Below are 576,716 nucleotides of genomic sequence, written 5' to 3'. Positions count from 1 at the left end.
CACCAGGCTAAGGGTGGTGTACCAACCACTAGAAAGGGAACCCCCAAAAATTAATAATAGGCAGGTAGAACAGGGGAAATGAGTACAACCAAACTAAAGGAGTTGCCTGCCTAAATAAAACAGTTCAAAAAAGCCCTATAGGAAGGGTCCCTAATAAAGCATGCCAACACCGGCACTAACAATGGCAAGAGATCAACAATTCAACAAACAATTCTTTTATAAAAAATATTTTTCATTTTTATTTTCATATCAAAACCAACATATCAGACTTTATCAAAATGAATACATACACAATATAGTCCTAGACAATATGTCTACATTAATACAATGTCCCACACACCTCAATCACAGCTAACAGTCATATTATCATACAACTACAATCAAAATCGCACATACGTTCATACTCCATAAACAAACATATCATAACATAACGAGTACATCACGAAGGTGAAACTGCCACATGATGATCAGATGACCAGTTCTCATGAATCATCCTGGTGGCAAGGGTTGAGGTAATATAAATTTTATGGTCATGTTGTGTTCCCTAGCGAGTACCCCACCGACTCCATGTACGAGTTAAAGGTGCATGTAACTTCCCTCCTGTATCAGCTATGAAGACGCAAATACATTTGCGTCCAACGTTAACTTGTCCTCTTTCAGACCCACCATGAATGGGTTTGATGGTCCGTTCCTAAGTATGCTATGCCAACGTCTTTATGAAGTGTACTCCTACGTTTTTCAGCTTGGCTGAAAGTAGGCCCTGAATCTCTGCCATCGAGCCTCTTTTTCTGGCTTCTGACTGCGAGGGCCTCTGCCCCAAGCAGCCCCCGTACCCGTGAACTCTGACTTACTTCTAGCGCGGCCCTCCGTGCTCAGCTCAGCCTGCTGCCTGCCAAGATTGACTATAACCTTCGAGTTATCTGTTTTCCTCCCCGAAGATACATTCCAGCCTGCTAGCTTCAGTAAACATCCCTCCCCAGCTACAGGGCTAAAGGGCCGACCTGTCTTTATGCAAGTAATTCATAGCCTCTGTTGCCATGCTTCCATGGAAGGCCCCATGCCCCACGCTTCTCATACAGACATTCAGGCGCTTATACACGCACTCACAGCAAGTATAGAATAGCTTCTGCTCTAGAGACCTTTCTGCCCAGATAGCTTAGTTCCTAAACATCAGATATCAGATATGATAGAAGCACAAGTTGATCTGACATGCCAGACTTCTGTCTCTTTCCGTCAGTGTAAATGTCAAGTCCCCTGCACCCCGTCTATCACACGTCATGCAGCTGCGCGCGCATCCAAGCTTCCGATTTCTGCTGACATTGCAACATTCTGTTAGCACCACCCCTTGGTGCCACCCACTTGCGTCACCTATCAGTGACGTTTTCTAGCACACACCCTAGTTCACGCCTAGTTTACGCCTCTTGATGATGTACTAGCACCACGTGTATACTGTTATCGTGTCTTCTCTCAGCTGTTACGCCTCTTACATTGAACACTATGATGTAAATCAAGTATATAAGCTATGTATTGTCAATAAACGAGGGCGCGCTCATCTATCCCTTCTGACACCCTGTGTGGTGGTCAGAACATGATATCCTGATTCCTTTATGAGGAATAAAACCCTTAGAAACTCTTACACCACGGACTCTGTTTTCCTTCATTTCGATTGAGTTATTATTGATTAAGTACTTACCTGCATAGAAATTAAGAGAGTAAATTAATTATTTACATCATTTTGGCGCCCGAACAGGGACCCCTCCCCCACCTCACGCGCCGGAAGGTGCGTTGCAATCCGTGTCCCCTGCCATCAGTTAGACGGACAACACGTGTACTGGCAGGATTTCCTGCATCCCCCTCTGACACACGGAGGTGACGAAGACTGCGATCAGTGCCCAGACGAGGCGGTGAGGAGTGCGGAGGATCCCGACCAGAGCCCAGCCGAAGGAAGCAAGGTCCGAGGTGTGAAGAGGCCCACCAGTTTTCCGAAGTTTTCCGAAGTTTTCCGAAGCTTTCCGAAGTTTTCCGAAGTTCCGAGTCGAGTCCAGTCGAGTTTTCCGAGGCCTTCTGTTTTCCGTGCTTCCCGGTGAGTACCATTGCTGGGTCGTATCTAGACGGGTTTGGGTACGCAAGTCCGGTCTGCACTGTTTTTAGGCAGTGTATCTGTACTGTTTAGCAGTATATAAAGTATTCCGAATTTCTGCACTGTTACAGCAGTGTATCTGTATCGTTGAGCGGTACATTCAGAGTAAGGGGAAATTAGCTATGTCTTTAAATGTTTCATGTAATTAATGTCGTGGTATGAATGTGATTGTTTTTGTGCATTATTGTGTTTTTGTATAAATAGTTACAGTTGACATTAAGTATCAAGGATCAAGCATTCCAGTATCGAGTAGGCACAATGCCGTTTTTCAACAAATTAAAGCAGATAGGAACTAGGAAAGGGATGTTAGAGGAAGAGATTCCGATCCCCCCTAGGGACACTCCAGGTAATTTCATGTATAATAAGCATGGCATAGACGCCATCTTGTATCTAGAGTTATGGACCGATTATACCAAGCACTTAGAGGAAAGATACCGATGGCCAGTTAACGGAACATGGGATGCCGAGTGCATCATAAAAGTAGAAGAAATATTACGGAAAAAGAAAGCTAGACAATCTCAGAAAGACGCCATAGAATTTTGGCGTAAGGAATCACGTAAGCGTGCTGATAGAACACTCCGTAGAGAAGACAGACTTAAAGAATCAGAAAAGGCCCAAGAAAACGAATTAGTTACTGAGGGAATTCGAGTAAAAGTAGAACAAATAGATCGTATCCTAAATGGCAAAGTGAACAACATGTATCTTTTGGCCGATGGTACCCCTGACGCCATTTCAGAAATACCGAAAAATTTGCCGTCACCATTAGTTCCAACTAAAGTAATACATAAGACTACTAAAGACATATTCCTAAATTCATATCTCGAAGATGTAGCGCCAGCTTACACCAATCTGCCTGTTCGTGCCCTGCCTACTGACAGGGCCGGGGGTGGTACTGCCCCCCAAGATCACTCTCAGCCGACACCGAAAAAGACTAGTCCCGTTCCGCCAGCTCCGCCACTTCCCTCACCTAAAACTGATCTGCCGAAACCACTTCAATCAGATCCTACTAAAAGACAAATTCAGATACTGACTACACACAGAGATAATGCCCAAGCTTCCGCTTCAGGAGGTGCGACCGCGGGTCTACAGACCCCGCCACCGACTCACAGATTAAATCTCAGAGGTCTGCAGAGTCCTCTTACGCACAGATCCCCCCGTTCTTCTAATTCATCCCGTCTTGATGCACTAAAAGAAAATATGTCAGTTTGTAGATATGATCCAGAACCCGGACAGGACGACTTAATGGTATTAGCGTCTTTACGGTTAAGATCTGCTACTGATAGTTTGTTATGTTATGCAGGAATGAAGGAGCACCTAGATAGAATATATGAGTTCGTTCAAACGGGAAAGGACCCCGACAGTATTAAGGATGCCCTGGAGAAACAGAAAGTTACCATGCAAGCACTGATACTACGATTTTTCATAAATTGTCTAATAAGAGAACGAGACAGGCCCGGAACAGAGCAGAGTGAATTAGATGCATTGAACAAGTGGGGTCAAAATATAGCCGATGGAAAACATGACAGACAAAATTGCATAGAGGCCATGTATAAAAAGATTAAGAAAGCAGTGATAGCAGTACACGAGAAAGAGAAAGAAAAGGCTCCCTCCGAGGAGGAAGAAGAATCTGAAGAACCAGAACCAACTACAAGCACTATAGCATATGTAGGTAGGGGAAACTACCTTAGGAAAGGTGTCCGTCCGGAAAGCAAGAGAGTTTTCTTCTCTGCCTTAACGAATCCGAATTCTGCTGAACATCAGTTCCAGGAAACTGATAAACGGCTTCGAGATCGAGTTGGGTACCATGTACTCAATTCTATGGATGAACAAGAATTAGCCCGATCAGCGGTATCATGGGCCGAAAATGCAGACATATATAATGATGACACCGTAGCACAGACATTTCTGAACCTCTCCCCCGACGAACAGAAATTAGCAGGGGTATATATGATTCAGCACCTTCTCATTAAGTACAGAAAACATTATTCCGATCCAGGTCCCTTACATGAGACACTAGAAGCACTACTGATGGATAGATGGAGAGGCCTAAGCACTAAATTAGTTCAAATAATTCTAGAACAACGACGCAGATATGACACCTTTGTAAGTCCTGAATATGTTCCCGCCCCACCTCCAGAAAGGAAAATGTACCATATGCAGTACGGGGGTGGTATTGAAAGTCAGAACCCCTTGCGAGAAGTGCACCCTGTTATGGGTGAGGATAAAATTTTGAAACGCGTGTATGTACACACGCCTCTAACTAAATTAGAACTGTTAGAAATGAAGAAATTAGTACCGTGCCATGATAAAGACCCTGCAGGTTTTCATAGAGAGCTCAAAGACATGTTACTGATGGGGGACTACACATATGATGATATCATGAAAATGTTGAAAGTATTATTGCCTACGGGTATATTCGAGAAATTGAAGGAAAAGGACTGGGAGGTGGGAGACGCAAAGATTGCCTGGGCAGAAATAGAGGATGAAGAAAAGAAACGGGTTCCAGGGTTAGGCCTTGGGGACAAAACTAAAGCATTACCAGGTTTAATAGTACAGGTCCTGCCCAGATTATTGACAACTAGAAAGGAGGATTGGGATGCAATCTCGTCCTGTAAACAGAAACATGATGAAGATACTAGCGACTTTTATTCAAGATTCGAGAAATGTTTTATTATCAATAGTGGCCTCCAGCCAAGTAGCGAGTCGTACCCACATCTTTTTGTATCAAAGTTAGTCGAGAATTCCCTACCGTTAGTTAAAAATAGAGTGTATAAAGTCGAGAGTACATGGCAAGCAAATACGCCATCCCAGATGTTACAAATGTTACAATATCACCAGAATAGAATTAGGGAGGAACAAGATCAGGAGCAGAAGCGCATGAAAGACACGAAAATGAAAATGTTAGTAGCCCAGACGGTCCCATCCGACAGTCACAGGAAAGGTACGACCCAGACAAGTCACGCTGCAGCTCCTGTTAAAGGGACATGCAATTATTGCAAGCAGCCAGGTCACTACGTTCACGAATGTGCAGTTCTGAAACATAACATAGCGACAGGTAAAACTAAAGAGAGACCGCATCCGCCTAGACAAGACCATAACCAGCATCAGTCTACACAGAATACACAGCCCATGCATGCATCCGCACAGACAGCACAGACCGTAGCAGTACCACAGCCACAGCCCATTGCTGCAACTCAGCAAGTCTCACAACAGATGTACCAGTATGCCCAGTCTGCTTACCCCGAATATTCCCGATATACATGAAACAGCCTAGAGAGGGAAGGTGGCTTGCCTCTTATCGAGATTCCTGTAGATCAAGAAGGTCCTTATGTACACAGTCAGGTATTGGGGAAAGATAGAAAGTTTTTAATTGACACAGGGGCAAGTCGCACTACAATAAGTCATGACGAAGTTCCAGGGGCACCCCTCTCAGGCTCACAAAATGTTTCCCTTGGTTTTTCAGGACAACCTATTGTAAATGAAGTATCAGAACCAGTTCCCCTGGCTGTGGGTCCATTATCACGCGTTACAGACCTGTTACTAACAAAATCATGTCCGGAAAATCTGTTAGGAATTAAAACACTGAAGGCTCTAGGAGCTATAATATGCTGCTCCCCGGAGGGAGTTAGACTCTTTCTGCGGGATTTCAAGGGTCATTACGTCCTTCGTGAGTTTGACGTCAGATTGAAAAATGTACCTGATTACTTGTGGGCAAAAGGCCCAACTGATGTAGGATGTATGCACATTACACCATACCGCGTTACCCTCAAGGCAGGTGTTGTATTACCCAGAATCAGACAATACAAGTTACCACCCGATGCTGTAGCGGCTTTACTGAAAATCATTGAAGAGCTCATTGCCCAAGGAGTGGTCGTCGAGACCGACTCCAATATCTGTAATTCACCCATCATTCCGATTCTTAAACGTACTGATCCCAATGCACCGCCAGTATATCGGCTGGTGATTGACCTTCGAGAATTAAATAAATGCATTATCCCACAGTATCCTGTGGTCCCCGATATATCATCTCTATTGACTGCTATTGATTCAGAAGCGACGTTCTTTACTGTAATTGATCTCAAGAACGCCTTCTTCAGCGTGCCTATTGATCCCGAGAGCCAATATCTCTTCGGATTCTGTTTAAATGGACGCAGTTTCAAATTTTCGCGCGCACCTCAAGGATTTACAGAAAGCCCCAGCATCTATAGTCAAGCACTGAAAAGACAACTAGATTGTATTCAAATGCCAGTTAATACCGCTTTACTACAATACGTCGATGATCTGCTGATCACCGCACGAAGTGAGCCCGAATGTGAAAAAGCATCACTGACAGTTTTACATTTCCTGGCTGACAAGGGACACAAGGTGTCTCCTTCGAAGCTACAATTCTGTGCTCAGCAAGTTGTGTACTTGGGTCACTTACTGTCCAAAGTGGGGAGACAGCTCACTCCCGATCGCATTCAGTTAATTGTGAACATGCCGCAACCCAAGACACAAAAGGAAGTGCGGGCCTTCATAGGCCTCACCTCGTACTGCAGACAATGGATTCCCCAGTATGCATTCTTAGCTAAACCACTCATCCAGTTAACGACACAGGAGGCAGCGACTTCGACTGTCCTCCCTTGGACTCAGGAACACACACAAGCTTTTGAAGAATTAAAGAAAGTTTTATGCCAAGCACCAGTTTTAGCGACACCATGTTACAGCAAACCGTTTACACTTTTTGTTACAGAACGTGATGGCACAGCGTTGTCTGTCCTCACTCAAGACCAAGCAGGTTCACATAAGCCGTGTGCTTACTTTTCTAGTACATTGGATTCAGTAGCTCAAGCACTCCCTGCGTGCTTAAAGTCAGTAGCAGCAACAGCGTTAGCAATAAGACAAAGTGATTCAATTGTTTTAGGTCATCAGTTAACAGTTCAAGTACCACATTCTGTAGAGGTTTTGTTAAACAGAACCCAGACTCAACACTTAACTATAGCACGACTGACAGGTTATGAATTAACACTATTCCAGCCACACATAGAAATCAGACGTTGCAGCATCCTGAACCCCGCAACACTGTTACCTACAGTTATGACAGATCCAGCTCCGCATGATTGTATAGAAATAATTAATGCAGTAACTAAGCCTAGACGAGACTTAACAGATGTCCCATTGACAAATCCAGACCTGACACTTTATGTGGACGGTTCATGCATGAGAACAAGTACAGGAGAATTAGTGGCCGCGTACGCCGTGACCACTGAAACTGAAATTAAAGAAACACATCGTATTGACACCCTGTCTGCTCAAGCAGCAGAGCTCATCGCTCTGACCCGAGCTTGTATTCTAGCCAAGAACAGAAATGTTAACATATACACAGATTCCCGCTATGCCTTCGGAGTTGTACACGACTTCGGAGTCCTCTGGCAAGAACGAGGTTTTCTGACTTCTCATGGGGCCAAGATACAACATGGCCCCCTCATTCAAGCACTGTTAGAAGCAATACATTTGCCCTCGGGCATATCAGTCATGAAGTGTAAGGCACATACTAAAGTCACAGATTCTGTTTCCCAGGGTAACGACCTCGCAGACCAGACAGCAAAACATACAGCACTGACTCACACCCAGACTACTGATGTGACAAAGACAATAGTACAAACACAGTGTATGACAGTTAGAAATCCCGCCCTAGACGTAATTGACATCCAGACACATGCTACTCCAGAGGAAATAAAGAAATGGACTGAACTAGGAGGGATTCAGACAGATCAAGGTTGGATGACGAAGGGAAAATCTATATGGTTTCTCCCCGACTCAATGGTTCAAGTCATGATAAATACAGCACATAGTCCTGCCCATCTTGGAGAGAAAGCCATGTTCGACAGTTTACAGAATCTCTGGTACAACAAACACTTACGAGCAGCAGCAAAACAGAAAGTGCGTACTTGCATGATCTGTTGTCAGTTCAATCCAGGTAAAAGCGTCCCTGTTGAGCAAGGTGGATTCCATCCTCCCGATCACCCTTTTGAAGTCCTCCAGATGGATTATATCCAGATGAATAGCTGTAGAGGATTTAAGTATGTCCTTGTAATTGTTTGTGCTCTGTCCCGCTGGACCGAAGCATACCCAGTCCCAGACTACACTGCTCCGACCACTGCCAGACAGTTGGTTCGTGAATTCTTCCCACGGTACGGTTTGCCCCGTGTCGTGTACTCAGATAACGGACAGCCGTTCTCGTCCGAGTTGATGAAACAAGTTTCCCTCTTGCTAGGATATCAGTGGAGGTTCCACTGTGTCCGACATCCCGAAGCAGCTGGCCTTGTAGAAAGGCATAATCAGACACTAAAGATCCGTCTTGCCAAGATCTGTCAGGAAAAAGGGGTCGACTGGATAGTCGCCCTGCCCGTGGCACTATTCTACATGAGAATGGTCGCCCACTCAAGATCAGGGCTATCCCCGTACGAAGTGGTCTTTGGCAGACCACCGAATATGTGGGGGACGCCCGTTCCGAAAAAGATCACTGATATTGATTGTAACATGTTGACAGATTACCTTGCCTCCTTGATGTCTGCACTCCAATCATGTCGTTCACAGGTTGCCGCAGCCTTCCCTGACAACACCGATGTAAAGGCGCATGAGGTCCGCCCAGGTGACCTGGTAGTCGTCCGGAATTTCGACCGGAAAAGTCCGCTGGAGCCCCGCTGGAAGTCTCCAAAGACCGTTCTGCTTACCACCAGGACCGCCGTGAAAATCGAGGGGAGAAAGGGGTGGGTCCACACGAGTCACATCAAGCTATGCAATGAACTAAAAAACGGACTGAAACAGGACTCTGACTCGTCCACCCCCACCAAAGACTGTGTTGAAGCACAAGACGTTACTGTGCCTAAAAGAGAAAAGACTCCTCAAGAACTTTACCGAATGAAGCTTCGATCTAGCAAGTCAGACAGTTTAATTGTTTAAGTCCTCCCCTAGGTGAATCGGTTAAATAGTTTCTGACATGTATCCCCTAGATCGAGTTAGAGAGAGAGAGGAAAAGAGAAGAACATATTGCAAATCACTTCGTAGTCACTGCATAGTGACACTAATAATCATGTTTATTCTGAGTATTCTAATTATTATTGCCAGCATTCTGTTTCCTATGTACTGGCCTATTTTCAGGCGTGAACAATCTGCTTACAATGTCTCTGCTGAACACTCTTTTAGTGAACTTCCTGCACATGAACTCTCTTACAGACTTGCGCTGCGCAACAATACATTCATTAGTATGTTACACCATTCCCATCAGACAAGTAATGCTACAGACTGTTGGATATGTGGTCGACTCCCTCCCTACCAGAATTACAAGGGAGCTCTGCCCCTCTTTCCGTACCCATTCACTCACAATGGCTCCTGTGGAGCATGGTTTAAAATAATTAATTCTTTAGATCCTGATATTGCTGTTTTCGATGGGGGCTGGGTTTGGGGAAACTTGAACTTAGTCCTGCTCAACGTCTGTTATCCTGATAAAGAAGGACTTCCCACTCGAATAGGAACTGATCTAGAAAATGAAGTATATGGATTAGGTAATTACACAATTAGCCTTATGATCCTCACTGTTGAATCTGAAACTGCTCCAGTTTTGCCCCATATGTTAGTGTTACCAGTCACAGGTGAATTATGTGTTAGCAAGAAAGGTTCAGTACACGTAGGTCATAGTAAATGCACTACTGTGGTCGAGTTCAGTGACCATGGTAAATCGTCTTTTAAAGCTACCAGCCATTCCTATTTTGTTTGTGGTCATACCGCATACATACGTTTGCCTCCAGATTGGGACGGTACCTGTTACATTGCATTCCTTCTGCCACCTGTTTTTCTAGCTCCTCCTGATTACCATAGAAATACGAATCTAGCACCGAATAGACCCAAAAGAGATATTCCCCTTGTCGACTACACAGAAACGGCATGGGAACAGTACACTGATTTCAATAAAGGATTCTTTTTCTTCCTAGGACCTGTCCAAAACAGTAAATTAATACGCAGATTAACGAGAACACTTGAAGCAGTAGTGAACGAAACTGCCTCCGCTCTAGGTAACTTAACAGAGGAGCAGTCTGCTATACGGACTGTTGTCCTTCAAAACCGTCTTGTGATTGACGTCATCTTGGCAGATAGAGGTGGAGCTTGTAAGGTCATCGGGTCAAGTTGCTGTGTTTTCATTCCACAAAATGCACCATCTGTCTATCAAGCTATCACCCGTTTACATAAAATTGCAAATCAGATACATCAGAATCCAGGCACCTGGACTTGGTCCGGTTGGTTCTGGACTACGTTAACCGCTTGGGGATGGAAGATCTTATCCTTCCTAGGCATTGGCCTTGTTATAGTATTCAGTTGTTGCCTATGCCTGCAGTGTGGGCCAGCGATATGTGGACTGTGTGCCACATCCTGCATTGAGCATTCCAGTTGTCTCTCAAACAGTCAAAGAAAGAAAGACGAACATATAATGTTACAAGAACAAACCGATCGATTTATGAGGATCGATATATCATGAAGGGTCCGTAGGGAACAAGGAGGGAATGAGGTAATATAAATTTTATGGTCATGTTGTGTTCCCTAGCGAGTACCCCACCGACTCCATGTACGAGTTAAAGGTGCATGTAACTTCCCTCCTGTATCAGCTATGAAGACGCAAATACATTTGCGTCCAACGTTAACTTGTCCTCTTTCAGACCCACCATGAATGGGTTTGATGGTCCGTTCCTAAGTATGCTATGCCAACGTCTTTATGAAGTGTACTCCTACGTTTTTCAGCTTGGCTGAAAGTAGGCCCTGAATCTCTGCCATCGAGCCTCTTTTTCTGGCTTCTGACTGCGAGGGCCTCTGCCCCAAGCAGCCCCCGTACCCGTGAACTCTGACTTACTTCTAGCGCGGCCCTCCGTGCTCAGCTCAGCCTGCTGCCTGCCAAGATTGACTATAACCTTCGAGTTATCTGTTTTCCTCCCCGAAGATACATTCCAGCCTGCTAGCTTCAGTAAACATCCCTCCCCAGCTACAGGGCTAAAGGGCCGACCTGTCTTTATGCAAGTAATTCATAGCCTCTGTTGCCATGCTTCCATGGAAGGCCCCATGCCCCACGCTTCTCATACAGACATTCAGGCGCTTATACACGCACTCACAGCAAGTATAGAATAGCTTCTGCTCTAGAGACCTTTCTGCCCAGATAGCTTAGTTCCTAAACATCAGATATCAGATATGATAGAAGCACAAGTTGATCTGACATGCCAGACTTCTGTCTCTTTCCGTCAGTGTAAATGTCAAGTCCCCTGCACCCCGTCTATCACACGTCATGCAGCTGCGCGCGCATCCAAGCTTCCGATTTCTGCTGACATTGCAACATTCTGTTAGCACCACCCCTTGGTGCCACCCACTTGCGTCACCTATCAGTGACGTTTTCTAGCACACACCCTAGTTCACGCCTAGTTTACGCCTCTTGATGATGTACTAGCACCACGTGTATACTGTTATCGTGTCTTCTCTCAGCTGTTACGCCTCTTACATTGAACACTATGATGTAAATCAAGTATATAAGCTATGTATTGTCAATAAACGAGGGCGCGCTCATCTATCCCTTCTGACACCCTGTGTGGTGGTCAGAACATGATATCCTGATTCCTTTATGAGGAATAAAACCCTTAGAAACTCTTACACCACGGACTCTGTTTTCCTTCATTTCGATTGAGTTATTATTGATTAAGTACTTACCTGCATAGAAATTAAGAGAGTAAATTAATTATTTACATCAGGGTAGTTACAGTCCAGCTACACAAGATCAATCAAACGCCAACACGCGTTTAGGAGTCTACCCCCAGCCGGGGAAACACCTTCATCAGGGCAAGGATGGACAAGAGGTGACTTGTTAATGTCAATAATTTGCAATGTCTAATTTTTTTGATGAGTTTTATATAGAGCTGGCTAGACCCAGAGCGCTTTACATGAAGTTCCACAAAATTAACAAAATTACATCAGTTGTAATTTACATCAGTTGCTAAAAAAACATTACAATAGCATAGAAGACGAGATATGAATGAATGAATGAATAAAAATTATAGTGCGCAAACAATAACCCGAAGGTATCAAGGCGCCTAACAGAAAGAGGTCAAAAAGAAAGATTGTTGCTTCGCTACAGGTACGCTTGCGTAAAAAGGTGAGTTTTCAGGGCCCTTTTAACAGCCTGAAGGGTAGGCAGTGATAAGTGAAGTTTAGAGGGGATGGGGATAAGGGTAAAGGGGTAGGAGGGAGATACGACAGAGAGACGAAGGAAAGTCTGCCCAAATTCCGGCTGGGTAGGTGACGGTCGAGGGGGAAGTCCAAAACCCGTCTCCTCTATAGCTATCGGGTAGGTGCTATAGGGAGTCTCCCTTGGGGTGTTGCTTTTTGACCCCTGGCGACTATCTTCTGCAGGCGCCATTTTGGGGTTAGGCATGTTAAATAGAGGCTCTTGAATTAATCTTAATGCCCTAAAAGACTAAGGAGGACAGTGCCGGGACCCCCAGCCTCGTGGCCTCACCATCAGGACTCCCGGCGCTCCCAGTGATGTCAACAATGTCCCCGCTCACCGTCTTTCATCTCACTGTGAGTGTCTCACTGCGCCTCCACCGTGTCCCCCTGAAGGGTCGCCGCTGTCTCTGTGCGGGAAGGTGTTGCGCTACAACTTCTCTGCTTTCTCGGGACAGACAAGATTTTGTTGTCTGCTCGGATATCTCCGCGATGCTCGGTCGGAGAAGGGAAGAATTTAACTCGAGGAGATCTGCTTGTATTCCGGTGGCGGAATAATAGCTTTAGGTAGAAAAACCATTCAGTAGAGCGCTGCTCACAAAGTTGGAAAGAGGGTTCACTACGAAGCAACAGCTCAGAGCAGCCATGATGGGCTGGCTCCTCGCTGTTCTGATGTGGCAGATGTCTCCTTGGTTAAGGAGCTCTGCACTATACCCGACTATTGACATATTTTAAAAAACGATACACTGGTTATTCTACATGAGGTGCAATACAACTGAAATTTTGAATAATTTTTTGTACAGTCCAAAACAAAAATCACTTTTTTGATGAAAAATGATGATCCTGGACCTTAGGATTTTTCTCCAAATGGTCAGTAATGGTGTTTTTTAGAAGTTTTAATGTTTTGATTGTAAATGACTTTCAGATGTGAATCATCACTTCTGGAACTGAAATAAATGTGTTTAGAGTGATTTTCATGCTCGAAATCAGGCAAAATACAAACATCTGAGAATGAGGAAAAGTCTATAAAAATGGCAATTTTGGTCACTGTGAGGCCTTAAAAACTGGTTATTCAACATGAGGCACGATATCATTGACATTTTAAATCATTTTTTTAAACAGGCCAAAAATCCATTTTCTAATGAAAAACGATGACTCCGGACCTTAGGAACTTTCTACAAATGGTTAATAATTGTGTTTTTTTAAAGGTGTAATGTTTTGACTGTAAATGACTGTCGGAAGTGAATCATCAATTCTGGAACTAAAATAAGTGTGCCTAGAGTGATTTTCATGCTTGAAATCAGTCAAAATACAAACTTCTGAGAATGAGGAAAAGTCTATAAAAATTGCAATTTTGGTCACTGTGAGGCCTTAATAACTACTTATTTAACTTGAGGTGCATGCAATACAATTGACATTTTGAATCATTTTTTGTATCGTCCAAAAAATTAATTTTCTGATGAAAAACGATGACTCCGGACTTTAGCTTCTCCAAATGGTCAGTAATGGTGATTTTTTGAATGTTTAATCTTTTGACCGTAAATAACTGTCGAGTGTGAATCATCCCTTTTGGAACTTAAATAATTGTGCTTAGAGCTTTTTTCATGCTCGAAATTGGGCAAAATGCAAACTTGTGAGAATGAGGAAAATCTACAAAAATTCCAATTTTGGTCACTGTGAGGCCTTAAAAACTGTTCAACATGATAAATGATACAATTGTCTTTTTGAATATTTTTTTTTTTTGCAGTCTAAAAAATCTATTTTCTTTTTTTTTTATTTCAAATCTTTTTTATTGAAGAATAAAGATAAAAATAAAGACAATACAATAAATCTTTAAAGGTACAAATGAACAAATTCTTGGTATCATGACACTTACAATAATCAAAAAGCAAATCAAGGGAAGAAGATAAGAAAAGGGAGAGAGAGAAAGAGAGGTAGAGAAGAGAAAAGATAGAGGAGAAGAGAAGAAAGAGGTGAGAAGAGAGAGGACAGGTGTATCCATAGGGCAATAGTAGTTGGTTTACCCAGACTTGGCACACTGTGTGCGTAGCAGAGAATATACAGTAAGTATACAAAAACAAAAGCAAACACCACAAATTCCACCTAGATTCTGTCTAGGAAAGCCGAGTGTTGAGATGCATATCATGGTGGTTCAAAGTGGGAGGATGACGCATCCAGGGATGCCCAGAGTTTTTTGTTTGAGGGCTTCCAAGTGGCTGACTGTAGTGCAGGATTATCTGCCCCTCTTAAAAATGAAAGCCATTCCAGCCACATTTTGAAGTTGACTTCGTCAAAAATTTTCCATTTGTAAAGAATGACCTTGCACGCCAATGTCAGCATAATATCAAGCAATTGTCTGTCATGAATGTCCGGCAATTGTGTTTCCAGAGGACCTAAAATGACATATATGAATTCTTGGACAGGCGTGATTCCAAGTACTTGTTGAATGTATGTAAATATTTTACTCCAAAATGAACGCAATAGGGAACAATGAAAAAACATGTGTGCCAAGTCACCAGGAGCTTCATGGCAGTTCCAACAGGTAGGCGTATCCCTCAGTTTACATTTAAACAATCTCTGGGGGGTCCAGAACACTCTATTTAACAGCATATATTTCGTTTGACATAGGATCGGGGATATCTTGTTTGTCAGTGCGGTGTTGTGTATCACCTCCCAGTCTAATGCAATGCCTGTGGAATTAGGTTCCGATTCCCACTTAATTTCGGTCAGCCTATGTGGTTTCTTGGGAAGGGGGAGGAGCAATTTATATATTCTTGATACAAAGTGGGCAGCATGGTATAGTATTCGTAGCCGGGTCACAAGCCAGGGTAAGTCTGTGTTGAGGGGGCATTTGGAGATAGCGGCCTTCAGTTTTAGGAACTGGTAGAATACTATGGGTGGTAAGCTAAACTTTTCTTGCAAAGTCGAAAAGGGCAGGGGTCTGCCATTATCATAGAGGTCATTCACTATGTGTATACCTTTCCCAGCCCACACTTCCCAGAAAAGGGTTTTCCCTTCTATCCGGATCTTAGGGTTATGCCATAGTGAGAGTAGGGTGGATCTCTTAATCACCCGAGCAGTCTTATGGTACTGGTCAAGTCGGAGAAGTGCTCTTCTGGTATTTAGAAGGATGTATTTAGAGTGAGGTATATGGGCCAGATCCATGGTGAGGAGAGACGAGAGGGGTGCATCTGCCATTAACGACCGTTCAATAGTTAGCCATACTGGAGTGTAGGACGTATCCTCAATCAGCCAAAGGGCCCCTTGCTTACAGAGGAAAGCCGTTTGGTAGTTCCTAAACGAGGGCAGGCCCAGGCCGCCCTTATCTTTTGCTAGCTGCAGCTTTTTAAGTGATATCCTGGCTTTTTTCCCTCGCCATAGGAACTCTCCGAACAGCTTGTCTACCTTCTTAATAAATTCGTCTGAGAAAGTCATGGGGAGCATGCTAGCCAGGTAGTTAACTAGAGGCGTGCACATCATTTTTAGAGTCTCAACCCTACCCCACCAGGACAAAAATTTTGGTGACCAGCTGTCTAGCAAAGTGGATATCTTTTTTAATGTTGAGTCTTCATTTAACTTCAGAGTCGTAATCAAGTCCTTCTCAAAGTCTAGGCCCAAATATTTGAAAGCTTTCGGTTGCCAGGTAAGGCCAGATATACCCAGAATTTCTTTATCCCCGATGTTGTTTAGTAACTTAACCTCTGTTTTATCCTTGTTTAATTTATATCCTGAGACTCTAGAGAACCCCTCAATTGTGTCCATCAAGGCCGGGATAGCCTCGTCAGCTTTTTCCGTCAAGATCAGGACATCGTCGGCGTATGCAGTCAATTTTACAGTGCAATCACCAAATGGAACCCCAGCAATGGCTTCATTGTGTCTAATATGCCACAAAAAGGGTTCTATTGCCAATAAGAACAGAGAGGGCGATAATGGGCAGCCTTGTCTCGTCCCTTGTTTTAGGCAGAAAGAGGAGGAGAAGGAGCCGCCCGCTCTGACCTTAGCAGTAGGGCCGGCATACAAAGCCATTACGAGTTTAGTAAACGTCTCTCCTAGGTTGAAGTTGCGTAAAACTGCCTCAAGGTAGGACCAATCCACCTTGTCGAAGGCTTTTTCCGCATCTAGTGTGACTGCCACCGTGGGGGTTGTCAAAAGCTTCGCTTTTTCTAGAGCGTGGGCCAGTACTCTGGTGTTATCACTAGATAGTCTATGTTTTAAGAAGCCCGCTTGAGACGGATGTACTAGGGTAGGGAGGACTTTTTGCAGACGGGCTGACAAGATCATGGCCAGTAATTTACAATCAAGGTTAATCAGGGAAATCGGCCTGTAGTTCTTTGGAAGTGACGGGTCTTTGCCGTCCTTAGGCAGGACTGCAATAGTCGCCTCTGCCAACGTGCCTTTGACTTCTCCTGACTCCGTAAATTCGTGAAAGACGTTTAGAAGAGGATCAACCAAGTCCGTTGCAAAGCTTTTATAGAATTTGGCCGTGAAGCCGTCCGGACCTGGTGCCTTCCCACATTTTAACCCCCTGATCGCTTTTTCCACCTCATTAGCCAAGATCGGCCCATTCAGGCTGAGTTGCTCCTCAGGCTTTAACTTTGGTAGTACACATTCTTGGAGATATTCCTGAATTTTGTCCTCCACCACCAACTCGTTTTTAGCGTATAGGTCCTCATAAAAGTCTTTAAAGACCTCGGTTATCTTTTGGGGGTCCGAATGAGCGACTCCCGCCGAGTCCCTGATAACATTAATAGCATTCTTTTGTACTTTAAATTTTAAGTATGCTGCCAGGCTCTTACCGGCTTTATTAGATTCACATAGCTTAAACCTTCGCTTCCTATCCAGCCACACTCCCGCCCTTTCGCTCACTAGCTTGTTATATTCGTATTTTCTGTGGGTCATGATATTGAACGTTTCCTGGTCCCTTGTCATTTGGTGTTTGTTCTCTAAAGTAGCTATCTCAGCTTCCAACCCTTCTAATTTCGCATTACAATCCCTATTCATTGCTGAACGGATTTTGATGCACACCCCCCTTATTGTACTTTTCAAGGCCTCCCATCGCACTAGTTCTGAAGTGTCCCCTCTCACATTAGTCTCCAAATAAGATCTAATAGCCTCCAGGATTTTAGTCCTATTCTGTTCTTTGTGCAGGATTTCTTCATTGAGTCTCCAGGACGTTTGTTTAGGGGACGGTTTAATGTTACTGATGGATAGAGATATACATGAATGGTCCGACAGTACCCTTGGCTCAATTGAAGTATCCTCTATCCTTGCTACGCCATTTTGTGTAATGAAAATGTAGTCAATACGGGAGAACGAGTCGTGAGGGGGAGAGTAGAATGTGTAGTCTCTATCAGTAGGGTTTTGTATTCTCCACGCATCAATTAAATGGAATTGTTGGCATAGTTTGATGAAGGAAGTATGTGATTTGTTTGGCTTGAATGCACACTTAGAGTCCCTATCTAAGGCCGGGTCAAACGGAAGATTAAAGTCACCCCCAATTATGTGTATCGCCGTATCAGGTACCGTTGCAATCTGCTTGACTAAATCCTGCCAGAATTCTAAATCATTAGTGTTAGGTGCGTAAACATTAGTGACAAAGAATTCCGTGTTATCCCTAGTGAGTTTCACCGTAACCCAGAGACCTTTTTCATCTGACAAGGATGACAGTAGCTCTACCTTGGACTTCTTTGACAATAATACCAGAACCCCATTCTTTTTACCGAGTGCACTAGATCCTACAACCTCTGTATAAAACTTGTTGCGCAGAGTATAGAATTGTTTAGCATCCAATTTGGTTTCTTGCAGCAGAACAATGTCCCCCTTTTGTCTCCGCAAATAATCTAATATCTTTTGTTTTTTAACGGGTTGATTCAGACCCTTAACATTCATGGATAAAACTTTCAATCGATCAAGAGAGGTTGTACCAAGTGGAGTGGACAGCGTTCTACGTGACATTTACAACGGTGTATGTGTCATGGTTGTACCAAGAGACCCAAGGGAAAACATAGTACTCGGCGCATCATGTAAAGGACATATTGTTCTGCTACTTAAGATGAAATACAGTCGAAAACCACAACCAGATACTTGGGTACCCAATGATATAGCACGCCTGGTCTGAGTATAGATATACAAACACATCATATGCATGATACAACTTGTCCAATCAAGAGCAAAGAGATAGATCAGAAAAGAAAGAAGTGGTACGGAAAAGAGAGGAAAAAGAAAGAAGGAGAATGAAGGAGAAAGAAGGAAAAATAATACAAAACATAGAACACAGCACCCATCCCTCCCAACCCCACGCAACCCCCCACCCCACCCACCCCAATTGTGATACAGAAGCATGGCGACGTGAGGAAAACCGCAGTAACCCTCCCGCCTAAACTTAGTCATGTATAGACATTGGAACAGCAATACATAACGAAAAATGCATATAAAAGGCTATGCAAGCAGTGGAACGTTGAAATGATGCAGCAAAACCGACATGTGATCAACAGCGCACACTCATTATACATTCCTGGTAAATCAGAATAATTTCTGAGTGCTCACTAAACTATGATTATCGAGCAGAAATTTGAGAATACAACATCATGGCCTATTGGAAGATATTATGGCGTCATATCCCACATCAAAGGCACGAAATGGCTAGTAGAATCTAAGTCATCGCATCAGTGGCGAATAACCTAAGCAAAGAACAGTAGAACATCAGTAATCAGTAGTCAAAGAGACACAGTATTGCCAGAACGAATCCGGTCTACTCCGGGTAGCCTGACAGTGTACCAAAGTCTGGAGTTAGACAACACTTTACAATGTAAATATCACCGGCCATCGTCTCATTGGAGCCAACAAGGCGAGCCAACTTTAGTCAAGAGGGTCAGATCAATAGCAGCTGGACCACGCCAGCCTGAACCAGAAAGGTAAATTAAAGAGACTTCCAGGACAGCCGTAAACTTGAGACCTATCCGGTAGGAACCCAGCAACAGATAAGCGCATCAGGCTTTTAATAACAACAGAGCACAGAAAACTTTATGCTAAGACCTGACGTGGTCACTTGTATCCTGAAGCAGAAGCCGAGGCCGATAGACCATCCGGGTTATTAGTTTCCATGTCGCGCTCCATGTCTCGTTCTTCCACATCCTCAAGCATGCGTTTGAGCTTCATTGGGTCCGTAAAGTAGTGAGCCGATCCTCGTATCGTCACCCGGTATTTCGCTGGGCCCACAAAGCCAAATTGGTACCCCTTCACTGACAGATGTGGACGAAGGGCGAGGAAGGCCTTTCTTGTTTCGACGGTCTCCTTACTGTAGTCTTGAGAGATGTAGACCTTGGTGTCCTTCCATAGAATATGATTGTGTTTTCTCACGAAGGCTAGGATTTGCTCCACATGTTGGTAGCGTAAGGGTTTACATACGATGGGTCTTGGTCCTCTCTGTGTTTTAGTGATTCTCCCTGGGACTCTATGCGCTCTATCAAATTCCAGAGGACTTGCGAAAGTCATGTTTGTGGCTTTAGTGAACCAGGATTCCAAGAACTTGATGCATGAACCTTCCGACTCTTCTGATCCTTCCGGAATTCCAAAGATGCGTAGGTTCCCCCTCCTGTTCCTGTCCTCCAACTCGGCTAGTCGTCTGGTTGTCTGGTCAGACGAGATGTGGAGGTGTTTCAAGGCCGTTGAGGTTTTAACCTCTATGTCTTCCAGGCGACTGATCCGGGATTCTGTTTCTGTTAGACGCGCGTTAGTGTCTCGGATATCTTGACGGATTGCCACCACTTCCTCCTTAGTGACCTTGGCTAAGTCCTTCACCTCGTCTAGCCTATTTAGTATCATATCCAGTGCATCCGGAGTAACTTTCTTTGGCTTGTTTGGTGACCCCGGGTTCGAGTGGTCCGATTTAAGTCTCTTAAGGGTTCCTTGATCTTTGGTATCCATTGTAACCTTCTCTGGGATGCTTAGGTGTTTAGGCAGCAACTTGAGAGCTCTCTTCCGGCACTCACGCAGCGCAAAGCAGACGATGACCCTCAACCTTATGGGCTTTCTCCTAATGTTCAGTAAGGGTGATTTTTTGAATGTTTAATCTTTTGATAGTAAATGACTGTAGGATGAAAATCATCCCATTTGGGACTAAAAAAAGTGTGTTTAGAGTCATTATCATGCTCGATATCGGGCAAGCTTCTGAGTAGGAGGAAAAGTCTTTAAAATGGTAATTTAGTCACTGTGATGCCTCAATAAGAGGTTATTAAACATGATACGCAATACAATTGACATTTTGTATCATTTTTTAATAGTCAAAGCAATCCATTTACTAATGAAAATCGATGACACCAGACCTTAGGAACTTCCTCCAAATGGTCAATAATGGGGATTTTTTAATGGTTAATCTTTTGACTGTAAATGTCTGTCAGATGTAAACTATTACTTTTGGAACTAAAATAACTGTTTAGAGTCATTTCCATCCTGAATAAGGCAAAATACAAGCTTTTGAGTAGGAGAAAAAGCCTATAAAAATGGAATTTTTTGGTGACTATGAGTCCTTAAAACGTGGTTATTCAACATAAGGTGTAAACCAAAGGACATTATGAATTATTTTTTGATGAGTTATAAAAATCAATTTTATGATGAAAACGATGATACAGTCCCTTAGGAACTTTCTCCAAATGGTCAGTAATGGTGATTTTTTTAATGTTGAATATTTTCGCTGTAAATAACTGTCGGATGTGAATCATCACTTTTGGAACTAAAATAAGTGTGCTTAGAGTCATTTTCATACTTGAAATCAAGCAAAATACAAGTTTTTGAGTAGGAGAAAAAGCCTATAAAAATTGCAATTTGTTGGCGACTGAGGCCTTAAAATGTGGTTATTCAACATGAGATGCGATACAAATGACATTATGAATTATTTTTTGTACAGGCAAAAAATCTATTTTTGATGAAAAGGATGAACCGAACTAAAGGATTTTTCTACAAATGGTCAATAATGGTGATTTTTTTAATGTTTAATCGTTTGGCTGTAAATGACTGTCCGATGTGAATCATCACTTTTGGAACTAAAATTAGTGTGTTTAGAGTCATTTTCATACTCGAAATCGGGCAAAATACAAGCTACTGAGTAGGAGGAAAAGTAATCAAAACGGCAATTTTGGTCACTGTGAGGCCTTACAAAAGTGGTTATTGAAGATGATTAGATTACATTTTAATTGCACTATTAATTAAAATCATTGCAATCTCGCTAGATGATGTACAAAATAAAGTGCATGAGTTTCAATTTTAAAAATAAAATGTAACAAGGTAACAATCTATTATTAATTTTTTTTGTTTTTTTTAATTGGTTGTTTATAGTAATAGGATTAAGAAAGATGATAGCGTGTTGAACATTATGGTTTTAAACATTTTTCAGAGGTCAAAATGTCCTTTACAGCCATCAGAAATTCATAAAGCGCGCCGCCATCTGTGCTGAATCACCCTTAAAACATTCTACCAAGGCATCCTGGCATGTCCAAATATTTTTTAAAAAGCAAGTTGGGGTGAAGCAAATACATTCCTAATGGGTGCAGTGTCTCACAAATACATAATATATGAGTTAGCGATTCTTCTTTATAACCTTGCCCATACTTGTATGCCAATAGGGGGATGAAACCGAATCGTAGCCTCATTAGTTAGCACTTCATTGTTGGCTTTAAGGGGAGGGCAGATAGTATGGAAGCTTTAAGGAAAAGTGAGTGTGTACTCCAAGGAAGATCTCAGGAATTTTTCAGAATTAATATTCGTTCCCAGGAGTTGTAGTACAAAGGACAGAGCTGTTTTTCGTTGCAGAAAGGTAACTTTATTGTTTTGCATCGAACATGAACAGCCGACACGTGTTTCGCCCCCTCATGGTGATTTGCGCCGGGGCTTTCTCAAGGCTAGTTTTGCTTTTTCTGACGTCGAATATTTAATTATCCAAATAATATCAATGTCCAGAAATTCAAGGATACAATTTTTCAGGAACAAGGTTCTATCGTTTGGCTAATGCCCTCTTCAGTCCTGCTCCGAGTCCTTCAGCGTCAGGGAAACTGATCACGTTGGTGGTCTCATGCAGGGAGATTACTGAAAACGAGTAGACCGTACCATACAGCCTATTGCAAACACAGATTGATCCCTCTTAGTGGAACCAATTTTAGGTATATCATCATTGTGAAATAGGGCAAACCCGGAGAATCTTTCAAGCAATATTTGTTGACCTGTACCTTCCTTGTGCCTAAAGGTTCTATGCTTGTTGAGAACTGGACTCCCACTCCCTAAAAGTACCTTTAGAAGGTGAGCAGAGGATTACATTAATTCCTGAACACAGAAGACATCAGGAATTGCCTCAGGGTATTGTGATTATAACAAACCTGAGCTCAGTATATAAGTGGGCCAACATGCTTTGCTCCAGAATAGAGGTTTGTTGCCAAATAAAATGACCACGGTTTTCTCGGAGTTCAATTTAAGGCAGAGAATGAGAAAATGTCTATAAAAATGACCATTTTGGTCACTGTGAGGGCTTAAAACTGGATATTCAACATGAGGCACAATACAATTGACATTTTGAATAATTTTTTATTCAGTCCAAAACATTAATTTTCTGATGAAAAATGATGACCCCTGTCCTTGGGAACTTTCTTCAAATGATCAATAATGGTGACTTTATGGATATTTCATCTTTTGACAGTAAATGACTATCGGATGTGAATCATCCTTTTAGGAACTAAAATAAGTGTGTTAAGAGACATTTTCATGCTCAATATTGGACAAAATACAACCTTCTGAGTAGTAGGAAAAGGCTATAAAAATGGCAATTTGTTGGCGACTGAGGCCTTAAAATGTGGTTATTCAACATGAGATGCGATACAAATGACATTATGAATTATTTTTTGTACAGGCAAAAAATCTATTTTTGATGAAAAGGATGAACCGAACTAAAGGATTTTTCTACAAATGGTCAATAATGGTGATTTTTTTAATGTTTAATCGTTTGGCTGTAAATGACTGTCCGATGTGAATCATCACTTTTGGAACTAAAATTAGTGTGTTTAGAGTCATTTTCATACTCGAAATCGGGCAAAATACAAGCTACTGAGTAGGAGGAAAAGTAATCAAAACGGCAATTTTGGTCACTGTGAGGCCTTACAAAAGTGGTTATTGAAGATGATTAGATTACATTTTAATTGCACTATTAATTAAAATCATTGCAATCTCGCTAGATGATGTACAAAATAAAGTGCATGAGTTTCAATTTTAAAAATAAAATGTAACAAGGTAACAATCTATTATTAATTTTTTTTGTTTTTTTTAATTGGTTGTTTATAGTAATAGGATTAAGAAAGATGATAGCGTGTTGAACATTATGGTTTTAAACATTTTTCAGAGGTCAAAATGTCCTTTACAGCCATCAGAAATTCATAAAGCGCGCCGCCATCTGTGCTGAATCACCCTTAAAACATTCTACCAAGGCATCCTGGCATGTCCAAATATTTTTTAAAAAGCAAGTTGGGGTGAAGCAAATACATTCCTAATGGGTGCAGTGTCTCACAAATACATAATATATGAGTTAGCGATTCTTCTTTATAACCTTGCCCATACTTGTATGCCAATAGGGGGATGAAACCGAATCGTAGCCTCATTAGTTAGCACTTCATTGTTGGCTTTAAGGGGAGGGCAGATAGTATGGAAGCTTTAAGGAAAAGTGAGTGTGTACTCCAAGGAAGATCTCAGGAATTTTTCAGAATTAATATTCGTTCCCAGGAGTTGTAGTACAAAGGACAGAGCTGTTTTTCGTTGCAGAAAGGTAACTTTATTGTTTTGCATCGAACATGAACAGCCGACACGTGTTTCGCCCCCTCATGGCGATTTGCGCCGGGGCTTTCTCAAGGCTAGTTTTGCGTTTTCTGACGTCGAATATTTAATTATCCAAATAATATCAATGTCCAGAAATTCAAGGATACAATTTTTCAGGAACAAGGTTCTATCGTTTGGCTAATGCCCTCTTCAGTCCTGCTCCGAGTCCTTCAGCGTCAGGGAAACTGATCACGTTGGTGGTCTCATGCAGGGAGATTACTGAAAACGAGTAGACCGTACCATACAGCCTATTGCAAACACTGATTGATCCCTCTTAGTGGAACCAATTTTAGGTATATCATCATTGTGAAATAGGGCAAACCCGGAGAATCTTTCAAGCAATATTTGTTGACCTGTACCTTCCTTGTGCCTAAAGGTTCTATGCTTGTTGAGAACTGGACTCCCACTCCCTAAAAGTACCTTTAGAAGGTGAGCAGAGGATTACATTAATTCCTGAACACAGAAGACATCAGGAATTGCCTCAGGGTATTGTGATTATAACAAACCTGAGCTCAGTATATAAGTGGGCCAACATGCTTTGCTCCAGAATAGAGGTTTGTTGCCAAATAAAATGACCACGGTTTTCTCGGAGTTCAATTTAAGGCAGAGAATGAGAAAATGTCTATAAAAATGACCATTTTGGTCACTGTGAGGGCTTAAAACTGGATATTCAACATGAGGCACAATACAATTGACATTTTGAATAATTTTTTATTCAGTCCAAAACATTAATTTTCTGATGAAAAATGATGACCCCTGTCCTTAGGAACTTTCTTCAAATGATCAATAATGGTGACTTTATGGATATTTCATCTTTTGACAGTAAATGACTATCGGATGTGAATCATCCTTTTAGGAACTAAAATAAGTGTGTTAAGAGACATTTTCATGCTCAATATTGGACAAAATACAACCTTCTGAGTAGTAGGAAAAGGCTATAAAAATGGCAATTTTGGACATTTTGCGGCCTTAACAAGTGGTTAATTTATCATGAGGCGTGATACAATTGACATTTTGAATCATTTTTTTGTCCAGTCCCACAAATCAATTTTCTGATGAAAAATGATAACCCCGGACCTTAGGAACTTCCTTCAAATGGTCAGTAGTGGTTATTTTTTGTATGCTTAAACTTTTTACTGTAAATGACTGTCGGATATGAATCATCACTTCTGGAATTAAAAGAAATGTGTTTAGAGTAATTTTCACTCTTGAAATTGGGCAAAATTCAAGCAAGTGAGAATGAGGACAAATCTATAAAAATGGCACTTATAGTCACTTTCATGCCCTAAAAAGTGGTTATTCAACATGAGGCGTGATATAAGTGACATTTTAAATAATTTTTGGACAGTACAAAGAATCCATTTCCTGACTAAAAAAAATGGTGACCCCCCGGGAGATGTGGCCAAGAGGTCCGACAAGGCGGATGCGTTCTAGACGAGCTCCGTGGGCGCGCGTATAACCTTTCACTTATCCTGGTCGCTGGTGGTGCAATAGCCTTCTCCACCCCTTTCATTGCCTGCCGGAACCGGTGAGGAGCAGCAGGGAGCCCGCTCCATGAAGCTTGTCGCTACTCACCCGGAACTTGACCTGCGGCCGTGGTTTGTGGCCGCCGTTCGGGGCTTTTGTGCACCGGAGGCCTGACGCTGCCCCCTGGAGCTTGAGGAAGAAGAGGAGCTTCTGCCGGTGGTTTCCCGCGCCCTAGAAACCTGCTGCTGCCGGTCTGGTCGTGTTCTCCCGGGCGGTGGCCATTTTGGCATTTCCGTGAATGCGTAGCGGCCCGTGGCCCCGGGCCGACACATTGGAGGCCCGTCAGAGATCCGTGCTGGGCCACCTCCTGGACTTCTGATCACACACCCTGGCTGAGCGCGAGTGGGTACACTGGATGCTGTCTGGCCACGGTGGCAAACTCTGAATTCCAGCGATCAGGCCGGAGCGGACAGGACCCCTGGACGACATGGTGGTGAGTGCCTTGGGCTCCTTGGGGATGTCGTAGGCTTGGGGGCTTTTGATGTGGCCTGCCTGATACTGCTGCCGCGAGATTGGAGCTCCCCTTTTGCAGATATACAATCCCATGGCCCTTGGCTGTTCCCGGTGCCTTCCTTCGTCACTCTTGCCGGCCGGTGGTGGAAGACTGTGTGCACCGGAGACTGTGGCGGTGCTGCGGCCCGGGCCTGTGGTGAGGCGCCTGGCAGGTGTTCCCGGTTTGTGCCTCTTCCCGGCCAGTGATCCACATAGATAGCGGACAAGTGAAACATCTCCCTGGAACTTGCAGGGCCGTCCTGCCAGGGGCCCGTACAGTGGCATGCAGATGGGTGACACCTATTAGGGGGGCTCAGGGGCAACTGCGTGGAAGCGGTCGGGTTAGTACCAGTGCGGCTTGTGCGCATATTGCCTCAGGGCTTGTCTTCCCACCAAATCGAACCGGGAAAAAGCGGTGGACGCCCTTCTTTTGCGTACTGACCTGAGCCATGAGTCAGGGGCTGAATTTCCCCGCTGTTGCTGCATTCCTCTCTGCTGGGCCCTCATCGACTTGACGTCTGCACAATGACCAGGGGACAAAGGTTCAAAGCAGAGCAGCCTGGATCGATATTCGGGGCCGGGGACGCATGCGCCTGAAACATCAGGCTCGGTCCCCCCAGGGCTGGACAACACGTTGCTGATGGTGGCGATAACCCAGTCCTGGCAGGCTCTTGAGGCCAAAATTAGAGAAGTTGGATCGGTCGGCGCCCTTATCCATCAGGATCTACGTAAAACGGTGGGGAGGATCATCGAAGCTGAAACTCGCATCTCCACAGTGGAATATACCACGACATCCCTCCAGGCATGGGTGGCCTCCCTGGAATCCATCACGAAGGGTCTGGCGATCACAGAGGAGGATGTAGAGGGCAGGGCTCGGAGGAACAATCTTCATTTTGTAGGCTTTCCGGAGGGCTGCAAGGGCAACAGCATGGAGCAGTTCCTTACAAAGTGGATCACGGGATGGATCCACCCCGTTGTCTATGTCGCAGTGCTTCATAATCGAGCGTGCACACCGAGCCCTCATGCAAAAACCACCACCTGGGGCCCGCCCGCAGCCCGTTATTGCGAGACTATTGAATTTCCATGATCGCGATGCCATCTTTTCACAGGCCAGGTTGGCCGGTAAGCACCACTTCGATTCTCACCACATCCTAATATTTGCGGACTATGCAAATGGTGTGACAAGGACGCTAATGCTTTACTGCTGCTAAAGACCGGTTGCAAGACGTTAAAATTCAGTATGCGCTTCTTTTACCGGCCAGGTTGAGAGTCATATACAAGTCACGCACCTATTTTTTTTAAACTCCGGAGGAGGTCTTCGCCTGGACAGATGAGAGGCAGAGACATAGGCCGCATACTCCACCGCAATTCGACTCTGAGCCATCTGAGCCAGAGAGACTGTGCAACAGGCGGTCCGGCCTAAGGTAAAACTGACTCGGAGGTCACGTTTGTGGTGCCGCTCTAACTCATGGAGTGCTTCTACATCATGGATAGAGGAGTCTCAGGGGAACTCCGTCGTGGACTTGATCTAAGGTTGGAGAAATTTCATTATAATGGTTGCTGCACCAGCGGCGTCTACTGTGCCCGGGCCCACGGGTGGCCTACCCACAAAACTCTTTTCTCAGTATCTGAGAACTTCATCAATGTTTGGGGATTGTTCTTTGGGAAACTCTTGGTATGGGGATGCTCCCGTTGGGGCAGCAGCGTGACACATACAGCGACAGATGCTTCCATTGTTGTGAGGTATTGGGTAGGCGGGTAGGGTGGGGATGTGTTGGTTGAATGTTGTTGATTACACTGTAACCTTGTTGCTTTCATTAATGGTGTGTATGCCCTGTGATGGGCCAGAATTTCACACTTCTATTTGATGCCCAGCCCTGAAACTGACCATGCAGGTAGACTCCAAGTAGTAAGCTGGAATGTACGGGGTAATAAATAAGGTCAAACAAGGTGCAGTCCTACGGCATCCTCAGCGGGCCTTGGTTGATGTTCTTCTATTGCAGGAGACCCACTTGCTGGGCACCAAAGCGTTTTGTCTCGCTCGCTTTGGATATGTACAAGTTTTTCATGCAGGTTTTACCAGGGGTTCTTGGGGGCTTGCCATACTTATTCACTGTTGAATCCCTTATATTAACTCCAAAACATGGTCTGACCCCCTCAGATACATCATGATTTCAGGGGCATTGCATGGTGAAGGTATCACTCTGGGCAGCGTCTACGCACCTCCCCCGCTCTCGGACACGTTTTTAGAGTGTTTGTCGGCAAAACTGCTGGGAATACTCGTGCCTTTTGGTTCTTGGTGGGCATTGGAATGATGTTGCCGATGTGGCCCAGGACAGATGGTGCTCACGGGGGCACCAGCGATATTGAAACCCACACGGCTGCATCATACGTTCATGGGAGATACGGGGTGGTTGGATACTTGGCAGCATATGCACCCAGCTCCATACGGTTACACGTATTATTCAGTGGTCCATGATTCCTTTTCAAGGCTGGATTACGAGTTCATACCAAATTCCTACTACTTTTAGATCCCAGCGACAGATATCTTACCTAGAGTTCTGTCCGATCATTCTCCAGTGGCCCTCACACTCCGCCTGGAGGTGGTGCATACTCCCTTTCGATGGCGCTTGTCGTCGTGGCATCTCCAAGAGTCACAGTACACGTCCCACCTACAACCAGCCCCTACGGCATATTTCACTGAGAACTCTGGCACGGTAGACTCTCCAGCCATGTTATGGGAGGCAATGAAGCCCACTATTAGGGGAGTGGACATCGCTTACTGTGCCGCCAGACGGAAATAGAACCGGGCGGCCTTGAGCCACACTGAGGCCCAGATATTACTCCTAGACCAGTAGGGACGAACATGACAGGGCACACCATCGCCAATTGCTCCTTCTACAACAAACGCATGCAGACACCCTTCGCGATGAGGCCAGAAAGGCTTGGTTGGCATCTCGTAGTAGAATATATCAGTGGGGTGATAAATCGAGCTTGCTTCTTCATCGCTTGTGCCAGCGAGCGCTCCGCCCAGTGAGCATACCAGGTATTCTTGATGGTTATGGCCAGACACTCACTGACCCTGCCCTTATCGCTGCCAGTTTTGCGGCGTACTATGCGGAGCTATACGCTTCCCAGGACGCCCTCACGGAACCACTGGTCCATCAATATCTTGATGACTTGCCCACCAAGGCTATTTCGGACAGCGTAAGGGAAGATATACACAGCTCGATCACGGTTGATGAGTTGGGCGCTTCCCTGACTGATTTACGGTCCCGGAAAGCACACGGGGCAAACTGCTTCCCCTGCGAGTGTTAAAATAGTTTCAAACCCACTTTTTCCCATTACTTGGCAGTGATTCATGCAGCCATTGAGGAAGGGAAGCTTCCCCCGAACTGACAGCATTTCCCAAGCCTGGTCGTGCAACCTACAAGCTTGTGAGAATGAGGAAAAATCTCAGTGAGGCCTTAAAAACTGAATTGAATTGAAAAAGCTTTATTCGAGTTGTACACTCATAAAAGCACAAACATACATTTTAAAATTCATACATTTTAAAATACATTACAATTAAAATTCATATTTCGTACACATAAAATAGATATTAAACAGTTGTGCAAGCTTTGACAAGAAAATATATAAACTGTAAAATTTTAATTCATATTGGGAGGTAAAGCCCTCCGCCTAATGGACCATGCCCATCTCAAGTATTTTGCCGTTCCCAACACAATAGGCATTACGGTGGAGGTACAAATAATTCTCAACCCCTCGACACCGCTGGTAACCCCAAGGTTTCTACAAACTGGAGCTAGCCATACTCTCCTCGGGTTTGCATAGGCCTCACACAGGAATAAGAAGTGGGCAATGGTCTCGTTGGGGGCACCACATACCGGGCAACACGAAGTATTAGTACTCCTCCACCTACCCGTCAATGACCGCAAGGGGAGAGATCCTGATCTTAGCTGGAAAAATAATTTCCTGTCTATCGGAACAGTTATACTGTCCCAGTACTGTTCTAGTACAGGTCTCATTTTAATTTCCATGAATCTACCCCCCATTGTTTCCGCTTGTGTACCCCTCCAGAGCTTGTCTTCAACATAATCCCAATATATGGCCTTGATGGTATTTTTACTTGGGAATACTTCCCCAGACGGGTTTTCCCAAAGGTTGGAGAGACCGAGCTCAGCAAGAACAGCCCTAAGCTTCTTCAACCATGATATTTTATGGAATGTGTCAGATTTAACTAGGGCTAAGAACCCATCGGCATAGTGTCGGATCTCTGGGGTCGTCCAAAGCCGTCTCCAATAAAGGATAGGCCTTAATCGGGCCCGATCACTAGCCGATCTCCTCCCTAGGTCAAGGCCAAGAGGTATTAGTGGCGCACTCTGGGGGAGACCCGTGATTCCCCATAGAAACCTATTCTCTGATATTTGTAAATTAGGGAACCTCTCAAAACCCCATACTTCTGCCCCATACAGGGCTGCCCCTAGAGCTTTGGCATCATAAACTATAAGGACCGGTTTTATGGGCCTAGTTTTTGATTTCACTTGCTCTACCCGGAGCGCCCCTGAAATCTGCTGGTGTCTCAATTCCGCCTTTTCTATATGTCGTGACCAACCTGGCTTACTTGATATCTCTACCCCTAGGTAAGTAAAAACATTTACTACCTCAAGCTCGATGTTATTCAGAGATACCTTTGGTTGGGGTCGGCGCCTTTGAGGAAAAACCATCAGCTTTGTTTTGCTAGCATTGACTTCAAGGCCATGCTCCTTGCAAAACATATCGAATATATTTAGGGCAAGCTGGAGTCCAGCTGGGGTTTTGGACACAATTAGGGTGTCGTCAGCGAACATCAGGATCGGGACCCTGATGCCCGCTAACGAAGGTGCATCCACACTTGCATACAACATCCTATCCACAATACCATTGATGAACAAGGAGAAGAGCAGGGGTGCCATTGCACATCCCTGCCGTACACCCCGCTCGACAGGAAAATTAGCAGTAGATTCCCCGTTCCTCCCCCATTGGACCTTGGCAAAGTTGCATTCATGGAGACGCATTATTAGAGTTAGCAACTCAAGTGGGACCCCTATCATTTTCAGGACTGCCCATAACTTGCTCCTTGGGACCAGGTCGAAGGCAGCCTTCACGTCTACAAATGCGACATATAGGCTGCCTTCGCCAAGGAGTACCGTCCCCCACCGCAACATGGTGAATCGAAATATTTGATCCACCGTGCTGGTTGCACGCCTAAAACCTGCCTGATAAGGGGAAAGGGCGTTGTTCTCGTCAACCCAGTCCATGAGTTTATTGACCACCATCTTCCCCACCACTTTTTGGATGGTGGCAATCAGGCTTATCGGCCTGTAATTGGCCGGGAGTGACCGATCGCCTTTCTTATAGATCGGTATAATTATTGCCCCCTTCCATGTTTCTGGGACTTTAGCCCCTTTAGCTAGAGCATTTCCCAGCAGGGTCACATACCTAGCCCACCGTACCTTATTGTTCTTAAATAAATCAGAGGGGATGCCATCCAAGCCCGGTGCCTTTCCCCCTTGTAGGGTTGAAATTACCATTTCAGCTTCTTTGTTTGAAAACAGGTTTCCATTAAAAAAAGCCACTGGGATAGGTTCTAGGGCCACAATATCCCTATTCTCTGCATACTGGGGTTTAAAATACTCGACCCATGATGCCTCGTTGACATTATTATCTGGATTGCTAGGGGTGCCCCCTCGTCCCCACTTCACAATTTTCCAGAAAAGTCTGGAGTCCCTTGTCCCAGAAGCTTCCAGCAACTCCTCCCAGTATTCCTCATCCCACTTTTTCTTAGCCTTGTGAATACTAATATTGTAGCATTTCCTGGCTGCACTAATCAAAACCTTATCTCTATTTTTGATTGCCGTACCCAGCTCCAATCTGGCTAACCTACACTGTTTGTTGAACCACCGAGCCATTTTGAGTGGGGCTTTTCTGTTTACCTTACTTAATCTAGTAAAATGTGGTTTTAGAATGGAAAAGAACGTATCGTGTATAGCTGTTGCTGAAGAAGAACCAGGTGTTACAGGGTTTACTATCTCCATGTCGGCAATTGCTTTATCCACCTCCGAGTTTATATAGGCCATGGATGCCACATTTGCCAATACATTTGGCCATTTAACTCTTCGCATATCATTGGTCATAACAGGTACAACTTCACTACACGACTCTGGATTATCAGGCGTGACCCTCCACCAGGAGTGGGTGACACAAAGGGGATTATGATCACTTTCTAATCTACCCTTGATTTCCATGTCGCCTATCCCACACCATAGGTTAAGGCTACAAATGACATAGTCTATTCTACTTTTACTGTGACCATTGTCAAATGTACAATTGCCTCCCTGGTCGCTCTTTGTCCTTCCATTAAGGGCCCTCAAGCCGTATTCCAAACATAGCGCATTTAGTAGCAGTATATCTTTTGTCCACCGTTTAACTGGTACAAGGTTTAAGTATTGGACGCCCCATTGAACATCTTCCTCCTGTCCTATCGGGTTTTCCAACGGTTCAAAGGTCCTATTGAGGTCTCCTGCCACAACCACTCTATTTCCCAGGGACTGTGTTTCTAAGAAGGTGGATAGAGCCTCTAGGGTGGGGGAATTCCCAGCATTGGTACCCCTGGCTTAGATATTGTATATGTCTAAAAACTGGTTATTCAACATGAGTCGATATACAATTGACATTTTGTATCACTTTTTATACAGTCTCAAAAATCAATTTTTTGATGAAAAACAATGAACTTCCTCAAAATGTTCAGTGATGGTGATTTTTTGAATGCTTAATATTTTGGCTGTAATTGACTGTTGAATGTGAATCATGCCTTCAGGAACTAAAATAAGTGTGTAGTCATTTTCATGCTCGAAAAAGGGCAAAATAAAGGCTTTTGAGAATGAGGAAAAGTCTATAAAAATGGCAATTTTGGGCACTGTGAGGCCTTAAAAACTGTTTTTTCAACACGAGACACGATACAGTTGACATTTTGTATAATTGTTTTACAGTACAAAAAATGCATTTTCTGATGAAAAATGATAACCCCTGACCTTAGGAACTTTCTCCAAATAGTCAGTAATGGTGACTTTTTGCATGCCTAATCTTTTGACTGTAAATGACTCTCAGATGTGAAGCATCACTTTTGTAACTAGAATAAGGGCCTGATTCTGATGTGGTTAGGAAGGCTTCCTAACGGCATTTGCTCCGTCCCAATCGGATCAGGAATGTGTCTTTCCAACCGACTCGGAAAGATTCCAATCGACCGAGTACGATGCGAGATAGGCGCTAGGCATATCCCAATCCAAACCGGACGGTATTTGGATTGACCGAGCCATACGGAGGAGAATTGTACGTCTCTACAATGACATGAGACGCGTTATAATTGACATTTTGAATCATTTTTGTACAGTACAAAATCTCCACTACCTGATGAAAAATGATGATCTTCGGAACTTTCTCCAAATGGTCTGCATTGGTGACTCTTTAAATGTTTAATCTTTTGACTGTCGGATGTGAATCATCACTTTTGGAACTAAAATAATTGTGTTTCTACAGATGGTCAGTAATTGTGATTTTTTATGTTTAATCTTTTGAGTGTAAATGACTCTCGGATGCGAATTATCCGTTTTGGAACTAAAATAAGTGTGTTTAAAGTAACTTTCATGCTCAAAAATCAGGCAAAAAAGAAGCCTCTGAGTAGGAGAAAAAAGTAATAAAAATGGCAATTTTGGTGACTGTGAGGTGTTAAAAACTGGTTATTCATCGTGAGAGTGATTCAATTGACATTTTGAATCAGTTTTTGTACAGTCCAGAAAATCTGTTTTCTGATGAAAAGCGATGACCCCGGACCTTAGGAAATTTCTACAGGTGGTCAGTAATTGTGATGTTTATTAATGTTTGATCTTTTGACTCTAAATGACTGTCAGATGTGTCTATTCACTTTTGGAACTAATATAAGTTTATTTAGAGTCATTTTCATCATGCAAATTGGTAAAATACAAACTTCTGAGTAGGAGGAAACGTCTATAAAAATGACAATTTTGGTCACTGTGAGGATTTAAAAAGTGGTTATTCAACATGAGGTGCAATTAAATTGACTTTTTGAACTATTTTTGTGCAGTACATAAAATCCATTTTCTAATGCAAAAAGATGACCCCGGATCTTAGGATCTTTATCCAAATGGCCAGTAATGGTGATTTTTTAAAATGTTTAATCATTTGATTGTAAATGACTGTCGGATGTGAATCATAACTTTTGGAAAAAAAATAATTGTGTTTAGAGTAATTTTCATGCTCGAAATCAGGCAAAGTACAAACCTCTGAGTAGGAGGAAAATGCTATAAAAATGGCAATTCTGGTGACTCTGAGGGCTTAAAAGTTGTTTTTCAACATGAAACGCAATACAATTGACATTTTGAATTATATTTTGACAGTCCCAAAAAATTTATTTTCTCATGAAAAAAGATGACTGCGGATCTTAGGAACTTTCTCCAAATGGTGAGTAATGGTTATCTTTTTGAATGCTTAATCTTTTGACTGTAAATGACTGGTGGATGTAAGTTTGTGAGAAGGAGGAAAAGTCAATAAAAATTGCAATTTTGGTCACTGATAGGCCTAAAAAAGTGGTTATTCAACATGAGACACAATTCAATTGACATTTTGAATAGTTTTTTGTACATTCCAGACAATCCATTCTCTGATGAATAGCGATAACACCCAGACCTTAGAAACCTTCTCCAAGTGGTCAGTAATGGAGTTTATTTTAACGGTTTTATCTTTTGACTGTAAATGACTGTCGGATGTGATTCAACACTTTTGGAACTAAAATAAGTGTGTTTAAATTCATTTTCATGCTCGAAATTGGGAAAATACAAGCTTTTGAGTAGGATGAAAAGTCTACAAAAATGACAACTTTGATCTTTGTGAGGCCTTAAAAAGTGGTTATTCGAGAGGAGGAGCTACGCGACCATACAATATGGCCGCGTGAGCCTATAGCTTTGTGCGACCCTTGCCTCGCCTAATCTATCCTGATTGCATCCTGTGGCGCTGAGAGTGGACTTCTGCTGCAGAAGGGTAGAGGCGGTGATAAGTGTGATTCCGGGCCCGCAGGAGTGAGGGGAGCCGGAGCTGTGGTTGTGGAAAGTTTGGGCCTTCAGCTGCCGGAAAGCCGGGGACCGAGTAGCTTTTAAGCTTAACCCGGAACGCAATAACATCGGGAGCGGACTGCCCGGAAGTTGCCGGTCGCGTCCCAGCATAGCCTGACGGACGGATCGGGGAGGCCGCTCTGCCAATGGCGATATCCCTACGGACTATCCTGTTGGCGGGGGTTGACTCGTCAAGCCCCCTCTGCGGAGATTGGCGCTGGAGCTCGTGAGAGGAGCTCGTGAGAGACATTGCTGGCGCTGGTATCTGGGCAACTGTCGAAGCACCGACCATACTGTGGACGCGACCTGAGTGGGCGAGTCCCTGTTTTCGGAGGGGGCTCTTGATGACGGTGGGGTAGAGAGTAGCATTGTGTGGCGTCGCCGGGTGCCCCCCCCCTCCGCAGAGACTGACTACGGACATAGTGCGCCCTGACCTTCTATCCGGTGCCGGTGTCGGGGCGCCGTCGTTGGTCCTGGTGGGCCCCCACCTCCCTCTATTCTAGATTGGGCCTCTGGCTTTGGTGCTGCAGTGACCCCCTGCTGCGCCGGAGGGACGGGCAGGGACGTCGAATGCCTAGCGGCAACCTATGCCCTGAACTTGATTGTTGGCGTACCATTGGCTGGCCGTGCCGCAGACGATTGTGTTCTCACCCCCCACCTTTTTTTAACTGTGGGGGCCGGAGATCCACTGTTTTGAGCCCCTACCGCAACGTCTCCTGATCAGCTGGGCGGCTGGTGTTTGGGCCGTGCGGGATCGTCTGCCCGTCGCCTCTCTGCCCGAGGCTGGGGGTCCCGAAGGGGAGAAGGTGGGGCCAACCTTTGGGAGCTGCCCGGTGCGTTTGTGGCGCCTGCCTCTAAGCCCGGGTGGGCGCGGCATGATGGAGCTGGCCCGGGAGTGATAGGCCAAGTGGACTTCGGACTGGTTTGGTGCCATATATACGCTTCGCTGTGAGCAGTTGCAGCTTCTAGTTCTGTGGGTTGTACCTTCTGGAGACGGATCCGTTATGGCGGTGCGTGCCGATAGCGGGAGTCAGCCTTCCAAATCGACCAGGGGGTCCCGAGTAGTACAATCCAAGAAACTCGACTGGTATACGCTACCCAAGAGCTCGCCCTCTGGATCGGGTCGAGTGTTGGAGGGAGGCAGAGCAGAGAGTCGGTGGATGCTGCGTCTGAACCTACGCTGCAGGATGTAATGGCGGCTATAGGTGGCCTTAGGACGTCCTTGGAGCAACAGATACTGTCACTAGACCATAAGCTAAACACTGTGACCATTGAAGTCAACCTGATTCGTGCTGATCTAACCAAAACTAGTGAGAAGGTCAAATCACTGGACATCAAAACCACAAGCTTGACAGACGACGTTTCGCACCTGCAGCAGGATGTCCAAGATTTTAAGAAGTCAGGCACTCAGATGCATCGTAAGCTGGATGATTACGAGGGAATGATCCGTAGGAATAACATACACATTATTGGAGTTCTGGAAAAGGCGGAAGGAGTGACCCCGACCTAGGCCAAAGCCAAGCGCCTTGAGACCCTCCGGATGAGTAGTGCGCTATATAAATGCACTGATTGATTGATTGATTGATTAATTTGTGGAGAACATTATCCTCAATCACTTGAAACCGAAAGGATTGGGAAATTTCTTCACCATAGAACGTGCGCACAGAATTCCGGGGGGGAAGACCTAGGGCCGGGGCCCCACCACGCCCAATGATTGCGAGGGTGCTTAACTTCAGGGATAGAGATGTTATCCTGCAGGCCTCCAGAACTAGAGGACCTTTGCAATATGAGAACTCCACCCAGAACTTCTTTCCTGATTTTACCCAGGCGGTCCAACGGCAGAGACAGAGCTTTCTTGGAGTCAAGTGACGACTTAGAGAGCGTGGATTGAAATATGCTAGGTTGTTTCCTGCTAAGCTGCGGGTCGAGGCTGAGGAGAAAGTTTGGTTCTTCAACGACCCGGCAATAGTTTCGGACTGGCTGGACAGTTATCGCCCCCGAGAGGAACCCCGGGGGGAAGGTGGTTAAGTAGACCAGGGTTCTCAGAAACAAGACTGATAAGTATCAAATAACATGATCAACGAGGCCTGGTGGTTAGTGAGTCGTGTACAAGACATTGTTGCAAGCAGACACTTTCGCTCTGTGTATGGCAGTGGGCGCAGGATGTGACTGGGAAGGGCGGGGGCAGGGTGGCGGAGCTTAACCTCCCCCTCTAATCTATATTTATATGGTCGGTTAGTTAGAATATGGGGCGACAGGCACACTGTGAGTTGGGAGTTGGCGAATGCCGAGAGCAGGGGTGCAGGGTAGGGGGCGGAGGGATGGGAATGTTTTGGAGTGGTTGTGATTGTGTTTTTTTTTGGTATTTGTTTATGTTTTTTGTGTGTCAGGTGATGAAGATGTTGTGATGCGTTTCCTAGCCGGATTAAATGGCTCTGAGTAGTCAAGGGTAGGGAATTAAAGTGCTGAGTAGGAATGTGAATGGATTGGGAGATAAGATTAATAGAGGGATGGTCAGTCAACTTATTAGGAGGCATTCCCCGGATGTTGTCTTACAGCAGGAGACGCACCTGGTGGGTAACAAGTGTATGGCCCTCCACAAGGGGGAGTATAAGTTAGTGACGCACGCTGGATTCACGTCTGGGTCCAGGGGGGTTGGCATTCTGGTGAAGAACTCTTCCCCCTGATGATCCAGGCTACGTGGTTAGATCAGAGGGGCAGATATGTGGGAGTCTCGGGGCTTGTGGGGGGTAGGATCATCACTCTATTAAAAGTGTACATCCCTCCGGGCCTCCAGTCAGCTACTTTCCGGGAATTGGGGTCTGCTTTCCTTGCACTACCCTTGGGTGATCTAGTGTTAGGGGGAGACTTCAACGCAGTGTTGGACGGTGAAGCTGACCGTAACCCGCCATGAGCGCTCAGGCAATCACAGAGATGGATCCCAGACTTTGAGACGCTCTGACGAATTGATAGCTGGCTCGCACGTAACCCGACACTGACGCATTTTACGCACGTATCAGCAGTGCACGGTAGCTTGTCCCGCCTAGACTATCTCCTGTTGCCGGCGGCAATGGCCCCTATGATTCAAGAGGTGATGTATCTTGCCAGAGGTATCTCTGACCACTCCCCACTATGGCTACAACTCGTATCCAACAGACCCGCGGCGGGTAAGATTGCCTCGCTCAGTGCGTGACAGTTAAAAGACCCGCTTATTAAACAAGCATTGAAAATGCAATAAGTCTCGCAATAGAAAAGTTGGAGCTATTGGTTTTGTAATTGACAAATTTATTTTAATGTGTGGGTCTTGAAACGTGCAAAAGTAATAGCTTTGTCATTTACAATGGCAATACTTTTTCAAATGTGACACCTATAGCATTTGTAATGTCTACGATACATACAATCCAGACCCTACTGCCTTTGACAGCGCTCATCATTTGCCGAGAGGTACAATGGCAGGCAGAGTGGGTGTCTGTAAAGGTGGAGCAGCCAAGGAACTGAGTTAAGGAGCCACCGTGCTAAGAGAGAAGAGCTGTGTGACAACAGTCAAAGCAGCAGGGGACGAGCTGCATTTTTGCCACCCACTAAAAACAAGCTTTCGGCATTGTGGGGGGCTAATTAGGGAGAGTGGGGAAAGGGCCTGAGGTTTCAGTGGGGGGAGTTGGGCTCGCAGTTTGGATGGGTGAGGGAGGTGGAGGGTCGCTTGGCTTGGGAGGAGGCGAAAAGGGGATGGGTACAGGAGGGGAGAGACATTGCATTAAGGGGGTGGTCGCAGCAGGGGCCTTTCATCCTTCTGAGGCAGTTTGAGTTGGGGTGCAGTTCGGCGGGCGATGGGAGGACAGGCCGGGGGTCGGGCATGGTCTGTTCCAGAGTGGGACCTAAAAAACCAAGTAACTTGTTTTAAGGCCTAAAAAACATACAGCATGTACTTTGGGCTTGTTTTTAATATGGTAGCCATGCTTACTGACTGGGCGAGGGCGCGGAGGCCTGAGGCTGGGTAAGGGCCAAAGCGTGTGGAAGAACTCGCTAATTCCCTTCGGACAGTGTGTCGGTCCCAGGGTGGATAAATTATGGCTATGCCCGGAAGGGGGTAGGGGGGAATCTGGAGCAATCCCCGGGAGCGCAGAAGCAGAGATGGACTGGGAGAGTGGGGCGAGAGAGGTGGAAGGGAGCAGATGGCGCAAGGGGGTAGCGCACAGGGGCAACGGGGTGACAAAATGCCAAGTGCTAGGGGGCCGCTAATGAAGTATGGGTGGCGTGTCATCTATACAAGGAGGCTACTGGGTGAAGTGATGGTGCGGCGGGCAAGGAGGCTGGAGGGCAGTGAGGTGGCGTGCGTGCAAATGGGTGGAGGAGGGAGGCAGGCTGGCAGATTAAGAGACCGAGGGGTGCCGTGTACGTGATCAGTCAGTAGCAACGGATGAGAAAGCGGGACGGCAGGGAAGGGTTTGAAGGGATGCGGGAACCATCATACCTAGAGGTAGGAAGTCAAGGCGGGGTAGTGGATCGGCAAAATGGATCCGATAAAAGGAAGCAAGCAAGCGTCTTCCTGGGGAGATCTGGAATGAGAAAGGTGCTGGTCGGCAAAAAGTACGAAGAGTGGGGCAGGGGGTGGGGCGCAGGGGTCGCGGCAGGTGTACTAACTTATGGGTATGTAGATTGGAGCGCCGGAGTCGGACGTCTCTGAATACGATGGCGATCGGGTTGATCGTGGAGTTGAGCGAACAGGACCTGCGGGAGGAAGACAGGGGGTGATTCGTGTACGAGGGAAAACGGAGTGGTACGAGTAGGGTTGGTGGGCAAAGGGGGTGCAGTAAGCATACCTGGTTCAATCATTGTCACTGTATGGAGTGAATCCGGTATGCGATCCCAGCAGCTAATCGGGCTGGAAACGACTTCCGCGTTTGGCACGGCGGTGGGAGTGGAGAAGAATGGTTATGACATGTGGGAATGGGCGTGATCGGGGGGGTAAGCGCTGAGTGGGAGGGAGCTGGGAGGGCCGGAGGACTTCTCAGGCGAGGGATCAAGGCAAAGCAGAGGTCTGAGCCAACGTTGTGAAGCAAAACAAAAAGAAACCTTGGTACAAGACAAGTTAGACAATTGAGCCACTGAATGGAGAAAAAAGCCTGTCAGCCAGTGGAAGGGCTGCAGGAACATAAGTACAAACATGTACGGAACACAGTTGGTGGGGAGAGATGTACAACATGGTCAGTGTGGTAAATGGTTTCTGACAAGGAACGAACATGTGACCCAATGCAATGACAATGTATGTAGAGGATGACAATTGAAACAAGCATTGGCGCAGCTTGGCAGAAACAAGAGACACGGCCTGGCGGCCATGAAAGTGAAAGTACGGCCGGCCGTGAATAATTAGGGGAGGAGGAAGGAGCTGGGGAACAGATGGCTGGCTTTGATGTGCACGCGCTTTATGTCAATGCGCTTGCGCATTGAGCTTGCTTTTCACGGGCACTGGATGAAATCGCCAGTTTGGTTAACCTCTGGATAAGCCCCTATATTCTCGCAAGCTCAATGCGCAGGCGCATTGACAGGCGAGACCTAAAAAGAGATACTTCGAATGTCCGACCAATACTTCCTGGAAAATAGCGGCTCGGTTGACTCAGCGCAGTCTCTCTGGGAAGCCTATAAAGCAGTAGCGAGTGGGGAGGTATTGTCTTTAGTTGTAGGGAAAAAAGAGGAGTCATGCCGAGATGGCGAGGAAAGAGGCGGAAGTGATACGCTTGGAAGAAAGGGTGGCGACGTCACAAGTAGCTGCAGAGCTCCACCATCCGAGACCCCGGCAGGAGGAATACAAGGCTCTGGTGCGGGATAGGGCAATAGTTCACAATACTGCCGTGCAGAGTCGCATATACGAGCATGGTGACAAAGCAGGTAAATTGATTGCATGGCTCGAGCACGGTGAAAGAGCCTCCAGGCTGGTACCGGAATTGGTGGGGACGGAGTCATGAATGATTGCAGATCCACAGGCAGTGGCAGATGAGTTTTCAGTATACTACGAGAACGTCTACGCTGCTGGTAGTGGGTATTCTGAGGCTGAAAATGGTGATATGATTAGAGACATTCTTATGCAGACTCTGTCAGAAGTGGATAAAAACAATCTTGATTCCCCTATCTCCGATGATGAAGTTGCAAAGGCCATAAGGCAAATAAAGGCAGGTAAAGCGACAGGCCCTAACGGGATACCGATTGAACTTTATAAACTGAATGCCAGCCGAATTGCCCCATATATTCGTTCTATGTCCTTGGAGAGCAGGGAGGAGGCCAGACTTCCCTATGATCAACGAGTGGCGAACATTGTGGTGATACACAAAGTGGGTATGCCCAAGGCGCAGTGTTCCTCGTATAGGTCTATATCGCTTCTTAATGCGGAACCCAAGATTTTGGTGAACCTGCTGGCCACTCGACTGGTCAAGGTGATCACATCTTTGATTCACCCGGATCAATCTGGATTTATGCCACGTCGTAACACAGCGCTGAATCTGCGGCGGCTTCACAGTATCCTGGGAAGCTCCGCACAGATTCATGAACCAACGGTAGTGGTGTCCCTAGATGCCACCATGGCGTTTGACAGGGTAGAATGGCAGTATTTGTTTGCATTGTTGGTGAAACTGGGCTTTGGGTGGGAGTTTGTCAGTTGAGTATGATTGCTTTATGTTGAACCGCTGGCCAGAGTTGTGGTTAATAACTGTAGATCCAGGGACTTCTTCCTGAAAAGAGGCACTAGACAGGGATGCCCGCTGTCCCAGTTACTTTTTGCACTTGCTATGGAACCCCTGGCAGCCTGGGTCCGACAGAACAGGTCGATACGGGGCCTACGGTGGACGCCCGAATGGGAAGATAAGATATCACTTTATGCAAATGATGTTTTGCTCTACCTCACTAATCCCAGAGTCTCCTTAAGTAATTTCATGGATGTCCTTGATATCTTTTGTAGGTACTAGGACCTGGCAATAAACTGGACAAAGTCTGTGCTCTTTGTCCTAGTTGGAGATCCGCCGGTGGTCCTGAGATCGTGTCCAATACAGATTGAGAGGGTCGGTTTCAAGTACTTGGGTATATATATCACGCTGGATTCGCGGCTGCGATATACCAAGAATCTGGCTCTCCCGCTGGACAGATGTAGGAAGGATGTGGAGCGTTGGAGGGCTCTTCCGCTATCCATGCTCGGGCGAGCCGTCCTCTTCAAAATGATGGCCCTACCCCAGTTTCTGTATTGTTTGCAGAACTCAATGGACCCTGTGCCGGCCTCCTATTTTAAAGAGATTGAAGCTCTCCAGAGGCGGCTTCTATGGGATGGTAGGCCCCGAATCGCGTTTGCCAAGCTAACTCTTCTGCGGTATGATGGCGGGATTGGTCTCCCAGACTTGCGGCGATACTACTGGGATTCGCAATTGGCGGCAGTGAACCATATTGATTATGACCCCCCTGGCAACCCGGGATTTATCATGGACCAGCGACAGGCGCCGTGAGGAATGATAGACAGAGCTCTGTACGCTAAAATTGGGAAGTTCGCCTTGACCAGCCCGACTGCACATGCGGTACAAGTGTGACATGTGGCTAACAGAAGTTTAGGGTGGGAAGGTAGACTAACGCTGGCTACCCCCCTGTTGAATTCAGAAAAACTGGGTAGCCTTTGGAAAACCAAGGGGTTAGATAAATGGGACACCATCAGTATCACTCGTATAAAGGATGTCTGGGGGAAGGATGGAGTGCTCACATTCGAGTCTCTACAACAAGCATATAGCGTACATAATAATGAGAGGTTTCGGTATCTGCAGGTGCGGCACGCCCTTGCTACACATATACCTAGGGGCTCAGTTCTTCCAGAGTCGTCGCCTCTTGAGGATCGGGTGCTTGACGGGCACATTCCCGAGAAGACGGACTCGCTGATATATAAGAAGCTGGTCAATAACATGGACAATCCCCTGGGACACATTAGAGATCAATGGTGTAAGGACGGGCTGGAACTGGATACGGAGGACTGGGTGGAAGCGATTTCTTCTCCTAAAGTCGTTGCAATTCAGATGCGGCCCCGACTTGTACAGTTGAAGATATTACACAGGTCTTATATCACGGGACCCGATTGACACGAATGAGACAGGGAGAGAGTGGGGAGTGCAGGAGAGCGTGCGGAGAATCTGGCACCCTGATTCATATCCTATGGCGTTGTGTGGTGGTACAGACTTACTGGATAAAGATTCATGATGTGTTAAGGGAGGTCTTGGGGCGGAGATAATGCCGGAAGCCCGAAGGTGAATATTGAATGTGTGGGAGCCCACGGATCTGAATGTGTATCAGAAGCAGTGGGTCACTCTGGCATATATGGTGGCCAAGTAGAACATTGCCCGACTTTGGGGGGCTAGCAAACTGCCCCGGATTGCTCTTTGGGTAGAGGACCTTGACTGGTGCATTTTCAGGGAAAATCGGTGTTTGTAGCCAGGGGATGCCCGAGGAAATGGGGGAAGGTGTGGGGAGCATGGAATACTCACCGGGGAGAGATTTGTGAACCACCATTGCCAGGTTTGAGATTGGAAGTGCAGGAATCCCCATGACCCTCATGTTGTAAGATATTGTTTCATATACTGTATCTAGCCGGGAAGATCTATGTGTAATAGACCGTATGCGACCACCTGATGTTTTTATTTTCCTTTTTTGTATTGTCTTTGTTTATTAATAAAAAGAGTTTAAAAAAAAACCAAAGTGGGTATTCATCATGAGGCGTTACACAATCTAAATTTCTAATCATTTTTTGACAGTCCAAAACATCAATTTCCTGATGAAAAACGTTACCCTGGAACTTCGGAACTTCTTCCAAATGTTCAGTGATGGTGGTTTTTTGTATGTTTAATCTATGGACTGTAAATGAGTGTTGGATGTAAATTATTACATTTGGAACTAAAATAAGTGTGTTTATAGTCATTTTCATTCTCAAATGCAGTCAAAATACAAGCTTCTGAGTATGAGGAAAAGTCTATAAAAATAGCAATTTTGCTCACTGTGAGGCCTTAAAAAGGCGGTTATTCAGCAACAAGGCACAATTCATTTGACATTTTGAGTCCTTTTTTACACAGTCCAAACAATCCATTTTCTGATGAAAAACGATTACGCCGTACCTTAGGAATTTTCTCCAAATGGTTAGTAATGCTGATTTTTTTAATGTTAAATCTTTTGACTGTAAATGACTGGCGGATGAAAATCTTCACTTTTGGCACTAAATTAAGTGTGTTTAGAGTCATTTGCATGCTCAAAATTGGACAAAATACAAGCTTCTGAGTAGGAGGAAACGGCCATAAAAATAGCAATTTTGTTCATTTTGAGGCCTTAAAAAGAGGTTATTCAACATGAGGCACGATTCAATTGACATTTTGGATAATTTTTTGTACAGTCCAAAAAATCAATTTTCTGATAAAAAAAAACGTTGACCCCGGAGTAAAGGATCTTTCTCCAAATGGTCAGTAATGGTGATTTTTTAATGTTAAATTTTTTGACTGTAAATGACTGTTAGATGCAAGTCATCATATTTGGACCTAAAATAAGTGTATTTAGCATCATTATCATGCTCAGAATCGGGCAAAGTAAAAGCTTCTGGGTAGGAGGAAAATCAATAAAATGGCAATATTGGTCACTATGAGGCCTTGGAAATTGGTTATTCAAAATTAGGTGTGATACAATTTTAATAATTTTTGGTCCAGGCCAAAAAAATTATTTTCTGATGCAAAGTGATGACCCGGACTTGAGGAACTTTCTCCAAATGGTCAGTAATGTTGATATTTTGAAGGTTCAATCTTTTGACTATAAATGACAGTCAGCTTAGAATCATCACTTTTGGAACTAAAATAATTGTGTTTAGAATAATTTTCATGCTCCAAATCAGGTAAAATACAAGCTTCTGAGTAGGAGGAAAAGTGCATAAAAATGACAATTTTGATCATGGCCGGGCCTTAAAAATTTGTTTTTAAACATGAGGTGCTATACATTTGACATTTTTAATAATTTTATGTACAGTCCATAAAATCCATTTTCAGATGAAAAATGTTGACCCCGTACCTTAAAAACTCTCACCAAATGGCCAGTAATGGTGATTTTTTTATTTTATTCTTTTGACTGTAAATGACAGTTGGATGTAAATCATCACTTTTGGAACAGCAATAAGTGTATTTAGAGATATATTCATGCTCAGAATAAGGCAAAATAAAAGCTTCTGAATAGGAGTAAAACTCTATAAAAATGACAATTTTGATCACTGTGTGGCCTTAAAAAGTTGTTTTTCAACATGAGGCGCGATATAAGTGACATTTTGAATAATTTTTTTTACAGTCCAAAAAATTCATTTTATGATGGAAAACTATGACCCCGGACCTTAGGAACTATTTCCAAATGGTCAGTAATGGTGATTATTTTAATGTTTAACCTTTTGACTCTAAATGACTGTTGTCTGTAAGTCATCGTATTTGGAAATAAAATAAGTGTATTTAGCGTCATTATTATGCTCGGAATAGGGCAAAATAAAAGCTTCTGGGTAGGAGGAAAGGTCAATAAAAATGGTAATTTTAGTCACTATGAGGCCTTGGAAATTGGTTATTCAACATGAGGTGTAATACAATTGACATTTTGAATAATTTTTTGTAGCGACCAAAAAATCAATTTACTGAAGAAAAGTGATGACCCGGACTAAAGTATCTTTCTTCAAATGGTCAGTAATGTTGATATTTTGAAGGTTCAATCTTTTGACTATAAATGACTGTCCGATGAGAATCATCACTTTTGGAAATAATTAATTGTGTTTAGAGTAATTTTTATGCTCGAAATCAGGCAAAATACAAGTTTATGAGTAGGAGGAAAAGTGTATAAAAATGAAAATTTTGATCATTGTCAGGCCCTAAAAAGTTTTGCTTTTTTTTTAACTTGTTTTTATTGCAGTTTTCATCAAATGATACAAAAACATTAAAAAGAAGGGTACATTTTTATTTTCACAATGAGGATTACTCGAAGTACAACTTGACAAGTATTGATATAAATTTATCCGCACTTAACGCTGATTGATCCATAATCTTTCAATATACAAAACAACAAAACATGCACATGAAATAAAGACAGTTTAGCAAGCCCGATCCACACGACCGGATGGATGATCCAATAATCATTACATTCTATTTAATGCTTCAATCAGTAAGCTCAGGGCGTGACAATTAATAGGAGCGAAGTGGCTGCCAGATATTTTTGGGGCGGGCGGCAAGTGGAAGCAGGGACGAGTACACATCGCTTGTCATATCACAGTATATCATATCTCTGAGCCATGCGTTAACCAGGGGCAGTGCAGTGCCTCCCCAATTTAGTGAGACCTGCTTTTTCGCTAACATTAACGCAATGGCAGTAAAACGTCTGATCTCCCAATTCAACGGAAGTACATATCCCAACATGGCAAGTAGGGGTGTGTGTGAAAGCTCAACCTCCACCATTATTAATATTAATTAAAATTTGCTAGAGCGCATGGCTACCCTTAGGCATCCCAGTACTTATGACAGCAGGCAGTCAGCTATAGTTCACGCTCATGTCTGGAACAGCCATGTTTTTAGTTGTTTCCAAAATGATAAATGGTTGATCCTTGACCGGAGATCGATGGGAAGCATATTCCATAGTTTTGCAGCTTTATAGGCGAACATTCGGCCTCCAGAACGTGCTCTCTTGATTTTCGGTACTGTCGCCAGGAACAAATTCGCTGAACCCAGACTTCTCGAGGGACGATGGAAAGCTAGAAGTGAGAGGTTAATTTTAGGGCCCCTACCCCAGAGTGTTTTGTGTGCTATGCATAATGACTTAAACATTATGCGTTCCTTGATTGGTAGCCAGTGTAGCTCATTTATTGCCAGCTTGGCCGAGTGTGCTTTAAAGATGTTGCACAATATTCTGGCTGAGCAATTCTGGACCACTTGTAGTTTCCTTGTTGTGGACTTTGGAGTCCCCAAGTAGAGGGAATTCCCATAATCAAGCCGCGGTAGCACCAGCGCCTAGACCATGATCCTACATGCAGATTCAGGGAGAAGTGGAAGAATTTTTCGCATCTAAAGATGCCGTAGCATGAAGCTGCTAAGTGTACTGCTTGGTGGTCAAAATTGAGCAACCTGTCCAGCCAAACACCCAAACTTTTCATCTTTTCTTTCGGCTTTGGCGCAGGGCCAAGCCAGTTTGGCCAACTCAGGCGTGCCGTGGCGCTATAGCAGTTACAAAATCAAAAATTGGGGGGAGAAAGAGGGATATGCTACGTCCACCCTCCTGTTTCAATCATAAGACACAAAATCCGAATTTTCGGATAAAGGACCTAGCTATGAAAAACAAGGATCCCGCTCATGTAGAGTCAGGATAAATGATAAGGAAGGGAAAATGTCCTTTGAGTCCCCTCACTCACCAGGGTTTCCCCACAGTGACATGCTTCATTATAGGGGTCATCCCAACCCTCTGCGGGTTGAGGCGTGCTACGACTTGCAACACTACGTAGGAGCACTATTTGTGGGAGTGACTGTGTAGTGCAATGATGTGGGTGGAGTGGTAGGTTAAACATACCTCACTAGTGGGCAAATTATACTTTATTCAGGCTCCTACTCAATATGTTAAAAACCGGGTTGGTCTCTAGGATTCCTGTCTGTAATGGGTCAGGGGTCCCTAGTGGACATCAACTAGTTCGAGCGTCCCCAGTGCTCTTCTTCAGGACAAACAGGGTCCTGCCCTGCGTGTACCACTCCTAAATAGTGACCTAAAGTGAGGAAAAATTAGAAATGCTGCAAAAATTAAGCAGGCAAAATTAATACATACAATGCACTGATCACGTAGTATCTAGTAGAAATAAAGAGAGTTATCATGTACAATTTACTCCTTGTGGTGTAGGTTGCTTCATTAAAAACCGCAATATAACAGTTCACTCATCCAAAATGGGTGTTTCTCTTCAAAAAACCTCTACATGCTCACGCATGCTTTGTAAATACTCACACGCATAGCAGAGCCCAAGAATAGTGACACTGTTTATACATGCTGTTTCCAGTTCAGAGAGAACCTGGCCTTGCAGTTCGGGCTGGACTGTTCCCATTTGACGCAGGGTCAAGACTGATATGCATATGGCTGGGTCCAAACTAGAATGGCATGGTGAGCAAAAAGACGATGTATTTAGGCCCAGCTCTCTGTACTGGGGTGAATGTATGACATTGTTCTGCATTATGTCCATCAATTGTGGACTATGGTAATGCCCTTTACCTGGGCCCTCACATCCACGTAATCTCAAAATTACAGACTGTGCAGAATTCTGCTACAAGTCTGCTTACAGGAACCCAGAAATTAAGCTCTGCAAAACCGGAAATACGCATGCTCCATTGGTTACCTGTGCAGGAAAGAATCAACTTCAAGGCCCTGTGCATTGCTCATAAGTCCCTAGGTGGAAATGGTCCACCCAATATCAAATCTCTGATCCACCCTTACAAGACCACCAGAAACCTTTGTTCGGATGAGATGTACCTTGCAGTGGTACCAAGGGTAAAGGAGGCCAGAAGTGGAGGCCGACACTTCTCATATAAGGCCTCCAAGCTGTGGAACAGCCTGCCGTTGCAGCTGCGTAGACAACCTAACCACTTAGCCTTTCGTAAGCAACTTAAAACCTCGCTCATTCCTTAAAAAAGTAGTCCCTACTTTAGTGATCACACAGTGCTGGGATGCTTCCGGGTAGCCATGTGCTATCCAAAAATCCCTTCTATTCTTTTTCTTTTGCATGTGTCAACATCTCAGTCGTGGGCACTATCCAGGGGTTATTTTAAATCGGTGAGTGAGAAGTGTACAGGCATTCAGCTCCCAGATATCTACGTAGGTGCTCCCAGTCCCAACTCGTGGTCTGCAGGGTATACATTTCAGCCAGAGTTCTCCTAAGTCCCTGAGGAAGAATGGAAGAGAGTGGGTATGGCGGGTCTGGGGGTGTTCAGGTTTCAGGAATTGGAGGAGAGAGTCCGGGTGGTACCAAAAGTAGGCGTAATGCACCAGCACTATTAAATAATACAAGTAGAAATTAGGTACCAAGAACCCTCCCCTCTCAAAGAGTTGAATAAGTGTCTTCCAGCACACTCGCGACTGTCTCCCAGCCCATATCAATCGAGCCAGCATCCCACTAAGGATTTTTTAAAAAGTTACAGCGAGAGGGATGGGAATGTTTAAAAAAAGATACAAAAACCTGGGCAACACAACCATCTTAACCATGGCAATGCGTCCTGCCATTGATAGGGGCAGTGTAATCCAGCCATCTATCTGCCCGGAGAGTTTATCTATAGCTGGACCATAATTTAATATTTCCGAAGCAACGCAGTGTATAGTGATCCCAAGGGATTTAGGGGGTTCATCACACCAGCACAACAGGAACTCCAGCGTAAAAGGCGTGATAGTGTCCGTTAATGGAAACATTTACAATTTTGTCTAATTGATGACTAGTTCAGAGAAGATGCCAAACCACCCCACCTTCCTCATGATAGGCAGAAGATTGAGGGCAGGCTCACAGACAAATAAAAGGATGTCGTCTGCATATAGTCACCCTAGTACAGGACCTTGGTGAAACCCTATCCCCTGCTGCAGGTGTCTGTCTATCAGTTGCCGGACCAGCGGATCCATAGCGATAATAAAAAGTCGAGGTGGTAGCGGACAGTGCAAATTTACTAGACAGCATCCCGTTTATCTGTGATGTGCAACTGGATTAGCGTACAGAAGGTGGACCAGGGACTAAAACTTTTGAGGGAAGCTAAGTTTACCCATCGCTGAATGCAATAAATCCCACTCTAAAGAATCAAATGCTTTTTCAGCTTCTAATAACATCGCTGCTGCAGGAGCTCAGGATTAATATGGATAATTATGGAGAATAATGTGCGCAGGTTCACTGAGGTTGACCTGAGGCATAAAACCGGACTGAAAGGGAGATACAATCTGCCCTATTATGAGTGAGTTGCGCGTGGCCAGCACCTTAGCCAATATTTTATAGTCCTGATTTAGAAGGGACAGTGGCCGGTACAGGGCACAGCTGTTGGACGGTTTACCCGGTTTTCATAGTAAAGTTATTATTGCCTCGCGCATTGTGTGTGTGGGGGGAGTTCACCTGTGTCTAGCGCCTCCGTGTAGACCTCCAATAAATGCGAAATGAGCTGCTTCTTGTAAGCCTTTTAAAATGCCCCAGTGAGGACATCCGTGCCAGGGGCCCGCGAGCCCTCCAGGCTATCTATGGCCTCAATAATTTCATCTGCGCTAATAGGCAAGTACAGGAAGTCTCTTTGCCCTCCCTCGATCCACACCATTGCTATTTCGTTGAGATATTCCATCAACGACTCACCAATCGGTGGCAAACACGTGGTATACAAGCGAGTGTAATAGGATAAAAAGCAAGCTTGAATGTCAGCACTATCCGTAATGTGGGCGCCATTTGTCCCTTGGAACCGCGTAATATATGTGGAATGGTATCTGTGGGTATGTAAGCATGCCTGAGTGCACATCGGCCTCTCTCCCTCACCATAAACCTGGCACGGGCATATTTCCCTAAATAAGACGGTTCCTGCTGTGCCAATTTCTGGAACTCGCTCAGTAGTTTGACACGCCAATGTAGCGGAGCTGAGCCCTCACAAGTCAATGCCTGTGCATCTAACTCCCGCAACTCCCGCTCAGCGACCTCAATCTCACAGCAAATTGTTCAAAGCACCTGAGAGTGTTTAGCAAAGCAAATGCCCCTAATGTAGACATAAAAGGCCTCCCATACGGTGGCATATTGAGGCAACGACCCAGTAATTATTTGAAAATACTCCACAATTGAGTCCCGTACTTTGCTTCTAAAGACAGTGTCAAGAAGTGCCTCAGCAGGGAAGCGCCAGGCCATGGATGGACGCACAATAGCAGGCAAGACCAATGACAAAAGGACCAGTGAGTGATCGGAGAGAGTGCATGGTAGGTGATCCACCTCACAAATATTGATAAGCAAATCAGGGGTGACATACCAATGATTTATGCGGGACCAGCCCCCATGCAGCACTGAATAGAAGGAAAACTCCATAGCAACCGGGTATCGGTGTGGCCAGACATCTGCCAGCAAATGTGTATTTATTAACGCCTGTAACTCCCTCACCGAGCCTGGTTTAGTTTGGTGCCCAGTGCCAGTAGTATCCGTCCCAGGCTGCAGAGTAATATTAAAGTTCCCGCCAAGTATAATAGAGTCTACTGGTATGGCAGTGACAAGTGCTGAAATATTACCAAAGAAGCCACGAGCATCCACATCAGAAGCGTAGACATTCACAAAGAGCAATCGCTGCGCGCCTATGGATGCTGCCACCAGGAGATAGAGGCCCTCCAGGTCCTCCACCACACTCTGAATAGCGAACTCTAGTGTTTTACGAATCAATATGTAAACTCCCTGGGAATAAGTGCTATACCCAGCAAAGAATCGATTGTCCCCCCATACAGCCGCAAACCTATTGCTCGAGTTAGGGGGAGCGTAATGGGTATCCTGAAGCATTGCGACATGTACCTTATGCCTAGCCAGATACGCAAGTACCTGTCGTCCCTTGCGCTGGGTTGAGAGGAGTCTTATGTTCCATGTCATGCACTGCAATTCAAATCCTCCAGTCCGCCCTCCCGCGCCTGTCACTCCAGGCATACTCCTATATGTCTAATTGAAACAGTAAGCTTATAATTGTATAGCCAAATGCCCATATTGTCCAGATCAATTGGAACTCCCTCCCACCCACTGCTCACCCACATTGGATACCCACTCAACCTGTATCCGGTGAATCCCAAGACATGTCTTACAACAGAACAAACAAATGAACAAAAGCAACCCAGCACAGAGTGCGAGTCGTTGGAGGTCTCCCAGGGGATCGGCAACGCCCAGAGCAAACGGCGAATCATTGTAACAATACACAATCTATTATAAGTAACTGCATGCATGCAAAGGTAGTATATCATGCGTGTCTCCGACAAAATGTGGGAACGAACTAGAGGGAGGAAAGGAAAAAAAGGAGAAAAAATGGCACTCTAGCGGTCAGTTCGTTAGCGGTGGCGGAGTCTGTGCCAGATTCAATAGCACCTCAGGGAGGCGAGGAGCACCCAACTGGTTACCTCATTCCATAGAACATACTCATGTCTATTTTTCCAGTGAGGTGGGCCTGTCTGACTTATGGCGCTTCCAGTGGTCTGCAGCTTCCGCCGGTGTGTCAAAAATAATAGTTTTGCCTCCAAGCTGCACATGCAAGCACGCCGGATATTGCATTGCGTGTCAGATGTTTTCATTTATCAATGTTCGCTTGATGTCTTGATACTTTCACCTGGCCTCCTGAACCATAGGTGTGAAGTCTGGGTAAAATGAGTCATTCCCTGGAATTGAAGATCCCCCATTTCCCAGGCCCTCCTCAGCGCAACATCTCTGTCATGATAGTTTAAAGGTTGCGCAATGACTATACAGGAAGGTGCACCAGGACTCGCCCTGGGCCTATGGATCGAAGAGCACACTCCACCGCAAACGTGGATGAGAAATCATCCCTGCCGAAGAGTTCTACCAGAGCCTGTTCCACAAACGCTTCTATGGACCCGATGTTGGTGGACTCGGCAATCAGTGCTATTCTCAAATTACTGTGGCACGATTGCGCTTCGAGATCCTCCGTCTTCGCCGATGTGGTGTTCAGAAGGCGCTCCACGCGTACAAGGCGCTTGCTCATTGCGGCGTGTGCGTTCTCAGTGTCGGAGATGCGCTTCTCTTCCGAGTCTATGCGGGCCTTGGAATGTTCCAGAGGGCCATGCATGCCTTCCTTTCGTACACCAAGCTAATCAAATAGCGCATCTATGGCCTTAAAACCAGCACGCAATTCAGCCACGGTAGCAGCTGTTCCCTCCATTGTTGTGCCGCTGGCTGCTGAATGGTCTGCGTGCTCAGGGGGATCTTCTTGTGGCAAGTCGTCCCCAGCCTCCTTTCTGGGAGTCTTGGAGGCCTCAATGGTAAACTGCCTCTGCTTGGGGTCACTCCGGCCCATGTCGGTTAATCAGCAGAAAGGGTGAGGCAGTCAGACAGTTATCAAAATCAAATAAAGCAGTGTAGTGTAGAGCACAGGGCAGGAGGAAGGACACTGCAGGTCTTTTACGTCTCAGAGTGGGGCACAGGGCGCAAGTGTGTCTCTCACCCTGTCAATATGAAAGCGCGGTACACTACAGGCCAAGGCTCTGTTTTTTTAACAATAATCTGAGGCACAGGGGTTTATTACTGCACAATGACTCTCCTGTAGCCTCTCCATGAAGTCGGTGCCACCTCTAGTGCGCAGCAGGACTCAGCACTTTCAGCCCTCCGTCTCAATATATGTTGCCTCTTTCCATCAGTATTTACAGGAGGGAAAGTCCCCTCAAGGCAGCCTAGATCTCACTGCACCACCTGCTGCGAAGTCCGAGGGAAAGAGATCCTCCCCAGCCACGTTGGTGTAGGCCTTAGATCCCCAGGCTCAGGTGGTATCAGCTGCCGCTCCAGTCAACCACGGCCCCATCCTCAGTCTCACCCGCGACCTCTGACGTCGCGAGGCCTCCGAGGGCGATGTTATGCCGCAATAGCACCGTCGCATGTGCTTTGGGATACCCTCACCTCATCCGGAGCCATCACTGCTGGCCCGGCAGTCTCCGCTCCTCACTGCCGCTGCTCAGGGCTGCACATTCCCCACTGATGTGCCGGCATTCAGCTTTTTCAGGGCAGGTGCCCGGGAGATTCACGGTCATGCCACCATCTTGGTGCTCGACCAGGCCACGCCCCCTAAAAAGTTCTTTTTGAACATGAGGTGCAATACAATTTTGAATAATTTTTTGTATAGCCCAAAAATTCAATTTTCGGATGAAAAACGATGACTCTGGATCTTTAGGAACTTTCTTTAAATGGTCAGTTATGGTGATTTTTTTAATGTTTAATCTTTTGACTGTAAATGACTGTTGGATGTGAATTAGCACTTTTGGAAGTAAAATAAGTGTGTTTACGGTTATTTTTATGCTCACTATCGGGCAAAATGGAAGCTTCTGAGTAGGAGTAAAACTCAATAAAAATGGCAATTTTGGTCATTGTGAAGCCTTAAAAGGTGGTTATTTGTCATGAGGTGTGATAGAATTGACTTTTGAAATCATCTTTTGAACAGCTCAAAAATTCCATTTTCTGATGAAAAACGATGACCCCGGACAGTAGGATTTTTCTCCTAATATTCAGTAATGGTTTAATCTTTTGAATATAAATTACTTTCGGATGAGAAGTGTATTTAGTGTCATTTTATGCTCGAAAACAGGCAAAATAGAAGCTTCTGAGTTGGAAAAGTCTATAACAATAACAATGTTGATCATGTGCGGCCTTACAAAGTTGTTTTTCAAAATACGGCATGATATAATTGACATTTTGAATCACTTTTTGAAAAGTTCAAAAAATCTATTTTCTGATGAAATAAAACTGACATCGGAGTTTCAGGTGACGCTTTAAGGTGGTTTGACTCCTTTCTGTCTGGGAGGTCGTTTCAGATCTTCGACGGTGAGACAGTGTCCTCTAGCAAACCCCTGAGCTGCGGAGTACCACAGGGCTCCTCCCTGAGCCCTGTATTGTTCAACGTGTACATGAGGCCGCTGGCGGGTGTTGTCGAACCGTATGGCATTAAAATCGTGTCATACGCCGACGACACCCAGCTTGTGGTCTCGCTGGCTACCGAGAACAACAGGCATTCCCCAGCCGATCTGTTAAAATGCCTAGAGGACGTTAAGGGATGGATGACCAACTCCTCCCTAAAACTAAATGGAGAAAAGACGGAGCTCATGCTCCTAGGCCCAACCTCTCCTGTGCCTTTCACCTCCTTGTGGCCCAGTGCACTGGGCCCCCCCTCCACCCCTAAGGAAAGTGTTAAAAGCCTGGGAGTGTGGCTGGACAACAAACTCTCCTTCTCCACCCAGGCCACAAAACTGTCTGCCACATGCTTTGGCCTACTTAGAATCTTGAGGAAGGTTCTCCCGCTACTGCCCCTAGAGGCCAAAAAGGTGGCGGTACAAGGTCTCATCCAGTCTCGCCTAGATTCGAACAATGCCCTATACGTGGGGGCACCTGAGATGACCCTCCGAAAATTGCAGGTTGTACAAAACTGTGAAGCACGTTCCCTGCTGAAAATTCCGCGCACCCAGTCTGCCAGACCTGCTCTAAAAAGTCTCCACTGGTTGCCAGTGAGGCAGAGAGTGGCCTTCAAGGCGCTGTGCTTGGCGCACCGCGCCTTCTGGAAATCGGGCCCAGCCATTAACAACGACCTTGTCATCCCCTACCACCCTAACAGGAACCTTCGGTCGACGGAGGCGTTCCTCGCCGCTGTTCCCAGAGTGAAGCGAGCCAGGGCTGGGGGTAGGCTGTTCTCTTTGAATACCACCAGCCTCTGGAATGCTCTTCCCCTCTCACTCCGGTCCAACCCAGACCTCCTCTTATTCCGTAAAAACCTAAAGACACTGCTGTTTGCCAAATCCTGTGTACCTTAGCTCCTCTTCCCGTCACTTCTCTGTTTAAACTCAGCGCTTGGGCGCCTACGGGCAGCAACCGCGCTTAACAAATATTCTTACAATTACAATCTTACAATTTTTCATACTCAACCTGGGACAAAATAAAACTTCTGATTAGGAGGAAAAGTCAATATCAATGGCAATTTTTGTCACTGTGAGGCCTTAAAAAGTAGTTATGCAACATGAGGTACGATTCAATTGACATTTTGAATACTTTTTTGTACAGTCCATAAAATCTATTTATAGATAAAAAATGATGACCCTAACCGTAAGAGCTCTCGCTAAATGGCCAGTAATGGTTATTTTTCAAAATGTTTAATCTTTTGACTGTAAAGGACTGTCGGATGGAAATCATCACTTTTGGAACCAAAATAAGTGTATTTAGAGTCCTATTCGTGCTCAGAATAGGGCAAAAGAAAAGCTTCTGAGTAGGAGGAAAACTGTATAAAAATGGAAATTTGGGCCACTGTGAGGCCTTAAAAAATGGTTATTTATCATGAGGCGCAATTAAATCGACATATTATATAATTTTATGTACAGTGCAAAAATCCAATTTCTGATGTAAAATGATGACCCCGTACCTTACGAACTTTCTACAAATGGTCAGTAATGGTGAGTTTTTTTAATGCTGAACCTTTGACTGTAAACGACTGTTGGATGTGAATCATCACTGTTGCAACTAATATACGTTTATTCTCATGCTCAATATTTGGAAATTACAAGTCTATAAAAATGACAATTTAGGTCACTGTGAGGCTTTAAAAAGTGGTTATTCAACATGAGGTGCGATAAAATTGTCATTTGAACTATTTTTGCGCAGTACAAGAAATCCATTTTCTGATGAAAAAAGAGGAACTTTCTCCAAATGGTCAGTAATAGTGATTTTTTTAAATGTTTAATCTTTTGATTGTAAGTGGCTGTCAGATGTGAATCATCACTTTTGGAACTAAAAGTAATTTATTTTCATGCTCTAAATCAGGCAAAATACAAGCCTCTGAGTGGGAAAACGCCATAAAATGGCAATTTTGGTAACTCTGAGGCATTAAAAAGTTGTTTTTCAACCTAAAGCATGATACAATTGAGATTTTGAATAATTTGTTGACAGTCCAATAAAATCCATTTTCTGATGAAAAATGAAGACCGTAGACCTTAGGAACTTTCTCCAGGTGGTCAGTAATGGTGATTTTTTTAAATATTTAATCTTTTGACTGTAAATGACTGTTGGATGTGCAATATCACCTTCAGAACTAAAATAAGTGTGTTTATAGTCATTTCATGCTCAAAATGGGACAAAATACAAGCTTCTGAGTAGGAGAAAAAAAAAGGCAATGTTGGTCACTGTGAGATGTTAAAAAGTGTATATTCTACATGGGGTGCGATTCAACTGACAATTTGAATAATTGTTTGTACAGTCCCCAAATAATATTTTCTAATACAAGACGATGACCCCGGACATCTGATAGAGACTACTAGCCGCAGATTCCGTAACATAGAATTATCCCCAGATGCGAGATAGGACCCAGAAAACTTTTTTGCCGCAGCATCCCTGCGCGCCGGAGGAATGCATCACGCGACTCCGCCCTGGCGTCGTCCATGTACGTGACATCAGACAAGTCACATAAGTCCCACCCCGGCGCGCCTACGTCAGTTTTTTTCCTTTTCCGCTTGCAACGCGGATCCTGTCTATGCTCCGGAGCCTGTTTAGGCCCCTTTTTCTTTTACTATTGTGATTATCTGTGTGGAACAGTGTGCGAATGCCTTCGGGCTTTAAGACTTGAACATCATGTAGATGCCTTATGTCAGCGACGGACCCTCACCTCATTTGCATGTGGTGTTTGGGGGAAGATCACGGCTCCACTGATTGTGAGGCGTGCCAACAGTTGAAGCCGATGCCGCGGTGGGAGCGCCGGATGAAACTGCTCTCGGCACGTCTCTCCAGGTCGGCTTCATCCCCTCGATCGGCTTCTGCGGAAGTTTTCGAAGCGGACGTCATCGTTGTCGTCCTCATCCCTCTCCTATGCTGCACGAGCATTGCTCCCTGGTGGGTAGGTGTCGCAGTTTGTCCCCAGGGGCTGGTTTCTGGCCTGGTGGGGGCATGGCCTCTCCGGGGGTGATGCGGCCCCGGGTTTCGTCCTCTTATCCACCCGGTGAGGGGGCGTCGAGAGCCCAGATGGAGACATATGCGGCAGCTTTGCAGGCCTGGCTGGCTTCTCCTTCTTCCCCTCCTGGGATGTAAGCGCATCCCTTGCATTGCGCGTGGCCCCCCGCGGCGTCGCCGCGGCTCCGGCGCCGACTGGTTCGGCTCCAGGCTTGGAGGGTCTGGTGCCTTTGGGGTGCGGCCCATCGGGGGTCCCTCCTTCGGACCACATCACCTCTGCCTCGCCGCAAACTCCCGCTGGAGTCCCTGTGGTGTCGCATCCCCGAGCCCCTCTGGACAGGCGGCAGCCTAGTCTACGGCTGAAGTGATGCTGCCACAGTGCTGGCAGCTGCTGGCCCGGGCAGCGCCACAGGGGTCGGCAGACCTCTCTCGTCCCGCTGTGGGTCGAGGCTGGAAGGGGTCTTCTCGTCCCCCTCCGGGCCCCTCTCGTCCCTCCACAAAGGCGGCTGCCTCGTCGGAGGTCGAGTCGAAGGTCGAATCAGCCTTAGCGGTGCCACATGGGTCGGCGGACCCCCTACACCCCCATTCTGGGTCGAGGCTGGCAGAGGGCTCCTTGTCACTCCCCAGGTCCTTCTCGTCCCTCCAAGCAGGCGGCTACCTCGTCGGAGGTCGAGTATGCGCCGTGGCCACTTCGGCTCTGGCCCAGCGTGACGCTGGGCCGGAGTCTCCTTTGGCGCCGGACGGTGATGACGTCCTGCCTCAGGCGGCAGACTCTATGGCGCCAGACAGGCGTCGCAGACTCGTCTTTGGGCGCTCCCTCTTCTCCGGAGGTTGAGTGCCTGCTGGTGTTGTCCTCACCGGAGACGGGCTGCCACCTGGTGGCTTTTTCCCCTTAGTCATTAAAAGGCGGTTCCCCTTCATTCTCGAAACCCCAGTTTTCACCGAAGGAGCAACAGGTCCCCCACTCCTCAGTTCCTCCTTCTACTTTTCAAGTCTAGCCTTTGCCAGCCTTGCTTGGTTTTGGGGACGGCCTCCTTAGTTTGTAGCAGTCGCCCACGGAAGAGCTGCTTTCTCCACTGCGGGGCCCTACGGAGGCGGGTGCGGCCTTCGCTCGCACTGTGTCCACGTCTGTGAGTATTTTGAGCATGGGTGATCTGGTTACCCATTTTCCTGCGGATGGATCATCTTCTGGAAGTTATCCACCAGAGCTCTGGTGGGAGGGATCTGCTGCGTCCTTCGGAAGGTTCGCTCCTTTCTTCCCTGATGGGGGCTTGGGGGCGTTCCGCCACAGGGGACCCGGTGCCCCAACACCTCCTGCACCTTCCAGCACCGCGTGACCTGGCGTGTCTTACCCATCCACCCCTCTGCCCCCAGCCCACTTTTGCGGACTGCCTTTCCCTCCTTGCCCCCACTGTTGTCTCCGCCGTCCCGGGAGGCACACTGGCTGGACTCTTGGGGATGCAAAATGTTTGCCTCAACCAGAGCTGCTCTGCGTGCCCTTAACACCTTATGTGTGTTGGCTAGGGCCACCTCTTGTTAGTGGGACTCAGCCGAGTCCTTGGGATCCGCCACTTCACAGGAGACTGTTCAGGTTGACTTGCGGCACCATGCGTTGGATGGCCGGGAGCTAGCGGCATTTATTCTTCGCTCCACTCTGGACATATCGGAGGTGCTGGGTCGTGCCATGGCTTCTTCGGTGGCTCTTCCCCGCCATGCTTGGCTTCGAGACGGTGTGTTCCTGGAAAATGTTAGGGAATGGCTGGTTGATATTCCCTTCTATGGCACTCTGTTATTCCATACCACCGCAGACTCTGCCATCCAGAGGTTCTTAGCAGAGCTTCATCCTCCTCCCCCTCAGTGTCTGGTGAGTTGATCTGGTCCTTGGGCCTCCTTTTGGGTAGGTCGCCTTTGTAGTTCTGTGTGTTTTATGTCCACTCAAGTCTTCCTTGCTGAGACTGTGGTTTTGTTGGCTGCTGGACGGCCCTTTTTTGACTGTGAGTTTTATGCTTGAGTTACCTGCACAGATTGGCCCTGAGATTAGGCCTTCTGTTTTTTTTCTCTTGGGCTGCTTGACAAGCCTTCTGCAGGGTTTTTTCCCCATGGCTCTTTCGGTTGTCCTCTGCTGCGGAAGTTTCTTCCAAAGAGGGTTCCCATGTCTTGGGACTTAGCGTACTCTATGTGGAGTAGTGATAGCTGTTATATAGCTTGCGCTGTGCTAGGGGGTTGTGGTTGCCTTCGGGCCTCTGCTCTCCGTGGTGTTTATGTATGTTGAGAATGCAATGCTCTTTCTGGACTGGCATGACTTGGGGTTTCTCCGGGGTGTCCATCTCCGGGGTCGCAGCATTGTGCGCCAGGTCTGGCCTGCTGTCTGTGGCCAGGCATCATGGCTCTGCTTCTTAGGTCGTGGGCGCAGATCTCTCGGGTGGTGTGTCCAGGCATTTCCTCACCTTCATGTTCGTGTCCTGGAGGCTGTGTTGGTTTTCTATTTTTTTCCTTCTTCAGGATTAGCCTGCCCGGCCTTCCGGGGGACCCCGGGCTGTTCGTCCTGCATCTGGCTGCTTCTTGCTACCGGTGCCGCTCGGTCTGGTCTGTTGACTTCAGACTGTGGTGGGCTTGCCTTCTTTTCCCTCGTCTCCTTGGGTCCTCTAGGCTTTTCTTCTTCCTCTTCTTTGACTTGGCATTGGCTGGAGGTTCTGTTGCCTTGTAGGGGCGTGTGGTGCTTCGGCCTCCCCTGGCCTTGCCCTTGTTTCCTCTGCTGAGTGTGAATGGGCTTTCTCTTTCTCCTTTCTTCTACCCAGACCCCTCTGGGGGTCGGTGGTGTTCTGCTTGTGGGGTTCCCCTTGCCTAGGGGGACAGGGCTTCTTGGCCTGTTCATTGGACTGCTCCCCTGTGGCACCTTCTGTTATGTCCAGGCGGGTGGGGTCGTTTTGCAGACCCTCCTTCCCGGTGGGTATGGCTTGGCTATCCGACGTTAAGGAATCTGCGGCTAGTAGTCTCTATCAGATGTACAAGTTACTTACCTTCGGTAACAATGTATCTGGAAGACACGATTCTAGCTGCAGATTCCTTTACGGCTCACCCTTCCTCCCTGTTCTGCGAGGACCTTTTGGCTTGGCTTGTTGCACTAGCCTCCCGGTGAGTGGCTATGTCTCCTGTGAGTGTATTTTTTTGTTCTTTTGACAGGGGGTTTTGTCTTGTTTCTTGCTCCTTTCCTCCTCTTTGGCGCTTTAGAGGATGGGTCTGTAGGTGCTCCTGTGCCCCTCAGCTCTGGTTGCTCCAGGATTGAGGCTTGCTTTTACTCTTGTCCCTCCCATTCCTCCCTCTTTGTTCCTGAGGGTCCTGGCCCCTCTGCTACCCTGTGGGTTGGGGTCACCTGGCCGTGCCCTGCCCTTGCTCCATTAGGGGGTTGTCGCACTCTGTGCTGGGGTTGCATTGGAAGTTTGTCATACCCGGTCGTCTTGGAACTGGTTCCCCTTCGTTGTTCTTGGTTGGGGTTCTAATCCGGCTGCATGCTGTCATACCATTTTGCATGTGTTCTTTGTCTCTGGGGGGGGGGGACTGTCTACATGCTGGCAGGGTGGCTGATCAGGGCGGTGCTCTGTTCTTTTTTCTTTCCCTGCTTTTGGGTATCGCAGTGTGGCACTGCTCCTTATGGTGTTGTTGGTCACTATCTTCTTTTTCTGCTCTTTCGCACACTGCTCCCATGCTCCCCCAGTTTGTCTGCTGGCTCCGCGTCGTGGCGTGGAAAAGTTCTCTGAAGAAAACTGACGTAGGCATGCCGGGGTGGGACTTATGTGACCTCGCTGATGTCACATGCGCGGACGATGCCTGGGCGGAGTTGCGTGATGCTGTCCCCCCGGCGAGCAGGGATGCTGTGGCAAAAAAGTTTTCAGGGTCCAGTCTTACGCCTGGGGATAATTCTATGTTATTGAATTTGGAGCTAGAAACGTCTCTACCAGATACATCGTTATCAAAGGTAAGTAACTTGTACTTTAGGAACTTTCACCTAATGGTCAGTATTGGTTATTTTTTAAATGTATAATCTTTTGACTCTAAATAACTGTCGGGAGTGAATCATCAATTTTGGAACGAAAATAAGTGTATTTAGAGTCATCCTGAAGATGGTGGGAGTAAACATTTAGCCCTGCCGAAACGCGTTGACGCAAATATACGAATTGTTAAATCTGAGACAGGACAATTAACAATATAACAAATTGGTGTTTCATGTTTTGTCACTAGTCAACTACAGATTAACTTGTTAAAAGGCATATGGTTACTGCCTGGTATTAGCTTTTCCTTCCGTGTTACATAGCATTTCAGGGGTTCATCTTTTTCTATTATGTATAGACATTGTCTAATGTCTTTTTAATACGTGATTCTTGTTTTATAATGAATTTTTGTTTTTACTACATATGTTATTTTAAGAAATAAACTTTTGTACTATCTATATAGAATATCCTTTTGAAGTTGTTCCAGAGTATGAATGCAGAGTGTTTGGAATAAGATTGTGATTCTTCTGTGAATCTAGAGGGTAAAATATTTTTACTAATACTGTAAACTGGTGCTCTGACCCTCCTGGATTATAAGAGCCTCTCTCCGGGGTTTACAAAGGTATTCAACATGAGGCAAAATTAAATTGACATATTCAATAATTTTATGTACAGTCCAAAAAAATCAAATTTTTGATGTACAATGATGACCCCGAACCTTAAGATCTTTCTCCAAATGGTCAGTAATGTTGAATGTATTTAATGTTTAACCTTTGACTGTGAACGACTGTCTGATGTGAATCCTCCCAGTTTGAACTAATATAAGTTTATTCAGAATAATTTTCATGCTCAAAATTGGGAAAATGCAAGCTTCTGAGTAGGAGTAAAAGTCTATAAAAAAAAGACAAGTTTGGTCACTGTGAGGCTTTTAAAAAAGTGGTTATTCAACATGAGGCACAAGTATATTGACATTCTGAATAATTTTTGGCAGTGCAAAAAACCCATTTTCTAATGAAAAAGATGACCCCGCACCCTAGGAACTTTCTCCAAATCTTCAGTTATGGTAATTTTTTTTATTTTTAATTGTTTGATTGTATATGACTGTGGGATGTGAATCATCACTTTTGGAACTAAAATAATTGTTTAGAGTAATTTTATGCTCAAACTGGGAGGAAAAGGCCATAAAAATGGCAATTTTGGTCACTGTGAGGCCTTAAAAAGTTGTTTTTGAACATGTGGTGCGATACAATTGACAGTTTGAATAATTTTATGTACAGCCCCAAAAATCAATTTTCTGATGAAAAACGATGACCCTGGAGACCTTAGGAAATTTCTCTAAAATGCTCAGTAAAGGTGATTTTTTTTTAATGTTTAATCTTTTGACTGTGTAAATGACTGTCGGATGTGAATCATCAATATTGGAACTAGAATAAAAGTGTTTTTTCAGTTTTCATGCCCGAAGTGGGGCAAAATATATGCTTCTGAGTAGGAGGAAAAGCATATAAAAAGGGCAATTTTGATCATTGTCAGGCCCTGAAAAGTGGTTATTCACCTTGAGGCGTGATACAGTTGACATTTTGAATAATTTTCTGTATAGTCCAAAAAACAATTTTCTGATGAAAAACTGTGGCCCATGACCTTAGGAACTTTCTCCAAATGGTCAGTAATATTGATATTTTGAAGGTTTAATCTTTTGACTGTAAATGACTGTTGGATGAGAATCATCACTTTTGGAACTAAAAGAATTGTGTTTAGAGCAAATTTCATCCTCAAAATCAAGCAAAATGCAGCTTTTGAATAGGACTAAAAGTGTAGAAAAATGACAATTTTGATCATTGTCATGTCTTAAAAAGTGGTTCTTCGTCATGAGGCATGATACAATTGACATTTTGAATAATATTTTGTACAGTCCAAAACATCCCTTTTATGATGAAAAAAGTTAGGAACTTTCTCCAAATAGTCATTAATAGTGATTTTTTCAATGTTTGATCTTTTGACTGTAAATGACGGTTGGATGAGCATCATCATTTTTGGAACTAAAATCAGTGTGTTTAGAGTAATTTTCTCGCTTGCAATCAGGCTTCTGAGTAAGAGGAAAAGACAATAATAGTGGCAATTTTGGTTAGTATTGAGGTCTTAAAAATGTTTAGTCAACATGAGGCGCAATTCATTTGACGGACAGGTTACTTGCCTTCGTTAACACTGTAGTGTAGTTCCTATATTCCCAATAGACTCTGTGCATTGGAATAACAAACAACAGTGCAGACGTAGGACTGAGGTCGACTAGGTCTCTATAGAATATGTTAGACTTAATTATGTGTGCCAGCTAGCTCAGAGGTCACTAGAAACTTTCTCGAGTAAACAAGAAGGTGTTAACTTTCCTGGATAGACAAGAAGGTATTAGTTTCTGACAACTGGATAAACATGACAATTTTGCTCCCCCAGAATAAGGAGTATATCTCTGAGGTTGCGGAAACAATAGATAGCTATTTCACTCAGTCAATCGTGCATGCTTAGTTTCACCAGAAGTGCAGAGAAATAGAGAGACGGGCGTTTTCAATAAAAGTGGTTATTTATTGAGCAGTCTACTTTCTCATGCAAGAGAAGTGAATTGCCACAATTGCAATACTTTTCATAAAGTAAAGTGCGTACAGTAAAATGAGTATTATGAAATAATACTGTAAAAGAATTTATATGGTTTCTAAGCCATAAGATACTTAAAATGGATAAAATACATACAACGATAAAATAATGACTAAACATACTCAACTGGTGTTTCTAAGATACGCCTACCCCGGTGTACCTAACCTAAGCCTAGTACACGGAAGGAGTAGATGAGTTATAGTTTTTGCCTAGAATCATCTACAACACCCACTCCACGTATAATGTCCATCATTTCTAAATACTAAGCATATCTAAGCATGTGTTTACCATCCCACCCCAAAATAAATAGATTGCATTTGAAATGGTATACACACAAAAAATGAGTATTATACTGTACGTTTTCAAGCAGTGGCATCATTCAGATAATGCATATATTGTACATTTAGAATGTTGACTAAATGAATCACAAATTTACATTTATGAAATGGCTCTTAATACAGAAGAGAAGGTTGTGACCATTTCATCACATATTTATACAAGACTGTACATGTGCTAGAGACTAAGTGAAATTATTGTCTCTAGAGTTTCTAAAATTAGAAATCTTGTTCTCTAAGAATAGTTCTACTTAAAGCAGAGTATCATGTGCCAAAAAGGTAAATATTTTGGGAACTGGAAAAAATCAATTTCGCTCTCTGGGGGAAAAAAAATAGTTCCAAAGTTTTTTTTGGTTCTGTTCACCAAAACTGAAGGCCGAATTCAGAGTTCAGGGAACATTGTGTGCTCGTATTTTCAAAAGTTATTCTCGTTGTTAGGAGAGAACATTAATGCAGATAGGCTGGTAAAAAATTCGTCTACAACAGTAGGTGAAATTCGGACAAAATCCGAAAAAGTGGAAATAGTGCATATGTGAGATGCATTACCGTCAGCATTATCTGGATCAGCAATGTTCACAGAAGGTTGTACCTGTGTGCCGCTTTCATCTCGTACCTCACCGCCACCTAATCGTAATGGTGAGGTCTCAACAAATGCCGTCATCAGAATGGGTAGCCGCTGGGGACAACACGTTGCATGAACCGTTACCGAACCAGGCAAAGTATTGACATCCATACGTACTGCTGATGGAAGTGTGAGACAGACGTCTAACACGCATTCTTCTCCCCATAGCAGGCATCGTAGAACAGGTAAGATGCAATCTTTTCAGATTGGTCTGAATGAAAAAAAACAGGTAGTATTCAGATCTCTTAGCCGAGCCAAGCCTAGGACTTTAGTAATCCGCTCTCGGTATTGTATTGCTAGGATCGTGTCTTCCAATGTAGCCTGAGTTTTGTCTGTGATTTGACTTGCCATATCGGAGCAGAAGGAACAAAAATAAGATTCCTGCTACGAGTCCCAAGATGAGAGGCAGGCCGCCGAACACAGAGGGCACAAAATTCGGGAAGATGCTCAGGACTGCTTCAAAGGGTGCTAACAGTCCCGAAAAAATTGTATTAAATACATGTGCGATGCCACTGGTATCAGACATGTTTAAGATTTGGCTAAACATTTCTACAAAATGTACGGGGCAATTTGTCGATAATAATGTATGTATCTCTGCTGCTGTCCTTGCAACTTGCAGGTCATACGTTTCGCTAGACGAGGTTAAAGGCAGTTGTTTGTAAAAGAATAGACTTCATTCTGCTTAAAGTATCAATTCGAATAGAAGAGATATTCAAAGAAGGCCATATTGCTGCCTCCATGTCTAGCTTGTTGTTTGGATACAATACTTGCATACAACAAGTGACCCTGGAAGTAACGCTCATGAGATAGGCCGTTCCTGGCACCATGCCACAACAGCTGTGGTCACTTATTAGAATGTAGCTGCTGTCTGGAAAAAGGCTCTATCTGTGTAGCAGGGGTGCCGTGCAGGTGGCATGAAAGGTTAATTGATGAACCTTTGCAGGCTCCGTGTAAGTTAATTCCTTGACACAGAAGTGTACCGCTTAGTGAATTTTTACAGTTGTTAGTTGTTACCACTAAGGAATACCTCTTTCTTGCCCCCACTCCAACATCTATGTGTGTAAGGTAAATTCCAGGTTGACTTGATGTACCCTTTACCCAACCTTTCATACAGGCCTGCTAGTATATACTTTTGGCAATATTGAAACTGAAAAGTTGTTATCGGAATTGTAATGGTGCCATGTATTATCCATTCAATGACAGGTCTTTTGGAGACTGTCAGTGGTAATCTTTCTAGTTTTTCAATGCTCAGCACCGTATAGTCTGCCCCTCTTTGTGCCAAAGAGAATTGTTTATCAGTAAGGTTATAGATAGAAAATAATGACGTTGTGTTTATCAGACGCCATGGCACATAGTCTGAACGCAGATTTTGTAACGTCCAGCCTAACTGTACAATAGAATGTAATTGAGACTGGTCATGTTGTAACATTAGCATATCCTGTTCTATTATATCAATAGCAGATGATACAATGCTGTCCAGTGAATAAATTCTGGAAGACAGAGTCGTTAACCCATTGTCCACTACAGACAGTGATTTTTCCAAATTAATAGGATCAATTTCGCGTATTTTTTCTGCAGTTTCAATTTGCATTACTTTCCAAGCTTCATTGTAAGCTGCGTATATACCGGCGTATATGAAACGTTTTTGACGCTGTTTGCGAGGTCCCAGTATGAAATCTCGCAAGTCAGAACCTTCTTTAAGTAAAGTCAAGTGTTGCTTAATTTCAGGTAGTGTGGATTTCTGTAGCCATTCGAGGCATAGTTTTCCTACACTATATGTTGTAATTATCTGTTGTCTCTGGGAATATCTTGGTCTGGCCTATTCTGTTTAAAGCCCTGTACTTTGTTCAGGAATCTATCTTGACAGTTATTAGTGTCTGTGGGCCAGATCAACCATTTGTTCCAATTAGGAAGTGTTCTGTTTTGTTTTAAAATATGGGATACGTCTATCTCCACTTCTGTAGTGCTTTTACTATCAGATATGGGTTTTGGTATAGACGGTTTGTTTAAGTCTTTTATCCTGGCTAGGCCAAGACAGGTCGTTTGTTGAATGGTGTCATTCAGGACATTATTTGTTCTGGGATCATGCAGGCTCTGAATAATGATTCTAAACCTCGTACCTGCCATACATACTTTTGTACCCCAAACTGTTTTTGTCTCAATGTTGTTTTTCTAAAATTCAAAAACAAAAGTAGACATTTTTTCATAAAAATTTTCAGAGTATATCAGTTTAGTATTCGTCAACATGTTTTTCATTCCTGTCTTTTTCATAATTTTAAAATAAAATGTTTCTGGATCAGTGATGTTAAACCCTGAAAAGTATGGGAATTTTTCTTAAAATGTTTTGAGCTGCCTTTTGGCGGAGTTGGACAATGTTCCCATTGATTATACATAAAAACATTTCTAGGATTTGCTGATTTATACAAATAGTGATGCCCTTAATGATTAAAGCAATACATTTCGTCATAATTTGATGAACCTTGTAAATAATCATGTTCTGTATATTTAGCTGACATTTCTAAATCTGACTTCATATTGTTAATATTTTCAAAGTCCCAATCATCAGAGAAAATACTAGGTGATACAAAGTCACTTAAAGAAATCTTGAATTGATGTGGATATTTCAAGAGTTCAACCGGGCCATAGATGTCGTAATCAGTAGTGTCCCATGCTACACCACCAGGTATAGGAATGGCTGTGATGTTCACTGATGATAGTTCTCTTTTTTCAATGTGAGATGATCTGTGAGGTTTTGGAACCAAGTTGATGTTCTGACTTGCTGTGTCCATTGTACTGTATTTTCCATCAATCATTCTTCCCAAGCTTAGAATTAAAATGAGCCAGAGCAGGAGGAAAAGTACACCCAATACAATCCACAATTCAATCCACGGTGAAATCAGATACGTTTCCCCAAGTTGATGAAAGAGTTCTGTAATTTTGTCTTTGAAAGTTTTGTTTGCTGGCTTGTCTTCGTGTTCACTTGGCTCATCAGAAAAGTCATTGAAATGGATGAAGTAGCCAGATGCAGTTCTGTCAATTGTTTCGATGGCATCAGGATTGTTATTAATCTTTGTAGTTGCTTCTTCCTTTTTCATATTGGTATAGTCCGAGGCTACATCATTGTAGACAGGTGTTTCTTGACGAACTGTTGCAATTTGGGTTTCAAGAGGCACAAGTTCCATGGCTTTATTGCATAGTCCTTTTTTATTCACTGAAGGTTTATCAAATGTGATTAGTCTCTCAGTTTGAACCTCTTGGATTGTAGCAAGGTTTGGTCTTCTGCTACTTCTTGGGAGTCCACTGGGCCTACTACTTATTATTGGCCACCTGGTTGTGGTTTTACCAGGTCGATTGATACAACTCTGTTTTCCCTTTTACCTGCAAGGGGCGGTAGTACGACTGATCTTGTTCCGCTGATAGCTAAGACAGGTACTGCTTTTCTGTAAGAAGGCCCAAATTCCTTCATTATCGCGATCTTTTCTCTGACCAGATCCCCAATCTTTGGAATCCGGACAGGTCTTGCTGGGACAGGTGGTTTCTCTTCAGTGGCCGTTGGCTTTAGCTTTGTGTTACTTAGGCTTCTTCTCGTTTCATTCAAGTCCTGTAAAACAGCCAAACGATCTTTGATATCAAAAGCTTTTTGTTCCACCACTGAAGTCTGACAATCGAGATCTTCGATTATCATTCTTGTACCAAATAAAAGTTTATACGGATTGATTCCACCCAGAGAATTTCTTGGCAGATTATTAAGACTACATTGGACACTTATTAGATGTTTGACCCACCCATCACCCGAACCCAATACCCTCGCTGTTATAGATTGCTTTATGTCACAGTTTTTTCTTTTCACTACTGCATTTCCCTCAGGATGGAATGGACTAGAGTACCGCAATGCAATGCCCAAGCTGGTCATGGCCTCCTTGTAAGCTCGAGAGCTAAACGCAGGACCCTGGTAAGAGTGTAGCATGCCAATTGCATATGTGCCGATGAAGACACGCAAATCTTTTACAACAGTTCCGGCGTCAGCCGAGCGCTGGGGCCACATCCATATGAATCTCGTCTTAATATTTATGGGATCGCATTTGTCCGGTCGGACGCCTGCATGTAGATAGTTTAATGCTGTCTAATAGAGGAGTCTGGGCTGGTATTACTGTGCTAGAGTCTGATATCTGGTCCGGTTCATGACTGCGATCTCTATTGCAGTCCTGACAATCCATTGCAAAGTTATAAACTTGCACACTCATTCCCTGCCACCAGTATCTTGATTGCAATTCTATTAGAGATTTCAGGATCTCTTGGTGCCTCAGACCCATTCCCATGTGTGTTTCTTGTATCAAGAAGACTCTCCGGTTCGTGTTTGGAATTACTCTATCCCCCACTCCAGGGATTTGAGCAAAAGGAACGGAGTTCGCATCAATTATGTATGTATTTCCGAGTGGATAATTTAGAGGTAACGCTGCATAATTGCCTTCCATAGAGGCTTTTACTGCTAGTAGCATTTCACCATCTATTTGTTTTTAAGAACGCTTTTTGGTAGCTACGGAAGCCGGTTGACCAGCTGCCACTGTGGCTTTATTAGCCAATTAATTCCCTGCAACGTGAACGCCAACACGTTAAAGACTCTGCACATGTATAACGTGAGTCTTTCGTAGTTCTTTCTGTAAAAGAACTACCCGTTCCCAAAGCTTTTTATGCTTTATTGTGCAACCTCTTTCATCTTTGTAACCATTTTCAATCCAGGTCTGCATGGATTTATTGTAAGATTCGACGCAGTAATGCGAATCGCACACTATTAGTGTGGGGAATTTGCGAACTGCATTTTCAAGCGCCATCTTAAAAGCATGTAGTTCAGCTCGCTGAGCTGTACAGTTTCTGAGCGATTCAGTTTTAGTGATTAATGGTCTAAATTTACCTATGCGCCAGCGTCCTTTTACAATCGCGCACGCAGCACTATATGCTTTTTTATCCACAACGTAGTGTTGTGCAAATCTGTCTGTGTAGATTACACAGGTGTACTGTTCCAGAGGTAGAATTTCTGCTGGAAGAGAACATTCATATTCGTATTGGAGGAATTCTTGGGTTTTCAAGTTAGGATCAAATTCGTAAACTACGCCTGATGCAGACAGAGAATTATCCCATTGTATCCATCTCGGATGTAATGCTTTAGCATTCGGAATGCTTGCTCTTGTTACTGCTTCTAGGGCAGGTATTGGTGTAACGATTATTATGCGTTTACCTTGTGCCAGGGTTCTTTCTTTTGCTACAGCAGTTTGTACCGCAGTTAGAATTTTTTCAGTAGAACTGAATTTTATTTCAGCTTGTGTGTACAAGTGTGATTTGTAAGCTATTGGTACCGTTTCTCCCTCATTAGAGGTCAGGTATGTAAATCCGCATCTTCCTGGGATGACTCGGATTACAAGGTTGCGTTCGTTCACACGTGTTTGCAGTTTTGTTTTAGTTAACAGGTCTGTTTGTAATGATCGTAAAATTTCTGTGTGTTTCTGAGTCCAACTAATTGATTTGAAATCCGGTTTTATTAGTTTGTATAGCGGTTTAACCCTCTCTGCATAAATTAGAATGTAAGCTCTTCCGAAATTCAGGAAACCTAGAATTGATTGTAAGTTTTTCAGCGTTTTTTGGGCTTGGAGTACTGCACACTTCTCTAAGAAGTTGTCTGCTAGGCTTTTGCCTTCACTTGATAACTCATATCCCAAAAATAGGACAGTGAGGTGGGCAATTCGTGACTTTTTAAAGTTAAAGTTGTACCCTTCAGATGCAAACCCAAGTATTATGGTGTTCACTCTTTTCAAGTGTGTCTCCAGGTCATCGTCTGTTAGATAGATATCGTCGACATAGGATAATGCCTCATCATCATACATTTGTAGTAACTCTGTTACTCTGGCTGAAAATAATCCTGGGCTGTTCTTGAATCCCTGTGGGAGATGACAAAATTGCTTTTGGGCTCCAATACTGGAGAAAGCGGTCAAATACCTGCTTTCTGGTGCAATGTTTTGACAGAAGAAATCATTTGAAATATCTAATGTTGTTTTATATTTTTTGCGCACAATGTTATTCACCAGTGCTGCACTTTGTGAATTTTGTACTGCAAATGTTTTGCAACAGGAGTTCTGTAGTCCAATACTAGACGATATGAATTGTCTGGTTTGGATACAGGAAACAAAGGATTTGTTCATTTGTGAGGTGCATGTTTCAATCACCCCCTGGTACTCAAGTTGATCTAAGATCTCCCTGACTTGTTTTTTAGCTTCTTGCTTAACAGGATACTGCCTTTGTGCAGTAGGTTGATTTTTTTAACTGGATTTTATGGTGAGGAGAATCCTCATCCCATCCTACATGATTTTTATATAAGGCAGGGGCTTGAGCTACTGCCCATTTTCTAGCATATGTGTATTTTTTTATGAATTGGAATGTGATTTGAGAAGGCAGGCATAATCATTTCTTCGCCATGTGGGCACTCCCTGACAAACTCTGGTGGCCAGTCCTTTTCTGCTAGTAGGATATCATAACCTTTAGATAGGTTCTCCCAGAAGAGACCTCTTATTTTCCTAGTTTTGTCCCCCTCTATACGTAATGTTATTTCATATAATGTATGAGGCACACTGACTCTGGTGTTTGCAGTTTCCACTTGAATGTATTCATTCGTATCCACTGTCTCCAGAAGATTCATCAGGATCTTGCGAGCTATGGTCACTTCTGCTGCGCTGTCTAGCATGGTCTGGGCCCATTCTCCGTTCTTGAGTTGTGTCCTCAGAATCCTCGGCATGTTTTACTTTAATACTGCCTACCTTCTTTTTGGGAAATTGTAATTTTTTACTTTGATGAGCAGGTTATTTGTCTTTGGACTGGACGCGCTCTTTTTTATGTTCTGACCGTCCTCTTCTTTCCGATTTCTGTGAGGAAGTCTGAAAAGATCGAGAGGGACGTGTATCAATATCTTGATATCTGTCAGGTTTTCTCACATTTTCCCTATTTCTAAGGTTATATCTTTTCTCAGAGGGCTATTGTTGTGGAGACCTAACCCCCCAGTTTGGAGATCTGTCTCTCCGCTGGGGAGACCTTCTTCTGGTCTGAAACAGTTTTTCTCTGGAAGTGGTTTGCTTATTACCCTCCCACTTCTTTTTAGGAGGTATTAAATTATTTTTAATGAATGTCTTTTCGGGATTTTCTGTTAGTTGTGGTTTTAGTGGTTTCCCACCCAAACTGTCTCTACCTAATTCTTCATATGATTTTTCAATTATTCTGGCAAGTTCAAAAGGTTGTTCTGCTATATCTGTTTCTTTTAATTTCTGGCGGATTGCCATGGATGCTGTTTCTCTTTTTATGTTTGCTAGTAGTATAGCCGAGACTTGCTTAAAGTCTTTTAGTAATTTCATACCTAGATTTAAAGCAGGCTCTGGACCGTATTCATTTTGAATCTGTCTTAGTACATATGGTATAACCGCCATAGACGGATCACCATGTGTTTTTGTGTAGATTGAAGTAAAGACTAATCCCCAAGTGTCACAGTCCTCCACGTGTGGTGCAATCCCCATTGGTAGGCAGATTTTCAGAATTCTGTGTTTTTTGTGAGGGGTAGTATCAGGAAATACTGCCTCTATTTGAGTAATTTTTTGAGCTAACCAGAACGGAATTTGTTCCCGTTTTGCAGGTAATTCACAAATGACTGATTGTATGGTCTGTGGTGTAATTTTATTAGTGTACCCCTGGTGAGGGGTGTGCTGTGGAATTTTTACAGCAGGTTGGACTGTTAAAGTCCGCATGACATATTGCACCAATTTTCTATGTATTTTATTTAATTGTTTTAGTTGAACTAAAAGTTCTCTGTCCGACATTTCTTCAATGTCAGGATGTGGTGTACAGCTGGCTAGAACCGGCCATGTGGCTCCTGGTCTACTTAGTGGACCGAGCCTGGTGATGTGATTTTGATGTTTTAGGGCGCCATTGAACCCAAGCTCATGCTCTTGGTAAGTTAGTGGAATTTCAACGTCCTCAAAAGGAACGTATTCCGCTGGAGGTTCCCCTGCTTTGTAGTAGTGGAACTCGTGTGTTACAGCATTTGCTGATGGAAAATGTATCCAAGAATAGAATACCTCTGTCTGCCGACATTCATGTGTCTCTACCAAAAATATGACTGTACCACCTCTCGATTCAACACCATTTTCTATAAGTTTTATAGTTACACTTTTCCTTACATTTACCGGGATGAGTTTCGCATCCAGGTCATTTTCATTAAACCCTGTAACGTCAAAGCCCGGTTGATTTGCATCTACTGCAGCTCCACCGGTTTCGTTGTTGTCGCCGTTGGTTGACATTGTTTAATGAAAGTTTGCAGAGCAAGTTTCAAGGAAACAAAGATTAGATGCACAATATTTTGGAACACTGTATCCTTCAACGTTGATTAAACCAAAAACTAATACATAGGAATCTCTTCCTACTAAGTTCTGGTGGATATTAACCTTTTTACCCACATCCAGGTCATTTTCATTAAACCCTGTAACGTCAAAGCCCGGTTGATTTGCATCTACTGCAGCTCCACCGGTTTCGTTGTTGTCGCCGTTGGTTGACATTGTTTAATGAAAGTTTGCAGAGCAAGTTTCAAGGAAACAAAGATTAGATGCACAATATTTTGGAACACTGTATCCTTCAACGTTGATTAAACCAAAAACTAATACATAGGAATCTCTTCCTACTAAGTTCTGGTGGATATTAACCTTTTTACCCACTCCAGACGTCTATCGGAGTTTTTGCAGGAAAAAAGGGGTCTTTGTGAAAAGCATGACTGAGTTACTCTAGTATCTAGCGTTAAATTCATCGCCTTACCAAACGTTGGGCGCCATGTAGTGTAGTTCCTATATTCCCAATAGGCTCTGCGCATTGGAATAACATAAACGACAGTGTAGACGTAGGACTGAGGTCGACTAGGTCTCTATTGAATATGTTAGACTTAATTATGTGTGCCAGCTAGCTCAGAGGTCACTAGAAACTTTCTAGAGTAAACAAGAAGGTGTTAACTTTCCTGGATAGACAAGAAGGGAATAGTTTAACCGCATAAACATGACAACTTTGCTCCCCCAGAATGAGGAGTATATCTCCGAGGTCGCGGAAACAATAGATAGCTATTTCACTCAGTCAATCGTGCATGCTAAGTTTCACCAGAAGTGCAGAGAGATAGAGAGACGGGCGTTTTCAATAAAAGTGGTTATTTATTGAGCAGTCTCCTTTCTCATGCAAGAGAAGTGAATTGCCACAATTGCAATACTTGTCATAAAGTAAAGTGCGTACAGTAAAATGAGTATTATGAAATAATACTGTAAAAGCAATTATATGGTTTCTAAGCCATAAGATACTTAAAATGGATAAAATACATACAACGATAAAATAATGACTAAACGTACTCAACTGGTGTTTCTAAGATACGCCTACCCCGGTGTACCTAACCTAAGCCTAGTACAGGGAAGGAGTACATGAGTTATAGTTTTTGTCAAGAGTCTGAAACAAGAATTCTCTGTGGGTCTAATCAGCTCCGTACCTTGGTTATAGAATGAAGGAGGTCTTGTATCTCTTTCTCAGGACTCGATCTACCAGCAACCCGCAAGGATGACAGGAAAACACTGGAGCTGGATTTCTCGGCAGGAGAAAAGACAGCGTCTCTCTCAGTGCTTCAATGGGAGGGTCGACTTCCTTCGGCACTCGCATCAGCAGGGTGTCGGGCAAGTAGATAGCTGATCTGCTCCAAACCACCGTGTGTTGCTTAAGGCAGATGCTGGTATATTTATACCTGGAAGGTGCCGAGTTTGACATAAGCTTGGACATAAGACGTCACTAAGAACTCGCAGATCTTTCAGGACTACAAGAGTTCTAGGACAAATCAATACAGAAGCTGGGGGAATTCCCGGGCTGCTGGAGGCTTGGTTTGTTTAAGAACACGTTGTGCTTTCTAGGAGTCTATGGGAGTAGCCTTGCCGTATTTGGACGGCATTGGCTATGTCTTAATATGGGTATGATTCTTATGCCTGTATAAGGGTATGATTTGATATAACCACATAAGGGCATGAAATCGGGAATATTAACTAGAGTCCTAGAATCATCTACAACAACACCTTATCTGATAGAGACATGATATAGCTGCAGATTCCTTACCTTTGTACTTCTAGGCGTCAGGCTGGATCAGGAACATTTTTCGTATCAGTATCTTTGAGCGCCGGTCAGTGACATTGGCCGAGGCCATGTGACGTTGTCGGTGTCGCATTCTTTGTGGCATCCGCGTCAATATAACCACCACTCTTGCTCGGTGACGTCAGTACTTCTTTTCACGACTTTCCGTATCAGAAGCGCGAAGCCATGAAGTAACTGACCGTGGTGTGTTAAAAAAATTAACAGCAAGGGCCCTGAAGGGAAACAGCCCTGACACTAAAACCAATTCTGCATTGCAGGGAGGATGGGTGGGTCATTAAGGAATCTTTGGCTTGATCATGTCTTACCAGAGAAGGCGTTACCAAAGGTAAGTATCTTTTCCATCCGATAGAGACATCTAGACGCAGATTCCTTACCTTTGAACAGATTCCCCAGCAATACCATCCCCGGAGGAGGGACTGCGGAAAGGTTTAGACCAGGAATTCCTGTGAACCTGGGAATCCAGGCAGTAGTGTCTGGTGAACGTGTGCAGTGATGCCCACGTGGCTGCATGGCGGATATCAGAAACGGGAATACCACGCTGAAGAGCCGTGGTGGTGGCTTTTACCCTAGTGGAATGGCTGTAAGCCCTTCAGGGGGATTTTTCTTCACTAAAGCGTACCATATCTTTCTACATAGGATAACCCAGTGGGATATCGTCCTCTTCTATACAGCACGCCCTTTCTTGGCACCAACGTACCCTATAAAGAGTTGGTCATCCACCCGGAACTCTCTGGTTTGATCGAGGTAGAGCGATAACGCTCTTCTTGGGTCCAAATTATAAAGACGCTCCTATTCCCTGGAAAGGTGTGGAGGTGCATAGAAAGTGGGTAGAGTAAGCGACTTCCCCAGGTGAAAAGGTGTTACCACAGATAAGATGCCCTTGTGCTGAGCACCACTTTGTCCGGAAAGATAGTCAGGTAAGAAGGCTGTGAAGACCATGCCTGCAGTTCACTTATTCTCCTGGCAGAGGTTATTGCCACCAAAAAAGCTATTTTGATGGTGAGCAACAGCAGAGGGCAGTTGTGCAGCCGCTCAAACAGTGCACCCGTCAGAAAGGTGAGAACCAAATTACAGTTCTATTGTGGCATAATAATAGGTGAAGGAGGAAACAAGTGGGTTTACCTCTTCAAGAATCTCTGGACCAGAGGGGATTTAAAAAGAGAATGCTGATCAGGCAGTCGAAGAATAGAGGAAAAGGGGGAAGGATAGCCTTCAATGTGCCCAGAGCAGAACCCTGTTGGGCCAAGGAAAGTATACACAGAAGGACTTCAGAAAAAGGAGCCGACAGGAGGTAAATAGACCAGACTGAACAATATTTACAAAATGTATTTCATCTGCAGGTGTATACTGATTTTGTGGAGGGATGCCTGGCTGCTAAAATAACCTTACAGACTTCGTGAGGGAGGTCAAAAGCTGTCCACTGTTGCCGCTCAATCTCCACGCAAGGAGGCAGAGAGTGGACAGGTTTGGGTGGAAAACTCTCCCCTGCTGCTGTGACAGAGGATTCTCCCGAAGGGGCAACCTGAACGGAGGATCAATGCTCATGTATAGAAGCTCGGGATACCAAACTCCCCGTGCCCAGTCCGGAGCCACGAGAATGACTTGTGCCCAGTCGCTCCTGATCTTCTTGAGCACTCTGGGCAGGAGTAGTATGGGTTGGAAAGACATAAAGGAGGCCTGAGCTCCACTTGCGATGAAAAGCATCTGCGAGCGTGAGCCGGCTTGGAAACTGCAACGTGCAAAACTGCTGACATTGCGTGTTCTCTTCAGAGGCGAACAGATCTAATCAGGGCTCTCACCACCACTGAAAGAGACCTTGTGCCACTTCTGGATGGATTTCAAAGTAAAGAATGTCTACAAGGGATTTTGTTTCCGATACATTTGTAATTTTTCACTTCAATTCAGAGAGTAAGTCATGTAAGAACAAACTCAAAGGTGTCCAAAAGACAACCACACCAAATGTAACTTAAAAGATAAAGCACACGGAAAGTCCTATTTATATAGAAAGTTTTTTTTTAATATATATATCAAAATTGTAAGGGGTACATTGGAAAAACAAAATATCAGCAAACAATGTCATGAAAAGATGTTCAAATCAATTAGACAAACAGTTCATAACATACATCAGCTCCTAACATAATCAAAAAGCAACTATTATCCAAAAATGAATAAACGTTACTAATAAGAAAGTGCATTTCTTTGGAGTTGATGAAGAGGTCGACGTTTAGGTCTTTGTGGCATAAGTCCATTAGACCATCATCAGGACAATTGTGTTTTTGCAAAATAAGACCCTTCTGTTAAAATCAAAGTTGGTTTAGACAAACGCAATAGATGTGGCCTAAGTCAGTGGCCAAGTATGACGAGAAAGGAAATCCTTGGATTTTCTTTCTCGTCATACTTGGCTGCTGACGACATTTCTCTGTGAAATCATTTTGAGTAACTACGTACTCCAAGAGTATACCAACACTTGACGCTGGGTCCCTTAACTAGAAATCATTCCTGGGAGACCGTCAGTGATTACAACGCGGTCTGGATTGCCATTTCAAACTTAAGCCACATCTATTGCGTTTGCCTAAATCAACTTTGATTTTAACAGAAGGGTCTTATTTTTCAAAAACACAATTGTCCTGATGATGGTCTAATGGACTGATGCCACACAGACCAAAACGTCTCCAAATAAATTTACCGTCTTATTAGTAACGTTTATTTATTTTTGGATAATAGTTGCTTTTTTGACAGAGGGTAGCTCTCTTCAACCGATCAGCGCTGGCTGGCACGGAAAGAAAAGAACAGACTTCAGCGCGCCGGAATGGCAGTTATATTGATGACGTGGACGTCTCAACGACAATGAACACGATGGCGATGAAGTCACACAGAGTCGACAGACGCCACCCACTGGAGCTCAGGGGTACTGCTAAGAAAAATCTTCCGGATTCCGCCTCGCGCATGGTTGTTCAAGGGTAAGGAATCTGTGGCTAGATGTCTCTATCAGATATACTGAATCATTTTACTGTACAGTCCAAAAAATATCAAATTTCTAATGAAAAATGAAGACCCCGAACCTTAGGAACTTTCTCCAAATGGTCAGTAATGGTGAATTTTTTTAATGTTGAACCATTGACTAAATGATTCTCTCGGGTGTGAATCATCATGTTGGAACGAATATACATTTATTTAGAATCATTTTCATGCTCAAAATTGGGAAAATACAAGCTTCTGAGTAGGAGAAAAAGTCTTTAAAAATGACAATATTGGTCACTGTGAGGCGTTCCCAAATGGTTATTTAACATGGGGCGCGATTCAATTGACATTTTGAATAATTTTTTATACAGTCCTGATAAAAACATTTTCTGATGTAAAACTATGACCCCGGACCTTAGGAACTTTCAACAAATAGTCAATAATGGTGATTTTTTTTTAATGTTTGATCTTTTGACCGTAAATGACTGTCGGATGAGAATCATCACTTTTGAAACTAAAATAAGTGCGTTTAGAGTCATTTTCATTTTTGAAATCAGGCAAAATACAAGCTGCTGAGTAGAAGGAAAAGTCTATTAAAAAATGGCAACTTTGGTCACTGTGAGGCTTTAAAAAGTTGTTTTTCAACAGGAGGCGCAATATAATTGACATTTTGAATAATTTTTTGTACAGTCCAAAAAAACAATTTTCTGATGAAAAATGATGACCAGAGACCTTAGCAACTTTCTCCAAATGATCAGTAATGGTGATTTTTTTTAATGTTTGATCTTTTGACTCTAAATGACTGCCAGATGTGAATCATCACTTTTGGAACTAATATAGGTTTATTTAGAGACATTTTCATGCTCAAAATTGGGAAAATACAAACTTCTAAGTAGGAGGAAATGACTATAAAAAATGCCAATTTTGATCATTGTGTGGCCTTAAAAAGTGGTTACTCATCATGAGGAGCGATACAATTGATATTTTTAATCTTTTTTTGTACAGTCCAAAAAAACTATTTCTGATGAAAAACGATGCCCCTGGACCTTAGAAACGTTCTCTAAATGGTCAGTAATGTGATGTTCAATATTTAATCTTTCGACTATAAATGAATGACAGATGTGAATCATAACTTTTGGAACTAAAAAAACGTGTGTTCAGAGTCATTTTCATGCTCAAAATCTGGAAAATACAAGCCACAGAGTAGGGGGAAAAGTTTATAAAAATGATCATTTGGATCATTGTGAGGCCTAAAACATTGTTTATTCAGTATGAGACGCAATACAATTGACAATTTGAATAATTTTTTGTACAGTCCAAAAAAATCAATTTTCTGATGAAAAACGATGACCCTGGCAAACCTTAGGATCTTTCTCCAAATGGCCAGTAATGGTGATTTTTTTAATGTTTAATATTTTTACTGTAAACGACTGTTGGATGTGAATCATCACTTCTAGAACTAAAATTAGTGTTTCAGAGTCAATTTCATTTTAGAAATCAGGAGTGTCTGCTCCTCTTGCGCTGCTGATGCTTCCATTTCCTCCTCCGTATTTTCTCCAAAGATATCCGGGTTGTGTTCAATGTTCTACCACTGCATGCCCCTTCATAGAGCCCGACAGGCCTGCAAAGCCTTTTTTGATCTGATGACCGACAAGCGTCACAATCGTCTTTCTTGTGCTACAGTGAGAGGCACAAGTTGCAGACTTTATGCAGGTTGGTGTGTGGATATTTGGAGTGGCACGGAGGACAGAATTGGAACAGAGAAGACGGGATAATGTGTAACAGAGTGGAAGTAAACCAACACGGCTAGTCCTGAAGGCCGCTAGTGATGATGTAAGATGTAGAGTTTTCTGATTTTTTTTGACACGCGGAGTATGATGAACACGTACCAAACAATACCGATGAGGGTACAGTCGATTGAGTACCAAGGAGATACCAAAGAACGGTTTTGAACCGGAGAGCCGCAAATCACGTCAGAACCCAAAGGCTGAAAGCAATCTAACAATGGAGTCGAAGCCCATGTGCACTATCACTGACAGGAGAAGTCATCTTACCTCGTGACTAGAAAAGACTTCTTTGAAGAAAAACAACTTGCAAACATCCAAACCCAACACTAGATGGCAGGAGTTTGCAAAACATCTATATATACAGCACACATACCTCAAACGTGTATCTACAGCCACACATGCCTTCGAGCAGAAAGTTATTGAGGGTCAGTAATGTGTCTTTTTATGTAAACTTCCAACTTTAGACTCATCCCCTTCAGAAGAGATAACAACGCACTACCCTCCAAACTGTGGAGGGTCTGAGGAGGGGACTCTAAAGAAGAAGTGCTGCAGGACAGTCTGGGTAAATTGCCCATGTCTATGGGACTATCTTGTCAAGGCAGTAGTGTTTGGTAAACATGTTCATTGAAACACATGAAACAGCCTGACAGATTTCCAAGACAGTAACTCCCATAACTATTGTCGTCCTAGCGGCTTTACTTCAGGTGAATCGGGCCCTTACAGCTTTAGTGGATTCCCTCTTGGCTAGAGGGAAACAGATCCAACTTGACAGAGTTTTTCTGTAACGCCTCTTCCTGTTTTGATTCCAACAAAGCACACGAAGAGCTCATCATTGACACAATGATACTTTGTGCATTCAAGCTAAAAACTTAAAGCTTGTTTGCGGTCCAGCTGATGAAGTATCTTCTTTCGAGGGATGTGGTGGAGAGAAATATGTTGGATGGCTGATAAATTGCTCAACACTGAAGAGCAAAACTACATTAGGTTGTAAGGTGGCAATGGTCCTCAGCACTAGCTCATCAGGGAAGGAGGTGTACAGAGCTTGCGCAAAAGTACCTGCAGTTTATTCACAGGCATGCACAGTTGTTTGGAATAAATTTATGGTCCCATAAGAGCATGAGAAAATGCTCTGGGTAAATGTGTTCGATCTTTCGAAAACAACTCACCACATGTGACTTAAAGAAGGAATGCTGGTCTGGAAAACACATTTAGCCTTTAAGTGTGCCATCAGCAAGGCCTTCTGGGAAAACGATGAAACAAACAAAACATTAGAAAGTTTGTTTTGAAATGGATCAAGATAAGGTTCCCTAATTCAGGCAACCTGAAGAGGCAGCTGGATCAGAGGGCAAATTCTGAGACTCAAAGGATTGGGGTACCACACCTTCACAGCCCAATACAGGGATATCAAGAGGACTAGAGCCTGGTCTGTCCAGACTTTGTTCAGGACTCGAAGCAAAAGAATTATTTGCAGGACCATGCACAGGAGATTTTTTCTATATCATAGACTGAATGTGTCTCCTAACGTCCTTGTTGGTAGAAGCTTCAGCATGTAATTGTCTTGAAGAACAAGGTATTCACCTTTGGTAATGATGTATCTGATAGAGACATATATTATTTGTAGACTCCTTACCTTAGAATTTCCCCTAGTCATCCGTCAGGATATGGAGATTTTTTTCCAGCAGTACCCCTGTGCGTCGTTAGGTGGTGGTGGTTGGCTCTGATTCTGTTGTCAGCGTCGTGGGCACCGGGATGACGTTGTGGGACCGACTTAGATGCCACCAATGTACGCGGACATCGGTTCTTGACCAGACTTTCCACAGCAGAAGTCCAGAGCCAGGAAAGACACTGACCACTGGTGCGTCAAAAGTAGGGCCCTGTAGTGGAGTACCTATCCCTAGAAATCAGTTTGCAGTGTGGGCAAGATGGGTGGGGGGTAAAGAATCTACAATTCCTTACCTTAGAATAGATACCCCAGTAATTCCATTCCTGGAGGAGGGTCTGCAAGCCATGATCATACAAAGAAGTCCAGGAAGACAGAATAGGCAAAGTACGTGTCCTTCCGCATTTTGGTGACCAGACAGTAGTATCTGGTAAACGTGTGCAGGGATGCCCACGTTGCTGCCTGACAGATGTCAAGGACTGGGGCTGAACGTGCTAACGCTGTGGTTGCCGCTGTTGCTCTGATGGAGTGAGCACGCAACCCCTCAGGAGGGTCCTACTTCGCCAAAGCATATCATATTTTGATACAGAGGACAACCCATTGGGAGACGGTCGGTTTTTGATAGTCAGTGAAGAGTTAATCATCCACCAAGAAGTCTTTTCTGCAATCAAGATGAAAAGACAATCCACGCTTTGGGTTCAGATGGTGGAGTCTCTCTTCCTCCTTGGAGGGATGCAGGGGTGGGTAAAGGTGATCAGAGTGATAGATTGTCCTACATGAAAAGGCGTGACGACCTTAATAAGGAATGAAGATTTCATCCGAAGCACCACTTTATCCTGACAGACAGATAGGAAAGGGGGCTTAGAAGATAAAACCTGCAGCTTGCTCACGCTGCAAGCAGAGGTGATGGCAACAAGGAAGGCAGTTTTGATAGTCAGCAACCTGAGAGGGCAAATATGAAGTGGCTCGAAGGGAGCACACATAGGAAAAGTGAGAACCAGATTTAAGTCCCACTGGACCATTACGAAAGGAGACGGAGGGAACAGATGAGTAAGGACTTTACAGAATCGTTTAACAGAAGGATTTGAATAAGGAAGGCTGATCTGGCAGCTGAAGAAAAGTAGTGATTGCTGCAAGATATCCTTTAAGAGTGGCCAAGATCCCTGCCGGGCCAAGTGAAAATGTACAAGAGGAAAGAGGAGCAGAAAGGGGGTCAACAGCCTTTGCTGTGCACCATGCCACAAACGTAATCCATCTACAGGCGTGTACCGTTTTAGTGGATGGACGCCTAGCTGGCAAGATAACATCACAGACTTCAGGCGGAGGATCAAAATCTGTGAACTGCAGCTGCTCAATCTCCATGCAAGAAGATTGAGAATGGACAGGTTCGGTGAAGAACCCTCCTCTGCTGCTGTCACAGAAGATCCCCCCAAAGAGGCAGTCTGACCAAAGGGCAGATGGCCATGCTCAGAAAGACGGGGTACCAGACTCTACATGCCCAATCCGGAGCTACAAGAATGACTTGAGCCTGGTCGTGCTTGAGCTTCTAGAGCAGTCTGGGCAGCAGTGATACAAGCGTAAAGGCGTACAAGAGGCTGAAGCTCAACTTGTGAAGAAAAGTAGCCCGGTCATGCTTGATCTTCTTGAGCAGTCTGGGCAGAAGTGGTAGAGGCGGAAAGTAATACTGTAAGCCAAGGTCTACTCGCGACGAAAAGCATAGCCGAGCAAGCACCGCCTTAAAAACTCCAACGCACAATTCTGCTGACATAGCACATTCTCTTCGAGGTGTACAGATCTAACCAAGGCTCCCCCCACCCCTGAAAGAGACCTAGCGCCACCAATGGAGACACCATTCGTGATCAACTAGGCACCGATGGCGGAGTTCATCCGCCCTGGCATTCAGGAAGCCCACCAGCTTTTGAACCGCCAGGGTTATATCCTGATATTCCAGCCAGTTCAGAGGCAGAAAGCCTCTTGACAAAGGGTTCACAACCCCACACTACCCTTTTTGTTGCACTACCACATGGCGGTGGTGTTGTTGGTGAATATCTGCACCCTTTCCCCCCTCAGAGAGGGAAGAAAAAACCATCAGTGCCAGTCTGATCATCCAGAGCTCCAGAAGAATTGATATGGAGACCAGACGCCTCTGATCTCAGCCTCTCCCCGGCGGCCGCCCCATCCCAAAAGTGAGGCACCTGTCACCACTGTTAGATGTTGCTGGGGAAGGGAGAGGGATCTGCCTCTGACCTTATCTTGGTTCTTTAGGCACCACTGCAGTTGGTGCACAGCTCCCTCCGAGATCTGAATGTAGTCAGAAAGATTCCCATGATGCTGCTCCCTCTGGAACTTCATGTCCCACTGCAGAGCTCACATATGCCATCTGGTAACCCACAAGCAGGATGCAGGTCCATCATCCTCAGAATCATTCTCACAGAAATCCAGGAGAGAGAAGAACAAATTACTTACCTTCAGTTGCTATTTTTCTGGTGGATACAATATCTGCCTTTGGATTCCTCACCTTTTGAATTACTCATTGCAGCATTCCACAGAAACATTTCTCCAGTGCTCCCGCTGGTCGGCGAGGACAATGGAATGGCTACGCTCGCGACCCCAAGCAAAGTCATCAGAGCCATAAGAAGACCTCATCGGCGTGCTGATGTCAGACCCACCTATTTTTTAAGTGTCTTCAAGGAAAACGGGTGAACCAACAACATTTCACAAGTATACACAGTATAAAACATTCCCACAAGCATACACTGTATATGACAAAGTAAAAAAGATACTGGAAATTCTGAAATATAGACATTTCCGAGTGACAAGCATCACATCATTTCGAATAACAATGAAATACATTAATTTCATGCCAAAAATATTTTCGGTGTTAGTAGGCAGGCATGGGATAGGCGGGTGGGTCAGTGAGGAATCCATAGGCAACTACCTTATTCCCTAGAAAAAGCTTTACATAACTTTTCCTTCCGATGGCTACATCGGTCTGTGGATTTCTCGCCTTTTGAATTGAATCCCCCAACAGTTCCGCTCCCGGAGTAGGGTGCCCACCTACATATACCAAAACTCTTGCACCACAGAATGTGCAAACTGTCTGTCCCTCCTCACCTTTGAGTTTAAGCAGTAATGCTTCGCAAAAGTGTTGAGGGAGGCCCAAGTTGCAGTCTTTCAGATGTGCACATCAGGGACACCTCTAGCCAAAGCTGAAGAAGAAGACTTGGCTCTGGTGGAATGATCGACTACCTTCAAGAGGTTCCTTCTTGGCCAAGGCGTAGCAGATCTTGATGCAGAGGCTGAGGCCCCTTGTCAGCGTTCTCTTGTGGACAGCCTTACCCTTCATTTAGCCCCTTGTAACCAAGGCAGAGTTGGTCGTCCAGCCTGAAGTCCTTTGTCCTGTCCAGATAGAAGCTGACCAGCCCTCTTAGGGTCCAGGCGATGAAGTCTCTCCTCCGTCCTAGAAGGGTTAGGATAGAAAGTAGGTAAAGGGATAGATTGTCCTAGGTGGAAGGGAGTGACCACTTTAGGCAGGAAAGCAGCTCTTGTCCTAAGAACCATCTTATCTGCATGAATTGAGAAAGACAGCTTAGAGTTAAGAGCCAGTAGCTCACTAACCCTCCTAGCAGACGTTCTCACAATCAGATAAACTGCTAAGAATCTCAATGGGCAACTATTTATTTATTTTATATTGAAGATTTATAAAGTGCACAGCTACCCAACAGGGTTTTCCTGCGCTGAGCAGGACAAGCAAGGTTGCAGTTTATTAGAGGAAAGGTTTTAAACCTGACTATAAAGAAAAGTCTTCAGCTTTTTGTGAACGGCTAAAAGAAACTGACAGATCCTAAGTCCAAACGGAAGGGAATTCCACAATGTAGGTTCAAGGTAGGAGAACGAGTGGCCTCCCATACAGGTCTGCCACACTGTGGGAACTGAGAAAAGAGAAAGGCAGGCCAATCTCAGTTGGCGAGTTGGTTGGTATGGCTTGGATTTACGAGGGAGCCAAGCCATGCTGAGCTCGAAACATATAGCAAAGGGCCTTGAACTCAATACGTTTGTTTATCATGAGCCAGTCAAGTTGGTGGAGCATTTTGAATGATTTGGAGCCAGCAAACAGAGGCCTTGTCCGCAATCAAATACAGTACATTACCATAATCAAGTCTGGAGATCACTAAGGCCTGCAATACGGTTCTTTGGGCTGCAAGTGGAATTAGCCAGAGAATTCTTTTTTTTTAGCAACTTGAGGACTGCAAAGCAAGCTGAGGTGATTCCAGACACTTAGGCTCCGAGAAAAAGCTTACCATCAATGGTAAAACCCAAGTTCTGTAAGGATCCTTAAGAGGTGGGCCAATCGTTAGCTCCCCAAAGCTCGGGTTTATTCCCCAGGATGAGGACCTCAGTCTTAGAGCCGTTCAACTTTAAAGCATTTCTAGACATCCACAAGGAAATATTAAGCAGTCCAAGCTGAAGTAACAAAAGGTCCCGATGAGAAGATGATCACCCATATTTTTCCGCAATGTCAGCCAAAGGGCGAACATAAAGACTAAAAAGTAGAGGACTCGGGATTGAGCCCTGCGGTACTCCTGATGTTAAAACTACTGAGTTTGATTTAGTTGTGTATGAGAACACTTGGGAAGAGTAATGCTCTAAAAAAGAGATCAGCCACTGCAATGCTACACCTACCATCCCTGAGATTTCAAGGTGATCCACCAGAATGGAGTGAGAAACAGTGTTGAAAGGCGGCTCTAACATCCAATAGGATGAGCACTGCCGTACCACCACAGTCAAGCTGCTGCCTGAGGTCCTCCGTGACCCAAAGCAGAGCAGATTCTGTACTATGAACAGGACGAAAATCTGACAGTGACGGATGGAATAACTTGTGCAATGTCACATGTCTGGAGAGCTGAGAATTAATGTGTCTTTCCAGTACTTTGGAAACGGTTGAAAGAAGAGGTATGGGCCGGTAATTTGACCAACAAAGGGGATCCATCCCAGCCATTTTCAGCAAAGGGAGCACGAGAGCGTGTATTCGATTTCAGGGTACCTGCCCAAGATTTAGAGAGGAATTGAGGAGAATAAGAATCACGCCAAGGGTAGACACATACAAAAGTCTGAGCTTAGATGGAGGGAGAGGGTGAAGTGGGGAGCCGGACTTGATGGTTCTAAGCAGACATTGTAGAGAAATCAAATCAAGAGGGAACCAGGCCTTAACTGGACAGGACCCATCAGATGAGCGGTCAGGGGGGACAGTATTGGCCTGATCAGAGAGTTGAGTGTTAGGGAAGATGAAGTTGTCTTGAAGGGCGGAATCTGAATCTAGCTGGCGGTGGATAAACACAACTTTGTTGTGGAAAAACAAAGCAAGTTCGTAACATTGATGTAGCGAAAGCGAAGGGGGCGGCAAGAACATATTGACGCAGAAAGATCTGAGTAACCCTGGGCGTAGTACTACGCTATGCTCGCGGAGCGTGCGTAGTTTGCGCTGCTACGTGACTTGCACGTAGCACAGTGCAAAAACGCGTAGCGTAACAGGTATTTTTTGCTTGCTAGCGGTCCTCAACGGCAAGTTGGCGACCGCAAGCGACCAAAATCAACATCCCGGCGAGACTTTTTCCTCGTTCGCGATCAGCAACATCAAGTTGCCGATCGCGAGCGTGGACAATAAACCTCCTGGCGAGATTCTCAATGCGGGGGGAGATCAGGTTTCTCATTGCGAGTGGTGGCTTATGCTCGCGATGAGAAACTACCAGTCCGCGTTGAGAAAGCTGCCGCTCGAGTACAAATCTACTCGAGCGGCAAAAAACGACTGCTTGCACTTTGCAAGATGCCGTTTGCAATGATTGCACAGTGGGGACAAGCATCCGGCACTATGCAACCAGTGCGAACAGCATTTTCCCTACCGCACTACGCAGTTTGCGTAGCGTGCATAGTGCACTTTGCGTAGCTACTCGTAGCGCTACTACGCAAACTACGCCCATGGTTATTTCTGACACAACTTTAAATAGAGTTTTCTGGCAGTTTTGGGCAGTCATAATCTTATCCGTGTAAAAGGATGCACAAGTTGATCTGCATAGAACATGATATTTTTTCAGTGCCTCCAGATAGGCAACCTTAGCCCCTGTCGCGTAGTGTTTTCTCCACTGTCTTTCCAAAACTTTGCAGTGTTTTTTATCAAGTCTGAGAGAGTTATTAAACCACAGGGGAGAGGAAAGCGCACTGGGTTGAGATTTGTTGGAGGAGGAAGAGTAGAATCAATAGCCTCTGACAACCAGTGCTGTACCAAGAGCTGATCCGGGGCCAGTTGAGTTGTAATAGAGGGAGTTGTATTAGTGAGCTGCTTATTAAGAGCCTTCATATTAAGTTGAGACCAGTTCCTTATTTTTGGCATGACAGAAGGTCAAGGCAAAGGGGCTTGTGAAAAAATAATAGAGAAAGGAACAGCAAAGTGGTCCGACCAACAGAGTTGAATAGGAGGAGCAGTGGACAAAGTTAGGAGATTAGAAAAAATATGGTCCAGATGATGCCCTGCTAAATGAGTGGGTAGGGAATTGATAAGTGAGGTTCAGGATCTTCAGATCATCTATGAGGGTTAAAGCTGATTTATTATATGGATCGTCAAGAAGAAAGTTTAAATCACCGAGCACTGAGCAATTTGCCACCCGGAGAACATGGTGGGTTAATGATTCGACAAGAGTAGAACCCCAATTGTTAGATGACCCAGGGGGGGGCGATAGTTAAGAGCACCAGAAAAGGTGAATTTAGTGGAGAAAAGAATCGAAAAAAGCAATGCTTCACAATTAAGAATCATGATTGCCTCAATTTTACAAAGATAGAGTTTTTTAAAAACAATGACAATCCCACCACCAGTTTTCTGTGGTCTGTTGATACCTGGCAGCGCAAAGTTCTTAGGAAAAGCAGCAATCAAGTCTGGCAAGGACCTATCGTGAAGCCAGGTCTCCGTTGAAAAAAACCACATCCTGGTCCATGTCAACGAGGAAGTGAAATAGGTGCAACTGATGTTTAGAAAGAGAATGACAATTCAGACTAAAACAACGAAATACCTTAGGTGCACAAAGAACGGACTTGACGCCTAGTGGAGAAGTGTGGCTCAATGATTAGAGCTTTGTGAAAAAGGAAGGAACCCACACTTCGATATGTTTTACACCATTCAATTTTGGATGAAAAGATTTAAAAAACTTAATATGTTTATCAAGGCGATTATTTACGCCGTTTTATTCATCAATTTTTTGAAAAAAACTTTTTAAAGATAATGTTCATGTACAGAGAAATACCACTGCCATTTACGTACTAGCCAACAAAGTCGTGATAGCTAATCTTTACAACACAAAACATGAATTCACAAACATAAACAATATGAAAGCATATAACTCGTGAGAAAAATTTGCGACAAAGTGAAAATATTTCAAAAAGGAGGGAAAGATGTCAAGATATTTTTTCAATAACATCAATATACGCATTTAAGCAAACATATATTCCATCACAAAAGCAATTATTGCCCATAAAAACAGCCTTTCAATAAATCTGCATGAAAAACAAGTAACCTCTCGGTAAAAATGTTTTTAGGCTATAGATTCCTAAGTATTTTATCCGTATTTCCAAACTTAGGACGTAATCCTGTTCGCCTACGCGTTTCGAGTTTGAAGGGTTTCTTCACAAACTCTCTTCAGAGCCAAATGAATTCTTTCCCCTGTTCCTTAAACCTATTAGTGAAAACACAAACAATTGTGGACACTCATTATAAGTTGCTCGCCTTAACCCACTCATACCTTCTCGTATGTACAACTTTTAAAATGAAACATACCTCAGGGGACTTGAGGTAAGTTCAGTTCATCCAGAACGCTAAAAGGGATTTGTCGAGTATGTGCGCTTTCTAAAAAACACGAGATTTTGTGTCAGGAGCTGCTCTGTTTGAGAATGCAGCTCAACGTGAAGGAAACAAAGGCAAATTATTTCCTACCTGGTTCTGTGACCGGGGGGGAATCAGGTGAACGCTGCGATGTTATGCTTTCTGGTGTGTTTCACATCAGTTACTGCAAATAAAATAATTGAATTACTTGCTGGTAGGTTTGGTCTGTCCTGAGGGTGTTGAATGCTTGAACACCCCGTCACTTACTGGGAAATGTGACCGCCTCTCCAAGTTGGGGAGATGGGCATATAGCCGTCGTTTCCAAATCGTCTTTATTTATGGAAGGTCCTGGATTGGGCCGGTTCCCCTTTTAATTTTTCATAAACATCCGTGTTTGTATCTAAAGGAAAAAAGCGAGCGCCAATTATTTAGAGACGCACTCGTTAGCTACGGTCTGTTGGTTGCGCGGCTAGTTGGGAGCCGAGCGCTTGCATCAGATTTGATCAATGTGTCTCAGAGGAGCGCGCGCGTTGATACTTTGCCGGTTTATTTTTTGGGAGCAGCGCGGTAGCGTTTTTGAGATTTAAAACGCGGGGAGCGATAGTTATTTAGTTAATGGGTAACTCGCAGCCTGATTCCCTCGTTCTACAATCTAGTAACAGCACATACCTGCTGGTGTGTCAGCGTGTTCCACTTCCTCATTCCATCCCATGGAGTGAATGGCATACCGTTCCATCGGTCTCTCTGAGAGGCTCAATGTTATATGACCAATCACAGATGAGATATTTTAAAAAACCAACCATGGTGCATTGTGGGACCTGAAGTCAAATTAGCTGTAAGTCAATTTCAAAGCCTAGAAATCTCACTAATTGAATTGAGGTTCGTATTGATAGTATCAAAACGGAGTATCAGATACGCCTCTTTGCGCAAAAGCGCCTGCTCTACATTAGGCGATCTATGTTGTGCATCCATTCCAGCCAGGACTGTCCATTTGAAATCTGTTTCTCTGTGGTTGGCAGCCAGAAAATGCTCCACCATTGGGGCATTCTGCACTTTTTTCTTGAGTCTAGAGCGATGCTGTGTTATTCTGACATTTACTTGTTGACATGTTTTTCCTATGTACAATTTATTGCACGCGCACAGAATCCCATAGATGACATTTTCACTCTTACAGTTTGTGTGCAAACTGTGTCTCCATTTGATGCCATTGTGGCAAAATTCATCTCCCTCTACAACATTATTGCAGGCCACACAAGTACCACATTTATGGTGGCCTGTAATGGGTTTGAGGTTCCATTTGGTTATAAGATCACTCTTTGGTTTTTGTATGTAGCTATCAGCTCTAATGATCTGTTGGCCGACGCTCGGATTTTTCCTCATTGCAAAAATCGGCTTTTGCAAAGGGAATTCCATTCCCTCCAACAAGTGCCAATTGCGCAAAATGATTTGGCGAAATGTGTTAGTGTGAGCCCCATAGGTAGTCACACAAACCAGTTTCTCCAATTCCTTTTTGTTTTTTATTTTCAGCAAATCTTCTCTGGGAGTGAAGCGTGCTCTTTTCTTGGAGTGCTTCAGGAGTTTCTGGGGATAGCCCCTTTTGTTTAATTCTTGACAGAAGATATCTGCGTGTGCATTGAACTCTTCGAGTTCAGAGCAGTTGCGCCTGATTCTTAGTAGTTGGCCATAAGGGAGGTTCTGTTTTAAACACTGCGGATGGGCACTCTTATAGTGTAAAATAGTGTTTTTATCTGTTAGCTTCTTGAACAGAGTGGTGGTGAACTTATTTCCCTGGGTGCAGACTGCCACATCAAGAAATGTCATTTTTTCATTACTGAAGTTGATAGAAAATTTGATGTCAGGGTGTCTAGAGTTTAACCATTCATGGAAGGCTATGAGCTCCGTCTGGCTCCCCTGCCACAGGAGCCAGACATCGTCAATATACCTGAACCATTGTTTGATGTTTATACCGTAGGGGTTGTCTTTGTAAATGAACTTTTCTTCGTATTGGGACATATACAACACAGCCATTTCTGGTGCGTATGGACAACCCATAGCTGTGCCCTTGACTTGGACGAAGACATCGTTCTCAAACTTAAAGTAGTTGCTTTTCAATGTGATACGGGCCAGAGCTAGGATAAAGACAGTTGGGACTCTATGGGGTCTTTCACGTTGTTCTAAATAAAGTTCCATCACCTCAAGGGCCTCATCTTGGGGAATTTGAGTATAAAGTGAGGTGACGTCCAACGTTACCATCAGTTGTGTTTCAGAGTCAAAAGTCTTTCATGCAGATTTATTGAAAGGCTGTTTTTTTGGGCAATAATTGCTTTTGTGATGGAATATATGTTTGCTTAAATGCGTATATTGATGTTATTGAAAAAATATCTTGACATCTTTCCCTCCTTTTTGAAATATTTTCACTTTGTCGCAAATTTTTCTCACCAGTTATATGCTTTCATATTGTTTATGTTTGTGAATTCATGTTTTGTGTTGTAAAGATTAGCTATCACGACTTTGTTGGCTAGTACGTAAATGGCAGTGGTATTTCTCTGTACATGAACATTATCTTTAAAAAGTTTTTTTCAAAAAATTGATGAATAAAACGGCGTAAATAATCGTCTTGATAAACATATTAAGTTTTGTTTATCTTTTCATCCAAAATTGAATGGTGTAAAACATATCGAAGTGTGGGTTCCTTCCTTTTTCACAAAGTTTTTGGGCCCTTACCCCACTTCTGTCCACATGGGTCAAACTCCTTTTTGTTAGACAGTCAATGATTAGAGCGGCAGACCCTGATGCAGAGGTCTAGCCCGGGACCAGGGTTCAATTCCACGCCTCGGCGGGTCTTGGGCTCAAAATTCCACGGACCTGATAATTCTCGCCTCGTGCCTATTCCAATCATGGAGTCCCACTCTACAACTCTGGGCAATAGCTTGCTTAATCTCCACAACGGCCCCCACAACGCTAAGGATGCCTGTCCTCCACCTTGGGGGTGCCCAGGAGTGGACGCCTCACAGGGAAAGCCAGGATGGGTTCCACAGCGGTATGCGTACAAGCGCCTTGAGACCCTTGCGGGTGAGTAGTGCGCTATACAAGTATCAATTTACAATTTATTTTTACAATTTACTGAAGTGTGGGAGGCCTCGATACCAGAGGGAGGGTGGGGGCCAGTCAGAGAATGAAAAGGAAGAATATTATCAAATTGGCAATGAGAACAATGCCTAGCACATGTATCTGGAGCAAAAACCTGACAGCAAGTGTTGGGGGTGGGTATATGTTTAAAAAGGGCCTGAGAAGAGTAGGTTGGATAGGGTTGCAAAGGAAATTGGCCAGGGGTTCTGGCCCCTAGCCCCGGCCAACGGGGCTAGCTTTTGGCACACCCGCATCACACATTTGCTGCGCGTCCGCCACAGCATCAATTTAAATAGTGTAATGCCGGAAATGCAGTGAATCGCTGGCCTGTCTGGTTTAATGAACCCCTCTGCACAAATGGCACACAGCCGCAGCAGAATGGGCGGAGCCAGAAGAAACGGCAGGAAGCGAGAACACAGAGCATGTTGGAAGGCGGTGACCCCAGGGGTCAAGAGGACTTTCCTAACCGCCTGGAACCTCCTCTCCCACAATTACTGCCAAGTCTTATCGAGGGGGAGTCCCCGCCGGGGAGGACTGATCGTACCCACTGTTGACACACCACACTTATGAACGGACACCACACCGTTATTCTTTATCAAGAAAGACTTTATCAAGATTAAAAGTAAGGAGCAATACACAGCGATCGAGGGATCGCGAAAGTCTCGTAACGAGGGATCGGGGAAGCGGGACAGTCTTAGGATGCCAGCTGGCACGCCACGCACCCTGTGCATAGTTCTCAATCCTCGAACTGGGGGGTACGAGGGCTGGCGATGGGACTTGCTGTCCTACTCACTTCTGGTTCAAGATGATCGTGAAGGTAGCGTCGATGGTCCAGCCGGACCAGAGAGTTCGTCAAGCCGCGACGAGGTCAGCAGGGCTTGGGCAGGAGTACTCTGTCGTACTCATAAGCAGTTGGAGCCGCGACAGCGTCAGCAGGGCTCCAATGGTTCAGATCTTGTTTCTCGAGAGTGGGTCGCGACAGCGTCAGCAGGGCTCCGATGGTTCAGGTCTTGTTCTCGAGAGTGGGCCGCGACAGCGTCAGCAGGGCTCAGATGGTTCAGTTCCGTAGATTCGAGGGTGAGCCGCGACAACGTCAGCAGGGCTCAGTGGGTCAGAGTCTGTTCTCCTCAAGGTCAGCCGCGATCGGATCAGCAGGGCTTTCTTGTCCAAGATACAACTGCCGACTAGATGAAAAGCAGGCTGTCTTATTGTACTGGAGCTCTTTGATGTCCGGACCCTCAGAGGCAGGGGGCCAGAGGTCCGAGGGCCAGGCGCCTGATCGTCTGGGCGGTTGGTTCTTTGATGTTTTGGACCATACGCCCAGGGAATCCCAGACGCCCATCAGGGCCTGGAGCCAGCTCACTAGGAGGCCCAAGGTGCAATTGAAACCAGCCCCCATGGATAGTTCAGAGGTGTGAGGGAAACCAGTTCCTCGGAAGGGGGCCGGAGGTGTGATGGAAGTCTTGGTTTCAGGTACTTGAGGAGTCGTTCACCCCCCGGGTGGATCTGGGCGCGCCGGCCCAGCTGCTGCCAGGAGAGGCCAGGGGCTGCCGAAAGGAAAGAAGGCGGCCGGCCGGCCGGGGTGGCCAAACATGGAGTCTGATGGTCACGTGCACGGGTGCAGGCACACGGTCTGGGGATCGTCTCAGGTCCAGTGTAGGAATGTCATATACGGTTCTGGGTGGACGGGAGTCAGCTCCACCCGTAGATCTGGGGCTGCGGAGGTCAGCGAGGACCACGCCACGAGGCCGGGTCCAACATGCGTCCCCTCCAGCTGAAAGACGAGGAGAACTTCCCATCCTCTTGGGGGTTCTCTTCGCTGAGGCGGAAGAAGCGGGACAGGCCGTTGGCGTTGGCATGGTCGGCACCAGGCCTGTGTTCCACAGTAAAATCCATCCCTTGGAGGGAGATGGACCAGCGTAGCAGTTTAGGGTTCTCTCCTCTCATTTGCATGAGCCACCGGAGAGGACAGTGGTCGGTCTGGACCCGGAAGTGGGTCCCGAACAGGTAGGGCCTCAGTTTCTTCAAGGCCCAGACCACTGCGAAGGCCTCTCGTTCGATGGTGCTCCAACTCTGCTCCCGGGGCAGAAGTCTCCGGCTGATGAAGGCCACCGGATGATCAATCCCCTTGACGTCCACTTGGGAGAGCACGGCCCCGATGCCATGTTCGGAGGCGTCGGTCTGAACCACGAACTCTCGGGAGTAGTCAGGGGCCTGTAGTACTGGAGCGGTGCACATGGCCTCTTTCAATGCTTCGAAGGCCTTCTGACAGGCGGGGGTCCAGATGACCTTCTTGGGGTTGGCCTTGGCTGTCAACTCGGTGAGGGGGCCTACAATACTCCCGTACCCCTTGATGAATCTGCGGTAGTACCCTGTGAGCCCTAGGAAAGCCCGCACCTCGGTCTGGGTCGTGGGGGTCTCCCAGGCATTGATGGCATCTATCTTGGGTTGGAGGGGGGCCACAAGGCCGCTGCCGACCTGGTGCCCTAGGTATACCACTGAGCTTTGTCCTATTTGGCATTTACTAGCTTTAATGGTGAGCCCGGCTCGACGCAGGGCGTCCAACACCTCCCAGAGGTGGTGTAGGTGCTCGGGCCAGTGAGCACTGAACACCGCAATGTCGTCTAGGTAGGCTGCACTGAAACCTTCCAACCCAGCCAGGACCTGATTGACCAGTTGCTGAAAGGTGGCGGGGCGTTTTTCATGCCGAAGGGCATGACTCGGAAGTGGAAATGGCCATCCGGAGTGGAGAAAGCAGACCTTTCTTGGGCCCTCTCCGTGAGACCGATCTGCCAGTAGCCACTGGTGAGATCGAAGGTACTAAGGTACTGAGCCGACCCTAGGCGGTCAATCAGTTTGTCGGCTCAGGGGATGGGGTGTGCGTCGGTTCGGGTGACTGCGTTGAGTCCGCGGTAGTCTACGCAGAACCTCAGCTCAGGAATGGTGCCGGGGGCGGCGGCCTTCGGAACCAGGACCACGGGACTAGCCTATGGGCTGTCGGAGGCTTCCACCACTCCTAGGTCCAACATTTTGTCGACCTCAGCCTTGATGCAGGCTTGGACTCGGTCTGGGACTCGGTAGGCTCTCTGCCGTACCGGAGGACTGTCCCCGGTGTCCACGTCGTGGACGCACCAACTGGTGATGCCGGGAGTGAGGGAGAAGAGGTCTGAGAATTGTCCCAGCAAGTGGCGACATTCCTCACGCTGTATGGGGGTGAGGGAGGAGGAGAGACTCACTCCCTCTACGGAGCCATCTTGATCCTTGGCACACAGGAGGTCGGGTAGAGGGTCCGTTTCCTCTTCCTCTCCGTCGTCGGTGGCAAGGAGTAACCCCAACTCAGACCGCACAAAATGGGGTTTGAGCCGGTTTACGTGTAACACTTTCAGGGCGTTCCTGGCTGATTTCGTATCAACGAGGTAGGTGACCTGGCTCTTGCGCTCTATCACCTTAAAGGGTCCAGTCCACTTGTCCTGCAAGGCACAAGGTTCCACTGGGGACATGACCCAAACCTGTTGACCAGGTTGAAACTCGACCAGAGTGGCATTCTGGTCGTACCAGCATTTCATCTCCTCTTGGCTGGCTTCCAGGTTGGCCTCGGCCAGTTTGCGAAACTTCCGCGTATGGTTCCGGAGGGCCAGGACGTAGGAGAATACGTCGGGGGTGTGCTCGGTGGGGCGGCCTCCCAGCCTTCCTTGACCAGGCTGAGGGGACCCCGGACGGGGTGCCCATAGAGCAGCTCGAAAGGGCTAAACCCCAAGGATTTCTGGGGTACCTCTCGGTAGGCGAACAGGAGGCAGGGTAGGAGGACGTCCCACTTGCGTCGCAAGGGCTCCTCCAGACCCATGATCATCCCTTTCAGGGTGCGGTTGAACCGCTCAACCAGGCCGTTGCCCTGGGGATGGTAGGGGGTGGTGAACCGGCATGTCACCCCACACTGTTGCCAGAGGGACTTCATGTACCGAGATATGAAGTTTGTGCCTCGATCGCTTACCACTTCTCGGGGGAATCCCACCCAGGAGAAGATCCCCATCAGGGCCCGGCCCACGACTGGGGCCGTCACGGTCCGGAGGGGGATGGCTTCGGGGTATCGGGTGGCGTGATCGACCAGAACCAGAATGAACCGGTGGCCTAAGGAGGTCCTGGGGTCCAGAGGTCCGACGATGTCGATCCCCACCCTCACAAAGGGGGTACTGACAACTGGAAAGGGCTGGAGGGGAGCCTTGCGCTTGCCTCCGCTTTTGCCGCTAGCCTGACACGTGGGGCAGGACTTGCAGTGGTGTTCCAAATCAACCCGCATGTGGGGCCAGTAGAAATGGGTCACTAGGCGTTGGAAGGTCTTATCTTGGCCCAGATGTCCTGCCAGGGGCACATCGTGGGCCAGGTTGAGGAGGAGTCCGCGGAAACGTAGGGGTACCACCAGCACACGGGCTGACCCTAGTTCGGCGGTCTTCTGTTCACTGTACAGTAGGCCGTTTTCCCAGTAAAGGTAGTGGGAGCCGGACTGGTCTCCAGCGGCCTGGGCTGCTGCCTGTCGCCGGAGTCCCTCTAGGGCAGGGCAGGAGGTCTGCTCCTGGCAGAACTCCTCTCGGGGCGGTCCTCCCTCTTGGCGCCACTGGGCCAACTCGGGGAGATCTGCTAGGGTCGGGACTGGTTTGACAGCGGGTCCGAGGGGACCTTCGTCCGATGTGTTTTCTTCGAGGGAGGGCTGGTCAAGGACCATAGGGTGCTCGCCGCCCTCGGGAACATCAGGGGCCGAACTGGGGAACTCAGGCTCGTCGTTCTCGGGGTGGGGCATTCTGGCTGTCATGGCTCGGGTGCTCACACAGGCCCATTGGGGCAGGCCTAACATGGCTAAATGGGTCCTTCTCTCTACCTCTTTCCACTGGGAACTTTCTAGGTCATTCCTCAGGAGGCAGTCTACAGGTATGTCCGTGCGGACTGTGACCCGCAGATCGCCCGAGACCCCCTCCCACTCAAACGGGACCTGGGCTATCCTGCAGGTGCGGACAGAATGATCAGCTGCTATCACCCGACAGGAGGTGTGGGGGATGATCATGGACTCAGGTACCAGCGTGTACCTAACAGACGTGATGCTGGCTCCTGTATCCCGAAGGGCTCCTATGCTGCGCCCGTTAACCTTCACTGTTTGGCAGTACTTTTCGGTGTTGTCGGGCAGATAATCTCCGGGGATCATCTCACTATTCCCCAGGGAAGCTAGGACCATGGCTGCGGGTTCCCACTCTCCCTGTTCTTCTATCTCCTCCTCTTCTAAGGCTACTGAAGATATCTGTCTAGTGGAGGACCCAGTGGGGGTGGATTTCGGGGTCAGGGGATATCGGGGGTCACCGGCATAGTGCCCGGGTTGCTGACACTTGTAGCACGTGGAGCTGGGTCGTAGCCCCGGGGGTCCTGCACTCGGGCGGCTCTCGTCACGGGAGGAGAGCGTGGGGTCTAATTCCTTGGGGGACTACGCTGAGGCCCTGACTGGGAATTCTGCTGCTTGCCCCGACCTCCCCCACCCTGCTGGCGGGAAGATCCTTGTTCGTTCCGTGGGGGGTCTCCCCCGGGCGCCTTCTGGACTCGGGTGGCCACCCATCGATCGGCTTCCACAGCCAGTTTCCGTGTGTTGGCGAGCTTGCTGTCCAGGAGATGCTGTCTTAGTTCCACAAAGCAATTTGCGGACAGGTGCTCGTAAGCTACTAGGTCGACTAGGCCCTCAAAGGTGGTCACATTGCTGCCCTTGATCCACCCATCTAGGGCCCGGGTGTAGTAGTTCACATAGTCCACCCATGTGGTGCCCGGAATCTTCTTGAACTCCCTAAACCGCTGGCGATACATTTCTGGCGTTAGGCCGTAGCGGAATAAGAGAGCGTCTTTCATGTGTGGGTAGGCGTTCATGTGTGCCGTCGGTAGGTCCAGCAGGGTGTCTCTCCCCTCGCTGAGGAAGCGGCTCCATAAGCCGGCCCCCCAGTCCTTCTCCGGGACCCTGTGAGCGGACATGGCCACCTCGTATGCTTTGAACTATTGCTGGATGTCGTCTCCTTTGTAGAACTCCTTTACAACGTCCTTGGGGATATGTACCTTCGTTTCTTTGGGGACCACCTGCTCCCCAAGGCCCGGTGATCCGGCTGCTTCTTTTCTGGCTTTTAATTCGATTTCCTTGAGGCTGCGCTCGTGCTCGAGCTGAAGTTTCCGTCCTTCATGCTCCCTCTGGAGCTTCTTCTCCTCTAGTTCTCCTTGGAGCCGCAACTGCTCCACCCCCAACTTCTTTTCTGCGAGTTTGAGTTCGCCCTCCAATTTGAGGCGCGCCAGTTCGAGCTCATGGCTTCGGTCACGTTCTCGATCCGCCATCTCCTCCGATGACCGCTCTCTCCCGGTTGCTGGGCTCCGGGTCGGTTGCTGGATTCTCTCACCGGCCGGTGTACCGGTTTCGGTCCGTGGCCTCCCTCCCTCGTCGTCTTCGGTCGGGGGGGGAGGTGCTCCGGACTCTACCCATGCGGTTAGCGCTTTCTGGAAATCATCCTTGGTGCTTAGTCCGGTACTCGGGATATTCAGTTCCTTGCAGAACTGCTTCAGCTCTCTGTGCGTGTAATCTTCCAGGAGGTCTTTGTCAAAGGTCGTTTTTACACCAGATTCTGTAGTCGTCATGGTCGCTCTTTTCTTGTGCGTTTGCTGCGGGTGTGTTCAGGTAGTGTGTCAGTGGTACGATCTTCAGACGTAGGTTTGTATCGCGTCGCTGCCACCAATGTTGGAAGGCGGTGACCCCAGGGGTCAAGAGGACTCTCCTAACCGCCTGGAACCTCCTCTCCCACAATTAGTGCTGAGTCTTATCGAGGGGGAGTCCCCGCCGGGGAGGACTGATTGTACCCACTGTTGACACACCACACTTATGAACGGACCCCACACTGTGATTCTTTATCAAGAAAGACTTTATCAAGATTAAAAGTAAGGAGCAATACACAGCGATCGAGGGATCGCGAAAGTCTCGTAACGAGGGATCGGGGAAGCGGGACAGTCTTAGGATGCCAGCTGGCACGCCACGCACCCTGCGCACAGTGCTCAATCCTCGAACTGGGGGGTACGAGGGCTGGCGATGGGACTTGCTGTCCTACTCACTTCTGGTTCAAGATGATCGTGAGGGTAGCGTCGATGGTCCAGCCGGACCAGAGAGTTCGTCAAGCCGCGACGAGGTCAGCAGGGCTTGGGCAGGAGTACTCTGTCGTACTCATAAGCAGTTGGAGCCGCGACAGCGTCAGCAGGACTCCGATGGTTCAGATCTTGTTTCTCGAGAGTGGGCCGTGACAGCGTCAGCAGGGCTCTGATGGTTCAGGTCTTGTTCTTGAGAGTGGGCCGCGACAGCGTCAGCAGGGCTCCGATGGTTCAGTTCCGTAGATTCGAGGGTGAGCCGCGACAACGTCAGCAGGGCTCAGTGGGTCAGAGTCTGTTCTCCTCAAGGTCAGCCGCAATCGGATCAGCAGGGCTTTCTTGTCCAAGATACAACTGCCGACTAGATGGAAAGCAGGCTGTCTTATAGTACTGGAGCTCTTTGATGTCCGGACCCTCAGAGGCAGGGGGCCGGAGGTCCGAGGGACAGGCGCCTGATCGTCTGGGCGGTTGGTTCTTTGATGCTTTGGACCATACGCCCAGGGAATCCCAGACGCCCATCAGGGCCTGGAGCCAGCTCACTAGGAGGCCCAAGGTGCAATCGAAACCAGCCCCCATGGATAGTTCAGAGGTGTGAGGGAAACCAGTTCCTCGGAAGGGGGCCGGAGGTGTGATGGAAGTCTTGGTTTCAGGTACTTGAGGAGCCGTTCACCCCCCGGGTGGATCTGGGCGCGCCGGCCCAGCTGCAGCCAGGAGAGGCCAGGGGCTGCCGAAAGGAAAGAAGGCGGCCGGCCGGGGTGGCCAAACATGGAGTCTGATGATCACGTGCACGGGTGCAGGCACGCGGTCTGGGGATCGTCTCAGGTCCAGTGTAGGAATGTCATATACGGTTCTGGGTGGACGGGAGTCAGCTCCACCCGTAGATCTGGGGCTGCGGAGGTCAGCGAGGACCACGCCACGAGGCTGGGTCCAACAGAGCGCAAGGAGGCAAGAAACGTAAGTTAATCATACTAAATGTGTAATTCCCCAAGTCTTTCCCCAGTGATAATCCCCAGAACTGTGCAATAGGTAGTGCAAGGAAGCGAAAATAAAACACAGGCTAAAATACTTCAGTTAGCTAAAAGGGTTAAAAGCATCTGAGAAATAGCGTCGGAATATTTGCAGAGTAACCGCTACTGATTCACTCATGTCAACTTGAGGGTCCACCACAGCCAGAATTTAAATAGTGTAATGCCGGAAATGCCACAAATTAGCTGGCCTGTCTGGTTTAGTGGCACCCTCCACACAAACGGCACACAGCAGCGGTGGAGCCAGAAGAAACTGCAGGAAGTGCGAACACAGCGCGGAAAGAGGCAAGAAACGTAAGTTAATCACACTACACTTGTAATTTCCCAAGTCTTTCCACAGGGATAATCCCCAGAACTGTGCAATAGGTAGTGAAAGGAAGCGAAAATAAAACACAGGATAAAATACTTCAATTAGCTAAAAGGGTTAAAAGCATCTGACAAATAGCGCTGGAATAATTGCAGAGTAACCGCAACTGACTCACTTATTTCCAATATGCAGTGGCTCAAATGGGAACCCCATCAAGAAAGTAAGAACTAAATTAAAATCTCACTGAGGCATGACAAATGGAGTGGGAGGAAACCTGTTAGTGAGACCCTTAAAGAATCTCATGACTATAGGAGACTTAAACAAAGAGGGTTGGTCTAGTAAGCAAAGAAAGGCTGGCAAGTAGCCTTTAACAGTTTCTACTGCACAACCCTGTTGAGCCAAGGAAAGAGAGAAGCTCAGAACATCAGACAAATGGGCCTGCAAAGGATCAATTGATTTCTATCCACACCATTTAAACAAACGTTGACCATCTACCAGAATAGACAGATTTGGTGGAGGATCTTCTGGCCGATAATATAACATCCACCACATCCGGTGGAAGAGAGAAATCACTCAGGTTTCCCCTTTCAATCTCCGGTGCAGGCTCTGGAGGTGGGGGTATAGAATCTGTACCTGCAAGTGCGAGAGGAGGTCTGCCCTGAGAGGAAGACGGAGTGGAGGATGCAATGAGAGGTAAAGGAGGTCTGTGTACCACACTGCTGCAGCGCTAGAAGAACCTGAGCCAGGGTCAACATCTTGAACTTCTCCTGCTTGAGGTAAAAATTAAAGATCCTGAGGTGTAGGATCGGTTTCAAACACCCGTCCTTTTTGGGGAACAGAAAGTATCTGGAGTAGCATCTCTGACCCATTTCCTGCTCTGGAACCACATCTATTGCACCTTTCTGTAGTAAAGATAGAACCTCCTTTTGCAGTAGCAACAGATCGTTCTCTGGGCCCCAGCCCTGGCGAGGGGCTACTCCCGGAAAGGAAGGGCGTACCCATTTTCTACGAGATCCAACACCCAGAGATCTGATGCAACATCTCCAATTTCGTAGAAAATGGGACACCGACCTCCCATGGGGCCAATATGCTCTAAGATAAGGGATCTAGAGCTGCTCCCCTGCGGAACCAGTTGAGGGAGCCGGAGTGGAGTCTGGCAGGGGACCGCTACCTTTTCCTCTCTACAACCTATACTGCGGATTTGCATGCTAATGTTGTTGCTCCAAAATCTACGGTAACCAAAGCCTCTAGGTTGGGACTGCTGGCAAATTCTAGATATTCAAGAGCCACGCTGATAGATTGAGTGTGGCTGTTTCTGGGTGACACACTCCTCCATTCTGCATGGTTAACACGCCCTGTGTTGCTTTGATTTGCCCCCTGGACAACTTTAGTAGATCCTAATACCCTGTCTGTCCAACCCTCTGCGAGGCGATGAGCACGAGTGTTGTCCCACGTTGTTTCGCATTATTCTGTATTCTTTGGATCAGAGTAGTCGGTGGAAAGGCAGCCTTAGGCAAATCTCCCTGACCAGTCTATGGGCAGGGCACTTCCCTCGAACTGGTGGTGGGGGAACTTGTACACTTGATGGCGTTTTGCATTTTCTAGAGTTGCGAATAGGTCTATGCTAGGTTTTCCCAAACGCCTGAGCATGCTGTGCTGTACATCTTGCTTTATCTCCCATTTGTGGGAGGTATTTTCTTGTCTGCTCAATCGGTCTGCCTCTGTGTTCTGCTTCCCTGGAAGGTGTATTGTTACTAGGGTCATGTTCTGTTGGATTGCCCATTTCCATATCTGCTCCACTAGTTTCAACCGTGGGAACAGCTCTGTTGAGATAGAACATAGTTGTTGTGTTGTCCATTGGGATAAGCACTGTCTGCCCCCTCCTGTGCGTCTGAAATGCTTTCAGCGCCAGAAAGACAGTCTTTAGTTCCAGATAGTTTGTGTTTCACAGCTTCCGTAGGGGTCCAGAAAACTCTGACCTTCAGATTGTACATGCGTGCTCCCAAGCCTTTGTGGTATGCATCAGTAATTATTGTCACAGTGGGAGCTGGAAGTGTGAAAGGTCTCCCTTTGTGGCTGGGACACGAGCAGCTCTTTCTGTTTGTGGCGAATTTCGGTTGTCAAGTGTTTCGAAGTCAAGGTGGCTATCAGGGCTTTAGCTACCTTCTGCCAATTGGCTGAGGTAAGGATGAAGGGGAGCACCACAACCTGGATTTGTTCCAACCCCACTGTGAAACACAGGTAATGCTTGTGGCACTGCAGGACGCGTATATAAAAATACATGTCAAACAATTTCAGGGACAGAATCCACTCAGAATCTAAGACAAGGGGAGCAATCCGAATTTGTCTTCCTGCAAAAAAGCTTTTCACTGCACAGAGGTCTAGCATAGGCTTAAGGTCCCTGTACTTCATTGTTATGAGGAGTAGCATGAATAGTCCCATCTCCTTTCTTTCAATCTGGCACAAACTCACAAGGCCACATGGAGACTTTTTTCTTGCATCACAATACCGGTGTGATCTGCCAAAAATCGTTTGAGTAGAGAGGAATAAAAAGCGGGGAAGAAATGATGGGCATGGTGTAGCCCCATTGAATACTTCCAAGAATTATCCAACACAATGGATAGATTTTCAACTGGGGATGAAATGTTATATCCGGCTTCATACCCCGTGTGTAGGCAGCTTAAAAAAGCTTGGCAGCTGCTGCAGAAAGGGAGGAACAGTTATAGGAAAGCAGTGTAGGAAGCTGACTCTCTCTATACTGTACCAAAGTGGGGTATAGTGTGCAGAGGTTCCAGTGGAACCCCAAAGGTAGGCAGAGGTAAAGTCAGATAGCATCCCACTCTCTATTTGTGGTAGTGTGTTCGAGCAGTAAGGCAGTATCAGAGGACAGTGTTAAGCATTTGTTGTACACACTCAGTCAGCAAATGAATTCACACACTCAGACTGAACTTCAGACCAATTGTTTTTGTATAAAAATATAATTTTAGTTATTTTGTTTTCTAGAAGCAAGCAAGCCTGGCACAGGTACGTGATCAGTACTTTGCAGTAAATATACAGTTGTAATACAGTTTGGATTTGTAATAGTAAATGCACTTTGTTTTGACTGGTTTCAGAGAAATGCAATACTTGGTACATACATACATTGTACTTGAATAGGCTTTTCATTAAAATTACAGGTAAGCTACTTTTGAGATTACTTTTCTTACTCAGAGTAGTATACCTGGATACTACTCTGGGACATTTCCTGTAAACAGGTAAGTAAAATCGTTTTTGTTAGTTAGTGCAATTTTAAAGATTTTTTTTAGGTTTTCAAACTCCACACTTGGAAACTTTTCACAAGAAAACAGTCACTGTTATCCCATGGAGGAACATACTGTTATCTGTTTTGAGGTAAGTATTTGGTAATGGGAGTTGAGGTTCTGGGGGTAGACTCAGGGGTCATCCAGGGTCAAGGATGCACTCTTGTTACACCCTCAGCGGCACTAGGGCGGCCAGGTGCTGAGGCCCAATGTTGTTTAACGGGGGATAGGGGGGCCTCCAGTTGGTGTCTGCTGACTAGCAGGCCACTTGGTTGTGGGAGCACAGCGCCTGGACTTTAGTTCAGGGTAAATGGGGAAACCAAGTAACACCAAAGGTGCACCCTCAGCGGCACTAGGGTGGCCGGGGACAGGGTGCAGTTTCGACGCAGGTCTTGGGGACGAAGGTCTTCAAGGAGCGACCACCACTTCAAGAGGTAAGTTGGGAAGTTAGGGGTTGGTTAGGCACCGTCGGTTTGGCCAAACAAGGCCGTGGGGCGTTGGGTGCTGGGGTGCTTTTTGGGGTCAGATCTTCTTACCAGCTCCAGGTCGCGGTTAGGGGGCCTTCAAGATTTAGACTGCAGGCGTCGGCTGGAGGCTTGAGGCAGGTCATGGGTCGCCGGATCTCGGGTCAAGATCACCGGGGTGACCTTCCCCACTCGAGCTCGGGCCATGGACGGCGGGTGCAGAGTGGTGTGGATTTGCAGTGTCGGCCCAGGCCAGGGGTGCAGATGAATGAATTCGGTAATCACAAGAGACAAAGTCTTTGTGGATGAAGGTAGGCAGGTCCTCTGGGATTTTAGAGGATGCTGGCTGCAGGACACATCGGGATTTCGCGGGAGCAAGTTCAAGAGGTAGACAGGCCGGACAGGGGGTACCCCCACCCCTTCCCTGGGGTGGGGGTACCCCCATGTAATCCACCCTCCAGTGGAGAGGGGCATGAGCCTGTCCCTGATTGGCTGAGTCCCCCATCTTCAAGATGGTGTGGACTGAGAGTTGTGCTTCTCTCGCCTCCCCCACCTAAAGGGTGGAGTTGGCAGAGGTGGGCACATCACTCGTCCTCACTTGTTTTTCCCATTGGTTCTCCCGTCCAAAGTGGGGGTCAGAACCAGTGGGGACCAGTTGCTGAGAGCAGCAAGTGGCCTAGGGAAGCTCACAAAGGCGGCAAGCCAAGTTTCCCCTTCATGAACCCTGGCCATCCTAGTGGAGAAGCTTGGCACCTCGTCCCAGGATGTGCATTGTTTCAGGCCCCAGAAAGCACTCAACCCATGGGTCCGAAAACATGTCTGGTGGTGGCAGCAGAAAGTAGTCACTCAGCCTGGACACTAGTGGTAGGTTAGTTTTCAGGTGGCATCTCTAAGATGCCCTCTATGTGCATTTATCATTAAATCCCACACTGGCATCAGTGTGGGGTTAATGTGCTGATAGGTTTGATACCGAACTTCTCGGTTTTCAGTGTAGCCAATATGGTGCTGTGCAGTTCGTAATGACAAACTCCCAACACCATATACTCTTAATGACAGCACTGCACTTACAATGTCTAAGAATGGACTTAGACGCTGTAGGGGTGCAGGGCTCATGCACCTTTACCCTCACCACAGGTATAGTGCACCCATCTACAGGTGTGACTGACCTATGCCAGGGCAGTGGGTTGTAGGCACAGAGATGTGTGCCATGTCGCCTCTTCACTTTGTTCTGCACCAAAACATACAGCCTGCAAAGGTGTGTGAGTGTAGTGGTACAGGACATCTAAGGGCGGCACAATAAGTGCTGCAGCCCATAGAGGCCTTCTCTCGTCACAGTGCCCTGGGTTCCTGTGGTACCATTTACCAGGGGCTGACCTAAGGCCAGAGATGCCAATTGGGTTTCAGCTTCAATGCAGTTTTAGGGAAAGAACATAGGCCCTGGGTACCTGATTAGCAGGAGCCAAGGGCACACTCAGTCAAAGCACAACAGCAATTCAGCAAAAAAAACGTGGGGGCAACCATGCAGAAAGGGGGGGCACTTTCTCACAGGGATTTTCTGTTGATATCATCTTGGAACCTGCCCTATAAGAGGAGCTACGAAAAGAACCTCTACCTGAAGTTGATTGCAAAGCTCCCATGGACTTAGCGACCTCAGTCTCCTTTTTCATCTTTTCCAGAGAGGTGTCAACTACTGGACCAAAGAGGTGTTCTTTATCAAATGGTTGGTTAAGAATGGAGGCTTGCACCTCAGGTTTGAAACCTGAAACTCTTAACCAAGCATGTCTGCGTAGTAATACACTGGTGTTTACTGCTTGGGCCACTGTGTCTGCTGCGTCTAAGGCACATCCAATAGAAGTATTAGTGATGAGCTTACCCTCTTGAATAAGATCATTAGCCTTAGATTTGTGCTCATCAGGTAAAAATTGCATGAGCTTTTCTAGCTCATCATAGAGAGCTCGATCGTAACGAGCTAATAAGACTTGAGTATTAGCAATGCGCCAGTAATTGGCTGCCTGCGACGCCACTCGTTTCCCTGAATCAGGAGGAGGGGCCTCACCTGGGGTCTGTGAATTAGCTCTATTGCGTGCATTGAAAACTACAAGGGAGTCTAAAGCCACTTGACCTTTGATGTAGACAGGGTCAGTAGGTGAAGGTTTGTATTTTTTATCTACTCTAGGTGTGATAATTCTTACCTATACTGGGTCTTTAAAAATTTCGACTGCGTGTTTAAGCATTCCCTTTAACATAGGTAAGGTATGAGTGGCACTTTGAGTGGTACTAAGGGTTTCAAATGGAAAATTCTCTTCTACGTTTTTTTAATATAATTCCACCCCGTGATAATGAGCAGCCCTGTTAAGAAGCTCAATGTATCCTATGTTATCATCAGGTGAAGAGGGTTAAGACGGATTGAGATCCGGATCATTATCAGTGTTGTTGCCATGGTCATAATTTTCCCATGGGTCAAGAATTCCTGGACTACCCTGATCATCGTCCCCATTTCCTACGTCCTGTGGGTCAGGTGATGCTGGTGAATTTGTAGGTGAAATAAGCAAGTTTGGATCAATGGGTGGAAAATATGGAATGCACGGTGGGGAAGGGTTAGTGCAAACATTTTTCGTTTTTAGAGGTATGTGGTAATCTTCTGGAAGGCTAATTTTCCTCTTTTTAGGTAACTTGGCAAGGATATGTCCAGTCATCAACACACTAGGAGCTATAGGGGATCAAAAGGACAGCCCCCCCACCCCCCCCAACTCAACGTATTACAAACCAACAATGGGCCTGTCCGCACAGAATTACACCCAAAACTGTGATTCCAACACTAGAGGGGTCTCATAATTTTTTTTAACTCCCCCACAAACTTATTTAAGTCATGGTGTTGTGGTGTATCTTAATTAAAACAATCTACCATCATAGACCCACCCATGCACAGACAAAAAGGTGTGGAGCAGAGAGAAAGCACCTCACAGTAGCAACACCAAGGGGACCTTTGGATGGTTCTCGCCAGCAGGTCCACTTATCATTGGTTACCTCCTCTCTGGAAAAAAAATGTGTGTGTTATTGTAAACGAAATCTCAACCCCATGAAATCAACAAACGGTGATAGGATTTGCTGGCAGTCACCGCAGGGGAACGCGATCAGCTGACGCGTGATTCTCCCTGATGGTGGTTGCAGGTTTGCAGTATAGAAGCAACCAAATGATTTTGATGTGAACCCCCCATGAAGCATTAATTTGGAACCCCAGTAGCCCTGACTAAGTTGCCCGAATTGTTTCTTGGCAACGAAACATGTTGGCTCATAATGATTGATCATGGTTCTATAGGAACCATTTTTAATTTGGAAAGCTTACAGCACTGAATAAAATTACTTCGAGTCAGTTAGCTTTACCAATTTTTAATGGTGAGAATTATTTGTGTATATTCTCACGGGGTCAAAGGGGTATGCACTTCAGTAGCATGCATAGATAGCACACTCACATTTAGGTTTTTCTATCTTTTGTTGATTTCATGGGGTTGGGATTTCATTTACAATAACACACTCATTTCTTTTTCCAGAGAGAAGGTAACCAATGATAAGTGGACCTACTGGCGAGTACAAGCCAGCGGTCCCCTTGGTGTTTCTACCGTGAGGTGCTTTCTCTCTGCTCCACACCTTTTTGCCTGTGCATGGGTGGGTCTATGATGGTAGATTATTTTAATTAAGATACACCACAACACCGTGACTTAAATAAGTTTGTGGGGGAGTTAAAAAAAATTCTGAGACCCCTCTAGTGTTGGAATCGCAGTTTTGGGTGTAATTATGTCTGGACAGGCCCATTGTTGGTTTGTAAGGATATGTCCAGTACCTGGATTTATTTCCAGCTCTTTTTGCTCCAGATCCGAAGATAGAACGTCGGAGCAAAGAGTCATTTGTTTAGTTGCCATTTTCAGCGATAAAGGTTTCAGCAATTAAGCTTCAATCTTGAATAAAGATGGAAGATGTACGTGGACATGCTTTGATTTTGGCGCCAAAGATTTCGGTTCTGTGCCGGTATGGGGCCGACTAGAGCCCAAAGGCTTTTGTTTGTGTTTCGGTGCCGGGCCAGAAGGTGGGGTGCTCAAAACATTTTGTTGGTGCCGACCTTGGCCAGAGGGCAGAGGAGGGACCAGAGCCTTTTTGTGGAATAATTGGTAGGGGAAGGAAGTCTCTGTACTCACGATACGTTGACCTGCCGTGATTTGGTCTTCGACATCGGAGTCTGCTCCAGACACAGAGATGTGTTCTTCCTCCATTTCTGCATCAGCTTACGGCGCGTCGGACTCTTCTTGAACGGAATCTTCTCCGAAAAGCTCCACAGTGGAGCCGCTTTGCTGATGCATTTCGTGACGTTGAGCCCGACGGTCACGCAGAGTCTTCTTTGATCTAAACCATTGCCACGTGTCGCAGTCCTTCTCATCGTGTTCCGGAGACAGACAGAGGTTGCACACTTCATGCAAGTCGGTGTGCGGAGATTTAGCGCAACACCCAGGACATAATTTAAATGGAGTCCGTTCCATCGACTGCTATGGGGTCAAACGCGGGTAGGCTCGATGGCCCTCCACGAATCTTCTGATCAAAGGTTTTCAACTTAAAATAATACGCGGAGAATGGGAAAAGCATACGGGAAACAATACCGTCGAGGGGAATGGATTGCGCACTGAGAGAAACCCGACAAAACGGTGCTGAAACGGAGCGCAACAATTCCAGTCTGAAACCGATGGCGGAAAAAACATAATCTAACAATGAAGTCGATGCCCACGCACCATCACCGAAAGGAGTCGTCACCAGCCTCGTGACTGAAAAGACTTCTTCGAAGAAAAACAAATTGCAAATATCCGGACCCAACACAAGATGGGGATCTATGCATAGCATGTGATCTACAGCTCACATGCCTCGAACACAACTGATCCCCCAAAAGCGTCAATGAACAAAGGTGTTCGGATTCACATTACTGGTCAATGCCTGTACCGCTAGACTTTTCAAGCACTGGGTAATGCATGAGAATTGTTACATTAACAGGGACAGGTCCCTTTTCCACTGCAGGTGGGAGGAATTACTGGAGGGGCAGGCATGGTTTTGTCCAAGGGGTCTAAGAAAGGTCTTAAGAGTGTCCAAGAGTGGCTGATTAAAAGCCAATAGTGCCTCAGTGGACACTGGTTCTGGCTGAAGTATTTCAATTAGCAAACTTGATTTAAATTTGACAATGGGCAGCTGTTGGTCAAGTACTTTCGTGCCTCTGCAAACCACAACTGAGAGGGAAGCACTTTCCACCACTGATGGACCAGGCTGGAAGTAAAGCTCAGGCTCTGGAGAGATGTCCAACTCACTTTAATTCTGCACGTCTAGATAAAGCCCTTCAGTGTATTGAGGAAACAGTTTGTCTCTCTCCTCCTTATCATCGCTTTGAAGTAAACATGCTGTTAATCTTGGGCTTCATCTCAATAGGAGCCTAACATGGATTCTTACCCCTCATAAAATTGAAGGAATGGGAAAGGATTTGAGGGAATCATGATTAACTGTGAATTTGTAGGGGACACAGGTCCTGCGATGGGGGTGTAATTTGGTGTCACAGCTCAGCTTCCGCACCTGGCACCGAATGGATGTTGGCTGAGTCCGCATTGTTGTCAATATCGAAGGATCTGGACTGGATCCTGGGGCCAGAGTGCAGTTTAGGAAGGGGTTGGCTAGCAGACAGCAATGGATCTCACGGAGACAGTCAGTGGGGGGAAGATCAGCCAAAATAAATTTGACCGGAGGCCCTGCAGCTTTGTAGGGCCCTAATGGGGTCCAGAGGAAGCAGGTAGCAACATTAAAACATGTCCTCTTCAAAGGCCTAGACTTGCTGCAGAGTCTATGACAGCCTGGGGAATTTGGGGAGCGGCATGATCAGTTGAGGAACCAGTTCAGTCAAAGCCTACTTTGGGCAAGGGGCATTTCGAATGCAGGGCTGAATTGCATGGTAGGTTACCCGATTCTGCATTTAGCAGTTGTGAAATTGTCTCAGTTTTAGATTTTAAGCAAGTACATCTAAAACAGAAACTGTACACATCACAAGCAATATAAAAATATCACCACACTTTTGAACTTTACTGGGAGGATCAATTAAACCATGTTATAATGGTTAAGACATCAGCTGAGTACTAAATGAACTAGCTTTTAATTATGCAATGAAAGAACCAGTGACAAAATGGGTGCTAATCAATATACATCACATGAGCTGATCTTACTACTGGGTAAACTTCGGTTAAAAGGAAAAACGGAACAGAATGCTATGTTTTCTGGCCTTTAGCACAGGCCCTGAAATACCACCGCACTGGGGTAGAGGAGTAAACTCCAAATCACTCATTCTGGGAAATGGCCATTTAGAACGAATAGTTTCTTACCTGTCGGTGTAGTTTTGCAGCTTGAAGATCTTTCTGGATTCACTATGCTGTGCATATTCCACCATCTAGTGGTTGGGGTTCGGAAAGTGCTTTGTATATATTTTTTTTTTTTGCTGTGGGAGGTTGCGAAACCTGACCCCCCTGGTGAGGCTACAATCTCCATCGTGTGTGTGGTGTGCAGGCTCTCAGATTTTTTCCCCTTCTGCCTTGCGATTTTTTCTCATCGCTTAATAAGTCTACTATATATACTTGCCTAAGGGGCTGAGAGTGCAGGGACACTTGTAGATTTTTAAAAGGTGACTTCTATATAAATATTATATACATGTTGACATGTACACGCCTGCTTTTTTTTTGTTGCATGTATGTGTCTACATACGTATGCAAACATCTAAATCCCTATATATCATTGTATTACCACCTGCTTCTCCAGCCTCATCTTTCTGGCGGAGGTGGGTGGGTTCGCTAGTGAATCCAGAAAGATCTTCAAGCTGCAAAACTACACCAACAGGTAAGAAACTATCATTTTGCAGCGTGAATCTTTCTGGATTCACTATGTTGTGCACAGACTTCGTAGCGGTTTAGTTACGTTTGCGGCGGCTGGGTGGAAGATGAGCGTTGGTTGTTGAATATATGTTGAAGCACCTTCTGTCCGACTTGTGCTTCCTTGTTCATTTGTATATCCACACAGTAGTGCTTTGTGAACGTGTGCAATGAAGCCCATGTTGCCGCCAGGCATATGTCTTGAAAGGGTGTGTTAGCCAGGAAGGCTATTGTTGCACCCTTCTTCCTGGTAGAGTGGGCCCGTGCCCCTCCTGCTAATTATTGGCCTACCTGTTTACCTAGTAGGTATCCATACGGCTTTCCTTTGAGGAAAGTACCCACATACGTACTACTTTGCCTATTAATTTGTATTTGTTTAAAAAATGTTAGATGTGACCAGGAACAACCCCATTGGATATTTTATTAAAATGGTTAAACGTTCTAGGCCCATTCATCCCTGTGTAGGCTAACACCTGATTTCCTTGTTATATTCTGTGCGTGCTAATTTAATATGGTCCTTACCAACCATTAGCTCATTTATTTTTATATTTTTTAAGCAATGGGCCGGTTTTTACTACCATAAGTAGATAAGGCTTAAGGGTTTTTGGGGTGCCTGGCTGATTTACGGGAGTACCTATTTGTTGTCTGATGCTCCCCTTGGTAGCCCAGACCACTGCAGGGGCATGCTGATGCCCTGTTGAAATTTGTTACCACCTGTCCGTGGTTATGGTATTGTAGAACCTGGAAGCTATTACCTGCTTATGAGTCCTGTTAATGTTCTTAGTAGAGAAAGGAGGGTAGAGGAAAGAAATTCCTTACCCTATTATCTGCCTTAGCTTGTACATATAAGTGTACCTGATGCTATATCAGCCATATATCTAATATGTATATTTTGATGCAGAAGCCCATACATATGTGCGCTTATCCTTTCTTTACGAAGAATACTCCACCCATGTGGTCTATCCAAAAATTTACTTGAACAGGAGAAGTTGTTCTGGACTTAGTTTGGCCACTGGGTTCAAGGAAGGTGACGGCCCTTTGAGTGTATTGCGCACCGTGGGCGTGCTGGCTTACTACTTGCAAATGGTCTCCTAATGTTTATTAGGCCATTGCCTGGTGTCATTTGGTATTTAGCTGCCTTGTAATTCCGTGCAAGGGAGAAACACCGTAACCTTTCACTGTGCCATGTGAAGACCATGTGTAGTTTCTATCATGGACAGCGGAGTGAATAGGACACAGAAACCCACGTCGCGGCTACAAGTCTACACGAGCAGGCTGCGGGCGGTCTGGCTCAGAGGAGAATAGAAGAATTTCTTCTGCCTATTTTATCGAGAGACGCGACTTAGCCGTCATTAAGGATTTAGTGCAGTATATTTTTATATGCACTCTGGATACGAACTTTGAAGTACTTGTTGGAGGCAGATGACCCTAGCAGTACCGCTGAGAATATCCGATTGCTGATCTATGAGATGTTGTGTATTAATGGGATACTATTATTTTTATCCTGAAGAATGTTTTTGGCTTTGAACATTTATATGCCTTAACCGAAAAGCGTCGATGCAATTGTTTGGGTGGAGAAACACTAAGCCATTGAGAAAAGATACTCCTAAAACCGTGAAATTGAATGTATAATTTGGAGTAGGGATCATCAATCAATTTATACTAGTGATTTCTTCCCCAGTTTTAATTGGAATTATTTTCCTAGTGTGTTGTCCCATGTTTTGTACAATGAACTTTTGATGTATCACAATGTTTTGTTTTACATTCTTGCTTTTAAATCTACCAAAATAAAATGTACATTTTTGTATGACTGTTTCATGTTGATTATTAGCTGCTCCTAATTTTTATGAGTGTATTTACTTCGTGTATGCTTAGTGTTAAACGGTGGTCTACTTATAAGTTCACCCAAAGGGGAAAAACTTTTTTGACAGTTTCTATCATGTAGGCAGGAAGCCTGAAGAACTGCACCCTGCTTGTGTTCATTGTGCATTTTTAGGACGATAATGGTAGTTGTAACGGGAACACACCCTAGTTAGGTGTGTGTTGCGTTAAAACTTATTCCTTGTGATGAGTAAGAGGTCCCCTACGGTGGGCCACATGTGGGGTATATCTTCCTACATAATCTCAGTCAACCTACTTGCTATATGGTAGGCATATGCAATGTTTGAGGTATTGCTTTGATTAGGGTTGTTTAACTGTGTGTATGTGCAGCACGTGGTGGTAGGGTGTGCACCCCCCACTGTAGTTGGAGAATTTTATGGTCGCGACGAACGGCAGTTGTCCGGCCATATGGGCTGCCTTTGGCAGTCTCGGTGAACTCCATTGAAGAGCCCCCAGCTTCTTCATGGTGTTCAGAAAGGCTGCAGTGAACCTCAGTTGCCGGCTTTCTGATTGGAATCGGTGGCTAACTCCCCTTGAAGAGCTGCCGGCTCCCTTATGGTGTGAAGTGCAGTCTCTGTGGTAGGAGAAGACTTCCACCTTTTGGGCTCGCCACGCCCATAGTGTGTGTGAGATGAGTGTGGTTGTGGCTTCTTTATGGTGTTCAGAAAGGCTGCAGTGAACCTCAGTTGCAGGCTGATTGGAATAGGTGGCTCACTCTCCTTGAACAGCTGCCAGCTCCCTTATGGTGTGAAGTGCAGTCTTTGTGGTAGGAGAAGACTTCCACCTTTTGAGCTCGCCACGCCCATAGTGTGTGTGAAGTGAGTGTGGTTGTGGTAAACCCAGCCCTCTCATAGTGATCAGCCCAATTAGTGAAGCTGAATCGGCTTTGTCATCGGAGCAAAACATAATGTTGTGCTGCAAGTACATATTGCATTGGTGAAAGAAATGCTGTGTAGCGTGCGTAGATATGTAGCTGCATGTTTGAGTTTGTAGTCTTGCTGAGTGAGACTCAAATGCCCCTTAGAAGTAACCGTGCATTTAGAGTATGCATACTGTCATATCTGCAGCACCGTCCGTTTCAGGCCTTATGTATGTTGTATATTTTACACCGGCCGCAGTGAACCACCCATAATGTGTATGAGATGATTGTGGTTGTGGTATGCCCCAGCATTTCATGGCGATTAGCTCCCTTAGTGGAGCTGATTCGCCATTGGTATAAATATAGCCCACTTAATGTTGTGTTGCAAGTACATTTTGCGGTGGGGTAATACTGGCTAGCGTTTGACACTATGTACTTATCTTCTGGGGTTTGTAGTCCTTTTGTGTGAGACTTAATTCCCCATTATAATTATGCATGTTGTGCTTAGAGATTGTGCATAGTGTTTATGTGACACATGCCCGTTTTAGAAACAGGGTTGTGCCACCCAGTAGTGGTGAATAGAGGAGGAAGTAGGTATGTGATTCCAATGTATTGTGTGACAGTGCTTTAAAAGACATTGTATGTGCCCCCTATAGAAAAACTGCGTTCCTATTTTTCATCTTTTTCCCCAAGGCGCCAAGCAGCGCGTGTTACCGGTAAAAGGGGCGTATATATTAAAAACACATACATTAACTGTTTGCATATGTAATACCGTGTTTTGCTTGACACGTGTGTATATATATATATATATATATATATATATATATATCTTGACCTGTACCTTAGTACTTGGTGTATCTCCCTCCTAATAGCATCTATATCTATATGTATGCACCCCACACAGTGGAACATGTAGCTGTGCATTATATGCACGCATATGCATACACCCATACCAACCAATATAGCATTATGGTCATGTTGGTATAGGAAGAATTTACCTCCTTTTAGCCACTTATTTACAACCTAAGAGTTCAGTGGAACATGTAGCTGTGTATTATATGCACGCATATGCATACACCCATACCTACCAATATAGCATTATGGTCATGTCGGTATAGGAAGAGTTTACCTCCTTTTAGACTCCTATATACAACCTAAGAGTTTCAGAAGGGCCAGTAGGCAAGTTACCCTACTGCGTGTATTTATATCTTATAGTCAGGGGTCTCTCCTTTGCTTGCCTGTTGCAGAACTATGCAGCCGGCTGATAAACATTGCTTTGATTTGGCGCAGTAACTGATGAAGTCCGATCTGTGATCCTACCTCTTGCCACGTTATACATGTAGAGTATAAACCATGTGAAGTTACCGTAGCACCCAGTAAAGTGTAAGTAACCAGTAAAAGTTTAAATGACCAGCAATGGAGGGGCCCTACAGTATATACCTGAATAATAGCGCATTAGCTATCAAGAAATATTTTGCGATTTAATTTAAAACTGTGCATAAATATTGTACTTCTATGTTGCAGATGTTGTGCCGCAAAGATAGTTTTCTGCATTTGTGTACAAGTATTGCTGTGGCTTATTGGGCCCTTTGTCTATGCGTAAATTATTTGCTTTCAGACAAAACGGTGTATTCGTTGGCCCATGAATTAAAAAATGGGTATGCGATTATGCTACCTAGTGACAGAGCTAACTGCTGCAGTTGCCATGATAGTGTTTTTTTTTGGTTTTTCTTGTTTATTTGCCCTGTTGCTATTTAAAACAACAAAGTACCTGCACTAAAGGCCCTTCATGTGGGGCTGCAAAATGTAAAAACGTTGCACCTATCTTTGTTATTGGTTATAAGGCATAAGGATAGTCTATTATGTAGCCTAGCCTATTGAGACGCTAACCAGCAACTTTCATGTTTCCCTTCTTAAATTTTTTTTTTTTAAATCTTGTTGATGAAAGATCTGTTCTTTTAAAGTTGCTGGGCCCATAAAACCCGACTTTCTGGTTTGCTTAGAGGGCAGCTAAGGAATGCGTATGCTGGAGATAAGCCCCTGATCCATGGGGTCGTCTTACAGTCTGCTGCCCTGGTGTTGGAAGAGATTGCAGGGGAGGGAGGATTATGGCCTTCTCCTTCGCTCTGAAACCCCTTGGAATGTGGGCTGCATTTGGCGCCACGTTAGAAGTGTTGTGGCCAACTTTTAAAACCCCAGGAAGGGAAAGGCTTTGACTCCCGCCATAACTCCTTTTTTAAATGGCGTAACAATTGCATTTTGTGCAATACAAAAGGTTTTGTAAGTAGAACCTACCGTAGGTTCGCATATTTTATAAATGATCCTTAGAATCTCCTTTCATGACCAAAAGCGTACCTTTGTAACATTTTAAAAACGTGGTGCGCTTTCTGCTTAAGATTATTATTAGCTACTAGAAGGAATAAGGAATCCCTGAATATTCCTTTTCCCTGCAGTACCGTGGTATAAGGAAGAGACACCTACGTCCCTCACTACCCAATAATAGTAAAGACTAAGTGATTAGTTTTAGGTTTAAAGCATTTTTATTGAGACAAAAAACATGGGGGAAGGGGATAGGAGGTTAACGTTACATACAGTACAATAAAAGAAAAAGAGGCAACTCAGGAGCGATGGTAAAGAACAGTTCGTTGGTCCAGAGGGAAAGCACAGTAAATGAAAAGCAAGCAAAAAAGAATGCAATCTGTGTAACCCCTGTGCGCATATCCAACACCCCAAATCTAAGCAATGAGAGCCAATAGCAATCCAACAGAGCCCAACCCGTCCCCCCCGTCCCCCATCCCCCACTAGAGGGGGGAAAAAAAAAAAAAAAAAAAAAAAAAGGGAAGAAAACAATACCCCAACTCCCCCGTCCAATGGCCCCGCACTAAGACTATCCGCCCCAAAAAGCCCGCACCCCATCCCTCAGTCAGTCTAGTCCGCCGGGATCACCGGTGGCGACAGCCTAAGCAGTCTAAGGTACCTCGGGCATGTGAGCTCCCGGAACTCGGTGGACAGCAGCGCTAGGAAGGGTTGCCACAGCTCTTCAAATTGGTCTATCTCCCCCGCCACCGTAAGCGACAACTTCTCCATACCCAACACGTGCCAGAGCCTATGCAGCCAACCCGTAATGGAGGGGACAGTGGTGGTGCGCCAGTGGATAAGGATGTTCTGGACCGCAGACCCCAGCGCAATCGCGATCTGCCTACCCCTGCGGGATTTCAATGGGTACATGAGGTCGTTGGGGAGGCCCAATAAGACATATGCCGGAAAGTGCGGCAGCTCTATCTCAAAGTGCTTATCCACCTCATCCAAAACCTCCTTCCAGTAAGCGGTCAGCACGGGGCAGTCCCAAAGAATGTGTGAGAGGGTACCCTCCTGCCCGCAGCCCCGCCAGCACCCCTTGTCAGTGTGTCTATGCATCTCATACAGTCTCTCCGGAGTGTAGTACCAATAAGTGGACACCTTAGTAAAGGTCTCCGTGAGGCCCGTATGATATGCAGAGTGCCGCGCCCGATATGCAATTTTGTCCCATTCCTTGTGGCTGAGTGTCCTGCCCAATTCCCTGTGCCAGCGCTCCCTCCCCGGGTTATAGTAGTGAAACGGCAGGGGTTGTAGGTACCTATACAAATCGGTAATCAGCTTGGCATCGGAGGTCCGGGTCACTAACCACCGCTCATACGGCGCAATTTGACGAGCAGCAGTGTCGCGCACCTGGGGTTGGAGGGCCCAGTGCCGAACCTGCATGTAACGCAATCTGTCCAGCTCTGTCAGGCCGAAGTCCTGACGAAGCTGCTGAAAAGGAAGCACGCCCTCTGGCCCGTAGATCTGGAAGAGCACCCTGCAGCCCGCAGTCACCCAATGGGAAAAAGATCCCGGCTCCATCCCCGGGGAGAAGTCTGGGTTACCCACGATAGGCGTGAACGGCGAAGGAAAGGTGGTAAGGCCCCGGTCCTCGCAGACTACATCCCACACCCTCAGGGGGACCCGCGTAATAAAAGAGGCGTAAAGGTTGGGAGGGCGATGCGCATGGCGCATGAATGGAACCTCTTGCAAGGTGCGGCCCGCCACCGCCTGGTCTTGAAAAAGCCAGTGTTTGTCGGACTCCCACCTGCTCCACTCCACTAGATATCGCAGCTGCGCCGCCTGAAAGTATTTACGGAGGTCGGGGATACCAAGACCCCCCGCCTCCGGGGCAAGCGTGGAGAGGACCCTCTTCATCCGCGGCTTGCGGCCCTGCCAGACAAAGCGGGAGATGTCAGCCTGCGTTTGTCGTATCCAGCCCACCGGGGGCTGGAGAGGCAGGGCACGAAAAAGATACAGTATCTGAGGCAACACCGTCATCTTAACCGCCGCGATTCGACCCAGCCAGGACAGCAGGCCCTTGCTCCAGCGGCCAAGCTCCTCCTTGATCTTCCTGCTAAGGGAAGCATAATTGGCCGCAACCATCTCTGGTAATGTGGGCGCCAACAGAATCCCCAGGTATGGCACCGTAGACGAGGACCACTGCATGGGGAATAATCGCTGAAGGTCCCTTCTGGTATCCGCAGCCAGGGACACATCCAACGCCACCGATTTGCTCATATTCATTTTGAAGCCGGCCACATGTGCAAAGGTGTCCAGCTCCCAGATACAAGCAGGTAACGACCTCCTAGGGTCGTCCAGGGTCAATAGGACATCGTCCGCATAGAGGCTAACCGTATGGACATACTGGCCCATTTTGACCCCAATAGCGTCCGGGTTGTTGCGAATCCTCTGAGCAAACGGCTCCATGTAGAGGGCAAACAGAAGCGGCGAAAGGGGGCAGCCCTGCCTCGTGCCGCGTTCCATAGCAAAGCCACTGGAGCTACACCCATTGACCCGCACTGACGCTGAAGGATGCTTATAACAGTTGAATACCATGGTGCGGAACTTATCGCCGATTCCCAGTTTCCTGAGAACCAGTTCGAGATACGGCCAATGAACTCTGTCGAAGGCCTTCTCCGCATCAACTGACAGCAGCATCCGCTCCCCCGGGATCCGCAAGGCCTTCTCCAGAACATGCATCACCCGCTTGGTATTGTCAACCGTCTGTCTGCCGGGTACAAAGCCAGCCTGGTCCGCCTCCACCAGTCCGGGGAGATGCTGGCCCAGCCTGGATGCTAGAATCCCCGTATACAGCTTGAGGTCGACATTTAAAAGCGAGATGGGTCGATACGAACCACATAAGGCCCGGTTTTTCCCAGGTTTCGGGATTACCGAGACCGTCGCACGCAGGAGATCCGGTGGGATGGCTCCCGGTTCGGAGAAGGAATTAAATAGCCGAGCAAGGACAGGGGCTACAGCCGTGCAAAAGGTCTTGTAAAACAAAGACGTGTACCCATCTGGGCCCGGGGCCTTACCATGCTTCGGCCGCGCTATAGCGGAAATCACCTCCTCCACATGAATATCCCGCTCTAGATGGTCCGCCTGAGCAGGATCCAGCGCCGGAAGGGCCACCGACTCCAAATAGTCTTCGGCGTCTCGCGGCGAGGAGGGCTCCTCAGCATACAGCGCCTCGTAGAAGCTGCGGAAAGAGTCCGCTACCTCTGCGTCCCCGGAAACGGCCACCCCGTCCGCACCCACCAGTTCCCGCACGACGCTACGCTGTTGCGCGACCCGGAGCCGGTGCGCCAGGAGCTTACCACATTTGTCCCCCCCTGTATAGAAGGCATGCTTCAAGCGCAAGGCGGCATACTCCGCCCTATCAAGATCCAGTGCCGACAGGAGTTTCCTCGCTGCCTTCAACTGTCTCCACACCCTTGGAGCCCCCGTGCGGCGGTGGACCTGCTCGAGCTCCCGGACCTGAACGGTCAGCTCGTCCCTCTTCCGTTGTCGCTCCCTATTTTCGGCTGAGGAGATGGAAATAAATTCCCCTCGGAGGACTGCCTTCAATGCCGCCCACTGTGCCGCTTGGGAGGTGTCGGCGTTGCTATTGTGAGTCAAATAGTCCTGAATGACCTCCCCAATGCGTTTCACTACGGACTTTTTGTGCAAAAGGGTATCTCGAAGGCGCCACACCCCCCGAGAGGGAGAGGCCGCCGGCCACTTGAAAACGCCAGCGACTGGTGCGTGATCAGACAGGGTCAGGACCCCAATGTCCGCCGCTGTGGCGGCGGCGTGCATCGGACCACTCACCAGGAGATAGTCCAGCCGTGAATAGGTGCGGTGTGCGTGTGAAAAGTAGGAGTAGTCCTTTTCAGAGGGGTGCATGGAGCGCCAAAGGTCGTGCAAGTCCATTTCCGCAATCCGGGCCTTCACAGCCTGGGATAATTCCCCCGTCTGCGGAGAGCGCTGCGCCGACCTGTCCATCACTGAATCGAAGACAATATTAAGGTCTCCCCCCAAGATGACATGGCGGTCGGGAGAAGCCGTGACGTCCACCAACACGGAGTCCAAGAAACGTTCCTAGTGGTCATTTGGGCTGTAAACGGAGCCAACCGTGATTGCTATGCCTCCTAAGCGCATGCGATAGGCAAGAAGCCTCCCCTTCTGTTCAGCGTACTTATACAAAACCTCCCTCCTAAAGGAGCTCGCTAGAAGAATGGCTACCCCCGCAGTCTTGTTCGCAGCCGAAGAGAAGAACTGGGTGGGGAACTTGGCAGAGCGCAGCCTATGCCAATCCCGGGACAATAAGTGGGTCTCCTGCAGGAGGCAGATGTCCGCCTGCGCCCCCTCCAGCAAAGATAAGATCGCTCTGCGCTTCACAGGGTTATTCAGACCCTTAACATTAAGGGTTACCACCTTTAGAGACGACATTCCTCTCGGGGATCAGGGACGCTATGCAAAGGGCAAGGGGTCAGCGGGGCAGCAGCGCAAGAGAAGCCAAGACAGACCAAGCGCGGGCACGGACAACATCAGACGGGACCCCCCTAACAGCAGAACAACCCTTACACCCATCCAAAACACAACCATGGCAACTAGCCAAATGTAAACTTAAACACCCCATTGTCTCAGTCTAGCCCCAAAGAAGGGCAAGTCCGTAGAAAAAAAGCAAAGTGGACGTTCAGCCACTCACCTCCATCCACTCCCCCCCGAACCCCCCGCCCCGAACCAAGCATCAAAGAAGCTGAGAGTATCTCCCCCCGGAGTGAGTGTTAGGCCGTCATGGCCACATCGGAGGAGCCGGCCGAGCCCCCAGCTGCCGCCCTTAAAGCGTCGGCCATGTCCGCCCTGATAGTAGGGGAATCCGGGCGTCCTGCGCTGGCCGCCAATTGTCTCCTCGCCGACCTTCGTCGGCTCCGTCGCTCTGAGCGCCTCCATGACGGTGTGGTACATGTAGAGGGGAAACGTGTAGTTTACAGAGCATAGAAACGATTTTACCCAGGATGTTGTACATTTTTTTTTTAAACTGTTTATTAGCAGGATAAAAAATTGCACAATCATTACAGTACATTCAGTGATTTGTCTTACATCTCAGTGAAATACGTCAGCTGTACCGTTCTCGCTCATATTGCCTTTTCTTATTTTCATCCTGTTCCACTATTCCCAACTCTTACCCCCCCAACTACCCCCTCCCAACAGCCCTCCCCCGACACTCTTGTACATTTAATGTTAATAAATGTTAGATGCTTTGAGGCGCTGGTATTGCAAGCTTACCAGAGGGTCTTTAAATAATATACAATGCATACAATTCAAAATAAATAATGCATTATTGTACTCACCAAGCCGTAGTTTTTGCGGGTCAGAAGTATGGGTCTGTATCCTCAAAAGAGAGCCTGCATGGTTAACTTCAGTATGCGTGGCGCTGCTCTGAGGGTTCTGGGGGTGGGCTCCATGGCCCTGGGGTTTTGGGTCTGTTGTGGAGGGCTTGAGACACCAGTTAATGAATAAAGCCAGAGCCCGCTTCTCCAGGGCGCTGCTCAGGGGTGAGGGTGTCAGGCTCCGGAGGGGATCTGTGGTCTGAGTGCTGATTGCAGCGTTTTTGTTTAAAATAAGCCCCCGAGCCCGCTTGCATCTGGCGCGGCTCGAGGGTGTTGCGAGAGGGCTCCGTGGTCAGGCTCTGGGGTCTGAGGCTCCATTATGTTTAAAATAAGCCCTCGAGCACGCTTGCATCGGGCGCTGCACAGGGGTGAGGGGTCAGTGGGTCCCTGGGGGCTCTGTGCCCCGTTTGCCGTGTTTTCTTTTAAAAATGACCCCGAGCCCGCTTCTCCAGGGCGCTGCTCGGGGTGAGGGTGCTGTGTTTCTGGTGTCCCGGGGGCTCTGTGGGCCCGAGTTCAGACATTTGCCGCTTAAAAAAAAAAAAGCCCGCTTGTGGTAGTCGCTGCTCAGGGTGAAGGGTCCGTGTGTTCCTGGGGGCTCCGTGCCCCGTTTTCTTTTTCAAAATGACCCGAGCCCGCTTGTGGTAGGCACTGCTCGGGGTGAGGGTGTTCTCTGGGCTTCGGGGCACGGGTGCCACTTTGTGCCTCTTTTTTAAATAAAAATCGCCCCGAGCCCGCTTCTCCGGGGCACTGCTCGGAGGTGTTAGGGCTCTGGTGTTCGTGGGGCTCCGGGCCCCCGAGTGCAGAGTTTTGCGGCGTTTTGTTTTTAAAATTACCCAGAGCCCGCTTCAGCAAGGCGCTGCCCGGGGTGTGGGCTCCGTTTTAGTGTTTCTCAGCCGTAGGGTCCAGGGGCATTTCCAAGGAGCCCACGTGGATCCCTACGGCCTCGGGGCAATGCGGCTGTTAGCTTCTCCGGAACTTGGGTGAAAGGCCCGCCCCCTCCAGTGATGTCAGCAGTTCGTCACTGAAGGGGCGGACCTTGCCCTGCAGCTCTGGTGTGTGTGTTTTTTTTATTTCTAGCGTGAACTTTACCCGAAGGTGTCACAACGCTTTACATATGAACCCTGCTGCAAAACATAAGGACTAAGAATTACAGGCGGTACATAAAAGATACAAACAGAAAAAAAAATGTATGAAGGGGCGGACCTTGCTCCTGCAGCCCCGGTGTGTGTGTGTGTTTTTTTTTTCAAGCGTGAACTTTACGCGAAGGTGTCAGAGCGCTACACAATAGGAACAGTAATGATACATGAGAACATTACAAGTGCGCAAATTAAAAAAAAACACTGTTACATGCGGTATAAGTGGCAATAGTGAGCAATACAAGGGTAGCAAACAGCGCATTACAGGAGGGAAAAGTGACAATTGTGAGCATGCAAAATACATGAGGTAGCAGACAAGGTGTTACAAGAGAAAAGAGTGACATGGGTGTTGGTTACAAAAGCAAACGTTAAGTTACAGTAGGAAAAAGTGGCATATGTAGGGTACAAGAGAAAACAAAGTACAAGTAGCTGAATAACGCTGCAATAATTGGTAGGCACTCAAGCACAAGCGCTATGTAGGCACTGGTGGCACTCGAACAAGTATCAAAAGCATGCCAAATGTAAGAGGTAGCAAGCCTTGTGTTACAAGAGATAAGTGATGTGTTACAAAAGAGTACCTGGTACCTAGAGGCAGTGGTTGTAGGTCAGAAGGGTCATGTGTACCTAAGGTGATTTACCCATAAATAAAAGATATGTGGCAGGCTGTTTCTTTTTTTTTTAACACATGTTTTAGCGCAGCACATGCAACGCTTTTTAAAAAAAAATGTTCGTTGTTGCACCACCCTCCTAACAGCCTTTTTAAAATGTATACCCAAATTGTTTGAAGTTGTGATACTTTTGTTTAAGAAAGGCGCTTTTTAAAACCGTAGCTTTCATTTAATGTTGTTTAATACAGATGCAAGACTCTGCAAAAGCAGCCGTTACCAATGTACCCCCTGCGCTGGACACCCCTGTAATAACTAGCAACGCCGTAGACTTGACAGCACCTCAGCCAGGTATATATATTTTGAGTTGTGTAGTTCTACGAAGTATTTACACCAATAACGCAGAAGTTCTCTTTTTTCTAATGTGGGTCTCAAGTACGTATGATTTTACAGCTTATGATCCCGACCTACAGCAAGTTCTTGAAGATCTAATGGGGTACCTCAATGCTCAAGGAGCTATGAGCAATGTGCAAAGCACTACAGTTACTACATGTAATTAAAAAGGGCCCTGTTATTTAAACTGTAAGAGGCTGAGGGGAGCTGGGGCTCGGCCAAAGACCTAACCCTAAGGGTGTACAGAAGTAATCCTCAGAAAGCTGGCTAAGGCTGGGTATTATTTTTTCTTTACAGGGACCCCTACAATATGCCAGAACGGCGTCAAGGTACAAGAGGCGGCGCGATGTTCAAAAGAAAGCCCTTTGAAGCTTTACCTTCTAAAGTGGGACCCCGTCAAAGAAAGGAGCTGCAAAAAGACCTCTATCAGGTGTGTTTGTTACAAAAGTGTGTGAAAAGTACTAGCGGTGTTACAGACTCTCAAGCAGAAGGGTGCAGCAGCTTGTAGCAATGTCTATATAAAAAGGTGGCTGTGTAGAACTTAGGCTGATGGTGATTGTATGTGTTGTTTTACGATTTCTCTAATATATATATTTTTTCTGTTTATATTTTAGAAGCGTCTCAGAAACATGCTGCTGAAGAGAGGTCGGTGCAGCCCTTAAGGGATATAACAGCAACCGTCCAGAACAACAGAAGCGGTGCAAAAGGCGGGAGTAGGCATGCACGCCAGGAGAAACTCTCTACGTACTACACACCAAACAACATGATGAACAATCCTCTACAACAATCTATTCTGCACAGGGCTGGGGGCAGCAGTGGTGGAGTGTTTACAAACACAGATAACAGAGGGCAGGGTCTGTGTAAAACAGTTCCAAAGGGTCTGAGCCCTCTCATGGTATCAAAAGGGAAAGGTGTCTCAAACACTGCCTCCCTTAAGAAGAAACATAGGGACTCAGAGAACCTTCCCAACCCCTTAAAACGTGTGAAGTCCACCAAGGTATTCACAGAACCCCAAACAGAACCCTTAAACCTAAAGAAGACGGCTACGGTGCTCCCAGAGGTCCAGGCAAAGCCCTCAAGCCCTGAGAAGAAGAAGGAATCGAGGACCCGTGAGCACCCATCTAACCCCTTAGACTTATCTGTAAAAAGGGATGCTAAGCCCTTGAATGAGGCCTAAACACCCATGAGCCCCAAGGAGGCAGTAGTTGTACCGGGGGGTGTAGAAGTGGTGGCGCCACCACAACCCCCTAAAACAACGCGCCTCTCAAGAAAATATCTGAAGCTGAAACCGGGGGTCCCTAAGCTACAGATAGCAGAGGCCCTCAGCATCCCTAATGCCCCGATAGATCCACCCTGCGTCCTGAAGCCCCAGACAGTGCCAAATAAAATAACTGTTCATGTAGAGGTGCACGCCCCTGAGCAGACCCCAAAGCCGGTTGTAAGTGTTCAGGCCCTGCCTCGGGTCTCAACAGTTGATAATCCGCAACCCCTAGAAGGTCCTTCTATCATGAATAACGACGGTCTCACGGTGCTGAGGGGGATGGTAGACAGCCTAGGTAGAACCCAGAAGCGGTGTACCAGGGGTCTTTGAGCACAGAGTGTTTACAGAACCCCTGTAACCAGTCACTACACCCTGGCACAGACATTTCAGCTAGGCCCCATGATTACAATGACAGCTCCTCACAATCCTCATACCCTTTGTCCCCTAGTACCCCTCCAGGGGCATACGAGCCTACCAGCCCAGCTGCCAACCATGTGTACAGTCCCGTGTCCAGCCCCGCTGCCAACCCCGTGTACAGTCTCGTGTCCAGCCCCGCTGCCAACCCCGTGTACAGTCCCGTGTCCAGCCCCGCTGCCAACCCCGTGTACAGTCCTATGTCCAGCCCAGCGGCCAGCCCCGTGTCCAGCCCGGCGGCCGTCGTAAGCCCCACACTGCCCTCAGCAATATGTGGTGATAACAATACCACGGGGCCCAGTGGGTACATCTGCTTTTTCCATACAAAGTTTGCAATGATCCGCTCCTTGACGCACCAGGGCTTTCGCAGTGGGTCCCTATTTTTTGAACACTAAAGGTACTGGCGTTAAAAAAGAAGGGGGCTAAGACTGTTGGCAGTATAGAGGGCCTGAGCAGGCATTACGGAATGGGGTTAAGACTGTTGGCAGTATAGAGGGTCCTGAGCAGGCGTTACAGAATGGGGCTAAGGCCGTTAGCAGTGTAGATGGTCCTGAGCAGGTGTTACAGAATGGGGCTAAGGCGGTTAGCAGTATAGATGGTCCTGAGCAGGCGTTACAGAATGGGGCTAAGGCTGTTAGCAGTATAGAGGGTCCTGAGGAGTTGCATCCGTTTATAAGGCTGTGCAAGGTGGGCCCCCCTAAGCAGGAACAAGATGGGTCTGTAAACACCCTAGATGTAGTGGGGGCTCATGTAAAAGAGATACAGATAGCTGTTCGAAAAGTAAAACGTCAGGCGAACGGCGCAAACATAAAAATGGAGCTGGGGATTTTCAGAACCAGGTGCACGAGGGAGGCCCAACAGAAGATCGTGGAAAGGGTTGGGCTGTGTAAAAAAGTGATAATACAGGCGTGTCAGGCGGCTGTGGCCGACATACACGGTATACAGGCGTGACTAGGGCAGCATCAACACCTAAAGACCCCCACAATCACTGGTGCTCATAAGAGGCCCCCCAAAATATACCCGTAAGGTCCAGAGGTTAGTGACAAAGTCTGTACGCTTCTTACAATTGCTCAAGCAGCGCCCATCTGCTGCCCCACAACCCCGTAGACAAGACAACCCGGTTTCCCTAGACCCCTTCAAACAAGACACAGCTGTTTCCCTAGACCCCTTCAAACACGGTGCCATAGCCTCAAGACCAAAGTCTGAAACATTTAAACCAGCACTTCACCAACAACAATACATAGGGTCAGGATCTAACATACCAAGGGTCGGCCATTTGAAGGGGGTTGGGGGGCTGGCTTTAAAACTCCAAACACTGGAACATTCAGAAGGACCTAGGGGTGGAACTGTAGCGGCGGCCTCCATGAACAAGGCGCACAACGACACCGACCTACCTGTTCAGATAGGCTGGGGCACGGTATCTAGAAAAGCCTGGGCCCGTAAAAACAAAACAAAAGTGGTTTAATAGTACAAAGCAACGCCGGCTTTTAATACATAAGCTGAAGAAGGCGAGAATATGCGCTACCCGCAGGTTTACAAGGACCCCTGAGACATGTCCCACCCTGACCTCCCAAAATGACACAGCAGAGAACACCTCCGCAAATCACACTCCTTCTGATGAGCGCCCAGAGCTCTTGTTTTTAGAGTGTTAGAAGTTACACTCGCAATGTAGAGAGGTTTAGGGCCGTTGAACACTATGAGGAGTTTAGATTTGTTAACCTACACCACATAACATCAACCACTCATGGTGTTCTAGCTATACATCAGGCTGTGCAGGAGCTCATAGAAAGGTTGTTACACAATGTGGGTCCTAATGACTTTTTCCAACTCCGCTTCCAGGGGCAGGGTTTTGACACTCCGTTGTTCACCAGGCAGAAGACCCGAGATGTTTTTGACGCTGTGCAATTTTTAGAAAACCTCTCAAGGCTTTTACAGAGTAAGGCTGAACTAGTCGCCTATGGCACTTTTAGAGTCATAGCCCTCATTGTACGGGGGCATGAGGAGGGTGTTTCCAGACCTTTAAAGAGCATACTATACAGTCAAATAATTGGTAAGAAACAGCGGTGGCTGCTCAACTTTAGCAACGCCGCAGCCAATACATGTCTGGCGGCCAGCATCGTGGGCCTGCTGATGGCTCGCAAGACCCCTGACGCTGTCATCATGTCTAGAGCTGCTGGTTCCTCTGAGAGGAGGTAATTCCCACATCTTGTGGTTTGTGTTTTGTTTTGCACTTTTTCACACATAGAGCAATTTTTAACTTTCACGTCCTTTGGTTAGGGTGGGCCTTAGCGCGCCCATACCGCCAAGGTACACGCTACACGGTCCTGACGAATGCCCACGTAATTCTTACACTTATAAAGGGCAGAAACATGTTGACCCCACTTTAAGTGGAAACTCCCATCATAATCTGTGGTAGTTCTCCCACACATACCTTTTTAACTATGCCTAAACTGACCAGTAAATAAATCATTTTGGTTGGTACAGTATTAGACATTTTTAACATCACTTTTCACATCACTGTCACAAAATCCAGCTCCGCAGTATTCTGGCGTTGTAGCACACCAGGGAGGCACTCGGCTTCTCCTGGTGGGCCCAATAATGAAGCATGTCACCAACCAGGTTGGTGAGTGAGGGCTTCCCACAAAACCCTTGAAGGTTTCCAATGTGTCAACAAGAGGGTATCTTTATATAGTCCTTTTTCACAGTCTTTGCCTCTGTGTTTCTACACAGACACCTTTGCATATGACACTCTTCTTTTGTTTTGCATTGATCTGCTGAAGCCCATGAGGTTCTTGAAATATCTCCTGACTGCCAGGTCGGCTTTGGCGATATAGGTCTTTTTGAGAACTATTTCGCTGTGACTGTGAAAGTTCTTTATCACAGCGGTTCCACGCAGTACTTTACAACCGGGGAACCTGTGAAAATCAAGACCGTATTTGTCCTCCACATCGAAAATAATTTTTAGGGCATCTTGAACCTTAAAGGTTTTCTAGGGGCCAAGTATGTGTGCACCCACTGCGACCATATATACAACAATAAAACATACCACCAGTGTGAAATGCATTGTAAGATGTGTCAGAGGGACGGGTGTATAGAAGACGCTACCCTGAAGGTGAGGTGCGGTACATGTAGGGTGTTTTGTCGCTCGCAAAACTGCTTGAGCATACACGAGAAATCTTTCAACTGCGTCCCTAAAAAGGACTGCAGCGAGTGTGGGCGGTATGTGGCAGCGGATCACAAGTGCAAAGGTATGATATGTCCCCGTTGCCATGTGTCTTACAAGGCCGGCACCAACCACCAGTGTTATATGGTTAAAGGTCTACCTCAGACCAAGACCGAAGACTATATAGTGTTTGATATAGAGTGCACACAAAAAACGGGGGTACACCAGCCTAACTATATTTACGCACACCATCTAATTTCCGACGCCAGCTGGGATTTTGAGAGGCGAGCGTGTGTTGGTGATTTCCTAAGCACTTCCATTCAATCCAAATTCCAAGGGTATACCATGCCCGCCCACAACTCAAAAGCCTATGACTCCTTCTTTATTCTGCGAAACATGATTAGTGAAAAGATACAGGTGGAACTCAAAACCCAGGGGTCTAAACTGATGCTGATGACGGTATGCCCTTTTAAAATACGGTTCAGACACCCTGAATTTCCTACCCATGAAATTGAGCAAGCTGCCAAAGGCCTTTGGGTTCCCAGGGTGTAAAGGTTATTTTCCACACTTTTTTTAACACCTGGGCTAACCAGAATTATGTGGGGCCCATGCCTCCTCCTGACAGCTACTGGGTTGAATACATGATGCCTGATGAGAAAGTGTGCTTTCTACAATGGTACTCTGAAAATCGTTAAAAGGAGTTTCACTTTCAAACAGAGTTGAAAGCTTATTGTCAGGCTGATGTAATGATCCTGCGTGAAGCTTGTAACCTCTTCAGAGATGTTGTGGTGTCTATGACTAAAGAAGTCACGGTCTTGAAAACTAAGACATTGACTAAGAAAGTCAAGGCCTTGACGTCCAAAGCCCCTGAAATGCGGCAAGCGGTCGAATACATAGACCCATTTCAAAACGTCACTCTGGCATCCATGTGTATGTCCATCTACAAACACAGGTTTTTAATGCCAGAAACTATTGCTCTAGTACCGCCAGACCTCTATAACGGTAAACAGAAACGTTATTCAACCCCCTCTATCCAATGGCTCATGCACGTCTCTGAGAAGGAAGACATACAAATTCAGCAAGCCTTACAGGGTGGTGAACACCGTTTGGGCCCCTATGACCTAGACGGGTACTCTGTAATTAAGGGTGTGCCAACGGCCTTTGAATTAAACGGCTGTTTTTACCACGGCTGCCCCAAGTGTTACAAACCCCACGAGTATAACAAAATGCTGGGTGCCAAATTTGAACACTTATACAGACGTACTCTGACAAAGGCCCAGTATGTTGAAAACCAGGGCTTTGCAATGAGAGTTCTTTGGGCGCATGAGTGGTTAGACATGTTAAAAACCGACACAGACCTCTGCTCTTTTCTTAAGAATCATGATTTACCCACACCTCTGGAGCCCCGCGATGCCTTATTTGGGGGGCGTACAAATGCCATACAACTGTACAAGGCCGCTGGAGAGGGTGAGAAAATACACTACTATGATTTCACCAGTCTGTACCCTTTTGTGAACAAGATGAAGTTGTACCCGCTGGGTCATCCCACCATCATCTATAGAGATTTTAAGCCCCTAGACGATTACTTTGGGCTTATCAAATGTGAAATCTATCCTCCTAAGCAGCTTTACTTCCCGGTGTTACCATGCAGAGTCGATGGCAAGCTGATGTTCCCCCTCTGTCAAACATGTGCGATGCTTAAAGAGGTTGACGGCTGCAGACACACCGATGAACAAAGGATGCTCACAGGGACCTGGTGTAGCATCGAGGTACAAGCTGCCTTAGAGAAAGGGTACAGGCTCGGTAGAGTACACGAAGTGTGGCATTTTAAGAGCACTACAACACTACTCTTTGCCCCCTACATTAATTTGTTTCTCGGAGACAAACAGGAGGCCTCAGGGTATCCTGAATGGTGTACTAGTCAGGATGCAAAACAGAAATACATCGACGACTACTACGCTCACAAGGGTTTCCGTTTACGCCCCCCATCTGCTAGAGGTCAATCCTGCACGCCGCCAGTTAGCCAAACTCTGTCTCAACTCCTTATGGGGAAAATTTGCACAGCGCACAAACCTTTCAAATACTACCTTAATATCAGATCCTGATGAACTGTTCAAGTACCTGTTTGTCCCATGCTACGAGGTGTCCAGCTGCGAGTTTATCGATGACGATACCGTGGCTTTGTGTTGGAAATATGCCCGAGTACCCCACATCGAGTAACAACATAAACATTTTCATAGCCTGCTTCACGACAGCCCACACAGGTCTAGAGCTTTACGGGGTTATGGATAAGCTCCAGGATCGCTGTTTGTATCACAATACAGATTCTGTGATTTTTCTGAGCAAGCCGGGGGATGAAGACTCTCCTCTGGGAGATTATCTGGGTAATATAACCAGTGAGCTAGATAAGGATGAGTATATAAAAGAATATACTCCCTCAGGGCCTAAAACATACAGTTACCGTACCAACAAGAACAATGTGTGTATGAAGGTAAAAAGGGATAACATTAAATGTCAGCAACACCCTAAAAATCAATTTTGATAGTTTGAAGAATCTGGCGCATGAATACGCTATAGCAGACGATTCTGAGAATGATAAAACCATAGTCGTGAACCAGCCCTGCATAGTCAGATCCAAAAAGAAGTGGGAAATCGCAACCCCGCCTCTACATAAAACATTGCGAGTTGTTTTTGATAAAAGGGTCCTGACCACCGACTATAAAACACTGCCTTATGGTTATTAGACCCATTAGAGAGACACCCACCACAGCATGGACACTAGGTTACAGCATCCGTTCTCCTGCATGCTAGCAAGACCCTCGAACTGCGGCAAAAGCTACTTTATAAAAAAGCTTTTAGAAAATGCCGACTCTGCTTTATCACAAACCCCTAACAACATTGTGTGGCTTTATTCATGCTGGCAGCCTCTTTATACAGACTTGGGCCGTCGGTTCACCCATATCAAATTTATAGAGGGTATACCGAATAACCTCAACGATGATGAGCTACTACCACCAACCCTTGGAAATATGATAATTGTTGATGATCTGATGCGTGAAGGTGGTGATCATCCCGAGTTAGAGAGGTTTTACTCAATATTCACATCATCGCAATCTAAGCATCTGCTACATTGTGCAGAACTTGTTTTACAAAGGCAAGAACAGTAGGTCTATAGCTCTCAACACTTCATCCCTTGTTTTATATAAAAACCCTTGTGACAAACAGTAAATAGCCGTCATCGCTAAACAGATGTACCACGGAAACACGCACTTCTTCATGGAGGCCTTTAACGACGCTACAGCAAAACCCCACGGGTACCTGTAGGTAGACTTAAAAAATGAAACTCTAGAAGACTATAGACTAAGGGCTGATATTTTTCACCCAGAGCTACCTGTAGTTTACACCCCAAAGCCCAATACCAGGACCTATGAAAAGCAGTGCTGATGTCTTTTAGAACCTATTACAGGCCGGCCCTTATAACGCTCAGTGCTGACCATGTCTGCACACCTACACCGCAATTTAGCTCTCCTGAAAATGCTTGTTACAGCCAGCCCCCAACACCGAAAGGCCATCCTGGGCACCGCTTCTGACGATTTAGTGGCTGCTATTTCAGAAATAGCCCTAAACACCCTGAAAGACAACGTCCCTATATCAAAGCGTCAATTACAGGTTCTGAAGAAGAAGAGGGGGCTTATCAAGAAGCTCAGTAATAAAAGGGCCTCACTCATCACCAAGAAGAAACTGGTGAAACAGTCTGGAGGTTTTATAGGTAACTTGCTGGGGATAGCTATACCTGTAATAACAAGCCTCCTCGCGGGTCGGTGATGGATCATGCCACAAAAATGTGTCTGGTTCCTAGGCAGCAAATGGAGCAAATGGGGTCTTCCTCGGACAACGCCTGTGATATCCGTAGAAATGAGACTCTACGCCTGGAAACTGAAATTAAAGATATTTTGAGCAGGACTGATCTAAACCCCTACGACAAGGCTAATCTTTACAACAGCACTCTCAAAAATTCTTAAATTACTACACCCAGAGGAATACTGAGAAGAACAAGCCGACTCTATATACCCCAGACTCTGAACAACCAGCTGCTCCTGCCAACGACCCTCAGCCCCTACAACCGCCTCCCGATGATGCGACAGTCTCAGATACCTTTGTTGGAGATCTCCTAAAAATATAGGCCAAAGGCACAGAGGGGCTGCGCAGATGCTAATGAGTAAACTAGCCGCTTCTAAAGACCTAACCTCTTAGAATGAGCGAGGCGAGTTCCTCTACAAGGGCCAACCGGTTGCAGGGTTGGTCTCACACACCTCAAAATCCTAACGCCTCAAAATGCCCCGAGAGGGTGGGAGCAGTTTCTGCGAGCCGCAGCTGAACTCAATATACCCTCCACGATCGTTGGTAATTATGAACACCGAAGACTGCTAGACAATTTGAAGAGCCCCCTACTACCAACGCCTACAGGTTCTGAAGTCCGAAGGCTATCCCCCTACTTGGTCTACCCAAGCACAGCCAGCAACATCTCGAAAAAAAAAAGACATTGCCCCAACCACCCCTCACATGGATTACTCCTTGATGTTTCTAAAGACTTTTTGAATAATTGTATGTGTGTGATTTTTATTCCTAGGTTTCTTCAATAAAGTTTTGTCAACTACATGTTTGTAATAAACACCCTGTTATAACTTTACAAACCGTCTGTCGTCTTTCAAAATTTTTTTTATGGTGCATGTATATTGAAATAACAAGTCTGAATGCATGTTTTTTAAAAATATAATGTCTTTATTATATACGTTCAACATTAAGCATACAACTGTTATTAACACTTACAGTTTTGACAAGGTACATATTCTGTTTTCACAGGTCTGACCGATACCCGGGTGTTTTCTTTTACATATTTCGCAACTATGTCATTGTTAACAAGATCCCTCGAATATAGATTTAAGAAATTACTAAACGAAACACCCTGTGACATTTTACTGATAAAATAAATACAGTGTTCACCGCATGTGATTGCCATGGAATCCTGCACTCTTAGCTTGTTATACTCCACCACCGCTGCAGCTTTTGTCACAAACTTGAATATAGGTGGTGTACAGAGTCTGTGCTTAGGGAACTCTGCGGTGCTGTCAAATACGGTAACCTTGTCAACATCTATAAACATGGCTGCCCAATGTGTCCCAGCCTGGTCATGCGGGTCTGTGTTAAAGACTAGGGTGCGTGGTCTTTCTGCCCCTATTTCGGTTGGTAACCCATCGCTGGGGAAAACACCCAAAAAGAATTTCCTAGTGTATTTATGTCTGCTTAAGAAGTCACATATCTGCACAGTATCCATTTCACAAATGATTTAAAGATAGTCAAACAAAATCTGAGTTGCGTGGTTGATCTGAATGATGCTGTCGAATACAGAGAATACAACCATGTTCACATTAGCCGCCAGTGGATCTGCGAATCGTATTTCAGCTTTTAGATTCCCATTTTTGATCAGGTTGTAGTGATCGCCATCTTCCATGGCTGGTGTCAGGTCGAATGCGAACAGCGTGTATCCACGTCCATAGCCATCTCTTGACACCGCTACACCACAGTCCCTTTGATGTTTTCCTGTTATCGAAACCAGTCCCTGAAATTCCCTGATGTAATGCCCGGCTGCAAAACTGGGTGTGTAGGGTTTTGAAGGAATCACATTGCCCTCGTGGAACAGCGTAGCGTACTTGATATTGTAGTGTTTAAAATTGAAGGGGTTTGAGGCATAGGTGCCACTAAAAGCTGTATTGTCCACAAACCCTATGATGATCAGCTTTGGTAGTTGCCCAAGAAATAAATTCTGCTGTTGTGTTAAGCGGGTACCTGCAGGGATGCTGAATACCTTCAGAGCTACTCTTTCCACAGCATACTTGGCGTTGGATATTTGCAAAGCTTCGGTATGCACTAACCTGACGCTCGGGGACACTTTCACTCTCTTTACAAACAGGCTCGCGGACAGTATGTTCAGCTTTTACTCTTCCGCATCCCCGTTGATGAGGCAGAATGAGTCCTTGTTGCGATTGAGCTTGATCTTAAGATCAATTCAACTGATGAGCAGTTTATCTTGGAAGAAGAGGTCCGAATGTACGCGCCCCAGGAGGTCAAAGGTACGGCTGGCTGCAGCATGTTGAGCTCTTTTTATAAAGCCCTTATTATCCCCATCCAGAGCGGTGATTTCAAACTGGCTGTGTGTATCCCTGTGAAAGAGACCAGCTGAAAGTTGTGTGTCAAGGGCATCGCTACTGTAATTTAGAATGCTCTCAATGTAGGCTCTGTAGGCGTACATGTTATCATTCTGGGTGATGAGTCGGTCGCCCAGGGTGATGTCCACTTGATTAAACATGGTAGCTAGAGGGTAAGCGATTGGTGCCACTTTAGAGCCGTTGTCAATGTCGGTCCCATCCGCTTTTACGATTTTACACATAAGATGCAGCAGAGTGTTGTTGAGATCCAAATACATATCCGTGGCCCCTGACACATAAAACTCTATAGGTGCCAGCGATGTCAAAGATGCTAAAGGCGACACCTCCACGAAGAAGCTGTTTTTGATGCTTGTCTGAGTGGGTTTTAGACTAAACAAATCTAACTCTGATTTGGCGCACTCTCCAGATCTTCAATGTACGAAGGCCATGGCTGTGTTTACAAGGCTTTAAAAAATATTTACTTTAGAGGCGGTTCGCTTCTTCGCAGCTCAATTCCGTCTTGGAGCTCTTCTTTTCTGTAGACGTTTTGAAGCGGTCCTCCTTTTTTTATAGGGGGTAGATGGCTCCCGACGTCTGCAAACACGCTGTTTCCTTTTGACACTCGCACGTGGTTTGTACATCAAACCAGCTCCTTCTTGAGGTTGCTTGTTCATGCGCTCTGCAACCGCAGATGTAACAGACCCCACCACCTCCTGAGCAATGGTCGTGGCAGCCGCCTTAACATGCGGTTTTGCAATTTCATAGCCTCTTCCCAGGAAAGGCATGGTTCTTCTAAACAGACTCCTAAAGAATCCTCCTAATCCAGCCCGTACATAACAGGTGAACCTTGAAAGTACGGTGGTCCTCCATAACTGGCTTGACTTCTGTAATAGTCTCTGTACATAGACGGATCTCCTTAGGTTTTCATAACCACCATGATGGCTGCTTAATACCCTCTGTCGTGTCTAGACTTTAAATGAAGCTTGACAATAGCTTTCCCGTATTTTAAGGCCACCGGCTCAGACTGATCATCGTAGATCATAATTGAAATAGTGTCAAAATGGTTTTTAGAAGCTGCGACGTAGTCAGGTTTGTTAAATTGTATGTTGACCATGGTATTATCATCACCCTGTACATGCACCCACCTTAACAACGGCGAGTAACTATTACCTATCCTCTGAGACTCTACAATATCGCTGTACACGTAGAGTGTGTAGAACCCCCCATTAATATCGGGGCACGTGTGATCTTGTTCCACGGGGCTTTTCACATGTTGTACTGTCCCTAAAATCCTTCTTAATTTACCTGAGCAGTTAAACAGGGTGTTTCGATTTATGGATTTAAAAAACACCTTCCTTCTCACATTATCTAACAGCAGATGAATATTCGGATGTTGTTCTATACCGGCTATGGATTTGTTGATGGCTTCGATAATGCTTGAAACGTGTGGGTAGTAGCCGGGCGGGAAGGATGTATGTATGCCTTTGGGGTCCTGTTCCCTCTTGACGTGAAACGAATAGTTTCTTACCTGTCAGTGTAGTTTTGCAGCTTGAAGATCTTTCTGGATTCACTATGCTGTGCATTATTCCGCGATCTGGTGGTTGGGTCCGGATTCGTAGTCTTTTTTTCTTTTTTTTTTTTTGTAGCCCAGGTGGGCGTCGACGTCCCACCATTTGGTGATCCTTCGTGACGTCGGCACGCTTCCTGCGGAAGCTCCCACCCTTGGGTGCCATCTTCGGATTCTTTCTTTTTTTTTCTCTGTCTCTGTGGTGAATCCATGGCTATGTGTATTAAACTTTCCTTCAACGTAAACTTCTTCACGTATATTGTCTTGTTAAACGTTCCTATCTTACTCTATGTCCTTCCACTTCCCCAGCCTCAACTTTCTGGCGGAGGTGGGTGGGTTCGCTAGTGAATCCAGAAAGATCTTCAAGCTGCAAAACTACACCGACAGGTAAGAAACTATTCGTTTTGCAGCGTGAATCTTTCTGGATTCACTATGCTGGGCAAAGATTTCGTAGCGGTTTTGTCACTCATGTGGCGGCTGGGTGGAAGATGAGCGTTGGTTGTTAAAGATACGTTGAAGCACTCTTTGGCCCACTTGTGCTTCCTTGTTCATCTGCACATCTACGCAATAGTGTTTAGTGAAAGTGTGCACTAAAGCCCATGTTGCCGCCAGGCACATGTCTTGGATGGGCGTGTTTGCCAGGAAGGCGATTGTTGCCCCTTTCTTTCTAGTTGAGTGGGCTTGTGGCCCCTCAGTGAGCTCCTCACCAGCTTGCTTGTGGCAGAGTTGTATTGTCTTGGCAATCCATCTTGCTATGGTGTTCTTAGTCACTGGTCTACCCAGGAAACTCCTTGCGAAGGACACAAAGAATTGTTTCGTCTTCCTGTGTTCTTTCGTCCTTTCTATATAGTGCATTACTGCCCGCCTTGCGTCCAGAGTGTGGAGCGCCCTCTCCGCGCTTGACGTGGGCTTCTGGAAGAAGCTAGGTATCTGGATACTCTGGTTCATGTGGAATTTAGACACTACCTTGGGCATGAAATGCGGGTCTGTCCTCATCACGACCCTGTCACTGTGTATTTGTATGTACGGTTCTTGCAGCGTCAAAGCTTGTAGCTCGCTTACTCTGCGTAGCGATGTTATTGCTACTAGAAAGGCTGTCTTCATTGTCAGCATGTGTAGTGATGCTTTATGGATGGGTTCAAACAGTGGCTTCATGAGTTCTGTCAGTACCACGTTTAAGTTCCATGCCGGCGGCGGCATCCTCTTGGGTGGCGCTATTCTCTTCGCTCCTTCCAAGAACCTTTTAACTACTCTGGAAGTGAAGAAACTTCTCCCTGTTTCTCCTCTTGTGTATGCCACAATTGCCGCCAGGTGAACCCTCAGCGAGGACAAGCTTAGTTTAGCTTTGATCAGGTGCGTGAGGTATCTAAGTACTGTAGACTCTCTCGTCAGTTTTCTCTGCAAGTTCTTCCTATGGCACCACTGCGAGAACCTCTTCCATTTTTCCCCATAGCACTTCCGCGTGCTGGGTCTCCTTGCTTCTCTCAGCACCCGAAGTGTGCTCTCTGGTAGTTTTAGATGTGCGAACTCTAAGTCCTCAGGAGCCACGCTGACAGGCTGAGGTTTCTGGCTCTGGGTGTAGAACTTGTCCCCCTTCCATTGAGAGAAGGTCTCATCTTTTTGGGAACTTGTGTGCTCTGCCCTGCGACATCTTCATAATCTGAGAGTACCATGTCTGCCTCGTCCATTGGGGAGCCACCAGGATGAGAGTCATGTTGCTCGACCTGCACTTGTTCAGGACTCTGGGGATCAGTGGCGTCAGTGGAAAAGCGTAGGCAAATTTCTTTGACCAGCTTATCCATAGGGCATTCCCATGGGACATCGGTTCCTGTTCCCTTGATGCAAAGTGTTGGCATTTTGCATTCTGGCGTGTTGCAAACAGGTCTATTGTTGGTGTGTCCCACCTCCTGAACAGTTTCTCTGTCTCCTGGCTGTTCAGCTCCCATTCGTGGGTCACAGACGCTTGCCTGCTGAGCCAATCCGCCTCCACATTGTCCTTCCCTGGCAGGTGTATGGCAAGCAGGTCTATCCTGAGTGGGATCGCCCATCTCCATATTTCTTGAGCCAAGCTCGACAGGGGGAATGACTGAGTCCCCCCTTGCTTGATGATGTAAAACATCGTTGTGGTGTTGTCTGTCTGTATCATCACCCTTTTGTTGTAAAGGTGTTTTTGGAAGGCCTTGAGGGCCAGCAACACTGTTTTCAGTTCCAGGTAGTTGATGTGCTTGACTGCATCTCCTGGGTTCCACAGACCCCTCACTCTGAGCCTGTCCATGTGTGCATCCCATCCTTTCTGGGATGCGTCTGTGGTGATGGTCACAGTTGGGTCCGGTGGCGTTAGAGGTATCCCCATCGTTATATTCTCCTTCGTCCACCATTTCCTTTCCTCCTGCACATTGTGTGTAACAACCACTAGATCTTCCCAACTCCCTTCTGCTTGTGACCATTGGTGTTGCAGCCACTCCTGTAGTGGTCTCATCTTTAGACGAACATTGGGGACCAGGTGGATGCATGACGCCATCATCCCCAAGATCTTGCTCACCGTCCTCACTGTCAGAACTTGCCCCCTCTGGTAGTGACGTTTCTCCCTCAGCAGGCTGAGTGTTCTCTTCTCGCTGGGTGTTACTCTGCATTCGAACGTGTTGATCAGGGCTCCCAGGAAGATTTTCACTTGTTCTGGGTCCATGGAGCACTTTCTCCAGTGGATGGAGAAGCCCAGGTTCGTGAGTGTTCTTGTGACCTGTTCTGCGTGAACTTTGCACCTCGTGTAAGAGCTTGCTTTCACGAGCCAGTCGTCCAGGTAGGGGTACACATGTATACCCTCCCTTCGTAGGTGTGCGGCCACCGCCGCGAGGCATTTGGTAAAGACCCTTGGCGCTGACTTGAGTCCGAAAGCCAGGGTTGTGAACTGGTAGTGGTCTTCGTTCACCTTGAATCTTAACATGTGTTTGTGTTTCCTGTTCATGGGGATGTGCAGGTATGCGTCTTTTAGGTCTATGGTGGACAAGTAGTCCCCGGCCCTTATTTGTGGGATGACCTCTTGCAGGGAAGTCATCTTGAACTTTTGAGTTTTTATGTAGGTGTTCAGGAACCGTAGGTCCAGGATGGGTCTAAGGCTTTCGTCCACCTTTGGTACTAGGAAGTAGTTTGAGTACACCCCCTTGTTCCGTTCTCTGTGCGGGACTGGTTCTATGGCCTCTTTGGGGAGCAGTTCTTGAGCTTCCTCTTGGAGCAACTGCAGTTCTTTGCCCTTGTGACCCCTTCTCTTTGGCTTTCTGCTTGGTGGATATCTTTCCAACTCTATGCAGTATCCGTGCTGTATAATGTTTAGTATCCACTTGTCTGTGGTTATTTTTCTCCACTCGTGTAGAAAAAATCTCAACCTTCCCCCTACTGGTGTTGTGTGTTCTCTTGAGCCGTGTCCGTGTGAGCCTCTCCTTAGCTGTTGGTGCTCTTCCCCCGGAGGGTTTGGGTGGGTGAGCGCCTCCTTCCTCATGGAGTCACTTTTGGGGGGGTTGATCACCACCTCTCCGTCTCTGGCCCCGTCCGTTTCCTCTCCCTCGAAAGGACTGGCCCCTATTCTGGGAGTTCCAATTCTGCCTCTGTTGACCCTGGTGCCATTGGTTGTCACTCCGTTGACCATGGTGGTGCGACTGTTGCGAATGTGATTGCTGGTTTCCACCTCTACCATTTGGTCTCCTTGTGGGGGTGCTCCCGCATCCCCCTGAATTGTAGGGCTCCCATCGATTTGGCTGTCTCATTGTCTTTCTTCAGCTGAGCCAGTTTGTCATCCACTGATGCTCCGAACAGCGTCTCCGCGTTAAAGGGGGTGTTCAGGATGTTGTTCTGCACTTCTGCCTTGAAGCCTGATATTCTGAGCCAGGCTTGCCTTCTCTCAGTGATACCTATGGCCATCAGCCTGCTTGATGTTTCTGCCCCATCTAGGGCTGTCTTCAGGCATGCGTTCGCTATGTCCTTTCCCACCTCCACGAGATGGGCTGCCCTCTGCCTGTACTCCTCAGGCATGTGTTTCAGCAACTGGCTCATCTCATCCCAGTGCTGATATTGGTGTCTATTCAGGAGTGCATTGGAGTTCGCCATCCTCCAATGCATAGCAGCATTTCTTTCTATTTTTCTTACAGTGAGGTCCATCCTCCTGCTTTCCTTATCAGGTGGTGGCCCAGATGTGGTTGGCACGTTGGCCCTTCTCCTGGCCGTTGCCGCGATTATAGAGTCTATTTAACAACAAGGGGTGGTGATGGACAGAGTTTCTGAATTAAGCAGAATACTCTCACCCAGTCAAGAGATCAGGGCTAGATCCAACACCGTTTTTTAGCTCACTGCACCATCCCAGCTCAGAACCTGGCTATATGCAAATTAGTCTGTTCCTGTCCCAGTGCATGATGGGAACAGGGCAAACCAAACTACCACGCCAATTCTTACACTGGGAAGGAAACAAGCTACCGGGGACCGGTTTCTGGCATTTCAGCCGTCGTCGGCCCGGCTTGCTTGAATCCTGATGGTGCAATGAGCAAGGGACTCACATCTGAGTATACCCTTCCACGCTTAGGGTGGACAAAATATTTAACAACAAGGGGTGGTGATGGACAGAGTTTCTGAATTAAGCAGAATACTCTCACCCAGTCAAGAGATCAGGGCTAGATCCAACACCGTTTTTCAGCTCACTGCACCATCCCAGCTCAGAACCTGGCTATATGCAAATTAGTCTGTTCCTGTCCCAGTGCATGATGGGAACAGGGCAAACCAAACTACCACGCCAATTCTTACACTGGGAAGGAAACAAGCTACCGGGGACCGGTTTCTGGCATTTCAGCCGTCGTCGGCCCGGCTTGCTTGAATCCTGATGGTGCAATGAGCAAGGGACTCACATCTGAGTATACCCTTCCACGCTTAGGGTGGACAAAATATTTAACAACAAGGGGTGGTGATGGACAGAGTTTCTGAATTAAGAAGAATACTCTCACCCAGTCAAGAGATCAGGGCTAGATCCAACACTGTTTTTTAGCTCACTGCACCATCCCAGCTCAGAACCTGGCTATATGCAAATTAGTCTGTTCCTGTCCCAGTGCATGATGGGAACAGGGCAAACCAAACTACCATGCCAATTCTTACACTGGGAAGGAAACAAGCTACCGGGGACCGGTTTCTGGCATTTCAGCCGTCGTCGGCACGGCTTGCTTGAATCCTGATGGTGCAATGAGCAAGGATAGTGCAATGAGCAAATTAGTCTGTTCCTGTCCCAGTGCCAGGGCCAGGGACAGACTGATTTGCATATAGCCAGGTTCTGAGCTGGGATGGTGCAGTGAGATAAATAACGGTGATGGATCAAGCCCTGATCTTTGGACTGGGTAAGAGTGGTCTGCTTAATTCAGACACTCTGTTCATCACCACCCCCTTTTCTGAATCGTTTTTGGCCACTATAGGTGTGGCAGGGTATACTCAGACATGAGTCCCTTTCTCACTGCACCATCAGGATTCAAGCAAGCCGGGCCGAAGACGGCTGAAATGCCAGAAACCGGTCCCCGGTAGCTTGTCTCCTTTCTGGTAAAGAATTGGCTTGGTAGTTTAGTCTGCCCTGTTCCCATGATGCACTGGGCCAGGGACAGACTGATTTGCATATAGCCAGGTTCTGAGCTGGGATGGTGCAGTGAGATAAATAACGGTGATGGATCAAGCCCTGATCTTTGGACTGGGTAAGAGTGGTCTGCTTAATTCAGACACTCTGTTCATCACCACCCCCTTTTCTGAAGCGATTATAGAGTCAGCTGCCATGGTGCCCTGGATATAAGGGGGGTCCTCGGAGGAGAACTTGTATTTCTTCTACGTCCTCGGTGTCACTGACCTGCATGTAGCCGGTTCCTTGAAGGCTTCAGTCTCTTGGGCCGTGACGCTCTTCAGCATGGGCAGGAAACTGCTTTTCGTCTGCGAGGGGAGCAAAGTTTCTAGCAGGAAGTCTGCCTTTGTCTGTTCCTCCTCCAACTTCACATTGTAGACTGCTGCAGCCTTCTTGACAACCTCATAGTAAGCCCCGATGTCGTCTGGCGGCGAAGGCCTCGAAGGGTATGTCTCCACAGGTTCCTCGAGGTTATCGGCCTCGAGATCCTGCCATTCTTCCTCTAGCGACGCAGAGGATTCCGAGTAGTAGCTCTCGCGGAGGTAATCTCCTTCCGAAAGGTAGAAGTCCTCCTCTTCTCCCTCATCTGTGGGGTTTGGAGTTTTCGGCGGCTCCTCGGCCTCGAAATCCTCCTGCACCTCTACCTCTTCGGCGGTCGCAGCGGTCTTCGAGGGAATCGAGTAGTTCTTCATTTTTTCGTCGAAGTCTCTCTTCCTCTGGAGCATACTCTCCATTTCGGCCTCGAGCCTTCTTCTCTTTTTCTCCATCTCTGCCGCTTGCTCGGCGTCGAGCTTTTCGGCTGGTCTTTTCGACGGTACCTTCGACGTCGAGGCCATTCTGAGCGTCTTCTCGCTCGAGGGTCCCTTCTCGAGGGTCTGCTTCGACAACCTTTGCTTTTCGCTGGTCTTTGCCATCTGGGAGTCCTTTTCGAAGGATCCGCTGGGCCTTTCGGAGGATGCAGCTTCGGACGTCGAAAGTTTAGTCGCCAGCGCTCCTTTCGAGGACTTAGCCTCTGTTTTTCGGGGTTCTCCCTCAGGCTTTCTAGGCCCTGTCTGGGTTTTCGGGGTCGTAGACTCTCCTACCTTTTTTGAAGGTCTCACATCGGTCTCTGCGACCGTGAAGTCATCTGGTCCCTCGGCGATGTTCTCCTCTTCGTCGGAGGAGGCACCCAGCTGGTAGAGGGTCGGCGTGGTCCCTTTCCCTTGCATCGTGTGGTGGGCCACCCTCTGTCTCTCTCGAACTCTCAAAGTCTTCGGCATGAAGATTGAACAGGCGTTGCAATCCTCGCTGGAGTGGTCGATCGGCAGGCAGAGGTTGCAGACCGGATGCTGGTCCTTCTGCGCGTACTTGTGGTGGCAATTACGGCAGAACTTGAATGGAGTGTTGTCCATGTGCTCGCTCAGGGGGCCCCCTGCGCGCGCTTTCTCCTTGGCCGTCGAATATGACAAGGTTTTCTCCTCTTTCTTCGTTCTGGCTCTAGGAGGTCTTCTTCTCCGACTTTCCTTGGTCCTTTTCCCTCAAAAACTTGGTGTATTTCCTTCTTTTCTCCTGAAACTTCTCCAGAGCTTCATGCGACGATCCAGACCCAACGGCGGAAAAAAGAATCTGAAGATGGCGCCCAAGGGTGGGAGCTTCCGCAGGAAGCATGCAGACGTCACGAAGGTGCACCAAATGGTGGGACGTCGACGCCCACCTGGGCTACAAAAAAAAAAAAAAAAAGACTACGAATCCGGACCCAACCACCAGATCGCGGAATAATGCACAGCATAGTGAATCCAGAAAGATTCACGCTGCATAACTTGGTTTCGGCCGCGGTAAATGTATTCCATGTTCTAGGATATTGCATTTCTGTTAGGGCAACCTCCCAGTCACCCTTCAGGCCCACAGCCTTAGCCAATTTGACAGTGTAATTAGAAATCTGATTGTTGGGGAACATGTCCTTAGAAGCGTTGTAAATGTAAATTGATACTTGTATAGCGCACTAATCACCCACAAGGGTCTCAAGGCGCTTGTACGAATACCGCTGTGGAACCCATCCTGGCTTTCCCTGTGAGGCGTCCACTCCTGGGCCCCCCCAAGGTGGAGGCCAGACATCCTTAGCGTTGTGGGGGCCGTTGTGGAGATTAAGCAAGCTATTGCCCAGAGTTGCAGAGTGGGACTCCATGATTGGAATAGGCACCGAGGCGAGGATTATCAGGCCCGTGGAATTTTGAGCCCAAGACCCGCCGAGGCGGGGAATTGAACCCTGGTCCCGGGCTAGACCTCTGCATCAGGGTCTGCCGCTCTAATCATTGAGCCACACTTCTCCACTGGAAGCGTTGGATGCTAAGGTTATATAAAATGGTGTAGTCTCCATCGTAGCAGCAGCTTTTAGCTCACACACCCTTCAGGGAGCTGGCCAACACCCAACTGTTCAATTTCTCAGGCCAGCCGCGCCATTTGACATATGCCTGGCTCTTAGCACCTGTACCTTTCCTTTTCAGAACCTTTTCAACCCTATACACACGGTTTGGATCATAGGGCACCTTTTGTAACTCTTCCTTGTAAAAGGATATACAGCCCACACTTTCCACTATAAATATTTCATCACTGAAGGTCTGTTGGTAACCCTTCGTGAAGACTCCTTTCAGTTTTGAAATCCTTACTCGATCACCATTTTTAAAAACAGACTTCTTCACCTTTGTCCCGAAGTTAGGACCATTCACGTTTCTCCAAACAGTTAACAAATTACTAGGTGTTGCCTCTTCAGGTGCCATTTTCATGGTCCTATGATAACTGACATTATATACAGCTAAAAAAGCCTGTAGAACATCGACGTATCTGTATGTATTGTTGGCCGTAAAATACCGCCACATCTTAGACTTTAAAGTTCTGTTAAACCTTTCTACAACCGCTGCTTTTACCTCAGTGTGTGTTACAAAATGTTGAACATTGTGCTGCTTTAATAATTTCTGAAATGACTTGTTTAAGAATTCTTTTCCTGCGTCTGTTTGTAGTTTTTGAGGAATACGCCCCTTATCGAAGATGGCTTTAAAAGCGGCCGTGACGCTAGCTCCACTTTTATCACGCAGCGCCTCTGCGTACGCGTACTTGGACAACACATCTATGACTGTTAATATAGAACAGGCGCCGTCGTTATGTTTTGCTATATCTTGAAGGCTGATTATGTCCGCTTGCCACTGATAATCTATACACGCATTAACGATTGTAGGACGCCTCTTAAAGCGTCTTCTGGCTGGTTTATGTAGTGAATACGCCTCCTCTCCTGATAACCATGTCTTCACAGCTTCTCTGCTTACCGACTCCTTTTCAGCCACAGCCCTTCTATATAGAGCGGCGCCGCTTCCAAAGCTGCCAACCCCTCTTGTATCATAATAAATTTATCTTACCAGGCCTTCCGACATGTTGGCAGTCATTACAGTACAGGAAATGAAAGACGCTTGTTTTGTGTAAGAACATTTTATTAAAAAATAATGAGTATTACCAAATCACAGACAAAGGGGGTTTCATATCTTTTCAAAGTATGCATAGTAAGTACGGTTAAGCACACATATAAGGTTTTTGGATGTAACATTCTACGACTCTACTTTAAATACACGCTAGCACTTAGCAATACATCAGGACTTATCTATTATAAAATAGCCTTTCTAGTGCCAGGGATACCACTTTTCTGTCTTTTAGATACAGATTACACATGCGCCTTTCTATGAGTCTGTGTGCCATCTTTTTGTCACAGCCCACACCTGTGCACAGCATACTTCTTAGTTTTGCTTAGGGGTCGTTGGCATAGCATATCTCCTTGACTGTCGCCGTTATGATCTTCAGCTTGTTCGGGTGGACAAAACTATTTTCAGCGCTCAGGCCGTGCACCACCCTTAGCAGCTTATACATCTTGTACGGGTCTAGCATACTACATATGTACCGGATTACACGGTCTCTGTATGATCCGGCTAGACACTCGTGCACCCCCTGTTGCGGGTCTCTAATACGATGGCCGAAACACAGGCTGCAATAGTCCCTTTTGACGCATGTGTGTACAGCTACTGCTACGAAACCTTTAACACTTGATATGGGGTCTCTGTTGAACCCTGGCGTTGCTTTTTCAGAGTTGGCGTTCTTAGAGCCATCTTCACACTCCATAGGCACAGGTGAACTCGAATTTGCGGAAGTCCCAGTCTGGTTTGCACAACATATACATGACAGATTCAAGCTGCGACCTTTTGCAGTCTGCCCTTGTGCATCAATTCTTTTCGGTATTGCATTCTAGGTTCAAAAGATAAATATAGACAACCCGTTAGCAGTAGAAAGACAACAAACTTTCATGTAAAGGGTCTACGCCTAACATTTTATTTTTTGACTTACCACCACATTTTCACCACCCGCTGCAGCGGCTCTGAAATCTTGAGAGTCGGTAATATCCATCGGTGATCCCTCATCTTCCACGCTTGTATCAGGCTGTTGCACAACTACCTTCAGAGGACTAGTCATCTCAACATCCATGGTTTCATAGAGGTGGGTGTTAGGAGCTGGTATCTTTTGATTTTCTTGGGGTGTTGTGAAGTAGGTGTATCCCAGCGGTGTTGCTCTCTAGAGGGGGCACAAACAAAAACATTTTTAAAAACTAAAGCTTAACGTTCGATAGTTGAAGAAATAAAATAAATCCTTATGCAACATGGTTGCTCCTAAGATTTTGACTCACCACCACATTTTCACCACCCTCTGCGGCTGCTCTGCCACCTTGAGAGTTGTTAATATCCTGCGATACCCCATCAGCCGCGGTTCTGACATCTTGAGAGGCGCTAATAACAGCCGAGGCCCCCTCATCTTCCACGCTTGTATCAGGTTTTTGAACAGGAACATTCTCAGGAACAACACCCTCGGGAAAACCCAAGTCTTCATAGACTGGTGTATTAGGCGGAACTATGGATTCTTCCTCATCCTCTAACTCCAAGAGCTTGCTTTGCTCAAACGTCAAGCCGTCACTCGAACCCTCGCTAGAGCTGTTGTACCACTTAATCGGGAACACCTGGCGCAGCCACTGCTTAGCAAACCCACAGCCAAAAGCAGTAACGTCGCAGCCCATATCCTTAGGTTCTTCTGGTTGAGCATTCTCGTCCATTACCAAAGGGCTTGTGGTTCTGTAAAAGCTACTGATGGGGATCTGTGAGCCACCAAACCAATGTTTTCTAACGAATCGGTTGTAGCTCGTCCTTTCTGCCATTGCGACCCTTCATGTAGTCCAGCGGCTGCTTGCTACACCAGGCGCCTGCCAGAGGCTTATATGTATTCTAAGAAGCCCCAACCCCTAAAAGAGACGTATACCTCTACACCCCAATAGGGACACCGGGCTACAGGGCGGTTCCGCCACACCGGTCTCCAAAAACAACCCGCCCCCTGTGACTCATACGCCCCCTTCCGGGACAGCTGCGTACCCTTGTCAACACTAGTGCCACCTGTCATTTGTTTGCGGCCAGCAAGTTGCTGCCAGACCTGTCAAATTTAAGGCCAGCAAGTTGCTGCCAGACCTGTCAAATTTAAGGACAGGGTTTGCTGCCAGACCTGTCAAATTTAAGACTAGCCCTGTCAAATTTCCGGCCAGCAGTTTCCTGCCAGACCTGTCACTTTTAAGACTAGACCTGTCAAATTTCCGGCTAGCAGTTTGCGGTCAGACCTGTCACTTTTAAGACTAGACCTGTCAAATTTCCGGCCAGGAGTTTCCTGCCAGACCTGTCATGAAAGAGCCTTATAAAACATGCACCAAACACGACAGGCAGCACCAGCTCGAAAACTCTGATTTATAAGGGGAAAACAGGTAGTGTCCAGTAACCCTCACAAAGCGAGGCACATCACCATGCATGCCGATATTTAAAAAATTATCTTCAAAAACACATGCAATTGCGCAAAAGACTAAGATGAATACTGATGCTCCCGCTTATCTTTACAGAAACGCCCATGCTCTTAAAATGCACAAAGGAATATGCTACTTACCAGTATGCATCTGTTCTTGGCATGTAGGGCTGCTGACATTCATATCTTGTGCAAAGATCGTCGCCTAGTGTTGGGTCCGGATGATTGCACTTGTTGTCTTGGAAGAGTCTTCTAAGTATCACGAGATAGGTGACTCCTCCCCTGGACTACAGTGTGCATGGGCATCCTCTCCATCCTCAGATTGTTTTTCGCCATTGTGGCAGAGATGGAGATAGTAAAGTAAGAGATGGCCATGCCAGAGAGAATGCTGCAGCTGCTACAGGGACCGGGGAGGAGGGCGGGCGATATGAATGTCAGCAGCCCTACATGCCAAGAACAGATACTTACTGGTAAGTAGCATATTCCGTTCGAGGCATGTGGGCTGCTGAATTCATATCTTGTGCATAGACTGTATAGCAGTATCTCCTCTAGCGACGGCTACCTGTGCCAGCTGCAGCAGTTTGAAAAAGAGTTTTGAGGACAGCCTGGCCTACAGCAGCTTGCTGTTTTGTTTGCACATCCACACAGTAGTGTTTTGTGAAAGTGTGTATGATGGACATGTGGCTGCCTTACAGATATCATCAAGAGGAATATTTCCTAGGAAAGCCATGGATGCCCCCATTTTCTTAGTGGAGTGTGCTCTTGGGGGGATGGTTAAAGTGCGTTTTGCCTTTTGATAGCATATCTGAATGCATTTAACTATCCATCTGGCTATTCCTGATTTTGAAATTGGATTCCCCTTCTGTTGTGGTGCAAAAGCAACAAACAGTTGCTTTGTTTTCCTAAAGGAATTAGTTCTGTCTACATAGTAAAGTAGAGCTCTCTTTACGTCTAGTGTGTGCAGGGCTCTCTTCGCTACTGACTGTGGATTTTGAAAGAACACTGGCAGTTCTATTGATTGGTTGATATGGAAATTGGATACAACCTTAGGCATGAATTTAGGGTTTGTTCTAAGAACCACCCTGTTGGCATGTACCTGCATGAAAGGTTCTTGAATTTTAAGCGCTTGTAATTCACTCACTCTTCTGAGTGAGGTGATGGCCACCAAGAATGCAACTATTCACATTAGGAATTGCAGTTCGCATGAATGTAAAGGTTTGAAAGGAGGGCCCATGAGTCTGGTAAGCACTATATTGAGATTCCAGACTGGGGAAGGGGGTGCCTAGGAGGAATCACCCTTTTTAAGCCCTCCATGAAGGCTTTGATTGCTGGTATTCTAAACAGTGAAAGGTGTTGCCTGTTTTGAAGGTATGCTGCTATGGCAGCGAGGTGTAGCCGTATTGAAGAGTATGCTAAGTTACATCTTTGTAGGTGCAGCAGGTAACATATAATGTTTTGTATGGAAGCATCTAAGGGGTTGATTTGGTTATTGTAGTAGTAAATAACAAATCTTTTCTATTTAGCTGCATAGCACGCTCATGTGGTTGGTTTTCTTGCCTCCCTAATGATATTCATGCAATCTGGGGGCAAGTTAAGGTATCCAAACTCTAAGACCTCAGGAGCCAGATCGCTAGGTTAATTTGATTGGGATCTGGGTGTTCGATTTCTCCATGGTTCTGAGTTAGAAGATGAGGCGCAAGGTGCAGTCTTTGATGGGGAACTACTGAGAGTTCCAGGAACGTCGTGTACCATGGTTGTCTCGCCCATGTGGGAGCAACTAGGATTAGTGTGAGGGAGTGTTGCAGCAGTTTGCGTGCCACCAGCGGGATCAGTGGTGCTGGGGGAAAAGCGTATGCAAATCTGCCTGACCAGTTCATCCATATCGCATTGCCCTGTGACAATGGATGTGGGAACCTGGCGGCAAAGTATTGGCATTTCGAGTTTTCTTTTGTGGCGAACAGGTCTATTTCTGGGTGACCCCACTCCTGGAAGAATGGCTGACGGACCTGGGGGTGAATCTCCCATTTGTGTAATTGCTGGCTGTGCCTGCTGAGCAGGTCGGCAACTTGATTGTCCTTCCCTGGAAGGTGTTCTGCTAGGAGAAAAATGTTTTTGGGAATCGCCCACTTCCAGATGCTTTGTGCCAGATGGGACAGCTGTGGAGAGAGCGTTCCTCCCTGTTTCTGGATATAGTACATCGCGGTCATGCTGTCTGTCCGGATCAAAACTGTCTTACTCTAGTTGGTTGATATGCAGCCTTTTCTGTTTGTTTGTCCAGAGCCCCTCTACTGTGTATTGAAGGAGATGGGCTCCCCAGCCTGTTAGTGATGCGTCCGCTGTTAGTACTAGTTGTGGAACCGGCTCGTGGAACTGTCGCCCTTTGGAAAGGTTTTGTGGGTTCCACCACTGCAGAGATTTGTGAGTGCGACTGTCTACCAAAACTAGGTCTTTTAGTTGTCCTTGAGCCTGGTTCCATTGCCGTGCTAGGCATTCCTGCAATGGGCGCATTTGGAGTCTGGCATGGGGACAATGAATATGCAGGAGGCCATCATGCCTATGAGTTGCATGAAGACATGAGCTGGCAAAGAGTGATTTGGCAGGAATTTGCGAATGAGTGTCTGCATACTGGCTATCCTTGCTGAGTTTGGATACGCCTTTGCCACTGAGGTGTTTATGGTGGCTTCCAGGTACTGCTGTATGTGGGACGGTTGCAGATGTGATTTTGTGTAGTTGATTGAGAATCCTAAGCTGTGTAGCAGCTGGATTGTCTAAGTCGTGTGTGCTGCACATTGTTGGTACGATTTTGCTTGTATTAGCCAATCGTCCAGGTAAGGGTACACATGGACGTGCTGCCTCAGATGTGCTGCCACTGTCGCTAAGCATTTTGTAAACACTCTTGGGGCTGTGGTAACCCCGAAGAGCAAAACATTGAATTGGTAGTGTTGCCCTTCTATTGTGAACCTGAGGTATTTTCTGTGGGCTGGATGGATGGGTATGTGGAAATACGCATCTTTGAGGTCCAGTGTTGCTAGGAAATCCCCCTGTTGTAGCAACGGGAGCACTTGTTGTAATGTTATCATATGAAAGTGCTCCGACAGTATGTATTGATTTAGGGGTCTGAGGTCCAATATTGGTCTGAGAGAGCCGTCCTTCTTGGGAATAAGGAAATATAGGGAGTATACTCCTGTTCCTTGCTGTTGGAAAGGGACTCGTTCTATGGCCCCCTTTTCTAGCATGCCGTTCACCTCTTGTAACAGGGTGATGTGTTCTCTGGACATTGGTCGATGTCTGGGTGGTATGTTTGGCGGTGTAGAAGTCAGTTCTAGGCAGTAGCCAGACTGGATAATTTCTCTCACCCACCTGTCTGTGGTAATTGCGTTCCAGACAGGTAGGAACTGTTGGAGTCTGCCTCCGACCGGTGTTAAGTGGTCTGGAGGTAGTGTGATAGAGTCACTGTTTTGAGGCAGTGGAGGCTCTGATGTTATTGCCTCCATGTCCCCTTCCTTGGTATTGTTACCTCTGTAGCCTCCTCTGGTTGTGTTTTTGGTAAAGGAACTTTGTGTGTTACCTTTATATTGGAATTGGAATTGGAATTGGTATTTATAAAGCGCGGCTGTCGCTCCGGAAGAAGCATCCTGGCGCTGAACGGCAGGGTTAGATGGTGTCCCGCACATACTCATCAGATAGGCTGAAGATCCAAGTTTTAAGTTGTTTCCTAAATTGGCTTTCGTTGGTCAGGGATCTCAGATGCTGGGGCATAGCGTTCCATGCTTTGGAAGAAAGGTGGGTAAGAGTTTTACCCCCTTTGGTTTTTAGGTTGAAGTTGGCTAGTTTTATTAGGTTGTTGTTGGAGGATCTCAGAGTCCTCTGGGGGTTGTAGCGGGGATAACGTTTGATTAGGTACTTGGGGCCAGTGTGGTTGAATGCCCGAAAAGCAACAGTTAGGATCTTGAATAGGATCCTTTTGTGCAAGGGTAACCAGTGGAGGGTTCTTAGGGCGGTGGAGGCTGAAGATCTTCTGGGGAGTTTAAGCACCAGCCTGGCAGCCGAATGCTGAACACTTTGCAGTTTTTTGAGTGTGGCTTTTTTCACACCGGCCAGGAGACCATTACAGTAATCTATGCGCGAGAGGATCAGCGCCACAGTTACCGTCTTTCTGGCTTCAATTGGTAGGAAATCAATTTTTTTTTTAAGGGATTTAATGATTCCGAAGCAGCTTCCTGCCACTGTCCTGACATGCTGGTCGAAGGATAGGTCAGTATTGAAGGTGACTCCAAGGTTTCTTGCAGTTGCGACAGTCTGGGGGGGGGGGGGGGGGGGGGGGCTGTGGAGTCCTCTGGCCACCAGAGATGGGGACAGAAGTTGACGTTTTTCCCCATGGGGAGGATCTCGGTCTTCCCTGTGTTACACTTGAGATGGTTAGTTTCCATCCATAGGAAGACATCTTTCAGGCAGTTTGTTAGATTTTGTTCGGCGGTTGTGGAGTTCTCCTCAAGTGGGACTATGAGTTGGGTATCGTCGGCATAAGATGTAACAGTGATACCGTATGATTCGATCAGAGAGATAAGGGGTATGAGGTAGACGTTAAAAAGCAGAGGGCTTAAAATAGAACCCTGTGGGACTCCTGATCGTATCTTTTTCTCTACTGATCTGAAAGGTCCTAGTTTGATGGATTGTGATCTTTCGGTAAGGAAGGATGTTATCCATTCTAATGCTAGGTCAGAGATGCCGATGTCCCTAAGTCTGTCTAGGAGTATGAGGTGGGAGATTGTGTCGAACGCTGCCGTGAGGTCCAACAAGATCAGTACGGCGTTTTTCCTTTGATCTTGGAGAAGTTTTATGGAGTCAGTCAACTCAATCAGGGCTGTTTCTGTTGAGTGCTGTGGACGGAATCCTGATTGTTGGGGGTGGAGGATATTATTCGTTTCCAAATGGGTTTTGAGCTCCCTGTAGACTATTTGTTCTGTGATTTTCCCCAAGACTGGGAGGAGGGAGATTGGGCGGAGGTTGGTCAGGTCCGATGGGGGTTTGTTCGGCTTTTTCATTAGAGGTTTAAAGGTGCCGTGTTTCCATGCACTAGGGACAATACCAGTGCTGAGGGAGGTGTTCACTATTTCATTTATGATGGGATTGACAGTGTCAATCAGTTGATGCAGGATGCTGGGAGGGCAGGAGTCGGAGGGGGCGCCTGACTTGCATGCTAGGATGACTTCCTTGGTTTGTGCTAGGGTGACCTGTGAAAAGGTCTTTAGGTATGCTGTGGAATTATCTTCTTGTTCCTGTCTGAAGGGGGACTGTGAACGTTGGTATGGAGTTTTCCTGAATAAGGTTGATTTTCTCTTCGAAGAAGTCTGCTATTTTGTTGCAGAGATCTTGAGAGGGAGGTATTTCAGACTGTAAGGTTTTAGGATGAGTGAAGGATTTCACTATTGCAAACAGGGTTTTTTGCTTTTGTTTGGCCTCATTAATGGTTCTGGTGTAGAATTCCTTTTTGGCGTTTTTTATAGTAGAGTGATAGCTTTTCCTTAGTTGGATGTAGGAGTTTCTGTCCATACTATCATATGTTTTTCGCCATTTGCGTTCTCCTTTTTTGCAAAGCAGGTGAGCTTTGGCTACTTCTGGTGTGAACCAGGGGGCGTTAGTTTTGGTTATTGTACCTGTTTTCCTGGTGCGTTTGGGTGGGGCACGGATTTTGATTTCGTGTGATATCCAGTTGTGGAAGGATCGGGAGTCTTGTTCAACATTTCCCGTCATGCTGGGTATCTGGGTCTCAAGGGTGGGTTTGAGTTTAAAGGCTTCTTCTACCTTTTTCCAGTTGACCTGGTTCTCTGTAGATAAGCAAGGTTTAGATGCGTTTATATACTGGGGGGTTCTGATGAAGAATGGGATCAGATTGTGATCGGTCCAGATTTGTGGGACTGGGGTGTGGGTTTCTAGAAAGGGGAGGTTGGTACAGACCCCGTCTAAAGTGTGTCCCGCTAGGTGGGTGGGTTGCTTAACCTTTTGTTGGAGATTAAAAATCTCCAGGGTTTGGTGGAAGTTAAGTGTCTGTGCATCCTCTGTTGAATCGAGGTGCAGGTTAAAATCACCCAGCAGGGTGACATGCGGGTATCTGATTAGGAGTTGACCGAGGGTGTCACTGAGGGAATCTAAAAATTTGGTAGCGGTACCTGGTGGACGATAGATAAGTCCTCCAGAAAATGAGGTGGACTCATTGAGTTTGATAGAGAATCCGAGGGACTCGGCTCCTTTTAGTGAGTCAAGGGTAAAGGTGTGGCATTTAAAGGAGTTGCGTAGTAGCAAGGCTACTCCTCCGCTTCGCCCCTTTATTCTGTCTTGTCTGAATATGGAGTATCCTTGTGGAAGAGCAGTGGCTAGGTCAGGGTTACTGTTGTTCGTCAGCCAGGTCTCCGTTATAAGTAAGCAGTCAAGGTTTGATTCCTGAATGAGGTCTTTAATGTCTTGGTTGTGGCAGGTCATAGATCTAGCGTTGTAAATGTAAATGTAAATGTATTGCGATTTATATAGCGCACGTATCACCCGAAGGCATCAAGGCGCTTGCCTTGGGAACCCGTCCTGGTATTCCCCTGTGAGATAACCCCAGCAGGGTATCCACAAGGTGAAAGCCAGGCATCCCGCCGCGAGGGGCCGTAGTGGAGATTAAGCAAGCTATTGCCCAGAGTCGCAGAGTGTGAACCCGTGAGTCGAGTAGGCACCGGAACGAGAATTATCGAGTCCGTGGAATTTTTGAGCCCAAGACCCGCCGAGGCGGGGAATTGAACCCTGGTCCAGGACCGATCTCAGCTTCGGGGTCTGCCGCCTCTAACCCCTGAGCCACACTTATCCACGTTGATCAACCCTCCAGTAAAGGGTGGGTTGTCTTCCCTGGGGTTAACCTGGGGGGCTGAGGTCTTGACCGGGGAGGAGGTCCATTTGCAGAGCCTGCAGCTAAAAGGCCCCTTGATGGTGTTGATGTCAACTTTACAGGTACAGTGTGCGCCGCTGCGTAAGTTTTTTAGCGAATCGGCTTGGTAAATTAAAGTGGGGAGACCGGGGTAGGAGTTTCCTGCGCCTGTCGCGGTCTTGGCGCGGGCGGGCGCAGACGGGCTTGCCTTAGGCGCGCCTTTGGCGCGCAAACGGCGCTCCCGCTGCGCTCTTCCGCTGCGCTTGCGCTGGTGGCACATTTGGAGAGAGGGGTTGTGGGCGTGGCCTGCCAGGGGGCGTGGCCTCATGTCTCGAGGGTTGGCGTTCGTGGTCAGAGTAGAACACCTAACAGCGCTAGATCCGCTGAAGGTGAAGTGATAGCCTGGCGGTAATGCCCAGAGAGGCTTCTATTCAAAACAAAGTTTTAAAATATGTGCAAATCAAGAAATACAATTTTTAAAAATGGACGAGTATTTCCTCCGGCTTCCGCCTCAGAGGGAGTTAGGTTCCAGTAAGACGTGCTATTGGTCGGCGCTGTCTTATAGGTGGGGGTTGTGGGCGTGGCCTGCCAGGGGGCGTGGCCTCGTGTCTCGAGGGTTGGCGTTCGTGGTCAGAGTAGAACACCTAACAGCGCTAGATCCGCTGAAGGTGAAGTGATAGCCTGGCGGTAATGCCCAGAGAGGCTTCTATTCAAAACAAAGTTTTGAAATATGTGCAAATCAAGAAATACAATTTTTAAAAATGGACGAGTATTTCCTCCGGCTTTCGCCTCAGAGGGAGTTAGGTTCCAGTAAGACGCGCTATTGGTCGGCGCTGTCTTATAGGCGGGGGTTGTGGGCGTGGCCTGCCAGGGGGCGTGGCCTCGTGTCTCGAGGGTTGGCGTTCGTGGTCAGAGTAGAACACCTAACAGCGCTAGATCCGCTGAAGGTGAAATGATAGCCTGGCGGTAATGCCCAGAAAGGCTTCTATTCAAAACAAAGTTTTAAAATATGTGCAAATCAAGAAATACAATTTTTAAAAATGGACGAGTATTTCCTCCGGCTTCCGCCTCAGAGGGAGTTAGGTTCCAGTAAGACGCGCTATTGGTCGGCGCGGTCTTATAGGCGGGGGTTGTGGGCGTGGCCTGCCAGGAGGCGTGGCCTCGTGTCTCGAGGGTTGGCGTTCGTGGTCAGAGTAGAACACCTAACAGCGCTAGATCCGCTGAAGGTGAAGTGATAGCCTGGCGGTAATGCCCAGAGAGGCTTCTATTCAAAACAAAGTTTTAAAATATGTGCAAATCAAGAGATACAATTTTTAAAAATGGACGAGTATTTCCTCCGGCTTCCGCCTCAGAGGGAGTTAGGTTCCAGTAATATGAGGCTGTTTGTGAGGCATGTCCTCGTGTATTCGCCCTGTACGAGGAGCGACGAAAGGAGCCCCTATGTTGCTGAAATTACAATGCCTCCATTGATTTTGCCGTCTCTGTGTCCTTTTTCATTTTATCTAAAATGGTTTCGACAGCAGGGCTAAAGTGAAAATCCTGATTAACAGGTTGATTAAGGATATTGGACTGCATCTAATTTTTAAAGCCTGAAATATGCAGCCATGCATGTCTGCGAAGTAGAACGCTAGTGTTGATTGACCTAGCTGCAGTGTCTGCTGCGTCAAGCGCGCATTTGATGGAGGCATTTGTTATGAATTTCCCTTCCTGTATGAGATCTTGGGCTTGTGCTTTGAAAGGCTCAGGTAGGTGTTGCATTAGGGTCTCTAGCTGGTCATAATGCGCCCTGTTGTAACAAGCCAGTAGGGCTTGTGTATTAGCGATCCTCCACGAGTTGGAGGCTTGTGCTGCTACTCTTTTCCCTGATGCCTCTAGTATTTTTGACTCTTTGTCTGCGGGAGGTGCCTCCCCAGTGGTTTGGGAGTTGGCTCTTTTACGTGCGTTGGCCACTACCAGGTAATCAAGTGATAACTGTCCTTTGATGTAAGTAGGATCTGTAGGAGCTCCCCTATACTTTTTTTCTATTCTGGGGTTGATTACCCGTGCCCTGGCTGTATCCTTAAATATGTCAGGTGCATGTTTCAGAACTCCCTTTAACATGGGAAGTGTTTTGACACTTTTTTCTGATGTAGGGAAGGTGTCAAACAAGAAGTCTTCCTCAACAGGGTCGTTATGAATATCCACGTTGTGGAACTGTGCAGCCCTGTCTATGAGTTGATTAAAAACTACGGTGTCATCAGTAGGTGACGGCTTAGTAGGATAAGAGGATACATCAGGGATGGGATGGGTGTTGTAAGGGTCAGTTGGCTCTTCCCATGCTTCCTCTTGTGGGTCAGGGTCCTGTGGGAAGTCATATTGGGGCTGTGGCTCATCCCCTGTGTTACCTTCGTCGTCCCTGTGATGAGAAGGAGGATAAGGAGTGTATGGATTAAAAGGAGTACTAGGCATGATAGGTTGAAAAGGAATGAAGGGTCTAGAAGGAGAAGTCCCAAAGTCCTTTTTCTTCAGTGGAATAGGGGACTGAGGTTCAAAGTCCAAAGGCCTCTTTTTCCTATGCAGGATGGTAAATTTACCAGTCTCTGGGTTGATATAAATTTTAGCTTGGTCGTCAGAGGGATCTGGGTGGAAGAGTTCTTCCTCAACAGTCCTGGGTGGAGTCTTCTGACTCCTGACCCAGTCCTGAGGCGGAAGCCGGGAGCTGGTGGTACGAGTAAAATTGCATTCTGCTTTGATTTTAAAAATTACTTGCGTGTTGTCACTTACTTTGTGCTCCTTTAACTAATCTGTTTTAGCAGTCAAAATCACTTGCAGCGCACAGTCGATCTGAACGCTGTCGCGCCTTCCTCCCTCTTTAGCGGCCGCCATCAGCCCAGGCGTGCGCGCTGACCACGCCCACTTTAGGCCACGCCCCCATCCCGCCTATATCTACGCTGATGTTATGTTATGTTATGTTACGTGGATTTGTACTGCGCACAGCTGCCCCAGCTAAGGGGCGTCCTGGCGCATGGCAAGGTAACACGCAACAGCCACAAGAAACACAACCGCTAAAAAGAAGGAACCAGGTTAAAATAAGAAAGTTTTAATAGCCTTACGAAAAGAAAAGAGATCCTCCAACAACCGAATCTCCACCGGAAGGGAGTTCCACAGCTCGGCTGCTTTGACCCGGAAGGAACGACCACCAACACGGCACAGCTTGTATCTGGGAGTGATAGTGAGAGCTTGGCCCAGAGATCTCAGATGCCGAGTGGGGACATACCAGGACAGGAGGTCCATAAGTATTTGAGGAGCCGTACCATTTAGAATCTTGAAGGCTAAACACAGTACCTTGAATTGAATTCTGGCCCTGACTGGCAACCAGTGCAGCGCTTTCAAAGTACTGGAAACAGGGCAGGATCTGGGAAGACCAACAATTGCTCTGGCAGCGGCGTTCTGCACGCGCTGCAGGCGGGTGACTTCGGCCAGGTTAGCGCCCACCAGGAGAGAGCTGGCATAATCCAGGCGCGATATAACAGTCGCCTGTATTACCAGCTGCCGGGTGCGGGGGTCGAAGAACTTCAGGACTGGACGCAGAGCCCGGAGGATTCCAAAGTAGCAGGCAGCCATTTTATTCGTGTGCCCCACAAAACTGAGAGTGGGATCCATCCACACTCCAAGTTTTTCAATTCCGTCACCGGAAGAGGGGCCGACCCAAGCTCCGAAGGCCACCACCTATCCCCCCAGAGGTCCGCCCTTCTACCGACAATCATGATCTCGGTTTTCTTCGCTTTGAGCTGGAGACAGTTGGCCTTCATCCAGCTTGCCACCGCTCTAAGTCCACTCTGAAACCTGGGGGCATCCTGGTCCGCATCCCCGCTGATTGTTACCGCTAGCTGGGTGTCATCGGCATATGACACCATGGTCATACCCCACTGCCTGACAACCTCAGCCAGCGGTCTCACGTATAGATTAAACAACGTGGGGCTCAGCGAGGATCCCTGCGGCACTCCCTGTTTCAGAGGATGGAACTTGGACTGGAACCGTGGCACCGCAACGCTGAAGAAGCGACCATCAAGGAAGGACCGGAACCACTGGAGGGCGGATCCCCCCACTCCTATCTCCTCCAGGCGATGCAACAGGATAGGATGAGAGACAGTATCAAAGGCGGCGCTTAGATCTAATAAAACAAGCGCCGCCGTCTGTCCTGCATCCATCACTGTGCGAAGATGTTCAGCCATGGTGAGAAGGGCGGTCTCCGTGCTGTGTCCAGCACGGAACTCGTTCTGGGTGGGGTCAAGGATGTTAGCTCGAGTAAGGTGGTCGGAAAGAACCTTGTTCATATGGGCCTCCACGACTTTGGTCGGCCAGGGGAGCAGGGAAATAGGCCGATAGCTTTCCGGCTTTTCCGGGTCCAAGGAGGGTTTCTTTAAAATAGGAGAAACGACAGCCCGCTTCCAGCTTGCTGGAACCGTACCCGAGGCCAGCGAGATGTTAATCAGGGAAAGTACTGAAGTACGACCCACAAACAGCTGGTCTCTAAAAAGGGCTGGCTTGAGCGGATCTAGCGTCTCACTCAATTTCCTGACCCAGTACTGAGGCGGAAGCCGGGAGCTGGTGGTACGAGTAAAATTGCATTCTGCTTTGATTTTAAAAATTACTTGTGTGGTGTCACTTACTTTGTGCTCCTTTAACTGAACTGTTTTAGCAGTCAAAATCGCTTGCAGCGCACAGCCGATCTAAACACTGTCGCGCCTTCCTCCCTCTTTAGCGGCCGCCATCATCCCAGGAGTGCGCGCTGACCACGCCCACTTTAGGCCACGCCCCCCATCCCGCCTATATCTACGCTGATAACTAGCGTCTCACTCAATTTCCTGACCCAGTCCTGAGGCGGAAGCCGGGAGCTGGTGGTACGAGTAAAATTGCATTCTGCTTTGATTTTAAAAATTACTTGTGTGGTGTCACTTACTTTGTGCTCCTTTAACTGAACTGTTTTAGCAGTCAAAATCGCTTGCAGCGCACAGCCGATCTAAACACTGTTGCGCCTTCCTCCCTCTTTAGCGGCCGCCATCATCCCAGGAGTGCGCGCTGACCCCGCCCACTTTAGGCCACGCCCCCCCCATCCCGCCTATATCTACGCTGATAACTAGCGTCTCACTCAATTTCCTGACCCAGTCCTGAGGCGGAAGCCGGGAGCTGGTGGTACGAGTAAAATTGCATTCTGCTTTGATTTTAAAAATTACTTGTGTGGTGTCACTTACTTTGTGCTCCTTTAACTGATCTGTTTTAGCAGTAAAAATCGCTTGCAGCGCACAGCCGATCTAAACGCTGTTGCGCCTTCCTCCCTCTTTAGCGGCCGCCATCAGCCCAGGCGTGCACGCTGACCACGCCCACTTTAGGCCACACCCCCCTCAGCTAGAAATGTGCATGCACAGGAAGCGCAGCGGGAGCGCCTAAGGCAAGCCCGTCTGCGCCCGTCCGCGCCAGGCGCAGGAAACTCTGCACAAACCACCTCGCACATCAGGTATCTTTCCACCGACCTTCACCTACTACGTGGTATTAACAATTGCCACTGCAAACTTGCCATGTCGAACCTCACCGGCTCTTTCAGCTGCAAACTTTGCCGTTGGTCCTCCATCAAAAACCCAACACACTCGTTCACTCCCTTATCCCCCCCCCCCTCCCCCCAAGGATACCCAGCCTCCCTTTAAAGGTGGGCTGATTAATGCCCGATCTATGTGTAAGCATAGCCAAGACATACGAGACCTCATCCTCGATTCAGAGCTCGACTGTCTCCTGATAACAGAAACATGGCTAACGGAAGACAGCAATCCGGACTTACCCATTGCCCTCCCCCAGGGTTTCTCCATTTTCAGACTAGACAGACGGAAAGGGAGAGGCGGAGGAGTTGCTATTATACTGAAAAATACCCTCGCCTGTCACACGTTTAACTTAGACCCCATAAAAGATACTGAATGCCTGGGTTTCTCAATCAAACTCAATGAATCTTTATCCTTCTCAGGTGGTCTGATCTATCGCCCACCCGGTAATGCCTCCAAATTCCTAGACACACTGAGCGACTCTCTGGGACACTTTCTACTCAGATACCCACATTTCACCCTTCTCGGAGATTTTAACTTACATCAGGAGTCCAAATCTGACCCACAAACCAACAACTTTCTACAGACACTTGAAATATTCAACCTTCAGCAAAGTGTCACATTGCCCACTCACTCACTAGCGATTTAGAAAAGGGGGGTGGTGATGAACAGAGTGTCTGAGTTAAACAGACCACTCTTACCCAGTCCAAAGACACTTTCTACTCAGATACCCACATTTCACCCTTCTCGGAGATTTTAACTTACATCAGGAGTCCAAATCTGACCCACAAACCAACAACTTTCTACAGACCCTTGAAATATTCAACCTTCAGCAAAGTGTCACATTGCCCACTCACTCACTAGGACATACTCTCGACGGTGTTTGCACCAACTTTCCCCTTCTAACTACCCTACCCCCTGTCCCTCAAATTTGGACAGATCACAGCTTAATCCTATTCCACATCAAAAACGTACGCCCACAATCCTCCAGCAAACCCAACCCATACTGTGACTACCCCGTCAATTGGAAAAAGGTTCAAGAAATTCTTACACTTAATCCTATCCTTCAATCCCAGGCCCCCACTTTTTTCCGGCAACGACGAACATGACGCAAATCTTTTCCATAACTGGATCTCCCAAGAAATCAGAACTCGGAACCCCACCGCCCGCCCCCGTAAAACTCATAATAATCCCAAAACCAATGCCCCTTGGTTCACCTCCGACCTAGCTAATTCTCACCTATAGTGCAGAAAAGCCGAACGTAAAGGGCGAAGAACATATGACATGGACGACCGTCTCTCATACATCCAACTAAGGAAAAACTACCTCTCCAACATTAAATCCGCCAAAAAGACCTATGTCAACGCTATCAGGGAGTCTAATCAGAAACAAAAAACTCTTTTCTCAATAGTGAAATCGTTCACCCAGCCCAAAGCGCTTCAACCAGAAATCCCCCATCCCAAGATCTTTGCAATAAAATAGCGGACTACTTTGAGGAAAAAATTGACGCCATTCAAAAAAACTTCCCCCCTGCACAAACATCTCAAAGTGCACGCAACCTTCCCCAGATAGAATCTCCAGCCGGCAGCCTGAAGATTTTCGCTCCTGTTACCTTAGATCAAACCAGAGAAGTCATCCTGGCGTGCAAATCTGGTTCTCCATCTGACCCCTGTCCTCCCGAAATCCTCCAACAACTCATTGACGTGGTGAACCCAATCATTAACGATATTGTTAACTCATCACTTCGCACTGGATCTGTCTCCCGCTTATGGATACAGGGAATAGTTAAACCTCTTATGAAAAAAGCCAACAAATCCCCGTCTGACCTCACCAATTTTCGCCCGATCTCACTCCTCCCAGCTTTGGGGAAAATCACCGAACAAATGGTCTACAGAGAACTCAAACGATATCTGGAAGCTCACAATATACTCCATCCGCAACAATCTGGTTTTCGCCCCAATCGTTCGACCGAAACAGCACTGATAGAACTGTCAGACTCAATAAAGATGCTGCAAGACCAGAAGAAGAATGCCATCCTCATTCTTCTCGACCTCACCGCGGCGTTCGATACTATCTCCCACTCCATCCTGATCAGCAGGCTAATGGACATAGGGATTTCGGAAACCGCTCTATCTTGGATAAAATCATTTTTAACCGACAGGTCCCAAACTATCGCTCTTGGCCCTTTCCACTCCAAAGAGAAGAGGGTTTCTTCCGGCGTACCTAAGGGCTTCATCTTGAGCCCCCTCCTTTTTAACATTTACCTTATCCCTCTCTTATCCCTGATCGAGTCATTCGGCATACCTGTAACATCGTATGCCGACGACACGCAGCTCATCGTACCCCTAGAGGAAAACTCGACCAAGGCAGAGCTTAACCTGAAAAACTGTTTGACGGCCGTCTTCCAATGGATGGATACTAATCACCTCAAATGCAACTCCAGCAAAACGGAGATCCTCCCCATTGGAAAAAATACCATCTTCTGCCCAGCCCTCTGGTGGCCGGAAAACTCAGTTGCCCCCCCCCCCCCGACCGTAACAACGGCAAGGAATCTTGAGGAGTCCTATTCAACTCAGATTTATCATTCGACCAGCATGTCAGGACTGTAGCGGGCCGATGCTTCGGAATTATAAAATCTCTAAAAAAGTTCTTCGACTTTCTACCGCTTGATTCCAGGAAAACAGTAACAGTGGCCCTAATAATCTCACGCCTGGACTACTGTAACGGTCTCCTTGCCGGAGCAAAAAAGGCTACACTGACCAAGCTCCAAAGTGTACTTCACACCGCTGCCCGACTGGTCCTAAAGCTGCCCAGAAAGTCATCAATATCTGCAGCTCTAAGATCCCTGCACTGGCTCCCACTCCACAAAAGAATATTTTTTAAAATGCTGATCGTCGCCTTTCGGGCTTTTAACAAATCCGGCCCTAAATACCTTACCAGACGTTTCCCCCACTATAACCCGAGTAGATCCCTCCGCTCCTCCCATGACAACCTCATCCTCCCCGTCAGGTTCAATTTGAAGACTAAAGGTGAAAAATCCTTAAGCTTCCTGGCCACTAAAGCCTGGAACCTCATGCCCAAAAATCTGAGACGGCAAACTCACGAAAAGCCTTTCAGAAAACTGTTAAAAACGTGGATTTTTAACCTTCCAGATGACTACATCAAGGCAGCCATCTAATCTCCTACTGCTACTACAACTGGCTTTCGACCCTCTACCAGGAATTCCAGCGCCAAGATGCTCCTTCCGGAGCTAACGCTGCGCTTTATAAATACCCCCACAAATTCCACAAATTTGACTTTGGTTTGTCAAAGACTTTAGGTTTAGCAGCCGATTTTTTCGGCTCGGGCCTTTTTTCGGGTCGACCGTGACTTTCGGGTCGACGCGTTTTTTGTGTTCCGTTGGCTTCTTCGGAGGAGTGTCCTCTTCCGAGTCGATGTTCCTGTTTGGATCGACTGGAGTTGGCTTTTTTGGACGAGTGTCCTTCCCCGAGTCGATTGTCTTTTTTGGATCCACTGGTGTTTTCTGAGCCGGTGTCTTCGGCGGATAGGTTGTTCTGGCTTCGACGCGGGCTTAGGTACGGCACCTTTTGCCGGGTCGATGGATTTTGGTGCCGAAGGCTTGATTGTGTCGGCGACCTTCTTTGGCTCGGCGCCCTTTGGTTGTGTGGACTTATTCGGTTCAACAACCACTTTTGGCTCGACAAGTTTGGGCTGCACAGCCTTCTTGGGGTCGACAGTCTTTTTCGGCTCTACGCTCTTTGGCTGTGTGGCCGTTTTCGGGTCGACGACCTTCTTTGGCTCTGGAACCTTCTTTGGTACGATGTTACTGGGCCCTGGGGTTTCGGAAGGTTTCGGAGCCGAGCCGGATGGCGGGGCAAGCAAAACTTTTTTATGATCTTGGCTAAGGCCCTTTGGCAATGCCTTGACCGGAGCCGTTGTTAACGGGGTAGACTGTGTCTGGGGCAGGGTACTCACGATTTCCCCCGGAGGGATGTCGTCATCGGAGTCCGAGTAGTCCTCTACGGTGACGATCTCTAGGTCAGAGTCTGGCGCTTCTTGTAGATCTTGGTCATCATCGAAGATGTTGTCCGGGTCTGGTGCCTGTCGCTGCATTTCTTGCCTGGCGGCACGCCGGTTCCGAATAGTTTTCTTGAATCGAAACTGTGCGCAGGCTGGACAGCTTTCCTCCTTATGGTCTGGGGAAAGGCACTTGTTGCATACTGAGTGCTTATCAGTATGTGGGAACTTGGAGTGGCATTGTGGGCACCTTTTAAATGGGCTTCTTTCCATCGACGGTCGGCTCACGTGGCGTTGAAAGGGCCCAATGGCCGGCGTCGACGACCGCTTGGAGATGGAAGGCTGGATCGAGTATAGAGGTACCGAGCGAGAACAATACCGTCGAATCTAAGGCCTTTTGGCCTTTAGAAAAGTTTTGTTTTTGATTCCAAAGTTGGAGTATAGGAGTTTGCATCCGAACCCAATGGCGGAAAAAAACAATCTGAGGATTGAGAGAGGATGCCCATGCGCACTGTAGTCCAGGGGAGGAGTCACCTATCTCGTGATACTTCGAAGACTCTTCCAAGACAACAAGTGCAATCATCTGGACCCAACACTAGGCGGCGATCTATGCATAAGATATGAATTCAGCAGCCCACATGCCTCGAACATGAACATTCCCACCACCAAACGGAACCAGCATTGTTAGTATCGTGAAACGGGTGGCCTGGAAAGCAAAACAAGAGCACTCTAATCTGTGAATCCAGACGAAACAAGCGCAGACATATTTGTAACACTGCAAAAAGCTCAGCAGTCAATTAGGTGAAGGTTTGCAAACGGCGCTTCAGTGTGACCTCATGTTTATTGACTTATGAAAGCGCTTTGGCAGCTCGCGCTGGAGGTTTCCACCACTCAGACCAGAGTCGGAGATATTTATTATAGCGCCTCGATTAAATGAACAGCCATTAGAGACCGAACAGCAATTATTTTAAAATAAAATGAACCTGAGAAATGTAAAAATAAGGACACTGGATACATGAAACAACAGAGAATGTTACCTTAAAAGGGCTTTTGAACAATTCTAAGTTAGGATTCATGACCTGGGATGCATTCTTCAGCCACGATAAAGTGGCTCACTTTCTAACAAGCTCTTGGCAGTGCTATGAAGAAGGGGGGGGGGGACAGGGGGGGAGAAATACAGCTTAGTAGCAAATGGTAACGAGCGCGTGAATGGGAAGAGCGGCCGTGGGAGGTGAAGTCGGAGAGTGCGAAGTGCAGGCGGGGGCAGGGAGCGGAGCCTTTGATGTGTGTGAGGCACTGAGAGACAGATGGTGGTTTGTGACGCAGCTGGTTTGTGAACGCGCACGGAGCACATGTACTGTGGCAAATCCGCCGTTGGTATCAAAGCTTATTTGGCCCTCAATACTCTCGTCCATTTATCACTTAAGTGATAAATAGTCGAGACCTAAAAAATACAAAGCACTTTCCGAACTCCCACCACTAGATGGCGGAATATGCACAGCATAGTGAATCCAGAAAGATTCACGCTGCAAAACTATCATTTTCTTCGAAGACAGTGATCTCTCCAGCGAATAATTTTCTTTTAGTAAACGTCACAAATGCACCAAAGCAATGCCTTTTAATCGTATTCCAAACTGTTTATTGAAGCAAAACTTTGTCACATACAATTCAGTCTCAATGATCTTAAAAGGACAAAAAAGATTAAATAAATATAGCAAAAAAGTGAAATTGCATTAAAAACCTCAGAACTGCTCACCCCTAGGCTTTTGCTAAAGACAGCAAATGAAAACTATCACACAGTGATGATAAGATGTGGCCTCCGCATTTCAGCTGTGGCAGGTCTCCGGCGGGCCAGGGGTGCTTTCTTTCTCCTTTTTTACCTTTCAGTCTTTTCAAATTTTACATAATATACATGTTGAATTATAAAACAAACATAAAACATGAGGTTGAAACCTGCTTGAGTTTTGGTGGAGGCCAAGTCTTTCAGGCAGGGGAGCCACCAAAGTGTAGCATTGTCTAGCTTTTGCCCACAAGGTGGGTGTCAAGCCAAGCAACCGTTCCCTTTATCTCCTTTGCTCTCCAATTTCAAAAACCATTGCCTGTGTGTTTGAATACAGGAAAGAAGGTGGAGTGTGAAGAAGGGAGGATAGCAGTCTTCAACAATCTAAAACATGAAAGTTAGTGTCAAAATAATATGAATATGCCACTCTAGCAAGGATCTTAATTTGCAAAAGGCCACAAGTAACTCAGGCATGAAAAGTAAACTGACCTCAGTGACGTTTTTTCCTCTAAAGTAATATTTCTCCTTTTCCTTTAGTAATCTGTGTGACTGTGTTGTGATCCTGCTACTATGAGCTACACGATTACTGCTTTGATTGACCAAAATCTCTGACTGGTGTTGCCTAACCAAGCAACTTCATCATCCATTTACTGACTTACAAAGGGGTAATGGCTTGACATTTAAAAAAAACCCTAAAGCTCAGACTGAGTTCTCACAGCAGACCGTCCAAATACTAACTCTCTATTCCAACACACACTGACTCAACACATTCTACATATAAGATATAATGCTATTCTTATGACTCACCTTTCTCCTAACATCCAGGACCAAATCATCGCATTTTGTAATGTGGTGTTCTTCTATCACACATAAATATGATCACTAGATTTAAAAAAATAAAGTTGGTCTGCTTCAATTCCGTGATATTGCTCGCCAAAGCAAATGTTTTAAACATCTAACTTATAACTATACTGCATTAACTTAGGATTTAAAAAATTGTCAGTCCCTAGCACTTCATCTCAGATTCCACAGACATCTAATTAATACTTGTTAAATGGTGCCACATTTAGTCAAATCCAATGCACCACAACACCAATCCCTCTTTTAACAAGTTCCATCTATTAATTTACTTGCACACGGAAATCTGGAAGGTAATGGATGCCACCAAGGAGTTCCTCCTCTTAGTTTCTACTGTACTAGAAGCCACACTGAGACTTATCAACCACACACTTCAATTGAGGATGATATTCTCAAGGTCACATTCAAATGTTAACACCACCAGTCTTAGCAATTCACTTCTACCTAACAGCAGCTCTGATCTCCATTAGCCACATTCAGACTTTAAATTGCTTAAGGCCTGTAAACTCAATGCTATAACCCCTTTGTAATGTCATTGTGAAATTCTTCAGTCGGTAATGTCAACACACTAGGATGACTCACCTTGCAGTCTGAACTTCCTTAGCACTCCCAGGACTGGTGCTATTCAAGCTTCACATAAAAAGTGATGCTCAAAAATAGAACTTCTGCAGGACTAGTCTTCTCTGCTCTACAATCCTAGCCACTTTCTAGTTTGTCACGCTTGCACCAATGGTGCAGCCTCTGCACTAACTATTACTTTCAGCCGCTCTTTACCGACACTCAAGCTGGATCTGGACTCAACATCAGTTAGTGATAGCCCGATACACTTGTCAGTGACACACACTTCGCTGAAATTCTCGTCAGCAAGTCCTTCCTTAAACTCGTCCCTCAGTGACTCCAGTCACATAACATGTCTTTATTCTACCAAGTACACTGTGCCTCTCCACGAACCTCTCCTTTGCCAGTAACTGGTGTTCCTCACAGCTTTGGAGTCTCTCACCTTTTCACAAGTAAACATCACTTTTTTCACTCCCATTCATTAATTATGCAGCTTTATCGCATGACCCTACTCATCCTCAATCCCTTAAACTAGAGAATGAATCTTTTGATGCTCTTAATTTCGGTGCATATTGAAGTCTAAATCTTGGAAGGTCATGCAGGCCACCAAAGTGTTTCACCCCCAGTGAGTACTGTACCACAAACCACACTGATACTAACAAACCACAATCTTCACGGTTGTCGCATTCAAACATATCATTATACTTCACTGTAGCACCACTTCCACTCATCATCATCAGGCTAGTCACAGTGACCATTCCTATTATTGATCATAACGTTCTGGCTCTACTCTGTCAGAGAAAATGCCTGCTATCTCTCCACAGCAACATAACGGCACAATTTAGAACTGTTCCACTTCCCCCATTACATTCCTGCAACTGCCACATTATTCTAGCTATCAAAATGCCCTTTTCCTGACACTGACCATTTAAACAGTCTCCATCTCCTTCTCTCTCCACTGACAAGGTTTCCTCATTACACTGATGGCCAATGAGCACAATTATCCCTCTCTTCCTTTGCCGCTCACAATAATCTCCTTTTCCCCATAGCCACTCAACAAAATCTTTGGTCATGTTACTGTGCTCTCTCTTTTATTTGGTAAGAAACCATGCTGCATCTTTAATTTGGCAAAACTCTCCATTTTTTTATCATATATATCCCTCTTTGCTTTATAACCAATGCTCCTCTCTCCTTCGGCTGCTGACGATCCTTTTCTCTATTCTGGCCAGAGGCATTGTGCCCCTCTCTGCTATGGCCATTAACAATTCGCAACAACTCCTTTGGGCCATGTATTCCCTTTTCACTTTCAATCCTTTGGCAGTGACCTAACCCCAATTTATCTTTCATCTAATTACAGTGACCCCTTGTCATCTCCTTCCAGTACTGGAACAGACCACTCCTCCTCTGGCCATTGGCACCGTCTCCCATATCTCCAGTGACCAACAAACCATGCCAATCTCACCCTCCGGATAAAGAAAATATCTCCTCCCCCTTTAACATTGTTTGTTCCCTGGCACTGCCATATGGAATCTAAACTTGCCAAAAAACAACTCCCTCTGTCTCCGATGGACAGCTACTACCCCAGCCTCTTTGGCACCACACTGCCTTTCATCCTTGCCTTTTAACCTTGTGTACTTACTCTCCTCTTCAGATAGTGACTATGCCCATTTATGCTACCTGTACAATGAAAATGCACATTCTCATCTTTCCGTAGGACAATGACACTGGCTATGGCTCTCTGACTATTGTAGAGTTAAACTTGTTTAGTTACTGCTCTCCTTGATCAGTCTGTCAGCAACACTGTGCGTCAGTACTGTCTTTAATTAGTCCTACACTCCTTTGCTTCACTGCTCTTCTTTGACAAAAAAATGCTTTGTCCTATCTCTGAATACTCATTCAGATAGTAATACAATCTAGTCAACAAGCAACATTGACTCCAAGATTGACAAGCCCTTTTCAATTGCAGAATGCACCTTCTAGCTCCAATGATTATAGACCCCCATGTACTACCTACAAACACTCTTACCAGTGACTCCCAAAACTGCTGCAAGGATTGTCTTTGGAGAATCAAGAGTCTAGGAGACTAGCTGAGAGTCCAGTGCTTGCAGGTTACAAGGATGGAGTATGGCGGTTCTGCGGTCCACAATCGTAGCATTAGGGAATCATTTTTCCATTGTTCTGTTCTCACCATCATGGAAAGTTAGTAGTCCAATCACATTTAAATGCTAATAGCAGAAAAACATTTTCCACGACCCCTTCCGTAACAATCCTCAAGCCAACCACCTCCAAATTACGTTGGCAGTGGCAAGGCTCCCTCTGTGCTAACAGGAGGTGAGAAATTAGGCTCTACAGTTCCAAAGGAGCAAAGCACACATTCTGCACAAGAGAGAGACATATTTGTCAGCACTCTCCTCGCCAAAGTAATAACACCAATACCAGTGACTCCTTGATGGGCAAAGACGGCAAGGTATTAGGTCTGTTGTGTGCGGTGAATCCAGGGCTCTAGAAAAGGGGAATGCCACTCTCTTTTGAGTGGAGGACATAGCACCACTAAACAAGCACCATCAGCCACTTTAGCGGCAAGTAGAGGCGCTGCAGGGCTTTACAGTAGTGGTCAGGCTAACCATACGCAGGATCAGAAAGAGTGGGCATAGTCCTTCCCCACCCCTAGCCTCCTTTATGCTCTGCAAGCAAGACATCATACAAACACCTTGGCTAGGGCATCAGCTCCAGCGCTGGCAATGAGCGCCTTGTTAGGATGAAATGCAACGTCATGGATGGCTTCCTCATGCTTCTTGCGGTGAGCAGTTATCTCCTGGACACATGTCCTGTTCTCCAGGTTCCACAAGCGCAGGGAGCAATCATGGCCTAAAAAAACAAAACAATAGAAGATGAGACAAGCAGGAGCTAGGAATGCTACAATGTCACAGAGAAAAGAGACCCTGGTACAGAGACATGAACTGTAACAAGAATACTTAGAAGCATCTCTGTGGCTCCTAAGAGAAGTTTAAAAGCCAGTGTTATATTTCCAAGAAGCCTTAAAGTGCCATATCATTCCAAGAGGTCTGAAAATGATAAAGCACACCTGCCCAAATTTAACTTACTCAACAGAAGAGCATCTTTTTTGTTCCAGTCTATCAGAAGGAAAGATAGCAATTCAAGAAGGATATAGAGTTTGATCCCAAAGATCTAGGTACCCAGAAGAGTAGGTGAGCATTGGTTGTCATTACATCAAATCATTACCCCCTTTTCTTGTCACAGTCTAGAATTCAAACTCCAGCATCCCCAGCTAATTGCTGTTTCCTAGATATTCTCCTTACATAAGCAATGCGATGGATAGGTCTTCCAGCAAACAAAAATATTAGGTTTATCAAGACGCCTAAAATGTCCACAAACAGATGCAAATAATCACACTCCCTCGTGAACTGCTGTCTTTTCTATTCCACACATTGCTATAGTTAGTTACTAACACCTGTGACAAAATGTCCATCTGGGTATCTGTTTTTAACAGCCCAAGGCACAACAATCAAAACAAACATCAAAAACTGTTCAATATGGAACCAATAATAATCAAGATAATAACCAAGAAGTGGAAATCTGGTATTTTTCCAGTCAGAGGATCCTGCAAGTTTTGCAGACATAGCTTTTGTCACTACATACTGTAAGCTGATAAAAAAGACCAATGTTCATATGACATCAGGAGACCAAGAGTTGCAAAGTGTAGGCATGCCACTTTCCGTTATGTACACAGGGTCATTCTAAAAAGGAAAGCAGGGTGGCTGTTGCATGAATCTAGGAAATATATTAATACTGGAGATTGCTTCATAAACTCTTGGACTGGAGGAAAATCTAGTCCCAGCTACTAGAAACCTTGAGACAACAGGTGTCATACCAGGAGGCACAGACTGCTTCTCTCCCATATTCTGCTGTGCTACTTGATGTACCTGTGAACATCCCCATCAGTTCTAAATATGGCATGGTAGCTTTTTTACTACCAGGACTTCATAGGGGACTCTTAGGACCTGCAGTTGTGGAGTTATAATTGGCACGTAAGTTTCTTTTTTTTTTGCTCAGTTCTCTTTGAGCCCATAAGAATATAAGGTAGACAATGATGGGAAGCTGGTGAAGTCAAAGTTAGTACAGGAATTAAAGCAACTAATCTTGAACTAGAGTATCAACTAGAAAGAGTGTTTCTGAAGGTAAGCAATAAAATTGTAACTTACCAGTTAGACTAGTTCTGCAGACCTAAGAGTTTTCTGGAATTACATGCTGTGCATCTATTCTGCCACCTACTTGTTGGGTCCATAATCGTGTCATGTCCTTTCCTCTTTAACTTTGGTGTGGGCCACCTGCATCCCCTGTGTGACCTAGGAAGGCACTCCCGGAAGTTAATGTTCATTGTCGCTAACTTGAGAATCTTTTTTTCCCCACTACGTCTGTTCTGTTTAGAATCGTATCATGTCCTTCTCTCAATCCTTTTTATTTTCCATATTGTCGTGGGCCATCTGTATCCCACACATGACCTATGAAAGCACTTCCAAAAGTTACTATTCGTTGTCGCTATCTGGAGAATTTTGTTTTCCCCCACTATGTCTGTTCTGTTTGGAACTTCCCTTGTCTTGAAGTGCTGTTCACCTCACTTGTTTGCTTTCATCCCCAATTCCATAGCAGCAGGTGGGTCGCATGTGAGTCCATAAAACTCTCCAGGCTGCATAACTACTTCTACTGGTAAGTAACCATTTCGTTTTGAAGCATGAATCCTTTTCTGGATTTGCATGCTGTACAACCGATTACGTAGCTGTGTTTCTTTCCTTTGGGAGGATGAGCAGAAATGTGGAAGAGTTAGCAAACAGATGTTACAGTATTTTCTGTCCCACCTGTACTTCCTCATTTATCTAGATTGCCACAAAGTAGTGTTTTGTGAACCTGTGCGAGGATGATCAAATTGTGGCCATACAGATGTTACCAACCTGAAAGTTTCCTAGGAATGCTAGGGTTGCACCCTTTCTGCTGGTTGAGTGTGCTCCGAGGGTAAGGTTTATTTCTGTTCTTGTGTACCACGTTGGCTACATTCCACTATCCACTATGCAATCGTTCCCTTAGATACTGGTGTATCCTTGCTTGCCCTGGCAAAACAATGTGAAGAGTTGGTATTCTTTGTGGACTGCTTTGTCTCTTGTAGGTAGTACATGAGTGCTCTTGGCACATCCAGAGTGTGCAGTACCCTTTCAGTCTGCGATTTTGGGTCCTGAAAAAAGTCCGGAAGTTGGATGCTTTGGTTGATGTAGAATTGCAATACCTCCTTTGGTAGGACATGTGGCTTTGTTCGTAGGACAACTTTGTCATTGTGGATTTCAAGGTATAGTTCCTTGATCATGAGCACTTGTAGTTCACTGACTTTGTGTACAGACATGATCGCCATTAGGAACGATGTCTTTAAGGTTAAGAATTTCAACTGTCTTGTGCATTGGCTCAAATACTTCTGTATTAAGATTGGAACCTCCTGAGGCTTGAGCCGGGAGTAGAAGCGGAAGCGCTGACTAATTTTTGTTAAAACTGAATTTGCTTATGTTTTAACTCACCTCCGCTGCACTTACCCCCCTCCTGAGCACCTCGCGCTGCACAAACCCCCGGGAGGACAGCTGAGCAATACGCTGCCACCGGAGAGGGTTTGTTTACTCTCGACGCCACTGTGACCTTGGCCACGCCCACCGGACAGGCCACGCCCCCTCACTCGTTCCCACGCTATAAAAGCGCGCTGAATTATAGCGCCTACAGCATTAAGATTGGAACCTCCTGAGGCTTGAGCCGGGAGTAGAAGCGGAAGCGCTGACTAATTTTTTTAAAAACTGAATTTGCTTATGTTTTAACTCACCTCCGCTGCACTTACCCCCCTCCTGAGCACCTCGCGCTGCACAAACCCCCGGGAGGACAGCTGAGCAATACGCTGCCACCGGAAAGGGTTTGTTTACTCTCGACGCCATTGTGACCTTGGCCACGCCCACCGGACAGGCCACGCCCCCTCACTCGTTCCCACGCTATAAAAGCGTGCTGAATTATAGCGCCTACAGCATTAAGATTGGAACCTCCTGAGGCTTGAGCCAGGAGTAGAAGCGGAAGCGCTGACTAATTTTTTTTAAAACTGAATTTGCTTATGTTTTAGCTCACCTCCGCTGCACTTACCCCCCTCCTGAGCACCTCGCGCTGCACAAACCCCCGGGAGGACAGCTGAGCAATACGCTGCCACCGGAGAGGGTTTGTTTACTCTCGACGCCATTGTGACCTTGGCCACGCCCACCGGACAGGCCACGCCCCCTCACTCGTTCCCACGCTATAAAAGCGCGCTGAATTATAGCGCCTACAGCATTAAGATTGGAACCTCCTGAGGCTTGAGCCGGGAGTAGAAGCGGAAGCGCTGACTAATTTTTTTTAAAACTGAATTTGCTTATGTTTTAACTCACCTCCGCTGCACTTACCCCCCTCCTGAGCACCTCGCGCTGCACAAACCCCTGGGAGGACAGCTGAGCAATACGCTGCCACCGGAGAGGGTTTGTTTACTCTCGACGCCATTGTGACCTTGGCCACGCCCACCGGACAGGCCACGCCCCCTCACTCGTTCCCACGCTATAAAAGCGCGCTGAATTATAGCGCCTACAGCATTAAGATTGGAACCTCCTGAGGCTTGAGCCGGGAGTAGAAGCGGAAGCGCTGACTAATTTTTTTTAAAACTGAATTTGCTTATGTTTTAACTCACCTCCGCTGCACTTACCCCCCTCCTGAGCACCTCGCGCTGCACAAACCCCCGGGAGGACAGCTGAGCAATACGCTGCCACCGGAGAGGGTTTGTTTACTCTCGACGCCATTGTGACCTTGGCCACGCCCACCGGACAGGCCACGCCCCCTCACTCGTTCCCACGCTATAAAAGCGCGCTGAATTATAGCGCCTACAGCATTAAGATTGGAACCTCCTGAGGCTTGAGCCGGGAGTAGAAGCGGAAGCGCTGACTAATTTTTTTAAAAACTGAATTTGCTTATGTTTTAACTCACCTCCGCTGCACTTACCCCCCCTCCTGAGCACCTCGCGCTGCACAAACCCCCGGGAGGACAGCTGAGCAATACGCTGCCACCGGAGAGGGTTTGTTTACTCTCGACGCCATTGTGACCTTGGCCACGCCCACCGGACAGGCCACGCCCCCTCACTCGTTCCCACGCTATAAAAGCGCGCTGAATTATAGCGCCTACAGCATTAAGATTGGAACCTCCTGAGGCTTGAGCCGGGAGTAGAAGCGGAAGCGCTGACTAATTTTTTTTAAAACTGAATTTGCTTATGTTTTAGCTCACCTCCGCTGCACTTACCCCCCTCCTGAGCACCTCGCGCTGCACAAACCCCCGGGAGGACAGCTGAGCAATACGCTGCCACCGGAGAGGGTTTGTTTACTCTCGACGCCATTGTGACCTTGGCCACGCCCACAGGACAGGCCACGCCCCCTCACTCGTTAGCACGCTATAAAAGCGCGCTGAATTATAGCGCCTACAGCATTAAGATTGGAACCTCCTGAGGCTTGAGCCGGGAGTAGAAGCGGAAGCCCTGACTAATTTTTTTTAAAACTGAATTTGCTTATGTTTTAACTCACCTCCGCTGCACTTACCCCCCTCCTGAGCACCTGGCGCTGCACAAACCCCCGGGAGGACAGCTGAGCAATACGCTGCCACCGGAGAGGGTTTGTTTACTCTCGACGCCATTGTGACCTTGGCCACGCCCACCAGACAGGCCACACCCCCTCGTGCACTTCCTGACTACAGCCTATAAAATATGTGTCTTTTAAGGAAGCGCAGCGGACGAGCGCAGCGGGCGCGACGAATGCGCGCCGAAGGCGCGCATAAGGCAAGCTCGTCTGCGCTCGTCCGCGCCGAGTCCGGGCCAGGGGCCATACCACTTACCACCCAGGCAAACCAGACCCTGGCCTACAGCTCGGCCGCCCTCCACGACCTGAGACCTATGGAACATGACTGTCGAAGGTATGCTCTTGATACCACACCCCTTCCTGCCAACTGTCCAAAATGCACTGCATCCCTCCCCACAAGGCAGAGAAAACCCCCACGCCACGAATACCGCATGCTCCTCTTGAACTGCCGATCCCTTCCCAAACATAGGCTGGAAATATCCCTCCTACTAGAAGAACGTAAGCCAGACGCACTGTTTCTTACGGAAACATGGTTAACGTCTGACTCTGACCCCGATGTGGTTGCCGCCCTCCCCGCCGGCTACCAAATCACTCGTCAAGATCGCCCAGATGGCAGAGGGGGAGGACTTGCAATCATAGTAAAAGATCAATATCGCTGCCGGCCCATAACGGAAAACATCCCAGACTGTGAAAACTTAGCTTTCGCGCTGGAGTTCTCCCCCAACCACTGTCTCTCGGGCACCTTGATATACCGCCCACCCGGCCCTCCAAAACAATTTCACAGCAGTCTTCCAGCAACGATAGCACCTCGTACCTGCGCTGCTGCCAACTTCATCGTGTTAGGTGACCTCAATCTACACTTTGACTCACCAGCAGATGTAACGGCCACTACCTTAACTGACGACCTGGCCGCACTACAACTCAGTCAACGAGTGAACACTCCTACCCACACAAAGGGACACCTGCTGGACCCAGTGTTCAGCAATTGCGCAGAACTGTCAACCGACCCCCCTCTCCCCCTCCCATGGACCGATCATTCCTTGGTGCCCCTCACCTGGCTCACTGAGAAACCCATTCCCACCACCCCCTCGATTAGATACGCGAGATCATGGGCGCGGATACAAGTAGACGAATGGACAAGCAAATTAGTGGAGAACCCTCCCTCAAATAATGAAGACCCTTGTCTGGCAAACCAGGAATACGAAAATTGGATTTTGCACTCTCTTGAGACCATTCTCCCTCTCAAGAAATCCTCGGCTAAACGTCCCCATAAAACAGCCCCATGGTATACGGAAGCCCTTAGAGATAAAAAGCGACACTGCCGGAAAGCAGAAAGAAAATGGCGCGCAAACTACGCTACGGAAGACAAAACCCGATATCGGGAAGAAATAAAAACCTACAAAGAGCAGATAAAAACTGCCCAAACAGAATACTTCTCGAACAAAATTCTAACCTCAACCTCCAAACCCAGGGAAATCTTCCAAACCTTGCAGTCCCTGATTAAACCACCCCCCTCCAGTGTTCACGAGGAGAAATCAACCGACCAATGTAATGATCTGGCAGAATTCTTCTCGGCGAAAGTGAACAAAATATATTCATCCTTCCCTACCAGCACTGCGCCCACGTCACCTTATAACAACAACGGAGGATCAGACCCAGATCTAGCCTCCCTCCCCACACTCGACCGCTTCACCTGTATGGACCTAGAAGCAACCGAATCCATAGCTCGGAAAGTGAAATCCGGCTCACCAACAGACCCGGCCCCCCCAGAGACAATGTTACTCGCATCCCAGACGGTTCTACCCATCATCAAGAATCTAGTGAATGCGTCCATTGACTCTGCCTCGGTTCCTCCTGCCTGGAAAAAGGCAATGGTCCGAGCACTAATAAAAAAGCCTCATCTGGACCCCTCGGACTTTGCCAATTACCGCCCGATCTCACTACTCCCCTGGGTCAGTAAAATCGCGGAGAAATACATCAATCTCCAACTGGTCAACTACCTGGAAAGCAATCTGCTGTTAGACCCTACACAGACAGGATTCAGGCCTAAGCATGGAACAGAGTCCGCCCTCCTTATGGTCGTCGAGGAGTCCAGAAAAATCATCGATCAAGGAGGATCAGTGGCAGTGGTCCTCCTTGATCTCAGTGCGGCGTTTGATACGGTCAGTCATAACACCTTACTGAACCGTATAGCAAACGTCGGCATTGTGGACAAGGCCTGGCTCTGGATAAAATCCTTCCTGAGCGACAGGTCATTCCAGGTGTTTGACGGACAAGCCGTCTCCTCCAGCATACCGATGAAGTGTGGAGTCCCCCAGGGCACCTCTTTAAGCCCTGCGCTTTTTAACATCTATATGAGGCCACTGGCTGAGGTAGTTCGTCCGTATGGAGTTAAGATCATTTCCTATGCGGATGACACACAGCTGGTGGTCTCCTTAGCGCAGGAAGCCCAACATTCTCCATCAGGGGGTCTAACCAAATGCCTGGAGGAGGTGAAGTCCTGGATGACGCTGTCCTCACTGAAGCTGAATGGGGACAAAACAGAGCTCATGCTGCTAGGCCCGGCCGACCCGACCCTCTTCAAGTCATTATGGCCCACCTGTCTAGGCCCCCCCCCCCCGGCTCCAAAAGATAACATCAAAAGCCTAGGGGTGTGGCTGGACAAGAACCTCACTTTTAACACCCAAGCCACAAAACTCTCCGCCACCTGCTTTGGACTCCTTCGGACTTTGAAGAAGGTCCTACCCTTGCTCCCAATGGAGGCCAAACAAACAGCTATTCAGGGCATAATACAATCACGCCTGGACTCAAACAACGTCCTTTACTTGGGAGCCCCAGAATACTCATTAAATAGGTTGCAACTGGTGCAGAATTGTGCGGCCCGCACCCTTCTGCAAATTCCACGAAGAACCCCAGTCAGAGAGGCACTGACCAGCCTTCACTGGCTGCCAGTACGAAAAAGAGTCACCTTCAAGGCAATGTGCATTGCCCATCAGGCCTTCTGGGACTCGGGCCCAAAACTCTTGCGCAGCCTAGTCAGCCAATACCACCCAGGCCGTGAACTACGTTCCAGCCAGGCTTTCATGGCAACAGTCCCCAGAATCAAGAGATCTAGAGCAGGTGGAAGAATGTTCACCCTCAACGCCTCAAGAATCTGGAACACCCTTCCCCCTCACCTGAGATCTAACCCTAATCTTGCCTCCTTCCGCAAGCAACTAAAAACTCATCTATTCAAATCCCCGTAACCTCTCAGCCCCCCATCTTCTCCCAGTCTCTGTCTGCCTCATTATACCCCCTCCTCTGGTTCCCTAGCGCTTGGACGCCCCAGGGCAGCAATCGCGCTGTATAAATGTATTTCATTTCATTTCATTTCATTTCATAATCAATTGCGTGAATGCAGTGTAAGATATCACATTGGTGCCGGGTCTGCCTTAGGTGGTGCAGCTCACTTTGATCCTTTCAGGAATCTTTTCACTACTGGTAGTGAGAAGAGACAGTTCCATCTTGCTCCTCTGGTGTATGTGACTATGGCAGCCAGGTGAAACTTTAGCAATGCGCAGGTGAGGCCGCTGGTCCAGTAGGTGAGTGAGGTACATTAGAAACATACCATGCTCTGACCAGGTCTCTAGTTTTTGGTGGTCTCTGCACCAGTGTATGTATCTAATACACTTGGCCGTTTAACACTTCCTATGCTTGGTTTTATAGCTTGCTTCAGGATTTCCATTGTCTTGAGTGGTAGCTGTAGGTGCCCAAACTCTAGATATTCAAGAGCCACACTGATAGATTGAGGGTGGCTGTTTCTGGGTGACACACTCCTCTGTTCTGCATGGTTAACATGTCCTGTGTAGCTTTAATTTGCCTCCTGGACAACTCTAGTAGATCCTAATACCCTGTCTGTCCGGCCCACTGCAAGGCAATGAGTGTTGTCTCAGGTTGTTTGGCATTATCCTGTACTCTTGGGATCAGAAAAATCGGTGGAAATGCAGCCATAGGCAAATCTCCCTGACCAGTCTATGGGCAGGGCACTTCCCTCAGACTGGTGGTGGGGGAACTTGGACACTTGATGGCGTTTTGCATTTTCTAGAGTTGCAAATAGGTCTATGCTAGGTTTTCCCAAACGCCTGAGCATGCTGTCCTGTACATTCTGCTTTATCTCCCATTTGTGTGAGGTATTTTATGGTCTGCTCTATCGGTCTGCCTCTGTGGTCTCCTTCCCTGGAAGATGTATTGTTACTATGGTCATGTTCCGTTGGATCATCCATTTCCATATATGCTCCACTAGTTTCAACTGTGGGAACAGCTCTGGTGAGATAGAACATAGTTGTTGTGTTGTCCATTGGAATAAGCACTGACTGCCCCCTCCTGTGCGTCTGAAATGCTTTCAGCGCTAGGAAGACAGTCTTTAGTTCCAGATAGTTTGTGTGCTTCACGGAATCCATAGGGCTCCAGAAAACTCTGACCTTCAGATTGTGAATGCGTGCTCCCAAGCCTTTGTGGTATGCGTCAGTCATTATTGTCACAGTGGGAGCTGGAAGTGTGAAAGGTCTCCCTACGTGGCCAGGACACGAGCAGCTCTTTCTGTTTGTGGCGAATTTTAGTTGTCAAGTATTCCGAAGTCAAGGTGGCCATCGGGGCTTTAGCTACCTTCTGCCAATTGGCTGAGGTAAGGATGAAGGGGAGCACCACAACCTGGATTTGTTCCAACCCCACTGTGAACCACAGGTAATGCTTGGGGCACTGCTGGACACGTATATAAAAATACATGTTAAACAATTTCAGGGACAGAATCCACTCAGAATCTGAGACAGGGGGAGCATTACGAATTTGTCTTCCTGCAAAAAGCTTTTCACTGCACAGATGTCTAGCATAGGCTTAAGGCCTCTGTACTTCATTGTTATGAGGAGTAGCATGAATAGTACCATCTCCTCTCTTTCAATCTGGCACAAACTCACAAGGTCACATGGAGACTGTTTTCTTGCATTACAATACCTGTGTGATCTGCCAAAAATCGTTTGAGTGGAGCGGAATAAAAAGCGGGGAAGAAATGATGGGCAGGGTGTAGTCCCAGCTTGGCAGCTGCTGCAGAAAGGGAGAAGCAGTTATAGGAAAGCAGTGTAGGACGCTGGCTCTCTATATACTACACCAAAGAGTCCAGTGGAACCCCAAAGGTAGGCAGAGGTAAAGTTAGATAGCATCCCACCATTTGTGGTAGTGTGGTCGAGCAGTAAGGCAGTATCAGAGGACAGTGTTAAGCATTTGATGTACACACTCAGTCAGCAAATTAATTCACACATTCAAGACTGAACTTCAGACCAATTGTTTTCGTATAAAAATATTATTTTAGTTATTTTATTTTCTAGAACCAAGCAAGCCTGGCACAGGTAAGCGATAAGTACTTTTCAGTAAATATACAGTTGTAATACAGTTTGGATTTGTAATAGTAAATGCACTTTTTTTGACTTACAGTATGGTTTTCAGAGAAATGCAATACTTTGTAAATACAGTACATAGACTTGAATAGGCTTTTCAGTAAAATTACAGGTAAGTTACTCTTGAGATTACTTTTCTTACTCAGAGTAGTATACTTGAAAACTACTCTGGGAAATTTCCTGTAAACAGGTAATTAAAATCGTTTTTTTTTTTTAGTTAGTGCAATGTTAAAGAATTTCTGCAGGTTTTCAAACTCCACACTTAAAGATTTTTCACTGAAAAACAGTCACTGTTATCCTATGGAGGATAATACTATTATTGGGTTTGAGGTAAGTATTTGGTAGTGGGAGTTGAGGTTCTGGGGGTAGACTCAGGGGTCCACCAGGTTCAAGGAAGCACTCTTGTTACACCCTCAGCCCCAATGTTGTCCAATGGGGGATACGGGGTCTCCGGTTGGTCGCTGCTGACTAGTAGGCCACTTGGTTGTGGGAGCCAAGCTCCTGGACTTTGGCTCAGGGAAAATGGGGAAACAAAGAAGCACCATAGGGGCACCCTCCGCAGCACTAGGGCAGCTGGGGGCAATGTACTGTTTCGACGCCTGGCACCCTGTTGTTTTCAATTGGGAACCTCCGGTTTGCAAAGGCACTGCATTCTTGGGAAGAAGGTCTTCTGGTTGAGACCACCACTTCGAGAGGTATGTTGGGAAGTTAGGGGTTGGTTAGGCACCGTCGGTGTGGGCACACAAGGCCGTGGGGCATCGGGTGCAGGGGTGCCTTTTGGGGTCGGATCTTCTTACCAGCTCCTAGCTGCAGTTGGGGGGGGGGGGCTTCTGGATTCAGACGGCAGGCGTAGGCAGGAGGCTTGAGGCAGGTCAGGGGCGGCAGATCTCGGGTCAGGATCGCCAGGGTGACGTCCTCTGATGTTTGCCCACTCGCGCTAGGGCTGTGGACAGCAGGTGCAGAGTGGTGCGGATTCGTAGCCAGAGGTTGCAGATGAACAAATCCAGTGTACACGGGAGACAAAGTCTTTGAGGTTGAAGGCAGGCAGGTCCTCTGGGGTTTCAGAGGTTGCTGGCTGCAGGACACACCGGGATTTCGCAGGAGCAGGTTCAAGGGAGAGAAAGACCGGTAGTGCTGGGGCCAAGTCAGTCCTGGAATGGCCTCATGTGGAGCCGTACATTAGGGACCAGATATATGCAGGAGGCCATCATGTCCATGATCTTGCTCGCTGTCCTCACTGTCAGAGCTCACCCCTTCAGGTAGAGGGGAGTCTCCTTCAGCAGGGCCATTGTTCTCTTGTCGCTGGGGAACACCTTGCTCTGTATGTTGTCGATCTGTGCTCCTAGGAAGATTTTTACTTGCTCTGGTTCCATTGAGGATTTCCCCCAGTGAATGGAGAATCCCAGGTCCACTAGTGTACTTGTCACACGCTGTGCGTGTTCTTTGCATGTCCTGTGTGAACTTGCCTTTATTAGCCAGTCGTCCAGGTAAGGGTATACATGTATCCCTTCCATCCTTAGGTGCGCTGCCACTGCTGCGAGGCACTTTGTGAAGACCCTTGGTGCGGATTTTAGTCCGCATGCTAGGGCTGTGAACTGGTAGTGATCTTTGTTGATGGTAAATCTCAAAAGATGCTTGTGTTGCCTGTTCATTGGGATGTACAGGTAGGCATCTTTGAGGTCTATGGTGGCCATGAAGTCTCCGTCTCCTATCTGAGGAATGACCTCTTGTAGGGACGTCATCTTGAACTTTTGTGCCTTTATGTACTTGTTTAGAACCTTGGGTCCAGGATGGGTCTCAGTGTTTCGTCTACCTTTGGTACCAGGAAGTAGGTTGAGTAAACCCCCTTGTTCCTTTCTCTGCATGGTACCGGTTCGATGGCCTCCTTTTGGAGGAGTTCCTTCGCTTCCTTTTGAAGTAGCTCTAGCTCTTTTCCTGACAGTGCCCTTCCATTTGGTTTCCTGTTTGGCGGTGTCTTTTCCAGTTCTATGCAGTATCCGAAACTGTATGATGTTGAGTATCCATTTGTTTGTGGTTATCTTCTTCCACTCCCGGAAGAAAGGACTTAGCCTGCCTCCTACTGGTGTTACATGTTTGTTGATGTTCTGGCCATGTAACCCTGTGTTGGTCTTGTTGTGCTCCACCCTGGGAGGAGTTTTGTGGGTGGGCACATATTGCGTGATGGAGTCACTGAGAGGTGGGTTGTTGGCCCCCTCTTATTTTGTCCATGTCTGTTCGCCCTCCCGCGAAAGGACTGGCCCCTTTGCTGGTAGTGCCAGGTTTGTTTTTGATGTCCTTGTTGTGTTTGGCTGTCTCCCTGGTGGGACTGTTGGAAAGTCTGGTGTGACGTTCCTGGCTGATTTCCCCCTCTTCCATTCAGTCTCCGCGACAGAGTACCCCGTTTCGTCCCCCTGAATTGTAAGGCCCCCATGGATATTACAGTTTAGTTTTCTTTTTTGAGCTGGGTAAGTTTTTCATCCACCGGCGCCACAAACCGTGTCTTCCCATTGAACGGGGTGTTTAGAATGTTGTGCTGCACCTCTGGTTTAAAGCCTGAGATCCTGAGCCAGGCCTGCCTTTTCTCCGTGATTTCCAACATCATCAGCCTGCTGGACGTGTCGGCTCGGTCGAGGGCTGTTTTGAGGCAAGAATTTGCCAAATTTTTCCCTTCTGCCACAAGGTGTGAAACTCTTTGTTGATACTCGTCTGGGAGGTGCTTGAGCAGCTGTCCGATCTCGTCCAGAATTTGGTACTGGTGCCAGTTCAGCAGGGCATTCAAGTTTGCCATGCACCAGTGCATGGTTGCATTTCTTTCTATCTTCCTCCCGTTAGGTCCGCCCTCCTGCTTTCCTTGTCTGGTGGTGGCCCCGATGTTGTTGGTACATTTGCCCTTTTCCTGCCAGTCGACGCAATAATGAGAGTTCACCGTAATTGATCATCGGATGGCTGGCTCTTTGGCCTCGAAGTCCTCCTCCTCTTCTTCTTCGACGATCACCGTCTTTGTCTTCGACGGAATCGCAGACCTCTTCAACTTTTTGTCTAACTCCTTCTTTCTTTGTAGGATGCTATCCATTTCGGCCTCGAGCTGTCTTTTCTTTCTCTCCATTTCGGCGGGCTGTTCGGCATCAAGCGGTTCGGCTGATCTCTTCGACGTATACGTCGACGTCGAAATGGGCTTTGGATCCTTAACCGACGCCAAAGCGCCCTTTGGGTCCTTTTCTTTCGAAGTCGAACGTTCCTTTTCAGGGACATGCTTCAACGACCTTGGCTTTTCGCCGGTCTTCGCCGCCTGCGAGTCCTTTTCGAAGGATCCGCTGGGCTGTTTGTCCTTGGATGCAGCTGCGGCCGTCGAGATTTTCGGCGCCAGTGCTCTCTTCGAGGACTTACACTCTGTTTTTCGAGAGTCTGATTCAGACTTGATCAGGTTTAATCACACCACAGCTCTCCCTTGGACGGACCACAGCTGCGTCCACTTTGAATACAGAAAAACCACAATCCACAACCACCCTCAACCAACACTGCGAAGAAACTGGAACAAAATCACCATCAACCAGATCTCCACATCACTTCTTCAAAACCCCCCTGCCTATTCGTCGAACCCTAACCAAGCAGCCATCAACTACACACAATGGCTAACCCACAGCGCCGACAACCTAGCACCCTTGAAAAAACGTCAAATCAAACTAGGCAGCAAAAACGCCCCCTGGTTCAACGATAACCTTAAGAAATCAAAGAAACTCTGTCGTTCCCTAGAGAAAGCCTGGAAAAAAGAGCCAAACATTAGGACCAGAGACGCCTTCAAAAACGCCACCCGTAAACACCACCAACTCATCCGATCAGCCAAGAAATCCACATTCAAAGACCGACTAGACAACAACGCCCACAACAGCAAGGAACTATTCAACATCGTCAAAGAGTTTACCAACCCCACTGCCAACTCCAACGACATCACTCCCTCTCAAACCCTTTGTGACTCCTTAGCTTCATTCTTCCACAACAAAATCACCGACATCCACAACAGCTTCGACAACCATCCCGGAGACCAACCCACACAACCTACCTCCGAACCAAAACCCCCCCTGAACATCCTTTATGACTGGAACCCAATCTCCACTGAGGACACCATTCGCCTGATGAACTCCATCCACTCAGGATCCCCCACAGACCCACGTCCCCACTACATCTTCAACAAAGCAGACTCCATCATCGCACCCCACCTCCGAGACGTCATCAACTGCTCCCTCAACTCCGCCACATTCCCGGAAAGCTGGAAACACGCCGACCTCAGCGCCCTTCTGAAAAACCCCGCAGCAGACCCCACCGAACTCAAAAAACTACCGCCCCATCTCACTCCTACCATTCCCGGCCAAAGTCATTGAGAAAGCCGTCAACAACCAGCTCGCCGCCTTCCTCGAAACCAATAAATCCCTTGACTCCTCACAGTCCGGCTTCCGAGCCAAACATAGCACCGAAACGGCCCTCATCGCAGCAAATGACGACATTAGAACACTACTGGACAACGGAGACATAGTCGCCCTCATCCTCCTTGACCTGTCCGCTGCCTTCGACACAGTTTGTCATAGCACCCTTATACAACGTCTCAACAACATCGGAATTCAAGGAAAAGCACTGGACTGGATCACCTCGTTCCTTACCGGAAGAACTCAGAGAGTCCGCCTTCCCCCGTTTAAGTCAGAGGCCATTGAAGTCATTGCGTCGTGCCACAAGGATCATCACTCAGTCCCACACTTCAACATATATATGAGCCGAAACCAGGCCGAATGTCTGGCACAAATGCTGTGGGATATCCATGTGCTGCCAGATCCGATGCATCCGCAGCTGCACTAATTACCTGGTTTGCAACAAGACCACCTTCCTGGATAATCTCATGAAAATCCTGCTGGTCTTCCCTGGGCAGCTTCTCTGTAAATCGAGCCAAAGAGTCCCACAGAGACCTGTCGCACCTCCCCATAAGTGCTGAGGCACTAGCCACCTTCATGGAGGATGCCGAGGTATTGCACATTTTCTTCCCCAGAGACTCCATGTGTTTACTCTTCTTCTCATGAGAGACTGAAGAGGATGTTGCTCCAGGATGTGTCTTCCTGGCTGCTGCCACTATAACCGAATCTGGTGGTGGATCTGTTTGTAGGAACAGTGGATCCTGGTCAGGAGCCTGGTACTTTTTTGAAATGCGTGGACAAACCAACCCCACCGCAGTTAAAAAGGTCTGCTGTGCTGATTCAAGCAGCCCAGGAACCAGAGGGAGCAAAGACCTTGTCGAGGACCTATGGTAGAGTGTCTGGAATATTACAGACGAAGAAGCAATTGGCACAGGCATGTCAATGTTCAACTTATTGGCCCGTCTGCAGGACTTCACTAAAGGTGACCATGTCGTCGACTATAGACACTTTAGCTGGAGGGGTAGCAGACTGGGTTGATGAATAGTATCTCACCGATGACCTTGTGGAAGTGGACCACGACTGATCTTCGCCAACTTCTTTGAGATCAGGAGAAACGCCGGGATCTCGAACGTCGAAGCGGTGTCCTAGATAGGGATTGTCGACCTGGAGACCAGTTCTCCTTGATGATCTGTGTGGAGATCTTCCTGTAGACATGGCAGGTGGAGGACCAGCAAAGACTCTGGAGCGAGAGTACGTTTGAGATAAGTCTGAACCTGGACTTCTAGGTGGAACTCGCCAATGCTGGACACACTGTAACCATCTTAGAGAAAGGTTAACAGGAGGTATCTGTTTCCCAGTAACTGGAGATGCCTCCGGCATGATTTGCACGATGTTAGTGCCAGGAGAAGAAGATGCTTCCCTCAACATCGATTGTCTGGACCTCGATGTTGATCTCTGCCTTCCCGTACTTCGAATGATGACGAGGGGGACCTTGACGTTGTGATACCCATCGCCGCTGTAGGATTCTTGACCGGCGAGGACAGTCTACACCATTCTCTCTCTGGCAAGATTGCATAAATGTCTCTCGATGTCGAACCGGAGCCGGCGACACGGAATGTCACGCTCGACGTCGACCTCCTGTGTGACTGTGGTGGGGTCTTCAACATTGACTTGGCCCTCGACCGCCTGGGTGACTGTGGCGGTATCTTCAACGTCGACACTCTTGACGCTGACCGTACCTGATGCGACGGCGGCAGAGTTCTGAACGCCGAACGTTGTATCGACGTCGGTGAATGACGACCCTGGAGTTTCTTCGGCGTCAACCCAAGCTGCGATTTCGACTTGCGCTGCTCTGATCTGACAGGTTCCGAGCCAGAAGCAAAGTGTCTCGACGTCGACTTGCCTTTTAATGGCGGGGGCTCTAATCGCCCCAACGGCGATCTGTCCTTCGAAGTTGTTGCATGCCCTGTATGCTTTTCCGACATTGACAGTAACGCTGAAGGGGAACAGTCAGGTATCTGCTTCCCTTTTGATGCCTAAGAAGCAGAACAACACAGTTTTTTCTCTGATCTGTGCGATCTAACGTGAGAGAAGGGCTCTTTAAAAGCATGGCTGCTCCCAAGGCCCCTTTTTGATCCTTTTTCTCTCTCCAACAAGGCAGGAAGCTTTATCTTTTCTCTGACCCGAAGTGTTCTCTTAAAAAAATTGCTGGCAATAACACTTCTCCGGATTGTGTGAGGGTGGTAAACACACAATACAGACAGAATGCGCGTCAGACTTTCCCATCTTCTTCCCACAAGAGGGACATTTATTAAATAATGCAGGCATTTCTGACAAAAAAAAATCTAAAAATTGTCAGAAAACAGCTAATAAAGCTACCAGTAATCAAAAAACATAAAATGATAGAAAATATATCAGGAAACCAATTTCTGACTAGAACAATCAAAAATTGACGAGCTCAATGCTCCAGGATCCTCACAGAAGGAGCCCGAAAAAAGAACTGATCTATCACCTGTGGTGAATGATGGGAGCAGGGAGGTCTTTGAGGTCCTAAAGGCAGGGCGCCAGTTTATTAATGTTGTGTTTTATCTATGCAGCCTATAGAGCCTATGGGCTAATTGCCTGCTATTACATACCTTTTTCTTTGATAATAAAAGGCTATGTTAGGGTTCTTTTTTACAGAAATGCTAAATAAACTTGCTTTTATTTGAAATGAAAAATCAAATGCAATTTTGGCATCTAGCCTATTGAATGGTTTTAGGCTGATTGTTTATGTATATATAAAATCAATGTTTGAAGGTACTACGTACATGTTTGTGTCTAAACATACATATACATATATATTTATATAAGAATTTTATATATGCACATGGGCGGGGCATTTCAGTGCTTATGACTATTGAGGAGTATCCCCTGGAAGAGAACCCACTTACCAAACTATAACTCATGCCCTAAGTTGGGAAAGGAGCTTCGAATCAGGGTTGAAGGGCACAGAAAGTAAGGAATTGACATCGGCATGTAGGGGTGGGGCTTATATCTGGCTATACTGCACCACTTCTGTGGCAGTACAACGTCACTGTGAAGCCTACAGTGACATGTTTTAATGTGCTAGAGCACTGCGGAAGTAGTCTCCATATCTAGTCTGGATACTGGAGATATTCTAAAGGTGAGAAATCCGCAGTTAAAACTACAATTACAGATTTAGTCTCATGCTAGTGATTATTCTACATGATTATTCTACATGTAACTGGCTGAATCCTCATCAGATTTACTTTTACTTTGAAAGGAGTTTTAGTTCCATGCATGTTCGTATGGAGGCAATGTCACTAGCTTTCAACAAATTTTCGGGAAGAACTATCTACAGACATTCTTACTTGCGTTCAGTTTTAATCAACTTACGACTTAAAAGTTGCATTCACTAATTTGTTCACTTTAATTGTGCATGAGAAACACAAACTACTCACAAGGTGTATTCTGCATTTCCTGAATTACGTCACCAAGGAATAGTTTCTTACCGGTCAGTGTAGTTTAGCAGCTTGAAGACTTGAAGACTTTCTGGATTCACTATGCTGTGCATTATTCCGCGTTCTAGTGGTTGGGTTTGGAAACATAGTATTTTTTTCTCTTTTTTCCGTCGCCCAGGTGGGCGTCGACGTCCCACCATTTGGTGTCCTCCCGAGACGTAGGCGTGCTTCCTCCGGAAGCTCCCACCTTTGGGCGCCATCTTCGGATTTTTATTTTCTCATTTTTGTGCCCTCTTTGTTTATCATTTTCCATTCTTCTAAAGTCCCTTTCCATTTTAAGGAGGGAAAATGTTACTTACCAGTATGCATCTGTTCTTGGCATGTAGAGCTGCAGTTACACACTGTGCTTAGATCGCCACCTAGTGTTGGGCCCGGATGTTTGCAGTTTGTTTTTGTCCTGAAAAGTTCTTTGGAAGTCACAAGATGGGTAACTCCTCCTTTGGACCACATTGCGCATGGGCATAGGCTCCATCCTCAAATAGTTTTTTGCCATTAGGAAAATGATGGAGCTTTGCAAGAAAAGGAAGGATGTCCATGTAAGCTGTATCTAATTAAGATAATACTGGAACAGACAAGGGTAGCCGGGGAGGCGGGTGGACGTGTGTAACTCTGCAGCTCTACATGCCAAGAACAGATCCATACTGATAAGTAGCATTTTCTGTTCGAGGCATATGAGCTGCAGATTAGACACTCTTTAAAAATAACTTACCTTCATCTGTGTTTTGGGATCCTGAATTCCCGCACCTCGCCCCCTCACTTCCGCTTTGTGCACTTCCGCAGTCTCTCGGTCTAGTGCTCGGATATAGGCAGCTGCTGCACAGCAGGGCTGAGTGGTGGGTGGGAGGAGTCACAGGCATATAACCATTGCCAGATCAAGCGCGCCGATTAGAGGGCCACCCCTAGTTTGACGGTGGCTGCTTGAAAACGCTGTTGAGATTGTGACACAGGAAACGCTGCTATCTTTTTAAACACTTTGCTTGGAAGTCTTTTACAAAGGAAACACTGCTTTTTAACGCATTGCTCTGAAATCTTTAAAAATGACTTACCTTAATCTGTGTTTTGTGATCCAGCGCCCCCCCACTTCCGCTTTGCGCACTTCCGCAGTCTCACGGTCTAGTGCTCGGATATAGCTAGCAGCTGCACAGCAGGGCTGAGTGGTGGGTGGGAGGAGTCACAGGCATATAATCAATGTCTGAGCAAGCGAGCAGCGGGTGCTGAAGGCAAGCCCGTCTGAGCCCGTCCGAGCCCGTCCGCTCCCTGCCGGGCCCAGGACCCCTGTTCCCCTCCATACTTACTCCAATATGGAGCTTCTATCTCTAAACAGCAGCGGATCACCGCTACATAACTCACTAACAGACAAACTCGTGAGCGAAGGGCTGCTGAAACCACAAGCAAGCACCACGTGTAACCACCTCACACCCCTCCCCCCCCTCGGCCGGCGAGGCCGGCAAGCCCGCAAGGGTGCAGCTTTGCCTTGCTCAACACCCGCTCACTCCAGAAACACAGCCTCGAGGTCTTTACGTTCCTCCAAGAGGATAACCTGGACATTCTAGGTATCACGGAAACTTGGTTGGAAGAGTCCTCAACACCAGACCTGGTAGCCGCGTATCCCACCACATTTCGCAGCTATCCACCACAACAGATCTAGTAGCGTGAAAGGGAGGGGTGTTGCTATTCTCTTCAACTGCTCACTCGAGACAGAAACCCTCTGCGCAGAAAGCATTGAGGGTGCCGATTTGCTGGAGTGAAGTTTTGCTCCCCAACGGACTGCTGTGTAATACTAGTTGTCTATAGGCCACCACGCACGCCGCCAGGGTTCATGGAACCCTTCCTGGAAGTAGTCCAGAACATATGCTCTCGCTATCAATGTGTCGTGGCGATGGGGGACTTCAACTTCCACTAGGAGAGCTCCCCGAAAGACAGCCAGGCAAAGCAGTTGGAAGAGCTTCTCTCCTCTCTAAAACTATGCCAAATGGTGGTGGGTCCGACGCATGAGAAGGGCCACACACTGGACCTGGTTTGGTCATCCCACCCACTGTCCTGCCTCATTGTCATCTCCACCTGCTCCTGGTTGGCCCATCACCTAATCCAGGGACGGCCCCCCCCTCCCAAAGGAGCGGCTAATGCTCGGCCAGAGTGGTAAGTACTCCGGAGCAGGAACAAGATTTATGCAGATGTGCTAGTAGCCACCCTACTTCACCCTAGCTTCTCTCCCTCACCGAAGGGAAATCTAGAAGCTGATAGCGCTGCTCTTTCTCGAAGGATCAAGGAGGCCATCAATGTCGTGGCACCAACCCGCAGGGTCAGAATTATGAACAAAGGGAAATGGGCACCTTGGTTCAACGAGGCACGCAGGGAACTGAAACAAGCACTCCGCAAGTGCGAGAGAGCCTGGCGCAAAGCCTATGAACCTAGCACCCAGACAGCCTACGTAGTAATGTTTGCCTCCTACAAGAAGGCAATTATATCACAAAAGGCGGAATTCTATGAGACCAAGATTGCGGCAACAGCCAATCCTCAGAAAGAAACCTTCAAGGTCCTGAATGAATTAAGAAAGGACAAGGGGCAAAAACCCTCCTTTAGCCAAGAAGACTCACAAATTCCAGTCCTTCTTCTCGGGAAAAATAAAGGACCTCCTGACAGAAATACATCGCACACCAACGCTCCCCTGTCCTACATGCCCTACCGTCCCACCCCTGATGTTCACTAAACCCCTAATTGCCCAGCCACTACTCACTAAGGAGTCCCTGACCACACTTACGGGCGGGTGAAATCAGGCTCACCAGTGGACCCTTGTCCACCCAAGGTTTTCAAAATGGCCCTCCTGGGAATTGAGGATGAGGTACTTTCTCTCCTCAACCAATCCCTAGAATCAGGGCTGGTCCCGGTCAACTTCAAGGAGGCCCGGGTTATCCCGCCCTTAAACAAATCGGGCCCAGACACCACGAACCTGAAAAATGTTAGGCCAATTTCACGGTTGCCTTTCCTGGCCAAAATACTTGAGCACCATGTTCTAAAGTCTCTATCTTACCACCTTGAAGACAATCATCTCCTGGAATTGAATCAGGCCGGCTTCAGGGCCCATCACAGCACAGAATGAGTTATGCTTTTTGTGCTGGATGATCTGGGACTCAGGGCTGATAAAAAAATGTCATGTGCCCTGGTATTGCTGGACCTATCCGCGGCATTTGACACGGTCAATTATGACCAACTTTTGTCGCGGATTACGGATCTAGGAATCCAGGGCACAGCATTTGCCTGGATCACCTCCTTTCTCAAAGACCGGTCACAGAGAGTTCAGCTAGCCAACTTGGTGTCCAACCCGGCCACCCTATCATGTGGAGTTCTTCGGGGCTCGGCACTCTCGCCTCTTCTTTTTAATGCCTATCTACAGCCCCTGATCTCCGCATTGAATCAGATGGAGTGTCGGATCTATAACTTCGCGGACGATACCCAAATCATTGTCCAGATTGACAGCTTACCAGCAGGTCATCGAAAAATGCAAAACATTCTAAAATTCGCCATCAACTGGATCGCGGCAAACTCTAAAGATAAACCCCGATAAAACAGAGGTACTGGCTGTCACTACAGCCTCCAGCCCTTGGAACGACCTCTTCTGGCCTGAGGACCTCGGCCCTTTTGCAGAACCAGCAGTGGCCGTGAAAAGCCTGGGCGCCAAGATCAACGCCAAACTATCCATGGCACAAAAGGTGTCGGCACTCGTGGGAACTTGTGTCGGATTGCTGAGACAACTGCGAAAATTGGCCCCACTCCTCACATTTGCCACCCTTAGACGGGCGGTCTCTGCCCTGAGCCTGTCGCGTCTGGACTATGGCAATTCCCTGTATGCTGGCATCCAACAACAACCACTGGCCAGACTACAGGTTGTCATGAATAACACAGCCAGATTGATCTTTAAAAAGCCGAGACGGGCTCATGCCACACCTCTACTACGCAAATTACACTGTCTCCTGGTCAGGCAGAGAATCAAGTTCAAAGGTCTCTGCATTACTCATAAATCCTTGTATGGCCAAGCCCCAAGATACATCAAGAACCGCCTGACTATCTACATCCCTAGGAGGGTACTTCGATCAGCAGAAGACAATCTTCTGGTCTGCCCCCGTTTCAACCTGTCCTCTATGGGCGGGAGAGCGTTCTCGACATCCATCCCCCAGGTGTGGGACAGCCTTCCGTTAAACCTCCACAAGGAAGCAAATCTCCTTCCATTTAGGAAGAAGCTGAAGAGGCGGCTTTTCTCAGAGGCTTGCGGCAACATCTAAGCAGCCCTCCGCTCACTCCCACCGGCTTGGTGTACCTTCTACATAGCGCTTAGAGACCTCTGGGTGAAAATGCGCTCTATAAATTTCAATTACAATTACTGAGCATAGATTTATAGCAGACCACCCCTATCTGTTGCATTAGTTTGAAATAATGTTTTGAAAACATCCTGGCCCACATTAGCTTGTTGTTTGGTTTGCACATCTACACAATAGTGTTTTGTGAATGTGTGCGGTGTAGACCATGTAGCTGCTCTGCAGATGTCATCTAGGGGATTGTTCGCTTAAAATGCCATTGAGGCCCCTATTTTCCTTGTAGAGTGTGCTTTAGGAGGAACAGATAACGTATGTTTAGCTTTGTGGTAACAAATCTGCATGCATTTGACAATCTATCTAGCTATCCCAGATTTTGAAATGGGATTACCCTTATGTGGTGGTGAGAAAGACACTAAAAGTTGTTTGGTCTTACGCAAGGGTTGTTTTCTCTTGATGTAGTATAGCAATGCTCTTTTGACATCTAGGGTATGAAGAGCTCTTTCTGCTACTGTCTGAGGCTGCGAGAAGAAAACGGGCAGTTCCACAGATTGATTGAGGTGGAAGGGAGAAATGACTTTGGGCAGGAATTTGGGATTAGTACGGAGAACGACCTTATGATACATTTGCAAGAAAGGTTTGTGAATGGTTAGTGCTTTTAGTTCACTAACTCTCTGCAGAGAACAAATAGTTTCTTACCTGTCGGTGTCGTTTTGCAGCTTGATGATCTTTCTGGATTCACTATGCTGTGCATTATTCTGCGGTCTTGTGGTTGGGTCCGGATTCGTAGTCTTTTCTTATTTTTTTTTCGTAGCCCAGGTGGGCGTCGACGTCCCACCTTTGGTGTATTTCCGGTGACCTTCGGCACGCTTCCCGCGGAAGATCCTACTCCTGGGCGCCATCTTCGGATTCTTTTTTCTCGTGTTCGTTTTGTTACCGAAGTTATGGCAATGTTCAACTAAAGTTTTTTCACCCCTTTAACCTCTAAGGCTTCTTTTCCAAGTATTGTCTTTGTTTCAACCACCTTTTCTCTCCAGTCTCATCTTTCTAGCGGAGGTGGGTGGGTTCGCTAGTGAATCCAGAAAGATCATCAAGCTGCAAAACTACACCAACAGGTAAGAAACTATTCATTTTGCAGTGTGAATCTTTCTGGATTCACTATGCTGTGTATAGACTTTGTAGCGGTTTGTCATGTTTGTGGCGCCTGGGTGGAAGATGAGCGTTGGTTATTGAATATGTGTTGAAGCACCCTTTGTCCGACTTCTGCTTCCTTGTTCCTCTGTATATCCACACAGTAGTGCTTCGTGAACGTGTGCACTGAAGCCCATGTTGCCGCCAGGCATATGTCCTGAATTGGTGTGTTAGCTAGGAAAGCTATAATAGCTCCTTTTTTCCTGGTAGAGTGGGCACGTGTCCCCTCTGTTAGTTCCTGCCCAGCTTGCTTGTCGAAGAACTGTATTGTTTGGGCGATCCATCGCGCAATTGTTCCTTTAGTTACTGGTTTCCCCATGAAACTGTTAGCGAAGGACACAAAGAACTGCTTTGTTTTCCTGTGTTCCTTCGTTCTCTCAATGTAGTGCATGACTGCCCTTCTGGTGTCCAGAGTGTGCAGTGCCCTTTCAGCTCTTGTTGCCGGTTTTTGGAAGAAACTCGGTATCTGTATAGTCTGATTCAAGAGGAACCTTGACACCACCTTGGGCATGAAGTGTGGGTCTGTTCTCATCACCACCCTATCACTGTGTATCTGTAGCACAAGTTACTACTTGTGTAACGATATATCTGTAAGAGACATTAGTTAGTGATAGATTCCCTACCTTAGAATATCCCCAGGCGTCAGACTGGATCCGGAAATTTTTGCGTAGCAATACCCCTGCGCGCTGGTAGGCGTCGTCTGCGGCTCCGCGTCCGTCGTCGGCGTCGTGAGCGCCGGGATGACGTCATCGGAGTATATAGACGGCGCCCATGCGCGCTGACGTCAGTTCTGATAACACAGCTTTTCCGCGCCAGATACGCAGAGCCATGATAGAACTAACACTGGTGCCATGAAACTAGGGCCCTGAAAGGGGATGACCTTAACCCTAAATATCGGTTCGCAGAACGGGGAGGATGGGAGGGCGGTAAGGAATCTATCACTAACTAATGTCTCTTACAGATATATCGTTACACAAGTAGTAACTTGTGCATCTGAAAGAGACACGTTAGTGATAGATTCCTTACCTTAGAATAGATACCCCAGCAATACCAACCCCGGTGGTGGGTCTGCGAACCAATATCACACCAGAAAGTCCTGGAGGACGGAACGGCCAAAGAAGCCATCCCTCCGGACTTGACTGTCCAGGCAGTAGTGTCTCGCGAACGTGTGCAGCGAGGCCCACGTGGCTGCCTGACAGATGTCCTGCAGGGGGACACCGCGGCCCAGGGCAGTTGTCGTCGCCGTGGCCCGAGTGGAGTGAGCCCGCAATCCAGCCGGGGGCTCCTTCCTCGCCATGGAGTAGCATGCTTGGATGCACAAGATGATCCACCTGGAGATGGTCCTCTTGTGTACAGCCTTTCCCTTCTTCGCGCCCACGTAACCAACGAAGAGTTGGTCATCCACCCGGAATTGGCGAGTGCGGTCTAGGTAGTAGGAGAGCGCACGTTTTGGATCCAGACGGTGGAGCCTCTCCTCCTCTTTCGAGGGATGCGGAGGCGGAAAGAAGGTGGGCAAGGTGATGGACTGCCCGATGTGGAAGGCCGTGACAACCTTGGGCAGAAAGGAAGGCCGTGTACGCAACACCACCTTATCAGGATGAACGGACAGGAAAGGTGGAGAAGAAGAAAGAGCCTGGAGCTCACTCACCCTCCTGGCAGAGGTGATGGCAACCAGGAAAGCCGTCTTCAGAGTAAGGAGACGAAGAGGACAGTTATGAAGTGGCTCAAAGGGAGCACACATCAGATAGGTGAGAACAAGATTCAAGTCCCACTGGGGCATCACGAAGGGAACAGGAGGGAACATGTGCGTGATGCCCTTCAGAAATCTACTCACTATAGGGGACTTGAACAAGGAAGGCTGATCTGGTAGCCTCAAGAAGGCTGAAAGAGCAGAAAGGTACCCTTTAAGAGTGCCCAGAGCAGAGCCCTGCCGGGCAAGGGAAAGAAGAAAGAGCAGCACTTCCGAAAGGGGTGCAGAGAGGGGATCCACAGCCTTTGCTGCGCACCATGCCACAAATCTATTCCACCGGCAGGCGTATACCGACTTCGTGGAGGGACGCCTGGCTGCCAGAATGATGTCACAGACTTCGGGAGGCAAGTCAAATGGCCTCAACTGCCGCCGCTCAATCTCCAAGCTTGTAGGTGGAGACTGGACAGGTTCGGGTGCAGGACCGTCCCCTGCTGCTGCGACAGAAGGTCCTCCCGAAGAGGCAGACGAATCGGGGGATCGACTGACATGCTGAGTAGCTCGGGATACCAGTATCTTCGTGCCCAGTCCGGAGCCACAAGGACGACCTGGGCCCGGTCGCGCCTGATCTTCTTCAGCACTCTGGGCAGAAGTGGTATAGGCGGAAAGGCGTACAACAGGCCGCAGCTCCACTCGCGACGAAAAGCGTCTCCGAGCGAGTGCCGCCTTGGAAACTCCAACGCGCAGAACTGCTGACATTGCGCGTTCTCTTCTGTGGCGAATAGATCTAACCAAGGCTCTCCCCACTGTTGAAAGAGACCTTGCGCCACGTCCGAGTTCAGACGCCACTCGTGATCCATCATGCACCGGCGGCTGAGTTCGTCCGCCCTGGCATTCAGAGAACCTGCCAGGTGTTGAACCACCAGAGTCACGCCCTGATGTTCCAGCCACTGCCAGAGGCGCAGAGCCTCCTGGCAAAGGGTCCACGACCCCACACCGCCCTGTTTGTTGCAGTACCACATGGCGGTGGTGTTGTCGGTGAACACTTGCACCACGCTCCCCCTGACAGAGGGGAGGAATGCCTTCAGTGCAAGACGAATCGCCCGCAGCTCCAGAAGGTTGATGTGGAGCCGGGACTCCGCCGGAGATCAGAGGCCTCTGATCTCCGCCTCTCCCATGTGGCCTCCCCAGCCCTGGAGGGACGCGTCCGTCACAACTACGTGCTCCGGCTGGGGTAGAGAGAGGGGTCTGCCACTGACCCAGTCGCGGTCCGTGAGCCACCACTGCAGTTGCTTCGCAGTGCCCTCCGAGATCAGGACATGATCGGACAGGTTGCCCTGATGCTGGGCCCACTGAAACTTCAGGTCCCACTGCAGAGCCCGCATCCGCCACCTGGCGTGACGCACCAGAAGGATGCAGGAGGCCATCAGTCCCAGAAGCCGCAGCGTCAACCTGACCGAGACCCGGGATAACGGCCCGAAGACAGGAATCAGAGCCTGAATATCCCGAACCCGCTGCTCGGGTGGGTAAACCCGAAACTGCGCCGAGTCGAGAACCGCTCCGATGAAAAGGAGCTTCTGAGAGGGACACAGGTGTGACTTCGGCACATTGATGGAGAACCCCAGCAAGTGCAGGAGGTCGGCCGTAGTCTGGAGGTGGCTGACGACTGTCTGGGGCGAGCCCGCCTTCAACAACCAGTCGTCGAGGTAGGGGAAGACTGATACCCCTTGCCTGCGCAGATGGGCTGCGACCACCGCCATCACCTTCGTGAACACCCGTGGGGCGCTGGTAAGGCCGAAGGGGAGCACGGTAAACTGAAAGTGCTCTTGGCCTACCGTGAACCGCAGGTAACGCCGGTGGGCCGGCAGGACGGGGATGTGGAAATAGGCGTCCTGCAAGTCCAACGCTACCATCCAGTCTCCTGGGTCCAGGGCAGCCAGGACCTGAGCCAAAGTGAGCATCTTGAACTTCTCCGTCCGGAGGAAGCCGTTGACGTTCCGCAGATCCAAGATAGGGCGTAGGCCCCCTTTGCCCTTCTTGGGTACCAGAAAGTAGTGGGAATAACAGCCACGTCCTACTTCTGGCCCAGGAACGCGCTCGATGGCCCTCTTGGCCAAGAGGGCCGAAACCTCCTCTTGCAGAAGTTGCAAGTGATCCCCCGACACACGGTGGTATTGAGGTGGCATGGATGGAGGGGAAGACTCGAAGGGGAGGGAGAAACCCCTTCGGACAATTTGCAGCACCCACCTGTCCGAAGTGACTGTATGCCAGTGGGAGAGGTGATGGCGAACCCTGCCTCCCACAGGCGTCACATGGGCCTGAAAACTCGGACTAGGAAGGTTTGGAGGCGGGGGCTGCTGAGGGAGGTGTGGACTGGCCTCGCCGCTGGCCCCGACCACCGCCACGGCGGTTCCCACGGCCGCCACCGCGTTGCTGAACATTCTGCGGCGCGTGGCTGACGGTCCGTGGTGGGGCGCCCCTTCCGTGGCCACGAAAGGAGCGAAAGGCACCCGATTGCTGGCGTGGGGCCGTAAGGCCCAAGGACTTGGCCGTGGCCCTGGAGTCCTTAAAACGTTCCAGCGCATGGTCTGCCTTGTCGCCGAAGAGGCGACGGCCATCAAACGGCATGTCCAGGAGAGTGGCCTGGACATCGGCCGAGAAATTGGCGGACCTCAACCAGGCGTGGCGTCGAACCGCCACTGTCGTTGCCATCGCCCTGCCCAGTGAGTCCGTGGTATCCAGCCCACACCGGATAGAAAAGCGTGCCGCATCTCGGCCGTCCGCAAGGGTTTGGCTGAGTTTAGCCCTGACCTCCTCAGGGCATTGTGGCAGCACCTCCGCAACCGTGTCCCACAGAGTGTGGGTGTAGCGGCCCAAGAGACAGTTGGTGTTCACTGACCGGAGCCCTAGGCTCACAGACGAGAAGACCTTCTTCCCGAACTGCTCATATCTCTTGGATTCCCTGTCGGGCGGGGCCGACGGGAATGCGGTCTGGGAGTTGGAGGCCTGGATGACCAGGCTCTCGGGGGTGGGGTGGGTGGACAAAAAGCAAGGGTCGCCCGGTGCCGGGCGGTAGCGTCTGGCCACGTTCCTATCCACAGGGGGACCTGTGGCGGGCTTGGACCAAGTGCCCAGCAGAACGTCACACAAGGCCTCATTGAACGGCAGAAGGGGCTCCGCGGAGCCGGACTGCTGTTTGAGGACCTCAGTGAGGAGATTAGTCCTCACGGCCGCGACGGGGAGCTCAAGGTTTAGGGCCTTAGCTGCCTTCGTCAACACTACACTGTAAGCAGAACCCGCCTCCGAAGCCACAGTCGGGGGCGACGTAAATCCAGTGTCTGGCGAGGTGTCAATACCACTGGCCTCCCCAAGCTCATATGTCCAGTCCTGATGAGACTGGCAATCACGTGCCAGAGGGTCCTCGGACCCCTCCCATTGCTCCTCGTCACCCGGCTCCTGGAGACCAGGATTAACAGCCAGGGCCTCCTCGTGGAGATAGAACTCTCCGAAGGCCGACGGAATCGGCGCCCAGCGGCGCCCCTCCGACACCTGAGCAGGACCGTAGGAAGCATTGGGGTCGGCAACCACTTCGGCTGCCGGGGACGACACCTGAAGGGACGTCGCCGGCGAGGTCGTAAGGTCGACCGGCGAGGTCCCGGATCCGGAGCCGGATCCAGCGAGGTCGCGCGGCGCCGGGACCGAAGTCGCCAGCGGCGCCGGGGCCGAAGCACCAGACGTCGTCAGGGCCGAAGCGCCCGACCCGGAAGGACCTCCAGACGGAGCCGATCAGCCCGAAGGCGCCACGGGAACCGACTGAGGAGGGAGGGCCCTCATGGCCATGAGGTACCTCTCGACCTCCTCCTGCGACGCGCCGTGCCCAGGGACCCGAAGGTGTGGGGCAGGCGGCGACGCTTGCGACTCCCGCGGAGCCGCGTGGGCGGTGTCGCCCGAATCCCCGGTCGCATCGTGCGAGCGACGGGGCGGGTCGGAGGACCGATGGTGTCGCTCCGACCTCTCATGCCTCTTACCTGAGGACTTGGAACCAGACGATCGGTGTCCACTTCCGGAACGTCGATGACTCCGACCTCGCGACCTGTCCCTCGACCTCCCGTGGGACCGGGACCTGGAGCGGCGCGGGGCCGACTGCCTCAGCTCGAGACGCTTGCGGGACCGCTCCCGCCTAGCCTTCGACGTCAGGGCCCGGCAGTCGTCACAGGTTCGATCGTCGTGGTCGAGGCCTAAGCACTTCAGGCACCGGCGATGGGGGTCCGTGACCGACATGAGTCGGCCGCACTTCGAGCAAGGCTTGAACCCGGGCATCCCTGGCACCGATAGTCGAGAATCGACTAACTAGAGGGTCAAAAAAAAAGTTTTCAGTCAAAAAGTGACTGGGGGTAGAGCTTCTTCCGGATCTGCGCTAGCTGGCGCGGAAAAAAGAAGAACTGACGTCAGCGCGCATGGGCGCCGTCTATATACTCCGATGACGTCATCCCGGCGCTCACGACGCCGACGACGGACGCGGAGCCGCAGACGACGCCTACCAGCGCGCAGGGGTATTGCTACGCAAAAATTTCCGGATCCAGTCTGACGCCTGGGGATATTCTAAGGTAAGGAATCTATCACTAACGTGTCTCTTTCAGATTGTAGGGTTACTGTAGTGTTAGTGCCTGCAGTTCGCTCACTCTGCGCAGTGAAATGATTGCCACCAGGAAAGCTGTGTTCATGGTCAGCATTTCTAGGGAGGCCTTGTGAATTGGTTCGAAAGGTTCCTTCATGAGTTCCGTTAGGACTAGGTTAAGGTTCCATGCAGGTGGTGGCACCCTCTTTGGAGGTGCGATCCTCTTTGCTCCCTCCAGGAATCTCTTAACGACCTGTGATGTGAAGAAACTCTTGCACGTTTCTCCTCTTGTGTAAGCGACTATCGCTGCCAAGTGAACCCTCTGCGAGGATGAGCTCAGATTTTTGTTGAGCAGGTGCGTGAGGTACTTTAGCACTGTTGAGTCCTTTTTCATCTTATTGTGTAGCTTTCCCTCCTGCACCACAGTGTAAATCTCTTCAATTTCGCTGCGAAGCATTTCCGTGTGCTGGGTATTAGTGCCTCCCGAAGTACCCTTAGGGTGTTTTCTGGCGGTTTCAAATGTGCAAACTCTATGTCCTCAGGAGCCACGCTACGAGGCTCAGGCTCTCTGGCTCCGGGTGCAGCACCTCTCCGTTTTGCATGGAGAGTAGGTCTTTTCTTGTGCCCAATCTGTGGGGTGCACTCTGTGTCATCTCCATGATCTGCGAGTACCATGTCTGCCTGGCCCACTGTGGTGCGACCAGTATCAGGGTCATGTTGCTCGCTCTTGTATTTTTTGTATTTGTGAGTATTTATTAAGCGCAGCCTATCGCTCCGAAGGGAGCATCTTGGCGCTGAGAAATTGTGTGTAGATGGAGTTAGATGATGGAAATTCTAGATAGCGGGCATCACATAAGCATCAGATTGCTTATAGACCCAGGTCTTCAGTTGTTTCCTGAAGAGGCTCTCAGTCTCAACCAATCTGAGGTTTGAGGGCAAGTTGTTCCAGGCCCTTGCTGCTAGGACTGTGAAAGTTTTTCCGCCCCTGGTTTTGTATTTATACCTCGGGATCTTGGTAAGGTTACCACCGGAGGATCTCAAGCTTCGTACGGGGTCATAGTAAACAAAACGGTTGACAAGGTATTTAGGACCGATGTTTTTCAGTGCTTTGAAGACTGTAAGTAGAAGTTTGAAGAGGATCCTCTTGTGCAAGGGCAGCCAGTGAAGACGATTTAGTGCTGCTGAGGCTGAGGATTTCCTTGGGAGTTTTAACAGTAATCTTGCAGCCACGTGCTGTACACTTTGCAACTTCTTCAGCGTGGACTTTTTCACTCCAGCCATCAACTCTGCACTTGCTGAGTACCTTGTGTATCAGCGGTATCTGGGGAAAAGCTTAAGTAAATGTCCTGGACCAGTCTATCCATAGGGCATTCCCAGGGAGCCCTCCCCAGGCTGCCTGGATGCGAAGTTTTGGCATTTTGCATTCTGGCGTGTTGCAAATAGGTCTACTGCCGGTGTCCCCCACCTGTCGAAGAGCCTTCTCGTCTCTAGTGCATTGAGTTCCCACTTGTGGGATGCCGATGTCTGTCTGCTGAGCCAGTCTGCTTCTACGTTGTCCTTTCCTGGTAGATGTATGGCTAGCAGGTCTATGTTGAGTGGGATGGCCCATCTCCATATCTCCTGCGCTAGTTTAGAAAGCGGGGCAGATTGTGTCCCCCCCCTGCTTGTTGATGTAAAACATCGCTGTTGTGTTGTCTGTCTGGATCAACACTCTCTGGTTGTACAGTTTTGTTTGGAAGGCCTTTATGGCTAGGAAAACTGTCTTCAACTCCAGGTAATTGATGTGTCTGACCGTATCTGCTGGTGTCCACAGGCCTCTTACTTTGAGTTTCTCCATGTGAGCGCCCCATCCCCTCTGGGACGCGTCTGTGGTAATGGTCACTGTTGGCGTTGGTTGCGTCAGAGGCTTCCCCCTTGTTATGTTCACAATGTTCCACCATGCCATCTCTTTCTGCACTGCGTGCGTTACAACCACTAGATCCTCCCAACGACCTGTAGCTTGTGACCATTGCTCCTGTACCCATTCCTGTAAAGGTCTCATGTGGAGCCGTAGGTTTGGCACTAGTTGTATGCATGATGCCATCATGCCCATGATTTTGCTCGCTGTCCTCACTGTCTGAGCTTGCCCCTTCTGGTAGAGCTGCGTCTCCCTCACGAGCGCTTTCGTTCTCTTCTCGCTGGGGAACACCTTGCTCTGTAATGTGTCGATCTGTGCTCCCAGGAAGATTTTTATTTGTTCTGGTTCCAAGGAGGATTTTCCCCAGTGGATGGAGAATCCTAGGTTCATCAGTGTGCTGGTCACTCTCTGTGCGTGCTGCTTGCACGTTTTGTATGAGCTTGCTTTGATCAGCCAGTCGTCCAGGTAAGGGTACACGTGTATCCCTTCCCTTCGTCGGTGTGCTGCGACTGTTGCGAGGCATTTTGTGAAAACCCTTGGTGCAGATTTGAGTCCGAACGCCAGGGTTGTGAACTGGTAGTGGTCTTCTCCGATGATGAATCTGAGGAGGTGTTTGTGGCCTCTGTTCATTGGGATGTGCAGGTAGGCATCTTTTAGGTCTATAGTGACCATGAAGTCCCCGCCTTGCAATTGAGGAAGTACCGCTTGTAGGGAGGTCATCTTGAACCTTTGCGTTCTTACGAACTTGTTTAAGAATCTTAAGTCCAGGATGGGTCTCATAGTTTCGTCCACCTTTGGTACCAGAAAGTATGTGGAGTATACGCCCTTGTTCCTTTCCCTGTAAGGTACTGGTTCTATGGCTTGTTTTTGCAGGCGCTCCTTTGCTTCCTCCCGAAGGAGCTCTAGGTCTTTCCTTGCTAGTGGCCTTCTTTTTGGTTTCCTGTCCATTGGCTTTCCTTCCAACTCTATGCAGTACCCGTACTGTATGATGCTGAGTACCCATTTGTCTGATGTTATACTCTTCCACTCCCTGAAGAAGTGTTTCAGTCTTCCTCCCACTAGTCTTACATGTACGGAGGTGTCTAGTTCGCGTAACTCATGTCCGATGTGTTTGTGCTCCACCCAGGGAGATTTTGCTCGGGTGGGCACATGGAGTTTTATTGAGTCACTTAGAGGCGGGCTGCTGTCCCCCCTCTCTTATTATGTCCACGTCCATTCCCTCTCCCGCGAAAGGACTTGCCTCTTGGTTGGTACTGCCAGGACTGTTTTTCATGCCCCTGCTGTGACTGGGTGTCTGCTGGTGGAACGCCAGGTGTGATGTTCCTGGCAGGTTTCCTCCCCTCCCGTTAGGTCTTCGTGACGGGGTGCCCCTTTTAGCACCTCTGAACTGCAATGCCCCCATGGATCTTGCAGTCTCGTTATCCTTCTTCAGTTGGCTGAGTTTCTCGTCAACTGGGGCCCCGAACAGCGTTTCTCCGTTGAACGGTGTGTTGAGGATGATGTGCTGCACTTCTGGCTTGAAGCCCGAAATTCTGAGCCAGGCTGGTCTTCTCTCCGTGATGCCCATCATCATGAGCCTGCTGGAGGGGTCTGCTCCGTCCAGGGCAGTCTTGAGGCAAGAATTGGCTACATTCTTCCCCTCTTCAACAAGGTTTTCAGCTCTTTGACTGAATTCCTGTGGCATGTTGTTTACTAACTCGCCTAGCTCTTCGAGGATCTAGTATTGGTGCCTGTTGAGTAGTGCATTGGAATTCACCATGCGCCAGTGCATTGCGACATTCCGTTCAATTCTTCTCCCCACCAGGTCCATCCTCTTGCTTTAATTGTCTGGAGGTGTCCCAGAAGTGGTAGGCACATTGGCCCTCTTTCTTGCTGTGGCTGCGATGATGGAGTCTGCCAAGACCGATCCCTGAATGTAGGGTGGGTCCTTGGAGGAATGTTTATACTTTTTCTCCGTCCTGGGAGTGACAGCTTTGCATGTAGCTGGTTCTTTGAAAGCCTCTTTTCCCTGTGCCATGACACTGTCGAGCATGGGCAAGAACTGGCTCCTTGTTTGTGTAGGTAGCAGTGTCTCGAGAAGGAAGTCTGCTTTCTGCTTTTCTTCGTCGAGTTTTACTTTGAAAACTGCAGCTGCATTCCTGATGACTGTGTTGTAGACCTCGATGTCATCTGGCAGCGAGGGCCTAGAGGGATACGCGTTGACGGCTTCCTCTGGGCTCTCGGTGTCGACGTCCTGCCAATCTATTTCCTGAGTCTCCGAGGATGCGGACCCGAGGAGTGTCCTGCGGTCGTCGTCTCCTTCATCCTCGTAGAAGGAGGCCTCCTCCTCTTCTTGGTCGTCGAAGGTCTCGACGCCCACCGACTGTCCTTTGACGTCGTAGTCCTCCTCCTCCGTTTCCTCGACCACCTGTAGCCTAGGTTTCATCGGGAATGTGTATTCCTTCATCCTGGCGTCGAAATCTTTTTTCCGCTGCAAGATGTTTTCCATCTCGGCCTCGAGGCGTCTTTTCTTTTTCTCCATTTCGGCCGCGTGGTCTGCGTCGAATGGATCGGCCGCTCTTTTCGGCGCCGAGCCGACTTTCGTCATCGAAGGTTTCGGTGCCGAGCTGGCTCTCGGGTCCTTCGTTGGCGCCGAAGCGCCCTTCGGGTCCTTTTACCTCAGCGTCGAACGCTCCTTTTAGGGGGCGGTTTTCGACGTCTTTTACTGTTCTCCAGCTCTCTGCGCCTGGGAGTCCTTCTCAGAGGATCCGCTGTGCCTTGGTGTAGCCGTGGACGCCGAAGTTTTCGGCGTCGGCGCTTTAGAAGGTTTTGCCCTCAATTGTTCGAGACTCTGAGTCTCTCGGTGCCTTAGGGGCCGTAGAGTCTCCTACCTTCTTTGTAGTCTTCGTAATATCGGTCTCTACGACCGTGTAGCCGTCGTGTTCTGCGGTGGCGTTGTCCTCCTCGTCTGATGATAGCCCCAGGTCTCGAAGGGACGGTGGCTGTCTCTTGCCTTGCATGGTAGCGTTGGCTATCCACTGTCTGTCTCACTCGAAGAGTCATCGGCGTGAAGGCGGAGCAGGCGTTGCAGTCTTCGCTCTCGTGGTCAACCGGTAGGCAAAGGTTGCAGACCGTGTGCTGGTCCTTCTGCGCGTACTTGTGGTGGCAGTTACGGCAGAATTTGAAAGGAGTGTTTTCCATCTCATGCGTTCAGGGGGCCCCATTTTTTTTTTTAACATCGTTTTTATTGCATAACTAAATCTTACATATATCATACGGTTATGGGCATTTCACCACAGCAGCAATTAGACGGAGAATTTGCTCAAGCGAATCATTTACACAGCCAATAAGCCCACATTCGAAGGCCGGGCGGCGTGAACTCGTTATACATCCTTCACAGTTGCCCCCGAATTCTTGTATTCCGTATGCTAGGATATCTGCGGTCTGCTTTTGCATTATCACCCCTCCCCCTAACTTCCAGCCCACCATGAGCCCCAACTCTCCCCCCTCCTCCACCCTCCCCCCGGTGCCTGCGCCTGGATTTCTAAATAGCGTATGTTCTGGTTTCTGCAAGGAGGAATGTATCATTCGCTAAGAGTGTGTACCTGGTGTGCTAGTGGGATCTTCCGTTTCAGAGTCGGTGTGCCCCCCCTCCTCCTTTCCCGTTCCATCACGGAGCCCCGGCACTAGTGTCTCCCATGCCGTCGCCCTTTCCAGCGCCTTTACGTCTGCAGTGCGTCTGGCTAGTTGATACCTCAGGGTGCTTTCGCTCGCCGCCCATTTAGGACATTCATTATGCCACCGCTTGTATGTGGGCCCCTTCCTGGATTTCCAGTTCCTAGTGATTTCCCGCTTAGCTAGATTTAATCCCATGTCTATAAACTTACTAGTCGTCTTATTCTTGGGTGTGTGAGGAAACCAGTGCAGTACTCCTACCGCTTTAGTGTATTGCAATTCCCTGTCCGTAGCGTTATTCAATGCCTCCCCAACCTCCCGCCAGTAGTCCCACAGTTGGGGGCAAGCCCACAGCATGTGTCCCAAATCTGCCTCTGCAGTATTGCATCTAGGGCAAGTCACGTTCTCCACACCAAAGTATTTCCCCAGTTTCCCCGGGGTGAGGTATGCCCTATGGAGGATGTAGAAATGTATCAATTGAAATCTGGCTTTTCTCGCGCTCTTTCTCGCTCGCCGTAGTAGTTGTGCCCAGGTGGTGTCAGGGATCTCCATCTGGAGATCCAGTTCCCATTTAGCTTTCAGTGTCGTGAGTGGTTGTAGAGTTTCTCGTAACATTCGGGAATAGAGGCAGGTTAATGCATTGTAAGTACCGGCTGCCATCATTGTGTAGTGACAGGCCATAGACGTAGTGGGTTCCTGCAACCCCTCCCCCCAGTGTTCCTGCATGGCTCTGGTCACAGCAGCATGCATCAGGTAGTCCCCTCTAGGTAGATCGAAGCGTTCCTGCAGGGTTTGGAACGGGAGTAATACCCCGTCCTCATACAGACCACCTAACATCTGTAAACCCGCATCTTCTCAACCCTGCAGTCGCGACCAGTCTCCACCGTGAGGGAGTGCCGCCACCATACCCAGCGGGATCTCCGGTGCGTACATTCGGCGAACCCCTGCTCTCCGCCGTGCCCGATTCCAGCATAGCCTAAACGTCTGCACATGCCGTGGGGTGCCCTCCTTTCTGTCCGGCTCCGGACCTCGATAAAACTTCGCTATCTGTTGTGTGAAGGCCTGTAACTGAGCCGCCAGGTAGTAACACTCAAAGTCAGGCGCTGCCATGACCCCCTCATCCTTGGGTCGAAGTAAAGTGCCAAGCACTATCCTGTGTCTACCTGCTCCCCATAGAAAGGCTATCACCAGTGATATTAACCGTCGGAATATAGAGTCCGGTATCCACACCGGCAACGTGCGGAAGTAGTAGAGCAGCCGTGGAAGCGCTATCAACTTTAGTAGGTAGATACAGCCCGTCACCGAGAGCGGAAGAGTGGCCCAAAAGGCCATGCTTCCCTTGAACGCATTAATGCTGCGGACCACATTGCCGTCCAACATGTCTGCCGCCGAGTGGTATATATGCACTCCTAAATATTGTAAACCTCTAGGCTCCCATTTGAGTATCCGGAGGTTGGCAGGTTGTTCTTCCCCCTTCGTAGCGGAAATAAACAGGATTTGGTCCAGTTAACCTTCAAGCCCGACAACCTGCCGAAAATTCCGAGGTTCAGGGGCACCATGAGCTTGCATTCTGCGATGAGACGTCGAAGATCTTGAAGTTCTTCTCCTCCTTCGTCGTCCTCTTCGATGATGTAGTCTCCTGTAGTCTTCTCAATCTCTTTTCTTGCAAAAAGTGCGTATTTTTCTTCTTTCTCCAAAAATGTCTGGAGCCCTTTCGGGAACTATCCAGACCCAACCGCGGAAAAAAGAATATGAAGATGGCGCCCAGGAGTGGGAGCTTCCGCGGGAAGCGCGGCAACGTCACCGGAAATACACCAAAGGTGGGATGTCGACGCCCACCTGGGCTACGGAAAAAATAAAAAAGAAATAAAAGACTATGAATCTGAACCCAACCACAAGACCGCGGAATAATGCACAGCATAGTGAATCCAGAAAGATTCACGCTGCAAATGTAATAGCTACTAGGAACGCAACCTTCCACGTTAAAAATTGTAGTTCACATTTATGTAAAGGATCGAAGGGAGGTCCCATTAGCCGTGTGAGAACAATGCTTAAATTCCACACAGGTGAAGGTGGTACTCCGGGAGGAATTATTCTCTTAAGGCCTTCCATAAAGGCTTTAGTAGCAGACACTCTGAACAGAGATAGATGCTGTCTGTTTTGCAGATATGCTGCTATTGCAGCAAGATGCAGGCTAATAGATGTGTAGGCTAATTTGCATCTTTGGAGGTGCAGTAGGTATCCTATGATGTGTTGAATAGACACGTCTAGGGGATTCATATTTTTGTTATGACAATATATTACAAAGCGTTTCCACTTAGCTGCATAACTTCTCTATTGGTTGGGCATCCAGCATCTTTTAGGACATTCATGCAGTCTGGAGGAAGGTTAAGATATCCAAATTCTAAGACCTCAGGAGCCAAATCGCTAGGTTGAGCTGAGCTGGGTTCGGGTGCCTGATCTCTCCATGGTTCTGTGTTAAAAGGTGTGAAGACAGGTATAATTTTTGGTGTGGTACTACTGACAGTTGTAGCAGTGTGGTGTACCACGGCTGTCTGGCCCACGCTGGAGCAACTAGGATGAGGGTCAGAGAATGCTGCTGTAGTTTGCGTACTACTGGTGGCATGAGTGGTAGAGGTGGAAAAGCGTACGCAAATCTGTTTGACCAGTTCATTCATGTCGCATTGCCTTTGGACAGTGGGAGTGGACATCTGGTGGCGAAGCTTGGGCATTTGGCGTTTCCGTGGGTGGCAAAGAGGTCTATCTGAGGTTGTCCCCACATCTGAAAGAATGGTTGAATAACTTGCGTATGAAGTTCCCACTCGTGGGTCTGTTGTGTCTGACGACTCAACAGATCTGCTATGATATTTTGTACTCCTGGAACATGCTGGGCTAGAAGGAAAATGTTTTGAGGTATAGCCCACCTCCACATGTCCTGTGCTAGTTAAGAGAGCTGCAGGGAGTGTGTTCCGAAGTGCTGTCATGTAGTCCGTGCGGACTTACTCCGCTTTGTTTGCTACTTTCTTTTGGAAAGCTTTCAGTGCTAGGAATATTGCTAATAACTCCAGGTGATTGATCTGGAGTAACTTTTGTTGTGGTGTCCCCCTGCCTTGCAAGGTGTGTTGCCGTAAGTGGGCTCCCCAGCCAGAGAGCGATGCGTCCGCTGTCAAGACTATTTGAGGAACTGGCTCTAGGAACGGTCGCCCTTTGGAAAGGTTTTTGGTGTTCCACCACTGTGGAGAGTGAGGAGTCCGACGGTCTACCAACACTAGGTCTGTTAATTGAGCCTGGTTCCATTGACGTGATAAGCCCTCTTGAAGAGGACGCATTTGAAGTCTTGCATGGGGCACTATGAAAATGCAAGAGGCCATCACCCCTATGAGTTGTATGAACACTCGTGCTGGAAGGGAGTGTTGTGGCTGAAATTTTGTGAGAAGAGCTTGCATGCTGGCTATCCTTACTAGAGTGGGATAAGCTAGCGCTGTTGAGGTGTTTATTGTGGCACCGAGGTTCTGTTGTACTTTGGATGGTTGCAGATGAGACTTGGTGTGGTTTATTGTGAACCCCAAGTTCTGTAGCAGTTGGATCGTGGCATGGATGTGTTCCACACACTGATTGTATGAGCTGGCTTTTATGAGCCAGTCGTCGAAGTACGGGAAGACATGGATGTGCTGTCTTCGTAAATGTGTCGCCACTACTGCTAGGCACTTGGTGAATACCCTTGGTGCTGTTGTGACTCAGAATGGAAGTACTTTGAATTGATAGTGCAGCCAGTCTATAACAAATCTGAGATACTTCATGTGAGCTTTGTGAATTTGAAGTTTGAAGTATGCATCCTTGAGATCTAGAGTAGCAAGGAAGACGATTTGTAACAGGAGAGGAAGGAATTGTTGAAGTGTGACCACGTGAAAATGGTCTGACTGTATGTATATATTTATTTATTTATTTATTTGGGCATTTGTAAAGCGCCTGGTTACGCCACTGGCGTGTCCCCGCGCTGTGATAAGTGAAGTGCCCCCCCCCCCCCCCCTCCCACAAAAGGCTACCTGCTGAAAAGGTATGTTTTGAGTTTTTTCCTGAACAGGACTTCAGATGGTTCTAGTCGCAGTTCCAAAGGCAGGGCATTCCAACACCTGGGAGCAAGATATCTAAAAGATCTGCCTCCCATACGCGCCTTCCATACTCTGGGGACCTTTAGCAGCCCAGTCTGCGAGGACCGTAGACTGCGTGTGGGCTCATAGTGGGTTACCAGACTCTGGAGCGGAGCAGGCGCTTTACCGCTCAGAATGCGATGGCATGTAGCAAGGGCCTTGAACTCTACTCTCCTCTCGATGGGAAGCCAGTGGAGGGCCCGCAAAGCTGGTTTGGAGGATGACCTCCTAGGGAGCCTGAGTACAAGCCTCGCTGCAGCATTTTGAAGGACTTGCAGTCGGCCCATGACCTTGCCCGTGGCCCCCAGATAAAGCAGGTTACCATAGTCAAGACGTGAGGTGACGAAGGCGTGCACCAGCGTCCTTCGAGCAGAAATAGGGAGGAGGTCTAACACTTTCCTTAAGGCTCTCAGGACACCGAAGCACACCCCCGCCACCCGACTGACCTGGGGACCAAAGGCAAGGTCCTTGTCCAGCCACACGCCAAGGTTCCTGGCCTCACGGCAAGGAACGGGGACCTCACCCAGACAGGGCGGCCACCACGCCGACGACCAGGCAGACGGCCCTCCCCCCACCACGAGCACCTCGGTCTTGCTACCGTTCAGTTTTAAGCAGTTTGCGGACATCCAGGCAGCAAGGTCTTGCATGCAATTCCTGAAGATGTCCGCTGCAAGGCCGGGTGCACGCGATAGGGAGATGACCAACTGCGTGTCATCGGCGTAGGACACCAGGCGAAGACCGTATCCCTCCACGATGGCCGCCAGGGGGGAGACGTAGATATTAAATAGGGTTGGGCTCAGGGACGAGCCCTGAGGCTCGTCCCTGGCTCTAGACCTCAGACTTAGTGGTCTGAGGTCTAGAATAGGCCTTAGAGAGTCGTCCTTCTATGGGATGAAAAAGTATAAGGAGTAAACCTTGTTTTGTTGGTGCAGAGGAACTGGTTCTATTGCACTTTTTTGTAGCAAGGATATTACTTCTTGCTTTAGCAGTGATAGATGCTCTTGTGACATTGGACGCTGTTTGGGTGGTATGTTTGGGGGGGTAGATGTTAGTTCTAGACAGTAACCTGAGTGAATAATTTGTCGCACCCACCTGTCTGATGTGATGTTGGTCCAGGCAAGAAGGAATTGTTGTAGTCTTTCCAAACAGGAGTGGAATGGTGGGGGGGAAGTAGAGGAAAGTCATTGGGTAGGGGTGGAGGCAGAGCGGGAGTTGTTGGTTTTACCCCTGCCCTTGTTGTTGTTACCCCTATAACCCCCTCTTTGGTAGCCCTTAGTGAATGTGGATTGACTAGGGGTTTTATAGGAAGTGGAGGGGCTATCTGAGGCGTAGCCTCTTGTGTTGCCTCGATATGATTAGCGACGAAAAGAACGCCTGGGAGCTTGCAATTGCAAGGCTCCCATAGGCTTGGCTGTGTCAGTGTCTTTTTTCATTTTCTCTAAAGATAAATCGACATTAGGGCCAAATAGGTATTTCTCATCAAATGGCTGATTGAGGATGGAATTTTGCACTTCTGGTTTGAAACCTGAAAATTAGCCAGGCATGCCTTTGTAGAGGACTCTAGTATTAATTGACCTTGAGGCAGTATCTGCAGCATCTAGGGCACAACGAATGGCAGTATTGGTGATATTTATACCTTCCTGTAGGAGTTCATTGGCCCGGTTTTCATATTTATCCGATAGATGCTGCATTATGGAGTCTAGTTCATCATAATGTGCCCTGTTATATCTTGCCAATAGCGCTTGAGTAATGGCAATGCGGCATATGTTGGCTGCCTGTGATGCTGTGCGCTTACCAGAGGCATCAAGGAGTTTAGATTCCTTATCTGGTGGTGAGGCCTCACCGGATGTTTGTGAATTAGCACGTTTACGTGCATTAGATACTACTAAAGAATCTAGTGGTGCTGGACCTCTAATGTAAACTGGATCTGTAGGGGCAGCTTTGTATTTTTTCTCAATGCAAGGGTTGAGGACCCGAGCCCTGACAGGATCTTTAAATACCTCTGTTGCGTGCTTAATGACCCCTTTAAGCATTGGCAAAATGGCACTGGACCTTTGTGTGTTATCAAAAGTGTCCAATAGGAAATCTTCCTCCACAGTATTGGTGTGCAAGTCAACCCCATTGTACTGGGCAGGTTTCTGGACTACTAGGTTAAAACCTATAGTGTCCTCTGGTGGGGAAGGCCTGGAGGGATATACATTGTCTTGGGGGACGTAAGGCACATCAGGATCCTTTACAAGAGTTTTTTGAGTAGGATCTGGTGTAAAAAGCTCTTCTGTGTAGGGCAGATCCGTTGGCGTCGAAGTTTTCGGTTCCGGAGGTTTATTCAGCACCGACTTGGTAGCTGGTCTAGGGTCTTTTGGCTTAGAAGTATGACTTTTTTTCGAAATGTCTTACCGGAACGTGTTTTTTCAGTTCCGGGTGTTATTACGGCTCCGAAGCATGTGAGTCGGGACCTTTAGGCGGTTTTTTACTCGGCTCAGAAAGCGGTTTTGGCATCGATGAGCCGGTGCCAGTCTTCGGCGCCGAGTGCTTAGGTGTTGGAGCAGCGGTCGGCGTGGTTGAGGAAGATGGCTTCTTCTTCGGTGTCGGTATGGGATCGGCACCGGGAATAGGCTGACTCAAGCCCGAACCGCCTGTAGGCTTCTTTGCCTGGCCCAAAGGCAGGGCTTGGGAGGCAGTCTCTCGGTGTGCACCCGGGCCCGAAGGTGAGGGTGTGACCGAAGCCTTTTTTGAGGGTGTCGAGGAAGGGTTGGGGTCAACGGTCTTACTTACGACCCATTGAGCTAGAGTGATGTCCTCGACGTCTGAGTCTTCGGCATCAGAGGAGCTGGCACTTTCTTCGGTCCGCTGGTGTTCTGGCACGTCAACGCCCTCTTCAAAGATGTCGTCGGGGATTGAAGCTGACGAGCGAGCCATAGTTCTTCGAGCTCGTCGGTCTCGAATTGTCTTTTTTGGAGCGGAAAGAGGCACAAGCGGAACAGTCTTTTGCCTCGTGCTCCGGTGAGAGGCAAAGGGTGCACCCCTCATGTAGATCTGTGTGGAGAAACTTAGGTTAATCAAAGAGGATAGGACACTTGTAACCACTTTGCCAGGAGATATATATTGTAAAACCCTCATAAACGCCGTGTTATTCGAAGTAGCGGTTTATCTTGTTTTCCGCCCCACACAAGCGATATGGCAGTAGTCATTGGGTTAGACAACTCGTGCTTTTGCCAGCCTCGCCCGAGGCAATCTCTGGTGTATCGTGGCAGTATCCAGAGAAAAAAAGTTTGTAACCCATTGGTAAGGTAGAAGTTAAAAATAGTCTCCAATCAACGAGTTGGACTTTATTAATGTCGTTGGATAACTATAGTAAAAAATTGTAATGGGTATGCTTTAGGGACTGAGTTAGGGGTCCTCAGCATATCACTTTAATGGAGTACGTCGACATATTTCAGCTCACTGGGCCCGTAGGTCTATGGAGCCTTCGTCAGGACAAAAAACACATACAATACACAAAAAATATGAAGTATTTTCACTATATGAAATGTTAGGGTGATTAAAACATTTTTTTGATAGTCTTACCACTCAGGTTCAGCATTCACCACCTCTATTTAGGGTGAGTAGTTGTAAACCTAGAGTTCGTATGAATTACGCTCCCTCAGAGGGATTGGACATATAGTCCCAGGCCGCGTGGGAAACTGATTCCGCGTCTGTGCTGGCGCTGCCCTCTGGACGAGTCTGCCATAACGCTTGTGTGGGGCGGAGAACAAGATAAACCGCTACTTCGAATAACACGGCGTTTATGAGGGTTTTACAATATATATCTCCTGGCAAAGTGGTTACAAGTGTCCTATCCTCTTTGATTAACCTATGTATGTTCCGGGGAACTGATAGGACAATCATTCCTCTTCCCTCTTTTTGATAAACACTGTGTGGAGAAACTTCGACCCACATCGAGGACACTTCTTGAATGGCGTCCTTTCCATGAGCCAGAGAGTAAGGCCCGAAGGCCTTCGTAAACAACCGGAATCGAAGACTTTGAAGTGGTGAAGAATCGCATTGATGAGGAGCGTGATCGAAACAATACCGTCGAACCGGGTGAAGATTGCGCGCCAAAGGAAATTCAGTTCCAAACTGGAGCGCAGGAAACACATCCGAGCCCGATGGCGGAAAAAAAACAACTGAGGATGGAGCCGATGCCCATGTGCAATGTGGTCCAAAGGAGGAGTCGCCTATCTCGTGACTTCAGGACAAAAACAAACTGCAAACATCCGGGCCCAACACTAGGTGGCAATCTTTGCACAGTGTGTAATCTGCAGCTCATATGCCTCGAACACATAATTTCTTTTTTTTCTTTCCTCCGGTCTCATCTTTCTGGCGGAGGTGGGTGGGTTCACTAGTGAATCCAGAAAGTCTTCAAGCTGGTACAGACAGGTAAGAAACTATTTGTTTGGCAGCGTAAATCCTTCTGGATTCACGAAGCTGTGCATATACTTTGTAGTGGTTTACCAAGTTTGTGGAAGCTGGGTGGAAGATGAGCGTTGGTTGTTGAATATATGTTAAAGCACTTTTTGTCCTACTTGTGTTTCCTTGTTCATCTGTATATCCACGCAGTAGTGCTTAGTGAATGTGTGCACTGAGGCCCATGTTGCCGCCAGGCAAATGTCTTGGATGGGCGTGTTTGCCAGGAAGGCTATTGTTGCTCCCTTTTTCCTGGTAGAGTGGGCAGGTGCCCCTCCTTGTAGTTCTTGGCCTGCCTGCTTGTGGCAGAAGTAGATAGTCTGTGCGATCCATCGTGCAATGGTGGCTTTTGTTACTGGTCTTCCCAGGAAACTGCTTGCGAAGGACACAAAGAATTGCATTGTTTTCCTATGATCTTTAGTTCTTTCAATGTAATGCCTTACTGCCCTTCTAGCGTCCAGAGGGTGCAGTGCCCTCTCCGCACTCGTGGATGGTTTCTGGAAGAAACTTGGTATCTGTATTGTTTGGTTCATGTGGAACCTTGACACCACCTTTGGCATAAAGTGTGGGTCTGTTCTTATTACCACTCTGTCATTGTGAATTTGAATGTAGGGTCCTTGTAGTGTTAGCGCTTGCAGCTCGCTTACCCTGTGTAGCAAGGTGATTCCTACCAAAAAGGCTGTCTTTTGTGAGCATCTGTAGTGAGGCCTTATGGATGGGTTCAAAAAGTGTTTTCATAAGTTCTGTTAGAACTATATTAAGGTTCCACGCTGGCGGCGGCATCCTTTTTAGAGGGGCGATTCGCTTGGCCCCTTCCAGGAATCTTTTACCACCTCGGATGTAAAGAAGCTTTTCCCAGTCTCCCCTCTTGTACAGCCTACTATCACTGGTAGGTGTACTCTCAGCGAGGTACAGCTTAGGTTTGTTTTTAGAAAGTGTGGTAAATATTTCAGCACTGTTGATTCCTTGGTGTTTTTCTTGTGAAGCTTTTCCCTGATGCACCATTGTGTGAACCGTTTCCATTTTGCTACATAGCATTTCCGTGTGGTAGGTCTCCTTGCCTCCGGCAGCGTGCTCTCTGGGAGTTTTAGGTGTGCAAACTCTACGTCTTCAGGAGCCAGGCGGCTCTGGTTCTGGGTGAAGCACCTCCCCTTTTTGCATGGAGAGCAAGTCTCTTCTTTTTGCGGACTTGTGTGGCGGGCCCTGCGCCATCTCCACTATTTGTGAGAACCAGGACTGTCTGGCCCACTGGTGCCACCAGTATCAGTGTCATGTTGCTAGTTCTGCATTTGCTGAGCACTCTGTGTATCAGTGGTATCGGGGGAGAAAAGCCTAGGTAAATGTCTTCGACCAGTTTATCCATAGGGCATTTCCCTGGGATTGCTTCCTTGGCTGTCTGGATGCAAAGTAATGGCATTTTGCATTCTGGTGTGTTGCAAACAGGTCTATATTTGGGGTCCCCCACTTCTTGAATAGTTTTTGCGTTTTCTGTGTATTGAGCTCCCACTCGTGGGATGCAGATGTCTGTCTGCTGAGCCTGCCTGCTTCCACGTTGCCCTTTTCTGGTAGGTGTATTGCCAGGAGGTCTATTTGTAGTGGGATGGCCCATTTCCATATTTCCTGGGCTAGGCTGGATGGCGCTACTGATTGTGTTCCTCCCAGTTAGTTGATGTAGAACATCGTTGTAGAGTTGTCGGTTTGTATCAACACTCTCTGCCTGTACAGTTGTTTCTGGAAGGCTTTTAGGGCAAGGAACACGGTCATCAGTTCCAGGTAGTTGATGTGTCTGATCGCATCTTTTAGTGTCCATAGACCGTTCACCTTGAGCTGGTTCATGGGCGCTCCCCATCCCATCTGGGATGCGTCTGTGGTGATGATCACTGTTGGAGTTGGTGGTGTAAATGGCTTCCCCCTTGTTATGTTCTCTCTGTTCCACCACACTATCTCCTCTTGTACTGCGTGCGTTACAACCACTAGATCTTCCCAACTCCCTGTTGCTTGTGACTATTGTTGTTGGAGATATTCCTGGAATGGTCTCATGTGAAGTCGTATATTGGGGACTAGGTGTATGCAGGACGCCATCTTCCCCATGAGCTTGCTTGCTGTTCTCACTGTCAGAGCTTGCCCCTTCCGTATTGATGGGTCTCCTTCAGCAGGGCAAGTGTTCTCTTCTCGCTGGGAAACACCCTGCTCTGAATTGTGTTGATCTGTGCGCCCAGGAAGATATTCACCTGTTTTAGTTCCATTGAGGATTTCCCCAGTGTATTGAAAATCCCAGTTCTGTCAGCATCTGTGTGACCCGCTGTGCATGTAGTTGGCATTGTTTGTAGGAACTTGCCTTTATCAGCCAGTCATCGAGGTAGGGGTATACATGAAATCCCTCTCTCCGTAGGTGCGCCGCTACAGCTGCGATGCATTTTGTGAAGACCCTTGATGTGGATTTTAGTCCGAATCCAGGGCTGTGAACTGGCAGTGTGCTTTGTTGATCGCAAATCTCATTCGATGTTTGTATTGTCTGTTCATGGGCATGTGTAGGTAGGTGCCCTTGAGGTCTATGGTGGACATAAAATCCCTGTCCCTTATTTGAGGAATAACCTCAAGGACATCATTTTGAATTTTTGAATCTTTATGTATTGGTTTAGGAACCGTAGGTCCAGGATGGGTCTTAACGTTTCGTCCACCTTTGGTACTAGGAAGTAGGTTGAGTACACTCCCTTGTTTCTTTCTTTGAACTGCACTGTTTCTATTGCCCCTTGCGGAGGAGTTCTTGTGCTTCCTGCAGGAAAAGCGCAAGTTATTTGGCTGAGCGCGTCTTGCTGTTTGGCCTCCTGTTTGGTGGCTTCCTTTCTAGTTCTATACAGTATCTGAACTGTAAGATGTTCAGTATGTTGTTATTTTCTTCCTCTCCTGGAAGCAGTATTTTAGTCTGCCTCCTACCCGTGTTACATGTTCACTCATCTCTTTTTGTGTGCATCTTATTGTTTTTTGAGCCTTTTGTTGTGCCGCCTCCATAGAGGTGTTTTGTGGGTGGGCACATGCGGTGCAGCGGAGTCACTTTGAGGTGGGTTGCTGGCCCCCTCTTCTTGTTTGTCCCCGTCCATTCGAATGCCTCCGAAAGGACTGGCCCCTAGGTTGGTACTGCCAGGTTTGCTGTTGCTGACCTTGCTGTGCTTGGTTGTTGCCCTGATAAGTTTGCTGGAAAGTCTGGTGGGACGTTCCCGGCTGGTTTCCTCCTCTGCCATTTGGTCTCCTTGAGGGAGTGCCCCTTCTCATGCCCCTGAACTGCAGCGCTTCCATGGACCTCGTAGTTTCATTCTCTTTTTTGAGCGGTGTCAGTTTCTCATCTACTGGCGTACTGAACAGTTTTTCCCCATTGAAGGGTGTGTTTAGAATATTATTCTAGACTTTCCGTGAAACCTGAAATCCTCAGCCAGGTGTGCTTTCCTCTCTGTTACTCCAATCATGAGCCTGCTGGATGTGTCTGCTGCATCCGGGGCTGATTTCAGGCAGGAGTTTGCCATGTTCTTGCCTTCCTCCACCAGGTGTGTTGCTCTCTGCTGGTATTGTTCTGGGAGGCTTTGGAGTAGCTGTCCGACCCCCTCCTAATGTTGGTATGGTATGGTATGTCTGTTTGCGCCAGTGAATAGCTGCATTCCTTTCTATTTTCCTTCCTGTGAGGTCTAGCCTCTTACTCTTTGTCTGGAGGTGGCCCCGAGTTTGTGGGAATGTTGGCCCTCTTTCTGGCTGTTGCTGTAATAATTAAGTCAGCTGGTACGGATCCCTGGATATATGCTAAGTCCTTAGAGGAATGTTTATATTTTTTCTCTGTTCTAGGGGTGACAGACCTGCAGGTTGATGGCTCCTTGAAGGCTTCCCTGCCCTGGTCCTGGACACTTGGAAGCATGGGCAGGAATTGGCTCCTAGTTTAAGTGGGGAGCAGGGTTTCTAAGAGGAAGCAAGCTTTTGGTTTCTCTTCCTCGAACTTCACCCCATACGTTGCTGCCGCATTCTTGATGACCATGTTATAGATGCCAATGTCATCTGGGGCGAAGGCCTCGAGGGATATGATTCTACGACTGCTTTCGACGTCGAGGTCCTGCCAATCCAGGTCCTGCGCCACCGAGGATGTCGAGCCCAGATTAGTTTGTTGGTTATCCTCGCCTTCTCCCTCGTAGTAATGTAGGCCCTCCTCGTCCTGCTGATCTGCCTGTTCCGGAGTTTTCGGTGGATCATCGGCGTCAAACTCCTCTTCGACTTGTACTTCGACAACCCTCGGGGGCTTCAAAGGGATGGTGTATCTGCTCATCAGTTCGTCAAAATCCTTATTTCTCTGGAGGATACTGTCCATTTTGGCCTCGAGCCTTCTCTTTTTCCTCTCCATTTTGGCCGCTTGTTCGGCGTTGAGAGTTTCGGCGTTTCTCTTTGATGTTGAAGTCGCCTTCGGCTCTTTTTCCTTCGGCGTTGTACGTGCCTTTTTTTTTGGGGGGGGGGGGGCGTGCTTCGACGACCTAGGTTTGTCTGGAATTTTCGCCGGTTGGGAGTCCATTTTGAAGGATCCGCTGGGCTGTTTGTCCTTGGACGCAGCTGTGGCTGTTGATTGCTTCGACGCCAGTGCTCCTTTCGAAGACTTTGGCTTTGATTTTCGGGAGTCTGTCAGGCTTTAGGGGTCAAAGTCTCTCTTACTCCTTTGTCGACTTCATATCGGTCTCTACGACCGTGTAGTCCTCAGGTCCATTGGCGATGTTGCCCTCTTCTCTGCTGGAGAGTCCAAAGTCCCTGAGCGACGGAGGTTGTCCTTGGCCCTGCATGGCGCAGTTCGCTCTCCTCTGTCTTTCCCGTACTCTGTGGGTCTTCGGGGTGAATGCCGAGCAGGCATTTCAATTCTTGCTTTCGTGGTCGATTGGCAGGCAGAGGTTGCAAACCAGGTGCTAGTCCTTCTGCGAGTACCTGTGGTGGCAATTACGGCAACATTTGAAAGCTGTTTTGTCCATTCCTACGCTCAGGGGGCCCCCTGTGTGTGCATTCTCAGTTGGACGTCGTCGAAGTTTCTGATCTTCCTCTCCTTCTTCGTCGTCCCGGCTCGGTGCTTTTTTAAAAATATATTTTATTGAATAAAGCAGAGTAAGTGATCAGTTGACAGTCATTAAGTACAAAAATTTACATAGAAAGCATACATTACAGCGGTGCATTACTAGTGCGAGTTCGGGGAAGACCAGTCCTGGTCATCGCCATTTCAGTTGTAGGGGAACTACAAAGTTCGCCTCTATAGACATTCCAGAGACCCAATTTCTTATCCCAAGTAACAGGACACCCCCTGACCTTGTATACAGTTTTTTCAGACAACATACATGTATCCATTGCAGCGACCCATCTGACCAAGAGCGGTTTATTTGGCGAGCCCCATTGCATTGCTATTTCACGCTTTAATAAGAGAAAGCCCAGAGCCGCCCATTGTCGTTCCAGCGCAGTGAGATCTGTGGGGTCCCACACATTAAGGAGTCCGCTTTTAGGAGACAGAGAGACAGGTTTTCCTAGTGCATCTGACATCTTATGGGTCGCTCGCTCCCACAGGTCCTGGATCACCGGGCAGTCCCAGATAGTGTGGTAGAAAGTGCCAACAAGCCCACAGTTACGGAGACAGAGAACAGTTTTGCGCCTACCAATTTTGGCTAGGACGGGAGCAGACATGTATGTTCTGTGTAATATCTTCAATTGTATAAGCCTGAATCTGTGATTGATAGCCGACTCAAGCGGGGACATCAGTGCCGCCTGCCCTTCAGCATCCTCCATGGCCCCAATGTCGCCCTGCCATTTGTCTCTCAGGAGTTGGAAGGTGTTAGGCATGTTTTTGCATAGCTTGCGGTAGGTATAGGATATCGCCTTGGCCTGATGGGGTTCTGATAATAGTCTATCCTCAAGAGGCGAGGATTGTGGAAGAGAAGATAGATCAGGGACATTAGGGAGTATGGCATGTTTGATTTGGAGGTAGAGGAGGGCCTCAGAGTGGGCTAAATCATATTTCTTCTGGAGCTCTACGAATGTCAGCAGTTTGCCCTTATGAATCATGTCTCCCAGGGTAGAGATGTCGATCATGTCCCACTTGTCAAAGCCCTGATAATGACAGAGGGAGCCTAGTGTATGTGAGGCCCAGAGTGGAGTGGATAACGTGAGAGCGTCAGACCAGCCGAGGCGCTTATTCGCTCGGTGCCAGACTGCTAGCGTTTGTGACATCGGGCCTATATAGCGAGTGCGGGAAGGCTTACCATATAAGGCACCCCTCACGGCCCGTCTGATATCGCTAAAGGTGGAAAGCAGGGTTTGTAGGTGGACCATATAGCCAAGAGTTGGTGGCTATCAATTGAGATGCCCAATAATAAAATCAAATATTTGGCAAGGCAATACCACCATCGTACCACCCCTGCATAAGCGAGAGAAGAGCAATGCGGGGAGAGCCGCCGTCCCATAGGAGGAGGCGGCGGGCTCTGTGTTTTTGATTGTGAGATGTACACTCCAACTTTTTGGTGGTTTTCTGCTTTATTTTCAACTATTCTTTTCCAAAAATTCTGGAACCTCTCTGTGACGATCCAGACTCAACGGAGGAAAAAATAATCTGAAGATGACGCCCAAAGGTTGGAGCTTCCGGAGAAAGAACTCCAACATCACAAGAGGACACCAAATGGTGGGACGTCGACGCTCACCTGGGCGACAAAAAAAAAAAGAGAAAAAAATACTACGATTCCAGACCCAAACACTAGACCGCGGAATAATGCACAGCATAGTGAATGCAGAAAGATTCACGCTGCCAAACTATTTATATGATAAATCAGGTGTTTACAATAATTAAGATCTGTCCCCAACTATATTCCTCCCTCTATGTTTATAGTCTTGTGCAATTCATTTCTATGAAATCCAAGAGACCATCTTGTTATTGTGCATGTGTGGTAGGCTCCCGCCACAAGAATCTTGTAGTGTTCTCCTTAAATAGTGTGCACAACTCTAATACAAATGTCCTCAATTGTGATCTACTTATGTGTCATTCTGCCTAATCTCATTTTTTGGACCATGCTGATCTCATCTCCTCCCCCGTTATGGATATTTTAATGCATATTTCCTCCATTATATTTTGATGAGCTTTGTTGGCATACATATTGCCCGAATAAGAGAGGAGGTGCTGTAAGAAAAATGCTACTTACCCAGTAAGCATCCGTTTGTGGCATGTAGTGCTGTAGAATCACATGCTTAGCATGTCTGCCATCTAGTGTTGGCTTGGAAGTGTGCAAGTTGTTTTTCGAATCAAAGTGTAGTGATGTCTTCTCTTGCTTGGAAAGTGCACATTCCTCGACTCTACTGTTAAATTGTTTTTAGTTTTGCGGATGACGGTGTGTAAAAGTTGTATCCTAGTGAGATGACCATGCGAAAATAGTGTAATGTTCATTGTATATAAGAGCAAACCACACCGGTGTAAGTAACATTTTCCGATTGAAGACACATGCTTAGGATTAACAAATGTTTTTGTCAAGACTCTCCAGTTCCTAATGAAGTCTCTCGAGCCTGCGGAGTGTCTGGAGAATGCCTCGAAGCAGTATTTCTTTTGGTTCTCATGCCGGTCTATGCACAGGTGTTTTTGGTGCTGAAGACTTTGGCTCTGAGGCAGATTTTTTTAGTGCCATAATGGAGTGTTATTTCGGCTCCAAAGGTTTCAGCGCTGAAGTTAGTCTTGAGTCCAATTTGGAGGGATTCTGCAGTGAAGGTCGGGTTGACTAAGATGAGGAGGGCCTCGGATCAACAGCATGCTGTTGAGGCTGTCGTTACGACGCCAAGCCATAAATGGACGTTTTGGAAGTAGCAGTCAGTGCGGACCACGGCTCTAAGGCAGTGGTAGCTCAACAACAGTCTTTCTCTAGTGAAACTGGTGAGGCTTTGCAGATACCGACTGTGGTGGAGGTATTTAAAGAGTGCTGTTGTGACTCCATATCAGACCCGGTGCTGTCGTCTGGAGAGATGTTGTCTTTATCTGCAGCCAATGGAAGTGCCTCTACCTCGAATTCTAGATCCTCCAAACCGAACAGTTTCGGTGTATCGTTGACGCCTCGTCGAGACACTTGCATTCTGCTAGCCCTTCGATCTCTTAGTGTCTTTTTAGATCAAAAAGACCTGCAGGCCTCACAGCTTACACACCTGGTACAGGTCAGTGCTAATAGGCATCCGTTCCATCACCATTTGAATATCCGTTGGAGTGAAAGTCTTAGAGAAGTCGTGCCCCGAAGTGTGAAGGCCCAAGTGGGCTGCAGTCAAGTCGGATCCCGCAGACAAATTCGATGTTGATGGTACATGGAGGGAAGTAGTGACCAAACCTCAATCTAAAACAATACTGAAAGTGTCACATGGAGCCCAACAATGGTATTGAACCGGAGCAGAGGAGCACACGCTCGAACCAGACAGCGGAAAAATATAATCTAACAATGTAGTCAAATACCAGGAGCATTGCAAGCAAGTGTCACTACACCTTGTGACTGTAAAGACTTGCATACTTCCGAGCCCAACACTAGAATGCGGACTTAAGCTAAGCATGTGTATCTACAGCCTCACATGCCATCAAATCAATGGTTTATTGGAGTAACCCGTAATGCTTATCCCCTTATAGCGTACTCAGTTTTTCCTATTAATAGGTTAACCCCTTTCTTCATTGATGATACCCAGTCTGCTTGTTACGGAATACATATTAACTGTTAGTTTTATTTTAATACCTTTCCTCTTCCAACCATATTCTCGTCAATAGGCTCAACCACATCTCTGTATCTCTGGTATTCTCTTTTATTGGGTCTGATCATACTTTTATAGCCTTTCAGGTATAGTCCAAATCTGCCGTCTGCTTTGTCAAATCAAGTGTGATGTACAACCTATATGATTGTCCATTTATATGAGGGACAATCATCTTGGGCAATCAACTGTTGGCTCTCACTACTGATCTTAATTCTGCGGAGATGAAGTTCAATACAGTCACCACTAATACACTATTGCTCAGTTGTACAAACATTTCCCAAAACTGTTAAAACTGAAGCTCATACAGCCGGAAGCTTCTTGATAAAGGAAGGAAATCAGATCTCCCAGTTGCCAAAACAGTCAACATTGTTTCTCGCAAGAACAATTCGTTGTAAGCAAAGAGAAGCTGGTCCAATAATTCATTTGTGTTAATTTAGTTCCTTTATTTTTCTAGCTTGTTTTATTCCAGTTAGTCCATGTTTGACTCCTGTAAGATATATGCAGTTGATCACCCAATTGTGTAGACAGGGGTAGAACAAGATACTTAATTTCATGAGAGTGTCAACACTCAACATGCACGGCCTGAAATCTCCAACCAAAGAGTTGGAACCAGATAGATGTAAGCATCCAAAAACACTAGGCACTGGATGGATAATATAACATTCAATCAGAAAGCAATTAGATAATGCACATAAAGAATAGTGTTAGAAATATACTTACTTCCTGACATAAGGAATGTTGCATTGGGGTCTACAGCCAGGCAGGTAACTGCATCCAGGTGTGCAACCATAGAATGCACCAATTTACCTGGGGAGGAAATAAACATGAGATTAAAGTCACCTTTAAGCAAGCATTTTCACAAGAACTGCTCTTTTCTCTTTGAAAAACCTGGTCTTGGCACACAAATCGATGTATACTTTGAATGCTTACATCCAGCGTTCAAATCGAGGAACAGGAAGTACACTTGTACACTGGCAGTGCTTGCTGCGATGGTGCAGCAGTCGCTTCCGTAAATGTGCATCTCTTCACATCAAACTCTTACAAACAACCCTCAATTGGTAACAGTGGGTAGTTCCTACCTGTACGGTTGTCGAGGAAGCGGATGCCTCGATCTTCATGCGCCGTAATGGTGATAGGCTGGGATGGGTGGCTCACCAGGCGATTGATGGGATTGAATCCTGGAGAGAAACATAGCATAGCAATATTCAGTCACCTGCCATTATAATGTCCTCTCTAAACTACCAAACAGTAGTCCCTAAGACCGAGGTTCTTCCATCTTCATCATTGGTTCTTAACCTTTTGACTTCAGTAGAACTCCAAATGAGTAATTACAGGGTTTCAGGAGCCCCACGGAATCCTTACAGGAATTCGGGGACTTCTCCTGAGTCACAACTGGAAACCTGGGACCCCAGCCAAATACATTTCTACGATTCTATGAACTTCAAAACAATACACAATAATACAGAAACAAGTATTCACTAAACATTCACAAATTAATTGAACCTTTTATATAAATGGGAAAGTTGCAGCTTTTCTAAATTCCTTTTTTAAATCTAAAAGACAAAGCAGTATGCTAGATTCTAGTTTATCAGTTTGTCTTTTTTGCTCCTAATGAGAGCTCTCTTTTTGTCTGAGTTTCAACTGAGGCACTCATCATCCATACTATATTCTGTTTAATGTACTTGGGCTGCTCCAAAACCCTGCTGAGGAAATGAATGCAAATGCTACTTACCAGTATGCATCTGTTCTTGGCATGTAGGGCTGCTGACATTCATATCTGTGCATAGATCGCCGCCTAGTGTTGGGTCCGGATGATTGCACATTGTTGTCCTGGAAGAGTCTTCGAAGTATCACGAGATAGGTGGCTCCTCCCCTGGACTACAGTGCGCATGGGCATCGCCTCCATCCCCAGATTGTTTTTAGCCATTGGCAGAGATGGAGTGAAGTATGTGAGTGATGACCATGCTATGAGCATATATATATATGAATACTGCAGCTGCTACAGGCGCCGGGGAGGAGGGTGGGCGATATGAATGTCAGCAGCCCTACATGCCAAGAACAGATGCATACTGGTAAGTAGCATTTGCAGTTCGAGGCATGTGGGCTGCTGAATTCATATCTGTGCATAGAATACATAGCAGTCCCTCCATTAGCGGCGGCCGCCCGTGCCAGCTGCAGCAGTCTGAAAAAGTGTTTTGAGAACAGCCTGACCAACAGCTGCCTGCTGTTTGGAGTGCACGTCTACACAGTAATGTTTAGTAAAAGTATGTGTGGTAGACCATGTGGCTGCTCTACAAATATCTTCCAAGGGAATGTTACCTAGGAAAGCCATAGAGTCCCCCAACTTCCTGGTGGAGTGGGCTCTTGGTGGGATAGTGAGAGTGCGTTTAGCTTTAGCGTAACAGATCTGAATGCATTTCACGATCCACCTAGCGATCCCAGCTTTGGAGATAGCGTTTCCCTTGTGGTGTGAGGCAAAAGCAACGAAAAGCTGCTTGGTTTTGCGAAAATCTTTTGTCCTGTCAACGTAGTACATCAAGGCTCTTTTAACGTCAAGGGTGTGGAGTATCCGCTCCGCCAGCGACTCTGGGTTTTGGAAAAACACTGGCAACTCAATTGTCTGGTTCATATGGAATTGAGATACAACCTTGGGTAAGAATTTCGGGTTAGTGCGGAGTACAACCCTGTTAGCATGTACTTGGAAGAAAGGTTCTTGGATGGTGAGCGCCTGCAACTCGCTAACCCTCCGTAGCGATGTAATTGCTACTAAGAAAGCAACCTTCCAAGTCAGAAACTGAAGCTCACAAGAGTGCAGTGGCTCAAAGGGAGGACCCATCAGCCTTGTAAGAACCACATTGAGGTTCCATTCCGGAGCTGGTGGGGTCCTTGGTGGAATGACTCTCTTGAGTCCTTCCAGAAAAGCCTTGATAGCAGGGACCTTAAAAAGTGACAGGTGTAGCCTATTCTGGAGGTATGCTGCCATAGCAGACAGGTGAATGCGGATGGAAGAGTACGCCAAATTGCATTGATGCAGGTGGAACAGGTAACAAATGATGTTTTGAATGGAAGCATCTAGCGGGTCAATATCGTGGTTTACACAGTAAATGACAAACCTCTTCCATTTAGCCGCATAACAAGCTCTAGTAGTGGGCTTTCTTGCCTCCCGAATGATGTTCATGCAATCGGGAGGAAGATTGAGGTAGCCAAACTCTAGGACTTCAGGAGCCAGAACGCCAGGTTGAGCTGTTGCGGATCTGGGTGCTGAATGTCGCCATGGCTCTGCGTCAGAAGGCTGGGTGTGAGATGTAGCCTCTGATGCGGTACCACGGACAGTTCTAGAAACGTGGTGTACCATGGTTGGCGAGCCCACGTTGGAGCAACCAGGATGAGAGTCATCGAGTGCTGCCGGAGCTTGCGTGCCACCAGCGGTATCAGAGGTGCTGGGGGAAAAGCGTACGCAAATCTGCCTGACCAGTTCATCCACATCGCATTGCCCTGCGATTGCGGGTGTGGGAACCTGGCGGCGAAGCTTCGGCATTTTGCGTTCTCCTTTGTGGCGAACAGGTCCATCTCTGGATGACCCCACCTTTGGAAGTACGGTTGGAGTACTGATGGATGTATCTCCCACTCATGCATTTGGTGGCTGTGCCTGCTGAGCAGGTCCGCCATCTGATTGTCCTTGCCTGGGAGATGCTCTGCCATGAGGAAGATGTTCCTCTGAATGGCCCACTTCCACATGCTCTGAGCCAGATGAGACAGCTGCGGAGAGTGGGTGCCCCCCTGCTTCTGAATGTAGTACATGGCCGTCATGTTGTCCGTCCGGATCAACACGACCTTGTTGCACAGATGTACTTTGAATGCCTTCAAGGCCATGAAGATTGCCATCAGTTCCAAAACGTTGATGTGCATCTTCCTCTGCTGTAGTGTCCATAGTCCCTGCACTGTGTAGTGGAGTACATGCGCTCCCCATCCCTGGAGAGAAGCGTCCGTTGTCAGGATAATCTGTGGCACAGGCTCCTGGAACGGTCGGCCCTTGCAAAGGTTTTGTGGATTCCACCAATGCAGAGAGTTGTACGCCCGACCGCTCACCAACACTAGGTCTGTCAGTTGCCCATGAGCCTGAGTCCACTGACGTGCCAGGCACTCCTGAAGCGGACGCATATGTAGTCTCGCGTGCGGGACGATGGAGATGCAGGAGGCCATCATGCCTATCAACTGCATGAACACCTTCGCTGGAAGCGAGTGCTGAGGTCTGAATCGTTGGATCAGCATCTGGATACTGGCGATTCTCACTGAATTTGGCTGCGCAGTGGCTGCCAGAGTGTCTACTGTCGCGCCCAGATACTGCCGTATATGGGCGGGCTAGAGATGGGATTTTGGGTAGTTCAGCGAGAATCCCAGATCGTGCAGGAGGTGAATTGTGCGGGGCACGTGGTCCGCGCACTGCTGTTCTGTCTTTGCCTGAATGAGCCAGTCGTCTAGATAGGGATAGACGTGGACGTTCTGGCGTCTTAGATGCGCTGCCACAGTCGCCAGGCACTTTGTAAAGACCCTTGGCGCTGTGGTGACCCCGAAAGGCAGAACCCTGAAATGGTAGTGCTGGTCTTGAATCGTGAATCTGAGGTACTTCCTGTGGGAAGGATGCAGGGGGATATGAAAATACGCATCCTTCAGATCTAGCGTAGCCAGGAAGTCCCCCTGTTGAAGCAGGGGGAGGACCTGCTGCAACGTGAGCATATGGAAGTGCTCCGATAGAATGTACCAGTTGAGGGGCCTGAGGTCCAGGATGGGCCTTAAGGATCCGTCCTTTTTGGGGATTAGAAAGTACAGAGAGTAAACTCCTGTTCCCCTTTCTTGCAGTGGGACGAGCTCTATTGCCCCTTTTTGCAGCATGACTTGAACCTCCTGCTGCAACAAGTGCAAGTGCTCGCCGGACATAGGACGGCTCCTTGGAGGTATGTTTGGTGGAGTGGAAGTAAGTTCCAGACAGTAACCGTACTGGATAAGAGACTTGACCCACCTGTCCGTGGTGATGGATTTCCACGCGGGCAGGAACTGCTGGAGTCTCCCCCCGACCGGTGTTGTGTGGTCGGGGGGCAGTGACAAGGCGTCACTGTTTGTTGGCTGTGGAGGACCTGGAGCTGTTGTTTCCATGTCCCCTGCCTTTGATGTTGTTGCCCCTGTAACCACCTCTACTCTTGTTGGTGTATGAGGTCTGGGTGTTGGTCTTGTAATACTGTGTGGACTGTGATTCCTGACCCCTTGAGGTGCCTCTGTGATTGGAGCGGCGAAAGGAACCACCCCGAAACTGCTGAGACTGGAGGGCCCCCATAGACTTGGCAGTGTCCGTGTCTTTTTTCATCTTTTCAAGTGTCGCATCCACCTCGGGGCCAAACAGGGGGTCAGGATTAACCGTTTGGTTCAGGATCGTTGTCTGTATATCTGGTTTGAATCCGGATATCCTAAGCCATGCATGTCTTCTCAGCAACACGCTAGTGTTGATTGCCCTGGAGGCGGTATCAGCCACGTCCAGCGCACATTTGATGGAAGCGTTGGTAATCAACTTCCCTTCCTGAATCAACATTTCACCTGCCTCCTTGTACTGATCAGGCAAGTGCTGCAGAAGTGTTTCTAGGGTGTCATAATGCGCCCTATCGTAGCGTGCAAGTAGGGCCTGTGTGTTCGAAATGCGCCAAATATTAGCTGCCTGCGCAGCAATTCTTTTCCCTGAGGCTTCAAATATTTTTGACTCTTTGTCTGGGGGAGGAGCGTCACCCGTTGTCTGCGAGTTCGCCCGCTTACGTGCGTTGGAAACCACCAAAGAATCCAGTGGCAAATGTCCCCTGATGTACGTTGGATCCGAGGGCGCTGCCTTGTATTTTTTATCAATTCGAGGATTGATGACTCGCGCCCGAGTGGGCTCCTTGAATACCTCTGGCGCATGCTTCAGCACTCCCTTCAGCATAGGCAGTGTCTTGACCGACTTTTCAGCCACTGAGAAAGTGTCAAACAAAAAATCGACATCCACAGGACCTGAATGTAGGTCTATATCATGATTAGCTGCAGCCCTCTCAATCAGAGCGTTGAAGGCTGCAGAGTCCTCTGTGGGAGAAGTCTTTGCAGCTGCGGTTCATGACCGGAGTGCGGGTCCTCAGGGTCGCCTCCGGCGGACCAAGGTTCATGTACCTCCTCTGGATCCGAGTATGCTGGATAATTGTACTCGTCCTCTTCATCTCCGTCACCTTCTCCAGCGTTGGAATGCGTTGGTGAAAGTTCTAAATTATGTGGAGATGCAGGCTCTATAGGGGCAGAAGTACCCGCAGAGTCCTTCTTGTTTTTGAGTGGAATACGATAATTCTCCAACACCGGCTCCGTGGTGATCTTCCGTTTGAGGAGGGAGAGCTTCCCGGTGTTGGCGTCGATAATAACCTCCCGACGCTCCTCATCTGCGAGCGGCTGGGGTCGATGCTTCGGCACCACCAAGGACGCCTTGGGCGTTGAAACCACCCTCAAAGGCACCCCAGCCCCATGCTTCGGAGCGAAAGCCTTCGGCGTCGTCTTCGGCGGCAGCGTGTAGCGGATAGGCGTCTGCGCCTTTGCCGGCTTTGGTGTAGGCTTCGGCGCCACATCCTTCGGTTCGGGAGCCTCAGCGTCCTTCCGAATCCTCTGCAGGGACTCGACGACCTTTTTGGCTAAGGCCGGAGAGGGCTGGACCGGCTCGAGCGATTTTCCCGAGTCCGGAGTCGGGTTGGTGAAAGGCACGGTCTTCGGAGCCAACACATCACCATCTTTGGCCTTGACGGCCGGAGCCGGCGCAGCCAGATCTTCGGCCGCGTCGGACGTCTTCGCCTTCGGCTTCGACACCGGGATCTTCGGGTCGGCCATCCTGGCGTGGCTCTTGCTGTCGGCCATTTTGAATTTCTTGGACTTCGAGGCCTCTGGAGCCGTTTGTCCCACCAGAGCGACTTTCACTTTCGGTTTCGAAACCGTTGGTGTAGACCCCGATGGCTTCACTTTCGTTTTCTTCAACGGGAGTGGCACATCAGAAATGTCCGTGGCCGGGCCCGGAGGCGAGGCCGTGGGACGGTTAACAGGGTCTTGGGTAAGGCCCGAAGGCGATCCCTCGACCTGGGCCGTGTAACGGGGGTGGACCCCTGAGTCAGTCTGAGGATGCTCCTCCTCCGAGCTATCCTCCACGGTGGCAATGGCCCCATCGTCGTCCCCTACCTCACCGACGACTTCATCAAACTCCTCGTCTCCCGCGTCGTAGATTTCTTCCTCCGACGCCGGGCTAGAGTCCGAAACTTGAAAGACATTGTCGTCTCCAACGTCTTCTTCGAAGATGTTGTCTGGCGGGGGCGCTGATAACTGGGCCTGGAGTCTAGCGGCCCGACGAAGCTTGAGAGTCTTCTTACACCGGAACTTTGAACAGGCCATACACCTGTCCTCGTCATGGTCCGGCGACAGACATTTGTTGCACACTGGGTGCACATCGAGGTGTGAATACTTGGAGGTGCACACCGGGCACCTCTTGAACGGAGTTCGTTCCATGTCTGGAGCGTCGTGTAGGCCCGTCCGCGCCGACAGCACGCGGAAGGGTAGCAAGAGTTCGGAGCTGAAGAATAGTCAAACCCGAACGAAAAACGATACCGACGCCAAGCCTAAAGACCTTTTGGTCTCGAGTTAGGAAAGTTAAACTATTATCGATTCCGACAGACGGAACCGAAAACACATCCGAACCCAATGGCGGAAAAAAACAATCTGGGGATGGAGGCGATGCCCATGCGCACTGTAGTCCAGGGGAGGAGCCACCTATCTCGTGATACTTCGAAGACTCTTCCAGGACAACAATGTGCAATCATCCGGACCCAACACTAGGCGGCGATCTATGCACAGATATGAATTCAGCAGCCCACATGCCTCGAACCTTCCTTTTTTGCCTCCAATTTCAAATTCCTTCACATTCACAGAACGCTTTTTAATTTTTTGTTTTACATTTTGCTTCTTTATTTACATATTTTTTATTAAAATGCTAATATCATTTGATTTTGTACACAATCCTGGTCCCATGAGAAGGATTTGCGGACCTCCTGGGGGTCTTTCCAAGACTCCTGCTCTAGGGTCCCTCTAGTCTCCTTCACAAGGCTCATACTCTAGGGTCCCACACTGGGCCCATGCTTAAGGGCTTTTTCAAAAAGGCCAATGCCTCGGGATCCCTAAAACAGGCCCAAAATCTCTGGGCTCCCTCAAAAAATGCCCAGGGCTCTGGGCTCCCTCAAAAGACTTCATTTGACCAAACAATAAGTGTAGGAAGTTGGCTCTGTATATACTATACCAATGTAAGGTATAGTGTGCACAGAGTCTAGTGGAACCCCAGAGGTAGACCGAGGAAAAAGTAGATAATATCTTACTCTCTATTTGTGGTAGTGTGGGCGAGCAGTAAGGATTTATCAGAGGGTAGTGTTAAGCATTTTTGTACACATTCAGGCAAGGAATAATGTCACACACTCAAAGACTGAACTCAGACCATTTTTCTTTGTATACAAATATTATTTACATATTTAATTTCTAGAACCAAACCATGCCTGATACAGGTATGTGAAATAATACTTTGCAAAATGTATGCAGAGAATTACAGTTGAATACAGTTTCAAATGCAGATGGTTGATTTACAGGTAAGTCAATACCAAACATTACTTTTCAATTACTTTGTAGATAACTGTACACATTACTTCTTGGATTACATAAGTTACTTTTGCTACTCAGTGTGATATGCCTAGATATCACACTGGGATATTTCCTAGACAAAAGGTAAGTAATTCAGTTTTGGGACATTTGCAGCTTTTCAAGGTTTCATACAAACCAACTACACACAATATTTCTCAAGGAAAAGCAGTCAATGCAATCCTATGGAAGGAAGGAAAGTGCTACTTACACAGTATGCATCTGTTCTTGGAATGTAGAGCTGTAGAATCTCATGTTTATGCATAAATCGCCATCTAGTGTTGGGTCCGGATGTTTGCACTTTGTTTTTCTTCGAAGAAGTCTTCCTAGTCACGAGGTAGGGGACTCCTCCTTTCGGTGATAGTGCGCATGGTTATAGACTCCATCTTCAGATTGTTTTCCCACAGAGGGTGAGAGAATGGAGTAGTAGTAAAGAATAGAGAGGGCAATGTGTATGTCTGAATTGTAACAAGAGAACTACATCAGTTACAGGTACCCAGGGAGGCAGGTGGGCGCATGAGATTCTACAGGTCTACATGTCAAGAACAGATGCATACTGTGTAAGTAGCATTTTCCGTTCAAGGCATGTGAGCTGCAGATCACATGCTTATGCATAGACTATACAGCAGTCTCCCCTAAGCGGTGGCTATCTTGTAACTGATGAAGTTGTCTGAAATAATGTTTTAAGTACTGCTTGGCCCACATTAGCTTGTTGTCTGACTAATACATCCACGCAATAGTGTTTGGTGAATGTGCATGGTGTGGACCATGTTGCAACTTTGTAGATGTCAGTGATAGGATAGGGATGTTCCCCAAGAAAGCCATAGTAGCTCCTAGTTTATGAGTTGAATGTGCTCTAGGAGGTACAGTTGGACTCCTTTTGGCTTTTACGTAGCAAATCTGAATACATTTAACGATCCACCTAGCAATACCGGATTTGGATATAGGATTGCCCTTGTGAGGTGGTGCAAAAGCAACAAAAAGTTGTTTGGTGTTACGAAAAGATTTTGTTCTTTCAGTGTAATAAAACAGTGCTCTTCAAACATTTAAGGCGTGTGGAGCTCTTTCTGCAACAGAGTCAGGTTGAGGGAAGAAAACAGGTAATTCAACCGACAGATTATTAATGTGAAATGCAGATACTACCTTAGGTAGGAATTTGGGGTTGGTACGAAGAACCACTTTATCTTTGTGTAGCTGGAAAAAAGGTTCTTCTATGGTTAGTGCCTGACGTTTTTCACCCACTCTCCTTAATGAAGTGATTGCAATGAGGGAAGCTGTTTTCCAAGTAAGGAATTGTAGGTCACATTTGTGCATGGGTCTAAATGGTGGGCTCATGAGCCTTGTGAGGACTATGTTAAGATTCCACACTGGGGCAGGTGAAAGTCTTGGTGGTATAACGAATAGTTTCTTACCTGTCGGTGTAGTTTTGCAGCTTGAAGATCTTTCTGGATTCACTATGCTGTGCATTATTCCGCGGTCTAGTGGTTGGGTACGGAATCATAGTCTTTTTTTTTTTTGTAGCCCAGGTGGGCGTCGACGTCCCACCTTTTGGTGTCCTTCCTGTGACGTCGGCATGCTTCCTGCGGAAGCTCCCACCCTTGGGCGCCATCTTCGGATTCTTTTTTTTGGGGGGGGTTTTCCCGTTGTGTTCTGTTTCCGAATTGTATGGCAATGTCTATATCTTTTTCTTTTACCGCTTATCCTCTTGCAGTTCCCTTGAAGTTTTTTTGTTTTTTGTTTTACCACCTACTTTCTCCAGCCTCATCTTTCTGGCGGAGGTGGGTGGGTTCGCTAGTGAATTCAGAAAGATCTTCAAGCTGCAAAACTACACCGACAGGTAAGAAACTATTCGTTTTGCAGCGTGAATCTTTCTGGATTCACTATGCTGTGCATAGACTTCGTAGCGGTTTGTTGTTATTGTGGCGGCTGGGTGGAAGATGAGCTTGAGTTCTTTAATATGTGCTGAAGCACCTTCTGTCCCACTTGTGCTTCCTTGTTCATTTGTATGTCCACACAGTAGTGTTTTGTAAACGTGTGCACAGAAGCCCATGTTGCCGCCAGGCATATGTCTTGAATGGGAGTGTTTGCCAGGAAGGCTATTGTAGCTCCTTTTTTCCTTGTTGAATGGTCCTGTGGCCCCTCTGTTAGTTCTTGTCCAGCTTGTTTGTGGCAGAATTGTATAGCTTGCGCGATCCATCGTGCAATTGTCCCTTTAGTAACAGCTTTGCCCATGAAACTTTCAGCAAAAGATACAAAAAACTGTTTTGTTTTCCTGTGATCTTTAGTTCTCTCTATATAATGCATGCCTGCCCATCTTGCGTCCAGAGTGTGCAGTGCTCTTTCTGCTTTTGTTGTTGGTTTCTGGAAGAAACTTGGTATCTGAATTGTCTGGTTGATGTGGAACTTGGACAATACCTTTGGCATAAAGTGTGGGTCCGTTCTCATCACCACCCTATCGTTGTGAATTTGTATGTAGGGTTCCTGTAGGGTTAACGCCTGCTGCTCGCTTACTCTGCGCAGCGAAGTAATTGCCACTAGGAATGCAGTTTTTAACGTTAGCATCTGCAGTGAGGCTTTAAGCATTGGCTCAAAAGGTGCCTTCATGAGTTCTGTCAGGACAATATTGAGGTTCCATGCAGGTGCTTGTAACCTTTTAGGTGGTGCGATCCTTTTTGCACCTTCCAAGAATCTTTTTACAATTATAGAAGTAAAGAAGCTTTTGCCAGTTTCTCCTCTAGTGTAGGCGACAAGGGCTGCTAGGTGTACCCTTAGCGATGATGAGCTCAGGTTGGTCTCTAGCAGGTGCGTGAGATACTTAAGCACTGTAGAGTCTGTTGTCATCTTGTTGTGCAGTCCCTCCTTTCTGCACCAGAATGTGAACCTCTTCCATTTGGCCACGTAGCACTTACGTGTGCTTGGTCTTCTTGCCTCTCGCAGTACCCTCAGGGTGCTCTCAGGTAGCTTTAGGTGTGCGAACTCTGTGTCTTCAGGAGCCAGGCTGCTAGGCTGAGAGTTTCTGGCTCTGGATGCAACACCTCTCCATTTTGCATGGAGAGTAGTTCATTCCTTCTCCCAAATTTGTGTGGTGCACTCTGTGTCATTTCCATAATCTGTGAATACCATGTCTGCCTGGCCCACTGGGGTGCGACCAGTATCAGGTTCATGTTGCTTGCCCTGCACTTGCTGAGTACCTTGTGTATCAGGGGAATCGGCGTAAAAAGTGTAGGCAAATGTCTTTGACCAGCTTATCCATAGGGCATTCCCCGGGGACCCCTCCCCTGGTTGTCTCGATGCGAAGTGTTGGCATTTTGCATTCTGGTGTGTTGCAAATAGGTCTATTGACGGTGTTTCCCACCTGTCGAACAGCTTCTTTGTTTCTTGTGCATTCAGCTCCCATTCGTGTGAGGCTAATGTCTGTCTGCTGAGCCAGTCCGCTTCCACGTTGTCTTTTCCTGGCAGATGTATCGCCAGTAGATTTATCTTCAGTGGTATTGCCCATTTCCATATTTCCTGCGCTAGGTCTGACAGCGGGGCTGATTGTGTTCCTCCCTGTTTGTTTAAGTAGAACATCGCTGTTGTGTTGTCTGTGGATCAGCACTGTTTGATTGTACAACTTCGTCTGGAAGGCTTTCATAGCTAGGAGAACGGTCTTTAGTTCTAGGTAATTGATGTGCTTGACCGCATCCGCTTGTGTCCACAGGCCCCTCACTCAGAGTTTTTCCATGTGTGCTCCCCATCCCTTTTGGGATGCGTCCGTGGTGATGGTCACTGTTGGTGGTGTTAGAAGCTTCCCCATTGTTATGTTTCCTTTGTTCCACCATGATATCTCCTCGTGCACTAAGTGCGTCACAACCACTAGGTCCTCCCAACACCCTGTCGCTTGCGACCATTGGTCCTGCAGTCACTCCTGGAGTGGTCTCACGTGTAATCGTACGTTTGGTACTATGTGGATGCATGAGGTCATCATGCCCATCATTTTGCTCACTGTCAGAGCTTTCCCCTTCTGGTAGAGGCGCGCCTCCTTCTACAGTGCTATCGTTCTCTTCTCGCTGGGGAACACCTTTCCCTGCACGGTGTTGATTTTTGCCCCTAGAAATATCTTGACTTGTTCTGGGTTTAACGAGGATTTCTTCCAGTGGATGGAGAAACCCAGGTCCATTAGTGTGTCTGTCACTATTTCAGCGTGTTGTTTGCACGTGTTGTATGATTTTGCCTTTATTAGCCAGTCTTCTAGGTAAGGGTATATGTGTATCCCTTCCCTCCTTAAGTGCGCTGCGACGGCTGCCAGACACTTTGTGAATACCCTCGGTGCTGATTTTAGTCCGAAGGCCAATGCTGTGAATTGATAATGATTTGAGTGGATTGCAAAACGTAGCAGATTTTGTGACGTCTGTTCATTGGGATGTGTAGGTAGGCATCCTTTAGGTCTATGGTGACCATGAAATCCCCTGTCTGTATCTGTGGAAGTACTTCTTGCAGGGATGACATTTTGAATTTTTGTGTCTTTATAAATTTGTTGAGGAACCTTAGGTCCAGGATGGGTCTCATTGTTTCGTCTACCTTGGGTACTAGGAAGTACGTAGAGTACACCCCCTTGTTCCTTTCCATGGGAGGTACAGGCTCAATAGCCTCCTTTAGTAGGAGCTCCTCTGCCTCCATCTGAAGAAGCTCTAGTTCCTTCTAACAGATTGACTGTAAGCCCTAGCTAGTGAAGTAAATGAATGGTTTGGGCATTGTTGGTATGTGCTGGCTTTGGTAGGGGAAGACATGTATACTTTGTCTTCTTAAATGCGCAGCTACTACTGCCAGACACTTTGTAAAGACTCTGGGGTTAGTGGTGACTCTCCAAATGCGAGTACCTTGAATTGGTAGTGTTGACCTGCAACCACAAACCTGAGAAATCTGCGATGAGTCGGATGGATTGGAATATATATAAGTAGGCGTCTTAAGTCTAGAGTAAAAAGAAAGTCGGCCTTATGGAAAAGAGGTAGAACCTGTTGAGGTGTTACCATGTGGAAATGGTCTGTCTGTATGTAAAGATTTAGTTCTCTGGGATCAAATATTGGCCTGAGAGAACCGTCCTTTTTGGGAATTAGGAAGTAAAAGTAGTAGAGGCCCGTCCCGATGTTGTGGTGGTAAGGGCTCTATAGCTTGTTTTAGAAGAAGGGGTTGTACCTCTTGTTTGAGAAGGTGTATGTGATCTGGTGAAAGTTTGTGCGACTTTGGGGGAATGTTTGGAGGAGTGTTGATGAACTCCAGGCAGTAACCAGAATGGATAATTTGGAGAACCCACTTGTCTGTTGTTATGGACTGCCACTTTGATAGAAATTGTGAGAAATTGTGAGAGTCTTTCCCCCACAGTTGTTAAGTGGTCGGGGGAACTATGGGCAACACAATGTTTTGTATTGGAGGGGTGTAGGTATGTGTGGAAGCTCTTCCTCTGCCCTTGAAGTTGTTTCCTCTATAACCACCTCTGAAGAAAGTTTTGGAACCTGAGGGTGGGTTATTGCCCTAATAGGTGGATGCAGTGTCAGATAATGGAGCACCAAAAGAAACCACAGCCTTGTGGAGACTGAAGGGCTTCCATTGATTTAGCCACTTCGGTATCTTTCTTCATCTTCTCAAGTGAAGAATATACGACTGGCCCAAACAGGTTTTTATTTATCGAATGGTGTGTTCAATATTGAGGTCTGAACCTCCGGTTTGAACCCCGATATGCATAGCCAGGCGTGCTTTCTTAAAAGGAAATAAGTGTTCACCGCTCTGGCAGATGTATCAGCCGCATCTAAGGAGTACCTAATTTGATTGTTGGAAATTAGTTGTCCCTCACGTACCAAGTCTTGCGTTTTAGATTAATGTTCTTGGGGTAAAAATTGGATAAGTTGTTCCATTTCATCCCAACGCACACAGTCATATCTCGCTAGCAGCGCTTGTGTGAGATATGTGCCAGAAGTAAGCTGCCTGGGAGGCTATTTTCCCTGAAGCACTGACTCTTTATCTAGGGGTGGTGTGTCTCCAGTAGTCTGGGAGTTTGCCCTTTTGCGTGCATTAGAAACAACTAATGAGTCTAAGGGTAATTGTCCTCTCATGTAGACTGGATCAGATGGTTCAGGCTTGTATTTTTTTATCCACCCTAGGGGTAAGGATGCGTGCCCTGACAGGATCCTTAAATATATTGTCTACATGTCTGGGCATTCCTTTAAGCATGGGCAACATATGTGTGGATTTTTGTGTGCTGTTTAATGTTTCAAAGAGGAAATCCTCTTCAAGGGATTCTTTATGTAGCTGGACCCCATGGTAATTGTCAGCCCTGCCTAGCAATTCAATATATCCTACGCTGTCGTCTGGTGGAGAGGGCCTAGTAGGATATAGGTCAGGGTCATTGTCTGTGGACGCGTCAGTGTTTTAGTCATCCCACTCATCTGTAGGTCCATGCTGATTATAATGATTAGTATCATCCCCATCCCCATCACCCTGATCGTCCAGTATATATGGTGGTGAGTACTCAGGTGAAGACGGCACAGGCAGTGAAGGAAGAGGAAGAGGAGATGGGGAAGGCTTTGTCCCATTAGTTCTCTTCTTTAATGGAATGAGGTATTCCTCTTCCGTAGTAGCCCATCTTTTTAAAGTCACTTTGGTAATACTGTGGCCGGTTTTTGGATGTATGACCAAAACTTTCTGTTTTGGGTCCGGTTTTTCGAGTGGATCACCAAAACTATGCTTCTCAGGCGACTTTGGTGTAACAGACTGTTTTGGCGCCGAAATTTCTGTGCCAATGGGTTTGGGGCTGGTGTTTTCAGATCCGTGGTGGTTTTCAGTGCTAAGAGGTGATGATCAGCGCCAGACTTGGTCTTCGATCCCGAAGGCTTTGGCTGTGTGCCCGATTTGGAATGGGGCTTTTCGGAGCCAGAAGGCTTTTTGGTAGGCTTCGGTGCCGAGCCAGGAGGCGGGGCGTCGGAAGCGTGGTCTCGGTGCTGACCAGGCCCGAGGGAACTAGTTGGTCCAGAGCCTTCTTTTTTGGTTGAGTTGGGGCGAAGTAGGGCCTGTGCTTACAGTATGCTGTCCATGCAGGATGTCTTCATCCTGGTCGGAGTCATCATCGAAGAGGGAGATCTGTTCTTCTCCTCAGCTCTGATAGGGTGGTCGACCTCTTCATCCGATTCCGGTCCGAAGAGGTCAAGAATAGACCCTGTGTGTTGGCTCTGCATGTCGCATCCTCTACCTCGTGTGAATCGGTGAGCGGATATTTCGCCTGGCACAGAGGACAGAATTTAAAAGGAGTTTGTTCCATCGACTGCGAGTTGAACCGGGGACTAGGCCCAACGGCCTACCACAAGTTCTCTGATCAAAAAGAGTTTTTTGTAAGAACACGATCCGCGAAGAATGGATAACGCAATCAAAAACAGTACAATTGAGGTTGAGTGTTGTACGCACCGAGAGAAACAGAAGAATCAGTGTCGAACCGGACCACAGTGAGTCACATCCGAACCGGATAGGGGTAAAAAACTATTTGAAGATTGAGTCGATAACCATGCGCACTATCACCGAAAGTAGGAGTCACCTACCTCGTGACTAGGGAGACTTCTTCTCAGAAAAACAAAGTGCAAACATCCGGAACCAACACTAGATGGTGATCTATGCATAAGCATGTGATCTACAGCTCACATGCCTCGAACATGAAGTTATCGGTTTACAAGTAAGTACTTAGGTTTTGGAGTTGATATTCTTTGAGATGAGGGTTCTCCCAGGGGCAAGGGTGTCCTCCCAAAGCACCTTCAGCAGCATTAGGGCAACCATGTGCAGAGTGCTGAAGCCCAATTTTTCCAATGGGGAGAGGGGGCCTCCAGTTGGTGGCTGCTCATGAGCAGGCCACAAGGTTGAGGGAGCAAAGCTCCTGGACTTAAGCTTGGTGCAAAGTGGGGTTCAAGTTAGCACTCAAAGTGCGCCCACAGCAGCACTGGGGCCGCAGGGTGCAGATTTGGCTTCGGGTGACCTGGTGTTTTCAAGGGGAGTTGCCGGTTTGGGATTTTGGCTGCAGGCTCAGTCCAGGAAGACTTCCGGGAGGAGCCAACAGATGGGCAGGTAAGTTGGAGGGCTTGGGGATATAGGTGCACTTCTGGTTCTCTTCTCTAGGGCGCAGGGCATCTGGATGCAGGGGCGTCTTTTGAGGTTGGATTTTACCTTACCGGGCCACTCCCTGTTGGGGGGGGTCTCCGTGCAGAGGCTGCCGTTGACATTGGGGAGTACTGGAGGGTTCAACCCACAGTGGACTCGGGCTCTGAAGCGCGCGGGACCTAGCATGGACAAGTGGGGTGCAGCTGTGGTTCCAGACGTCAGGTTTCTTTGTCTTCAGCAGACTCAGAGTCTGTCTTGGGAGTTTCTTTTTAACAGAGTTGCTGGTCACAGGAGTTCCAGTCTTTGTTGAAGGCACAGTCCGTCCTCCAAGGGATTCTGGAGGTCACTAGCTGCAGGACAAGGTGACTTTTGGCACAGGATCTCTGGATACTGCAGACAGGCAGGTAGGGCTGTGGCCAAGTCAGTTGTTCTCTGCAGTCTACGCTGCTGGGTGTCGTACTGTCTTCTTCGTAGGTCGCGGGAATCTGCCTTTTTGGTTCAGAGCTGCCCCCTAAATACTGTATTTAGGGGGAGTCTTAGGGTTTTCGAGGTCAGTAGCCGATGGGCGACTACACCCTTGGTGTGCTTACCCCATCTGGGGGAGTGGGCACAATCCCTAACCCTGATTGGAGAGTGCCTTCCATCTGCAAGATGGCGGGCACTAAACAGTGGACTTCACCTCACCTCCCCCACCTGAGGGATGGGTTGGGAAAGGTGAGCACACCTGTTGGGCTGTTCTACCTTTTCACGCCTGTCTTCCTGCCGAAAAGGAGGGGAAACAGGAAGGGAGCCTGCTCCTGATAGCAGGAGAGGGTGGGTGTCGCATTACAAAGGCAGCAAGGCATTTGAAGCTCCCCTGCCACAGATGGCTCTTCCTGACCTGGGGGAGGTGCGAACATTTCTGCCCAGGAAAGGGTTTGTTTCTGGGCTCAGGGAGAAATAGGCTCCCTTCCCAGGGGTCCAGAAACATGCTCATGGTGGCAGGCTGGTGTTGACCAGTCAGGGAACCCACCAGAAGCTGGTCGTTTTACAGGGGGCATCTCTAAGATGCTCTCTGACAGCATTGTATAATATATATCCCACACTGGCATCAGTGAGGGTTTCTTAAGCTGAGAGGTTCAATACTAAACTTCCCAAAATTCAGTAAAACCATTATGTTGCTCTGGAGTTCAATAAGAAACTCCCAGACCATATACTCTTTTATGGCTTTCCTGCACTTACAATGTCTAGGAATGGACATAAACACTGTAGGGGTACAGTGCTCATGCAATTGTACCTTCACCAGTGGTATAGTACACCCAGATAGCGGGGCGTCTTACATATAACATAGGCAGTAGGTTGTAGGCATGGCACACAGGTAGGATTACCATGTCAACTCTTCACTTTTCTCTGCAACAAAACACAGTGTGTATCTGTTAAGGTACATGACCTCTAAGAGTGGCACAATATGTGCTGCAGCCCTTCCCTGGTCACAGTGTCCTTGGTACCCATGGTAACTTTTACAGGGGACCTGCATGTGGCCAGTGAGGTGCCAACTGGGGGTACAAGGTACAGTTTCGGTTAAGAACACAGGCCATGGGAACCTGATTGGCAGGGACCCAGGGCACATCAAGTCAAAGTGCAATAGGAAGCTAGCAAAAAGTGTGTCTCTGTGTGTGTGTTAAATGGGGGGGGGGGGTGTTATTACAACAGAATCCCAGTTTCCTACAGTAAGGTCTTTCACAGCAAACAAATTAGAAGATTCTTCAAAGTGACCAAACTTCAAACTCCTTTCTGCTTCATCATGACCAGTCACAAGCCACTAACTGTGCCAGAATCTAACCTCCCACATGTTCTTTGCTACCATGTTAGATAACAAGGCTAAGCTACAAGAACAGCTGTACCCCTTTCCAAAATTCTATCACCAACTCACCTCCACCACAGCGGGCATCCAGCGCTAGGAGAGCAGTTGAAGTCTCCATTTCATATACTAGGGCATCTCCAGTGTGAAAAGATACCACAACTTGATCAGGGACCGTGCTAGCGAAAGCAACTGACGTGGGTACACCATGCTCTATAAAGAACAAAAATGAATTACCACAATTGGCCAGAGTTGTAGACACAGAATCAACAGACCATGACAAGTGCTGACCCATTAAACTTAGTGTGGACACTGTAAAAATGGATGGTAAGCCATAATCAGCAGGATTTAGTCTCCTTTCCAACTCACCCTTGTCTGGGTTGTAGGTACTCAAGCAGGACGGTTTGGTGCCCACATCCCAGATCTTCACAGTGCCATCTGCTGAACAGGATGCCAGGCGATGTCTGCAGGAGCTGAATGCCAGGCCCCAAACACAATCAGTGTGCCCCTCGAGTATATTGCTGAGGACACCGGGATCTGTAGCACAGAAAAATATTCCTAAGGATAAACCTGACAGTGCTATTTCCTCCAGGGAGACAGACTATCATCAGAAAATCAGCCATCTCGGAAGGTGGCAGCAAAAAGCACCCGGAAACAGTGAGGGCCATCATACCAAGACGTCATATGCCCCAAATGTATTACAACGGGTCTCTAGTTATGTACAATGAGGCAACTATATTAATTTAAGCAAAATCATGGCACGCTGTTCACAGAAGTTTAAGGAAAGTATTTACAACTTAAGTTACAGTTACTCAAGAGGTACTCATGGGAACATGCAAATGACGACTCTCCAACAAGCAGGTGGAATGCAGGTCTGGTGCTTGCATGGAAACGGAATGCAGACCCATCACTGGCCACACTTAAGACTACGTTGATCTAAATACAAAAATAAAATGAAGGTACCAACCATAGCTATCGTATGGGTCCATGTTCAAGTCAGGAATCTTCCAGCAACATATGCGGCTATCTGCACCACCGCTGTAACAATATTCACTATTTGTGCCCATGGCTAGGGACAGCACCGCTCCTCTAGAACAGAAAAGAAAAATCAACGATGCTCAAGGTGGAGAACAGAAGGTAGAAAGGAAGGGAAGTTAAAAAAAGAATAGCTGGAAGGGGAGCCTAGTGGCAGAAAAAAGGTTATTAAGAGCATGCTTATGAAGACATTGATAATGTGAGGGGCATGGAATTTGATAGCAGGTACAGACTAGTGAGTTGGAATTTTAACAATGATAACCTACCGATGTGCTCTGAAAGCATAAACAGGTTCTACGTCAAGCGATGTGTTCCTGGAAAATGATGAAAGACAAGTTACATTGTTTTACAAGCAAGTTGATGGCTGAATCTACCTCCAATAGTGTATTTGAGGTCTCAATCAATGTAATCCGTTTAGGACAATAACATTTTAAAATGACACAGAGAATATATATATAAACTTCTTTATTCATTTGTTTCACAAAGAAAAACCATAAAAGAAACATTAAAAGGTACAATTTACATTTTTACACAAGTATACAAGTTTAAAAGAGGTAGGTTCAGAGAAGTTCATACAAAAACAGAATTTAAAAGAAGAAAGTTTTCAAACCATTTCATTTCATCAGAATCAGATTACAAAGAACGTTTTATAGGTTTTGCCTATGCTTCATAGTACATTTTAGAAAGTTGAGAACAAAATAGCAGACAGATTCAGATTCAAGCATTTGAAGTCTAAGGAATGCCAGCCTGCATTGTCTAAGGCCCAAACTCCTCAATGTAGGGAGTAGCCAGATTTTCCTATGTGAATGGTGGAATTTGCAAAACATGATAACATGTAAATTAGACTGGTTTGATTTCTCATCACAAGGGAATGGGGGCAAAGTTAAATCCCATCCATTTTTCAAAGGGAACGCGACCAATCTAAAAAATGTATCCAACCTGACTCTTGTCATCAGCATTCTCTCGTATGTTGTCACCTGCAGTGTTAAATAGGGATGAATGCCATACGATATTTGGACCATGTTCGCATGAATGACCGAAGGTTTTGACGATTCAGATGCCAATCTCAGAGTTTCTAAATGACAGAGGGCTTGTTGTTTTAGTGCTCTCTTCGGAAGGTCAACTATGGACTCTGGTTGAAGGTAGTATTTCTCAAGGCCAAGGTCTTTAAGGAAATTTCTAATATAGCAGAGCCATCTTACTTTTGAAGACTTGTCAAGAGCCATTGTATCAGCTACAATGGACTGGGTCAGCGCATTTTTGACAGATGTCCAAATGCGCCGCCACAGCATCAAAGGTTGAATCTTGAGGAAGTCCTCTAGGTAAGGAATTCCTAATTCCAAGTGGGAGGCATAGGTTGAGGTGCCTCTTGGAGTAGCTAGGAGAAATCTTAGAAAGGCGTTTTCTGCTACCTGAATGGAGCTGGTATCCGTGTGTTCCCAGACTCCAGCTCCATACAAAGCGATGGCCTGACATTTGGCACGGCAAATTTTCAATAACTCCACTGGAGCCCTTCTCCCCAATCTCTGAGAGAAACTCATCAGAGCCGCTATTGATCCTTTAAATAGATGGCATCTTGTCTCTACTGCTGGCTTCCATGTCAATCGTTCGTCTATCATGATACCAAGATACGGATACTGGGCGGTGTCCTCGAGTTTTTGATTGTCGAGATAGATCTCCTTTACTCCTTTTTTCCTAGTACCTGATATCATGACAAACGTTTTCTTGACATTTACCTGTAGGTCCAGACCACCCATGAAAGTCGTATATATATTCAGGGAGTTCTGAAGCTCGCGCGGGGTACGCGCGAGAATGACAGCGTCATCCGCGTAAAGCAGAGCGGGAATCAGGCGCTGTTTTATACGTGGGAGGTCCTGGGCCCCCTCAAAATCCCTTTCTCCAAGCAGTTGGTGTAAAGTGAGAAAAGGAAGGGGGCCAGGACGCATCCTTGCCTGACTCCACGCTCTACTCCAAACGGTGCTGTCAGCTCGCCATTCAGGCCAAAGCGTACTCTGGCCGAGGCTCCTGAATAGAGCTCCCTCAAAAAGTCTACGAAGGGGGGTTCCACTCCCATTTGGCTTAGGACCGTCCACAGTTTTGAGTGCGAAACGTAGTCAAAAGCTGCGGATAGGTCTACATAGACCATATATATCATGTTCTCCTTAGCCTGTGTGTATTTACCCACTATCAGACTGAGGTTGAGGGCCTGCTCTACCGTTCCGAACCCCTCCCGGAAACCGAATTGAAGGTCGGAAATAATGCCTCTCTCCTCACCCCACTGCTGGAGTCGCTCTAGGATTACTCTCCCCACGACCTTACCGAGCGAGTCCAGCAATGAGATGGGGCGATAGCATTTCACATCCTGGCGGTCCCCTTTATTAAATATGGGGACCATGATAGACTTGGTCCAAGAATTCAGAACTCCCTCATTTGCGGCGGCTGTGCATACTCTTGTAAGAATGGGTGCCCAGAGGTCCAAGTTGTATTTAAAAAGTCCACTGGGACCCCATCAGGACCGGGGGCTTTCCCCGTTTTGCTTGTTTCCAAAGCCACTAGCAGGTCGGGTATATCAAAGAGGAGTGGAATTGGGTATTGTACTTTTGGAATCGTATTATCAGGGCCATCTGTAATTGAATTATTTTTAAAGATCTTGGTAAAATGAGCCACCCATGTTGCTTCATCTATGGCTACTTCAATCTTGGGGATGTTATTGCCAGTAAGATAAGGAGCTCTAACCGTTCGCCAGAAGGCCTCGCTATTTTTTGAAACAGCACTCTTGTGCAGATCTTCCCAGAGTTTCTGTTTCAATTCTTTGGTTCTTAGCTTACGTTCCCCGATGTATTGGCGTCTGAGAAGTTGGATCTGTCCCATGTCCCTGGGTTTATTGTGTAGGGCAAGTTTTAATTTAGTAAGGGCTGTAGTACAGTTATGATTAAACCACCCTTTCTTGCCGGAATACTTGGACGTTGATTTGGACGAAAGTAGTTCCTTAATTTTCTCTAAGATTTGTTTAAAATTATTTAGGACTTCTTCGTAATTTACCGAGAGGTCCAAGCATTTAATTATATTGGGATAAGTCAGCTTCACCAGTTTTTTTGTGATTTCACTGGGGTTAATTTTTTCCCACTTTATTGTGTAACCATTCTGTTTACCTAACTCTAGGTTATTCCGGGCAAGAGTATTTGCTATTTCTGTGTTTTGGGGCTTATACTCGGGTAAATGAAGTTGCATCCTTAGCGCAGAGTGGCCACTCAATAAGTTATCAATGACCTGGAAATCTTTGGCTATATCTAGCATTCCAGGAGACAGGAAGATGTAATCAACTGCCGTTTGGTGACCTCTGCCCACATAGGTCGGATTGAGGGAATTTAAGTCCGAACTTGGACGATTAGCGATTTGCAAGTCCAAGTCGGAGAGCACATTGTTTAAGGCGTTCCCCGCCTTACTATGAGTGAAATGCACTAATGGGGCTTCAAATTCATCCACAATCCCACAGCAGTGTAAATTCGCTAGTGGGCACGGATGAAGGTTGAAATCCCCTCCCCATAGTAAGTGAATTGCCCCATGTCTACCTTTCCACTGATAAAGTTGGCTTATTCTCTCATATACATTTCTAAGAAGAGTCATGAATTGATCTTCCTCTAAGTTATTATAAAAGTTAGTCAAAAGTATGGTCTCCTTATTCACAAAGGAGAGTGAAAGAATTTGACAGTTAGGATCAGAATGGACAATGGACACTTTTTGGTGGTTCAAGGTATTCGCTATGTACGTTATTAGCCCTCCTTTGGGCCTGCCTATTATGCTACGCACAGCTGGGATAAAAAAAATGTTGTATCCTAATAAATGGAGCTCTGTTGTGGACCATGACTCCTGAAGACATATTATTTTATAAGATTTTAAGAAGTTTTGAGCCGTCCCGTCCTCAATCTTGGTGCGCAGGCCCGCTACGTTCCAAAAGAGGATGGGTATAGGCAGTGTGTAAACTTTTTGTGCTACTACTTCTATGAGTGCCGGGAGAGTATTTATTTTAGGAGTGGAGTGGGGTGAGTTAAAGTTAATAGGTTCAGTTTCGGTTGATGGTCAATCGGTAGTTGCATGGACTACCAAAAATGGTAGTCCATGCAACTGTCACTTCACGGCTGGACTACGCCAATGGTCTTTATCTGGGCCTCCCAAAATTCCTAATCCATAAACTGCAGGTAGTTTAAATTGCGGCTGCGAGGCTGCTACTGCGAATTCCTTTCAAACAGTCAGTCTCTCCGCATCTTCGAACCCTGCATTGGCTCCCTGTCGCCAACCGGATAAAATTCAAAGCCCTGACACTCGCGTTTAGATCTTTGCACGGCTCCTGCCCACTCTACCTAAAAAAACGCCTTCCTAGGTATACCCAAAACCGTGTATTACGGTCTAATGACCGTATCCTGCTGGCTGTCCCACGAGCAAAAAAGGCACGTCTTGGTGGTCGCACCTTCTCAGCAAATGTTTCTGCGCTGTGGAACTCCCTACCTCAAGCAATCCAGCTGGCTCCATCTGAACCTTGCTTTAAGAAGCTGCTAAAGACCTGGCTCTTTTCCCAGCCTCGATAGGTCTCCCACTCCTGCCCCAGGACCTCTGTGGTACGTTTTAGCGCCGGGACACCTCCTCGCGAGGTAGCTGTTCGCGCTCTATAAAACACAGTATTATCGACCATTTCGAATCCACTGAATCTGTTAGCCAGCGGGATATTATACCACGGTTCCCAACGGGGCGGTTCTCTATGTACCGTCCTCTGCATATGAGGCCTCCATTCTTCCCAACCTCCACCCTGGTAACGTGATCCCACTAGATGCCAAGAATTATCTTGCTCACGATATCTGGGGCCCCCATGATAACCAGTATTAGAAAAATCGACCTGTCGGGAAGCTGGTGGAGCCCATGCCTTTAAGAGAACTTTCTCCCAGTATCCCAGAATGCACAGCAGGTCCCTTTTACTTTCAGTTCTTTTTAAAGGCGTCGCACGCCAGACCTGTAGCATTCCTTACATGAATAATTATCTCCACCGGGGAGGAGGGCGGGCGCTTATGACTATAACAGAGATACCCCTACTACAGAACTGGAGTTACCGGACAGAAACTACTCCTTCTGTAGTAGGGATCTCTGTGTATAGTCATAATCTAGTGAATAGAATGGCAAGCCCATCTCCACTCCAAAGCGGCGGTGGAGAAAATAAATTATAACCACTATTCTGAGAACAAATTCCGCAGCGAAGCCTGTCCAACCTGAGCATCTGCCCTGGCATCAGTGTCCAGACAGTAATGCTTCGCCAAGGTATGTACCGACTTCCAAGTGGCCGCCTTGCAGATCTCTGCAATCGGGACATTACGGAGCAAAGCTGTTGTGGCAGCTTTTCCCCTGGTGGAATGAGCCTTAGGGTTCCCCCCAAGGTCTTATTAGCTTTTTGGTAACACAACTGTATGCAGGACACAATCCACCTAGAGATGGACTGCTTAGAGGTAGCAAGACCTGTCCTGACCGATCCATAATTGACAAATAATTGGTCTGACCTACGAATATCTTTGGTTTTATCCAGATAAAATTTCAACACCCTCCTAACATCCAGGGAATGTAGAGACCTTTCCGCTGGAGATGAAGGATTCTGAAAAAACGTAGGCAACGTTATGGTCTGGTTGACATGATAATCAGAAATAACCTTGGGAAGAAATTTAGGGTGAGTACGCATAACAACCTTAGCAGCATGAAATACAGTATAAGGTTCTTGGCAACACAACGCCTGAATTTCACTCACCCTGCGAGCCGATGTAATGGCCACGAGGAACGCCGCCTTCCAGGACAGGTGCTGCAACGTAGCCTTATGAATAGGTTCAAAAGGCTCCTTCATCAATCTGGACAGCACCACATTCAATTCGCATGAAGGCGAAGTAAGCCTGACAGGAGGAAACACTTTCTTCAAGCCTTCCAAAAAATCTTTGATCACAGGGATCTGGAAGAAGGAAGTCTGTGAAGGGCATCTCCTGTAGGCAGTCAATGCAGCAAGATGAACCTTAATGGAATGAACATTAAGGCCAGACTGCGCCAAATGTAGAAGGTGAGGAAATATAAATTCTATGGTCAAGTTGTGTTCCCTAGCGCGTACCCCACCGTCTCCATGTACCAGCTTAAAGTGCATGTAACTCCCTCCTGTACCAGCTACGAAGACGCAAATACATTTGCGTCCAACGTCAACATGTCCTCTTTCAGATCCACCCTGAATGGATTAACTAGTCCGTTCCTAAGTATGCTATGCCACCGTCTTTTTGTAGTGTACTTTACATGTTTTTTTCAGCTCTGGCAAAGTAGGCCCTGAATTTCTGCCATCGAGCCTCTTTTCTGGCTTCTGACTCTGACAGCCTCAGCCCAGGCTGCCTCTGTACCCGTGAACTCTGACTTACTTCCAGCGCGGCCCCTCGCGCTCAGCTCAGCCTGCTTTCTGCCAAGACTGACTATAACCTTCGAGTTATCTGTTCCGCTCCTCGAAAATGCATTCCTGCCTACTAGCTTCAGTAAACATCCTCCCCAGCTTCAGAGCCAAAGGGCCGACCTGTCTCAGTGCAAGTAATTCATAGCTTCTGTTACCATGCTTCCATGGAAGGCCCCGTGCCCCCACGCTTCTCATGCAGACACTCAGGCGCTTATACACGCATCCACAGTTAGTATAGAATGGCTTCTGCCCTAGAGACCTTTCCGTCCAGATAATATGGTTCCTAAACATCAGATATCAGATATGATAGAAGTACAAGTTGATCTGACATGCCAGACTTCTGTCTCTTTCCGTCAGTGTAAATGTCAAGTCCCCTGCACCCCTCCAGTTTCACGTCCATCTCACGTCATGCAGCTGCGCGCGCATCCAAGCTTCCGATTTCTGCTGACATTGCAACATTTCTGTTAGTGCCACCCCTTTGTGACACCCATCTGTGACGTTTTCTAGTACACACCTCCAGTTCACGCCTAGTCCACGCCTTCTGATTACGTACTAGTAACACGTGTATACTGTTATCTTGTCTTCTCTCAGCTGTTACGCCTACTATACCATTTTCTTATGACATGAATTAAGTATATAAGCTATGTACTGTCAATAAAATGTAGCGCGCTCTTACTATCCCTTCTTCCACCCCAGTGGTGGGAAGAACATGATATCTTGGTCATGACCATTCCTTTTTGAGGAATAAAACCCCTTAGAAACTCTAACACCACGGACTCTGGTTTCTTTCTTTCCGATTGAGTTATTATTGATTAAGTACTTACCTGCATAGAAATTAAGAGAGTAAATTACATATATTTACGTCATTTTGGCGCCCGAATAGGGACCCCTCCCCCACCTCACGCGCCGGTTGGTGCGTTGCAAGCTATGTCCCCTGCCATCAGTTAGATGGAAACTACGCGTACCGGCAGGATTTCCTGCATCTCCCTCTGACCCACGGAGGTGACGAAGACTGCGATCAGTACCCAGACGAGGCGGTGAGGAGTGCGGAGGATCCCGACCAGAGCCTAGCCGAAAGAAGCAAGGTCCGAGGTGTCAAGAGGCCCACCAGTTTTCCGAAGTTTTCCGAAGTTTTCCGAAGTCGAGCCGAGTCGAGTCCAGTCCAGTCGAGTTTTCCGAGGCCTTCTGTTTCCGTGCTTCCCGGTGAGTACCATTGCTGGGACGTATCTAGACGGGTTTGGGTACACAAGTCCGGTCTGCACTGTTTTTAGGCAGTGTATCTGTACTGTTTAGCAGTATATCTGTTATTCTGAATTTCTGAATTCCTGCACTGTTACACCAGTGTATCTGTACTGTTGAGCAGTACATCCAGTATAGAGGGTAGTCATCTATGTCTCAAATGTCTTTTCATGTGATTAATGTCGTGGTATGAATGTGACCGTTTTAATGTGCATTATTGTGTTTCTTGTATAAACTAGCTGTATCCAGTATTAGGTAGTAAGGATTGAGCATTCAGTAATAAGTAAACAAGATGCCGTTTTTCAACAAGCTAAAGCAGATAGGAACTAGGAAAGGGATACTAGAGGAAGAAATTCCTATCCCCCCTAGGGACACTCCAGGCAACTTTATGTACCACAAACACGGCATAGATGCCATATTATATCTAGACTTATGGGCCGACTATACTAAACACCTAGACGAAAGACACAGATGGCCTGTTACCGGAACATGGGATGCCGAGTGCATCATGAAGGTAGAAGAAGTATTATGGAAAAAGAAAGCTAGACAATCTCAGAAAGACGCCATAGAATTCTGGCGTAAGGAATCACATAAGCGTGCTGAGAAAGCACTCCGTAGAGAGGACAGACTTAAAGAATCAGACAAGGCCCAAGAAAACGAATTAGTTACTGAAGGGATCCGAGTAAAAACAGAACAAATAGACCGTGCCCGAAACAATCTCGTAAACGGTATGTATCTCGCGGCCGAGGGTACACCTGAGGCCTTATCAGAAATACCGAAAAACCTACCGCCACCATTAGTTCCAACTAAAGTAATGCATAAGACTACTAAAGACATATTCCTAAATTCTTATCTAGAGGACGTAGCACCGGCTTACACCAATCTGCCTGTTCGTGCCTTGCCTACTGACAGGGACGGGGGTGGCACCCCGCCCCCAGATCATGTCCCACCAGTACCGCGACAGACCTCCCCCGTTCCGCCAGCCCCGCCACTTCCCGCACCCAAAACTGACCTACCGAAACCACGTCTACCTGATGCTACTAAACGACAAATTCAAGTTCAGATACAGACTCCACAGGGAGATAATGCCCAAGCATCCGCTTCAGGAGGTGCGACCACGGGTCTTCGGACCCCGCCATTAACACCCAGATTCAATCTCAGGGACATGCAGAGTCCTCTCACGTTCAGGTCACCCCGCCTTGACGCACTAAAAGAAAACATTTCAGTTTGCAGATATGATCCAGTACCCGGAAAAGACGATCTAATGATATTGGCATCACTACGGTTAAGATCTGCTACTGATATCTTGCTATGCTATGTAGGGATGAAGGACCGTCTAGATAGAATATATGAGTTTGTTCAGACAGGGAAAGACCCTGACAGTATCAAGGATGCCATGGAGAAACAGAAAGTTGACGTTCAAGCACAGATACTACGCTTTTTCATAAATTGCCTAATAAGAGAACGAGACAGGCCCGGAACAGATCAAAGTGAATTAGATGCACTGAACAAGTGGGGTCAAAATATAGCTGAAGGAAAACATGACAAGGGGACTTGCATAGCCAGTATGTACAAGAAAATTAGAAAAGCAGTGATAACAGTACATCAAAAAGAAAAAGCTTCCTCCGAGGAGGAAGAAGAGCTTGAAGAGCCAGAAAAAACTACAGATACTATAGCGTATGTAGGTAAGGGAACTTACCTTAGGAAAGGTACCCGTCCAGAAAGCAAGAGAGTTTTTCTCTCTGCTTTAACAAATCCGAACTCTTCTGAACATCAGTTCCAGGAGACTGATAAAAGACTACGAGAAAGAATGGGGTACCATGTACTCAATTCGATGGATGAACAAGAACTAGCCCGGTCAGCCATATTATGGGCCGAAAATCCAGACATATACAATGATGACACCTTAGCACAGACGTTTCTGAACCTTTCCCCAGACGAACAGAAATTAGCAGGTGTATACATGATACAGCACCTCCTCACGAAATACAGAAACCAACATTCCGATCCAGGTCCCTTACACGAAACATTAGAAGCACTACTCATGGATAGATGGAGAGGTTTCAGTACCAAGTTAATACAAATAATTCTAGAACAACGACATAAATATAACACTTTCATAAGCCCTGAATATGTTCCGGCCCCGCCTCCAGAAAGGAAAATGTACCACATGCAATGCGGGAGTGGCATTGAAAGTCAGAACCCCTTACGAGAAGTACACCCAGTTATGGGTGCGGATCATGCCTTGAAACGTGTATATGTACACACGCCACTGACTAAGTTAGAACTGTTAGAAATGAAGAAACTAGTCCCGAGCCATGATAAAGACCCTGCAGGTTTTCACAGGGAGCTTAAAGACATGTTACTGATGGGGGATTACACGTATGATGATATTATGAAAATGTTAAAGGTACTGCTGCCCACGGGCATCTACGAGAAACTAAAGGAAAAAGAATGGGAGGTGGGAGAGAAAAAGATAGTATGGGCAGAAATAGAAGACGAAGAAAGCAAACGTGTCCCAGGGGTAGGCCTTGGGGACAGAACTAAAGCATTACCAGGTTTAATAGTACAGGTTCTGCCAAGATTATTGACAACTAGAAAGGAAGATTGGGACGCCATCTCGTCCTGTAAACAGAAACATGATGAAGATACTAGTGACTTCTATTCAAGATTCGAGAAATGTTTCATTATTAATAGTGGCCTAAAACCAAGTAGCGAATCATATCCACACCTTTTTGTATCAAAACTAGTCGAGAACTCCCTACCATTACCGTATTTTCCGGCGTATAAGACGACTTTTTAACCCCTTAAAATGTTCTGGAAAGTCGGGGGTCGTCTTATACGCCGGATGCTAAATTTGAAGGAATGTTTTTCATGCGTTTTTACATAGCGTAGCCATCACTACTTAGTCTGCCACAGCAGCTTTATTAAGCGCCTCTGCGGTGTATAGTTTGTAATAAATACGTTAAAACTCTCCAGCTATGAGTTTGTCGGTCTTTAGTCTCGTCCCCTGCGTTCCCTCAATCTCTTGAGACCCGTCTGTAGGAAGTATGACCCCGGAGCTGGTGCGCCAGAAGTTTCCTGGCTTTATTACCCCTTCTAATAATATCTTTGTCTAGTGCTTAAGAGCTTAAGATTCTGCCCGCGCTGCTGTAAGTTGACTTCTACCTTGGAGACAAACCGGTATGCAGGTGTACTCCCTTTGTTATTTAACTGTTCCTTCGAACTGCTCCCGTTTAGCCTTTCTGTTCCTGTTCAGCTTGACCACTATAACAATAAATTGCCCTTGAATCATCGCACAGCAGGGGAACGGGCGTAGCGTCATAATTGGACTCCAGAAAAGCCTGCATTTATTTCTGAATCTCTAACATTAGTCATATGCGAGTAGTTTGTGGATTCACCCCCATACCGGTTGATGAGGTCATGCCCTCCCCTCCTCTCTCCGGCAGACTCAGTATGAAGGTGGGAATGATCCGATACTATCTCGACCTCCTCAGTTGCCAGGGTGAGACGAGGAGATGTCTGAAAAAGATACATCAGGACATGTGTCTGGTGTGTTGCAAAGAAAAAGGTGTACGGTACTTCCTGGTGGAGGGATTACACTGGCCCCATACTTCCACCAACCCCATGCTAGCCTTCTTTAAATGGCTTACAGCAGTACAGCCAAAATCTTTCTTTTAGAATTTTTTTTTTTCTTAGATGTGGTTTCTTTCAGAAATAATAAAACGTTAGTTTCACTAGTGAAGCCTTTACTTGTGTGAACCACTGTTTAGTGTTGTGTCTGTTCCATATCAATGCTTTTAATCTTATAGCTTTATAGTCCGCTGTCGAGGGCTATATCAGTTGTTAAAGTCTGTAAACTAGAGTAACAGACCTGAGCTGCAGACAAGGATCTATAACAACCGATCTAGCTCAAGGCAGAATGGCTCTCCAGGTATTAGAACATTCCGCCCACAGAGGGTTTAAAGTTCATTTTCAAAATGGAAACACAAAGGAAAATATCCTGGAGTAGAGGCAGTGCCAGGCATTTTTAACCACGAGCCCCTTAAAAAAACTTAAGAGAAGCCCCCTAACATTCTGCTGTTTTAATAATGCATGTTAAATAGCCTCCCCTTGTCGCCTGTCCCAATTTTAAGAACAGTCCCCATTGTGATCTCTGACACACAGTGGGTGTTGCCTGACTCCGGAATGAGCTTTGATTTCTAGATCAGAGCCTCAGCCCTATTTTGAGGGGCTAGGACTCTAGGAGGAATGTGATAAATAGCTGGACTAAAAAGTGGTAAGTGTGCAGGTTACAAAAGCATACAAAGCATACAAAGCATACAAAGTACGAGCCAAAATAAAATAAAATCCATTCTCAAAATGGTTATGCAGGACTGCGTTGGACTGCACTGGAAGTGGGGGTAGTCTTATACGGCGAGTATAGCACAAAACCTACATTTTATTAAGCAAAGTAGGGGGTCGTCTTATACGCCGGGTCGTCTTATACGCCGGAAAATACGGTAGTTAAAAACAGAGTGTACAAAGTTGAAAGTACTTGGCAGGCAAATACGCCATCCCAGATGTTACAAATGTTACAATACCATCAGAATAGAATTAGAGAAGAACAGGATCAAGAACAGAAACGTATGAAAGACACAAAAATGAAAATGTTAGTAGCTCAGACGGTCCCAGCCGACGGTCAAAGAAAGGGTGGGACCCAGACAAGTCACACTACAGCTCCCGTTGAAGGAACGTGCAATTATTGCAAGCAGCCAGGTCACTACGTTCATGAATGTCCAGTTCTGAAACATAACATAGCAACAGGGAAAACTAAAGAAAGACCGCATCCACCTAGACAAGATCAGGTTCAGCAACAGACCTCACAGAATACACAGCCTATGCACGCCCCATCTCATACAGCACAGACAGTAGCAGTACCACAGCCCATTGCCGCGACTCAGCAAGTTTCACAACAGATGTACCAGTATGCCCAATCTGCATATCCAGATTACCCCCGATATACATGAAACAGCCTAGAGAGGGAATTTGGCTTGCCTCTTATTGAAATTCCTGTAGATCAAGAAGGTCCTTATGTACACAGTCAAGTATTGGGAAAAGACAGAAAGTTTTTAATTGACACAGGGGCAAGCCGCACCACAATCAGCCATAATGAAGTCCCAGGGGCACCCCTCTCAGGCTCACAGAATGTTTCCCTTGGTTTTTCAGGACAGCCTATTGTAAATGAAGTATCGGAACCAGTACCGTTGGCTGTGGGTCCATTATCACGAGTTACAGATTTGTTACTTACGAACTCATGCCCAGAAAATCTGTTAGGAATTAAAACATTGAAGGCTCTAGGAGCTATAATCTGCTGTTCCCCGGAGGGAGTTAGACTCTTTCTACGGGATTTCAAGGGTCATTATGTGTTGCGAGAATTCGATGTCAGATTGAGAAATGTACCAGATCACCTATGGGCAAAAGGCCCAACTGATGTAGGTTGTATGCATATCACACCATACCGTGTTACACTCAAGACAGGAATTGTTCTACCCCGAATCAGACAATACAAGTTACCGCCCGATGCTGTAGTGGCTTTACTGGAAATCATTGAAGAGCTTATTGCCCAAGGAGTGGTCGTAGAGACCGACTCCAATATCTGTAATTCACCCATCATTCCAATTCTTAAACGTACTGATCCCAATGCACCGCCAGTATATCGGCTGGTGATTGATCTTCGAGAACTGAACAAATGTATTGTACCACAGTACCCTGTGGTCCCCGATATCTCTTCCCTATTGACTGCTATTGATTCAGAAGCAACGTTCTTTACTGTAATTGATCTCAAGAACGCTTTCTTCAGTGTACCCATTGATCCGGAGAGCCAATATCTCTTCGGATTCAGTTTAAATGGACGAAGTTTCAAATTTTCCCGCGCACCTCAAGGATTCACAGAAAGCCCCAGCATCTATAGTCAAGCACTGAAAAGACAACTAGATTGTATTCAAATGCCAGTTAACACCGCTTTACTGCAATACGTCGATGATCTACTGATCACCGCACGAAGTGAGCCCGAATATGAACAAGCATCATTGACAGTTTTACATTTCCTGGCAGACAAGGGACACAAGGTGTCTCCTTCGAAGCTACAATTCTGTGTTCAGCAAGTTGTGTACTTGGGTCACTTGCTGTCCAAAGTGGGGAGACAGCTCACTCCCGATCGCATTCAGTTAATTGTAAATATGCCACGACCCCAGACACAAAAGGAAGTGCGGGCCTTCATAGGCCTCACCTCGTACTGCAGACAATGGATTCCTCAATATGCATTTCTAGCTAAACCACTCATCCAGTTAACGACGCAGGAGGCAGCAACTTCGACTGTCCTCCCTTGGACTCAGGAACACACACAAGCCTTCGAGGAATTAAAGAGAGCATTATGCCAAGCACCAGTTTTAGCGACACCATGTTACAGCAAACCGTTTACACTTTTTGTTACAGAACGTGATGGTACAGCATTGTCTGTCCTCACTCAAGATCAAGCAGGTTCACATAAGCCTTGCGCTTATTTTTCGAGTACATTGGATTCAGTAGCCCAGGCACTCCCTGCGTGCTTAAAGTCAGTAGCAGCAACAGCGTTAGCAATAAGACAGAGCGATTCAATTGTTTTAGGCCATCAGTTAACAGTACAAGTTCCACACTCTGTAGAGGTTCTTTTAAATAGAACCCAGACTCAGCACTTGACCATAGCACGACTGACAGGTTATGAATTAACGCTATTCCAGCCACACATAGAAATCAGACGCTGCAGCATTCTGAACCCCGCAACACTATTACCTACAAATATGACAGATCCAGCCCCGCATGATTGCATAGAGATCATTAATGCAGTAACAAAGCCTCGACGAGACTTAACAGATGTTCCATTGACAAATCCAGACCTGACACTTTATGTGGATGGTTCATGTATGAGAACAAGTACAGGAGAATTAGTGGCCGCGTATGCAGTGACCACTGAAACCGAAGTTAAAGAAACACATCGTATTGATACACTGTCCGCTCAAGCGGCAGAGCTTATTGCTCTGACCCGAGCCTGTATTCTAGCCAAGAACAGAAATGTCAACATATACACTGATTCCCGTTATGCGTTCGGAGTTGTACACGACTTCGGCATGTTATGGCAAGAACGAGGTTTTCTGACCTCTCACGGTGCCAAGATCCAACACGGTCCCCTCATTCAAGCACTGTTGGAAGCAATACATCTGCCTTCAGGCATATCCGTCATGAAGTGTAAAGCACATACTAAAGTCACAGATTCTGTTTCCCAGGGTAACGACCTGGCAGACCAGACAGCAAAACATACAGCATTGACTCACACTCAGACAACTGACATGACAAAGACAATAGGACCGACAAATTGCATGACAGTCAGGGATCCCGCACTAGATGTTATCGATATTCAGACACATGCTACCCCAGAAGAAATAAAGAAATGGATTGAACTAGGAGGGATCCAGACAGATCAAGGGTGGGTGACAAAGGGAAAATCTACATGGTTTCTCCCTGACTCTATGGTTCAAGTCATGATTAATACAGCACATAGCCCAGCACATCTAGGAGAGAAAGCGATGTTAGACAGTTTACAAAATCTTTGGAACAATAAACACTTACGAGCAGCAGCAAAACAGAAAGTGCGTACTTGCATGATCTGTTGTCAGTTCAATCCAGGTAAAAGCGTCCCTGTAGAGCAAGGTGGATTTCATCCTCCCGATCACCCTTTTGAAGTCCTCCAGATGGATTATATCCAGATGGACCGTTGTCGAGGATTTAAATATGTCCTCGTAGTTGTTTGTGCTCTGTCCCGTTGGACCGAAGCATATCCAGTCCCAGACTATACTGCTCCGACCACTGCCAAGCAGTTGGTTCGTGAATTCTTCCCACGGTACGGCTTGCCTCGTGTCGTGTACTCAGATAACGGTCAGCCATTCTCATCCGCATTAATGAAAGAAGTTTCTTTATTGCTAGGATACCAGTGGAAATTCCATTGTGTCCGACACCCCGAAGCCGCAGGCCTTGTAGAGAGGCATAATCAGACACTAAAGACACGCCTTGCAAAAATATGTCAGGAGAAAGGGGTCGACTGGATAGTCGCCCTGCCAGTGGCACTATTCTATATGAGAATGGTTGCCCATTCGAGATCAGGGCTATCCCCGTACGAAGTGGTTTTTGGCAGACCACCGAATATGTGGGGGACGCCCATTCCGAAAAAGATTACTGATGTTGATTGTAACATGTTGACAGATTACCTTGCCTCCTTGATGTCTGCACTCCAATCATGTCGTTCACAGGTTGCCGCAGCCTTCCCCGACAACACTGATGTAAAGCCACATGATGTCCGTCCTGGGGACCTAGTATTGGTGCGCAATTTTGATAGAAAGAGTCCGCTGGAGCCCCGCTGGAAATCGCCGAAGACCGTCCTTCTCACCACGAGGACCGCCGTGGAGATCGAAGGGAGAAAGGGGTGGGTGCATACCAGTCATGTGAAAAAATTCCATGAACTGAAACCAGACCGAGACTCGTCCACCCCCACCAAAGACTGTGTTGAGCCAAAAGACTTTACAGTATCTGAACGAGAAAAAACTCCCCAAGAGGAGTATAGACTTAAGCTCCGATCTAGCAAGTCAGACAGTTTAATTGTTTAAGTCCTCCCCTAGGTGAATCGGTTAAATAGTTTCTGACATGTATCCCCTAGATCGAGATAGAGAGAGAGAGAGACGAATTAAGAAACATGCATATTGTAAATCACTGCGTAGTCACTGTATAGTGACACTATTAATCATGTTTATTCTGAGTATTTTAATTATTGTTGCTAGCATCTTACTACCTATCTACTACCCTATTTTCAAGCGTGAACAATCTGCTTACAATGTTTCTGCTGAACATACTTTTAGCGAGTTACCTCCACACGAACTCTCCTACAGACTTGCGCTGCGCAACAACACTTTCATTAGTATGCTACATCATTCCCATCAGACTAACAATGCTACAAACTGCTGGATATGTGGCCGACTCCCTCCCTACCAGAATTACAAGGGAGCTCTGCCCCTCTTTCCGTACCCGTTCACTCACAATGGCTCCTGCGGTGCATGGTTTAAAATAATAAATTCCTTAGATCCTGATATTGCTGTTTTCGATGGGGGCTGGGTTTGGGGAAACCTGAACTTGGTCCTGCTCGACGTCTGTTACCCTGATAAGGAGGGACTCCCCACTAGAATAGGAACTGATCTAGAAAATGAAGTATATGGATTAGGTAATTATACAATTAGCCTCATGATTCTCACTGTTGAAGCGGAAGCTGCACCAGTTCTACCCATTATGTCAGTATTACCAGTCACTGGTGAATTATGTATCAGGAAGAAAGGTTCAGTACACTTAGGTCATAGTAAATGCACTACTGTGGTCGAATTCAGTGATCATGGAAAATCGTCCTTTAAAGCTATTCGTCATTCTTATTTTGTTTGCGGTCATACCGCATACATACGCCTACCTCCAGATTGGGATGGTACCTGTTACATTGCATTCCTTCTGCCACCTGTCTTCCTAGCTCCTCCTGATTACCACAGAAATTCAAATCTAGTAAAGAATAGACCCAGAAGAGATATCCCACTTGTCGACTACACAGAAACGGCATGGGAACAGTACACCGATTTTAATAAAGGATTCTTTTTCTTCTTAGGACCAGTTCAAAATAGTAAATTAATACGCAGATTAACTAGAACACTTGAAGCAGTAGTAAATGAAACTGCCTCCGCCCTAGGTAACTTAACCGAAGAGCAGTCCGCCATGCGGGTTGTTGTCCTTCAGAATCGTCTTGTTATTGACGTCATCTTGGCAGATAGAGGTGGAGCCTGTAAGGTCATCGGGTCAAGTTGCTGTGTTTTCATTCCACAAAACGCACCATCTGTATATCAAGCTATTACACGCCTCCATAAAATTGCAAATCAGATACATCAGAATCCAGGCACCTGGACTTGGTCCGGTTGGTTCTGGACAACGTTAACCGCTTGGGGATGGAAGATCCTATCCTTCCTAGGCATTGGCCTAGTCCTAGTATTCAGTTGCTGCCTGTGCCTGCAGTGCGGGCCAGCGATTTGTGGACTGTGTGCCACATCTTGTATTGAACATTCCAGTTTTCTCTCAAAACGTAAAAGAAAGAAAGAAGAACAAATGATGTTACAAGAACAAACTGATCGATTCATGAGGATCGATATATCATGAAGGGTCCGTAGGGAACAAGGAGGGAATGAGGAAATATAAATTCTATGGTCAAGTTGTGTTCCCTAGCGCGTACCCCACCGTCTCCATGTACCAGCTTAAAGTGCATGTAACTTCCCTCCTGTACCAGCTACGAAGACGCAAATACATTTGCGTCCAACGTCAACATGTCCTCTTTCAGATCCACCCTGAATGGATTAACTAGTCCGTTCCTAAGTATGCTATGCCACCGTCTTTTTGTAGTGTACTTTACATGTTTTTTTCAGCTCTGGCAAAGTAGGCCCTGAATTTCTGCCATCGAGCCTCTTTTCTGGCTTCTGACTCTGACAGCCTCAGCCCAGGCTGCCTCTGTACCCGTGAACTCTGACTTACTTCCAGCGCGGCCCCTCGCGCTCAGCTCAGCCTGCTTTCTGCCAAGACTGACTATAACCTTCGAGTTATCTGTTCCGCTCCTCGAAAATGCATTCCTGCCTACTAGCTTCAGTAAACATCCTCCCCAGCTGCAGAGCCAAAGGGCCGACCTGTCTCAGTGCAAGTAATTCATAGCTTCTGTTACCATGCTTCCATGGAAGGCCCCGTGCCCCCACGCTTCTCATGCAGACACTCAGGCGCTTATACACGCATCCACAGTTAGTATAGAATGGCTTCTGCCCTAGAGACCTTTCCGTCCAGATAATATGGTTCCTAAACATCAGATATCAGATATGATAGAAGTACAAGTTGATCTGACATGCCAGACTTCTGTCTCTTTCCGTCAGTGTAAATGTCAAGTCCCCTGCACCCCTCCAGTTTCACGTCCATCTCACGTCATGCAGCTGCGCGCGCATCCAAGCTTCCGATTTCTGCTGACATTGCAACATTTCTGTTAGTGCCACCCCTTTGTGACACCCATCTGTGACGTTTTCTAGTACACACCTCCAGTTCACGCCTAGTCCAAGCCTTCTGATTACGTACTAGTAACACGTGTATACTGTTATCTTGTCTTCTCTCAGCTGTTACGCCTACTATACCATTTTCTTATGACATGAATTAAGTATATAAGCTATGTACTGTCAATAAAATGTAGCGCGCTCTTACTATCCCTTCTTCCACCCCAGTGGTGGGAAGAACATGATATCTTGGTCATGACCATTCCTTTTTGAGGAATAAAACCCCTTAGAAACTCTAACACCACGGACTCTGGTTTCTTTCTTTCCGATTGAGTTATTATTGATTAAGTACTTACCTGCATAGAAATTAAGAGAGTAAATTACATATATTTACGTCAAAGGTAAGGAAGGATGACGTCTTCCTTGCACTTTGTCGGGTCATAGTTCTAAGACTGGCACCAGATACAGAACCTCTTCCACTTGTAAGCATAGGAAGTCCGAGTGGAAGGTCTCTTAGACTCCTTCAGTATGTCCATGCAATCCTCGGGCAGATTTAAATGGCCATATTGCACTACCTCAGGAGCCATGCCACCAAACTCAAAGACGAGAGGTTGGGGTGCAACATCTGCCCCCCGAACTTCGTGAGAAGGTCCGGCCTGCACGGCAGCCGAATGTGAGGAAGGAGAGACCGGTGAAGCAAGTCAGTGAAACACCACTGTCTGGGCCATTCCAGGGCAATGAGTATCATCCGAGCCCTGGACCGGGCCAGCTTGATGAGCACCGCCGGAACCAGGGGAATGGGTGGAAAAGCGTACAGAAAGCTGTTTGACCAGTTGATCCATAACGCATTCCCCAGCGTCCCCTGCTGGTAGTACCTGGAAGCGAAGTCTCGGCATTTGCTGTTTTCGGCGGTGGCAAACAGATCTACGTCTGGAGTCCCCCACCTTGCGAAGACTTCTCCTAGTACTTCGTTGTTTATGACCCATTTGTGGTTTTCCTGAATCAGTCTGCTCAGTGCGTCCGCCTGAACATTCTGCACACCTGGCAGATGGGTAGCCGTTATCGTCAGTCCTCTGGCCAGAAGCCAGTGCCAGATCGCCTACGCCTCCTGTGACAGAGTGCGTGATCTCGAGCCCCCCTGCTTGTTGAGGTAATATATCGTGGTGGTATTGTCCCTCTGTACAAGCAGAGAGTTGGTCTGAAAGGACGGAAGAAAGGCCTTCAGTGCCAAGTGAACAGCTCTGAGTTCCAGGAAATTGATGTGATACGTAGCCTTCATCGGGGACCACGTTCCTTGAATCTGTAGGTTTCTGGAGTGCGCTCCCCAGCCGTGGAGAGACGCATCCGTCACGATAGTCTGCGTGGGAATGTCCTTGTGGAAGGGAACCCCTCTGAGGAGATTCCCCGCTGAACACCACCACTTCAGAGACTGAAGAGCATGCAGAGACAGTCGTATCTTGTCGTCCCAAGATCCTTTCCTCTGATCCCACTGGTCTTCCAAGCACTCCTGCAGCGGTCTCATGTGCAGCCGTGCGTTTGGCGTCAGGAAGATACAAGAGGCCATCGATCCCAGTAGAGAAGACACCGTCCTCACTTTTGTAGATGGAGTGGTCATAAGAGCCTGAGCCTTCCGAAGGAGTGTTAATCGTCGCTCTTCCGAAGGAGACACGCTTGCTGACAGCGTATTGATGGAGGCTCCCAAGTACTGTATGCATTGGACCGGAGTCGGGACAGACTTGGACATGTTGATGTGCAACCCCAGCTTGTTCAGGAGAACGCACGTCTTCTGGAAGTGTGCTCGAGCTTCCGAGAAGGAGGATGCCTTGATCAACCAATCGTCCAGGTACGGGTAGACAAACACCTTGTTCTTCCTCTGGTGTGCCGCTACCACCGTCATGCACTTTGAGAACGTTCTCGGCGCAGACTTTAGTCCGAATGGGAGTACTGTGTATTGATAATGATTGGCGCCGACTTGGAACCGCAGGACCCTCCTGTGTTTGTGTGCAATGGGCACAAGGAAGTACGCATCCTGTAGGTCTATAGCACATAGCTAGTCTCCCTGTTGCAACTGAGGATAAATCTGATGCAACGACAGCATGCGAAACTTTTCCCTGTGAATCCATCTGTTTGCCTGTCGCAAGTCCAGAATGGGCCTGAACTCGTTATTGTCCTTCTTGCTAACCAAGAAGAACCGGGAGTACGGACCTCTTCCTCTCTGAGACAGAGGTACGTCTTCTATTGCCCTTTTCCTTAACAGGATATCTGCCTCCGCCTGAAGCTTGCGCAGCTGAAACTGCGAGCTGACCGGTGGAATTGCTGGAGGCGGGCTGGTGAACCCAGGACTGTATCCATTGCAAACAATATTCAGCACCCACTTGTCCTGAGTAATTTTTCTCCACTCTGCCAGAAAAAATTGAATGCTTCACCCTACCGGAGTGGGTAACAGATCCGGAGGAATTAAGTGCTCAGGGCCTAGACCCGGCCGGGCCTTTGGTCGCTGGTGCCGACGGTTGGCCTCCTCTGCCCTTTGGGCGTTTCTGGAACGGCTAACGGAACTGTTGATGTTGCTGCGACTGTCCCGAAGCTTAGCCACGTCCTCTGCCCTGCCCACCGAACCGCCGTTGGAATGGGCGGTATGATTTGTTCGCTTTTTTGGGCTTCTCTAGACCCACAGCAGTGAGTGTTTCGGCCTCCGCCTTCATGCGGGCCATTTCGTCATCCGCATGTTTCCTAAATAGGGTTTCGCCAGAGAATGGAAGGTTGGCTACCCTTTGCTGTGCGTCCGGTTTCAGTGACGTAAGGCGGAGCCAGGCGTGACGTCGCTGGTTAATCCCATGGCAAAAGACATGTGCCGCTAAGAACGGAATCCTGAGTCGGAAGCCGGGAGACAACGCTCGTATTTTTAAAAACACTGTATTATTGTCACAAATTGCTTTTACCTGTAACACTCCGCTCCCTGGGCACCCCGCCCCCCCCCCCCCCACCCCCCCTTGCAGACCTGCTGGGACATCCCCGCGCAGCTCTCGACAACGCTGCCGCGGGTCGGAAAAAGATACAGCTGCCATTAGTCAACAGCCTTGCAAACCTACAGGTCACGCCCACTGCCGGGAGGCCACGCCCCTTTTCTCTACTTAAGGCGCACTGAATGACTAGCGCGCACTAGAGAACGGACTCCTGAGGCGGAAGCTGGGAGATATCGCTCGTATTTTTAAAAACACTATATTATTGTCACAAATTGCTTTTACCTGTAACACTCTGCTCCCTGGGCACTTCCCCCCCTTGCAGACCTGCTGGGACAACCCCGCGCAGCTCTTGACAATGCTGCCGCGGGCCGGAAAAAGATACAGCTGCCATTAGCCAACAGCCTCGCAAACCTACAGGCCACGCCCACTGCTGGGAGGCCACGCCCCTTCTACCACTTCAAAGATGTGCATTTGTAGAACGCGCAGCGGGCCGAAGGCGCACCAAAGGTAAGCCCGTCTGTGCCCGTCGGCGACCGGCCGGGACTAGGGGATATACACCCTGCTGGTTCTACTCAAAATCGGTCCATGCCGATTCGCTACTCGCGCAGCGAACTATTAGCCTTTCATAAAGTCAACACGGGTATAAAATCACATCTATGCACCCAAACTGGGCCAGGATTATCCTATGGACCTATCTCCTGCCTCGCTGGTCTTTGGTCCAGCATGAGTCAACCCCCACCAGGCAACCACACAATCCCTGAAAAAAAATCACCTTGCGTTGAATTGTCTATATTTTAACGCTAGATCCTTACCTAGACATGCCCTGGACATCTGGGATCTACTTATATCTAAGACCCCGGACCTGGCTTTAGTTACCGAAACCTGCCTATCCGAGACCAGTGCTCCAGACCTAGCAAACGCCCCCCCCCCCCCCCCCAACTACAACATCATTACGCAAGAAAGACCTGGTAAAAGAGGAGGGGGGGTTGCTGTGATATTCAGGGAACATCTTACATGCTTTGCTGAACCAACAACTGCCCACATCGAATATCAGATCTTACCTTTTAAAGTACTCTTCGAGGGCTTTACCATCCTAGCTGGTGCAGTTATATACAATCCCCCTGGACAACAAGCCAGTCTTGGCGCCAAATTATTGAATCAACTCCTGCCACTCTGCCTAAAATATAAAAACTATATGATTGTTGGCGACTTCAACATTCACTATGAAAAAATGGATGCCCCAGGAACCTCCCAGCTGGAATACGACATGGGAATTCTCCAACTGAGGCAATGGATAGTGGGCCCCACGCATTCAGCTGGCCACACCCTAGACCTACTATTCACCAACATTGAATCCACCAACATAAGAGAAGTCCACCCCTTATCCTGGTCGGACCACTCCCTTCTATCATTCTCACTTAACCTTCCCGGTAAACCTCTGAAACCCAAAATAGCCCCTCACATCTCCAAACGAGCTTGGAGGCTAATTAATTAATCCAATTTTGATAAATATTTTAGAGAGGCTGATGTCAAACTACCGGACGATTCCCCTGTCTGCAATGACGTCGCCTTACTAGATGCTGGAATACTGCAAACATTAGACAAACTAGCCCCTATGCGGGAATCTAGAAAAAAAACCATAATAGAGAAATGGTATACCCCCCCCACCTAAAAAATCTCAAAAAGGATTGTCAAAAAAATGAACACCTATGGAGACAGTCTAAAGACAGTGAAGCAAGACAAAACTATGTCCATAAACAGAAGCAGTATATTCTGGCCATCAAAAACGCAAAGAAGGACTACTTTACTCAGCGCATACAAGAAAAAAGCAACTCAGCAAAAGAACTGTTCAGAATAGTGAAGGAGCTCAGCAAACCATCTAGCACTTCACAAACTCTCACCCCCTCGACCGAGGCTTGCGAGCGTATCAGCACTTTCTTTTCTGAAAAGATCAAGAAAATATACTCTACCTTCACCCCCCAAATTACCCACAGCAACTCAGACAACCCATCCAAGACTGCTGTGTCACCAGAAATATATAAAGACCCATCAGACTTAGGTAATGAGCCCGCCTAACCAGTTTCGAACCACTCTCTGCAGATGAGGTCTTAGCAGTTCTGAACACAGTTAAATCTGGATCCCCCTCTGACCCATGTCCTCACTTCGTGTTCTCAAAAATTGCACCCACGCTTTGTCCCCTGATCACTCAACTTTTTAATAAATCGTTAGTCACTGCCACCTTCCCTGATGCTTGGAAGCACGCTTCCGTGACCCCCCTCCTGAAGAAAGCGGGATCTGACATTCTCAACCCAGAGAACTATAGACCCATCTCCCAGCTTCCTTACTTCCCTAAAGCCCTGGAGAAACTGGTCAACGTACAGCTGACTAGGTACCTAGAAAACAACTCTCTTCTGGATCCCTCCCAGACTGGTGTTAGAGCTAATAACAGCACAGAAGCAACGTTGCTGGCAGTGTCGGACAGTATCAGATCCTCCACCGATCAAGGGGGAGCGGTGGCACTGATACTGCTTGACCTGTCAGCGGCGTTTGACACGGTATCCCACGACTGTCTGCTGAACACACTCCGGAGCAAGGGAGTTCAATCTACAGCATTGAACTGGCTACACTCTTTTCTGAGTAATCGCACCCAGGCAGTACATATGGGTCAGTTCCACTCAAAGCCCAACCCCATCGGCTGCGGGGTCCCCCAGGGCGCCTCACTGAGCTCCACCCTCTTCAATGTCTATATTCATCTCTTGCTGACATTGGAAGGAAGTGGGGCATTGGCATCTGCTCCTATGCGGATGATACGCAGCTGATGGTGGCTATGGACGAAGGGCCTGAAATAACCAAAACTAAGCTACATGACTGCCTTTCCGAAATGGCCCAATGGATGCACAACCACTGTCTAAAGTTGAACGCAGGCAAATCGGAGATTCTTCTGTTCGGTGGAGCCAAACGCGCGTGGGACGCCACATGGTGGCCACCTTCATTAGGACTGGCCCCCACTCCTTGGGAATTATCATGGATGATGCCCTGTCCATGAAGGATCACGTCCGATCCCTTTGGGGTAAGGGCTTTGCTATACTAAAACTTCTTGCCAGGATATTTCCCTGGATACCCCTAGACTGCAGACGTTCAGTCACACAAGCCCTATTGGTCAGTCGCCTAGACTATGGCAATGCATTATTTGAAGGGATGAACGAACAGTTATTCTCCCGCCTACAGGTTTTGCAAAACCTGGCAGCCAAACTCATTTGCAATAAAGGCAAACGAGACTCAGCATCGGAGTGCTTAAAGAAACTCCATTGGCTCCCGATCCGCCAGAGGGCTGCCTTCAAACTGCTTAGCCATGCCCACAGGGCTTTACATAAAACTGGCCCCACAATTCTTCAAGGGAAGATCGATTTCTATGTTCCCAATAGGAACCTACGTTCATGTCAATCAGCTCTGGCTAAAACCAAACGCATCTACAAAGTCAGAACAGACGGTCGCTCCTTTTCTTACCTGGCAGCAAAAAGGTGGAACGACCTGCCCACTGACCTAAGACATACCACAAATTACCTTCAGTTTCGAAAAAAACTGAAAACACACCTCTTCCCTAAATCGTAACCTCTCAGCATACGCCATCAGTAGTCCTTTCTGGTACATAGCGCCGTGATAGCCCAAGGGATGAATGTCGCGCTCTATAAATGCCACAAATAAATAAATAAAAAGAGGGATGAATCTGCTGCAGCGCTGATAATTTGATTCGCTACCAGCATCCCTTCGTTTAGAACTTCCTGGAAGTCTTCCCGCTTCTTGCGAGGCAAGTGTTCCACAAACTGCTGGAGGGAGTCCCAGAGGGCGCGGTCGTAGCGCCCCAACAAAGCCGTGGCACTCGCAGCTTTCATAGAGGTCGCCGATGTTCCACATACTTTCCTTCAAGCTGAATCCATCCATCTAGACTCTTTGTCAGGGGGAACCGTGGATGACGGGGTGGTGGCATGTTGTTTGCGGGCCGCCATCACCATCACAGAATCCGGAGGAGGTTCCACCATTAGAAAAGCCCGGTCCGAATCGGGAGCCCGGAATTTTTTCTGCAATCTCGATGGGGCTGCCTTAGTCACCGCAGGGGTGAGCAAAAGGTCCATGGCCGGTTCCTCCAGGCCCGTCACCAGAGGTAGTAGTGGACGAGACAGGTGTTTCTGGTGTAGTGTCTCGAAAATGACTGATGTCTTAGGCGTAGGCACCATCAAGGATATGCCCAATTTGGCAGCGCCTCTCAAAAGAACATCATGGAACGCCACCAGGTCATCAACCGGCAACACCCTCGTGTCCGGCGATCCCGACAAAGTCGGAGAGTAGTTCCTGGTCCTTGAGGACCTCGTCAGAGAGCGAGATCTGTGCCTCCTATGGCGGTGTCTTTCCGTGGGGGCGTCTTCCGCGGTTCCTCCTGGGACCTTCCCTTAGGTGGTGTAGGAAGAGGAGGTAGTGACGCCGACCTTGGCGGAGGGACAGGGGGTATCTCCAACCGAGGAGCGGGCCCATGCGGTGGAAGCGGTGATAGTGGTCGTCCTGGTGGAAGTGGAGGGTTGGTGGGAGGGTCCTCCTTAGGTACAGGAGAAGGGGGCGACTTAGGCCGAGGTGGTGTATATACCACCGAGTACACCGAGCCCGGTGACTTCTTCGGGGAAGGGGACTGCGACCCAGCCCCTTCAGCAGGCGATCGCTTTCTCTTGCGCCCTCCACTAGATCCAGCCTGATTTCTGGCGCCAGAACTCCTCCTGCGCCGTTTAGGAGAGTTGGAACGACTCCTAGACGCCGATCTCTTCCTTCTCGACGCTGAGCGTCGCTTTTCCGGCGTGGAAAGTCGCCTCTGAGGCTCTGGCATCGAACGCCGCCTCCGCGACGTCGACCTCTTCTTCATCGACGCCGAACGCCGCCTACGCGACGTCGACCTAGACGCCGAACGTCGCCTCCGCGACATCGACCGTTCCATTCTCGACGACGAGCGTTGACGACTCCTTCTCGAGGTCCTCGACGTCGAGGATCCCCTCGACGCCGATCGTCGTCTCGACGGCGACCGGCGGGGTCGCCTTGACGGCGAGCGCCGACGCCCGTCTCTCCTTCTTCGAAGTCGATAGTCCGACGCTGACAACGATTAAGATGCAGTCGACGGTGGTCTCAACGGCGGCCTAACCAGGCCCTTCGACGTCGAATCCTCACGCCGTCTCGACCCGGAGCCCCGGGGAGATGGGGAACACACCAACGTTATCCCTCTCGACGTCGTCGATGCAATCGACGCCGACGGAGACCGGGACCGTTTGCTGGTTTTCCTGCCTCTGGAGAGCCCCCCAGAGGCCTCAGCGGAGGCAGAGGGAGCCTTCCCGGTCTGCCCAGACCCACCTACAGCCTGCAGTCGTCTGTCCTCCAGGCCTTGAAGCCTAATCTTCAGCCTTTCCCTCAAAGTTCTTGCAGAAAGGTTCTTGCAGATGTCACACTCTTCAGGGACATGTGCTTCAGGAAGGCAGATGATGCAGACCTCGTGTGGATCAGTCTTGGCCTTCTTCCTCCGACAGATAGGGCATTTGTCGAAAAGAGCAGGCATTTTATAGCCCTAAAACACCTGAACAAACACACAGGAGTGAAGGGAAAGCACCAAGACAAAAACCTAAACACTTTTAAATCACAAAGTGCACAAAAAATCCAATAAACCCTTGGAAAAGGGGAGAGCTCAATGCCAGGGTCCTGTTAGCAGGAGCCGGAAAAAAGAACTGAAAGTAAAAGGGACCTGCTGTGCATTCTGGGATACTGGGAGAAAGTTCTGGAAAGTTCTCTTAAAGACACAGTATCCTATTCAAGCCACATAAAGGCAGCCTATGGGGCTTGTCTGTCCATGCCTTCCTCTCTATCATTCCCGAGTTTTTTACTGGTAGAGGCAAGTTTCTCTACGGTAGAAACTGGGCAGGCTGTGTTGTATGTGGTGTTGTTGGGTGGAATTTCTAGTTGAAGTACTTGACAGTGTATCCTGTGGATATAGGCTGCGTTATTTGTCTTTAAATTCTCTCTTAAGTGTCTTTGCAGTTTCTGCATGAGTTGACAATTTAAGAGATTATTTTTGATTGCCAGGGTCCACGCACATGGGCGGGACTATTCACTAGATTATGACTATACACAGAGATCCCCTACAACAGAACTTTACTACATAGCTGCGCAGCTACAATGGGTGGCCTACTGGCACAGCGGGAAAAACCTGGGAGACACGGCCACGGACACTACAGTGATGACGGTGGCACAGATACGCACACTCTTTCACCCGTTGGCCAAGTCACGCAGCCCGGAACAGATACATCTGGCGGTGGCGCTGAAATGTTACCTTCGCAGCTTGAAGCTTACGAGTTCAACAAAGCCATATGCCCCAAACTTGCCACTGTTGGGGACCCCATGGAGGGACGGCACACTCCCAGAGGTAGCGCTGACCAGCTGGACACGGGCGGAGCTGGAAACACTGGGGGACCTGTTTGCGGAGGGCTCCCTGCTTCCCTTTGGGACCCTGGCGGCGGATGCGGGATTGCCGGCGGGACATTTCTTAACGCATGCAACACTTATGCGCACGCTCACCCAGGCTTGGGGCGACCTCACAGAAGAACCACCAGCCCACCTGCTGATACAATACCTCCAAGTGATGGGCGACGGTTCTCACATGGTGCACTGGCTTGCACAGGCCTTACACATACACACGCAGTTCTCCTCCCAGCGCCTGCGGGATAAATGGACGGCGGACAGGGGCCGGGAATGGTCAGATAAGGAGTGGGCGGCAATATTGGCGGGCACGCAAAACATTACCCGTAACTCCAGCTTCAAAATTATCCAATATTATATTATACATCGAGCATATTTATCCCCGGACCAGATAAATCAATATTTTGGCTTGACTACGTCGGCATGCCCCAAATGCCACTTGACGGATGCTACTGTCCTGCATATGCTCTGGTCTTGCCCTCTTCTTCATGATTACTGGAAGGCAGTGTTGTCTACTCTGGCTGCGGGGGCAGGGGGTGGCTTACAACACACGTGGGAGGCGTGCTTACTATGCCTCTACAAACGGACGAAGCAGACAATTCTGGGACCTGGGTTTGATGGCCAAACGACTCATTACTAAGCGATGGAAGACTAATGAGCCCCCCCAGGCGATACACTGGCAAAAACTCTTTTAACAATTGGGCAAAAGCAGAGAGTGTAGCTTTGCACAGAGAGGAAACGGCAGGGCTTCGCATGTACCCTATAGCCCAGGCATGGGACGACACCCTGGTCGCCTTCCATCGGGTGTGCCAACAGGGCGGCATGGTTTAGACACGCCCTTTGCTGACTCTAGTCTTCCTGATGAGGCCCCGGGACCCTTTCCTCCCCCTCTCTGGCCACAGCGTGCCCCCCTCCTTCAGATCCCCCCCCCCCAGGCCCGCTTACACCCTCTACCGGTCGACTCACACTACTGACGGGACAACACATACACCTGCCCCGACCTACCTTGTCCCTCATTTGCTTTGCTTACCTCCTTCCTTATGCCCCCAAGGTATTGCTTTTTATTTATTGTTGTTCAAATGTTATGGTTGTTATAGTAAGCGTAAGGATTTGGATGTCGATTGTTGCATCGATCCTCCTGGGCCCACTATGGTGGCTGCAGGAGTGGATTTGGCTACGCTGCTATCACACTTCCAGGGGCGGAGAGTGCTCCTCTCGGAAGCGAGACCGGAACCCCCCTTGGGCAAGGAATTGCTGATGGGACTTGTATCTGTTCAGGAGTGTTGTAATATTTTATATTGTATTGGATTATACTTCTACAAAAGTTCCTTTTAGTATAATGGCACACACCAGGCAGATTGTATTTCATTTGTTTGTTGGACGCATTTTAGCTTTGTTTACCAAGCGGAATTGTACTATGTCCCCATCTTTCTCCAATCTGGATGTGGTGCCACACAAATGCGAAATTTGGCTGGAAGGAGACATGTAATCTATACTGCGGTGTCAGCAGACTGTTGTTGAGTGTGTATCTTTGTACAATTGCGGCTCACACTCTCCTCCATTTTTTTTATTTTATCTTCTTCATTTATTGTACCAGAGAGGACGATGAGGTAACTGTGTACCCTTGTATATGATCATACCGCAGTGTAATGTACTTCTAACTACAAAATGTAATAAAAGATATTCAAACAAAAAAACAATAATAATCAGTGGCACAGGGTGCAAAATCAGCATTGGGCGGCCAATACTTTTCAAAGGAGTTTCTTCTTTTAATAAACAGGCTGCAGACGGCACACCAGAGGTTGCAGGAGGAAGACCAACAACAGCAGAGGTAAGTAGAGATGTAGGGGGTTGCAGAGGCACCGTTGGTTCAGCTCACCAAGGCCCAGGCCTAGGGGCTTCGGGTACAGGGGTGCCATTCAAAGTTTGAGTCTTCTTACCGGAGTCGGTCGCAGTCAGGGTGAAGCCTCTGGATTCAGACTGCAGGCATTGTCGATGAGGTAAGGAGCAGTCAGCCAACACTGCATTCGAGGTCAGGATTGTGGGGGAGACTTAATAGGGGTGGGGGAGACTTAATAGGGATGGTGGGACACTCAGACACAGGCCGTGGGTGTCTGGTGCAGAGAGCAAGAGTCGCCGTTCCAGTTGGATTCGGAGCCTTTAGAGTAGATTTCTTCTGGACAGATCAGTCGTCTACGGGAGATTGGAATCGTTTTCGAAGGCAACCTTCCTTCCAGGCTTTTCAGAGGTCATTGACTGCAAGACAGGTCGCAGGGTTGTCGAAGCTAGAGGCAGACCGGTATGGCTGGTACCCAGGCAGTCGTCATCTTCAGTATTCTCTGCAGGGATGTCTTCTTTCTTCTTAAGTCGTTGCAGATCTAGTTTTCAGGTCCAGGGGAGCCACTTAAATACTAAATTTGTGGCGTTTTAGGAGAGAAGCAGGTAGGGCCAACGGGCACCCTACCTGGGGAGATTACATCCTCAATTATGCGACTCTCCTGGGGTAGGGAGCAGAGACCTAGCCCTGATTGGAGGGGCCTCCCCATCTTCAAGAAGGCTAGGATTTAAAGATGTGCTTCACCTCGCCTCCCCCACAACTTAGCGGTGGTGTTGGCAGAGGAGGGCACAACTCATATAATTATAGTTTTCCCACCGAAACTGGGGGTGTGAACTGGGGGCTGCCATCTGCCGCTAGCAGCAGAGGCTGGGGGTCCCATTAGAAAGGCGGCAAGCCATTGAAGATTCCCCTTCGAGAACTGGGTAATCCTGAAGGAGGAGGTATGATATTTCTGCCCAGGATGTGCATTGTTTCTGGTCACAGGGAGCTGATGCTCTCTACCCAGGGGTCCAGAAACATGTTTGTGTGCGGCAAGCAGCATAAAGTCAGACAGTGCCAACACCAGGGTCGGTAGGTTTTCAGAGGGCACCTAGGACATGCCTTCTGAGTATATGGTATAATAAATCCCTAACTGGCAACAGTGTGGATTTATAACAAGGAGTTGCTTGTTACCAAACAATGGATGAAGCCATTATAGTGCTGGAGAACTCGAGTTGTTGAGTTCCTGGCTTCCTTGGCACTTACAATATTCAACAGCCTTCGCCACCATGTAACCTAGTATTGTTTCATAATGAATCTCCGTACCTACTATGACAATCATGCTGAAATACACGTCTATGCAGTACTATACCATGAATGTGTCTGCCCATATGATGAATATTACGATATCTTTACCTCGGTCTGGATGGTGGGTATTTTTACTGAAGTCCACATAAAGAAAATGTGCCTGTATACGCTACAGACATCACTGGAACTCTCTGTACTTGGCCCACTAAATCATGTGCTCTTTTGTGGGGAAGCCTTCGTAGCCAAGCATCAGCAAGGGCCAGGGGTCAGGTAATTACCAAAACTGCACCACCAGCTGGATAGGGACGGCTGGGTGCAGAGTTCAAAATCAGAGTTGCTTTCCAATGGAGAGAGGGGGTTACCTGGAGCCACATTGCTTGCAGGTAAGTATATCAGTTGCAAGGGCCTTAAAGCAGCACCAAACATGCAGCACAGCGGCGGTCGGGTGCAATTTCTACATCGGGCAACCAATGCTTTTCAGCGAGGATTCTTCTGATGGAAAAGAGGCTGCAGGCGTGTCATCGGAGTTTGCAAGCTACAGCAGATGTAAGTTGGAATGTAAGGGGTTTTGTGGGCACCATCGATTCAGCTCACCAAGGCCCAGTGGTTTCGGTGCAGGGGTAACTTTTAACGTCGGAGTCTTATTACTGGAGATGGTCGCGTCGGAGGGAGCCTCTGGAGTCACACTGTAGGCGTCGTCATGGAAGTATGGGGATGTCATCCAACGCTGGACATGTGGTCAGGATCGCTGGGGGTTGGGGGTGGGGGGGACTTTACTGCACAGGTGAGCCAATCAAGCTGGGGCCGTGGTTGTCTGGCGCAGAGGGGGCAGGGGATAAGGATCGCCCTGGATCTGGAGTCCTTGGGGTAGGTTTCTTCTGGACAGGTCCGCTGTCCACAGGAGACTGGAGTCTTTTTTTAAGGCAGCAGTCACACCAGGGATTTCAGAGGTCGCTGGCTGCAAGACACCTAATAGAGCTCACTAATGCTTATCAAATAAGTCTTAAAAGTAACAGGCTATAGGAGAACTTTTCAAATAAGGCATGACAGATTATACATGTGTTGCCCCTTAAAGCACCAGATAGGCTACTGCATTCAAATTTTTTTAATTTAAAAAGCCAGATTTACATACATTAGATTTGATTTAAAAATGCTAAAAGTGCTCTGGGATGCTCGCGATTACACAGGTGGGGGATGTCTATAACGAGGGAACACATGTCATTCTCAGACATGACCGAGACATACAGATTGCATGCTGGCCAATTCCTATCATATTGTGTTCTACTTCGGGTGGCCCACGAGATGTGGGGTGCCAGTGAGACCGGACAGTTATCGTCCCCAGCTCTGTCTATATTACCGACATCTGATTCCACACACCTATCATGTTTCTGTACTCTGCTCTCAACACTACCTCACCTGCCCACGCAGAAAGGGCCCTTGCCAGATGGGAGGCAGTGCTCCACCAAACCATTGCTGATCCAGCTTGGGCCCGCACTCTACGGCTGACCAAGGACGTTTCTCAAAATCCTAGGTTTCGTTTCACCTACTTTAATTACATTCACCACACTTATTTATCACCGATCTGGATTAACCGCATTTTTCCAACAATTTTCCCGGAATTCCCCCATGGCAAATTACAGCCTGCAGATTTAATACACATGGTATGGACTTGCGCACCATTATCACAGACATGGGCAGATGTGACCTCAATAGTGGCGGAACTGTTCACATACCCCCTCATACCCTATCCTGAATCCTGTCTACTGGGATTGCGCCCCCACGCAAAGGGGGATAAACACTTACACAATTTCACTGACCTGGCCTTTGTGCTGTACACAGTTTCACTGACCTGGCCTTTGTGCTGTACAAACGGAATATAGCCATGGCATGTAAATCCCCCGCCTCCCAGAGATTTGTGGCTGAATCAGGGTATTGTTGACATAGACCACAGCCAAGGCACACACTCTCAGATTGCTCTGTATGCAGGGCGATTCGCGCACAGGAGGCAAGGAGTGGGAACAATTCTCCCTCGAGATGAGGCTAAGACGGATGAAGGCCCACCATGAACCCTTAGACAACAAGCACTCTCACCGGTGTAACATCAATAGACGGCACCCTATACATCATGACACCACTCCTTCCTGTGAGTAGGGCTGCTTCACCTCTGCACTACATCCCCATGCCCCTCTGTACAATTTACCCACAGGGCGTGACCACCAACTCCCGCAGACATCCCTCACCGGTTAATCCAACCGTCACTCCCCTGCTCATGTCATGGCAGGTACACACAACATTTACCTACCTCTCTCCAATAGGTAATGATGATTTCACAGGTCTGGCTGCAGCACAATTCCCTAGTGTCGGAAAGAGACTCTTTTTGCATGGTTGCCTGATGTTGATGCTCTTTTGACTAAGTGTGCCCTGGGTTCCTGCCAACCAGGCCTATGTTCTTTCCTTATAACTGCACTGTTGCACACCCAATTGGCAACTCCCTGGCCACATGTAAGTCCCTTGTAAAAAGGTACCATGGGTACCAAGGGCCCTGTGAACAGGGAAGGCCTCTAAGGGCTACAGCCCATATTGTGCCACCATTAGAGGCCCTGTATCCTGACACACACACTGCCATTGCGGCCTGCATGTTTTGGTGCAGAACAAGAGTCGACTGGTATTATTAGTCCAGTTACAAGGGTAAGTGACCCAAGAGGCACCCATTGTGTGCTGCATAAGGTAATGTCGGGTACGTTCAGAGTGCAATATTGTTTTATACTTTAAATGATAAGTAGAAAGGGGGGAGGAAAAGAGGAGGGGCAGGGAGAAGAGGGGGCAAGAGAAGGAAGGTTAAAGGTGGTGGGTTCAGCTTTCAAAGTGGTATGAATATCACCCTGGTAAGGGGACCACTAATACCCCTTGAGTTCCCTCTCTATTACATCATCATATTTACATTTCAGGCCTGATTAAGTCTGCTGTTAAGATTTCAGCAATAGATGAAACATGTGTTGGCAGGAAAACATAGAGATTAATTTAGATGGTCCAATAAAGGACAGTTGATACCACAACCTCGACATCAGAAGTCATTGTTTGAGCCACAGAGAACTCTCTCTGACAGACAATGAATTGGACACCTATGACCCATACAAAAACCCAGAAATCAAGAAAAAAAAAATAGCAGGTGATTGATATTTATACTTTTTATGAACACACACACACACACACACACACACACACACACCCACACACACAGACACACACACAGACACACACACACACGCACACGCACACGCACACACACACACACGTAACGCCATTAGTGATAGTCCTTCATACATAAAATACAGAAAGATATTCCTTCAAGGAGTTAACAGTTTCAGTGGCTAGGTTACCCTCTAACATTTGTGATAAATAAGCAAGTGTAGCACTGCACATCCGCTCAAGCAATTGAAGCTCCTACATCATATATCATATATTTGTGCTCCATTGTACCATGTAGCTTACTTCTTAGTGGTGACCGTCTTCTGTAGGTTCCAGAGCTTCAATGTACCATCTTCTGATGCAGTAACCAGAGCAGATTCCACATGGTGAAAGCCCAGTGCCCGGATACCATCATAGTGACTGCGAAGCGTGAACTTGGGATTCCAGGTCTTCTTGAATGCATCCTTTCCATCTGCAAGCTACAACAAAGGACATACTTGTTCTATGCAATGTAACATTTGATATGGGGGCAATACAAGCCTAAACATTCAAAGGGCAAGATGACCAAGCCAGTTAAGAGGAAACTGGCATTCTAAGACTAGAAAGGGAGAGGAGAGTACAAAACAAAGAGAAAAAGAAAGAATGATGGGGATGTATGAGATGGGAAAGATGCATAGCCACAAGGGAGGTCAAGGCAAGGAAGGCCAATGAAAATAAAACCTAGAAGTGTTATGAAAGCCTGAAAAGAAACAGAAAGAATCTGCAAGTACAATTATGGAAGCGCATGTGGTCGGACATGAATAATGATGGCCAAATAATAAGACCTAGAGGCTGGGTAAAAGAGAGTGGCCTTTTGACGTGATGGAACAAAGCTGAGCAGCAAGTCAAGGGATGAGGTGTGTTGACAGAGAGGGACCAGTTCATAAAGAAATGGTTCTGATGGATACTGGTACCTACTGATTTGGCAACTCAATCTCTTTCAGGTGCCAGACTAGATCGGGAAAAATTGCAATAGTTCTCTTGCACCAACAGGTGGCACAAAGACTAAGATTTCACTGCAACACCTCACAGACATGTCACAGAGCCACATAAGGCACCACCTGGCACGCTGACGGCATTATCTTTATTCCTTTTGCATCGATTTTGCTCTCTTCTGAAGTTTTTCAAGGTTTTACATTGCTGTAGGATCGGTTTTCTGCCTCCCCAAGACACTCAGTGTCTTGCCAATCAGGCCTCCTCACCTTGGCAAATCTGGGCCCTGTGCTTTCTTTGGGACCTTAATCTCTGTTGTCTCTGGGGGATGGCTAATGTTACCTGTGCAGGACTATGAAAGCAACTTTGTTCTATGCCTCACTCTGGATTCAGCTCATTTCTATCCCAGGATTTATCCTCTTCGCAGTCACCCTACTTTGGAACTTTTATGTCAATTTAATTGAGAGGTGTTCCTCCTTTCTATTCAGATATTATTTGTCCAAGAGGTCGCCCTCTGGCTCAGAGCTGTGCCCTGTGTTTATTGACCCATTCCTGGTCTTTCCAGCACCTGGTGGTAACCCTGCTTAGGTGTCGGCATTCACCAAGGCATTGACTGCTCTTTTTCACCCCTCACCCATTACCCATTACCCCAACCATCCTTCTCCCTCTCCCCTCTCTCGTGTACCCTTTAGAAGCGCCTGGGCGGCTAATATGCTACTCCGCCGACAGTCTCCTGCCATGTGCTGGTCAGCTTTGGGCAAATGGTCCGCTCCATCCAACTTCTGTGTGTGACGCCCTGCCACCAAAAGTCTGGCTAAATAGTTAGCTGATGGCAGAGGACCAACCACTACCTGAGTTTGAATGTGCTGAATGCTCAGTCGGTCGACCCCTACTGGGCACATTAGGGTGATCTTGGACCGCTTGCGCCATGCAGTCTCGACTGAAGAGTTGTAGCTCTATGCTTGTTATTCTGGAGCCTCTGCTTAGTCTATTATGGCTTATGGGAAGGTGTGGGAACATGTGGATGATATCAAGGAACCACTTGGTGCCTCTTTTTCTTTGCAGTCTCAGTGAAGTTTCTATCATGCCTTTCATAATGCTAGTGGTTGGAAGTCTGTGGTTGATCTTAAATTGGTCCCAGGTCTTCCTTTGGAGAACATTTCCTCTTTTTATAAAACTGTGCAAGGATACAAAGGTACTGGATGTTCCCCTACGCATGACAGAGGTTAGGTAATTTGCATATAAACATTCTCTAGTGTGCTCCTTGCTCATGTAGGCCCTTGCTGCCTTTTTAAGAGATTGTGGAGAAATACATTGAGTTTACTTAGAATAGGTCAGCTTCTGTTCCGGCTACAAGTGATCTAGTTCCATAAGTTTACTGTATGGCTTTGGGTGACCAAGAGTTTTTTACTTTTAATCAAGAGTTCAAAGAGTTTGAGGGGGCAAATCTTTCTGGATAACAGTTTGGTCAATACCCTAATTCATTCATATGCATTTGTTCCTCCAGATGCTGACTGGAAGGGAACTGATGCAATGGGAGGAAGTAAGTTTACTTTTCAGGTGTGACGCCCCCTGCTCCTAAAATGTTACATATCTGTTGGCCCATGTTCCATGTTCTTCAGGAGAGGAAGCAGATGGTGGCTCCATTCCTTCCAGATCATGTGAACGGTACTTTGCAAAAGTGAATCATAATGGATTTGGTGCTGCTTAACAGCAGTTTCTGACTCATCTTGATATGGAGAATTCAGTGGTCGAGTCCATGGTTTTGTATGTCTCTGTACTGTATTACTTGATTTGGTCCCTCTGGTATCCCAAGGATCATCCTAGCTGACCTGTTGACCATTTCCTTTTACGGCTCTTGTCTTCTTTGAGCAGGACTTGATAAGGTCCTGGAGAAGCAGAGACAAGGGGCATGTTCCTTCCTCGAGTGGGTAGTTGGTTCTCCAGAGGGCGAGACCAGTAGACTGTCAAAACTGTTTGATGATTGTTCCTAGGCTAGACCATAGGGAGGCACTTCTGATGAGCTTGTGTCAGACTTCACACATTACCCAGTGCTAAAGGGGAGTTCCTTCTCTTGGGGATCCTGAGAAGCTACTTCAGGAGGGTCCGTCTTTTGGGCTTTCCATCCTCCTTTTCAGCTATTTACAGAAGCTCTTACAGTATTGTGCAGGTGTAAGTTATCCCTTCTGGTGTTCACATTATTGTTCTTGTTGACTTATGTTTTGGGACCATGCTATGGTAGCAGTTCTCCCTGTGGGTCAAGCCTCCTTGGAACTGCAGGTGCTGTAAAGGTTGGGCTTGTTCTTACCTGCATGTTGTCCTTAGAAAACGATACACTCTTTATGGTTCCTTGTGTTGCAAGCATTTCTGTTCTTCAAAGATAACATCTTTAATGCTCGATTCCGGCTTTGGCTTTTGTGGTGTTCTGCCCCAGCTTTTGATTGACTGCAGATCTATAACCAGATGAATTTCCAGTTATAACTAATGTTGTTCCTTTAATCACATCTTCTGTCTGTCTGCGGCAGGAGGGTGCACCACACAAGTTTAAGTTTTGTCTGTGGTGTGCTGCCGGCCCATTCTAAGTCAGTTTCTGTCACTGGTCTCTTCCTAAGTCTGATCTCTAGGCCATTCATTAGCTTTCTTAGTTGCCCTTTGCAAGGAGTCAGAGTTGTGGGCTGCAGATGCAGTCTCGGTTTTGTTCTGCTGTCCCTGTTCTGCGTCAATACTTTCTGGCTTGAGAACCGATGACCTCAAATGATTTCAAATCCATGTGCGGTGTTTGCCTGACCGTTTAAAGGGGTGGTGATTTGGATATGTAAAGTTAAGCCTGCTCCTGTTTTGATTTAAGGGGTGGGTTCCAGCTTGTGTGGGGAGAGTTAATCATTTTGGCTACTTCTCTATTTTGTATGTTGTTGCCTTTGCATTGGTTTCTGAGCAGAGTTCAAGTTACGTTTGGTGCTTGGGCAGATTGGTATAGGAGTAGATCATTTCCATTCAAAAGTACTTGTGCCCTACTTTCAATACTGAAGATGGCTGACTGTCACCGCCTGTAGTGGTGGAGCACTCCCCAAGCCATGTTACTTTGTGTGGTACTAGACCTGAGAAGAGACTGAGTAGCATTGCCAGCACCCCCAATTTCACTTGCAAATCTCTACTGATGAAGGACAACAATCCTGAAACACATGTCTAGAGATACACAGTACAGGCTGCACCAACAATGGAGAATACTAAAAACTTTCAACAGAAGCGAGTGTTATCCTCCCCTGTCTTGACAGTTCATCTGGGCTAAAATTGTTTCTGGTATGCCAGGCAGGGTGCTCCCTCTCCTTTTGTGATTGGCTCCTTGCTTGCTTGCTCTAGGATGCACTCGTGCTCTGGGAGTGGTACTAAGCCCGAGAAGACTGAGCGGCATTGCCAGCACCACCAAATTTCAATTCTTACTCTACTGAAGGACAAAAATCCTGAAATACATGTCCAGAGATACACAGCACTGGCTGCACCAACAATTGTGAATACTAAAGAATTTGAACTGAAGTGTTATTATGCACTACACTTACAATAATGAGGCTGGGCTAATCGTGTGCTAGTCTAGTATGCTAGGCAATGTGCTCCATCTTTTGTGATTGGCTCCTTGCAGAGTTATTGGGCTGGCGAACCACCTTGCAATTTAGGAGTGAAGGAGGACAAAAATCATGAAACACATGTCTAGAGATACAAAGCACTGGCTGGGGTTTTTGCTTCTTTTAGGTGATTTTAATTTCCAAACTCCCTGCTAGTAAATTTTTTTTTTTTTAAAGTGCTAGTGTGTTCGCATCCCTCTTTTGCTCCCTACTGAACCCAATGAGGTATTGGGCGCTGCTGTAAGGGCATTGTATGGTTTCTTGCTCTGTTGGTTAGTGCTCAGAGGAATGAAAGGTGTGTCCCTTAGGCCAGCCTTCTGTCTTGCATTTGTTTTGCAACTGTTGGGGTAGCTAGTGTTCCGTCTTGCCTATGGTTATGCTTTCAGACTACTTTTCCTTAACACTAATGCCTTCGGAAGGACGGTTAGCTTATTGGTTGTGGCGACGAACCCTTTGGCTGTTCTCGCCCAACATGCACACAGGGTGATACAGCTTTAGTATCAAGTCCTCAAATTAGTAACCTGCTGGTAGAAGAATCTATCCACCAGAAGAAAGTTACTTACCTTCAGTAACAATCTTTCTGGTGGATGCTGTATCAACGTGACTATTCCTCACTGAATCGCAGCCTCTACTCTCTGAGGGGTGTAATTTCTATGTTGGCAGTGAGGAAAAGGGTAGGTTTCGTACAGTGCATCTTCGCCACCAAGGGTGGGGGGAAACAAAGGCAAGAACTGATGCCTTAGTGCCCAAGTGGCTTCATGACAAGTCTGGGAGGTGTGCGAGACTAGTAGGCACCAAGGATCCACCTGTTAGTATGAGAGAGATATTAAAATTTGAAAGATCAAGTCTGATGCCTGGAGACATTTATAGGGTGAAAATTGACCGAAAGATGGTTATTAAAGGAAACTTTTTCACAAGCTGAAAAAATAGGGACCTAACAGGTGAAGAAAGGACTGCGCCACAAAAGAGGAGAATGGTAAAAGAACAAAAGAGTGCATAAGACAGAGAACAAGAGGTGGAAAAGGCTACTGAAGAGAGCCTCAATCACTTACATCGCAGCTGAGGTCATTGTCATTTGTAACTGTCAAATCTGCTAGGTCACCCAGACTCACTTCACCTCCACCAATTGTGTCCATGATAAACACATCTGGGGGAAAACTCATAGAGACAGAACCTACAAAGGAAAGTTAATATAAATAAACACGCACAAAATCATTAAGTAGGAAGCAAAGTAACAGACCTAAATGAAATGCAGAAATAGGATAAATCCTGCACGCAATAACAATATAAATGCATGATAGTTTTTTGCATTATTTTCCATAAGGTTTTTATCAGAATCAAGGCGAGCCTTACCACCTTAAAACAACTAGAACCTTCCATTCCCCATAAGCAGTGCTACTCTAAGTACGGCCGGGGGTCTGCCTGCGGTCCTTCTGACCTTGAGATGTGGCCTCCGGGTTAAAATCAACACCGAGCTGCTGCTTACTTTAGAGAGAATTAACACTCAAAAAGATGTAAATTAAATTGGGAAACTTTTAATTACAAGCCAACTGAATGAATGGAAAATAATCCAATACAGTATCCAGCAACATTTAACTACCTACAAAGCCCCACTCCCCTCCTGCTAGCATCAACGAGGCCCTCAAGCTCACCCCAGACCATACTTTGTGGACCCTCAGAAAATGCTTGGGAGTATCTAAGCCCTAAAGCAACCACCTTAGCTCACGTTAGCTTCCAGCCCATCTCCATATAAACTTTCATAACCTGTTCCAGACAGACTTATTTTGTGTGACCCCTTTCCCTTAATTGCCCAAAGCTTCTGATTGCTTCTCAGAGTTCGCCTAGCTCCCCCCACCACCCACATCATTCTTTTCACTTTAGGCTTCCTGTGTGCATTCCCATATATACAAAGATCTTAATGGTAACAGTTAATGTTTCCGGTTTCTATGGATGATGTTCAGTACAGTGATAGTTTAGAGTATTCTCATTGACTCCTCTAGAATATCCAGCACTCTCAACCACTTGTGGAATTTCTGTTTTCAACAGTCTTTCGCCATATAGCTAATTATAGGTTGCCCCGCCTTCTGGAACTTTATCTCGTTTCCATTTGAGAAAGCTTCTTCATTGCAACCACTCGCCATACAGTGTAGAGGCAGCTCTCCCTGAAGAAATTACTTGTGTGCCAAGTGTGTTAGTAATGGATAGCAGGAAATTGCAAATTACTCCGCACAAAATGTGTAAGGAGAATTAAAAGTATAAGCAACATAACAATATAAGAAGTCTAAGGGGGAGACAACATACTAGGGTGGCAACTGTTACGTAAATATTAACGGTTTCTGACAGAGTCACTAAGTACTCTTAAATCATTTGGATCTGAAGTGAATTGTCATGGCAGACTGCGAAGATATGCAGAATTCTGTTTTTGCATTGCATGTCATGATGCGGCAAACTGTAGCAAAAGCATGCTCCAGAAAAGCTAGTCCTCAGTGAGCTTAAAAAGAGATGCAATGGACTCAAATAAATTACTACACTTCAGGCACTCTTTCTGGAGACTCTAACCGTAGATTCCCCCCTTTTTTTAACACATCTCCAGGTGTCAGACTGAATCCAGAAAAGTTCACGGACCTATATAGGTGCCACTAATGCACGGTGACACTGGCTGTGTTTAGGACTCTATTGCGCCCACACACAAGGAGCAAAACAGATTCCTAATTTAGGATCTTTTTGTGTGAAGAGACCAGTTCACTGGATCGAAAAGGTGGAAGGGTCAGTGAGAAATCTGCGATCACACAGAGGCTCTACCAGAAAGAGCATTATCAAAGGTAAGTAATTTGTTCTTCTGAAGGAGACTTCTAACTGCAGTCTTCACCATTTTAATGGATACCCAAGTAATAGCTCATTAGTGGTGGGTCTGTGAACTGCTTCAAACCAAAATATTGTGAAGGACCAGGCGGGCAGAGTGTACTTTTCAGTGGACCTTGCTGTCTAGACAATACTGCTTCATACATTCATGGAGTGCCACCAAAGTAGCGGCCTGGCAAATACCTAGAACAGGCACACCATGGGGCACCACAGTAGTAGCAGCCTTGGCCCTGGTTGAAAGCTTGCAAACCCAGAGGGGGATGATTTTTGACCAGCATAGCAGACCAAGAGGTGCAGTATGTGTAAGAAAGTTGCTCTACATATACTGGACCAAAGTCAAGGTACACTGTGTATAGGTCCCCAATACCCAGAGGTATAACAGAGGTCAAAGTCAGATCTGACCTTACTCTCTATAGTGGTAGCTTGGTTGAGCAGTAAGGCAGTATCAGAGGACAGTGTAAAGCATTTGTTGTACACACTCAGTCAGCAAAAGGTTTCACACACTTAAGAACTGAACTCTAGGCCAATTGTTTTTATATCAAAAGATATAGTTGTTTTATTTTAGAACAAACAGGTATCAAAATATACTTTTCTCAATATGAGTAACTTTAGGTAATTATTTTTCAGAAAGGCAATAGACTTTGTAAGTACAATAGCTACAGTGGTTGCAATTGGCAACACAATTCTAAACACAATTTAACATTGAGCTTAATGGGTTTTTCTACATAAATGCAGTGGATTACTTTATAGATTACTTTTGGAATTCCAGGACTGGATCCTAGATTCAGTCCCGGGACCTAAGCTGAAAACAATTAAGTAAAAGCGTTTTGATTACAGTTGTACTTTTTTAAAGGATATAAATGTATTTTCAAAGTTGACACTTAGAAACTTTTCAGAGAAAAGCAATGTTATCCTATGGAAGGAAATTCAAGTCACAGGTAAAGTAGGTTCTCATTACTTTTGTAATCCAGTACTGGACTCCTAGATCCAGCACTGGCACCTCTACCGAAGAAAGGTAAGTATTTACTTTTCAGCATTAGGTGCCATTTTTAAGGAATATTTGTAATTTTCCAAAATCGACACTTGGAAGAAATTACAGAGAAAAACAGTCAATAGTTTCCTATGAAAGAAAATGCAGGTAACTGCTAAGCACAGTTAAGATTACTTTTGCGGTTCAGCACTGAACTAGAAAGTACAGCACTGGCTTCTCTCCTGATCCTAGGTGAGTATTTCGGAAATCGTCATTCGGCTGATTTCAGAGCAATATTTTAAAGCTGCAAAATTCGACACTTAAAAGAAATTTCTGTGAAAACCAGTCAATGTTAGCCTATAGAAGGAAAGTGAGTTCTCGGCTTTCAGGTGAGTACTCAACTGGTGAGGTTAAGGTTCTGGGCATAGACTCAGGGGTCTCTCAGGGTCGGAAAGGTACAGTTGTTACACTCTCAGCAGCACAGGGGCAGCCGGGTGCAGAAAGAGCAGGCCCAATGCAATCAAAAGGAGGGTAGAGGGCCTTTAGTTGGTGGCGGAAAGCAGGCAGGCCACGCGGCTGTGGGAGCTGAGCTCCGGGTAACTTACTCAGGGCAAAAGGGGAAGTAGAGTAGGGCAGTAGCTGCGCTTCCAGCAGAACTCGGGCAACTGGGTGTAGGGTGCTTTTGAGCAGTCGGGTCAATGTTATCCAATGGGAAAGTTACAAAGTGAACAAAGGCTGCAGGCTCGGGGACGGAGATTCTTCAGGTGCGATCACCACTTCGAGAGGTAAGTTGGGATCTTGGAGAGAGGTAGGTACCCCAAAGGAAGGCACAGGGGACCGTTGGGCGCTGGGTGCAGGGGAGTCTTATGGTGTCAGGAAAGCTTACCCTCAACTGGTCGTGGTTGGGGGTGTCCCTGGTTCTGAGGCTGTAGGCGTCGTCTGGGTCGTCGAGAAGGGTCTTTGGGCACTGGACTTCGGGTCCCAGTCACCGGGGGGACGTCCTCGTGGTATTGGATCACTCGGGCACGGGCCGGACTCGGCGGGTGAAGAGTGGGCTGAATTTGCGGTTCATGGCTGGCACCAGGGGTATTGTTGTTGGAGCAGAGCCTCTGCTCAGGGGAGTCCCAGTCTGTTAGATGGTCAAGGCAGGCAGGTCCTCCGGGTTGTCAAAGATTGCTGTCCGCAGGAGTCTCCGGGTTTTAGCAGGAGCAGGTTCCCAGACCGACAGGCCGGTAGGGCTCGGGCCAAGTCAGTTGGTGTCGTCCTGTTAGCAGCAACATGGCGGATCTTCTTCATCTTGATCTTCTTTCTGGTTTTCTTATCGGGATTTGAGGAAGGAAGGTTCAGGGTGCCCCTAAATACTGAATTTAGGGGTGTTACAGGTAGGGCAAGGGCAGGGACCAATAGGTCCCTGTCCTGGGGTGGTTGCACCCCCTAGCCGGCTCCTCTCCTGTGGGAGGGGGGCACGAGCCTAGCTGTCATTGGGCAGGGCTCCCCATCTTTAAGATGGCCGGAGCCCGGGATCGTGCTTCACCTCGCCTCTCCCACCTGAGGGGTGGGGTTTGCACAGGCTGGCACCTCCCCTTCCTGACGTAGGGTCCCCGCCAGAGTGGGGGTCAGAACTGGTGGGGGCCAGTTGCGGAGTACAGCAAGTGGCCTGGAGAAGCTTACAAGGGCGGCAAGCCTTTGAAGCTTCCCCCTGCCCATCCTGGGGGAGGAGACCTAGCACTTCGCCCAGGATGTGCATTGTTGCAGGCCCAGGAGAGCGGGGGCTCTCCACCCAGGGGTCCAGCAATATGTCTGCTGTGGGCAGCCTCTCAGTCCAGACGTGGTTTGTAGGTTAGGTTTTCAGGGGGCATCTCTAAGATGCCCTCTGGTGCATTTTACATTAAATCCCACACTGGCCTCAGTGCGGGTTTAATGTGCTGAGAAGTTTGATACCAAACTTGTCTGTCTTCAGTGTAGCCATTATGGTGCTGTGGAGTTCGTAATGACGACCTGCCAGTACCATATACTCTTAATGGCATCACTGCACTTACAGTGCCCAGGAATGGCCCTGGGTACTGTAGGGGCACAGGGCTCATGCCCCTGTGCCCACCCAGCTGGCATAGGGCACCCAGCTAGAGGGGTGACTGAGGTATGCCAGGGCAGTGGGTTCTGTGGGCAAGGCACACGGGGATGTGTGCCAGTGTGCCATGTCAACTCTCTGTTTAGTTCTGCACTTAGACACTCAGCCTGCAAAGGCAGTGTGTGGGCGTCAGGGAGGAACAATAAGTGCGCAAGCCCTTAGGGGTCATCTCTGGTCACCATGCCCTGGGTACTTAGGGTACAATTTACTAGGGACTGACAGGTAGCCATAGATGCCAATTGGGTTTTGGTTTCAACACAGTTTTAGGGAAGGAATACAGGCCCTGGGCACCTGGTTGCCAGGAGCCCAGGGCACATTCAGTCAAAGCACATCAGCAGTTCAGCAAAAAATGGGGGCATACCTATGCAAGGAAGATGGCACTTTCTCACAATACATAATTCCCCTTCGTACATCTAACATGTGCAAAGCTCTCTCTGCTTGCGTTTTAGGTTGCTGAAAAAAGGCTGGCAGGTGGATTGCTTAGTTAACATGTAATTTTGATACCACCTCTGGTATGAATCTTGGATATGGTCTTATAACCACCATGTCCCAATGTATCCGTATGTATGACTCTTGGGTGGTGAGCGCTTGTATCTCACTTACTCACCTCAGCGAGGTGATAGTGATGAGGAAATCGTCCTTGAAGTTAGAAAACTCATTCCACTATGGTTCAATGGGTCAAGTCATCAGTTGGGTAAGCACTATGCTCAAGTTCTATTGTAGGCATTGGCAAACTTTTTTGAGGTGCTATTTTCATTACTCTTCTAGGAAGCGCTTGACACCTAGTGTGGTGAAGAAACTTCTACCCAGTATGCCTCTTCGGTACACTACAATGGCTGCTAAGTGAACTTTGATAGAGACATAGGAGAGCTCTTTTTCTAGCAAATGTGTTAAGCATCTAATGACTGTGTCCTCTTGTGTCCAGTCTCTGGTTTTCCCAGGACTGTTACATCATAGCTGGAGTCTCTTCCATATGTTGCTTTAACATTTCCTAGTTATTGGTCTCCTTGCTTCCATTAGAATCTCTTTCACCTTTCTTGGGAACTTGAGGTCTACAAATATTAAGTCTTAGTAGCCATGCTGCCATGTTGAGGGTTTTTGGTTCCAGGTGCCACGCCTGTCCCTCCTGCAGGTCACTGAGTGCTGGGAGAGGGATATTTCCATGATGTCTGAGAACCATGTCTGTCGTGCCCATTGTGGGGCTATCAGGATCAGGTTGACTTGCTCCTGTCTAAATTTTTGGGTGACCTTCGGAATCACTAGAATCAGTGGAAAGGAGTAAGCAAATATCTCAGACAAATTTATCGACAGGGTGTTTCCCAGTCACTCTGGGTAGTCGAACCTGGATGCAAAGCTTTGGCATTTCACGTTCTTTGGTGTTGAAGGTCTACTTGCAGAGTCTCAAAGATCTAGAAGCTCTGCCTTGACACTTCTTGTTTTAGTTCCAACTTGTGTGTGGTCTTTACTTTTTTGCTTAGTCTGTCCACTTCTTTCTTTTCCTGATAAGTCTATTGCTACTCCTGATACCTTGTTCGCTATCACCTAGCTCCATATCTTCTGGGTCACGGTTAATAGCGGGTAGGATCTTGTCCAGCCTTGTTTGTTTAAGGAGTGCACTGTCCTTGTATTGTCCACTTGAATTAAGGCAGTCCTCCCTGTTGCATGCCTCTGGAAAGCATTAGTACCAGAAATACCATCTTCAGCTCCAGCACATTTATGTGTTGCACTCCTTCCTTGGGGTTCCAGGTACCCCTGATGTTCAGCATTCCCATGGGAGCTCCTCACAGAGCGCGATCCTTTCTCCGATGGAACTCTCCCTCGTGTACTATTTCAGCTACTGCCTGTAGTGTCGCCGTTCTCTCTCGCTCCGTTTGGGAGGTGCTTGGTTTCTTCGAGGAGCTTCAAGTGGGCCGTCTCGTGGGCCGTTTCCTGGATAGTCGACCCTCTGGGCTGAGGCCTGTCTCTTCGCCGCCTGGGGGTCTCAGTCCTTAGTCTTATATGCCTCCAGCCATCCCCATGCCGGGGAGAGTCCTCCCAGAAATGAGTCATGACGTTCAGTACTATGCGGAGCCGTGCAGGAAAGATAAGGGAGTATTTGAGGCCTTCTGCCCTCGAAACTTTCTTAACCTCCAGGAAAGAGGTTTGCTTCTGCTGGACATCGAGGGTGTAATTAGGGACTATGGAAACCTGGCAGCTATTTACCTCAAAGGGACCATCTGACCGCACCTTGTGCAACAGAATGTCTGTCCCTGTAATGCAAGAGCCTGGCCGCCACGGGTCTCGTAGGCCTGCCTGGGGCCAGCGGGCACACCGGAACCCGGTATGCTCTCTCAAGAGTGTAAACTTGCATTAGGCGTTCCGGTGCGACGGCGGTGCAGAGCCAGGGCTCCAGGTAGGCAATCATGTCTCCATTTTCGACCCACTCCGGCAAACCAAGAATTTGTATATTATTTCTTCAAATGCGTCCTTCTCCATCTTCTGACCTAAGTTCTAGCATCCGGCCCGGTCTATGAGTTCTGCCACCTGCCTGGTCAATGCTTGTTGTGCTGGGGACAGCTCCTCAAGGCTTGACTCCACTACTTTTACCCTTTCATTGAGCTTCTGATGCTCTGCTCGCTAGAGTCCCAGCCCCACCGATACGTGCTTATTTCTTGGTGCAGTGTCGCTTTGGTGTTTGAGATTGTATCTAGGATCTTAGATAATTGTTGCTGTATGGTGTTATCTAGCTGTTGTATCTTCCGATTGCCCTGGGCATGTTCACGCAAATCCTCTCCCAGTTCTGGGGCAGTCCCTGCTTGCTTCATTCTGGTCTTGCCCATCTTCACAACTCAAATGTAGTACCGGCGTATAATGCAATTAGGGCCTCTTGGAACTGCTCCCCACAGGGGTACACACTTCTGGGACCCTGGTACGTCGTAGGGCTCTATCCTTCACCTAACTGTCTGCACTCAGAGGGGACCCAACAGATGTCGAGGTATGTATGTTGTCCTTAGAATTCGTAGACTGGCAGGTTTAACTCTTTTGGCATCAACAGTTGGAATCCGCCTGTCTTCCCCTAGCTTTAACTCACAGTGGTCACTACTCTGATGGAGGGGTAAGGTCACTTCAATGCACTCTACCCCTGTCCCCGGGTGGCTCCGGGATCTCAGAAGTCAGGCCACTCCCAGACTGCAGCCAATGCCACCAAGGCAGTTTCGCTGTCACGGTCGACCCGATGGCCCTGAGCACAGTGTCAAACTCGCACTCCACAGCAAGACCAGCAGGCACTCTGCAAGGGCACTTGTTAAGTTCTTAACTTAAGGACTCAGCAGGGTTCTCCCAGTGTGGGGGCTCAATCTTTCCAAACCTTCTTCATGTCGATTGACAGGGCCCGACCTTAGTCAGAGCGAGCCACCTTCTACATTCGATCACTCTCCACTGCACCAGGCCGCCCCACTGCAAGTGTCCTTGGTCCACCCAGGCTACGTGATGTCAGGGCCGCCACGCTTCGATCACCAAGTGCCTCTCCAGCATCAGAGTCATCCGCGTCCTCCAGCTACATTAGCCGCTGCCCCAGAGTCCGATCCCACGACCCAGGTCTCTGCCGGGCAGCAGGATCAGTAAAGGTCCAGGGAGGGATCACTCCACTGCACCAAGGGCCACTCTACCTCCACTCTAGTAGGGCCAGCAAGGCTCAACTAGGTTCTCCGAGCTCAGGGCCTGATCCGGAAGCTATCGCAATATACCTTTGCGGGCCTCACCACCAGCCCGCTGGGCCAGTCCCTGGCCGGAGTCCAGCCGCTTTCACACACTGCAGGGATCACAGCACTGCCAGTCTCCTCCAGGCCGCACAGTGCAGCCCTACCTTGACCATCACAGGCCCTCGTCCGGCTCTGCCCGCCAGCAACAGTTCTCCGATTTGTCTTGCCGCAGCTCCAGACGCCACACTACCTCGGCAGGGGCGGTCACAGGTGTAGATCAAGCAGGACAGCTCTACAATCCAACCTTTAAAGAAGCATCCGCCACATCAGACCTCCAAGGCCCAGGCCCCGTTCAGCTTCCGGAGGCTCGGGTGCAATTTAGCCTACTCTATGCATCGGGCCTCTGCAGACGCTCCAGCAACCTTACGGGATCAGCACACACCCCTTCAGTGTGCCGGGCTTGGGATTGAGCCGGGGACAGCCGAATAAATGCCGGGCCGGTGCGGAGCCACCCGCTCACGCATCCGCCACCTGTGGCTGTCAAGCCACGCACCGCACACAAGTCACCAGTTAGAGGAAGAATCAGAGGATTCTGGTAAGAGTGGGAGAGGATTACCTCTGCCAAATGGATACTTAGTATCAATAAATACAGCTATTGCATTGAGGTAACAAAGGCACTTCTAACGTTGCCACCAACGTTAAAGAAGAAAAAACAGACAAACCACTACTACAAAAGGAAGTGGAAGGAAAATGCTACTTACCAGTATGCATCTGTTCTTGGCATGTAGGGCTGCTGACATTCATATCTTTGCATAGATCGCCGCCTAGTGTTGGGTCCGGATGATTGCACCTTGTTGTCTTGGAAGAGTCTTCGAAGTATCACGAGATAAGTGACTCCTCCCTTGGACTACAGTGCGCATGGGCATCCACTCCATCCTCAGATTGTTTTTCGCCATTGTGGCAAAGATGGAGTATAGTAGAATAAAAGATGGCTATGCAAAGAAAATCCTGCAGCTGTGACAGGCCCCGGGGAGGAGGGTGGGCGATGTGAAGGTCAGCAGCCCTACATGCCAAGAACAGATGCATACTGGTAAGTAGCATTTTCTGTTCAAGGCATGTGGGCTGCTGAATTCATATCTTTGCATAGACTGCATAGCAGTACCTCATCTAGCGGTGGATGCCTGCCCCAGCTGCAGCAGTTTGAAAAAGAGTTCTGAGTACAGCTTGGCCTACAGCAGCTTGCTGCTTTGATTGCACATCTACACAATAGTGTTTAGTGAAAGTATGTATGGTAGACCATGTAGCTGCTCTACAGATGTCTTCTAGTGGAATGTTTCCCAGGAAAGCCAAGGATGCCCCCATTTTGCGCGTGTAGTGTGCTCTTGGGGGAACTGTTAGAGTGTGTTTTGCTTTGTGGTAGCATATCTGAATGCATTTAACTATCCATCTGGCTATTCCTGATTTAGAGATGGGGTTACCCTTATGTTGCGCTGAAAAAGCAACAAACAGTTGCTTTGTTTTCCTGAATGGTTTAGTTCTGTCAATATAATATAACCGAGCTCTTCTGACATCTAGTGTGTGTAATGCTCTCTCAGCTACGGACTGCGGGTTTTGGAAGAAAACGGGCAGTTCTATAGACTGATTGATATGGAAAGTGGAAATGATCTTTGGCATGAATTTAGGGTTAGTGCGCAGTACAACCTTATTTGCATGTATTTGCATGTAAGGTTACTGAATCGTTAGAGTCTGTAACTCACTTACTCGTCTGAGCGAAGTAATGGCAATTAGAAAAGCCACCTTCCATGTTAGAAATTGCAGTTCACATGAGTGGAGTGGTTCAAAAGGAGGTTCCATAAGTCTGGTAAGTACTATATTTAAATTCCAGACCGGTGAAGGTGGATGTTTTGGTGGGATTATCCTTTTAAGCCCTTCCATGAAAGCTTTTATTGGTGGTACTTTGAACAGAGACAGGTGTTGTCTGTTTTGGAGGTATGCTGCTATGGCTGCAAGATGTAGTCTTATAGAAGAGTATGCTAAATTGCATCTTTGTAAATGCAACAGGTAACAAATGAGGTTTTGTATTGAAGCGTCTAATGGATTGATTTGGTTATTATTGTAATAAATTACAAATCTTTTCCATTTGGCTGCATAGCATGCTCTGGTGGTTGGGCGTCTGGCCTCCTTGATAATGTTCATACAATCAGGAGGCAAGTTGAGATATCCAAACTCTAAGACTTCAGGAGTTCAGTTGATTGGGATCTGGGTGCCTGATTTCTTCATGGTTCTGCGTTAGAAGATGTGGCGACAGACGCAGTCTTTGATGTGGAACCACAGATAGTTCTAGGAAAGTTGTGTACCATGGTTGTCTCGCCCATGTTGGAGCAACCAGGATCATAGTCAGTGAGTGCTGACGTAGTTTGCGTGCCACTAGCGGAATCAGTGGAGCTGGTGGAAAAGCGTACGTAAATCTGCCTGACCAGTTCATCCATATCGCATTGCCCTGTGACAACGGATGTGGAACCTGGCGGCAAAGTACTGGCATTTTGAGTTTTCGTTTGTGGCAAACAGATCTATCTCTGGATGCCCCCAATCCTTGAAGAATGGTTGGAGAGCTTGAGGGTGAATCTCCCATTCGTGTATCTGTTGGCTGTGTCTGCTTAACAGATCCGCTATTTGGTGGTCTTTTCCTGGTAGGTGTTCTGCGAGGAGAAAGATGTTTTTTGGGATTGCCCACCTCCATATACTCTGCGCTCAGTGAGAAAGCTGTAGAGAGTGAGTCCCTCCCTGTTTCCGGATGTAATACATGGCTGTCATATTGTCCGGATCAACACAACTTTGTTGTATATGTGTTTCTGAAATGCTTTCAATGCTAGAAATACTGCTAGCAACTCTAAATGGCTGATGTGCAGCGTCCTTTGCTTGACTGTCCAGAGTCCCTGGACTGATGTAGGTGGGCTCCCCAGCCTGTCAGTGATGCGTACGCTGTTAATACTATCTGTGGAACCTGCTCTTGGAACAGTCGCCCCTTGGATAGGTTTTGTGGATTCCACCACTGCAGAGAGTTGTAAGCGCAACGGTCTACCAACACTAGGTCTTTTAGTTGTCCTTGAGCTTGGTTCCACTGCCGTGCGAGGCATTCTTGTAATGGGCGCATTTGGAGTCTGGCATGGGGGACAATGAATATGCAGGAGGTCATCCTGCCGATGAGTTGCATGAACACTCGAGCTGGCAAGGAGTGTTGTGGCTGAAACCTTTGAATCATAGTTTGCATGTTGGCTATCCTGACTGAAGTTGGATATGCCTTTGCTACTGACGCATCTATTGTAGCTCCCAGATATTGTTGTTGTATGTGGGAGGGTTGCAGATGAGATTTTGGGTAATTTATGGAAAATCCCAGACTGTGGAGCAGATGGAGTGTTTGAGACGTGTGACTTGCACATTGGGCGTACGATTTGGCTTTTATAAGCCAGTCGTCGAGATAGGGATATACGTGGATGTGTTGCCTCCTAGGGTGTGCTGCCACTACGGCTAGACACTTTGTAAACACCCTTCGGGCTGTAGTTACTCCAAAGGGGAGAACTTTGAATTGATAGTGTTGCCCTTCTATTGTGAACCTGAGATATTTCCTGTGAACTGGGTGTATAGGTACGTGAAAGTATGAGTCTTTGAGATCTAATGTGGCAATGAAGTCGCCTTGCTGGAGCAGCGGGAGTACTTATTGTAGAGTTATCATATGGAAGTGCTCTGATAGTATGTATTGGTTCGGAGGTCTGAGGTCTAATTTGGGTCTGAGCGACCCATCCTTTTTGGGAATTAGGAAGTATAGAAAATATACTCTTGTTCCTTGATTTTGAGAAGGGACTGGCTCTATGGCGCCCTTTTGTAGCATGGATTGGACCTCTTGCTGTAGCAGTGCTATGTGTTCTTTGGACATAGGACGGTGTTTGAGTGGAATATTGGGTGGAGTAGAAGTGAGTTCCAGGCAATAACCATACTGGATGATTTGTCTCACCCACCTGTCTGTGGTAAATGCATTACATACATGTAGAAACTGTGTGATTCTGCCTCCGACTGGTGTTATATGGTCTGGAGGAAGTGTTGTGAAGTCACTGTTTTATGGCAGTGGAGGCTCTGGTGTTATTGCCTCCACGTCCTCTTTCCTTATTATTGTTTCCCCTGTTACCACCTCTATTGGAGCCTTTGTTAAAAGTGCTCTGGGTATTGGATTTGAAGGTAGAGGAGCTTTGCGATGTGTTACCTCTTCCGGCGCCTCTGTATGAGGAGCGATGAAAGGAACCCGCGATGTTGTTGGAACTGAAGCGCCCCCATTGACTTGGCAGTTTCAGTGTCCTTTTTCATTTTATCTAAAATGGTGTCAACTGCAGGGCCAAACAGGAAGTCATGGTTCACTGGTTGATTGAGGATGGTGGATTGCACCTCATTCTTGAAACCAGATATGCGTAAGGATTAGTTATTTACCTGTAATCCTAGTTCTCTTCCAGGTGTATCCTCATCAAAGTCATAAGCATTAGAATATTCCCGCCCATGTGCGGGACCCCGGAAACACTATATTATATGTGCCCCACACTTCCCTTGATGTACTACAGACGTAGTTATTGTACTTTTAGTGATCATGTTTTTTGAATGTAATTGAATGTATCCTTAAAATGTTTTTATGGCTTCAAGACAAAAATGTCGAAATAAAGCTTTACAAGACAAGATATTATATGTGCCCCACATATATACATATATATATATAAATCATATATATATATAAAAACATGCAATAGCAGCCAAATAACATCAGAGCTGAAATATGCTGCGAAGAATTTCCACCATACATGAATAATAAGCATTAGAAACATGAGAAACAACACCAAAGATTGTTTAGAAATTGTTTTAATGCTCAGAAAGCAGTAGAAATTATCATAATTCACTGGAAGCATAGGAAGCTCCCAGGCTGCATTGCAAACACACAGTCAAAAAAGACTGAAAAGCTAACCTGTAGCTGAATAGCAATAAACTGACACCGTGCCTTTAAGGCACTCATGACCCCCTGTATCCCATCATGCCCTAGGGGTGACAGTTAGGTCAGTTGTTCTTTTCGGAGACTGAAAAACAAACCCAGTAACAAATAGGTTAACAATATCTCCTTTTTAAAGAGTATCCTTTGCCCGGGGAGGCGGGAGGGTTGCTTATGACTTTGATGAGGATACCCCTGGAAGAGAACTAGGATTACAGGTAAGTAACTAATCCTTCTCTTCCAGGGGATCCTCATCAATAGTCATAAGCATTAGAATAGAATAGCGAGCCTCTCCTCTTCCCTGCGGGCAAAGGAATGATAAGACAGTAATCTCATCAACAAGTCTGAGTAGACTATAGACTACCCAAACAGATTCCTCAAGGAGGCTTGCCCTACTTGAGTATCGGCCCTGGAATCAGGTTCGAGACAGTAATGCCTCGTAAAGGTATGAACCGATTTCCAGGTTGCAGTCTTGCATATTTCCGACATGGAATGTCATGCAAGAAAGCTACTGTAGCGGCTTTCCCTCTAGTGGAATGCGCTTTGGGTGACACCAACAAAGACTTGCCTGCAAGCTGATAGGCCAATTTAATGCAAGAGACAATCCATCTGGAGATGGACCTCTTGGCCGCTGGAAAACCTGTCCTCATTGAACCATAGTTCACAAACAGTTGATTCGTTTTCCTAATCCCTTTAGTCTTTTCCAAATAAAACTTGAGCACTCTTTTAAGATCTAAGGAGTGAAGTGACCGCTCAGCTGGGGTCGTAGGATTTGGAAAAAACGAAGGGAGGGAGGGAAATGGACTGATTTATATGAAAATCAGAAATGACTTTAGGCAAGAAAGATGGATGAGCCCTTAGGACTACCCTGTTGTGGTGGAAAACAGTATATGGTTCCTTCGCACAGAGTGCTTGTATCTCGCTTACTCTGCGCGCAGAGGTAATCGCCACCAAAAAAGCTGCCTTCCAAGAGAGATGTTGCAAGGAGGCCTTGTGGATGGGCTCGAAAGGAGGTGACATTAACCTGGATAGAACCAGGTTTAATTCCCATGGAGGAGAAGGATTTCGCACAGGGGGGTACACTTTTTTCAACCCCTGGAGGAAGTACTTAACCACTGGAACCTGAAAGAAAGAAATCTGATCATGTGATTTTCTGTATGCTACAATGGCTGACAAATGCACTCTAATAGAAGTGTACTTCAAACCAGCAGTTGCTAGGGAAAGGAGGTATGGCAAGATGACGTTCTCCTGCCCTTTAGTCGGATCTAAATGATGATCCCTACACCACAAGTAAAACCTTTTCCACTTGAACGCATAGGACGCTCTCGTAGAAGGTCTCTTAGCCTCCTTTAAAATGTTCATGCATTCGGCAAGTTCAAATGTCCATATTGCAGGACCTCAGGAGCCATGCTGTTAGGGTCAATGATGGGAGGTTGGGATGCATTATCCTCCCGTTCATCTTGCTCAACAGGTCCGGCCTGCAAGGGAGTCGTTTGTGTGGACACACAGACAGATGTAGAAGGTCCGGGTACCACCACTGCCGCGGCCAATCCGGAGCTATCAGGATCATTTCCATGTTCGACCTGAGGAGCTTGGAAACTACTCTCGGAATCAGAGCCAGGGGAGGAAACGCGTATGCAAATGTCCCTCACCAATCCATCAGTAGAGCATTCCCCTGCGTTCCTGGCCGGTGGAACCTGGACGCGAAGGCGTGGCATTTGGCGTTTTCGTCGTCTGCAAACAAGTCTATGGATAGACGACCCCAGCAACGAAAAAGCTCTTCTACTACTTCGTCGTTTAGCACCCAGTCTGGCTGATCTTCGAAGTGCCTGCTGAGTGCGTCTGCTTTTACGTTCAACTCGCCCGGAAGGTGCACTGCCACCACTGTGAGGTCTTGAGAGAGAAGCCAATGCCAGATTGTCTGAGCCTCTCTCTCTCGAGTGGGCGATATCTTGTGCCTCCTTGTTTGTTCAGATAGAACATGGTGGTCGTATTGTCCGTCTGAACTAGGACTGAGTTGGATTTGATCGCTGGAAAGAAAGCTTCGAGAGCCAGGAATACCGCTCTGAGTTCCAGCATGTTGATGTGGTATGTCTGCTCCTGCGCAGACCACTGGCCTTGAATTTGAAGCAGACCTATGTGTGCTCCCCAGCCTTGCAGGGAGGCATCCGTCACTATAGACTGGGAAGGAACGGGCTGGATGGTTTAAATATGGCGAGTAAGTTTGTACACAGATGACACTGACGAAGCCCTGTGCGAAACGCGTCTGTCGAGGGTGCTGGGGGGTTTGGAAATAAAATGAACTAAGAACACTGACACTGGAGTGCTGGCCGTTTGTACCCTGGAGCCGATTTCTAGGAGTGTGTGAGAAATACGTAAGCGCCTCACCAGCGCTGGTTTCAAGCACCCGGGACACTGTGGAGCGGCGGCGGTGACGGAGCTGTGGAGTAATAAATATATATATATGTATGTATATGTATATATATGTGGGGCACATATAATATAGTGTTTCCGGGGCGGGAATATTCTAATGCTTATGTCTATTGATGAGGATACCCTGGAAGAGAACCACGCATGCCTGCGTAGCAGTACGCTAGTGTTGATAGACCTGGCGGCTGTATCAGCTTGGTCTAGGGCACATTTGATTGAGGCATTGGTTATGAATTTGCCTTCATGAATGAGGTCATTGGCTTGTGCCTTAAACGGTTCAGGTAGGTGTTGCATTAGAGTTTCGAGCTGGTCGTAGTGTGCTCTATCATATCTTGCTAATAGGGCTTGTGTATTAGCAATTCCCCATGAATTTGCTGCCTGTGAAGCTACTCTTTTCCCCGAGGCTTCTAGGATTTTATATTCCTTATCAGGAGGTGGAGCATCTCCTGTAGTCTTGGAGTTAGCTCTCTTATGAGCATGTGCAACAATTAGAGAATCTAAAGGTAACTGTTGCTTAATATAAGTGGGGTCTGCTGGTGCTGCCTTTTGTTTTTTCTCAATCCTTGGATTGAGCACTCGTGCCCTAGCAGGATCTTTAAAGATATCTGGGGCATGCTTGAGGACCCCTTTAAGCATAGGGAGAGTTTTGACATTTTTCTCTGCGGTGGGGAAAGTGTCAAATAAGAAATCGTCCTCTATAGGGTCAGTGTGCATATCTACTTTGTGATATTTAGCTGCCCTATTTATAATCTGTCTTTAGGCGACGGCTTTGTAGGTTATGGGGAATGATCTGGGATGGGCTGTTTATCATCAGTATCATTTTGGTCATCCCATGTATTATCTTGTGGATCAGGATCCCCTGGTTCATCGAAAGTGTAATTAGGATCTTCCCCCATGTCCTCTCCCTCATTGTATTCTGAATGTGTGGGAGAGTAAGTTACAAAAGGCATATTTGGAAGAAAAGGAGGAGGAGTGAAAGGTCTTGAGGCAGATGTACCATAGTCTTTTTTCTTTGGAGGGACAGGAGAAGGAGTGTCTTGTGGCAAAGGCCTCTTCTTTCGGTGGTAAACTACCACGTGTCCTGTTTCCGGGTCAATATATAATTTGGCTTGCTCTTCAGTCACTGGATCTGGATGGAATAGTTCTTCCTCAACAGTCCGCGGCTTTGGCTTCGAAGGCTTTGGTTTATGGACTTTCTTTGGAGTCTGTGGCTCTAAGGCCTTCAGTGTTGGAGCTTCTTTGGGCTCGACAGCCGATTTTGGTTTGGAAACCTTCTTCGGTTCGACGCCTTCTGTATTTTTTAAGTCCTTTTTTGGCTCGGCAACCTTTTTAGGGTCGGCGAGGCGTTTTGGATGGACCGCCGTTTCGGTACGTTTTTTGTCCGAAGCAAGTGGTTTGATTATCTTCTTTGTGTGATCGGCAGCCTTTTTTAGCTCGTCTGTTTCTTTCGGATCGACTTCCTTGTGAGGCTTGGCGGTCTTCTTCGGTACCGATGTTTCTGGTTCCAATGGTTTTTTGGGTTTGACGACGTTCTTCGGTGCCGAGCTTTTAGGCGTTGAGATGAGTACTCACAGTTTGCCCCGGCATGATCTGGTCATCGGAGTCCGATTGGTCCTCAACGGTGACTATCTTAAGATCAGAGTCGGCGGCTTCGGGGAGATCTTGGTCGTCCTCGGTGATATTCTTTGGTTCCGGTGCAGACTTCTATATTTCTCGCCTGGCAGCTCGTTGATTCCGGATTGTTTTCTTGGATCGCAATTGGGCACACGGCGGGTAATCTTCTTCCTTGTGTTCAGGTGACAAACACTTGTTGCATATTGTATGTTTGTCAGTATGCGGGAACTTTGAGTGGCATTGTGGGCACCTTTTGAATGGACTCCTTTCCATCGACGGAAGTCGCACGTGGCGTTGATAAGGCCCAATGGCCCGCATCGACGACCGGATCGAGATGAAAGTTGGATGGAGCTGAGAAGGTACCGAGCGAGAACAATACCGTCGAGTTTAAAGGCCTTTTGGCCTTAGAAAGTAGTCAGTTTCGATTCAGATTTGGAGTAGAGGAAATAACATCCGAACCCAATGGCGGAAAAAAACAATCTGAGGATGGAGTGGATGCCCATGCGCACTATAGTCCAAGGGAGGAGTCACCTATCTCGAGATACTTTGGAGACTCTTCCAAGACAACAGGTGCAATCATCCTGACCCAACACTAGGCGGAGATCTATGCAAAGATATGAATTCAGCAGCCCACATGCCTCGAACAACTTGTTAAGCAAAGAAGCTATAGAATTAGTTCTCCAGGAACAAAGACTCAAAGAGGTTTACTCAAACTACTTTCTGGTACCGAAAAATTCAGAATGGCAGCTCTATAAGAGGTCATTTTCCTCATATAGAAAGGAGACTGCAAGGTAACTATAGACCTCAAGGATGCCTACCTGCACATACCAGTAAACAAATGGTATAGGCAATTTCTCCGATTTGTAGTGAACAAGACACACTACCAATTCAAGGTATTACCATTTGAAATAAAATCCACCATGTTCACAAAATGCTTATCTGCGATAACAGTACACCTGAGACGTCAGAGAATGCTGGTTTATCCATAATTTGAAGACTGGCTGGTGAAAGCAAAGACAAGCAGTCAAAGCAAGAAGTACCTCAACAAGGTGATACAGACCTTACAAATACTAGAATTCTCCATAAATTATGAGAAGCCATCACAGAACCCAGACAAGAAGAAAACATTCCTGGGGCCAATCTTGGTTTCCCAGACAGCAAAAGCAAGTCCACTGGAAAAAAAAGGGTTAATGCAATCCTAGAAGAGAGTTATTGTTACCAGAAGGGGCTACATCTGAGGGTGAGAACAGTGGGGAAAATGATAGCCATGATGGCTTCCTGTATTCCCCTGGAGCCACATGCAAAACTACACATGAGACTAATACAAGAATTGGTCCAACACCAGTGGTCACACATCCATCACAAAGGATGCATCTCACTTTGTACACTCTTAAAAGGCAGGTCTAATAAGCTGTTTTACATTTAGGAAATCATCTGTAAGCCCCTCAACCATTTTGATTGATGTACTCTATTTTAACTTCAGTGGTACGTTTAACTACAAATTGAAGGTAAGATCTGGTCAGAATTTACTCAACAAAGATCTTTGTGGATGCCGACTAATGTTGGTGGATTTGAACACCAGTGCGCATTTATAGAAATGGAAGTTAAGTTCTCTGCATCACAACAAAAAAAGTGTTTACCTGAAGCCATATGTGGATGCCAATAGTAGGGAGGCCTTTGTTTTATTATTCAGACATAACTGCTTCTATACTGTTGTTTGTTTCACTTTATAAATGTTTTTAGATGCCATATCTTTCTTTTTTATGTAGGTAGGTAATCTCATTATTTCTCTGAAGATAAACAATACATAAATAGGAAGCAATTGATTCCTCTGTAGAAGCACAGAAATCAGACATTGGAGCGAGTAGGAATAGGTAAAGGAGAAAAGGTAGCAGGATAGAGTCAACTATCAGTGAAACACTCAAGCTTTTCTTAATTTCTAAGCTCCACTTCATTGTAGGATTTGCTTCAGGAATGGAAGTTGTTTTAAATGGCATACAAATTGTCCTGGAGGATTGCTGTTGCCCTGGGGGATTTCATTTTAAAAATCAAAACGGCGCAATGACAGAAAAAGTAGAAGACAAAATATGGATAACTATGAGCCATTACATGAACATATATTTAATGACATGAGTAGCAGTATATCCTTTTGGTGCCTAGTAGTCAAGTTTGTTCATTCATAACTGCTTATTGGTAGGAACATTTTCAGAAAATGCAGGGTTACCTTCATGGGTGCGAGGCTGACCGGAAATAGCCGAAGGAATGGGAGACTTTGGCGCAATCCCATCCACATCTCTGAAGTCTGCTAACATTCCCTGTAACTTCACTCTTCGGGACTCTGCAAAAGGAAAGGCAGACAAACTAAGAAGCATGAGTTTCGCTAGCACTAACTCAAGTACTGAAATTATCTAACATCCTCAGCACATCAGAAACACAGTTTACCCACATCAATTTTGAGCAGAGGTCTTCAAACGAGTCCCTCTGGGGGGGCGTGGCTACATTCCTAGGGGGAGGGGCACACATGTCTCACTAAGTACTTGTAAATGAAGATGGCCTGGAAACGCAACTTGGAACGTTTCCAGTCCATCTTCATTTAAAAGCAGTCCTTGAATAGGTAAAAAAAAACACACACATGGGGACCTCATAATTTAAAAGAATGTATTTCTATCGGATTAGCTGAACTTGCATTTATTTTTCGTTAAAGGTTTCTGTATTATTTTATATGCAGGTAACTGAAAGTGGAAAAACAAGCCGCTTACAGAACATTTTGTTCCTTTTAGCCATGTGGTGGCAATGTTAAAAACAGCTAAAAAGAAGAAAATATTCTTCAAGTGTTTTGTTTTGCACTTTGCTTATGGCATATAAAATAATACAGAAACCTAAAACGAAAATAAATATAAGTCAAGCTAATCAGATAGAAATACATTCTTTTACATTCTGAAATTTCATTTGGGTAATGTGGCCACTACAAATATGAGGAATAGTGGCTTGTGTATTTATAGTGCTAGAAGGTCCAAGCCTGGAGCAGAAAGAACTGTGAATATGCAAGTTAATATTTTTTAATTATATTATATACAGTATGAGGTAGCCTGCTGCAAAATAATCTGGTGTTTTAAGATAAAACAAGTGCTGTCAACATACATATTTTAGTAATAGGCAAACATTTCCTACTGCAAACATTTGTCTATTAAAAGTACACTTTCTAGAACTCAGCTTATAACAATGTGACATTAAGTATGAAAAAGAATAACTCATTGTCCCCATGAAGCCTCAGATGCCTCCATCAATTAAAGCATAAACTGACTTCCAAGCTGTCTTTACAGCGGCATTGTAGGTTTAGAGTCCGACCGCCATATTATGATGACGGCGCTCCGAGTTTAAACCGGCCGGGGACTCCGACGATGCTCCGACAGGCTCAAGTAGCCTTAATCCCTGAAGGATGGTGTTTCTGCCATCAGGATTATGATATCAGTGTCTGTCAGCCAATCCATGTCGGCCTTTCCGACATGGATTGGCTGTCAGAAACTGACTTTGAGGGCCCCTAGTAGGGCCTCCTGGCCCTCTGCATTTGGCCCTGACCCCTAATCATCACTGAACTGTATGCCTGGCACCATGAGGTGCCTGCCACACGGTGGAGGGATGTTTGGAAACATCAATTTTCTATGGGAGCGAATGCTGCGGGCGTTGTCTGCCCGCCGCACAAGCTCCCAAAGAAAAATTGATGTTTCCAACTGCATCTAAATGATGCAGTCGGAATCGCCGACCTGAGGTCAATCCATTCCCATTCCGCAAAGGTGTAGGGCGGACTTATCATAATCTGGGCCAATTGCACACATTTATAGTCTTTCTAGTAGCAGGCACACTGGTGAGAATGCTGTTTCATCCTTAGCATTGTGTCCCTCCCTGAGATTCACAACATGGGAAAACTCATCCCCACCCCAACCCTGCCCACACTTCAATTTACTTTCAATTTACGCAGATGCACTTCAAGGGCCACAGTAATTGTTCAGGGTTGGTTGTTTTTTAATTAAATGTATGGGAACTGCTTCTGTAAAATGAAAAAAGCATGCAGCAGGTCGCTCCCCATAGATCCCGTCCACTTTGAGCTCTGTTTGCATGCAGATCATCCTGACCCGTTGGGCCTCAGAGTAATGGCCCAGGAGAAAGATAAGTAGTGATTTCCTTGGAAAGCATCAAGGAGATAGCCCAGAGGAAGTGGTGCTATACCAGGGGGTGGGGGACAGTTTTCAGAATATAAATGATCAGCACAGCTTCCTCGGAGAGATGCCTTGAGGAAGTTTTTTTTTTTTTTTTTAAAGGTTTTTTTTAGTGAGGCAGGTGCAGTTGCATTGGCTTCCAGGCTCACAACACCCCTATTATGGGGCCTAGTGTTTATTGGTTTTGGTTTTATATATTTATTTCGGTTTTGTTTTGATATATATTTTTACTTTAATAAGTCTCACATAAAGCGTAGATTATGAACTACAGAAAAATACCCCTGAAATGATCTCCTAAGCACTGTCCGGGAGCACACCCCTTAGAGCAAAAAAGTTTGAGAGACCTCCGATTTAGAGGATTGAGTCAAAAAGCTAATGTGAGGAATTGCCATCTTTCTTGCACTGGTATGCCCCCACTTTTTTCTGAATTGCTGATGTGCTTTGACTGAGTGTGCCCTGGGTCCCTGTCAAACAGGTACCCAGGGCCTGTGCTCCTTTCCTTAAAGCCGTGTTGAAACTAAAACCCAATTGGAATCTCTTGCCACCAGTCAGCCCCTAGTAAATGGTACCCTAGGTACACAGGGCATGGTGACCAGAGAAGACCCTGAGGACTGCAGCACTTATTGTGCCACCCTCAGGAGCCATGTACCCTGACACCCACACACTGCCTTTGCAGTCTGAGTGTCTAGGTACAGAGCCAAACCAAGAGTCGACATGGCACACAACCCTGTGAGCCATGTCCACAGAACCCACTGCCCTGGCATACTTCAGTCACCCCTCTAGCTGGGTGCCCTATCCAAGAGGTGTGGGCACAGGTGCATGAGCCCTGTGCCCCTACAGTACCCAGGGCCATTCCTGGGCACTCTAAGTGTAGTGATGCCTTTAAGAGTATATGGTGTGTCAGGGGGTCCCTACCTGCCACGACTCTGCTGCTGATGTTTGTCCTTCTTCGTTTCCGCCTCGGCACTCACAGGATGTCCGCACACCTTCCACGGCCGCCTGGGCTTACCCGGAGGCGGGACCTTCGTCGGTGACGTCATCCCCTGATGTCCAATCATCGCTTCCGACGACGCTGATAACGCGAGAATTCCAACAGAGGGGCGCGAACGCCGGAGCAGAGCAGGAAGCATCGGACGTCTTCGCCGCTGGACGGAAGGAACCTGGAGCCGGATTGCTGAGGGAGACCGCCAGCACTACAGCCAGGAGGCCAACGGGATCACGTTCCGCCCAGCCACACTTCACCTGGAGAAGTGTGGCACCGCAAGGTACGGGCTCGTATACGGGGGCTCTTTCAGTCAGAGGGAGGGAACGGGTAGAGGGCGGCTGGGTGGACAAGGGACGGGAGCGCTTAAAGTGCCACCCCATTAAGGAAACACAGCAACCGGTGATGGTCCCTGGTGATCCCCCTCACGTCCTTTCCCCACCCCTCGTTCGTGTCAGATAAATAGTGCAGCCAAGTAATGTGGCGTTTTCTTTCTCTCTTTTCCTTTCTGCACCACGCCCCTTACGAGTGAGGAAACCTTCCGCCTGACGTCCACGTGGGGACTCCTGGTAGAACAGAAGAAGGACCTATACGTTGACATACAGCCTTTGATTCCTTTGTACATTCAATAAACCCCCAGTACCACTTCACCCTTCTTTTTGTGACTTTGCCTCTTTGCTCACTACCCTAGCAACAGCAACCCTTACAAGTGGTGCCGTGGCTCGGATCCCCCATCTGAACCGTCCTCTGATACAAGATGGAAGCCCTGATACAGCAAATGAAAGAGGCCCAGGACAAACTCGAGTGGGCAATAGGCCAAACAGCTACGCAGGCCGACACTGACCGTACAACATTTTCCAACACCATACAGGCCCCAGTGGACAACCTTGTGAAATTGGCTGAGGGTCAGAACCAACTCATGACTGTGTTGGGTCGGGTAGAACGAATGCCCCCGGTACCGTTGTCCCTCTTCAAAAATTCACCCCAGGTGATGACCCTTTGGCTTTCTTCCTTAATTTTGAGAGGGCTGCCAGCGCTTGGCCTGGGGATAGATGGCCATTCTATCTCGCACCCCTGCTAACAGGCGAAGCCCAGTCCGCTTATCAAATGATCAACAGAGATGGCACCGCAGTTTATGCCGTTGTAAAGAAATATATCTTGGACCGGTTGGGTGTAGATGAAGAGACCCACAGACTCAAGTTCTGGCAGGAACGCGGAACACCTGGGGATCTACCAAAGACTCTGTTTTACAAACTAAAGGCAGCCGCAGACCTTTGGTTAAAGCCGCAGGAAGGGAATATAGACGATGTGATGAATAAAATATACCTTGAACAGTTTCTAGAGGCCCTTCCCTATGGCACGCAACATTGGTTGAAACAACAAGCAGGGCTGACTCTCGAACATGCCATTGAAATGGCCACTTCTTACGCCCGCGCTCAGGGACGTCCCCCTATGAAAGAACCGGAAAAACCTCCGAAACCCTTGCCAGGGAGGGTCGAGAAAAAGTATTCAAAACCTCTGTTTGAACCTCCGCGCCCACGTTTTCCCAAACCTGAGGTACAACCTAATCCTGGTCCTCAATGTTATGACTGTGGTGAGTGGGGACATATAGCGAGGTTTTGCAGAAAAAAAACGAAAGAGAGGGATGAAGAACCCATGGACGTCAGTTACGCTCCATATTCCCATCTGTTTGCAGAAGAAACAGGACCGGTATTTTATGTGAGTGTGACCATACACGGGAAAGAAGTAAGAGCGTTATTAGACTCCGGGGGCAGACATTCGGCTGTACGACAAGAACTGGTACCCCCCTCATGTCTAATGGGTGGGAAAACGGTGCACATACGCTGTGTTCATGGGGACGTTAGGGAGTACCCCCTGGCTACCGTTAGTCTCTGTACTGCTGCAGGAACCATAACGGAAGTGGTGGTAGGAGTCATGCCTACTCTACCAGAGCCCGTAATCATAGGCACCGACAACCCGGGGTTTTCTGCTCTATTAAAGGATGCCTTGCAAACTGATCCGCGTAACGCACTACTTGTTCCTGAGCCTTGGGCTAGAGACACACACTTTAGAACAGCACAGTTGAATGACGCCACACTTGCCAATGCTTGGCAAATTGCTCGTTCCGGTCAGGATCCTTTGCAGAGGACATTTCCCACCTTTCTTGAGAAAAACGGGTTATTGTACAGGTTAGCCAAGCCCGATGACACACCACAACTCTTAGAACCTGTCGACTTTAGAGACCAGATACTCTTTTTGCATACGCCCATTTATTGGCAGGACATTCAGGGGCAGAAAAGACATGGCAGGCCATCTTAAAACATTTTTTTTGGCCTGGAGTATACGCACAGATACAACGTTATTGTCAGGAGTGTCAAATTTGCCAGCGTAGGAATCCTTATGTTCCCCCACCGGTTCCTCTGAACCCACTACCCATCATCGGGAAACCGTTTGACAGGGTAGGAATGGACCTTATCGATCCACTGCCAAAATCAACAAGAGGACATTTGTATGCCCTGGTCTTAGTGGACTATGCCACTCGTTACCCCAAAGCATTCCCTCCCCGAGCAGCTACTTCTACAGCCATCGCTCAGAAGTTGGTAGAAGTTTTTTCTCGAATGGGCTTTCCTCGTGAAATTATCACAGATCAAGGAACCCCATTTGTTTCACGTTTAATGGGCCAAGTCTGTAAACAACTCAGAATCACGCACATTAAAACCTCTGTATACCATCCCCAGACGGATGGCCTAGTTGAAAGATATAATGGTAGCCTAAAACTCACCCTGAAGAAACTTTTATCCGGGGATAGTAAAAAATGGGACCAGTTGTTACCTTTGGCCCTTTTTGTCCTCCGAAGCCAAAAACAAGCTAGTCTAGGTACCTCTCCTTTCGAACTACTGTTTGGTCATGCTCCAAGGACACTTCTGGAGATCACAAAGGACAGTTGGGAAAAGGAGGGGGCCCAAGAGGCAGAGGCTCTCTTAGACTATACACGACAACTTCAGACTAGGTTCCATAAACTAAGGACACTGGCCCATGAGCATCTCGCTGTAGCCCAGAAGAAACAAAAGACATTTTATGATAAAGGGAAAAAATGGAGAGAATTGGATGTGGGCGACTGGGCTTTAGTGTTATTACCATCCTCTACACACAAACTCAGGAAAGAGTGGCAAGGTCCTTTTGAGGTTCTCCGAAAAATAGGAAAGACCACCTATATTCTACGTGTGAAAGGGAACAAGACTCAAATGTACCACATTAATCTGCTAAAAAAGGGGTTGGGAAAACCTCCCCAATCGGTGCAAACAGTTGAATCCGTACCTCATACTGTGCACAACACTCCTGTCAACCCAGAAATAACGGAGGCTCAACGAGAAGAGATCCTAACTCTACTTCTCCGTTATAAGGATGTTTTCTCTGACCAACCCGGAAAAACCAACATAGCGGTTCACACCATTCCTACTCCACACGGAACCGTAGTGAAACAAAAACCTTATAGGATCCCTGAGGCCAGAAGACCAGCCTTTCAGGAAGAAATCAACCAGATGTTACGTTCCGGAGTGATTGTACCCTCTAAAAGTAACTGGTGTTCTCCGGTTGTACTTGTTCCCAAACCGGATGGTAGTATCCGGTTTTGCATTGACTTTAGAGCTGTCAATAGGGTCTCAAAACAGGATGCTTATCCACTACCTCGCGTAGATGAACTGTTGGAGCGTCTTGGTGAGGCTCAGTATATTACAACTATTGACCTCACCAAGGGGTATTGGCAAATTCCCCTACACCCAGCAGACCAAGAGAAAACGGCCTTCTCTACCCCCTCAGGCCATTATCAATTCACCGTTCTTCCTTTTGGCCTGCATAGGGCCCCGGCCACATTTCAGAGAGCGATGGATACAGTCCTGTCCTCCTCCAGCCCTTCCAAATAGAGGTCCATCAACGTAAGGGTCTTGACCAGGGCAACGCTGACTTCCTGTCCCGGTTCCCTCTTTCCCCCGATTGGGGAAATCCTGGGGGGTTGGGGGGGGGGGGGGGGGGGGGGGGGATGTGTCAGGGGGTCCCTACCTGCCACGACTCTGCTGCTGATGTTTGTCCTTTGTTTCCGCCTCGGCACTCACAGGATATCCGCACACCTTCCACGGCCGCCTGGGCTTACCCGGAGGCGGGACCTTCGTCGGTGACGTCATCCCCTGATGTCCAATCATCGCTTCCGACGACGCTGATAACGCGAGAATTCGAACAGAGGGGCGCGAACGCCGGAGCAGAGCAGGAAGCATCGGACGTCTTCGCCGCTGGACGGAAGGAACCCGGAGCCGGATTGCTGAGGGAGACCGAAGCAGGAGCCGAGGAGAGATCGCCAGCACTACAGCCAGGAGGCCAACGGGACCACGTTCCGCCCAGCCACACTTCACCTGGAGAAGTGTGGCACCGTAAGGTACGGGCTCGTATACGGGGGCTCTTTCAGTCAGAGGGAGGGAACGGGTAGAGGGCGGCTGGGTGGACAAGGGATGGGAGCGCATAAAGTGCCACCCCATTAAGGAAACACAGCAACCGGTGATGGTCCCCGGTGATCCCCCTCACGTCCTTTCCCCACCCCTCGTTCGTGTCAGATAAATAGTGCAGTCCAGTAATGTGGCGTTTTCTTTCTCTCTTTTCCTTTCTGCACAACGCCCCTTACGAGTGAGGAAACCTTCCGCCTGACGTCCACGTGGGGACTTCTGGTAGAACAGAAGAAGGACCTATACGTCGACATACAGCCTTTGATTCCTTTGTACATTAAAAAAAAAACCAGTACCACTTCACCCTTCTTTTTGTGACTTTGCCTCTTTGCTCACTACCCTAGCAACAGCAACCCTTACATGGTGCTGGGAGGTTGTCATTACGAACTCCACAGCACCATAATGGCTACACTGAAGACTGACAAGTTTAGTGCCAAACTTCGCAGCACATTAAACCCGCACTGGTGCCAGTGTGGGATTTAGTGTAAAATGCATCAGAGGGAATCTTAGAGATGCCCCCTGAAAACCTAACCTACAATCCACGTCTGATCTGAGTAGCTACAGAGGCTGCCACACAGCAGACATGTTGCTGAAAAGACCACTCCAACCACTGACCCATCTTTTGGACTGGAAGAGAGGAGATCAGGGAGAGGTTCATTCTCTGCTTCCTGTTCCTCATCAGTCACCATCAGCATGGTGAGGTCAGCATTGTCATTGTAGAGTTTAAGGCGGTTCACATGGATAACCCTTTTGGGTGTCCTGCTGGTGCCCAGGTCCACTAAGTAAGTGACCTCACTCTTTTTCTCCAGGATATGGTAAGGGCCCCTCCACCTGTCTTGGAGAGCCTTTGGTACCACTGGCTCCAAAACCCACACCTGCTGTCCAGGTTCAAATTCAATCTTTGGCAGCTTTTTGGTCATACCAGTGCTTCTGCAGCTCCTGGCTGGCCTCAACATTCTTGGATGCCTTTTCCATATACTCAGCCATTCTGGACCTTAGGCCAAGCACATAGTCCACAATGGCTTGCTCGGGTTATTGGAGAGTCCTCTCCCAACCCTATTTCACAAGACACAGTGGTCCCCTTACAGGATGACCAAACAGAAGTTCAAAGGGTGAAAACCCCACTCCTTTCTGTGGCACTTCCCTATAAGCGAAAAGCAGGCATGGCAACAGGACATCTCCAGTTTTGGGGTAGTAAACTTGTACTGCACACCACACTCCTTCCACATATGTTTTAGGTAAGCAGACATGAAGTTGGAACCTCCGTCTGAAACCCCCCATTAGGAAGCCCTACCCTGGTGAAGACACCCAGAAGGTCCTTGGCTACTACAGGAGCTGTAGTAACCCTAGGGGGAATTGCTTCAGGGTACCTATCATGATCCACTACTACTAGAATGAATTTGTTCCCTGAGGCTGTGGGAGGTTTGAGTGGACCCACAATGTCCACACCTACCCTTTCAAAGGGTACCCCCACCACTGGCAGTGGTATCAGGGGGGACTTTGGGTGGCCACCTATCTTGCCACTGGCCTGACAGGTAACACAGGAGCTCACAAACTCCATCACCTTTTGGTGCATCTGGGTCCAGTAGAAGTGACTGGTTGTTTTGTTTTGCCCCAGATGTCCAGCTAGGGGGATGTCATGAGCTAAAGTTGGGAGGAACTCCCTGTACTTCTGTGGCACTACCACCCTCCTGGTAGCTCCAGGATTGGGGTTTCTTGCCTCAGCATACAGTAATCCCTCTTCCCGATAAGTTCTGTGGGTACCACTAACATCTCCCTGTGCTTCTGAAACAGCTTGCTGCCTCAGGCTTTCAAGAGTGGGGTAGCTCTTCCCTAGTGGGTCCCCCTGGGCCCAGGAGTCCGACCTGGTAAGGCTCAAGCTCCATGGGCTCAGTTCTCTCTAGGGTTTCCAAGTCCTCTCACTGAAGAGAGGTGTCCTGAGAGGCTTGTTGTATAGAAGTTGGTCCCCCAGTCTTCTTGCTTTTTCTCTTGGTTGGTTGGGCCATACTTTCAGGCTCCAAACCTACTTGTTCACCCTTCTTTTTGCTCTGTGGTCTGGTTTGCACAAGCACCAGTCTAGGGATACCCAGCATCACTGCATGGGTTATTTGCTCAACCTCAGCCCAGGCTGAGGTTTCCAGGTCATTTCCAAGCAGACAGTCAGCTGGCAAATGTGGAGAAACCACTACCAGATTCAGGCCAGTAACCTCCCCCCAACCTAATGTCACATAGCCATAGGGCGTTGGGTGATAATACTGTTAGCATTGGTGACTGGGTAAGTTTTCCCAATCAAGTATTGCTCTGGGGAAACCAGCATTTCCTTCACCATAGGGATACTGGCACCTGTATCCCTCAGGGCTTCTACTCTAGTTCCGTTAATGGGGGAAGGGGGGGGGGGGGGGGGTATTGCAAATACTTTTGTAGTAGGGGGATCTCTGTGTATAGTCATAATCTAGTGAATAGTCCCGCCCATGTGCGTGGACCCTGGAGCAATCAAAAATAATCAAATAAGTCGTCAAAAATTGCAAGAGAGAATTTAAAGACAGATAATGCAGCCTATATCCACAGGCTACACTGTCCAGTACTTCAACTAGAAATTCCACCAAAAACCACAAACAGCACAGCCTGCACGCTCGCATTTGCCCATTAGCACTGTTGATTGGCTTCATTGTGAGTGCGCTCGCATCTGCTAAGTATTTGGTTAGTCGAGGGACTGCATTGTAGATCGGACTGCCCGCCTGTTGAGCTATTTGTTTGTTTACAAGTACCCGGCCATTTTGTTTGTTGTGCCTCGTAGCGAGGCTCCCCAGCACGCACCCGCCTCCCAGACGCCCCTCCCCCTCCACTATCCATATATGACAGATGCACTTGCGCGCAGCGTTCACGCACAGCGGAAGCGCCCCAGGTGCGCCGAAGGTGCGGCAAAGGTAAGCCTGTCTACGCCCGTCCGCGCCGCGCCCGCGCCCAGCGCCAGACCCCCTGGCCCCCGTCCCACCCACCCCACCCGCATTACATACGATGCCTCCACCCTTTTAGCCCTTAACCCCGGCCGACTCCCCACCTGCACCCAAGCAGCTCCTGGACACACCCATGGACCCTTCTCATGCAACTCCTGCAAGTATGACAGCACCAAGACCAACTCCTCTTCCACTAACACCAAACAGAGATCCGACACCAACCACCTAAAATGCATCCTGCCCAACACCCGCTCAGTAAACAGACACGCCATCGACCTCTGGAATCTACTAGACACCATCTCTCCGGACGTCGCCTTCCTAACAGAAACATGGATGAACGCCTCCTCAGCCCCAGACATCACCATTGCCATCCCGGAAGGCTACAAGATCATCCATAAGGACCGCACCAAGCAAACAGGAGGAGGCATCGCCATCGTCCATAAGAATTCCATCCGCATCTCAACCAGCTCTGACGACAACCTCGCTAGCGCCGAACACCTTCACTTCCAGATCCACACCGACCCCAAGACCACACTCAGAGGCACCCTCCTCTACAGGCCACCTGGACCCCGGGCACAATTCAGTGAAGACATCACTGACTTTATCACCCCACACGCCCTCCCCTCCGAGGACTACATCCTACTGGGAGACCTCAATTTTCACCTGGAGAAGAGCAACGACAGCAACGCCACCACCCTTCTGGACAATCTCGCCAACCTTGGACTCAAACAATTTGTTAACACCCCCACACACTACGCAGGTCACACACTCGACCCCATCTTCACCTCTAGCAAACATATCTCCTTTAGTCACACCACAGTTCTCCATTGGACGGACCACAGCTGCGTTCACTTTGTCTACAAAAAGACTACATCCCACAACCATCCTCAAACTACTCTGCGAAGAAATTGGAACAAAACCACCATCGACCAGATCTCCTCATCGCTTCTTCAAAACCCCCCTGCCCACTCTTCGAACCCCAACCAAGCAGCCATTAACCTCAATCAATGGCTAACCAACAGCGCCGACAACCTAGCACCTTTGAAAAAACGTCAACTCAAACCAGGCAGCAAAAACGCTTCCTGGTTCAACGATGATCTTAAGAAATCCAAGAAAATCTGTCGCTCCCTTGAGAGGGCCTGGAAAAAAGACCCAAACACCAGCACCAGGGACGCCTTCAAAAACGCCACCCGCACACACCACCAACTGATCCGAACTGCCAAGAAAGCTGCACTTAAAGACCGACTTGACAACAACACCCACAACAGCAAGGAATTATTCAACATCGTCAAAGAATTTACCAACCCCTCAGCCAACTCCAACGACATCACTCCCTCTCAAACCCTTTGCGACTCCCTAGCCTCGTTCTTCCACAACAAAATCGCAGACATCCACAACAGCTTCGACAACCAACCCAGAGACCAACCCTCCCAACCTTCTGCCGTACCCTCACCCCCCTTGAACATCCTTAATGAATGGAACCCTATCTCCACTGAGGACACCATCCGCCTGATGAACTCCATTCACTCTGGATCCCCTACAGACCCATGCCCTCACCATATCTTCAACAAAGCAGACTCCATCATAGCACCACACCTCCGAGACGTCATCAACTGCTCCCTCAACTCCGCCACCTTCCCGGAAAGCTGGAAATACGCCAAACTCAGCGCCCTTCTGAAAAAACCCACAGCTGACCCCACCGAACTCAAAAACTACCGCCCCATTTCGCTCCTACCATTCCCGGCCAAAGTCATCGAGAAAGCTGTCAACAACCAGCTCGCCGCCTTCCTCGAAACCAACAAATCCCTCAACTCCTCACAGTCCGGCTTCCGAGCCAAACACAGCACTGAGACCGCACTCATCGCAGCAACAGACGACATTCGAACTCTACTGGACAATGGAGATACAGTTGCCCTCATCCTCCTTGACCTCTCCGCAGCCTTCGACACAGTCTGTCATAGCACCCTCCTACAACGCCTCAGAAACATCGGAATCCAAGGAAAAGCACTGGAATGGATCACCTCCTTCCTTACCGGAAGAACTCAGAGTCCGCCTTCCACCATTCAAGTCAGAGGCCACTGAAGTCATTTGCGGCGTGCCACAAGGATCTTCAGTCAGCCCCACCCTCTTCAACGTATACATGAGCCCCCTCGCGACCATCGCACGCCAACACAACCTCAACATCATCTCCTACGCCGACGCCACTCAACTGATCCTCTCACTCACCAATGACCCGAACACCGCCAAAACCAACCTACATGAAGGAATGAAAGAAGTAGCCGAGTGGATGAAGCACAGCCGCCTGAAACTGAATTCAGACAAAACAGAAGTCCTTATCTTAAGTACCTCCCCCTCTGCCTGGGATGACTCTTGGTAGCCAGAGGCCCTTGGAAAAGCACCCATCCCGACGGACCACGCACGGAACCTGGGCGTCATCCTGGACTCCTCACTCTCGATGAACAGACAAGTCAACGCCGTTTCATCATCTTGCTTCAACATTCTCCGCATGCTCAAAAAAACATTTCGCTGGCTCCCCACTGAAACTAGAAAAACGGTCACCCACGCACTGGTCACGAGCCGCCTGGACTACGGTAACACCCTATACGCCGGCACCACCGCAAAACTTCAGAAAAAACTCCAACGCATCCAGAACGCATCAGCCAGACTCCTACTAGACATCCAGCGCAAAGACCACATTTCTAGTCACCTGAAAAACCTCCACTGGCTCCCCGTCAATAAGAAGATAACATTCCGCCTCCTAACCCACGCACACAAAGCACTCCACGAACTTGGACCTGAATGCCTCAACACACGACTTTCCTTCTACACCCCCTCCACCCCCTACGCTCCTCCAACCTAGCCCTTGCTGCCGTACCTCGCATCAATAAAACCACCATGGGAGAAAGATCCTTCTCTTACCTGGCAGCTAAAACCTGGAACTCACTTCCCATTCACCTTCCCCTCACTCAGAACCACCTAGCATTTAGAAAGCAGCTTATACCTCTGGGTATGTAGCGTGCTATATAAATCATCTGACTTGACTTGACTCCCTTTCTAGGGTTTCTTTACAGATTTTTTCACTTTTCAAGTGTTTGAGTGCTTTCATTCGAAGTACTTTGGTGCTTTCTTCCTTGTGTGTGTCTTTGAGCAATCTTATTTGTCACAATGCCTGCTTTGTTTGACAAATGCCCAGAGTGTTAGAGGAAGAAGGCCAAGTCGGACCCACACGAGGTGTGCATCATCTGCCTTCCGTCATCTCATGTCCCGGAGGAGTGCGACATTTGCCAGTCCTTCTCCAGCAGGACCCTGAGAGAGAGGATGAAGATCAGGCTCCAAGGCCTGAAAGATAGAAGACTGAAGGCACAAGGTGGGTCTGGGCATACTTCATCTGCCCATGCTGAGGCCTCTGAGGGCTCTCCAGGGGCAGGAAGACCAGCAAACATCCATGTTCTTCGCCGACGTCGATAGCATCGACGACGGCATCGAGAGGGATGACAGCAGTCTGTTCCCCGTCTCCCCAGGGCTCTGGGTCGAGACGACGTCGACGTTCGGCGGCGATGGAACTGACTAGACCGCCGTCGAGATCGCCGTTGACGATATCTTCATCGTCTGGCGTCGAGTCATCGACGTCGAGAGACGGCCTGGCGTCTGCGCTCGCCGTCGAGGCGATACCGCCGTTCGCGTCGGCGAAGAGGAGGTCGTCGTCGAGGGGATCCTTGACGTCGAGGAGGACGGCGAAGTCTAGCAGGCGTTCGCCGTCGAGGGGGCATTCGCCGTCGAGACGGAGGCATTCACCGTCGAGACGGAGGCGTTCGCCGTCGAGACGAGGGCGTACAACGTCGAGACGAGGGCGTACAACGTCGAGACGAGGGCGTACGACGTCGAGACGAGGGCGTATGACGTCGAGAGAACGACGGTCGCCGTCGAGGTGGCGTTCTTCGGCGCCAAAGAAGCGCATTAGGAGTTCTGGCGCCAGGAGTTCCTCTGGGTCCGCTGGGACGCGCCGATAGGCTCTGCCTCACCATCGCCTCCGCTTAAGAAGAAAAGGGAGTCACAGGGCTCTGTGTACTCCGAGGTATATACACCTCCTAAGCCGAGGACACCTTCCCCTCCTCCTTTGTTGCCCGAGGATCCTCCGCCACGGAATCCCACTCTGCCTCCGCTTCCACCACCACCTCCTCATTTTCATCCTCTGCTTCCTCCTTCTGCACCGCCGGTGGTTCCGCCGAGGACGGCTTCACTACCACGGTACCAAACGTTGCCTAAGGGGACTCCTCAGACGAAGCGCCTGGTCAGGCCGCAGTCGCCTGCTCCTGTGAGGTCGGTGGAGCGTCCGAAGTCGCCTGCTCCTGTGAGGCCTGTGGAGCGTCCGAAGCCAAAGAGGTTGCGTTCTCGCTCCGACCGGAGGGGGGGATCGCGTTGTCGTCACCGGTCGTCGACAAGATCAAGATGACTCCACAGGAGGCGCAGATACAGATCCCACACAAACTCTTCTGGGATAAGGGAATACTCGCGGACTTTGTCAGAATCCCGAGGGACGAGGGTGTCGCCTGTAGACGATATTGTCTCATTCCAAGATGTTCTGCTGAGGGGTGCGGCTAAGTTGGGCATCACGGTGACGGTGCCTACGGCCATGACGTCCGTGATTTTCGAGACGCTACATAAAAAGCAACTGTCTCGAACGTTGCAGCCTCTAGTACCAGGATTGGTGGAGCCTGCCGAGGAGTTGTTTCTCACTCCGGCAGTGACGAAGGCGGCCCCCTCCAGGCTCCTCAAGAAGTACCAGACTCCGGATTCTGACCCGGCTTTTCTTAGGATAGATCCGACACCGGACTCGATCATAGTGACGGCGGCTAGGAAGCAGCATGCCACCACCCCGTTGTCTACAGTTCCTTCTGATAAGGAGAGCCGCTGGATAGACTCGGCTGGCAGGAAGGTCTGTGGGAAGGCGTCTACCACTATGAAGGCGGCCAGTGCCGCGGCCTTGCTAGGGCGATACGATCGAGACCTATGGGAGTCCCTCCAGCAATTCGCTGAGCTCCTTCCTCGAGAGAAGAAAGACGATTTTCAGGAGATCCTGAATGAGGGGATGTTGGTGTCGAACCAACTCATCAGCGCGCCTGCTAATGTGTCCCTTCTGGCGGCGCATGGGTACTGCCATGGTGTCAACCAACGGCGCCACGCTTGGCTTCGACTTACGTTTCTCAAGCCAGAGGCTCAACAACGGGTGGCCTACCTGCCTTTCTCGGGGGAAACCCTGTTTGGCAAGCATGCGGACGACGAGATGGGCCGCATGAAAGTGGAGGCCGAGACCCTGACGGCCGTCGGGTTGGAGAAGCCCAAGGAGAAGAAGACCTACCGCCCGTTCCAGAGACGGTTCGGGGCGCAGGGCAGAGGGCGAGGACAGGCTTCGGGACAGCAGCAACAACAGCAGCAGCACCGGAGACCCTTCCAGAAGCGCCAGAAGGGCAGAGGCGGCCAGCAGTCCGCAGCGGCAAATAAAGGCCCGGCCGGGTCTAGGACCTGAGCGGTTACTTCCCCTGCATCCGTTACCCACTCCGGTGGGGGGGAAGCGTTCAATTTTTTCTGGCAGAGTAGAGAAAAATTCAGGACAAGTGGGTGCTGTATATTGTTTGCAATGGATACAGTCTTCGGTTCACCAGCCCGCTTCCAGCAATTCCACCGGTCAGCTCGCAGTTTCAACTGCGCGAGCTCCTGGGGGAGGCCGATACCCTGTTAAGGAAAAGGGCGATAGAAGACGTACCTCTGTCTCAAAGGGGGAAGAGGTCTGTACACACGGTTCTTTCTGGTTCGCAAGGACAAGACCGATTTCAGGCCCATTCTGGATTTGCAACAAGCAAACAAGTGGATTCGCAGAGAGAAAGTTCGCATACTGTCGTTGCATCAGATTTATCCTCAGCTGCAACAGGGAGACTGGCTATGTGCTATAGACCTACAGGATGCTTACTTCCATGTGCCCATTGCACACAAACACAGGAAGTTCCTGCGATTCCAAGTCGGCGCCAATCATTATCAGTACACAGTACTGCCCTTCGGGCTGAAGTCTGGGCCCAGAACATTCTCGAAGTGCATGGCAGTGGTAGCTGCACACCTGAGGAAGAACAAGGTGTTAGTCTACCCGTACCTGGATGATTGATTGATCAGGCCTCCTCATTTTCGGAAGCTCAAGCGCACTTCCAGAAGGCGTGCGTTCTCTTGAACAAGCTGGGGTTGCACAGCAACATGTCCAAGTCTGTCACGACTCCGGTCCAGTGCATACAGTACTTGGGAGCCTCCATCAATACGCTGTCAGCAAGCGTGTCTCCTTGGGAAGAGAGACGATTATCACTCCTTCAGAAGGCTCAGGCTCCTATGACCGCTCCATCTACAACAGTGAGGACGGTGTCTTCTCTACTGGGGTTGATGGCCTCTTGTATCTTCCTCACGCCACACGCACGGCTGCACATGAGACCATTGCAGGAGTGCTTGGAGGATCAGTGGGATCACAGGAAAGGGTCTTGGGGGCGACAAGATACGACTGTCTCTGCATGCTCTTCAGTCTCTGAAGTGGTGGTGTTCCGTGGAGAATCTCCTTAGAGGGGTTCCCTTCCACAAGGACATTCCCACGCAGACTATCGTGACGGATGCGTCTCTCCACGGCTGGGGGGCACACTCCGGAGACTTACAGATTCAAGGAACAAGGTCCCCGACGGAGTCCACGTATCACATCAATTTCCTGGAACTCAGAGCTGTTCACTTGGCGCTGAAGGCCTTTCATCCGTCCTTCCAGACCAACTCTCTGCTTGTACAGACGGACAATATGACCACGATGTATTACCTCAACAAGCAGGGGGGCTTGAGATCACGCACTCTGTCTCAGGAGGAGCAGGCGATCTGGCGTGGCTTCTGGCCAGAGGACTGACGATAATGGCTACCCATCTACCAGGTGTGCCGAATGTTCAGGCGGACGCACTGAGCAGACTGATTCAGGAAAACAACGAATTGGTCATAAACGACGAAGTGCTAGGAGAAGTCTTCGCAAGGTGGGGGACTCCAGACGTAGATCTGTTTGCCACTGCCGAAAACAGCAAATGCCGAGACTTCGCCTCCAGGTACTACCAGCAGGGGACGCTGGGGAATGAGCTATGGATCAACTGGTCGAACAGCTTTCTGTACGCTTTTCCACCCATTCCCCTGATTCCGGCGGTGCTCATCAAGCTGTCCCAGTCCAGGGCGCGGATGATCGTGATTGCCCCGGAATGGCCCAGGCAGTGGTGGTTCACGGACCTGCTTCACCGGTCTCTCCTTCCTCATATACTGCTGCCGTGCCGGCCGGACCTTCTCACGAAGTTCGGGGGGCAGATGGTGTACCACAACCTCTCGTCTTTGAGTTTGGCGGCATGGCTCCTGAGATAGTGCACTATGGTCATTTGAATCCACCAGAAGATTGTATGGACATATTGAAGGAGGCTTCAACCTTCCACTAGGACTTCCTAGGCTTACAAGTGGAAGAGATTCTGCATCTGGTGGAAGTCCAAGAACTATGATCCAACGACATGTAAGGAAGATGTCATCCTTCCGTATCTTCTACATTTGGCGTAGTCTGGCCTTAATTTCCATTCCTTTAAGGTTCATCTCGATGCGCTGACTGCCTACAGGTAATGCCCTTCAAAGACTTCCTTCTTCCAGATTCCTGTGATCAAGGATTTTTTGGATGGCTTGAAGAAAGTGTTCCCTCCTGTCCGGCTTCCTTCGCCTTCATGGGAATTGAATGTGGTGCTGACCAGATTGATGAAGGAGCCTTTTGAACCTATTCATAAGGCTTTGTTGCAGCACCTGTCCTGGAAGGCGGCGTTCCTCGTGGCCATCAAATCGGCCCGCAGGCTGAGTGAAATCCAGGCGTTGTGCTGCCATGAACCTTATACTGTATTCCATGCTGCTAAGGTTGTTATGCGTACTCACCCTAAATTTCTTCCAAAGGTTATCCCTGATTTCCATGTTAACCAGACCATAACTTTACCTACGTTTTTTCAGAATCCTTCGTCTCCAGCGGAAAGGTCTCTGCATTCCCTGGATGTTAGGAGGGTGTTGAAATTTTATCTGAATAAAACCAAAGATATTCGTAGGTCAGACCAATTGTTTAACTATGGATCAGTCAGGACCGGTCTTGCTACCTCAAAACAGTCCATCTCTAGGTGGATTGTGTCCTGTATACAATTGTGTTACCAGAAGGCTAATAAGACCTTAGGGGGTAAACCTAAGGCTCATCCCACCAGGGGCAAAGCTGCTACGACTGCTTTCCTACGTAATGTTCCAATTGCAGAAATCAGCAAGGCGGCCACTTGGAAGTCGGCCCATACCTTTGCTAAGCATTACTGTCTGGACACTGATGCCAGGACAGACGCTCAGGTTGGGCAGGCTTCGCTGCGAAATCTGTTCGCGCAGTAGTGGTGTTTTGTCTCTTCTCTCCACCGCCGCTTTGGTTTGGGGATGGGCTTGCCATTCTATTCACTAGATTATGACTATACACAGAGATCCCCTACTACAGAAGGAGTAGTTTCTGTTCTGTAACTCCAGTTCTGTAGTAGGGGTATCTCTGTTATAGTCATAAGCGCCCACCCTCCTCCCCGGTGGAGAAAGATATTCATGTAAGGAATGCAACAGGTCTGGCGTGTTACGCCTTCAAAAAGAACTGAGAGTAAAAGGGACCTGCTGTGCATTCTGGGATACTGAGAGAGCTCTCGAAGGTTCTCTTAAAGGCACAGTAACCTGTTCTGAGCCACATAATGGCAGCCTATGGGGCTTGTCTGTCCACTACTTTCTCTATCATTCCAGAGGCTGTTGCTGGTAGGGGAAGGATTTTCTCTGTGGAGAACACTGGACAGGCTGTGCGGTTTGTGGTTTTTGGTGGAATTTCTAGTTGAAGTACTGGACAGTGTAGCCTGTGGATATAGGCTGCATTATCTGTCTTTAAATTCTCTCTTAAGTGTCTGTGCAGAACTGCAATTTTTGACGACTTAAGAGATTTTTTTTTATTGCTCTGGGGTCCACGCACATGGGCGGGACTATTCATTAGATTATGACTATAACAGAGATACCCCTACTACAGAATTGGAGTACCAGAACAGAAACTACTCCATTTCCCTCAAGGAGACTAGACTAGTTTGAGGGTATTCCAAGAGTAGCTGTACTGGGTGCCTTAGGGGCTTTATTGTAGGGACAGTTTTTGTCTACAGTTAAATGTAGCAACTTTTTACAGTTGTTACAATAGGCCTTGGTAGGATCAAAGTTCTTCACCCTATAGGGCTGAGGCACATAGGGAGTAGTTTGGGACCCACCCACCTGACAAGGTTTTTGGGGCCCTTTGGAAGACTCAGACTTTTTATCTTGGGGATTCTCACAACCTTTCCCCTGGGGGGTTTTGTAACCACCCTCTTTTGGTCACCCCCAGTGGCTGTCCTTGTCACCCTATTCTTGACCCAATGGTCTTCTTCCCCAATTCTTGGGGAGAAATTAGACCTAGGTCTACCAAATGCTGATGCACCTTTTCATTTGTGCAATTACTCAAAATGTGTTGCTTCATGAACAAATTATAAAGTCCAGTAAAATCGGGGGCTGAGCTAGCTACGGAACGAGATGACCGCACTGTGAACGAGCTCCTCCGGGGCCCGTAAACAACATCCTTATCCTACACTGTAAACGAGGATACCACGCTGACAATTGCATCGCCTGTGTAGCCTGAGACGCTCTGAACACCTGACGAGGCGTCACCGCTGCTTTAAAAGCTCTCATTACCGCTCAAAGCTGGAGAAGCCCACTGCGGCCTACAAGGCGCCACCATTCTAGAAGCACCGGCCTGGGGTGGAGAGCCATACCGAGACGCAGAGCACGTAGAGCGGACTGGAGAAGCACCGCCCGCCACCACTGCGCAGACCACGAGTAAGACCTTGCTGGAGAATTAGGCGCGCTTAGGCGGGGAGGCCCACCATAACGGCACCTCTGCGGAACGAGATGCTCCGAGGCTGATAGGATGGAATATCGGGTGAAGGGGCTCGTAACGAACGAACCGTCCGAGGCTGGAAAGATCGGACAGGGACAGGGGCTGCTCCGGCGGTAGCAGATACCACCTAAACCAACCGAGGAATACAAAAGCGCAGACAGTGCTTGAGCGAAGCAGAGTAGCACAGGTGAGGCGCGATGGGCAAACCAGACAGAAACCAGTCGAAACTCAACTTTGACCAGTCGAAGAAGGTACCGGACCAAAATAGTGACGCACCTCCATCAGAAACGCAGACGGCGCACGTGGCAGGGAATCAGGTGTCTGACAACATACAAACCATGTTCATAACGATCCAGACGGCACTAACGAACATTGATAGTAAGATGGACGATCTCACACACCGATAGGATCGAATGTCTGAAAGGCTGGACAGACATACCGAAAGGCTAGATATGGCCGAGCGCCGAATATCGGATGTGGAAGATGCGAACAACCAGCTAAAGTCTAAACAAACTAGTGTGGACAAAACTGGCAGCACTAACTGCGAAGGCGGAGGATTTAGAGGCCAAGTTTAGGGGCACCAACATAAGAATTATGGGCGTAGCAGAAACCACAAACACAGGCCCCATGGAGAAATATGTGAAAAACCTCCTGATCACGTTGCTGGGCAGAGACACGTTTTCAGAAGTCTTCCTAATCGAGAGAGCCCACAGAACCCTTGCCCCGAAGCCGCCTGTGGGTTCCAGACCGAGACTGATCATAGCGAAAGGATTGAATTATCAAGACCGCGACGCGGCATTGAGGAAGGCTCGAGAAGTAGGCGCTTTGCGACACGAGGGAATGGAACTTGCTATCTACCCTGATTTCACTCAATCCGTCCAGTAGGTGCGAAAAAAGTACACGCAAGCCAAACAAAAACTGCGCGACCTGCAAATTCCATATGCCATGCTATATCCGGCCAGGCTGAAGATCACAGATGAGGGCTCGGTAAAGATATTCAACGACCATAAAGATATCCAGAAGTACCTACAGCATCGAAAACCGAAGGGAGAACGCAGACTACCGCCGAGGGATAGACAACAGGAGCAAGAGCACCTATCAGATGTGGAATAGAGGTTTATATTGATGGGAACTACAGAGTACCTCATACTCCACATGGGGACAAATGGGATTAACTCGCAGGGCACAGGGGTTGGATGACATGACTCATTTACGAGACACAGATTTGCTAAGTCTAGGGAGCCTTGCTCCACGACAGCGCTATGGCACAATACAAAGGAACGGAAATGACACAGCCGACTAGGAAGTTAACTCTCATGCCCTGGAATGTGAGAGGACAACAAGACCCGAAAAAAAAAGGAAAGCCCTTGCATACCTGGACAGGTACAACGTAGATATTGCATGCCTTCAGGAAACCCACATAGTGCCTCAGAGAGAGTGTAGAGTTGGATAACGCTGGGCGCAGATTCGAGCAGCATCATCCTATTCTAATTATGCTAGAGGAGTCCTAATACGGATTAAACGCAACACCCCATTTAGGCTGCATGCTACGTACACAGATGATCAGGGCAGGTTTGTAATACTATGGGGAGATTTTGCAGGCATAAACCTTACCATCATAACGACATACAGGCCTAATACAGACGATCCACAATTTTATGAAGCCATATGGGCAAAAATAAGAGAGATTCACCCAACTGCGGCAGTATGGGGCGGAGACTTTAATACATGTCTAGATCCATTATTGGATAGAGCCACTGGCACAGATAAACATGGGAGACATGCACCCCAGGTTATATTGGACGGTATGCAGGACTGGGCTATGGAGGACATATGGCGCAAGAGACACCCGGGGCGAAGGGAGGGCACATGCACGTCACTCACACATAGTACCTGGTCGAGATTGGACTATTGGCTGACCACGCAGGAGGTGAGCACGTGGACCAAAGTAGTGGAGCACTTACCTAGAACCCTCTCGGACCACTCCCCAGTCCGACTAGAGTTGGAGGTGCCGACGCATACCCAGAGACAATTCACATGGAGACTTAGGCCAGACGTACTGAAAGATCAGGTGTTCCGAGGAACTCCGTCACACTATTACAGACTTTTTTCAAAGGAACACCGGGTCAGTGGAGGGCAGCAGGCTGGTGTGGGAGGCATTCAAAGTCACTATAAGAGGACACTGCATAGGTGCACACGCCGGAATCCTTAAAGACATCAGACAGCAATTACAGGAAGTAAAAAAGGACATCAAGGCACTAGAAACAGAATACGCTGCTACCCTACATGAACCACTCTTGGCCGATATACGGAGCAAGATCAATACGTACAACGAATATGCCGACACAGAAATAAAATAATTATCCAGACAATACAGGGCCAGGGCGTATGGATAAGGAGGTAGACCAGGTAGAGCACTGATGCACAAAATCAAACCAATGAATGGCGCTTCGCTAATCACACATATTACGAATGCACAAGGAGAGCATCTGCATGACACCCCCTCTAAACTGGAGGAGTTCAGCTCCTACTACTCAACACTAGACACCACAAAAGTAACGCACCCGCAATCAGACATCCATGACTATCTTGATGAAGTGAGTTTGGCCTGGCTGTCAGACGCCCACAGGGAATTCCTGGGACACCATACCACAGAGGACGAGTTTAGAGAGGCGGTTAATTCCTTACCTAACAATAAAGCACCCGGGATTGAGGGATTGCCGGGTGAATTCTATAAGGAATATAAAGACCTGTTGATTCCTCAACTAGAGCGGATGTTAGAAGAGGCATACGAGGAGGGAGCTCTCCCACCTACCTTGCGGGAAGCGCTGTTGATAGCGCTACCGAAACCCGGTAAAGACTCCACACAATGTGCCTCCTATCGTCCCCTATCCCTTATAAACATAGATGCGAAAATACTGGCCAAAATAATAGCAAGCAGAATACAACCGCTCTTACAACTCCTGGTGCTCCCTGATCAGGCAGGTTTTATACCTACGAGATCCACAAACGACAATATTCGAACCCTATTCACAATGTATCATAGTCTAGATCCCGACTTGCCGCCGGCGGCCACACTATTAGATGCAGCAAAGGCCTTCGATTCAATCGAATGGGACTTCATGATGACCGTCCTCACTAGGATGGGATTTCCGCCCTCTTTCCTGAAGTGGATAGGGTTACTGTATAATGAAGCCAGAGTACGTATTAATGGACACACTTCACAACCATTTGAGATCAGTCGGGGTACTCGTCAGGGGTGCCCACAATCGCCCATTTTGTTTGCACTTACACTAGAACCGCTGGCCTGTAAAATCCGGCAAAAACACCCGGAAACTGCACTCCAATTTAATATTCGGCCAGTGAGCATATTTCTGTATGCAGATGATATGGTCCTGTACACTAGAAATCCGGACACGAACCTAAACCCGCTAATTAGAGAGTACATAAAGTTTGAACAATACTCGGGCCTTAGCATAAACTGGGATAAATCCGTAGTGGTCCCCGTGACGGCAGTGACCCCGGAACCACAGATGGACTACCCCCTAAAATGGTGCACTGATCCAGTAAAATATCTAGGAGTCTGGATACACCGCGACCCTGAGACGGTCGTTAGGGCAAACTACAGAGTGGCTATAAGTAAACTGGAAGATCAAATGGAAAAATGGATTAAACTACCGCTCTCGATGGCAGATCGCATAGCTCTCCAAAAAATGGTGGTATTGCCTCGCCTGTTATACCTGTTCTGGAACATTCCGATCTGGCTCCCGCAGATCTTTTTCGCTAAACTACGAACGCTTCTACAAAGGCTTGCCTGGGCGGGGAAGCAACCTAGGGTGAGCTGGAAGATCCTTACTAGACCGTATCATCAGGGAGGATTTGCTGCCCCAGACATGCAGCTGTACTTTTCTTGTGCACAGGCACACCACGCACACTACTGGACACAACCACATTTATACATACCACACATAGCAGTAGAGACAGATAGCGTACACCCGAACAAGTTGACACAATACATATCAAACCCAGGGAGAATGTATCCTAAGGATATCATACACCCAGTTAAATGTACATCGAGAGCATGTTACATGTTGGCAACGCGACCCCGAAAACTACCGGTGTATGTGCCGGCACTGCCATTAGCACACCATCCCAAACTGTCGGTCACGCAAGAACACAACATGAGAAGACTCTTTGGGGAAATGGGACTCACGACACTAGGCTCATTATTTCCGCAGAAAACATTTATCTCATACCAAGACCCATCTTTATGTGCACATCAGACGCCGATGAAAAGGTTCGCTTACTTTAGGCTAAGAACGGCAATGAGAGACTTATTAGACGACTTCCCAAATGAACCAACACCACTGAAAGCATTACAGACTCTACTGACTGCGCCGACACGAGTGGCACTAGTGACTAAATTATACACAACATCTCAAAATGAGCAGCACACTGGCCCAGACAGGGCGAGGACACGGTGGGCGGAGGCGATCGGGTCCCCTATATCCGAAGAGGATTGGACTTACAGACTTACAGCTGTACGCAGTTACACCTACTTACTCCAAATTGCAATCTGCGAATCATACATTTTAGATTTTTGCACCAAACATATTACACTCCAGAAAAAATGCACAGGTACGGGTTTAGAATGGACGACAAGTGCAAAAGAAGTGCGGCCCCTGGGCTGAGTTTCTCCATTTGGCATGGGCCTGCCCGATGTTGGATGCGTATTGGCGGGTAGGTGGTCAAGGCGCTGAAACTTATTCTGGCAGAATTTATTATCCAAACACACCACTGACGTGCTGCCTTGGCGCCTACAGGCTTAGGACAATTAGACGTTGTAAACTACTGGCAGTGGCACTTCTGTTGGCCAAAAGGCGCGTAGCTATTAAATGGGGAAGCAGACGCCCACCCAGGTTCAAGGACTGGTTATCGGATATGGTATATTATAAAGAGACTCTGGGTACCTATGAGGAGGAACTGCCGCAGGCCTCAAGGCCAAAGAATTTTCGGCAGCCCCTCATGGAATATCTACAAAGACAAACAGATGCTCAATCAGCAGGACATAGAGACGAAATAGCAGGAGGGGATATAGGAACTGCTCCAACTACCAGCACACCTCTCACAAGGCTGTAACTACCGAAAAGAAATGTATAAATGTGTAATCTGAATTGATTTTACTCATGTACACTGGCGATGTGCGCAGGACATAGATCACTGCAAAAAGGATGTGTTGTACCGAATGTATTCTGAGTAAAGCGTACTATCATGATTATAGTTGTACTATGTAAATGAACAATATAAGATGAAGCCAATGGCTGTATAAACAAAAGAACAGATGATGTCTTGCTCTGTACTGTTGCTCTGTGAATCAAAAATAAAATAAAAAATAAAAAAAATCCAGTAAAATCATGCACATTGTGTCCAGTTAACCAACCATCCAGTGTCTTTCCTGAGTAGTCTACACAATCTATCCAGGATTGGGTCTGGGTTTTGTGAGCCCCCCTGAACCTAATTCTGTACTCCTCAGTAGTGAGTCCAAACCCCTCAATTCTTCATGAGTTCATAAGACCCTGCATCTGGCCCAGAGAGGGTCAGAAGCCTGTCTCTGCAGTTACCAGAGAACAGTTCCCACAGGAGTGCCCCCAGAGAGGTTTCTTTAGTCTTCTGATATCACATGCCCTCAGTTGGTGATATTATCACCTTCCTCAAATTTAGGAACAATCCCTTTGGGGATTTTAGGATCATAAGATTGCTCTTTATCCTTATTATTGGTATGGCTGCCACCAGAGGTGGGGGCTAAACCCATCTCTTTCCTTTCTTTTTCCAGAGCCAGGAGTCTGGACTCTAGGTCTAATCTCTTGGCCAACTTTGCTAAGAAGTTGTCCTCTTCATTGGGGCTCTCCCCAATGTGTTCTCTGGGGCCTAGTCCACCTGTGTGGTTCCCAGGCTCCCAGAAGCTGACTCTTGGAATTAAGGGTACAGAGACCCTTACTTCCCTAGAGATGGTGGGGGGATTACGATCATCCTCCTCCTCCACCTCCTCTGACTGGGTGTCACCCTGTTCAGAGGAGTGGCCTTTTGCATACTCAGCCAGGAGCTCCTGGAGACCTGGTTTGGTTGGATGCAGGCCCATAACTATATTTTTAAGTTAACATAGGGACCTCAATTCCTTCAAATTAAAGTGCAAGTAAGGTGTGAGGTTGAGCTCCTCAACCAGGTCATCTCCACTAATAGCTGGGTTCTGTTGAGACATTCTAACCTGACAGTTCTAACCCTCTACACTACCTATAGTGACTTATTTTTCTAAAATTCTACTGAGACTTAAGCAAGGCCCTACCAGACTTTTAGTATTTTGGAAAAAACTATTTCAGAATTCTAAAGGCAATTTATGAGTTCTGTCATGTGATCAGATGGTAACCAAGTAGTCCAACAAATGCAAGTTTGTATCCCACCGCTGATCCACCAATGTGAGAAAGTGGCTCTATATATACTGGACCAAGATATGGTACAGGGTGTATTGAGTCCACAAACCCCAGAGGTATAACAGAGGTTAAAGCCAGGTGTGACCTTACTCTCTAAAGTGGTAGCTTGGTCGAGCAGTAAGGCAATACCAGAGGACAGTGTAAAGCATTTGTTGTACACACTCAGTCAGCAAAAGGTTTCACACACTCAAAGGCTGAACTCCAGGCCAAATGTTTTTATATCAAAGATATAGTTGTTTTATTTTTAGAACCAACAGGCATCAAAAATATACTGTTCTCAATATGAGAGGTCTCAGATGAGTACTTTGCAGAAAGGCAATACATTTTGTAAACACAATATGTACAGGGGTTGCAGTAGGCAACACAATTCTAAACACAATTTAGCATTGAGCTCAATGGGTTTTCTATATAAATACAGCTGATTACTTTGTAGATTACTCTGGTAGTTCCATGACTGGACCCTAGATTAAGTTCTGGGATCTAAGCTGAAAACAGTTTAGTAAAAACGTTTTTAATATTGCAGTGATTTTTAAGGAATATAAAGCAATTTTAAAAGTTCACACTTTGAAACTTTTCAATGAAAAACTGGCAAAGTTATCCAATGGGAGAAAATTCAGGTTGCAGTTAAAGTACGATCTTGTTACTTTTGTAATCCAGTACTGGGCTCCCAGGTCCAGCACTGGGGTCTCAACTTAGAACAGAGAAGTAATTACGTTTCAGTATTTGCTATGATTTTTAAAGAACATTTCAAGTTTTCAAAAGTAGACACTTAGAAAAAATGTCACAGAAAAGCACACAATGGATTCCTATGGAGAAAATTCAAGTTACTAGTAAACCCGACTAGGATTACTTTCGTGGTTCAGTACTGGGCAACAAGATGCAGTTCTGGCTTCTCTCCTTTGGGACCTTAAGTGTTTAGGCAGAATTTTTGGTTATGTTGTAAAGCATTGTGGCTGCTGTGCATTATGTTGAAAAGTTATAATAAAAAGTGTTAAACATTTTTGTTACCTTTATAGAAACGAAGATGACAGACATATAAATCTGAAAAACCTTATTAAAGAAAGATTCTAAATAAAAGTGTCTACTATTTTTTTGTACTTGCATGTGGCGTGTAATTATGTGGCACTTAGTGATATTATTTGAAATGTATGTTGCATTGAACGCAGTGTATTTATGTAGCATATAATTATGTGGCACTAAGTGGTATTGTTTGGAGTGTATGTTGCATTGAGTGTAGTGTAATTGTGTTGTATATAATTATGTGGCACTGAGTGGTATTGTGTGGAGTGTATGTTGTATTTAGTAGTGTTTAATTATGTGGTGTGTAATTATGTGGCATTATGTGGTATTTGAAGTGTATGTTGTATTGAGTGCAGTCTAGTTATGTATAATTGAATTATGTGGCAGTGTGTGATATTATGTGGACCTTATTGAAGCATTGTGTAGAGTGTAAGTATGTGTCGTGTAAATATGTGGCACTGAGTGGTAATATGTGGTGTGCATTTAAGTTGCATTGAGTAGAGTGTAATTATGTGGCTTGAAACTATGTGGTATTGATTGGAACTATGTGGAGTGTACTTAAGTTGCATTGAGTAGAGTGTAATTATGTGGCTTGTAATTATGTGGTACTTATTGGTATGTGGCGTGTATTTATGTTGTATTGAGTTGAGTGTAATTATGTGGCGTGAAAATATGTCACAGTGAGTGGTATTATGTGGAGTGCATTTATGTTGCACTGCAGTGTAATTATGTGGCGTGTATTTATGTGGCACCGTGTTATGAGTGTTTTTATGTTGCCTTTAATAGAGTGTAATTATGTGACATGTAATTTTGTGGTGGTAAGTGGTATTATGTGGAGTGTTTTTATGTTGCATGGAGTAGAGAGCAATTATATGGTGTGTAAATAAGTGGTACTGAGTGGTATTATGTGGAGTGCATTTAAGTAGCATGGAGTAGAGTGTAATGATGTGGCTTGTAATTATGTGGCACTTAGTGGTATGTGGCGTATATTTATGTTGCATTGATTTGAGTGTAATTATATGTCTTGTAACTATGGAACACAGTAGTTTTATGTGGAGTGTATATACGTTGAATTGAGTACACTTTAATTATGTGGAGTGTGTTTATGGTGCATTAAATACAGTGCTAGTAAGTGAAGTGTAACGAATAGTTTCTTACCTGTCGGTGTAGTTTTGCAGCTTGAAGATCTTTCTGGATTCACTATGCTGTGCATATTCCGCGGTCTTGTGGTTGGGTCCGGATTCGTAGTCTTTTCATTTTTTTTTTTGTAGCCCTTGTGGGCGTCGGCGTCACTCCTCCTCGGGTGCATTTCCGGTGACGTCGGCATGCTTCCTGCGGAAGCTCCCACTCTTGGGCGCCATCTTCGGATTCTTTTTTCCGTATTTCTTTCTTTCCCGAAGCAATGGCAATGTTTTAATCAGGTGATAATTTCTTTACCACTTGTCCTTATATTCTCTTACTTCTTCTCCTCTCTTTTTTTTTTTTTTTTTTGGCCACCTCTTCTCTCTCCAGCCTCATCTTTCTGGCGGAGGTGGGTGGGTTCGCTAGTGAATCCAGAAAGATCTTCAAGCTGCAAAACTACACCGACAGGTAAGAAACTATTCGTTTTGCAGCGTGAATCTTTCTGGATTCACTATGCTGTGCATAGATTTCGTAGCGGTTTCTCATTTCTGTGGCGGCTGGGTGGAAGATGAGCTCTGGTTTCTGAATATATGCTGGAGCACCCTTTGTCCGACTTGTGCTTCTTTGTTCATCTGAACATCCACGCAAAAGTGCTTCGTGAATGTGTGCACCGAAGCCCATGTTGCCGCCAGGCATATGTCTTGTATGGGTGTATTGGCCAGGAAGGCTATTGTAGCCCCCTTTTTAGGTTTCGCCTAGCGGAAGCTGCGCTCTGCGCAGCTTTTCCGCGCAGGCGAAATCCTGTTGAGAACCGTAGGGTGCTTTGGTTCGGCCCTCGTCGTTGATTGGCTGGCTCCGTAAACGGAGCCTTGCCATTGGACGAGGGGCCTGTCTGTCAATGCCGGACCAGACACGGGGGCGTTCCCGACATTCTTTGGCTTTTGCCGACGTCACGCGACGCCGGGAACGCCCCCGTGTCTGGTCCGGCCGGCCGTGCTTGCTGCTGTCCTCCCTCCTCCCGCCGTCCCCACGTTTCCCTCCTCCCTCCCGACGTCCGTGTCCTTTCCCGCCCCCCTCGTCCTCTCCCGCCCCCCTCGTCCTCTCCCGCCTGCCCCCCTCGTCCTCTCCCGCCCCCCCCGTGTCCTCGCAAATATTGGTGTCCCGCCCGGGGGTTTCTTCAGCCGGCCGGCCAATCCCAGCGCGGCCGGCCGGAAGTGCCCGCCCCCCCTCGCCGCCCAGCGCGAGAAGAGGAGCCACGGCGAGCGCTGGAAGTCTGCGCTGCTCCCGGCCGGCAGCTCGGGGACGCTCTCAGGCCTTCGCACCGGACACACACCTCTTCTTCGCAGCGCTACGGTGCCTCCGGGTGCCCGGGGGCAGCGGAGCTCCGGCGGGGGGTACTCACCAGCCGTCCACCTTACCAGAGGGCCGAGAGGAGAGCGGCAGCACCGGAGGCGGCCTCGTAGGAGCGGAGTGAGGCCAGCCCGAGTGTCACTTCCCCCAGTGAGGCTGCCGGGACAGCTGCATTGATACAGCCCGACTAAAAATAACCCCGAATGTCAGCGAGGGAGGGCAACTCCTGCGCCCGGCTCCCTGCCCCGCTCCCCAACCCCCACGCGAGCTGTGGGAGCGCCGCCGACCGAGCTGCAGACTGCAGTGCTGCCGGCGGTGGCTGATCACGGTGAGTTATCTCGGTGGGTCAGTGCGTCTGCTGCAGGTGTGCGTGTGTGTGAGTCTGGGACAAGAGGACACAGAGGAAATAGCCGACCCGAGGGTCACAGGTTGAGATCCTTGCGGGTCAAGTCTGCGTTCCATCCTCTCGAGGGAACTACATCCAGCGTTAATCTATCTCACTACAGCGCTTAGAAGGGCTTCTAAGAGACATGCAATCATTGATGCTTGTGTGACTGTGAGATTAATACAGCCTAGTGAATTGATCACAATCTTTAAGTCTCTGGGGCAGATACAAATATGCTGATACCCATTCAACACACTGAAAACGTGTTGTTCTGTAGCAATGGCGCAAGCCATTCTTCCTACTGCCCTTTTATGATGTTACGCCTTTTTGTAAATCGCTGTTTTTGCCAAGTTTGTTTAATGTGTGTATTAAACGAATTGCCCTTTGGTCCCTTAAACATAGTTGGACTTCGCTTTCCATAATATTGATTGTTGCTCTCGTAGAGGTTCTCTGTTCTCAAAGACTGTTGCTACATTACCGGAATGGAAGCAGTAAAATGATGGTTAAAGATTAACTAGTCATTCGAGGGTAGGCTGGCATGATGGACTGGGTGCACTATTGAGACTTAATCTGAATACAACATCTTGCAGTACATATTTTGTTACATTCTAATTTCCAGTGACTTCCCGCACACCATGCCTCCACCCCTGAGTTGGTTTAAGGATTCATCTGCTGGTTAGTATGACAGACCCTGCCTATTCACGTTCTCAGGGTCACCTTGCCGCTTCAGAGGCCCGAATCAAAAGTTAAGCCCCCCTTTAAATCGTGGCCTTGTGGGACAGTCCGTTCTGCGCATGCTTCTTGCTATCTTGTTGTTGTTCTACTCTTTAGGGGACATGCGCTTTTTCAAAACTGCACATATTATGTAACACATTTTTGCCGATTTAAGCTTCCTCTTTCCATGCCTATATTTTATTAATCCAGTATGTACAAGCTCAGAGAGCAACCTCAGAATGGAAGTGAGATTTCACATTTCCTTTTATACAGCTTGGGGCTGCCAGACACTGGCTCGGATTTCGCCACTCTCACCCTGATATTTGAAACTGGACGAACAATGCTCTTTCTGGTTTCGAGCAGTGCTTAGCACAAGATGGTGCGTCGAATTCACCCTCCCCCATGCAGAGAGCGTTCGTTGGAGCTTCGATGCATGGAGATATCAGCAGTTTCTCTGCGTTCCCTTTGTCCGATAAAAGGTTGTTTGCCAACTTCATACGCGGCCTTTTTTTGTTTCAATTCCTCACCGACTACTAGATGGCTTGATAAATCGGCATGACAATGCCCTCTTTCGCTTGCACGTGCCTCAGCTGTTTCAGGGTCGCATGTGAGCGCGAGCCGCGTCTCTTGGTGTTCTGGAAGTTTTGTGCGCTTTGTTAGTGATACTTGGTTTCCACGTCCATTACTGACATTCCATTCCGTCTATTTGAGCATTCCATACTAATAGTGCTGAAACTTAAGACCCTGTTTACACTAGTTCAAGGCCGTGCACGTCGGCATGGCTCGCTGTATTCATCGGGAAGTAGACATTCCAAAAATCCGACAACTGCACATGGTTTATTTTTCTTGGTATGTGAAGTTTTTGTAGCCAGTAAGCGTGCAGTACATTCAGTTGTCTTTTTTTTCTTGGTGGTCTTGCAATCTGTATTGTCCCAGAAGTACCATTTCTTAGTCTATTACAAAATGTGCCTGTCGGGTGTGTGAAAGCAACTGTTCATTTGCTGCTATACTTTGTAAAATACTCCTCCTGTTGCACCCAAACGAATTTTGTATTGTTTAATATACTTATATTTTTAAAATGCTTAGGGGGAGTTTCCTAGATCAAGGATGACTTTGAGCAAGCAGATCGGAGTCCAAACAGTGATAATGTTTAGGTTTCGTCTGCACAGCGCTTGGGATGGGCTTGTGAAATCTATTATTTTTAATATAAATCTTAAAAGGAGCTTACTTCCTGCCCCCTCGCTTTCCTGGCATTTTATTGGTTCCTGTGTTGCTGCTTACGTTTCCTCCATTTCTATTGGCTGTAGCATATTGTACTGCATGTACCAATGCTTTTTACTTGTTTACTTCTCTTATCAATTTCCTGTAGCCGAAATACGGTTACCTTCCTCTTTAGTGGAACTATTTTTTCATAGTGTTTTGCCTCTTACTGCTTTTTCGTCTTGCAGCAGATTTATATAGCACAATCTATCACCTGGGCAGATAATGTTTGCCATGTCAAATTATTTTACACTTTGCCCTACCTATTTTCAATACCACATGCCTGCCATGGAGTCAACATTTACCATGTTTCTATCCTTAGCTTTATTGCTTCTTTAAAAAATGTTCTCCTTCAGACAGCTTCTTTGATTTGTTAGCCTTTCTTAGACTCTATATACAGGGCGTTAGTATAACCGTAGGTCACCGGGGAGTAGTCTTGCATGCCTCCTTAGGTTTACATATGAAAGTAATTTTCTATCTCGTTTAAAAAAAAAAAAAAATCTATCTATCCGTAGTTCCACTCTTAATTGTGGGGCTCTTTGCATGTGTGTGGGGCTCTTTGCGTGTGTGTGTGGCTCTTTGCGTGTGTGTGGGGCTCTTTGCGTGTGTTTGGGGCTCTTTGCGCGTGTGTGGGGCTCTTTGCGTGTGTGTGTGGGGGGGGCTCTTGCGTGTGTGTGGGGGCTCTTGCGTATGTGTGTGAGGGGCTCTTGCGTGTGTGTGTGGGGGGCTCTTGCGTGTGTGTGTGGGGGGCTCTTGCGTGTGTGTGTGGGGGGCTCTTGTGTGGTGTGTGTGGGGGGCTCTTGTGTGGTGTGTGTGGGGGGCTCTTGTGTGGTGTGTGTGGGGGGCTCTTGTGTGTGTGTGTGGGGGGGGCTCTTGTGTGTGTGTGTGGGGGGCTCTTGTGTGGTGTGTGTGGGGGGCTCTTGTGTGTGTGTGTGTGTGGGGGGCTCTTGTGTGGGTGTGTGTATTGGCATTGTAAATGAGAATGCCATTTATTTATCTGTTTTCAAAACCAACACATAAATAAAAAGTTTGCCATTTAGAATGCCAATGGCTCAAACTTTTCCGAAGGCGAAACCATTGCATTGTAAATGCTTGTTTCTAGTGGAGTGGGCGCGTGCCCCCTCTGCCAGTTCTTCTCCTGCTCTTTTGTGGCAGAGCTGGATTGTTTGCGCGATCCATCGTGCAATAGTGGTCTTAGTCACTGCCTTGCCCATGTAACTGTTGGCGAACGACACAAAGAACTGTTTCGTTTTCCTGTGTCCTTTTGTCCTTTCAATGTAATGCATGACCGCCCTTCTGGCGTCCAGGGTGTGCAGAGCTCGCTCTGCGCTAGTGGTTGGTTTTTGGAAAAAACTTGGAATCTGTATGGACTGGTTTATGTGGAATTTGGACACCACCTTCGGCATGAAGTGTGGGTCGGTCCTCATCACCACCCTGTCATTGTGTATTTGTAAGTAGGGCTCCTGTAGTGTTAGCGCTTGCAGCTCGCTCACTCTGCGTAAGGACGTAATAGCAACCAGGAAAGCAGTTTTCATAGTTAGCATCTTCAAGGAGGCCTTGTGAAGCGGCTCGAAGGGCTCCTTCATGAGTTCCGTCAGGACTACGTTTAGGTTCCATGCCGGTGGTGGCACCCGCTTGGGTGGTGCAATCCTCTTTGCTCCTTCCAGGAACCTCTTTACAACTTGTGATGTGAAGAAGCTTCTGCCCATCTCACCCCTTGTGTATGCCACTATAGCCGCCAGGTGAACTCTTAAGGAGGACGAGCTGAGATTTTTCTCCAGCAAGTGTGTCAGGTACTTTAGTACCGTGGAGTCCTTCCTCATTTTATTATGGAGTCTCTCCCTCCTGCACCACATCGTGAATCTTTTCCACTTTGCGACATAGCACTTCCTGGTGCTGGGCCTTCGTGCCTCCCGCAGGACCCTGAGGGTGCTCTCTGGCAGTCTCAAATGTGCGAACTCTATGTCCTCAGGAGCCATGCTACCAGGCTCATGCTCTCCGGTTCTGGGTGCTGCACCTCTCCGTTCTGCATGGAGAGCAGGCCTTTTCTTCTGCCGAACCTGTGGGGTGCACACTGCGCCATCTCCATGATCTGCGAGTACCATGTCTGCCTCGCCCACTGTGGCGCGACCAGTATCAGGGTCATGGTGCTCGCTCTGCACTTGCTCAGTACTCTGTGTATCAGTGGTATCGGGGGGAAAGCGTACACAAATTTCCCGGCCCAATCTATCCATAGGGCATTCCCAAGGGACCCTTCTTCGTGTTGTCTGGATGCGAAGTTTCGGCATTTCGCATTCTGGCGTGTTGCAAACAGGTCCACTGATGGCGTTCCCCACCTGTTGAACAGCCTCCTCGTCTCCTGAGCATTGAGCTCCCACTCGTGGGATGCCGAGGTCTGTCTGCTCAGCCAGTCTGCCTGAATGTTCTCCTTCCCTGGTAGGTGTATGGCTAGCAGGTCTATCTGGAGAGGGATGGCCCACCTCCATATCTCCTACGCCAGCGTCGAGAGCGTTGTCGACTGTGTTCCACCCTGTTTGTTTATGTAGAACATCGCCGTGGTGTTGTCTGTCTGTAGCAACACCCTTTGCCTGTACAGTCTTGTCTGGAAGGCTTTCAGTGCAAGGAAGATTGTCTTCAATTCGAGGTAATTGATGTGCTTTGTCGCATCTGCTGGCGTCCAAAGACCCCTCACTTTGAGTTCGTCCATGTGAGCGCCCCATCCCTTCAGGGATGCGTCCGTGGTGATGGTCACTGTCGGAGTTGGGAGTGTTAGAGGCAGTCCCCTTGTTAAGTTCTCCAAGGTCCACCATGTCATCTCTTTCTGCACTGCGTGCGTCACCACCACAAGATCCTCCCAACTGCCAGAAGCCTGTGACCATTGTTCCTGGAGCCATTCTTGCATGGGTCTCATGTGTAGCCGCACATTCGGCACTAGGTGGATGCATGATGCCATCCTCCCCATGATCTTGCTTGCAGTCCTCACTGTCCGAGCTTGTCCCTTCCGGTAGAGGCGAGCTTCCTTGACCAGCGCCCTTGCTCTCTTCTCGCTGGGGAACACTTTGCCCTGTAAAGTGTTGATCTCTGCCCCCAGGAAGATCTTCACTTGCTCCGGCTCCATTGATGATTTCTTCCAATGGACGGAGAACCCCAGGTTTATGAGCGTGCTCGTCACTGTATGTGCATGCTGCTTGCACCTCTCGTACGAGTTTGCTTTCACCAGCCAGTTGTCCAGGTAAGGGTATACGTGTATCCCTTGTCTTCGTAAGTGCGCTGCGACTGCCGCGAGACACTTCGTGAATACCCTCGGTGCTGATTTCAGTCCGAAGGCCAGCGTTGTGAACTGATAGTGGCCCCCTCCGATCGCGAACGTGAGCATATGCTTGTGCTTCTCGTTTATCGGTATGTGTAGGTAGGCGTCCTTGAGGTCTATCGTGACATTGAAGTCTCCGACCTGCAATTGTGGCAGAACCTCCTGCAGAGAGGTCATTTTGAACTTTTGTGTTCTTATGAATTTGTTGAGGAACCTTAGGTCTAGGATGGGTCTCATCTTGTCGTCGACCTTTGGAACTAGGAAGTACGTTGAGTATATTCCCTTGTTCCTTTCCCTGGGGAACTCTTTCTATGGCCTGTTTTTGTAGAAGTTCTTGCACTTCTTCCTGAAGCCTCGCCAGCTGTTCTCTTGCTGGTGGCTTTCCCCTTGGTTTTCTGTATCCGAATTGGATGATGTTTAGGATCCATTTGTCTGATGTGATTTCTCTCCACTCTTGGAGATAGAACTTTAATCTTCCTCCCACTGGTGTCATGTGGTCGTAGGTGTTTAGATTGTCCTGACCCCTTCGTACGCGGTGCCCCCTGGGATTCTTTCTGTGGTCGGGCACCCGGAGGTCTCTGAAGTCACTTCGAGGTGGGCTGCTGCCCCCCTCTTCTATTCTGGCCATGTCCATTCCTCCCTCGAAAGGACTGGCCTCTTGGCTGGTACTGCCAGGACTGCTTCTGGTGACCTTGCTGAGCCTGCGAGTCTGACGGGTGCGTCTGCTGGAAGGCCTGGTGCGATGTACCTGGCTGGTTTCCACCTCTCCCGCCGGGCCTCCGTGCCGGGGTGCCTCTCCTGTTGCCTCTGATCTGCAAGGCCCCCATGGATCTTGCCGTCTCGTTATCTTTTTTGAGTTGGCATAGTTTCTCGTCAACTGTTGCTCCGAAAAGCGTTTCGCCGTTGAACGGTGTGTTCAGGATACTGTGTTGTACCTCGGGTTTGAACCCTGAGATCCTGAGCCAGGCGTGCCTCCTTTCCGTGACACCCATCATCATGAGCCTGCTGGCAGTGTCTGCCCCGTCCAGGGCCGTCTTAAGGCAAGAATTTGCCGCGTTCTTCCCTTCGTCGATCAATTTTTCGGCCTTCTGCCTGGCATCCTGGGGTAGGTCTTTCACCAACTGTCCCAGCCCTTCCATGATCTGATACATGTGCCTGTTTAACAGGGCGTTGGAATTAGCCATTCGCCAGTGGGTCGCGGCATTTCGCTCGATTCTTCTCCCCACCAGATCCATCCTCTTGCTCTCCTTATCCGGTGGTGAGCCCGAGGTAGTGGATACGCTCGCCCTCTTCCTAGCTGTGGTCGTGATAATGGAGTCGGCGGAGACCTCGCCTTGAATGTAGGCCGGGTCCTTCGAGGAATGTTTGTATTTTTTCTCTGTTCTGGGAGTTACCGCCTTGCATGTTGCGGGCTCTTTGAACGCTTCCTTTCCCTGAACCAAGACGCTCTCGAGCATTGGCAGGAACTGGCTTCTTGTTTGTGTTGGGAGCAATGTCTCTAGCAGGAAGTCTGCTTTCTGCTTTTCCTCGTCGAGCTTTAGCTTGAATGCAGTTGCGGCAGATTGTATCGCCGAGTTGTATGCCCCGATGTCGTCCGGCGGCGAGGGTCTCGAGGAGTACGAGTCGACCGCCTCCTCCGGGCTCTCGGTGTCGACGTCTAGATAATCCTCCTCGCGTGGGTCAGAGGTGGCCGACTCGGCGTCCAACCTATTGCCCTCATCGTCCTCATAGCTGTAATCCTCGTAGGGATTCTCTTCACCTTCCTGGTCGTCGACCATCTCGTCGCTAGGCACATGGTCGTCGACATGTTCTTCTTCCTCCTCGACCAGATCTAGCACGACGTGCTTGGTCTTGTTTGGAATCGTGAAAGCACTCATCTCTGCGGCGACATCTTTTCTCCGCTGCAAGAGGCTTGCCATCTCGGCTTCTAGCCGACGCCTCTTCCTTTCCATCTCGGCCGAGTTTTCGGCTTCGGAACGTTCGGCCCCTCTCTTCGTCGTCTGGTTCGGCGGCGAGATTTTCGGCGTCGACGGCTTGGACGTCGAACGGGCTTTCGGGTCCTTGGACGGTGCCGAGGCTTTAGGGTCTTTCTCCTTCGACGTCGATGGGTCCCTTTCGGCGACGATCTTCAACGCTTTCTGCTGCTCAACAGCTTTCGGCGCCAGGGACTCCTTCTCCGAGGATCCGCTGGGCCTGCTTGTGGTCGCGGACGGCAGATGTCGCTGCGTCGGCGCCTTCGGGCTCTTGGCCTCGTACTTTCGAGACTCAGAGTCTCTCGTGCTCTTGTGGGACGTCGAGTCTCCTACCTTATCAGGCGTCTTCTTGTAATCGGTCTCTACGACCGTGTAGCTGTCGTCTTCGGCGGCAGCGTTGTCCTCCTCCTCCGAGGACATCCCCAGCTCGTACAGCGATGGCGTCGGGGATTTTCCTTCGAGGGCAGCGTGTGCTACCCTCTGCCTCTTCCTCACACGAAGGGTCTTCTGGGCGAAGACGGCGCAGGCGTTGCAGTCCTCGCTTCTGTGTTCTACCGGTAGGCAAAGGTTGCAAACCGGGTGCTGGCCCTTCTGCGCGTACTTGTGTCTGCAGTTCGGGCAAAACTTGAACGGCGTGTTGTCCATCCTCGTGCGTTCAGGCCTCCCTGACCGCGTGGACGTCGACGATCGTCGAAGTTCCCGAGGATTTCACCTTCTTTTCTCCTCGTCAATGTTCTGTGAAGTCTTCCTTAGTCTTCTTCTTCCAATATCTACTCCAACTTCCACTCTTCTCAGTACTTTCTCCAAAATGTCTGGAGCCCAACGGGAACGATCCAGACCCGACAGCGGAAAAAAAAATCTGAAGATGGCGCCCAAGAGTGGGAGCTTCCGCAGGAAGCATGCCGACGTCACCGGAAATGCACCCGAGGAGGAGTGACGCCGACGCCCACAAGGGCTAAAAAAAAAAAATGAGTAGAGTGTAATTATGTGGCTTGCAATTAGGTGGTACTGAGGGATATGTGGGGTGTATTTATGTTGCTTTGAGCAGAGTGTAATTATTTGGCATGTAATTATGTGGAGTGTATTTATGTTACATTGAATAGAGTGCAATTACGTGACGTGTAATTATGTAGTACGGAGTGGTATTATGTGGAGTGTTTTATGTTGCATTGAGTAGAGTGTAAATATGTGGCTTGTAATTAGGTGGCACTGAGTGGTATTATGTGGAGTTATTTAAGTTGCATTGAGTAGAGTGTAAATATGTAGCATTTAATTATGTGGCACTGAGTGGTATTATGTGGAGTGTATTTATGTTGCATAGAATAGAGTGTAATTATGTGACGTGTTATTATGTGGGACTGAGTGGTATTATGTGAAGTCTTGCACGTCCCTTCCTCTGTTGATCTTCGGGTCATGGTCATGTGGTGTCATTGAGCAGCTATTGGTGAAGGCAGTTAATTTAGTTTTAAAAATGCAGAGCCCTCTTGTTTTGTGTACCGTGTTGATTTTTACTTATCCTCGTGTTATTATTCCTTTTCAGTTCTTATATTGTGAAGGAAACACCACCTTCATTTTTTTGTGAAGACGCACAGCTAAACACTAAATTCATGTATGCAGTGATCAACAAATGTCACATGTTTCGCTAACGGGCCTGATAGAAGAATGAGCTTTCTTAATGCTTAAGAACTAAATGCTAGTAAAAGTAGTACAAATATGAAGTTAATAAAGCTTGCAAGTTTATCATCTATCTGCATGATGAAATTGTGAACTTGCAACATGCATAGTAACCCTTTAGTTATTTTACTTGTTGAGCTGGCCACCCTCATTTAGTCAAGTGATTTCAAGCCCACCACGGGATGACCTGCCCCCCCCATAAAACGCTGCAGGTTTCTTCTCTCTGTTCCTGGCTCCGTAAGTAAAATGGCTGACCCTTGGGCAGAGCTCTCCTCTGTGGGCTACTGATTGAACTGCACGACCACAACTGTGGTAGCTACTTGCTTGACCCACTTTGGGTGCCGCCTCACCTTGTTCACTGGCTGTAAGCGCTGGAGGCAATCTGTACCCGCACTCCCAATTTCACAAAAGATACATCGATTACAACAAAGATTGCTTTCACCTATTAAAGGGCAGGCCTATTGGCAACGCCAATGCTTGTTAACTTTACTTTCTACAATGTCTGGTTTCATATCTGGAGTCAAGGAAACATGCAACAGATGTACGACACAGAACATTAAGTAGCGAAGGCAGCAATGCTAACTTTGTTGCCTTACGTTTTCCAGCAGCACCAGAGAAGCCCATCTTTGCCCTGCGCCTCGTGGTGTTTGTTGCTCGGAAGAACGAGGGGGGTGAGAGGTGCAGCTTGGCTTGTCTCAAGTATAGAGCAGCTGCACATTCAGCGACAACTGCCCCAGGCGTGTGCATCATTTTTAGCTGTGGTGGAGATGCTGGGATTTTGTTGTTGTTTGTTAGAACAGTGATCTGATACTGCACATATGGGCAGGAAGTGCACTGGGCCCGCTTGAAGCAGTTCCTCAGTTTGCTGATCAAATGGGGGGGGGCCTCCTGCCACATACCAGGAAGAAAGGCTCTGGCAGTAAGAAAGTGATAACTCAATTTGTGCAGGAAATGTGCAGAGCAACAAACTGCACCGCAGAGAAGAGTTTGAATGCCTGCCACACTTTCAAGTAATCAAAGAAAACAAGATAACCAGCAAGGCCAGCGCGGACCGCCATCTGTTTCCTATTAGTTGGAAACAGATGGCGCTGCTGCTAGCTCCCGAGCACCCTAGGCCAGGGAACATAAAAGGCGGGACATGCACCCGCCTTGGACCAATTTCCTGCTGTCTTTTTTGGAAAGAAGCATGCAGAGGCCAATTTGTGGGTTAATTAAAAAAAAAAAAAACACAAGCTTGTGTTTTAGAGTTCAAAAGCCCTTACTAAATGCCTCGCAGAGCAGCGCATGCGCGCTGGCTCAGGCAAGACCTAAGAAAGAAATGAGGATTTCACATTGAAATTGGGCAGGAGCATTTCTTTCACTATTTTACTCTTAACATTTGTAAATGGCAAAGCCAATTCAAGGTAATAATAATAGAACATTTGTAAAGCGCATGATTGCACAACTGTGTATCCCCGCGCTGACTGCCAAAAAAAAACTCACAAAGAATCAAGAAGGGACAGTTAGAGATCAAAACAGGATTATTGAGGAAAAAGGTGGGTTTTCAGTTTGGCTCTAAAAAGAGTCTCTGAAGGTTCCATTCTTAAGTGAACAGGTAGAGCATTCCAATGTTTCACTCCGAGGTAGCGAAAAGAGCGGCCGCCAATTTTCGCTCTGTGGACACGGGGGAGTTTGAATAGAGACATTCCTGAGGACCTAAGGTCTCTGGTTGGGCGGTGGATAGTCAGAAGATCTCTTAGATAGGTGGGACCTTTGTTATGGGCAATCTTATGGGCATAGCAGAGGCTTTTGAATTTGATTCTCTCCCTAACGGGGAGCCAGTGCAATTTGGACAATGCCGCCTTGAAAGATGTTCTTTTGGGGAGGCCCAATACCAGGCGAGCAGCCGCATTTTGTAAGCATTGAAGCTGGTGAAGATGTTTTTGGTTCAGTCCTAATAGGAGAACATTCCCATAGTCCAAATGAGGTGTTATAAGCGCATGTACGATGGTTTTTCTAGCTTCTGTAGGGATGAGATCGATGATTTTTCTTAGAATTCTTAGCGTACCGATGCATTTGCCTATTATTTTGTTGACTTGGGATTTTCCTGACAGATCAGAGTCGATCATAATCCCTAGGTTTTTGACCTTCTCAACGGGGCGAGGACAATCGCCCAGAGTTGTGGGCCACCACGCCTGAGACCATAATGAGGTTTTATTCCCTATTACCAGCACCTCTGTTTTATCTCCATTCAGCCGGAGGCAGTTGCTATCCATCCACATGGCGACAGCAGCCATGCATTCCGAGAAGTTGGAAGCATATTTCTCGGTGTCAGGAGTGAGCTTAAACATGAGCTGGGTGTTATCGGCGTAGCTGACAATGCCCACCCCGAAGTTCTCTACGACCTGAGCCAGGGGCTCCATATAGATGTTGAACAAAGTGGGGCTCAAACTAGAGCCCTGTGGAACCCCATAGCTCACGCCTCGAGAAGATGATTTGAAGGGTGGGCAGTGTATCTGGAAAGATCTTTTTGTCAGAAAAGATTTAATCCACGCCAGAGCATGGTCTTTCACTCCGATGTCTGAAAGAGGGGACAGCAGCGTGGCATGTAGCACAGTATCAAAAGCTGCGCTTAAATCAAGCATGACCAACGCTGCTGTCTCACCCTCGTCCACCATCTTGCGGATACATTCCGTGGAATACAAAACAGCTGATTCCGTGGAATAGTCAGGTCTAAAGCCGGATTGAGTAGGGTGGAGAATGTTTTCTGATTCTAAAAAAGCCATGAGTTGTTTATTGACTATTTTTTCAATTATCTTGGCGCATTGAGGCAAGAGGGATATCGGCCTAAGATTTTGAAATTGGGTAACCGGGATGTTGGGTTTTTTTTTTAAGAGGGATGACTTGAGCTGTTTTCCAAGCCTCCGGAACATAACATTCTTTAAAAGAGAGGGTTATCATCTGACTTATTTGATCCATAAGAGTATGGTCCATGATGTCTTTGCTCTTTTCTAGCGGGCACACATCATTAGGGGAGCCAGAATGGATACTGTTGATTATGCTGGACAGGTTTTCTTTGTCGGGTATGTAAAATTGGGTGAGAATGGTTTTTTGAAGGGGGGATATTTCCTTTCCGGATGTAGGGGGAGTGGGAAAAGTAGCGTGAATTTTCTCTACTTTATTGACAAAGAAGTCCGCGATGTGTTCGCATAAATCAGTATGTGTCCTGGGTATCCAAGCTAGAGGTGTCTGTAAGCTCCTTGTAGATCCGGAATAGTTCTTTCGTTGGATTTGTAGCTTCTTCGATTCTGTTCTGGTAAAAGAAACTTTTTTCCTCTCTTATTAATCTCTGATAAGATTTTAGTTCTAGTTTATAGGTTTCCTTAAGTTCCATAGAATAGTTTTTTCTCCATTTTCTTTCAGTCGCTTTGCATCGGGCTTTAACTATTTTTAATTTTTCTGAAAACCAAGGTTCAGATTTTGTTCTCCTGGCTGGGGGCTTGAAAGTCCATGGGGCAATTTTATCTAGTGCCTTGCTAAACCATAGTTCATAATTGTTCCAGGTGTCTTGTAAGGACTGTCCTTGGGGCGGGGGGTGAATTTTTAATTCGTTGATCAAACGTTCAGGGGTGTAATTTTTCCAGTTACGCCGCTTAGTGTACAGGGGTTTGTTCACATTATTCTTAGTCCTATTCGTAGTTATGTTAAAGGTGATCATGTGGTGGTCCGACCAGATTATTGGGACGAGTGGATGTATTTCAATACCTTCCCAGGTGGCAAAGACAGGGTCGAGAAGACGGCCATGTTGATGTGTGGGGAAGGTTGAGAGCAGTGTTATTCCCAATGCGTGGAGGGCTGTCTTAAATAATTGGGCTTCCTTAGCATTAATGTCTTCAAAATGAAGATTCAGATCGCCTAGAATCATAAAATTGTTGTATTTTATAGCTAGTTGCGTAGCTGTTTCTATGAGCTGGTTACAGAAAGGGGTAGCATTGCCAGAGGGCCGATAAATGAGAAGACCAGTAATGGTCATTGATGGAGTCACTTTAAAAGAGAAAGTACCACTTTCACTATTAATGATGCCCTTATTGGTGAGGGTGCATTCCAATTCCTTTTGAACAAGCACTGGCGTTGCCAATAGGTCTCGCATTAGGAAAGTGTGAGCTATTGGTATTGTAAATGACAATTTTTTTTTTTAATATGTGTTGGCATTGAAAATATATAAATTAATAGCATTGTTATTTACAAAGCCAATAGCTTACACTTTCCTAATGCGAGTCCTATTGGCTATGGGAATGCTTGTTGTTAGCCAGCAAGGACAGTGCTGTTGTGGTGCTGAGTGATGCTGTTATGGTGCTCAGTGATGTGGTGGTGTATTAAAGTGATGTGGTGTTGTCCCAGAGTGATGTGGTGGTGTCCCAGAGTGATGTGGTGGTGTCCGTGAGTGATGTGGTGGTGTCCGTGAGTGATGTGGTGGTGTCCCAGAGTGATGTGGTGGTGTCCCAGAGTGATGTGGTGGTGTCCGTGAGTGATGTGGTGGTGTCCGTGAGTGATGAGGTGGTGTCCGTGAGTGATGAGGTGGTGTCCGTGAGTGATGAGGTGGTGTCCGTGAGTGATGAGGTGGTGTCCGTGAGTGATGAGGTGGTGTCCGTGAGTGATGAGGTGGTGTCCCAGAGTGGTGTGGTGGTGTCCCTGAGTGGTGTGGTGGTATCCCTGATTGATTTTGTGGTGAACATCAGTGATGTGGTGGTGTCCCTGAGTGCTGTGTTGGTGTCCCTGAGGGCTATGGTGGTGTCCCTGAGGGCTATGGCGGTGTCCCTGAGGGCTATGGTGGTGTCCCTGAGGGCTGTGGTGGTGTCCCTGAGTGGTGTGGTGGTGTCCCTGAGTGGTGTGGTGGTGTCCCTGAGTGGTGTGGTGATGTCCCTGAGTGGTGTGGTGGTGTCCCTGAGTGGTGTGGTGGTGTCCCTGAGTGGTGTGGTGGTGTCCCCGAGTAGTGTGGTGGTGTCCCTGAGGGATGATGTGGTGGTGTCCCTGAGTGATGTAGTGGTGTCCCTGAGTGATGTAGTGGTGTCCCTGAGTGATGTGGTGATGTCCCTGAGTGGTGTGGTGATGTCCCTGAGTGGTGTCCCTGAGTGGTGTGGTGGTGTCCCTGAGTAGTGTGGTGGTGTCCCTGAGTAGTGTGGTGGTGTCCCTGAGTGGTGTGGTGGTGTCCCTGAGTGCTGTGTTGGTGTCCCTAAGGGCTGTGGTGGTGTCCCTGAGTGCTGTGGTGGTGTCCCTGAGGGCTATGGTGGTGTCCCTGAGGGCTATGGTGGTGTCCCTGAGGGCTATGGTGGTGTCCCTGAGGGCTATGGTGGTGTCCCTCAGTGCTGTGGTGGTGTCCCCAAGTGGTGTGGTGGTGTCCCTGAGTGGTGTGGTGGTGTCCCTGAGTGGTGTGGTGGTGACCTTGAGTGGTGTGGTGGTGTCCCTGAGTAGTGTGGTGGTGTCCCTGAGTAGTGTGGTGGTGTCCCTGAGGGATGATGTGGTGGTGTCCCTGAGTGATGTAGTGGTGTCCCGGAGTGATGTGGTGGTGTCCCTGAGTGGTGTGGTGGTGTCCCTGAGTGGTGTGTTGGTGTCCCTGAGTGGTGTGTTGGTGTCCCTGAGTGGTGTGTTGTTGTCCCTGAGTGGTGTGTTGGTGTCCCTGAGGGCTCTGGTGGTGTCCCCGAGTGGTGTGGTGGTGTCCCCGAGTGGTGTGGTGGTGTCCCTGAGTGGTGTGGTGGTGTCCCTGAGTGGTGTGGTGGTGTCCCTGAGTGGTGCGGTGGTGTCCCTGAGTGGTGCGGTGGTGTCCCTGAGTGGTGTGGTGGTGTCCCTGAGACACACAGGTGGGGGGAGGGCAGCCGATCCGGGCTGACTCACCGGCGGACTAAATTTACACTAAATATTAGTGTATTGGGAAGAAAACTGTTTTTATTAATGATTTGTCAAATAAGATAGCATCGTTATTAGGAGCACCGCCAGTGCGGGAGGAACATTCTATTTACAATGAATCGGCTCTACGGCAGGTGTAGTATTGGCAATGAAACGTAGTGTTCCTTTATGCGCGGAGGGGGGTTTTAAGATACTGCAGGAGTCTGCAGGGGGGGCGCCGTGAGCTGGAGGTCTTGCGGGGGTGAGCGAGGGCTGAGGGGAAGGGTTATGACTGAGTCTGGGTAGTTAGAGGGGGAGCTGGGTAGTTTCCTAGGGTTATAGGGCGATGGCATCTGGTGTTTTGAAGGGTCCATGAAGAAACGGCGGAGTTCTGTGGTGGTCGGGATGAGGGGATGTGGCGGACAGTAAGGGGGTCTGCAAGGACCGAAGGAGAGGGCGAGCAGCCCGGGACGAGAGAGCTGCAACGCGAGGATGTGGATGATGGGGGGGGGGGGGGGTTGGTGGGAGTCTGCGATGATCAGGAGCGGGGGAGGGGGTCCTGGGGGCTTTGATGTGAGAGATAAATTAGGGGCGGGGTGGACTCTGGCAGGGGAGGGAACATGGCCTGGAGAGAGGCCGAAGGGAAGCCGGATGGGGGCGGGAGTGCAATTAACATGGTGTAAACGGTCCGAATTCAACGTAATGTGGGGGCTCTGTGGTCTCTGTTCCTCACAGGAAATGTGTAGCTTTTAGTTGCTGGAATATAGCAGATAGTGGGTTAAATGGACTTGGGACTGCTCACCTACAGCAGCAAAGTCAGGGAGCAACAGGCTTTCAAAATATGCATCAACACAGTCCAAACTGCTGCCCACAGACTCCCATAGCGCTTGTGGATACAAAACAACAGGAGGGAAGGGCGACATCGCATGTCTGGCCCACGCGCCCCGGGGCAACTGCGTGTCCATGCGTTAAGATATTCCTTACACACACGAGATCCTGCTGCCAATACGATCTTGGGACAAATTGGAGGCCAGTTGGAAGCCGGCGGGAGACGGGGCTGCGGAGGTTCAGTGGCTATGGGGAGGTAGGCAGAGGTTGGTGTGAGATTACAGCGCAGATGCTGGGGGGGACAGTGCAGGGGAGGAGAACAGCTAGGGATTATTGTCACTGTGTCGCATTAAATGGCAATATTCCAAAACGATTAAAGGGAGCTTTGGTTTTAAAGTGACGAAAAGTAAATCTTAATGTTCTCATATCCGAAAAACATGAATTACAAAATGAATAGCAGGGCCAGTCTATGAAGTGTTAACAAAGAAAAAAGTAAAGTTTTCAGGTTTTATTTTCCACGGCGGGAGAGCCTGGGGCGGGAATGCGAGCGAGGGGAGGCAGGCAGATTAGGAGGGAAGCCGGATGGGGGCGGGAGAGCCTGGTGGGGGTGTGAATGCGCGAGGGGAGGCAGGCGGATTAGGAGTGAAGCCTGATGGGGGCGGGAGAGCCTGATGGGGGCGGGAGAGCCTGGTGGGGGTGTGAATGCGCGAGGGGAGGCAGGCGGATTTGGAGGGAAGCCTGATGGGGGCGGGAGAGCCTGGTGGGGGGCGTGAATGTGAGAACCGAATACTCTGAGCTTTCCAAGTGTTTGTGAAAATTTATTCCTAACTAGCTAAAAGCGTCAGAATACGTACATGGTTATTACGATCTCTATATTCCAATGTGATTGTCATATCGAAAATAGTATAGCTCAGCTCCTCGTGAAAACTTAAAGCTCATTTTGAAATGGGTTCTCACGAGCTGCAGTTACAAATATGATGTCATTTGTTTTTAATTGGTTATTTTTACCGTGTTTTTATAAGGAGCCCTCGGTGGAAAAAAAGTGGTGAAGTCCGTTTTGTATGTTTACAGATGAGCGCTCCGTAATGTTGTGTGCAGCTGTCCCGGCATCCCCTTTGACTGGTGATGGCTGAATCATAGAGTGATGTTAGAGAGGAAACCCGGGTCCCCTGAATCAGAGTTGTTTTAGGATCCACAGTGTTCCGGTCAGACCTAGGCTCTCTCTCTTGAACATGGCGGCAGTGAAACAGCATCAATCGCTGCTTGAAGAACCTCCGCACCTCAATGGAGAGTTGGAACTAGAGGACAAGGATGATGAGGCAGATACCAGACGGCAAGGCTGTGATTGCGTGGAGAGAGGGGAGGTGCTGGTGTGGGAGGGGGAGGAGTGCTGCTAGGGCAAGGCTGTGATTGCGTGGACAGAGAGGGGAGGTGCTGGTGTGGGAGGGGGAGGTGCTGGTGTGGGAGGAGTGCTGCTAGGGAAAGGCTGTGATTGCGTGGAGAGAGAGGGGAGGTGCTAGTGTGGGAGGGGGGAGGTGCTGGTGTGGGAAAGGGCAAGGCTGTGTTTGCGGGGAGAGAGAGGGGAGGTGCTGGTGTGGGAGGGGGGAGTTGCTGGTGTGGGAGGAGTGCTGCTAGGAGAGGAGTGAATGCTCGTGCATGTTTGCTCACGTGATTCACGTGAACTGCAAGAAAACCGCGGCTGAAAGCCCTTTGGTTTGAAGAGAAAATAGCCGACTTGAATTCTCCCCATTTCCCATTCCTGCGGAATGGTAAAGGCGAGACCTAAAAATCATTGCAAGTCCTCCACCCCGCTGTATGGACCTGTAGATTCTCAATAAGCTATAATTCAGAAGGACTGTCTCAAGTATTTCGGGGGATGAGGATTCTTCTAACCAAGTTTCGGTTAGAAACAAAACATCAAAGTCTTGTTTCTGTAGTAGGTCACATAGTTCCAATTTATGTTTAACCATGGATCTGCAGTTTAGCAACATCAATTTTAGATTAGGCACATGGGAGTTAGAATTCGGAATACTATGAAATCGATGATTGCATATAGTACATTGTGGTGGTAGCGCATTAGGGTCCGCGGAGTGCCAGCATGATTTAATAGGGGTCTTACCTATTTCTAGTAGAGTTGCGCGTGTGTAATGGATTTGCTGGTGAGAGTGCGCCATATTAGTTACCAGAGCACTGTCATTAGATCCAGAGTGCCCTGCCCCGCGCCCCGGTCGATCGCGGACGGGCGCAGACGGGCAGGACTCTGGCTTGACTCCGGTGCGCGATCGGCGCGCCCGCAGTGCGCGTCCGTTGCGCGGAGCCATGAACGTATGGTTTTAAGCGCTCGGTAGCGCGACGTGCAGCGCGAGCCCTCAGAAAGATGGCCGCTGCCTGACTCTCAGCCTATCTTTTGTCCCGCCTGATACCGGTCATAGAATCGACCGCTTCCCCAGGGCAGGCAAGTTTGCTGTCTTTAGGTAGAAATCAGCCAAAGTTAATTTCCACGTTCGGCGCTAGTGTGTCAGATAACGCAACACTATTGATTCAGTGCAGGGGGGAGGGAGAGGACACACGGGAAAATCGTGAATAAATCAGAGCACAATTTTAAAAACAACCTCCCGGCTCAAGCCTCAGGAGTAGATTAAAAGCAATCTGCGTTTCTACGAACCTTTCCTGGTTTTAAGCGCTCGGTAGCGCGACGTGCAGCGCGAGCCCTCAGAAAGATGGCCGCTGCCTGACTCTCAGCCTATCTTTTGTCCCGCCTGATACCGGTCATAGAATCGACCGCTTCCCCAGGGCAGGCAAGTTTGCTGTCTTTAGGTAGAAATCAGCCAAAGTTAATTTCCGCGTTCGGCGCTAGTGTGTCAGATAATGCAACACTATTGATTCAGTGCAGGGGGGAGGGAGAGGACACACGGGAAAATCGTGAATAAATCAGAGCACAATTTTAAAAACAACCTCCCGGCTCAAGCCTCAGGAGTAGATTAAAAGCAATCTCAGGCGTCTCATAAATCTACACTAAAAGAAAGAATGTCTTCTGAAAGCACTGCAGAGAGGCATTCAGGGAGAACCTCAGTAGAATTATTGAAGTCACTGGCGTTCTAAAGACAGAAACAAAATGGTTACTTACCAGTAGGAGTAACTTTAAAGCTTGAAGAGTTTTCTGGATTCACATGCTGTGCATTATTCTGCCATCTAGTGGTTGGGGCCAGAATTGACTGTTTCCTTTTTTCTTTTCTCTTTTTTGGTCTCGCCTAGCGTTGCAGCGCATGCGCTGCTCGCGCTGTGAGGCATGCTGTATTAGTGTAAATGCTGGCTTCCAATTGATAATGAGGCTTCATAGTCCCTCCTAGTTACCGCCCTGTATCCTTTTGGGGCCGCCCATCAGGACCGGATTGTTTACATGCAGCTTTATACTGCCTCCTTCAATTAGTTGTTAAGCACGCACTATTTGGAAAATGGACACTGATGGGGACAATGGCAGCTTTAGTAAGTGCGGCACCGCGCTCACTTTATTTATTTATTGATTTATTACATTTATGTTGAGAGCGGTGCCGATTCAACAACATCGCACTCGGTTTCTTTATATTTTTTTTTAACTTTAACACTGAGCGCAGCCCACTTCAAGGACACCACGCTCAGTGTTAAAATAAAAAATAAAAAATGAGCGCAGTTTCCTTGTAGCGGCCCTGCGCTCAGTTATAAACTTAACCATTTGTAATGTAATTGGACCTATTGCATTGCAAATGCTTGTTTTTATGTTGCTTCTGTGAAAGTATCGAGAAGTTCACATCCTGCTCTTCTTTGAGGTCACTTCCTTTTTGTGGGGTTGGTTGGCAGTTCACAAAATGGTAGCCTGTCTGAAGTAGAGAGATTATAGCAGAGCCCGTTTTAAAAATTAAATGCTGTGCGAAAGTTTTTATGGTTAAATCCGGTAGAAGTTAACGGTTGGGGAGAAGTAACTTTGTGCTGCTTAGAATTAAAAGCGCGTCTGGCTGGGCGTGTCCAGAGAGCAGAAGTAGTGTGAAATAATGCACATGAAAGTGATTTAAGGCTCATGATGAAGAAGTTAATTAAGTGCACTCCCCAATAGAGCTCTTATCTTGTTAGAGTGCACGCCTCGCTCCAGGTTTGGATGTTTCTGCTGAGCATACCTTGGTAATCCCAGACCCCGGCTGACACGTCCGCTTTCAGTGAAGCCAGGCTGCCCTGACAGCTGGGGCAGTGGAGGCGGCTGCAATCTCATAGCTGCACGTACACAATGTGCCATTAGCCTGGGTAGGAAATGAAGGTAAAAGCGCCCTCTTTGTGCCTGCCTAACCACCTTCTCCCTATGCTTGCGTTTGCACGGCACCCGCACTTATATGTGGATGTCTGAATTAAGTGTTGGTCGTCCCCCAGCCTCTCCAGTACTGGGTGGCATTGGTATAAGATTTGCAGCCTGTCATGGGCCTACCCAGATACTTCACAAGTAGCCTGGACATTTTAGTTCGAAATGGCATTTGTATAACGCTTTCCTGCACCTTGCAAATTCTGAAGAGATTTGCTGGTAGTGAGTCCATTTGTATAGAGGTGTTAAAAAAGCTTCGGTTAAGTTGGAGCCTGCGGTGTGTCGTGTGTGATGCACAGAGATTGTGTCCAAGCATGTTGCGCAGAAATGCGGTAGCGCATTATGCGAATTGCGCAAGGGCATTGTAGTTATATTTTATGGAGTCCGTCCAGGAGCAGATGACAAACCACGGGCACGTAAAGTCTACCCCACCAGTAGATGGGTCCGTCCAGGAGCATAAGACACATAATCCACGGGGCACGTAAAATCTACCCCACCAGTAGATGCGTTTGCGGGGTCTGTCCAGGAGCGTAAGGCATGTGTGCATTAGATTATGTAAAGTTCCTCTCTGGGGTGGTTGTGGTAAGATGAGGAAGACTGAGCGAACAGGTGTTGAAGTACCTTTTGTCCCACCCGAGCTTCCTTTGTCATCAGTATATCCACGTGCTAATGCTTTGTGAAGGTGTGTGGAGATGCCCATGTCCCGCTCCACATAAAGTGTCTATTGGCACATCGGCCATGAAGGCCAGGGTTGCCCCTTTTTAGGTCTCGCCTTTTCCCTTCCGAAGGAATGGAAAATGGAGAGAATTAAAGTGCTCAAAATACTCGTCAAACCAATGGTTTTTTGGTGCAGTTTTCTTCAAGTTCACGTGGCCACAGGCACGCGCTTTTGGGCCATAAACTTTCACGGCCATTTGTTCAACAGCTCCAGCACCTCCCCTCTCTCTCCCCGCACACAGCCTTACTTGGATTTCTCCTCCCCCTCCCCAGCCAGCTTCCCCCAGGCCGTGTTCCCTCCCACCTTTCCTCCTCTCTGTCCCTTCTTTCATTCACAACTTGTTATATATCGCCAGAAGTGACATCGCTGCTTGGGCGGCTTACTTCAGAGCGATCAGCTCCGCCCCCTGCTACATTCACTTTCCCTCCACGTTCCCTCTTCTTCCTTCCTCTCCCTGGTGACACCTCTTAATGCCTTTTTTTTTTAGATTGACAACACGGGCACACAGTCCATTTTTAAAATTCAATTAAAGTGCGGCGAGAGGGGGCTGCGGCCCCATTGCTCACTGTGCACCAGTGTTGTTAATCTAAAAGTGCGCCCATATGTCATCTTTCGGTAATCTGCTCGAGTTTAGTTTACACTCCTCACAGCATTTGCTGCCCTATATGACCTCCTCGCTCCTCACTTTGCAAATGGGAGTTGCGCACCTTTCTTTTATTTTCTGCAGCTCGTCAAACCTTTTTTTAATACCCTATTTCTTTATTGCTAGTTCTTCAAAAACGCAAGACTTTCTTTTGATCGGTGCAGCAGCTCCGCTACTTACGGAAGGCAGATAATGTGCTGGCTGAAACAAACTGATAAACTTCCGCAAAAAATACATCATGTGGATATGCCTTGGTAAATATGTTACGCATATAATACATTTTTACACAGAAAACTTATTTTTATCAGCGAGGGAGGTGCCCTTTCAGGAAGGTAGCGCTGGTTTTGCTTTCCTTGCCATCTCTCTCCCCTCGCTCCTTCACCCCACTCGCTCTGCTGTCCCTCCCCCCTCCGTTCCAAACATTCCGGAGACTCCCAAAGCTTCTGATCTCTGCATTGATCGAAAGGCAGCTAGGGGGATAGGGATTTTGCTCCCAGTCGTGAAAGAGCAACACCATATTCTACAGAACACGCAGCAAGGCAAAACTTGACGCTACCTTGGTAATTAGTTATCACGTTGTTTTTCATTCCAGTAGCTAACTATGCACTCTAAAGCAACAGGACTGCTCCAAACATATTTGAATGTAAATATGTGCTGCATCAAAAACTGCTGCTGTACATTTTGTCTTATTTAAATATTAAAGTTTTACTCATGTGTCGGACTCATTACAATTTAGATGAAAACAGCAGAATACATCTGTGTTGTATTTCTGTTGTAATGTCGGGTGCTCTAATCGCAATGCTCTGAATACTTTTCCTTTAAGTTTTGTGTTTTTAACGTGTTCTCTCTCGGTAGTATTTCTCGTCTTCAGTAGTGGCATGAAGAGGGGCTGCAGCTCCTCCAAGGCACAGCTCTGCCTCGGCTGCATCTTCCAGCTGCCCATGGCGAGCTCTTAGACTTTCTTTCCCCGGGCCCTCCTGCTGGCCTTCCACCTACATATTCCCTCAGGGTTTTGTGCTTTTGTAGAGGATTGCTATGAACAGAACAACGTCAGTAGTGAAATGCTGTATTGGTGCACGTTAGGTGGTCCTGAAATCACGTACACCAACCTGCTTGCATAATGTTACTGTGCTGTGATGTAGTATCTGAGGACGGACGGCAGCTGTCTGTCATGGCACATGGAAGCGGCTACAACATACTTCATTTAAGGACAACCGAACAGACTGGTTTCTAAACTCAACACTGTAATGCATGACGCCATCTATGCAGTCAAATGGCTGCAAACTGAGGCTCGTCCACCTCCCACTGCGCCCCCACCCCCCCTCCCCAGTCATCAGTAAAGGACTCGGAGCTATGGTGACACAAAACGTTTTTTTTTACTGCCCGTGTGAGCAGCCCTGGAAAAACATTCAAATTCGGTGACATTAAGGAAGATTCAGGTTAAGTCTGATTGTGTGATTGTTAATATCATGTAGCTTCCTTTTAAACAAATTGAAGCCCTGTGAGGCATTTGAATTAACCGTGCACTTCAGATGTTTGCTTTGGAGGATTTATTTACATTTCATTGCAGGTTTTTTTTTTTTTTACCCGGGTCCTCCTGCTGGCCTTCCGCCTACATATGCCCTCAGTGTTTCGTGCTTTTGTAGAGGATTGCCACCAGCAGCATTTCTCCTCCCCTTGCCTCCGAGAGCTTCAAAGGGATCTGCATCCCCGCCCACTGCTTCACACTTCACGGCCTGGCGGCCGTGACTCGCATCAGGTCTGCAAAGCTACGGCCAGCTGCTGGGCAGTAAGGTTGCCTCCCCCCCCCAACCATGGGAAGTCCCTCCGGTGAAAGCACAAAGGCATATAGGGGGTCAGCCCCTGATTTTCAACACTGTTCTCTATCAAAACGCCAATACTTATTGTGGGTTTTATTAACCTGCCTTCAAAATATTTGTTTTGGTAAAAGTTTCCATAACAATTATGCTGAGATTTAGTTTGTTATGCAAACGCCAGATATGAATTTCTGCCCTGTTTTCTGTGCCACAGTTTTTCTATTTTGCCACTATTTTATCTACTTCGGACCATTGCCATTATAAGCTCGTAGCAGGATTCTGGTGTTCTGTGGTCCGCCCTGCCATTCGCTGGCCTCTTTGCTGCTTTCCTTCGTTGTGGCTCTGTTTGACGGGATTGACTGTGGAAGAGCCTGATTTCGAGGACACACACTGCGGGAGCCCGGGACTGCGAGGACCAGCATTCCTCTGATTGCCTACAGCTGGTGCCTCTTTCCGGGCGTGCCCCGCCTCCTCTCATCGCCTCATAACTGCTCGCGGCCCCCGCTCCGCGGGAGCCGCTCGTAGCAGGATTCTGGTGTTCTGTGGTCCGCCCTGCCATTCGCTGGCCTCTTTGCTGCTTTCCTTCGTTGTGGCTCTGTTTGAGGGGATTGACTGTGGAAGAGCCTGATTGCGAGGACACACTGCGGGAGCCCGGGACTGCGAGGACCAGCATTCCTCTGATTGGCTACAGCTGGTGCCTCTTCCCGGGCGTGCCCCGCCTCCTCTCATTGCCTCATAACTGACGCTTTCAACGCGCATCGCGGGACGCGCGCGGGACTTAGCACGGGGCTAAGCCCGGGCAAAGGGCGGGCCGTTGTGTGGCCGTTAGGTGGCTGAGGGAGGCTGGGCTGGGCCCTGTCTCTTTCTCCCCCGTTTTGCTTCCCCATAGACCTGAGTTCATTATACATATAGCTGTGCTGACAGTTCCCCTGTGTGTAGCATTCCGTTTGGTGATTTCACCTATTCTGGATTAGTTTTTGTCTCAGTACCATTGTTTGGATAGGTTTTTTTCTCTCCTTCGTCTTCTACCCTTCCATGGGCCAAAATTTTTAAGTATCTTGTGTTTCCGATTTGATATTCCTGCCCAGGCTCCAGCATTTCCATAGTCGTGTAATCCCCTGCCAATATGGACACTGCTTCACCTAGTACTCCGGGGGGAAACCTCAATAAGGGCACCTTAGATAACTATTTTAAGAAATCAACTTCTGAAATTGACAGGGAAGAAGCCTTAGCTGAGAGAAGGGTGGAGCGCCGCCGTTCCATCGAAGGTTATAAAGCTAGACTCTCTCTGACATCAACCCCGCTTACTTTAACATCTAGTTCAGGGGTGGCCCCTATTACTGAGGACTCTTTTGCAACCCAGGGAATTCCTGAACTCTTAAGGGACACTCCTCCTTTACCATCTTTACCTAGGGCCCTAAATAGCTCCCCTACTACCGTCCCCTCTCCATCCTGTAATTCTGGCGTAGGCCAGGAAGTTACATCAGCTGCCCTCCACACTGCTAAAAACATCGCTAAAAATCAATCAAGGAAGATAGAGGTCCCGAAAGTTCATGGTCCTCCTCCCAATAAGAGAAAGAGGAAGGGGGGTTCTCTTCAAAAGGGCAGAATTAGCCACTCTGAATTCGGCAAGGGGAAAGGGGGGAGATTAGTTCCTGCCCCTAAACCAATAGTGGACACAAGACCCGAAATTACTTTAGTGACTCCACAAGAAACTTCACCTACAATCGCCAATGCCTCTATAAGTGCTAACATCACGGACACTCAGCCGACTGCCCCCACCCTGGAGCTTCTTCAGCAAATGCTCAGGACGTTCACTTCTCCTATCTTAGACAGATTACTGGCTATCGAACACCGGTTGGGGAATTTGGAACTGGCTATTCTTAACAAACCGGACAAACAGAAGGCCCCTCCCATTCCTACTCCAGCATTGGCTGCGGTTGGTTTACCCAATACCCTAAAACCTACTTCAGCCAAGGCGGCTCACACTGCATCCACTACCACCACAACGGTCTTATTCCCAAAGCCTAATGCTCCTACCATAACAGTGACCCATAATCCTCAAGGGACTACAACCTCTATTATTCCATCCCGACCAGCCACGCAAGCGGATGGTGCCATCCCGAAGGATGGAAACAGTTCGACTGCAAGACCATTGCGGCTGGCTGGAGAGAGGGAATCCCTAAGTAGAGTGGCAAAACGTAGGATTCCTCAGGTTGAACTTCCTCCTGAAGCACTACCCTATGTGGTGGTGCTCACGGGTGTTCCCACACTTGACCCAGACAAGCGAGAAGGTCCTCAACAGCTTAAAAATAAAACTATGTACTGGTTGTCCAAGAATAGACCACTCCTGGGCAATATTAACGGGACATTGTGCACGTGCGCCGACTCCCCTGGTTGGGGGGGCGGGAGAAAGACATTTAGGGCGATTTGATTGTGGTCAACTTTAGGGATCCTGAAGCTGTTAGGCATATTTTGAGCTGGATGCCCGGGAACCTAGGCAAATCAATTATGCCCTGTGACCTCACTTATTTTTATCCAAGAGCCTTAGTAGCTCCCATGTCATGCCCCTGGCCACCTATGGCCCAGCCAGGCACCCTAGGCCATAAACATAACAATAATTATTTCCCCCCGTTGCCTGGCCCAATGGCCCCAAAGAATGTATCTGGGTGGGAAACCATTCCGCAAAGGGGCTATGGAATCAACTTTAGGAGGTCGGACTATGCTCTTGAAACAGGGGGGATGGATCACCTGCTCCCTTTCACTCCCTTGGAAGTTAGCAATAGATTCAAAGCTTTTTCTGGTTTGGACTCCTGCGATTGACGCCTGGGCACCTCCCCTAGTCTTCCTGCTCGAGAGAGGGCGTTGTGTACAAGATGATAAATCTTATTTCTCTGGTGCACACTCCCCTCCACAGACTTCATGCGATTCCCCTGGCCCGACTCCAACTCCTCCAGCTCCATCTAACCAGAGTCCATCTCCTTTTCTTGGGATCTCTATCTCGCATGCAAACAATGATAGTGGCATTACGGGGACGCAGGGACCTAAACCTAATACTACGTCTAAATGCCTGAAGGTATTGTCATGGAATGTTGCAGGCATCGCCAATAAAATACACACTGAAGATTGGGATTCCCTAGTAATAAATAGTGACATCTGTCTCTTCCAAGAGACATGGGCGAGGGAACCCATGTCTAAAATTGGTTATGCAATTTTTTTAATTAAGGCTACCTGGAATGGTAAGGGGAGGCCCTCGGGTGGTCTGGCGGTGTGGATAGCGTGTCACATTGGTTGCACAGCGGAGACCATAGCCACGTCCTCGCAAGACATTCAGTGTGTTGTACTGAACTGGACAGGTGCCCCCAAATTGGCAATTATAAATGTCTACTCCCGCCCTGTTGGCCCTACGGCGGAGTCCACCACACTAGAAGATCTTTGGTCCTTTCTGGGTCAGTTGCCGACTGATTATAAGGTGGTAATGGGTGGAGATTTTAACTGCCACTTCGAGCCCTTAGAGGGCTTGAGGGAAGGGGCTCTTACGGCAGAAGACGATTTCTGGGGTATTCCAGTGTGTCAATCGCCCCACCCCAGATCTTGGTCCCCACTTGCGGTCCAAATTATCCCTGACCCTCAATTTTGCGCTAAGAGCCTGCAATGGACGAACAGCTTCAGACACTCCCTCAAAATGCACATTCAATAGGAAAAATCACGAGTCACGACTAGACTACATTTTCGTAGATATTAGTCTCTGGCCAAAGGTAGAGGATTTTAAAATAATCCCCCGTACAGATAGTGACCACAATGCCCTCCTACTTTCCTTGGTTCATCCCCCAGCAAATCCCGGACCTCTACCCCTCGAGGATAGAGATGATCTGGGTAATCTGGTATTAACCTCCAATAGGCGTAGGGTGAGATGGGAGACATTTTCAAATTCCGAAGAAAATATTAGGAAAATCTATGAGCTTGTGCTGCCAAAATTTGAGGCTCTGGGTGAGCTAGTTAGCCAATCTAGTTCTCAGGATTTTGACAAAACTTTAGCTCTTATTCATGAAGACCTAGTGGGAGCTCTAGGTGAGGTTCTCTACCCTGAGGTGGTGAAGCCTAAGCAAAAGACCCGAACCTCCTCCTGGTATAACTCTGAATGTAGAAAGGCTAAATCTGACCTAATCACCGCAGTTAAAGAAGGTGTCGCTCGGACCAGGGAGGCCGACCTGAGGCGCCAGTATAAGGCCAAAATGGCCTGTGCGAGGTCAGATTGGGACTGGGATAGATGGCAAAACCTTTCAACAGCCCTAAGAACCAAGGACTCTAGAAGATTCTGGTTACTAGTTAATACTGGCTCAGGAGAACCCAAAGCTGCAGTTGAGCCCAATATTGCAGCATCCATATGGGAAGATCACTTTAGTAATCTTTACGTAGATAGCTCAGAGAATACCGATGATGTTGTCGCAGCACTCCTATCCCTCCCTGGAGACATCTTGGAGTTCAGTCTGGGGGAAGTGGCCAGTGCAATAGACGGCCTAGCGTTGGGAAAGGCCCCGGGCCTTGATAAATTACCAGGTGACCTTTTTAGGTCCCAACCAGAGATCTGGGTGCCATACTTTCACATCCTCTTCAATTCAATTGCACGTGGAATGGCGATCCCCTGTACTTGGTTGGGGGCAGAGATAGTCCCTATTTTCAAGAAGGGCTGTCCTCTGCTCCCATCCAACTACAGGCGGATCAGCCTCATAGATGTCCCCCAAAAGCTTTATTCTAGACTTCTATTGGACCAACTCCTGGACTGGATGGAGAAAAATGAAATCCTAAGCCCCCTCCAGGCTGGCTTCAGAAAGAATACGTCCACCATGGACCAAATCTTCCGCCTCGTCCTCCTTTTTTGGAAATCGTTGAGGATTCAGGGAGGGAGATTGTACATGGTGTTCATAGACCTGAAGTCAGCATTTGACTTGATACCACGGAAAAAACTCTGGGAGGTCCTTAAGGAGATGGGAGTTCCCACCCACCTACTACAGGCCATAATAAGACTCCATGAGGGTAATTTTGACCAAGTACGATGTGGGAGGGGTGGAGTTCTGTCAAAAAGGTTTCCTGTTTCCAGGGGGGTTAGGCAGGGATGCGTCCTGGCGCCTACACTCTTTTGTCTTTACGTTAATAGTGTCATCACACATTTAGTTGACGTCAGGGACAACGACGCCCCGGTTTTGGCGGGCAGGAGGGTGCCGGCAATCATGTTTGCTGACGACACCCTCCTGCTCTCCAAATCCCCTATGGGAATTCAGCGAATCCTAGATGGATTTGGTCTTTTCTATAGGCAGTATGGTCTTGAGATCAACACAGGGAAGACCAAATTCATGATTTTCAACCCCTCCCCCACAACTAGACCCAACCCATTCCTGAATTTCACAGTACTGGAGAGGGTAAAAACATTCCAGTACCTGGGCGTAACCCTGCATGAGAACCTATCCTGGGGACCACAGATCTCAAGTTCGCGAATAAGGCTTTCTCAACTGTCCGGGGCTATTTTAAGGGTCACGAACACCTCAACTTATAAACCCATAGCTCCTGCAGTTGAAATGTATAAAACACAAGCGAAGTCAGCTGCACTATACGGCAGCGAACTATGGGGACATCAAGCTGCAAATGAGTTGATGTGTGTGGAAAATAACTTTCTGAGGCGTCTTCTGGCCCTCCCAACTGCAACTCCTCTGTTTCCCTTACGCCTAGATTTGGGTCTACCGTCTATTAGGGAGGACCTTGAATCTAAACCATTAAGATTCTGGCAGACTTTGGTCAACAAATGAGCTAAAACACTACAGGCAAGATCTTGTGCATGTCATGAATTTAAACTATAGTGACAAGATCCCTTGGCTATCCTTTGTCAAGCAAGAACTGTTCCGGCTGGGCTTCCATGAGTTGTGGGAGTCCCCGGAATTAGGCTGTAATAGGGTCCCCCGGAAAAGACTCGTGGAAGCTTACAAGGAACAATGTCTTGCCTCCCATGTGCTTGCACCCCGCACTGGCATTTTAACCCAACGTTTTATTGAATCCAAAAATTCTTATAAGTTTGAAACCTTTATGGACTTTATTTACCCGACTTTGGCAAGGAAGCTATTTATACAGTGGCGGTTTGGCACCCTACCTATTAAATCCTTTACTAGCAAATGGACCAATGGAGGGGACAAAATATGCCCTGGCTGTAATTCCTGCGATGAGGAGGAAATCCATGTTCTGTTTTTCTGCCCTTCCTACAAGTCACCTAGGAAACATTGGCTTGTGCCCCTATATATGAACATGGGTATAAGGAACTGTGTAACATCGTTCAGAATACTGAAAACTGATTCCTCCCCTCACATTGTATTCGCAGTTGCAAAATATCTTTTGGCCATGTGGCGCATTAGGTCCAAGTTGCTCAAAGCAAGACCACCATAGGACTGTATGCCTACCCCCCTGTGCCATTGTAACCTTTAGCTTTTGCGGTCATTGTCTCCCAATACACTATGTCTTACCCTCACACCCAATGTTATCAAATGTTGTTGTTTGTATGTTTTTATGCATTTCATATGCCCAAATTTTAAATGTTATCAAATGATTGTATGTTTGTATGTTTTTATGCATCTTTTATGGCCTAAATAAAGAATTTTTGGATTGGATTGGATTGGTAATTAGTTATCACGTTGTTTTTCATTCCAGTAGCTAACTATGCACTCTAAAGCAACAGGACTGCTCCAAACATATTTGAATGTAAATATGTGCTGCATCATAAACTGCTGCTGTACATTTTGTCTTATTTAAATATTATAGTTTTACTCATGTGTCGGACTCATTACAATTTAGATGAAAACAGCAGAATACATCTGTGTTGTATTTCTGTTGTAATGTCGGGTGCTCTAATCGCAATGCTCTGAATACTTTTCCTTTAAGTTTTGTGTTTTTAACGTGTTCTCTCTCTGTAGTATTTCTCGTCTTCAGTAGTGGCATGAAGAGGGGCTGCAGCTCCTCCAAGGCACAGCTCTGCCTCGGCTGCATCTTCCAGCTGCCCATGGCGAGCTCTTAGACTTTCTTTCCCCGGGCCCTCCTGCTGGCCTTCCACCTACATATTCCCTCAGGGTTTCGTGCTTTTGTAGAGGATTGCTATGAACAGAACAACGTCAGTAGTGAAATGCTGTATTGGTGCACGTTAGGTGGTCCTGAAATCACGTACACCAACCTGCTTGCATAATGTTACTGTGCTGTGATGTAGTATCTGAGGACGGATGGCAGCTGCCTGTCATGGCACATGGAAGCGGCTACAACATACTTCATTTAAGGACAACCGAACAGACTGGTTTCTAAACTCAACACTGTAATGCATGACGCCATCTATGCAGTCAAATGGCTGCAAACTGAGGCTCGTCCACCTCCCACTGCGCCCCCCCCCCCCCCCCCCCCTCCCCAGTCATCAGTAAAGGACTCTGAGCTATGGTGACACAAAACGTTTTTTTTTACTGCCCGTGAGAGCAGCCCTGGAAAAACATTCGAATTCGGTGACATTAAGGAAGATTCAGGTTAAGCTTGATTGTGTGATTGTTAATATCATGTAGCTTCCTTTTAAACAAATTGAAGCCCTGTGAGGCATTTGAATTAACCGTGCACTTCAGATGTTTGCTTTGGAGGATTTATTTACATTTCATTGCAGTTTTTTTTTTTTTTTTTACCCGGGTCCTCCTGCTGGCCTTCCGCCTACATATCCCCTCAGTGTTTCGTGCTTTTGTAGAGGATTGCCACCAGCAGCATTTCTCCTCCCCTTGCCTCCGAGAGCTTCAAAGGGATCTGCATCCCCGCCCACTGCTTCACACTTCACGGCCTGGTGGCCGTGACTCGCATCAGGTCTGCAAAGCTACGGCCAGCTGCTGGGCAGTAAGGTTGCCTCCCCCCCCAACCATGGGAAGTCCCTCCAGTGAAAGCACAAAGGCATATAGGGGGTCAGCCCCTGATTTTCAACACTGTTCTCTATCAAAACGCCAATACTTATTGTGGGTTTTATTAACCTGCCTTCAAAATATTTTTTGGGGTAAAAGTTTCCATAACAATTATGCTGAGATTTAGTTTGTTATGCAAACGCCAGATATGAATTTCTGCCCTGTTTTCTGTGCCACAGTTTTGCTATTTTGCCACTATTTTATCTACTTCGGACCATTGCCATTATAAATTACAATCACTTTTATTTAAGTATTAATTATTTAAAAAAATTAAAAGCCATTGTTGTTTGTAATATCAATACATCTAAGTCACGTCAATACAAAACATGTGGCATTACAAATGCTAAAAGTGTCACATTTGCTAAAGTTAAAAGTATTGGCATTGTAAATCACAAAACATAAATATTAAATGTCATCTACAAAACCAATAGCTCCAACTTTCCTACTGTCAGACCTATTGGCAACGCCAGTGCTTGTTTCCTTGTTGAGTGGGCTTTTGGCCAGGAGTTTAGAGTTTCACCCGATGAGGAAGAGTATACCTGAATTGCTTGTACAATTCAAAGTGCAATTGTCTCCTTTATTGGACTTGGAGTGAGAGACGAACCATTGATTCCCCTTACGGTATTGTCTTGTCTCCTTTAGATAGTATAGTAAAGCCCTTCTTACATCCAAGGTATGAAGGCTTCTTTCTAGTCGTGTTTGTGGGTTTTTGAAGAAAACTGCTAGCTGAATGCTTTGATTCATGTGGAATTTGCTTAGTAACTTAGGTAGGAATTGAGGGTTGGTCCTTAGGATACCCTTGTCCTTGTGGATTTGCAGGTATGGTTACTCAATAGTTAATACCTGTAGTTCACTTACTCTCCATAGGGATGTTATAGCTAATAAGACTTCAGTATTTATCGTGAAGTATCGGAATGAATGGTTCTGTCATTAGCTGTGTTAGAACCGTTTTAAGCTCCAAATTGGAGCTGGAGCATTCCGTGAGGGTGCAATTCTCCTGGAACCTTCCAGGAATCCTTTGATGACTGGTGATGTGAAAAAAACTTTTACATGACTCTCCCCTAGTGTAAACTACTATCACTGCAAGGTGCACCTTGAGGCTTGAGTAGTTGATTTTTTATATAGCTAGTGTGAAGGTATATGAGCACTGTTTCCTGTGTGGATACTGAATTTAGGGTATTGTTCACTGTACACCATATGGTGGACCGTTTCCACTTAGCTGCGTAGATTTGTCTAGTGGTTTGTTTTCTTGCCTCTTTAGTATCTCCATTATTATTATTATTATTATAATATGAAATTTGTAATGCGCTCAGCTTACCCGGGGGCATCCCGGCGCAACAGACCAAAGAAGGAGTAACTCGAAAACTCACTACTGTGGAAACAGGTAGGTTTTAAGAAGTTTCCTAAATATTAGGATCTTGTGCTCTGAGCGAATCTTAAGGGGCAGAGAGTTCCACAGAGATGCCACCTGAACCGAGAAACGCCTGCCCCCCGTCCGAGCTCTCCTGACTCTCGCAGATTGCAAAAGATGTTGCTGGTCTGAGCGCAAAAGGCGTGGAGGTTTATAGGGACGGGCCATATTAACAAGGATGGGGGGGCCTTTGCCATGTAAAATTTTATGGGCCGTACACAACGCCTTAAATTTCACCCGCTCCTTAACGGGGAGCCAGTGAAGTGCTTTTAGGGCCGGGGCAGCGGACTGCCTTCTAGGGATCTCCATCAAGACTCTGGCAGCTGCATTTTGCACCTGTTGGAGGGTTTTAAAGGTAGCTTCAGGGGCACCAAGAAACAGGGCATTACCAAAGTCAAGCCTAGAAAGGATTAAACCCCGCATCAAAAGCTTCTTAGCTGGATCCGGAAGCAGTGGGAGTACCTTTCGGGCTGACTTCAGTAGACCGAAGCAAACCCCCGCGGTCTTTCTGGCGTGGGTCCTGAAGGACAGATCTTCCTCCAACCATACTCCCAAGGACTTGATCTCCTTCTTGGGAGATGGAGGGTCGCCAAGAGACCGGGGCCAGCAGCTGGCAATGATGGAGGGACTGGAGTTGCCCAAGAGCATCAACTCAGTTTTACCTCCATTGAGCTTAAGAGCCGAGTTGGACATCCATTGGTAGACATTAGCCAGGCAGTCATGCAACAAGTTGGGTCGTTCCGCCAGCTGAGTGAGGCCCACCACCAGCTGAGTATCATCAGCATAGCTGATGATCTTCAACCCCGAAGGGGCTGCCACTCTTTCAAGTGGAGTCATATATGCATTGAACAAAGTAGGGCTCAACGATGAGCCCTGAGGGACTCCACATTGAAGAGGGAATAGGGAAGACTGCTCTGCCCCTTCCCAGACTTGGTAGAAACGGTTGGAGAGAAAGGATCCCAACCATTTCAAAGCCGTCCCTGAGACACCTACCTCTGACAGGCGTTGGAGGAGCACCTGATGACTCACGGTGTCAAAGGCAGCACTCAAGTCCAGGAGGATCACTGCCACTGATCCTCCGGTGTCAAGAGTGCTCCTTGCTTCCTCCACTACCGCCAGCAGGGCCGTGTCCGTTCCTTGGCCGGGACGGAAACCAGTCTGGGAGTCTCCCAACAGGTTCTTTGCTGTAAGTTTAAGTGTCTGAGCTCTATGTACTCAGGAGCCAGGCTGCTAGGCTGAGTGTAGCTGGTACTGGGGGAAATATTTGAGCCATCTGCATTGTGAGAATGTCCTTCTCTGCCTTGAATTTGATCATCTGTCCTTTGGACAGTTTGAGTAGGCTAGCCTTGCTAGCCTAGGTTTGCCTTGCCCATTGGCGGGCTCTGAGAATTAGGCCTAGACCTGGTTGTCTGGCTTTTTCCAGTGCCCTTTGAAGTAGAGGAATTGGAGGAAAAGTATATGCAAATGTATGTCCCTGACCAGTTTGGCGACAGAGAATTCCCTTTTGGCAGGTGGTGTTGAAACCGGAAAGCAAAGTATTAGCATTTCTTGTTTTCCACTGTTGCGAAGAGGTCTATTTCTGGTGTACCCAGAGGCTGAAGACCCTTTAAACAGCCATTCCCAAAGAGGGTGCATGTGTAGATGTGGATGGGTAATGAGGGGAATGCATAATGCTATCATGACAATGAGTTTCATGACTGTCCCCACTGTCATAGACTGCCCCTTCTGGATGAGGCAAGTTTTCTATTTGATAGTTTGTATACCCCTTTGGGTCGGGTGCCCATTCTATTCCGAAAAGCAAGACCTTGAATTGGTAGGGACTGTCCTCTTGGATGAACCAGAGGTATCTCTTGTGTGTTCGGTTCATGGGGATGTGTAGATAGGCGTCCTTTAGGTCATTGTTAATTCTTTACAATAGCCATGGCGTATCACATTTAAAATCCAACTGTCTCAATCAATCAGGGATCTTGTGTAGCACAGCTACACACCCGTGAGGGTCTCAAGGCACTGGGTGGGGGGTGGGGGGTGAGGGGAGCGGCTCCGTAGGGTGATGTGGTCATCTGAAGAGCCAGGTCTTGAGATCTTCCTGAGCTGGAGCAGTGTAGGGCTTGGCCCGAGATGTAGGGGAAGGTGATTCCAGGTCTTGGCAGCAAGGTAGGAGAAGGACTTTCCACCCTTTCTTGTCATGTAGATGAGTAGCATGGTGGACAGAGAGAGGTTGGCTGATCTGAGGTTTCTCTTGGGTGTGTGGAAGGAGAGGCGGTTGTTTAGGTATGCTGGTCCAATGTTGTGGAGGGCCTTGTATGCATCCGTGCGGAGCTAGAAGGATATTCTTCTTTCGAAGGGGAGCCGGTGGAGTGCACAGAGGTGTTAGGTGATGTGGTTGCGACAGAGGATGTCTAGGATCAGTCTAGTGGTGGCGTTCTGGATAGTCTAGAGCTTGCAAAGGAGTTTTTTTGCTGATTACGGCATACAGGGCGTTGTCATAGTCCAATCTGCTAGTGATGAGGGCGTGTGTGACCGTTTTTCTGGATTCAGTAGATATGTTTTCCTATTGATGTGGGTAATGCACTATTCTGCTTCCCACTGGTGTTTGGGGGTCATCTTTGTGGGCAAGTCACTTGGAGTTTGCTTCTCCCCTCGAGGGTTGGGCCCCCCTAGCTCTTCCTATGCAACAAAAGCACTGCTTTGGTTGCTGCTGCCAGGATTAGTATCCGGACTGCTGGTTCCACTGCTGTACTTTGCCTTGTGGTTGATGTTGTCTTTGCCCTGTTGAGAAGACCCCCTTCCTGTGGGTCTTCAGACGTTAAATCCTCCTCTTTTAAAGGTGCCCAGCTGTTGCAGGGCCCCTATAGCCCTGGCTGTCTCATTGTAATTTTTTATTTGTTGTAGGGATTCATCTACCTCACTTCCAAAGAGGGCGTCTTCTGTGAAGGGTTTATTGATTATGGAAGTTTAAACTTCCCTTTTCAAGCCTGAAATTCTAAACCAGGCATGCCTTCTTAGTTTTGGGCCTGTGCACATTTGTCTGTGGCTGTATCTGAAGGGTCTAGAGCCGATTTCAGGCAGGTGTTAGTTATGTATTTTCCCTCCTGTATGATAGATTTTGCTCTCTTTTTATCTTCTCCTGGGAGCTTGTTCATTAGTTCCTCAATGTCGTCGCATTGTTGGTGGCCATAGCTATTAAGAAGGGCATTAGAGTTTGCAATGCCCCATTGCGATGCTGCCTCATTCTTCATCTATCTCCCCATGTCCATTCTTTTGATTTACCTCTCTGGAGGTGGGCCAGTGGAGAAATGAGCGTTGACCTGTGTTCCCTTAAATATAGTTAGGGTCCCTTGTGGAGGGTTTGCATTTTTTCTCAACCCTTGGGTTTACTCCTTTTGCCGAGGCAGGCAACTTGAAAGCATCCTTGCCTTGATCCAGAATACTTGGTAGCACTGGAAGGTATTGTGTATCTTTCGTGGATGGTGCTAATGTTTCTAGGAGAAAATAGGAGTCTCCTTCCATTTTCCTCTTCCAAGGATAACCTGAAAGTATCAGCTGTTCTCCTGATGAGGTTGTTGTGGAAGGCTATGTCGTCTGGTGGCGAAATCTTTGAGGGATAGCTACCAACCTCTTCTTCAGGGCTTTCTGTGTAAAGATCAATCCATTCTTCCTAAACTGTTCCTGTGGCTTCCTCCTCTTCTGGAACGTCTAGTTCCTCCACAACATCCTCCTCATGAATTTCAGGGGTTGCCGGGGCTTCGGGGACCTCCTCTCCTTTTATTTATTTTATTTGAAAAGTTTTATATAGCGCTGGCTACACCCAGAGGTTTCTGAGCGCTTTACATGAGTAGGTAGGATTGCTACAAAATTTAGTTACATATTAACAATAGTTTCAGGTAGGTAGTTACTGGGGATACACGAGTAACAAAGGTATGGATCAGGTGTGGGGAAGAAAAAGCAGTCAGGGGGAAGAGAGATTTGGGGGTGGACGGAAGGAATAGAAGAGGAAGAATAAAGAGTGAGGAAGGGGAAGGGAACACAACAGGGCGACGAGAAAAGAAACAGTGTCTGACGATCAGGAGGGTAGGTGTCGGCCAATGAAAGAACGTGGGCCAAACTCCTCAATTGTTGCGTTGGGCAACTCCACCGGTCATCGGCCAAAGGTTGCTGGGTCGCCGAGGTACATCAGAGGGTTGACTTATCAGCCTCGGGGAGGTCATCAATAAGGTTTCAAAGAGAATTTTACCTCACTTACGCTGACCTGCGTGCCCCCCACCTCAAGCGCCTATATAATGAGGCTAAGAGACTAGGTAGGTTGCCTGACTCCACTAGGGAGGCGATCCTTATTCCCTTATTAAAACCAGGCAAACAACCTTGGGATAGAACGGCATATCGGCCTTTATCCATGCTCAAACTTGATTACAAAATTCTGAGCAGGATACTGGCTACTCGGCTGCTCCCCCACATGCCTACCCTTATACATGCTGACCAATCCGGGTTCATCCCCGCTCGCAACTCAGCACTGAATATACGGAGGCTTTTACATATCTTGGATGCGGATTCCTATAATGTGGACTCCGCCGCAATTTTTGCAATTGACATAGAGAAAGCCTTTGACAGCTTGGAATGGGAGTACCTGTCCCATGTGATGCGACAAATGGGCCTTGGCCCGGACTTATTGAGTTAGACGGCCCATCTATTTACAGACTCGACCGCCAGGGTCAAGACGGGAGGGGTGATCTCGGAGGCATGCAAGGTGGGGAAGGGCACACGACAGGGGTGGCCCCTCTCCCCATTATTATTTGCTATGGCAATGGAGCCCCTGGAGGCACATGCTAGATCGGGACGGGCGTACCAGGGCCTCGATGTCTATGGGTAGATCCACCATATCGCACTCTACGGAGATGATCTTTTACTGTTCTTAGCGGACTCAGGCGAAGCCTTGCTGGGAGCGAAATCCCTGGTGCATGCCCTCAGCAGAGTGGCTGGCTTAAAAGTAAACTGGGCAAAATCATGTCTCTTCCCGGTGTGCAAGGGCAGACTAGGTCCCCAGACTTCAGAAGGGGTGCAGTGGGAGGAGAGATGTTTGCCCTACTCAGGTACACTTATTCATCACGAGCAGAAAGATATTCTTGAGGGGAACATTGGGAAGGCACTTAGGGGGGCCAGTGCTCACTTCGAATTCTGGGCAACCTTGCCGTTATCAGTGGCGGGCCGGGTGGCACTTCTTAAAATGGTGACCCTACCACGTCTACTATACTTCTTCAGGGCCTTTCCGATCTGGGTCCCGGCAGCCTATTTTAAACAGCTCAGAGTGATGGTCACCTCTTTTTTGTGGGGTAAGGGCAGACGTAGAGTAGCCCTAGACACACTCATGAGACCCAGAGTGGAGGGAGGGCTGTCGGTCCCAGATTATGATATCTATTACCTAGCAGCCCAGCTGCAGTGGCTCACACAGTGTGTGGTGAGGGCCACCAGTGATGAGGGAGGACCCGGGGAGATGTGGGGTTGCCTGATAATACTGTCCAGCATAGTGCTACGGCTTCCGCTCGGGACCAAACCCCTTATCCTGGAGTTTGACACAGCCCGGAAATGCTGGAACAGGTACCTGCGAAGAAAGGCTATAGGGACCCCCTATGCACCTGAAATTCCACTGAGGATGTGCAGGGCCCAACCACATGGGGGCACTTGGCAGAGATTGGAGACCTGGGAACAACAGGGATTAAGGACAATGGGGGACCTTTATGAGGGGGAGCCTTGACACCATTTGCCGACTTACGGGCCCGATATGATCTACCAGGCGGGGATTTTCTGCAATACACTGCTCTCACGACAGCCATCAGAAAACACTGTAATATGGGCCTAACAGATCCACCCACTTCCATAGGGTGCCGATATGTAGTGATGGCGGCGGGCACCATAAAAGCGGTGACATGTCTCAATAGGCGCATGACACTAGAATCCCTATACCCCATGACAGCCCTGAAGCTTAAATGGGAAACTGACATAGGGAGGGACATGCCGGATGGAGCATGGAGCGGGATTGTAGAGAGGGCCTGGAAAAGTACAAGAGAAACGAGATTTCAATTAGTGCACTTTCACATCCTCCACAGAGCATATCTAACGCCAGCTCGTTTGCACAAATATTTCCCGACCCAGCCAGTGTCCTGCCTACGGTGCGCAGTAGCTGAAGCGGATTTTAAACCTATGTTGTGGGACTGCCCATCTCTTGACCTCTTTTGGGAGGAGGTGACATCCTTGCTGATAGATATAACTGATAGGGACTTACAACCCACCATGGCACATTGTATCCTACACTGGTTTCCCCACACCTAAAAGAACAAAATCACTAGTAAATTTATTTGGGGTTCCTATTGGCGAAAAGAACTAGAACCACCCATTGGAAAGCGAAAAAGGGGCCTAGTAGAGATAAGTGGAAGGCAGAATTCCAGAAGTGGGCTGAGTTTGAGGGAATCATCAGATTACAAATTGCACGTAGAAAGGGCAGTGAGACGGCGATGGAGAGGGCGAGAGCCTGGGAGAGACTAGTCTTGGAACTGGATTGGAGGTTTTCGCAGGACTTTTAAATTCCGTTAGTGCCATATCTTCTTTTTTTCCATTGAAGGAGTGCCATGTTTGTCTTTAGGCATCTTTTCTTCTTCTCCACCTTGAGGGCCCTATCAGCGTCTGAAGCTGGGGAGCTCCTCTTCTTGGGGGGTGGGGGGTGGATTCTGCCCTCAAAGGTATGGTTTTGACCTTTGCGGCCTCTCACCCGGCACCTGTCTTCATTGATTTTGACGTGTTCCCCCCCGGTGGTATCCATGGAATGGGATCCATGGGGTTCGGTTCTTTCAGCCCATTCGTCATCGTCTTCTTTGAAGCCTTAGCTGCCCTTTGTGCATTCGAGGACTTTACTCTCCGAGGGGTGAGGTGGTTTTGTTACATTTTCCATTTTCTTCTCTACGTCCTTCGCCGTCTTTTTTGGAGTAGGCCTCCTGTTCGAGGATCTTGCCTGATCATCATCGTAGCTAGAGATGCCCAAGTCCCTCAGCGATACCTGTTGTTTCTGACCGACGAGCATGGCTGTGTGATGATCCTCCCTCTGCTTTCGATGGGCCTTGAGAGTTTTCGACAAGAATAGAGCACAGGTCTCGCAGTCCTTATCCTTGTGATCCCTTGGCAGGCAGAGGTAACAGACGTCATGTGGATCACATTGTGCAAATTTGTTTTGGGAATTAACACAAAATTTGAAAGAGGTATTTTCCATGGCCCCTACCATGCCTTGTTTCGGCCCATTTGTGTCTTAGTTGCACCATCAGAATACCCAGAAAGGGAAAGGTGTCCGGAGGTCTCTCTCCTTCTTCGGTGTCTTAATCAATGAATAGGGATTTTTTCCCCTCAAATGCCGAGATCTTTGGGCAGATTTCGTCTAAAACTTCATAGTGTCTCCCCTTGCTTCCAGACCCATTGGCAGAACAACCATTTGCAATGCAATAGGTCTCGCATTTCCGCAAGTTTAAGCTCCTGGCATTGCAAATAACAATGCGTTTTATTTATGTTTCAAAAACCAAAAGATAAATTAAAGGCCAATTTACAATGCTAATAGCTGAAACTCACATAAATGCGAGACCTGCTGCATTGCAAATGCTTGTTTTTACTGTTTCAAAGATTATGTCTGCTTGTCTGCTTGCCAAGGTCACCACTCTAGGGCAACTCGCCGTTAATGTGACTATTGTTCATTATGGACTCTCAATAGTTCACTGTGTCTTGATGGAGCAGTCACAGGAGGCTGTCTGGTGACCCTATGCCAGTCCTCTGGGGATGTTGGGTGCAACCGAAAACAAAAATGTGAAAGGAGAGAGTAAAACGAAGGTAGAGAGAAGATTCATACAGGGTAAGAAAAAATAGCGTAAGAATACTTTCCAAGCTGAAAATCGGGACATGGTCCTGAAATAAATAAAAGAAACAAAAGAATTTATAGTTAAAAGACATTGAAGGTAATTACACCCTAAAACATCCAAAGTAAAGAGCAAGGGCAGTTGTCTGAAAGAACGGAGATCTGATAAGGGAGAAATAAGATCAAGAAATTGGAAAGCAAGAAAGGACAGAGAAAGAATGGAGAAAGAGAAGGAGAGATAAGCGATACGGAAAACAGGTTGGACTAAGTGTGAGAGAGGATACAGGAAAAAATGCAAAAAAGATAATGCAAGCATGACATTAATAAATGGAGACAAGAGGTAATTAAAAGAAAGAATGACTTAAGTAAGAGACACAGACACACAGTGGACGAGGAACTAGATAGAAAATAGAGGGGGAATTAAATTATAGACTCGGTTTGAATAGGGGAAAATAAAAGGGGAAAAAGAAAGAGAAATGAAAAATGAAACACAAGATGAGAGAAGGTGGACACCAAAAACAAAATAGGGAGATGTAAAAGGAACACGAGTAAGGTTGTGAAACAGAGGTTTAACTGAGAGAGTTAGCAAGGGGAAGAGAGGAGATGGCTGGCTTTGGGGGCAGGGGCTAACTGGAAGGTAAGAGAGAGGGAGCACTAGGTTGTACAGAAAGGATAGAAAAGTAGCGTAAAGAGGGCATGACCTATGAGTGGACTCCTTAGCAAACAATGGGCAAGAGAGGAAGGAGGAAAACGGGGTTTGGGAGGTCTGAATTCCGAGAAGCGAGTGACTCTTCCTTTTGAGGGGTGACTTCAAGGCCGTAATGGGGGGTCAGTGTATCAGAAAGGGAGAACACTGCTTTATCAGGCGCAGTAAAAGGAGGGGGCAGGGCACTGAGAAGTGTGAGAAGGGATAAACAGAGGGCGGGGCAAGAAGGGAGGGTGTGAGAGGGAGTTCAGCTACCGAGGGAAGCCGAGATGAGAGATCCTGGCAACGGAGAGAGGTGCCTGTGGATGTCGGCTGTGGTGCTGCAGGAGCAGGTGGCGGGAAGGCAGCACTGACACACAATGGAAAAAGGAGGGGCCCGACGGGGGAAGGGAGGAAAAGTGAAAGTGCGCCATGCGCGCGTTGTACTGAAACGTCGAGAGCCGAACGCGTGCACATCTCCTGTCCGTGCACTTGCACATCTCCTGTCTATACGCGTGCATATCTCCTGTCCCCTTTGGAATAAAAAACGACAATAAATCTCACCAAGCGAGCAAAGCATGAGCTGCGTCACTAGGCGAGACTTAAAAAAATCTGAAGATGGCTACCACACACAGGAACTTTAGGGTGCCGTCTGATGTCAAACAAGGGATGGGCCTAGCACCAAATGGTGGTCCACAGCGCACCACAGGGGAAAAAAGCATTAGCACAGCCAATAGGTCTTGCCTTTGGGACTGTATATGAGATTTCTAAGGACATGTACCTAACTGTACTTAAAGGTGTTTTTTAAGCATTAACACATTTAATATAAGGCTTCCTTAATTTTAGTTTTTGACCTGACTAAATAATCAAGTAATACTATTACAAAATGTGCTGCATTATGCTGCACAAAGCATAAGGCCTGTCCATACTTATTTGTTAGTTGGAAATATGTGATTAGTAGTGGCCTATTTTTTAGGTCTCACCTATGCAGGGTGCGCACGCGCTGCATAGGAGGGGACCTCTTGGAATCAATCAGCTTTTTTGCTTAAAAACGTGCACGCTTTGCATTGCTTTCAATTGCAACGCGTGCACGTTTGGCATTTCCCTTGAAGGAGCAAGCTTTGGCGACATCTGTTTTTAATCTTACAAAAAGATGGTGCCCCTGCTCACTCCCATTCCATACCCTTTAGGTGGTAGACGCTTCGTCGCTCCATGGGCTCTAGACCTCAGTGCTGCTTTTAAGCTATGGTAGCACACGCTCCTGCCAGACCTTTTACTAGGAAAGTCAGACTTGCAGTCCTTCAGGTACATCACTGGGTGGGACTAGCTGTGAAGGCCCTACAGAATAATTTCACCATCTCTAGCAGTGCATACATTCCTTACACTGATGACTCCACCTGCTTTCCTGTTGTATATATTTTATATTTTGTAGAATCATTACAATACACAGCTTTTTTTTCTCTTGTATGGAATAAGTTAGCTCTCATTACTATTGGATGTAGTAGGTTTTGGATGCAGTTGTGTAGCATGTATACATACTAAAGTCTGCAAGTTAATGGCCCATTCCGTTATAAGCATACTGCAGCTTGCTACACGCTGTACCTATAGAGAGCCAAGACAATATTGTAAGTTTTCTAGTTTCATTGTTTCCCACCTTGGAATTCCCATTGTACTTCACTTTCTATAAAACACAACTTGTTGCCATATGTCTATCATGTTGGGTATCTATAATGTTCCTCATATTGGCTACCTTTTTTTAAATGTATTTTTTTACGTGTATAGGTTCAGGGTAGCGGTGCAAGAGACTTCACTAACCTTTTTTCTTTGGAAAGCGTTTCCTAGATCTAGGTTCTGGTACATTGATCCTCTTAGTCAGTATCTGGGTTATTTGACTCGCTAATTCATTGTGAAAGACCACATTACCTAGACTGGAATTTCACACTTGGGCTCTATAGTTTGATCACCTCTTAAAGTTTACAAAAGGACCACTTTCCATTCCTCTTGGCTTCAGGTCTCGTATGAGAAAGTTTAAACACCACAGCTGCACAGAGTATTGGCAGTAAATGATTTGTGGGCAGATAATCTGGCTTTTCATGATAAATATAATATTCTTGGAAATCAGAGAAAAATGACTGTCTCGACTAGATTAGTCAAGGCACTATGCAAATAAATTACATAACTTCTATAGCACGTTACTGAATCAACATACTGGTGAGGAAACCGTATAATCAGGGGAAGAAAAAAAAGGGGGTGCAAGAGACACTAGTATATACCAATGTAACAAGTAAAAGCAGTGTTTACATCCTAAATGTGCCTTAAATTGGTCACAAATACCGTAGTCCTCCAACAACTGTAGTGAAGACCACATTGATCAGTATTGTAACATGAAAAAACACACTGAGATGACAGCTGGAATCCAGCACCCCAGCAGCTGAACTAGCAGGCCAGTAGACACTCCCCAGCTCATGAGATCTAACCACTAGCATGCAACCAGAACACCACATTTATAACACGCTAGTATATACCTATAGTTGTGCCCTGTTCTTTTTTGATCTGTTTTTGGTAGGCGCCTTGACACCTTCGAGTTTTAGTAGCGCAATACAAATTGCTTTTCAATGCTTTCAATTCAATTCTAGTCGAACACCCATGGTAAATCTCAAGATGAAATCATCCTGAATTTAGAAGTCCGTGTGACAGCAGCAAGATTCTTAAACCCCTCCACCGCACCTCGCTCACACTAGACGTCCATATGGTGGAGACAAGAGTAACAAGCATTGGCATAGCCAATAGGTCTCGCTTTTTTGACCTTATAAGTATTTAGTTATGCAGCACAATATCCGTGGTGCAACAACATCAACAGTTGCATGGCTAAACACTTATAAGGTCCCAAAGGCGAGACCTATTGTCTGTGCCAATGCTTGTTATTTATTTACAACTGTGCCAAAATATACTTTGTTTACCTATTTGTTTACAAGAGGGGATGAGAGGAAAAGGGTTTGACAATAATCAAAACAACCTTAGGACTATAGAAGGGTTATCAGGAGGAATAAGTGGAGAGGGCACTATGACTTAAAGGATTTAAATGTTATCATACTGCAACACCTCTCTTACAGCTTTATTTCAAGGGACTGAAACTACAAATGTACCACTACTATTGAGTCTTGAAATGGAAAACTTTTGTGAACAAATAGAAGTTCAGTACGCCCTTAAGTGATTGTGCTATGAATAATAGGCGCTCAGAAGAAATTCTATGCCGACTCTTATCTCCTGCCATGTATGTCATCACATGCACAAACTATTGCCACGTACAATGGGAGGAGAGCATAAGTCTCACCCTGGTTGGCTGGGTCCCCCCTCCCCCCAACATCAAGATGGTGGGGACTGAGAGCTGTGCTTTGCCTTGGCTCTCCCACCTGAGGGATAGGGTTGGCGAAGGTGGGCACACGTCTCCTCCTATCTTGGTTTTCCCAGCGATTCTCCTGCCCGAAGTGGGGGTCAGAACCAGTGTGCGCCAGTTGCTGGGAGCAACAAACGGCTGGGTCAGCTCACAAAGACGGCAAGTCTTTGAAGCTTCCACTTCATGGACCCTGACCATTCTGGGGGAAGAGGCTTGGCACCTCTGCCCAAGATGAGCTTTCTTTCAAGACCTGGAGGCTCTCGACTCAAGGGTCCAGTAACATGTCTGGGGGTGGCAACCAGGATACTGTAGTTAGGTCGTTTTTCAGGGGACATCTCTAAGATGCCCTCTGAGTGCATTTTGCATTAAATCCCACACTGGCATCAGTGTGGGTTTAATGTGCTGAGAAGTTTGATATCAAACTTTCCTGATTGAAGTAAAGCCATTATGGTGCTGTGGAGTTTGTATTGACAAACCCCCAGACCATATACTCTTTATGGCTTTACTGCACTTACAATGTCTAAGAATGAACTTAAGACACTGAAGGGGTCAGGGGTCAGGGCTCATGCACCTGTACCCTCACCATTGGTATATTGCACCCAGCTAGAGGGGTGGCTTACCTATGCCATAGGAAGTGGACTGTAGGGAAAGGGGGGTGAGGGGAGTGAGTGATGGGGCAGGTGAGGAGACAGTGAAGGGGCAAGTGCACTAAGCTAAGAAATAAAATACTGGACGCTGATGTGAAATCAAAATTATCGCAATCATAAGTAGGTTTAAGAAGGACCAAGGGACTTCCCCACGCCTTGGACTGTTGGGCTGTGTAATTGACACTGAACCGAAGAACCGCAAACTCCACGCCTTATTGCTTCTGTATGCAAGACGCCAGGTGGCTGTGAGATGGGGGCGCAGGACTTTGCCGGCGTTTGCTGCATGGGTAGCTGACGTGACATACGGCCATACGCAACTAGATCTTTATTGGGAACTTATGCCCACTGCTTACCGTCCAAAATTTATCTGGGAACCATTCCTACAGTGGGTGCGGGATAGAACACACACCCCCAATTCTGAACAGACTACTCCCGAGACGCCTGCGGACGACATTGGGGGAAATGATAATGTGCTGGTGCGTCAGGTTGACCTGTAGAGCTCTGATTGATAGCTGTAATATAGCATTATGTGTCTACACCTGACTGAAGTTCGATTCATCTCAAATTCACTACCCGCTAATCTATGTTCTATGTTTACACCTATGCCTAGAAATGTAATTCTGTGTCCCTCCTCACTGTACTGCATTAACATCACATACCCTGCTGTGGTGCAAATGTTGACTGACAATACCGCATATGAATGCTTATACAGGTCGATATGTTTTTTAAAAGGTACTGAGTTTTACCTCTATTAGTTTTGTTCATCTGTTAAAATGGAAAAAACACATCCTACAAGCTCTACTATACAGTGTAAGCTCCTGACTTTATAAGATTGCAAAGAATGTTTGATTTCATATGCCACTGTAATGTGATAATCCTGCAATTTGAATAAACAAAGTTTAAAAAAAAAAAAAGAAGGACCAAGGGACTAAAAAAATATTAAGGTGCATTTGTCAGAGAGGTATATCTCAGACTGTATATCTTTTTTCAAGTCTTGAGAAAATCCCAAATTAGTTAACTGGTGTCTTATTTAGGACAAGAGGTTTACCAGAACTATAAACTAGTACCAGAGTGCCACTTAAATTCTGCGAATGTTTTTTAATTATGTGGATATCATGAATCCAGGCTTGCATTTTACATCTCAGGTTTAAACACAGAAGAAAAAGAGGCCATATTCTTATATTGGGCATAAGATCAAGAAACATTTTCAAAGCCAGTTATCTTCTGCCAAAAGGATGTTTCCATTTGCAGATTTTGCAAATGTAGAACAACTGTTTCTTTCCCATCGATTCATCAAGTACTGTTTTCTCTTTCATGAGACATCGAGATCTGAGAAAGCAGTGGGACTGATAATGCCAGAAGAAACCATTACTATGTAGAGAGTTGGATACTAGTGACCTTCGATAAAAAGATAAACCTTGTATTTGTACATGAAAAGGCAGAGAAGCAGATAGGGTAGAGGAAAGTACCAAATCTGGTTGCAATAAGACAAGGTAAATAATTGCTCCTTTGCATGCCTGTAGTTCCCGAAGGCCCCTGCATCTTGCCGCTTTCATCTGGAGCCAGGAATGACATCAGAGGGGGGAGGACACTGTTCGACAGGCCAAGCTTCCAGAACACTTTTCTGGCTTTCCTGCAGAGAGCAGCGCCAGAGGTCGACCAGTGTGCACCGGCAAAGCTGGCCAGTTTTCCCTTGCACACCTCCCATGCTTGTGCTGTGCAAGCAGCAACCATTAAAGCCTTGAAAAATATATTGCGGCAATGTTCAGGTTGTGTTCAAGGCACCAGATAAATTCAATGGAAACAAAAGGGTGCAACAAACGAAAAACTCATCAGTGTGTAATGAGACATATAAAATAGCTTGTCGCCACAAAGTAAAAACACACCCAAAGGCGGGCCAAAGAGCAATGTCTTGCGAATAAGAAGAAAGGAATTGAGAAAGGCACAACACAGAACGAATGGAAAGTGGTGGGCTTGGCCTAAGCACCCCGACCAGACAGCATGCCACACAAAGCAGCACATGCGCGCTGCTAGGCTCGACCTAAAACGGAAACAGACAATTCTGGACGGAACTACCAGATGGCGGAATAATGCACAGCATGTTAATCCAGAAAAGGATTTATGCTGCAAAACAGGAGTATCCATCACAATCTGATTCAGAATAAAAGATGTCTGGCATACTATTGAACTTCTGCACATAAAATCCCTTAATAAAAGCTTTAAAAAAGCATGCAGGAAGCAGTTCAAACAATTCCTTTCCTAGACAACTCCAAAAATGAAGCGAAACCTAGCACAGTGGATAATGATGGCATCAGTACTGATTTCAACATAATCACCAAGGCCTTTGCCAGCAGTAGAGGAACAGCTGACGTAGGGACGAAATCAGGATAATCAACAGGGGTCAACCAGCATCAGGGTAGAGGCTGCCCGCAAAGGCATGGTCGAATGTCCCGCAGGCGCCTCAGTGCTTGTGGACACACTAGACGGAGCTGGTGGAGGATTGGACCTAGCCATTAACGTCAACACTACAGCAAGGTCAGCACCAACAGCTGGAAAATCCAATAATAGAGCAAGCTGGAAGGATTATGTAGAAAAATCACAGCTGATGACAGGATCACGTCCTCAAAAGTAGAATACTGTTATAAAGAAGATGTTGAGGTTCAAGTTGGGGAACTGCAACCAGGAGCAATGTTGAGAGATAGAAAAGTCCTATGTTCAAAACATCTTAAACTTGGTGCAGGAACACTTTTTCAGGAATTAAGGCTGCCCTTAAATCAAGATCTGAAGAGCTGTTAATTCAGCTGCTCATCGCAGCCGCTAGACATAAATTCTCACCTGGTCTTTGATAGCCCATAAATGAAAGAAGCCACAAACAGAAGTAAACCTGAAGGTATAAGCAGGACAGAAACTCTAGATGTAGATGCCATAGGGTTCAGAAAAGGATCCCTGACAATGGAGAAACAACATTCATGAGATCCTACACTGTTTGTAAGAGACATTTTCTCTAAGAGCAAAGCACGTCAGAGCAACATTTATGGATCAGTAACTTAACATCCTAGTAGTCAGGAGTCATGCTGGAACTGTAGCGCCACACACCATCTATTTCTGGTTTTTCCACATCCAAACTGGTACTGGAAGGAAGTTCAGGAGGTGAGCAATCTGAACGTTAAAATATCCATCAGAACACCCCTAATATTTTACTACTACCCTTTGTTAGTCCACTTCTTTAGTTTAATTGCTTCTAACCATCACATTTCAATCAAGTGGCAGACCTCTTAAATCACCAATTTCGTTGATATCTCCTGTATGTCTGTTTTCACTGGTTCCTTCTCCATCTTCACCAGAACCGAGAAAATCAAACTCGTTCAGCGCATCTTCTGAATCTTCATCCTCCTCTGGCATCAATGGCTCAGCAGATATCTAGGGGAGGGATTAAAATGAAAACCACACTGAAATCAATTGTTTTATTGAAATAATCAGCCTAACACATAACTCTAGGATTTTGTACCAAAAGAGGTAAAGGAGGTTGAGGGTTGATAAGTAAGAAAAGACCCAAAGAACAGTATTGACGCCCCTGTAACTAAACTTCCTCAATCCAGATGGTAACAGAGTAAACAATGATTTATCTGTGAAACAAGCAATCAGGGATGTAGAGGTGCAGGCCAAATTCAAAAGGCGGACACGGCTTGCAGACCCAGAAATCAAGACACCTTTCAATGAAGAAGCCACAAGCTAATGGATGAAAGGAAGAGGCCAATGTGAAGTTGTATGGGTGGTCTTGGAGAGGTCTTCCATCAGATAAGACATGCCAAATAAACTTTCAACAACTTCCATGTAATCTTGCCTTCACTCTATGCTCCTTGAGCTGCGGTCGTGGACTGTGCAGGTCGTCATCCTCATCACTATCCTCGTCCTCACAGTTGTGTAGGAAAGGAATCTTGTCCAGTACAGAGCTTGCGAGGCTGTCTTTTGTCTCCTTCCCTGCATTCCTAAAATGCAGAAAACTCGGTTACTGTTTATACTATACCAGAATGCAGCAAATGTGGTCAAGAAACAACCAAGATTCAGACAACAAGAGGAGACCATTTGCACGAAGCTACAAGAAAACATGCAGACAAGGAGAGCAACAAAAATATCTGGAGTTGTACCCATCAGAATTCAGTGTAGCTGTGAAGCAAGTGATTACCAGCGACTGCACTGTTGGTTTCAAAAAGGAATGTGCCTGAAGGAGGGACTAACCATGTAAAGTGTTAAAGAGACAAAGTGTATAGAAATCCAAGAACCACCATATAGGATGCCGAAGGCTTTAAGAATCAAGTAAAGGCTTTTGAAGGCTGTGAGTGGTTTGATCCAATCTTCTATTGGGAGGGGGGGCGATCAAAAGGATTACAGTTTTTAAGGTGTTGAGCATGAGGTGATTGCAGGTCAGCCACTGTTGGGTTTTCAACAAAGTGCAATTGAGTGTTTTGATAGCTTCAGGTGAGGACATTTTCAGATACAATTGTGTATATCCTGTACGAAGAGAGCCGACCCAATGCTGCACCGAGAGGGGACTGGGCTGGTCAAGCCTGATCAAACACTGAGAGTCTAGATAAAATGGGCGGAGAACTCATCACCAATAGCTAGCGTTTCCTTGTCTACAGAGTGTCCTTTAGGATGGCAAGTAATTTGTTGTCTAGTTGCGACCTGAAGTATTCTGATTTTTAACTTTTGGATGTGTTTTTTAAGAGCTTTTTACTGCCTACAGGAGCTTGAGTTGAGAGCCTGATGGAGAGGCTTTCCATGATCTCTCAGCAAGCCTTAAAATGTGCCTTTTCTCGTATAAGTATAAGTTGAACCTAAGTTTGAACTGTCTGGACTTAGGTGTAATGGTTGGTAAGCTGGGGGTGTTAGCCCGCCTGGAATAAAAATATTCAGTTGATTGACGCTTTGGGGCGGCATCAAGGCGAGTGCAGCACAGCAGCGAATTTGGATCATATTAAGCTGCCCTTTGATGGCTCCAACATGATGGCTGGGGCCGGATTGAGGTCTCGGCCATGGTTACAGCATGGCGGCTGCCTTGAGCTGCTGACTTGCCTGCCATGTTGCGGGGGCTACCACCCGATTCAACTTACGGACTGCCCCCTGCAAGAAGGCTGCCTTTTGAGGAGGCTCTGCCGGGCGGAAGAAAAATTTGTAATGTATGGACGCTTGGGGGCAGCGCAGGGGCGAGTGCGGCACAGCACTGACTTTGGATCATAGCACACTGCCCTTTGGTGGCTCCAACAAGACGGATGGGTCCGGATTGAAGTCTCTGCCGTGGTTCCAGCTTTTGACTGCCGTGAGCTGCTGAAAGGGCTACCGTGTTGTGGGGGCTGCTGCCTGCTTTGACTTGTGCTACTGCCCCCTGGGATGGAGGGGGGTGACAGGGGGGCCAGCGATGTGAGGAAAGCCCATTGTAGGAAGCTGGCTCTGTATATACTATACCAAAGTAAGGTATAGTGTGCACAGAGTATAGTGGATCCCCAAAGATAGGCAGGGGCTAAAGAAGAGAATACATTACTCTCTATTTGTGGTAGTGTGGGCCAGCAGTAAGGCTTTATCAGAGGGTAGTGTTAAGCATTTATTGTGCACACTCAGGTAAGAAATGACGTCACACACTCAAAGACTGAACTCAGATCCAATGTGTTTTTTATAAAAAATATTATTTAGTGGTTCTTTATTTCTAGAATCAAGCCAGGCCTGGTGCAGGTAAGTGAAATAATACTTTGCAAAAACAATACAGTTGAATGAAGTTGTATGTACTTATATTATATACAGGTAGGTCAATTATTTATAAACAGTTGAGATTGCTCTTCAGTTACTTTGCAGGTACTGTATGATTACTTTTCAGATTACTTTTCTTACTCAGTGTGATATTCCTAGATATGACACTGGGTCATTTCCTAAATCAAAAGGTATGTCAAACAGTTTTTCTCAAAACGCCCAAGTAACTACTTGTGTAACGATATATCTGTAAGAGACATTAGTTTGTGATAGATTCCTTATATTAGAATATCCCCAGGCTTCAGACTGGATCCGGAAAGTTTTGCTAGCTTGTCCCCCTGCGCGTCAGTAGGTGGTGTCGTGCAGAGACTACTTAGGTGCCACCCATGCGAGCGGACATCAGTTCTGTACACGACTTTCCGCGCCAGGAACGCAGAGCCCTGCAAGAAACTGACCACTGGTGCCATGAAACTAGGGCTCCCAAAGGGATGTCCTTAACCCTAGTAATCAGTTCACGGAACGGGGAGGATGGGTGGTGCGGTAAGGAATCTACCACTAACTAGTGTCTCATACAGATATACCGTTACACGAGTAGTAACTTGAGCATCCGAAAGAGACACTTACCTTAGAATAAATACCCCAGCAATACAAACCTAGGTAATGGGTCTCCGAACAAGATTACACCAGAAACTCAGGGAGAACAGAATGGCCAAAGAAGCCACCTCTCCGGACTTGACTGTCAAGGCAGTAATGCTTGGTAAACGTGTGCAGCGTGGCCCACGTAGCTGCCAGACAAATGTCCAGCAAGGGAACGCCGCGTCCCAAGGCATTAGTTGCTGCAGTTGCCCTGGTGCAATGGGCACGCAGCCCCACAGGAGGCTCCTTCTTAGCCAACGAGTAACATGCCACTCTGCTTGGGAGGATAAAACCGAAACCGCGTCGAATACAGAACCGCTCCGATGAAGGGGAACTTCTGAGAAGGACTCTGGTGCGAATTCGACACATAGATGGAAAACCCCAGCAAATGCAGGAGGTCGGCCGTAGCCTGGAGGTGGGTGACAACTTCTGAGGCCATCATTTTCGTGAACACCCGAGGGGCGCTGGTAAGGCCGAAAAGGGAGCACAGCAAATTGAAAATGCTCCTGGCCTACAGTGAACCGCAGGTAACGCCGGTGGGCCGGCAGGATGGGGATGTGAAAATACGCGTCCTGCACGTCCAACGCTACCATCTGGTCTCCAGGGTCGAGGCCAGCCAAGAGCCGAGGTCCACGATGGGGTGCAAGCCCCCTTCTCCTTTTTGGGGACCAGAAAGTAATGGGAATAACAACCACGCCCTACTTCTGGCCCACGAACATGCTTGATGGCCCCCTTGGCCAAGAGGGCCATGACTTCCTGCTGGAGAAGAACAAAGTGATCCCCCGACATGCGGTGGAACAGAGGTGGCGTGGCCGGGGGGCGTAGACTCGAAGGAAAGGGATTAACCCCTCTGGACGAGTTGCAGCACCCACCTGTCGGAAGTGGCAGAACGTCAATGGGGAAGGTGATGACTAATCCTGCCACCCACTGGCGTGAGGTGCGTCCCGAAGCTCAGACTAGGAAGGCTTTGAGGCAGATGTCGCAGGGGCGGAGATGGACTGACCCTCACGTCGGCCCCCGGAGCCACCACGGAGGCCTCCACACCCATGGCCAGCTGAGTTTGATTCTGCGCTGGCTTTTGACTGAGCGAGCGGGCAGAGGCGCCTCTTCCCTAGCCACGAAAGGACTGAAAAGTAGACGTTGCAGGGCGCGTGGCGGAAAAGACTTGTCCGTAGCTCAAGAGTCTTTAAAACGCTCCAGCGCACTGTTGACCTTATCACCAAACAGGCGAGTGCCAACGAAGGGCATGTCCATGAGCGAGCTCTGAACATTCGGGGAGAACCCGTTAGACCTCAACCAGGCAAGGCGACGAAGTGCCACAGTAGTGGAAATCGCCCTACCGAGGGAGTCCACGGTATCTAAGCCACAACGAATGGCGAATTTAGCCGCGTCCTTACCCTGGGCCACAGCCTGGGACAGCACAGCCTGGACCTCTTCAGGGCACTGAGGCCACACCTCAGCAATGGTATCCCACACCGCGTGGGAATAGCGGCCCAATAGACATGCAGTGTTCACCGAACGCAGTCCCAAGCTGGGCGACGAGAACAACCGCTTGCCGAACTGCTCCAGCGTATTAGAGTCCTTATCCGGTGGAGCCGTGGGAAAGGCACTCTGGGACGTCAAAGCTTGAATGACCAGGCTTTCAGGCGTAGGATGAGTGGTCAGAAAGGCAGGATCACCCGGCGCCGGGCGATGACGCCTGGCGACGTTCTTATCCACAGGCTCCCCTGTGGCCAGCCGCGACCAAGTGCCCAACAAGACATCAGTGAGAGCATCATTAAACTGCAGCAGTGGCTCCGATGAAGTGGACGCCGACTGGAGCACTTCAGTGAGGAGATTTGTTTTCAGGGCCACCATTAGGAGATCAAGGTTCAGGACCTCAGCTGCCCGACGGAGCACCACCGTATACGAGGCACCTTCCTCCATAGTGGACGGGAAGAGGCAAAGCCCGGGTCTGAGGAGAAGTCGAGGCCGCCGGCCTCTTCTAAGTCGTCCGCCCAATCCTGCTCGGAGTCGCACTGACGAGCAAGAGGGTCCTCAGACCCCTTCCAGTTGTCCTCAGCCTCCGCCGTGTGTGGCTGGGCAGGGACCAGGGGAGGAACACACGGCGTCGGGAACGGTGCTGGGAACGGCGCCGGCCGGGGTACAACTGGCGCCATGTCCCAATTCGGATCTCAGGCGGGGACAAAACTGTCCGGGAACTGGGGCAGCGGCGGAACCAACGGCATCCACTGCGGCACCGCAGGGTAGGATCTCTTGGCGCCGGAGCCAACGGCACAGGATTCTGCAGCGCCGGAGCCGCCGTGGAGTCGACGGCCTAGCAGGATCCTGACACGGGACTGCGGGGCCTGACGGAGCACCGGCGGGAGCCCGAGGCCTAAACAGGCGGTCCATGGCAGCAAGAATCTCTTGCATCTGTGTCATCTCTTACTCGAATCTGAGGGTGAAGACTTGGAGCCAGAGAAGTGGTGATGGTGGCCCCGCGGGCGTTCACGAGAATGGCCCCTGGACGACGAGCTGTGCTGGTACGAGTGCCGAACTTAAAGCAACTTCTGGCGCCGCTCCCTCGAGGCCTTTCGGGGACATGGCCAGACAGTCCAGAAAGGACTGGGAGTCGTGGTTGCACTCCAGGCAGTAGAGACCGACATCGTGAGGGTCCGCCACCGACATATTCCAATGGCAGGCCCCACATGTCTTAAAACCAGGCATCACTACATACCAGAGAAGACCAACAATACACAAAAAGTCCAGAAAAAGATAGTAAAAAAGTTACAAGGGTAGTTGCTCGAACCGGATCTGCGCGAAAAAATAAAGAACTGACGTCAGCGCACATGGGTGGTGCCTAAGTAGTTCCCGTGACTTCATCTCGGCGCATATACGTCAGCGACGGACACGGAGCCGCACAACACCACCTACTGACAAGCAGGGGTACTGCTAGCAAAACTTTTCGCATCCAGTCGGATGCCAGGGGATATTCTAAGGTAAGGAATCTGTCACTAACATGTCTCTTTCAGATACAGTTTATTAGGTTACCACACAAAACACCCTCCACACAGACGTTTTTCAGAGCAAAACAGTCAATGCAATCCTATGGAGAAAAATAAGATTATCGTTTTGCAGGTAAGTAAACGGTCTTCAGGGGTGAGTTTCTGGTGTTAGAACAAGGGTTCCCCCAGGGTCAAGGATGCACTCTCAAAGCACCCTCAGCGGCACTAGGGCAGAAGGGTGCATAGTGCTGAGGACCTGCTCTAAAACGGGAAATTATTCGTGAGCATACCCAAAGCCATATTGTGGCTTTAATATTTAAGTACCAGCCATCTAATGCTGTACACTCTAGGTGCTTCTATCCCTAGTTTAAAAATTGTTATGTGTCAGACCCCAGTACACAGATGGACCTATATATTTCACAACAACAAAGAGTGTCTGGGGGTCAAACAAGAAACGGTGGTCCCTACGTGTCTACAACCATGCGGCGCAGCACAAGGTGACTAAAGAAAAGTGGTAGTGTAAATGTGTAAACGAAAACACTACATTTCTTGAGTTAGGAAAAAAGTACCCATCGGTTTTCTACTCGGTACCGCCCTAGTCATCATTTGGGCTCTCCGTAATCCAGGAGAGTGGTGTCCATGACTAGATGTTCATATGACGGACAAATGATATAGGATGAATATGTGTATTTTTAAAGAGTGATGCTGTTGTGGACAGGAGTGATGCTGTGGTGGTGGTGCTGAGTGACGCTGTGGTGGTGCTGAGTGATGCTGTGGTGGAGCTCAATAATATTGGTGTGTCCCTGAGTGATGCTGTGGTGGTGCTGAGTGATGCGGTGGTGGTGCTGAGTGATGCGGTGGTGAAGGTGAGTGATGCTGTGGTGAAGGTGAGTGATGCTGTGGTAGCATTTAGTGATGATGTGGTGTACTTAAGTGATGCTGTGGTGGTGCTGAGTAATGCTGTTGTGAAGGTGAGTGATGCTGTGGTGAAGGTGAGTGATGCTGTGGTGAAGGTGAGTGATGCTGTGGTGAAGGTGAGTGATGCTGTGGTGAAGGTGAGTGATGCTGTGGTGAAGGTGAGTGATGCTGTGGTGAAGGTGAGTGATGCTGTTGTGAAGGTGAGTGATGCTGTGGTGAAGGCGAGTGATGCTGTGGTGAAGGTGAGTGATGCTGATGTGTTTTATCTAGGAACCCGATCAATATTGTGACCTTATGCCCCTATACGGCTATAATCAATACATATCCCTATAATGGCATAATAATCAGAGCCATATTTTCAGTAAATCACCTCTGCAGTCCATGACACAGCAGAAGCTACTTCCTTAGATTCCTAGAGAGCACACAGAGTTCTTTCGACACACCAAACCCACTGCAACCTGGGAAACCCTGCTTGCTTTGTTTTGATTTGTAATAGAACTCCTGCAAGCACTGTAAGAACAACCAGTTCTTAGTGACATCTTTATTGATGTCTTATGTCCAAAACTTACGTCAAACCCAGCACCTTTCAGGTATAAATATGCCAACGCTGCCTTAAGCAAATACACGGTGGTGAATTCTGAAGCAGAACAGCTGTCCCCTTGCAGAGAGCCCAGCAGACGCTAGAAGCCCACGGACGCTGCCCCTACTCTTTGACGCGCTGAGAAAGACGCTGTCTTTTCTCCTGCCGAGAAAATCCAGCTCCGGCGTTTCCAGCCTACCCTTGCGGGTGACTGGGATATCGGGTCCTGAGAGGGAGATACCAGACCTCCTACATTCTATTCCAAAGGTACGGTGCTGACTAAACCCTTAGAGAGAATTCTTGGATCAGACTCTTGGCAAAACCAACTTAACTTAAACTGCTACTTACTTACTCCCTCCCACGTATTAGGCTTAGGTCAGGTACACCGGGGTAGGCGTAGTTAGAAGCACCAGTTGAGGTCGTTAGCCAATGTATATATGAATGTATATATTGTATATATTTTATTCATTTTAACTATCTTATGGCTAAGAAACCATATCAATGATTTTACAGTATTATTTCATAATACTCCTTTTACTGTACGTACTTTACTTTATATTAAGTATTGCAAATGTGGCAATCCATTTCTCTTGCATGAGAAGGAAGACTGTTCTATAAATCATACCCTTTATTGAAAACGCCCGTCTCTCTCTTCTCTGCACTCTGGTGAAACTAAGAACGCACGTCTGACTGAGTGAAATAATGGTCTATTGTTTTCACACGACTCTAGAGATTGACTCTTATTCTGGGGAGCAAAGTTGTCATGTTTATGTGGTTGTCGGAAGCTGAATCCCTTCTTGTCTGAGCCAGGGAAGCTGATCACTTCCTATTCAGTCAAGAAAGTTTCCAGTGACCTCTGAGCTAGCTGGCGCAAACCTAAATTAAGTCTAACATGGTCAGTAGAGACCTAGAAGACCACAGTTCTACGTCAACACTGCTGTTTATGTTATTCCAATGCGCAGGGCCTATAGGGAAAATAGGAACTACATTACATGGCGCTCAACATTTGGTAAGGCGATAAAACCAACGCAAGACGTTAGAGTAACTCAGTCGTGCTTTTTCACACAGACCCTTTCTCCCGTAAATACTCCAATAAACGTCTGGAGTGGGTGAAAGGTTAAAATCCGCCGGAACTTAGTAGGAAGAGATTCATATGTAGAGTTTCTGGTTTAGTCAACGTTGAAGGATACAGTGTTCCAAAATATTATGCACCTAATCTTTGTTTCCTTGAAACCTGATCTGCAACAAAAAACCTTTCTGACAGTAAAATGCCAGACAGTGATGATGATAGGGATGCTGCTAAATTAGCAGCCCAACTAATGGATGAGGACACGAGTCTCCTACAGAATGACCGAAATGCTATTCTCATTACGGTCAACATAAGAAACAAGCATTGGAAATGCAATAGGTCTCGCATTAGGAAAGTTTGAGCAATTGGTATTGTAAATGACACTTTTTTTATTTATGTGTTGGTTTTGTAACTAGCAAAAGTAATAGCTTTGTCAGTTACAATGTCAATAGTTTTAACTTTCGCAAATGTGACACCTATAGCATTTGTAATGCAATGTGTGTTGTCTTTACGTGACTTAGATGTATTGATATTGCAAATAACAATGGCTTTTAATTTTGTAAATAATGCTGGTATCACTGGGCGCGGATTGTATGGCTTGCACATTGGCAATATTTTGATGGGGATACCCATGCCAGCATCTACATTGTTTACATGTTGGGTCTGTCCATTGATGCACATACTCCCTTGAAAGTTTTGACAACAGTCGTCCTGCCCTAAACGCAGACTGCTTCCTTGTGGCCCAAAGCAACTTCTAGATTGTTTTTATTGTTGGTAGTGCTCTAGACTGTGTTTACCTGGAACGACCGCTTGTGTTGCTTGCTCTTTCATTATTGAGGTGACCTCCACACTCAGTCATTACGGACATTGTCTTCGTTCGTTAACGTTTCGCATGCCAATCATTGATTTCAGCTGTGCTGGTCTAATTAGTTCAATAGAGGTAAAACAAGACTACAACACCCAGAATGCAGTATACTCTCACACAAGTCCACCCCCGGGAACGGTGTTTGTAACGACCTGGAGGGAGGAGGTCACACTATTCCTACTCTTGGACATGATGTCCTGCCGCTTTGGCTTCACTCTTGACATAAATGTTATTAATACCGATGTCTGCCATTGCTTCTAAGAATGAGAATAATTTCGAGCATAGGAATAGAACCTGTTAGTAAATGACCCTTGTGTACATAATACACCACACGGCACTTGGCTTTTGCTGCCTAAACAAAGTGCTCTTATTGCACCACACGTTACCGCGGACTGTTATTTTTCATTCTTATAGTAGCCGAAGCGCTTTGAAGCAGTCTCCGACAACGGCAGCGCTTCGTAAGGCAGACAGAACACGAGAAATACATTAAATTACAAAAGAGAGTAAATGAATTAAGTGGCGCACTTTAATGGCTATGGGCTCTCCTCGCAGTATCTTTTGGATAGCGGAGGGCATTATTATTGTGTCCAAAAGATGGCCGATAATGGAATTTTTAAAAAGCTCTTGTTATTTGTGGTAATTTTACGCTTTTCTTCTGTCTTTGATGCCGAGGACGCCAGGGCTCGGCCACTGTTTCTCAATGTTAAAAAAAATAAGTGATTTTAACCGAGACAACTGTCTGTCGGTTGTTGCTTATTTTGGAGGAAAGCACTTTATTTCGGATTTTTTTCATGCGATTTGCTAAACCTCATGCTGAGTTGCGTGTGAAGCATCCCTGTGAACCGCCGTGCAGGGTGATAAACTCGCGGTGTACGGGGACACCTCTTAAATAATGCGTCACAAGTCCCCAACAATGTGCAAACATGTGTCAGCGCACAGCAATGACACCAGAAACACGAGCCCAGCGTGAGATGGGCATTTAGCTGAGCAGTGACTCTAGGGACGGGGATATCCGAGGACAATCCCAGCTTCCCCACTGGATCGTGTGTGATCGTCCATCAGTTTACTTTAGATCGAACAATTATCTACCAAAGGACCCAGTTTAGCAGATTTGTGTACGTCCGAAATAAGCGCAAAGCTGGCGTTCAGCTATTTAAAATCTGCATATTTACATTTATAGGTATGCTAAGCTCATTTTGCGCCTTTGGAAATCGCTTTAGTGTATAATCCAAATTAGGAATTTATTTATTTATATAAGGACCACTTTAATCGGGTTGGCCGTTCCCCAAAGAGACAGAAAGTGTTTAGAAATCTGTATCCAAAGAGAATGATGTCACGCCTGTGCAGTGTGCGCACTAATTCACGGGTGTGAGATTTTGTCGAATTGCAGCTTTTTTTACTAAACCAGGGGGAATTCTACTTTTTACCAAGTAGTGAAAGTGTAATTATACATATAGTGACCCCAGCGTGTGTAACGTTTAGCGCTTGTGCTACTGCGGTGTTATGCATTATTATATTTTGAAAAGCTTTGAAAGGATTGGCTGAATCAAAACAACCCAATCTGTCCAGAACTTTAAAAAAAAACAAATTTCCAGGAGGTTTGAGGCAATGTCTGCAAACTGCGGGCAGAGAGAATGTGCGAAATGTAAAGCACGACACGGCGGGCAGGGGAGGGGGCGGAGCGGGGAGAGGGAACAGACGGAGGGAAGGCAGATAAGGGGAGGGGGGAGGAGAAATGCGACACGGCGGGCAGGGGAGGGGGCGGAGCGGGGGCCTGGAGTGCGGCTGAGGGAACTGATGTGCACGCGCTTTTAAGCTCAATGCGCATGCGCATTGAGCTTAAAAGTCACGGGCACTGCAAGGAATCGCCGCGATTCCTTGCAAGTTGGATAAAGAGTGGATAAGCCCCCATAGTCTCGCTTGCTCGATGCGCATGCGCATCGACAGGCGAGACCTAACTATAACTATAAAACTTATAGAAAACGGACTGACTTCACGAGGTGGTACAGTCATTTTCGTGATAGAGGCACACGAATATCGGTAGACAGAGGTATTCTATTTATGAATAAACTTTCCAGCGGCAAACGCTACAACACACAAATTCCACTATTACAAAATAGAGGAACCACCAGAATACGCTCCTTTCGAGGAATTTGAAATTCCATTAAAATACCAAGAGCACCTGCTCTGGTTTAAAGGCGCCCTAAAACACAATGATCACATCACCAGGCTCTGTCCACTAGGTAGACCAGGAGCAACGTGGCCGGTTCTAGCCAGCTACACACCACATCCGGACATTGAAAAAATGTCAAGAGAAGAACTTTTAGCACAGCTAAAACTACTAATTAAAATTCACAGACAGTTAGTCCAATATGTAATGTGGACTGCAACAGTACAACCAGCTGTTAATATTCCACAGCTAACCCCTCATCAGGGGAACACAAATAAAATTACACCACAGAACATACAATCATGTCTTGGTAAAACACCCGCAAAACGGGAACAAATTCCATTCTGGCTAGCACAGAAAATAACTCAAATAGAGGCAGTATTCCCGAATACTACCCCTATTGAGAAACACAGAATTCTGACTATCTGCCTTCCAATGGGGGTCGCACACATGGAAGCAAAGACTGTGCCCCAAGTGTCACAGTCTTTGCTTCCATTTACACAAAAACACATGGTGTTCCGTCCATGGCGGTAATACCAGATGTGCTAAAACAAATTCAGAATGAATACGGTCCAGAACCTGCTTTAACCTTTGGTATGAAATTACTGAAAGACTTCAAGCAGGTCTCGGCTACATTATTAGCCAACATAAAAGGAGAAGCAGCATCTGTGGCGATCCGCCAAAAATTGAAAGAAACAGATATAACGGATCAACCAATTGAACTTGCCAGAATCATAGAAAAATGCTATGAAGAACTAGGTAGAGATAGTTTGGGTGGGAAACGAGTAAAACCCCAACTACTTGAAAATCCTGAAAAAATATTTATTAAAAATAATCAAAATACTCCAAAAAAGAGCTGGGATGGAAATAAACAATTCACTCCCAAAGAAAAAGTTTTCCAGTCCAGAGGAAGGTCTCCTCGGTGGAGGGAAAGAACTCCGAACTGAGAACACCAGTCTCCCCAAAGCGAGCCTTCCGAGAAAAGATATAACCTTAGAAATAGGGATAACTTGAAAAAGCCGGATAGATTTCAAAGTAATGGTACACGTCCCTCTCGATCTTTTTCGCAGAAATCGGAAAGAAGAGGACAGTCAGAACCAGGGGAATAGAACACCAAGTCCAAAGACAAGGAACCTGCTCAAAGTAAAAAATTACAATTTCCAAGAAAGAAGGTAGCCAGTATTAGAGTAATCGAAAATGCTGAGAATACTGAGGACACAGCTGAAAAACGGAGAGTGGGCACAGACAATGCTAGGCAGCGCAGCAGAAATCAGCATAGCTCGCAAGATCCTGATGAATCATCTGTAGCCAGTGGACACGAATCAATACATTCAAGTGGAAACTGCAGATACCAGAGTTAGCGAACCTCATAAGATATACAAAATAACATTGCGTATAGAGGGAGATAGGATTAGGAAAATAAGGGGTCTGTTTTGGGATAGCCTCTCAAAAGGCTATGACATCTTATTAGCTGAAAAAGACTGGCCACCAGAGTTTGTCAGGGAGTGCCCTCACGGCGAAGAAATGATTATGCCTGCCTTCTCAAATCATATTCCAATTCACACTAAATATATATATATATGCAAGGAAATGGGCAGTAGCTCAAGCACCTGCATTATATAAAAATCATGTAGGATGGGATGAGGACTCTCCTTCTCACAAAATCCAGTTAAAATGTCAACCAACTGCACAAAGGCAGTACCCAATTAAGCAAGAAGCTAAAAAACAAGTCAGGGAAATTTTAGATCAACTTGAATACCAAGGGGTGATTGAAACATGCACCTCACAAATGAACAATCCTTTGTTTCCTGTCTCCAAACCAGACGATTCATATCGTCTAGTCTTGGACTACAGACACCTTAACTCATGTTGCAAAACATTTGCGGTACAAAATTCGCACAGTGCGGCACTAATGAATAACATAGTTTGCAAAAAATACAAAACAACACTAGACATTTCTAATGGGTTCTTTTGTCAAAATATTGCACCAGAAAGCAGGTACTTGACCGCTTTCTCAATAATGAGGTTACAGAAAAATTTCTGTAGGCTCCCACAGGGATTCAAGAACAGCCCAGGACTATTCTCAGCCAGAGTAACAGAGTTACTACAAATGTATGATGATGAGGCATTATCTTGTCGTTGACATCTATCTCACAGACGACGACTTTGATACTCACTTGAAAAGAGTGAACACCATAATACTTGGGTTCGCAGCAGAGGGTTACAAATTCAACTTTAAAAAGTCACGAATTGCCCATCTAATGGTCTTATTTTTAGGATACGAATTATAAAGTGAAGGCAAAAGCCTAGCAGATAACTTCTTAGAGAAGTGCGCTGTACTCCAAGCACCAAAAACGCTGAAGAACTTACAATCGATTCTAGGCTTTCTGAATTTCGGAAGAACTTACATTCTAAACTATGCAGAGAGGATTAAACCTCTCTATGAATTAATAAAACCTGCTTTTAAACCAATCAACTGGACTCAAAAACACACAGAAATTTTGAGATCACTGCAAACAGACATGTTAGCTAAAACAAAATTAGAAACACGTGACAATACACGCAACCTTGTAATCCGGGTCATCCCAGGAAGATGCGGATTCACGTACCTGACCTCTAATGGGGGAGAAACGGTACCAATAGCTTACAAATCACATTTGTACACACTAACAGAAAAAACATTCAGTCTCACAGAAAATACTGTAAAGGCAGTACAAACTGCTGTAGCAAGAGAACGAGCCCTAGCCCGAAGCAAAAGAATAACTTTTCACAGCAGAATCAGCCTTCGAGACGCTATTCAGCCCAGTAAATCTAAAAACAGTGGCACTAGATCCGAAATGGATACAGTGGGAAAATTCTCTTGCTGCAGAAGACGTGACATACTATTTTGTCCCGAACATGAAAAAACTGAATGATTTAAAATATGAAAAAGAATATCCTCTGCCAATTGAAATCCTGCCTCTAGAACAGTACTCTTGTATAATCTATACAGACAGATTTGTACAGCATTACAATGTAGATGATAAATCCTACAATGCAGCCTGCGCGATTGTTAAAGGTCGCTGACTGCGGTAAATTCAGAGCGAAAATAACAAAAACTGAATCACTGAGAAAATGTTCAGCTCAGCGCGCTAAAATCAGATCTTTAAAGATGGCGCTTGAAAATGCCGAACATGAATTCCCGACACTAATCGTGTGAGATTCCCAATTTTGCGTCAATTCTTACAATAATGATTTGTAGAACTGGGTTCAAAATGATTTCAAAGATGACACAGGTGCCACAATCAAGCATAAAATGCTTTGGAAACAAGTACGGTAGTTCTTTTACAGAAGGAAGTACGAAAGACTCACGTGATACACACTGAGTCATCAACGTGATGGCGTTCACGTTGCAGGGAATTCATTGGCTAATACAGCCACAGCGGAAGTAACTAAACCGGCTTCCGTAGCCACAAAAAAGCGTTCAGAAAAATACATAGAAGGGGAAACCATGCTGGCGGTAAAAACGTCTTCAAAAGGCAACTGTGCAGCACTACCTGTGAACTATCCACTCAATTATACATACGTAATTGCTGCAAACTCCGTTCCTTTTGCTCGAATCCCGGGAGTGGGGGATAGGGTTATTCCAAACACGAATCGGAGAATCTTTTTAATAGCAGACGCACACATGGGATTGGGTCCGAGGCACAAACAGATGAAGGAATCTCTGACAGAATTACAATCACAATACTGGTGGCCGGGGAGGAGCCTGCAACATTATAAATTTGCAAAGAGCTGTCCAGACTGCAACAGAGACCGCAGTAATGAGCCAACCGGAGTAATGCATGGCCATTTCTGTAGGTAGCATAGGGCTATCTACACATGAAATCCAGCGTCCTATTAATTTTTAAGTTTCGCCTATTATCATTTGCTTGCGAATGTAATAGGCGAGAATTCAAGTGCTCCCTCGACTCGTCAAACCACTGCGGTTTTTTCACAGTGCATGTGAGTCACGTGACCACAAAAGCGGGTCACGTGACTACACAAGCATGCGCATCTCCCTAATCCGCCTGCCACACTTCTCCTCCCCTCGCTCGCATTCCCGCCCCCTCACCAAGGGCTTCAAGGCTCCCTCCCACAGCCCGCACTAATTAACCAAAATCTGATTACGTGAAGCCACCCAGGGGAAAAAGAAAACACGAAGGCAGCTGCACTTTTCACTTAGAATACATTTCACTCGTATCGCGTTCCCTAAAAAAAATGATCGCAGATACAGTTGCTGCAAGACGACCGAAATTAGTGTGAATAACACCGAGTTCGCGAACTAATTAAGAAGCTGCGTTTGGCATCGCGAATACACGCGAACACATAAAGGAAGAAGCTGATGGCGCTAATTTGGGCCACTTAACACGTTGCATGTAAGTTATCACGCAGACGTGAAAGGCCCCTTTAAATGGACGTGGCCTTTTCACGGAGGGTGCGGTGGCCGCGCGCTCAGATCAGCCAGTCCTTTTGTCCGAACCGTACCCGGGCACATCAAACTTCAGACAAACTTCATTCAACCACAACTGCGGACCTCGCGCTGTACAGGAATGACAAATAATCCTATTTATTTAAAGAAACACCCGGTCCTAACCCCGACCATCCCCCGCCCACTGTCCTATCTTTGATGCGATCAGAGGCTGTTTTCGAAGGTGTCGAAGACGCTTACCCGCGTGATGCGTGACACTGTGAACAATATTCTTGAGACGCAGGATTTTTGAAGGGTACATTTTTTTGTCAAATGGTGAGCAAAAAACTAACACTCCCGAACACGATAATATTTGCAACAAACGAAACGTCACGATCGGTTTCGAATAGGGGATCCGGCAATCGCTTTCAAACCCTTGTGTCTTGGTGTCACAGTGCAACGAATAAACACGACAAACCATTTAACAATAACAATTCAAAATAATTTGCCTTCGAACGAAAACTACGCCGGCTACTTTTGAAACATTTGCTTAAAATCACGGGTTGCCATTCTCCCTGGGATTATTTCGATAGCAAATTAATCTGATAGAATATTTCATTTATGTTCATTTAAATGGCAATACAATTTCAGAACAGAATATTTTATTTAAAATACATAGTTAGATTCATCAGCAAAATCACATAAATGGAATTAAAAAATGTCCAGCACACCTCCGATGTCTTTTGTAAAGTAGCCAATGAGTGAATGCATTTTCTTAAACTGATAAAGAGATATTCAACAAGGAAACTGTCCAAGCCTGCTCCGTAGACAATCCGTTTATGACGTCCCCTGTCATTCCGCTCTTTTAAGGCAGCTGTCGGCTTTGTTGCGAATGACAAGTAATTTCTACCGGGCATGGGTTGGCACACAGACAAAATAAACCTGACGCCAATAAAGAAAGACGTAAATAACAAGCACTGGCGTTGCCAATAGGTTTCGCATTAGGAAAGTTGGAGCTATTGGTTTTGTAAATGACATTTTATATTTATATATCGTTATTGGCATTGTCAATAACAATATATAAATCATTTACAAAACAAATAGCTCCAACTTTCCAAATGCGAAACCTATTGGCAACGCCAGTGCTTGTTTTTAATACTATATTCACTTAAAAATGTGGCCCCAACGCTCGGCTGACGCCCGAACTGTTATAAAAGATTTGCGAGTCTTTATCGGCACATACGCAATTGCCATGCTTCATTCTGACCAGGGTCCTGCTTTTAGCTCTCGAGCTTATAAGGAGGCCATGACCAGCATGGGCATTGGGTTGCGGTTCTCTTGTCCCTTCCATCCTGAGGGAAACAGGGTGGTGGAAAGAAAAAACGGAGACATAAAGCAATCTATAACGGCAAAGGTATTAGGTTCGGGTGATGGGTGGGTCCAGCATTTAACAAGTGTCCAAAGTAGTCTTAATAATTTGCCAAGAAATTCTCTAAAAGGTTTCAGCCCGTACGAACTATTGTTCGGAACTAGAATGTATGTTCAGGACTTAGATAGTCATGCTTCAGTGGTAGAAGATAAGAAAATATGCTTTGACATCAAAGATCGTTTGGCTGTTTTACAGGACTTAAATGAAACAAGAAAAGCCCTGAGCAACATAAAGTTAAAACAGCAGCCAACAACCACTGAAGACACACCACCTGTCCCAGCAAGACCTGTCTGGATTCCAAAGATTGGGGATCTGGTCAGAGAGAAAATAGCTGTTAAGAAGGAATTTGGGCCTTCTTACAGAAAAGCGGTACCTGTCTTGGCAATCAACGGAAAAAGATCAGTTGTACTACTGCCCCTTGCTGGTAAAAAGGAGAACCGAGTTGTATCAATCGACCTGGTAAAACCACAATCATGTGGCCAATAATAAGTAGTAGGCCCAGTGGATGCCCAAGAAATAGCAGAATACCAAAATTTGCTACAATCCAAGAGGTTCAAACTGAGAGACTAATCACATTTGATAAACCTACAGTAAATAAAAAAGGTCTATGCAAACACAATGCCATGGAACTTGTGCATCTTGAAACCCAAATTGAAAGAGTTTGTCATGAAACACCAGTCTACAATGATGTAGCATCAGAATGTGCTAATGAAAGGCAAATTGAAAAGACAATTCCAACAATTGACAGAACTGCATCTGGCTACTTTATCAATTTCGATAACTTTTCTGAAGATCCAAGTGAACAAGAAGAAACGCCAAAAACAAAATCATTTAAAGACAAAGCAACAGAACTTTTTCATCAACTCAAAGACACCTATCTCATTTCTCCATGGTTAGAATTTTGGATTGTGCTAGGGGTATTTTTCCTCCTGCTTTGGCTCATCATGGTACTTTGTTTGGGAAAATGCATTGAAGGAAAATACAGTACAATGGACACAGCAAGTCAGAACATCCACTTAGTTCTGAAGCCACACAAATCATCTCACATCGAGAAAAGAGAACTATCATCAGTGAATGTCACAGCCATTCAAATACCCGGCGGGGTAGTATGGGACAAAACAGATTACGAAATATATGGACCGGTCGAACTCTTGAAATATCCTCATCAGTTTATTTATTATTATTATTATTTAGCGATTTGTAAAGCGCCTGGTGACCCGAGGGCATCCCCGCGCTATGAGAGATTTGAGTCCAGCTGAGAGGGAGAAGTGCAGAGGGTTTAGTTGGGAAATAGATGGGTTTTAAGCTTTTTTCTGAAACTCTGATAGCTGGGTTCCAGTCTGAGGGAACGTGGGAGGGAGTTCCATCCCGTGGACGCTTTTACAGAGAAGCGTCGGCCTCCGGTACGTGTCCTCTTGAATTTGGGGATGTTGGCTAGGTGTTCGTTCTTGGACCGTAGAGCTCTGGGAGCTTTGTATGGAGTAACCAGGCCGCTGAGAATCGTAGGTCCCGAACCGTTGATCAGTTTATAGGCCGTGCACATGGCTTTAAATTCCACCCTTTGGCGAATTGGGAGCCAGTGCAGCGCCTTGATAGCAGGCTTGGCGGACACTCTAGAGGGAACGTTCATAAGTAGACGGGCTGCTGCATTCTGGGTTCGTTGCAGTCTCGCTAGGGTAGTCTCCGCCGCTCCCAGATAGACCATATTACTGTAGTCCAGCCGTGACAGTATGAGCCCTTGGACTAGTAATTTCCTGGACGCGGGTGGAAGTAAGGGGAGGATTCTGCGGGTAGTCCGCATAAGCCCAAAACAGGTACCTGCAGTTTTGGCCGCTTGTGTCTTCATTGAGAGGTCGGGTTCTAGCCAGACTCCGAGGGTCTTGATTTCGTGTTCCGGGGTGGGGATTTCCCCGAACACGTCCGGCCAGACCGCTGGGGGGATGGTCGCCCATTGTTTACCCATGAGCATCACTTCGGTTTTTGATCCGTTTAGTTTTAATGATGATTCACACATCCAGCTGTGGATTTCGGTGAGACAGTTTGTCAGGTTGTCTGGGTGGTCGTCTAGTTGGGAAAGGGAGACGACCAGTTGTGTGTCATCAGCGTAGCTCACTATTTTTATACCAAATGGTATCACTACGTCTTCAAGGGGGGCCATATATGCGTTAAAAAGCGTGGGGCTCAGGGAGGAGCCCTGAGGGACCCCGCTCGTAAGAGGGAGGGTGGATGAATGGTAGATTCCGTCCCACACCTGGAACGTGCGTCCGGTAAGGAAAGGCTCTATCCAACTGAGTGCCGTCCCGGTGAGCCCTGCTGTCGCCAGCCGATGGAGGAGGACACGGTGATTGACTGTGTCGAAGGCAGCGCTGAGATCCAGGAGGATCACTGCCACTGACCCTCCTGAATCAAGGATGCGCCTTGCCTCCTCGATGACGGCAAGAAGGGCGGTATCTGTGCCGTGCCCTGGACGGAACCCGTTTGCGATTGCCGTAGGATGTTGTTAGTTTCGAGGAATTGGGATAGTTGGCTGTTGACCAATTTCTCGGTTACCTTGCTAATTCCAGGGAGGAGGGATATTGGCCGGTAGTTTGCCATGTCTGTTGGATCGAGCTGGTTTTTTTTTAAGGAGTGCTTTCACCACCGCGCTTTTCCAGCTGTCAGGGACCGATCCCTGTGCGAGTGAGCTGTTATTAAGCTCTGTGAGCGTGGGGGTGATGACGGGAGCTACGTTTTTGAGGAATCTCATGGGTGCAGGGTCCAGGGGAGAACCGCTTTTAATTTTATTCAAGGTTACTTCTACCTCGTTCGGCGTGACTGGCCTAAATGTCGCAAGTTGGGGGCGTGTTCCAGTCTGACAGGGGGGTGAATTGTTGTTCCTATGGTGGGAGGGACATGAGGGGGGGGGGGGGAGGGGGGGGGGTGTAAGGATACGGGCAATTTTATCATTGAAGTATGTGGCTAAATCATTGCTTCTGTCTACCTGGGGGGTGGTGGAGGAGGAGGAAGTGGGCACTTTCAATAGCTCCTTTACGATGAGGAAGGATTCCCTGGAGGAATTAGATGCTTCCTTTATGCGAGTATCGTAGTGGGAGGCTTTGGAGCGCTTGATGGCAGTTTTATAGAGTTTAACTGAAGTGTGATAGGCCTCTTTGCTAGCGTTTTGCCAGTCTTTTCTCCATAGCCGTTCGGCTCTCTTAAGTTAAAGGTTTCATTAAGTGACTTCGTAAAACCAAGAACATTCTCTGATGATTGGGACTTTGAAAGCATAAATAATATGATGTCGGATTTAGTTTACAAAACATGATTATTTGCAAGGTTCATCAAATTATGAACAGATGTATTGTTTTACCCATTATGCAGACCACTATTTGCATAAATCTGCTCAACCTAGAAATGTTTTTAAATATAAGCAATGGGAACATTGTGCTACTCCACCTAAAAGCAGTTCAAAAACATTCTATGAGAAATTCCAATATTTCTCAGGGTTTAACACAAGTGATGCAGAAACATTTTATTATAAACTGTTAGACAAAACAGGGACAAAAACCATGCTGACAAATACTAAATTGATATATTCAGAAGCATTTTATGAAAAAATGATTACATTTGGCTTTGATTTCTGGAAAAACAACATTGAAACAAAAACCATCTGGGGTACAAAAGATTGGCAGGTACAAGGCCTAGAAGCATTATTTCGAGCCTGCATGATCCCAGAACAAATAATGTTCTTGAATGACACAATTCAACAAACGACCTGTCTTGGCCTAACCAAGATTAAAGACCTTAACAAACCGTCTATTCCAAAGCCAATACCTGATAATGCAACCACAGATATTGAGGTAGACGTATCCCAAGTTTTACATGAAAACAGAACACATCCTGATTGGAAAAAGTGGTTAATCTGGCCTAGACACAAATAACTGTCAAGACAGATTCCTGAACAAAATACAGGGGTTAAAAATGACCAGACCAGACCCTAGATACTCCCAGAGACAACATCCAGGGATAGTAACAACATACAGTGTAGGGAAACTGTGCCTTGAATGGCTACAAACATCCACACTGGCAGAGATTAAGCAACACTTATCTTTACTTAACCCCTTAAGTGCTGCTGACGGCCAATGGTCGTCAGCAGCGCTACCTCCCCAGTGCTGCGCACGACCATTGAACGTCCATTCAGCACTAGTTCTAATGGACAGCGCAGCACTGGGGAGGAATGTGTAATAGCAGTTATGAGGTTAAAGATGGTGCTGACTTGCGCAATTTCATAATGGGACCACGCAAACAGCGTCAAAATCGTTTCATAGTGGCCAGTATATACGCTGCTTACAACGAGGCATGGAAAGTGACTCATATTGAGACAGCAGAAAAAATACGAGAAATTGATCGTATTAATTTGGAAAAATCACTTTCTGTTGTGGACAATGGGTTAATAACTGTCCTCCAGAATATATTCACTGGACAGTATTGTATTATCTGCTATCGATATAATAGACCAGGACTTGCTAATGTTACAACATGGCCAGTCCCAATTACGTTCTATTGTACAGCTAGGCTGGACGTTGCAAAACCTGCGTTCAGGCTATGTGCCATGGCGTTTAATCAACACAACGTCATTGTTTTCTATCTTTAACCTTACTGATAAACAAATCAGTTTGGCACAGAAAGGAGCAGACTATACAATCCTGAGCATTAAAAAACTTGAGAGATTACCATTGACAATGTCAGAAAGACCTGTCATTGAATGGATAATACACAGAATAATCACAATTCCGATAACAACTTTCCAATTTAAAAATTGCCAAAAGTATATACCAGCAGGCCAGTATGAGAGGTTGGGTAAAGGATACATTAAGTCAACATGGAAATTACCTTATACACACACATGTTATAGTGACAAAAACCAGAATGTATTTCTTAGTGGTAATAATTGTAAACAATCACTGAGCGGTATACTTCTGTGTCAGGGTATTAATTTACATGGGGCCTGTGAGGGGACTTCAAATAACCTTTCATGCCACCAGCACGGCACACCTGCAACACAGATAGAGCCATTCTTTAAACAACTTTCTAACGGGAGTTACGTTCTAATAACGGACCACAGCTGTTGTGGCTTGGTGCCAGGGAAAGCATATCTCTTAAGCGTCAGTTCCATGGTCACTTGCTGTATGCAAGCATTGTATCCAAATGGCCCTGGAGACTCAGAGGCTCCGGTTTGGCCTCCGTTGAATATCTCTTCTATACGAATTGATACTTTAAGCAGAATGAAGTCTGTGCTTTTACAGACAACAGTGCCCATCACGTCATCAAAAGAGACGTATGATCTCCAAGTTGCAAGGACAACTGCAGAGATACATACACTTTTATCAACAAATTGCCCCGTGCATTTCGTAGAAATGTTAAGCCAAATCCTAAATATGTCGAATGTCAGTGGTATCTCATATGTATTTAAGACAATTTTTTCGGGACTGTTAACACCCTTCGAAGCAGTCCTGGGCATCTTTCCCAATTTTGTCCATTCGGTCTTTGGCGGCCTACCACTACTTTTGGGACTCGTAGCAGGGATTTTATTTTTGACCCTTCTGCTCCGATATTGCAAGCCTAAACACAGACATGACTCCGGCAACAATGGAAGAAACGATCCTAACTATACGCTATCGGGACCGCATAACTAAAGTCCTTGGATTAGCCCGGATAAGAGATCGGAATATGACCTGGTTTCTTTCATTCAGACCTATATGGCAGACCTGTATCTTACCTGTGCTTCAATGTATGCTATGCGGAGAGGAATGCATGTTAGACACCTGTCTTGCACTACAATCGGCAGTACCAATGGATATCGATACTTTGCTAAGTCCTGTAACGGCTCATGCATCGTGTTGTCCCCAGCGGTTACCAATCCTGATGACGGCATTTGTTGAGACTTCTGCGCTACGATTAGGTGGTGGCAGTGAAGCAAGAAATGAAAGCAACATCACCCAGGTACGACCCTCTGTGAGCATTGCTGATCCTGAAATCGATGATAGCAATCATTCTCACGACTGCCAGGTTACAGCATTATCAAACTTGGTCGAACTGTCACCTGAATATGTAGACCAATTTTTTGTGAGTCTATCTGAAATGATGTTCTCCCCTGAACAGAAACAATAACTTTTTGGAAAACAATCCGGCACACAGCGTTCCCATGAACTCTGAATTCGGCCTTCGGCTTTGATAAACAAGAGCTACTGAAAAACGTTTGGAACTATTTTTTCCCCCCGCTCATCATGAAATTATTTTTTCCAAAATTCCAAAATATTTACCTTTTTTCTGGCACATGTACTTTGCTTAAAGTAGAACTATTCATAAAGAACAGAGCTTCTATTTTTAGTAGATCTAGAGACAAAATATTACCTCAGCCTCTAGCACATTTTACAGCAACTGTTTTTATATGTGATGAAATAGTCTCGCCCTTCTTTTCTGTATTGAGAGACATTTCATGTGTAATTTTTCGCAAATCGTTCAGTTGATATACATAGGCAATTTTTCTGAACGACCATACTGCTTAAAACGTACAGTACCTATTATCATTTTCATGTATTTCGTATACACCATTTCAAATGCAAAATGTGTTTTGGAGTGGGTTGGAATACACATGCATCTTTATTGCTTACGTTTTTAGTAATTGATGGACATAAAACCGTGGAGTGGGTGATGTGTTATCTAGGAACCCGATCAATATTGTGACTTTATGCCCCTATAAGGCTACAATCAATACATATCCCTATAATGGCATAATAATCAGAGCCATATTTTCAGTAAATCGCCTCTGCAGTCCATGACACAGCTGAAGCTACTTCCTTAGATTCCTAGAGAGCACACAGAGTTCTTTCGACACACCATACCCCCAGCAACCTGGGAAATCCCTGCTTGCTTTGTTTTGATTTGTAATAGAACTCCTGCGAGCACTGTAAGAACGCCCAGTTCTTAGTGACATCTTTATTGACGTCTTATGTCCAAAACTTACGTCAAACCCGGCACCTTTCAGGTATAAATATGCCAACGCTGCCTTAAGCAAATACACAGTGGGGAATTCTGGAGCAGAACAGCTGTCCCCTTACAGAGAGCCCAGCAGACGCGAGAAGCCCACAGACTCTGCCCCTCCTCTTTGACGCGCTGAGAAAGACGCTGTCTTTTCTCCTGCCTAGAAAATCCAGCTCCGGCGTTTCCAGCCTACCCTTGCGGGTGACTGGGATATCGGGTCCTGAGAGGGAGATACCAGACCTCCTACATTCTATTCCAAAGGTACGGTGCTGACTAAACCCTTAGAGAGAATTCTTGGATCAGACTCTTGGCAAAACCAACTTAACTTAAACTGCTACTTACTTACTCCCTCCCACGTATTAGGCTTAGGTCAGGTACACCGGGGTAGGCGTAGTTAGAAGCACCAGTTGAGGTCGTTAGCCAACGTATATATGAATGTATATATTGTATATATTTTATTCATTTTAACTATCTTATGGCTAAGAAACCATATCAATGCTTTTACAGTATTATTTCATAATACTCCTTTTACTGTACGTACTTTACTTTATATTAAGTATTGCAATTGTGGCAATCCATTTCTCTTGCATGAGAAGGAAGACTGTTCAATAAATCATACCCTTTATTGAAAATGCCCGTCTCTCTCTTCTCTGCACTCTGGTGAAACTAAGAACGCACGTCTGACTGAGTGAAATAATAGTCTATTGTTTTCACACGACTCTAGAGATTGACTCTTATTCTGGGGTGCAAAGTAGTCATGATTATGCGGTTGTCGGAAGCTGAATCCCTTCTTGTCTGAGCCAGGGAAGCTGATCACTTCCTATTCAGTCAAGAAAGTTTCCAGTGTCCTCTGAGCTAGCTGGCGCAAACCTAAATTAAGTCTAACATAGTCAGTAGAGACCTAGAAGACCACAGTCCTACGTCAACACTGCTGTTTATGTTATTCCAATGCGCAGGGCCTATAGGGAAAATAGGAACTACACTACAATGCTGTGGTGAAGGTGAGTGATGCTGTGGTCGTGCTGAATGATGCTGTGGTAGTGCATAGTGATGCTGTGGTGGTACTTAGTGATGCTGTGGTGGTACATAGTGATGCTGTGGTGGTACATAGTGATGCTGTTGTGTTCCTGAGTGATGTGAGGGGCGTTGAAGTGCAAATAAGGCTGAAATAAATAAAGCATGTTTGGATGTGAGGGCGATCTGGCTGGGGTGGAAGGGGGGAATGAGGTGACAGGGGGAGTGAAAATGAAAACACACTGTAGAATGCTGAAAGCAACAAGATTACCAATCGCTAGTGTAAAGAAACATATACAAAATAAAAGTAGGATGCCTTTGAAGAACAAGCTGCGAGACGCGCTCTGCGGTGGGGGAGGAGCATTGAAGCAAGGCGCGCGCTTGTGCGAGCGAGAGGAAAGCCAGATGGCGCCTCTGCTTGTGCCTGTTTGTTCAGAGTTGTTGCCAGTTTATTATACTTTTCGAAGATTACTATGTACAATAAAATACAATAAAATGATGTAAAAAGAATAGCCCTTATTTAAAAAATTTGAATTGGCAGAGGCATGTATCGCACTTTGCTTTGTCTGAAGGTATAAAACTAAGTTTTAACATGCATTACATGTATTTTAATGTTTTACTTGGAATCGTTGTTTAATTTTTCCCCTGTGGCCCGGTCTAAAAACGAAGAGCACCTTTTTCATCAGGGTGTGCAACAGCATAATTCATCTGTTTGACATACAGGATCATGGGTAAATTATTCTGTGAAGCACAAATTAAAGCCCTGGTCCACTGTGAAGTTTTGAAGTGATTGTTGCATGGAGTAAGCTCTTACTTGCAGCCGGGGCAGGTGAGTTGAGTTTGCGTGGGGGGTCAGTCGTCCAAGTTTCAGACTGAAACCAGTATTCGTACGTTTTCAATTATAGCTCTGCCATTGTATCAAAGTGTGATCTTTGGAAAATCACTCGCTTTCCAAAGCCCCTTAATCAGACAGAAAGTAGACGTGCTGGGGAAGCCTCCAAATATTGTTAATAGGCGCTATGGAAAGAAGTAGACATTTATATTTGTGAAGAAGGCATAGCTTTGTCGTCATCAGAGAACACCTCACACATAATACATTTTCTATATCCAGTCTGACTAAGCGGACCTTGGTAGGCATTGGAGGCCTGGCAACACTCCGGCACCGGGGAGACAGAAAACATGATTGTGGAATAGCGGAGACCCAGCTTAAACTTTTTTCACAAATATGACTTTAAAGATTGACGCCAGGAAGGACATGGCTTTTGTAGTTCGGACTGGACTGTTCCCATGGGGCAACAGGGTCAGAGCTGATTTGCATATCGCCATTGTCTAACCCAGGGTGGTGTGGAGTGCAAAAAAACGATGGATTTGGGCCCAGATCTTTTGACTGGGGGAATGTGTGACATTGATCCACATTCGGTCCATCACTTGTTGTTTTTGCAATTGCCGCCCTAAGTGCGCTGGGTATGCCCAGACGTGGGTCCCAGGCACTCCACACCACTTGGAGTCAAGCTAGCCGGGCTGATGAGAGGTGTTACCTCGAAACCGGTCCGGTCCTCGGATGCTTGATTCCGTTCTGGGAAGGACATGGCTTTTGTAGTTCGGACTGGACTGTTCCCATGGGGCAACAGGGTCAGAGCTGATTTGCATATCGCCATTGTCTAACCCAGGGTGGTGTGGAGTGCAAAAAAACGATGGATTTGGGCCCAGATCTTTTGACTGGGGGAATGTGTGACATTGATCCACATTCGGTCCATCACTTGTTGTTTTTTTAAAGATTGACGCGTCATTGTTTTGTGGATTAATTAATTACTGTGAAGGCATCTAACTGTGAAAAAATGTGGCTTCTTACATTATGCGAACACTTGCATGATGATCAAAGCTCCGGCCCCGGTCAAAGAAGCAGAGCAGACTTGCTAGGATTAAAGGAGAAGTGATTCTGCCATGCTGCCAACATCGCTCAGTGGCCGCAGTTAACGTGTGGTGCAGAGCAACAGTGAGTCGTGGAGCAACAGAGTAGAATTAGCTTTCTCAAATGGAAATGCCTCCGTTCTCTCCATGTTATGCTTATTTTGGTTGTAACCCAAGGCACCACTCCAGTGTAACAACATGGACAACAAAAGGGCGCAGCAGGGAGTGCGTGCTGTGATGTTGTCTCTTCCGTTGTTCAAAGAAGCAGCGCTGACTCGCTACAATTAAAGGAGAAGTGTTTTTGCCATGTTGTCAACATCGAGCAGTGGCCGCAGTTAATGTGTGGTGCAGAGCAACAGTGAGTCGTGGAGCAGCAGAGTAGAGTCAGCTCTCTCAAATGGAAATTCCTCCTTTCTCTCCATGTTATGTTTATTTTGGTTGTTACGCAAGGCGTGACTTCAGGGTAACAACATGGACAACAAAAGGGATCGTCAGGGAGTGCGCGCCGTGATGTTGTCTCTTACATCATTGAGCTTGCGCAAGGCATAGACGTGCGCATTATAATGAAAAACATGCATTGGCCGCACAGTAGTGAAAGTGATGTGGGCGCGAAAGTGATCACTCACGGGCTGTGAGGGTGCCTGCGAGCCATGCACTTAATGACCCGTGACGGAGGAAAGACAGATGCCGGCTGCGCGCGTGCACGCGCTTGTAACCGCAAGCTTGAGGCAAGCAAAAGCGTGTGGTAGCACTTTCAAAACCCACACACTAAATGTCTCGCAGGGCATGCGCTGGCTGAGGCGAGACCTAAAAATATGTGAAGGTAATGGAGGCGCCTCACGGAAACACCACCATGGGAGCTGCTGATAGGTTCTCATCAGTGTGCTCCGGTTTTCATCATTGCAAAAACAACAGTTGATGGACAGAATGTAGAACAATGTCATACATTCACCCCAGTACAGAGATCTGGGCCTAAATCCATCGCTTTTTTGCACTCCACATCACCCCAGTTCAGACATGGCCATATGCAAATCAGCCTTGACCCTGTGCCGTATGGGAATAGTCCAGCCCGAACTGGATGGAGCGAATACCACCACACCATAATCTTTTTAACATTTTCTTCAAGCCTCCGAGATTGATAGAAGCTCACCCCTAAGAGCTTGTATTCAGTTCAGTTACTTCCTCAACCGGAGTATTCACAATGTCCATCCACACCCAAATTGCTTTCTATCGAATTTCATAATTGTGGTTGTATCAAAGTTGGTTACCAGATCATTATTTGATAATACATATTAAATTCCACTAATTTCTTTCAGAGTCCCTCAGGTGTCCTGTCCTACACAATAAAACTCAAGATGTTTATATTTTACAGATTAAAGCTTTTTACTTGGCCAAGTATTTTTTTACCTTAGAAAAAACAGTTTGAGGATATATCTTAAATATTTATGGTACTGATGCATATCAAAACTAGTCTGTGCCTTCATAGTATAGTTACCAAATAAGTAGAATGCCTTACGCTTAATATAAATTGTGTTCTTTAACTGGCTACAGCAATATAAAGTTTTATGAACTATTGTTGATATCAGCAACTAGGCCTGTTTTGTATGACACAGCATGCTTTTTTATTTTAATCGTATATTAAGTAACCCTGGGCGGAGTTCGCGGAGTGGGGCTTCGCGGAGCTACGCGAAGTGGGCGAGAAACTACGCCCACCTCCGCACTCCGCGTAGCCCCACTCCGCAAACACCACTGGCCGCCAGCCCCGCCACCCGCCTCCCTCCCGCCCTCCCTAAATACTTTGAAATAAAAGATTCAAATAATTTAAAAGCACTTACCTTGCCGCCGCTGCCCGCCGCGTCCCCGGGGCTCGCGATCTTCAGTCTTCCGTACTAATGCGCATGCGCGGGCGGCCGCGCATGCGCATTTTCTCGTGAAAATGCGCATGCGCGGCCGCCCGCGCATGCGCATTAGTACGGAAGACTGAAGACGGAAGTAAGTGAGCCCCGGGGACGCGGCGGGCAGCGGCGGCAAGGTAAGTGCTTTTTAAATTATTTCATTTCTTTATTTCAAAGTATTTAGGGAGGGCGGGAGGGAGGCGGGTGGCGGCCAGCTACGCTCCGTCTGCGGAGTGCCGCCTGGCTCCGCCAGCTCCGCAAAATGCGGAGTAGGCGGCACTACGCACACTCCGCAGACGGAGCGTAGCTGGCCGCCCACCCCTAATATTAAGTAAACATTCGGACATGGGCTCAAGCAAACTTAGCTGGGCAACTAGGTGAGTAAGATTTTAACAGTACATATATATATATATTTTTTATTCTCAGGTCTTGTACAGTGAGCAGGTATCATTCTATAAGATGACTGTTAGACCTGGCTCTTTTGCCAGGTATATCCCCATACTTTTTGCCTCCTACTTTTCTAACCTGTTTTTGTTGGCTTTAGTACGGTGGGCACTTAACCATTGCTAATCAGTGCTAAAGTGCATATGCTCTCTGTGTAAATTGAGATTCTGATTGGTTATCCAGGATTGGCATATTTGATTTACTAATAGATACCTAGTAAAGAGCACTGTAAAGTGCAGGGCCTGTAAATCAAATGCTACGAGTGGGCCTGCAGCACTGGTCGTTCCACTCATTAGCAGTCTTTCAAATGTGCTTCAGACCTGCCACTGCAGTGTCAATGCACACAGTTTTTAACTGCCATGCCGACCTGGTTGGTTTTTAAATTGTGTTTGAAAATGGCACTTTTAGAAAGTGAAATCGCTAAAGTGGTTAGGCCAATTGGACAAGAGTCAGGTAGTGCCGTAATACTTTTCAATGACAAAGGGGGACCGGACTCCTTTGGTATTTTCAGCTGTTATGTCTTTATAGCATTGATCAAACCAATACCTTTTATGTTTTATTTAGGTTATTTATTAAACCATTTTGTTTAAGATATTTCGTATATTTTATGATGAAATTTTCAAAGGTAAGAAAAGAAGATCCACATCAATTGCAAAATACCAACAAATAATACATGAAACAATTCACAAAGTTACATTCATGGACAAAACATTGAAAAATACAACAATTCAGAAAAGGAAACTTTTTTTACACCATTTCATTAAACATACGGCAATCCTTCCGACTTTCAATTAGGCCACTCTTGCACACTAAACACAGAGTTTCTGGTGCAGTTAGGGGCTGGGTGAGAGATCTTTTATGTTTTATTAACAACATTCCTCCTGCATTGAGGAATACCAGTCTGCTCTATCACAGCCAGAAGAACTAGGAATATCGCACACTGAGACTATTCAGGAAAATGGAAATCTAGAGCTTGCTTTAATGTCCTTAATTTAAAAAAAAGCTTTGGCGTAAACAAATACTAAATACAGCACATTGTCCCATCTACCCTAAGGCGACTCGAATATATAAGCTTTAGCGGATCCTGCAGAACCTCACCAAAGAGCTAGTTCATACTATGCTTGATCCCAGTCTTTTGGCCAAGGAATCACAAGGATCTCGATAGGTGTAGAGGTTGGCCACCCGCATTTCATATTAGATTCAACCATAACAGTCGGCAGAGTTAAAAGGGCAGGAAAGGTAACAAATGACCATGACACTGACCCCAACAATGGAGGATAAGCAGGACAGAACCCTTAAAAAGTCTGTACCCCTGAACTTTTGTTGAACAGAGTAATCAACAAGGTAGCCACAAAGAAAAACATCAACCAGAGAATTTGCAATACAACTAACAAGGTCTTGCTGCCATCCTAAAATCTTGCTCCTATGGTGGGCTTATTATTCGTAGTAGGAGGCTTAGTCTTTTACATTGTGATATCACAGGAACACCTGTGTCTACAGGATACATTAAATAAAAAGACATGTATGGAATGTGCTCAGTATTTTACCAGCAATCGACAAGCATGTAAAATGTTTGAGGACCCAACATATATAAACATCATCTGCTGTTCACTTCTAAGGAACACAAAGACACATTTTGTCACATACAAAAGGCAAAATAAATGTTCCAGGTTTAGATGAAGTACAAACTGACAAGCGAAGGGGAGTAATGAAAAGAAATACAAATGAGAAAGTTTCGTAATATTTGAGTGTGGCATTTTGAGTATTTTGCATCACTTCTTTGCAACTAATAATTATTTTACCATGAGGGAGCAGTCGAATTTAATGACATCCAGAGAACAAGGCACATAAAAACACAACTTATTCAAAAAAAGATTTTTCCAAAACCAAGAACTTGTTATAGAGTTGCAGCCACACAGTTGTGAATGCCAAGCTACTAAAATGGTTTTAGCATTTTTCAAATATCAATTGTACCTGACAAAAGACCCACTTTATACCTTTTTATCTGCTCTTCAATCTGCCGTATAAGTGGTGATTGCCCCTCACTCAGTCCCGGACCTGGAGTCAGTGTTGGTGCCACGCCAGAGTCGCTCTGCTCCATTGACCCATTTTGCTCCTCAGGGCAGCGTGACAACAGAGCACGTACTCTTTTTGAGCGCATATCCAGAATAGTGTCTGTGTATCCAACTTCCTCTAGGTACCTAGCAGGGCAAAAAAGATAAGCAAAATAAAACATGGAACTGACACCAAAAGCCGGACCAGGGTAAATGAAGATAATTACATGATTAGGAAGAGGGGGTAAAAGAGTTTGAATAACAGCACTAGATAGTTCCAGACGAGAAGAATGATGATATGGCTGCTGAGGGAATTAGAAGGAACATGTCAATAGAAAGAAGATAGAATTGAAGCCACAGGAAAATGGAGCAAGACAACCTCAGGTACCACATCATCAAATCTGAGGCAAGCAGGAGCTATAGGAAAACAATGATGAAGCAACACAAACCACTGATAGATGGAAAAGAGAGTCCAGAGGATTGTGTTGCAAAAAAAAAAAAAGCATGATAACTAATAAAATAAGGCAACATCAGGGTCCCCTGTTGCAAAGAAAAGACTACAGGGTCCAGCGATAGAGTACCTCTCAGAACAAGGTATAAAAAAAGTTACACATGTGTCAATGAGAACAATGATGAAGGACAAAGGCTTCAATCATGGGCTACTAGAATAAGGAAGAGAGCATGCCTAGAAACGAGAGTTCACGGTTCCGCACCGAGCGAAGATGGCAGACTGTTTGTTCTGCGTTCCATCGGAGGTGAGGCGTGGACGAGAGGTGTCTCAGCTACCGGTCTCTGGGCCGCTGATGGAGCGTCGACAGTCTGGCGGCGGCCGTGTTGTCTTTGGAGGTACTATTTGAATGCTGGGCTGGGGGGGTACCACGACCACCACAAGGTGCCTGACCCAGCAATGGCAGCTTGAAATTAATGCTCTCTTTTGAACCGTCCCTCAAATACCCCTGAGAGGATTTCCTGCTCACTATTATCCCATCGAGAGTAAAGCTTTCACAATTAGAATATGGGCGGACCAAATGAAGTTTAATCTTGCCCTTTTCTGACTTTGCACAACAGAATCATTAACCGCGATGCCTTACCTACGAGAACCAGAAAATGGCGCCCTGGGAGCTGTTGTGAACACGCCCGGTGCCGAACGGTGAACGGTCGGGGAAGTGTCCCTGCTACCCATGAGAGTTTCTGGGGGCCATAAAGAGCCCCCACAAGAGCTGAATAATTTTAGAACCACAGTGAGCTGACCCAGAGCACCGCTCCCAAACTGCCTGACTCTAAGATGGCGGCCGTCCACAAGAAGACTGGGGCTAAGAATCGAGGCAACCCAAGTTGCTATTACTCCAGCCGCCTCTCTGAGACCAGGGTCCTGATGTTTCTTTCAGGATTTTTGGCACAGTGCTTTTTAACCAACTTTAGAACTGGTGGCAACTAGAACTAGCCACTGAGCCATGGAGTCTAACAGACTTGATGTGCCTGACTCTAAGATGGCTGCCAAAACCACAATCCTTCTTCTACCTTTCCATCCTCGCCAGCGCCTACCTCCTTTCTTTGGTTTCTAGCCTTCTGATACCCCCCTGATCCTCACTCTTTTCTGGCAGAGCCCTAAATGCATACATGTCTGCTTCCCGGTGGAGCTGCACCGACACCTAAAGGGGAGATTGCCCCTGGCACACAGCTATGGCCGTTACCTACCCAGCCGGATTACAGACGTTTGTCTCGTTTTCTTTAACGCTGCAGTCTCCTCCCTGTGGATTACCTGCTGTGCCTGGTCTTTCCTATCCTGACTTTCCTATTCGCTAATTTACTCCTGTAATGTTTATTTATCCATTATGTAACTACTGTGAAACTTTGGTAACTCATTAACTCGCTGAGTCCTTATGTAAAGCGCTCTGATACCTCGGGGTCTAGCCAGCGCTATATAAAACTGAAGTAAATAAATGAAAGAAGATAGCCCAAAGGGCCACAGGTAAAATAAGAGGCTTGAGGTAGGTGGAAAGAGGCTTGCACACCACTTGCCAATTCAGCTACATTTTCTAGGGACATAGTCCAAATTGATTATAATCACTGTTACTCTCAGAAACCATGGACTGGCAGTATTTTGATATTGTGTTTGAAGAAGTCATGGACGATATATTTCTGAACCATGCTGTTTGGCAAGGGAGAATAAATATTTTCAAACATACCTGTAGGAAGCGGACTTTGTATATGGTCTACCACTAGGCGGTTGTACTGTGCACAGAGTCCAGATATTCCCCTAGAAGTGTACAGAGCTCAATGCAAACCCAAAGTGCTCCTTTAGTGGTAGTGTGGGCGAGTAGCCTTCAGCCTCACACAGAGGAGCGCAAAAGATTTATTGTTTACACGTTAACCAATAAGGGACGCACGACTCAAAAAGGAGATCCACCCCAATTTTATAAAATTAAGCTCTGTTAGTTTTATTTTAAGACCAAGATATTTGCAAAAAAGGTAAGTAGGTTTTTCAGGAAAAATACTTTAGTCTTTAAAAAGTCCACAGTGCAATTTTCAAACAGTTCAACGTTGAACAATGGAGGAAATTAATATTGCAGATTTACAGGTATACCACTTACATTTCCAGTCTTCAGGGGTTGTCAGCAGAGGGCGAGGTTCAGGTAAACACAAAGTCTGCACCACCAAAGGCACAGGGGCAGCCAGATGCAGAGGTCAACTGCAGAGATGTGCCAATGCGTTTCGATTGCGACTGGGGTGCTTCAAGCCATGCTGCTTGCAGGTAGGTAAAATCGGTTGCAGGCTCCGGAGGCCACAAGGCTGCACCAAAACTGCACCACAAGCGACGGCTAGGCGCAGATAAAGCATCCGGTGTCCAATGCTCTTCAATGGAGGAACTCTTTTGGACAAACAGGCGGCAGGCGTCGAAGCGGAGGCTGCTCGGAGAACGCCAACGACAGCAGAGGCAAGTAGGGATGCGGTGGGTCTTAGGGACACTGTTGTTCGAGCTCCCCAAGGCTCAGGGGCTTCGTGTGCAGTAGTGTCCTTAAATGTTGGGTTTTCCTTACTGGGGCCGGTCGGGGCGTCATTGTGGAGTCCAGGAGGGGTCAGCAAACGCTGTACTTTGGGTCAGGATCCCTGGGGAACCTGTTCTTGATCAGTGGGCCACCTGGACCGGAAGCATCAGGTGCAGTGGTCAGGACTCGTGGATCTGGAGAGCACCAGAGTCCTTTCTGTAGATTTCTTGTGGACAGGTCCACTGTCCTTGGGAGGTTTGGTCTTTATCAAAGGCAAGCAGTCTTCCTTGGGTTCTGGAGGTCGCTGGCTGCAGTACAGGGATCATCTTCTTTGCATGGAATTTGAAGCTGCAGAAAGGTCGGTAGTGCTGGGGTCAAATTAGTAGGCATTTTCCGTCTTCTCTGCAACTCTTCTCCAACACATTGATTTGGAGCCGCCTCCTCTGCATCCGCCGAGAAGCCTCTGGCTGAAAGTTCTTGCAAGTGACCTCCGTATCAGTCTATGGACTCATCTGTAGTGGGTATTATCCTTTCACTTATTAGCAGAAAATAAATTGCTGCATTTAGGTTTACTGGGATCCTCCAGCACTTAAAGGCGTGCTTCAAGCACCTTGTGGCACGAACCGTATCTTCCAACATGCCTTCTATTTGTTTCCATCGTAAATTAAGTTCTTGCTGGATAGGTCTCATACGAGGCATGCAAAACAGAATGAGGCCTATACGTCATGCCATCAGGGTCAACGGGGTCTCGTATTGCGTCACTGTGGATGATTGTTTTGCAGCAATAGTCCTTGCTACGGTCTGCAACTTTCTTAACGCTTTCCACTAATGGTACAGCTTTCCCCAACTGTGTATCGAGGTTTGCTCCCAGCAATGATTTTCTCTGTTCAAAGAAAGCATTGGCATAGCCAATAGGTCTCACCTTTGGGACCTTATAAATGTTTAGCCATGCAACACTTTATGTCGTTGCACCAAGGATACTGTGCTGGATAACTAAACACTTATAAGATCCCAAAGGCAAGACCTACTGGCTATACCAATGCTTGTTGTGGTCTGCTAGAAAACATGGGGCAGCGAGGAAGCTGCTGAATGCAAGTCACCCCAGCCCATGTAGCAGTACAAGTGGGTGACAAAGGTCTGAGTAGAGCTTTAAGTGGAATGAAAAAACAGGGGGTCTCTCGAAGGGCTGTGATCGATGTAAATATGGGCGTGGACGATGTGATTAAGGGCGTGGCTTAAAAATACAAAAGCTAAAAATCTGTGCTTAGCATAGTGTGCCACCCTACTGGTATGCTGCTTCTGTCATTGCATACAAATATATAATACTACAGCAAATAACATTACACCTACAACAAGTCAGGGTTATTGACTTTGCCAATGGTTGTTAGTTGTGTAAGATAAATAATCAACAACTATAGCTTTGTTGTGTAGAACATTGAAAATTATTCAGTTCTTAAAGCACAAGTTAGTACTTGTGTAACAATATATCTGTAAGAGACATTAGTTAGTGATAGATTCCTTACCTTAGAATATTCCCCAGGCGTCAGACTGGATCCGGAAAGTTTTGCTAAGCAGTACCCCTGCGAGTCGGTAGGTGGCGACGTGTGGCTCCACGTCCGTCACTGGCGTCGTGAGCACCGAGATGACGTCACAGACACTACTTAGGTGCCACTCATGCTCGCTGACGTCCGGTCTGTACACAACTTTACGCACCGAAACGTAGAGCCATGCAAGATACTGACTATTGGTGCATAAAACTAGGGCCCTAAAAGGGGATGACCTTAACCCTAGTAATCAGTTCAGAGAACAGGGAGTATGGGTGGGTCGGTAAGGAATCCATCACTAACTAATGTCTCTTACATACATATCGTTACACAAGTAGTAACTTGTGCATCTGAAAGAGAAACGTTAGTGAGAAATTACATACCTCAGAATAGATACCCCAGCAATACCATCCCTGGTGGTGGGTCTGCGAACAAGATTACACCAGAAAGTCATGGAGCACAGAACGGCAGAAGAAGCTGTCTCTCCGGACCTGACTGTCAAGTCAGTAGTGCATGGTAAACATGTGCAGCGAGGCCCACGTAGCTGCCTGAAAAATGTCCGGCAAGGGAACGCCACGTCCTAAGGCAGTAGTGGCTGCAGTTGCCCTGGTCGAATGGTCATGCAGTCCCACAGGAGGCTCCTTCTTGGCCAAGGAGTAACATGCTTTGAATCAAAGAACGACCCACCAGGAGATGGTCCGTTTGTGCACAGCCCGACCTTTGTTGGTGCCCACGTAACCAACAAAAAACTGATCAACCACCCGGGACTGCTGTGTACGCTGCAGATAGAATACGAGCGCACGTTTTGGGTCCAGATGGTGGAGCCTCTCTTCTTCCCTTGAAGGATTCGGAGGAAGAAAGAAACGGGCAAAGTGATGGTCTGCCCGATGTGGAAGGGCTTGACAACCTTTGGCAGAAAAAAAGGACTGGTCCTTAAAACCACCTTGTCCGAATAAACAGAAAGGAAAGGAGGTTTGGAAGAAAGGACCTGAAGCTCACTCACTCTTCTGGCAGAGGTGATAGCAACCAGGAAAGCAGTCTTTAGAGTGAGAAGACGCAAGGGACAGTTTTGAAGGGGCTCAAAGAGCGCACATCAGAAAAGTCAAGACAAGATTTAAGCCCCACTGAGGCATTATGAAGGGTACGGGTGGAAACATATGCTTAGTGTCCTTAAGAAAACCGTTAACAACCGAGACTTAAAAAGAGAAGGCTGATCTGGAAGCCGTAGAAAGCGGAGTTGGCCGAAAGATAACCTTTGATAGTGCCCAGAGCAGAGCCCTGGTGGGCCAAAGAGAGAAGGAACAGAAGAACCTCAGAAAGAGGGGCAGAAAGGGGATCCACAGCCTTTGCTGCGCACCATGCCACAAATCTGTTCCATCTGCATGCGTATACCGTTTTGGTAGAGGGACGCCTGGCTGCCAGAATGACATCACGGACGTCGGGAGGAAGATAGAAAGGTGCCAACTGTTGCCGCTCAATCTCCACGAATGGAGGTGGAGGCTGGACAGGTTCGGGTGGAGGACTGTCCCTGCTGCTGCGACAGAAGATCCTCCCAAAGAGGCAGACAGATCGGTGGATCATACAGAGTAGCGCGGGACACCATACTCTTCGAGCCCTGTCCGGAGCAACAAGAATTACTTGGGCCCGGTCGCCCCTGATCATCTTCAGCACTACGGGCAGAAGTGGTATAGGCGGAAAGGCGTACAACAGACCGCAACTCCACTCACGGCGAAAAGCATCTCCGAGCGAGTGCAGTCTTGGAAATGCCAATGCGCAAAACTTATGACACTGCGCGTTCTCTTTGGTGGCGAATAGATCTAATCAAGGCTCTCCCCACTGCAGACAGACGCCATTTGTGATCCACCATGCACCGGCGACTGAGTTCGACGCCTTGGCGTCCAGAGAACCTCCTTCAGACCAAGAAACCAACAGATGTATAAATCTTTGTTGGAATTGATGTAATGTACGCTACTCCACAGCTACTTTGAATATTCTGACAAATATTACATTCAGCTATCAGGAGTAGCTATGGGTAATTGTGCCGCTCCGGCATATGCCAATCTTTTCATGTACGAATACGAGAAAGAGCACATCTTGACAAATCCAGAATGGCAACAACATCTTAAAACATACTACAGATATATCGATGATATATTCCTCACATGGACTGGTTCCGCACAGGAATTAACTTATCAATCACCTCAATGAAGTTAATCAGCTAATCCAATTCACCTACAACATGCATGCCTCAAGGATCAATTTTCTAGATGTGGATATAAAGATTGTGCATTCTAAGCTAGAAACATCCATCTACAGCAAACCAACCGACCGGAACAACTTTTTAAATTTTTATAGCTTTCACCAAATGAGTTTAAAACGACATTTACCCTTCTCTCAACTATTACGAGACAAGACAATTGCCTTAACTAAGGAAGCTTATGAAACAGACAGTCGCACTATTATTGACAAATTCACACAAAGGGGTTATCCTAACCACATCACTCAAGCAGCATTAACCAGAGTTGAAAAAATGGACCGCTCCACTCTATTGAACCAAAAAAGCTCAGTAGATTCTGCAGAAACCTGCAGTGTACTTGTTTCTAAATATTCGACACAAAGCAAACTTATCAAACAATCCATCAAAAGACACTGGCAGCTTTTGCAATTGGATACAGACTTCAAACAAATTTTTCAAAACCAACCCATATTCGCATACTAACGGTCACAGAATCTACAACAGATGTTGAAATCTAGACCAACAGAACCCACCACATATAAAGGTACTATTTCATGCCACAACTGTGCGAACTGCAACAGCATCATTCCAGGGACCTCAGTTATGCATCCAACTCAAGGCAAAGCCATTCACCTCAAAGTAAACGCAACATGTGACACTACCAACGTAGTATACCTTCTAAAATGCCCATGCGGCTTACCCTACGTAGGGAAAACGGAACGCAAATTGAAAGTAAGACTAACAGAACATCGGAGCAACATCAGAAGACACAACTTAAAATCCTGTGTTGCGGCACACTACGTGAACAACAGTCACAACATCAGCCAAATTCGTTTCCAGATCTTGGAGGTGGTGAGAGCACCTCGGGGTGTTGACCCCAAAAAATATTTGTTGCAACGTGAACTTTACTGGATGCACAGACTTTGTTCTATTCACCCGAAGGGTCTCAATGAGAGACTAGAATACAGTAGTTTTCTTTGAACTGTCCATCTCATTCCACCTTGACTTATGTTAACATTTGTACGTTATTTGCCCTCTCTCTTATGACTACAGTATTTCCCCTTTTTTTCCGCCTTCTTTCCCACGTCTATCCTTCCTGAAATGTTATTAGTTTGTCTTTACATTCCATTTTTCATCTCACCCACTATCTGCCTCTGTTTTGTATTTCTTCAATCATACTTCAATTTTTATTTTTCCCCCCCTTTGTTTCCTGCATCTTTCCTCGTTATATTAATAGATACACGCGTATTCTCTCCTTGCTACATGTCCTTCTTTAACCTTAGACTCTACCTTCTTTCCTTTACTAAACCCTGTATTTCTTACGGTGAGCCCACTACTCACCTCATTATTGATTCACAATGTTCCTGCTCACATTCCCTTGGTTCACTCTTGATTTTGTGTTTCGACATGTTTTTACATACGTACCACAATATTTTACACTGTTTTTTCATTTGCTTCCCCATTTACGTGTTCATTTCATTTGCACCAGTTTTATTGTACCAACTTCTTTTTTTACTTCATCGGGCCATTGCTAATTCCTAGGTTATTTTCCAGTATGGGGAAAATCAGACCAGTCCATTCCCTGCAGTTGTGATAATTTTTCTGATCAGTCCTTCATGCACTTCATCATGTTCTGTGACCATTATGCTGATATCAGAAAACAGTTTCTGGTACCTCTGTTGAGAGATGCGGGTTTCACACAAGTGCGGCCTGCACTCATGTATTTACAACTGTTGGGCAGCACCCGGGTAATATTCGGGGTAGCCTGCTTCTTGGTTGCAGCTATGCGTATTAAGTCCAAAAGATCGATGGTGAATGTCTCAGAGGTGTGATCTTATTTTATTCCATTTTTAGCCATTATTTTATTCTGCTGTGTATGGTGTTATTTATGCATTCTTAATTGTACATTTATGATGATGAATTGGTTCAAATTGTTTTTTAATCTTGGAATAATGTACTGTAATTGCTTTTATGATTTTAATTAATCGAATAAAGTATGATATGATGATGATGATGGCTAATTCCTATTACGTTGTTGTATACAACTTAGGTTGCATGGTATGTTTCAAATCCGTTCCTGTTTTCTTTCTTTTTTTGTTTGCATCGTCTTTATTCACCCTGCACAGTCCTCTTTACTTTTCCATTTATTTAACGTGATACTTCACGCGCATGCTCTCATTCCGACTTAGTTTGTTCCCTGGATTACTGGAACGCCACACGTCGCGTACACTGGCGTTTCTCGTTTCACAGAGGCATGGTAAGCACTTCATCGTTTACCCGTATATCAATACACCGTTCACTTGCTTGCACTTACACCGAACGTCTACGTGTGTATCTAGCACTTATTTACTTTACTCACTGGCACGGCAATCTTTTTAACCATTAATGCTCAAGCATGTTGTTTACGTTTTCAGCACCCCCCTTTACACCCACCGTAAGTTTTGAACCGCATGTGTTCACATTTTACCATCATCACACGCGGACCGCTGGTCACGTTCATAACTTGTACCACTGTTTTATCTATTTAAATCTAGTTTGTTTTATAGACACTTTACGTCTTTTTTCACTAAACTCAGCATGGCAACTTCACCTTCGCATGATCCCTTTAGCATGTTACGCTACCTTGCGTTTATTTTCGTTTCATAACTCGGGCCCTCGTTCCTAAAACTAGTTTCCTGCATTTCTTTCTCAGATGTTTTCCCCCCTGAAGAAGAGCTCAGGCTCGTAATGCATTGGGATGATTTATTTTAACGTCATGCCACTGCAATAATCGCAAATACTGTGTATTGCACAACCAGTTTGGAATTGTCTACAATTTTGTTTTCAGACAGAACATATGACATAATATGATCCTACCTATGGAAAAATTTAATATCTGATAATATCAGCCAGACTACTCTTGACTGATTGAACGTTCTAACCTTAGCAGCTGGAGTTTCTGCACATAGGAGTGCTCAAGGGGGGTGTGGCTTGGATGCCGAGGGGGAATGCCGGCGTGAGCCTGGAGCTACGCGCCCGATCCCTGATGATATCCAAGACCCCCAAGACCGGGCCAGCCACCCCGCCCAGTGGTGATAAAACTGTTGCATTATAGGGACAGGGACTGGCTGCTACAAAGGGCCAGAGATGTGGGCCCATTCCAAGTAGATAATAGCAACGTAACACTGTTCCCTGACTTTACCTTTGAAACACAAAAACTGCGTGCCTCCTTTTTATCACTCAAGAGGGAACTACGAGCAGAGGGCATAAAATACTCGCTCCTCTTCCCAGCCAAGCTTAGAGTAGTGGTGGATGACAAGACGCTCTTCTTTCCCACATCAGCGGATGCTTGGGCGTGGTGGGACACCTACAAATCCGGGACGGACGAGGCACGATTCAGAGCCGAGGAAGAAAAGCGTTAACAACCAGTGCGGAAATCACAAAGACTCAGGAGGCATCGGCAGAGATCTAGGAGACCAACAGAATCGCAAACGGAAGAAGAGAGAAGAGCAGCACTACAAGCAGTGGTAGACTTGTCGAGGACGGTGAGCACCCGCTCAGGTCGAGGACGGTGAGCACCCGCTCAGGTGGGGGTTCGAACTCGGAGGGCCATGCTACGGGCTCAGAAACAGACCGGTCGGAACTTGGGGGTGCCAGGGGCCCCGTGGTAACGCCGCAGACTTCAGAGGAAATTATAGAAGCTTGAAGAAGGTGGCGAACAAGGCTAACTACATATGGTGCCTGGGGGGACCGGTGCCCGCCGAGGCTGATGTATACAACAAGGCAGATTGGATGCTTGTGAGTTTCAATGGGGGGCTTGTGGGGCGGGGAGGGTGGGACGGTGACAACAACCCTCGGAGTCGGGCGACGCCCTGTTGGCCCATAAGGCCACCGTAGTGAAGACTGCGGAATAGGTGGGCAGCAGCGGGGATTTGCAAGCCTTTTTTCTAAAAGTTTGGATGGGAACGGCTTTTGCGAAGTTAGGTCCTGTTCTGGGGGGGGGAGGAAGCCAAGAGTAGTTGGGGGGGCTCGAGGCGAAGGGCATGGGGAGGGGGGGACAGTTGTTTTGAGATTGGGGCGGGGCTGGGGGGGGACCACCACGTACGCCTGGATGTGGACTTATGCTACTTCATGTCGCTTAAAATGGGACTATGGCTAATTCTGGTGTGGTGAAATGTGTAACCTGGAATGTGAGAGGACTACATACTATGGCGAGGAGGCATAAGGTTCATGCTTATTTAGTTCGTAGAGGGAATCAAATAGCGCTATTGCAGGAAACGCATTTGAAAAAACAGGAGGGCATTGCGCTACAGCGAAGGTGGAGAGAGCAATTGTTCAGCACTACGTATTCTGCATTTGCAAGGGGCGTGTTGGTCTGGATTCGGGCGGGGGTTCCCTTCCAAGTGGTTAGGCATGTGATAGACCCAGAGGGGAGATTTGTGACCGTAGAGGGGAAACTTAAGGGCCGGGATATAGTGCTATGTAGCGTGTATGCACCCAATGTTGACCAATCAGCTTTCTTAACAAAGCTCTCCGGAGCACTAGCTGGTTACTTAGCAGGCCCCATACTCATGGGAGGAGACTTTAACTCAGTGGCAGACACAACACTAGACAGGTCCCACCCACCGTTAGGAGCGTCCCCGGTACATCGGCTGCCGAAGCGTAGGCTTGAGTGGCAGGAGAGGTGGGAGTTAGAAGACGCTTGGAGAGCGCAACACCTGATTATGAGAGACTACTCGTATTACTCTAGCCTGCACGATCTCCATGTCCGCCTTGGCACTTTTTTGTGCTCCCCGCTCGTGATCACTGCTGTGGCGACACTGAGTACTTAGCTCGTAAGCTGTCCGATCATAATCCCTTGCTACTAACACTAAATTGGGTGACTGAGGTCTCGCGGGTCCTGACGTGGCAACTGCGGCCAGACACACTGGACGATCTACTGTTCAGGGAGGCGCTGGGAGAGAGGATTACACATTATTTTGAGGAAAACGAGGGTACCGCAGCATCCAGAGCGATGGAGTGGAACGCCTTTAAAGTCGTTATCATAGGCCACTGTATAGGGAAGTGTGCAGGAGTGCGCAAGACTCCATTAGAAGATTTGGGTACGGCAGAAAGGGCGCTACGAAAGGCTGAATTGGCGCGACCTAATCATCCTGAGCTACAGGGTACTGTCTTGTGAGGCCAAGGAAGCAGTGGCGGTCGAAATGGAATGGCTACGCAGCTTCGACCACAAGACCTATTTAACGAGGGCGCACGCTGAGGGGGACAAGGCTAGCACGCTGCTCGCTTGGTTGGCTAACCCCACGAGATGCAGTCACGCGATCTTAGCCATCGAGGGGAAAGAGGGCGGCATGTGTCACTCCCAAATGGGAATATTGGACAACTTCCAATCGTACTATAGTACACTTTACGAAAACGCGTTGGAAGGACAAGAATGTGAAATTGACACCTTCCTGGAAGGACTGCAATTACCGCAGCTAGACCAGGAGCAGGCAGAAGCCCTGGGCAGGGACATTACATTAGGGGAGATCGGGACTGCTGTGAAACAGATGGCCTGAAACAAAACCCCGGGATTGGACGGGTTGCCTATTGAATTTTACAGCAAATACTTGGAGCAACTTGCTCCGCGGCTCCAAATAGTATATAATGAAGCCAAGATCAGAGGCAGACTACCTCAATCCATGTGTGAGGCTTTGATGATACCGCTGCTGAAGCCAGGGAGGGAGAGCACCAGTCCAGCGTCCTATCGACCGTTGTCTATGCTCACGACGGATTAAAAAATCCTGAGCACCATACTGGCGACCAGACTATTACAGCACATGACGGGGCTGACACATAGCGATCAATCCGTCTTCATCCCCACGCGAAATACTACTATCAATAAACGTAGGCTGATACGTTTGATGGATGATCCACTGCCGAACGTGCGAACGCCATTGGTACTATCAATCGACATCGAGAAGGCGTTTGATAGTTTGGAGTGGGAATATCTGTACAGGGTCATGAAGCATTTTGGCCTTGGAGACGACTACATAGGCTGGACGAGGGTATTGTATGCATCAGCGGTGGCAAGAGTGCGAGTGGGCTCCCTTATTTCACATCAGTATAGTGTGTGCCGTGGCACTAGGCAGGGATGCTTGTTATCCCCCCTGTTATTTGCTTTAGCTATAGAGCAGTTTGCGACGGAAACCAGGAATGGACTTTTTTACAAGGGCCTAGTCTACAGGGGATGCCCGCAGGTTATCGCGCTCTATGCGGATGACCTCTTACTATTTCTGGAGGACGCAAGCGAGGAGCTGGCGGGCGCTGAAAGACTTCTTGTGCTCTTTGGTAAGCTGTCAGGTCTAAAAGTCAATTGGGATAAATCCTGTTTATTTCCACTGCGCCAAGGGGAGATACGACCTGCCACTCGCCCGCTGCCCAACTGGGAGCCTAACTGCTTGAAATACTTAGGAGTATATGTGTATCACAAGGCCGCAGATATGCTGGAGGGCAATGTGGGTCGCTGTATTCGGGCGCTGAAGGGCAGCATGTCCTTTTGGGCCACCCTTCCACTTTCGGTACCGGGACGCATTTAGTTGGTGAAAATGATAGCTTTGCCATGCCTCCTTTACTACTTCCGCACATTGCCGGTGTGGATACCTGGTTCTACCTTTCGGTAACTGAGGTCAATACTGATATAGTTTCTTTGGGGCACGGGCAGGCGTAGAATAGCGCTGGCTACGCTGCTCCGACCTAAGGACGAGGGAGGGTTAGCGGTCCCGGACTTTGAGCTCTATTATTTAGTGGCTCAATTGCAGATTTTCACACACGAAGTGGCTAGGGTGTACCGAGGCCCGGAGCAAGAGAGAGACGGGGGCACCCCCTGCCATGTGTTGGCGTGCATCACCTTACAGCAAAGGCTCACCCTCAGAGATCTATCACAGGAAGAGCAGACGTTTAGGCTCAGCTGGAATCAATCTAGACGGCGAGCGGGGGTGCGGCGTATGTACGCACCAGAGATATTGCTGGGAATGGTGACGGCACTCCCTCACGGTGGTGATTGGTCGCGCTTACAGGGGTGGGATGACGCTGGACTGCAAATGCTAGGGGACCTGTACGAAGACAGGGAGTTAATCCCTTACCAAACATTGCAGGATCGGTTTGATCTCCGGAGGGGAGACTATCTGATGCACGCGGCTGTGATCAGGGCCATGCAAGCGCACTGGGGGGGAAGGGCTTCTAGAACCCGCTACGTCCATGGCTTGCCAATACACTATGATGGCAGCGGGTACTTATAAAGCAGTAACGTGCCTTTACTCTAGGATGCTGCGTGAAACTTTGCAACCTCTGATAACACTGAAGGCTAAATGGGAATTAGACCTCCAAATAGAGATCCCGGATACCACTTGGGCGCAAATAGTGAGGCGTGCAAAAAAGAGCACAAGGAACGCACGTTTCCAACTGATACATTTTTATGTCCTCCATAGAGCCTACCTCACACCAGGGAAAATAGGGAAGTACTTTGGAGCGGAGAATGAGGCATGCCCCAGATGTAATACAACAGAGGCGGATCTAGGTCATATGTTATGGGACTGCCCACACCTACAGGATTATTGGCGGGAGGTCGGCGAGACGTTAAACGATGCAACGGACAGGGAATTGCAATATAACAAGGCTGTTGGCGTATTGCATTGGTTTCCGCACACACCCAAGAATAGGATAACAAGCAAATTTATTGATATGGGTTTGATTCTGGCCAAGAGGGAAATAACCAGGAATTGGAAATCGAAAAAGAGCCCTACGCACAGGAAGTGGGTTAATGAGTTCCTCAAATGGGCGGGTAGAGAAAGTACACTCAAGTTTCAATTGGCTCGCCGTAAGTCCGATGATAGGGCACTGGAGGCGGCAACGGCATGGGAGACGTTGGTGCAGGCCTTGCGAGACAGCACGTTGGAGGAAGACGAAGGAGTTCCCAATCCAGATGTTGAAGTCCCCACAAACACACCAGGGACACTTACTCCATAGTTAAGCAATTACTTCTGACAGCACTCAAGCATATACACTAGCAGTGCGCTCAGGCATAGGTGGGGGCACTGGGAGGCGGGCGGGGGAAGGAGTTCAGGAGTTACGAAGTTGAGGGGGGAGGAGGGGTTTGCGAAGTAGGGAAGGGGAACGGGGGGTAAAAACTATAAAAAGCAGACTGAGGATATCCTTGCATGGGAAAATGCTAACGTTTAGAGATGGCTGTGATTGCTAGTCCAACGTTTGTCGCCGCCTGACCTCCGGGTTGTGGGCTTACAGGCCGTGTATGGGTAACCGATGAACAAGACATACGCTCTAGCGTTGGCAGCGCCAAATGATTATAAATGTATGCTATATATTTTGGATCTGCAATAAAAACGGTTTAAAAAAAATAAATAGGAGCGCTCAAGTTTCTTCCCTTACACACCTAAAGCTCCTCAGATTGTTCTATCCTCATCGCGCCTCTGGGCAGAAGGCGGCCTTCTTAAGCACTCTTAATCTTCTACCACGGAATACCTTTTTAACTGTGACTCACCAATTGGCAGTGCAGCTGTACATACTGTTCTTGTTCAGAGAACCTGCCAGGTGTTGAACTACCAAGGTAATGCCTTGATGTTCCAGCCATGTCCAGAGGCGTAAAGACTCCTGACATAGGGTCCACGACCCCACCCTGCCCTGTTTGTTGCAATACAACATTGGGGTGGTGTTGTCCGGACAGAGGGAAGGAATGCCTTCAATGCAAGTCGGTTCGCCCACAGCTCCAGAAGGTTGATATGGAGCCGGGACTCCGCCTGAGACCAGAGGTCTTTGATTTCCACCTCTCCCATGTGGCCTCCCCATCCCAGGAGGGACGCATCCGTCACCACTGTGTGCTACGATTGGGGAAGAGAGAGGGATCTGCCACTCACCCAATCTCGATTCGTGAGCCGCCACTGTCCTGCAGCTGCCACTCACCCAATCTCGATTTGTGAGCCGCCACGGTCCTGCAGCTCCCTCGGCGATCCGGACGCGATCGGATTGGTTGCCCTGATGCTGTGCAAACTGGAACTTCAGGTCCCACTGCAGAGCCCGCATATGCCATGTGGCATTTGTCACCAGCAGGATACAGGAGGCCATCAGGCCCAGGAGCCGGAGGGTCAGCCTGACAGAAACACAGGTTAGAGGCTGAAAGAGCGGAATCATAGCCTGAATATCCCAGAACCGCTGCTCTGGAGGATAAACCCAAAACAGCGTCGAATCCAGAACCGCTCCGATGAAGGGGAGCTTCTGAGAGGGACTTAGGTGTGACTTCGGCACATTGATGGAGAACCCCAGCAAATGCAAGAGGTCGCCGTAGTCTGGAGGTGGGTGACGACTGCCTGGGGCGATCCCACCTTTAACAGCCAGTTGTCGAGGTAGGGGAAGACTGACACCCTTGACCTGCGCAGATGAGCTGCGACCACCGCCATCACCTTCTTGAACACCCGAGGGGCACTGGTAAGGCCGAAGGTGAGCACGACAAACTGAAAATGCTCCTGGCCTACCATGAACCGCAGGTAGCGCCGGTGGGCTGGCAGGACGGGGATGTGAAAATATGCACCCTGCAAGTCCAATGCCACTATCCAGTCTCCGCGCGCTGGTTATCAGACCCGCACCTGCAGAATCCGCGGCCGTGCTGAGGCTGGTTCTGCACAGGCTTGCTGGAAGAATGCAAATGTAAATGTACAGGAATTTATATAGCGCAAATCACCGAACGGTTTCTAAGCGCTTGCTTAGGGAATCCGTCCTGGTATTCCCCTGTGAGATAACCCTGGCAGGGTATCCGCAAGGTGAAAGCCAGGCATCCCGCCGCGAGAGGCCGTTGTGGAGATTAAGCAAGCTATTGCCCAGAGTCGCAGAGTGTGAACCCATGAATCGAGTAGGCACCGAAGCGTGAATTGTCGAGACAATGGACATTTTAGGACTCAAGACCCCGCCGAGCCGAGAATTGAACCCTGGTCACGGGCTGACCTCTGCTTCCAGGTCTGCCTCCTCTAACCAGTGAGCCACACTTCTCCACTAGAGCGTGCCTGGGTTCCCCTGCCCTGGCCACGAAAGGAACGAAACCCAGGCGTGGCAGGGTTCTTTGTGGAAAGACCCAAAGACGTGGCAAAAGGCTCTTTAAAGCGCTCCAGGGCATTGTCGGATTTATCGCCAAAGAGGCGGGAGCCATCAAAGGGCATGTCCATGAGCGAGCTCTGGACATTAGGTGAAAACCCAGTGGAACGCAACCAGGCGTGGCGCCGCAACGACACAGTCGTAGAAATTGCCCTGCCCAACGAATCAGCGGTGTCCAAACCACACCGGATTGCAAACTTCGCCGCATCCTTACCCTCCGCTATTGCTTGGGAAAGGACAGCCTGGACCTCTCCTCAGAACACTGAGGCAAGACCTGAGTTACAGAATCCCACACTGCGTGGGAGTAACGGCCCAACAAGCAGGCGGTGTTACCCGTCCACAACCCCAAGCTGGCTGAGGAGAACAACCTCTTGCCAAATTGGTCTAGCCTTTTAGAGTCCTTATCCGGCGGAGCGTGGGAAAGGAACTCTGCGACCTCGGGCCTGAACGACCAGGCTCTAAGGCATGTGGTGTGGTCAAGAAAGCAGAAGGTCAAGAAGGCAGGCTAACCAGATGCCGGGCGAGGACGCCTAGCGACGTTTTTTTCCACCGGCGCCCCCGTGGCCGGACGCAACCAAGTGCCCATAAGGACTTCGGTGAGAGCATCATTGAAAGGGAGCAGCGGCTTCGACGACACACACGCCGTCTGGAGCACCTCCGTAAGGAGGTTGGTTTTAAGGGCCACCGTAGGGAGGTCGAGATTGAGAGCCTCTGCAGCCCGACGCAGCACCACGGTGTAGGAAGCACCCTCCTCCATAGTAGGTGGAGGAGAAGCAAACCCCTGGTCAGAAGACACATCAAGTTTGCCCGCATCTTCAAGGACGTCCATCCAATCTTGCTCGGAGTCACACTGCAGGGCAAGGGGGTCCTCGGATCCGTCCCAGTCCTCGTCCGGCTCCCTCTATAGAGGAAGCCGGCGTCGGGAACAGCTCCGAAAACGGCATCGGTCGGGGCGGAGCCGTATCCCAATTCGGATCTTAGGCCAGAACAAAATGGTCCGGGAACCGGGATAAATGGCACCCAGTGCAGCACCAGGGGTCGGGGCCGGAGCCAGCAGCGCAGGATCCTGTGGCGCCAGGGGTGGTGTCGGTGGGGGAGCCGCCGAGCCAACAGGATCTGGACAAGGGACTGCGGGGCCCGAAGGCGCGCCGGCATGAGCCCGGGGCCTAGAAAAGGCGGGCCATGGCAGCAAAAAACTCTTGCATCTGTTCGGGAGTCACCGACGGACCCGGGTATAGCGGGTAGGCCGTGGGATTCCCCGGCTCCAGCCCCCGTCCCCCTCGTCCGCCTCCGGGGAGCAACGGGGGGACGTCGGAGAGGGAGCACGCTTCTTCGACTTCTTTTTATGACTGCTAGCCAATCACGGATTTTTAATTCTGCTCTTCCTTATTCATATCCTCTGTTCGTATTCAGAATCCAAAGACTTCTAAACCAGTATTTGTATTACAAGGGAAGCAGGGAACTCGTAGAAGAGGCAGATTATTTTTCCATAAAGATTTAAATAGACTCATCATCATCATAAAAACACTTTATTCGATTGATTAAAATCATAAAAGGCAGACAAATACATACAATTCAAAAACATACATCTCATATATATATATATATACATCCTTAGTGCAAACCAGAAGTAGAGAATAAAAATTGCTTTTCCAGTAAAAAAACACATGATAACAATCAGTCAGATAAAAAAATCAATCAATCAGGGTCAGATGGGGAAGGCAGTCTCTTTGTTTTGGCCCGCATAGCTGCCACAAGAAAGCTGGCCACATAAAAAATGTCGCTGGGATTACTTAACATCTGCAAGTAGGTGAGAGCAGGTCTAACTTGTATAAAACCTGCCTCTCGTATAATTGGTAGCAGATATTTTTTCCTTAAATCAGAGTAGAACCCGCAGAACATAATCAAATGCATTGTATCCTGGCAAGAGAAATTGTCACAAATGCAAGGCTTACAGCAATCTGGTTTGCTCCAGGACGAGTAGGTACCCAGGGAATAGTGCATTAAGTTAAATCTGAATCTGATCATAAGAATCTGTGATAAGGATTGGAAACAATCCTCAGATACGGCTCAAGTGAGGGGGATTTTAGTAACACAAAATTAGCTCTGACTGATGGTTGTTTTAGTTCTCTCTCTTCACGTTCCAAACTTGCCATATCCGAAAAGTGAGTCTTAATCTAGTTCACATCCTCCTTTATGATATGACCTGGGGATGAATAAAGCTCGGGCGCCCTAGGCATGTAAACATTGTTCTCAAATACTCCAGCAAGGGAACCCTTTAGCATTATCCATTGCTACAATATCACCAAGACTCGCACGGTTCAGGGTGATTTCCTGGTTAACAGAGCGAGGCCTCTTTTTTTCCCCGAGCGGGTGCCGGATGAGGTGAGGTGACTTCCCACATAATGCTGAGTGAGTACAATACTTTTTACAATATCATTCTGATCATCTGTCATATAAATCAGCAGAACAGTTGCCTTCTGCTAAACAATGAGACTTTCTGCTCTTGTTTAAATATGTGTTGTTTGTACTGTTGTCTTTGTGACTTGAGGATCAATGTAAACACATCTTTTGATATCACATATTGTGTGCACTATTTCTCCTATTTTTATAAGAAAGGACGATTAACTCAATTTTCCACCGGTCTACATTGGGGACCCAAGTTCCTGGTAGGAATATTTTGATTTGATATTGCCTTGCTTCACTTTCACATGATCACTTACTCTGCAGTTGCTATTAAGACCACGGTCCTGAAGAAAGCTGGATAAAATTAATCCATATAGCTGAAACATGTCGACCACTCTGCACTGCGCCTGTATATAGTCATATTTTCAGACTATTAGGCGTTATTTTAATCTTGACACTAGAACAGTGTCCATTAAACATATTTTCTGTTCTAGTAGTTATTTTTACCTTTATCACTCACTTCTCACACAGCACTGCACACCATCAGCACCCACTTGAAATACACTGTGGCTAGAGGTCTACCTCGGAAATCCATCTCTGCACCATCACTTGATGGGTTGGGCGAGTTTTGGATCTACCATCCGTATCCCACGTGATGATATTCCGCCACAATGGTGGTCTGATGGGAGTTTTTCAGCCATATGTAATTTCTTGGTGTTTCATGATTCCCTCTAGTTCTTAGTTGCAGAACATCACACATCTTCTCAGACCTTATATCTCTTGTTTAATGTTCTTGTTATGTTTTGGGTTATAAGATATTGAGGTCGTTAAACTAACCCACATAAACCCCCCCACTCCTTCCTTTTTTCTAGATTTCCTGGTTTAACCAGGTTTTAGCCCAACAAATCACTGGGGCCACCTTCAATTTATCTGTGACATAGCCCAGCCCTACCTCACAGCGTGTGGAAAAAGTGCGGGTAGAATGGGGCACAGTCAGAAGGGATCTCAAAAATCTGTTCTCAACTAATTGAATCTTATCCTGAGAAACATAGCCCCACAATGAAGAACCATACATAGCAATGGACAAGCATTTTGAGTTATAGACTTTCAACAGGGCCTCCATTGGTCAGGACCCCAACCGTTTCGTGAAGCCCATGAGTGCTGAGGTGGAACTCGCCAAATACTTTTGAGCTTTATTTGGGGGCCCCAGGAGTCTTTGTCGTCAAAGAGAACCCCCAAAAGGGAGAAAACGGCAACCCTTGACACCTCCTCTCGCTTACAAAAGAAGGATTTGGATTTAAGTTGGTTGCGAAGTTTACCCATCACCATGACATGTGATTTTTTTATGTTAACTTCCAGGTCTAACGAATCCATAAAAGCTCCAAAAGAATCCAACAATCTCTGGAGGCCCATGTGCCGGTCAATAAAACTGCGTCGTCCACGTATAGGAGAACTGGTATTACCGATTCTCCTACCCGCGGAACATCCACCTTAGGACCCCCTAAAAACTTCTCTAGACCATTAATATAAATAGTAAAGAGAAGGGGGCTAGGATACAACCTTGCCTAACTCCCCTCTCCGACCTACAGTGGCTCGTGCATCTGCCTTCCTGAGTGACCCTAACTGTGGCATGGAGATCCTGCTGTAAGGCTGCTAGAAAGCCAATCTCTAATAAAATCGACCACAATTTACCCCGATTCACCAGATCAAAGGCCGAGGATAGGTCCATAAGTGCCATAATTAGGGACCCATCCTTCGCCACCGTATATTTGCTAATTTAAAGCTGTGGGTTTAAACACTGATCGAGGGTGCCTCTCTTCTCTCTAAACCCATACTGTAAATTAGAAAGGACCCCTAAGCTCTCTATGTTATCCCTGAGTATATGGAGTAGGACTCTGCCCAAGATTTTAACTGCAGAGTCTAGCAGAGAAATGGGTCTATAACAGGAGGGATCCTCTTGCTGCCCTTTTTAAAAAATCAGAACAATAACGGCGGTAGCCCAAGAGGCGGGGAATATGTTTGCACTAGAAGCATTAAAAACGTTTGTTAAAATCTTGGCCCATAAATTCGGAGAGTTGCCATAAAGATCAGCTGGCACCCCATCCGGGCCCGGGTCCTTGTTTTTGGAGGTATCCTGAATCGCCTTTTCTACTTCATCAAGGTTAAAAGATAATAGGGGCATGGACTCAGGCACCAAGAGAGGACCAATCAAGGCACGTGGACCTACAGCGCCATTGATCTCTTTAAACTGGCAAAGCCATTGATCGTCTTGTATAACGCAGTCCAGGATTGTGTTCTCTGAGGCGGCAAAGAACGGATGATTAATTGTTGCCCAAAACTTCCCACGATCATGCAATACGTCGATTGAAAGGAGCTTATCCCAGGCATCCTTTTTGATTTCTTTTTGCCGTCTGATAGTGGCTTGTTTATATGACCTCCTTAAATCTGCGATGACCATCTTATTTCTTGGACTAGCTTTTAGTGCTCTAAGCAAAGCCCCAGGAGCTCTGGAACAACTGCTGTCGAACCATCTTGGTTGGGGATTGCATCTCATGGTTTTTGTGGTAGTCAAGTCCTTCGAAATCTGTGTGCATATGGCTTCAAAGGCGCTAATAATCTCTGGTCTTGTTGAATTGCTATCATGGCAGATGGCCATGTGCCCATCGGCCTTGATGAGTAGATCCTCAAGAAAAGTTTCAGGGACCACCTTAGACCATTTTATCCTCTTTCCTTGGTCTTTGGAGGCTATTGATAGCCCATCCTGATAGGAACATTTCTTGATAACCTTTACAACTCCTAAGTCGAAACAAGGAACATGGGGTTGTGGTCGCTAAATATTGAAGGTATGACCTTATAGGCCCCTAACCTATATAGAACCCCGGTAGAAATAAAAATGTAATCAATAACTGTGCCAGGATAAGTGCCCTTATAAGTGGCAACCCTCGCCTCCATCTCTAAGACTTGATTCAAAAATATTACAGCTGGCCAAGAATTCTTCAAGTGCCTCCCCTTGCCTGTATGATCAAAGTGAGAGACTGCAGAGCCAAGCGGCCCCTCGTGTACCCCCGCATAACACTCCTCACCACAGGGGTGTATATTAAAATCACCCATAAGGATGAACTCGATTGCGGTGTTTTGATTAAGACTATAGTCAAGCATAAACTTTTCCAGGGCTACCAGATGTTGGTTACCATGTTTGCGCTCTCTGGAATTATAAAAATTAATTAAAAGAATCTTTTGAGAGATTGAAATCGACCATTCCACTATTAGTATGTTGCACGAGCCAGATTCCATTGACTTAAAAGACCCAACAAGATTTAAAGAAAAAGGAAATTAATCCTCCCTTTGCTCTCCCCGCTGTACCCACAATTGCCGGAACTACAAAACTAGTATAACCATCCAGGCTAAAGCTACATGAGGGGTCCAAGGATTCTTGCAAAGCAATTATGTCGCGTTTGGTTACGAAATCCAACGACACTGGGTCAGACCTCTTAGCTCTAGTGCCAGCAACATTCCAGCTAATAATTTTACATCCAGACACTCCCTCAGTGTTGGGGGGACTTGGAAGAGTGGGCTGCACTGGCGCTACCTGTCAATCGTTAGCGTCTAAATCTGTCAGTGGGCTAAAGCGATTATTTAAAGCCAAACCGGGTGCCTGAATTCCGGTACAGTTTGCAGGTGGTTGAGAGCCTGTAATAGTTGGCCCTTCTCTTACTCTTAGTCTTTGGCCCCCCACAGTTGGTATGAGCGATTGAGCTGTGGTTTACAGGGTAGGAGAGCCTTGTGCCATACGGACTTAACATTATACATATTGTTAGCCCCAAGAGGTGGGTCTGGTGGTGGATAAAAATATCCCAAGGGAACTGGTCTAGTCCCTACTTGGGCTATCTCAGATCCGCCCCAGAACAATCTGTCTGCCAAATAGGGACTATTAAAGTTAACTATAACACAATCGCCCTCACTGGTCTTTGGGCTTTGCCCGATCCAACCCACCCTTCTGGCCATGATGACACTTGAGGAGATATCCAAACCTCCACTACTGTAGTTCCAACACCAGGTTCTGGCCACCCTCATCAGCACACCAGTGGATTCCTCCTCGCCGACCCTAAGCAGAGGGACCCCCAAAAAAACTGCCACTAAAGGTGCAGCTTCTGGGGGGAGATCCAGGTTAACAGCACATCCCTTTGCCTGGGTAGCGGGAGCACTGGGCACACAAAGCGCACTGCCTGGCAGGCTAACCGGATGGTTACGCCTACCCGAACTTAATGAGCCCAATGAACCCAAACTCCCCCCTCCTACCATAGTAGCAGCACTGACATTTGAGCTAATTGATGACACAGGCCCATGAGATGCACCAATAACCTCAGCCAGACCATGGCTAGAATGGGTAACAGACTTATCCAAAGATTTTTGGGATTTGTACTCGTTAATAAATAAGTCAATATTGGCACATTTTTTCATAAGTCCAGCAACACATGTATTCCAAGTATCCACAATGTCTTTGGCTATATCAGCTAACAAAGGCTCAAGACGTGAAATAAATCGAGCTTCCAGCAACTCGCCCAGATTGTTCAGTGTAAGGCTATTGGTATTCGCTAAGGACTCTTGCTTTTTAGCCCGTTTGCTACTTTTCTTAACAACCTTTCCAGCGCCCCGGGTAAGGTGTACGCTAGGTTCTAACTGCTCAACACCCTCCAGCAGAGTATTAATGGAGTCAGTCATACTGGAAGGATTAGCCCCAACCACAGCTGGTTCCAAGGAAACATTGGACACTGACTCGGTCACATTGTCAATCTCCTCGCAAACCAATAAGGGTGGGACCAAAAAAGAGTTCCAGCTCTGCGTTAGCAATTTCTTTGGTAAGGGCCCCAACGGCAGAAGACTAGTAAGAAATGATGGATTCAGATTTCCTGGGGACCTTAGCCTTCTTTCCCCCCTACTCGGAGTGAACCTGATGTTTTCGCGTACCCAATTGTAGGCGTTCGGAGGGTGGCTCGGCCCGTCCTCTTTCGTCGTACTCTGACGGCCCTTTGCCCGGACTTAGCCCGGCGTCGCCCGCGCGCGTCCCGTGGGGCTGGAGGCACTCTGCTTTTAAATGGCGTCTCCGGGCGCTGGCTGTGTCGTCACCGGTGCACCAGTAGTTGCTGGGGCACCTGGGGGATGTGGGTTTCTGCCGTTGCCCTCACGGCGCCTCGAAAGCCACAGAGCCACGTAGTAGCCCCGCCGCCATTTCTCTCACAGCCGGAGCTTGAAGCAGAGTACGTGAAGCAAGCGTGTTCTGTCCTCGACCCCGAATAAATAGACTCATTCTGAAGACAGCCATGGAAAACGCAAAGGTATTACTACAGTGTAACATTTATTTAAACTTTCAAACGGAAAAATTTTAGATAGGGAAAGTAAAATTCAACATCGCACCACTGTTCCCCCGCACAGGGACCCCCAAAACAGACCGCCTAGACTAGATGGTGAAGACAGCTGAAGTGGAAGCGCAACAGAGAGGCTTATACGTGTGAGAGCCGCAGAAGAGTGCAGGCTCTTACCCGAGAGACACCACTGTCTGCGGGTGTGAGTTGCAGAAGTAAAGCTGTGACACGCAATATGTCTACTTTGTGCCTTTCATAACCATGATAAGAGAAAAAAATAATTGAGTAACCGCGTCTCGACAAATTAAAAAAATTGAGAGAAAAAAACTGCAACTGTGCTCTTGCTTCACCATTTCATTCCAGAAATGCAAAATGCCATCTGAAATATATTAGTATTACTGTAGTTGTAGTTTTGAATTTGCAATGAAATAAAAGGGCCAGAATGCACAGAAAACAAGCAAATGGTGCCAGCGAAAGTGATTGCGAGCAAGACGTGCAGCTGCCACACGCAGGCTGGCTAGTGGTGTGCGCGTACCATGACGAGAGAGGAAAGCCATATGGCGCCTCTGCTTGTCATTGCGCGCCTAACCGCACGCTCTATTCCAGCCAAAAGCGTGTGGTAGGACTTTAAAAAGCCCACACACTAAAGGTCTTGCAGCGCAGCGCATGCGCTGGCTCAGCGAGACCTAAATAAATTGCACTTTTATGAGCGAGTCAGCCATGTATGGGAACACACAGGGACTTACTCGCCTGAGAAAAGCGACCACTGGGACAAGACATTTTGGTAAATACTCAAGGTGTTGATTTGAGGAAAAAGGGAGAGCCTTGAACTGGTAGTGCTGCCCCGCTACTGAGAATCGAAGGTACTTTCCGTTTTTCTGATGAATAGGTATTTGGAAGTATGCATTTTGAAGGTCCAGGGAGGTCAAAAAAACACCTTCCAGCATAATCCGGAGGACTTCTTGTAAAGTAATCATCCAAAATGTCTTTCTTTAAAATCTTGTTCAGCTGTCTAGGATCCCGTACTGGTCTCCAATGATCAGTCTTCTTATTGATTAGGCAGAATCTGGAATAAAATCTTCAGTTTCTTTGCAATTTGGGTACAATTTTTATGGCTCCTTTGAAGACAAGCATGATTATTTCCATTTGAAGCAATTAAAAAAAAAAGATGATGATCTTTTTCTGGTGGGTAAACTGGGGGTCTCTGGATGAACTCCAAAATATGACCGACTTGTACTATTTGCATCACTTATTTGTCTGTTATGATCTTCCATGCGGGAGCAAAAAGTAATACCCCCCCCCTTTCCAAACTTCTGAGTAAGATGGAAAAGGGGTACAAGCCGGGAGCTCTCTTCTGATTGTCATTGTTGCACATTCGGGAGGAGCCTCCCTTCCTCCCTGAAGACCTCCCATAAGACTGCCTTTGATTCAGATTGATCGTATCCAGGCTATCCTTGATGATAATATTAACGTCCCTGATCTCCATATTGATTGAATCCTCCTCTGAATTTTTTTGATCTAGTTGAGCCATGAATCTGCATCCTAATATTTTTTTCTCCAGATGAGTTATCGCTGCAGAAACTGTAGCTGGTCTCTTCATTAATTTCAAACCTTCCGATCAGACATAATAATGAATGGATATAGACTTAACAGACTTCTCATGTTGTTCTTTACAGCCATAAAGAAAACAAGGATGATCTACATACATCATTGGTAGATTTAATTTCTTGGAAGCTCTATTAATGCATGAAATTTAGAAATGTCATCTGTAGAATCCTGTGGATATGCTTGGGACAATGAATTCCCATCCACATCAAATTGTCCTCCATCGTCTTGTGGAAGTTCACCCTCCTCCTCATCCAGATCAGAACATACAGAACTATTAAAGTTAACATCATCCATGTCCCTTCTGTCAACTATTCTGGAAGGTGATACCCTTGGCGGTGGAGGAGGAGGTAGTAGCAATGTTTGCCAAGGAGGCGAAACTATTAAAGGAGGTAGCGTCAAAATGGGTGTAGCAGGTCATGCCATTTTAGGATTATTTGAAATTTGCTGTGGTAACAACATATTGAAATTATCCATTGTCTGTTGATAAAAAAAAGCCATCAGCACTTGAACCACATCTGGTTGTAGGACTCATCATTGACCATTTCTTCTCCAGAATCTGGTACATATTTTACATCAGATTGTACTGGCCTGTAAGCCATCATCGAGGCATAATCACTAGCCTCCTCTTCTTGGTCTTATTCTTGGCAGTTCAGCAGGACGTAAATTTGAAAACTTTAATGATGAGAAAAAAACTCTCTGCTTGTTTACTCTTGACAGAGTGGCAGAGACAGTTAATTTGTCGCTGACGGTATGGTCGTTGCTGACGAAGTTCTCACCGTCGACGATGTTGCTGATGTCACTGTTGACGATGTTCCATCTGAAGATAAGTCTTTTAAGTTGATGCCCTCAACAGTGCTACAGGTATGCTTATCCTGCAAATTGCCAGAGGGGGTGGCTGTAAATGTTGTACCAAATAATTCATGCTCAGGAAACTGCACTGCCTTCGTGGAAGTGGTTGGAGGGGCACTTTTCATGGAATCCTCCCCTAAAGAGGAGGGATGTCCTTTAGAAGGAGGAAAATTTGCTTTATCCATAAAAAATAATTCCAAACTCCTTTCTTTGCCCTAGAGTGTTTTAGTTGTAAAGTCTTACTAATAAAAAACTTGGATGCCTTATGAACTGGATAAAGGCAACACTGAGCATGCAGGTCACCTGTGTTAACCTTCTCATTACCAAAAGATGAACATGGCTTAAATAAAGACTTCTTCTCCCTGTCAGCCATTATGACAGTTTGTTGTCAGACCAAATGATTTCCCTGGTCCAGAAAATATAGTAAGTTTCTGTAAAAGAAAAACTCACAGTACCACAGAGCTGAAGAGAGGTCTGGTTCAAACCCAGGGCAGCCCAAAATAGTAAAAATTTCAAGGTTCCCTGAAGGGTCAGAACAGAGTTCTGCAAGGGAACTCCATCACATACAACATGAACGCAGTAGAAATCTAAGCTATGGCAGCCTCTAGGGAGAGTAGGAGAGCTTAGGTTTCCACCTCACTGGCTGAAGTTTGTGTTCTTTCAAATGGGGTGCATGTGCTACTAAAGATACTATGTTGTTTCAGGTCTATGGCCTCTTTTACACAGTATGCTGTATATTGTTACACTATATACTGCTATGCTACTGTACCTGTGATTCCCAGCCTGATGACGGGACGTGATGATTCAAGCATGTTAATATATAAAAGATCCAATATTGAAGAAATAACTGGTTAAATAAAATAAAAAACAGTACATCTTTCTGACCTAGAAAGTGATTGCCCTCTCAAAAGCTATAGTAATATGAAAAGGGAGCCATCCCTGAAGGCTCTAAAATAAAAGGGATATCACAACATCACAAACAGGCGTGCCCGTTGTTTTATAATATGCTTACTGTTTTGGAATTAAATCTGTAGAATGGTACGAGAAATAAAACTGAGAAATTGGCCAGGTTTAGACAAAACAGGTACATAAGGTAGTCACGGGGCCCACCGTGAAGAAAAAAAAAGGAACCCCTAGGGAGCCATTACTAAAAGACGACAAACCATAGAAGTCAGCCATTATCAGTCAAAGCTTAGAGGATGGAAGAGGTCCAGAGGGATCACAGGTTTCGGGAGAAGAGGCTATAGTCATAGCTATAAGGAGAGAAGAAACCCTCTCAGTTAGAACGATAAAGAACAGGGGAGACAAGGTATCAGAGGGATAAAGAGAAGAGGACCTAACTAGATACAAGATGATTTCTAGGGGTAATATGTGAGAATGCAGTAGTGAGATGTAGGAACTCCTGGGAAATGTACAGATGAGTGTCAAGGATCAGGAAAAAATTAGAAAGACATCAGGATCTGAAGGCAAGAGGAGCCCATAATCACAAGAGAGAAAATAAAGACCAAGGGAGAGAAGGGGATGACAAAACACGAGTGATGTTTTTAGAAAGTGGCTGCTAAACAATTTTCGAATTCATTTGGCAACTCTCTCTTCACCCACATTCACCACATTATACGAGACAACACATTTCAAAGCGCAGCACCACACTGAAGGTTTGATGAGTTATTCTCTGCTCCCATGAATACTCACTGGCGCAAAAGTTGCCGTCCTTCCTTCCAGACCAGCTGGTTATTTTCCAAAGTGATGGGTTCTGCTGGCCCGTTGAGAGCTGCTAATCCAGACAGAAAATACAGAGAATAAGAACCAAAAGAAACTGTGATAATACTTGCATTTTCATTTAATTAAACAGTTGGCTGATGTAAAAAAATAACATTTTAAATGTTAAAAACGATGACTGCATTGTCTGTAGATGTAAGATTCTGTGGAGAGAATATGTGCTTGTAGGGCCAAAAAAAAACATTAGCTGAGATATCTTTAATTAGAAAGAAATGCACTGCCAGTGGCATGACTGCAAGTTATGGAGTATACTGAGGACAGTAAAACTCAGCCTCTAATGCAGGGGCTCATAATAACCCCCTTTTTACAATCCACAAGCAGAAACAGAGGCCTCCTTCTACTTTCCCAGGTGTGCTGGAATATGCCTCACCAGCAGATGTACACAATTCCTGCACTCAGTTCTGCATGTTTTGCACAATACCTGTCTCCATAGGGTCAGCCTTCTTTTCCCCTGGCATTGGATCATTTCCGAATTTCAGCTTGTGATATTTTGTCCTGGAAGGTGAAAAACAAGAGATGTAACTGGGTGCAGGTATCACATCAAAGGAAACAAGATCAATGGTGATATAATAAAACTCAATAAAGATGGTTCAAAAAAAAGAAAAGGGTAACAAGATCACTGCAGTTACCAGGCATTCATAGGATAGAGGTGATGCACTGGCATTAGATGACTGATGCAAGCAATGCATCACAACATGTTTCAAAGCATAGACCACTAAATTAAATATTGCAAAATAGTGCATCACACGCATCATGGTGGAAAACTAGGATAATATACATTTTCACAGTAAAAGAAACATAATTCAAAACTGCAAACTAGAAGTATATTTATTTAGACCTTACATTGATAAAAAAATAAAGAACATAGTCGAAAAGTCAATGATACACATATAAGTGGAGCAATTAGAGGTTCCACTGCAAAAGAAGAGACTGCATGAAACACACTGACCCATCACCATAAAGAAAATAAGTGCAGTTAAGTAGATCCCTCAACACAGGAGGAAGAAGAGCAATTAAAGAGCTGCAACAGGACAGATGAGAAAGCAGACACTGCAAACCGACATCATCATGGCAGGGACTAGAAAGTAGGGAAGCACAGCTTGGACAAGAGGAGTGACTGTCAACGCAAGGAAGACAAGCTACTTTTACATGGGAAGAGAAAGCACTGGTACAATGCACTGAATTTCAAACCAAGTATTTCATAAGATGCAATTCTCACCTCTCTTGCTTCAATGCATATTCCAACATTTTTATCCTGCGGACAAGATCAGTTTTGAGATTTTCTTGCCCCTTCCTTTCCCCTTGAAGAAAAGCTACCTGGGCCTGTAGGAACAACAGAAAAACATGAGAACGATTCAGAATTATCCTACCAATCGATATCTTAGCAGACTCTCATACACTGTGTGAAACAGTTACCCAGTTAATTCTTGTTCAAACCCCCAAAAAGCAAAAACCGGTCCTAGGTTACAGTTACACATCCAATTATTAGTCCTAAAATCCAGGTCTCCAGCCTACACGCCGGAAGGAGCTCAGTTCATCACAGAGGCAAAGGTCTTGTATTAATACCGGCAAGGATATGGCTGCCGGTTATTTTCTTTAACACAAGCTGCATCAAGAGGGTGCAATGCACCACAGATTTTATTTATTCATGCCTGAATAAACTTACTCTACCACTAAATCATCGTTTAAGGAACTCCTCATTGGGAACACATCCAGGATACATATACTATAAATAGGAGGGATTATTTCTGGACACAAGATATGTGTAGTCTTAACTGTGTGTTTAACATTGGACCCGGGAAACATCCTTAACCACGATGTATGAACAACGACTTACCGGAACAACGAAGAGTGAACAACGAAGAGGGCTGAACCACGAAGGAAGCATCCACGAACGAAGGATCAATGAAGGATGGAACCACGACTTTTAGAACACGTTGCACATAGGAACATTTAGGAAAACGTATAAATGGGTAGAGGGGGGGGGAGGGTGTGGGGGGACTCCCCCCACATATACAATTAAAAAAATATATATAGTTCGAATTATAACGTGATGAATAAATTCGTAATAATTACGTATCAAATATAGCAAAGGTTGTTGAAGAAAATAGTTTACATTTAAATTACCGGTTTATGCCAGGAGATGGCAGTGTTGCATTGATTTAAAAAATTGTAAATTGCTTTAGAATCACGAAAAGAATATGATCAGTGCTCGTTTTTGTAAACAGAAATTAACTAATATTTTAGAAAAAAAAGGCATACATTGACAAAGTGTCATTAAATCTTACTTTTTCGTGGTTTAGGGAGTAGTGGTTTAAAATGTAGTGGTTAAGTAATTGTCGTGGTTTAGCCTTCGTTGTTCCAGAAGTCGTGGTTTAGGCAGTAGTTGTTAAGTCATACAATCACATCCAGGATACATATACTGTAAATAGGAGGGATTATTTCTGGACAAAAGATACGTGTAGTCTTAACTGTGTGTTTAACATTGGACCCTACTGAATCCCATTTGGGAAGGAAATACAATCCGACTTAAGAATCTTCAAGTATTGAGTATAGCCCTGAAGAAGTTGTTGCGCACAACCGTAAGCGCGACGAAACATATGTTGGCTAAGGCTGTTGTGAATAAACTGAAGTACATGTTCCAGCAAAGACTCAAGCTTTTCTCACACTGTTATTGATATAATTGATTTACTGTTAGCCCGTGCAGGGGACTGTTGTTCTGTTTTACCAGAGGATATCCACTCATTGGGGAGGAGGGTGGCTCTCCCTACCCTTACGCACTGCAATCCTCACCCAGTACTAGAGTATACTTACCTTTGTATTGCCCAGGAGCACCAATACCCTACAGAACCACCTACCAAGCAGTTTCATTTAAATTATAAGGATGGTCATATAATAATGTATTACTAATTACTATTCCATTAAAAAAAGAGGACTAGGGGCGTGGCCAAGATGGCGGGGTGAGCGGACGCTTCCTCCCGCAGCTCCTCCGGCCCGACTAAGCTCGAGCCCTTTTCTTACGCTTTTCTACCCCCGCTGATGCTCAGCGTGTGAGAGGAGTGTGGCGGAGCACCTGGCGCGCACGTTGATGTCGCTTTGGCCCTAATCGCCTCGGGGAAAGTACCTCAAAAGTTCGATCAAAGATCGAGGAGCGACGGAGAGCCTGGGAGGCGGAGCGAATCGGAGTGAAAGCTGGCGATCTGGAGGGAGCCTGACCCGTCACTCGACGGAGGATAAAGGAGCCTTGCGGGCTGGGACCCGGCGGCACGCAGGACTTTGGACGTGTGCTTTGGCGCCCAGACTTGTGTCGGCGACACCCCGCACTGTGTGGGCCCCGGTCCCGTGGGCGAAGTACAGCGGATTTAATGCTGGGGTCGGACCATTTGGGCCCTTTTGTGTGACAGCGTGAAATTGGCTGTGGAACTTCTCAGATTGCTGTGTTTCTAAAGGGCCCCGGTGGTGTCGCCGGGCTTGGCCGTTCTGCCCTGCCGACATTTTGTCCCCGAGAGATCGGTGTTGTTGGCCTCCACCGGAGCCCTTTGCTGGCGGATGTCTGTGCCCGCCACCGCTGCCGGGCTAACTCTCTGTGGGACGTGCTGATGGGGGGCCCCCTACTATAGCTCTCAATTGCCGTCTCGGCTGGGCGCCCGCGGCTGGCGGTGCCCGGACTGAACCGCCATTTTGTCGCTTGTGACGCAGCGACTCTGCTTGCAGGGAGATCCCCACATCGAGCGCTTGCCAGCGGCTGGGCATTCCTGAGGCGGCTGGACCTGTGCCCACTCATCGATTGCAGCGATTGCGATGACTGGAAGAGGCGGTTCGAGGAAGGGGGACCGCACCCTGCCGGACATGCTTGGCAGGGCCCAGCAACTGCGGGACAGAACACAGCCGTCGCCGGGGTCTTCCCGGGCCTCGGCGGATGCGACTGGGGGGGAGCCACCGGTCACGAGGTCCTTTATGGAAGAACTGTTTAGCTCCCTCAAAGAGGACTTCCAGATGCTGAAACGGGAAGTGGCCAGTGAGGTCCGTGAAGTGCGTAGGGAAGTGGAGGGCCTCGGCGAGCGAGTTGAGACGGTGGAGACGGCGGCCCAGCGCCGGGACGAAGAGATAGTCCATCTTCAACAGGACGTTCTCCGCCTCCGGGAGCAGTGAGTTGAGCTCCAGGCCCACTCTGAGGACCTTGAGAACAGGTCACGGAGGAATAACATCCGAGTGCGTGGTGTGCCGTCCACGGACGAAGGGACCGACTTGGTGGGCTATCTGCAAGACCTGTTCCGGGAGATCCTGGGGGAAGCTGCGGACTTCCCTATTCGCATTGATAGGGCACACAGGGTTGGCCGACAGCGCCAGTCATCGGCGACCCCACCGGACATTTTGGCTTTCCTGCGCGACTTCCCGCTGAAGGAACGCATCATGACTGAGGCCCGCAGGAAGCAACCCCTGACTTTCCGGGAGCGGCCTGTAGCGCTTTATCAGGACCTATCCGCCATCACGCTGCAGAAACGCAGGTCCTTCAGGATTGCCACTGACTTTCTGCGCGAACACGAGACGCCATACTCTTGGGGACATACCTTCCGCCTGATCTTCCGGTGAAATGGGGTGCTCCAGTGGCTTTGCTATCGAACGCGGCACGAGGCAGGGCTGCCCCCTCTCGCCGCTTCTTTTTGCCCTCTACATGGAGCCGTTTGCTCAGAGGATTCGCAACAACCCGGATGCTATTGGGGTCAAGATGGGCCAGTATGTCCACACGGTTAGCCTCTATGCGGACGATGTCCTGTTGACCCTGGACGACCCTAGGAGGTCGTTACCTGCTTGCATCCAGGAGCTGGACACCTTTGCACATGTGGCCGGCTTCAAAATGAATATGAGCAAGTCGGTGGCGTTAGATGTGTCCCTGGCTGCGGATACCAGGAGGGACCTTCAGCGACTCTTCCCCATGCAGTGGTCCTCGTCCACGGTGCCATACCTGGGGATTCTGCTGGCGCCCACATTACCGGAGATGGTTGCGGCCAATTACACCTCCCTCAGCAGGAAGATCAAGGAGGAGCTTGGCCGCTGGAGCAAGGGCCTACTGTCCTGGCTGGGACGAATCGCGGCGGTTAAGATGACGGTGTTGCCCCAGATACTGTATCTTTTTCGTGCCCTGCCTCTCCAGCCCCCGGTGGGCTGGATACGACAAACGCAGGCTGACATCTCCCGCTTTGTCTGGCAGGGCCGCAAGCCGCGGATGGAGAGGGTCCTCTCCACGCTTGCCCCGGAGGCAGGGGGCCTTGGTATCCCGGACCTCCGTAAGTACTTCCAGGCGGCGCAGCTGCGATACATGGTGGAGTGGAGCAGGTGGGAGTCCGACAAACACTGGCTTTTTCAAGACCAGGCGGTGGCGGGCTGCACCTTACAAGAGGTTCCATTCTTGCGCCGCGCGCATCGCCCCCCTAACCTTTACGCCTCTTTTGTTACGCGGGTCCCCCTGAGGGTGTGGGATGCAGTCTGCGAGGTTCGGGGCCTTACCACCTTCCCTTCGCCTTTCACACCCATAGTGGGTAACCCGGACTTCTCCCCAGGGATGGAGCCGGGGGCTTTTTCCCATTGGGTGAGTGCGGGCTGCAGGGTGCTCTTTCAGATCTACGGACCGGAGGGCGTGATTCCTTTTCAGCAACTTCGGCAAGAATTCGGCCTGACGGAGCGGGACAGATTGCGCTATATGCAGGTTCGGCATTGGGCCCTCCAACCCCAGGTGCGTGACAACGCTGCTCGTCAAATTACACCGTATGAGAGGTGGTTGGTGACCCGGACCTCCGATGCTAAGCTGATTACCGATTTGTACAAGTACCTACAACCCCCGCCGTTTCACTATTATAACCCAGGGAGGGAGCGCTGGCACAGGGAATTGGGTAGGACACTCAGCCACAAGGAATGGGACAAAATTGCATATCGGGCGCGGCACTCTGCATATCATACGGGCCTTACGGAGACCTTTACTAAGGTGTCCACTTATTGGTACTACACCCCGGAGAGACTGTATGAAATGCATAGACACACTGACAAGGGGTGCTGGCGGGGCTGCGGGCAGGAGGGTACCCTCTCACACATTCTTTGGGATTGCCCCGTGCTGACCGCTTACTGGGAGGAGGTTTTGGACGAGGTGGATAAGCACTTTGAGATAGAGCTGCCGCGCTTTCCGGCGTATGTCTTGCTGGGCCTCCCCAATGACCTAATGTACCCATTGAAGTCCCGCAGGGGTAGGCAGATCGCAATTGCGCTGGGGTCTGCGGTCCAGAACATCCTTATCCACTGGCGCACCACCACTGTCCCCTCCATTACGGGTTGGTTGCATAGGCTCTGGCATTTGTTGGGAATGGAGAAGTTGTCGCTTACGGTGGCGGGGGAGATAGACCAATTTGAAGAGCTGTGGCAACCCTTCCTAGCGCTGCTGTCCACCGAATTCCGGGCGCTCACCTGCCCGAGGTACCTTAGACTTCTTAGGCTGACGCCACCGGTGATCCCGGCGGACTAGACTAAATGGGGGCCGAGATCCTGGGGGGGGGGGGTGCGGGTTTTTTGGGGCGGATAATCCTAGTGCAGGGCCATTGGACGGGGGAGTTGGGGTATTGTTTCCTTCCTTTTTTCTTTTATTGGGGGGATGGTGGACGGGGGGGGGGGTTGGGTTGTGCTTTGTTGAGTTTCTAATGGCTTTTGTTGCTCAGATTTGGGGTGTTGGATATGCGCACAGGGGTTACACAGATTGCATTTTTTGCCTTTCATTTGCTGTGCTTTTCCTCTGGACCAACGAACTGCTCTTCGCCAACGCTCCTGAGTTGCACCTTTTTCTTTTACTGTATTGTATGTAACCCTAACCTCCTATCCCCTTCCCCCATGTTTTATGTCTCAATAAAAATGCTTTAAACCTAAAAAAAAGAGGACTTTCATAGCAAAGACAGTCCTATCCTAAAGGATTTTAACAATGTCAAATTACAGTAAGTGGTACAAATCAAAAACTATACCTGCTCAGAATAATGGTAATATAAAGAAAGTTAATGAAATTAATATTAAGGGCCACCCGGTTTAAGTCTGGGACATTACTGAAAATGCCAATTAGATTTTGCATGACAGATCGATTAGAGCTGTATCAATCATTAACCCCAAGCAGAGCATTAAAGGTGTGTGGCTCCACACTTCAGTGTACATGTATCTAAACATTATCAACTTCATCTCTGGTGTTCCTTCTTGTGATTACCAGGTCTCGAAACAGAGTTAAAGTGGCTTTAGTTCGTCCACACTAAAAGTTTTTTTGAAATGCACAGATTAAGAAGAATACTTCCTCTTTAAATAAAAAAACAATCAAAAAAGTAGGACTACGTTTGCACATATTTCAACTCTGAATGTTGGCGTGCATTGTCTCAATCCACAAAAGCGTTGAAGGAAGTTAGGAGGTCAGCAGAAAGAGGAACTCATGAACATAACATGGTGCTAGTGAGTTGAATACTGCACATGGCTAAGAAAGAACAAAATATGACCTTATTTCTTTCTAGCCAGCTTACCTCTCAAGTTCATTAGGCTTATGTAATGAATTTGTGTAGGTTGCAAAATCGTCATTTGGTCCTTTGCCGCTTCAAAGACCACAAATTCAAACACACTGGAGGTGATTTATGAGTTTTAAAACTGAAGCGTACACATTTTTAAAAATTTATGATTTTCCTAGATTGGTCCGAATTTCATGAATAACGGATATCATCAAGTATCTTATTCTGGATGTTTAGTGGGACAGAATATCAAAGAGAAGGGTCTCTGTAGAGGGAAGCATGCATTTATCAAGGATGACTGCTTGGATTATGGTTCCTGGTGTCAAAATGCATTAAAGAAACGCACATGACCTTGAAATGTACCTTCCTTTTCATGGGAAGCCAATGAATCTCTCCCACTTGCAAAATCTAGGTAGCTAAGACCAAGTCATAATCAGCGTTTCAGCTGTGGTTTAAATACATTGCAAAATTCACAGAAGTACACTTAGAATGGATAGAAAAACAATCATGTGCCTTCAAACATTCTTAGTACACTTACTCTAAGCTACAAGTATACAAACACATAATCACTAGGAGCATTGATCACCTCATAGCTCCGCTCATAAGGATCTATTGATCAGTTTACAGTAAAAAAACACACAACTTGGAGCATTCAATAATTTCCCCTTACCTATTAAAGCAAAGAGAATTATATACTTTGACAAAGCACTGTAACATACACAAAACAGCTATCTAATGAATGGACAGGGAAAAGGTACATGACCACACCTAGCATTCATTCTAGGTCTGCATTTTTTAACTTTAGCCACTATTTATTAAATTTTACTTTTTTTATATGTCGCCAACATGAGTCCCTTCTACTACTTGCATACAATTAACTGAGTAGGTTGCTGAGGTATAAATTACACAACAATACATGTAAGAAGTTTGTTCAGGCATGGTAACAACTGGAAATCTGCCAGGCTGCTGTATCATAAATTTAGCGTCTACTGCATGCTGATATGGTAGGCACATAGGAGGGTGGGGGGGGAATCTTGGTTGGTACAGTTCATATAATTTGCACACAGTAAATATCTGGCTTTCTAGCTATTGTCATTGGTGTATCTGTCACATATCTCGTTCATTCTAATGCTTGAATAGGTGGTCTTTCGTCAATTTCCTTAATACTTGTTGGATTGGTATATCAGCTGCAGAGGGTATGCTCTATAACTTTGACCTTGCAATTTTTGTTATCGCCTCTTCTTCCCATTTCCCAACTCTCACTAGACCATTTCACTTTAGCAGACAGAAGGCCTCGGATTTGAAAGAGAGTTTGTTTATCTTTGGGACAGAGTGTGACTACACACTGGGACCTTGTTCAAGAATGTTTTGTGCACATTACATAAGACTTAGTATTTAATATGGGTGGTTTGCCCTCACACAATGATAGATTTGATTTATATATTCAGAACAATAATATTGGGAGCGAAAGTCAACAACAAATAGTTTTATGTAGAAGTGGCAAACTAAAACGAGAATGTTATCAACCACAACAGCAATGGTAGAAATCACTCAATCAGGATGATAAGGCACACAGTAAAATATAACCAAAAAGCATCAAAAAAATGTTTTGTATATTTTAACAAACTGATAAAGCCCTAAACAAAAGAATTCTTTAATGTACGTGAAAATCACCATTGAAGCTAACAAGACATCTTATCACGCTACCCAACAACACTATGATGACTTCATGAATCTCCCTGAAGCGAAAGTTTCCAAAGCCTTTGATTTAAGTTACTTGATCATGTTTCATCTCAATACCAATTCATCTCAAATTCCCCTATCAAGGAGTCTGTCTCCACGTTCAACTTGATGGAAGAAGACCGGGTTCTATCACTAGCTAAATAGAAAACAAATCACTCAAAATGGAAGCAGAGCTATTTCCTGGAGCAATTCCTCCAGAATGTAGTAGCAGACATCATGAATGTATTTAATACTTTCCTGTTCCAAGAAGGACTGCCAGTTGAAATATGAGATTATTAAACCACTGCTGAAAAAAACGACAGCAAACACTGAAGACCTCTCCATCTATGAGTCACTTTTTAACAACCCCCTCCACAGTTAAATTTGACCATCCCTTTCAAGCTCTAGAATCAGGCTTCAAACCTATGTGATGGTAAGACACCATGCAATAAGATCAGCTAACAAGAGCCTTTATAATGAACATTGAGATCAAAGGGATGTAAGACAGCTAGAAACAATTAGATTAGAGTTGCAAATAGGGTGAATCAGGAGGTACACCACAGCGTGTTTGTAGACATGGGACAAAGCATGCTAAAGTATTAACCTGTGTTCCAACCCTTCAAACTTTAAGTATTAAAGCAAAGGACAGGCCATTTATTCGGATTTCCCAGAACCCTGCCTGTACCAATGTCGGGTTGGCTGTCAGAAATAGAAAATCGGTTAAGTGTGTTAGGGTACTAAACAGCAATGGCCCAGCAGCATTTTAAGTCTGGGAACCATTGCTACTAGAAGGGTCTTAGTTGACATTCTGAAAGACATGCCTGCCTTGTACCTCTAGAATTTTGAGAACTAGGTCAGAGAGTAGATAAACTGGGGATTTGCGGAATCTTAATAATCTCGACTGCATTATAAGCAGAAATGCATGAAAGAGCAGTGGAGGATGCATCATTCCATTAGAGGCTACTGACATCCCTGTTTTTGTAAAGCATCAGCAACTATTACGAGTATATATAGAAACCAATAGTCTCTCTCTCTCTTTCCGATCCCTTAGACCTAGTAGTGTAGAACAGGCGTTGGAATTACTATCCTAAGTAAATTCCATTTCCCTGCGGTGGGGCACTGACCGGATGCAGTAAATACCATCTACTCCTAGTTTTGCAGACAGTAATTGGGCTTACACAGGGGAAGTCTGCAGAATTTGTGTTTACTGCACCATATTGTACACGTTGTATTTTTCCCCCCCAGTCATTTCGCCCATATAAATTCCACCAGGTTTTTGCTGACTAAATGTGTTGGGGAAAGGTGCGAGTCTATACTGAGATACTGAACATGCCCATAATTCTATTACACTTGCAAACTGTTTATTCATGGTTCTTGGATAGATATTTAATATTTAATACTGAACCACACACAATCTACCAGAAATTTCTCACAGCAGCTATTTACAATATTTTCTTTTCAGATCAATGTTAACACAAAGAAAACTGGTACGTTAACATTGGTTCCACCCACTAAAAACCATGATATAGCTGTACGTCTATAATCCTTAGCAATGAGCCTGTGACATCCTCAACTACGTTTTTTCCTATTAGCAAAGAACAGAGGGATGCCATTTTTAGGTCTCGCCTTTACCATTCCGCAGGAATGGGAAATGGGGAGAATTCAAGTCGGCAAAATCCTCTTCAAACCACGGGCTTTCAGCCACGGTTTTCTTTAAGTTCACGTGAATCACGTGATTAAACATGCACGCGCATCGGCAGCATTTCTCCTGCAGGCTCGCAAAAGGCTCTCCTCCCTCCCCACATCAAAGGCATCAATCACCCTCCCACAGGCTTCCCCAGCGCTGCCCCGCCCCCTGCTTCACAGCCAGGCCATCTGTTCCCTGCCAGACCTCTCACACCTCCGTCACAGCATGCCTGTGTACTTCAAAGGCATATCACTTCACATGGCCGGCCGACCGCAGGCCTGTCCAACCAGAGCACTTCAGTTGGTGTGCAGCCCCCCTCCCAGCACTGCCTTGTTACTCTCGGCAGCCGTGAGTCCCTAAACACTTTTTATATTTAATTAGCAGCAGCAGCATTTCTCCTGCGCCAGGCCACATCAAAGGCTCTGTGCCACTTTCACCCACACAGCAACACTTAAAGACACGCAACGCCACTCACACCCACGCAAGCTCACTATCATCCACCCAACACCACACTCGCCCACGCAACGCCACTCACTCACCCACGCAAAGCCACTCACACCCACGCAGCACTACTTTCAGACACGCAACGCCACTCACCCACGCAACGCCACTCACCCACGCAACGCCACTCACCCACGCAACGCCACTCACCCACGCAACGCCACACTCACCCACGCAACGCCACACTCACCCACGCAACGCCACACACACGCAACGCCACTCACACACGCACCGCCACTCACACACGCACCGCCACTCACCCAACGCCACTCACCCACGCAACGCCACTCACACACGCAACGCCACTCACACACGCAACGCCACTCACCCACGCAACGCCACTCACCCACGCAACGCCACTCACACACGCAACGCCACTCACACACGCAACGCCACTCACCCACGCAACACACGCAACGCCACTCATCCACGCAACGCCACTCATCCACGCAACGCCACTCATCCACGCAACGCCACTCATCCACGCAACGCCACTCATCCACGCAACGCCACTCATCCACGCAACGCCACTCATCCACGCAACGCCACTCATCCTCGCAACGCCACTCATACTCGCAACGCCACTCATACTCGCAACGCCACTCATACTCGCAACGCCACTCATACTCGCAACGCCACTCATACTCGCAACGCCACTCATACTCGCAACGCCACTCACACACGCAACGCCACTCATCCACGCAACGCCACTCACCCACGCAACGCCACTCACAGGCAACGCCACTCACAAATGCCACTCACAAATGCCACTCACACACGCAATGCCACTCACCCACGCAACGCCACTCACCCACGCAACGCCACTCACCCACGCAACGCCACTCACACACGCAACGCCACTCACCCACGCAACACACACAACGCCACTCACCCACGCAACGCCACTCACCCACGCAACGCCACTCACCCACGCAACGCCACTCACCCAAGCAACACACACAACGCCACTCACCCACGCAACGCCACTCACCCACGCAACGACACTCACCCACGCAATGACACTCGCCCACGCAACGCCACTCGCCCACGCAACGCCACTCGCCCACGCAACGCCACTCGCCCACGCAACGCCACTCGCCCACGCAACGCCACTCGCCCACGCAACGCCACTCACACACGCAACGCCACTCACCCACGCAACGCCACTCACCCACGCAACGCCACTCACACACGCAACGCCACTCACACAACGCCACTCACCCACGCAACACACACAACGCCACTCATCCACGCAACGCCACTCATCCACGCAACGCCACTCATCCACGCAACGCCACTCATCCACGCAACGCCACTCATCCACGCAACGCCACTCATCCACGCAACGCCACTCATCCACGCAACGCCACTCATCCACGCAACGCCACTCATACTCGCAACGCCACTCATACTCGCAACGCCACTCACACACGCAACGCCACTCACACACGCAACGCCACTCACCCACGCAACGCCACTCACCCACGCAACGCCACTCACCCACGCAACGCCACTCACCCACGCAACGCCACTCACCCACGCAACGCCACTCACAGGCAACGCCACTCACACATGCCACTCACCCACGCAACGCCACTCACCCACGCAACGCCACTCACCCACGCAACGCCACTCACCCACGCAACGCCACTCACAGGCAATGCCACTCACACACGCAATGCCACTCACCCACGCAACGCCACTCACCCACGCAACGCCACTCACCCACGCAACGCCACTCACCCACGCAACGCCACTCACCCACGCAACGCCACTCATCCACGCAACGCCACTCATCCACGCAACGCCACTCACCCACGCAACGCCACTCACCCACGCAACGCCACTCACCCAAGCAACGCCACTCACAGGCAACGCCACTCACACATGCCACTCACCCACGCAATGCCACTCACCCACGCAACGCCACTCACCCACGCAACGCCACTCACCCACGCAACGCCACTCACACACGCAACGCCACACAACCACGCAACGCCACTCACACACGCAACGCCACTCACCCACGCAACACACACAACGCCACTCACCCACGCAACGCCACTCACCCACGCAACGCCACTCACACACGCAACGCCACTCACACACGCAACACACACAACGCCACTCACCCACGCAACGCCACTCACCCACGCAACGCCACTCACCCACGCAACGCCACTCACCCACGCAACGCCACTCGCCCACGCAACGCCACTCACCCACGCAACGCCACTCACCCACGCAACGCCACTCACACACGCAACGCCACTCACCCACGCAACGCCACTCACCCACGCAACGCCACTCGCCCACGCAACGCCACTCACCCACGCAACGCCACTCGCCCACGCAACGCCACTCACCCACGCAACGCCACTCACACACGCAACGCCACTCACACACGCAACGCCACTCACACACGCAACGCCACTCACACACGCAATGCCACTCATCCACGCAACGCCACTCATCCACGCAACGCCACTCATCCACGCAACGCCACTCACCCACGCAACGCCACTCACCCACGCAACGCCACTCACCCACGCAACGCCACTCACAGGCAACGCCACTCACACATGCCACTCACCCACGCAATGCCACTCACCCACGCAACGCCACTCACCCACGCAACGCCACTCACCCACGCAACGCCACTCACCCACGCAACGCCACTCACCCACGCAACGCCACACAACCACGCAACGCCACTCACACACGCAACGCCACTCACCCACGCAACACACACAACGCCACTTACCCACGCAACGCCACTCACCCACGCAACGCCACTCACCCACGCAACACACACAACGCCACTCACCCACGCAACGCCACTCACCCACGCAACGCCACTCACCCACGCAACGCCACTCACCCACGCAACGCCACTCGCCCACGCAACGCCACTCACCCACGCAACGCCACTCACCCACGCAACGCCACTCACACACGCAATGCCACTCACCCACGCAACGCCACTCACCCACGCAACGCCACTCACCCACGCAACGCCACTCACCCACGCAACGCCACTCGCCCACGCAACGCCACTCACCCACGCAACGCCACTCACACACGCAACGCCACTCACCCACGCAACGCCACTCACACACGCAATGCCACTCACACAACGCCACTCACCCACGCAACACACACAACGCCACTCATCCACGCAACGCCACTCATCCACGCAACGCCGCTCATCCACGCAACGCCACTCATCCACGCAACGCCACTCATCCACGCAACGCCACTCATCCACGCAACGCCACTCATCCACGCAACGCCACTCATCCACGCAACGCCACTCATCCACGCAACGCCACTCATCCACGCAACGCCACTCATCCACGCAACGCCACTCATCCACGCAACGCCACTCATCCACGCAACGCCACTCATACTCGCAACGCCACTCATACTCGCAACGCCACTCATACTCGCAACGCCACTCATACTCGCAACGCCACTCATACTCGCAACGCCACTCATACTCGCAACGCCACTCACACACGCAACGCCACTCACCCACGCAACGCCACTCACCCACGCAACGCCACTCACCCACGCAACGCCACTCACAGGCAACGCCACTCACACATGCCACTCACCCACGCAATGCCACTCACCCACGCAACGCCACTCACCCACGCAACGCCACTCACAGGCAACGCCACTCACACACGCAATGCCACTCACCCACGCAACGCCACTCACCCACGCAACGCCACTCACCCACGCAACGCCACTCACCCACGCAACGCCACTCATCCACGCAACGCCACTCATCCACGCAACGCCAGTCATCCACGCAACGCCACTCACCCACGCAACGCCACACAACCACGCAACGCCACTCACCCACGCAACTCACACACGCAACGCCACTCACACACGCAACGCCACTCACACACGCAACGCCACTCACACACGCAACGCCACTCACACACGCAACGCCACTCACACACGCAACGCCACTCACACACGCAACGCCACTCACACACGCAACGCCACTCACCCACGCAACGCCACTCACCCACGCAACGCCACTCACCCACGCAACGCCACTCACACACGCAATGCCACCCACACATGCAACGCTACGCACACGCAAAGCCACTCACACGCAACGCCACTCACACACGCAACGCCACTCACACACGCAACGCCACTCACACACGCAACGCCACTCACACACGCAACGCCACTCACACACGCAACGCCACTCACACACGCAATGCCACTCACACGCAACGCCACTCACACACGCAACGCCACTCACCCACGCAACGCCACTCACCCACGCAACGCCACTCACCCACGCAACGCCACTCATCCACGCAACGCCACTCACACATGCAACGCCACTCATCCACGCAACGCCACTCACACATGCAACGCCACTCACCCACGCAACGCCACACACACACGCAACGCCACACACACGCAACGCCACACACACGCAACGCCACACACACGCAACGCCACTCACACCCACGCAGTGCCACTTTTACCCACACAGCCCCACTTTCAGACACACAACGCCACTCACACCCACGCAAGCCCACTCTCACACACGCAACGCCACTCTCACCCATGCAATGCCACTCACCCACGCAACGCAACTCACACACGCAATGCCACTCACCCACGCAATGCCACTCACCCACGCAACAACACTCACACATGCAACGCCACTCACCCACGCAACGCCACTCACCCACGCAACGCCACTCACCCACGCAACGCCACTCACCCACGCAACGCCACTCACACACGCAACGCCACTCACCCACGCAACGCCACTCACACACGCAACGCCACTCACCCACGCAACGCCACTCATCCACGCAACGCCACTCATCCACGCAACGCCACTCATCCACGCAACGCCACTCATCCACGCAACGCAAGTCATCCACGCAACGCCACTCACCCACGCAACGCCACTCACACACGCAACGCCACACAACCACGCAACGCCACTCACCCACGCAACTCACACACGCCACTCACACACGCAACGCCACTCACACACGCAACGCCACTCACACACGCAACGCCACTCACACACGCAACGCCACTCACGCAACGCCACTCACACACGCAACGCCACTCACACACGCAACGCCACTCACACACGCAACGCCACTCACACACACAATGCCACTCACCCAAGCAACGCCACTCACCCACGCAACGCCACTCACCCACGCAACGCCACTCACCCACGCAACGCCACTCACCCACGCAACGCCACTCACACACGCAATGCCACCCACACATGCAACGCTACGCACACGCAAAGCCACTCACACGCAACGCCACTCACACACGCAACGCCACTCACACACGCAACGCCACTCACACACGCAACGCCACTCACACGCAACGCCACTCACACACGCAACGCCACTCACACACGCAACGCCACTCACACACGCAACGCCACTCACCCACGCAACGCCACTCACCCACGCAACGCCACTCACCCACGCAACGCCACTCACCCACACAACGCCACTCACACACGCAATGCCACCCACACATGCAACGCTACGCACACGCAACGCCACTCACACACGCAACGCCACTCACACGCAACGCCACTCACACGCAACGCCACTCACACACACAACGCCACTCACCCACGCAACGCCACTCACCCACGCAACGCCACTCATCCACGCAACGCCACTCACACATGCAACGCCACTCATCCACGCAACGCCACTCACACATGCAACGCCACTCACCCACGCAACGCCACTCACCCACGCAACGCCACTCACACACGCAACGCCACACACACGCAACGCCACTCACACACGCAACGCCACTCACACCCACGCAGTGCCACTTTTACCCACACAGCACCACTTTCAGACACACAACGCCACTCACACCCACGCAAGCCCACTCTCACACACGCAACGCCACTCTCACCCATGCAATGCCACTCACCCACGCAACGCAACTCACACACACAATGCCACTCACCCACGCAATGCCACTCACCCACGCAACAACACTCACACATGCAACGCCACTCACCCACACAACGCAACTCACTCAAAGCCACTCACACACACGCAGTGCCACTTTCACCCACACTGTGCAGTGCACAATAGGTCTCGCAGTAGGAAAGTTGGAGCTATTGGTTTTGTAAATGACAAAGCCCTTTATGTTTTTAAAATGAAAACAAAAATAAAAGGCATTGTTATTTGCAATTGTAATAGCTCCAACTTTCCTACTGCGAGACCTATTGGCAACGCCAGTGCTTGTTATAAGTTTGACAGTACAGTCCAAGATTCTGCAAGTCGGGGCTGGACCCAAAGTGCACCCCCACCGATAGTCAAGGGTAGCTGCTCCCCTCATGTCAAGGTATGCGGAGACTGACAAATGGGTGTCAAGTGATTATATTTAAGAGGCAACAGCATTTTTACCTACACGCTTGGGTGAAGAGTAGGCTATCACCCTTTACTGAATTACCTGTGTAGTGAACCATAACTAGACTTCCTCTGTGGTGTAATAAAAGTTTTGTGAGGCTGGGACAGAGTACAAAGAAGATATGGGGAAGTCTCTATAAGTGATTCACACGGTCCTTGTCCTTTTGTAGCTCATCCCTAGGGTTCTGCGTCTGAGACCCTGAACATACCTGATGGGGTGGGGGAATAAAGATCATCTTCTCTGCCAGCTAAGTGTCTACCTGTGACAGTTCTCAAGTTGCTCTTCCACCTTCTTTTCCCTTTTGATAGATGCCACCTAACAACGAGGACACATTGGTTAAAGACATGTTTAGTTCTGAGCAAATCCAGATATGAAGACTAGCTTGCAGGCGTTATTCTGCCTACTAAAAAAACAGCTAAGTAGGAAAATACAAGAAGGTGCACACTCACATTAACAGAGGACAGAGCGAATGTCCAACATGGCTTCTCGCCTCTGTTCCCAAAGCAGGAAAATACAGCACTTTCCCCATCATAATTTGTATTTCATCTGGATTTGGAAAGAGTATTTAGCATGGGCCTAGACAGACATCTTCTATAACAAGGAAAAAGATTTTAGCCATTTCCCTCAAGGTAGGAGGTAGGTAAAGGACTCTGGAGAAGCACTTCTGCAGAGAACTGCACAGGAAGAAAATGACACTGTAGTATTGGGATGAGGGCTGAGACATGCATTACTCTGGTGGACAAATACAAGTCTAAGGATGACTGAATTCTGCATGGAGGGCATCTCCAGCGAACAAGCTACACCAAACAGCCACAGGGACTTTGCAGGATAGCTATTAAGAACAACCTAAAGAAGCGTCTGCAAAGAATATACAAGACTGCTAGTGACATGAGCCAATTCATCCCTTTCCAGCCCAAAAGGGACATAGAGGTTATTTAGATTTCTACCTTACATAGGCAGGCCCTGTTGATTCTGATTCCAAAACGGACTGATGTATCTCTCCTGCCAGTGGGATCCAGCTCTTAGCCCCTTCCTGGGGGTGCTCCAAACTAAAAATACTGACCACAACCATTAAGTTCCAATATAGGCCGTTTAAGGTTTGGTAACGTCATGAAACATACCTTTGGTGGTATAGCCATGTCCCTCAATAGTCTTCAAAAGTTAAGCAATTTGTTTTTGTAATTAAGAAGTGTGTGGCAAACAAAGAGTTGAATAGGAGCAAAACAATTCAGAACACTTTACTCGGTGATGTGCAAATGACAAATAGTTGCACGAACTTCATTTTCAAACATTGAACAGAATATATAATTTTAAAACCACAAGTCAGTGACACATTCTGTGGCCATTTCAATGTAAAATCTGCTGATTACAAATCACAGTGTGCTACCACTTCATGCTTTAGTTATGCATTTATTAAAAGTGATGGTTTTTAAGCATGATCTGGGAAACATTCCTGCCCCCACCCTGATGAAAATGCTGTTAATAAACTAAGAGGCAAGTTAGGTGTCATGTGTATCTTATATGTGGCTAGATTTGTATTATATATGGAAAAAATGCTTTGCCTATTAAATCAAACAAGATTTTTTTTTGTACATCAGACATGCTGAAGTCACACATTTGAAGGTGCACTCGTATTTGATAATGAAGAAAATGGTGGCTTTAATTAAAATATTTTCCCACTATCAAATCATTTGAAACCAGTTTATGGGTCAAGAGCATTACAAATGGGTCACAGGACCTGCAGTTCTAGTAACATTGGTTTGATTTTTAGAGGCCTGGCCCATTAAAGTTTTTCCCTAGATCATGAATATATACCATTTCCGATTGTACACCTGTTCTCAGTCTCTTCTCGCTATCTTTACAATCAGAGCCCTCTACCAATGACATTCTCATCCATACAATTCTTGCAACCTTTTCTTCGTGAGTGTGCGCCTTAGGTGACCCTCATGAGCCAATAAAACGATTTTCCCCCTCAAACTTTGCAGCGGCACCAACTTATAATTTCTCATAATAATCTCTTGATCACTCAAAGAAAGAAAGCTCAGCCAAAACTTTTAAATAAGGTCTAACTCCCCCAGCCACCGTACTCTTGTGTCTAATCCCTTTAATAATCAATTTCTTGACACATTTCAGCACTTCATCAATTTTCATCTCTCTACTCCAATCCTCCTTAGTAAAAATAACAACACTACTGCGATTACCTACATCAGATAACAAAGCCACTGCACCTTCAAGTTCTCTGGATATCACCACCACCCTATCTATCTTTTTCCAGTCCATGGAGAAACGTGATAAACAGTCAGCTTAAATATTCTTCCACCAAGGAATTTATTAAATGTTATACCTGTACTCCTGTAGCCTGCAAGCTAACCTCGCTAGTCTTGCTAAACCGTTTCCTGCACCACCAGGCAGTAACACTTTTACCAAAAGCTTGTGGTCTCTGTGTGAAGCACAGCCCCCAACCCCCACAGATATGTATGAAATACTTACCTGACCAAGCAGCCGCCAACGCCTCTCGCTCAATAACTGAATAATGGCGTTCTGTTTCTGTTAAAGAACGGGATTCAAAAACAAGTCTTCTCCCTATATCATGTACCTGTGACAATGCCGCCCCGATACCGTTAGCACTAGCGTCTACCATAAAAATTGTTTTCATTTTAATGTCAAATGCCGCACGAAAACCAGCCATACAAATCTCTTTCTTAATCCCCTCAAAACCATTCTACTGACCTTTTCCCATCTGAAAATTACACCCCTTCCTCAGAAAGCATTGTTTTCTCAGCAAAGTTTTTAACAAACTTAGAATAGTATTCCACAAGGCCAATAAAGGGCCTCAATTGATCCTTGTCACAAGGAATGGGAGACTCTTGAATAGCTTCAAGGATATTTTTTGGGGGGCAAACCCCTTCTACAGTTATGGTATGACCCAAGTACTCAATCTCCTATGCATGCATTTTCTTGCTCTCTACTTTGTGCACTATTCCACTGCTCAAGCACCCGCCTCTTACCATATCACTCTGCCTTTGTTCATTTTCCTGTATTTTGTTTTTAACCCTCCTTCCCACCAAAAGTTCCTTAGTTACTCCTCCAATCCAGATGGCCATCTCCCTTGGTTGATGTTAGACCTGTGATATTACAAATGCACTTTTATTGTTTTTAAGATTCCATGATCAGCGTATAGCACCTACGAACTGGACCAGAGTAGCAGCTAGCAGCACTTGCCAGGAGGACTGAGAATGAGGAATTACCGATGGGAATAGAGTAGCAGCTACCAACACTGGCTGGAAGACTTAGAATGAGGACTTACCCATGGGGCCGGAAAAGCAGCTAGCAGCACTGCCTACAGGATGAAGAATGAGGAATTACCACTGTGACCACAGACACAGCTACAGCACTGCCTACAGGACTTAGAATGAGGACACTCTCTAAAGGACTTAGAATAAGGAATTACTGACAGGACGGCCTAGAGGACTTAAAATGAGGAATTACCACTGGGAACAGAGACACATCTACTTCAATGTCTAGACTAAGAATGATGAATTATTGAGGAGACCAGAGAAGCAGCTAGCAGCACTGCCCATAGGTCTAAGATGAGGAATAACCATTGGAACCAGAAAAGAAGCTGCACCACTGTCTAGAGGACTTACAATGCGGAATTACTAACAGGACCAAAGAAGCAGCTGCAGCACTGCCTAAAGGACAATCCCCCAGATGCATGAAGCACCCACTCTGCGAATCCTAAATAGCGAAAAATACTGAAACGTTATTCAGAATTCGCAGAATGGGATGCATCACCAAAATCGGTAAATAGCTGGGAATCGCAACCGTCCGCAATCGCCATATGCAAATTTGTTAAAATCGCTATAAAATCGCAGAATCTGCTGTTTTCCAATTGCGATTTCGCAAATACCGAAATACCAATTAGCGATCTCGCAGATTGCGAGATCGCAAAAACGGGAAGTCGCATTATGAGCACAATGATGACATCACTACCAGGAAGTAGCCTGCTCCATGCATCATTTGGATCACAGAGCTGGATAGAGGAGGAGGCAGAGCACTGAGCTCCAAGAGACACACCCTGCAGTCCCAATGCAGGATACATATCAATACCACAATGTCCCAGGAAGCTGCAGGACAAAGTGAAACACCCAGGAAGCGCAAAATAAAATTTTCAGAAAAAGAACTGGAGTACCTGATACAAGGAGTCAGCAGGGACCATGACCAGCTGTTTGGGAAGCTGTCCAGGAAGGTGCCCGAGGCTACCAAGAGGCGCATCTGGCTGCGCATCAAGTGCAAGGTGAACGCGGTGGGAGTCACGCACCGGTCCATCGAGGACCTAAAAAAGAGGTGGTATGACCTCAGAGGCCGTGCCAAGGAGCGCATTGCAGAGAGACTGGGGAGAGACTGGCTACAGGAGGAGGAGACTCCACAGTCCCCGAGAACACACCAATGGAGGACCTAGCGGAGGACACCATCAACCCTGCAGCCTGCGTGGGGGTCACTCAATTGGACACCTCCCGCGCCACACACCAATCTCAAGGTAAGAGCCATGCAACTGCGACCCCGTACCTTAACAATGCCCATGCCCCCAGAGCAAGCCATATTTGTAATCCCAGTAATCCAGTTCCTGCCCCTCTCAAACACCCAAATGCATTGTGGGATCTGTAGTGTGACAATGTGCCCTGATAGCCACACACAGTCAGAATAGTCAAGTGAAACATACCCCTAAAGCCAGTCAGGGAATGCAAGCCTGCATGCATGTTGCTACATCCCAGGTGCCTGAATCATATCATTAATCATGCACTCATCCACATCACAGGTGCTGCAGATGCAGAGACGTCTGACAGTGAGACACTCCACATTGCGGAGACACCGGATGAGACGGAGGGAGAGAGCCAGCCAGCACCAGCATCTGGACCAGCATCTGGACCAGCACCTGCACAAAGACACAGGGCCACCCCTGCAGCCATAGGTGGAGCACAACCTCACCAGTCGGCACGCATGGCAGTGGAGCAGATCCCACCCTCACCCAGGAGGCAGACACGACGCCCAGCAACTGTGCAGTCCACGCAAGCAGCAGGTTAAGGCAGCAGCGCTGTGCCCACTCCAACAGACATGGAGCAACAGGCACACAACTTTGGCCATGGCATTGAGGCTTGGATGCTTGTTGTGCACCGTAAACAGGCACAGCACATAGCAGCAATGTAGCTGCAGCTCTACAAAACTGCACGCAACATAAATCAACTCACTGAGAGTGTGCAGGAGCGGACCACAGCGGTCAAGGAGAGTAACCAACTGATGGTGGCGCAGCAGGACATCACACGCAGACTCCACAGGCAGCTGCTCACACGGCTATCAGCCTACACACGCTCAAACCACCTGATTGGGAACGCCACTTCCCAGCTGTTGCGCAGGTCATTGGCCATGCAGATGGTCCAATGCTGTGCAGATGTTGCAAGGACCCTGGAGCAGGTCACCACCGCTGTGGAGAACCAACAGGCGGCCGACCATGGCCATGCAGGGGGTGGGGAGGGGGATGATGCCAGTGATGGGAAATCTAGCCTCAGCAGCCTGTCTGTGCCGGTGCAATCAGAAAGGCGCCGCAGTCCTTGGCCCAACGCTGCATCACGGCAGAACACTCCCAACGTTGAGGGTGAGAGGCGACAGGGTGCGTCCGGCAGGAGGCGCCAGTGACTGGACATTTCCGGCAGTGCCGTGGTGAGGTAACCACGCACGCCTGCTCAGGATACATGAGCCTGTATGTCTCAATACAGTAGCACTATTGTTTGCTGATTAAAGCACATAGAGAGCTGGTGAAATAAAAAAAAGCTTTATTTTGAACACAAATCTTCCTCATGTCAATCATTCATGTGGCTTTCATGAGTGCAGTGTTGTGTGAGGGGTATGGGTGCACTAGAAATAGTTCTGTGTGATGTTGGTGCGGCGCCTGTGACCTTCAGCAGGATTCTCCCCGTGTGCATGATGCACATGTGCAGGTGGCAGGTTGTCCCCCTCCGACTCACTACCAGACACCTCCACAGGTATCCTCCGCTTGGTGGCAATATTGTGGAGTATGGCGCACACGGCCACGATGCGGCAGCAGATCTCAGACCGGTATTTGAGGGCCCCGCCAGTCATGTGTAGGATGCGGAATCTACTCTTTAACATGCCAAATGTCCGCTCTATCACATTTCTGGTGTGTATATGCGCAGCATTGTACCGCCGTTCCTGTGGTGTTGCAGTGTTGAGGTATTGGGTGAGGAGGTATTCACAGAGGCCATAGGCGCTGTCACCTGAAGGGAGGAGCAGAGGGTCAGGGCCTGTTATGCGCAGCAACATGGTCTTAACATACTGTATGTGGGCATGTGTACTTACCTAGGAGATGTCCCTCGCCAAATTAACCCCTAGCCAAGCGGGTGTGTATGCTGCTGTGCCGGAAGATGAACGAATCATACGTGCTCCCCGGGTATTGTGCCACCATGTCTGTGATGATGGTCTTCGCATTGCAGACCATCTGGATGTTGAGGGAGTGGTATGACTTGCGGTTCCGGTACATGTATTCGGTCTCTGTGGGTGGACAGATGTGAATGTGGGTGCAGTCGATGCAGCCAATTACATGGGGGAAATGGGCAGTGTGATAGAAGTCCAGTTTTGTTTGCATTAAGTCCTGTTGGGTTGTTGGGAAGGTGATGCAGTGGTGTATCCAGCTCAGCATGGCGCCCAGGAAACTCTGTAGGCAGCGTGACAGTGTACTCTGCGATATACCCCCTGCATATGCGACTATCCCCTGGAAGCTGCCGGAGGCCAGGAGGTGCAGGCAGCACAGGACCTGGACATGGGTGGGCACGGCATTGGTCCTCCGTGTTGGGTGCTGCATCAGGGGGTCAAGGTCTCTGATGAGCTTCTTTATCATTGCCCCATTGAGCCTGTATTTGGAGTAGATCTCCTCTTCAGTCTGGCCCAGGAGTGTAATCTGCAGCCGGAAGATGTGCTCCTGGATCCTGCGTCGGTTCTGGGCAGCAGCTTGGAGCCTCAGCCGCCTTGCCACGATCTAGAGACCTGGCATTGTGACTTTCCTCATGCTCCTACTGAGTCTCCTTAAGTGTGTTTGATTTACCAAACACCTGTTTCTTGTTTGCCATTTTTTTCACCAATTGGACTTCATGGTTACCACCTGGTTTTGCTTCTCCTTAAATTGCGACTCGTATTTGGCGATTTATGGTATTTTCGCAATTTGCGATTTATGATGAATGGGAGTAGCGATTTATTAGCGATTTCGCAATTTGAATGCGAATTCGCAATTGATTTCGCTAAATGTGTGGGTAATCTCTGTTAAGGAATTGCAATGGGGGTTTCCAAATGGTTTTGCGATTCTTTGTTTTGCGATTTCGCTATTTGCTGCTTTTGTACTTGATGCATTGCGAAAGTGGGAATTGCAATCGCAATTTCGCAGCGATTGCGATCGCAATAACGCTTGATGCATCTATGCCTTAGAATGAGGAATTACAATGAGACCAGAGGAAAAACAAGCAGCACTGTCTAGAGAACTTGGAATGAGGAATTACCGATGGGGAAAGAGAAGCAGCTACCAACACTGGCTGGAAGACCTAGAATGAGGACTTACTGAAGGGACCAAAGTAGCAGCTAGCAGCACTGTCTAGAGGACTTTGAATGAGGAATTACCGCTGGGACCAGAGACACAGCATCAACACTGCCTAGAGGACTTAGAATGAGGCATTACCACTGGGACCAGAGAAGTAAGTAGCAGCACTAACTAGAGGACTGGGAATGAGGAATTACCACTGGGAACAGACGCAGCTGCAGCACTGCCTGGAGGACTAAGAATGGCTAATTACCACTGTGACCAGAGAAGCAGCTAGCAGGACTGCCTAGAGCACTTAGAATGAGGAATTACCACTGTGACCAGAGGCACAGCTGCGGCACTGCCTAGAGGGCTTAGCCTCATAGATGCTATTAAACATTCCTCCCCAGTGCTGCGCTGTCCATTGGAACTAGTGCTGAATGGACGTCCAATGGTCGTGCGCAGCACTGGGGAGGTAGTGCTGCCGTCAGCCAATGCACCGAGGCTGCACTTAAAGGGTTAGAATATCCCGATCCATTTAGGGGACCATTTCCTACCCACAATAGGAGCAAATACCAGTGTTTTTGTGAAATTATTATAGAGAAGGACTATAGAATGGGAGCTTATTCGGAGTCCTGTCCAAAATTAGTCAAGGGTGCACATAAATAAGAGTGCACGAACAGAATGAAAAAAATATAAATTAACCTGCTTCTAATTAAACAAAAACAAGCAATCTTTCACTATTGACACATTTGAACGAATCGCAAGAGAGAGGAAGAATTAAAGCATCTATATTGAACGCAGCATGGATCACAGAGCAGCGCATGTGTTGCCTTGACTGGACCTACAAACCACCAAAATGGAAATGTGCTATGCCTTAAGTGCATGCATAGTGAAACAAATGAACTCATAAGTCATCATGTTGGGCTCCACAGCAACATGAAACATATACCCTCATGCGTATGCATGCACACACTTTACTGTGCTTTTGTGCCCATTTCTGGAGCAGGGCACCAACAAGAATAGATCCTTTTTGCAGATGCTGAACAGAATCAGCAAAACACATTAGCAAACCAAACATTTGTATAGGACTTCTAAAAGACGAAAACCTATAAGCTTTGACAATACTTTTTACAGCTAGACCTTCATTTGTTCCCAAAGGGCTAAGTCATGTGAGCTATCTAGCTTTCTCTGGCATGAGTGCTGCACTCCAAATAGTACGGAGCACCAAAAGATTACCCACTTTTTGAACAACTTTTTTTGTCACTGTCAACCCCTAACTTTAAGAAAGCAATCCCTGGGAGGCAATGGGGACTTGTGCGACCAGCGATTGTCTTCACCAGCAGAAATTCTTAATCGGGTCCCATAGAGCCAAGTAAAGGACACTACAATGTTTAAATACAGCTGGGACTTCAACCCGAGTTTTGGCTTACTGTTACAACTATCATCACCACAAAAATATTCCATCCAGCTACATTCCTTCCGTTTGTGGGATTACAGTACAAAATGACAGTATTAAAGCATTGCATCCTAGGCACTGGCCTGCTATTCTCGAAACGACGCAGACTAAGTAAGAACCCTCATGTTAATATCAAGTCTCATCACCAAAAAGCACTTCTTTCTTTAAACTGGGATTTCATTTTCAAGGTGGTCCAATGAGTGAGTTTAGGCCCATGGCTGCCACACCAACATGCCTACTTTAGATACACTGGTGAGTGGCTGCTCCAATGGGGGACTTTTTACGTAAACCCAGTCACTCCTCTGTGAAGGCTAATGAAACCGCTGGATATCCATTTTGTGCATTCAATTCACCCGGCCTGGCAGTTCGGCCTGGACTGTTCCTAATGGGCACAGGGTCAAGACTGATTTTCATATGGCTGGGTCCAAACTAGGGTGGCGTAGTGGGCAAAAGAACGATGGATTTCACCCAGATCTTTTGACTGGGGGATAATGTTTGCATTGTCAGCATTCCGTTCATTATTTGTTTGTTGTAACACTTTTCGCCCTACGTGGGATGGGTATGCCCAGAAGTGGGTCCCTTGCTCACTGTGCCACTGGATTCAAGCTAGCCTGGCTGAAGAAGGGTGACATACGCTGAAATCGGTCCCAGGATGCTTGTTTACAGTCCAGGGAGGACCTGGCCCGGCCTTTCGGTCTGGACTGTTCCCATGGGGCACAGGGTCGACTGATTTGCATATGGCTGAGTCCAAACTGGGGTGGTGTAGTGGGCAAACAAACAATGGATTTAACCCAGATCTTTTGACTGGGGGAGAATGTTTGCATTGTCAGCATCATTAGTTTGTTGTAACAATTCAATTCACTTTAAACAAAACCCTGCTGGTGATTTCCATGCTCTAACCAAACCACATACAGATTTCAGTGAGTGGCGAGTGCTGCGACAGTCAGAAAGGCACAAGACCACCACAAATGGCCTAATGAAGGTGTAGCACCAGATCTGCTAGGTAGACAGGTGGTACAGAGACAAGAGCAGCAGCAACCAGGAAGTATCCTTTACTGAGGAAAGTAAAAAGCATAAATATATATTTTCACAATGTGCAGGTCAGAATTCAACGCAAGAATACAAGCAAAAAAGTTTAAATTCTTGTGAGAAATTCTTATACAGCAGGCAATTTTACAGATATGGTGTTGTCCTCTAGATCCTACTATCCTCAGGGCTGAGCACTCATTTAACAAAGAAAACAAGTTTCTACTCCAAGTTCATCTTTTTCAAGTTCATCAGTTTTATTTTCGTGATTCAAATTTTAGCAGTTGATACGTTGTATGCGTTTAAGCAAAAATTCCTGACAAACATAATTCGATTCTTATGCAGTCATTATATAATTTTCAAAATGTTTCCATCCACCCAATGCATTTCGGGTCCACGACAACATGACCCTTCGTCAGGGGTCTGAAAATTAAGCGCAAACAGGACCAAATTAGTCACTCACACGTTTTGAAACAACACAAGACATTGCATTTTGTCACAACACGATACCAAAACTATTCAAGTGATAGATCAAAAACTGAAACAGCGGTAATTCACAACTTTTTACCGAAGTTCACCTGCAAGTGCATTAAACTCTAACCAACAAATCTCGGCAATACATATTTAACACTTAAAACAAAAAACAAAAATCTTCATCACTTACGAGTAGCGGGACGCGGTGGCGTCTTCACAGTTGGGATTCTAATTCCGCGTGTGTAAACGGAAGTTCTAGTCACAAGGTTTTAAATCACATGATCGGGCCCGCGGCCAATGGCAGCGCGGCAGGACCGTTCATGTGAGAAAACTTCACCGCTTACCGGACAGTCAACATGGGAATGATTCAGAGTTTGAATCTCAAACTTTATGTGTATCACATACAGATAACAATGTATTGTGCTGAACGGTAACTTAAAATTTTGCTATAATAAACAAACGATTCAAACATCAAGATACTGAATATGTCTACGGGGATCAGACAATGTCAAAAGTCAATGCTCAAGTTTAAAGAGGATCATAAAAAGCATGCATGTTCAATCCGATCGTTTAGCCCGACGGGCTGGGTTGAGTTCAGTTTTTTATCCAATGAAATTCTGCCCTTAGTCTCTGTTTCACAGGATCCATGTCTGGGCGTTGCTGGATAGTCTTGATCACCAAAAATTTCAATTGAGAAATTTGATGACCCATGTCTTTCCAATGGCTTGCCAAAGTCGATTTCATGTTGCTCAATCTGATATTGCTTTTGTGCTCAGTGATACGGACCTTGATCTTGCGCTCAGTCTGGCCGATGTAAATTTTACCACATGGGCATTTGATTAAATAAATACAGTTAGCGGTGTCACATGTACTGGAGTGATGTAGATCAATTGGAAAACCTTTCGTGGGATGCCTGATAGTCCTTCCGATAATGAAATTATTGCAATGGATGCAATTGAAACATTTAGACATGCCTTTCCAAGCTATTTTAGGTTTAGTTGGAGTGTTCAACAGTTCTTTGAGGTTTTTGGACCTTTGAAAGGCGAACGTGATTTTCTTGTCGAACAAGTTGTTGAGATCCGGTTCAGTCTGGATCAAATGCCAATGACTGTTCTGTAAGCGGTGAAGTTTTCTCAAATGACCGGTCCTGCCGCGCTGCCATTGGCCGCGGGCCCGATCATGTGATTTAAAACCTTGTGACTAGAACTTCCGTTTACACACGCGGAATTAGAATCCCAACTGTGAAGACGCCACTGCGTCCCGCTACTCGTAAGTGATGAAGATTTTTGTTTTTTGTTTTAAGTGTTAAATATGTATTGCCGAGATTTGTTGGTTAGAGTTTAATGCACTTGCAGGTGAACTTCGGTAAAAAGTTGTGAATTACCGCTGTTTCAGTTTTTGATCTATCACTTGAATAGTTTTGGTATCGTGTTGTGACAAAATGCAATGTCTTGTGTTGTTTCAAAACGTGTGAGTGACTAATTTGGTCCTGTTTGCGCTTAATTTTCAGACCCCTGACGAAGGGTCATGTTGTCGTGGACCCGAAATGCATTGGGTGGATGGAAACATTTTGAAAATTATATAATGACTGCATAAGAATCGAATTATGTTTGTCAGGAATTTTTGCTTAAACGCATACAACGTATCAACTGCTAAAATTTGAATCACGAAAATAAAACTGATGAACTTGAAAAAGATGAACTTGGAGTAGAAACTTGTTTTCTTTGTTAAATGAGTGCTCAGCCCTGAGGATAGTGTGTTCTACCCTCAACATTCATGGACTTTTGTAAGGCACGTTTAGACTACGTGTGACGACTAGAGCACCGCCTTAAGAATCAACTAACTTTGTTGAAAATTTCAAAAAAACATTGAGTGCACCGGGATAACACTTTTTTCGTATTCAATCAGTTCAATCTACCCAATCCCTGGAGCACCAAAAACAAACACACGAACACGCAAATGGATGAAATCGCACTTTCAACTGCCAACAGAGCAGAGACCTTAGTTTTCACGGAGGAAGCCGCTGAGGAAATCTATGGGCTCATACAGGAGACCAGACGCATCACTCCTCAAAAAACGACCACTGTTCAAATACTCAGACAATTCGAATACATCAGCAAAAAGGAAATAAACCAACGGTTGCATGCGACCACATTGATACATTACCACAAAAACCAAAGGATCCCCCGGGACTCAGAATAGCCCTCAAGCCAATGCTATGCAAAAACAGTAAAAAATTCCTGGAGAAATGGTATCAGATTTTAAACAAATGTTCTTTGGATCTCATTTTATTGATTGTGGAAGAACTTTCAAAAGTTCTGTTGGAACTTGGAGAAGAAATCAAAACAATAAAAGAAGAACTAAACAAAATTCCAGATCTAGAAAAAACTTTGGATGAGGTAAATCAGAAACTAGACCGTTATGCAAAAGAAGTTAATGAAAGAAAAATTCGAAAATATCGACACAATACTTTGGATTACAATCTCGAGGAAGTGTACACGTGGGCTGAAATATACAACCAAAAGAAATGGCAGTCTCAACCACAAAAAAAGTCCGACACGGCATCATCACAAGAAAGTGTTGTTTCAGATTCTGATATTTCACAAAATCGACCACCAATCACTACAGCAGCTAAACAAACAGCCAAACCTTCCACCAGTTCAACCAACGTTCAACAGCAGTCTTTTTTAGACACAAGTCCGGCAGGAAATGCTCCTCCAACGACAAGCCACGCACCAGAAGGTCAAAAAGAAAAAGAAAAAGAAACAGAGGAGGAAGTGGTCAAGAGGATACGGAGTCAAGTACAGAAAGTGACTTAGTAATCAATATATCATCGAAACAGTTAACCAAGATGCAAACATTAGTGTTGAACAAAGGAACCACGTTTGTACCCACATACAGATCAAATGCAGGTGAAACAGAAATCTCACTTTTCAAATTCTTCCGGAATCTGAAACTGCGGTACTTTTTCAAGGACATTGAACCCACTCAAACATCAGAACCATGGGATCATGAGTTCGAACCGCCCAGTGTATTTTGTGCTCCTACAACTCACAAAACCATAGAAGCATTCGAAAGGGCTGTAATGTCCGAAATACAGAAACTTGCTTTTGCCAAACCGAAGAAAAATAATTTGACCACCAGAGAATGGAACACTTTGAAGAATTTGAGTCAAGACAAAAGCCTCGTTTTTCAAAAAGCTGACAAGGGAGGCGCCCTTATAGTGATGGATAGGTATTTTTACCAAACGAGTGTTGACAATCACGCTCACAATCAAGACATTTACTTACCACTAGCCGGAGATCCAACCCAAGAGTATCAGAAAGTGTTACAACAAATCTTGGAACATGCACTTACCATGAAATGGAAAGTCAAAAAACCCATGCTTTTTTTCAATTGAAACATCCAAGAAGGCCGCAATTATATATGTTGCCTAAGATTCATAAGGACCCAGTGAAACCGCCATTTAGACCCATTGTCTCGGCCTGCGGGTCAATCTCGGAACCTTTAGGGAAATTTGTAGACAAATTCTTGCAACCTTCAGTTCAACGCAGTGAGACATACATCAAAGACACAACGGCTTTTTAAATATGCTCAATCAAGTTGAACTGAACCTCGAAGAATCCTACTTGTTATGCACCATAGACGTGGTCGCATTATACACTTCTATCCCACATAAAGAAGGCATTGAAGCGCTGGAATGGAGCTTGCTCAATAGCGACCTAGAAGAGCACCAACAAATTTTCATCTTGCAATTAATGCAATTTGCATTGTATCACAGCTACTTTGAGTGGAATGGTCAATTTTTCAATCAATCGAATGGAACCTCGATGGGTTTTGGGGGAGCGCTCTCCTATGCAAACATTTTCATGCAAAAATTCGAGAGAGACCACATCCTGAGTAATCAAACATGGACAGATGGCTTGATTTTATTCAAGCGTTTCATCGACGATATCTTTTTGATATGGCATGGGTCCAAAGAATTACTTGAGTCTAACATCATCAAACTCAATACCCATAATGAAAGGATCAAGTTCACTTATACAATTTCAAACGCAACCATAGCATTTTTGGATGTGCAAATCATTTTACACAACAACATCAGCACTAAAGTTTTCCACAAACCCACAGACAGAAATGCCAGTCTTCTATTTCAAAGCTTCCATCCTGAACCTTTAAAGAAACATCTGCCTACCTCGCAATACATCAGATTGAAAAGAATCAATTCCGATGAACAGGAAGCAAAGATGGCAATATAAAAACAAACAGAAAAGTACAAGTTGAGAGGTTACCCCGCTGATGTCTTGGCAAAAGCTTCAAGTAAAGTTGAGAAAATGAAGAGAAGTGATCTATTGGCTACGAAGATCAAACAACAACAACAAAAAACTATTTGTGTCTTAACCCCTTAAGTGCTGCCTCGGTGCATTGGCCGACGGCAGCACTACCTCCCCAGTGCTGCGCACGACCATTGGACGTCCATTCAGCACTAGTTCCAATGGACAGCGCAGCACTGGGGCGGGATGTTTACGAGCATCTATGAGGTTATAATATTCTTCGGATTCTCATAAAATTAAAAACATCATAAACAAACATTGGCATTTGATCCAGACTGAACCGGATCTCAACAACTTGTTCGACAAGAAAATCACGTTCGCCTTTCAAAGGTCCAAAAACCTCAAAGAACTGTTGAACACACCAACTAAACCTAAAATAGCTTGAAAAGGCATGTCTAAATGTTTCAATTGCATCCATTGCAATAATGTCATTATCGGAAGGACTATTAGGCATCCCACGAAAGGTTTTCCAATTGATCTACATCACTCCAGTACATGTGACACCGCTAGCTGTATTTATTTAATCAAATGCCCATGTGGTAAAATTTACATCGGCCAGACTGAGCGCAAGATCAAGGTCCGTATCTTTGAGCACAAAAGCAATATCAGATTGAGCAACATGAAATCGACTTTGGCAAGCCATTGGAAAGACATGGGTCATCAAATTTCTCAATTGAAATTCATGGTGATCGAGACTATCCAGCAACGCCCAGACATTGATCCTGTGAAACAGAGACTAAGGGCAGAATTTCATTGGATAAAAAAACTGAACTCAACCCAGCCCGTCGGGCTAAACGATCGGATTGAACATGCATGCTTTTTATGATCCTCTTTAAACTTGAGCATTGACTTTTGACATTGTCTGATCCCCGTATACATATTCAGTATCTTGATGTTTGAATCGTTTGTTTATTATAGCAAAATTTTAAGTTACCGTTCAGCACAATACATTGTTATCTGTATGCGATACACATAAAGTTTGAGATTCAAACTCTGAATCATTCCCATGTTGGCTGTCCGGTAAGCGGTGAAGTTTTCTCACATGACCGGTCCTGCCGCGCTGCCACAGGCCGCAGGCCCGATCATGTGATTTAAAACCTTGTGACTAGAACTTCTGTTTACACACGCGGAATTAGAATCCCAACTGTGAAGACGCCACTGCGTCCCGCTACTCGTAAGTGATGAAGATTTTTGTTTTTTGTTTTAAGTGTTAAATATGTATTGCCGAGATTTGTTGGTTAGAGTTTAATGCACTTGCAGGTGAACTTCGGTAAAAAGTTGTGAATTACCGCTGTTTCAGTTTTTGATCTATCACTTGAATAGTTTTGGTATCGTGTTGTGACAAAATGCAATGTCTTGTGTTGTTTCAAAATGTGTGAGTGACTAATTTGGTCCGGTTTGCGCTTAATTTTCAGACCCCTGACGAAGGGTCATGTTGTCGTGGACCCGAAATGCATTGGGTGGATGGAAACATTTTGAAAATTATATAATGACTGCATAAGAATCGAATTATGTTTGTCAGGAATTTTTGCTTAAACGCATACAACGTATCAACTGCTAAAATTTGAATCACGAAAATAAAACTGATGAACTTGAAAAAGATGAACTTGGAGTAGAAACTTGTTTTCTTTGTTAAATGAGTGCTCAGCCCTGAGGATAGTGTGTTCTACCCTCAACATTCATGGACTTTTGCAAGGCACGTTTAGACTACGTGTGACGACTAGAGCACCGCCTTAAGAATCAACTAACTTTGTTGAAAATTTCAAAAAAACATTGAGTGCACCGGGATAACACTTTTTTCGTTGTCCTCTAGATCACACAGCTACATGTGGATGACATGTTGAGATGCAGACACCACACTGCTAGACATTTCACAGGCATCAAAGGAGTTACCTCAGGCCTCACCACTAATTGTGAAAAATACAGTGGAAAGGTAACAGAGGCTGTACCTGGTGGTCAAGGTGTTTTATGACTGATTGGATATCTGGCAACATAACGGAATCAAGAAAGTAAACGTAATTGGGCATTTAATGTCATTCAGGATTCAATTAAATATTGCTCTCTCATAAGGCAACAAACTTTTCCAGAAGTGTTAATCCTACAATGAGTCCGTTAATATTTCAGTGAATACCAATGACACACCAGTGGCTCGGGCTATAATATGTTTAGCAGGTGTCTAGATGATTGTGGAAAAGAAGGATAAAAGTAGTACTCAAAACACTATAATTGTATTAAATACACAGATAAACGGTAACCCAATTTTTAAAAACTATTACATAGCCGACTGCATGGAGAGAGGATTTATACAGTCACTGCCGAACAACTAACCAATAGAAGATTTATTGTAATGTGGTGCTATTGGCATTATCAGTATTCAGACAGAGCAGGCACGCCCTCAAGAGCATGGAAAAGATACAACAAAGGTATAAACAAGATAGCAGAATATTACATACTAAGGAAGTAAAAGGGAAGCTCAAACTGAAGGAAGTCCAGGATTGGGAGAAAACAATATATTTAATAAAATAGATGATAGATAATGGTATAAGGGAGTAACGCAGGACAATTCCTACAATGAAGGAAAAAATGCCTAATAGGTGGAAACGTTTTGCCCTGTTTCTTGGTGGAATTGCCAATATCATTGGTGTATGCCACAAATCTATATATACACAGAGAAATTACGGTAATATACATACAAGACACCTACAGGTATGATACCACAAGACAACCACCAATCTCAGGGACCATTTTTCCATAGATAAAACACACTGAACAAGAAAGCAGTATTGCATGTTAACATGTAGCCTGGAGTTTACAAACACAAGGTTTAACCATGTGCAGTTTCAAGTACTGCACAAAACCTACCTCACCCATGCTATATTACACAATTTTTTTTTAACCTCTTCGAGGCTATTGACGGAACCGTTCCGTCACAGCTTGCGGGTGAGCTGTGCTCATGACGGAACGGTCAGTCACGGCCCGGCCGCCGCGCCTGCGCGGCGCTTTTAATTGAGCAGGCGGGGCCGTGACGGAACCGTTCTGTCATGAGCACAGCTCACCCACGAGCCAAGACAGAACGGTTCTGTCACCCGCGCAGCTCACCCGCGCACCCCCCCCCCCCGACCGTTAGCGCTGCGGCGGAATAGCCGCCGCAGCGAAAGAGTTAAAAGTTTATCTAGCTGTCCTACATGAGGACAGGTGGTAGATTTATTTTATTCATTTATATAGTTTTATATAGCGCAAACTTGATCCCGAAGATTTTAATTTTAGTCATATGATCTAAAAATGCAAAAGAAGTAGCCAAGACCTGGCCAGCTTTGTTCGCGTAATTTCAAGGCGGCTACATTGTCTATTCGGAGTCTGGCACCACTGAAAGAAGTACAAATAGTGATGTTAAGAGAATCTCTCTGGCATTTCTGATATATTGGCATCCATTTGTAATGCACTGAACAACCGTCCAGTGAAACGATTGATTGCAGAAAAAGTTAAAAACACTAAAGCCACAAGACATGAACATGATATCGGAGAGGTTACAAGGAACAAGTGTGAACTTGAATCAGAGGGAGAAACAGTGAAGAACGAGTTTCCTCATATGAGCTTCACTGTATAAAGCTATTAAAAAAACAGAACATGCATCCAGCATTAACATAAAAAACTAAGCCATATCAGGTGCATAATCCACTCTAAAGTATCCGCCACAAAGTTTGAAAGATGGCTACTATGTTCACGTTTGACTTCAAAATTCTGTTCTACGTGTAATAATTTTGTACGAAGATTTATTACTTATCTTTAAGAGAAACATAACAAGGGTACACGTTTTTCACTTTTGAGACCAACATATCGGAAAACAAGAAATGCTATATTACCGTTGGTCACAGAACTGCCTATAACAATTAACTGACACTGGCGTGTGGCCAGGAAGCGAATTACTATGCACATCTGAAATCTTGAGTAACATATCAATATGTCAAGATGGGAAGAGCTCGCTGCCTCAGGGAGTAAATTGTGCAAAACTGGAACAAGTTGAGACTGGACTTGAAAATGGATATTTTAAATTCCTGATGTTGTTGAAGCATCAAATGTATCACAGACACGTATTCATTTTTTTCCGTAGGAATAGGGGGATGCCCCAAGATCTCGTAATAAATCAGTTATTTTATCAGTAAAACAGGTCAGAAACGTGTTGTCTAACACGTGTGTGGGTGACTGTACTGAACTTTGTGCATGGACGTCAATTTACAAAAGTGTCAAGGGCAGAGCAAGTGATCTGTGATAACATAAGAAGTAACATCACATCACCCCTGGTAGCATTTCAGGAAGTGATGTACGTGAGCTTCGATCCGGATGATATCATAGGTAGGGTGAGTAACTTGCGTACTTTGCAGTAGAGCAATTATGCAAAATTGTTGTGAGATTACGCAAAATTACACAAGGAGCATAATCCAGCATTTAGAGGTATTTTCTTAGCAAAATGCACCCTTGTGTCCAAAATAGAGCAAAGTGTACCCGAACACTAGAATCCACTTGCAAAGTTCCTTGTGCCTGTGCCCCTGCTGTAAGATTTTTGTCAAAAAACACAGTTGATGGACAGAATGTAGAACAATGTCATACATTCACCCCAGTACAAGGATCTGGGCCTAAATCCATCGTTTTTTTGCACTCCACACCACCCTGGGTTAGACACTGGCTATATGCAAATCAGCTCTGACCCTGTGCCTAATGGGAACAGTCCAGTCCGAACTACCAAGCCATGTCTTTCCCAGACCGGAATCAAGCATCCAAGGACCGGTTTCTGGCTATCAGCCTTCATCAACCTGGATAGCTTGACTCCAGTGGTGTGAAGAGCCTGCAATTTTCACCCCGAGTGTGCTGGGTATACTCAGACGTGAGTCCCAGGCTCTCCACACCACTGGAGTCAAGCTATCCAGGCTGATGAAGGCTGATAGCCAGAAACCGGTCCTTGGATGCTTGATTCCGGTCTGGGAAAGACATAGCTTGGTAGTTCGGTCTGGACTGTTCCCATGAGGCACAGGGTCAGAGCTGATTTGCATATAGCCAGTGTCTAACCCAGGGTGGTGTGGAGTGCAAAAAAAACGATGGATTTAGGCCCAGATCCTTGTACTGGGGTGAATGTATGACATTGTTCTACATTCTGTCCATCAACTGTGTTTTTTGCAAGATTTTTGGCAGCAAATTAAATTAGTCATAATTACTTGGACAGGCTAATCATGTGATTTTCGGTAAACTCGCACCTAAAAAGTAACACAAAACTAGCGAAATGATTCCAATTATTACGACCTAATTAAAATTTCACCCTGACCTAACCAAGCAACCGCTCCAAAGTTAAGGGAAAAAAATTACAATAGGAGCAAAATTAAAACCAGGTTTAATAAATTAGCAAAAAATATGACGGGGAGGTACAAGTCATTTTACCTTATTAAGCATATTTCAAAAGGTCTGCAATCATGTCATGAATGAAGCCATACCAAGGGGCAGCCATCATTCGCCCAATGGCCATCCTATACTGCCAATTACAGCAGCCAATGCCAGCTGCAGCACCACATGAAAAGGCACAGCTATGACTGAAGGTCACAAATATCAGGCTTTAATTATACTCAGACGTCTGCTAGGAGTGTTTCGGGGATACTTTCCAGAGAAAATATTGAAACAAAAGGGGGCAAATTTAAAAGAAATTGGCTCAAAGGCCCCATGGGACCATGGCAATGCAGCCCTAGGCTTACCAGGAGCGGACAATTTAAAACAAGCATTTGCGATGCAATAGGTCTCGCATTAGTAAAGTTAGAGGAATTAGTATTGTAAATGACAATTTTTTTATTTATGTTGTTTTGAAAATAGCGAAATTAATAACTTTGTCATTTACAATGCCAATAGTGTTAACTTTTGCAAATGTGACACCTATAGCATTTGTAATGCAACATATGTTGTATTTACGTGACTTAGATGTATTGGTATTACAAATAACAATGGCTTTTAATTTTTTTAAATAATTAATACTTAAATAAAAGTGATCGTAATTTATAATGGCAATAGCTTAAACTTTTGTAAATAACTTTTGTGAAGATTATGTTCAGTGTATTTTATTGTGACGAAAATCCAAGAACAGAAGTGAAATATTAACATCTTTTTGTGACATTTGTAATAAAGCTTGATACATTGAGAGAACATATTTGAACCAGTTGTTGAATGGTTGCACAGATTGATGCTGGGGTGGCGCTGAGTGATGCTGTGGTGGTGCTGAGTGATGCTGGGGTTGCGCTGAGTGATGTTGGGGTGGCGCTGAGTGATGCTGGGGTGGCGCTGAGGGATGCTGGGGTGGCGCTGAGGGATGCTGGGGTGGCGCTGAGGGATGCTGGGGTGGCGCTGAGGGATGCTGGGGTGGCGCTGAGGGATGCTGGGGTGGCGCTGAGTGATGCTGGGGTGGCGCTGAATGATGCTGGTGTGGCGCAGAGTGGTGCTGGTGTGAATGGATGCATTGCGGATGGATAGATGCATTCATGGATGGATGCATGGATGGGTGGATGAATGGATGGTGGATGGATGGATGGATGGATGGATGCATGGGTGCATGCATGGATGGGCGGATGACTGTATGGATGGATGCATGGATGGGTGTATGCATCGATGGGGGGGCGGGTGGATGGATGAATGAATGAATGTTCAGGCTCGCAGATGGGGACGGGGGAGGGGGAGCAGGCATATGGGTTGTGAGTGACCGCGCATGTATATAGAGATAACTATAATCACCAGTCTCTTCTTTGTCTTCTTTGCGTGAAGACATTTAAACATTTTTTATATTTGTATCTTTTATCAAACGCATGTAATCCAAAGTCCTTATGTTTTGCAACTGGTTCTTATGTAAAGCGCTCTGACACCTTCGGGTAAAGTTCACGCTATATAAAATCGCATTAAGTAAAACTTTACCCAAAAAATCCACCCATCCATCCATCCATTTGGGCCTAGGCTTAAGTTGTAGGGCTCAAAGCAGACAGAGAAGGGACAGTTTACGAAGTCGAGGCAGGAAGGGGTAGTTTAGGGATGTAGGGAATGGAGTTCAGGGCTCAGGGTAGGGGGGCTGGGGTCGGGGTAGTTTTGTGGGCAGGGCAGGGGGGTAAGGGATAGTTTGTAGGCCAGAGGGCAGAAGGACACCAAAAACGAGGGATACAGAGGGCAGAAGGACAAAAAAAACGAGGGATACAAAGGGCAGAAGGACACAAAAAACGATTGAAACAGAGGTCCGAAGGACACAAAAACGAGGGATACAAAGGGCAGAAGGACACAAAAACCGATTGCAACAGAGGGCAGAAGCACCAAAAACGAGGGATACAAAGGGCAGAAGGACACAAAAAACGATTGAAACAGAGGGCAGAAGGACACAAAAAACGAGGGATACAGAGGGCAGAAGGGCACGAAAAACAAGGGGAAACGAGGGGAAACGATTGAAACAGAGGGCAGAAGGACACAAAAACGAGGGATAGAAAGGGCAGAAGGACAAAAAACGAGGGATACAGAGGGAAGAAGGGCACGAAAAACAAGGGGAAACGATTGAAACAGAGGGCAGAAGGACACAAAAACGAGGGATAGAAAGGGCAGAAGGACAAAACGAGGGATACAAAGGGCAGAAGGACACAAAAAATGATTTAAACAGAGGGCAGAAGGACACAAAAAACGAAGGATACAAAGGGCAGAAGGACACAAAAAAAGATTGAAACAGATGGCAGAAGGCTACAAACTAGACAATTATTCATAAGATATAAGTGCAAAGCGGTAATAGCTAATGAAAACATTCATCAATATATTTTTTTTAAATATTGCATGCAAGGATTTTGTTGTGACAAAACCATAAAGAGCAACGACTAGCAAAGCAAGATTGGAATTCTACCTTTCAAAAGTCCTCAAATAACTGCTCCTCTCCCATTTGTATTTCCTTCTCTCCTCCAGTATTACCTCTGGGATACCATGGTGTTCTTCAACTGCAGGCCATTGACCTGTAGAAAAGGCTCTAAACGTTCCCCCTCCAAATAAGGACGTGGATGGTGCCTCACTCGATGTGCAGAGAAAGGGCGTGGGGGGGGGGATGCAAGATTTGCACTGGGAGGGCTAAAAGCGAACTGGGAGAGCAAAGCAAGAGAGTAGCCGACTTTAAAGCTTGAAGGTGGGCTGCCAATGTAGAATATAATATATGGCCGTCTTTGTTTAGGATTAAGAGCGGCTGCTTTAAAAAACTAGTTTCTAATTTCAACCCTCTGCTCATTGTTGGCATTGCACAAACACCCTCTCCTCTGTTATTATGTGTAATTCGACATGTTTCTTGCTTTCCCCCAAGAGATCCCTTCAAAAAGTTATTGTGCAGTTTTTCTCGGCCACCTTGCGGCTCCTCTGTGATTAGCAATGTTTTCCGCGCACCCGCTGCCATTCTCGCGCATGAGGGCCACTGAAGGATGCTGTTGAATAATAAATGTTTGTGTTGCTCGACAGCATATCTTGTTGACAGCCGCACTTTCAAATAACGTGGTCTGGAAACTGCTTTTGACAAAGTCACCTCCCACGTCATATGGAACTGCCAAGCAGCTGTGACACGTGTAAACATCACCGTGACACCTGCATGTACATGCCGGATGCCGTGTTCACTCACCTTGACGTAACCTACATAAGACACTCCTCGTGCTCGTGGGAGAGGCCGAGCTGGTCTTCGAGGCGCACACTGGAGTGAACACCTTTCCCTTCAGCTCCGATGTACTTGCTCTTTGCTGCTGCACAGACTGCACATCTCAACAAGGAAGCTTTACTAGGAAGCATTTGGGCCCTTTCACTAGGACAGGGAGACATGGATCCTGACGGGCACACAGGGCAGGGCACTGATACAGGGCTTTGAGATGAAGGCAAAAGTGATAGGCAAGCAAGAACGCAGGAGACGAGATGACCCTGGGACAGAGGTAACCGGATACTAAGAATATACAAAAAGACAAACAAATGAATCAGTGAGATAGAGGGAAACACAAACAGACCGAGGGACAATGAGACAGGAAGACAAACAAGTAGATAAAAGAGCGGGGGGGAACGAGCATATCGGGAGTAGATAAAGACAAATGTTGGTGTGCGAGGCTTGGTGTGCGAGGTTTCCTTTCAAGTCGAAAGCCGTGGAAAACTAGATGTGCCGGCCGGCCAGCAATGAATAATTAGGGGAGAGAGAGGGGAGGTGCTGGGGAACAGATGGCCGTGAAGCAGGGGGCGGGGCAGCGGAACCCTTTGAAGTCACGGCCAGCGGAAGCCTTCGATTGCTGCTGGCAGGGGGAAGCCTGTGGGGAAATGCAAGCTCGTGCACGTAGGAGCTTGTGGTCACGTGATTTCACGTGAACTGTTGAGAATCCGGATCGTAAAAAGGTCAGCTTTTGGGTTGAAAACAATAAGTTCGAGTGAACTCGACCTAAAAAAATATTCAGTGTTTCCCCCCGTATGTCATAGGGTACATCTAATATTAAATGCGTGAACCCCCTTATGCCATTAATGACACACAGTAGGTGTGTGCCAGGCGTTTGCCAATTATTCAATAAAAAGTGACAAAATTCCCATTTCCATTCACACTCACACACATGCTCACACAGTCACTCACAATAAAGTCAACTGTTAAAAGCACAGGCAGCAAATATAAAAACATGTTAAGTGTTTGTTTATGAAGTGCTTCTCCACGGAAACTCCCTCTTTCAACATTGCCAGTTCTATTAAGTGGTTTCCTTCCTTGTTGATTTCAGTCAAGTTGACACACTGTTCAGTAGGGTTTCAAATATCTTCACTGCAGAGATGATTTTTTAGGCTTGAAATGTGGGTTGCTCTACAACCAGACAAACTTTAAAAGTTTCTGTGCAACTGTTTACAATTTCAGCCACAGTCTACGCTTGTTTTTAAAAAGAAGTGCACGCTATAAATAGATTTCTGTTTTTTTTATTGCTGCTTGGTCACTACTGAGGCTAGGGGTCTAGAATCATTTACGGTAGTCTGATGCCAAAATATGGTTAGTGTGATGTTCTACATTTGTGGTTGCATATCAGACGCCCATACAAGGTCTGACTCCCGGAAAGACACAAGTTTATCCAGGTCACAATAGTTAGCTAGCTCCAAATAGGTTTAATGTATTTTGACTTTTTACACCCATATCTACAGGAGGGAAAACCAGTGTGCCTTGGTTATCCTAAGCAATTTATTATTTCACAGGTACGTTATTAGCAACAACAAAAAAAAATCCTTTGAGATAAAGGCAGGCAGCCAGCCAGTAAGTCTCAAAATTAGAAACCATGTTGGACTCAGTTCGGGTGCTAGTGGCAATCAGTATATCGAAAATCTGCACGGCTTTCCTGAGCTATCAGAAGGCTAGTTCAACAGTCTGCGAGATCTACTATGTTGTATTTTCATTTGTAGCTCAAATTAAAACATGAAATGGCCAGATCATTCCAAATGGTAGGACGGAGCGTAAATGTACGATATTGGTGGGAAAGATCAGGTCACATGAACTGATAGCCCATAGTATGAACGTGGCCATTGCTAAAACGATAAGGAATAATTTACATAAAGGGTGTACTACCCTGACGCTATGGCACAGCACCTTGTCCAGGGTGATAAATGACATTATGCCACCATGAAACTACCACTCGCCCCCTTTCTAGAGTCCACATGTACACTTCATGATACCGGATGACTACATAGAGACTGGGCGCCAACCCAATATCAGGCACAGTTTTTTTTCCCATCCCTATCTCTTTCTCTTTCTCCTTAAGGACATTGCCATTTGTCTGTTCCTCTATAAAGTAATAATGATAGAGGGTGCTAACCAAAGTCAATAGCTCTATAATATTTCATATTGTTTTGATTAGATGAGCCATATTGGAGGCATATCACAATAATGTGCTATTTTTCTGCTATGTAATGACATGCGTTGTAATGGCATGCATTGTAATGGATCCTGCGTTGTAAAAATTGCGATGTAACGGTATGCGTTGTAAAATAACACATCACTCCTGCTCTCAAGAGCCTCAACTGGCTTCTTATCGAAGGAAGATGTACTTACAAGACTGCCTGTATCATCCACAAATCCCTTCACTCACATTCACCAAACTACTTAGAAAACAAGCTTACGAAAGCAGCAGTTTCTAGATAGTTGAGAAACTCTAACACACTCTTGGTCCTACCTCCCAATTTTAAAAAAATCATCTACCAAGTCTTGATCTTTTTCTGGAAATGCTCCAAGCATTTGGAACTCTCTACCTAGCAATCGGCGATGCAACCCTTCTTTCCATTGCTTCAAAAGAGACCTGAAACTCCTCCTCCTCGACAAATACATTAATTCTTAGACTACTGATCCTGGTTTATTATTCCCGTGCTCAGGACTGAACCTTATGTCATAGTTGGCTATTTGCTTGTTTGCTGTGCTTTCAACTCATACTCTTGAATTGTTAGTTTTTTTTGGCTACTGTTACTGTGCTGTGTTGTGTACTATTATCTATTGAGTCTAGCCTCATATGTTTACTGTGTTCCTGATTCACTGGATTCGCTCACGATCTTGTAAAGCACTAACACCTTCAAGTCTAGCTAGCGCTATATAAAACGTTTAAATAAATATAGTGCACACTGTAAACTTAACTTCTTTTAGGCTCAGGGTATAAAAGATGGAATACACAGCACAATGTAGTGTTGGTGTTTGTAGATAACAGAAGGGGGTAGTTCAGGCCAATGAACATATAACAATGTAGAAAGATATATAGGATATATAGATAGGGAAAGCATAAGTGCGTAGGTTACACAGCATGTACAACGTGAAGAGTATCTGGAGCAGAAGCTGGGCAGTCAATGATTCAAGCGAGGACAAAAGCTATTTAGCAGACTTGAGCTTTGGTCAACTAACCACAATATGGCTACCTCTAAGAATGACAAAGGATCAGTTGAATGGTGAAGTCAGCTAACAGTATGGTTTGTAGCTATATGCAGATATCTCCAACTAGGGAGTTTCTATACTGATCGAAAAGAATATGTCTCAGATTCAGACAAAGAAATCGTAGCAATCATGGATCACCTCACTAAAATGTGGGCTTATTTTGGGCATGAATGGATCATTAGGAACTAACAGCAACAAACCACCTGTACTGATAGATCGGGTCAGAAGATGAGATAATATATATATCCAGGCGGGAGATGATTACACAAAACTAATAATCAAATATTTGTTAGAACACCGATTTGTAATAATAGTCTAAATATTGGCCCCAGCCTAATAGCTGACCTTGCCTTCAAACGTCTGCTATGGGGGAACAGCTGATTTAGACTGTGGTCCTGCTGACCTATTTTCTAGAAATGCAAAATTAAGTACTAAGTTGTTTTGAGGCACAGGCATCCGTTGCAGGTCAACATTTTGCAGTTCACCCAGAGATCATACCCCCATCATTTTGTTTGGGGTTTTTTTTTGTCCTTGTGTCACTATAACTGCTGAAAATCCCACAGTGGAACCGACCTCACACCGGATGCACAAGCAGTGGCCCAACCACACCAACCTGGGCTTAAACACCCATATCATTTAGGTGCTTAGTTGCAATCGCAGGACTGCTCAGCTTTCTGGTTCCAACACATGACACCACCTTAGAAAGTCAGCCCAGATGGTATCTGCTATACCTGAGGTACAGCCCAAGTCCACCCTGTAGGACCAGCGCAAGGCTTTAAGCTAATCCTCCAGGAGAGGAGCTGACGGATCTAATCAATGTTTTCATACTTCCCTTCTAGCAAGAAGCACTAAATAAAAAGTAAGCACCTCTGTGATCTGCTCAAGAGGCTTAGTGACTCAATACTGACATCGAATAACACCAGCACGGGGCTCATCTCAATGCTAATCCCAAGGATATCAGCTATAATATTGCTCACGTTGTTCCAGATCCCGCTTATTGAGGGACAGGTTGCAAACATATGATTGTCATTCGCTTCTAGATGGCCACATCTATAAGATCTTGAAGACGGGGAAAGCACCAATCTTGCTAACCTCCGAGGTATCCAGTATATTCTATTAATAGTGATTGTTTTTAGGTCTCGCCTGAGCCAGCGCAAGCGCTGCCCTGGCGAGACATTTAGTGGCTGCTTCAAAAAGCGCTACCTTGCCGGCCACCAGCTTGCTAGAACGCACACAAGCGCGCTTGACATGCACAGCACTTTTTCCCGTCAAGCGAGCATGTGCACAACTCGCGTCACCACGATCCCTTTCAATTCCATTTATAAGTAAGTGGTACTCTTGAGTTACAATTTAACACATAGTTCCAAAGGGAACCTATGGGATGCGAGTCTGAAACACAGCCAAAATAAACACGCCAATTTCATTTTAGAAAATGTAAACGTGGGCTCAAAAGCTAAGCAAACTATTTGTAGTTGCCTGTGTCCAAATTGGTTGTAAAAGGTCCCACACACTGTGTAACTCCTTGGGACCTTGCAAATCTCAGTCTTCCAGAAGGAACAATATGATCCTCAACCCGTACCCACATAAGGAAGATCATGTGTGTAACGATTAGAAAACTTTCTAAAGCAAATGATCCACGTATAAAAAACTATGCGGAGTTACCGGTTCAACGTGCCAAACACTTGGTATCATCACCCACAACTCGCCCCTCCAACTGTGCAGCTAAAAAGGTTAAACACGTGCCCACAGGGCTCAGTCAGGTATTACCTGGGCACCCGAATCTTCAAATTCTGCCGATGGCTCCATCACAGTACCTCTCCTGGTGGCCTGCTGACCCTGTGGGTCACAGGGTCAGAGCTGATTTGCATATCACCATTGTCTAACCCAGGGTGGTGTGGAGTGCAAAATAACGATGGATTTGGGCCCAGATCTTTGGACTGGGTTGAGTGTGTGACATTGATCCACATTCGGTCCATCACCTGTTGTGTTTGCATGTTCCGCCCTAAGTGCGCTGGGGATGCCCAGACGTGGGTCCCAGGCACTCCACACCACTGGAGTCAAGCTAGCCGGGCTGATGAGAGGTGTTACCTCGAAACCGGTCCGGTCCTCGGATGCTTGATTCCGTTCTGGGAAGGACATGGCTTTTGAAGTTCGGACTGGACTGTTCCCATGGGGCACAGGGTCAGAGCTGATTTGCATATCGCCATTGTCTAACCCAGGGTGGTGTGGAGTGCAAAATAACGATGGATTTTGGCCCAGATCTTTGGACTGGGTTGAGTGTGTGACATTGATCCACATTCGGTTCATCACCGGTTGTGTTTGCATGTTCCGCCCTAAGGGCGCTGGGGATGCCCAGACGTGGGTCCCAGGCACTCCACACCACTGGAGTCAAGCTAGCCAGGCTGATGAGAGGTGTTACCTCGAAACCGGTCCGGTCCTCGGATGCTTGATTCCGTTCTGGGAAGGACATGGCTTTTGTAGTTCGGTCTGGACTGTTCCCATGGGGCACAGGGTCAGAGCTGATTTGCATATCGCCATTGTCTAACCCAGGGTGGTGTGGAGTGCAATATAACGATGGATTTGGGCCCAGATCTTTGGACTGGGTTGAGTGTGTGACATTGATCCACATTCGGTCCATCACCTGTTGTGTTTGCATGTTCCGCCCTAAGTGCGCTAGGGAAGCCCAGACGTGGGTCCCAGGCACTCCACAACACTGGAGTCAAGCTAGCCGGGCTCATGAGAGGTGTTACCTTGAAACCGGTCCGGTCCTCGGATGCTTGATTCCGTTCTGGGAAGGACATGGCTTTTGTAGTTCGGACTGGACTGTTCCCATGGGGCACAGGGTCAGAGCTGATTTGCATATCGCCATTGTCTAACCCAACGTGGTGTGGAGTGCAAAATAACGATGGATTTGGGCCCAGATCTTTGGACTGGGTTGAGTGTGTGACATTAATCCACATTCGGTCCATCACCTGTTGTGTTTGCATGTTCCGCCCTAAGTGCGCTGGGGATGCCCAGACGTGGGTCCCAGGCACTCCACACCACTGGAGTCAAGCTAGCCGGGCTGATGACAGGTGTTACCTCGAAACCGGTCCGGTCCTCGGATGCTTGATTCCGTTCTGGGAAGGACATGGCTTTTGTAGTTCGGACTGGACTGTTCCCATGGGGCACAGGGTCAGAGCTGATTTGCATATCGCCATTGTCTAACCCAGGGTGGTGTGGAGTGCAAAATAACGATGGATTTGGGCCCAGATCTTTGGACTGGGTTGAGTGTGTGACATTGATCCACATTCGGTCCATCACCTGTTGTGTTTGCATGTTCCGCCCTAAGTGCTCTGGGGATGCCCAGACGTGGGTCCCAGGCACTCCACACCACTAGAGTCAAGCTAGCCGGGCTGATGAGAGGTGTTACCTCGAAACCGGTCCGGTCCTCGGATGCTTGATTCCGTTCTGGGAAGGACATGGCTTTTATAGTTCGGACTGGACTGTTCCCATGGGGCACAGGGTCAGAGCTGATTTGCATATCGCCATTGTCTAACCCAGGGTGGTGTGGAAGGCAAAATAACGATGGATTTGGGCCCAGATCTTTGGACTGGGTTGAGTGTGTGGCATTGATCCACATTCGGTCCATCACCTGTTGTGTTTGCATGTTCCGCCCTAAGTTCGCTGGGGATGCCCAGACGTGGGTCCCAGGCACTCCACACCACTGGAGTCAAGCTAGCCGGGCTGATGAGAGGTGTTACCTCGAAACCGGTCCGGTCCTCGGATGCTTGATTCCGTTCTGGGAAGGACATGGCTTTTGTAGTTCGGACTGGACTGTTCCCATGGGGCACAGGGTCAGAGCTGATTTGCATATCGCCATTGTCTAACCCAGGGTGGTGTGGAGTGCAAAATAACGATGGATTTGGGCCCAGATCTTTGGACTGGGTTGAGTGTGTGACATTGATCCACATTCGGTCCATCACCTGTTGTGTTTGCATGTGCAAAACAGTGGCAGGCTCAAAGGGCTTCAGCCCCCCTCCCTCCCCTGGAGTGTTTGTCAGCCCGTCTTGTCTTAAGGCATCTGCAGGGGGGGGGGGGGGGGGGGGGGGGGGGGAGGGGTGTCAAATTCCTACAGCAATAGGCAGAGTGGAGGGGCAGGGGGCTTGAAGGGGTGAAAACAGAAAACAGAACAAAGCCTAGTTAACAAGTGAATGGTCTTTTAAAGACCTATTAGGTACTCGGGTGCAGCTGCCTTAAGACAAGACGGCCGCCAGCCCAGGGCTGTCTCAGCCCGGGCTGACAAACACTCCGGGGGAGGGAGGGGGGGCTGAAGCCCTTTGAGACTGCCACTGTGGGTAAAACATGCATGCCTTCAGTGTTTTGGGCGCATTTTCTAAATTTCGCGGGCAGTATTGTAAAAATCGCAGCATTTTTACAAAACTGCCGATTTCGCGAATTTTTTGCAAATCGCGAAATCGCAAAATCCTGGAGGGTCTGAATATAGCAGCGGCCAGCAGGGGGGAATGCTGCGCTTCAGGGTCTGTGGTACCACATATACCTTGTCCTCATGTGCCCGGCAGCAGCTCCCTCTTTGTTTAGGACATTAAAATAGCTGCGGTAGATAGTTATCACGCAGAGTGCGGCGGGGTCTTTGGTCTTCATTGGGGATCAGCACTCGAGAAGTATGCCCATGTTCCCCTGAATCCCAGTAGTGTTCAATTAAAACAAGACCTTCTCCTCTGTCTACATATGTACGCTATTTTTTCTGACTTTCTGTCCTGAGAGAACGAGCAAAGGTCCCATACGATGTCTCCAAAGTTTCATCCTTAGCTTCCAAGAGCTTCCAATACAATATAAAGACCTCCTTACTTATGGGCTGCGTATTGTGCAGGAGTGCCTAGCCTCCCAGGCAACACCACTTTTTGAATTAGCACCAACATACCAAGAAGATAGCTATACATATTTAAATCTTGATTCAGATTATAATTAATGGCTTGAGAATTTTTTCATATCATCTAAGACGAAGTGACATGGAGTACTTTGTCTGGACTATTGTATCGAGAGTAAGTTCCAATGTGCTAGCTTAATGTTAAATGTTCAGAGAAACCAGCTTTGGAGCACAGGCAACATTACTACCATTCAAAGCATCCAGCTTTGATACACACTGCAGGAGAGAAAAGCGCTGTACACCATCCCTCAAACTTTCCAGTAAAAAAGAAAGAAAAACATGGCCATTAATTAGCACAGATTTCAGAAAACCTAAACATCACAATAATTAATCAAATTGTATGTACTACAATATACCCCACAGTTGACACACAGACTGTAATAATAAGTCCACATGAACTGTTCAATAATTAAAGTATTATCAAATTGGCTCGTATATACTATTTTCTCAACTGTTTGAACAGTTCAATCTACCTTTCCCAAGGTGCTGCATGGGGTGCCTCAGGGCTCAGCTATCAGCCCTATTCTTTTCAATGTGTACCTAAAACCTCCGTTTGCTGTTATCAAGGCATATAATATCGATATCATAAATTATGCAGACAATACTCAGTTGATCTTGTCATTTGAGGGAGAGGAGTCAACTACAGTGGAAGATTTTCACAACTGTTTGCAGGACACGGCCCGCTGGCTGCAGGATAACTCGTTACAATTCAACGCAGGAAAGACTGAGGTGATCTTCTTTGCGGCTAACAGGATTTCTCCTCGCCTTCCTAGCAACTTTTGGCCTTCGAGTACTGTGTCCTCAATTCAGCCGGCTGCCAGAGTCCGCAACCTGGGCATTATATTTGAAGACAAGATTACTCTGGAAAGTCAGGTTAAAAAGACTACTACCTCCTGCTTTACGATCATCAGATCTCTCCGAAAAAATGCCCAACAACTTCCCTCTCAGGTGCGTGCACAAGTGGCCAGATGCACAATTCTCAGTAGTCAGTCAGTCAAAATACTTTATTTCGATAATTCAATATCATAAAAAGACGGTGAAGCATACTATACAATCAAAGACACTGTAAAAACAATTACAAGTCATATATTTAAAAATATCCCACAAATTTCATAAAATTGTTAAAAAGAATCATTTTACAATAAATATAGCTGCCATATTACATTACTCTATTAAAAGACCAATATATACAATGCAGAAAGTCCAACTTTATAAAAATACAATCACTTACAATTTAACATTCTCTTGTTCCTAACCCTAACAGCACCCACCAAATAGCTGGCAACATGGAAAATGATCCTGGGGCTTTTAAGTAATTGCAGATATAGGAGAGCGGGCTTAACTTGAAAGAACCCTGCCTCCTTAAGAATAGGAACAAGAAACTTGGTCCTTATTACCGTGTAATGACCACAAAACATCAAAAAATGCATGGTGCCCTGCGTCGAAAAATTATCGCAGGAACACGGTGGTGCCTGTTGAGGACTACTCCATTCAGAAAAGTGACTTAAGTTCAAGTGGATCATATCAAAATGAAAACGTGATAAAAGAAACCTGTGGTAAAAACGATTAACTAAAACAAGGTAAAGTTCAGGTCCTGGGGGATTAGCAACAATAAGGTTGGCCCTTACAGTGGGTTTTCTAAGCTCAACTTCCTCTCTGTTTAACATCAGTATTTGTAACATAGCCCCCTTTATTAGTGCTATGTCCTTGCGAGTTATTTTGTCAGGTGAGAAAAAGAGCTCAGGTCTCCCTAATTTGTAACACCAATGTTTAACATAAGATAACCACTTAATTTTATTTACATTGTCTAATGAGAGGCAATCTTTAATAATGACATGATTCAGAGAGAGTTCATCATTCAACCAGGTCTTCAACCAAGATATTAAGGGGGCCACTCTTATCGCGTCTGTAATAAAACCGGCCCCTAGCTCTGGATGAATCGTATAAGATGGGGTAGACTGTGGCACTGATAAAATAGTTCTCATACATTTATTTTCAGTGACTTGTAGACAGTCTATTGCACTGTACCCCCATAGTGAGCACCCATATGTGGCTACCGTCAAACATTTCGCTTTATAAATGTTCAGTAAAGCCTTTATAGGCCTAGCCCCCAGTTTTCTACTAAAACCCATGATTGCTGAGGAGGTTCTAGTAAAGGCCGCATTTCGGTTTTTAATCTGCGGTCCCCAATTCTCCTTCTCCTCAAAGGTAATCCCCAGGTACGGGAATGTAGGGACTCTGCTAAGTTCCTCCTCACAACAGAAGAACGTTTTCAGGTTTTTCTTTCTTGTGCCCCTTCCCATAATCATGATTTGAGATTTCTTTACATTTATTTTAAGGTCCAGGGAGGTAAAAAAAAAGCCAAAAGAGTCCAGCAAACGTTGAAGGCCGACACCGGTCCGCGCTAGAAGGACAGCGTCCTCCGCATACTGGAGAACCGGTATGCCAAGTTCCCCTATATACGATATATCAGACGCGGCCTCCCTAAGCACGGGTTCAAGGGTGTTTATATAAACTGTAAACAGAAGTGGGGCCATGATACACTCCTGCCTGACCCCCTTTTCTGATTTAAAATAACTAGAACAACGCCCCTCTGCGTTCACCCTGACAGAGGCTAAGAGACCAGAATGTAGATCAGCTAAAAAGTTTACCATGGCAGGGTCAAGACCTAAATCAATTAGGATCAGCCAGAGTTTTGTGCGATTTACAAGGTCGAAGGCCGAGGACAGGTCCATGAACCCCAGGTATAGTGACCCATCCTTGGCCTTGGTATATTTATCCACCAGCAATTGTAAATTAAGGCACTGATCCAAAGTACATCTTTGGATCTGAATCCATATTGTGCGTTTGACAGTATCCCTTTATCGTCAAGTCACTCCTGTAATTTGTGCAAAATGACCCGCCCCAAAATTTTAACAGACGAGTCTATTAAAGAAATTGGTCGGTAACAGGCTGGGTCTACCCTGTTACCCTTTTTAAAGACTGGGACGATAATGGATTCTTTCCAAGATGCTGGGATATTATCATGATTTAGTGCATTAAAAACCTTGCATAGGATCTTCGACCACAGTTTTGGGGCATATTTGAAAATATCGGCAGGGACCACATCAGGACCAGGTGCCTTGTTAATCAAGGTCTGGTCTATCGCCCTTTCCACTTCTTGCACATCAAAGGTAACACAAGAACCCTCCTTTCTATAGGTGGTGTCATTTAATGGGTCCTGATGGGCAGTGTTAGCATATATATTCCCAAAATTTTTGATCCATGCATCATCAGGAATATTAGACTCAAGGGGGCGATTTTCCTCATTTGAGAAAAGTGGCTGGTTTATTACTTCCCAGAACTGACTACTATTTTTTAATGTCTCGGGATCAAGTAGCTTTAACCAGGCCTTTTCTTTTAGCTCGTTCTTCCTAGTTTGCATAGTATTTTTATAACATACTCTTAACTTAGCTAGTAGGGTGCGGTTTTTTTGGGCTAGTCTTCAAGGCCCTAAGTAAATCAGCATGGGCCTTTGAGCACGAATTATTAAACCATCTCTTTACATGATGTTTGGGGGGCCCTTTTGCCCCAGTTAAACTTTGGTTGATCTGTTTGCAGATGTTATTGAACGCCACAACTACTTGAGTACTTAGTGCCCCCGAGCCAAGACAGATAGCTACGTCATCCTCCGCCCTAGCCAAAACGTCCTGTACAATAATTTCAGGATTAATATTCGACCACTTTAACCTACGGCCTTGGTCTATAGGGATCACATTTTGGCCACCCTTATGTAACAATAATTTCATGATTAAGAAATCCCTGGACATTACCTCCACCACGACTGGGTTATGGTCACTAAAGACTAAAACCACTGTTTTATACCTTACCACTTTACCGAATATATAACAGGACATAAAAATAAAATCAATAATTGTGCCATCACCAGATCCTTTAAAAGTAGGGACCCTATTTTCACCCTCACCGCATCCAGATTCATACAGATTCCACACCGCCAAGAAATCCTCAAGTGCCTCCCCTCTTTTTGAATGTTCAAAATGCGTAACTGTAGAACAGGGCGGTCCCTCTTCTACTGAGTTGGCACAAGGCTGATTACAGGGGTGAATATTAAAATCACCTAAGAGAATTATCTCAAAACAATTTACTTTAGTTCTGTAGACCGACAAGAAATTATCAAGGTAATCCAGATTATGTCTGGTACTTTCATTAGCATTTGCATTATAAAAATTAATAAACAAGATATTTGATGAATCGGGGGAATTTAGTTCAACAATTTTGACAACCTGAATCAAGCTGGGTTAACACTCCTTTTAAATCAAGTTTGAACAAGCTTAGTAAACCTCCTTTTGATCTACCTGCCACACTACTTGTGGCCGGAATAGAAAAATGTCTATAACCATCTAAGAAAAAGCTGTTCGATATGTCCCAGGTCTCCTGAAATGCCAAGATTTCAAAAAGTCAATCCATATTTCGTTTTCACCTTTGCCCCTAATCCCAGCAATGTTCCAGGTCATAATTCTGCAGGACTGTGAATTAAGCCTTGAGTTGTTTACCAGTCAGTCATTTTCCTCCAGAGATGCCAAAGGCGCAAACCGATTACAGAGTGGAAGGATTTGTTCGACTTGAAAATTTGGCCTACAAAGTATAACAATAAGAGTCCGATGACAACAAATTTTGATAACCAGGATGGGCACAGAGGCCAGTGCCCTGCATAAAAGGAGATGTTAATGGATTTTGTTGAACAACATGCTGTGGGTGCCTAAAGTTTACAATGATGCAGTCCCCCTTGGTCGTTTTTCTAGAGTTGCCTATCCAGCCCACTCTGCGTGTCAATATAAAGTCATTTCGAAATGTAACAGGAAAACAACAGTATTTACTCAGCCATGCCAGTACTTTATAGTTCAAGGAATCCATCGTTTCCCCCCTTGCGTCATTTAACCGTGAGTCTACCCCAGGGACATTTGTTAGCACTACTATATATGGAGCGCAATCTGGTGGTAGATTAACTAGGGGTCTTTGCTGATATGTGTGTATGTATTGGCATTTATATAGCGCACTACTTACCCGTAGGGTCCCAAGGCGCTTCGACCGCTGCGAAACCCTTCCTGGCTTCCCTGAGAGATGGTCCCTTAATGGGTATCTCCAGGGTGAGACCAGGCATCCCCGGCGGTCTGGTGGGGCCGTTAGTGAAGATGAGGCAAGCTAATGCCCAGAGTTGCCGAGTGTGATCGCTGATCAGAGTGGGCACCGAGGCGAGAGAATTATCGAGTCCGCTGACCCTGGTCCAGAAACCTGCCGCGCCGGGAATCGAACCCTGGTCCCGGGCCGTCCTCTGCTCTCGGGTCTGCCACCTCTAACCAGTGAGCCACACTACTTCACTACTTCACTTGCTTGCCTTCCCTCAACCCTAAATTATTCCCTGCAACAGTAGGGACCGAATTAGCCTTCAGAATGGGAGGAGGAATAGGTTGATTACTCGGGGCTGTGCAGGTGTCACAGCTGGCACGATGTTTGTTGCATTGTGACCCCCACTGCAAGAGCTTGTGGCCACCTCATTTACGGCAGTGCCCGTGTTAGTGTTCCTATCTGCTTTGGATGAGGACAAATGTGCAGATAGGAGAACACCCAACCTAGAAACCTCCTTTGAGACCTGATCCATTTTGTCCCCAACCCCTTTACTGGGAACTGCAGGGCCCTTGGTTTCTTTAGTGCTAACATTAGATTTTTGAGGGGTTTTTTCTGCGGTGGCCAGGTGGGAAGCTAGAAGGGTACCCAATCTGCATACCTCTTTCGTAACCTGTTCGACTCTGTCTGCCAATGGTCTAAGCATAGACTCCATTTTCAATACAAACATGTTGATCAGGGAGTCGAGTTGATCACTATTCAATTTAATCATACCCCCCTCATTTGGACTATCAGGGAGGACTCCCCTTCATCGTCCGGTGTGATGGCCGCCTTCTTAACTCTCTTGTACCCTCCTCGTTTATTTTGTGACCCTCTACAGGCTCTCACTTTCCTTCGTGCCTGCGGGGGTACCGGAGAGGGTTCCGGGGACGATGTTGGTAAAGGTTGAGTAGTGGAAGACAGGGAGTTATCTAGTAACGCCACAGTAGGTGCTAGGCTGACAGATGTGTCTACATCCGCAACTGTTTGAGTGCTTTGCCCCCTGGAGCTAGATCACAGAACTCTGTTAGTACTGAACCATTTGTAGGTGAAGCAGGCGGGCTGAATATGCCTAGAGACATGCGGCGTGGTGTATTTATCTTACTCACCACTTTTACCATATAGTTGTCTAGTGGCCTAGACAAAGATGGCGTCTTTGAGGAACGCAGTTTAGCCATGACAGACCGACTCAATTAGCAGCCGGTAAAACACACTCAACAATTAACACTCATGGCTCTTAAACGTCCCAAAGGAAAGTCCCAAAGGCCCTGGCTCAGCCCGGCCTCTTCTGGCCGCAGACGGCCCCGCCCTTGTCCCGGGCTTCTCCCGGCGCGTGCCCGCACGCGTCCCGCGGGACGAGAGACCGACGCTGCCTTTATGCGCCTCCTGGCGCTGCACAGGGAGTCACTGGTGGTGGGAGGGACCCGGCGGAGCCAAGCCCGGCCGGGGAACAGGCGGAGTTAAGCCCGGCCCTTTGCTGCTGGTGCTGCGGCTCGGTCAACGCTGGAACCGTGACAAACAACCCCTTCTCAGTAGGCTCGACTACTGCAATGCTCTCCTACTGGACTCCCCTAACTTCCTGTTGGACAGATTGCAAAGAATACAGTCGACAGCGGCTAAACTAGTGTTAGGCTTGCCTAGAAGCTCCTCGGCATCTGCAGCCTTAGCTGGATCCCCTTGAGACAGAGAGTTAACTTTAAGTCTCTCTGCCTTGTTTTTAAAGCCCTTCACGGGATAGGACTTGTGCCTATGTGCATAAAATACAACTGGTACACCCCGACAAGAACACTGCGCTCCTCTTCGGCTAGATTAGTCATGGTTCCAAGGTTTCGTAAGGTCAGATCGGGGAGCAGATCATTTGTGGTGGCAGCTGCAAAATTGTGGAATAGTCTCCCTTTGGAAATCAGGCAACTCAGAGAGATTCTTCCCTATAGAAAAAGGGTAAAAACCTGGCTGTTTCCCGGGACGTAGTAGCCTCTCCCGGTTCTTGCACCCGCTCCCCCTTGAGTTACGTTTCTAGCGTCAGGATGCCTGCTAGGTGATAGCGCGCTTTATAAATTGAATAAATAAATAAATAACAACAACAACAACAAAAAAATTGCCATATAATGAAAAAGAACTCCAAGGCTGCTGCCATTCTGTGGCATTTCCGAGAATGTACAAAAAAAACAAGTAAATAAATATACACGCCAAATACTTAATTATTTCTTTTCAGACTGAGAAAATATGGGCTTGTACGTCAATGTGAAAACCATTCTCCATTGTAGTCACTTTACCCCTACACTGTTATTTCAAATTTTCGGCCTCAAAATGGAGGAGGTGAACACTATAGTAGAAAATAAATTAAGATTGAAAAAGTATGCATATGTGGCAAGGTATCATTGTGCGACTCAACTCAGATCTAAAAGTGGGGTATTCATCAGTACCCATCTCTATCTCTTCTTTTTTCTTTATACTCCTCTAATTATCAGTTTGTGCAATAGCAACATCAGCTGATATTGCTCAGCACTTTGTGCTGGCTACTAGGGGGGTGGGGTCAACAGAGCCTTTCTCTATCCAAATCTTACCAAGTCTGAAAATGTTCTCATTCATTAGGAATCAGCTTTTTTAAGCGACCCATGTGTTGATCTCCACTCTAGCAGTGTACCCTGTTCCTCCACAAGACGTTTGTGTCATCTTTACACAAACGTCTTGTGGAGGAAGTGATAAAAACCACAGCCGGTGACATGCAGAAGGAAAGCGAGAATGGCAAGGATAAGACCCGGCTCCTTGAAGACGTCCTCAGAAAAAATAAATAACAGCTGACCTCAAGTGGGTTCGTCGAGGTGTCAGTGATCCCGTATCGTCGCCAAATTGTAAAGATGACATGAATTCCAGGTAAGATGTAAAGGCTTTAATAATAAAGTACACTGACACCAAACGTACGTCTTCATGCCAAGAGCCTCTCGCAGCAACTGTCAATTCAACTGTCATCAACCTGCCAGCGTTCCAAATAGAACACTCTGACGTCATAGAGCATTAGGCAAGGAGCGCGAGCTGGTACATTGCATGGGCACAATTGAACAAGTAAACACAACAGTCTGGAGTTGAACGTCCAAGTCTCCTCGGATTCAGCTCTCTGAAAGAGCTCATTTTTCCACGTCAAACAACAGATTCTCTTAATTTACAAAACTATTACGAAAATAATTAAAACAAAAAAAAAACAACGGTGTTTATTTACAAGCCGCTTGCGCCGCCGGTACGTCCCTTTTTGTCATAATAAAGTGATGCACCGGCAGCGCAATGGCCTTGTAAATAAGCCCCAACGTGTTACAAAGCCATTTGACCAGAAGGCTTGATTGTTGAAATCTTTGGATTTGCGTTCGTCCAAACATTGCTGTGAGTTACACTGTTCACAATCAGAAATAAACACGCAATGACAAAAGAGGCGAAATTTAACCTTCTGTGGCTCATGGTTACTTTGTAAACATTATCATGAACTGCGACCCGAACTTCAGTCCCAACCACAATACTAATCCAAACACCATCCATTACTCAGACCCTAAAACCGTACAAGTTCTAACCCGAAATAATGATTTGTTTTGGTCATGTTCAATATTCAATAACATGTAAAAACACAAACACATGAAATATTATTTTTAGAAACCCTTCTGAAAATTTAAATTAGCAGAATACCCAGAGTTTGACTCAATTGATCAACAATTCTATCATCGCTTGTTTTAACGTAACATTTGTACTTTATGCCTGTGTGGACCTAAACACATGCAGTAGATATTAAACGCAGCGATTCAACCCAACCTTCCTATCACAGAATACAATTTTGAGAATAAGGACAGCAATAGGATTTTTCTGACTAACAGAGAACTTCTTTGAATGTTCGAGTGCAATGCATTAATATTTTGCTCTACCTGAAAATGGATGCACATACGAACGCACAACCTGCAGAGATGCTACAAGCAACATGTTTTATTAGGGGAAAGTACATCTCATACAAAACTGAGTTTTTCCGATCCATATACGCTTCTCAGACCCCCAAGAATGTACACAAAAGACTGAAGTTTCTCCTACTATGCCCCACATTTGGGTGGTGCCAGTCGCCACATATCACAGCACGCACTGAGTATTTAGTTTACAGGGGGCGGCACTACATGTAAGGATACCTCCACAACATCTTATATCGCCAGCATCTTTCTATGCTAGAGGACTTAGCTCACATTTTACCGAGATATAAATACCACTCCACTCCCATAGCATTCTTTGGATGTGCAGACTGCCATCCATCAATGCTAAAGCGCATCAGCCTCTTCTCTTTCTGACAGTGGAGAAGGATCCCTGGTAACGACAACCACTATAGTTAATGACGGCGATGGGTATGTCTGCTGCTGTGCAAACCCTACACAAGCAGTGACAGAGTGGATGGAGTCGGTGCTGTCAACCCGTTTCGCCATGAGGGGGTGGGTTGACCACTCCCTCACTTCCATACCCTAAGGTGTCAACACAAGGACGCAATAAAGCAAGCCCCAAGGGCCTTCAAATCTCCATGCCAACTTGCTAAAGTACCACATTGGCTGCATATAACTGTGGGAGGTGCCAGCTGCTCTATCCCTGCTCTGCGGTCGGCAAACGTCCGCCAACGCATGCCCCGAATAGGGAAACGGCGATCCTGCTCCCGGCCCATCGCACCCATAATTGTAGTTTGCAGGGGGGCTTTTGGGTCTACCACCCCTCCCCCAGGCTATACCTGCCCTACTCTTACCTGCAACTCGGCCCGTTCCGTCTCCCAACGACATTTCTCAGCCTCAAAGCGCGCCCACTCGTGCTGGATGTAGTGCAGGATGCCAGGCACGCTAAATTCCTGCCGTCCTCCAGGCTCTGGAGCTGCTGTCCCCCGGTTAGGCACGGCCCGGAAAGCCGCTCTCTCCTCCATCATGGAAGCCGTGGCCTTCTGCCTGTGTATGCTACAAAGGGATCCATCCAGGGAAAGAGAAGGCGCAAGCGTAGATCGAGCCAACAGCACTTCCTGCCAGAAAGAGAGCCAAAGACGAGGAGCGGAACAGGGAGAGGCAGAGGAAAGCCTATGGACAGAAAAGACGGACAACAACAACAAGGAGAGGAAGACATGCAATCAAAATCGAAAACAGACAACCCTGTGAGAGACTGTGTGAAGCAGGTAGACAGAGAAAGATCAAAGACTAGTTAATGATGTCTCTTAGAGTTAACAAGCAGTGGCAAATCCAAAAGTATGACCAAACTGGTGCCACTTTTTTTTAAATCAAAGACATATGTGAAGTGTCAGCGTAATAATTAGGATTCAATAGTTAAAATATTTATATTTATTTAAGTAAAAGCAATAAGTAATAAAGAACAAGTAATAAGGCTCACAGGCAGCCGAAAGGAAACAGAACTGACTGGTAGAGCAGCTGGTGAAGGAATGCATGAACATTCCATGACGTGTACTATATACAGTCACCAGTTTTTATGTTATGTCACAATGCCTCAACCAGCAAGTGAAAATGAGGTGCAAGCTAACTATGCAAACAGTGAAACTTTACTGAAGCAAGACATGTACAATATCTCCCTTTTTTGCAAAAACAAAAAGCATATTAATAGATAACATATTCTCGTACTTACTGGGGAAGCAAGATAACCTTCCTGAACTAGTGCATGAACCATCATACATAGTGCAATTATTTATTTATTTATTTATTTATTTATGCGGTTTTTATATAGCGCAGACTTTACCCGAAGGTGTCAGAGCGCTTGACAATAGGACCAGAACTGATACATGAGAACATTACTGTGAGAAGTTGGCCTGATATGCAGTGGTCACTATTCTAGTGCCCACTATGTATCAGTCCAGCAACCCTTATTGATGATTGGTTGTAAGTCAACCTTATAGACCAGCTATCCTAGTAGCATGGATACGAGCAGTCTAAGGCTAAAGACTCGAGAGGGCGTGTTAAGCCAGCTGTTTACCACACATATACCCCTTGAATACCCAGTGAAAGGACACCACACAAGTGTTATGAAAATAAACAGTTATTTATTAAAGATCACAACAGCCCTGTACTCTTTATGAGGACAGGGTACTAAGCACAAACCAAAACTCTTACAAAAATACTTAAGTTAGCACAGTATATACAAATGCCCGAGGGGCACGGAAAACCATATACTCTGAAAGTGGAATGCGAAATTCCTAGCAGGTAAGTACAGTACTAATAGCTTTTGGAATCGCTAGGACTTGACTAGGGAATCGTTAGATTACGTCTAGGAGGCCTAGGGGACTCGGGTGCAGTGTGTGCACTCTCACGCGAGATGCGGGACAAAAGTCTATGGTAGCTAGGAATTAGAAAGTTAGTGTTCTCGGGCGAACCCGACCTGGTAGGGAGAAAACGAAAGTAGATTCTGACCCTTGGATAGTGAGGCTATGCTGGGGCACCGAAATGCCGAAGTTACCTAGCCCAGGGGCTGCAGCTGCATAGGTCTGAAAAGACGTCGGGAATCCTCGTAGACGGACCAGGAGCCGGAAGAAAAGATGCTGGCCGGTGACCAGTGAAGAAAGTTCAGTCGGATCCAAGCCTGGATCTTGAAGATAGATGACACCTGAAAGCAGAGGGGACCAAGTTCGAGACTACTAGCCAGTAGTCAGTGGGCACCAGGAGGGCACCGGATGGTAGCCACCTCGACAAGGTGAGTGGGTGACGCTTGACTCGAAGATCTCACGGACCAGGAGGCGTTGTCGGCGACCAGGATGGAGGATCGAGCTGTCCCACGAAGATAGAAGCTGTCGGCGTCGCTGGACCCAGGATTGGGCAACAAAGCCTTGGCAAATTCAAGCCCACGCGGTGGACCTAAAATGGCGTCTGGAGTGGACCAGGAGGGTCCGGGGTGCCTCTCTTGAAGAAGGAAGCAAGGGCCAGCCTGGAGCAACCAGACCAGCAGAAGAGTTGTCGTCGGGCGTCGTTCAGAAGGCCACAAGCCAGCCGGCTAGTAGCCAAACAACGCGGTGCACAGCAAACAGCAGAAGGGCCCCACGCCGATCGTGGAGATGCAGGGAGGCTGATCTTGGGTGCTGGAGCTGCGCAGGGTTGGGGCTTCTCGGACCCCAAAGCACTCACCAGTGGAAGACTCGGTGGGCTTGCAATAAAGATGTCGTGCAGTCTTGGCGATCGTCGGTCCCTTGAGGTCTCGTCGCACTCACGGTTCTCAGCTTTGCTGTAGAGGTGAGTAGAGGTCAGAGGTGCCAGGGAAGCCGGGTCTCGTCGTGCTGGGTCGTCGGATTCGTGATGAAGGATTTGCAGCAGGCCGCAGTGTTCTTTAGGATGGTGCCTGCGGATGCAGGGTGACTACTCCTTAGCCACAAGGGAGAATCTTGAAGAAGAAATCGTGAAGTCCTTTCGAAGAAAGTGGTATCTTGATTCCAAAGATGATCTAATTTGAACAGGGGGCCCGCTCCTATCTTTATACTAAAAAAGGGGGCTGACCCGGTGACTAGGTCCTGCCTATGGGTGGGACTAGGTGGGGGGTGGTTACACCCCTCAGCCATGCTGGACTTCCCCAGGCCAGGGGCTGGTGTGCCCCTGGAACTGGTTCAGACCGGCCTATGCGTAGTGAGCACCGGGGTGCCACTCAGCAGTCACCTTCCTGTAAAGCCCTGCCTACCCAGGATACACAAAACCATGTCTGGGACGGTGCTAGCACCGCCCCTGACAGGAAACCCTTTGTCCAGGCTCCCCTCGCTGGAAGGACTCCCAGCTGCAGGGGGTCAGACTCGTGTCTGTGGTGGCAGCATCCATTTTGTGGAGCTGAGGCTTCAGTTAACTTTAACCGGGGTTCACAGTTACATACATGTCGTGTCCCTCTAGAAGGGTGGAATGCTAACCCCGTCGCCAGAATTGGCGAGGGGTTAGTATTCCAATTCGTATGACACCTTACTCGACATGTTTTGATAAAGCAATACCAAAGATAGCATTTAACCGCGAGGATTATAATGCACTTAAGAGTATATGGTATGCGTTATCATGGAACAGCTATTAGGACTTGATTCCGCAAGCTGCAGACAGGCTCAGCTCATGCCAGAGCACCATCTCACACGATTCCAAGCACTCTGCCTTCAGGATTGTCAAGGCCTGCCATAGGAGTGACTGATAGGAATCTGTGTGTCCATTTTAGGGTTAGGTATAGGTATACTACACCTACAGCAAAGAGTGATTACACGACTTTGCCCCAGCTGTCATGCAGCCAGTTGTGTCAAATTTAAGAGGCCAGCCAGGGGTGGCATAATACATGCTGCAGCCCCTGGCAGCCCTGGGTACACCCATGCCCTGAGTTACAGGGTCTGATAGGGTGGCCCAGTACCAATTGGAAATGTACCTAGGGTACATGGAATCCATTTTGAAGAGAGAGCAGTAGGCCTGGGGTCCTGATTGGCAGGGTCCCAGGTCGACTATGTCCAAAACCAGCTAAAACACAGGGCAAAAAGTTGGGGGCAACCATAGTCAGGATGTACCTTCCTACACAACCCCCCCCCAAACGAAAGGAGATAAGGCTATCCTTGTCCAGGTAAGCCTCTATTACCTAAGTGGCCATATAAGGAAGTACCAGCTCTGGCTTGGTTTCCCCCTGTGTCATGGTCCACTAGGCAACCCCTCACCCTAAGGGTATCTGAGGGTCTCCACCATAGGGAATCTCTGTCTCTGGTGTGTCTTGGGAAAGAAGAAGGCTGATGCTGGGATGGAGTGCTGAAGTGAGGCTCCTCTACCTTTGGGCTCAACTTCCTCCAATCACCATTCATCATGTGTGCCTTTCTTTCTTTAGCTGAGATGCACTGAGCTCTCAGGGTCAGCCTCTGGCTACCTAAAGCTGGAGGCTGAGTCCCTCTGTTTGGCTTACTGGAGGGACAGGTCAGGTCTGGGGTTTTTAGGCCCCATGTTTGGCTGTGCCCAACAGTGTCCAGCTGTGGGAGTTCCCTAACTACTTTTAAGGGGGATCCCTCAGGAGTCTGTTCTATTTTCACTTGGCTAGGGTTACCAGCTTCAGTGATCCTAATCTGCTGATTAAGGGGCTCTTTTGGACAGGGGGCCCTTTGGGGTCCACCACTGGCCTCCCTGACCTCTTCAGCCCTGGGCTGACTGAGGCAGGGTAGAGAGGTGCAGGTTACCTGCTCCAGACTGGGTCCCACCTGGGAAGGGTCCACTGCCATCAGGGGCTCTGCCAGGCTAGGCCTGACTACCTCTGGGGCAGTTCCTTCAACAGGGGTAGAGTCAGTTCCCTGAGGGGGCTGGCTCTCACCTAGTGTCTGGGAGGGGGAAGACTCTTCTTCCTCCTCAATGCTCTCTGTTTGAGTGGAGTGATCCATTGTTTCAGGCTTCACAACCTCACTATCTGTTTGAGTAGAGGCTGAGACCATTTCAACCTTGCCAACCTTTCCAGGAGGGCACTCAGTTTGTGTTTGGGCTGTGACTGTCGCAGCCCTCCTATCCTGTTCTGGAAAGTCTGCCTGTGCCTGGGTAGTGGCTACCACTGCCCTTCCAACCTTTTCAGGGAGGAATGGTGCTGGGACTGGGGCTGTAGCTATTACTGCCCCACTAACCTGTCTGGATAGGCCTATCATTCTGGAATGAGTTTCTTGTTCCACCTCAGCCCATGCTGAGAGTTCTAGGTCATTCCCCAGTAAGCAATCTACAGGTAGGTTATCTGTCACTGCCACTCTCATGGGCCCTGTGACATTACCCCAGCTGAGCTTGACTACTGCCATGGGATGCCTTCTCTTCATTCCATGAATGTCTGTCACCTGATAAGTAAAACCAGGGGTCAGTTGAGCAGAGGGGACCAGATGGTCACTCACCATGGTGAGGCTGGCCCCTGTGTCTCTGAATGCCTCAACTTTCTGACCATTCACTAAAACTTCTTGTCTATACTTGCCCAAAATGTGGGGTCCAGTAGTGAAGTTGGCAAACCCCATGCCAGTCTCACAGACAAGAGTGTGGTCAGGGAACCTGGCTAAGCCATAGTCCTCCTGATTGCCCAAAGTAATGCCCACCACATTCTTGGGGGCACTCCCACCACCTGGGGGATTACCACTAGTGGTAACAGGAGGTTTAGGAGTATTACCTGGGGGTACATTTCCCTTATTGCCATTTTTAGGGCAACTGGCATCACTTTTGTAATGGCCCACCTGTTTACAGGTATGACAATAAGGTTTCTTTTGCTCTGAAGGAGTATTCTGGGACCCACCACCCTTGTTGGAATTTTGGGGCCCTTGGGAAGTCTTCTCTGTGGATTTATCCCCACCCTTCTCTTGAGGCTTGGTTGATTCCTTTTTCTGGTCACCACCCTGGTTTTTAGGCCTAACCCTGGTTCTGACCCATTTGTCTGCCCTCTTACCCAATTCCTGTGGAGAGGTCAACTCAGAGTCTACCAGGTGCTGATGTAATAGCTGGTTCTGACAATTATTTAAGATTTGCTCCCTCATAATTAGATTATACAATCCTTTAAAATCAGTAACCTTACTACCCAGTAGCCAGCCTTCAAAAGCCTTAGTGGCACAATCAACAAAGTCAGTCCAATCTTGAGACTGAGTTTTCTGGGTGTCTCTGAACAGCATCCTGTATTGTTCAGTGGTTAAACCAAACCCATCAACCAGTACATTTTTCAAGACTTGGTAATTGTTAGCATCCTCCACCCTTGTGGTGAGGAGCTTATCTCTACCTTTACCATCAAAGGAGAGCCACAAGATAGCTGCCCACTTACTTTGGGGAACACCCTGCACAGTGCAGGCTCTCTCCAAAGCAGTAATCCATTTGTGGATGTCATCCCCTTCTTTAAAGGGGGGCACTATCTTATTCAGGTGCTTTGTATCAAAACTCCTTTCCCTATTGCTAGGTTTATTGCTGCCACCAGTGGGAACTAGCCCACTTAATTCTTGCTCTCTAGCAAGGGCAAGTCTCTCTTTGGCCAGGGCAAGTTCTTCCCTTTCAATCCTCAGTTTGACTGCCCTTTCTTCAGCTTCATACACTCTCCTCTTAGGGGAAGACATTCCTCTGTGAGAAGAGTTGAGAGAGCCATTGGTTCGAAAGGATCTGCTAGAGCCTCTTGATAGAGACCTAACTCGTCCATTCCCAATGTTAAGCTGACCTGAGAGTGGGCCCAGGGGTCCCCCAGTACCAAGCTCATGTCTGCTTAAGTTGGACCTGCTTAGTCTGCTGACTTCTACCTGTCCCTTATCTGCCTCATCCCCAGACAACTCATCCTCCTCCTCAGCATCATCTGCCTCATGGAGGGGATGGATATCAAAGGGACCCTGTAAGGAGGGCAAACTTCCATCTGGATTAGAAGGGTCTGGGTTACCAGCCCTACTGGCATCATACGCCTCTAAGAGACCAATCAGAAAGGAAGTGGTGGGGTTAGACCCCTGTTTTAGTTTCCTGAGAGTACACACTTGTCTCATCTCATGGAAGCTAAGAGCAGTATATTTTGAAGGGATGACCTGTGGAGGGTCAACTGACACAAGGGGAGACTCAGTGTTTCCTCCTGTGACCGACATACTGCTTCTAGTGTGGTGTAAGTGATGCACCTACCTACACTATGTGTTACCTACTGGTCCCTTGCTAGAGTTGTAGCCAAGGTGTGCTAAGCCTTGAGGAGCTACAACAGCTGGTTCAGTAGAACTCAGAGTATTCTAAGCTTGATTATATGTACTAACAGTACTTATGTGATCTTTCAACAAGATATTCTTAGGATACGTGTGGTAAAACAACAGCAAGCTCAAATCCCAACCGCTGCTCACCAATGTGAGAAGTTGGCCTGATATGCAGTGGTCACTATTCTAGTGCCCACTATGTATCAGTCCAGCAACCCTTATTGATGATTGGTTGTAAGTCAACCTTATAGACCAGCTATCCTAGTAGCATGGATACGAGCAGTCTAAGGCTAAAGACTCGAGAGGGCGTGTTAAGCCAGCTGTTTACCACACATATACCCCTTGAATACCCAGTGAAAGGACACCACACAAGTGTTATGAAAATAAACAGTTATTTATTAAAGATCACAACAGCCCTGTACTCTTTATGAGGACAGGGTACTAAGCACAAACCAAAACTCTTACAAAAATACTTAAGTTAGCACAGTATATACAAATGCCCGAGGGGCACGGAAAACCATATACTCTGAAAGTGGAATGCGAAATTCCTAGCAGGTAAGTACAGTACTAATAGCTTTTGGAATCGCTAGGACTTGACTAGGGAATCGTTAGATTACGTCTAGGAGGCCTAGGGGACTCGGGTGCAGTGTGTGCACTCTCACGCGAGATGCGGGACAAAAGTCTATGGTAGCTAGGAATTAGAAAGTTAGTGTTCTCGGGCGAACCCGACCTGGTAGGGAGAAAACGAAAGTAGATTCTGACCCTTGGATAGTGAGGCTATGCTGGGGCACCGAAATGCCGAAGTTACCTAGCCCAGGGGCTGCAGCTGCATAGGTCTGAAAAGACGTCGGGAATCCTCGTAGACGGACCAGGAGCCGGAAGAAAAGATGCTGGCCGGTGACCAGTGAAGAAAGTTCAGTCGGATCCAAGCCTGGATCTTGAAGATAGATGACACCTGAAAGCAGAGGGGACCAAGTTCGAGACTACTAGCCAGTAGTCAGTGGGCACCAGGAGGGCACCGGATGGTAGCCACCTCGACAAGGTGAGTGGGTGACGCTTGACTCGAAGATCTCACGGACCAGGAGGCGTTGTCGGCGACCAGGATGGAGGATCGAGCTGTCCCACGAAGATAGAAGCTGTCGGCGTCGCTGGACCCAGGATTGGGCAACAAAGCCTTGGCAAATTCAAGCCCACGCGGTGGACCTAAAATGGCGTCTGGAGTGGACCAGGAGGGTCCGGGGTGCCTCTCTTGAAGAAGGAAGCAAGGGCCAGCCTGGAGCAACCAGACCAGCAGAAGAGTTGTCGTCGGGCGTCGTTCAGAAGGCCACAAGCCAGCCGGCTAGTAGCCAAACAACGCGGTGCACAGCAAACAGCAGAAGGGCCCCACGCCGATCGTGGAGATGCAGGGAGGCTGATCTTGGGTGCTGGAGCTGCGCAGGGTTGGGGCTTCTCGGACCCCAAAGCACTCACCAGTGGAAGACTCGGTGGGCTTGCAATAAAGATGTCGTGCAGTCTTGGCGATCGTCGGTCCCTTGAGGTCTCGTCGCACTCACGGTTCTCAGCTTTGCTGTAGAGGTGAGTAGAGGTCAGAGGTGCCAGGGAAGCCGGGTCTCGTCGTGCTGGGTCGTCGGATTCGTGATGAAGGATTTGCAGCAGGCCGCAGTGTTCTTTAGGATGGTGCCTGCGGATGCAGGGTGACTACTCCTTAGCCACAAGGGAGAATCTTGAAGAAGAAATCGTGAAGTCCTTTCGAAGAAAGTGGTATCTTGATTCCAAAGATGATCTAATTTGAACAGGGGGCCCGCTCCTATCTTTATACTAAAAAAGGGGGCTGACCCGGTGACTAGGTCCTGCCTATGGGTGGGACTAGGTGGGGGGTGGTTACACCCCTCAGCCATGCTGGACTTCCCCAGGCCAGGGGCTGGTGTGCCCCTGGAACTGGTTCAGACCGGCCTATGCGTAGTGAGCACCGGGGTGCCACTCAGCAGTCACCTTCCTGTAAAGCCCTGCCTACCCAGGATACACAAAACCATGTCTGGGACGGTGCTAGCACCGCCCCTGACAGGAAACCCTTTGTCCAGGCTCCCCTCGCTGGAAGGACTCCCAGCTGCAGGGGGTCAGACTCGTGTCTGTGGTGGCAGCATCCATTTTGTGGAGCTGAGGCTTCAGTTAACTTTAACCGGGGTTCACAGTTACATACATGTCGTGTCCCTCTAGAAGGGTGGAATGCTAACCCCGTCGCCAGAATTGGCGAGGGGTTAGTATTCCAATTCGTATGACACCTTACTCGACATGTTTTGATAAAGCAATACCAAAGATAGCATTTAACCGCGAGGATTATAATGCACTTAAGAGTATATGGTATGCGTTATCATGGAACAGCTATTAGGACTTGATTCCGCAAGCTGCAGACAGGCTCAGCTCATGCCAGAGCACCATCTCACACGATTCCAAGCACTCTGCCTTCAGGATTGTCAAGGCCTGCCATAGGAGTGACTGATAGGAATCTGTGTGTCCATTTTAGGGTTAGGTATAGGTATACTACACCTACAGCAAAGAGTGATTACACGACTTTGCCCCAGCTGTCATGCAGCCAGTTGTGTCAAATTTAAGAGGCCAGCCAGGGGTGGCATAATACATGCTGCAGCCCCTGGCAGCCCTGGGTACACCCATGCCCTGAGTTACAGGGTCTGATAGGGTGGCCCAGTACCAATTGGAAATGTACCTAGGGTACATGGAATCCATTTTGAAGAGAGAGCAGTAGGCCTGGGGTCCTGATTGGCAGGGTCCCAGGTCGACTATGTCCAAAACCAGCTAAAACACAGGGCAAAAAGTTGGGGGCAACCATAGTCAGGATGTACCTTCCTACAATTACAAGTGAACAAATTACAAAATCAAACGCTAAGTTACATGAGGCAAAATGACAATCGTGAGCACACAAATACAAGAGGTAGCAAATGGTGCATTACAGGACACTACCTCTGGCAACATTTGACTCTGTATTGGAAAAATGGGTTAAACTTGAGTTATCAACTTTGTGGCTTGAGCTACTCTCGGATTTATTCTCAACTACAGCATGCCTGGGAACATATGTGTCACAATTAGAAGAGAGGTCACTCTCTTCACTTTCATGATTCTCTTCAGACTCAGGTTCAAACCACAAATCATTTCCCATAAACTCTTAACCATTCTCACTTGAATTTCCAATGAGTTCTTTTTGACCAGGTTTCAGCTTGATGATGTCAATTTTACTTCTCCATCCCTGCTTATTTAAACAAACAGAACCATGAGTCATTTCAACAACTTCAAATGGTTCTGAAAACTTAGATTCTCCATTTTGAACTTTGTAGGGCTTCTTAACAATGACCCAATCGCCTTTGTTGATCTTCTTGACTTTTCTCTTGTGGTGTGCGCTCTAGTCTACAAGCATGTACGCGATGACGCGTCACGCCGTAGACAAGAGCGGGAGGCGCACGCATGCGCAGAGGCTGACTTAAGCAAAGGCGCGAAAGGAAAATCGGCAGTTGGCGACCGGAGCTATTCTGAATAAGACGCTCGGCGCTCTATGTTAGCGTAAGCTTGTTTAAATGCAATAAAGCAAGTTATAAATATACAGAGGCTCAGTGTATGCTGTGGGGGCAGAAGAGCAACATTATATCTCTATGTACTTTATCATGGTAAATCTTAGACTTGAGTTAAAGCTCTTGGATTCTTTCTTTTACTTTTAGATGACTATCATTAATTTCCAAAAAACTGGATTTTCCTTTCACAATAAAAGCAAACTTTGGGGTATGTAAGGTGCTTCCTTTCCTCCCTCTCATCAGAAAACAATGGAGAATGTCCTGTCACATTGTTAGTAGTGTTGTTGTACAAATTCACTCTTTCCTGTATGAATTCGTTAACTGGAAATCCAGACGTAATGGCAAGCTGAACACCTTCGTTTAAATATCTGTTGACTCTCTCAACCTGTCCGTTGGATTTAGGAGAATAAAGAGGTGTTTTCTCTTGTTTGATACATTATGTTCCAAAAATGAAACCATTATCTCAGAGGTGAATTGTTTACCATTATCAGAAACTAAAATGTTAGGTAGTCCTTCTATAGAAAAACACTTCTCAAAAATTCAATACCAGAAATGGTGTCTATGGTTGCCACAAATGTAAAATATATCCATTTGCTATAGTAATCACTGACTACTATCATATACCTACAGTCATTTTCCAAAATATTGAATGGACCTACACAATCTATTGCAATTTTGTTCCAGGATATATCAGGAATAGGTACCAATTGCAGTTCATTCACTCTGGGTTTCCAATGCGTATCTGATTTTAAATAAACTACACCGTTGTCAACAAACACATTAACATCCAAATCCATTCCTGGCCACCAATAGTACATTTTTAACATTTTCTTGGTTGAGGTAGAACCAGGATGACTTTTGTGAGCCAACTCGATAAAACATTTTCTCAATTTGGTAGGTGGAATTAACAGATCTCCTCTGACAATAAAACTATCTACAATACTGAGTTCATCAGCAACTTGGAAATACGTTTTGAGATCAGAAGTAAGATTTCTCAATGGGGACAAATTTACCATGATATACTCTCTAACTTTAAGGAGAACTGAGTCTTTGTTGCATACATTTAGCCATTCTGCTTCACTACAAACTTGTTCAGTATCTTTGACAAAATCAACAGATGCATCAATACACTCTGGGCCAGATGTAGGAGCCTTAAGACCGGTCGGAAACGGCCGATTTTGTCCGTTTCCGACCGGTATTTGGCTTTTGAGATGTAGGGGGCATTTTATTTACAGAATCGGTATATTTACCGATTCGGTACATATACAGAATCGGTAAAATACCGAATCGGTAAATTTACCGATTCTGTAAATCAAGATGTAGGTGGCACTGTAATCAGTGCCACAGTCCCTTACCGAATCGTTATTTACCATGGAATACTATTCCATGGTAAATAACGAATTCCAGTGTACATGCACATCTGTGCATGTACATCTGTGCCATCTGGCACACAGACATGACCCAATCGCCTTTGTTGATCTTCTTGACTTTTCTCTTGTGGTGTGCGCTCTAGTCTACAAGCATGTACGCGATGACGCGTCACGCCGTAGACAAGAGCGGGAGGCGCACGCATGCGCAGAGGCTGACTTAAGCAAAGGCGCGAAAGGAAAATCGGCAGTTGGCGACCGGAGCTATTCTGAATAAGACGCTCGGCGCTCTATGTTAGCGTAAGCTTGTTTAAATGCAATAAAGCAAGTTATAAATATACAGAGGCTCAGTGTATGCTGTGGGGGCAGAAGAGCAACATTATATTGGCGACGAGGCTGAGACACGAACACCACCGAGCACAGGGAGAGGAGCAACAAACCTCACCAGCCCCACACCAGCCTGCGGGACAGAACAGCAACCTGCAAACCAGCACAAGCATAGAGCGTGGCAGCAGCGCAAAGGCACCCCGTGCAAGAACACAAGCCACAAGGAGCCAGGTCAGTGCTTAAAGAGGGAAAAGGGCACACCCAGCACCCTGGCAACCAAAGGCACCACCCCACAGCCAGAGGAGGTGGCGCAAACTGACAACCTCACGCAGGCAATAAGGGATAACACCCCAGGGAGCCCCAGGGGTCAAGGTGACACGGCAGGGAGTGCAGGAGCATCCAGTGGGCCCAACCAACCCATAGCCCAAGAGGCAGACCACAGAGGTGAAGCCAAAATGGCGAATCAAGCATCAGCCCTGTTGGCCCCCATCCCGTTCCTACCCAGACCAGGGGAACCCCAGCTAAAATGGGAGGATTGGAGGGAATACTTTAAGAACTACATTGAGGCACTAGAGGACGAAAACGGAGAGGAATACACCCCAGCAAGAAAAAAGAGACTGTTACTCCACAATCTAGGCCCGGAAGGGGTGAGAGTGTTCGCAAACATAGTGCCCAAGGAAAGGGGTGCAACAGAGACGGATGTCTTCAAAAATGCACTAGAAGACTTGGACAACCACTACCGCCCAGCGGTCTGTGTTTCCATAGACCGTTACAATTTTCAACAAAGGAAGCAAGAGGCAGGCGAGTCCATAGACGACTACGTGGCCGCGCTCCCACGTCTGGCCATCACGTGCCAGTATGGTGCTCTACAGGATGAGTACATCAAAGACCAGATAGTCATGCATACCACCAGCAGGGCCGTCCAGGACAAACTATGGGCACAGAATGAGACCTCGCTCAAGGAAGTCATGGCAATGGTGAAAAAAGCGTAAATGTCAAAACGCGGCGCAGATGCGGCCAAAAGAGAAAGCACGCAGAGGCAGATGATTAACAAGATAGACGAGGCCTCAACGTCCAGCAAACAAAAGGGAACGTACGGAGAACAGAGGAAGGAGACAAAATGGACCGGGAAACAGACAGGCCGCCCCAGCACAGACAGCAAATTCACGTGTTATAGATGTGGTAGCACAGCGCACTCTGCTCAGGATAAACGCTGTCCTGCGTTTCGCGCCAGATGCGCGTTCTGCGGCCTGGTCGGCCATTTTGAAAAAGTATGCCGCAAGAAGGGAAAGAGGACCACGGTCAAGTGTGTGGAATCTGCGACTTCGGAAATTGGCGAGGAAGATGGCCTAGAAGACGGAGAAATGGTGCTGTGTATTGAGGACCAGGTGCTGGAGGTGACTGGGAAGCGCAGAGATAAGCCCCGCACGGACATGCTCATTGGGGGAGTGAAGGTACACGTGGCTGTCGACTCAGGTTCTCCGTGGACCATCGTACAACGATCCATATGGGATGAAGACTTCGCACCAGTAGTGGGGCCAGACCTACTGCCGCCGGACATCAGGCCCATCTCATACACAGAAAACGCCATTCCCTTGGTGGGATGCCGAGACTTCACGTTCGAATTCAGAGGGAGGTCGGCTACATGCACGCTGTACGTCGCAGAGAAAGGCCCTTCGGTACTTGGATGGAGAGACGCAGGGCATCTAGGAATCATACTCAACCCGGGCGGGAAAGAACAGATACTATTAACGGACGAGTGGCCCCTCACGGAAGAGGGAGACTGGAAATCTGCATACCCCAAGGTATTTGAGGGCACAGTCGGAAAACTGGACAAATTTGTCCACAAAATGGTCCTCAAGGAGGGGGCTGTACCTGTGGTACACAAAGTCAGGAACATCCCCATATCCACTAGTGAAGCTGTGCAACAAGAACTTCAGAGGCTGGAGAAACAAGGCATCATAGAGCCGGTGGACAGTTCGGAGTGGCTATCCCCCTTGGTGGTAGTCAAGAAACCGAATGGGAAGGTTCGTCTCTGTGTGGACCTCCGAGAGCTCAACAAATGCCTCATTGTGGAGAGGTTTCCCCTTCCCAGAATTGAAGAGATGCTGGCAAGAACAAAAGGTATCACCCATTTCTCCACCATAGATCTCACGTCAGCATACTATCAAATTGAGCTGCATCCCACGAGTAGGAAGTACACCTCCTTCATCACGCCCTTCGGGTGCTATCAATTCCGAAGGATGCCCTTTGGTCTGGCATCTGCTGCAGCCGTATTTCAGAAGTTGATGCATCGGTTGTTTAAGGACATCTCAGGGGTGCAGTACTTCCAGGATGACATTCTGGTGATGGGCTCCACCAAAGGGGATCACGACAGGAAACTAACCAGAGTCCTAGAGGTGTTGCAAGACAAAGGCTTAACTGCAGAGTGGAGCAAATGTAAGATTGGAATGTCCTCGGTCACGTACTTGGGACACGAAATTGGGACACATGGTATTTCCCCGAAGGAACAAAATGTGAAGGCCATCAGGAATGCCAAAGCCCCGAGTACCAAGGAGGAAGTGCGGTCATTCCTTGGAATGGCCGAGTATTATAGCAAGTTCGTGAGGCATTTTGCCACCAGAACATACAGAATGCGTCAACTCATCAGAGACAAGGCGAAGTTTGAATGGGACTCGGAAGCGCAAAACGAATTTGAAACGGTGAAGGACTGCATCAGCCAAGCCGTTCCACTGCAAGGATACGTCCCCTCAGGCAAAACCATAGTGACGACTGATGCAAGCGACAAAGGCTTAGGGGCTGTCTTGGCACAGGAGAGGGAGGATGGATCCATTGAAACCATCAGTTTTGCTTCACGAGCTCTATCTCCGACGGAACAACGGTACAGTGTCATTGAAAAGGAGATGCTGGCGGTCACGTGGGCAATGGGCAAGTTTCGACAGTTCATTTGGGGTACAAGATTCAAGCTCCAAACTGATCACAAGCCCCTGATCAAAGTCCTGACGTCTTCGGGCCATGATACCGCGACCCCAAGAATTGCAAAATTGACACTAAAACTACTTGATTACACTTATGACGTGGAATATCTACCGGGAACTCAAAATAGGGTGGCAGATTACCTCAGCCGAGCTGCGGCGATGGAGGATGCACCGGTGGCGGCCCCGGACAAAGAGGAGATGGTGGCCAGCATGGAAGACCATGAGACGACGATCAGCTGTCAAGAATGGGCGGCTGCTTATGAACAAGATGCGGAGAAAGTAGAGATAAAAAGACACCTTACGTCTGGATGGCCGGACAAGAAGAAGCTCACAGGAGTGCGGAGGTTCTACAAGATGAGAGAGGAACTGTCCCTGAGCGATTCAGGAGTCTTCCTATACAGAAGAGAAAGGGTAGTACCACCGGAAGTACTGATACCTAGATTGTTGACACAACTACATGAAGGACATCTGGGCATCGTAAAGACCAAGGCACGAGTCAAGCAAATGTATTGGTGGCCAGGCATGGATGCCCACATAGAAAGACAAGTGAGAGAGTGCGGGCAATGTCAAGGAGCGGACAAAATTCTACGACCACTCAGACCAGCCTTGGGAAAGTTCGAAACCCCACAAAACCCCTGGGAGAACGTGGCCATCGACATACTTGGGCCTGTCCTGGACAGCAGAGGTGTAAACAAATATCTATGTGTGGTGATAGACAAGTATTCCAAATGGCCTGAAGTGGACATACAAGAATCCATGGACACGAACACAGTACTGAAATTTCTGACGTCCTTGTTCTTAAGAGAAGGTATACCCAAATCCATTCTTAGCGACAATGGACCGCAATTTGTCTCGGACAAGTGGACACGATTTATGAAGAGGAACGGGATTGAGTCAAAGCACACAGCCATCTACCACCCTGCATGCAACGGCCAAGCGGAGCGGTTCAACCGTGTGCTAATGGGCTCCATACAAGCAGCCATCTCGCAGGGAAAAGACTGGGAGACCGAAGTAATGAGCATGCTGTGGGCTTACAGGATCACCCCCACGGTGGTGGGGTACAGCCCCTTCCAAGTACTGAGAGGGCGACTCCCGTTCACCCGGGACAATGTCGTGTGGAGGGAGAAGACCATCACTAGCAAGTGGTCCCCAGCGGTGGTTCAGCACAACCTTGAAAAGGCCCAGAAGATTTATGCTGCCCATTATGACAAACGACGAAACACAAAGGATACGGAGCTGGAAGAGGGAGAATGGGTCAAGGTCAAACTGCCCACTCTACAAAAGAAAGGAGAAAGCAAATATAGTCAACCCTTACAGGTCAAGGAGGTGCGAGGCAGGGCGGCTCTCCTCAGCGACGGCAAGGTGTGGTCCCAAGACCGCATGGCTAGAGTCAACAAGATAGTAAGGTGGCCCAAATCAGAGGAAGAGGAGATACAAGTGGAGTCTGGAGAAATAAGACCTTCCTGGGTTCATAACACAAACGAACTGTGTGAAGGTGTAGAAGAGGATAGAGAAAGGGAATCTCCCATCACAGAGTCCACCAACAGGGACTACACACCGGCTGGTGAAGTACAAGGAGAAGATCAGAGAGATGGTGAGAGAGTAATGGGTGAGAGAGAAGCAGAAGACAACATACCGGTAAGGTACACCCGCAGCGGGAGGGCAGTCACCATGCCCTCCAGATATAGAGACTTTGAAATGAGTGGACACTAGAACGGAGACTGATATTGTTTTATTGTCATTGTCAAAGGGGGGAGATATGTGGTGTGCGCTCTAGTCTACGAGCGTGTACGCGATGACGCGTCACGCCGTAGACGAGAGCGGGAGGCGCACGCATGCGCAGAGGCTGACTTAAGCAAAGGCGCGAAAGGAAAATCGGCAGTTGGCGACCGGAGCTATTCTGAATAAGACGCTCGGCGCTCTATGTTAGCGTAAGCTTGTTTAAATGCAATAAAGCAAGTTATAAATATACAGAGGCTCAGTGTATGCTGTGGGGGCAGAAGAGCAACATTATATCTCTATGTACTTTATCATGGTAAATCTTAGACTTGAGTTAAAGCTCTTGGATTCTTTCTTTTACTTTTAGATGACTATCATTAATTTCCAAAAAACTGGATTTTCCTTTCACAATAAAAGCAAACTTTGGGGTATGTAAGGTGCTTCCTTTCCTCCCTCTCATCAGAAAACAATGGAGAATGTCCTGTCACATTGTTAGTAGTGTTGTTGTACAAATTCACTCTTTCCTGTATGAATTCGTTAACTGGAAATCCAGACGTAATGGCAAGCTGAACACCTTCGTTTAAATATCTGTTGACTCTCTCAACCTGTCCGTTGGATTTAGGAGAATAAAGAGGTGTTTTCTCTTGTTTGATACATTATGTTCCAAAAATGAAACCATTATCTCAGAGGTGAATTGTTTACCATTATCAGAAACTAAAATGTTAGGTAGTCCTTCTATAGAAAAACACTTCTCAAAAATTCAATACCAGAAATGGTGTCTATGGTTGCCACAAATGTAAAATATATCCATTTGCTATAGTAATCACTGACTACTATCATATACCTACAGTCATTTTCCAAAATATTGAATGGACCTACACAATCTATTGCAATTTTGTTCCAGGATATATCAGGAATAGGTACCAATTGCAGTTCATTCACTCTGGGTTTCCAATGCGTATCTGATTTTAAATAAACTACACCGTTGTCAACAAACACATTAACATCCAAATCCATTCCTGGCCACCAATAGTACATTTTTAACATTTTCTTGGTTGAGGTAGAACCAGGATGACTTTTGTGAGCCAACTCGATAAAACATTTTCTCAATTTGGTAGGTGGAATTAACAGATCTCCTCTGACAATAAAACTATCTACAATACTGAGTTCATCAGCAACTTGGAAATACGTTTTGAGATCAGAAGTAAGATTTCTCAATGGGGACAAATTTACCATGATATACTCTCTAACTTTAAGGAGAACTGAGTCTTTGTTGCATACATTTAGCCATTCTGCTTCACTACAAACTTGTTCAGTATCTTTGACAAAATCAACAGATGCATCAATACACTCTGGGCCAGATGTAGGAGCCTTAAGACCGGTCGGAAACGGCCGATTTTGTCCGTTTCCGACCGGTATTTGGCTTTTGAGATGTAGGGGGCATTTTATTTACAGAATCGGTATATTTACCGATTCGGTACATATACAGAATCGGTAAAATACCGAATCGGTAAATTTACCGATTCTGTAAATCAAGATGTAGGTGGCACTGTAATCAGTGCCACAGTCCCTTACCGAATCGTTATTTACCATGGAATACTATTCCATGGTAAATAACGAATTCCAGTGTACATGCACATCTGTGCATGTACATCTGTGCCATCTGGCACACAGACATGCCCTTAGGGCATGTCTGTGTGTCAAATGGCACACAGGCCAGAAACAGGGGTGCAACAGGGTGTCAAAGTGACACCCTGTCCCCCTTGCAAAATAGGTAATTTTACCGATTCTGTAATTACAGAATCGGTATTTGCCATTGATTCCTATGGGCCTCAAGGCCCATAGGAATCAATGGCAAATACTGATTCTGTAATTACAGAATCGGTAATTACCGAATCATACAGATTCAGTATTTTTACCGATTATTTTACCTACATAGCAATTACCGAATAGTGAATACCGAATCTGTAAAATTCGGTATTTACCATTCGGTAAATTGCTATTACCTACATCTAGGCCTCTGTGTCTTCTTCCAACTTTGGTTCTGAACATAACAGTGGTAATCTTGTCAAACAACCAGCTCTGACATTAGCTCTTGCAGAGGCCTTACCTTTACCTCTTCCACATCCATCCATCATGTAGGTCAACGGCGTGTGATCCATAATTAATTCACATTTCTTGTCCCAAAGATGCATTTTAAGTTTCTCCACAGCCCACACATAGGCCAATGCTTCGCTCTCTTGGTGCTGTAATGAAACTCGGAATCATGCAAACGCCTGGAAATGAAAGCAACCATATGGACAGACCCACTTACTTTTTGTGTGAAAATAGCATAAATTCCAACAAAGCTGGCATAAACTGTTATGATGTTAAAACCTTCAGCATATATGGGTTCAACGTAGGAGCAGTAATAATCGAAAGTTTCATCTCAGAAAATGCTGCATCTTGGTCATTGGCCCAGACATATTTTTCACCTTTACCTAACAAAGACAGCAAAGGTTTAACTGTATCTGCATAGTTTTCAATGAAACGTGAATAATATTCACTGAGACTCTAGAAGGACCTCAGAGAATCTTTGTTTTCAGGTCTAGGTGCATCTGCGATTGCTTTAACTAACTCAAGTTTAGGCTTGATTTCCTCATCACTCAATATGTGACCTAAATACTCTACTTCTTTTAGAATGAATTAACACTTATCCTTAGCAACAGTCGTACATCTCTCACTTCATTTTCGGAGCACAGTATCCAGAATTACATTATGTTCCTCAACGGTACTTTCATGTATAAGAATATCATCTTGAAACTTCTCAACGCCTTCAACACCCTTCAACTTCTGAAAGACACTAGCTGATGAGGCTAGTCCAAATGAAAGTCTGACAAATCTATACACTCCCAAAGGTGTTATGAATGTGGTATAATCTTTTGAATCATCAGAAAGTTTAACTTGGTGGTAGGCCGACTTCAGGTCAATTAAAGAAAAATGTTTTGACCCAGAGGTAGTTGCTAAAATCTCTTGAATTGTGGGTAATGGATGGCAATCCACCAAAATATTTCTATTCAATGACCTTAAGTCGGCACACAAACGAATATCTCCATTTTTCTTTTTAATAATGGCAATTGCAGAAACCCACTCAGCAGAATTAGTTTGGTCGATCACCTCTTCTTCAACCAATTTACTGAGTAATTTTTTCAAATCACTCCAGACAGACAGTGCATCTTTCTTCAATTTGATCAAATGTTCAAAACCTTTCACACATCCGATACGATCGTCAAAAATTGAATCATACTTATTGTTAGAACTGGGGGTCTCTAGTTGGCAGAGGTAGGTACCACTGTCCAAATAGGTACCCTTGCTTCTAGTCAGGGCAAGGAGATAACCCTCTTAGATAACCCCTGCTCGCCCTCTAGGTAGCTTGGCCTGAGCAGTCGAGGCTAACCAGAGGCAATGCGTAAAGTATTTGTACCAACACTCACAGTAACACAGTGAAAACACCACAAACTGATTCCACAACAGTTTAGGAAAAGAAAGATATTTATTCTAAACTACACAAGACCAAAACGTCAAAAATCCAACATACACAGTCCAAGAATATGGTTTCAAAAGAGTTCTTCAGGTTGTAATCAAAGTTCTTTAAGTTGCGTTAAAATAATCCACAGATGCGTGAAAAGTTCACAGTTGCGTCACGTTTACTCACAGTACCTTTTAGATGCAACAAAGTTCCACAAGCAGGAAGCTGGTGCGGTGGAAAACAAGCGATGCGTTACTCCTGAGACCCTGGGGAGGCCATGCGACAGCCCCGCTGCAGCAGCGGGCGTGTTGCGACGAATCCGGTCTGTATGGGGAGGAAGGCCGCTTGCGTGGATTCCGGTGCATAGGTTCCGTAGGAAGTCTGTTCTCGCAAAGGCACGATGCGATGATCTCGTAGGGGCTGCGACGATCTCCGGGGCGACAATGCGCGGTCCAGTTGTGATCCTCTCTCTCGCAGCTCCTCGATGCGATGGTTCTGCGACGATGTTCGCAGCGACGTGATGCGGTCCGCAAGCAAGCGGTGCGGCGATCTCACCCAGCGACGACAGGCTCTGCGACGACACTCGCAGCGATGTTCGATTCTCCCGCACCGGTCTGGTGCGTCCCGCTAACGAAGGATGCGACAGCTCCGGCAGCGGCGTCAGGCGCTGCGCCGATCTCGACCTTCGTAGCGGCGGGAAACTTCTCGCACTGTCGGGGATGCGCTCCGCAAGCGAGCGATGCGACACTTTTCAGCTTCAAAAGTCTCTCAAGCTTAGTTTCAAGCTTCCCAGCTCAGGTTCAACTTCCAGAGGCCCCACAACTGGATCAAGCACTCTAGGAAGGACAGAACTCTCTCAGCAGAGTTCAGGGAGACTGGGGGTGAAGTCCTTTTGTTCCTGGGACTTCAAAAACAGGGAGCCAGCTCTTCTCAGGCCCTTGGAGATTCCTTCAAGACAGGGGACACAGCTCACAGCAAAGTCCTTCCCCTCTCCTTGGCAGCAAAGCAACAGCAGGTCAGTCCAGCAGAGCAACAGCAGGACAGTCTTCCTTCTTTAGAGTCAGCTTTCTCCTTGGCAGAGGTTCTTTCTTGATGCCAGGATGATCTAATTTTCTGTTGTCAGGGGTCCTGTACTTATACCCCTAAAGTCTTTGTTCTCTCTGTGCATGTGGGCCCTGAGCCCGGTCTGAACCAGTTCTGGGTGGATCCTGAGCTCTTTGTTTTGCTGGCTGCATCTTTCCTTTCAGAGTGAGGGGCAGGGTCCTCAGCCGCCCAGCAGCAGGTGGAGCCAGCATTGTGGCAGGCAGGCACAGCCCTTTCAGGCCCAGGTGCTAACTCCTCCCACCACTCAGGTTGCAATTGCATTCATTCAGCCTAGTGCTGACTCACCCAGCCTCCGGGGGAATTCCCCAGCCCCTGTCACTCACAAACCAGACAGTCAATACACAAACAGGCCCAGGCACACAGAAGGGTCAGACAAGAGAACAGCAACTTTCTAAAAGTGCTGTTCTCAAACACAGGATTTAAAAACCACCTTTCCTAAAAGATGTGTTATTAAATTCTGAGTTCAGGGATACTAGATACTTATGTCCTATCTTGTTCCTATGGGAAGAAATGCTGTTAACCACTGTAGCCAGCATCCCCCATGTTAACCTATGGAGCAAGATAGCCTTACAATAGTGAAAAACGAAAATGGCTGTAATTCACTACCAGAGCATGTCACCTGCACTAGTACATGCTCTACCTTTAACATACACTGCACCCTGCCCAGGGGGGTACCTTGGGCCTTCCATAGGGGTGACTGATGTGCACGAAAAGGGAAGGGTTGGCCTGGTCAGTGGGGACACTGACCAGGAGGACATGGCAGTTCTAAACTGCCCATAGGTGCTGCAGTGGCAGGCCTGAGACACCATTTTTAGAGCTACTCCTGTGGGTGGCACAATCAGTGCTGCAGACCCACTAGTAGCAATTGTCATCACCAGCCCTGGCACACCCAGTGCACTTTACTAGGGACTTCATGGTGATACAAATATGCCAAACATGTATATCCAATCATAATAACAATTTACATAGAGAGCATATGCACTTTAGCACTGATCAACAGTGGTAAAGTGCGCAGAGTCCTATTGCCAACAGCCACGGGTCAGGAAAAATAAGGGAGGAAGAAGCAAAAAGTTTGGGGATGACCCTGCAAGAAGGTCCAGTTCCAACACTTATGAAGAACTAAATCTAAACTATTGTGAGGAGAGGAAGAAGAAGAAGAAGCATGGATGGATGCAACATCACTAAGAACAATTCGATCATCTGCACCTGGTTTTAAGATAATCCCTAAGCGTGCCAAATCTTTCGAACCTACAATATTTCTTCCACGTTCTGCATCATACATTTTAGTTATGATGGATCTTCTTTTGATATTGAACATGTCCGGAAAATAACCTAACATGTTTATATTGAAATCACCAAAAGCTTTTGGGCTGACATCTGATGCTAGTAAATGCATGTGTGACCAGTTTTCTTCATACTTTTTATCAGCCATTATTTTTGTGAGAAGTTGGCCTGGTGTATGATGTCCACTATTATAGTGGGCACTTTGCACTAGTCCAAACTACCCTTATTGATTATAGGTTTAATACAACCTTTAAAAAAAGCTATCCTAGTGGTAGCTGTGGAAAGCAGCCTTCAGGCTAAGACTTGAAGGAATGTAAAGCAGCTTGTTTTACCAGTCTATAATCTATTGAATGATCAAATGAAAGAGCACCACACCAGGTAGAGAGATATATATATATATATATATATATATATATATATATATATATATATATATATATATATATATATATATATATATATATATATATCTCTCTACCTGGTGTGGTGCTCTTTCATTTGATCATTCAATAGATTATAGACTGGTAAAACAAGCTGCTTTACATTCCTTCAAGTCTTAGCCTGAAGGCTGCTTTCCACAGCTACCACTAGGATAGCTTTTTTTAAAGGTTGTATTAAACCTATAATCAATATATATATATTACCTACTGGCGTCTCGCCAGTAGGTATATATAGTTAGGATTTTTTCCCTATGGGATTTCTGAAAATTCTATGCCTAATAACTTTGGCGTTTGTGGACGGAATCGGCTGAAATTTTCAGGAAAATGGCACATTTTGTTTCTGAGCAGCCCCTAAAAATTTGGGGGGGTTTCGTCGAGGGGGGCCTGAGAAAAAAGGGGGGTCCCAAAACGCGTTTTTCCCATTCATTTTTCCATAGGGCGGTTGGACTCACTTTTAGCTCGAACGGCTGAATGGATTTGCACGAAACTTGGCAAAATTGTAGGGACTGTTAGCCCGATGTGCCTTTGCTAGGTCTCAATATATGTGCTCCAGTAGTTTTTGAGAAATTAACGTTCAAAACAAGATATATATCTGTAACAGCGCTCCGGGCAGCGATCCGGTCCGCTTACTTTTCGCGAAACGGAACTTTGCGCGCAGAAAGCTGATTGGCTCTCCGGTGTCTGTCAACATTCTAAACAGTCCGGAGCGGCCGCCATCTTATCTCTCGGTAGGATCGAGAGAGAAGAAGAGGTGAAAAACGAAGGGGGAATTTATTGAAAGGGTACAAGGTATACCCCTCTTGACCCCCTAGGATTGTTGTTGGGGTTATTAAAGGGTCCCGTGGGGAAAATAAAAAAAAAATTATTTTTCACGGTAGAAGCGTTTCCCGGGCCGCGAACTGGGCCGCAAACTGGTAGCGAAACGGGAATTCGCCATTTTGTGCTTCGTTTTAATTGTTTAGAGACAAAAATTATCGCCGCACATCGGCCACAATGCATGAATATCGTTGAAAAGTCAGCGATATTCATGCATTATCCAGCAAATGCTCTTAGCCATGTTATCCACCTTCCATTGGATAACAGAAAGCTGATTGGCTCTCCGGTGTCTGTCAACATTCTAAATAGTCCGGAGCGGCCGCCATCTTATCTCTCGGTAGGATCGAGAGAGAAGAAGAGGTGAAAAACGAAGGGGGAATTTATTGAAAGGGGGCAAGGTATACCCCTCTTGACCCCCTAGGATTGTTGTTGGGGTTATTAAAGGGTCCCGTGGGGAAAATAAAAAAAAAATTATTTTTCACGGTAGAAGCGTTTCCCGGGCCGCGAACTGGGCCGCAAACTGGTAGCGAAACGGGAATTCGCCATTTTGTGCTTCGTTTTAATTGTTTAGAGACAAAAATTATCGCCGCACATCGGCCACAATGCATGAATATCGTTGAAAAGTCAGCGATATTCATGCATTATCCAGCAAATGCTCTTAGCCATGTTATCCACCTTCCATTGGATAACAGAAAGCTGATTGGCTATCCGGTGTCTGTCAACATTCTAAATAGTCCGGAGCGGCCGCCATCTTATCTCTCGGTAGGATCGAGAGAGAAGAAGAGGTGAAAAACGAAGGGGGAATTTATTGAAAGGGGGCAAGGTATACCCCTCTTGACCCCCTAGGAATGTTGTTGGAGTTATTAAAGGGTCCCGTGGGGAAAATAAAAAAAATTGATTTTTCACGGTAGAAGCGCTTCACGGGCCGCGAACTGGGCCGCAAACTGGTAGTGAAACGGGAATTTGCCATTTTGTGCTTCGTTTTAATTGTTTAGAGACAAAAATTATCGCCGCACATCGGCCACAATGCATGAATATCGCTGAAAAGTCAGCGATATTCATGCATTATCCAGCAAATGCTCTTAGCCATGTTATCCACCTTCCATTGGATAACATGGCTAAAAACCGCTCTGTGCGTGAGCTTTTTTTTTTTTTTTTTTTTGCTGCGTGACGTTTGTTAACGTTCGATTCGATGGAAATCAGGAAGTGTTGAACACCATTTTGTCACTGCGAGTAAATATTTTGTTATAAATGAATCCTTATTGATAAACATTGTCTGCGCCATCTTGCGTTTTTGTCCAATGCCACAATTTTGTCGTGCACGGCAGCCATTTTAGATGCCTTGACCAGGGCCACTCTCTGCACGCCGTCGATTCTCAGCATGGCTCCCCACCCTCGCACGCATCTCCCCCACGCAATGGTCACCCCCGCTCTCTCTCTCATGCATGGGCCATATACTTCCCCCATCTGTTTGCTCTTCTCTGAGAATCACACCTTGTGCCCGTTCGACACCTCCCTTTCACCCTATTCACTACCGCACCCTCTGACACTTCTCTTCCTCTGTGTCCGATTGTCCAGGCCGGACCTAGGCTATCACCTAGCCCTGCGGATGTAGTCTATGGCTCCAGCTGTAGAGTATCCAGACATGGCAACCCTCCCGATTCAGGTGTGAGACTACTGATTTCAGTGCTAGTCTTTCGCTTTCCCGATTCCTGCAAGGAAAAACCCGGGGGCATATTTCCAACATCTAGCGGTAATTTTTGTCTCTAACTTGTTTAGAGACAATAATTATCGCCGCACTTCGGCGAATTTTATCGCACATAAACCTTGCTATTAGCAAGGTTTATCGCAAATGCGATAAAAAACGGCCGCAATGCATGAATATCGCTGAAAAGTCAGCGATATTCATGCATTAGTCAGCAAATGCTCTTAGCCATGTTATCCACTTCCCATTGAACAAGCGCATGGTCTTTTAAAGATTTGTGAAGTACTCGGGGCGGCGGTGTGTGTGTGTCCTCTTTCAGGAGCGGGCGGGGGGGCATTGGCAGCAATTTGCAGGCCAGGCAGTGTTTAACACGTGCATCACCTTTTCTCAGCCTGCTATTGCGCTCCATGCTTCGGAAAGGTAAGAAAAAGAACGTGCATTTGAGTTTGAAATGTCCGATCTTGTAGTAGTACACTTGCAAAGCCCACACATGACAATAACCCGATTCAAGGCCCCATTCACCCGATTTTTAAAAAAAATATAGTACTCCAAGACAGTTACATTTTAAAACTTTATTAATATTTAAATATAACGAACGCAACAAAAACTGTAAATATATTTAACCATTTTTTGAAATTAACCAGAACTATAACGATAACAACAACAACAACAATAATATAACTTTTATGCCTAAATTACGCAAACATTTAGCTAATCTGCTAAAGGGGGGAGTCGCCATTTCTTTACAATAATCAATAATGAAAAATCCACATCAATAGGGTTGCCCGTTTTCTCGATGCAGCACTATAGTGCAATATACACAGCACCTGGGGTGTCAAGAGTGAACAGGTCTTTCTTTGTTCCTTAAGATTCTCCGAGAATGCTGATGCATTGGTGTCTGTACACTTCTTTGTCAATTCTGTCAAGATGATAACTGCTTTATAAACAGACGATATCTTTGTTTCGTCATTAGTGTTAAGTGTGTCTGAAACTACAGTGCCCTTCTGTTTTTTTTTCTTCAGGCTCTACAGAGTTTTGTGTGTTGTTCTTTTGAGCGACAATTATTCCAGAGGTTTCAGGTTCACTTGTTTTGTTCTGCAGTGAGTTAACAGCTTTAGAGAGTTCATGTTTATTTGCTATGTCCTGCTGTTCGTGAACTGCTTCAGAGACGTCAGGCTCATTTTTTATGTTTCAGTAGATCCTGGACCTGCCCGGCCGCGCCCAAAATGGCGCCGGTGTAAATGGGACTCGTAACTGCTTGTTCTGTACTGGTTGCCCAACCTTGATATCACGAGATACATATGCAGTTTTGAAGCACATGGCGGAGGCTTGTCTGCTGTAGTGGGGCGCCCCTTTATCGTTTCAGTCGCCATTCCGCCCGCTTTTGCTACACTGTGCCTCATCCGCCATTCAGCTGTTTACCGCCCGCTCTTACGGCTACAGCGTCTCGCTCACCATGTAGTTGAGTTGTTCCCACTCTTGCGGTGCAGCGGTAGGCGGCTGCCACAGGACTCTTAAAATGGCGGCCGGCTCTTCGGATTTGGGCCTGGTCCAGTAAAATGGCCCTGGGACACCTTGGAACTCGGACGCTTGTCTGCCAGGGCTTGGGTTCCATTCTCGAAAGCGTCCCCTCAGCCTTGAAGATTGTACAAAAGTCTTGGGGGCCCTCGACTCCCGCAGGCTTCCGGTGGGGAGCGGCTGCCATGATTGCTTGCGGAATGGCCACGACGGAGCTACGAGATGGTGGTGCTCTCATGGTGACGCCAGCTTCAGTCTGAAACATCCAGAAACAAGGTGGGGCTTTCATCGTTTGGGGAAAAAAAATGTTTTAATCCAATGAAAAGTGTTATTTTTAGGTCACATGACCTAGTCTTACATAATTAGGAAAAGAAAAGTAAAATGAACCAATGAAAAGTTTTATTAACAAGTCACATGACCTGTTATGCTTACGTTACGCGCTGCGCGGCGCGCTCTGGATCGTTTCCGGGAAGCTGCGCCTTGCGCACCGGAGCACTTCCGGGTGCGCTAACGCGTCGCGTCATATGACGCATTACGCGACAATGCAGGTGCCGAATATAGTCAAAATGTCTCCACCAACCAGCGGTCGGAATTCCACCGCTTTCAGCAGTCCAAAAAGTTCGGTCAAATCTTAAGAGCGGGAGCAACTCAACTACATGGTGAGCGAGACGTTGTAGTCGCAAGAGCGAGCGGTAAACAGTTGAATGGCGGAAGAGGCACAGAGTACCAAAAGCGGGCGGAATGGCAACTAAAACGGTAAAGGGGCGCCCTACGACAGCGTGTCTTCAGGTGAAACGGATTGTGGGACAAGGTCCAGAATGAAAGATTCTTCAAAAGGGAAAAAATTCCGCCGGACCCCGGGAGCCGGCCGCCTATGCCGGGGGCGATCTCAGGCCTCACCAGAGCAACACGACTTGGGGAGGGGGCAGGAGCCAGGCGCCCCCTCTCAGTCCGCGCCATCTCACCGCCCCTCGGGGGCCTCCGTCAAGCGGTTTAGGGAGGCACCGTATCACATTGTTTTCCAATGCAGTCAGGTCCACAAATGGACCCCACTTACTTTGAATAGTGCAGCTGCAGCAGGTGCAAATAAGGTTTAAACAGTGTTACAAGAACTGCTTAGAATTCTGAAGTATGGCACTCAATAACCAAGACTTATGCCATTTATGTAAGGCAGTGACATGGAAGCAACTCAGGGACAAAAAGCATGAACGAACATTCACGTATGAAAATCTTATTTGGAGAAGGGGTAGAATCCAAACGCCCCCTGCCAGTTCGCGCCACTACACCGTATGTGGAAAATCTGAAGCCATCATTCTACAAACTCTCAACGCTTGTTATCAGTGCATGAGTTTCATGCTCGATCGATTGAGCTAGCCGGATCGGGCAATAAAAAGTATAAAATAGTTATGTAAATAGTTATTTAATAAAATGTTTTACTCTGTTTCTTTGCTGGTGTGTTGTGTATATTTATAATATTTGCATAGGGTTTGTCGTTATTTTGGGCGGTGTGGGTGGTGGAGTCGAGCTGTTTTGCAGCCCTCATGGTGTGGAGCTCAGTTCATTTCACTATTTTCGTATTTCTCATGAAGGGTTAATCCTAATGTTTGTATTTTACCGAGGTCAAAAAGAGATCGAATTAGTGGTCTACTGATTTTGCTCGATTACTTTTATTTTTTTTCACGATTTTTCACTATCTGCAAAGACTAAACAGAGTATTGCGACTTTGTGCTTGTTTGTAAATAGAGAATGATCCAAAGAGAACCAATTGTAAAACAGTAAATGCTTGGATAATAATCAATCAAATGGAGAGACAAGCAGGTACGACGGATTACAACAGGGGTAAAGGTCTGCGTTAACTACCGTTCACTATCTGCAAAGAGAGAGTACTACTAAGAGAAAAGAGGGGAGTGGGGAGGGGGGGCAGCGTTTAAAGCACATCAGCGTGCATAAACACGAAAACGTTTTTACCTATCACGTACTTGACATTTGACAGCTTTTGATGTTTGCTATTAAAAAACCATTGAAATTCACAGAAAAAACCATAGGTTATACTCCATATATAGTTAGGAATTTGCATTTACAAAACCTTGAAAATTCAATGAAAAAACCATTGGTTTTAGGCCATATATAGTTAGGGATTTGCATTTAGAAAACCTTATTTTACTCGCATAAAACCATTGAAATTCCATATATAGTTATACGCGCTAACTATATATCGCGCACCCGCAATCCACTGCTGATGATGTCACATATTACATCATTCATGACATGGTTAGTGACATCACTGATGACATCACTGATGACATCTCAAATGACATCACTGATGACATTACTGATAACATCTCATTTGACATGACTGATCACATCACTGATGATATCATTCATGTGATAATACCATGAACCTCTTCAGACTCTAATATAACCTTAGATACAATCAGTGTAAACAGACAGTCACTCATCCATGGAGTTACTCACACACCTAGTCAGTTATGCCAAAAATCAATCACACCTCCATTTTCTCAACTATACAGTTATACACACCTTACTTATTCAAACATATACTAACACATATTTACTTTACTCTCTTATACAATCTCTGATACATGTTCACAATGATCCATACAGCCACTCACACATTCACTGGCTCTTATGCACAGTTATTTATAGATGTCAACTCTCACATGTACTGTGTTTTACATATGTACTTAATTTGACATGTAGCACTGAGATATCCATTCACTCACTAATACACTCATGCACAGTCAACCGCCCATACAGCTGTTTGCACATGCACTTTTGAATCTATACATATAGTGAATCAACTACTCACACATCTATGTACAGAGTCACACACCTTCCAGCCACCCATACACACACACTCAGTTTCCCATACAAATACTTGGACAACCAATCAATAACCCATACAGTTACTCATATAGCTACTGATCAACATATGCAGCAGTTTGTAGAACAACAGATATAATGATGCACAAATTAAAACAGTTTAGTCACTAACCTATGCACTCAGTGAGACACATTTAATCACTCACTCAATCAGTCAGTCATGCACCTACTAAATCCTTCATCCAGACACTTATACATCCACTCATTCTTCAATATGTAAGACATATTTTAACTTTACAGAAACATACAGTCACTGGATGTTGTCATCAGTGATGTCATCAGTGATGTCATTTGAGATGTCATCAGTGATGTCATCAGTGATGTCACTAACCATGTCATGAATGATGTAATATGTGACATCATCAGCAGTGGATTGCGGGTGCGCGATATATAGTTAGCGCTTATAACTATATATGGAATTTCAATGGTTTTATGCGAGTAAAATAAGGTTTTCTAAATGCAAATCCCTAACTATATATGGCCTAAAACCAATGGTTTTTTCATTGAATACATATATATATATATATATATATATATACCTCCAAAGCAGTTCTTTTTCGGGAGATGGTGCAGCGCTCACGCATGTGCGGTATCCTGCGGCAGAACCAAGCCGCTATTATCCTCAAAACTTTCTCCCAGCACGGGAAAAACGGGTCGCACAGCCAACTTTGGATTTTAAACAGCAATCCTTTTTATTTTACTCATTTCCAAGGGCAACAGGCGCAGAGATCTACGCGTTTCGGTGTCACTCCACCTTGTTCACGATCACTGGGTTTGCCCCACCCACAAACATTTAACCACAACAATTTTTTTCTTTTTTTCAAAAAACAATTGTGTTTCCTGTCACATGGTGTGCTAAGGATTGTGGTTCATGTAGTTTTTGCGAAATTTTGACAAAAACTTTTTATGAAAAACAGTGCACCCAAATTAATAATTAAATTAAAGCTTTCAAAATTAAATGCATTTTAGTCATGTGCCTTCCAATAGGCTTAGAATGTCCATCTTTGATTTGCCTTCCAATAGGCTGACTCTTACTGATTACTGACACTTGTCCTTGCGTGGTTGATTTATTTCAGTCTGTTCATAGGTGCACATACAACTCCTCCGATTGATTCATCCCATTCGGGTGCAGGGTCCTCAGGTTAATGATGAATTTCGATTCAGCTTGTCGCAATTTTTTCGCTCGATCACCCCCCCGCTCACCTTTAAATATTGTTTGAATGCCATAAAATTTCAGTTTTTACCAATCACCCTGGTGTGCTAGTTCCATATGTTTGGCTATGGCATTTGAGCGGTCCTTGTGAATTGTAGCCCTCATGTGTTGCAAGATTCGGTTCTTCAATTCAACAGTTGTACTGCCCACATATTGCATGGGGCAAGGGCACTCCACAACATATACAGTGAATGGTGTCTTGCACGTTATACATTGTCTGATTTTCCATTTCTTTTTGTTAGCCAAAGTGATTTCTTTTGTTGGCTTGGCTATCTGGCACATTTTGCACCCATGGCATTTCATGAATTCTTTGGTTTTCAGCCAGCCATCCTGTCTCTTTTTCTGGAAGTGGCTGTGTATCAGGTGGTCCTGTAGGTTTTTGGCACGCCTGTAGGTTATTGTGGGATGTGTTCCAACGATCTCCTTGACAGTGTTGTCTAATTGTAACAACTTCCAATTTCTTCGGAGAATTTTGCCAATCTTTTCACTCTCTTGTGAATAATCTGTTATTAGACTGATTTTGTTTGCCTCAGGATCATCTTCTTTATTTTTTCTCTTCAAACATTCCTCGCGTGTTTTTGTTTTGCTTTTGACGAGGCTGTTTTTCACTGTTTGTTGTGGGTATTTCCTTTTGATAAATCTTTCCATTGTCCTTTTGCTGTTCTTCTTCCACTCATCTTCTTCACTGCATATCCTCCGGATTCTCAAAAATTCACCGTACGGAATGCTGTTGAGTAATGTCTTTTGGTGGAAACTGGTGGCTTCTAACGTGGCGTTAGTAGATGTTGCTTTTCGATGGAGAGTTGTATGAATTTGCTGATTTTTTATGTAGATTTCTGTATCCAGGAATATTATTCTCTCCTTGCTCATGTTGTATGTGAATTTCAGATTTTTCACACTGGTGTTCATTGTCTGAAAGTATTCCTGGAATTCTGTTTCTGTTCCATCCCAGATTATTAATAGATCATCGATGAATCGCTTCCAACTCACCACTTTATTCACCGACAATTCATTTATTGAGTTCCACGCTATTTCCTGTTCCCACCACCCCATGGTGAGACATGCGTAAGATGGACTGAAGGAAAAACCCATAGCCGTCCCGCTTCGTTGTTTGTAGATTTCACCGCCAAAGGTGAAGATGTTTTGTTCCAGGCAAATTGTCAACATTTCTTCCAACATTTTGTTGTGGTTGTTAAATTCCAAAGTTCTTTCTTTTAAGAAGAAGTTGCATGCTTTCACACCCATGTCATTATCAATATTGGTATACAAACCAATCACATCCATTGAAATAAGCCAGTAGGATTCCTGCCATGGTGTGTCCACCAGGCTCCGTAGTAGGTCACTTGTATCCTGTATGTAGCAGTTTAATTTTGATACGAAGGGTTTTAAGAAGTGATCGACGTATTCCGCCATTGGCTCCAGTAATGAGCCCTTCGCAGAAATTATTGGTCTTCCAGGTGGGTTTTTTTGGTCCTTGTGAATTTTTGGCAAAAAATAATACATAAATAGTTGCCAAAATATATATATCCAACCAAACAAGCCGCTGTAGACCCCTGCCGCTTGTCAAAGGCGGGCCTCGGATGGGATAGCGAGTCCCAATGTATCCAACCAAAACCTTCTCCAGTAAAGAAAAAGAAATCCGGGCCACTTAGAAGTGCAAAGCGTGAATTTTATTCAATGACTTTCTCGACGCGTTTCGCAGTCAATTCTGCTTTTTCACGAGACAGAAACCAAACAGGAAGTGCTGAATATATACAGTCACATGGTATTGAATTCATACTCATGGAAAACAGACTACAGGTAAATTCACGGGCTGAGTCCGGTGTAAACAAAGACTCGCTGTGCAACAGAATGGACACAATAAGGCACATATGCAACAGAGATTGAAGTTGCTAATTAGCAGTCAATAAAATAATTAAATTAAATTAAATTGTATTGGCTCACAATGAATACTACTCATGAAGCCCCAGTGGGCACAATGATCGCACAAAGTTGCGTGCAATGGTTATCCCATTACAAATTAAATGCAACCGAAGGCTTGTAATCGTCATTCAGTTAGTGAGTAGTTATGCCCCAGTGGGCACTGTGACAGCCTTGAATTCATTCATTCGTACTGTCGAAACATCTCCAAGCATGCGAAGCCATATTTATAATACTGCTATTGGGCACGGCGATGGGGACTTGTTTTGTGCCCAGTTTTGCCTGTCTTTACCTGGGACTGTGGGAAGAGAAGGTGGTCTACCAGTCCCCGGCGTTTTCGACCAAGGTGGCTTGTTGGCTACGCTACATAGACGATATTTTTATTGTCTGGAGTGGAAGCCAACAAGAGGCATTGGATTTTGTTGAAGATCTGAATTCTAATGACCTTAATCTTAGCTTCACTTGCCATATAAATCCCACAGTCATTGAATTCTTGGATGTCAGGGTTGAGAACAAGAATAACACTCTCACCACGACCCTATTCCGCAAAAGTATGGCTGGGAACAGCTTACTGCACGCCTCGAGCTGTCACCCGACCAACCTCATTAATTCCATCCCTGTAGGTGAATTCCTTAGAGCCAAACGAAACTGCTCTAATGAATTAGACTACAACATAGAAGCGAGCCTCATGAGTGAAAGGTTCAAAGAACGAGGGTATGGTCGAAAATGTATAGCCAGGGCTCTGGCCAAGGTAAAAGAAAGAGACAGGATAAGCCTCCTCAGCCCCACTGCACTAGAAAGTCAACCTAACGAAGGGGTGATCAGTAGATTTATCACTGATTACAACTGTGACTCCAGGGGAGTGAGGAATGCTTTGAGCAAATACTGGAATATTTTAAAACTAGACAAGGACCTAGCCCCAGCAATCTCGGAGCATCCCCAAATCACTCTCAGGAGACCCAAATCCCTGAAAGACCTTCTCTGTTCAACTCTCTTACCCAAAAGTGTTAAACAGAGGAACCCGGTACAAGGTTTTTACATTTGTGGCAGGTGCAAAGCCTGTCGCAACAGCAAAAACATTAAGGAAGTACAACTGTCCAAAGATGCCAGTAAATTTAAAATCACCAAGCATGTAACATGTCTTACCGACCATGTTGTATACGCATTGAAATGCCCCTGCCAGTTGCATTACATCGGCAGCTCCAAACACCAGGCCAAAAAAAGAGTGCTCGAACACATGCGAGCCATAACCAATGGAGATAAGCAATACCCCATTGCTAGGCATTTCGCAACGGACCATAAGAGCAATGCGAACTTGCTTTCATTCTGTGTACTTGAGACAGTCCCTTTAAGAGAAAGAGGAGGAGACCGCATAAAGGAAATGAGGAGACTTGAATCTAGACTAATCATCAAGTACAGGACCACCCAACCTAATGGCCATAATTTACATGAGGAGTTAAGTGTGCATTTAGGTTAACTTGTCGGTTTGTCTGTGTATATATCTGCCGTTTTTTAACTAATACTGTTTTCTTTATCACTTTATCACTTATATTACAGTCACTGATTACCTATTTCTCATTTTTGGTTTACAGAGTTGCCTGGTGACCAATTCTGAGAATCTGTCCGATTATTAAGAGCCTCAGATGAGCATGAAATGTATGAATGGACCTCGCTGAATTTTGAAACTTTGAACAAATTTGGTTTTGCCCACTTGGGCGCAATTACAGTATTATAAATATGGCTTCGCATGCTTGGAGATGTTTCGACAGTACGAATGAATGAATTCAAGGCTGTCACAGTGCCCACTGGGGCATAACTACTCACTAACTGAATGACGATTACAAGCCTTCGGTTGCATTTAATTTGTAATGGGATAACCATTGCACGCAACTTTGTGCGATCATTGTGCCCACTGGGGCTTCATGAGTAGTATTCATTGTGAGCCAATACAATTTAATTTAATTTAATTATTTTATTGACTGCTAATTAGCAACTTCAATCTCTGTTGCATATGTGCCTTATTGTGTCCATTCTGTTGCACAGCGAGTCTTTGTTTACACCGGACTCAGCCCGTGAATTTACCTGTAGTCTGTTTTCCATGAGTATGAATTCAATACCACGTGACTGTATATATTCAGCACTTCCTGATTGGTTTCTGTCTCGTGAAAAAGCAGAATTGACTGCGAAACGCGTCGAGAAAGCCATTGAATAAAATTCACGCTTTGCACTTCTAAGTGGCCCGGATTTCTTTTTCTTTACTGGAGAAGGTTTTGGTTGGATATATATATATATATATATATATATATATATATATATATATATATGTATATATATATATATATATATATATATATATATATATCTATACTACTATTATAAAGAGAGAACTTACACCTTTAGGCAAGGTAAACTCGGGAACCACAGCGCCAATCTACACACCCGATACACCGTTGAAATTGGCAGGGTGTGTAGATGGTCATAGGCTTTAAATTTTTTAAAAATAAACGTTATATAAAAAGTTACATTTTTACAAAAAGTAGTTCCCCCAAAGTAGCGCCGGCCGCGACTGTGTGTCGTCACGTCAGGAGCAGGGGAGGAGCAGCGTCCCAGGAGCGGCGGACATGGCGCGCAGGGGAGGAGCGGTGAAGTGAGGCCAGCGGCGGAGCGGAGAGGCAGATATGGCGCGGGGAGGATCGGCGGCGGACAGGTGGTGAGTGGTAGAGCGGCGGAGCGGAGAAATATGGACCGGCGGTGTGAGCAGCTGAGGCAAGGTAAGAATCCGGGGCAGCCAGGGTCGGGGCGGGCGGGCGGGGCACGGGCTGCTGGGGAATGTCAGGGCAGGCGGGGGTGAGGGAAGCCAGCATTTCAGGTTTGCGTGCTCTCCCGCCCCGGCCCCCGCCCGCCACAACATTGTCCGGGACACAGACAATGTTGTGGCGGGCGGGGGCCTGTGCGGGAGAGCACGCAAACCTGAAATGCAGCCCCCAGCCCACTTCTACCCCAGGCAACGCTGGGGCGGGCTGCTAGTATATATATATATATTACCTACTGGCAGTCGCCAGTAGGTATATATAGTTAGGATTTTTTCTCTATGGAACCTTTGAAAATTCTATGTCTAATAACTTTGGCGTTTGTGGACAGAATCGGCTGAAATTTTCAGGAAAATGGCACATTTTGTTTCTGAGCAGCCCCTGAAAATTTGGGGGGTTCCGTCAAGGGGGGGCCGAGAAAAAAGGGGGGTCCCAAAACGCGTTTTTCCCATTCATTTTTCCATAGGGCCTTTGGCCTCACTTTTAGCTCGAACGGCTGAATGGATTTACACGAAACTTGGCAAAATTATAGGGACTGTTAGCCCGATGTGCCTTTGCTGGGTCTCAATATATGTGCTCCAGTGGATTATGAGAAATTAACGTTTTAAAAAACAGATATATCTGTGACAGCGTCCTAGATAGCGCCCCAGATCGCGTACTTTTCGCGTAACGGAGCTTTGCGTAGCGAAGCTGATTGGCTCTCCGGTGTCTGTCAACATTCTAAACAGTCCGGTGCGGCCGCCATCTTGTCTCTCGGTAGGATCGAGAGACAAGAGGAGGAGAAAAACGAAGGGGGAATTTAATGAAAGGGGGCAAGGTAGACTCCTCTTGACCCCCTAGGAATGATGTTGGGGTTATTAAAGGGTCCCGTGGGGCAAATAATTAAAATTTGATTTTTCACGGTAGAAGCGCTTCTCGGTTCGCGAACCGGGCCGCAAACTGGTAGCGAAACGGGAATTCGTCATTTTGTGTTTCGATTTAATTAAATTACTAGGTATAAGGGGGTACGGGAGACGTATCCTGACCCCTTTTGTTTTCTGAGGGTGGCTGAGGAGGCTCATATATGTTGATACATGTCTTCCAGCGGCTGTGCGTGAGCGTTTTTTTTTTTTTTGCTGCGTGACGTCTGTTAACGTTCGATTCGATGGAAATCAGTAACTGTTGACCGCCATTTTGTCACTGCGAGTAAATATTTTGTTAAAAATAATTGTTATAAATTAATCCTTATTGATAAACATTGTCTGCGCCATCTTGCCTTTTTTGCAATGCCACACTTTTGTTGAGCACGGCAGCCATTTTAGATGCCTTGACCAGACCCACTCTCTGCACGCCGCCGATCCTCAGCATGGCTCCCCACCCTCGCAAGCATCTCCCCCACGCACTGGTCACCCCCGCTCTCTCTCTCATGCATGGGCCATAAACCTCCCCCCATCTGCGCTGCTCTTCCCTGAGAATCACACCCTGTGCCCGCCCGACACCTCCCTTTCACCCTATTCACTACCGCACCCTCTGACACTCCTCTTCTTCTGTGTCTGATTGTCCAGGCCGGTCCCAGGCTATCACTTAGCCCTGCAGATGTAGTTTATGGCTCCAGCTGTAGAGAATCACCCCTGTTCAAAGGAGTTACAGTAGATCAAGGCCCCCACCCGATGAGATCCGTCACACCACACGCGTTCCTACTATCTGAAAACCATCCTGTATTGTGATTGGGGAGGGGATTCTCACTGTGAGGGTGTGTGGGTCCGAGCCTGAAGCGGAAGATTCCAGGGATGCCTTTTTGTACATCAAAGTCTTCACAATTATGTGTCACATTAAAAATATATAGCACTCCAACAAAGTTGTAGGATTATAACACTTTAATAACTTATAAATATATACAACGCTCCAACAAAGTAAACACGTTAAAAAAAACTTTTTAAACAACTATTTACATGACATTGCTTTAAGCAGGATAGACAAAGAAATGACACAGTGATGTAAAAGTTTCTGAAAGAAATGCCAAGAACGTCCCATGTGAAAGTGAATTTTATCTGGCAATTTTTTTCTTTTCCTTCTCATGAAAAGAAAGTTAATGCCAGGTTCGTTACCTGCCTCATCTGCCAAAAAAAACCTCTCGAGAGGGACCGAAAAAAATATAGCTATGGTAATCATATCATGCATTGGCACATGGAGAGGTGGCACCCTTTTAATTATTCTAAAGCACAACTTCGAGATTTGGTGGATAATCCCCGACCGGCAAAAACATCCACCAATGACTTAGCAATAAGTGAGTCAGAGGCAAGGGAAACGGTCCCAAATCTGTAAAAGAACTTTAGGCAGATGAGATTGACTTGTGTAGCATGTGGAAAATTAATTTCATGCGGAGAGATGAGTATTACTTTAATAAATAGATCATATGAAAATCATCAATGTCCAAAACGTTCTAGAAAGTAATTTTTGTCATTTTTGAGGAAGAGAGATAACCTACAGTGGTACGGGGTCGTTTTCGTTCGTACTAGGGGGGCCAGGTTACATTCGTTCGGGGGGGCTTAGGGGCATTTAAAACAACTTCCCTGATACAGGTAGCATATAAAGTAGAGGCTAAATACCAGGATCTTTATCGATTGCTTTATGCTGTAGAAAAATGAAAAACACACAACAAACCTGGACCATTCATATTTTCAATGTTTCTGCTTACTATACTGTTTAACCCTTAACTAATTGAGCTGCTTCATTTCACCTGCTTTTTTTTAAACAAAAAAAAAACCGGAAACAGTGGCCATTTCTTAGAAACTTACCAATTTACGCGTTACAACTACGTTTGCTTTTTCAAAAACCTTTAATAAAAATGTTGGTGGCCAAATACGGGCTTACAACCCCGTGGGCCGGCCACGGAGCATGCTGGAACTGTAAATGGGGGGGGGGGGTGTATTTATTTGTGGAAAACATAACAGAGAGTCAGTGGTCGTTGATTTCATAGTAAAAAGTGCGACAAGTGCAACAAAATCATATCAATAATTCATTGTGAGCAAGTACCAAAAGTGTCGACAATTCGAACCTTCAATAATAAATACAGTAATCAATGATGCATTAGAACTTAATATCAATTCATTGTTCAACGTGTAATCAGTCTTATCCCATATCAATTCATGTGCTAAAAACTGCATACATATCTCATGATATCAAGGCTGAGCAATCGGGGCACAACAAGGAGTTGAGAGTTTCATTTGTACCGGCGCCATTTTGGGTGAGGTGAGGAAGGTCCAAGTATAGTCAAAATGTCTCCACCAACTCGTGGTTGGACCGGGACCTCTTTTGGCAGTCCAAAAGTTTTCATTGAAGGGTAGCAGAGGGTACTGCCGACATGAACCATCAGTCAAAGTTGGGTGGGAGGCAACAATCTCTCCTACCGGGTCATACTGGTGTCCCACCGAACTGATCAAGTTGGTAGTCTTGCAGGATTTTGGTGATTTCAAGACTGAGGCCGGCGCCGGCATGAGCGCGCCGACGTCCCGCAGCTACGTCGTGGTCGTTCCGTGGGTGATCATGGCAGTCATTCCCCATCGGGGGTTGGGGGCCCCCGTGGCTCTTATAGAATCTTCAAAGTTGAGGAGAAGGTTTCTGGACGCAGGAAACTAGAAGCGTCGTTGCACCGCAACAGTGAACGAGACCCCCGCTGGGTGAGCGGAGCATCATTGCCTCGCAATAGTGGACGAGACCTTTTGTCGGGTGAGTGCAGCGCCGCTGCATCGCAAGAGTGGAGGAACCCTTGTAGGGTGAGTGGAGCGTTGGGGGTGCAGCTGAGGGGCCCCCACCTAGGGGGGTGGGAGAGGCTCGTTCGCGCCGCCTCTCCCTCCCAGCGCACCCCACGCCGACACCTGGCGTTGATATCCGTGATGTCCGGACCAGGCGATAAGAGGGGGGGGGGCGGAGGCAGAGGCAAGACATCCCCCCCCCGTGGCCTGCAAGGCGGCAGAAGAAGGGAATCGGGAGACCAGTACATTTTGGGCCTTCCACCCCACGGCTGATGGCGATTAGCCGGGCCCCGCCCTGCACGTGTCGAGGCCTCATCTTCCGGATGGGCGAAACCGTGGTCCTGTTGCACTTCGGGAGTTTCCGGAATGGGGGTAGGTATCTGCTGATTTGTATCTATTTCATGTTACCGTTAATGGGCGTGGCGGGCGGTGGGACAGACATGCTTGGAGCAGTGGGGGGGTGGCGGAGCCTAGCTACCTCGTGGCTGCCGTAACGTCAAGCTTGGCTTTTTTCACCACTTCCATGTTTCTTAAGGTATTGGTGAAATTGTTTTTGATGGTAAAATGATGTGACTCCTGCAATGTGTCGCTTTTGCGGAACAGATATATGATGTAATTGTGTTGTTAATGTTACGGTGTACATGTAAAAAATGATGCATAAGTGTTGCACGGTCATTGTAGATACTCTCCTATGTGTGCTTAGCAATTTCAAGTCACTTCCTCCGGGTTCATGTGCCTTGTAAATACGTCCCCATGTGTGTCTGGTCATTTGAAGTCATTTTCCTTGTAGTGTAAGGCCCTTGTAAATACGCCCCCATGTGTAAAATTAATTACTTTGCCCTTAAATGTTGCGTTTTCGGTAATTTTACCGAATCAGTAATTTTACCGATTCGGTAATTTTACCGAAAATGCAAGATTGAAATGTGGGTAGCCAATTTTCCATTGGCACATGGCTTTCAGAATCCGTATTTTATCATGGAATACAAATCCATGGTAAAATACTGATTCCTGTGTACATGCACATCTGTGCATGTACACATATGCCATGTGACAGATAGACGTGTCCTTAGGGCATGTCTGTGTGCCACATTGCACACATGCCCGTTTTGGGGGTGCTAGATGGTGTCAAAGTGATACCCCCTGCACCCTTGACAATTTTGGTATTTACCGATTCGGTAAATACTGAATCGGTATTTGAATTGAATCCTATGGGCTTCAAGGCCCATAGGATTAAATAGGAAATACCGATTCAGTATTAACCGAATCGGTAAATACCGAATTTTTAAGGAATCGGTAATAAATCAGATGTTGGTACTTACATCCCATTTACCGATTTTGAAATACCGAATCAGTAAAATTCGGTAATATTCAGTATTTCAAAATCGGTAAATGTGATTTACCTACATCTGGTCCTAGGTGTATTATTGTTTTACATAAAATGTTTTAAAACTTTGTTTGAAATCAAATGCATGTACACTTAGGGCCCGATGTAGGTGGTCGTTTAGGCCATTTACCGACCGGTTACGGCCGATTTAGGTCGTTTCCGACCTGTAAATGGCGAAAAGGTATGTAGGCGCCTAAATCCAGGGCCACATGTAGGTAAATCTACATTTACAGAATCGGTGAAATTGTTTTTGATGGTAAAATGATGTGACTCCTGCAATGCGTCGCTTTTGCGGAACAGATATATGATGCAATTGTGTTGTTAATGTTACGGTGTACATGTAAAAAATGATGCATAAGTGTTGCACGGGCATTGTAGATACTCTCCTATGTGTGCTTAGCAATTTCAAGTCACTTCCCCCGGGTTCAAGGGCCTTGTAAATACGTCCCCATGTGTGTCTGGTCATTTGAAGTCACTTTACTCGTAGTGCAAGGCCCTTGTAAATACACCCCCATGTGTGCCTGGCAAATTTTCATTTTGATTGTTTGAGTTACATAGCCATGTTAAAAGTTATTGAAAAAAAGGTGCAAGTTCCTTAAAAAAACGTTTTCATGTGTATTAGGGCATTTTAAGTCTGTTCCCCATGAATGTAGGTGTATTATTGTTTTACATAAAAGGTTTAAAAACTTTTTTTGAAATCAAATGCATGCACACTTAGGGCCCGATGTAGGTGGTCGTTCCATGTCATTTACCGACCGGTTACGGCCGATTCTGTAAATTCCATATGTAGTTGGGACTCTTCTGAGTCCCAAAGGCCTTAACGAATCGGTATTTTAGCATGAAATCCAACTTCATGGTAAAATACCGATTCCGGTGTGCATGCACACCTATGTCATGTGACAGGGAGACCTGCCCTTAGGGCAGGTATGCCTGCCACATGGCACCTGTGCCTGTTTTGGGGGTGCCAGAGGGTGTCAAAGTGACACCCCTTGCACCCTTGTGAATTCTTTAATTACAGATTCGGTAAATACCGAATCGGTAATGCCTAATCATTCCTATGGGCTTCAAAGTCCATAGGAATGATTGATTGTTTGAGTTACATAGCCATGTTAAAAGTTATTGAAAAAAAGGTGCAAGTACCTTAAAAAAACGTTTTCATGTGTATTAGGGCATTTTAAGTCAGTTTCCCATGAATGTAGGTGTATAATTGTTTTACATAAAAGGTTTAAAAACTTTTTTTGAAATCAAATGCATGCACACTTAGGGCCCGATGTAGGTGGTTGTTTCAGGCCATTTACCGACCGGTTACGGCCAATTTCGGCCGTTTCCGACCGGTAAATGGCCAATCGGTATGTAGGGGCTTAAATCCAAGGCCACATGTAGGTAAATCTACATTTACAGAATCGGAAAAATTATTTGTTCGGTAAAATACCGTAGGGGGGAGTCTTCTGAGTCCCAAAGGCCTTAACGAATCAGTATTTTAGCATGAAATCAAACTTCATGGTAAAATACCGATTCCGGTGTGCATGCACATGTGTGCTCGCACATCTATGTCATGTGAAAGGCAGACCTGCCCTTAGGGCTGGTTTGCTTGCTACATGGCACTTGTGCCTGTTTTGAGGGTGTCAGAGGGTGTCAAAGTGATACCCCCTGCATCCTTGTGCATACTTTTTTTTTTTATAGCATTGTCGAATCTAGTTCTTACTGTTATTGATTTACTGTTTGGTAATAGTGGTTAATAACATTTTTTATTATATTTCACCATAGATTCAACTGCAGATTATTTGGAAATTAGACAATGCCATCTAAGGATAGAATTCGAAAGGCTACAAAACGTCAAAGACAGCTTGACCCCGGGAGCCGGCCGCTTATGTCGGGTGCGATCTCAGGCTACACCAGTGCTATAAGACTTGGGGAAGGGGTCGGAGCCAAGCGTCTTCTCCGAGTCCGTGCCATCACACCGCCCCTCGGGGGCCTCCGTCAAGCGGTTTAGGGAGGTACCATATCACATTGTTTTCAAATGCAGTCAGGTCCACAAACGGCCCCCACTTACTTTGAGAATAGTGAAGCTGCAGCAGGTGCAAATAAGGTTTAGACAGTGTTACAAGCGCTTCTCAGAACTCTGAAGTATGGCACCCAACATCCAGGACTTATGCCATTTGTGCAAGGCAGTGACATCGAAGCAACTCAGGGACCAAAACCATGAACGAACACTAGTGTATTAAAATTTTAGTATTGATGCTTGACTGAGGCCAAGGAGATTAGAGTGCATGAGTCTCATGCTCGATCGATTGAGCTAGCCGGATCGGGCAACAAAAAGTATAAAATAGTTATGTAAATAGTTATTTAATAAAATGTTTTACACTGTTACTTTGCTGGTGTGTTGTATATATTTATAATATTTGCATAGGGTTTGTCGTTGTTTTGGGTGGGGTGGGTGGCGGAGCCGAGCTGTCTTGCAGCCATCATCGTGTGGAGCTCAGTTCATCTCACTAGTTTCGTATTTCTCATGAAGGGTTGTTCTTAATGTTTCTATTTTAGCTAGGTCAAAAAGAGATCCCATTAGTGGCCTACTGATTTTGCTCGATTCCTTTTGTTTTTTTACACGATTTTTCACTATCTGCAAAGACTAAACAGAGTATTGCGACTCTGTGCTTGTTTGTAAATAGAGAATGAACCAAAGAGAACTAATTCTCAAACAGTAAATGCTTGGATAACAATCAATCAAATGGAGAGAGAAGCAGACACGATGGATTAGAACGGGGGCAAAGGCCTGCGTTAACTACCCTTCACTATCTGCAAAGAGAGAGTACTACTAAGAGAAAAGAGGGGGGGGGGGCAGCGTTCAAAGCACATCAGCGTGCATAAACACGAAAAAGTTTTGACCTATCACGTACTTGACATATGACAGTTTTTGATATTTGCTATTAAAAAAACCATTGAAATTCACAGAAAAAACCATAGGTTTTAGGCCATATATAGTTAGGGATTAGCATTTACAAAACCTTAATATACTCGCACAAAACCATAGAAATTCGCATATATAGTTAGATGCAATAACTATATATCGCGCACCCGCAACCCACTGCTGATGATGTCACATATTACATCATTCATGACATGGTCAGTGACATCACTGATGACATCACTGATGACATCATGCATGACATGGTCAGTGACATCACTGATGACATCACTGATGACATCACTGATGACATCTCAAATGACATCACTGATAACATCTCATTTGTCATTACTGATCACATCATTGATGATATCATTCATGTGATAATACGATCAACCTCTTCAGACTCTAATATAACCTTAGATACAATCAGTGTAAACAGACTCTCACAGACTGTCACTCATCCATGGAGTTACTCACACACCTAGTCAGTCATGCAAAAAATCAATCACACCTCCATTTCCTCAACTATACAGTTATACACACCTTACTTAATCAAACATATACTAACACATATTTACTCTCTTATACAATCCCTGATACAAGTTCAGAATGATCCATACAGCCACTCACACATTCACTGGCTCTTATGCACAGTTATTTATATATGTCAACTCTTACATGTACTGTGTTTTACATATGTACTTACTTTGACATATAGCACTGATAAATCCAATTACTCACCAATGCACTCATGCTGATAGTCAACCGCCCATACAGCTGTTTTCACATGCACTTTTGAACCCATACATCTACTGAATCAACTGCTCACACATCTATGCACAGAGTCACACACCTCCCAGCCACCCCCACTCACACACTCACTCTCCCATACAAATATTTGGGTAACCAATCAATAACCCATATAGTTACTCATATAGCTACTGATCAACACATGCAGCAGTTTACAGACCTACAGTAATAATGATGCACAAATTGAGACAGTTTAGTCACTAACCCATGCACTCAGTGAGACACATTTAATCACTCACTCATACAGTCAGTCATGCACCTACTAAATCCTTCATCCAAACACTTATACATCCACTCATTCTTCAATATCTAAGACATATTTTAACTTTACAGAAACATACAGTCACTGGATGTTGTCATTTGAGATGTCATCAGTGATGTCATCAGTGATGTCATCAGTGATGTCACTGACCATGTCATGAATGATGTAATATGTGACATCATCAGCAGTGGGTTGCGGGTGCGCGATATATAGTTATTGCATCTAACTATATATGCGAATTTCTATGGTTTTGTGCGAGTATATTAAGGTTTTGTAAATGCTAATCCCTAACTATATATGGCCTAAAACCTATGGTTTTTTCTGTGAATATATATATATATATACATATATATATATATATATATATATATATATATATATATATATATATATATATATATATATATATATATTATATTATATATATATATATATATATATATATATATATATATATATATATATATATATATATATATATATAATATATGTATTTATTCTAAACACAACCCCTCTAGTCTCTTTATGAGGCTAGAAGCATAAGTCCAATACAAGAACTTAGATAGCACACAGTAAATTAGCACAGTATACGTTTTGCCCTAGGGGCCTCACAAACCATGTACTACGAAAGTAGTATAAGTACCGCTCTCAACATAGAGACCAGGCCTAGAGCCTGTAGAACAGCTAGGGCAACCAGGAACCACCCAAGTTAGGGACGCAGGAGACCCACGGGGGACGTGTGCAGTGTCTAAACACAGCCCCAAATCACCATTGACTTCTATGGAGAAAGTTAGAGTTACAATTTTAAAGAATAAGGACACTTAGGAGTGGACTACGGTAAAACCGTTTCAGTACTGGACACTTCGAGAGTCAAGACCCACCGGAGCACCGAAGTACTTGTGTTACCTCACCCAGAGAAGCCGGGTGCATAGGTGTCTTTCCGTGTCGGGTTTCGTCTTCAATTCCAATGGAGAGCTGCAAAGAAGTGCTGCAGGCGTCCAGGTGAAGAGTGTCTGGATGGATCCAAGGGTGGATCGGAGATCTGAAGAACCTGAAAGCAGAGGCGACAGAGTCTGGGTCACTAGCCAGTGACCAGGATGTCGACAAGAACATGCCAGCCGATGTTGGGTTCATTCAAGTGAATTAGGTGAAGCTTGACTCTTCAGCCACGAGGTCCAGGAGGCGTCGACGACAACCAGGAGCTGGATTCAAGCTGTTTCACATAGGATGTCGAGTGCTGCAGCGCCGGTATCCGGATTGGACCCCACAAGCCTTGGCAACCGCAACCCATGCAAGATGACAAGATTGGCTTTGGTGCAGACCCTCAAGGTCTGAGGGACTCACCTTTTGGAGGGGAGTCAGGGCACGTCTGTAGCAACCAGGGAAGCCCTAGAAAAAAAGGACTGTCCTTAGTAGGGACCCACCAGTCAATGGACTAGAGATCGCAAAGGTGCCTAGAGCGGAAATGCTGAAAGCAGGGCCACAGAACACTCGTGGAGTGTAGGCCCACAATCTACGAGGCAAAAGGTGCTCAGAGCTTGGACTACAAGTAGGCCAACACACAACTTCGGGAAAACTCGGGAAGTTGATGTACTAGCAAATGTACAGGATGTCCAGGAGTTCCGGTCCCACTTCTCTTGTGATAGCTACAGGTGTCAGCTTTGCTGGGGACTCAAGTCAGCCTCGGAGATGTCCGGAAGTCTGTGTCCTGTGTCACAGATTCTTTGGGATCCGTCAGGAGCCTTGAAAATGCAGACCGTCAAGATGCTTCTTTGGTGCCTGTTTGAACAGGGGAGTCACTCCTTGACCCCAAGGGAGATTTCTTCTATCTTCCAGTCGATATGGAATGTCGAAGGTCCAGGATTTCTGTATCAGAGTTTCGTCCAGGGTAATCTAAAGTACTAGAGACTGGGTTCCTATACTTATACTAAGTTTAGGGGTTGGACTAACTCTAGGGTCCCTCCTATGGGAGGATCTGGGGAGGGGTGGTTACACCCATTCCCCTTTGTCCAGTTTCATGCCTGAACTGGGGCTGAGTGCCCCAGCAACCAGTTTGAACTTGGAAATGCATAGGACACGTTGTGTGCCCCACACAGTGCCTGAAAAGAATTCACTGAATGCAACCCACCCTGCCCAAATACACTAAAGCCTGTCTGGGGAGGTGCTGGCACCTCCCTGGACAGGAAACCTATTGTTCAGGCCTACCCTGCTGGAGTTTCATCCGGCAGCAGGAGGTCAGCCTTGTGTCTGTGACAGCAGCATCCATTCTGTGATGCTGAGGCTCTTTTAAACATTTACCGGGTAAGTGTGTACATGTCTTCTCCCTCTAGAAGGGTGGAATTCTACCCCAGCCGCCAGAACTGGTGGGGGGGGGGGGGGGATGGGTAGGATTCCAAAGCGTTTGACACCACACACAACATGTTTTGATAAAGCCATTCCAAAGTTAGCATTAACCACAAAGATTATAATGCACTTAAGAGTATATGGTATGGCTATATCATAGAACAGCTATAAGGAAGGGATTCCGAAAGCTGCAGAGGGGCTCAGCTCATGCTAGGACACACAAAACTAAGCACTCTGCCTTCAGGATTGTCAAGGCATGCCATAGGAGTGACTTACAGGTTTATATGTGTCTATATATATAGGTAGGTAAGGGTATACTATATCAAAGTAAGGGGTGCTTACACCACCTTACCCAAGCTGCAAGTGCAGACCTGTGGAGCCTCTGCCAAACCAGCCCTCAAGGCCCTGCACTGGCTCCCTGTCCGCCAGCGAGTTGAGTTTAAAGCCATGTGCACCAGTCACAAACTCATCAATGGTGCCGGCCCGGCCGCCCTGAAAGACCTTGTTGCCCCTTACAAAGCCCCAAGATCACTGCGCTCGAACGACGAACATCTGGCCTTCGTCCCTAAATTTAAGAAGGTTCGTACCGGTGGCCGTCGCTTCTCGGTCAAAGCCTCCGCAGGCTGGAACGCACTGCCCCGCAACTTGCGTCTGGAACCCTGCCATGCCCTCTTCCGGAAAAAACTAAAAACTTTTTTATTCCCCAGTCTTCCGGTCCCCCCTCCTCCTGGCTATCACAACTCTATAGCGCGGGGATGCCTACGGGTCACCAGGCGCTCTATAAATTTATAAATAAATAAATTTTGGAAGGCTTCCCAGGGGTGGCATAATACATGCTTCAGCTTCTGGTAGGGCTCTGGTGTACCTATGCCCTTGGTACCTAAGGTACCATATACAAGGGACTCACAAGGGTACCCCAGTAACCAATCTGAGTGTACCTAATGTACAGGTAACCAATTTAGAGAGAGAGAACAGCTAGGCTGTGGTCCTGATTAGCAGGGCCACAGCCAGACTAAAGTTGATAAACCAGTGAAACACAGCAAAAAGGGGGGGGGTAACCATAGGAAGCAGATCCTACTCTCCTATACAACCCTCCCCAAACACAGGGACATTAAACTAACCTTGAGCAGTTGAGTCTTCATATTCTAAGTGGAAATATCTGGAGAGGCCATCTGCATTGGCATGGTTACTCCCAGGTCTATGTTCCACTGTATAGTCCATCCCCTGTAGGGAAATGGACCACCTCAAACGTTTGGGTTTTTCACCCTTCATCTGTTTTAGCCATAAGAGGGGCTTATGGTCTGTCTGAACTGTGGAGTGAGTGCCGAACAAGTATGGCCTCAGCTTCTTCAGAGCCCAAACCACAGCAAAGGCCTCTGTGATTCTGAAATTCTGGACCCTGCTGTAATGCCGGTACCGAGGTCCAACACTCGTGTCACAAAATGCCATCGTACCATGACAAATTTGGTATCAGCAGACCGGTAATGATTAAGACATTATCCCTATGCATTTGCGTCATGATTGAGTGATGCTAACACCCTTAAATCCTGGTTTCCGGTCTGAACCCTCGGACTCCATTTTGTGAACGGCATCCATCGTATGGCTTGCCCTCATATAGTCAATTGATTGAGGCCGAGCTTGATCTGAAAGGACACGTCCACCTTAGCTGACTTCCCCATGACCTGGCCGAACTGACTCCACCGCCTCCAGCCAAACCTGTTTGGGCAGCTCCTCGCCCAGTGGCCGAATAAGATAGCATCAATGCACAACATGCCATAAACCATTCACTACATACAGACCATGTTTTCTACACACATACACCTGTCCATGTTCCTTGTTTATGGCCAGTTTTACGACGAGGAGGTGCCCTGTTTTATTGGGGTTTCATCGATATCTGATGGTAGTTCTGGGCCGGGCTGGGTCATCTATCACAAACTGGACATCTAAAATATGGGTTGGCCAACATGACTGTGCTTTTTGCTCTATTATGGAAATATGTCTATGACCGTATTGTAAACTGAAGAATTCTTGCCTGCAGCTGTTATTTCTGTATATAAGGAGAAGGCTGGTTCTATAAAAACGAACAGTCTCCTGAGAACTTACGACCCGTGCTGTTGTAATTCTAGGACACATGTTACTTGGTTGCAGCCAATAAAACTCGATCTCTGACTTCACCTAGAAGACTCTTGGTTTCTGTGGTCCGGAACAGGGAGAACTCAGAGGTCTTCGGGTGTTATCCCCTGGCACCACCGGGTTCCTAAAAACCCGGCACCTAAGTTGGCGCCCAACTCGGAGCGGTATCAAGCGGTATCGGTCCATGCCAGATGTTCGTGAGGAGCTTTGTGTGAAAATTCCAGAGGACGGCCAGCCACTTCAGCGACCCCTGTATGTCGGCGTGGTTCCGAAGGTCTTTGCTGCGAGGTTCCCCGCGTTCTGACGGCTACGAAGGACTGCTGCCCTGACTATCGCCCTGTTTTGGACCCAGTGATCCTTGGTAGAGCGAAACAATAGACGAGTCTTCTGGTGATGTCATCGATCTTCAATACTTCAGTTAAGTATAAGTGGAGCGTCTCCCAGTCCTTAGTTTGGTTCTTAGTTTTGGTATCCCTGAGATACACCTTGTTTGGAACTTGCAAGCGCCAAAACCGAGGGATTCGTGTATTCACGAGAATATCATAATTAGATAACACCTCGAAGTTTGAAGCTAGACTAGTGAGCGAAGATGCCTGGTCTTAGCAGACTTGGAAACTTGTTTTGTCTTGGTTGTAGTAAGGACTCCCGATTAGAGGATTCATGTCCGGTTCCTCCGATTGGAACTCAACATATGAGTTATATATAAAGCATGGAGTAGGCCCTATTACGTATAATGAGGTATGAATAAAGTACACCAGAAAAGATGGTGTTTTAAAATGGCCCCAATATGGTAGCTTTGACGCAGACATTTTAGACAACCTCAAGGTCAAACTGTTCAAGAAAAAAGCCCGGACGGCGATGTTTGACTCTTTTCGCTCATGGCGCAAAGAAGCCAAACAGAAGGAAATGAAATTAGCTAAGAAAAATAAAAGAGGTATGTCAATGGTGCAAGCTGCCATTGCGTACAGGGATAACGAGGAAGAGCAGGAAAGTGAACAAGTGCTCAGAAGCAAGAAACTAGCAGTAGATAAATGTTACCCGATGTTGCCCCATGAAGGACAAGATTCAAAGGGAACATCCGATAAAGATCCATTAATGTCCCATTTATTGAATTCACCACCCCCATACACATCGAGTATTGTTGGATCTCCGAAGCGTTTTGTTATACCGCGCCCCGGTGCACGGAATGCAGCTCTTGCACAAGCACCAGCTCCTCTTCAGCTGGTTCCTACTTCTCCGGCGCAGCCTTCTCAAGGGCCGCCGCCTTTGCTACATACTCCATCTACTTCTTCTACAACTTTGCCTACTGCTCCAAGTGTTTATCCTGATACTATTTCTGCCACTGCCTCGACTTCCTCTCCTATTGCCTCGACTTCCTCTTTTCATCAGCCTGTCTTTTTCGGCACATCTGCCTCTCCGCAAGCTTCCCCTTCTGTTCGACAGAGAGTGGCAAGTACTGTCACTGGTCTGTTCTCACCTTTCTTTGGGTCGCCTAAAACGACCCCTAAAACAGGACGTAGACAGTTGCGTAGTCAACTGCCTGGTTATGAGGAAAGAGAAGTGCTGAATGAGTTAGCACGCAAATGGGTTACTGATACTGTTAGATACGATGTTCAGTCTGTTATGGAAGTCTTCCGACAATGGGATGCACCCACTCAGAGATATGTATTTGAAGAGATGTGTGTATATCTTTGCAAAGATTTGGAAACAAATGATCCAAAACGCAAAATGAAGGAATTATTCGGTATGCGATTCAAATTCTATGAAGGCATGATTGTAGGTGCCGATGTTGAAAAAGCAATAGATTTGTTGTTATCTTATAGGAGTAAAGGAAACGTGTCCAGATCACTATATGAGGATGATTTGTCAGGTAGGAAAAAGGCGCGACAGTACCCTATGAGAGAGGTTCCTCCAGTTTGGAGGGAAGGTGATGCAAATGCACACCCACCAATTCCGCCACATTTCCAGCGTGTATGGGTACATGTCCCCTGGAAAAGATCTGAAGTTTTAGCACTCAAGCAGACATTACCTGATCCTCGTAAAAATCCTGCAGGGTACTATAAGGAGTTATCACAGACTGCCAGCTCATGTATAATGAATTTAGCAGATGTCGACATGTTGTTTGGGAACGTTGTTCCACAGCCTTTATGGAGTAAGATTCGTCATACAGATCATGATCAAGAACTAGGTGACACGTGGGCTAATATTACTGCTGCCGATGTTAGACAAGTTGGTGGTTCCAAACCTGAGCCTCTAGTAGCTGAACTTCCTGGTAGAATTATCACGTACATGAAGACCTTAATGCCTGAATTGCATGTAAATTGGGACAGTTGTCTGCGTGCAAGCAGAAGAAAGATGAGAATGTGTCTGACTTTTTCACAAGGTTTGAGGAGACTTTCGTTGATCATAGCGGTCAGGATATGGCTACCGAGGGTGGCCAAAGATTGTTTGTAGACAAATTTGTACATAATTTGCTTCCCGAATTGTGTATCAAATTGAAAGATTCAGAGAGTGCTTGGGCTGTTTCCACATCAGCGCAGATTTTAGCCACAGCCCAGTACTACGAAAATAGGCGCAAAGACGAGCTGGATAAGGCAGACAAAAAGACTAAAGATTTAAAAACTAAAGTTCTTCTCCAGCAAGCCTATCCGCCTCGCACTCCTAGTCAGCCCAATTATCAACAACCACAGCAGTATTTTCATCAGTGTTTACCGTATGGTCCGAATCAGTGTGCATACTGCAAGGAAGAGGGTCATTTCAAGAATAATTGTCCAGCTCTGGCGCGACGTCTAAATGGTGTTTCCGGTGCAAGAGGTAGAGGTGTTCAACAGGCTCCTAGGGGTAGGGACCGTGGAAATTTCCCCCAGAATACAACTTCTTTTCCGCCTCAGAATTCCATGAATAGCTTTGATCAACAGACTAATGCGTCTTCTAGGTCAGCTCAGTACTATGCTGATGACTACTACGCAGAGAACGAGAATGAGGGTAATAATTGCTAGGACAGCCATGGGCAAAGAGAGGGAGTTGTTTCAGTTCCAGTAGATCAGAATGGACCTTATGTTGAGGTGATTACATCAGGAGTGTCAGAACCTTTTCTGCTGGATACTGGTGCTACAAAAAGTTCGATTATGCACTCAAAACTTCCTGGCGCACCTTTGTCTGGCAAAATGAATGTTTCAGTAGGTTTTTCTGGCGCCCCTGTTAGGAACCCGATTTCTAATCCTATGCCCCTTTCTGTTGGCCCATGCGAATTAGAAGCACCCCCTCATTCTTACAACAGGTTGTGGCGAAAATTTGTTAGGATTGGATTTGTTAAAGAGATTATATGCTACTCTGTACTGTTCTCCTTCGGGAGTACAACTTACTCTAGGTAAGAAAGTTATTTCTCCAATGTATTTGGCAAAGGAGAATGTTCCAACTGAATTGTCATCTCTTCCAGATATACTTTGGGCTAGTGGATCAAATGATGTGGGTCTCTTGGAGATAGCGCCATATGTCATAACATTGAAAGCCAATGTTAGGTTGCCACGTATTCCCCAATACAAGATCTCTAGCGAATGTGAAAAGGCGTTGTTAGCGATCATTTACGATCTGATCGAAAAAGATGTAATTGAAGAGACAACAGGCAACATTTGTAATAGTCCTGTTTTGCCCGTCTTGAAGCGTACTGATCCTTCACAGCCTCCTGTGTACAGATTTGTGATTGATCTCAGAGAAGTGAATAAGATCGTTGTGCCACAGTTTCCAGTTGTCCCTGACATTACTGCACTATTGACTATGGTTCCAGCCTCATCCACTTGGTTCTCTGTGATTGACCTGAAGAACGCTTTCTTCAGCATCCCGATTGCCGAGGAGAGCAGAGATATTTTTGGATTCAATTTAGGAGGACGAAATTTCCGCTTCAAACGCGCTCCTCAAGGCTATTGTGAAAGTCCATCCATATTCAGTCAAGCTCTGAAATCACAACTTGACGCGATTGTCCTACTTGATGGCGCAACTCTGGTTCAGTATGTAGACGATTCGCTCATCGCTGCAGATACTGAAGAGATTTGCAAGCAAGCGACATTGTCGTTGTTGCGTCATTTATGTGACATGAAGCACAAAGTCTCTCTTTCAAAACTGCAATTTTGTCGACAAGAAGTGACCTACTTAGGTCACATCTTATCGAAGGAGGGAAGGAGACTGACCCCAGAAAGAATACAGGCAATTGCAAGATTGAGTGCCCCAAGGACACAGAGAGAAGTTCGGGCCTTCTTGGGCATTACATCGTACTGTAGACAATGGATACCGAATTTCTCACTGTTGGCTAAACCTTTGCTGGCACAAATCCATAAAGACACACCCGATCCTATGCCTTGGTCTGAAGATTGTCAGACAAGTTTCCACGAGTTGCGTGATGCATTGTGTTCGGCTCCTGTGTTGGGCAACCCCGACTACAGTAAGCCTTTTACATTATATGTCCAGGAAGGTTGCGCATTATCAGTCTTGACACAATACTTTGGGGACAAACAGCGCCCATGCGCGTATTTCTCAGCGACTCTAGATCCTGTAGCTAAGGCATTACCAAGTTGTTTGAGGGCCACTGCTGCAGCAGCTGTCTGTATTCGACAGTCTGCTGGGTTAGTCATGAATAATACTCTGATCGTTATGGTCCCACATGCAGTAGACATTTTACTAAACAGAACAAAAACACAGCATTTAACTAGTGCTCGACTGTCCAGTTATGAGCTGACACTATTAGCGAGTCACATACACATAAAGAGGTGTGATACACTCAACCCTGCTACGCTATTGCCCATTCCGGCAGAGACAGATGAGGTTGAAAAACATGATTGCTGTTTTAGGACAGAAGAAGAGACAAAAGGGAGAGTAGACTTGCAGGACACTCCCCTTCCTGAATGTAATGATAATTTATGGGTTGATGGTTCATGCTTCAAGTTGCCAAACGGTGATATGACTGCAGCATATGCTGTAACAACATTACACACAATTGTAGAGGCCGCGCGCATTCCCCATACCTCCGCGCAAGCAGCCGAGTTAGTCACACTCACAAGAGCGTGTGTGTTGGCAAAAGGAAATCAAGTGAATGTGTATACTGATAGCCAATACGCCTTTGGCGTGGCCCACAGTTTTGGAAGATTGTGGCGTGAACGTGGGTTCCTGACATCGCATGGTGCAAAGATACAGCACGGTCAGTTAGTTAACGAGCTTCTTGAGTCACTGACCTTGCCACTACAAGTTGCGATTGTAAAATGCAGTGCGCACAGAAAGGTTCAAGATGACGTCGGTCGTGGGAATGCATTTGCAGACGAGGTTGCGAAAGAGACTGCAAGGAACACAATGAGTCGGATGTATGTTGTAGGTCCTGCGAGATGGATTGCCGATGTGGGTATGTGTGAGGACACTATTGAAAGTGTGAAGTCCATACAATCTGATGCGACTGAGAAAGAGGTGAATGAATGGAGAGAAAGCAAGGGTAGATTGGATGCGAATGGTTGTTGGGTCGAATTGTCAGAACATCAACGATGGCTGTTACCCGATGCATTTGTGCTTGCAGTGGTGACAATGGCCCATGGAATGGCTCACGTTAGTGCGAAAGGAATCTGTAAGCTGTTGGCCCCAGTATGGCAGAATAGTGGTATCCCAAAATGCGCAGAGAATTTGGTCAGGAACTGTATGGTGTGTTTGAAGTACAATCCCGGTAGGGGAACCCCAACTCCAGCTGGTCATTTTGCGCCTCCAACGTATCCGTTCGAGGTTTTGCAGCTCGATTTCATCCACATGGAGAGGTGCAACAATTTGAAATACGTGCTTGTTGTTGTTTGCGCCTTCTCCAGGTGGGTGGAAGCGTATCCCCTTAAGGACAACACTGCCTTGTCAACTGCCAAAGCCCTAGTCAAGGAATTCTTCCCTAGGTTTGGTATGCCTAGAATGGTCTGGAGTGATAACGGAAGTGAATTCATGGGACGAGTGATGAAGAGAGTGTGCGAATGTCTAGGCATACACCAGAAGTTCCACGCTGCAAATCACCCCCAATCAGCTGGATTAGTAGAGTGCAATAACGGCACTCTCAAGTTGAAATTAGCCAAGATACAAGCCAGCACAGGTCTTAAATGGCCTGACGCCCTGCCTTTAGCACTCCTGTCTAGTGTCTACCAGAATGATTGTCCATTCTAGATTAGGACTTAGCCCTTATGAAATTGTGTTTGGCCGCCCAGCCAACATCTGGGGCGTGCCAAGACCCAAGAAGCTAAGCGAAGTAGAGCACCCTGTACTGCTTGACTATTTACACGAATTGACAACTAAATTGTGTGTTTTACACCAACAGGTTCACAGTTCCTCTCCGCCAGCCTCTGATGATCCAGGTCACTCCATTGAACCCGGCACCTGGGTGCTGGTACGGAATTATCAGCGCACGAACAACGAACAGCCCAGGTGGACCGGACCATACCTCATCCTTCTTTCCACAAGATCAGCCGTTCGGGTGGAAGGAAAGAAGAATTGGATCCACGGGACCCATCGTAAACGGGTCCCTCTGCCCCTTCCATATGACCGATGGGTTCAGGAGGGAATTGCTGACTCTGAGACCGAGTCCGTACCACGCTTTGCACCCTTCAGCGATGCACGATTCAAAGGAACTGGTACAGAAAAGGAGAGTGATCGTATTTTGCAAGGATTTGTGTCACCGTCAAAGCAGTTGGACACTACAAAACCTGAAACATTGTTTGAAGACCACACCGTACTTGGGAAACAACGATATAATCTGAGGTCAAGAAAAAGGGACTAATAAAAGCAAATTAATGCGATTCCCCTTTCCCCCAAGAACTATTTTTGATTTTACAGCTCTCTCGCCCAGGGAACTTGCTCATTTTTGATTTTCGAACCGTCATCCGGTTCTGCTGCTAGGGTCGCGGTTGATAGTCTGGGGAGTGCAGCTGGGGACGTTTAGGTCAACGGTTCTGATTGGTCTGAGGGAATTACCCCGGACTGAACAGAAAGCACTCCTTGGCAGAATTAAACTCCCACCGCGGGCAGCAACTAGAGGATGGAGTTTCAAAGGGTAGAGAGACCTGCTAGACCCACAAACTTTAAAAAGAAAATACACACTGTGATGGCCAGAAAACGATTCTTGATACTATGTATTTTAATATTGTGTAGCGTAATGATGTTCGTGATTGGCTATACTTTATTCACATTTCAAGTTACCTTTGTAAATAACACTCAGCCCACACCTCCTCCTACTGCTCCTACACACTCCTTTCACCCTCTACCTGAACACGAGTCGGCCAGAAGACTAGAATTTGTAAATAACTCATTCATCCAGCTCCTACACCTGCACCAGTCTATAATGAACACATCGAACTGTTGGATCTGTGGACTTATGCCGCACACAACAGATAAGGGCATCCCTTACTTCGTCCTGCCATTCAGTTACTATGGTTCTCTGTGGGCTTTCCAGACGATGTTCCTGTTTGCCATAGAACCATATCCCCCGCGTCCCACAGGGAGCAATTCCAGCAACAAGGCACTAGTGGCAGGAATAAGGAATATGAGCAGGTATATCGACACATATCGAACAATTCCCAAAGATGAGTTTACCCCGTACAGTAGATGGAACATCACTCAGTATGGGATTTCCTTGAGTAAGAGCCAGAAAACGAAGAAATCCTCCCCGGTTTGGATAGTACCCCACCGAGGTCACCTGTGTCTGCAAGGTATTGGCAGGGATCCCAAAGCACAGTTGGGGAAGAGCGTATGCACGGAAACGTATGTGTTTGCCTCCCGAACTTCCCCTCCATTCTTAGCGGCTAAGGGCACATACTTCATCTGCCATGATAAAGCATACACATGGTTGCCCCCTGACTTCTTGGGCACATGTTTTATCTCGTTTCTGCTGCCACCCACCTACACGGCCGGGGCAGATTACCATCGGACAAGGACAGTTAGGGGTGTCGTGAGTCAAGACGACACTGCGGGTCAAGAGTTTGGGGACTTCGCAAAGGGTTTTCTGCCGTTTTGGGGGCCTATGGTGAACAGCAGGAACATTCGCCAGTTAACAAGGATAGTCGAATACGCCGTGACCGAAACGGCCGGTGCCCTTAGCAATTTGACAGCTGAACTCCAGTCGGACCGACTCATGACTCTTCAGAACAGGGTCGCCCTAGACGTCATACTTGCAGACCGTGGTGGTGTATGTAGGGTGATCCAATCCAGCTGCTGCATTTTCATCCCTGATAATGCTCCGACAGTATACCAGGCCATCTCCAAACTGCACAAAATCTCTGATTCCCTTCACGTGGAAAAAGGGGATTGGTCCCTGCTAGGGTGGTTCTGGGGACTGGTCTCTGCCTGGGGATGGAAAACTCTGATCTTCATTGGGATGATCTTAGCCATTCTGTTTACGTTCTGCCTGTTTGTGCAGTGTGCTCCTGCAATATGTGGCCTCTGTGCTACTTCATGTGTAAGGAAGCCTGTGTCAAGGGACGAATTGAGCAACAGAATGATGCTACAGCAGCATCTCCATGAATTCATGAATACAGATTTGGACTCCGATTAGCATGAGTTATGGCCTAATATGAGGGCAAAAGGAGGGTCTGTGGTTCTGAAATTCTGGACCCTGCTGTAATGCCGGTACCGAGGTCCAACACTCGTGTCACAACTCACAAAATGTCATTGTACCATGACGAATTTGGTATCAGCAGACCGGTAATGATTAAGACATTATCCCTATGCATTTGCGTCATGATTGAGTGATGCTAACATCCTTAAATCCTGGTTTCCGTTCTGAACCCTCGGACTCCATTTTGTGAACGGCATCCATCTTATGGCTTGCCCTCATATAGTCAATTGATTGTGGCCGAGCTTGATCTGAAAGGACACGTCCACCTTAGCTGACTTCCCCATGACCTGGCCGAACTGACTCCACCGCCTCCAGCCAAACCTGTTTGGGCAGCTCCTCGCCCAGTGGCCGAATAAGATAGCATCAATGCACAACATGCCATAAACCATTCACTACATACAAACCATGTTTTCTACACACATACACCTGTCCATGTTCCCTGTTTATGGCCAGTTTTACGATGAGGAGGTGCCCTGTTTTATTGGGGTTTCATCGATATCTGATGGTAGTTCTGGGCCGGGCTGGGTCATCTATCACAAACTGGACATCTAAAATATGGGTTGGCCAACATGACTGTACTTTTTGCTCTATTATGGAAATATGTCTATGACCGTATTGTAAACTGAAGAATTCTTGCAGCTGTTATTTCTGTATATAAGGAGAAGGCTGGTTCTGTAAAAACGAACAGTCTCCTGAGAACTTACGACCCGTGCTGTTGTAATTCTAGGACACATGTTACTTGGTTGCAGCCAATAAAACTCGATCTCTGACTTCACCTAGAAGACTCTTGGTTTCTGTGGTCCGGAACAGGGAGAACTCAGAGGTCTTCGGGTGTTATCCCCTGGCACCACCGGGTTCCTAAAGACCCGGCACCTCACCTCCCTCTCAATAGCTGACCAACGTTTCTCTTTAGGGGTCAGCCTTCTGCTAATAAAAGCTACTGGCTTGTCCTGACCTTCCTCATTCAATTGTGACAGCACAGCCCTTACCCCCAACTCAGATGCATCTGTTTGGACAATGAATTATTTGGAGTAGTTAGGACTTTGCAGAATTGGTGCAGTGCACATGGCCTGCTTCAGGTCATCAAATGCCTTTTAACAGCTGACTGTCCACTGAACATTCTTAGGCATTCTTTTAGAAGTTAGGTCATTCATGGGTGTCACAATGGAACCATACCCCTTGACAAATCCTCTATAGTACCCAGTCAGGCCCAAGAAAGCTCTGAACTGAGTCTGGGTGGTTGGAGCAACCCAGTCTATTGTGGTCTGGATTATGCGCTGCAATGGGTGAACGTGGCCCAGGTACACAACCTGACTCTGCCCTATTTGGCACTTAGTAACCTTGATAGTTAGGCCTGCCTGCTGAGGTGGACCAGGTGATCCTCTCAGGTGGAGCTAAAGACAGCAGTATCATCTAGATAAGCGGCACTATAGTCTTCCAGGCCTGTTAAGACTTTATTCAGCAACCTTTTAAATGTGGCAGGTGCATTTTTCAGACCAAAGGGCATTACCACAAATTTATAATGTCCACTAGGGGTTGAACATGCTGTTTTTGGGTTTGCATCATCAGCTAGTCTGATCTGCTAGTAGCCAGCTGTTAGATCAAATGTGCTCAGAAATTTGGCAGATGCCAACATATCTATGAGCTCATCTGCTCTTGGTATTGGAAGGGCATCAGTCCCAGTGACTGCACTGAGACCTCTGTAGTCTACACAAAACCTCCTCACTCTCTTACCACCCTGGGTGTGAGGTGTGGGTACTAGGAGTACTGGACTATCCCAAGGGCTATCTGAATGTTCAATCACTCCCAGATCCAACATGTTCTGGACCTCTGTCCTGATACAGTCCCTGACATGGTCAGGTTGCCTGTAAATCTTATTTTTAAAAGGCAGACTGCCCCCAGTCTCCCCTTCATGAGTGCACCAGGTAGTCTGACTTGAAATCAGTGAAACATATGTTTGAACTGTTGGAGAACTTGACTGCAAACTGTTTGCTGTTGATCAGTGAGGCTGCCTGCCAAGGCTACTCCATCAACTGATCCATCATCAGGGTTCTAAGAGGGCAGGTCTGGGAGAGGGTCACCCTCTTCCTCCTGCCCTTCATCAGTAGCCATGAGCAAGCCCATGTCTGCCCTGTCAACATATGGTTTCAATCTGTTGACATAAAGCACCCTATGGGGGATCCTGGGAGTTCCAAGATCTAACAAATAGGTGATCTCTCCCTTCTGTTCAGCAATGGTGTGGGCCCACTCCACTTGTCTTGGAGACTGCTGGGGCCACAGGCTCCAACACTCACACTTTCTGTCCTGGCTGGTAACAAGTCAATACAGCCTTTTGGTCATGCCAGGCTTTCTGTAATTCCTGGCTAACCTCAAGGTTTTTAGTTGCCTTTTTCATGTACTCAGCCATCCTGGAGCGGAGACCAAGTACATAGTCCACAATATGCTGTTTAGGGGGTTTGAGAGGTAAGTCCCACCCCTCCTTCACCAGACAAAGTGGTCCTCTGACAGGGTGTCCAAACATAAGTTCAAATGGGCTGTAGCAAACCCCCTTCTGAGGAACCTCCCTGTATGCAAACAAAAGGCAGGGTAGCAGGATATCCCATCTCCACCTGAGCTTTTCTGGGAGACCCTTAATCATTCCCTTTAAGGTTTTGTTGAATCTTTCAACTAAACCATTGCATTGTGGATGATAGGGTGTGGTGAACTTGTAGCTCACTCCACACTCCTTCCACATTGCAATCAAGCAGCTGGACATAAAGTTTGCACCTCTGTCAGATACTACCTCCTTAGGAAAACCCACTCTTGAGAAAACTCCCAAGAGGGCTCTTGCCACAACAGGTGCTGTAGTGGTCCTTAGGGGAATTGCCTCTGGGTACTGAGTGGCATAATCCACTACCACTAGGATACACCTGTACCCAGATGCAGTTTGAGGATCTATTGGTCCAACAATGTCAATCCCCACTCTTTCAAAGGGAACCCCACCACAGGTAGTGGTATCAGGGGGGCTTTTGTAGTGCCACCTGCCTTACCACTGGCTTGAAAGGTTACACAGGAGCAACAAAACTCCTTGGTGTCTTCAGACATGTGGGGCCAGTGAAAGTGAGGGACAATTCTGTCCCAAGTCTTGTTCTGGCCTAGGTGTCCTGCTAGGGGAATATCATGGGCTAGTGTCAATAGGAAGCCCCTGAATGCCAAAGGTATGACCAACCTCCTGGCTTCACCAGGCTTGGGGTCTCTACTCTCTGAATACAGGAGTCCATCATCCCAATACATCTTATGGGTGCCACTAGCATTCCCAACAGCTTGCTGTCTGAGAGGTTCAAGAGAAGGGCAGCTCAACTGCGCCTGACTCAGATCTGCCCTGGAAGAGCCCCCTGTCCCTAAGAACTTAACCTGATCAGGCTCAAGCTCCTCTGGGACTGTTCCTTCTTCAGGCTCACAATCAGTTTCCTCAGAAGACTAATCCTCACTCTGAGTCAGGGGGGAAGCCACTGCCTTAACCCTACTGCTCCTTTTCTTGGAAGGCACCTGGTCCATTATTCCAGAATCCAGGGCCTGTCCAGTGTTAGACTTTCTGACCTGTGACATAGTCATAGCAAACATATGTGCAGGGATCCTAAACATTGCTGCATGGGTCCTCAACTCCACTTCAGACCAGGCTGAAGTCATTGCCAAGCAAGCATTCTACAGGGAGTTCTGTATTGATCACAACCTTCTTAAGGGCAGTTACCCCTCCCCAGGAGAAATCAACAACTGCCATGGCAGTTGTTGAAGAAACATTTAAAATGTTTACATACTCCTGCAAAATGTCCTATTTTTAAACATTTTGTGCATTTTTTACAAAGTGCATGAAATCCGGAATAGTCAGCCTCATGAAATTTGGATGTACACCAGGAACAAACAAAGGTTTGAGATTCTCTAAAACCACTCGGTTTGTTTCTTTTCTCATTTGTCATGACAACTCTCCTTTTATCCTGACCAGAAAAAATGTTACTAAACAGTTCAAAATCCTTGGGTCTATTACAAAAATCAGAAAGTGTGACAAACCACTACTAGATAGTATGTGAACAAAAAGATAAACAATCCAGAACCAATGACTGTATGCCACAGAACTATCTGTGGGCACTTCCCTTTTCAGGACGAAATCCCTCACTCACCAGAGGTGACATGCTTCATCATATCGGATTCTCCTCCCAGAAGAAAACCCTAGTTACTCTGGGGGCTACAACACCCTCTTTGTGAGGGAGGAGCTCATGGAAGTTTTAAATAGCTGGTAGGACATTCTAAAACAGCTGTGTGAATGAGGGTTCAGCGCAAAGAAACTACAAGCATTGGCATAGCCAATAGGTCTCGCTTTTGGGACCTTATAAGTATTTAGTTATGCAGCGCAATATGCTTGCATGGCTAAACACTTATAAGATCCCAAAGGTGAGACCTATTGGCTATGCTAATGCTGGTTATATTGCATTGCCAATATGGTATTCAGAGTGTCACAATCTCATTTGCAGAACTGAAACAATTTCAATTCCAATTATTCATAACATCTCTAACACTCATTTGTCTGAAATGTAAAAAAACAAATTGTGCTAACAAACATTGTCAAAGTCAATGGGCCTGGCTTGGCTTGGGTGTTTTTTCTAATAGTGATCTGTTGGTGTGTGATAGGTTTGGATGTACATACACCTAGAGTGGCACCCACTTTAATGGTTCAAAACACCACACCAGACCCCACAGATTGTCCCTTCATATAATCTGGGATATATAATCCAGTTTAGCAAGACATGGACTCCCAGAGCATGCCACAAGATAATTTTGCTTCCATGAAGCAAAATTAGGTTCTGGCTTGGAATGATGTGATACAAGCTGCCACCCTGGACCCCACAGTGTCCACTTATCATAGAAGGTTTAACCGGAGTCAGAGCAGAAGTCTGCTGCAGTAGCAGTTTAGTGTAGGCTAGAGCTGTAGAGTTGTCATGATTACAACCACATGCTGATCCCAAAGCTGTTAGATCAAAGGAAATTGTATAAAAGTTAGCCCTCTTCACTGGAGGATTGCCAAATGGACACTTCTGGAGAGCAATGCAGTAACTGGAGACGACACAAGAGCACCAACAATATCCACAAAAAAGTGATCTAATTACCTTGCTAGCCCAGTAATAATATCTTACCTACTTGAGGGCCAGCCTTAATGGAAAACTTTTCACAGCATATTTGAGACTAGTCTAGCACAAAGATGGTTGTTACACCTGCATTGTCTTTATAACTGTTAACAGGTTGTGAAGACAGTAGAGATAGTGGGACAAACAAAATGGCTTTAGATAATGCAACTAAACTGCCAAAGCAGGTGGTAGAAGTTTGGCCCACTTTAAATAACAACAGTTATGGATAAAGGCACCTAAATGAGGGATTTCTTGCAGTAGATCGCTACATCAGACCACTGCCACAGTGAGGCAAAGTTAATTACCTTCAGTAGATTACTCCACTGGCCGTAGACCGTCAGTCAACTGAAAATGAACAGTGCATTTTGTCATGGCATGAACTTCGAGAACCTAACCTTTCTAGCAATGGGTGAATAGAGTACACACAAATGGCTGTAAGGCTTTGTTGTAGTTCAGAACCAAGAGAAGCCTAAAGTGTATGAAAGTAGCTGCAAATTACTTCTACAAGAACATAATCCTTTATAACCCACCTACACGATTGCCTACATTGCACTATGGTGCCTACACCCACCTTAATTACATGAACCTTCGCAGCTTTGAACTACATCTTTCACCAAATTGTGAAGTCAATTTATTCTCCCTGAGCACCAACATCACCCTCAACAATAAAATAAAGCATGCCTGGTATTAGCTCTTGTCTAAAAAAGTGAGCAAGTATCTTCCAGAAATTCATCAGAATTGCTGCTCAAGCCCAGATACGCTGACACCATGTAGCAGGTGTTGCATCAGATGTTCGAATCCATTTATACTCCCTCCACTCAAAATTAAAAGCATCCTACAAGGATGCTTCAAGGGCCAGAATATAATCAGATTACCCCCCCATTCAGATGGAACGCCATTGCTTGGCAGTCCACAACATCTTCCAAGCCAGGTACTTCACTTACACCTTCATGAACAGTACCCTGCTGACTGGCACACCATCGAAGACTGGAAATTTAACATAAAGAGAAACAAGGACGCCTATTCCATTTATGCACCCAGGATTTGAACACCTAGGTACCCCTCAACACTGCTTCAAGTTAAGAATTATTTGAACGCTCCTATTTAAAGGGCACTACATTATAATGCAGTGACTGCACACTCATGCTCCCAGCTAGCTGCCTAGGGCCATAGCTTCAGAGGGGGTGGGCACAACTATTAAATGCATTTTGTGATAAATAGTTGGGAACAGGTGCTTTCAGTTGGGTAGGGCGAGCCGTCAAATAAGTAAAACAAACGGAAGGCATAACGGCATAGAGCCCAAGTAGGAAACTTCTAAACATGGAGCTTGGTACACGTTGAAGTCTTAGAATCTGGTGGGGTGAGGGAGTGCCCCTAAATAAGACTAAAGCTAGGAGAACAACAAGCACAGTACAGCATCTTAAAGGGAGTCAGAATATTGGTATTGTAATTATATAGCGCTTACTAACCACTGACGAGGCGTCGAAGCTTTTATAATAAGCCATGAGAGAGACGAACAAGTGCACTGTAAAACATTCGCCAAGGGTCAGAGGAAGACTTGCTAAACAGTATATGCTCGTAAAAAGGTGTGGAGGCTCGAGAGCAAGCCTGAACATACAGCACCCAAAAGGATGAAAGGTAGCCTCAGCAACACAACCTATCAGGAAAGGGAAGAAAAAGGAATACAAAAAAGCACTGGAAATCAGTGTTCAGGGTGTCAAAGAAGCAAAGCTCTCACGGCCGCACTCACCCTAGTAACTCACAAAGACATGGTGTGGAAACAGCAGCAGCGACTTCCACACAGCAACAGGAATATGCTTCGAGTAAGAATCAAGCAACTACAGTAACACAATAATGCACACAAGGGTTTAGAGGAAAAAACAAGTGTGCGTGTCTCGCGCTTGTTAAACATAGAAAAGAAAGGCAGGTAACAGCCGCGCATCCGCGAAAGTGACGCGATCAAGCGCAGTGAGCCATGCGCTTAATGAGCATGACGAGGAAAGCCATATGGCGTCTCTGCTCATAAGCGCGCTCCTGCGCACATGCACGCAAGCTGTAGGCCGGCATTAGCATTTTTTTAAGCTCTCACTTAAAGTCTCACCAGACCAGCGCATGCGCTGGGTCAGGGGGAGACCTAAAAAGTGTGAAGATAGTGAAGCTAAAACTAGCTAAGGAGCGTAAAAATGATACTTTATTTAGATACTCTCCCTACCAGGATTAAAAAACAGTACACCAGAGGTATGGATTTAAACCATGATGGTGAGATAGAAATTAATGGTCAACATGTTTTAGCCATAAACCTACATGTAGGCAAGGCTGTTGTCAGGACCTATGATGCTGCTGCTAAATAAGTGCGAGTGATACAACAAAAAAGGATACAAGGACAGAAACTGTTCTTAATCTGTCTGTTCCATAGGGAAGAGTTACCCGCCACTGCTAGGTAAGCAACCACACCTCTACCTAGCCAGAGCTCAGAAAAGGAGCACCACTCTCTCCGTCGGTACGCCGGTAAGAATTGAGCCTGACAGGCTCAATTCAGAGCCTCGTGGTGCTGTGCAGCACTGTGATCCAGCTCCACAATGTGTAGTAGCAACACAGTGCCCACCGCCGGCAACAAAGAGGCCGCTCTCCCCGTAAGGCACAATCTGGTGGCAAACGGCAGAGTGGGTCTGCTGCATCTGTGACTTGGAGGGCGATCCGAGGGCTGTCGGGCAAGATGGTGGCTGAGGCAGCCAGCTTAACTGGAGTGCTACCACTGCACAATGGACAGAGTCAATGCAGGAGGGAGAGGCAGCTCCATCACTGTGTGGGGGAGAAGCAGCCTCCAAAAGGGGGTGGTAACGGACGGAGCATCTGGACCAATCGAACTGTCACACCCAGTCAAAGGATCTGGGTTTAATCCATCACCGTTCTTTAGCCCACTCTGCCACCCCAGTTCAGACATGGCTATATGCAAATCAGTCTGACCCTGTGCCTCATGGGAACAGTCCAGCCCGAACTGCCAAGCCATGCCTTCCCTGGACCGGAAACAAGCTTCCGAGGATCGGTTTCTGGCATTCCAAACGTCTTCAGCCCGGCTTGCTTGAATCCAGTGGCAAAGTGAGCAAGGGACTCACGTCTGAGCATACCCTGCTACACTCATGGCGGCCAAAAGCGGCACAAAATGGGGTGGTAATGGACGGAGCATCTGAACCAATCAAACACTCACACCCTGTCAAAAGATCTGGGTTTAATCCATCACCATTCTTTAGCCCACTCTGCCACCCCAGTTCAGACATGGCTATATACAAATCAGTCTGACCCTGTGCCTCATGGGAACAGTCCAGCCCGAACTGCCAAGCCATGCCTTCCCTGGACCGGAAACAAGCTTCCGAGGACCGGTTTCTGGCATTCCAGCTGTCTTCAGCCCGGCTTGCTTGAATCCAGTGGCAAAGTGAGCAAGGGACACACGTCTGAGCATACCCTGCCACACTCATGGCGGCCAAAAGTGGCACAAAGGGGGGTGGTAATGGACGGAGCATCTGAACCAATCAAACACTCACACCCAGTCAAAAGATCTGGGTTTAATCCATTACCGTTCTTTAGCCCACTCTGCCACCCCAGTTCAGACATGGCTATATGCAAATCAGTCTGACCCTGTGCCTCATGGGAACAGTCCAGCCCGAACTGCCAAGCCATGCCTTCCCTGGACCGGAAACAAGCTTCCGAGGACCGGTTTCTGGCATTCCAGCCATCTTCAGCCCGGGTTGCTTGAATCCAGTGGCAAAGTGAGCAAGGGACTCACGTCTGAGCATACCCTGCCACACTCATGGCGGCCAAAAGCTGCAAAAAAGGGGGTGGTAATGGACGGAGCACCTGAACCAATCAAACACTCACACCCAGTCAAAAGATCTGGGTTTAATCCATCACCGTTCTTTAGCCCACTCTGCCACCCCAGTTCAGACATGGCTATATGCAAATCAGTCTGACCCTGTGCCTCATGGGAACAGTCCAGCCCGAACTTCCAAGCCATGCCTTCTCTGGACCGGAAACAAGCTTCCGAGGACCGGTTTCTGGCATTCCAACCGTCTTCAGCCCGGCTTGCTTGAATCCAGTGGCAAAGTGAGCAAGGGACTCACGTCTGAGCATACCCTGCCACACTCATGGCGGCCAAAAGCGGCACAAAAGGGGGTGGTAATGGACGGAGCATCTGAACCAATCAAACACTCACACCCAGTCAAAAGATCTGGGTTTAATCCATCACCGTTCTTTAGCCCACTCTGCCACCCCAGTTGAGCAAGGGACTCACGTCTGAGCATACCCTGCTACACTCATGTTGGCCAAAAGCGGCACAAAAGGGGGTGGTAATGGACGGAGCATCTGAACCAATCAAAGACTCACACCCAGTCAAAAGATCTGGGTTTAATCCATCACCGTTCTTTAGCCCACTCTGCCACCCAGCCTCCACCACACTACTGCCGTCATGCCCCCGAATTCCGTTCCACTGCGGATCGCGCATGTTTCGACATTTTCACGTTCCACGCAGAACGCGAAAATGCTAAAATTTCGCAAGTACCGCGAGGGTAACGGAATTTACTGCCCACCCCTATCCAAAACATCCCTGAGCTCCTCCCTCTCAGAGAGGGGGTTGTAGCCCCCAGTGGAACTAGGTTTTTCCTCTGGGAAGAGAATCCCATGTGATGAAGCATGTCACCTCTGGTGAGTGGGGGATTTCGTCCTGAAAAGGGAAGTGCCAACAGGTAGTTCTGTGGCGTATAGTCATTGGTTCTGGATTGTTTATGTTTTTGTTCACAATCTATCGCCACACTCTCTGATTTTTGTAATAGACCCAAGGATTTTGTACTGTTTAGTGATTAAGTGTTTGGGGATTAAATCCTGTGTGGAACGCTTTTTGTTTGGCAGAAAAAATATTAGCCTTTGATTTTTTTCATCTGAAAGCTATTTTGAACTTTCTAGTGAGAGTTCTATGCCCTTTGCAATGTCTATCACTTCCTGTAATGTCAGGTTCCTGCACACTAACAGTCTCTCCTGTATTTTCTTCTCATAACAATAGAACACAAATTGATCATGAAAATAAACATCAACCATTTCATTAAACTCCCATTTTGTGGCTAAAACTCTTAAGCACCCAATATTCTCTTCTACAGTCTCGGTCTCCATTTGCTTTCGCATTGTAAAACAGTGTCTACCATTTAAAATATTTGGTTCCTCATCAAATTGCTTCTCTAATCTTTTGATAGCTTTCTGACATTTGTCCATAGGTATAAATTGCCCAGGAAAAACCTCAAATTCAGGTAAACTATCGAAAATCTCTTGTCCAGCATTACCCACTAACCCAAACATAATAACCTTCTTTCTTTCAGGTTCATATTTTTTACCATCTATGGCCACAAGATAGTTTTCAAAAGAACGCAGCCATGTAATGTTGTATGATTGTCCCCACAAAGCACAAGAAGCTTGGGTAGGAGAACTGCTTACTTTATTCACTGTTTAAACAAATTCCTTTCTCATAGAGCGCTGAGCGTCTAACTCTCTCCAGCTACGGTCGCTTCTGCCGTTAGCCTCTCTCGCGCGCTTTCCTTATACTCTACGCGCATGCGTCAGTCTCCCGCTCTAGCTCCTGTGCAGCACGTCATCGCGCTGGCCGCGGAAGGCTAGAACGCGACACCACATATCTCCTCCTTTTACCATCAAACAATAATAACAAAGTCCAAACTCAAAAGTCACTCATCTCAAAGTCTTTAAATTGAGAAGGCAAGGTGACCGCTCTCCCGGCACGGGTGCGCCTTACCATGTTGGATTCTTCGCCGTTACCTCCTACAGGGGAACTCCTGGTGTCCACTTGAGTACCTTCTTCCACTTCCCCACCAGGGGTTCCGATGCTTCCCGCTTCTTCCAATGTCCGTGATTCTCTGTTCCTTTCATTGTCTTTCGCCACCAGTCTTTCCTCACTTGTCTCCATCTCGTTCTCTCCGCCGGGTAGTTGCTGCTCTTCAGCCTCCTCTACTTTGACTGTCGGCCACTGCATGATTCTGTTGACTCTTACCATACGGTCCTGGGACCATACTCTCCCATCGCTGAGTAAGGCCGCTCTTCCACGCACTTCTTGGACCTGCAAGGGTTTGCTGTACTTGTTGTCGCCCTTCCTTTGGAGAGTCGGGAGTTTGACTCTAACCCACTCCCCTTTTTCCAGAACGGTGTCCTTGGTGTTGTGCCGCTTGTTGTAATGTGCAGCATACACTTTCTGAGCTTTTTCCAGATTGTGCTGTACCACTGCCGGTGACCATTTACTAGTCACCGTCTTCTCTCTCCACACCACATTGTCTCTGGTGAAGGGGAACCTGCCTCTCAGGATTTGGAAAGGGCTGTATCCTAGCCCCGTCGGAGTGATTCTGTAGGCCCATAACATGTTTTGGACTTCTCCTTCCCAGTCCTTCCCTTGCATTATGGCGGCTTGAATTGACCACATCAATACGCGGTTGAACCGCTCTACCTGTCCGTTACACGCTGGGTGATAGACTGCAGTGTGCTTAGATTTTATCCTGTTTCTGTTCATGTACCTGGTCCATTTATCCGAAGTGAACTGTGGCCCATTGTCACTCAATATTGTCTTAGGTATTCCTTCTCTCAAGAACAGTGAGGTGAGAAATTTCAATACAGTATCCGTGTCCATGGTTTCCTGCACCTCGATTTCCGGCCATTTCGAGTATTTATCTACGACCACACACAGGTATTTGCCTATGCCTCTGTTGTCGAGGACGGGTCCAAGGATGTCCACAGCAATATCTTCCCATGGGTTTTGGGGTCGGTCAAATTCTCCCAGCGCCGGTCTCAATGGTCTCAGGATTTTATCTGCTCCTTGGCACTGGACGCATTCTCTCACTTGCTTTTCGATCTGAGTGTCCATGCCGGGCCCCCAGTACATCTGTTTGACCCGGACTTTCGCCTTCACGATGCCTAGGTGCTCCTCATGGAGTTGGTTCAACAGCGCTGGAATTATAGACCCCGGCGGTATCACTCTGTCTCCTCGGTACATGAAAATTCCAGAGTCGCACAACGACAACTCCTCACGAATCTCAAAATACTTTCTCAGGTCCGCTTTAAGATTCCGCTTTTCAGGCCATCCTGAGAGGAGATATTGTTTGACCTCTGCTATCTCTTGGTCACTTTCATACGCTTCCATCCATTCTTGCCTGCTTATCGTTGACTCTGTGTCAGCCATGTCCGCCACCATCTCATCCGCTTCTGGTGGGGTTACAGGTGCATCTTTCATGGCAGAAGCTCTGCTTAAGTAGTCTGCTACTTTATTCTGAGTCCCTGGCAGGTATTCTACATCATACGTATAGTCCAGCAGCTTAAGCGTCATCTTGGCAATGCGTGGTGTGGCTGTTTCGTGGCCGCAAGATGTCAGCACCTTGACCAATGGTTTGTGGTCAGTTTGTAGTTTGAAACGGGTGCCCCAGATGAATTGCCTGAATTTCCCCATGGCCCATGTGATGGCCAGCATTTCTTTTTCAATGACGCTATATTTTTGTTCGGTGGGGGATAGTGCCCAGGACGCAAAGCTGATAGTCTCTACTGTGCCATCCCTCCTTTCTTGTGCGAGCACTGCTCCCAAACCTTTGTCACTTGCATCAGTTGTCAATATGGAGTTGCCCTTGGGGTCGTAGCCATGTAGGGTACCGCTTCACTGATGTCCTTTTTCAAACCTTCGAACTCGCTTTGTGTCTCAGCCTCCCATCTAAACGTCGACTTGTCCCTGATGAGCTGGTGAAGGTTATGAGTCTTGGTAGCAAAGTGCCTTACAAATTTGCTGTAGTATTCGGCCATTCCGAGGAATGACCGAACTTCCTCCTTGTTGACTGGGGCTCTGGCATCACAAATGGCTCCCACGTTCTGCCTTTTGGGAGAAATGCCGTGACTCCCTATCTCGTGGCCCAGGTACGTGACTGATGGCATGCGTAGCTTGCACTTGCTCCACTCTGCAGTGAGAACTTTGTCTTGGAGCACAGTTAGTACTTTAGTTAGTTTGCTGTCGTGGTCTTCTTGGTTTGTTCCCATGATCAGGATGTCGTCCTGGAAATACTGCACTCCCGGTAGGTCCTTAAACAGGCGATGCATTCGTTTCTGGAACACTGCGGCCGCAGAGGCCAGACCAAAGGACATGCGGCGAAGCTGGTAGCACCCAAAGTGTGTGATGAATGAGGTGTATTTTCTGCTCGATGGGTGTAGGTCGACTTGATGATACGCCGACGTAAGGTCGATAGTGGAAAACCATGACACTCCTTTCGTTTTCGCCAACATTTCTTCAATCCTCGGAAGGGGAAACTTCTCCACTATCAGGCACTTGTTGAGCTCCCGGAGGTCCACGCATAAACAGACTTTACCGTTGGGTTTCCGGGCTACGACCAACGGGGCCAACCATTCGGAACTGTCAATCGGTTCAATGATTCCCTGGTCTTCTAACCTCTGGAGTTCAAGTTGGACCGCTTCTCTAATGGCGATGGGGATGTTTCTGACCTTGTGGGACACTGGGCGGGCACCATCCTTGAGTATTATCTTATGTACGAATTTTTCTAGCTTTCCTACTGTGACTCCGAAGACTTTGGGAAAGGCCTGCTTCAGTTCATCTTGTTGGGGCGATTGGCTGTCTTCTGTCAGTAGGATTTGCTCTTTGCCGCCGGGATCTAGCTTAATCCCCAGGTCGCCTTGGTCTCTCCAGCCTAGTACCGAGGGCCCCCTCTCCGCCACGTATAGCTTGCATGTGGCCGATCTACCTCTGAATTCGAACTTCAGCGCGCGGAAACCCACTATGGGGATTGCGTTGCTGGTGTATGAGATTGGACGGATATCTGGTGGGTGTAGCATCGGCCCCAGAGTGGGTACAAAGTCTTCTTCCCACACAGATCGCTGTACTATGGTCCACGGGGATCCCGAGTCGATTGCTATGTGTACCTTTACTCCGCCGATGAACATGTCAGTGCGCGGCTTATCTGTGCGCTTGCCTGTCACATTCAGCACTTGATCTTCCACACACAGGACCATGTCGTCATCCTCCAGGTCTTCTTTCGGCAGATCTACCGACTGGGGTAGATCAATGCACTTCACCATGGCCTTCTTCCCCTTCTTGCGGCACACTTTCTCAAAATGGCCGACTAGGCCGCAGAAGGCGCATCGGGCGCGAAACGCCGGGCACCGTTTGTCTTGCGCCGAGTGGGCCGTGCTTCCACAACTGTAGCACGAAAATTTGTTGTCCGAGGGCTGCCTTCCTGGAGCGGGCAGCTTTCCTGTCCACCTCATGTCCTGTCTACGTTCACTTGTGGACCCCTTCTGCTTGTATGCTGCGGGAGCCTCGTCGATCTTGTTGACC

General features: G+C 47.0%; 1 protein-coding gene across 2 annotated transcripts; it reads right to left on the bottom strand.

Moving 5' to 3' along the window:
• Nucleotides 1-167,230: 167,230 nt before the first annotated feature.
• Nucleotides 167,231-504,201, bottom strand: STRN4 (striatin 4). Of its 2 annotated transcripts, none has more exons than XM_086938400.1 (17): nucleotides 503,915-504,201; nucleotides 445,583-445,686; nucleotides 444,785-444,858; nucleotides 444,277-444,358; nucleotides 415,413-415,616; nucleotides 384,145-384,289; nucleotides 383,573-383,720; nucleotides 304,399-304,512; nucleotides 284,520-284,641; nucleotides 279,179-279,354; nucleotides 244,546-244,593; nucleotides 244,212-244,333; nucleotides 243,614-243,781; nucleotides 243,317-243,457; nucleotides 225,645-225,743; nucleotides 225,286-225,372; nucleotides 167,231-171,678 (listed from the first exon to the last, which is right to left on the bottom strand). In XM_086938400.1, exons 1-17 carry the CDS (start codon nucleotides 504,086-504,088, stop codon nucleotides 171,509-171,511), a joined length of 2,178 nt encoding a protein of 725 aa, XP_086794526.1. In that variant the 5' UTR covers nucleotides 504,089-504,201; the 3' UTR covers nucleotides 167,231-171,508. The 2 variants fall into 2 exon arrangements, with proteins under 2 accessions (XP_086794526.1, XP_086794527.1); XM_086938401.1 differs by having other exon boundaries at nucleotides 444,277-444,355.
• Between the last annotated feature and the right edge of the window lie 72,515 nt (nucleotides 504,202-576,716).

Source organism: Lissotriton vulgaris, chromosome 9, assembly GCF_964263255.1.
Source record: "Lissotriton vulgaris chromosome 9, aLisVul1.2, whole genome shotgun sequence".
Classification (NCBI taxonomy): domain Eukaryota; kingdom Metazoa; phylum Chordata; class Amphibia; order Caudata; family Salamandridae; genus Lissotriton; species Lissotriton vulgaris.
The sequence above is the reverse complement of the archived record's forward strand: the minus strand, read 5'-3'. Positions and strand labels throughout refer to the sequence as shown.

Bases quoted from the DNA above. Each gene is read 5' to 3' on its own strand.
- STRN4 (XM_086938400.1), bottom strand. From the start codon at position 504,088: ATGATGGAGGAGAGAGCGGCTTTCCGGGCCGTGCCTAACCGGGGGACA. The intron at 279,355-284,519 runs GTAAGTGATTGA...CCTTTGTTGTAG, and splicing joins ACAATGACCTCAGCTGCGAT to CTTGCAGATGGAAAGGATGC. The intron at 243,458-243,613 runs GTGAGTTGGAAA...TGTTCTTTATAG, and splicing joins TACCTACAACCCAGACAAGG to AGCATGGTGTACCCACGTCA.